This window comes from Martes martes (assembly GCF_963455335.1).
Source record: "Martes martes genome assembly, chromosome: 11".
Taxonomy (NCBI): domain Eukaryota; kingdom Metazoa; phylum Chordata; class Mammalia; order Carnivora; family Mustelidae; genus Martes; species Martes martes.
This window is the reverse complement of record NC_137899.1, coordinates 78,948,912-79,525,627: the sequence shown is the minus strand read 5'-3', so window position 1 is coordinate 79,525,627 and position 576,716 is coordinate 78,948,912. Positions and strand designations below refer to the sequence as shown.

The 576,716-nt window shown below is 39.0% G+C and overlaps 4 protein-coding genes across 9 annotated transcripts; 1 reads left to right on the top strand and 3 right to left on the bottom strand.

The window, feature by feature from the left end:
* Nucleotides 1-143,968: 143,968 nt before the first annotated feature.
* Nucleotides 143,969-197,286, top strand: FAM3C (FAM3 metabolism regulating signaling molecule C). Its single transcript, XM_080818529.1, has 10 exons — nt 143,969-144,151; nt 157,196-157,250; nt 161,474-161,578; nt 169,829-169,858; nt 171,026-171,149; nt 179,769-179,827; nt 180,981-181,031; nt 183,310-183,394; nt 194,178-194,304; nt 194,911-197,286. The coding sequence occupies exons 2-10, from the start codon at nt 157,238-157,240 to the stop codon at nt 194,998-195,000; spliced, it is 684 nt and encodes a 227-aa protein (XP_080674655.1). The 5' UTR covers nt 143,969-144,151; nt 157,196-157,237; the 3' UTR covers nt 195,001-197,286.
* Nucleotides 197,287-206,232: 8,946 nt separating this feature from the next.
* On the bottom strand, nt 206,233-216,319 carry WNT16 (Wnt family member 16; the record flags this gene model as incomplete). Its single annotated transcript, XM_080818286.1, has 4 exons — nt 216,098-216,319; nt 215,665-215,906; nt 213,428-213,714; nt 206,233-206,697 (listed from the first exon to the last, which is right to left on the bottom strand). The coding sequence occupies exons 1-4, from the start codon at nt 216,190-216,192 to the stop codon at nt 206,233-206,235; spliced, it is 1,089 nt and encodes a 362-aa protein (XP_080674412.1). The 5' UTR covers nt 216,193-216,319.
* A 20,123-nt stretch (nt 216,320-236,442) lies between these two features.
* Nucleotides 236,443-504,905, bottom strand: CPED1 (cadherin like and PC-esterase domain containing 1). 2 transcript variants are annotated; one of them, XM_080818333.1, is made up of 23 exons: nt 504,715-504,905; nt 503,686-504,166; nt 476,586-476,769; nt 447,856-447,962; nt 441,613-441,688; nt 412,479-412,611; nt 410,482-410,650; nt 383,016-383,158; nt 382,188-382,260; nt 380,566-380,733; nt 379,176-379,280; nt 377,455-377,624; nt 373,505-373,575; nt 371,353-371,403; nt 367,220-367,403; nt 364,932-365,100; nt 277,329-277,446; nt 269,954-270,090; nt 256,958-257,178; nt 256,600-256,701; nt 256,112-256,199; nt 251,864-252,010; nt 236,443-238,386 (listed from the first exon to the last, which is right to left on the bottom strand). In XM_080818333.1, the coding sequence occupies exons 2-23, from the start codon at nt 503,932-503,934 to the stop codon at nt 238,165-238,167; spliced, it is 3,087 nt and encodes a 1,028-aa protein (XP_080674459.1). In that variant the 5' UTR covers nt 503,935-504,166; nt 504,715-504,905; the 3' UTR covers nt 236,443-238,164. The 2 variants fall into 2 exon arrangements, with proteins under 2 accessions (XP_080674459.1, XP_080674460.1); XM_080818334.1 differs by lacking the exon at nt 504,715-504,905 and having other exon boundaries at nt 503,686-504,319.
* An 8,768-nt stretch (nt 504,906-513,673) lies between these two features.
* ING3 (inhibitor of growth family member 3) lies at nt 513,674-540,023 on the bottom strand. Of its 5 annotated transcripts, none has more exons than XM_080818367.1 (12): nt 539,873-540,023; nt 539,555-539,626; nt 536,860-536,960; nt 534,590-534,655; nt 523,920-524,016; nt 522,271-522,342; nt 521,309-521,428; nt 520,876-521,033; nt 520,083-520,276; nt 518,942-519,134; nt 516,366-516,404; nt 513,674-514,594 (listed from the first exon to the last, which is right to left on the bottom strand). In XM_080818367.1, exons 1-12 carry the CDS (start codon nt 539,898-539,900, stop codon nt 514,478-514,480), a joined length of 1,257 nt encoding a protein of 418 aa, XP_080674493.1. In that variant the 5' UTR covers nt 539,901-540,023; the 3' UTR covers nt 513,674-514,477. The 5 variants fall into 5 exon arrangements, 3 of the variants coding, with proteins under 3 accessions (XP_080674493.1, XP_080674495.1, XP_080674494.1); XM_080818369.1 differs by having other exon boundaries at nt 539,562-539,626; nt 539,873-540,021; XR_013967646.1 differs by having other exon boundaries at nt 514,046-514,594; nt 520,847-521,033; nt 539,873-540,021.
* Between the last annotated feature and the right edge of the window lie 36,693 nt (nt 540,024-576,716).

Here is a 576,716-nt window from a genome sequence, read left to right as displayed (position 1 = left end):
TGTAAATTTCAATTGCTTCTCAGATGTCTTGTTTTTTTGTTGACACTTAAATCTGGCTGACGTGCATTTTTAGCTCAGCAGGTATTAATAGGTACCTCTGTTTTTTTCTAAAATGGTATTTTTCAAGCCTATAGAAATAAACTCAGAAGACACCAAATGCTTAAATCTGTATCTTCTAGTGGACAGAATAACTGCATTAAATTAAATCTCTGTCTTTATAGCCGACACCCTGTGATTTCCTGAGCCTGAGACAGTACTGACATGCGACCATAAGACTACAGAATGCTTCTCCCCACACACGTGCCTCCCCACCACATTACCAAAGGTCTCCTTATAGCACTTCCTTCTGGCAGTATATCATGTCCAAAACTATCAAGAAAAAAAATCACGAGACATAATCCAAAGCAAAAACACCGTTTGAACTAAGCAAAGTATTCTATTAAGCTAAGAAAATGAAAAAGTAATAAAGTGGAAGGAAGTAATAAAAGTGCACAGATCAATGCTGGAGAAACAGGGAAATCTGGCCAACAGAATAAAAAGCTAGCATTTTGTAGAAATCAAAGTCCTTTACCACAAAAGACACAAGGCTAAGATGTTTTTATAGATAAATTTTACCAACTTGCATGGAACAAATCATCCTTTTATTAAATTTAAAATCTCAAAGACTAGAAAAAGAGAGCCAGCAACCAGATTTATGTAAGTTTAATCCTTAACACTCAAACCAGTAAAGAAAAGAAAAATCTAAACCAATATCACTTGTGAATATAGAGGCAAAAATATCCTATAAAAAAGAAAAATAACAAGTAAAATCCATACCTGATCCTGAACCGGGTCCTTTTGCCCTGAGAGACATTACTGGGACTATTGGCTAATTTGAATGGGGTCTGGCAAATGGGGTAGTAGTGCATTTCTGCATCCAACTCTTTTACTTATTTTGATGGCTATATGGTACATATGGTGGAGAATGAAGGAAGTAGATGCTAAATTATTCAGGGATTGTAGGACATCAGATCCCAACTCAAATGGTTCGGGGGGTGGGGGGAATAAAAACTCCTTGTACTAAACTTGCAACTATTCTGTAACCTTGTGATTGGTTCAAAATAAAAATCTGGTGGTTGCCAAAGGGCCAGTGGGGAGGCATTGGGCAAAATGGGGGAAGGACAGTGGGAGATACAGCTTTCCAGTTATGGAATGAATAAATCGCAGGAATAAAAGGCACAGCATAAGGAATACAGTCAGTGGTATTTTAATAGTGATGTAACAAGACAGATGGTAGCTACACTTGTGGTAAACATAGCATAATGTGTAAACTTGTCATATCGCTAAATCAAACACCTGAAACTAATGTAACATTGTGTGTCAACTATACTCAAATTAAAAAAGGGAAAAATATTCAAATAACATCAAAAGAAATTTTTAAAGAAAATGTCAATATCATCAGTGTTATTTAAACTCATTTGTACTTCTTACATAATAATTTACTACTTTCTTTCTGTTGCACAATCTGTGTAGCTGAACTTTGACTCAGTATCACAACAGAGATTACGGGTACAGAATCCATAGCTAGATTATCTTTGTTCGAATTCCTTCTGCTACATGCTGTCTGTGTGATGTAGGCAGATTACCTCACCATTCTGTTCTTCAGTGTCCTCATTTATAAAAAGTAAGAATAAAATGAGTTAACATATGTAAAGTATTGACTAGTGTGTATTTATTGATAAGTAAATAGTTATACTTATATATTGATAGCAATAGTCAGCCTCGTTACAAAAAGGATTTTGAGCTTTCTTTTTTTTTTTTTTTTTTTTTCTTAAAGATTTTATTTATTTGACAGAGAGAGAGTGATCATAAGTAGGCAGAGAGGCAGGCAGAGAGAGAGGGAGAAGCAGGCTCCCCGCTGAGCAGAGAGCCCGATGTGGGGCTCGATCCCAGGACCCTGAGATCATGACCTGAGCTGAAGGCAGAGGCTTAACCCACTGAGCCACCCAGGTGCCCCGATTTTGAGCTTTCTAAATATACCCACAATATAACACTAATACAGCAATAGTAATGACAATAATACTAATAACCTATTCTAAACCCATGGCTAATAATATATTTTTCACAATATGTCACAATTTTCATTTTACCTGCATTAAATATTTGGCTTTTTCTCACAGGACTAGTAACTCTGTTTTCCCAATTTCAGGACTTTAGAGGTGATATACAATAGATATAGAAACAGCAACATTTTTTTAAGGGAAGAATTTGAAAACTGCTTGAAACTGCAAGTGAAGGGCTGTATGCTTTAGATAATGACACACGCGGGACAGGACTTCATAAAGGTTATACGAGCCAGCTTAGACTATAAAAGCAATACTAGCGGTTGCCTGGCATCAGGCTATTTTCTGGGAAGCTGTGTTAATGAAATGCAGTCTCAATTTCTTGGGCTGGTGATTTTGGGTTCATTATCAAAGAAATATAGAAGGTTTCCTGCCCAGAACCCTTATGCCGAGAATTAGATGACCTCCACAAAACAGGCTCAGCACATTCCCATGATGTCAGTCCACTGGGAAGTTTTCCGAGGCAGCAGGTCAAGGCTGTGCCTTCTGAGCAATATTCCCACAAAGTGGGGAAAAGGTGGGGGGTGGGAGAGCAACTTTGTCCCTTCCGTCCACAGAATACATAAGTGAATCCCACTGAGTCAGTCTAGCACTGCCGTAGACTTTTCTCTAATTAAAGAATCCCTGCATAATACTTTTTTTTTCCCCCCAGTAGAAACAGATTTCCCTGTTTTCTTTTAGGTCAACCTTGTTCTGACTGTTATGTAGATCCCAAAACAGGAGTTTGATAAGTCAGGTGGTGGGGCCCAGAGCATCATTTACCATGAAGGCGTGCCTTGTTAGGACTGGATTACACTCAAAAGGAAGAAGTTGGGGGTGCCTGGCTGGCTCTTGATCTCAGGGGTGTGAGTTTGAGTCCCACATTGGGTGTAGAGATTACTTAAAAAGAAATCTAAAAAAAAAAAAAAAAAAAAAAAGGAGTGGATGAGAAGCAAAATGCTAGCACCACAAATCTTCATCCTCTGGTTTATTATTAAGACTGGTTTTTTATAGACACAGCTAATGGGTTTACCCGGTACTGTCCTCTTTCCTCAGTTGTTAAATTTGAAAATTAGCAGAGGATAAACACAGAAAATTTTGAAGATAAACTCAGAAAACCCAAACTTGGTTTCATGTGGGGAGGATTTTGGATTTAGTGGATATAAAAAGTAAGAATTATCTTCTTATAATAGATACTGCTATCTCTTTCTTTTTAAAAATATTTTATTCATTTGTTTGAGAGAGAGAGAGTGAGCGCAAGCCTGGGTTAGGGGTAGAGGGAGAGGGACAAGCAGACTCCACACCAAGCAGGGAGCCTGATGGGGGCCTTGATCTCAGGACCCTGAGATCATGACCTGAGCGGAAGGCAAATGCTTAAACGACTGAGCCACCCAGGGGCCCCTAGACTACTGCTACTCCAATTTCTCTTTGTACTTACCTCTATTAAGCTCTTTGTTGAAATGATCTGTCTCCTTCTTAGACTGTGGGAATTAAGGTTAATGTTTATTTTTAATACTCTATAACTAGAGGGCCTTGCACATAGTGACTGACGTACTGTAGATGCACACTTGTTACAATTTTTTATTTCAGTTCATTAGTTCTGGCAGGTCACAGAATTGGCCATCAACCAATTTGTTTTTTCTTTCTTGACCTCTGGGATTATTGGCCCTCTTCTGATCTCCCTAGAAATATTACATTCAATTCATCAAAGACCTGCTGTAAACCATACCTGCCCCTGAGGTTTTATCTTAAAGCAGAATAATCAGAGAGGCACTGAGTCAGACATTGGCTATCTATCTAACCGTTGACCAATGGAGGTGTCATAGCCAAGGGACCCCAAGGATTTTGGTGTCATCCCCAAGATCATCTCTACTCTGGGGCTAAGTTCATGAGACCACTTGCCCCTGATTCTAGTGAATCTCCATTTCACCTAGCCAGCTTCCTTTGCTTTGATCCATCTTTACTAAGCAGATGTATAATTATTATTTCGCTTTCCGCAAAATTCTTCCTACAAGAAAAGAATGTGTTCACCGTACACATTTAAAATCTTTTTGATCCCTATATTAGTTATTTCTCTCCCAAAATTAAGACATTAATATTCAGGTTTCTATGTTGGTTTTGAAGTTTAATGCAGGTCTGCCCGGAGATACGGGCATGAGGCCTAAAACAGAGTTGAGTTTCTGAGGCTTCAAAGCGGAGAAACAAATCTAGACTTCAAAGATAAGTAGCAGCCATCAACTGAGGTCTTCCAAGGGTGCAACAAGATATCAATAAGCCCGGAGAAGCGCTTTTGGAGAACGCTACATTCCTGAGGATAACATTTCTGGACAGGACATTGCAGTAAAGAATTTGTTTTCCTAGGGCAGTATGAAAAACTTGGGAAAATTTGACATTTTGCTTCATTGTTCTAGAATGCCCTGAAAATGGTTTTCTCTCTTCATTTCTTATCACTCGAAAGGCAAGAGCAAAAGTTAAAAATGATCTTCCTTTCTCCCTGTCTCGTATTACCCCACACCCCACCCTCCACCCCAAAATATATCTTTTTGTTTCCTGTATAAAGTTCTTTCCAGACATGAAGTACCAGATATTTGGCAGCACAGAAAGTGAGTAGATTTTTTTCAATCAATCAAATGCATTTTTCTAATATTTAAAGATATTGTCTGTTGAAGCGATTTTCATCTCACTTCCTGTGTGCTTAAATGGGAATGAATGGGCTAATGTGTAACTTGTGTTCTATCTTTGCATACTGGCTGTGGATATTTATAGCTAGCCTTTTAAACAATAACGCTGTTCCCAAACCTAACAATCCCATTCTGTTTTCCACAGTCGTTTCCATACCAGATGCATATGACCTGAAAATAGAATGTCCTTAATTCTCATCCTTACCCCTATTTTCTCCGTTTCCCATTTTGCCCTTAAGTGTTTCTTTTCTCCATTCTCCCACAAAGTGATGTTGCTCATGTTCTTTTCCAGCAATTCCAAGTAGTTGATGCATATGTTTTAAAAATAAATTTTATCTACTCAGATTGAAAATATAATTGCATTAATGACAGCATTACTTTGGTTATTGCAGAAAAAGGAAATAAACACCCCCTATATTTTCAGTCAAGTGTACATTGAACTTATTCTTCTTTAGTTCCATATTTTCATTGTGCATCACAATAATCGTGATTGTTATTTAATGTGCATGTAACACATTTTTGTATGCAGGGCTCTGAGTATAATAATTTAAGATAAGAAGCTTAGCGAAACACCAAGCTCTATTGCTACCAAAAGGACATACATTTAAATAGTTGTGGGTGCAAAATAACCTGATTGTTTTCACCATAATAGAGTCATATTTTTAAAATACAACTATGCTAGAAAATAATATTAAAATAGAGCTTATCAAATTAACTGCTTCTTTAAATTTAATTTAAATTTGTTGTTGTTGGAGAGAGAGTATGCACGAGTGCAGACAGAAGGAGAGGAGAGAGAGAATTTTTTTTTTTAAAGATTTTATTTATTACTTGACAGAGAGACATAGCGAGAGAGGGAACACCAGCAGGAGGAGTGGGAGAGGGTTAGAAGCAGGCTTCCCGCTGAGCAGGGAGCCTCAAGCAGGGCTCGAACCCAAGACCCTGGGATCATGACCTGAGCCTAAGGCAGATGCTTTACGACTGACCCACCCAGGCACCCCTGAGAGAGAATTTTAAGCAGCTCCACACGCAGCATATAGCCCAATGTGGGGCTCAATCTCACAACCCTGAGATCATGACCTGAGCTGAGATCATGACCTGAGGCAAGATCAGGAGTCAGACACAACCAACTTAGCCACCCAGACATCCCTAAATTAACTGCTTTTTAAAATTTCAGTTCACTTATATAAAATTTGATTGTAAACTCACCTTGGTTAAAAACTTTTAGCAGTTTAACTGGTACCAATACAATGACAACATACCTATTACACCTTTAAAGTTCATTGGAGAATTTGAGGAAATTTTGTTAAGTAGTAGTAGAACATAATTTCTTCAGTCAAAACAGGTCAAGTTGTACAAATTCAGATGATTAAGTTTTAAAAGGATTTTCAATATGGAAATAATTTGCTAATATTTTCTCAAACTTATCAGAATTCTGTTTTACATTCATGTCAAATATTTAATATATTTAAATATAAAGACTTCATGCTTACCACATCCTTTTGCTTATAACTACAGTATGTGGCAAAAAAGGTAAATTAATTATTATGAATCACTTTCTTGGGTTTTTCTTTTTCAGCCTATTTGAATATCTTTCACCTTCTTGTTTTATGTCCCAATTTCCATGTAACTTTCCAAATGAGAAATGTCAGTTCTGTCTTAGTTGTAACAGTGTGTGGCTCTTAGATAGCATTTAGGGTTAATTGGAATTTTCTGTTTGGTTACATTCTGAAAATTAAAGAGTCAGTTTATCAATAAACCAATGCTATCATTTCCGCTTCTGCTGTTCCTCAAATTCAGTCTGGGAGCCTGACTTTTATTTTTTATGAGAGTAACTGCCAACTCTGAAGTTCTTAACTATGGTAATTTTCTGGGACATAATTTCCTTCTTTTAATAAGAAAAGTATGACATCTTTAAATGTTTTATATTATTCCATGGCACTTTAAAAAAAATATTATGTGACTACACAAATTAAATGGAACAGTTTTCATAATTAAATAATTAAATTACCTACCATACTATAAATATGTTTGTCTTTAGTTTCGTATGTGTGTGTCTGTGGTTGAGATAAAGAATCCACTAAGTTCTGTAAACCGGAATTTAACAGGCGTGGATGTTACATTTTCTGCTTGCATATTTACAAATATTTAAGAAAAACCACACGGTACAACCTACGAAAGAAAAGACCTAGAAGTTGTATGAGGCAACAAGCTTAGTGCAGGTCAACTGCAGCCTTGAAAAAGTGAGTATGTTATCGTATCACATTCATAGAAATGTGTCTTAGATAATCCACACTTCTCCTTACTGGTTAGGTTGTACCGTTGTATTCTGTTTACTCTAGTCATCACAATTTGTGTTCTTAATAGAAGAGGCAGGCTAGGGTTCCTATGCATTATTCCACTGGAACATGTGCCATTAATAGCTATGGGGGGGAAGAGTCTGTGGTCAACCAATGGATTAGACAGATTTCTTTGCTGCAGGACTTTCCAGTGCTTTTAATATGCCAAGGACATTTTGCCTCAATGTGAGGATACAGTATGCATATTTGTTTCAAAATAAACAATAGAATTCTTTTCTCATAAAGTATCTGTTAACATCTAGAAAAATGACTTGAAGAGTAACTGAGTGCTACAGAACACAGTGGAGAAGTGCTGATACAGCCAACTGGAAAGTGATTAAATGAGAATAACCAGGAAAACATTCTTCTGCCCCTTCTCTGACCTCCTAATCTATCTGGTGACTCTTTTCTGGTCTTTCTCTGTGCCCTTTATGCTGTCTTGGGGCTTAGTTTATATTCAGATTAAAAGAAAAATAGGGGCGCCTGGGTGGCTCAGTCAGTTAAGCATCTGCCTTCGGTTCAGGTCAAGATCCTGGTGTCCTGGGATCAAGCCCCAAGTCTGGTTCCCTGCTCAGCAGGGAGCCTGCTTCTCCTTCTCCCTCTGCTTACCCCCCCACCACCTGCCACTTGTGCTCTGTCTCAAATAAATAAATAAAATCTTAAAAAAAAATAAAAACAAGACTTATTTATTCATTGCCTTATGAAATATCTGAAGGAGACACAAATACAGATTTGCTTATTATGAACTCAAGTTTGTGATTAAAGGTCAAAACTTGGATACTGGAATGTGTGCAAACTGTTGAAGGTGACATATTTACATGGCAGTGTTTTCCACTAATGCAGAAAATTCCTACTGGGATTATCTTATAAGATGTAGTTTGTTTTTGAATATCCCATAGCTTCAGACCTCAATGAACGTGAATGTTTGGGTGACATTTTCTTTGGAAGTATGCAACACAGCAGAATACCATCATTAGTAGTATACAAAATAAGTCCATCAGATGTCAGAAAACCTTTCAATTAGTCAAGTTCCTATAGGAAAAGCAAAAAGGTATGAAAGGAATTCGAGGGCAGTAGAGCACCCCAAAAGCCAGCCAGTCCAGTCATTCATCAGATGACTGAATTCCTTCTATCCATTACAGGAGTTGGTCCCTAGGTTTTCCTCGCCGGGTTAGTGTCCAAGCAGAGGCTGAGGGGCCAAGGCAGAAGTACAGTCAGGCACTGTGTAGGACACTGAATTAAATGACCTTCACAGTCCCCTCTTTTCTAAAATGTTACAACTTCAATGTGAAGGATTAGAATTAATCCAAAATAGGAAGTAAAATACGAAATTTAAAATTTTACATATTTTTAAATTACATTTTACATATTTTACATTACATTTAAATAATCTTACAGTGATCTGTGGAAGGCAATTACTGCCATTATTGCACCTTTATTTTTTTTTTTAAGAAGCTATTTATAAGACTGCTGTTCCATTCACACTGCCTACATACACCACGGAGGGGAAGTGCTTCAGAGAGAAAATGGAGAAGAGTTTGTGTTTGAGGAAGGCCCTAAAAATCAAAAGGGGATATATTTTACCTTTTATTGGTTTTTTTTCCCAGGCTTTTATTTATTTATTTGACAGAGAGACACAGCGAGAAAGGGAACACAAGCAGGGCGAGTGGGAGAGGGAGAAGCAGGCTCTCTGTTGATCAGGGAGCCCAATGCAGGACTCAATCCCAGGACCCTGGGATCCTGACCTGAGCCAAAGGCAGACACTTAACGACTGAGCCACCCAGGTGCCCCCCTTTTATTGTTTCTTAATGTCTGATCAGTATTTAGTCCGATGAGGGCATTTGTAACATTGTGGGATTCCTGCCTGAGGCTGGTGCTGCCTTCAGCTTAGCCAGTTGGCAGATCCTATGTTATTCCTTCCCTCTCATCTTGCATTTCTCAGATATTGTTAATAACTTCAGAAGGTGTTTAGGATGTCCACTTACACTGGAAAAGTGTGAACTTAGGACCTTCAAAAGTTTGAGGAATCTAGAGCAGAGAGAACGTGTGCCTTATACAACAGGATATTAAAATGGTTTCAGTGTCGGTTGAGACATGAATTCAATGAAAACTCTATTTCAAAGTGAAGTGCAAGGTTATTGATATGGGAATTGCAAAGAGGAGGGCTCTAAAACTCATAAGTGACCCTTAACCCCTCACTCTTACCAAGGTTGTAGAGAAGATTAGAAGACTCTGGATATTGAGAAAGATGTTAATGTGTTAGCAGAATCTCTTCCTGCTCCCAAGGTCAGGAGAGGTGAGGGTGCTTTCCCTTCAGACACATTACACATAATTCCTTCCTGTTACAGAAGAGAAAAATGGGGTTCCTGATGAATATCCACATTCCCTTACTTTTTCAGGCACTACCCTAGGTATCTTAGTTTGGATTCCCCCAGAAGCAGGACCTGGAAATGAGGATTTAAGTACACGTTGATTAATTTGGAGGTAACTCAGGAACATTGGAGGGGTGTGAACAGTGAGACGGGGAGGGGAAGGAATCTGATAAAGGATGTATTCTATAGAACGTTTTATCATGTGGGTATCTGAGGCTTAGCCCTGCTGGGCAACTTCGGAGGACAATGTGACACCTGACACAGAATTGCATCCTCAGTTGGGGGAAGCTGGAGTATTTAATCTCCAGTTCCCTTCATTATCTCCTGAGAGTTACTCCCAGAGACATTAATATTCTGGCCTCCTGGCCTGCTCACACATGCACAGAGACAAAGCCCTTGGGTAAAAGTTGCAGGGATGTGCAGAAGGAAGCCTTCTTGGACATGAACTCTAAGAGTGAGTGCCAAGGGACATGAGTGGGGCAGTGACAGCATCTGCCATGCTAGGTAAGCTAGAATATAGATAAAATAGCATGTTGTCCAGTCACAGTCCAAATGTTCCAAATGATCAAAAGATAATTTTCACAAGTTATGATTTGGACTCTAGAACAACGTTCAAGTAAGGATGTTGAGTGCTGAAATAAGGGTATTTAAGGAAAGGATTGAGAGGAAAGGGTCTCTTTTACTGAGAAGACAACTTAATGGAAAGAATGTCCTTGATCAAGGAGTGGGGAAAGTTCAGAATGAAAAGAAGTCAGTGAAGAGCCATTGTCAAATTCATGAATGACTGTCATTGTACAGACAGATCTTTGTGGACTCAAAAAAATATAAGACAAGGACTTAATGTAACTGAAACCAGAGTTTAGCTATCTCCAGGTGGGGTGCACCATGTCTCCCACCCCACCCTTCCCACCCTCCATTGCCAGATGTAACCTGTAATGTACTCAAATCCCTTTCTGCCCAAATTAGTGCTTTCCTCTTGGTTCCAAAGCTCAACAGAAACAAGTTCTGGAATAAACAGCTCCCAGATCCAGGAGAGACATTCCAGTTCCCAGCTACCAAACCATATGCAGAGGTTGGCTCTTTCCATTATGGTAGTTTTTTCAGGAGGATTATTACATTACCATATTCTAAGCCTAGGTCTTGATCTGAGCCATTTGAATCTGCATTTTAAAAATTTCCCTAATTTTAAATCTTAAGATGAAGCTGTTGGATATCTTAGACTCCTTTTCTTTCAGAAAACTCCAAAATGAACTCTGTGCCAAACTTTCCTCAGAACATCCACATCAAGGAAAGAGAAGCTTTTCTTAAATCATGGAGGGTGAAGGGTGGGGGAGGGTGGTGATGAATTTCCTGTTACCCTCTTTCTCCTGGAGCACTTATTTGAAGTGGTTATCGCCAGGTTTTTTCCCTTTCCAAATATACCCCTAACAAAAAAGAGTGACTGCTTGTGTTTCTATCACTGGAGAGTTTCAAATGGAGACTAGATAACACTTGTCAGGAATGTTCTAGAAGTGATTTATATATCAGAGGAATTGAACCAAATGACCATTAATCTTCTCTTCCAAATTGGAGATTGTATCTTTCTATGAAAAAATTCCAGCTTAAGAACATATTTTCTTTGAGAGAAACTGTCTCTGTGTTAAATTTTATAAGCAATATTTCCATTAGGCCAAAATAGTATTTTCTCATCACAACATTTTTGTAAAACCAAGATATCTGAGAGGCAGTGGTGCCTCATTATCTGAGCTCATTATCTTAGTATTGGCCTCAGCATTAGCCTCAGAAATACTTGTATGATTTTGCTAGGGGTTGGCAGATGGGCTAATAGACAAATGCCCAGCTGCCTGTCCCAGTTCTGATAAAGGAAGCCTGGCCCACACATTCACACAGCCAACTCCCGACAGCAGGGACCACGGAGCAGTGGTCACGGCATCTGCCTTTTCTAACTGCCACATATTGCAAACAAGAAAGTGCAATGGAATATTACACAAAGTGTTCACCAAATGCCCAGGTGAAATATATTAAATGCATTAAATGAATTATAGTGCACATTCACTAAAATTCAAGAAAGAGACATGGGGTGGGGGGAAGAAGAGACAGAAATAAAGACAGAGACCAGGAGTCCATTGTTTTAGAAACAATGGGTTAGGGGGGTTTTAATTAATGGAATCCATTTTGTTTTGAGTTTAAGTGTTCATAAATTTAGCCTTCACATTGCGAATACCAAGCTTATTCTTGGATCTTATGAGATAAATTCCCCATTCAGAGTTTAGGCAGGTTGTCTAGAGTTTATTAGAAAAGCTGTGAGGTGTATCTAGATAATATCACACACTCCTCATACTAAGCTCTGTTCATAGTCTCCAAAACGCATGAATTTGAGTAACTGGTATAGGTATTGCTTTGTCCAGAATTTTAGTAACTGGTGCAAATATTGCCTTGTCTAGACTGATTTTAGCAGTCTACAATGATCTTTCCGTAATGCGTATCTCATTTAAAATTACGCAGCACCTATTCCTCTTACCATTAAAATGATTGGATGTGACAGTGTTGAACGCAGGCTGCATGTTCCATTTTACTAATTAACACAACATCATATTTAAAAACACTTGTGTAAGTTATTTTTTTAAAGCTTATTATTAATCTACAATTTAATTCTATTGTGGAAAGATCATGCCTAACTTCAGGCACTGCTAAGAAGGCTGTCTACATGTAAAACTATGATTGAAGTTTGTTTTGAAACATTTTTTGGGAAAAGCATAAATTGAACTCGTGTACATGTAGATGAATTCCCAGGAAATACAATGAAAGTAGTGGCAACCCAGCAGAATGACAAAATTAGAAAAACAAAACCATAAAGAAAAATGTAACCCCTAAAGATACATTGCTTAAAACGGAGAGGAGGAAAAGCCCTCTCGAGAGAAGGAAGGCCTGCATTGGGAACCCCCCTCTGCAGGGGCTTTCTACGCTATGCAGACTAATCTTTCACTTATGGACTTGGGTAGACCAAATGATATTACCCTTGAGTCTGAATTCAAAAGTAAGTGTTCAATAAATATCTTACACAGGGGCCCATAGGGGTTTCTTTGTGGAGCCCCCTCCCCTCTCCTGCTGAGAGCACCCACTTTGTTCTATCCCGCACCCCTGCACCTTACTCCAAACCAATTTTATGCCATGGCTGTCACTACCATTAGATGACCTTGTTGCGCGAGTCACATGGGCACAAAACTCGAGCTACATCAATTAGACTCCTTCGCTGATGCTTTAAAAATTAGAATGAGGGGGAAATCTGGAATGATGTGAGTTCTAAATCTGTGGGCAGCCATGCCTTCATGTGTCGAGAAGGCTGCGGAGGAAATGAACATAAACCACAGAGAAGAGAGAGAGAGAGAGAGGGAGATAGTCCTTTTGACATTCAGTCCTGGATTCCGGTTTTCTCAGAAGTCCTGCCTTAAATTTGGCTACCTGATAAAAATTTCTCCTTTTCAGTCAAGCTAGTTTGTGTTAGTTTGCCATTATTTGTGATCCGAAAGTTCTGAGCAATATTCATGGTGTGTGATGATAAGTGATTGGAGCATGCCACAGTTTGGTCAGAAAACAAATATATCCCAAAATATGTGCTATATTCACCTTCCATCTACTTCATCATTTGTGACCCACACAGTTGCTCCATCCACGATAGCAATAATGATATTTGTATCCAGTTATCATCTTCCCACATTTTTTTTTTTTAAGATTTATTTGACAGAGACACAGTGAGAGAGGGAACACAAGCGGGGGGAGTGGGAGAGGCAGAAGCAGGCTTCCCATTGAGCAGGGAGCCTGATGTGGGGCTCCATCCCAGGACTGTGGGATCATGACCTGAGCTGAAGGCAGGCGCTTAATGACTGAGCCACCCAGGCGCCCCAGTCACATTTATTTTAAAGAATAGTTCAAACCACATTATTTTTTTAATTATTTATTTTCTCACCATCAAACCAAATTCACAAAACCAAATTCACACGATGATTTCCCTGTCCTAGCTTCTGTACATGGTATACAACGATAGAAAATACAGAACTGCCTTTTCACCTCCCCCCCCACCCCCCAAAAAAACCCCATTTACATCTGTTGCATGATCTCTTATAAGTCTGGCCATTCTGCTAATCAGCTCTTAAGCTGTATTTAAAAATAGCAGAAATGCTAATGTTTCAAAACACGTGGTCTGACGCAACAGTCAGGATTGTCTGACAATTACTGAGACACTCTTGGGTTGCCTGGGCAATAAACTATCTCAGGCTTTGGGCTGTTGGTACAAGGAATGATTCCAAACTCAAGCTTTCTGTGTGATCAGTAGGGGTTCTTCCTCCCGGCAGGGGGAGCTACACCACCCTGTGAGGTCTCCCAGCACCATGCAGCTGGCTTTCCCAGAGAACACGTAAACAACCAGCACCTAAACCCTCTTGCTTGAGGACTGAGAGCCCACGCGGACTCTCAGTCCTCACACCGGCAAGATGGCTCTCATACTCACCCTCTCACTAGAGCTGACTGGAGATGGGCAGCGTTTCTTCCCCGTAACACACTCATGGTGGTCCCGCAGAGCTTTGACCTAACCAGGCTCTCTCTAGGGACAATAAAACATAGATTGTTGCATGTCCTTTCTTTTGGATGAGCATGTTTTGTAAGTTGTGAAAATCTGTTCCTTCACAGACTGTGTGTGATATTGGGGAATTCATCTCAAGCCCTGGTTGCAATACAAGCGGGAACCAAGAAAAGACCCACCTTGCTCAAACGTGTCAGAAGGTAAGATGGCAGATCCTTGGCAGACATCAGGATTTGTTCTTCTTAACCATTTATTCTCTTTGAGTTGCATGCAGAGAATGAATGTTAATGGAGCTGATTTTTATGCCTGAATTAGAGCAGAGCAAACTCAAGGACTATGTCATAGCTGAACTATGTAAATAAGGTTTGAACTAAAGAGATATGCTCACATCTGCCATCTCTTGGCAATATTGAGTATCTGCTCTGATGAATTCAATTTAGCAAATTTATATCCCGGCTTGGCCATGCAGCATAGTGGCCTACGCACTTCACAGGATTAGAAAATGAGTCACATTCTCTATCTCTAAACAGACCTCTGTGTGAGCACAGATATTACATTCTTGCAGCAGCTGGGTTGTTTTATGGCTTGAACTTTTTTCACATCAAGAAGGCTACTGCCTGGCCTTTTCCAGATAAACAGCTCTGTACCTGGGGTAAAAATGCAAACCTATCCACTGAGTGGTTACCTAACACACCTCAGAGAGGAACCGAATGGGCCCTGCTAGGACACTGTGAGAAGTCTGGGTCTTGGGAGCTGCACCAACAAGGCTGCTGTATTGTGTTCAGAGTACTAAACATAGGAGGAACTTGACCTTGAATATGAGCCAAGTCTGCAGACAGCACCCAAAGTCCAGATTCCTTTAAGTCACTCAGTCTTCAAAACCAGAGTTGAGCATGGAACCAGAAAAAGCTTTGCTTTTTGAAAAGCAAATGGGTCAGCAGGACTGACGCTCAGTGGGGGTGGTAGGCGGGAGATAGGGTGTAGAGAACGGAGGGGCCGAGAGACAGGGTCCAAGGCATCTACTGCAAACAGAGTGGCTTTTATTTCCCACAGGACTTGGGGGTACATGAGTCAGACTAGTTTAAAAGTTCAGGGCCAGGGCAGACAGCAGTAAATGAAAAAAATTATTACTGTTGCATTTATATTGTACCTGAATCATTAAATTTTCTTGAGGCTAATTCCAGTACTGTTGAAAACACAAAAAGGTGCTTTTTTTGGTTTCCTCACCTTGAAGAGTGCAGAAGCCACAGCATAAAGCATTTAAAAAAAATATTTCAGGCAACATAAATGAAAGCTGTAAAGCAAATATCTTTGCTGAATGGCAAGATGAGATAGTTATTTCTGAAGTGGAATGTGGAAGCTAAGGCATAGCACTTCAAATTTCAAAATGATAAAGCAATTTTCTGATAAAAGTTTTGCAAAGCGTTTTCCAGGAAAGTGACCTTTGTGTCTCTGGTCAAAGCCCAATTACTCATTTTCTGGCTCATTCTGTGAAATGTTTTGAACCAATGTCAGCCTATTAGCTTCCATTTAGGGCAAAATTTTTCAACTTCTGTTTTTAAAATATATTTTACATATTTTATCTGACATTTATTTTTCTCTAGGTGTCAACTGTCTGATCTTCTATTAACATTAAAAGTAAAGCTAATAAGTTAAAAAACTGCAATAGCTAAAATTAATGCAAATATCAGACAAAGGAAAAAAATCCCCAATTATGAAAGAAAATAGATAGAAAATTGCATATTTGCAATTACACTGTGCCAGGCACCATTCAAAGCCCAGGAGGTCAGCAGGGAACAAAATATGGAGGCAGACAGACTAGAAGAGGTGGGAATTAACAATAGGAATATAATAATAGTAAATAGTATATAGGAATATATATAATAATGTAAAGTATATATGGTATCTAATAACATAAATCATACAATAATGGTAAATGCACTGAAGGAAAATAAAGCTAAGGAGGATGGCAAGTGATGGAAATGACATTTAAAAGAGATTCATTTATGTATTTTATTTATTTTTTTAAATTTTTAAAAAAAAATTTTATTTGTCAGAAAGAGAGGGAGTGCACAAGCTGGAGGAAGAGGGAGAGGGAGAAGCAGGAACCCCGCTGAGCAGGGAGCCCAATATGGGACTGAATCCCAGGACTCTGGGATCATGACCTTAGCCAAAGGCAGACTTAACTGACTGAGGCACCCAGGCACCCCTGAAATGGCATTTTAGATACAGGTTCTCGGGAAAGCAAATCTAGAACCAGCATCCTGTAAATGCTAAGGGCTAGAGATCTAGAGGCAAGTAGACTTAGATTTTTAATCCCAATTTGACAACTCATTAGCACTCTGTTCCTAGGCAGGTCATTTTGTCTTCCTAAACTTTAGTGCCCTAATCTGTGAAGTGGGAATAAGGGAACCTTCAAAAGACTGGTCTGAGTGCTTAGCCCAGTGCTTGGCATGCAACAGTGCTCCATGATTGTTCATTCTTATTATCTGACATTTGAAACTATGTGTGTGTGTTTGAGAGTATTGGTGTTGAGTATCTGTGCTAAAACAAGGAAGCTTCTTCTAACAAACAGATTAGAGGCAAAGTGCCTGGATCTCATCTTACTATCTCTGCATTTCTGTATTGGTCAGTGGACCCACACTGTTTCTTGTTAACTTATTTTCCTGGGGGTGCTCCTAAGTCATTTTTACTGCCTTTCTCTACTCTAACAAAATGAAGTGTATAATTGCTGAACTGCCAGAGGTTATGGTTGCCATTTTATTTTCCTATATCATTTTCAGTAGGTGAACATTTTTCTGCCAGTTTTCTAATCTATCTTCCAACCTCATGCTACATCCATCCTACACCTAGTGGAGGTAATTATAATAACATATGAAAAGAAACAAACTGGTTTGCACATACCAAGACAGCTCCACATAGAGACAAAAAATTCCAGATTGGATGCTTTGCAGCATTGCCGTAGGTAATAGATGTGACCTTTCTGAGTTGAGCAAGGTTGCATTTTTTTTCCTGCTCTTACGGACAGGAACATCTGACAACGATGGCAGATTATGGTGGACCTCCCCTGCGATACTCTGATTTCCCAGCACTTCAGCACATCACCCAGGAATTTTTTATTACCTTTATTTCCTTATTACTAAACTTGATTGCATACTCCACAAATTCCTTCCATTACAACCTGGTTATTCAGGTTACATGGGGGCATCATCCAGAAAACTACTTTACTAGAGCAGTCTATGAGACAGATGAAGAGACTCGGGCCAAATCATAATTGGTGGCAGAAACGGAACAAAAAAATCAAGTTCTCTGATTCCTAGATCCCCCGTTCATTTATACTCAGCTTCCCTGCTCTGAGTGACTATGACAAACTTTCCACGAGATCAACAAGCAGGAATATATTAACAGAGAGGGAGTTGATTTTGCACTGAGTACGAGTTTTTCTACAAACCAGCCACAAATGCTGTCAACATAGGCCATATATAGCCATAATATTATTTAAATTTATTCTACTTCCATAAAAATGTGTAGTAATACAAACCACTAGTCTTAATGTTTTGATCAGTTTAACAGATAATGAGATCATGTGTACTGCAAAATGGCACCAAAGACTGCAACAAATCCTATGAAAACCGAAGCTCTAGCAAGGAAATTGTAATCTGTCATTGCGCTCTTTGGTAATTGTATCATCCTCAGATCAATCAGTTTTGGACTGAGGTTTCATATAGAATCCATCTGGTGCTTGAATTCACAATGGCTTTTTCTTTTATGTTTAATCATATGTGTGCATAAATTATTATACATCAATTTCTGTCAAGAGAACCCATTATGAATTCCTGATAATCATTTCAAGAGGGTAAAAATATACAGGAGACACCAGTCATCACAAATAAAAAAGCAAACTACGAATTTAAACTCTGTGTGCCTCCACACACACACAATTATTGACAAAATTCCTTACATTAAATATTGCTTGAATACTGTAAGTTAAAATGTCATTTTTCTTTCTTTTGAAACAAATAGGCTTTATCTGAAAGCATCTTTACATGCGTATTTCCCTGGGTCCTGTACTTTGGGCGGTCCTGCACCACAGAAACACAAACAAAAAAGTAGGTGTACTAGAGAACAGCTGGGTGCTGCTGTCACTGGGGATTGTTCAGTGCTACTGCAGCACAACATGGGACTCTGAACACCTGCTCTAATGATAAACACCATCCAGGACTCAGAGACACATTTATCTCTATCTCTTGCTTTGTACTCTAGAAACAAAAGGCAACTCTCTGTGAGAACTAATGCAGGTTTGTGGGCTGTGCCACTGCAGATGTTGGCAGTGAACATCACTTCTGAGAGGGGAGTATGAACAGGTAGTGTTTCAGTAAAAGAAAAGACAAATCAAGCTACTACTTAGATTCTTCCTCTCAAACATCGTAAATGCGATAGGGTCTTACATAACAAAGAGCAGAGCATTGACTTCTAGGAGTATATTGTAGAGCAAAAATTTAGAGTCTGATTTAAAAATAATAGGTGCAAGAATTTTTTTGATCAGAATATTTATTATGTGTATATATATATATTTTTAAAGATTTTATTTATTTATTTGACAGAGAGAGATCACAAGTAGGCAGAGAGGCAGGCAGAGAGAGTGAGAGGCAAGCAGGCTCCCTGCTGAGCAGAGAGCCTGATGCGGGACTCGATCCCAGGACCCTGAGATCATGACCTGAGCCGAAGGCAGCGGTTTAACCCACTGAGCCACCCAGGCACCCCAATGTATATATATATTTTTAAAAGATTTTATTTATTTGACAGAGAGAGAGATCACAGTAGGCAGAAAGTGAGGGGAAAGCAGGCTCCATGCTGAGCAGAGATGCAGGGCTCGATCCCAGGACCCTGGGATCATGACCTGAGCCGAAGGCAGAGGCTTTAACCCACTGAACCGCCCAGGCCCCCCTATTATGTATGTTTTAAAAGAAAAACCAAGATTTCCAACAATAAAGATATGGTTAAACATAAGTATATACCAATAGGTTGGAATATCGTGACCAAATTTTTAAAAATTATGTTTTTAAGGAATATTTATTGACAGGATACTGTTCAAGGGGAAAAAGCAGAATACACAAACTGTGCTTCATATGATTCCCTATTTTAAAAGTATTTATATACTAGCAAAAGAAAATTCAGAGAGCTTTATTTGATAGGAATATTTTATTGAGCAAGAAAAAAAAAACACCTCTTTGCAAACAGAAAGACTTCAAACCCAAAAATGGCATTAAGTTCAGAGGCATGACATTTTAGGCTAATAGAGTGAAAAAGGAGGAAGTTGTTTAACACTCATAATTATTGGTTATTACAGTGGAGGTTACCAGATGGCAGGGGATTAGTGAAAAGTGATTCTCTTAACCCATTTTAGGAAAATGACTTTAGTTTCATTTTTGATTATCAGAAGCATTTATATGAAATAATTAAGTTTTACTTATATGCTAAACTATATTTTGCTTATGTGTCTTAAATGGTTTTGTTTCCTTGGGGCATCTGTAATCCTGGTCTCCATTTTATTTTATTTTAGCAGTATGAAAGGAAATACATAAAAAATGCTCATAGTAGGGCCCCTGGGTGGCGCAGTTGGTTGGGTGACTGCCTTCGGCTGGGGTCATGATCCTGGAGTCCCAGGATTGAGTCCCGCATTAGGATCCCTGCTCAGTGGGCGAGTCCGCTTCTCCCATTCCCTCCCCCATTCCCTCCCCCATCCCATGCTCTCTCTCTCATTCTCTCTCTCTCTCTCAAATAAATAAAAATCTTTAAAAAAAAAAAAAAGAATGCTCCTAGTAGGTACATGAGTTTGAATGTTAGGGTTAATCCAGGGTACTCAGTTAACAGCTACTAAAAACAGAAGAATATTTATTATTAATTTAACAAAAAGTCTAGAGGTAGGCTGTAATGTATTTGTTCAACAGCTCAATTTTGTTATCTTTCTAGCCTTCTATTATGTTGTTCTTGGCATGTTAATTTTGGCCTTCTAGTTCTTGCCTCGTTGTTGCAAAATGGCTGCTGTAGCTCCAAGCCTTACATACTCACAAGACTATATTCAAAAAAGGAAGTAAAATGGCATTAAAAAAGGGGCTTACCCCTAAAATGCCATCTTTTAGGAAGCAAAATCTTGCCACAGCCCCCAGAATGCTTCCCCTGCAACTCCTAGGTCAGAAATAAGTCACATGCTTAAACATGGAGATAATAATGGTATTGCTTATGCTTACTTCAGATGAATATAGTCATCCCTTGAGCCTGGACATAGTGTTATTTCTAGTCTGGTTTATTTTTGATGAGAAAAAAATAGAAATGGCCATTGGATAGGTTATCAACAATATCTTCCAAGAAGAGTTATCACTAAATAGCAGAATTTAGCTGATTTTTACTTTTTGTCTCTCTCTTGCTCTCTCTGTATTTCCAAATTTTATACAATAAGCATGCATTACTTTATAATAAAAAGATTTTTCTCCTTAACAAAATGCTCCTAAACATTGTTAAGTCCCTAAAGAATTCCTTTGGCTTGATGACAAATGCAATGAATTAACTGGTCCAAGAACCCTCAATGGTCACAAAAACTTAATCCAGTACATTTGCAAAAACCTATTATGGCTGCACTGCCTTTTATGACCTCAAGTCAAATTGACCTGCTCAATATGATTTAGGTTATAGCTAAGGGAAATGTTTGTCTTGCTAAATTTAAGGAAAAATAAAAAGGTCAGGGTAAATTTGAATCTGAGTCTGGTCAGGCAAGAGCACCATTTGCACAACAGAGGCCTCCAGTTCATGTGGATTACTTCTCGCCCAGCTGCGCATTTCCTCCCTCTTTGGTGGCTGATATCTCTGGGTTCCAGATTTCCCAGGCAGTGTAGCCAATTTTTAAGTCCAATAAATATTTTAAAATATAGCCCTAAGGAAAAATGGAAACAGAAAATCCCAGGACAGAATTTCAAGCAGTTTTAAAGCAGGACTCCAATTCTAGCTCCATGATCTTTGCGTCTTTAGAATAATGGATTTGTTATTACCAAGAGCAAGGAGAAGTTACAGAGGCAATTAAGAGCTCATTTTGAAAAGATCCATTTAAGTTTCTCATGACAGTGTCAAATAAAATCAGAAATGTGGTGGCATTCATATTTTTAAATTTAGATACCGCAGCATATATAGAAATTAGCATACAGGTTCTGCCAGGGTTAACATTTACTCCTGCAACTCATCTGCCTATTACTTCTGAATGTGAATTTTTGGTCATAAATGTGGATCGAAAACCAAAGTAAGTTAAGGCAGTTTAGATTTTAGAAAGACACTATATTACAGTAGACCGTTCTTTCAGAAATAATGTTTCCACGAGATTGCAAATTATGTATATATATATATGTAATTAATCTTTAATAATTAATTTTTTAAGTCTAGAGTAATACTGAATTGTTTACAGTGGTTACCTCTGGGAAGGGGGGGCGGAGTAAAAAGCAGCTAACAGGAGCTTTTGCAGGAAGTATGTATTCATGTATTTCTTATGTAACTTGCAAATGAATAACATTTTTACAAGAGAGCAGCTGTTGCACGTTGTTTCATTTCATTTTCTACACTTACATAGCATGTATCTCCTGTCCCGCTTTTCAAACTGTGGTAGGTAGGGGTGTGCCAGAGGTCTTTTTAAAACACAGAATAAACATGGTAGATTTACTCCATAGTCAAGTATTGAAAGCCTTATTTTATGTTAAAGCAAAACTTAAAACAAAAAGTAAATAGGATGCCAAATTTGCTCAAATATTCATGTAAAATACCAGGCCTCAATCAAAGTCGTATTTGTCTTGCACCACTCGAGGGCTCTGGTTTGTGGGAAAATGAGAAGTACTAAGTGAAGCTTGGAGGGGCTTGATGACTTGCCCAAGTCATAAGCTACTTGTATCATTTGTTTGTTTGTGTATGTGTACACACACACACACACACACACACACACACACACAGAGTTTTTTTTTTTTATGGATTTATATGATTGTATTGATTTATATGATTGACATATAACATTATATTAGTTTCAGGTATACAACAGAATGATTCAAAACTTCATATATTGTGAAATGATCACCACAATAAGTCTAGTTGCCAAAAGAAACTCTTCAAAGAAAAAAAAATGCCTTAACTTGTTTATCTTTACCTATTGCTTTAAAAGGTTTTTTTCTTACTAATTTTCTTTCTTGTAATCATGCACATATATTTTTTTGCATACATATAACTGAATATAAGTTTTTGGTTATATTTTTAGACCAGAAGTGAAAATGGTTAATTGCGAAAAGTATGGGAAAATTATACCAGTAAGGGCTATTATATTTGGGATGGCAGTAGAATGTGCAGAGATAAGAAGACATCATAGGTAGCTGATTATTTAAACAATAAATATTAGAAAACAGTAATTTTAAGGAGGTGACTGTACTTCAGAGGTTACTTAGTGATTATTTACTTGGATGAGAATATGTAGTTTGGGGACCTTTAAATTTATGATGTTTATTCCAGTCTTAATTCCTACTCATATTCCTTGTTAAAGAAAAATTATTCTGACACTTGTTAAAAATGGTAAGGAAGGCTTTGTGCAAGACTATTACAATAGGGAGAGAAGTTGAGTTCAACTCTGAATACAACAAAGGCAGCTAGCAAGAGATAGAAATTACTCAGAAGTCAAGGGCGGGGAATTCTTATTAGACTGGCTTACCAGGGTTGTTGCTACAAGGACACCAAGCATACCTAAATGCCAAGGAAAAGGGATGTGGGATTCGATCAAGTATCAAGGGGAGAGATTCTCACTAAACTGATTCAGCAGGATTCTTGCTAAAGGCAGGCCAAGGAGGCCTAGTCAAGAAGCAGGCTCATGGGGGCCTGACTACAGTTTGGTCAAGCAGGGAGTCTTTGTCACTTTGGGCTCTGTTTTCTATTTTGTTTTACTTTTTCTTCCAACTAATAGCATCTGCTGCCCGAGAAATTTGTTCTGGCTAAGTGCCCAAACCAGCCTTTGGTGGGGAGTGAAAATGGTAAGGTATGGAAGAATTTAAAAGAGTTTTGTGGATTTTGGAAGATTTTCGAACAGTTAAAACACACACACACACAAATGTTCTCTGACTTCTGAAATACATGGGTGAAAACAAAAGCACACTTCTGATGAAGGGGTTAAAAATACATTTCTGAAATGATTGTCCTTACTCGTCTGTCAGGAAATTATATAAGTTTTGACCTTAATCCAACCATTTCCTACCCAAACAGAAAGCATGACATGATACTTCTGCTAACATTGGTGGAGCGTTGCTTTAATCCCTCCTCTCTCAATTTTAAAAACAAATTCTCAGAGGCCAAAGAAAACACATTATTTTGAAAGTGTGCTTCATTTTTCAAAGATATTATTATTTTCCTCATCACAGTGCGAGGTTTCATGTGGTAGCCCATGTAAATTTTTAGAGTGAAACACAACGGCTCACGAACAAAACAGTCACGGTCCACCGAAAGCCTGGAGACTGAACATCATGGTATCCACTGCTTCACTTAAATGGGCTTATACAGCCGGGGAAGTATATGAAAGAGTTGCCATGATTTCAGTGTCTTGGGGAACTGCTCTTCATAGGAACCAAGTGAAAGAAAGTAAGTTCGTGGAAAGTTTATTATCTTTAAAAAAGTGTAGTGTTAAAACTCTGATTGCCAATTTGCACCATATTTATGTTTAGTTTTTGAAGAGTTCAACTCTCTATTCACCTTGGCTTCTGGCCGTAAGGCGGATACCCATTTTTTTCCCCTTGGAAGAGATGTTGGGATTTGAGGTTGGGCCAAGAAAAGCCAAAGAGGCTAGGAAGCACTTACAGATGGAGATAATTAGCATATTAAAAATAGGCCAGCCAGATTTTTTTTTTTTTTTTTTAAATCAGGAAGTAGAGGGGTAAATGCTCTCTCTGGCAAGACTATAGAAGCTGTGTGGACACAGGAAATGTGATTCAAACTCTGGTATGAGAATGGTATTTTACTTGAACCAGGTTTCAAAAGACTGGAGCAGGAGTTCCTTTTACTGGAAACCATGGAGTTGGCCGGCTTTGTAGGGGCCTCCCTTGAAATTCTGCTCCAAGGCCACTGTTTTGAATTTTGTGTGAAAGTCTTAGAATGGGAGATGCTTGGTTTCAGAAGACACGGGGTAAACATCGTGAACTCTATTGCTTTCTAATGCATGGTAGCGGAAGTGGCATTTCTGATACCGCCTCCCATTGAGAGGGGATTACAGAAGAAGGCAGTAGGTGGGAGCCATGGCCCTAGAACAAAACTGTTTGGGCTTCCAGGGGCTAGTTGGCCAATCCGAAAGCAAAGGCCTGAGGTTGATCTGGATTCAGACTCTATCAATGGGATACGTTTAATTGCCAGATAATTCACTGTGGTTTCCTGAAGTTCTGATTCACAGAGTCAGCCCTTCAAATCATATGTTCCACCCATCCTCTGACGTCCACTGTTATTCAAAACAGACTTACGGGGTGACTGTCCCGGAGCGGGGCTTCTCAGTGGGTGGTATGGGCACTGATGACTGGATACAGAGTTATCCCTGTGGGCCAGGAAATTTTTTAACAATTACGAAGAATTAGCAGTTTCTCAATTCTCATGGCCATCTCAAAGTGTAGTCAGCCATCCCCTGCTGACTCTACCCATCATGGATTTTACAAATACAACGTGTTAACAATTACTATTTTGTAAAGTTTCTCTTTCCTTCTACAGGTAATAAAATACTGCAAAAAATGTAGAAAGAGATTTTAGAATTTCCATGAAAAACTAAAAAAAAAAAGTGGGGGGGGATATTTTTAGTCTGGTAATTTCACTGATGACCTATTTAGAGGAAAGAGACCAGAGGATGCTTGTCTATTTCAGCGTCCCTAATACTGTGATTAAATAAGCAGCCATTCCTTCTGTTGTCAAGATTTGGTCTTGGGTTTCCTTCATTGGTAAGCAAAATCAGAGTAGGGGAAAGAGGTAGCCAGGCACTGTTTATTTTTAATATGCTTTTTGGACTTTACAAGTTATCTATATGTTTCTAAATGTCGATAACATTAAAAGGTTTGATTTTAAAAATGGGAATAACAACAGCCAAAAAATATGGATACAAATTGCCCTACATGAACAGCTCTAGCCAGTTAAGCAATACACGTTCTTACTTCATCAGGTGATCCTATGACTAAAGGATAGGGTAGTATCTTCAAAGGTAAACTAGTCTACAGGTTAGTTGTCTTACAGTATCAAGGTTTGAAAGAAACTATTTATAAAGAAAAGAAAGACGGGTTGGTTCTGTAAACTGTTGAAAACTTTGAACCTTGGAACTTGGTTTTGCTTGTATTTACAGTGCTTTTAACTCTTCACTTTTCATTTGAACATTGACATTTGACCTGGTGTAGCATGTGTAGAAATACGTATTGTAAACTTAAAATTACGTGAACTTAGTCTTGGTTAAAATTCTTAATAAAAAGCACAGATTTTAGGGATGTCTGGGTGGCTCGGTCCACTAAGCATCTTCTTTCCACTCAGGTCATCATCCCAGGGTCCTGGAATCGAGCCCCATGTCTCAGCAGAGAGCCTACTGCTCCCTCTCCCTCTGCCTGCCGCTCTGCCTACCTGTGCTCTCTATCAAATAAATAAATAAAATCTTAAAAAAAAAAAGCATTGATTTTAAAATTCCAATGATAGCTAATGAGAAAACTCGAATAGGGAATAGGAGAATCCCAGGTACTGAGCTGTTCATGACACTGGAGTCAGGACAGAGGAATGGATAATATTTTATTACCAGTTACCGTAGTTATAAACAACATAGAAAGCACTAGTAGGGGGACCTAAGGCACAGCTTCATTAAAATTTATTTAACCTATGTATCCTGTCATACTGAAAGAGGTTTCTAACTAGCTTGTTTACTAAGAAGGTTTCAAGAGAAAGGCTCCATGGTGACACCCTGAAGACTTCAGGGTGTCTTTGTAGGGCAAGGTTTGAGCCTCAGCTTACCCGAGTCTGGGGGGAATGTCTTGTGACCCTCTTGTGAGGGGAGACAGTCTGTGAAGAGCTGATCTGAGGCCACCTCCCTGCTCACCTGCCTAATTCCCCTGGGAGACTCTCATGGCACAGGGAAATTTTCTCTAGACTCTCCTTTTTGGGGCTTGAACAACAACAAAAAAATAAAATAAAATGATTTTGCCACAGATCAGCTTTTAAAAACACCATAGAAATTCTTTCTTTCTCATGTCTGCTTGACTAAACAGATTTTGAACTGAGTATATTTTAGACAGTAGGAGGAAGCAATTGAAGGGACAGGAACATTGCATATTAATGAGTTTTCTTGCAGCAAAGTGTGGCAGATGAGAAATAGTAACAAAAAACTGCAAGTCGATAAACCCAAAACTATTTGAATAAAATATTAACTATGGGAGCTTTTTAAACTTTTATCATTGTTAATCTATATTTGTTAAATTTATGATTTTTTCCCTCCAAAGTAGAATTTATTTTTTTAAATTTTTTTAGAGATTTTGTTTGCAAGAGAGAGAAAGAAAAAACATGAGTAGGGGGCAAGAACAGAGGGAGAAGGAGAGGCAGACTCCCCACTGAGCAGGGAGCCCAAACTGGGGCTTGATTCCAAGATCCTGAGATTATGACCTGAGCCAAAGGCAGATACTTAACCAACTGAGCCACCCAGGCACCCCTCCAAAGTAGAATTAATTTTAAACTATGGACTAAGAAAGAAAAGACACAGAGCCTTGGACTGATGAAAAAAAATTTAAAAAGCCCAACAACAACAAAAAACAAAAAGCATTGTAATGATTTCTCCATCTGCGTACAATTTTTCTGACAGCTGCTCATCAAAGTGATAAAATATTTGCATCCACTCATCAAGCAGACAACCTAACCCCCTTGTCTTGAGATGTATCTTATTTAAAAAGTAAAGTTATTACTATTTCAAAGAGTTTACAAATCCTAATTTGTGCTTTATAAGAAATTCCACTCTAACACTAGGAAGTAAAATAACTGACAATAGGGTTATAGAACCAGTTAATATTCAGAAAGGCTGATGATCATATAGCTCACATCTCTGGAAAGGTGTCTGTTCTTGAAACCTTTTGAGGTACATGGTCTACTTTCTTTCCATCCACCACACCCACAGTGAAGGTTCTCCCAGAACACCTTAATTCTTATTCCAAATGCTGTTTTTTCTTCCTCCACCAGTTACTGGGGAGAAAAAATATCAGTAATATGCAAATTAGGATCCTGATTCTACCTAGAATGGAGAGAAATGTGGTCTTCTCAAGAGCCAAAAAAATTCTAGTGCTACATGGCTTTGAGAAGGGGATAAACTAAGGAGTCCACTGTCAACGAGACTTAGAAATCAAACTCCAAAGCAGCTGTCATGTCAAGCAGTATTTTTTTAAGTCTCTCCATGTGCTCAGAAGTGAACCAATGAGAAAGGAGGACAAAATGGGAAACATCAACCAAGAGAAGTAGAAGTTTGAAGGATCCAATATTCTATAACTCAACCATGTCCTTTCCTATCTTATAGCTTTAGCTGTAAGGTAGGTTGGAAGGGAGCTCAATCCTATGTGCAACAGGGACACAGTTTTTGGATTTTTATTTGCAAGCCATTTAAACTTCCTGTACCAATCATTAAGAAGAAGTCCCTGTCCTAGAAAGAAAAATGTGTGTAAATCAAAATGCCATTGACCAAAGAGGAAAGGAAAAAGAGGAAGGGAAAGGAAGGAAGAAGAAAAAAAGAAAGAAAGAAAGAAAGAAAGAAAGAAAGAAAGAAAGAAAGAAAGAAAGAAAAGAAAAGAAAAGAAAAGAAAAGAAAAGAAAAGAAAAGAAAAGAAAAGGAAAAGAAAAGAAAAGAAAGAGGAGAGAAGAAGTAACTAATAGCCTGGGAATCCAAGAGATGGATGAATTTGGGATTAAAATGGATCAGGATCACAAACATAGTAATAGTTAATACTTGATGAATGCTTCATTTTCACTAGCATTTTGCTAAACACGCCATGCTAATCATCTTGTCTAATGGAGGGTGGCGTCCTTCTCATCCAGAGGCTGTCATCTCAGGCCTGCATAGATGTAAACTGCCGTGGAGACAGAAGTGGAAGCTCAGTTCCCTGCTTCCAAGGCCAGTGGCCTAGAGTTTATAACTCTGCAGGGGGGTATAAGCTGAAGCCTTAAATCTGTCAAACTGATGGCCTGATTGAAATTGTGGGAAGGACCCACAGTGATTGCTGTTAGACATGACTAAGGGTATTTCATTGTCAACAAGTAACCAATTCACTCAAATGAATTGGGAGGCGTTGATCTGTCTCCGGCCATCATTGTGCAGCGACCCTAGCTCTTGAGTGCCCACGGGGGGCTGGACGGCAATGTCCTTGGACTGCTCCCTCTAAAGAAGGGGAACAAAAATGCCCAAGTGATGACAGCTGTCACTGCAGGGAGTGAACAAATCATCCTGAGAAGCAAACTAACGGCTCTCAGGGTAGTGCCCAAGTTAATAAAAGAAAACCTGAGAGAATAGAAGGGAAGAAACGATACCAAAGCCATGACAGGAAAGTGTTAATGTCTTTACAAGGAAGGAATTCATTAAAGGGAAGTGAAAATTGAAGAAGCTCTGGGAGAGAGGTTATAGGAAGAGGAAATCAGAAGAACGGAAGAGGAAAGTGGGATAGGAAGGGAAAATGCAGAAGTCAGGGATTTCTTATGTGTTTTCCCCCGTATCTACAGGTCCATGTTCCCTGCCACAAACACACTCCCCTCACTTGTCCAAGGTGCAGTGGATGTTGCTGGAGAGAAGGGGAGAGTGGAGAGATCTCAGACTAGGTCTGTAGTAATAGCACTACCTAGGCGTGGTTACTGCTTAAAGCTGATTCTATTGGGGAACATGTTTGTGGCTTATTTTGAAAACCCACCCGATTGCTTGGAAACAGCCACCTGAAATTTTCTGGACCTGGGTTTTTCTGTGCTGCCAGGTTTCTTATGCTTTCCTTAGCCCCTAGCAATCTGCCAATACACCCCCCCCACACACACACCCCTTCTCTTTGCCACCCTTCCGAAAAGAATGTGGGGTGCCTCCAGGCTCCAGCTTTCTTACCCATGGCCCACACAGCACAGCTATAAGAAATATGCACCTGTTGTTAACCCCAGTGAACTCCAGGAGTGCTGGTGGCTCCTGATACACCATTTCTTCCTCTTGTCTGTTGCAGCAACACAGCCAACCTATCATGCAGGAGACCTCTCAGAGAGTTAGATGCCAGTCCCCTGTGTCCTTCAGCCTTGGGGAACACATGTCAGACTCTCCTGGGTGTTGTAGGAAGTGTCAAATCACTGTATTGCACACCTGAAACTAATACAACACTCTGTGTTCACGATACTGGAATTAAAATATGAACTTCATTAAGAAAGAAGTTGTATTTCAAACTCTTTCTCCCCATTTCTATATTCCTGATAAGAAAGAGGAATGTAAAATTTATCTACTAGTTCTCAGTCTCTTCCTTTTCAATCCTGGTTCAGTACTTTAACTTGGAATAGGTATCTGTTGTTTTGCAATCAAGATTTCTATCCCACCATTCTGTGACAAGGTACTGCATATATTGTATAGTTAGTATTTTCCAGTTTTACATATAATCCAAGTCTTCTAAACCTCACCAGATTGGGAGTGTAAAATCAAGTTGCAGTCTATTTTTACCCCCAAAATATGATGGTAAGAGTTCCAACTGGTTTGATGACTAGTAATTAGCACATCTCCAAGTGTCCCCAAGTTATTTTGGGGAGTTCCCCCAAAAGGATGCCACACACATGCCCACAAACCAGTCTGTAACTACATGGTGTCTGCTTTTTCCTTCCTTTGCTACTCTGGCTTATAATTTTCCACATTCTCTGCCTGCAGATTTGAGGAGTGTCAGATTATTGCTTGTTTCTAAGGGGAAGTGGGGGGAAATGGTCTCCTCCCCAATTGTGTGCTACTTTTGGTCCCCAGGACTCGAAATGGCTCTTCTTCCCAGAAGTTAACTTTTGACCATCTCCTACTTCCCATAAATCCTCCATTTTTCTGACCTTGGGCATATAACTCAGTCTAAGGGTATAAAATAACTCTCATTTTTAGCTCTGCACCAGCCACAGACACTACCCCCTGCAAAAAAAAAAAAAAAAAAAAAAAAAAAAAAAATCCTTCCTTCTCTTCTCTCATGCCTCAGTCCAAAACAGAAGCCTCCGTGCATATTGGTCCCGGGGAGTGGAGGGGAGGTGGAACTCTCACTAGTAACTTACGGGCCAGTGCTCTGATGGGATTTTCCCTGTACTTTCTTAGTTCAAAGACCGTTCAGAAAAAAAGCAAAGTAGATGACCACGTATACAACCTGCTACTAATGGAGGGGAACATATAAACATGTACAAGTATAAAGGCAAAGAATATCTCCAGAGGAACGTAAGAGACTAGTAACTAGTGGTTGCCTCTAGGGTGGGAACTCGGTGAGTAGAAATCAGAAGGCTTACTTTTTACTCGATTTCAGTTTGTAGCTTCTGAATATTTTACATATGTATGTTCTTCCCTAATCAAAATGAAGTTTTAAAGAATACTCAGTAAAAATATTTTCTTTCAATTTCAAGTATTTTTTTAAAATTATGGCCAGAATACTTCTAATAGCACCATTGAAAAACGATTTGTAATGAAAGCAAAAGATAAAAACCTTTCCCTTTCTGAGTGTGATTACATTTTTCAAAGCAAAAACATTTTTTTCTAAAAATCATTGCTCCAAAGTTTTCCCTCTTTTCCCGTGTTCTAAGAAAATATACATTTTTTTTTCAGTGAGTCTCATCCAGGAATTTAGTCAGTGACAAATTGCAAACAGTGGCTGACTCATTTACTTGTTCTCAGTATTCTCTATAATATAAATTCAATATCCCCTGCTGAAGCCTGCCAATCTCCTTTTAAATGAACAAATGTCAAAGTTTTCAAAATCAGAAGCAGAGACTTCAACGTTATTATTTGCTACATTTTTTTTTTTTTTTTTAAAGAGAGGGAAGGGCAGAGGGAGAGGGACAGAGAATCTTAAGAGGGCTCCGTGCCCAGCAAGGAGCCAGACAGGGAGCTCAATCTCATGACCATGAGATCCTGACCTGAGCGGAAATCAAGAGTTGGACACTCAACCGACTAAGCCACCCAGGCGCCCCACCTCCTACATTTTTAATTGAGCAGTTCTGAATTTATGTATAGCATAGCTAGAGTTGCTAATACTTCCAGTGAATAAATGCATCGCTTGTTATTTTGCTCTCAGGCTCTGGCTACATGAGAGCCCAGGAAGTGTTTTATAAGTAAAAACAGAGACCATGATTCATTGTCTTTAGAACACTCATGTATTTCCACTGATGGGGAAATGGAACTGGGGTTTCCCAGATCCGTATCAACTGGGAAAGGGTGACAGGAGGGGGACATAAGGACAGGAATTCGGGGAATAATATATACAATCAAAGTGTGTGGGTAATAACAAAACACAGTAAAAAGAAGCCATCTTAATTCCACTCTTCACGGGCAAAAACCGCAGAAACCTCAGCCCTCTGAGCTGCTCCTCCAATCACAACCTGGGAGTTAACAGGTTTTCTGGTAACTTCTTTCCCACTGACTTTCTCCTCAACTCGGAAACACGTTCGAGTCTCTTCCACCTTACACCCCCTACCCTCTCACAAACACACGCATACACGACACTCCCAGGGAGACACACAGATGTGCATTTACACACGGCCACATACATACACAGAGAGATAAGTACACACACCTTGTGTCCCACACACCCGGGGTCACACACACATACATGCCCTGGCGCAGCTCCCAGAGTTACCGTCTCACATGCGCATACTCCGTCTCTAGGTGCTCTAGTCTCCCCGGCTTCTCTTGGCCTTCGCAGCCAAGCTTTTTGAAGAAAAGAGTCCACACTTGCAGCTCCAATTTCTCATCTCCCTTTCATTCCTCCTCCCTTTGCAATCTGCTCCCTGCCCCACCCCATCATTAAATTACACTCTCTCGGGTCACCACCAATTTCCTAATGGCCAAGCTCCGTATATACCTTTCAGTCCTTCGCTTCCCTGACCTCTCTACCACGTCTGACACTGTTTCATTATCCCTTGTTGAAACACATTTGTCTGCTGAATTTCATGGAATTACTCTGTCCTGGTTGTTCTCTTATCTTTATGGCTACTCCTTATTTTTTTTCAAAACAATTTTATTATTGTTTTTATTATTTATTTAATGCATATATCAGGAAGTAGGCGTCTTCTCTCACAGAGCCTACTGACAAGTAGGGAGGAAAGACAATAAAATCAGCATTATGGCGGTACTGTGAAGGGTAATAAATACAGTCCCTACCCTTATCCACGGGGATACGTCCCAAGACCCCCAGCAGATGCCTGAAGCCACAGATAGTGCTGAACCCTGTATATACTGTTTTTTTCCTATACATGCACACCTAGGATAAAGTCTAATTTATAAATTAAATTATTAGTTAATAGTATTAAGGTAAGGCATGGTAAGAGATGAACAATAATAAGTAATAGTAAAATAGAACAAAAGTAATAACATACTATAATAAAAGTTATATGAATGTGGTCTCTCAAAATATCTCAATAGAGGGCGCCTGGGTGGCTCAGTGGGTTAAGCCTCTGCTTTGGCTCAGGTCATGATCCCAGGGTCCTGGGATCGAGCCCCGCATCGGGCTTTCTGCTTGGCAGGGATCCTGCTTCCTCCTCTCTCTCTCTCTGCCTGCCTCTCTGCCTACTTGTGATCTCGCTATGTCAAATAAATAAATAAAGTCTTAAAAAAAAAAACTCAATATATTACTAGACTCATGCTGCTTCTTGTGATGATGTGAGATGATAAAATGCTTTTATGGTGAGATGAGGGGAGGTGAACCATGTAGGCACTATGATGTAGTGTTAGGCTGATATTGGTCTTCTGGCGATAAGTCAGGAGGAAGATCATTTGCTTCTAGACTGCAGTTTACTGTGGGTAACTGAGACCATGGAAAGCAAAACCAGGGGTTGTGGGGGGCACATTATTATATCATGAATGGAGAAGTACAGGGTGCTAGAGCGGGATGGGGAGACATAGCAAGGGATTCTAGGCCTTCTGTGCTGTTGACAAAATGGCTTCCCAGAGAAGCCGTGTGTAAGGGAAAACCTCCAGAATGAGTAGGAATTACCCACAGTGGAACAGTGTTCCAGACAAAGGGAACAGAGTACGCAGGAACTGGAGCTAAGAGAGCATCCCTCATTCGAGAAATTGAAACAATTTTCCTGCAGCTAGGACACAGATATTAATAACTATCATTGAGGGCTACTTGGTGTCATGTTTAAAAGTAAGTGATTTTATTTATTTTTCTAAGATTTTATTTATTTATTTGTCAGAGAGAGAGAGAGCACAAGTAGGGGGAGTGGCGGGCAGAGGGGCAGCAGAAGAAGCAGAATCCGGGCCGAGCAGGGAGCCAGATGCAGGACTTGATCCCAGGACCCTATGATCATGATATGAGCGGAAGGCAGACACTTAACCAACGGGGCCACCCAGGCATCCCAAGATTAAGTGCTTTTAGATATAATATCTCATTCGATACAGGTTTGATTCACAGCTATTTTTATTTTTATACAAAATAAGAAAAATCATAACTAATATATAGTTATATTACTGATAATTAGTTATATTACTGATAATCAGTTATATAACTGATAATATTACTATTATCAGTTACTTTTATAAGTGCTTGATAATATCTTAATTTAGTGAATCAATATAGCAACCCTAAATTTTACAGTATAAGTTATTCTATAAGGAATATATGTGTATATGAATACCTGTATATGCCTATATATAGGTATCCATATACACTATACTACATATAGGTAGTATTATTGTCTTCCACATTTTACCACATCATGCAGCTTGCAATGGGCAGAGCCAAAAGCAAATGCAGGCAAGCTATACCTTTGCAGGAGTTAGGGGATCTTATCATAGGGAAGGAGGATGAGACTAGAGGAGGGTATATTAACAATGGAGCTTCATGGTCAGGAGGCAGGCAACAGTGGGAGCTGAGTGAGGAAGAGGAAGAACAAAGAAAAATGGGCAGAAAGCCCTGGAGAGGATGGATGCGCTGAGGGACTGTCATCTTGGGGAAAGATCTTCAAGGGACATTGGCTTCACTAAATCCATATTTTCCTCTCTAAACTAAGTTCTCTTACTTGTTACTTGGTATTTGATTGGTGGCTAAAACTGGTGGAAAAAATCTCAACCCCCCCCAATTCTGTGAACAACTCTATATAAGGGAAATGATAAATACACAAAAAGTTGTCCTCACTTCCAAGAAGTAGTATCCTTGACAAACCCACTAATGTGACTGAATTTCTTTTTTGGGAAAGCAGATGATCTTTCCCTCTACAACCTAACTTGGAAAATAAGAATGGAACAATTTAATGAGTACCTAATACATGCCAGCACAGAAACACAACCTTTACATGTATTATCTCATTTAATCTTATATATAGGCTGTATCTGATTGCCTTCATTCTACAGATGAGGATACCAAGGTGTGACACAACTTGTCTTGGTATTCTCAGTTAAGTTCAGGAGGCAAAATCAAATCCCAAATGGCTGAGTCCAAAGTTCATGCTTCTTGTTCTCCACTTCCACCCTTTAGGATGGATAAATGAATCTCAAGTATCTCATGTTTTAGGGAGGTGGGTTCAGTGACTTCCCCTCATGTTACAGAGTAACTTCCCATGTCTTAACTCTGATGGAGCATGGCCTACAAGACCTCGCTACTTTATAACCAGTCCAAGGAGACTTCCCAATTCATCTCTCACCACTTCCATTTTTTTTCTCTTTGTCCCTTCCACTCTTACCTCATCCCTACAACCGTATTACCAAAGAACATGTAATGTTATGGAAAATTTTCATGATATTATCTTAATTATTTTTAATGTCAAATAATAGGCATATTATCCCAATTTGGGAGACCATATACATGCACATAAAAAAGGCTGAAGGGATGTACATAAAATATTATCAATAGGCTATTTCAGGAAGATTCTATTATAGGTGGCTTTTATTTTCTTGCTTATGCTTTCTGTGTTTCCCCAAAGGTCATCAATAGAAAGTATATTTCAACAATAAAAATTGACCAAACTGTTTACAATAGCTGTTATGCCAATGTACCTTTTTTTTTTTAATAGTGCAACTCTCAAATCCTCTGCAGTTTGCTATAAAATAGGAGATAAAGGAGATAGTTGCATTAGCCAGATTGCTGAGTTTCAGTGAGTCATAGGTACGATGTCCGTTACTATTGAGGGTGAAAGATGAAAGCGGGATCTGTTTTCACTGAGGCAGCGGTGGCTCCTCGGGCCAGCAACATGTGCGGTAGTAGGCTGGTCTGAAGCCAGTCATCTTGCCGGACTTCCTGGTTCCACAAGGGTGAAATTACAGCACATATCTTAATGCTCTCTCTCTCAGCAGGGGCACTGGTAAGTCTCTCTCAGCTGGAAGTAGCTCTTTGCACATGTCTCAGAATCATAATGAAAATAATCTCTTTCCTGGAAAATAGATGCCTCTAATGTAGAGGTCATAAGTACAAAAGGAAGGAAAAAATACTGTCATTAACCACCTTGACCCCAACCAATTGAATCCCTCTTACCCTCATAACATCTTTTCTTCCTTCTTTCCATCTAATGCTCTCTGGTTCAAAGATCTGGGGCTCTCAGTGCCCTTAGAAGCAATCTTAGAAACATGTAATTTATATGCATCAGGGGTTTTAATGCCAATGAGCTCTGTAAAATATCCTGTGAGAACCCGAATTTCCAAAATACATTAAAAGAGCAATGACTGTGTTTCTCTTGTTGAACTTAGCTTTAATCATAGGATTCTCTCTCTCTCTCTCTCTCTTTCTTTCTTTCTTTCTTGCTTTCAGATTATCCTGGAATATATACCTCAGGGAGCTTCTCCCCTGTGTTCCTTTTATCTACTTTCACTGACTCCCCTGGTCTGGCAAGAGTTCTTCAAAAAAATCTCAGGATCACAAAATTTTAAAAGGGACCTTGGATCCCGTATCCAACTGCCTTCATTTTATTATGGACGAGGAAACTGTAGCCCACAAAATTTAAGGGACCTGCCCAGGGTTACAGAGATTAATTAGCAAGAGAGGAGGGGGAAGATTTATGTCCCTTAGTTCCAAATTGGGTGCTCCTTTCATGATACAAGCACATTGTCTCAAATGAATCAGTAAATTCTTTGTAAGGCAAAGACTTCAAACAATGCAAGGGCATCAGGGCAGTAGAATGCTTCTCTCTCAAGGAAGCCAGAGCCCTTTTACCAGAGTTCTCTTTGAAACTCAAGGTCACAGTGACATTAATAGCAGTATTTGTGAAAGGGCTACCGACCGCCAGGTTTTACATACATCATCTTTAATCTTCAAAACAGCCTTCAAAGTTCAAAATTCTCATCGTGCTGATGAGGAAACTAGCTTTTTAAGAGACTCCAAAAATCTGCCTAAGATCACATAGCTGAAACCAGCAGTCAGGATTCAAATCCAAGTCTTAAATGCTTTCTACAGTATGCTGGATTGCTTCTCCTTCCAACACCAGGGCTTAATTTCAGGGACAAAGTGATGCATTTATGCTTCTTTTTAGAAGGCAGAAAGATTTGTGTATATATTGCATGTCAATCATACCTCAATAAAGCGGTTTAAAAAAATAAGTTACTCTTTTGGATAATCTCAGATGTTGGAGTCTCAGGGCAAGAACAGAACTGGTAAAGGAAAAGGTAGGGCAACCAACTGAGATCCCGCTGTGATGGCGCAGTGACAAGTCTCTGGGAACAGTGCCATTGTACTTGGGACTTTCTGAGATCTACAGAAAGGAAGTAGAGGAGGGGGCACTGAGCCTTGAGGAATGTTCTTAAATTCTTGTGCCCAATTTTACTGTCTTTCCTGATATGAGAGTTTGCACAAAGACAGGACTTGGTCCCAAGGATATTGAGGCTGTAGAAAAGCACCTATTGGAAATGGAATAACAACCCAGCCACAAAGTCACTGATTGCGAATTCTCTTCCACACACTAAAGAAGAGAACTCGTTGATTCAACTATTTATAACAAAGCTGTTTTTCATGTTTCAGATTCTATATATCTTCCAACTTTCTGTCTACCCTTCATTTATTTCATTGGTCTTACTTCTGATGAATTTCTCTTGAGTAATTATATTCAGAAGAATGTTTGACTTTTCAAAATAAATTCTTAACTATCCCCAAGGCACCTGGAAAATTGCCTATCTGATGAAAAAAAAATTATCATTTTTATGCTCCGATAACTCAAAATAGTCCACATAGAAATTTTATCAAACATTTCAAGAGAGAGAGAAAAAAAAAAATCAGTTCTGCACTGAAAGTAAGAATAAGAAACTTAGAGTCCGTGGGGAACAAGAAACTTAGAATGAAAAGGGCTTTCTCAACCAGAGCACTCCTGTTAAGACATGATAATAAAATGTTCACAGTAATGGGGACAATATTCCTACTTGGCACAATCTGAACAAAAGAAAAACAAAACCTTTATAATTCTAGAGGCATATCTGTTTGTCCAGGCATTTAGGTCTTTCTTTAGGCAAACACATGTCACTTTTTATCACTCACCAAATATTGAATTGATTGGATTAAATCTTTTCGGTTGATCTTGTTTGACAAATCATAAGACCATTTCCTACAGTTGAGTAAGCCCATGGATAGATGACATGTATAATTTGATATTATACTTGTTTTACAATGTAGCTGAGTTAACTGGCATGCAATATCTAATCCATTTCCCCATTGTGTTTAAATTTAAATAAGAAAAAAATTGAAAAGATTTAAAGCCATCTGCAAACCTAATTAGCATGAACTCCAAGGGATTGTCTCAATTCTATTGTTATACTAGAATGCTATTATATTAAGTATTGTTTGAAATAAGTGGGCCATAGCTAGAGTTGAGAACGGTTTTTGGTGTTTGGAAATTTTTATTGCTCTAGTAGAGTTTAACTTGCAATAAAAACATGATTTTGTGTAAAGTTTGCTGTTTTTTGTTAGCCAGGAAACCATTCATTAAACAGCTACTATATTAAATTTACAGTGACAGATCAATAGAAGATTACAGAAATAATATACCATAATCAGAGTATACGTAATTTTTTAAAGAATAATAACATTTGTTGGGCAGTTTTCACTTACTTTAAAAAACCTTTCCAGGGGCGCCTGGGTGGCTCAGTGAGTTAAAGCCTCTGCCTTCGGCTCAGGTCATGATCCCAGGGTCCTGGGATCGAGCCCCGCATCAGGCTCTCTGCTCAGCAGGGAGCCTGCTTCCTCCTCTCTCTGCCTGCCTCTCTGCCTACTTGTAATCTCTATCTGTCAATACATAAATAAAAAATCTTAAAAAAAAAAAAAAAAAAAACCTTTCCAAAATGAGGAGGGGAAGCTTAGGCTATAGCTGGAAAGCTAAAACAAATATATAGTAAATGATGTAGTTAGGAAAAACACATACCTATATATATTTCACAGCTGTATGTGATAAATGCCAACTAGATAGCCAGGTAATAAAACAAAAGTTCAGAAGAAGCGATCCCTTCACATTGAGGTACAAACAGTGTTACTGTCCCTCTAGGAAAAGTTTACCTGAAAAGATGGCATTGATTGGGACTTTAAAATGAGTGATCAGAATGGTAGAGAGAATCCTCAGTTTCCAGATAGGCTTAGGCAATCCCAAAACGGAAAAAGTGTGTTTTGTGTTCTGGGTTTAACCCAAGAGAGTAGAAGCATGGTGTCAGAATAACAGTCCCTAGGGATAATAAGTGTGGTACCCAATGAAAGCCTTAGTCTGCATAACATAGAGGTGGGCAGGGAGAACAGTCAAAGATTTCTTGGCTCCTAAAAAAAAAAAAAAAAAAAAAAAAAGCATAAAAGATGCAGAAAGCACAAGAGTCTAATTAGAGGATGAAAAAAATGCAGAGTGATTCATCAGACATATAGGAGGCTATATTGGGACTGAAATTGTCTCAGTATATCAGGTATAGAGGCCAATGCCCAAAGACCACAGGATCCATTACAACTCAGTGGTGACCATCAGATGCCATGAAATGGCTGGAGATCTGAGTTTTCTCTACCTGGATGACACTTAAGCCTCTCATTACTCAGATCATTAGAAAGGTCAAGGAAAGAAAAGCAGAAATTGAATTATTTCTTTGCATAGTGTTTTGTGGTTCTAATATCCATGTTGGCTAGACACAATTACACAATGATTCATTCATTCAACAGCACTTATCAAACTAGAATTTTGCAATACTGGTATCATCTGATGCTAGCCACTATGGTTAAGTTCTAGGAAGCATAATCATTAATAAGAAAATGACCAACCCTATCCTCAAGCTGGTTTCAGCTAATGAGAGAGAAAAGTGTATAAACAAATAATTGCTTTCTGGAGTAATATGGGCTTTAAGTGATGTGTAAACCGTGCAGCGAGGATATAAAGGAAGGCATAAAGATAGCTTTTTGGTGGGGTATATAGGACAGCCTCATTGTTGAGAAGATGTGGAGTTATTTTTTTAGGAGTTGAACAGGAGATAAAAGAGATATTTTACCAGACAGATGACACAACAGAAAGTAAAATCACAGATATTTATCACCACATAGAGTTAAAAAACAATATAAATGATTTAGAATGGATGGAGGTAGACTTTTACTGTGGAAAATAATATTAGAGACATAGGCACAAACTAAGATTATGAATTTCTTACATATTTAAGGAATTCACCTTTGTTTTTTGTGTTTGTTTTATTTTTTTATTTTTTAAGATTTTATTTTGTTTTGTTTATTTTTTATTTTTTAAGATTTTATTTATTTATTTGACAGTTTTGTTTTGTTTATTTTTTTATTTTTTAAGATTTTATTTATTTATTTGACAGAGAGTTTTGGGGTTTTTTTTTTGTTTTTTAAGATTTTATTTATTTATTTGACAGAGAGAAAGAGAGAGCATGCACAAGTGGGGGGAGGGGCAGAGGGAGAAGCAGACTCCTCACTGAGCAGGGAGCCTGATGCAGGGCTTGATCCCAGGACTCTGGGATCGTGACCTGAGCCAAAGGCAAACACTTAACACACTGAGCCACTCAGGCTCCCTTGTTTTTGCTTTTTAATTAAGAAAATTCTACATATTTTTAAACAATTGCTAAATTGTCAAGTTTATGTTAAATTGTCTATTACTTTTAATTACTCATGACCTGTTTTTAATTACCCCCTCATCACCAAGTTGATGAGGAAGGGACTCCCCCCCCTATGGTTATGAGATTGCCAGATACATGACACCCAACACTGGACAGATGAGATTAACAGCAGTTTATTTATCATGCATACTCACAGCCTGGGGGAGCAGGGAATCATACACCATACAGGGCCACGGTTGCATTCAGGAAGAGGGTGAATAAGCAGAGGCTGTAGCTGGCTGCCTTTGCAATATCAAGACTGATACCAAAGGGTGCTGGTGGGAGAATGTGATTGACTTGTTTGAATGCTTCCATGGGTTGGCAGGGAACTTAAATCCCTACTTGGAGAAAAGCAAAAAGGGCACCTGTTCCTCTTGATAAGGATGGTTGAGTAGGAGACCTTATTCACAGTAGTAGAGTAGGGAGGAGAACTTGCAGTTAGATCATTCAAAGTCCTCTTGGTTCTACTACATGTTAAGACAGAACAAAATATTGAGCCTTAATTTTAGGTCTCAAATCAAATGGCCCTATTTAAGTTTAATAATTAGTTAAAATTAAACATATCAGACAGTGCTGTTTTTAGATGGAATGCCAAAATTCTGCTATATTATTTGGAAAGAAACATGGCACGTAGTACATACTCAATAAATGTTCCCTTCCTTTTTCTCTTCTTTAAAATTTGTAACACTCTATTTCCCTTTTTTTGCACTTACTCTACTCTGCTTTGTCATATGATTGTGCCCAAGTCAGTTACATCTCTAGGGTATGCAGAGATAAACTCTTTAAGAGTGCAGAGTGTAAGAGTATAGTATTATGCAGCTATCAAAATAAATGAAATCTTGCCATTTGTAAAAGACATGGATGGAACTAGAGGGTATTATGCTAAGTGAAATAAGTCAGTCAGAGAAAGACAATTATGATATGATCTCACGGATATGAGGAATTTGAGAAACAAGGCAGAAGATCATAGGGGAAGAGAGGAAAAAATGAAACAAGAGGAAACCAGAGAGGGAAACAAACCATAAGAGACTTTTAATTTCAGGAAACAAACTGAAGGTTGCTAGAGTGAAGGGGGTGGGGGGAAGGGATAGCTGAGTGATGGGCATTGGGGAGGGTATATGCTATGGTGAGCACTGTGAATTGTTTAAGACTGATGATGAATCACAGATCTGTACTCCTAAAACAAATAATACATTCATTATATGTTAATTTAAAAAATAAATAAAAAGGGAAAAAGGTATACTGTTGGAGTATAAGCTTTTTAAAAGAAGACGTGCTATTGCATACTGGACCTAAATGGGGATTCCCTACATTGCTAACAAAGTGCTGTGTACATGGTAGTTACTCAGTAAACTCATCGAATTGCACTACAAATAATCAAGTAATTAGACCAAAACAAGAAGTAGCAGAGCCGAATCTCTTGAAACCAACCACATCTTTTTTCAACTCTACCAGAGTTGAAACTCTTATCAACCCTTTCAACTCTACTAGACTGCTTATATTAGAGATTTGAATATTTGCTATAGAATTAAAGAAGGTATTTTGGTTTTGGAGATCACAATTTCTCTGGCAAAAAATTCCAAAAATATGTTTTAATTGCTTGAATATGCCTCTTTAGTGGAATATAAAATGAAACATGTACAAAGTTAAACATTAAATTGCAATAGAATATTTTAAGCCTGAAGAACATAAGAATTTGACTAGCCCACGTGTAGCCTTAAATCGTTAGTCTTCTCCCTGTTGCCATATACTGCCTCTTTTCTCTTAGTCCTTGATACTATCTTTCTCAAGTTGTCCAGTAGAAGACTGGACAGCCTTAGTCTCTTAACACGCTATTGGTACAGAGGTACAGAGGTACTGATGACCTCTGCTGCCACCTATTACAATCCCTGTCCAAGCCTCTTGGTAGTTTCTGCTCTGCTTGATGGAATAAGGCTGGGGAGGGTTGGGTGTGGGTGAACAGTGCTGAGTTTACCTGAAGCCATCAGTCATCTACTACCTTAAGCAGGTTTCCCAAAGGTTCTGTTGAGCTGTTTTACCCAATTACCTGGACATCACTGATCCCCAGGCAAGGCATGCATTTTACTGATTAATAGTGTTGCTTTGTGATCATGAGTCTGAGGAAAGCATGTACGAACTTATCAACATCATTTTTTGATAAATGGTGAAATTGGTGATTTATGCCTATGCTTGTTGAGACCCTCCTCCCCCAAAAGGGTCTGTCATTGGTTACAAAGAAAAATCTGTCTGTGTGACCAGCCTAGACTCCATTTAGTCTCCTCGTTCTGAGGTACAAAATACACATATTGGTCATTCCTGATCAGAAAGAAAAAGTGCATTTATTTTCTTTGAAGATTTTATTTAAATCCTAGTTAATTAACATATAATGTATTGTTAGTTTCAGAGGTAGAATTTCGTGATTCATCATATAACACCCAGTACTCATTATAATACGTGCCCTCCTTAATTCTCCTCTCTCATTTACCCCATTCCCCCACCCACATCCCCTCCAGCAATCTTCAATTTGTTCTCTATAGTTACGAATCTCTTATGGTTTGCCTCCCTCTCTGTTTTCATCTTGTTTTATTTTTCCTTCCCTTTCCTAGCCCTTCATCTGCTTTGTTTCTTAAATTCCACATGAGTGAAATCATATGGTATTTCTTTCTCTGACTGACTTATGTCATTTAGCATAATACACTCTAGTTCCATCCACATTGTTGCAAATGGCAAGAGTTCATTCTTTTTGATTGCTGAGTAATAGTCCATCCTCTCTCTCTCTCTCTCTCTCTCTCATACACACACACACACACACACACACACACACACGCCACATCTTCTTTATCCATTCAGCAGTTGATAGACATCTGGGCCCTTTCCATATTTTGGCTATTGTGGACATTGCTTCTACAAACACTGGGGTGCATGTGCTCCTTCGAATCACTATTTTTTATCCTTTGGATAAATACCTTGTAGTGTAATTGTTGGATCATAAGGTAGTTCTATTTTTAACTTTTTGAGGAACCTCTATACTGTTTTCCAGAGTGGCTGCACCAGTGTCCATTCCCACCAACAGTGTAAGAGTGTTCCCCTTTCACTGCATCTTTGCCAATATCTGTTGCTTCCAAAGTTGGTAATTTATCCATTCTGACTGGTGTAAGGTGTATCTCATTGTGGTTTTGATTTGTACTTCCCTGAGGCCGAGTGATGTGGAACACTTTTTCATGTATCTGTTGGCCACCTGGATGTCTTCTTTGCAGAAATATCTGTTCATGTCTTCTGCCCATTTCTTGATTGGATTTTTTGTTCTTTGGGTGTTGAGTTTGATAAGTTCTTTACAGATTTTGAATACTAGCCCTTTATCTGATACATCATTTGCAAATACCTTCTCCATTCTGTAGATTTTAGTTTTTTGATTCTTTCCTTTACTGTGCCAAAGTTTTTTATCTTATTGTAATACCAATAGTTCATTCTTGCTTTTGTTTCCCTTGACTTTGAAGACATGTCTAGCGAGAAGTTGCTGTGGCTGAGGTCAAAGAGATTGCTTCCTATGTTCTTCTTAGGATTTCCATGGACTCCTGTCTCATATTTAGGTCTTTCATCCATTTTGAATTTATTTTAGTGTATGGCATAAGAAAATAGTCCAGTTTCATTCTTCTGCATGTTGCTACCCATTTTTCCCAACACCATTGTTGAAGAGATGGTCTTTTTTCCACTGGACATTCTTTCCTGATTTGTTGAAGGTTAGTGGATCATGAGTTGCAGGTCCATAACTGGTCTCTCTATTCTGTTCCATTGATCTGTGTGTCTGTTTTTGTGCCAGTATCGTACTGTCTCAATGATTACAGCTTTGTAATATAGTTTAAAGTCCAGATTAGTGGTGCCTCCAATTTGGTTTTCTTTTGTGACATTACTTTGGCTGTTCAGGGTCTTTTCTGCTGCCATATAAATTTTAGAATTTTTTGTTCTAACTCTGTGAAAAATGCTGGTGTGATTTTGATAGGGATTCTGAAAAAGTGCATTTTCGTACAGCCTTGCAGAGAGAGGACAACTGAAACTTGTTCCCAGTCTCTCCTTTGGTTCAGATGCATGACCTTATTTAATGCTGTTGGCTTATTGCATTTTTTTCCCTGCAATAAACCATAAAGCCAGAAGCTTGGACATTTTGGGACCTATGAATCTTCTTTAGCAACCAAACACTATCTCACTTGCCACCATTTGTGCAGTTGGATTTCAGAAGATCACCTCGGCTAGTAAAATGTGCAAGTATCTAGCAAACACATGAAAAAATACCTAGAAATTTATAGATTTATCGATGTATGGAGACAATTACTGCTTATTTTAAAAATACTGTTAAGTAGAAAACATCATCTATATGTATGACACATATTTCAAACTTAGTACTGTGCAAAAAATGTTTATAAAGATCTAACAGAAAAAGTAGCTCACCCTATGGAATAAAATGAGGCATATGACATTTAAAGTGAATGCCACAAGAGTCAAAGACTTAACTAGTTGGATTAAAACTTAAAGAAAATTAGAGAAAATGTAGGAAATATCTTTATGAACCAGGAGCACAGGAAAGCTTCTGAAAACACAGAAATAGTAAAGTGAAAAATTTGATTGTATCGATATTAAGGTTAGACAAGGTTAATATAGAACAGAAAACTGAAAGAATGTAGCAAAGTTTAAACCAATAAAAAGATTTTATATCTAATACATAGATATATATCTGAATAGATAGGAAACTTGTGTAAATCAATCAGAAAAAAAAGGAAACAAGATAGAGGCTTAAACTGACCGGTGGTCATATTAATGAAATTGAAATAACACTAACATACTATTTTATACCTCCCAGGTTGGCAAAATGGAGTACAAGAAATTCCAAATGTTGGGAATGATGTGGAGAAATGGGAAGTCGTTGGATCTCTAGTGGGACTATACTTGGGTATATATTTCAGGATTAATAACTTGGCCATACTCAGAGAACTTATGATCCAGCCAGCCCATTCCTGCATTTATGTTACAGAGAAATTCCCTCACATCTCCATGAAGGTAGTGAGCAAGGATAATCATCAATTTACTTGCATAGTTGAGAGTTTGAGGCAATGGTCACACTCCCTTTTGTTACATTTCCCCTCAGAACCCAACTGCCGTTTACTGAGAAGCCAAAACCACTTGGAGAGGCGATAGGCAGACTTTCCATTTCCTAGTGAACCCAGCCTCGGGCTCATCCAGTCCCATCACCGGACACGCACATGAATAAGCCCTCGGATCGTCCGGCACTAGTAAGTGTAAGTGGCACTGGCCACTTACAGCAAAGTAACTTCCTGAAATGATACTAAAATTGATTATTACTTCCAAAAAGGACTTTGAGGAAGCAAGTGTGGGACTTCCACTTTGTAAAGATGAAGTGTACATTTTCCCCCTGCTAAAAACAATTGAAACTCCTACTCATTAGTTGTAAAACAAACGTAAGAAAACTCTGAAAGGTTGAGAGAAGGCAGACCAGATAGGCACCTCAGGATACAAAGAACAGTATGATGATGAGTTCCCTGCGGTTTTCCTGTTTTCTGGGTGGTTTTTTGAGGGGACAGGGGAGTGCCTCATATATCCCTGGACTTACAAGTGAAGAAGCTAGTTACCTGAAAATGCCAATAGGTTCAGACGAAATAAATAAATAACCAGAAGCATGTTCTTCCAGCCAAAAGACCATGAAAGGAATATCCTAGAAAGACAAAAAATTTTTAGACAATAGCCACTTGACTTCAGTCAGACGCCAGAGGAAAAACTTTGACTCCATCACCAGCCATGCTGACAAAGGCCAAAAGGGGAGCCTAGACTCCCACTCTGATCCCACAGTGATAGAAGTGCCTCCCTCTCCCCACTGGGCTAGGTCAGAGGAATGGAAAGTCAGGACTTGAAACCATTACTCCCCTCCTCCTGAGCTAGTGGAGGCCACTTGTGTAGGAAGGATCTCTCCCAGGAGGGAAGAGATCCGCAGAGGATCTTATAGTTGCAGAAGATATGAAAATGTACAAAAACAAGAAGAAGAAGAAGGAAAAAAACACTGATGGAGGGATGCAAAATGAGCAAAGGAGCCAACTGAAAGAGCAACTGGAAAAATTTGAGGAACAAAACGGGATTTTTTAAAACACATTGAATTGTAACCCAAAATACAAGATAAATATCAGTGAGTCCAAACTGATAAGCATAAATGATTGAATAAATTAATAGATGGGGATGAAGAGGCAAATTTCCCATACAGAAGAATTCCAAATAATTTATGTAGATACCTGACCCTCAAGGAAGTGGCATAACTCTTCACTCTTTAAGCGTGGGCTGCACCTAGTGACTTCCTTCTAAAGAGTACAATATGAAAGGCGGGGGGGAAAACCACAAAACTTGACAGTGCAGGAAGCTCACAACACTAACTTGGCCAGGTGATCAAGGTCAACATCCATAGAAATAAATTGTGTTGTACCCTTGACATGTACTTTGATATGAGGTAGTGAAAATGGTACTTTACCTCTGTGGTTTTCCTCCCCAAGACGCATAACCCCAGTCTAATCACGAGAAAATCATCAAGCAAGTTCCAGTAGAGACATACCCTACAAAAATACCTGGCCAGGACTTCTCAAGAACTGTCACGGTCATCAAAACAGGGGAAATCTAAGCACCTGTTGCAGCTAAGAGGAGCCCAGGGAGATATGGTGCCTTAATGTAATATGGTGTCCTCACTGGGATCCTTGGAAAGAAAAAGGACATTAGGTAAAAACTAAGGAAATCTGAATGAAGTATGGACATCAGGTAACTGGTTAATTAATTGTAACAAACATACCGTAGTGATGTAAAATGCTAACAATAGGGGAAACTGGGAGCACAGTATAAAGTAGTTCTGTATTATCTTCTTAAATATAAAACATTCTCTAAAACAAAAACTATTTTTTAAAAGTGAGAAGAGAGTTGATGTTACTAACTAGAACCTAGTTAAAAGTCAAATCAAGTTCCTAATGGTAACTTATAGCAAAGCATATTTAAGGTCTATATGGTAAATTACCATCCTGTTGCACCTATGTGAATAAACGGCCAAATATAATAAAGCTGAGATCACTATTATTTTGAACAAGAATAATCGTGTGTGTGTGTGTGTGTGTGTGAGAGAGAGAGAGAGAGAGAGAGAGAGAAATTACCTTTCACCAAGGGTTGGTGATTGTAGATAAAAATTTTATCTCAGTAGAAAATGATACACACCTTTCTGGGTCAGCAGCTTCTGTTCCTGCTCATTGTCTTTGAACTGTTCGTACCTCTTTATAAATTGCAGGTAACTGATGGATACGCAAACTCTGTCTTGTGTTTCTTTGAGACTTAATTGACTTCCTTCTCCATTGTGGGAAAACTCGTTCTGTTACCTATCTGTAAACCGGATTGGATGCTATCAGTTCGCACAAATGGTCAACCCTTAGCAAACTTGCAATGCTTTCAGTCTTCTTCACTATCTCACTACAGGCCTCCAATTAATGTTTCCAGCTTTTCTCCCTCCCCCCTGACTTGGCATCACTGAGAACAAAAACCTAACCGCACAGATCCTTATGGAGGTTGCCTTGTTGCTGGCTCTTTCCCTCAGGATCTGAAGCAGCATTATGAGCTAAAAGCCAAATGACATGATATCAGCTTTGAAGGACTCATCACCACAGCAGACCGTGCATGGGCCAGATTTCTCCCCAACCAGTCACATCGAGGTGTGTGACCTGTTCAGTCTCAAGGGACCTTGCACTCTGGAGGGCTCCACTCTTGGTTTAATACTCTATTGTTTCTATCTTGAAATTCTGAACCATTTTGAGCAAAGGGACCTACATTTTCACTGTGCAGTGGGACTTGTGCTGCTGGTTCTGACTGTGAATAGTACAGGGGTATTTGTGGTGTCTGGAGTAAGAATTCTTGTCCCTTTCAAAGTCCTTCGAACTGGACTAAGCATCAAATGGGAGTGAGACACATTAATAGGAGAAAATCAGATTTAATAGGGTGTGTTTGGGGAATCCACACAGACATGGAAATTCCAAAGACCGGCAAAATGAGGTATATATGTCATCCTGAACTTAGGAGAACGGAGTAGGGCTCTGGACTTCAGAGAGAAGGGATGCATCTCACGGGGGCTAAGAAGAGCAGATGTTCAGCAGTTAGCTGTTTGCCCTACCAAACAGATGGGTTAATCAGATGAAATTTATCTCTGCTAGTAACCGTGATTCTAGGAAAGACCCCCAATTTAGATTCGATGTAGTTGAGTGAGGGGCAAAAGTGTCTCTGGAGCTGGTAGGGTCTTGATTGCCTTCAGGTCAGAGTAATCTTCATGCCAAAGGGGCCCATCTGGTGCGGGACTGCCCTCGGCCCCAGCAGTGGGTATTTTAGCTTGTCTGTGTTGATCGACAACATTAGTCTGTCAGAAAAGTGGGAGTAAGTATTTATGAAAGGCATGTCATATTTTTTGATCATCAACTCGTTAAGCTTGCAATGCAAATCGTATGTAGTTTATCATGGCTGTAGCATTACAAACTTAAATATGAATAGGACTCTGGCCAACGGTGCATTATGAAAGGACCCAATCAAAGGGCATGAGCCCAGTTCACTCACTTTAATAATGATGTGCATAAAATCTCTGCTTGTGGAGAAGATTGTGAGTCAGGTGAAGTGTATCTTGGAATCCTCCGTGGTCCCTTTCTGCCACTTATCCAGCCGGTGCTTTCCAGCAGGAACTCAGTCCGTCCCATTTCAAATCTGTTCTCATAATATCGCCTTCCTTGTCACTGTCACCTTGCAATACATTTTCATCAGTTAGTAGCTCATTCTGAAATATTTTTATTTTGTTAACTCACTTCTAATTTTGGAATGCAACATCCTCCCTGATAAAGAAATTGTAAACATCAGATCTGAAAATGACAGAAAGACTGTCCTGAAGCCGCTAACATTTTGCATGTTGGTAAGGTACAGCCTGCTAGTAAATATTTACAGGATGGCAGGCCTTTTCCAAAGGGATCTTTGCCCTGATTATTTTAAATTCAAAATTTTGTAAGCTACAAACAGCAGCTGAATTCACGTTAGTAGTAGAGCTTGACCTTATTTAATAGAAAAATTATTCTCTGGGGTGCCTGGGTGGCTCAGTGGGTTAAGCCTCTGCCTTTGGCTCAGGTCCTAATCTCAGAGTCCTGGGATCAAGCTCAGCATCGAGCCCCACATCAAGCCCCACATCGGGCTCTCTGCTCAGCAGAGAGCCTGCTTCCCCCTCTCTCTCTGCCTGCCTCTCTACCTACTTGTGATCCCTCTCTGTGTGTCAAATAAATAAAGAAAAAAAATCTTTAAAAAAAAGTTATTCTCTGGTTTCCAAAGTTCTAGACTTTCTTTTCTTCAGAAGTTTCATTTGTTTGTTTGTTTTTATAAACCATGAGTATTGCAAGAGTTGGATTACAAATATCTGCCTCTAATGGATTCCTTTACCAACTCACATCGGTTTACTTTACTCCACTCATGGGTACCTCTAACACAAGGGGAGAAGTCTAAATTTAAAGTAGAGCTGTTGGCATAATGTCTCCATCTGACCACATTTTCACCAGAGAAAAACACTATGTTTGTGTTAAAAGAGTAAACCGTCAATAAATGCGTAAATGCATCAGATAGCATGTTGCTTGCAGCCTAATCTGGGAGATGGAACAAATGGAAGGTCTTTGACGCTCAGGGGAGTCACTACTGCTCCAACAGCCCGGGGCCATCCACACACTACACCCTGCTTTGTGACAGACAGAGCTGATCTAAGAGAGAACTGAAGGCATTTTATACTTCTCTGTATTTTTGTCTTAGGTAAATTCATGTATTGTATGTCATCAATACGTCCTTGAGAAAAGGTGTTTGCGATACTAGAAATAAAAACACAGAATGTTTTTATATCCAGCATCTCTTCTCGGACCCTCACCTTTTCAAAGCCAACTTCTCCTTCCTTTTCACTTTGCTTATCCTCTAACAGAAATATCATTTACGCATACCAACAGGCTGCTTTCTGAAAGAAAACATCCTGTCTGTTTCTCCCACCAAAAAGTACTGCAGCATGATAGTCCTAAAGAGTTAAATAAAATAATATCTTCCAATTTTCCATGTTACAACATGTACTCTGGTTCAATTCTTAATCTCAAGGATGTATTCTAGCTTTCTATAGCTTCAGTGGGAATTGTATACAAAATACATTTCGAGAAAAAATTGCACCAGAGGCTGATAAACATTTCAAGGATAAAGGTAAATGTGTTCAGTGATATTTCTATCTTCACTATTCAAAGGATGCTAAGTGTTCATCAAGTTTACACAATGATTTTTCCTAGTGTCTCAGATACTCGATCATGTAAGTAGGGGTACGTTATCCTCTTTCAGAGTTAGGTTTCCTGGATGGACCAAGCATGTGGGCAAGATATCGGTGATATTGCTTGTAGCGGTCACTAGATGGCGCCAGGAGCATCTAAAATAGCTAAGTGCCACACAGTAGCGTCCTAAAATACTCCTTTAGTTCAGCATTTCCTAGAATTGTAGAAAATTCTTTCTGAAAGAAAAACTATTTCTGAAAGAAAACTATTTTAAAATTGCTTTGCACATTTTGTATACCTAAACAAATGCTTTTCTTCCAAGGTTAAAAATAATCACAGAACCTCATTAGAAATTGTGCGCTTTTTTTTTTAATCTATTTAAGCACTGATTTTTTTTTTCCCCCCCAGAACTGGTTTTCCTTCTTTGCTTATGAACCATTTATGATGATTACTCTACTCGCTAGCATTCTGCCAAGCTGCTAAGGCTGTACTTGTAGTACTTTAAAAGCTTATTTTTTTCAGAATGTATACATGTCTACAAGAAAATTAGAAATAGTGGTTGATGGAAGGTAAAGTGCCTTATGTAAAGTCAGATAAACAAGCTAATGGTCACACTGAACTCAACTTTCAGCCTACATAATCAGGAATCATTAAATTATAGTTTTTCTAACTCTAAGACGTATTGCATGACTCAAGCAGTGAAAGTGGGTTGGAAAATTATGGCCTCAAACAAATAGAGTGGAATCCTTCTTTTTGCTGATGTTGGAAAAGTTTCTAATTTCTGAACTGCTGACCTGCCATGAAATAGTTGAAGTTTGTGAGTATATAACTTCCACTAGAGTACAGATTTTTTTTCCTGCTCATTAATTATTTAATGAAAGTGTCAAAGTTACGGATAGATGTGAAGGACAAGTGTTCACAGAGCTGGAATGGGCTCTCCGTCAGCACAGGCAGCAGGATGGGATTGAAAGGTGGGGACAGGAGAGAGGAGCACAGAGATACTCCCACATAGTCAAGCCCAGAAGGATGTTCAAGAAGACAGTAAAAAGTGTCTCTCAAAGATGATTATACCAGATGATCTCTCATAGTTGACCCCAGGGATTTTTGCAAATGCGTTAAAGCCACATTCTCTGGATACAAATATGTTTGTATTTGTTTTGCACAGAGCTGTTCTAGAAGAAGATATTTTCTGATCAAATAAGTCAAATAATTAAAACCTTAGTTTTGTTATTAATTGAACATTTTTGTTTTGATTCAATTGCTCATTTATATTTACTTAATAATCTGAATGCTGGTTTGTGCAAAGAATATTCAAAATAGTGAAAAGTGTTTTTTAATAGGTTGTATGCAATAAGTGACTTCTGAAAAAAAATCTGCCATTTTGGAACAAAAAGGCAAATGAATGGGCATCTTTTGGGATATTTAATAGGTCTTAACGATATATACCATATAGGTATATGTGTTTATCTTTAGGAGTGAGTTCTAGACTCACTAGAGTAAAATTGTTTACGGATTCCTGAAGAATTAGCTCTGAAAGTGTATCTAGATACTGACAAAGCCTGAAACTCTGTTACTAGATGTGTGATCCTGAGTGGGATATTAACACCTAAGAGCCTTGATTCTGTGTCCTAAAATAAATATAATATTTGACTTACACAGGCCATTAAAAGGATTAAGTGAATTTAGATGTCTAGGCCAGACTGGCTCTTATTGACTACTTAGCCAATGTGATTTCCTCCCTTCCCCCGAGTCCCCTACACAGTGATGAGATGTTTTTTAAAATGGGCAGGTATGCACTGAATCAACTGTATTTTAAAAAATAACACAACAGTCTTTATTTTGCCAATGGGTAAATGTTATATTTACAATTTTAACAATGTAAATTTCTTTAAAAACATATAACTGCCTGCCATCCATATCTCAAAAGTAGAAATGATGCCAACAGAACGTATCAGTATCTCTCACCCTCTTATTGGATGTCACTGTAAGCTGATAGCTTTTTGCCTTTATTTCTTTAACTTGTCTGGAAAGTGAAAAGGACAGAGAATGCAAATGGCACCGGTGCCTATTCCCCCATGCCTTACAGGGAATTCCCCTCTGTACTGTGTAAGACAAAACAAACAAGACAGTTAATAAGATTATTTCATTCAGGCTATTGCAATAGGGAAAGTCCCCCAGATGAGACGTTCTGAATGACTTCGAAGGGAGGTTTTGTTTAAATTCTTATAGGGAGGAGCAGACATGGTACAATTGAGGAGATCTGGAGTTGGGATTGATTTGCAATAAGGGGAACAGTCAATCATTAGCTGAACAGGAAATGTTGTCTGTAAGTCTGGCTAGTTCCAGGAGGACAAACAGTTCTAATCTTAGCTAATCACTTATGGGACAAAGAATAGGAAGCTGGGTACAGGCTAAAGGGGAAGCATGTGTCTAGCTTTATCAGCAGTCTCAGGCAAGAGGGAAAAGTCTCTTTGGCCTTGTCACAGGCAAACAAAGGAGTCGTCTTTGAATCTTATTGGAGTCATGAGAGTGGACAGCAAACCTTACCTAAGTCACACGTAGAAGGTGATTCTTTTTGGTGAGTTGCTTTCCTAGAACAAAGATGATGAGGGAGTTTAGAAAACAAAAAGTTGCGAGGATTTCTCAACCTTCACTATTTTCTAGAAGCACAAGGCTCAATCAGGTAAAATTAAACCTTGTCAGTTCCCTCTCCCCTCTTCATTCAAGACAAATGAGTATCTTTAACTGCTAAACTAAAGGTGACTATAGGTGACTATAAATCTCCCGAGTCAGGTGAACCAGGGATAAGAAATGCTCCTGTGAAGACTCTTGCTGGAGTTGTAATTGCAAAACTAATTGGATCATTTTTTGAGAGGTAGTGGCACATGTCAGTTCTTTTAAAATTGTGGAGGTCAGTTGTCTTAAAAGAGGGATGCCTTAAATGAAAAATAGAAATATTGACATAAAAGGTTAAATTGAAGAACCAGGAGTTAAAGCCTGAGAAGATTCGGTCCAGTGGATTCCAAGAGTTGGTGGATAGGAATCTTTTGATCATGCATCACTGCTCATTGAGGTTAAGACATCAGTGTTCTTGGTGATATTGTCTAGTCGTGGCTACTTCTCTCGTAAGGACATGCGTGACCCAAGCATTTCACTGGACTTCCTCAGTGACTCGGACAGAGACTTGCCCAGGGAGAAATCATGATCTGCTGTGGTAATGAGTCCTTCAAGGTTGATATCATGTCATTAGGCTTTAGCTCACAGTGCTTCTTCAGATCCTGAGGGAAAGAGCCAGCAACAAGGCAACCTAGAGTCTCTATAAGGATCTATCCAGTCAAGTTTTTATTTTCGGTGATGCCAAGTCAGGAGGGAGGGAGAAAAATTGGAAACATTAATTGGAGGGCTAGAGCCAGATAGTGAAGGGAGCTGGGAAGAACTGCATATTTGCTAAGGGTTGACCATTTGTGCAAGCTAATAGCATCCAGTCCAGTTTCAAGTAGCCAACAGTTTTTCCAAGTGGGAAAGGAAGTCAGTTACATCTCAAATAAACACAAGACAGAGTTTGCATATTCATCAGTTACCTGCAACTTACAGAAAGGTCCAAAGGAGTTCACAGACAATGAGCATATTGTATCATGATCCTTATCCATCTGAATCAGACTTCTACATGGACTCACTTTATTATTTTTTTCAACATCTTAATTTAATTTTTTTCAGTGTTCCAAGATTCATTGTTTATGCACCACACCCAGTGCTCCATGCAGCATGTGTCCTTTTTAATACCCACCACCAAGCTCACCCATCCCCCCACCCCTATCCCCTCCAAAACCCTCAGTTTGTTTCTCAGAGACTCACTTTAAACCAAACTTGAATTTTCAGTTAATGGTAGATTTTTATTTTGCCTTTTGAAACACAGCCAAAACTCTATCAAAGTGGTACTCTTTCTCTCACCACAATAAATAATAAGCTCAGCTTTGTTTTGTCAAAGTTATGTTAGTGATAGAACTGGAAAGATGGCATTTGGCGATTGAATACCAGACTCTGTCAGATTGGGAAGTTGGGTGGCTTTGGATACCAAAATGAAAAGTCTTGAATATGGGACTGGGTCAGATGTTCAGCTGAAACTTCTTCCAGATATTGGGCCTAATAAGTCTTAGAATTAACAAATTGGAGGCTAGTCCCAGTTTGAGAAAACAGGTAAGGTATTGCATATTCGTATATCAAAGAAAATTTACTGAAGTCTTTAAAGAAGCTGATTCAGTTTAGTTAAATCTGTTTTATGTTATGTTATCCTCTATAAAACATGCTTTGTGAAACTTTTATATCATGGTTATGAGAAGGAAATATTCAGGGACTAATCATAATGTCTAAACAAATAAAATGCTGATTTTTAATTTAGTAGCCATTTGTATTACATTTAATTATGCTTAAAATATGCTGCTCTCTTCATAACTTGCATGCTCTTTTATTAGCTCAATAATTTAGTAGCTTTAGTCAAAACTCAGTTTGCACAGAAAATTTTTATGACACAGAGGGAGGAAAAAGTGATTTTAAGAAGACAAAGCAAAGGATAATAAATTAGAGGTACCAGCAGGTAGTTCTGAAATGAAGATATTTTCCAAAAGTATTATAAATGAGAACTAAAATGAGTTCTTCTTTGTTATAAGCACAAACTAAGTGGTATAACCACTAAGTTGTTTCTTTTGTTCCCAATGTTTTGTCAATATAGAAAAAAAAACAATAAAATAAAAACAATTTTAAAAAGAGAAGGTACAGCCAGGGGAAAACAACTCAATGAACATACCCAGAAACAAAAACTTAGTTTTCTGTGATGGTTGGACATTTAAAAACAGGAGTATGTTACAAGAAGGTAATTCCTCTCCTCCTCAGGCTTTAATTTTTGTAGTTGTAACTGTATCTGGAGGGACAGATTAACAATTCACTGCGGCTTTAAAGTCATGGGGGAGGTACACCCCCGACTGAGCTGAAGGGAATTTCTGAGTAGCATCAGAGACTTATCTAACCATTGTGCTTGTCTTTAAATGTCAGAAGGAGTTATTCATTAGTATTTCATGGGTACAATCAACACCACTAAAGGAAGTTAAACAAATTTGACTGATAGTTGTTTAAAAACATATTTCAAAAGTACTTGTGATTAGAACTGGCAAAATTTCTCCAAAATAATCATCAGAACATACTTCAAAGAGATTATTCTACTCTGACATCTTTATTTTCACTGGGAAGTATGCTTTCTTTCATTCAAATTCTGTAATGACACTCCGAAATATACACCTATATGTGTATAAATAGCCATTCATTCAGAGAATATTTTTTGAGTGTCTCCTATGTCTCTGACCACTGTGTTGGGTGCTGGAGACTTACAGTTAATAATGGAAATCTGCTCCTACCCTCAGGGAGCTTCTAGTCTAGAGAAAGACACAACTACAGTACACAGTGGTGAAGTGTGATAGAAAGGGGGACGTTCAGTGTGACTCCAGGAAGTGCACCAAACCACTCTGGGAATGGAGAAAGGAGGAGTCAGAAAGGATTCCTGAATAATAAGGTGAAAAAATAAATAGGAATTCACCATGCAAGGGTAGGAAGAGAGGACAGTCATCGGCAGAGATACTCATGAGTTGTATGTATTGGTATGCTGTAGTTGAAACAATCACTACCTGATTGTGAGCATTTTCAGAGCAAGAACTCTGCCCTATTTATATACGTAACCTTGCTGCCTAGTTCAGGGGTCGGCATTGAAGAGGTTACCATGAGTGTTTGATCAGAGGAATATAGGAAAGGATGCAGAGTTCTAATGTGTTCAGAAAGCAGACCTAAATCTGCTAGGGAATGAGATTTCTTGGCACTTTTGTACGAGTGATCCTAGTGGGTCAAGCAAGCAAAGTTAATCAGGTCAAGAATGCCAACAAAACAGGCGAGGAGACCTCTCCTTCAGCGTCATGCCTTCTGCTTAGCCAGGTGTAAATCATGGCTCCGGTGAGAGGTATTTCTTGGGCTAAGATGGTACCCAGGGCCGGAACAGAGAGAAATGAGACAGGTGTGTGAAGCGGAGGAAAATCATGGACCAGTAGAAGGAAGGCATGAAAGCAGGGAAGAGTACAAACAACAGGTTATAAAAGAGGGAGGAAAGGAAAATAAAACTCTTCGAGTAAGAAGTTGAAGGAAAACAGGGAGTAAAAGGATAAACAAGTGAGGGAAAGAACAAAATACAAAGCAACAGGAAGCAAGGTTTGAAAATCCATTCCAAGTTAAACTCGTGAAAATGACCCCAAAAAGAAATACCAATTGAACTTTTTTGGCTATCGTATCAAAAACCTAAAGTCCTCTGGCTAGAAAAAATACACCTTTTATTATGACAGGAGCCAAGAGTTTCTACAATATTATTGAGTCAAATATTTGTCAGACAAATAGATGTTGATAATTGTTGGAAACTATTGGCCTACTTTTTCTCCTTCAAAAAGGATTTTTTTTCCTAACATATATTTATGCCATTTGTTTAACCACAAATAAACAGTCAGATTATTTTGTTTATAACCTCAAACCCAAAAGCTTGTTCAGAACAGAAATATGAACCAGAAATAAATTACATGGTAAATCAAACCCTCATTTTGGGGCTGGGACACTATGCAAAGTGGTTTGCAATTTGTCCTTTGCAGTGTAAATGAAAACCCCAAGATTTTGGCAAGAAAGGAAACGTTTCCTTCTTTTTAAATTACCTTTTTGTATGCATGAGAAGACTTCACAAATAGAAATTTTCCCATTTTCTAAAAATGTGGAAGAAAAATTACCCTTGAGAAAATGGTTATTTTTAAATATAAAAATATATTCCTTAAAAGAAATGCATATTAAAACTACATTGAGATACTACTTCTCACCATCAGATGGCAAAAATCCAAAGGATTGAAAATCTACTTGTTGGTGAAGCTACAGGGAAACAGGTCCCCTAACTTAGAGCTGGTAGATCTGCAAAATGTCACAGCCTCTAACAGGGAAATTTGATCATATCTGATAAGAGCACATGTGCATTTACCTCGTGACCCAACAATTCGCTTTACAGGAAACTACTCCAAAATATGAAAATAAATATGCATAAATGACTCACTACCATTTTACTGTAATAGCTAAAGAATGGAAATAACCTAGGTGTTTGGTTATGGGACTGGTTGAATAAACGATGGTACATCCACATGATAGAGTATTGTGTGTCAATAAAAATAATAAAAATAATATGTTAAAAATAGGATTTTCTATACAGTGTGGAGCTATCTCTAGGATATATTGAATTAAAGTAGTAAAGGAAGGGAAAAGGATGCATAGTATGCTGTTTAGCTTAAAGGGAAAATATGAGAATACTTCTACATTCTTTTGAAGTTTTTAAAAAATTTATTCATGAGAGAGAGAGGCAGAGGCAGAGTTCTCCCCGCTGAGCAGGGAACCCACTGCGGGACTTCATCCCAGGACCCCCGGATCATGACGTGACCCCAAGGCAGATGCTTAACCATCTGAGCAACCCAGGCTCCCCTACATGGAAAGGTTATATATATATATATATATATATATATATATATATATATATATAATATATTTTTTTAAATTATCTATAAAGAAAGAAAGGAGATAGGGTGAAAGAGATAAGAAAAACAGATTTCTTAGTATACAGTATTTTATAGATTTGACTTTGAAACCATGTATTTTACTTAATTTTAAAACATACTTCTTTTTTTGATCCCCAAATATTTAAAGTAAGGTGAAACAATTAAAACTGGAAATCTCTTGGTGGCATCACTACACCAATGACTTTACAGCACAGCAATTTAACTGAACATCCTTAGTTGTATGGACCCTAAGGTCTATGAGATAATATTAAACTGTTTTTAAGGGACGTCTTACTGTCATGGTAGCAGTTGTATTGTAATTTGGAGACTAGTATGTGTATTGTGGGACAAAGTACATACTTTTATTGACAGGGGTTTTCAGCATAAGAAAAAGGAGGTCCATATATAAGATCACAAAAATTAAGGAAAAAGTCTCTACTCCTGAATTCTGTTGGAAGTACCACGAGTCAGTGTAAACCATAATGTACTTTACATATAAAGGTTAATGAGCTTAAAGTTGAGTCTAGAGAAACCATGCAAACTGAAACACACAGAGAAAAAAAAAACAGACTAAAAATATAAACACAGCCTAAATGTCAACTGGAAAAGTAAAAAGCAGTCTAACATCAAACACATGTCTAATTGGAATCTGAGGTGGAAAGGAGAGAATAGAGCAGGAAAAAATACTTAATTAAATAAAGGCAAACATCTTTCCAAATTCAATTTTTTAAAAATCCAACCAGAAATCTGAAAGCTTGTCTATCCCCAGGCCAAGGAAACCACACATAGGCGTATCACACAGTACAATTGGTGAGCCCCGAGGATAAACAGAACAGGCACAGATTGCATGGAGCACTGGGTGTGGTGAAAAAACAATGAATACTGTTATGCTGAAAATAAATAAAAAATTTAATAAAAAAAAAGAAAAATTAAAAAAAGGTTATTATGGAATTTGATATACTGAACATTTCATTGTGATGGTAAATAGGTTAAAAAGTTATAAGAAAGATGTAAAGAACAAGAATAGTGGGAATGAATTAAAAATAAAAGTTGTATCTATGAAGAAAAAAACAAGCAGACGGAGGAAAAAACACACATTGTATTTGTGAGACAATAATAAGAATAATCACAGGCTTTTTGTGAGACATTATGCAGGTTAGAAGATAATAGAATCACGTGTTTAAAGGGTTCTAAGACCAAAAAGGAGGTATAGTCAAAGAAAATCTTCTTCCAAACTGAAGGAAAAAACAGGATTCAAGATGTATACGGGTAAACAAAGCTGAGAGAATTTGTCACTGACAGACCAACATTCTAAGGTAGTCTTTAGGCTGAAGGAACATAATCCTGATATTAAACTATAAGAGAACATTACCATAAAAAAGGAAATTAGAAACCAATGTCACTCATAAACATAGACATAAAAATATTTTTAAAAATATATTCACAAATCACGTTCATTAATTTATAATACTACACTGTGACAACTAGGGTTTATTCTAGTAATACAAGATAGGTTTGATATTGAATATCAAACATGTTCGCAAAAATAAAAGGAAAAAAATCATATTATCATTTCAGTGGCGGGGGGAAGCATTTGACAAAATTCAATACCAATTATTGACTTTTTAATAACTCCCGCCAAACCATAGAAAGCAATTTTCTCAATCCATTCAAAGGAATCTTTAAACAAACAAACCCCCAAAACTATGACAATTTTTCATACCTAACCATGGAAAGATAAAGACTTCCTTTCTAATGTCAGAAACAAGGACAGGATGGCCACTCTGACCACTTAACATTCAGTGTTGCACTTGAGCTACTCTTCATGCTGTGGGTACAGAGCTCTCTCCCTGAACTGCTTGTACAATGCATCTAGCTTGCTGCCCGGGGTAGATCCCTATCTGTTGAACCTTTAACCAGTGTCCATTCAGAACACCAGTACCTGGCTCATGCTATAGAAGAAGGAGACTTCCGGGGAATGTCATGGACTGTACTGCTTCTCTGTTTCTAACTTATTGCCAATAAAGCTTATATAATATCTACACTATATAATTCTACTGGTGGAATTCTGTGATCCCTTTGCATGGGTCCTGGATATATCTTGGAATTTACCCATGCATGTTTCTTCCAGATATGCTCTATATAATGTTTATAAAGGTATTATATAACTATTTTTTAGTAATAGCAAAATACTGAACACAATCTAATTACCCAATAATAGAGAAGTGGTGAAAAAAATCACGTACATTCAGAAAATAGACTACCTGACAGTTATAAAAATTATAAAAAAAGAATTAAGAAACTCATTATGTAGGAACATGTAATGATCTCCAAGATACAATGTTAAGTGAAAAGGCAATGCAAAGAAAATGTGTAAAGTAGGTAGATAGTTAAATGATAGATAAATAGATACACATTTTCTTGTATATGTATAACATATCTCTGTAAAGATACACAAAAAAATATTTAATATTTGTTAAGTCTGGAGAAGGGAACTTGTTGGCAGGGCAAGAATGAAAGGGAAATGTTTACTATAAAAGCCCTATCTTCCTTTTGAAAGTGAAACCATCTTATTGTATTGATCCAATGTTAAATCAAGTTGATCCAGAACTAAATCAAACTGAAATTTAAAAAATAAAGAAAAAACTCCCTTCTCTAAATCAAAGTATTATTTATGTGTTACTCTTCTTAGTCCATGGAGTTTCTCCTGCCATTATGCATAGGACAGGCTGAGATGTGGTAACAGGATTCAAATCTAGATAAGGAGATAAAATAGTGAGAAATACCATGAGAATGAATATTGTCTGCCAAGATCCGTGACCTTGTTGAGATAATCTTCAGTGTACATGAGCCAAACTTGAGGACTCTCACAGGAGAGGCTGTGCCAGATAGACACATAGGATTCCCTTACACCGACTACCCTTTGCTGCCTTGTCACTACAATCCCACCTTCCAGCGCAATACGCCTGCCATGTAAACACAGCTGTCTCTCACTCCTCCTCTGACCTCATTCTGTTTGATGCTTCAGAATCTTACTAATCCAGTCAAAGCTAGCAAAGAAGATAAAGTCGGATTTGGAAGGAGATGGATAATAGAAGGTAGAGAAGGAAGAGAGTTTTTAGGATCAAGTCTGGGAATCTAACCACCAAATTATAATATAATGTATATGGGAAAATTCATTTCCATTTTCTACACTACCAGCATATATGTGTGTATATATATATATATATATATATATATATATATATATACACACCTTGCTTGGTGATAATTTTTGGATTTGATATTATAAGCAATGGCAACAAAAGCAAAATAAACAAGTGGGATGACATCAAACCAAAAATCTTCTGCACAGCAAAGAAATCCATCAACAAAATGAAAAGGCAACCTATGGATTGGAGAAGATATTTGCAAACCATATATTTAATGAAGGTTTAATATGCAAAGTATATAAGGAATCAATCAATACCACTGTGGAAAACAGTATGGAAGTTCCTCAAGAAATTAAAAATAGAAGCACCATATGATCCAGCAATCCCACTTCTGGGTATATATCCAAAGGAAAAGAAATCACTATCTCAAAGAGATATCTGTACTCCCATATTCATTGCAGCATTACATAAATACAAGATATATACTATATATAGTATATATACACACATATACATATATATACAATATATATAGTATACAATATTTATACATATATGTGGCATATACATATATTGTATACATATGTATATATGTAATGCTGCAAAGAACATGGATTAAATATATATGCATGTATATATATCTATATCTATATTTATTTATTCAGCTTTAATAAAGTAGGAAATCCTGCTATTTGTGACAGCATGGATGACCCTAGAGGACATTATGTTCAATGGAATAACCCAGACAGAAGAAGACAAATACTACATGAAATCTCATATATGGAATCTAAAGAGGAAGGAAGGAAGAGAGGGAGGGAGGGAAGGTAGAGAGTGGTGGTTCCCTGGGGCTGGGCGGTTGGAGGTCAGGGGGAATGGGAAGTCAGTAAAAGGGCATAACTTTCAGTTGTAAGATGAATAGTTCTGAGGATCTAATATACAGGACTGGGACTATAGTTGCTAAGACTGTATTGTGTAATTGAAATTTGCTAGGAAAACAGATCTTAAGCATTCTCACCCCCCAAAACAAAAAATAACAAAAAAGTAACTATATGATATAATGGATATGTTAATTAACTTGGTTATGGGAATTCTTTCACAATGTATATGTATATCAAATTATTATTTTATTCACTTTGAATATATTGTAATTTTTATTTTCAGTTATATGTCAATAAAGCTGATGGGGGTTGGGCAACATTTTGAATGATGACCTGTTTGTAAAGGAGGTTTTTACTTCTATGTTTATACTCCCTGTGAAGACATAAAGACTGAAGGTTATAACAGCAAAAAAAAAAAAAAAGTCATGGCTGATATTTAGACCCAATTAGTAAAGATGTGTTCATTTTCTTTTTAAAAATAAAGCTTATGTTGAATCTCATTTATGCATAGATAATGCTGGTTGGTTTATGGAGACCATGGCAAAAGCAAAAGATACACCAGCGCAGGTTTCAAGGTCCAGCAGGCAGTTCTGAAGAGCTTCATGCTGGCAACTTTAAGTAACTTTCTCCTTCATATATCACCAACACCAAAATTTGTGAAACAGATGGTACTGCATGGCTATTTATAGTTTGTGTTGAAACTTGTTAAAGACAGTTTGGATCATGATTAAGAAATCTTATCACCTCTTAACTGAAACATAGCACAAAGTTTTTCTTAGAAGGTGTTAGAAAGGCAGCTGATGATTATAGTCAATGTTTCTTCTTTCTACAGATAAAAAATCTAAAATCATCAGTGGCCTTCTGGATGCAAGCATACATAGAAAATCAAATACATAAGGATTTGTGTCTACTGAATAAACAGGTGTACCTTGGGTCCCTGACACATGGTAGATCAGATAGGTGGTAGATACATAGCTAGATAGGTCAATGGGTAGGTGGGTGGATAGATGGATACAGATACTTATTCTATTTCAATGTATCTTTTTTCCATGATTTAAAGTAGTAGCCCTTAGAGCTGTTGAACAACTGCTTCTTGTTCTTCCCCTTCTGCGCACTTTGTAGATTTATGCTTCTTTGCTCCTTTGTGTTTGGATAAAACTGTGTGACTAAATCTGGCCAATGGCTTGTGGACAGATTTGTGATGTGATAGCTCTGGGCTCTGTGACAATGCCAAAAAAAAAAAATTTTTTTTTTTCCTTTTGGTCCTTGGCTGACCACAATAAGCAAAGCCATTACCAACCTGTGATGAACATGTGGGAAGAAGCAGTAAAGCAGTGTTACTTTGAGGTCTGATATTTTTCAGGTTATTTACAACTAAAGTATCATCTAGCCTATCCTGACTGATATAGGTCATGCTGAAGTCAACACACAATAAAAAGCAGCAGCTGATTTACCCATGGAAACAGAGAGAAAGAAAATGCCTATTCCTAGAGAAAGCATTTCCTTCTTTACATGAAATAGGACAAAAAACAAATCACAAACACACAACCAAAAACCAAACAGGCAATTTGAAGCAAATTTACCTGCAATGCTGCTGCTGCCGGAGAAGAAGAACTGTCTTAGCTAAGTTATCTTGGCTGTCAAAATGCAGAAATTACTATGACTAATTTGAGTAAAGGGAACCAAGAAATCATTAGTATCTCCCAAGCAAAGGAAAAGGTAGAAAAAAAAAATAGACATTAGGAGAAGAAATACAAGAAAATTAGAGAATCCTTTCAGGAGATTGATTAGGATTTCCAAAAGAAAGGGGGGGAGGGGAAAGGACATTAAGTTAAAAATGAAATAATATAAGTTAATTTTCTAGAAATGAAAGAAATAAATTTTCAGATTGCAAAAAATCCAAAGTTCTCTGCAAAAAGACTGAAAACTTACCAGGTATACCATAATGAAATTTCAGAATAGTGGGAACACTGAGAAGATCCTAAAAGATCTGAGAGAAAAAAGGACATAGAGAGGGGGAGGGAGAGGCAAAGGAGGAAGGGAGGGGGAAAAGGAAAGAAGAAGGAGGGAGAGAAAAGAAGAAAGAGGAGGGAGAGAGAGAGAAACAGAAAGCAAGAAGGAAGGAAAGAAGGAAGGAAGGGTTGCAGGGTTCTTGTCTCATGCAGTTAAGAATGAATCTCAAGGACACAAAAGAGTGAAGTGAAAGTTTTTTAAGTGAAGGTGAGAACAGAAAAGGAAAGCTCTCCAGAGTGAGAGGGGTCCAGGATGGGTTGCCACTGGAGGTTTTTATGGGCAGTCCTTGATAGAAAACTGACCAGGGAACTTGATAACTTTCATGTCAATATCATGGTGGATTTGTTAATATCATGAGAATATCCTGTCTATATTTAGAATAAACATGGTGGATTTACAACTGTCATGAGAACAAGCAAAGGTGTTCTTGTAAATACATGAGAACAAATAAGGTGTTCTTGTAATTATCATGAGAACAAACAAATTGTTCCCTTCTCTCTGGTTAATATCTCCACACCTGGTAGCATTTCTCCACACCTGGGATTTCTGAAAGCCTGGTTACATAGCCCCCTACCTGTCTCTCCCTACCTAGCCTCTCCTGCCCCTTGGAAGGGAGGGAGGGAGGGAGGGAGGATGGAAGGCAGGAAAACAGATCTCTGACAAATCATTAAGAATCAGGTTGCCTTCTGTGTTAAGATGACATTAAGTGCTGTATAAAATAGACCCCAAATATGAAATGGCTCAAATATACGAATTTATTTCTCAGCAGCTTCTCCATATTTAGTAATTCAGGGACTAAGACTTTTCCTCATTTGGGGAGGTTCTATTCTCTAGAACCCCTTACTCTTCCCCATCCAGCTGGCAAAACAGGAAAAAAAGTGTGTAGGATGCATGTCCTATTCTTAAAAGACTTAACCAGAAAAGAAAGCACGTCATGTGTACTGACATTGCGTTAGTACCAAGACAATCCTAAATAACTATGGGAAAGGCAGGCATGAAGTGTAGCTGTGTCACAAAGCATAAGAGGGACAGAATTTTTGGTGACCAGCTACCAGCACAGAGGGAGCAGTAGGGCCCATGAAGCCACTAGCCGTAAAAAGCCTGGTTCCTTTCTGGATCTAAGGAAATGAAATCACCCATTTGGGCATCCTTCGTAGAGTAACATACTATGATCCTTAACCTTGGTAAAGGCATGCTCTAAATATTAATTCGTTCCAATCTATAAAGACCTACATATTAAATAGAATACTTATGATCCAGCTATTATGAAAAACTAGAAAACATGCATAATAAAAAAAATTGGTGAATCCAAGAGACTCAGAGGAAAAATGGGATGGGAGGGAGGGGGAGGGGAGAAAGGCACTACACAGAGGGTCTAGAATAACCAGAGTTCTGCTTGGCCTGAAGTCGAGGGTTGTGCTTCTCAAAGCAAACAGAGGGAGCCTTGTGCCCACAGAGAACAAGAGAGAGTAGCATGATAGCTTGACTGAGGTTAGAAGCGGGGTTAAATTGAAGGGGAAAAAAAAAAAGACTCGAGAAGAGTCTGACAAGAAAACCCCATGTTCAGGAGGACTGAAATTAGAAACCCAGTCTGAACCACTGGAACCTAAGAGTGGCCACTCTGAGTCAGACCAGGGGGTTCAGTAGCCCACTCTTCTTTTGCCATCATTGACCTCAAACATGTGCGTTCTTTGCCCTTTCTGGTTTTATTACACTTTTTAAAATGTGCAGCAACAAAATGTACAAAAAAACAAATAGAAACCAAATTTCATAAGAACATAAACAGTGGTTTTATAGAGCAATGGAATAATGGTTCTAGTTTGTTCCAAAGCATTGGCTTTATCTCAAATGGACTGAGAAATAGAGAATGAAGACGCTAGCCAGTGCAGACAGTGGGTGTGAACAGGATGGCAGGAACGATCAGAGAGAAAGTTAAAGGCAGAGGATCTTCCAAGGAGTGAAAGGACCACGATCTAGAACCAACCATTTGAGATGCAGTGATAAGCAGGTAACTTGTTTGAGTCTACTATATGTTAGACACTGTGTTATAGACTTCTCATGTACTATTTCTTATCCCCGCCATGAGTAACTTTATCCCCATTTTACAGATTTGAAAACTGAACTTTATAATAGCTAGAGCACTAAGTGGCCTGCAGATTCCAACTCTGTCTTATTCCAGTATGCACTTGGATTCGCTGTAGTAGATCGGTAAGCAGAATAGGTGCTGAAGAGTGAAAATCAAACGTCCTTATGAGAATCATAAAGAGGATGACATGATCTATTATGTGCATTTCAAAGATTTATTTATTTATTTTAGAGAGAGAAGGTTAGAGAAAGAGTGTGATCGCACAGTGGGAGAGGGAGAAGCAGACTCCCCGCTGAGCAGGGAGCCTAATTCAGGGCTGGATCCTAGGACCCTGGGATCATGACCTGAGCAGAAGGCAGACAGACGCTTAACCGACTGAGCCACCCAGGCGCCCCTGTTATGTGCATTTTAGATATCACTCTGGCTGTCATGTTTGAGACAAAAGTGGGGGAAAGGGTAGAGGCAGAGAGGACCTTAGGAAACTATTGAGTTGTCGTGGAGAGAGAATGGGAGCTGGCAAGCAGAGGTCAGATGTGGACCTCACTGAAGTGACCTGCTCATGCGCTGAATGTGGGCACAAGGGAAAGAAAGGAATCAAGAATGAGTCCTCCATTTCTGTGTTGAGAAATTAAGTGGAAGTTAGTGCTCTTTAATAAGTTGAAGAAGGCTGAAGGGAAGATAAATTGTTTTGATGGAAAAGAGGGTCAGCAGTTGTGTGTCTGACCTATTAAGTTTTGAACATATTAGACATTTTTAATCCTCACAGAGGTTTTACAAAATGATATTATTATCATCCCATTTCACCAGCAACAAAGCTGAAAATTCAGGGATATATTAAGTTTCATCATCTTAAATAGTGAAGCTAGAATTCCTCCTCAGATCTTTTCTAAGGTCATGGAACATAAGGAGTTTCAAAAGTATCCCATTGCCCCCCTAAAAGATGTCAGGATTCTTGAAGGCAGAGATTACTCAACTTCGGTCTTCCACATCATTTAACATCAGCCCTAGGAAAGGAATAATTTCAGAATTTTCAGGGTTTTAAGCATACATAAGCATTATTTGAAAGTGAAATCACTTTCCTCTGCCTTGGGAAAAATATTCTTCCCAAGAAGCATCCTTCAGTATCCTTGCCTAAGGAGATGAACTTGGGGAGTGGGAGGGGTGCTTTTCACTTGTATATGTAAGTACGTGAGAGCTTCCACGGAAAAGCTAAACTGATATGTTAGTGAGCAGAATAAAAGACTCAATGCAGAAAGGCAGACTTTGCAGACACAAAAATTACAGAATAAAAGCCTGCTTAATAATCTCCACATCTGGGCGCCTGGGTGGCTCAGTGGGTTAAGCCGCTGCCTTCGGCTCAGGTCATGATCTCAGAGTCCTGGGATCGAGTCCCGCATCGGGCTCTCTCCTCGGCAGGGAGCCTGCTTCCCTCTCTCTCTCTCTGCCTCTGCCTGCCTCTGTCTACTAGGATCTCTCTCTGTCAAATAAATAATAAATAAAATCTTAAAAAAAAAAAAATCTCCACATCAGGGGTGCCTGGGTGGCTTAGTGGGTTAAAGCCTCTGCCTTCGGCTCAGGTTTGGCTCAGGTCATGATCCCAGGGTCCTGGGATGGAGCCCTGCATCGGGCTCTCTGCTCAGTGGGGAGCCTGCTTCCTCCCTTCTCTCTCTCTGCCTGCCTCTCTGCCTACTTGTGATCTGTCTGTCAAATAAATAAATAAAATCTTTAAAAAATAATAATAATCTCCACATCATCTTCTGAAATTCCTTTTAACGTTGGCCATCTTTTTTTTTCAGATTATTTATTTTTTTATACTTTTTAAAAATTAACATATAATGTATTATTAGCCCCAGGGGTACAGGTCTGTGAATCATCATAACCGTGGCCACCTTAAAACCGGTGGTCTTCTTAATAATTTAAGTGATTGTGACAAAAAGTGTGGCTTAAGTAAATGTCACATTTTTTTAAGCATACATTTGTGTATTAATAAAACCCTCCATGGATCAGATAATAACCTTTCTGATTTTAATAGCTAGACTCTCCCTATTCGGGAGTCCTGTGAAACATTCATAATGATTTATACCTAGAGCTCGAGTTTCTGCCGTACCCGGACAGCATCCGTGTTTATTAACTGGTGTGTGTTATGTGTGCATCCCAATAACTCGTTCTCTTAAACTTTCTTATAGTTGGTATTTTGCTCTGCAGCCATAACCATGTTTTTGTGTGTACATTTATTATTTCAATTGATCCAATCTGTCTTCTCTCTAAGACAACTAAGCTGAATATAGATCTTTGACCTTTATCAGTATTCTACTTCAATGAACTTCACTTGGGGCAAAATGATTCTTGAGCAACAACCACTGTAGGGAAGGTGAAGTGCTACGGAGAAATTCTGCCTCCCGCCCCCAGATGTTTCTTCAGCTCTGTGACACATGTTTTCTCACACTCTAGGGCTCTTTAATTCAGTCCAATATATTGATTTAAGACAGTGATTTCAAATAAAGGCCCTGAAGCCCCACTGCCTAGGTTTCAAGGCCAGATCTACCAGTTGTCAGCTCACTGAGTCTGGTCTTCTTCTACAAGAGTAATGGCACCCTCTACGAGGATACGGTATCCACAGCAATTCACAGATTGTTTGAAAATTTAACTAATAAATGCACCTAAAGCTATGCCTAGCACATACATAAGACTAAGTATTTTTCTCCTTACTTGTTTCTGCAATAGATTACTAATATGTGGTATCTATTTAATTTCTGTTTTACTCAATATGAGCCTTTTTCTCCTTAAAGCAATTATCATCTATCAGTGGGGAAAAAAAAATCAGAGTTCATGGCCTTGTTGTAGAAATGAATAAATATAAGTTAGGGCTAATAAGTTGATATAGACCTCAATAAGGGCCAGTAAGTCGATAATATACCTCAAAAAACTAGAAACATCTATGAATTTCAACTGAAGATTTTTTTTTAAAAGATAATAAACGTGAGAGTTGTTACCTATAACATGTTTGGCATAAAAGAGATAATGCTTGGTAATAGAAACTACTCATTCTCCACTGAATGACCTCTACTTAACTATGTCCTGGGAAACCAAGCAGAATTTGAATCAATATGCTTTTTCAGGAAATTGTAAGGTGGAAAATGAATCAGTGCACAATTACACTGGTCTGGAGGCACAGCTAGTTAGGACTCATCATATGGAGACCATTCTACGTGCTCCTAGAAAGAGCAACAACCTCACAACTGTAGTCCAAGCCTTCATCAAGACCTGGCTCCTGAATGAACCAGAAAACATTTTGTAGAATCACTAATATAAGAGAGAATGATAGTGTGTTTCCTCTTTCCTTTGCCCAAGTTCTCTTCTTTCAGATATCTGCAAGTCTGTGTTCCATGTCACCTTACAGGGACAACACTGTAGAAAAACAGAATACCATTGCCCACCCAGAAGTCTGTATCTTTCAGCTCTACTTGTCTTCACAGTTTTTGTCATCTCTAGCCATATTTTAAATTTATTTATGAGCACTGAGACTTTTTTTGTTCACTGTCTGGTACAAATAGTTGATGCTAAATAAATAAGTATCTGTTAAGGAAATGAATAGATAGATCTTCCTGCGCATTTAAATATGTATGTACGTGACATACGACGCACACAGCAATCTTCCCTTTGCACAGCGTGAGGATTCTGCAGGCTGAGGCCATAAGAGGCCGTCGAATGATGGATGAGAACATTTTTTATTTTTCTGGACTCTTTCACATTTTTTGCTAAAACATTAAAAATTCTCTTACTGCCAGTTCTAGATGTATAGGTACATCACAAAAACAGTAAGACTAATATTTATTTAGCACACTGCAATTTAGAGCATTCGAAACATTGAAAACAAAAGTGCTTTCTCTTTTGAAAATACACATCATGAGTAGTTTGAACAGTGCTTGCCTTCTTCTCATCCTATGACACGGATTACACCATGGCGAACTGTCGTAACTCCTAAGTTTGGATCAACTGAACCAACATTTGAGCCATTGGGGTTTTTTTCCTTAATTTTCTTAATTTTTAAATTTTTCATAAACATATAATGTATTATTAGCCCCAGGGGTACAGGTCTGTGAATCGCCAGGTTTTTACTTCACAGCACTCACCATAGCACATACCCTCCCCAATGTCCATAACGCCTAACGCAACCACCCTCTCCCTGACCCCCTCCCCCTGGCAACCCTCAATTTGTTTTGTGAGATTAAGAGTCTCTTATGGTTTGTCTCCATCCCAATCCCATCTTGTTTCATTTATTCCTTTCCTACCACCCAAACTCTCCACATTGCCTCTCAACTTCCTCATATCAGAGAGATCATATGATAATTGTCTTTCTCTGATTGACTTATTTCACTCAGCATAATACCCTCTAGTTCCATCCACATCGTCGCAAATGGCAAGATTTCATTTTTTTGATGGCTGCATAGTATTCCATTGTAGATATATACCACTTCTTCTTTATCCATTCATCTGTTGATGGACATCTAGGTTCTTTCCATAGTTTGGCTATTGTGGACATTGATGCTATAAACATTCGGGTGCACGTGCCCCTTCAGATCACTACATTTGTATCTTTATGGTAAATATCCAGTAGTGTGATTGCTGGGTTGTAGGGTAGCTCTATTTTCAACTTTTTGAGGAACCTCCATACTGTTTTCCCACTAGGTTTTTAATAGCATGAAAGACCTCTGAGAATTCTTTTAATGTGATATGTTTTTTGCCAGGGTCACTTCTGGGGCCTCTTCATTTTTTTTTTTTCCCCCTTTGCCAACCTCCCTCTTTCTGTTCATTTATGAGGTCACCTTCCCTGAGGTCGTCCGGCAGCTCCACCGTAGCAATTTCACCATTTCCTCAGGCAGCTCTTTTAGCTCCAATTCCATTTGGTCTGAATCCTGCTGAGTTATTTGCACAACGTGGCCAATGTTCCTGTCATACTGCACAGATACTGCCTGCTTTTACTTCCTACCACATACTTAAATGTTTTCAGTTGCATGCCTTATGACACATTTCTCCCAAACTCGGTTAAAGTTACGTGGTCTCCAGTTGTCATATCAACAGCCTGTCCTAAAGTCCATAGACAAAAATAGGCTTTCAAAGTGAAAACACCCCCCGGCCCACTGGCTGGATTAATGAAGCTGTGTTTGGCAGTAAAAAGCAAATTTTCACATTTTCAAGTCCCGGGAGAAACAGAGTGACAGCGATCGTGCTTTGAAAATGTTAAACTGCTTGGCCTCCATGATCTCTTGACTGCTGGTAAACCAGGGAGCAGTGCAACTGTGTACTTTCCTTTCTGTGTGTGGTCACCAAGTCCTAACAGCCTTTGAGAAAGGTGATATGAAGGTCATTGATCATGATTAGCATCTTCTATTTGCACAGTGATTTGCGAGCCAAGGAGCTAGCAGCTCGGTTTGTACTTTACGCAATTACTCAGTAAATATATTTCGAACACTAAAATTTAAACTGTGCTGTTGAGGGAACTCAACTGTGTTATTCAACCAAGGTAACTGAAGTGTATGCATGTTGGAATTGTGTGCAAAGTAAGGACTTCATACACTTCATATATAGGCATATGAAAGTGTTTTTTTCCAGGGGCGCCTGCATAGTTCAGTCCGTTAAGTGCCTTCCTTCGGCTCAGGTCATGATCCCAGGGTCTTGGGATCAAGTCCCTCATCAGGCTCCCTGCTCAGCGGGAAGTCTGCTCTCCCTCTGTCTCCTGCGCCCCTGCTCATGCTCTGTCTCTCTCTTTCTTTTTATTTATTTAAATAACATCTTAAATTAATCTTTATTTAATTTTTATTAAATAAAATCTTTTTAAAAAAGTATTTGTTTCCAGAACCCACATGTGTATTGTTCTGAAGCTGACAAAGAGAAACCCAACTTAATAAAGTGTAGGGCAGAAAATATAAATCTAGCCAAATGATAAATGGAGAGAAAGAGTTAAAAAGAAGAATAGAGAGTAAAAGAGAAATTCATATCTTCTCTGAGTAAAGAACTGAAATTTGCTTAGGCTGCATTCTTCAGCTAATTCAAGGACTTTATGGACACAGGAACCAGGAAGGATAGACTGAGTCATCTTGCCCCTGCTTCAGGCGACTGCCTGGAAGAACAGTGTCAGCCTTCAGGTCTGAAGGCTCAGCTTGATTTCAATCCGAACAGACTTTGTCCATAGACACTGCCGTCAGACAAACACCCGGCAGGTCTGGGGGAGTGAAGCCAGGGGCCCTCTAGCCCCAGAGCTCCGCCCCCCAGCCCCCAGGAGAGTAATCAGTGTACCTGTCCTGCCTCGATGTTATGAAACAGGAAGTCCACACTAGAGCTGAGATCAAAAGCAAGGACCCGAGCAGGCTGATCACGTTTTATCAGGGAAAGAGAAACATAATCTTATTTGGCCTTCAAAGGTGGAAACGTGGCCCCTGAGCTCCACTCCGCCCCACCAGACTACCCCGCTCTCGCTCCACCGCATTTCTTTTATCAGCACGACCGGTAGGCACAGCTTCCCAGCGTCCTAGCAGGCATCGAGTCTCTCCAGACTCCTACCTTCTCCCCATTCTCATCCACCCACAAGAAGCCATGGGGCCCCCCTGCTTGGCTCTCTTATCAGCTTTGCTTTCCCAGTCGGTAAAGGAAAATGCTACCTCCTAGTCACTTCCTAGCTCCAGCTCTGGAAAGGTCTGATAATCGTTTCTTTCCCTTTCCCTTGAGAGAACAGTGTTCATCAGCAGTGTTCCCTTGAGAGAACAGTGTTCATCACCTACCTCTCCAGCACAAGATCCCCCTTCGTGGTTACTTTCTGTCGCCAAGCTCTCAGTTAGATGGCCCCGCATATCTCCACTGATTTCTTGTTTGGAGTCTTTCATCACAGACTGTAAAATATATTTCGTTTTTGTTGCAGAGCATGGAATTATTCTCATTTATCTTCTTTCACCTTCATGCATTTCAGCATCCTGCGGGTAATATCCACAGGCCCCGGCTGGGGGGCAGCCCATTGACTCCTACAATGAGAAATGCAGTGCTCAAGCAAGCAAAACGTACTTGACCTTTACTTGACCAGGTGACCTCACTTGATCAGGTGACCCTGAGCTAGTAATTCAGCCTTGAAACGCTTCGGCATTATCACCTGCCGAATGGGAGTACTAACAAAGCCTACCTCATCATAAAGGAGTTGCTCTGTGCAAAGCACTGAAATAATGTCTAGCCCATCGCATGGGCTCCATACGTGAGGTTTTTGATTTTTGACAAACTACGTCATTTAATCCCACCACCACCACAATGTGGGTACTATCCCTGTCTGTTTTAAAGATGGAAGAACCGAAGCGCGGAGGGGTCAGGGACGTTTTCCAAAGTCACAAAGGAAAGTAAGCGTCACTTCTGCGAACTCGTGCGGTCCGACTTCGGGACTCATTTCCTTAATCTCAGTGTTCTGCTGCCTCTGGAGAGAATTGATGGTGTTAAGGCAGGGCCCGTAGCAGAATTCATATTATACGGAAATACACTCGGAGCATGTGACTGTGTTGCAGGTCAGGTACTTTAGAAACATTTCCAGCAGATCCCCATTCTCTTCAGACTCATGAGCACATTAGGCCATTAGCATAAATATTCTTTTCAGAACGGAGGTCTCTGCAAAGAGAACAGTGCAGTTTATAGAAAGAGTATTTACTCTGAAGTCTGACAGACCTTCCCAGCTCCGTATCTACAGGCAAGTTACATAAATTCTCCGACTCAGTCTGGTCATCGGTCAAATGTTAGTGGCAGAACCAACCTCATGGCATTGTTCTGTGCCTGAAATGAAACGGTATCTGTAAAGTCGCTAGCACAATCCCATGTACATGGTGGATACCAAAAATATGAATTCCTTCCTCCTCTAGAAATTATAGACTAGAATACTTCCAGTTATAAAAATAAAGTAATACCCTCCACAATGATATTTTTCTCATAGGGAAGAGAGCCCACGCCACCCTTTCAGACACACAGTGAGTCACCAAGTGCGAGGCTCGACCTAGGAACAGATCGTCCTACCTACTGCTTTGCTGGGGCTCCTGCCTGCATCCTCAGGTGGCAGCTGTGGGAGGAGAGTAGAGGCAGCAGAATATCTTCTTTCTTTTATGATAGGAGTGGAAGCACCAGTCTCGTTGAACTTCTGCTTTTCCTCTTTCCTTAGACGCTTGACATTTTCAGCATCTTCCTCATTTTAATGTCGTTTTAATTATCATCATTCCAATGATATGGTTTCATTTTCAAGAGTGCTTAGGTTTCACTCCTCGAGAAGACAGTATAATAGCTGTTCCCTGTATAAGCATCGCCAGGGAAAGGCTAGAAAACTGGCAGTGGGAGGACCAGAAGTGAGAGAAAATGACCAATGACGTGACCTATTCTTTAAACCTGTCAGCAAATATAAGTTCTACCATCCTGATGATGGATCTGAGTGCCCCCATGTAGCCAGAACCAGGTGTGTGTATATGTCTATATATATGTGTGTGTAGGAATTTGTTATAAAGACTTGATCCTTACTTAACTGGTTAAGTTGGCTAAGCAGTATCTAAACAGAAGGCTGTTAGGGGCGCCTGGGTGGCTCAGTGGGTTAAAGCCTCTGCCTTTGGCTCAGGTCATGATCTCAGGGTCCCTGGGATCGAGCCCCGTGTCGGGCTCTCTGCTCAGCAGGGAGCCTGCTTCCCTTCCTCTCTCTCTCTCTGCCTGCCTCTCTGCCTACTTGTGATCTCTATCTGATAAATAAAATCTTAAAAAAAAAAAAAGTATCTAAACAGAAGGCTGTTATCTTCATGTCTGAAGCTGGGGCTAGAATTGCACAGGCAGGCAGTCAGGAAGGACAGATGGATGTAAAGTGGGGGAAGCAAGGACAACCTAGAACACGAAAGCATGAGCTAGAACCCATGAGGACAGACCGAAACCTAAGCCAACTTGTTCTTCACAGAACTAAACACACACGTAGCTCAGGCATCAGAGAAGCTGAAAAAAGATCCAGGAGAACATGGAGCTGTTACAGGCCCAGCCATCGCCTCACTCCAACTCGTATCTGAGCCAGCAGACAGGAGACAAAGCCTGTGTGCTCCAAAATGGCTGCCTCTTGCTTCCATCCGCCAAATCTCCCACAAGAGATTTGGGCCCAATGTAACCAGAAACATACAGAAAAGGGAATTCTGGTAAATGTAGTTTAGTTCAGCCAGGTTGCTACATTACTAAGATACATATATATCTTAGTTATGTGTGTGTGTGTGTATATATATATATATCATGTATATGCTTAAAATATATGTATGTGTCTATCCCCAAATTTAGCAGCTTAAACAAGAAGCATCTCTTCTCTTACACAGTGTCTGAGTTCAGGAATCCAGGAAGAGCTTAGTTAAGGTGGTTCTGTGTCAGGGTCTCGTGGGAGGGCCACAGTTAACTGTGGCAGAAGTTATCCAAAGGCTTGACAGGGTTAAGGATCTACTTTTAAGCTCATTGTGCAGCTCTTACCCGAGGTCTTAATTCATTACCACGTGGACGTTTCCATCCGGCAGCTCACAACATAGCAGTAGCTTCCTGTGGAGTATCAGACTGGAGATAGAGGCAGAGGCCACAGTGTCTTCTCAACTTAAGCTCAGAACTGACCTACCGCTAACTCTGCCATGTTTTATTGGTCACACAGTCCATTGCCAGTACAATGTAGGAGGGGACTATACAGAATGTGAATACTGGAAAGAAGAAATCATAGGGAACATCTTAAAGCTGCCTACCACAATGTCACATTCGAACAATTCTGTAACACCACTAAAAAGAAATGCCTTCAATTTCAGGGTAGGAAATTGGTTCTCTTCTGATTAAGGATGGGATCCTCTATTCATTTTATCTGTGAACTCCATCCATTTTTCTGGAAACAACACCATTAATACCAATGCTCTTCTTTTGTATTGCTTCCTTTTATGGCACATTTTTGCAAACATTGTCACATTTGAGCTTTAGACAGCTAGTAAGAGGATGAAGCTGGGGTTCAAATGCAGGTCATTCTGTTTCCAAGGTGAAAGTTAATTTAACAATTCTACAGCTAACTTTATGGTATTTGCCTTGTCAAAATAGCCCTTCTGTATTATTAATATTACTGAAAGGTTCAGAACCAACTGACAGAGTTTAGAAAAGCTTTCTTCTTCTTCTCTCCAATTACAAGTAATTTTTATTTAGCCTAACTAGATATATTCAGTACTATTTTCCTATTTGCCATTTTAAAATCTAATTACATGCTTTATGCTAGTTTGTATTTTTGTATCTGTGAAGTATATGGGGCATGGTTTTCTCAACTACAAAACATCTTGCCAAATATAGTTACATACATTTTAATGTTTTCATAGTGAAAACATTAGTTAGTGACTCTCATTACATAAATTATTTCTTGGATGTAAATTAGACGACTTAAAATGACAAACTACTTTTCCAATTATAGCTGGTACTATTTACTCAGTATCTTTTTAAATGACTGAATCAACCTTATAGCTACAAAGTGGCTTCTCCAATCCCATCCCCCCACCCCCTACCCCCACCAACCATGGTTGGATTTCCAAATTCTACCCTCTTCCCTTATTTGGTAAAGTGACCCAGTAATTCATCAGAAAGTAAAAAAGGAATCCGAACACCCTGCCTTCTTCTCATCTCTGAGCAGTGAGCCCCCTTCTCCTCATTTGTCTCCTACCTCTTCCCTACAATTCACTATAGCCAAATTTGCCCCTAAATATAGACATTTCCATGCCTCGAAGTCATGGAGGAGACCCCAAAGTGCTTTTTTTCCCTTACCAAAAAGGCACCCTCCTTTCCCTAGTCCTGAGCAAAAACAGATTAATACTCTAGCACTTTGAGTAATAATGTCTCTTTGTTCCATCTCCAAACCTACCCCGCCCCCTCCGCTGCTGAGATTTGCACCTGAACCATCTGGTGGAACATTGTTTCACTTCTCTCCAGCATTTTCCTGTTTACTTTTCTACCATTATTCAGCTGAAGGCTGTTCCTTAAGCAACTTATTAACTCTTTGTGGGGCTGGCAAAGCTGTGAGTTCTTGAGGCAGTCTGCCAATCCTTTGAAGTTTCTGGGTAAATAGGCTAGAGTGATCTCCCTTTATAGCTTTTGTATTTCAAAAAAAAAGGAAGAATTAGGGAGGAAGATGAACCATGAGAGACTATGGACTCCAGGAAACAAACTGAGGGTTTCAGAGGGGTAGGGGGTAGGGGGATGAGGTATCCTGGTGATGGGTATTACGGAGGGCACATGTTGTGATGAGTACTGGGTTTTATATGCAACTAAAGAATCATTGAACACTATATCCAAAACTAATGATGTACTTTTATAGTGGCTAACTGAACATAATAAAAAATATTTTTAAAATGTGGCCACTTAATACGGGTTTATCATAAGGTGTATTCTTACCTAGCACATTATTTAAGCTACTTTAAATCCTCCTATTGTGTTACGTTGTGATTTATCTATTTATATGATCCTCTTTCTCCAATACACTTTCCCCGCACTTTTATTTCCAGGGTGCAGGAAAGAGGCTGGCACGTAGTAATCATTCAGTAAGCAATGCGTTGAATAAATGTGCTCTTAAATGACTAAAGTCTTCTGCCAGGTTTTATCAACTCTCCATCCCTTTTCTCATCCTGGGGTGGTAGTCTGAATCAAGGGGATTGTTGGCCCTGTCCCTAGTCATTTATATGTAGCTGTCCCCTTCCCGTGGCCCACTGAGAAGCGAACAGTGAAACAATCTTTGGGCAAAAGAATTCACTTAGAAATGCTATCTAGAGGTCCTTGTGATATCCCCACCCTAATATGAAATGTTTGTCAGGGTTCCTAGTTGCAATCAACAGATAATGACTATGACTGATGAAGCAAAAAGAGAGTTTATTCAAAGCATATTCGACAATCTCAAAATTGCTGGGAAGACTGGAGAACCAGACTTCAGGCTCATTCTCAGGAAGAAAGCCCAAAACCTCATAACAGAATTGGCCTGATGAAAAAACCTGCTGTCGAGGCTGCTTTCCTTCCCGCTGAGGACTAGAGGAAACTTGGCAGCTGCCGCCTCTTCCAGGCTACCTCTGTGCCAGGAACTCTGCCTCAAGCCCTTTGGGAAACTGCCCTTGCCACCGCCAGGGCTGGAAGTTTAATGCGTCTGTTACCACATGCCCAAGCCAAAATGGAAGCTCCCTTCAAGGCCAGTCCCCTTCCGTTGCTCCTGAGTGACATAGCCCTCATTTGACATACCCCAGTGCCTGCATTCGATCGGCTAGCCAGTCTGGGAATTTCAATTATGATACAATGAAGAACTTCCTACCCATTGTGTAGGAAGTTACCTATATCCTTAAAAATCTTTCCAAGGAGATGGCGGTTCACTTTTAAACTTACAACTACGTTAGTGGAGACTAGTTCAGACTTGCTGCTGTGACTTACCAACCTCCACTTCCTTTCAGCACTCAGCTTTGAGATCTTAGCTTCCCTAAGTCTTGGTGAGATTTTTACTCCAACACCCAGAAGGACGCTCACTGGCCCAAACAGCCCATCTAACCTTTCTCCCTGTAGGATCGCAAGACAAGAGTAAGATAGGAACTGTGACTTTATGCCCCTACTGATAACCAGCCTCACATGATCTGTTTATGGCATCTGTTAATGAATCGTTTGGTTGAAGTCAATTAAAGGTTATATAATGGAGCTGTTAAGGGAAGGATATACTCTTTTTTTTTTTAAAGATTTATTGATTTATTTGACAGAGAGAGATCACAAGTAGGCAGAGAGGCAGACAGAGAGAGGGGGAAGTGGGCTCCCCTCCAAGCAGAGAGCCCGATGTGGGGCTCGATCCCAGGATCCTGAGATCATGACCTGAGCCGAAGGCAGAGGCTTAACCCACTGAGCCACCCAGGCGCCCAGGGAAGAATATACTCTTAAATGTTAGGGAAAATATTATTTGGATTTCTTAAATTAGAAAGGATTCAGGGCACAGGTTATAATTTTCCTTTCTTAAATTTTTAAATTGAATAATAGGATGTGTTTTTGACACTATCAATTTAGTTGTGCCACATGAAAAAAAAATCTTTTCAGAAGTGAAAAGTGGGCAGGACCATGCTGATGGAAAATATCCAACTCACAGTCATCTTTCAATACCTTGTCCTTACAGCCATCTTTTATAACTTTTTGAAATCTTTTATAACTTTAAAAATTATTGGTGAAAATTTTGAAAACCTGGTGTCCTGATTTTTGCTTTAAATTTCAGTGAGTTTTCTTTTACCTCCTTTTCAACCGCATGTTTGTGTGGCCAAACTCGACTCATCATCTTCCCATGAAAGGATTCTACTTCCAGGTTCTCCAACTCAAGAATGCCATCTCTGACCATGCCATTTCCTCCCACCCCCACCCCTGCCCCCCTTCTTCTGTGATGTCTCCTAAACCAATTTCCCCATCTCATTGTGACTTCCAGGACCCCCATGACTTCCTATTATCCTAATACATCACCTTTTCCTAACTTCCCTTACCATCCAGCTGGGCCGGAACCCCCTAATCACATCACAAATCTTTACCATTAGGTAGCCCTCACCTTTCCCTCTCTCTCTCTCTCTCTCCCCCTCTCTCGGCTTCCACACCAAAGCTGCCACACTTGGGTGAAGAAAGCAATAAAATCAGACTGATGAGATTGTTAAATGTGTGCTCTCTACCTTTGGGTGTCTGCCCTGATCCCCCTAATATATGTTAATCATTTCTTGTTGAAGTCCTAATTTTCGAAAATGGTTCGAAGGAGCATTTTCTCTCCTTAAACTCTCCCTTACCTCCTACACTTAGCAGATGGTTTTTTGTTTTGTTTTGTTTTCTTTTTCCCCTTTTACTCAACTGAGCAATCTCCCACACCAAACCCATGCTGCCTGCCCAGGGATAAAATGCTACAAATATTGATGAAGTCTACAGCATGATTATTATGTGAGGTTTTAATACTGTTCCCAAGGCCACAACTCGTTCAGGCTCATTTTCGAAGGCTAATTTACCATGAAGCAAATACATTAAGCTTTGAGGCCCCTCATTTAAACCGATCCCACCATCCTGGAAGGGACCTGTGTTCATTTTCTATTGCTATGTAATAAATTACTTCACAAAGTAGCAGCTTAAAACAACACATGTTTGATCTCATAGTTTCTTTGGTTCAGTAATCAAGGCATGGCTTCTCTGGATGCTTCGATTCAAGATTTCTCATAGGGCTTCAGTCAAGGAGTTGACCAGACCTAGGATCTCTTCTAAAGGGCCAACTGGAGTAAGATTGATATCAAAATCTATGTCCTATAGTTGACGGATTTCCACTTCCTTCAGTCTGTTGTACTGACAGATTCCTACTTCACTTTCTAACTGGTTATTGGCAGAAACCACACTCAGTTTCTTGCCCCATGGACATCCCCAGTATGACGCTTTATAAAAGCCAGCAAGGAAAGAGGATGCTAGCAGGATGGTAATAAGGATCTTATGTAACTTAATCCCATTACCTTTGTCACATTCTATAGATTAAAAGCAAATCACTAGGCCAGTCTACTACACTCAAGGGGAGGCGATTACACAGGATTATTAATTCTAGGACACAGGGACCACTGGGGCCCTATTAGAGTATGCCTACAGTCACAGGGCTCCACCAATTTGTTCAGTGGGTCATGCATTTTCATAAAATTTGCATAAATTAGATACATTAGCTACAGTCATTAAGACTACCATCTCTTGCCATTTCAACATCCCTTCCATCATATGTCCCCCAGCAACACTCACTCCTCCTTTTCAAGTGGCACTGAAATGATCACAGAATTTTGTGATAGAGACAGGAAGAAATTGAGTTGGAGGGTATTTAGGGTGGGTTTAGTGTGGTCTGTTCAGTGGGTCATAGTCACTTCCTGGTGCAGATAATTTATTGCTAGACTCTCAGGTATAGGAGCTGTTTCCAGAAATACCCCAATTACCTACTAGGCTGACTCAGCCGGCCTTGTAAAAGAAAGCAGAGGTCATATCTTGATAGTACGGTGTTCTCAGGTGTCCAGCACTGTCAGAATTAGGGAATGAAGCACAAGATTTGAAAGGCATAGAGCCTAAAGCTTGTGTGGGAGAATTCAATCATTATATGTGTTCAGTTAGAAGTGGAGGACTTGATTTTCATCAATGCCTAGTCAAAACAAGTTCTGCCTTGTCAAGAATATATTCAATAATGCAACATATATAATTATAAATGAACCATTTATTTTTTCTTTCCGGGCAGCTAATGTGTGAAGTAGAACTGTTAGATTTCCTGTGTCTAAAACAATAGCCCATACCTTTCTGAGCAAAATTTCATATATTCCATCATATTGGAATCCATCTTAATGTGGCATTACCAGTGGCAAATTGTAAAATTAGAAGAGAATTTTCTAAATTGTCAATAATTTTTTAAAACTGTGGCTAATTAGACCGCAGGGGACGGGGGTGGGGGAGCGGGGAATTATCTTTCTGTTCTCCCTACAGAAAATTGCATTACAATATTGTTGTCATTAGGAAGAGACCATAAATGAGTATGTAGACAAAATGTAGAAGAAAATAAAATGCTGAGGCACCTGGGGGGCTCAGTCAGTTAAGTGCCCAACTCTTGATCTCTGCTCGGGTCTTGATCTCAGCGTTAGGGATTCAAGCCCCACTTTGGGATCCATGCTAAGCATGGAACCTACTTGTTTAAAAAAAGTTATAAATGTGTGTCAGGTTGTTAATTTTTTAAAATCTGATTTTTAAAAAAAGATTTTATTTATTTATTTGACAGAGAGAGGGAACACGACAGAGGAAGTGGGAGAGGGAGAAGCAGGCTTCCCGCAGAGCAGGGAGCCCGATGTGGGACTCGATCCCAGGACTCTGGGATCATGACCTGAGCCGAAGGCAGACGCTGAATGACTGAGCCACCCAGGCGCCCCCAAAATCTGATCTTTTTCACAATTTTTCATATTTATGATATTTATTAACTTTTTAAAAATATGTAATTTTCATGACTTTTTTCCTTTAAATACTTAATACTTGGTTTTGTATTACTTAAACTGTCCAATTGTGTAGGCTTCAGACCCCACAAAAAGGATCTCCCCTTGGGACGCCTGGGTGGCTCAGTTGGTTGGGCGGCTGCCTTCGGCTCAGGTCATGATCCCGGGGTCTTGGGATCGAGTCCCACATCGGGCTCCTTGCTCAGCGGGGAGCCTGCTTCTCCTTCTGCCTCTGCCTTCCTCTCTGTCTGCCTGTGCTCACTCTCTCTGACAAATGAATAAATAAAATCTTTAAAAAAAAAAAAAAGGATCTCCCCTTTTCTGGTCCCACTGGCCTGCACTCCTATACCCGACTTCCTGAATGATCTTCCCCACTGCCCTCCCTTCTGGTCCAGCCTTCTCCCCCACTGCTGCCCCTAGGTCTTCCCAAGGAAGCTCTCTAACTATGTCACCACCCTGATGAAAAATCTTTACTGTCTCCTTTCACGGAGTTCTGTTGTTTGAGCCACTTAGTTGGTGATACATTGTTAAACTCTTCAGTTCAGCAAATGAAGGTCCCAGTCTAATTTGTATTTTTATTGTCAACAGCTCCTTGTTTCTGTTTGTTTTGTTTTTCTGCCAATATAGCTACTTGCTATTATAAAAACATCACTTTGGTTCCTTCTCTCCCTATTTCTCCTTTTCTCTCATTTTTTATTTTTCAAAATCCTTCTCATTCATTAAGACCTACCTCAAATGCTTCCTTCATGAACTTCCTCTGCTCTCAGAATGTGATAATCTCTGCCTCTTCTGTAGGCCTATTAGTGTTTTAGTCTACTCTCAGTGGGCTCATGCTTTATCATTGCATATTGGATCTGTATCTCCTGGTTTTTGTGTATTTTAGTTCTTTTTGTAAATCCTAAACTCTTTGAGAGAAACTGTTACTTCTTTTTCATCCTTGAAACCTCTCTAGCACCTCATAAGCTATACTTGCAGAACAATAAGTATTATTGGCCATGAATGATTGGATGAATGAATAATGAATCATTTGACCAAATAACAAATGAATCTATTCACTACCCCATTCTTTCATTCATAATATTTATTGAGGTTATACTATGACCCAACACTGTGGTCATGTCTGAGAATCTTAAAACATAACAAAACAACAATAATAAAAATGCAGAGCTCGCCCATAAGGAAGGTAACATTCTAATGAGGCAGGAAAACATTGATCAGAAAAATCCCACCAATTAATACCAAATTTTATCTTCGATGGAGTTTATGCAATAAAGGAAACTGGAACTGTGACATTGCACATGCAGAATTTCAACCAATCAGGACAATTTCACGTGCATTTCCCATAATGAACGAGAAGATAAAAGTTCTTTTTTTTTTTTAATTATCTTCTCTAAGGAAATAGTTAAATTACATGGGATTTCATTTAACCACTTTCATAATGTTTAATTCCTTAACTGAATAATTAATTTGATCTTGAAAATTTTACAAGATTAGAGCAATAGTTTGTCCCTTGTTTCTGAAAATTGGCACATTCTTGGTGCTGCTATCTAAGGACACAAATGAAACTGAGAAGCCCCAAGGGTAAGCTCAGTCCTTGCTCTGGGTATAATACTCCTTTTATCAGAAAATGTGGCTATTGCTGGCTGAGCTTATCCTATCTGTGATGCTCTTGCTTAGTCCAGCAGCCACTGGCCAGTGCGTTGGCTTGCACAAATCGGCCTTGTCCTGCAGCCTGCAGTGCAAATAATCTATCTGCTGCTGGGGTTTCCAGATTACAGTGTTACAGGTTGAATTCTTTCTCCCCAAGAGAAAAGTGTTGGAGTCCTGACCCCCCAATACGTCCGAATGCATTTATAGAGGAATCAGGGTAAAATGAGGTCATTAGGTGAGTTGTAATATGACTGGTGTTCTTATAAAGGGACATTTGGACACAGAAGCAGAGAAATACAGAGGAAAGATGATGCGAAGACACAGAGAATGCCATCTACAAGCAAGGAGGAGTGCCTGAGGCCACCAGAAGCTCCAAGGGAGGCATAGCTCTCAGATAAGCTCTCAGAAGAAACCAAACTTGCAGGTACCTTGATCTTGGACTTTTAGCCTCCAGAACTAAGACAATAGATTTCTGTTGTTTAAGCCACATAGTTGGTGATAAAGGAGACTTAGCAAACTAATAAGGTATATTTCCATGGAAAATTTTAAATCAAACTCATGTTTTCTGGATGTTTATCCTGTAGGGTTTTTGTATCTCTGGTTATTTACATTTAAGCCTAAATATAAATTCAGAAACAATTCCTAGAGTCGCAGAGTATATGACCACTGAAAAATAACTAAAAGCTCTCTTGATATGAACATTTCTTTTCTGGAACTGTCTCCAACTTCACCAGGCCAACTTGGCGGGGACTTCCTCCTCTGTGCACTGCTACCTCTGGCTATATTAAGAGGGAGCGTAGCCATTACACCCATGGGACGCAAGGAATGAGGCCAAAAATGCTCTTGAGCTGGGAATCAGAGGGGAATGCACCAGAAGCACAATGTAGTTTTGTATTAAAGTCTCTGAATGCTCAGGTTACTACCATATTAACTTTAGAAATTGAAGAAACCGTTGTATGTCCTGGCCCAGTGTGAAAAGCATTTCAAAATTCATCCAAATGGCTGTTCCCTGTGAAGGAGTGGCTGCAAACTTCTGTTCCTTTCATAATAGGACAGCGGTAGGGTGCTTTCCTCCATGTAGGCTTAAAAGGGGGACAGAAAGCCACTAAATATATTCACCAAATAAGAGTAATTGTTATTTTACTTAACCTATTTGGGTAGAAATAATTTTTTACAAGTTTTTAACTTTTAAGTTTTTAAATTTTTTAACTCTTTAAGAAATATCTTTTGAGGGGCGCCTGGGTGACTCAGTGGGTTGAGCCTCTGCCTTCGGCTCAGGTCATGATCCCAGGGTCCTGGGATCAAGCCCCGCATCGGGCTCTCTGCTCAGCGGGGAGCCTGCCTCCCCCTCTCTCTCTGCCTGCCTCTCTGCCTACTTGTGATTTCTGTCTGTCAAATAAATAAAACCTTTAAAAAAAAAAAAAAGAAAGAAATATCTTTTGAGTACCTACAATGTATCAAATGTTGGGAGTACAAAGGTGAACAAAAATAGGCATATTCCCTTCCTACAGGAGCTGGCCAACTATTAAAAGGAATAGATAATCTTCTGTGTGTTTAGTCTCTCTCTGCCTCTTTTTTATAGGGATGCTTGTGATGGCAGTTAGGGCCCACCTGGGCAGTGAAGGTTAGTCTCCCAATCTCAGGACCCTTAATTTAATGACATCTACAAAGTCTTTTCCATATGCAGTGGGTTAAACAATGCCCTAGAAAACTTCTTGTTGACCTGAAAACTCAAAATGTGACTTTATTTGGAAATAGGATCTTTGCAGATACAGTTAAATTAAGGATTGGGATGAGATCCTACTGGATTAGGGTGGGCCCTAAATTTAATGAAAGTGTCCTTGTAAGAGGCAGTAAAAGACACACAGAGACACAGGGAAGGAGGCCATGTGAAGACAGAGACAGTGACTGGAAAGATGTTGTCACAAGCCAAGGAACAGAAGGATCCACCAAGAACTGGAAGAGGCAAGGAAGGATTCTCTCCTAGAGCCTTCTGAGAGAGTAAGCCCTGCCAACACCTTGACTGCCAACTTCCGGCTTCCAGAACTGTGACAGATTACATTTCTGTTGTTTAAGCCACCAAGTTTATGATAATTTCTTGAACATCCTAGGAAACTAATATACCATGTAAGATAATAAGCACAGGACCCAAGAATTAGGATCTGGACATTTTGGGGGAGGGGGGTGGGCCATGATGCAGCATGCCACACCTACTCTGCTTTCAGAAGCGAAGGTATACTCCCACATCACATGGGGAAGGTGACCTCAGATAGGTCCTTCTTGGTGCAAGCAACTGTCCAAGACTTTCTTCAGACTTGAGATGAAGTAGCAATCAAAAATCTAACGAAGTGCTATGCAAATAAATACCTTGGAGGTACAATAAGACAATGGACTTCCATCCCCCAAAATACCCAGCAGGTGATAAAAAAGGGAAGGAAATGATTTGAATAATATGGGAGTAAACATTTTTAAATGATAAATGGTGGGATGCCTGGGTGGCTCAGTCAGTTAAGCATCTGACTCTTGGTTTTGGCTTGGGTCATGATCTCAAGGTCATGAGATCGAACCCCATGAGGTCAGGCTCTGCGCTGGGCATGGAGCCAGCTTAAGATTCTCTCTCTCCCTCTGCCCTTCCCACCACCCCCCTTTGATAAAAAGATAATTGAAATACACCACAGGACACTTACAGGAGAGGACATACTATCAGATCTTGGTTCTATAATAACAAACAATTAAGACTCAAATTTATAAGGAAAATAAAATTTGACTTGAGGCAAGCAGTGGCAGTTTAATGAAAGAAGCAGGATTTGAAAGGGGTCTTTCCTCCTGGGTGACAGGGGACAGGAAACTCTTCTGTCATCTCTCAGAAACTTGAGCTAGAGTACCGCACTCTCTGAGCCCCTACTGTTTGCTAACCTTAGACCTTCTGACGTTTGCCCATGGTTCTTCAATGCAGCAACCTCTCTCATCTTCCCTTTCTTGCCTATCACTTGACTAGTTCTATTACTATGGCTCCAGTCTCACCCATTTCATCATTTCTTTCCACTCCCTCGCCTACTTGGGTCTTCCACCTTGCCGCTCCTGAAACCTCCCACTCAGGAATTAGTCTATGCATCTCTCCTTCTCACCTCCCTTATGGCAGGGTCGGCTGGGTCTGCTGTGCTCCTGTCTTTAAGAATCTTCTGTTCCAATGTCTACAGAAGCCAATGTCACCACACTTTCAGATAAATATCCTCATACTGTTAACTTCTGCCCTCTTCAAATGATTTTTACCTCCTACCTCAGAAAGAGAGCTGAGGGTAATTCCTTCCTCTTCCTTCTTCTTCCACTTTCCTCCGTTATTTTCTTGTGAACATCCTCTTTCACAACAGTTTCCACAGGAGATGTTCGAACACAAGGTTAGTACCTCCACCTGCTCTTCTCTGACAGCTGTTATCTCTGCTGATGGTTCAGAGGGAAGGGAGGACCCTGAGAACCTGGTCAGAAACTCTGCCCGTGAGTGCAGCGTGTTGACAGCGGACTTCACTACTAGGAATCATCTCATGTTAGCTTCTTTTTTCTTGGGCTGGTCAAATAAAGAAGGATCTCCCATCTACCACCTAGAACGGGTGAGCCTTGCTGCCATTATCTCAGAATCAGTGTGGGGAGAGAGTGGGGAATCTCAGTATCCGGGATGTACACTTTCATTCAGTCTCCCTGTGTTCAACATGGTAGCCTCATTCTGAACTCCACCTGGTTTACTGTCTCCAGAGACTAATCATCCAGTAGGAACAATTGATTCCACTAGCTGTGTATGACGAGGAGCAGATCTGGGAAACTCACTGCTTCTGAGTATTTCAGCCCTTCCCCCACTCTTCAGCCCTTCCCCCACTTCTGGAGCCTTTGAGGGACTACTGTGGCTAATGAGTCCCTCAGCTGTCCCTTCTGCTGACTTGGCGTTCAGCTTTCTCGGATCTGCTAAGTCATTGGCCACTGACCGCTGACAGCTTTCCAACTTCCAACTTCCCAAATTGTGTTCCTGTCATCTCCTCTCATATAAATTTGGTCTTGGGGTTTTATGTGTTCTTGAAAAAATCTTTTTACGTTCATCATTAACAGGGTCTCGAGGGTGACTGGCAGTAAACATACGCTTTCTAAATACATTTCTGTCCTGTAATCAGAACATATGGGTTAATATTTCATTCCTGACCCCTGGTAGTATATTAAGGACCTTTCTCCTGTAGACAATTTGACTATATTTTGCCCATTTTGTCTTCAACTTTACTGTCAGCCTTTCCCTAGTCCCATATATACAGTTAGATTAAGTACAGCATCGCATCTGGAAAGCTCAAAATATAAACTATGAACCAATGAACTGTATTACAGGAAGAATTTTTCTCTTTTGAAAAGATTAAAGCTTTCAACTCTTATTTTCAGGCATTCCCAAAAGCTCCCTTCTCTGGGTTCTTCTCCTACCTTCCAAGCTTGAGTTGGCTAAACTGGACATTGGATCAAGCTGCAACCCTGACCGCAGGTTAGAACTGACCAGCCTATTTCACTAACAGATACCCTTGGGGTATTTCTGGTCAGCTGTCTTCCTAAGAGTCCTGAAGTCTTAACACATTTTTAAGTTTTGACTAGTTCTAATGGAAATTGTATAATTTCCTGCTTCGGGACATGGGAAAATTTCAAACAATTTTTGCTGGGAAGCTCAAGGTCGAAACTACCAGCATCAGTTAGAGTACACTTGATCCTTGAACAAGACCAGTTTGGCAGCAGATTTTTGACTGCACAGGGGGCTGGGTGCCCCCAACCACCTCCCTGTTGAAGGGGCGGCTGTAGTCTGTTCTAGGGATAGCTGCTGGTGGCCCTGCCAGACAGAGGTGGTCTCTCCTCTGTGCCCAGCACAGCATCTTGCCCTTTACACCCTTTAGTCATTACTACCCTTTTGAGATTATAATTCCCTTGTTTTTTTCTTTAAACATTTGTCTGTCCCTCTTTTTTGACTCTGAGCTCCCTGGAGGCAGGAGGCAGGAAGAGAAGGACCACCCCTTTTTCACGTGTGCATTCCCTACTTCTAGCTTAGTACACGTGTATAGTAAATGCTCAGTAACTATTAAATCAATGAATGGGACTGTAAGTTATATTAAACATAGAGCCAAATAAATAATGACACTGTTCACATACCTATGACCATGTAATTGTAGTCCAAGGAATGTACACGGGTAGGTTTTTCTGTATGGGAAACATTTGCTGTTTTTGTTTTTGTTATGTTTTGTCTTGAAGTTAACAGTTGTCCTTTTTTCATTCCATTTGCTTAATTTCCCTATTTACGTGTTATTCAATATCCTCGAGGGACGCTTTACAAAGTCAATAATCCATCAGATAATACACCAGTTATGTTTCCTCCAAAATCTTTCTCCGGCTCTGGTCAGGACTGTGGATCTTGTGGTCCTGCGGCAAAGCTGCCCCCTGCTCCCTGCTCCTGGTCTTGTCTGGGCTGAGTAGCCTTTGCCTGCATCCCACATCTTTTCCTTTCCCTTCTTTCTTTCTTTCTTCCCCCTTTTTTTTTTCTGTTTTAAAAATTTTACTCTCTGTTGAAAGAGCACATATTTCTGTAGCATTTTAGGAAAGGGCAGAATGAACTTAATGTGAACTTTAATTGCATGAAAATGTCTTTATTCTACCTTCATACTTGGTTGATAGTCTGGCAGAAAACTTCTAAGCCACACATTGTTGCTCTTAAAATGTTCAAGGAATTGCTCCGCGGTCCTCGAACCTACAGAAGATCTACTGCCGTTCTGTTTCCTCATCTTTTCTATACAACCTATTTTTTTTTCCTCACTGGAAGCTTCCAACATACATGATTTGCTGAAGCGTGCTGAAATTTTACAGTTGTTTCCTTTATTATGGTTCTTTTCAAATTCATCATGTGGGGCTTTCAGGGAACACTCTCCATATGAAAACAGTGTATTTTATTAAGTGCTGGGGAACGTACTTGTACATTTTTGTCAGTAATGTGCTCTTCTCTCTTTTCTTTTCCTTTGACTTTTGTCAATGAGATACTGTGGGGGTTTGGGGGGGTTGCATTGTTTCCTTCATTTTCATATATCTTCTCCCATCCTTTATATTTCCTCTAGTTGTCTAAAAAGTACCCTCACCCTTAAAATTGACAATTTATCCTATTATCTTAATTTTAATATCTACTGACTCTTACAGTTTTCCGCTGTTCTTCTCTTCTGCCTTCTTATTCTCCTTCCCTGCTGTAATATTACATGTTATATCTCTGAGGCTGTAAGTTAAGGGTTTTGTTTTTGTTTTTTTGAAGTTGTCTTCTACATTCTATAGTATCTGTCTACATTCCTTTATTTTTTATTGCTTGTTTTCTGGGTTTGGTCTTTTTTTTATGCTGGAGTCTTCCCCTGAAATGCCTAACTGTTGGTCAGCCATTCTTATTAAATTTGAGGCGGTTAAAATAACTGAAAATTCTGTGTGTAAGGACAAAGCCTTCACGTGGTAGACCTCCCTGAGGCAGGATCCACATTGATTAGGTGTTTTCCTTGGCTGACTCCACAGGGTCCACAAAGGCAGGCGTTTTCCCTAGGGTGTCAGTCCTGTCCTGCCAGAGAGCATTTTGCCTGAATCCTGGAGTTCTGGGAGAGAGCCAGAGGAGCTAGGGACTTTCAGTTCCATTCGTGTTTTTAGGGCGCTCTGTTTGCCTGAATGAGTAGCCTTGCAGTTTCAATTTGTGCAGAGATTAACCAACCTTCTTCAGTGGGGGAGGGTAGAGGCGAGAGTGGTTGCCCGGCCCCGTGAAAGGCAGCACCCTCCCCCCAACTCTAACCCAGTCCCCGTGTCTCTAGTTCCTTCTCTCTCCGTCCTCCCCCAGTGCCCAAATCCCAGGGTTTTCTGGGTCCTGTTGACACTCTCCTGTGTGGCCAGTAAGTGGCAGCCTACTTTTATCATCTCTGTCAGCCGCCAGTCCTCTACTCCTGTCTTCCAAACAGAAGCTAACCTCTCTTGACCCAGGTTTTCTCTTCTTCTCCTCTTGTCTCCTCTTTTCCTCTTAGTGTCCTAATCCTCTCTTCTTCATTTCCTGTTGTTTTAGAAGAGATTTCACCAAAAGGAATATGAGCAGACAGGAAGTTAACTAAAAACTATTTGACACTGAACTTCCTATACTGGCTTGAATTCTACATTACTTAGAAACTGTGTACTTCAGGCGAGGTTGTGCCTGTGAAATCGTTCTCCACCACAAACGTTTCTGGGGCCTTTGAAGCAGGACAGTTCACTTCTAGAGGCAATGAAGTGTGTCGTGCTGAAAAGCTGGAGTGTGTCTAAATTTCCTAGTCAAAAGTTTCCAGATCTTTAAGGAAAAAATTAAGAAATAAGTACTTACCAAGTGTTGATTGTACACTTGTCACTAACAGAGGTCTCGAATGTACCATCAGAAACTTTTGAGATAGGTTCTGCTCTATACTCATGACTATTCTTAAGAGGTGAGAAACCCAAAATTAGAAGTTAAAGGAACTTTCTTAGTGTCCTGCACAGCTAGAAAGTAGAGGGCTGAGGGGCCATTTCAGGATTGACTTCCAAATCCACCTTCTCTTACAAATTAATTCATGTGATGCGTCAGCATGAGGTTGAAAAATCCTGCCAAAACTGATGGGTTTCATCCTCATTTAAGTGATTATAATCAGTTATGATCTCTTCTGAAATCATCCTAGAAATCATGGCTTACAAGTTGTTTTTTAGTGTATCATAATGTATCCCACAGATTATGCATTTACATTGAAAAGTCAAAAGCACATTTCAAAAAACACACAAGTCGATTAAACTCATTTTTCTTATTGAAATATTTTACTTTTTAAAGTAGTTTTGGACCAAAGTTAAGGACACTCCTTTTTTTTTCTTTTCTCTTTTCTTTTCTTTCTTCTTCTTCTTCTTTTTCTTTCTTTCTTTTTTTTTTTTAACTCAGATCCCTATCTATTAAAACTACCCAAATGAAAAAATTTTTAAAAAGTAAAACTACCTAAATGCACTACTTTGGCATATATGGAACTCAACAGTACTTACCGAATTTGAGCAAAGAGCTTTTTAAAATTTATTTTGTTTGTTTTGTATCTTAGTTTTAAAAAGAAAAATAGTAAAAAGATCTTTGACCAGATAGTCCTGGGTTTGATTTTCCACTCTGACACTCAGTAGCTAGGTGAATTTAAACAAATCTCTGAAGGTTGCTTGATCTTTGTATTCTAAGTTGGTGGTAATTACAACTAACTTGCAAGTCTGTTAAGAGGGTTAAAAAAGAAAATGCCTTGAAAGAACTCGTGGAGTGTGTCCTTAGCCCTTGTTTCACCCGGATTTGTTTGTTGCAAAAAAAAAAAAAAAAAAAGAGTCTGATTCAAGCTAGTTCAAGTAAAAGGGATTATTGTGAAGGTGTGTTTGGTGAAATGGAAAGTTCCCTGAAGATCCATGGATATGAAAGCAACTTGCAAAACAAGCTTCACCTGCTTCTCATATACAGGGCATGGGCTGTGCCTGCACTGTTGCGTCTGCTTCTCTCTGGACTCTTGTTCAGTCTCCTCTCTCCACTGACCCTACTTCCTCTACTTATTGATCATTCTGCTCCTATAACTGTTGCTTGCCTGTGGTTTGGGCTTAACCACACTGCCAACTATTTCTTACATTTCCCAGTATACCCTTTTGCTTCTACTCATAATCAATTGGCACATTACTTCTTTTCACATTTTTATTTTAAGATTTTATTTATTTATTTGAGAGAGAGGGCAGGAGAGAGCAAGCATGAGTTGGGGGAGAGAGAGAGAGAGAGAGAAAGAAGCAGACTCCCCACTGAGCAGAGAGCCCGATGTGGGGCTCGATCCCGGGACTCGAGATCATGAGCTGAGTCAAAGGCAGCTGATGAACCGACTGAGCCACCTACACGCCCTTACTGTACTTCTTTTTTAGTTCAGTTCTCAAAAACAATGATCTGATTGGCCCTGCTTATCATTGCAGTTATTGGTCTAGATTATAGTGGATAACTAGATTGTGTAGATGACTGGACAGAGACCAGAGTGGTCATGAAATGCCACTCACCCTTTTACAAGAACTAAATGTGGTGGTTGCCTCAGAAGTTTAGGAATTGAGCAGAGAACTCTGAAGTTTCTAGAACAGTAATCTGCAGTCTGTAAGTTTTAGTTTTTCTTTTCCTTTGACTTCATATATCCCGAGTGACAAAAATATTATACAGAGTCATCATTCTTCTCATCATTAATCTCATTCTTTTTTTTTTTAAGAGGATTGAGTGACATTGTCAGAAACAAGAAGCAGTAATTTACTAATACTGCCTGCAGTCAGCTTACCATTTATTGTGGATCTATCAGAGTTAGTGCAGATACTTGGCAGAATTGAAAATCAATTTACTGAACTTTTGCTGAGATGATTTATGAGCTCAGCCCAGTGCTAAGCATTATGGTTCATTTAAACAACTCTAAGGATTAGGCCTTATCTTTAAAGGATTCAGTCTTGTTCATTTTTGAGAGAGTAATTCACAAGAAATTGTCTAGAAAAATTAATAGGAAGTTAGTGAGTGTGGTAGAAAAATAACAGGATGTGAAACCAGATTTTGCTCTACTCGGACTCTACCATTAGCTAGTCAACTTACTTTCTGTGCCTCAGCCATATTAACATGAGGGAATTATGCCAGGTTAAAAATCCATACAAAAGCAATAATCTGTGTTTCCATATTTTAATCTTAAAACAAAAAAGTTTTGTTTTGTTTTGTTTTTAATAACTCTCCCCCCTTGCCTTCCAGTAGCTGAATTTAGATTTCATGCAATGGGATTTCTATCATGTAACTAACTTTTCTCACTGATGGACATACATTGGAATGGCCTTTGATGCCACTGCCCCCCCTCAACTAACTCCTGCTGACCCCTGAGAGGAGTATAAAGATCACTCTCATTGGGGGCCTTGCCCCATCCTGCCTTGTGCTCTCCAGATATTAGCTGGAATCCATCTAGTTTCAGATGAGATTTATCCATCCTTCATTGTAGAACTTGTGGAAAGTCCAGTGTTCTCCACAAGAGTTCAGTGATACCTAAGTAGGCTTTCTGTGGTGTCACAGAAGAAATTATTCTGACACTTGTTAAAATTGTACAGAAGACTTCAGTCAAGGCTGCGGGCTCTCTGCTCAGCGGGGAGCCTGCTTCCCCCTCTCTCTCTCTCTCTGCCTGCCTCTCTGCCTACTTGTGATCTGTTTGTCAAATAAATAAATAAAATCTAAAAAAAAAAAAGTTAAAAAAAAAAAGAACTTACACATCAAACACGGGGGATGAAGGACTTGATCGGATATCAAGGGTGGAAGGGATTCTCACTTAGCTGACTTGGCAGGACTTGGCTGAAGAGGGCTCAGAAGAACCTGGTCTGAAGTTTGGTCAAGGAGAGTGTCTTTGTCAGTGGTCCCTCTGCTTCCAGGCTCCTGCTAAATTAGTTTAATGTAGAATTATTTTACTGTCCTGCACATACTGGCTCTGCTCCACACCAAGTTGCCTCAGGTCACAGAAAACACTCAAGATGGCATTACTTGGCTTTTATGAGGCTCTCTGGAGAAAGGATTAAAAGGCAGTAATGTGAAAACCAGAAACCAAAAAACAAGGATGAAACAAATAGAATATTGGCACCCTATACTATCACCATCATAGCCAGTTACTAAGAGTAAGCTGATTTTATTGTTTACAGTGGTGATGTCGACAGAGCTTTGGTTGTACCTCAGAGCAGGAAGGCAAGGTTGGAAGTTACTGAGAATTGGAAGTTTGATTTAAGGAGGTTCTTTTCAGTTCTGCGGTTGGGCTGATTCTTACTGAGTAAAGATCGTGATTTAGCAATTTAGGTGTGGTGGGAGGAGCGAGGCAAGGGTTCTTGAGGCAATGATTTTGAAGAATCTCAGGGTGCAACCTGTTAATGTTTTCTACTGAAGAGCTGATGATTCTTATCAGGGACATTCCTGTAACAGCTAATCTATTTGCTTAGGCAAGAGACTCCAGGAACCATAAAGTATGCCAATCAAAACAATGAATAGTAAAGTAATGTTAATCCGGGCTCTACATTGTAGACAGTGTGACCTGTGCGGGAGGTAGGTAGTTTTAGTGATCACTCTCCAAGCTGTGTGCGTGTATAATGGTTCTGGTCTTCAAAAATTAAAATTACATTTCAAATATCTGGTGCCTAGAAGGTTCCAGAGTTATTTCTGAGACTCACACCTTGTTGCTCAATCTTGTCTTCACTCTCTTTTTCTCCCTTCTTCAGTTAGATTTAGTTCATTCAGAGTACTTAAATAATGCTAATGTTTCTATGATGTGACTTTTCACGTTTAGTCATAATTTAATGACTTCCAATTGTAGAAGATGAGAATTTAGCTATCTTGTTTCACTTCATCCTCCACTCTCAGATGTTTTCCCCCTTTCTTTACCTCTCAATTTAGTTATTTAGAAATTTTTGTTTGGTTGATATTCAAGGTTTACACTAATTCAAAGGGACACATGCACCCCTATGTTTATAGCAGCTTTATTTATAACAGCCAAATTACAAAAACGGCCTGTGTCCATCAACTGATGAGTGGAGATATATATATATTATATAATGTGTATTATATAATATATATAATGGAATATTATAATATATATAATGGAATATTACTCAGCCATAAAAAATGAAATCTTGCCATTTGTAATGACATGGATAGAGTAGAGAGTATTATGCTAAGTGAAATTATCAATCAGAGAAAGACAAATACCATATGATCTCACTTATATGTGGAATTTAAGAAACAAAACGAACAAACAAAGGGAAAAAGAGAGAGAGAGAAATCAAGAAACAGCCCCTTAACTACAGAGAACAAACTGATGGTGAGTGAGGGGTTGGGGGAAATAGGTGATGGGGACTAAGGAGGGCATTTGTCATCTTAAGCTCTGGTTATTGTATGAAATTGTTGAATCACTATATTGTACCCACTGAAACTAGTACAACACTGTATGTTAACTAATCGGAATTAAAATAAAAACTTAAAAATTTTGGTTTTTTTCAGAATTTATATTACTATAACTAGGTAAATGTCATCCATGTAATAATATTTACATTTTATTTTTTATACCATTTTCATTTTTTCCTGTAGTTAATTGATACAGTTTTTGTTTACTGACAATATTATGCATCTATCACGAATTTAACTCCGCACTTTCGAACAAAGAGAAAAAAAATTCCCCAGTTGTTTTTAATTTTTAAAAAATTCCTCAATTTAAGGGGAGCCTGGGTGGCTCAGTGGGTTAAAGCCTCTGCCTTCGGCTCTGGTGATCCCAGGGTCCTGGGATCGAGCCCCACATCGGGCTCTCTGCTCAGCGGGGAGCCTGCTTCCTCCTCTCTCTCTCTCTCTCTGCCTGCCTCTCTGCCTACTTGTGATCTCTCTCTGTCAAATAAATAAAGAAAATCTTAAGAAAAAAATTCCTCAGTTTAATTACACAAATCAAACAGATCACACAATCTGTTGCTTCCATTTCTGCTGGAAGCATATGACCCCTTAATGCTGGCTTCACTAGGGTTAGAGGCAGGATAGTCGCCTGGCTGGTCCCCTAGGAAAAAGAATTTGAGAGTTTAATTGTTCCTTACACAGATTTTCAGTCTTTCTTCGTTCAGCCGCATTATGTACCCTGAACTACAGGGATATACGTGTGGGGTTCTCATGAGGAATTTCCGGTTTCCTCTCAGCCCCTCTTCGTTCTCACCGGCTGTTCCCCAACCCCATGCTGTTAGGTGTTCTACTCTGACAGTTCTCAGGTAACTCAACTTCTTTCCATCTCCCCAAAACATCTGGTTATTTGTTGTCTTCTGTTACTTTCAGCTCATACTCTCCTGGCCGCTGTGGGTTTACACCAGTTTTGAAAATATTTTATTCTTATGTTAGCAGGGTTTCTAGAGGGAGCAAGGAAAAATCTGTACCTTAACCTACCCCATTTAACTTTAAAATTCCCACTTTCTAATGAGGAAGGACTCAGTTCTTCACAGCCCTGTCCCAAGTGTAGATAATTGCCCTTCTTTTTGCCCTCAAGGACTGAACAGAAACTTTAGAATGGGAAAGTACTTAGCTTTTCTTTTCTTTTCTTTTTTTCCAGTCTTTGACCCTTGACCTGAAATAGAAACAGAAGAGTCTTCATCTAACAACTTGTTACAGAGATAGCCAGTAAGGAGGAGACACAGCCCCGCCCTTTAAGGCACTTATGTTCTGAGAATGATAAAATACGCTGATCTGAGGCAATATGGCAATATAGTCACAGGAAGGTTTTCCATTCTGCTTAAATCCAGAATGGAAGTCGAACACTTTGGAAGGTACATCTCAGATCACTAAGGGATCATTTAATGTAACCTTTATGGAGAGTTACTGGAAACTACTTCCTTGAGTGTCTAACTGACTATCTCTAAGCCCTTAAACTCTAGTTCAGATATACACACACGTGCCACCACGGGCTGAGCCAAAAACAATGAAAGGGCATGACTGAACATCCGGTTGGTATGTAAGCGCTTTTGCAATAGTATGTAAAGGACGTTTTCTTTTACTTTTCCTGCAAGTGAAACACACACACACACACAGAGTGGGGAGGGAGGGAGGAAAAGTGGGGAGGATATGAAACTTTGCTAAGTGATTAACCTCCAGATTGTGATAGTGGTTACACTGCAACTTGGTTCTAACCAATACATATTCTTTAAGTCCTTTCTTTGCTGGCTTTTGCTTGAGCTGGAGCTCAGATGGGATCTCCTTGACCTCTCATTCTCATTTTCCCACATACTCTCTTCAGATGAACTCATCTTCTTGTTCTAATAAAAACGCAAGCCCTTCTTTATCCTTTATCTCTTTTATGGTAATTAAGGGCATTAACCTAGATTGCTGGGAATCATTCATCCCCTCCCACCTCTTTCTCTCCATTTCCAAATTGCTACCAGATCCTTTTATTTCTACCATCTGCTTGTATATTGACGCCACATGGTGTTCCCCACAACTGTTGAATTCAGACCTTCATCCTACCTGGTCGACCACTGGAACCTTCTCAGCGGTCCCCTGATCCCAGACTCCGCTCCATCCTCCACACTGCCATGGTTTTCTTCCTGAAACACAGATATGATCGTGCTTTCCGTGGTTTCAGATACTTTAAAAGGTTTCCATGACCTATGAAATCAATTCCAAATTCCATAGACAAGAATGCCAAGAGCTTTCTGATTTGACTTTATATCAGCTTGTTTCCTCCATTTATCCTCTGATTGCAGTCACATTACTCAACCTTTAACGTGTCCGTGCCCATCACTTGCTGTCCTCTCTGCTTTGGACGTGGTTTCCTGTCTTGTCTGCCACATAAGATCATGTAATCCCATCTCAAATACTACCTTTCGAGACACCCTGTCCTTACCAATAAATTGAGTTACTGTGGTCTCGTGGTTCTTTGCATACTTTTTTAGTTTAGAACATCTCACATTGTATAGTCATCTTCTGCTTATAAGCCTTTCCTCCAACTAGAGCAAGGGAAAAAAATACTTTATTCATCTTTGCATCCTTAACATCTAGTACAGTTCCTGAGACAAAGTATGCACTCACTTAATGTGGGCTGAATGAATAAATGATTTTTTGCTACAGGAGTTTAGGGGAGAAACCTAATTACTTTCTGTAAAATGCAAAGTATCTCCAAAGAGAAGGTTTTACTGCTGCCATCCAAACACCATGATTTCAGAACATATGTCTGTAGTCTGAGATCTAGGAACATAGCCCTTATTCTTTAATACCTTCTAATACATTTCCTCTGAAGGCAATGATCAGGGATATCACTCTCAAGCGTTCTTGTAAACTATATGAATGCACTGTACCCCACAGAGGGGATTATGAAATCTTAGTATCCACAGGGATGTTAGTAGCAATATAACTCCTACAAGATGAACTGTGTTCCCCCAAAAGACATGGAGAGGTCCTTACCCCCCAGTACCTATGGAATGTGACTTTATTTGGAAATAGGGTCTTTGCAGACACAATCAAGTTAGGATGAGGTCATAACAAATGAGAGTGGACCCTCATCCAATATGTGTGGTATCCTTAGAGAGATGAGGCAGAAATACAGACACTCAGGGAGACCACAGTGAGATGACAGAGGCAGAGACTGGAGTCATGTGGCCACAGGCCAAGGAATGCCAAGGATTAGCAACCACCATTGGAACCTAGGAAAAAGCAGGGAAGGAGTCTAAGAGTGTGGCCCTGCTGACACCTTTGACCATGTACTTTGGCCTTCAGAACTGTGAGAGAATACATTTCTGTTGTTGCCCTAGGAAACTAACACAATGTGGGCCTTACTTTATGTCTTCAGCATTCCAGACTATGCTTGAATAACTCCCGAAATGGGAGACTTACTCCCTCTAAAAGGGGTGTCTTCCATAGTCATGATGCCCAGTGTGCTGGAATGTTTCAGGAGGATCCTTAGTTTACTCCCTGGGCCTTTTGCTTATTCTCAAACTGAAGATCATGACATATATAAGTCCCATAGTTTCAACAGCTTTTAATGACAGTTGACATAAGGATATTTCTACATGAAATGTCTGAGAATTAAAAAAATAAGGTCTTCACTTTCCAAGCATGTGGGGCTTGGCAGATATTTTCCCTGGACTGACCAGAGACACTGGTATTTTTTTTAGTACAACCTTACTCTGATTGACTGATGGTTTCCATTTTGTCTGGAAAGGGAAAATTATGTGGCTTCCTTCCTCCTACATAGGCCTGCTTAACTACACGGGAGGGAGGATTCACCAGTTTTGCTTCCGTGGTTGCTCCGGGCCCAAATGAGTGGAATACAGGCCTTGGTATCTAGAAGTACTAACGCCAGATTAAAGGAATTAGAAGTCAAAGCAGCTAAAATTCCAGTAAATATTATAGGATTAAGGGAAAGAGTAGGCTGCCTATAAAGTGAGTAAGCATCCCCTGCCTATAAAACAAGAAAGGAAAGCATCACTTAAGTTTAGGATTACCATCCCTCAAGAAAGTGCCATGAAAGATTCGTGCGCGTGTTGACTCTCAAGCGGCCCATGACGTTGATATAAGTTGTAATTTGAAGATCGTTTCAACCTTTTCAGTTATCAGAGCTTCAGGGAAAACTGAAAACCAGGACCGGGAAGGTAAATAAAGACTTCAGATGGCTGCCAGCCGAGGAAAATAAATGTTATCTGGACAAGAGGTGAGTGTTAACAAAGATAGTAGTAGATCTAGGATGCTCAGATAACCACCGCAGATGGTAATCACCGAGAACTCTGGCTGTAAACGGAAGGGCTGCGCGCTGTTATTCTCTTCCTTCTTCTGCCCCTCACCCCACACCATCTTCCCCACACCCACCACAACACAAGTGATGCCTTTGTAAGACAATCCAGGGAACTAAAAGAAGCAAAAACTATTTGTCAGCATTACCCTTTTTTTTTTTTTTAAGATTTTATTTATTTATTTGACAGAGAGAGAGCGCGATCACAAGGAGGCAGAGAGGCAGATGGAGAGAGAGGGGGAAGCAGGCTCCCCACCGATCAGAGAGCCCGATGTGGGGCTCGATCCCAGGACCTTGAGACCATGACCTGAGCCGAAGGCAGAGGCTCAACCCACTGAGCCACCCAGGCGCCCCAGCATTACCCTTTAAACAGAATAACAAATAGAGAGGAAAAGAGCTCATGGTTGGTTTTCAAAAGTTTTGACCTAGAACACTATTTTGTATTATTCAGAAGTTGGCCCTCGGCCTCGCTAGCCCGGATCCATGGTGTGGTCAGCACCTGCACCCTGGTGGCCCCTGGGGGTCCTTTTTTAGGAAGGCAGGCCTCTTCTCCTTGAAGTAGTTTCCCACTGCTGCACTGAGGTCTCTCATGTCATCTCGTCTGCTGGGTCTTCTGTATTAAACTCACTTTGGGCTCTCTGCATCACATACCTTTGGTATGATCTTTAAGAAGTTTATCAGGCTAAAGTGGAAAACAAAATTGAGCATTTCTGAATTTAAAGAAAGGCTTTCTCTCTACTGGGGTCCACCCAGGCCCACACAGAACTAGAGGCAGGGATGGTCTGGGGCAGGGCCACCTAACACAGGGTCCCAAATTCTTTGCCTACAAGGAAGGATGCTGCAGCCTCTGCTTCTGGGTTCCAAAATCAAGAGTTCAAAGATGTACCTCAAACCTAAAGCCAGGGAGCTGTGAGAGGCTTATCAGCATTCTTGTTATTTTCTTCTGTATCTTCCTTGAATTGGCCACATTCCTCTTTCACCGTGCCTACTACTCTATCTTTCTGGTTCTTCTCACCTCATCTTCCTGATCAGCTATTGCCTGGTAATCCCCCCAGGGCTGCTGGAAACCAGGCCTCTCGTTTACCTGGATTGAGTGGGAACACGAGGTATCAGATTGCACCTCCACATAGATCTCTTCCAAAAAGAGATATTTGTTTTTTTAATGGACTTTTCTAGACATGAGGCCAAACCTTCAAGGACCTAGAGATGTCTCACCCTGCTGTTGCACCGTCATGCTAAATACTCTGCAGGTGCATAAGAAAACAAGGTGGTGACCGCCCTCCAACCACGGAGACCCCATGTATAAAGGATTTAAAAGCCATACTAAAAGCCACTAAAAATTGGGTCTGCTTTATCTTATCACCCTATAGCAGAAATTCTGTACAATAGTGCAGGGATGGAGGAATACCATCTACAGACCCCACCCTTCGTAAGCCATTCCTCTTGGTCCTGACATCATCTATAGATCCCTGGAATGTAAAGGTACTTAATTTGATGATTTTCAGTAACTCCTCTTAAGTATCCATCCACGGCACTGACCCTTTAGGCCTTCCACTGACCTATTTGTAGGTCCCCATGCCTAGCTCTAGAAGTCTTTGCCTCTGTCCAGACACATTTTTCCCTGTCCTATTCATCTTACTGAAAGTTTTGGTCTCTCCTTCCTCCATAGGAATCACCTTGTCTTATTTAAAAATACCTAAACCAGAGTTTCTCAAAACTCAGTCATTCACATTCTACCTTCACAAACTTCTCTGTATCTAGTCACCACTTAAATAATTATCCACATAGAAACTAAGTGAATAAATACTTCACTAATTACTCACTTTGCACCAAAATCCCGGTGCTTTCTATTAGTTGCACAATATGCCATACTTTGGGAAGCCTGGTTTTTAATAATAAACATTTTTCCACTAAGGAAGAGGAAATCTATTCCTTCACAGTACAATATCATTGTGTGGATAAACTAATTTTCTAGAATAAATCATAAATGTGTTAATTTGTTGTTATTAATAGACACTTGCTATTGGTATTTATTCACATGTTTGTGACCATTGATAGTGAAGTCAGTGAATTAAGGAATATATTGTAAAGAACGGGAGACTAAATTAGTGAGTGGTCATGTCATGGAGACGTTTTGATTTCTCTCCCTTACTCAATACAAAATTTCTAAGAAATTCGGACCTCTGAGGCACCTAATCATCTGATTAAATTAACTAAGCTCTTGTAGGACTTAAGTGCTTTTTTCTGCTTTGCTGGTATGGTTTTGAGTAAACTCTCAATGAACCAAGATAAAGTTGAATAATCTGCAAGAGGTTCATTGAGTATTTTATAGAGGATAATGATACAAGAATCTTCCATTTCACGGGTATCATTTACTAAATGCTTATTTGTGTTTCAGGCTTTCAAAGTGGCTCTCTTCGTGAGCTCTAAAAGTTAGAAATAAACTTCTGTCATCTGTTTTTGCCTTCTTCATATATATAACTTTTGAATCACAGAATGATTGTAGGAAGTTTTCGGAAAACAGTTGCTTTCAAAAACTATCACAAACAGTAGGAAATTGAGTTTTTCAGGTGTTCTGTAACCCGAGCAGTGATCAAACACTGAAGTATCCCATTCTAGTTCATTTGCTCTTCAGAATCTAAGTAATGTCTTTCAAAGACGTTGGTGAGTTGGGCAGTTTTTGAGGCAAAACGACTCAATTCCCCAAATTGTATTAGGTTTCCCATCACTCTCATGAGAAAGAATAATGCAGACTCTTGGCACCAAAGCCAAAGAGAGAACAATGTCCTGAATGTCTTTTCATCTGGGTGGGGAGAAAACACACAGGAAGTCCTGGGTTAACACAAGTTTCTCAGGCTACAGCCTCTCAACTTCGAGAAAGCAACTTTACTATACTATTCGTGTTATTTAATTGTGTCCTTATTACCTGAACCCTGTCATGGTTAAATCCAAAAGCTGTTACACTTTATGGGAAGCAGCATAATCCTATTACTTGGGATGTAATTCTAATCTGGATTTAAAAAGCAAGAGATTTTTGTGTGTATTGAGTAGAACAGCCATTTGCCATTAGTAAGTATTAATGGTTGAAAACTAAGGGATTGGATAAGAAGACAACTGAATATTGAAGAATTAAATTAAATTTGAGTAAATTTGACATGAGCAAATATTTAGAATATATGAGCATGAAACATTTGAAGAAATATTGCAGTTTTGTGAATTGAATTGGGAAAGGCTTAAGGAATTGATGTGATGAATTCCAGTTTTTAACTGATGAAAATTTTAGATTTGTAAGGTGAACTGAACAAGGACTCTAGTAGAAAAACCTGGCCTAGGAAGTGCCATATTACTCAGAAGATCCAGATTTCTGAGGAATTCAAAAGGGGGATTTACACTAGCAGGCTCAAGGTAAAGAAGAAGTATTCTCTGATACAGTGTTGCATCCATATATCATGGTTGGAGGGGAAATTTTATCCTTTATTTACCATATACTATTGTAACGTATCTCTTTTTTTATGCTGGAAATACATGTAGTATAAGAAATTCTGATAACAGGGTGCCTGGGTGGCTCAGTCAGTTGGGTGACTCAGGTCATGATCCCAGGGTCCTGGGATCGAGTCCGGCATCAGGCTCCCTGCTCAGTGGAGAGCCTGCTTCCTCCTCTCCCTCTGCCTGGTGCTCTGCCTACTTGTGCTCTCTCTCTCTCTCTCTTTCTGTGTCAAATAAATAAACAAGATCTTAAAAAAAAAAAAAAATTCTGATAACAAAAATAGACATACACAAAATGAGAACTGAATAGCTACAAAATAAGTTAAAATCCTAGAAATGAACCAAAAGACACATAAAAAGTTGCTCACTCTCACTGATCATCAGGGAAATACAAATCAAAACTACAAGGAGATACCACCTCACACCTGTGAGAATGGCTAAAATCAACACCACAAGAAACAACAGGTGATGTGGAGAAAGGAGAACCCTCTTGCCCTGTTGGTGGAATGCAAACTGGTGCAGCCATTCTGAAAAACAGTATGGAGATTCCTCAAGAAGTTAAAAATAGAACTACCCTATGATCCAGCATTTGCACTACTAAGTATTATCCAGAGAAGACAAAAATACTAATTCAAAGGGATACATGAACGCTGATGTTTACAGCAACATTATCTACAATAGCCAAATTACGGAAACAGCCCCGGTGTTTGTCAACTTGGATAGGGAAGATGTGAGATTTACATATATACGTGCATACACACACAGACACACACACCCTGGAATATGACTCAACTATAAAAAGAATAAAATCTTGCCATTTTCAATGATGTGAATTGGCCTAGAGAGTATTATGCTAAGCAAAATAAGTCAGTCAGACAAAGACAAATACCATATGATTTCACTCATATGTGGAATTTAGGAAACAAAACAAATGATCAAAGGGGGAAAAAAAAGAGAGGGAGAGGCAAACTAAGAAACAGACTCTCTCTTTTTTTTTTTAAAGATTTTATTTATTTATTTGACAGACAAAGATCACAAGTAGGCAGAGAGGCAGGGAGAGAGAGAGAGGGGGAAGCAGGCTCCCTGCTGAGCAGAGAGCCCGATGCAGGGCTCAATCCCAAGACCCTGAGACCATGACCTGAGCTGAAGGTAGGGGTTTAACCCACTCAGCCACCCAGGTGCCCTAACTAACTGGAATTTAAATAAAACCTTTAAAAAAAGAAAACAATAGAATTAGAGAAATAGAATCTTGAGAACTGGGGAAAACTCTAGACTGGAGATACTAATGAATTAGAAGATTGCATTGAGGACAGAAACATAGCATCGGATACAGAGATAAAGAAATTAAAAAAACATGAGATAGATGGATTAGAATTTAAGAAGCTCCAGAATTTGTCTGATAAGCATTATGGAAGAAGAGGAGGAAGTAGCTGAGGAGTGATATGTGAAGAAATGGCTAAGAATTTTCCTACAGTGAGGAAAACATGAGTCAGATTAAAAGTACTTTCTGAGTATCAAAGAAATACAAATAACACTGACTCTATGCCTAGACATTTTCTAATGTAACTGCACATCCATCAAGGATACAAAGAAAATCTTAAAAGCTATTAGAGAGAAAGAGCATTTACAAAGGAACATGAATTAGCCTGACAGAAGACTTTTGAACACTGTAATAGATGCCAGCAAAGAATTACATAAAAATCCAAGGGAAAACCCACCCCAAAATTTATGATAGTATTACACATTACATTCCTAAAGCACAACTTCCAAATATATGAAACAAAAACTGAAATTAAACACAGACAGTGAGAAATTCACTATCATAGCAGGATATTCATTGTAGCACTCCTTGTGATTTTACAAACTGGGAAACAAAATGAATATATATCATCAGGGTAATGATCTAAAACACTGTTATACACATACCATAGAATATTATTCAATCATTCAATCATTAAACATATTAAATGAATATGTAGAAGAATGTCAGTTGCTGTTGTATTTCCCCCTAAGTGAGAATAGCACAATGGAGAGAGGTAGATACGAAATGATGCAAGTGTTTGAAACTAAAATGATCCCAATATGTACACACTTATGGTACATATTTGTCTATGATTAGATGAGCGCTGAGAAAGTCATGGAAAAATACATAAAAAATTACTTTCATTACTAGTGGTTGAGGGGGAAGGATGGACACAGAAATAGACAGTGCGGGGGGTGGGGGTGCGCCTGGGTGGCTCAATGGGTTAAAGCCTCTGCCTTTGGCTCAGGTCATGATCCCAGGGTTCTGGGATCGAGCCCCACATCGGGGTCTCTGCCCAGCGGGGAGCCTGCTTCCTCCTCTCTCTCTGCCTGCCTCTCTGCCTACTTGTGATCTCTAGCTGTCAAATAAATAAATAAAATCTTTAAAAAAGAAAGAAAGAAAGAAATAGACAGTGGAAGGCATGGAAAACTCATTAAATTTCAATTATTATGGAAAAAAATAGCTGTGATCCATCTCAAATTCCTCAGTAAAGACTCTGAAGCAAGAAGGAACACAAAGTAGTAGGAGCAGCCGAGCATGGGGCACAAAGACCATCTTTTGTTCTACCAGCAGTAAGGGCACAGAAGGGTCTATCTGTTGCCTACATAGACAAAGAGACAGACAGACATAATTTACTGAATGTGTTAGATGGCCAAACTTTGCCACACCGTCTGTATAGAATGCTCATGTCTTCATTTCTTCCTATTATGATACCTTTATCTTTAATACACATTGCTGATTAGAAAACATTACTTTCTGTTGTAAGTCGATCAAGGAGAGAGTCATTAAATCATTCCTTTTCATTGTGAACTGTTTTTGGGAAAAAATGCAAAAAATAAAAACCACACATTTTTGCAAGGCCAAATTTCATTCTCATGTATCTGAGAATAGAGGTTAAAAGCAGAGTCATTGAGTATGGAGAACTCTTTTGTGGAATTTGCTGTAGAATGGAGCAGAGCTCTATGTCAATAGCTGGAAATGTTAGAATTAAGAAGGTTTGAATAAGAGCTGTTGCCGTTTGAGTACAAGTCATATCAAAGCAAACATAAAATGAGGATGGGAAGAATCTAATGGAGAAGGAAAGGGTCATGGGAAAGAGATAATAATTTCAAAAGCAACATCCCTTGGCAGCCAAGCAGAGATGGGCTGGGATATGTCTGAAGGCCTGGCCTGGGGTCACGACATGGGCAGCTTATCCATCATAAAGGCACATGAAGGGGGAGGGAAAGCAGAGTGTACTGGGTAGAAATGCAAATAGTTTAGTGTCAATGGGATGTTGGAAGAAAAATGCTTTTCTAATAGCTTATATATTTTCAGCAAAATCAGAAGCAAGGCTATCAGCTAAAATTGAAGAGAGTTAGGAATGTTGGAAATTTAGGGTTACCTCAAGGAAAAAAACAAACTCTAAGAAAGAAAATATCAGAAGAAGAAAGCAATGATACAGTCAACAAATATATGTTTATAAATGAAGCTACTTGACTTTTAAAACGAAATAAAGCTATATTTATTTGTGATTATTAAAGGCCCATGAGAGAGAGGGAACATACAGCCAAAGCTCTCCACACATTTGCAATTTGGGGAGTTTATCTCCGCAAGAATAGACGAGCAACTCCTCACTGACTTCCTCGCTGATCTATTAACTGCTTCTGGCTTTTGAGATGCTTTAAATACTAAACTCAGCAAAAACTGTAGCCCAAAGATGGAGCAGACGTTGAATTGAACTGGTCAAGTTTCATATTGTGTATATCCTTTAATATAACGTGTTCATGCCAATAGATGTGTCATGCATAAATGAAATGCTACACTGTCATGGGTCAGCAGTATTGGTCTGGGTCTCAGATGGGTAGTTAGAACTCAGCCTCGTTGAAGACTTATCTTTGCAAAAACATGCTTATTCACCATCTAGGTACCCCATGGTTTTGTTGCTGTGCCCATGTAAATGTACTCGAGCACAGTGCTAAGTATCTATTAACCTATTTCTGAAAAAAACCATACATTAGTCACACAGTGCTAGCATTCTGAGGAAAAATGTATTTAATCAAATAACACTGAGATGCATAAAAATGAATATGACGGGAAAACACTGGGATTCCAGTAAGATGCTTCTCACCCATCAAATTCTTTCTAAAATACAAAGATCTACCAAAGTGCCTTGCACCTCTGTCTCAGAAACCGGTTCAACTTGGACTCACACTCAGGGATGGTCCAGAGTTGGTGCCCCTAGGCACGTATAACTATTTAAATTTGAGTTTAAATAAAGGCAGAGAAAGGAACAATTCTGTTCCTCAGTGTCACTAGCCACCTTTCCACATGTGACTAGTAGCTACCACATTGGACAGCAGAGATAGAGACGACTTCATGATCACTGAAAGTTCTATTGGACCACGCTGGTCCAGACCATGAGAAGCCATCGTGATTTATCCCATCCTCAAGATTGCTTCTGGTCCAAGGAAAGCACAAGGAAATATGAACTTCTGATGCAGCCTTAGAACCGCCTTGGAACTGATCTGGAGCTGGAGCTCTGAGCTTTCTCAGTCTGGACCTGACTCAACAGAGACCCACATCAACCATCAGAGTTTAGAAGGAGGATAAAGCAACACTTATACCTAAAATGACATAATAATGCCTGGGAAGGCCTTTTTAAAACTATGAAGTGCTAGGTAAAAATAAAATATTCTGTCAATTTCCCTGTGCAATTGCCCTTACTTTGTTGTGGTAATCTCCCCAGATTATTATATTCGGTGTTGGACTCCACAACTCGACACAAATGCAGAAAATCTGGAGGCAGTTCAGAGGAGACCCACAATGATGATGAAAGGTTTGGAAAACAAAATATGGTGGTTAAAGACAAAAGTCGTTCATGTGGGGAGAACATTTTAGAATTACCTTCAAGCATAAACATGTATAGCACCAAGAATTATGTCCAGCTACATTAAGAGAGAGTGTGCACAGAAGAGAAAGATGAGATCCAATTAAGAGCGTAAAGGGAATTTTCTGACAATAGTGGCTGTGCTGGCACAGACCATTAAGGAAATTTTAAGAAGTCTTCTCTGAAAATATTTGAAAGCAGAAAAAGTTCCATGTTTTTGGAAAAGGCCTCAGAAAAATGTTTTCTGGCCATTGACTCCTTCTGAGGAAAACAGTCGGATATAATTCATTATACATATGTTCCCATGTTTTGTATCCTGTACAAATATGGTCCCAGCTGGTTGGCCCAGAGATGGGTTCTGGCTCACATCAAGCTACCTATAGCCAGCCTGTGTGCTTAATCCTGGGAGCAATACAGAGGTTAAGGTTGTTGCTGCTCCAGAATCCACTTCTTATAACATAGCCTATTGTTTTTCCAATGGAATCAGCCATGACCTACTCCATGTAGCCCGCGTCCAGTTAATCAGCGCATCAATCCTCCCTGGAGATATTGGTTGGTTCAGAAATAACAAATAACCCAAGTCAATCCAATGAGACTCAATTCCAAGATTTTTTTTTTTTTTTTAAACTAGTGGGAGCAGAGAATCTCTCTTGTGATGTTTGGAGGTGTGAGATGGTAATTACGCCTCATCGTAGTGACCGGGGGTGGGTGGCCACTGCGTGGAGCAGAGAGCAGTAGTTTTCTAGGTACATACTTCCAATTTCTCCATTTCAGATGCATCTGAGCTCCTGCCAGGGGGCAAGCAGCTAGAGATGGTGAGCAACACAGCGGCTGCAGAGCTAGGGAAGGAGCAGAAGGAAGAGGTGGTCCGCTTTTCAGTATACAGACCCTCGGTCCCTCCCCCACTTTACAGCAACACACTCCCACCTCCAGGGGTCCTTCTCCTCTTTGCAGTTCTTTGGCTTCTGAGAGTCTCCTAAATGGCCGTCTGTCCCTTAACTCAGTTACCAAGAGACTATGCTTTCCCGTTGTTACACATTTACCGAAATTTCCCAGCCACAGATGTCCTGACTCCCGTCTTTTTGTCCTTTGAGTATTTTCCCCCCTTTGGCATCATTTCAATGTGCTCTGAAGGGAGATAAATGTACTTGGTCAGTCCATCATCTTTAAATGACTTTATGGTGAGAACAAGCCACAGGGCCTAAGAAGAAGGAACAAGCAGGAGGAGAAAGAAAGAGAATTAAAGCAAGATGTAATGTGTGCCAGCTGTTGTCATGAACAAAGTGGCAAACGCTAGGATGCTCTTACTCAAGTGGCTCTAGAAACCCACTGTGGATTTGCGTATCAGAGGAACAGCTAATACTTCGGGGAGGTTGGAGATCAAATCTTGCTAGGATCTGGAAGAGATCCAGGCTGTGGATGTTTGCAACTACAATTTTCCCCTAGCTCAGAGGGAGTGATATATAAGTCAATTTGCTGCTGGTTCCCTTGTTTGGTTGGTTTTTATTTTGTTTTTTTTTTTACTTTTGGATTGATTTCAGGTCTTCTCTGTTAGACATTTTTTGGTTGTTTATTTAACAAATATTTACTAACAAACCAAGAGGTTCAAAGGACTACGTTATGTCCTAAAACACAATGATAAAGATCCAAATCTTGCATCAAAAGACATTTCAGCCTTTTCAAGAAAAGCCATCTGTAGGCTTAGAAATACAAGGGGAGAAACATTTTTGAAAGAGGAGGGCAGGCGAGAAAGAAGAGGACGATGAGGTGGGTGGGGCAGCAGTTACTTGAATCAAGAGGAAATATTTGGAAGTAATCAGACTTTTGGTGCCAAACTGGAACATTGGCGTTTCCAGATGTCTCTTTAAAATCCCAGGATTTTAGCAGGATTAATAGTGGAGACACTTACCCATATCTAAGGGCGGGGGAACTTGTCTGGTGAAGGTACTGTTGCTAAAACACACAATTTCACTCTACTCTTGAGCTATAATCTACAATTTTTTTATGGCCCTTAGTTTTCTCATTTAAAATGTCCAAGGTTGTTTCAAGTTCTAAAATTTTAGTATTCAACCCCAATTCTGGCTTCTAGACAATCTTCCCATAGTCTTCCTATTTATACCACATCCTGTCCCCAAACCAATGAATTATTTCACTTTAACCCTGACTTGGAATCCTACATTACTTATTTCAGTCTCCACCCTAAACATATTTCTTCTTCCCAATTTATTTTCAAGGTTGAAGGAAAGTTCAAGTGAAACCTAGCAACATATAAACCTAGAAAAGAGAAAGAAGGATATAATTTCTTTTTTGGTGTAGAAGACATTATTTGTGCTAAAAGCACACCAAATGCTCCTAAATCCATGAGTAGAGTTATATTAATTATATTTTCAAGGATATCCTGAGATGGGATTTTTCTGACCTAAATGAATCATCCATAATAATAGCCCTTCCAAGCTGAGAAAGCCCAGGTTTTTTGATACTATAATGTACTGCGGAGTCATCTCTCTATCATATAATTTGGACAACAAACTCTTAATTTTGTTTTCCTCCATAATTAAAAAGGATGCTTTAAAATTGGATGGCTTTTAGAAATGGTTGGGGAGTCTTCATTTTTTGTTTTCTATTAGAATAATCCAAGTTTATACCCAAGGAAACTCTAATGATAATAATACAAAACTCTGAAAAAAATAGTGCTATCTAAGCAATGCTTCACACCTTTATCTCATGTTGACATACAGGGAAAATGATAACATTTGCATAGCGTACAGAGGTAAACAAGCTACGGAGGCTGCTGTCAGCCAGAGGCAACAAATTCAGTGCTGGTAGGAGCCTCGGAGGCGGATGGGGCCAGGATTACAGCACTGAGTTTACAGGGCAGCCAAGTAAGGCAAATTTGGGGTGCAGCGTAGGCTTCGGTAGAAGACTTACCTAAAATGCCTTCCACTCCTCTTCCAAATCAGTGCACCTGCCCCTCTACCCCCACGTCACACTCCAAAAAACTTGTTTTGCTCAAGGTGGGCTAAGCATATGCAGTGTCACGCTTACATTGGTTTGATAATTTTTTAAAAAGCAAAAGAAAATATCAGATGAAAATAGAATTTTACTATTTCACATTAATGTGAGATTATTGTACTATACGTTATGATTTTGGACGTAGACCTACATGGGGGATAGTCAATAAAATTGTTGACCTTCATAATCTGTATTTAATCAGCCATCAGAAGTACCTATTAGTTCTCACTGTGTTCTCCTTCATGCGACTTGAGTTGCATCTCTAATCAAAAAGCCCAGCAAAGCATTAAGCATTAAAAAAAAAAAAAAAAGTGTTTCTGCTGTTACTTAGGGGATTAATAAAATTCCTTAAATTTTCTGTTCATTACCTCTACTGACTTAGGTTTGTACAAGACGCTATAAAGATAATTAAATTCAATGCCAGTTTGTGATTGCTGTTGCATCGCATTCTCACAAAATCACTCCCATTTTATAGAACAAAAGAAGAGAAGGAGCAATAAAGGGAGAGTGAGGGAGAGAAGGAGAGTCTCGGCCATGATCTTTTTTCCTTTTTCGGAAATTAATTTTGTAATAAAACAAGAAATATGTATTCATTATGAAATCTTTAGGTAATAAATAAGGAGATGTCTTTGGTAACTTTCTCAGGTGACTACTTATTTCTCCTAAATGAGAAACCTAGATTCAGAATTCTAACAGAATGTAATGATGGCTACAATGTATCAAGTTCTGGATTCCAGACTCTGTGCTTACCAAACTCATTTCCTCCTCAGAACAAACCTATGGGGTGGGCATGCTGTCTTCATCATATGAAGGAGAAGACAAGCTAAACCACATTAATTGGCCAGTCTGAGGCCATACATAGAGCCAGAAAAGATAGAGCAAGATCTAGAAGCGGGGCTTCTGGATCCAGAAGCAGGTGCTTTGCCCTTGACCACACTGTCATAGGCCCCAGCAGTGCAAGAAATGGACTGTACAGAAGCTAAATTGTCTCCCTTTATCAATTTACTTCGTGGTTCCCAAACTTTGTTCTGCATTGGAATCACCTGGGGAACTTTTATGATTCTTAACACCAAAGCCTTATCTCATACTAATTCAATTGCAATGTTTAGTGGGGGTGGGAGGAACTAACTGTCCGCATTTTTAAGGCTCTCTGGGTGATTTCAAATGCAGTAAAATTTGGGAACTACTGACTGACGCTCAGTTTGGAAGTCTCAGGCTAAAGCTCATCCCATGGTCCCAAATGTTGCTTGGGAGAAACCGTTACACAGCAAGTTCGGGAGCTAGACATTTAGCTGCAGCCCGTGACCACTCCCTGTTTGTGGAAATTCTCCCTCCCACGCCAATCCCCCCCTCCCCACCAACTACTACATATGCATTCTTTTAAACAGGGGGATACACACAGGTGATCTGAGCAATGATAGCACACGCTTTTATGCACTGGAGAGTTTTGGCTCCGTGTACAGAAAAGCAATAGAAAAATTTGGCAATTAGCAGTTATTTTGACCCTGCCAGACAGCCAAATAGGAAAATTAGGCTAAAAAATCCACTTTGGCATCGACTTACTCCATTTGGCTGTCTACCACGAACAAACTAGCCACCAAATTGCCTCTTCACTTTTTCCATGTCCTCTAGCATATTATAAATGAAAACACTCATTTTAGAAACTTTCACTTTTGCTACCTTTTATATAAGGTAAGAAATGAAGAGGATCTTACAAATAATCTGGGCCAGTGCCTGCATTCTGTAGTTGAGGAAAATGAGACCCCTTATTGTTGCCTTATCCTTGCAGCAAAAGAGCTGGGGGCTTCAGGACGTCCTGCTGTGGCCTATTGTCTCAGGGAAATAACCTGACACTGTCAATCAGTGTGGCTCTTCCAGAATGTATCTGGAATAATTGGTTTGTGTAAGATTTATATTGGCTCCCCCCCAAATATGTCATTTAGGATCTGGAACCAGGTAGTTTCTCTTTTCTAGGTCTGTATCTAAGCATCTCTAAAACCATATATGTATAATCTGTTCTTTTCTTTTTATTCTCATATATCCCCGCTCCGACTGCAGAAGAAATCTTATCCACCTCCAGCTGAAAAACTCCCATAATCTCTTATTCTTCATTCCTACTGCTCTAGCCAAAAGCCCATCACCCCAATATCTTCTGAAATTTTATATTCATCCATCCCAAACCCATCTTTCCTCACGCCAAACCTTCCCTCTGTTACTCCCTTTGGCTGAAGTATGTTTGTAACAGGAAAGAAAAATTGTTCTTAAGAAAAGATGACTCAAACTGGCTTCTGTAACATAGGGCAGCTGGTTAAATTATGGTTCTTTTGTTCAGGTTTATTTATTTATTTATTATGAAGATAGACCTTAGAGCTCAGTTGGAATTGGAATCATTGGGATGACGAAGACATAAAATTCTCTGCATAATTAGGGGATTTTTTTTTTTAAATTTCAATTTTCCCTTGAAAGTCAGGGGAGAAGAAGGATTAGGAGTCCTGGAAATGGAAGAAAAGCTTTAGGAAAAAAGATTTAAATGGAAAGTGAGAAAAGGCTAAGCAAAAAAAGCACAAGTGATACCATCTTTCTGGTGCAGATATCTGTGGCTCTTGAGGGGAGCCTGGGATCTATCTTTATCTGATCAGAGACCAGAGAGCACCATCCCCACCCCCCACAAACTTTTATCTAGTCAGAGAACCTCCCTTTTCTGCACCATTTTGTAACAAAATATACCAAATTCAAAACTATCTGTATTAGTTACAACATAGAAAGAAAAGTTCATCTCTGTAAATTACAAAGATAACGAAAAGCAAGCACATTCATTAAAAATATTAATTATGAGTTGGCAACTGAAAGCATTCCAGAAAAAAAGAGCTAAGTACTAAGTAAAAATTGTCTACCAGTGCAAACATGTGAGGGAGCCTCTTCATACAGATAAGGAGGAAAGGAGCTCCATCCTGGAGGAAGGTTCCAGCTGGTACCGATAGAGAGTAACTTCATAAGTCAGACTAAGCTCCTTTGAGGAGATAAAAACCTGGAACAAACTGTCCCAAGATAGCGTACATCCACAGACTCTTTCCGCTTCAAAATCCTGTGAGGGGAGCTTTTCTATACTCTTTGCTCCTAGATGTAGGAGTGCAGGGGAGCTGCTCAGAGATGCCCTATGTCATTGGAATCCCTCCCACATGCCCTTTCCCTCCTCCTTTTGTCCCTCCTTCTTTTTTTTTTTTTAAAGATTTTATTTATTTATTTGACAGACAGAGATCACAAGTAGGCAGAGAGGCAGGCAGAGAGAGGGGGGGGGGGAAGCAGGCTCCCCGCTGAGCAGAGAGCCCGATGTGGGGCTCGATCCCAGGACCCTGAGATCATGACCTGAGCCGAAGGCAGAGGCTTTAACCCACTGAGCCACCCAAGCACCCCGTCCTTCCTTCTTTTGTTCTTCAGAGAAACCGAGCTACGGGAAAGAATAAGCAATTCTTTAAAGAAACCAAGTCCAGTTTCCCCCCCTAGATTCTTAAGTAGTATTAGAACAACTACTAGTTTAACAAAGAAAGTAAATGGCAACCTTAATGTAGTTTTAAAAGTTACTTATTATCTTGGTCTCAAACAAAATATAAGCAACGTGAAGACAGAAAGTTTTATCTTTATTGTTCAGTGCTTTATGCCCAGCATCTAGAAAAATGTGTAGATGGTGGATGGTGCTAAAATCTGTTTACTAAATGGAATAAATGAATGTTGATATGACCCTATTGTCCTCGAGTCCTATGCGAACATCTGTTACATGAAACATCTTGGTGGTGGTGCTTTGGTGAGGGCAGGAGGAAGAGCACTGGCCTTATGTGGCATGATGCAGGGCAAAGGTGATCGCTGCAGGAGTCAAGAGCATAAGCAGGTATTAAGAATTAAGAAAGAACGAAACTATGAGTAATAGGAGATCAGAAAGACATGGAAATATGGGGTAGGAGGAAGGACACTTTCTTCCCCAAAGCACATAAGATGGCAGAGACCCACACCAGTTATTTGGATGAAGGGAAAGGTGACCTGAGAAAGCAGGAGAATTTAGGAACAATTGAATGGATAGATTGTAAAACCATTTTTCTTTTTTATTGTGGGCAAATTTTCTTTCACTTTAGACCTTCATCTCAACCTGAGATTTGAAACAAGAGACCAAACATCAATTGCTACTTATCAGATGAAGGCCCAAGAGTAAATTTCACTCTATCCCATCATTAGTTCTTAAAACTAGACCAGCCCCTATACATCATGAATTGATGAAAATGAGCTGAGGTCTTACCAAGGCTCTGTTTACACGAGACCGTCTCACTTTTTTTTTTTTTTTTTTTTTTTTTTTTTAATTTCTCTTTGTCTCTGGCCCAGACTCTAACCAGCTCTTGACTGAGGAGAGGTCATTTCAATCTTATCTTCAAACTTTTGGATTTGAAACCAAAAGCAAAGGCAACTAAAGTAAAAATAACAAGGAAAATAAAACTACACATCAAACTAAAAAGCTTCTGTATCTCAAAGGAAATCATTAACAAAATGAAAAGGCAACCTATGGAATGAGAGAAGATATCTGTACACTGAATTCATGGTAAGTGGTTAATATTAAAAACATGCAAGGAATTCATACAACTCAATAGCAAAAAAACAAATAACCCAATTAAAAATGGGCAAAGGACTTGGATAGGCATTTTTCCAACAAACACATACAAATGGCAAACAGGTTGCATGAAAAGGTTCTCAACATCACTAATTATTCAGGAAATGCACATCAGTTCCACAATAAACTATCACGTCACAGCTGTTAGGATGGCTATTACCAAAAAGACAAGAGATAACTGCTCCTAGCAAGGATGCAGAAAAACAGGAACCCTGTTGATAGAGATGTTGACTGGTATGGCCACTATGGAAAACAATTCGGAGGTTCCTGAAGAAATTATAGAACTAATAACTTATGATGTATAGCCAACGGACACAAAACCATTATCTTGAAGAAATTTCTGTATTCTCATGCTTATAGTAGCATTCACAAGAGCCAAGGTATGGAAACAACCCAAGTGTCCACCAAAAAATAAATGGGTAAAAATATGTATATGTGTATTAATGATGGAATATTATTCAGCCTTTAAAAAAGAATGACAAAATATCATTTGCAACAACATGGATGAACCAGGAGGGCGTTATGCTAAGTGAGCCAGAGGGAGAAAAAGAAATACTTACTCTTTCACTTACCTGGGGAATCTTTAAAAAGAAGGAGAAAGTCAAACTCATAGGGAAAAAAGAGTAGAAGAAAGGTTGCCAGGGGCTGGCGTGGGAGAAGTAGGGAGAGGTTGCTAAAAGGGTACACACTTTCAGCTATAAGATAAATAATGTCGAGAATCTAATGTATGACATGGTGACATAGTTGATAACACTGAATTGTATGACTAAAATTCCCTGAGTGAGTAGAACTTTAATGTTCTCACTGAAAAAAAGAGAGAAATATGTGAGGTGATGGACACATTAACTAACTTCAATGAGAAAAATCCTTTCATAGTATATGTGTATATCAAATCACCACATTGTACATGTGTTTAAAAATATTTATTTATTTATTTATGAAAGAGAGAGCAAGCATGAGTGGGAGGGACAGTATTTTTCTTTTGGTGATTGGCTTGTTTCACCGAGCATAATGTCTCCAGGTTTCCTCTGTGTTGCAGCATGTGTTAGAATTTCCTTCTAATGGAATAATATTTCCTTGTATGCATACTACATTCTGCTTATCTATGTGTCTGTCGATGAAACTTAGGTTGCTTCCACATTTTAGTTTTTGTGAATGCTGCTAGCAACACAGATGTACAAATATCTCTTTGAGATCCTGCTTTCAGTTCTTTGGGGTATATATGAAGAAATGGACTGCTAGATCATATGAAATCTATTTTTAATTTTTTGAGATCTGCCACACTGTTTTCCATAGGGGTGGTACCATTTTACATTCCCACCAACAGTGCCACAGGGATTTAATCTCTCCACATCCTCGTCAATACTTGTTATTTTCTGTTTTTGATTTTGTTAGCCAGCCATCCTGATGAATGGGAGGTCATATCTCACTGTAGTTTTGATTTGCATTTTCGTAACGACTAGTGATGTGAAGCAACTTTCATGTGATTATTGGCCATTTGATATCTTCTATGAAGAAATGCTATTTAAGTTCTTTGCCCATTTTGGATTGTACTGTTTGGTTTAGTTATTGAATTTTAGGAGTTCTGTATATATTCTGGATATTAATTCCTTATCAGATATGTAATTTGCAAATGTTCTCTCCCATTCTATGGGTTGCTTTTTTACTCTGTTGGGAATGCCTTCTGATGCACAGAATTTTTAATTTTTTTAAAATATTTTATTATTTGACACAGAGAGAGAGACAGCTAGAGAGGGAACACAAGCAGGGGGAATGGGGGGAGGGAGAAGCAGGCTTCCCGCTGAGCAGGGAGCCCGATGTGGGCCTCAATCCCAGGACCCTGGCATCCTGACCTGAACCAAAAGCTGATACTTAATGACTGAGCCACCCAGGTGCCCCCAAATTTTTAAATTTTTATGAAGTCCAATTTGTCTATTTTTCCTTTTATTACTTATGCCTTTCATGCCATATCAAAGAAGTCATTGCTAAATCCAATGTGATGAGATTTTGCCTTGTGATTTCTTCTAATAGTTTCATAGCATTAGGTCTCATGTTTATTTTTTTTAATCTATTTTATTAATTTTTAAATTCTTAGAATTTTTTTAGAGAGGGAGTGTGGGGAGGGGCAGAAAGAGAGGGAGAGGGAAGCTTAAGCAGGCCCCACTACCAGCACAGAGCCCAACCTGGGGCTCAATCTCACAACCCTGAAATCATGATCTGAGCTCATATCAAGAGTCAGATACTTAACTGACTAAGCCACCCAGGCATCCCTTGAGTTAATTTTTAAATTTGATGTTAAATAAGAATCCAACTTTATTCTCTATATAACTGGATAGGTGGCCATCCAGTTTCCCAGTACTGTTTATTGAAAAGACTATTCTTTCTCCCATTGAATGGTCTTGGCACTCTTGTCAAAATCATTTGACCACATATGCAAGGGTTATCTGTGTGCTCTATTCTATTGCACTGGTCTATATGTCTGTCTTTATGCCAGTACCACAGTGTTTCAGTCCTGTAGCTTTGTAGTCAGTTTTGAAATCCGGGAATGTGAGTCCTCTAGCTTCATTCTTCCTCAAAATCGTTCTGGCTATTTAAAGTCCCTTGCAATTCCATATACATTTTTACATCAGCTTATCACTTTCTGCAGAAGAATGTGCTTAATACTAAAGTTAAATGTGCAGACAACTCAGTTTAGAATTACCTTAGATCATTCAGTCCAACACACTCAGTGCTCTAGATAAAGACCTAGAGAAGCTGTAGAACTGTCCAAAGTTATGAAATGAGGGGCACCTGGCTCAGTCTGTGGACCATGTGACTCTTGATCTCTGGGTGGTGAGTTCCAGCCCCATGTTGGGTGTAGAGATTACTTAAAAATAAAATCTTTAAAAACCAGAACAAGACAAAAGAAAACAAAGACATGAAAGGAATTTATTGAAGACCCAATACTAAAACCCACTCATCCACTCTCCCATACCCCTCCCCCTGCCAATCCAACATTCTTTCTACTATACCATGCTACTTTTCTGAGAGAGGACTATAGCATCCCCCACTAGAAAAAAGAAAAAAAGCAAAACAAAACAAAAAACAAAAAAGCTTATTGAGAGCATTTTGCAATTAGAACTGCTTTTCCCAAACCGAACTCCCCAAATTTTGCTGTAATAATAAAAATTATTTTTAAGCACTTACTTGGAAAAGGTGTTAAGCAATTTATATTCTGGACTCTTTGGCTACAAGCAATAGACAGTGACGTGGCCAACTTAAGCAAGAATGTTGTGCTTCTAAGAGAACCAAAGGAAAAACTGAGCAATCAAGTTTTAAGAAAAACGGGCCACAGTATGGCTCCCAAGACCTCAGTAGACTTGGGAGTCTTGGGAGACCTCAGAATGCACCCATCTCAGTTTGTCTCCACTTAAGATTCAGATTTCTAGAAAGAGATTCTGATTACCCTAGCCTTGATCATATGCCCTTACTAGAAATCCTGGGGTGGGGTCCTACGACCCTCTACAGATCATAGTGGAAAACAGGGCCTCCAAAGATGAGATGCTGCATGACTACAAACACAAGTTCCCCATGATAAGCACATTATCTCATTTAATCTTGACAACACTGAGTGGCAGGTGGTATCATTCCCATTTTACTAAGGAGGAAATCGAGGGCCAAGGAAGTTAATAACTTGCCCAAGTTCACACAGAGAAAGCGGCCCTTGCATGTCTAATATTTCTCTTGACTTAGCCCTGAGGCTCTGCCTCTTTTCTGAGTACTGTCTCTCCTACATCTGTGTTTCCCTCTCTGGGTAGAACGTTCTCTACACTGTTGCTGAGTTAGGGTAAGTTGTAATTGGTGCCTTTTGGAAAAGAAAGAAGTCACTTCCTGTTTGGGTTCTGGGGTCAAAATGGAATGCACAACCATGATGTTCTGTTTCTAGAACAACTTAGCCTTCCCTTGTAGCAGGATTACTGTTAGCTCCTTCACATACATTTCAGTGTGGACACAGTAATATGCAATGGATCTGTTGTGCAAAGTTCATTTCTGTTACCGGTTGTGTTCTTATCTGTCGCTTCACAGAAGGTGGTAAAATTTGATAGATATAAAATTCTGTACTTTTATAAATGCAGACTGATTGTTAACAGTTCCCATGGGACAAAAATAAACAGTGTGGGATGGGAGAAAATAACAATCTACCCACAGTTTTGCAAGAATTTTTCTTCTGCTCCTTTGCAAGTGGTGATAATAACCAGCTCATAATTGATCAGACTTCATAGGTTAAAAAAAAATTATCTGGGAAAAGACGAAAAACAAAACCCCTTTCCAATATGCTTCATATTTTAATGGTATAGCTTTTTAATTGTTTACTTTGACTTGTATAAAAACTGACAAGTAGACAAGCTCTTTAAATGGATGCTAAGATTTTTTTTAAACCTCTAATTATTTGGCATAATTAATGGAGACTATTTCACAGCATAAATGAAAATTAAAGTTTTCATAAATCACTTTTTTTTTAGAACTTATGTATTTATTAGAGAAAGAGTACTTGTAAGCGAGCTCATGAGTGGGGGAGAGGGGAAAGGGTACAGGGAGGGGGCTGAGGAGAGGGGGGAAGGGGCAGAGGGAGAGGGAGCCTGCTGCAGGGCTCAATCCCAGGACCCTGGCATCATGACCTGAACTGAAGGCGGATGCTTAACCAACTGAGCCACCCAGGCACCCCTCATAAATCACTTTTATCCAATATCAAGAATGCAACTAGCAGTAATATCAGGATAAGGTTACTCAGGTCATAACTCTTTTATTATCATTATCATTATTATTATCTGTGATGGTTAATATTAATGTCAACTTGGCTAGGCCACAGTACCAGATAGTTGGTCAAATGTTAGTTGAGATATTTCTGTGGACATATTTTTAGATTAGATTAATGTTTAAATCAGTTAATTTTGAGTAAAGCAGGTCACCCTCCAGAAGGTGGGTGGACCTCATCCAATCAAGTGAAGGCATAAGTAGGGGAAAGATTGACCTCCTCCAAGGAAGAGGAAATTCTGCCAGTCAATCCTATTCAGACTCAGTCTACAACCTTAACTCTTCCCTGGGTCTCCAGCCCTCCCACACACACCCTACAGATATTAATCTTGCCAACCTCTATAATTTTGTAAGCCAATTCCCAATTCCTTAAAAGTTTCTCTCTCTGTTTTTCTCTGTCCCTCTTTCTCTCTCTCTCTTGTATTCTTAGACACACACACATACATACTATTGATTCTGTGTCACTGTGCTTTCACTGGTATCGATAATCTAGCAACATATTTTTTGATTAAATATTTACTTTATTTAAATTTAATTTATTTCTTAAATATTTTCAAGGTCGCTTAAGTCCTGACTTATTTATCACGAGATTGGTTCAGTGACTTGTTTCATGCATAAGCTGGTGTTTTATAATCTTGGTAAACTGAGCTGCAAATACAATGCTCGGTATGTAGAAGTTTCTCACTTTTTTTTTTATTGAACTGAGTTACTAACTGGACAATATTTCTGTCATAAAAAATTTTTTTCTGTACATACGATACATGCTGATGAAATTAGTTTTCTACACATACTGTACATGTTGATGGAGTTGGCTTCTCATGGGAGAAGAGCACTTTAGAGGGCATTTAACTTGGAAATTTAGAATAAAGCGTTTGAAAAGCAATTTTATTGTCATCTCTGATTGCACTTTCTTTGTCGAAATGCTTATCCTCCAGGGAAGATGTTATTCAGTCCTATTCCCTTTGAACAAAAATTTATTGAGTACTATTGGGTGGTAGGCACTATTCTATATCCTAAGGAAAGAGGGCTTGAACAAGACAAAGTGGAGCTTCAATTCTCATGGCAGAGATAAACAATAAACAAGTAAACAAGCAAATAACATAAGCCTACTATTAATACTCTGAAGAAAATGGGGGAAAGTAAGGGGCTGTTGAATGTTGAGAAGGGGAGGTCAGGCAAAGCCTCCCTACTGAGAACTGATCAGAGAATGGTGAGATAAAGCAGTTGTGCGAAGATCCCCAGGAAGAAAAGTGCAGGTAGGAATAGTAGCAAGTGCAAAGGTCATGAGGCAGGAGCCAGCCTGGCAGGTGGAGGAACACAAGAAGGCCAATATGCACAGAGCAGAGTGAACAGGGGAGAGGTAGGAGTGAGGTCATGACAATTAGAAAGTGTCTGTTTACATTGGGTTGTGTAAACTTTGGATGGGAGTTTAGATAAAGTGGAAGTGAGTTATGCAAAGATTTTGGAAAGTAAAGATTGTTGTGGTCACTCTGAGAGTCTACAAATCAGCCTAGAGCAAAGGTTCTAAACCTGCCAGACCCAACTACACTTAAGACTTCCAAGCTGTATAGTGGTCCACTCTTAGATAGAAGCGGACAGCCGAGGGTCTCCGGCACCTGAGGAAAGCCCCTGCTAGAAAGGTAGAGATCACAGCAAATATAGACAAGAAAGAAGACAAGGCAGAAGCAGGAGAAATTCTATTTTAAAAAATCTCAGTCGAGTCTTTAGGGTGGTAGCAAAGTAAAGTCCCACAACAAGAGTGCAGCAGCCTGGGGCAGAAGGATAGAAGGGTGGAAGGAATGAAGATATCCATAAAAAATAGAAACCGATCCAGAATCCTATGTGTTGTACAGTATTGATCAGAGATTCATACTTCCCTAGGAAAGTTGGAAAGCAAATGAAAAAAACAAGACAATTGTTATTTTTAATTTTTTAAAAAGATTTTATTTATTTAATTAACAGAGATCACAAGCAGGCAGGCAGAGAGAGAGGGGGAAGCAGGCTCCCCGCCAAGCAGAGAGCCTGATGTGGGGCTCGATCCCAGGACCCTGAGATCACGACCTGAGCTGAAGGCAGATGCTTAACCCACTGGGCCACCCAGCTGCCCCCAAAACAAGATAATTATTACCTAGAAAAAATGAAAAAGTAAAAAATATAAAACTTGGCTGAGTGTCAAACAAAATGTACATAGTCATGAACACTGAATATGATTTTGTTCTTTCATTGTTGAAGAGGTATCCTGTATTTCAGTAAGTTTTGTCTTAAACAAGTAGGAAAGTTGATGCTATATGTAAAACACCAAACTGATAACAGCTATAAAAGAATGATACAGGGAAATGAACTTGTGTGTGCCTGTTCAGGATGGGAGTGGGGTTCCTGATACCAGAAGAGCTAGCTAAAAGTGTTGAAAATTTAATAATTAGTGGTGACACTGTTTTTAAGAAGAATTATTGTTTATTGTATTTGAATGCTAAGGTTGCAGCAAGCTTGTCAAAAATGTTTTCTGACAAAATGCAAAGCAAGGATCATGGGCCAAACAGCCTAAAAACTAGCTGAGGTATTCACTCTGTGCTCTTAACTGGACGTACTAAGAGCAACAACAGGAGAGACACTAAAGGCTGTATTTAAAAAAAAAAAAAAAAAAGGATTGGACTTTGGGAGAAAGATTTAAGAAAATATAGCATCCAGAACTGAGCAGTCATTGATAGCTGCCAAGATCCAAGGTGTAGGAAGGTCTGGCTACTGACAGACTTCATGAAAAGCATGTCTTGACTATAGATTGAAAGAGTGTTTGTTTAACTTGAAAAGTTTGAATCTGAGATACTTGATATAAATACTGAGATTTATCTATGAAACAAAAATTTGAATTGATATTAAGGTATAAGAAGTTGAATGATATGCCTATGTTCTAATCCCCAGAATCTGGGAATGTTACCTTATTTGGAAAAGGAGTTTTTGCAGATGTAATTAAGTTAAGGGTCTTGAGATGAAGAAATTAACCCAGATTATGCAGGGACCTAAATCTAATAACGAGTGTCCTTGTAAAAGACACATAGAGGGGGCACCTGGGTGGCTCAGTGGGTTAAAGCCTCTGCCTTCCGCTCAGGTCATGATCCCAGGTCCTGGGATAGAGCCCCACATCGGGATCTCAGCTTGGTGGGGAGCCTGCTTCCCCCTCTCCCTCTCTGCCTGCCTTCCTGCCTACTTGTGATCTTTGTCTGTCAAATAAATAAATAAAATCTTAAAAAAAAAAAAGACACATAGAGGTGAAGGAAACGTGAAGACAAAAGCAGAGACTGGAGTGATGTGGCCACAAGCCAGTGAAACCAATGAATGCCATCAGCCAGCAGGAGCTGGATGGGGCAAGGAAGGATTCTGTCCTAGAGCCTCCAGAGGAGGCTAGCCAACACCTTGATTTTGGACTTCCTGGATTTTGGCTCCCAGAACTGTGAGAGAACAAATTTGTCATATTAAACTGTTATTTTAAACCATCAAGTTTGTAGTGATTTGTTAAGGTAGTCACTGAAAACCAATAACGTTTATCAGTTTCCGGTGGCTACCCTAACAGATGTGATATGTAATAAGAGATTATATATCAAATACTGGTAAAAAAAAATGAATATTACGGGTAGGAAGGCAACACACACAGAGACACATACAACTGGGATGGGCAGTGAGGGAGCAGGCTTTAAGGGTGCCAGGATACTCAGTCGAACTTTTGGTACATATGAAAATAACCCCCAGTCTTCTTTTCAATCGACCAGCTTCTGTGACTGGGGGGAGGGAAATGTATACATAAATATTGACATACGGATAATCGATCTTAGCAGATCTATGTCAGTGTACAACATATGTACAAAGGTTGGTTCTCAATATTTTCAGAGATCTCTAGTTCACACACACCACCGCCACCACCATGGCTCTTCTCTCCTCCTGTCTCAATATGGATTTGCTCTTTTTATGAAGATTGGGCTAAAACAAATCTGAAAAATCAACCTCACTAACAGTTTAGTGGTGGTATTTCTCAAGAGGGATTTGAATTCAATTAAGGGACGGTTGAAAAAGAAAAAAGAAACCTTCCTTACTGTTTTGTGTAGTTTTTGTTTGTTATTTCGACCTCGAAAGAGTGGAAATTCAGGTCATCAGAGGCAGACCATCTCAGATTATAGTAAAATGGAGGCTGTTGTGATGATTTCCCCACCGCTGGTGTTTTTTAAAAAAAGACCTGAAGTTCACATATGTAAACACAATCTATAATTCTCCTAGTTTCAGGTCCAACAACTGAAAAATACATGGTCATCCTTTCTCCAGGATCCAGAAGCCATATACCCATTCCATCTATAACCCCTTCCTTATTTTTGCTTTCTCTTCCAGATTAAAGGTAGCTTTTGGTGCTTACTCTTTCTTTCCTATTTTTTTTTTTTTTAAGATTTTGTTTATTTATTTGACAGAGACACAGTGAGAGAGGGAACACAGGCAGGGGGAGTGAGAGAGGGAGAAGCAGGCTCCCCGCTGAGCAGGGAGCCTGAGGCAGGGCTAAATCCCAGGATCCTGGGACCAAGACCTGAGCCGGAGGCAGACGCTTAACGACTGAGCCACCCAGGCGCCCTGGTGCTTATTCTTTCCTTACCCTAGTTGTTCACCCATATACACATCGACGTGAGGGAGCACACGTCTCTGAGAATGGTGTTGTTCCACACTCTAGAGAGGGTTTGTGCACCAGATTGGTGAAACAAGCTCTCCTAAGGAGCTACCCGGTCGTCGCGCGCACACGCCCCGTTCCTTTGGGTAGGTGCAAGCTGTGGTGAGTAAATACAAAATCAGGGCAAGGAAACAAAAGTAAGGTTTACTTTTATTTCCCTAAGTAAATGCCAGGTATTTCCCTAAGTAAATGCTTTCAGGAACAGACCCAAGATTATATAAATATAATGATGAATCTGGTGCATTGGAAAAAAAAAAAAAGTACACAACTGCTATGATAATCAATTAATTTTTAAGACCGAGGATAAAATTTTACCCACGTTCCTTTCTGTTGAACTTTTAAATAATTAAACTTTGCATGAATAATTGACAGCACACATTGTCCAAACAGAAGAAACATTATCAAGAACATAAACTTATCACTGCTTTGTTCAGTATCTTAGCGATAAAGCTATATTTGGTCAATTTCGTTAAGAGTCTATGAGAGAATTAGGCCACATGTGTCTGTTTCCTACATATAATTGACAAAGGCTGGGAACTGAGAAAGTGTGACCACTTTCGGGAGGGGAGCCATCAGTCAGCATCTGGGAAGATAGATTGGATGCTTACTGGGTGTGGGTGTCTTGACTGATTGTATCGATCCTACAAACCAACTAAGATGAAATTACACATCTGAATTCAGTTCACTTGTTCCCCATGAATTACAGGATCAGGAGTTAAACATATCCACCGAAGTATTTTAGTAATGGATTGAAAGACATTTATAATTAAAAGGAAAATGTAGATGTTATTGACCTTTTCTTCTCTTCCTCCTTTTTAAAATTTCCTCCATATGAAATAGAAAACAAAGCTGTAGAAATCATAATTTCAAACAGTTATAATAAGTTAGCATAACTCATGATTAGGGTAGGCCTTCTGATCAATTATATGCTTTGAACTTAATTTCGTCCTTTCTTACAAGTACACACATGCTGTGAGATAACAATCTTCATTTCTGTTTGTTTCTGAAATCTATTATTTTCTGATATTGTGTAATCCCTCTTGATTTGATTCACGATGGTTAGAAAGATACACAGAATCCAATTAATCCATCACCTTTTTTAAATATTCTGTGGCCAACCAAGAGCAGATTTGGAATCCAAAGGCTGATACAAATTCATACTTACTCTTTCTTTAGACTTCAGTCAAGGCCAAGTTCACATTATTTGGGTTGTCCAGAAGTATTTCTCTTACCCTGAGCCACTCTTTCTCCTTCATTTACTATTAGATCTTCTCTGGGTATTGGCCTTGGCCTCTGGTGTTGAGCTTGCCAAGTTGATCAAAATCTCCTGCCCTGGAACCTTGCTGTCTCAACTTTGCTCTTACCCCAATCCTCCCTAATCTTATTGTAAACTCTTTGAGGGCATGGACTTTACATATTCCTCTCCAAACCCCCAGTTCCTACAACTATGCTTGGCACATGGTTAGTATTCAATGAACTTGTGATCAGTGAATAAACTTTCCCAGCCATCATTGGAGTAATGAAAAGAGCTCTCTCATGCTATATTGGTCACGCTTTGCTTGAAGAACATGGGGGATCTGAATGGGAAAAACAAAGAGGGTGAAGGAAACAGAAAATCCTGTCCTGTTAGAATAATAAACCACTTTCAGGAGGGGAGTCATCAGTCAGCATCTGGGAAGATAGACTGGATCCTTACTGGGTGTGGGTGCATTGATCGATGACATCTATCCCACAAACCACCTAAGATAAAGGTACACAACTGAAATCTGAAACCAGAATTCAGTGGCGAGTGCATTAGCATATGGGCTATTTGGGAAAAGAAAAAGAAAGTAGTTTTATGCTGGGCAGAGAGCAAGACAGATGTGAGATGAACAGCCTTTTTTTTTTTAAATCTTTTTTTTTTTTTTTGAAGATTTTATTTATTTATTTGACAGACAGAGATCACAAGCAGGCAAAGAGGCAGGCAGAGAGAGAGGGGGAAGCAGGCTCCCTGCTGAGCAGGGAGCCCAATGTGGGGCTCAATCCCGGGACCCTGAGATCATGACCTGAGCAGAAGGCAGAGGCTTAACCCACTGAGCCACCCAGGCACCCCAAGATGAACAGGCTTTTAAAAGAAGACACCACCATCAGAGACCATGTGGTTGCCACAGAGATTAGGCCAAGATAATGATTCTAGGCCAGTAGTGAAAAAGCCAGATCACAGAAAGGTGAGATCATGTTAATATTCAACATAGCAGTTCTCCTAAATAGGGGCTCCTCCTCTCCCCAGGCTCTGAATTAGCTGGCATGTAGGAGAAGTGTTTTGGTAGTGTCAGGGAGAGATCACTAAAAAGAGGTTTAAAAAAATTAAAATGTAGTTCTAAGTAAGGAGAAAATCCAAAAACAGGGCAGCTTAAAGTCAAGTGATACGAGTTTTCTTAACCAGATGGGTCACAGAGATCTTAAGTAAGCAAGAGTCATACACAGTTGGAGACCAGCCCATGACCAGACCAGCAACAGATAAAAGTGTAAACTCAAAAAGAAAACTAAAAAAGCAAGGTTCCCTGCTTTGGGAACAACACAAAGATACCAGACAGAGGTTAGGTGTCTCGGTGCCTTGTTTGTTTGTAGGTCTGGGTGTCTGTCCTGAAAACTTTTTCCAGTCAAGTCCATGTGTAGCTTGATTCCATTTACTTTAAAACAGCCATTTTGCTTTGTGATGTCCTTCCTATGTTTTTCGGTTACTTGTCTTTATTCCCATTTTTTATTTTCTTAGCCTCTTCATGAATTCACATTGTCAATTCACTTCGCTAGAAGTAACCAAGGTGAAAGGGTTGTTTTCTTCTCCTACCTAGATCGGTAAAAGTAAGGGGTCAAACTTGCCTCAAGATTGATTTACGGTTGTGCTCATCATGCCTAGAGTCCAGACAGGAAAGTGACGAGTGGGACTTGTGGAGAAGATAGCAGTTAATTGTGAAAAATGAACCTCAGGAATTAGACCTTCAAGAGGGGATTCCAATAACTGTCTTTCCTATTTACCCTCTTTCCTTTTTACCTATAGGACCTGTTAAAAGCATACGAAACCAAATTCAAATGACCGTTTAAGGTTACAGAAACTTCACAGTGGAAAGTGACAATGCAGATAGTACAGAAGTGTTAAGGGATGACTTTTAAAAGACTTCAAGTTTATCTAAGAAGCTAAACGTGTCAGGTGTGCTTAGTAATATTTTTTTCTAGTACGGAAGGTCAAATGTAAATAACCAACCACTTAGCCTTTGCAATATGGCCTTTACCAAAGATCTCATAAAATGCTAACCCTATAAAGTGAAATTCAAAACACAATCATTTTCTTTGCATTATATGTTATGGAGAAGTACTTGAATGCTGTTACAAAGAAACAGTCTTTCTTCTAGCCCACTAAATTCATTTCACCTTAAGGAAGCTATATTAGTGTTTGGAAAGGAATTAATGGTATAGAGAAGGGAATCTGGCCAATGGGTGAATTGCTTAACAGCCTTTTAGTAGCTGATAGGGTGGTTCAGGTGATTGTAATCTGATGTGCATGGATGGGCTTCAGAATGCCCATATACCTTCTGAAGCATATCAATGAAGAAAAATGTTTTGAACCATAACTACCTCTAAGGAAGTCGAAACTGCTAAAGGAGACCACAAGGTCTCAGAAAATGCTTGATGTTGCTTCAGAATAGGTGGCCCCTTTATTCAACTAGGCACCTGGATTTTTTCTTCCAATGATTTTTTCCAGGAAGAGAATTCCATGGTTTCTATCAGATAATTATCTGCACACATGGGCAAAGGAATCGAAAAGGAAAGAAACTAATAGAGAAGACAACTTTTTTTTTTTTTAAAGTAAATTTATATTGCGTATTTCTGGACTCCTTTGTATCTTTTGAAATCTTCATGTGCCTCTTTTTTACAAAGGTATGTCAACATCTCCAGGAAATTAAGATTCATTTTGGCATTTCCTTTTTTTCTTCTTTCTAGATATGTATACTTTGACCTCACTGCAAAGATCTTTTTGGAGCTAAGATGACCCATTGCTTTCCTTGTGTTTCTCTTACAAATTTCAAAGATAAATTTTCAACTTTTTCTTTCTGAAACCCATCTCACAAATTTCCATTAGTTCTGGACTCGAAACACACCCAATTGAATAACATCTGCCCCTTGAGTGTCTGGACATAGCCCGTATGTGAGCTCAGGAAGGGTTTAAACTTGTCCTAAGCCAATTTGCTCATTACAACGTCTGGATTATTTATGATAGATGAATGTCATTGCCAATACAGGTGGTTGAAAGTGAGCCAATATCTACCAATTTTCTAACAGTTTATAATGAAGGTAAGCATTTATGAAGCAAATATTCATTAGCAGTGGGCACAAAGCAGAATAAAGCCATTCCTATAAACGTTTTGGTGAACTCTTTAAAATCCCAGTACCCTGCAGAGGTTTGAACATAACTTGCAAAAGACGTTCACTGGGTGCTGACACAGTCCTCTGGAGTCAGGGACCTTCCAGAGCCAGTACCTCCAGAGATGCCCTTTAGGGCACAGGCTGGCTACATTCTCAAACCTTGTTCATACAGTGGGGAGGGAATGTTCTGAATGTTATTTTAACATTTTTTCTAATGCGTATAGCACAAAACCACTAATTTTACCAGTGAGCGAACTCGGTTTTAAATTCTGTTGTACTAATTAGCAAAGCCTGTGGTGTTCATGGGAGGTAAAAAGGCACCTGTGGCATTTGTGGTATGGCTGCTTCTGGGGTGCAGCCTTTCTTCTTCTTCTTCTTTTTTTTAAGAGTTTTTTTTTTTTTTTTTTTAAGTAATCTCTACACCCAGTACAGCGCTTGAACTCACAACCCTAAGATCAAGAGTCGCGTGCTCCACCGACTGACCTAGCCAGGAGTTCTGGGTGTGGCCTTTCTTTTTTTTTTTTTTTTCTTGTTTTAAATGCCTGGAGAGGTAGACAAGTCACATATTGTGGGCTTTATTTTTTTTATTTTTATTTATTTATTTGACAGAGATCACAAGTAGACAGAGAGGCAGGCAGAGAGAGGGGGGAAGCAGGCTCCGCACTGAGCAGAGAGCCCGCTGTGGGGCTCGATTCTGGGACCCTGAGATCATGACCTGAGTCGGAGGCAGAGGCTTTACCCCACGGAGCCACGCACACACCCCCTGGGTGTGGCCTTTCTTAAAGGTGAGCAGATAATGCCCAAGCTGTGAGTTTCTGGTTAGGGCCCTGATGACCCTAGAGCTGAGCCCAAACGAAAACAAATGTATTACCACGTTATGAAGGCTGAAATGCTTCACAGAAACAAACTGATGTCACCACAGCCCCTTGAGTTTTCTCCTCATCCTTGAGACATCTACACGTGACCTCAGCTGAGCTAAGTCAGCTTCTCCGCATGTCACGCAAAGAGCAGCTTTGGGGCGGTTGGAAGGGTAGAGGACCCAGCACTAAGGTGGCATCTCCACTGCTTGAAAGCCAAGGTTGAGGAGCAGGTTGGGGTCCGCTCTGCAGGCAGAGCCCTGAACATTAGTCCCGGCAGCTCAACCGACACACACGCATGGACATTTTAATATCTTTAACTAAAACACCTCATGGCTGGTCGCCTCCCTCAGGGATTGGCTCCCTTTCTGATCAGCAATTCCCGGCAATAGAGCTTTTCACCTTCTCTGGCAGTGAAAATCATAATCTCGATATATCCGATCTCTGCAATGTTGGCATCACTCCGTAACAGAGGCTGCCTGTTCTCCCTAATTTATGGCATTTCTTGACTATCTACATAATTTGTGGGGCCCAGTGCATTCGGAACCCTTAGTCAAAAAACAAAAACAACAGAATCTTTCCCTTTTAATCTGTCCTGTTTTGTGTGTGTGCGTGTGTGACTTAATGCAGCACTCCCTCAGGCACAGGGTCACCAGGCCCCTTCACATGACGACAGCAGCCAGGTTCCCTCTCCTGCCAGATGTCGGGTCACTTTCCAGGCTCTGTTTAGGGTCAGGGAAGTCCTCCACCCAAATCTCCAGTGGATGGTGACCAATAAGATGGCAGCCTCCATGCTGGGATGTGCTTCGCACCTGGACTGGGAAGGATAAGAAGCTCACTGCCATGGAATGCAGCTTGGGCCTGCCAACTGGGGCTGTGCCTCCAGGCCCCTCCATGAGACGCCGCGGGGCAAGCATGCCCATCTTTAGCCCTCCCAGGCCTGCACCAGCCTACACTGGGGGAGAGGGCAGAGTGGCCACTAGGTTGCGGCAAGGGGGAGGAAGTTAGGAAGAGCCTAGGACACCAGAGGGCAGTAGGGTAGACAACTCCTCCTGGGAAGATGGGGAGCCTGCAGGGAAGGGTGTGGTGTAGGGAAGGGGTAGTGTTGCAGGATTTCTCTGCCTTTGGTGCCCAGGTTCTTGGTCATGCCATTTGGAAGAATGAAGAGGTAGACCAGATGAAGAATGGTGGGGAGCAAAGCAAAGTTTATTCAGCAAAAGTATAAAGCTCTCAGAGAGGGAGGGGGGCCCGCGTGGGTTGCCCCTGGGGTTTCTAAGTTTAGGGGTTTCTATGAGCTCTTTTGCAGCACGGTCTTCAGCAATCAGGGTGTGCTGAGTTGTGCCAATCAGGGCTTTGGTCATGTATCTGTCTACCTATTAGGTTCATGTCCACGAGCTGATATTTTGTTTGTTTGTTTGTTTTGGTTTTGTTTTTCTGATATCTGGGAGCTTAGGTCTTACCTGTCCCCTGCCTGTGATATTCACAAATGCTTTGCGGTTAGTTGCCTTGTTTTAGGACATTTTGCAGAAGTCATTTCCGCAAAGGCTGCAGAGCAGAGTGTTAGTGTGGTCCTCTCTGAGCTGCAGAACAGGACATCAGTGCTATTTTCTTTCAGCGGCCCTGACTCCATTTTTTTCTTGCTGGGGACCTTGGCCCTAACTATCTACCTGTTCGACTAGTTCCTAACATTAGGACTGCAGGTGAACATTGGCTCCCAGCCTCCAAAGCATGTTTCACTGTCCACCAGACTTCACTTACAAAACACAGGGTCAAAGATAAAATCATTAAGAATTTTAAGACAGGAACCACAGAGCGTTAAGGCCCAATCAGGGCCCTTCTAAGTGTGGGGCTCTGTGATGGTTAGTTTTATGTGTCAACATGACTAGGCTGCCAGGTGCCCAGATATTTGGTCAAGCGTTGTTCTGGGTATTTCTGTGAAGGTATTTTTTGATGAAATTTATATGTAAATCAGTAGACTGAATACAGCAGATTGCCCTCTCCAATGTATATGGGCTTCATCCAATTGGTCAAAGCCCAAATGAACAAAAAGCCTTCACAGAGGATTACCCTTGCCTGACTGCCTTCAAACTGGGACATCAGACTTTTTCTGCCTTCGGACTCTTCCTGGGTTTTGAACCTACTGGCGTTTGGACTGGAACTACATTATGGGCTCCCCTGGGTCTCCAGCTTTGCCAGCTCACCCTGCAGATCTGGGGACATGGCAGCCTCCATAATGGCATGAGCCCATTCCTAGTATTATCCTAGTGGTTCTGTTTCTCTGGAGAACCATGACTAAAATAAGCCCTATATGACTGGTTGCCCTGTTAGGAAGCCTGCCTTGGGTATTCCCCAAACCCTTCAGTTTCTTTCAATTCCCACTATCACCAGAACTTTATTCCTTTTCACCAGTTCTATGCCGGAGCTTCTGAGCTGATCTCTCCTTTTGGGCACTTCCCTGTCAAGAGTCCTGTAAAATACAACCAGTTAATCCCATCCTCCGTTAAGAAACATTCCATTCTCGTTTACCTTCAGCTTCCTGAATTACATTAGGGCTCTAGTCTCAATGTAAGGTTTCATGTCCTGTACCTCAATATCAGCCATTTGCCCTAGTGGTTTCTATTTCCTGCAAACTAACATTTGAGCAAAGTGGTCATTTCCACCACATCATTTTGCCCACATTATTCCCCAAGCCTGAAAAGCAACACACAACCCTTTAATGCCCATCTCAAGCTCTTTTTCCTTCATAAGGCCCAAGACAAATCTACCTAAAGCCAGTTTACAATGGACCCGCCTCCTGGAATCTCCCGTACTTGACCCCTGCCCTCGTTTGTATTGATGCTGTGAAAACAAAAGGAAACCTCTTTTAGCATAAAGTCAGGAAGGCAGCAGAGGGAGCTTTCCGGCCCTACCCTCCTTGACCATTGCAGACCTAATAGGAAGAGAGAGACCTTGAGCGTGGATACTACTTCACTGTGTCAAGGGGAGAAAGAAGAGCTTTCCTTTATGCCCGTATGGGCTTAGCCAACAAGACACTGCCACCTCTCCACCAATGAAGAGCCGCTGTACTCCCAACTCCTAGTTTACTCCAATGGACCTTTGCATTTGTTCTTTTGTTTTTTAAAGATCTTATTTATTTGAGATAGAGAGCTTGCTTGCGGGAGCATGGGAAGGGGGAGGGGCAAGGGGAGAGGGAGAAGCAGACTCCCTGCTGAGCAGGGAAACCCCCCCCCCAAGGAGGGGGGTTTCATCCCAGGACCCCGGGATCATGACCCGAGCCCAAGGCAGATGCTTAACTAACTGAGCCACCCAGGCGCCCCTGGACTTTTTGTTTATAGCAGCCCTCCCAACTGCCCCCTTTCCTCTATAAAAGAGTATTCCTCTCCTTTGTTCTATGGGGGCACCATATGGAGGCTACCGCCATAGCTTGCTTGTCCAGGACTTCAGTTCTCTGCGATTCCTGAATAAACTCATTTTTGATGGTTAAATAGCTAGCAGTTTTATTTTTAAGGTTAACAAGGCATTCCTTGTATCTACTGTCATTAAGCTTCGGCATGTGTTTTCTCCACAATGTGATTACGAGGTATCCACAGATGCCATGGTGCTTGGATGTCTTTCCTGGCATGCTATTATGTCCCCATTAGGAACTCAGGGAATCTTTCTTGAAAGAATGAATGAATAAATTGATTATTGCTCATTGTAGTAGGTTGAATGGTACCTCAAAAAAAGATGTGCCCATGCCTGAAACTCTGGAACGTAAAAGGTGACCTTAATGTCACTTAAGAAGGTGACCTTTTTGAGAACGATTCTTTGTGGACGTAATTAAGAATCTCAAGATGCGATCATACTGGTTTATCCATCGGGATCCAAATCCAATGACAAGTGTCTATATAAGACACAGAAGAGGAGAAGACACAGAAAGATGAGGAAAGGACAGGTGAAGACAGAGGCACTGATTGAAGTGATACATCCACAAGCCAGGGAATGCCTAGATGTACCAGAAGCTAGAAAAGGAAAGGGAGAATTCTCCCCTAGAGCCTCCCAAAGCAGCATGACCTGTAAACACCTTGGTTTCAGAATTCTGGTTCTAGAACTGTGAGAGAATAAATTTCTGTTGTTTCAGCAATCTGGGTTGTGGTAATGTGTTATGGCCAGCCCCAGGAAACTAATATATCCATCATTTTCTTGGGCTACTTGTAGAAATTTGCCTCCCATCACATTTGTATATAATAGGTAGAAACATTTTTATCTTAGAAGCTAAAGAGACAGTTGCCCCAGGCTCCTTGCATAAAATGTACTATTTGAATTTTTTAAAATGGCAGGTGCAAAATTCCTCAAGCTCTTTCAAAAACCTACATTCAGTTTGCATGATTCTTCACGAATGCTGTCTTACTCTAATAGTCAAAAATGCCTCATGTATATTCTAAAACATTTATTTTGAGATCATTGTCGATTCACTTGCAGTAGTAAGAAATAACAGGGAGAGCCCATATACCTTTCACCCAGTTTCTTCAAATGGTAACATCTTACAAAACTATAGTGCCAGGTCATAAAGAGGATACTGACAGATACAATTCAACAATCTTATTTAAATTTCTCCAGATTTAATTGTACTCACTTGCATGTATGTATTTAGTTTACATAATTTGATCATCTGTGTTGGTTACTGTATCACATGTATCATCATAGCCAAAAGAACTAGGGGTGCCTTGGTGGCTTACTCAGCTAAGCGTCTGCCTTCAGCTCAGGACATGATCCTAGAGTCCTGGAATCGAGTCCCACATCAGGTTCCTTGCTCAGTGGGGGGTGTGCTTATCCCTCTCCTCCCTGCTCATGCTCTCTCTTGCTGTCTCTGTCTCTGTCTCTCTCTCAAATAAATAAAACCTCAAAAAGAAAAAATACAGAACAATTCTACTGCCACAGTGATGGTTTGTGTTGCCTTTTAAGAACCATATCTAGGGGCACCTGGGTGGCTCAGTGGGTTAAGCCTCTGCCTTCGGCTCAGGTCATGATCTCAGGGTCCTGGGATTGAGCCCCACATCGGGCTCTCTGATCAGCGGGGAGCCTGCTTCCCTTCCTCTCTCTGCCTGCCTCTCTACCTACTTGTGATCTCTGTCAAATAAATAAAATCTTAAAAAAAAAAAAAAAGAACCATATCTACCTCCTTTTGTGCCCATCCCAGGCTTGTCCTTGAGGGTAACAACTTTAGTGAATCTCAAGGGGATTACGCTGTGTGGAAAAAACCAATCCCCAAAGGTTACATACCACACAATTTCATTTCTGTAACATTCTTTGAAATGACAAAATTACAGAGATTATGTAACAGGTTATGGTTGCCAGAGGCTGGGCATTCTCTTCAAAGTGAAAGTAATGTAAATATTGTCAGAGGACTCGGAGTCATGTCCTATAGAGTGAGTTAAATTTTTCATTCAGTAAACATTTGGGGAAATCTTTTTTTGTGCCTGGCGCTATTCCGATGCTGGGAATCCCCAGTCTCTGCCTCGGGAAATGCACTAAGATCCAAGTGAGACGCCTGTAAATGCAATTACATGTTAAGATGGGCAAAATGACCCACTGTGTGTGAGAGGCTCCGACAGATGTGGCATATAATTGAACAACAAACAAACCAAAAACAAAGGAGGGGGGATGGGACTGTTGAGGAGATACAATGGTGATCACCTAAGAACCATATTCATGTTCTGCCTCCATTATGGAACTGTGAGAAACTGTCAGAGGACTTGGAGTCAAGGATTTGAGAGAGTAAGCAGCTTAGGTTAAGAAAAGGGTACAGACAGTTCATGATAAACCAACTGGCCTCTGGATTTCTGGAAGAGGGGAAATGGACTACGGAGGAGCCTGAGCCCCTAGAAGGTATACCACCGTCAGGAAGAGAAGACTCGTCTCCTGGGCTGGGTGGTGGCAAGGAGTGGGGAGGCATGAGGAGTCCACGCCTGCGACAGCACAGGCTATGTGTCATGGCCAACACAGAAAATAACCCAACAAGCAGATATCTCACCAAAGTTTGGCAGGCAAAGCAAGGAGAAAGTAGGTGAGAGCACTGAAGAATTCTCTGGGACCGTGTGTGGCAAATGAGTTTCATCTCCTTTTCTAAAAATTATACTAAACTTTCACCACTACCAAAGAAAAAAACCCAAAACTCTGTGAGGGAATTGTTAATGTTCCGACTGACGGGGAGGAAACTGGCTTGGAAAGACTAGAAAACTTGCCTGAGGTCACTTAGCAGCTAGTAACAGATAAAGCCAGGATCTAAATTCATCTCTCTGACTCCAAATCCTACCGCACTTTCCCAGCCCAGGACTTAAACAATGATGGCATTGGGAGAGCTGTCCTGGTCAGAAAGAAGAGAAGGGGAATTTGGGGAGATGACATTATTTTGGAATCTATAGAAACTGAAGGTTAAATTTCCCACTTTTGGTTTTTTTTTTTTTAAGTGAAGTGAGCAATTTCCCTGGCTTTTGCTTCATGAATAGAGATGGAAAATTTGACTATTGGATAGAACTCTACAAAATACCAGATGCTCTATTTGAACAGAACTTCTCTGGGTAAATAAATTACACTTAAAAATATGTACCAAACCTCAGTGAGGCCACAGCCATTCGACAAGAAACATTTCAAAATAAAAGTGCAAAAGATGAACAGCTTAGGGTCACATAACTAACCTTTCAAATTGAATCAGGGCACAAACTCGGAATAGCTCAGATGTGGTATCTTTTCAAAGCATTGGGGTGGGAGTCAAGAAACTGCAATAGAAATTGGCCTAAAATTGAAAACATGGTCAAGGAAACAAATTTGGATGGGTAGGCTAATTCCAGTTCCCTGTTCGGGCTGCAGATATATCAAGGAAAGGAATATTGCACATACAACCTTGGGGAAATCATTTAGCCCGTAAGACTTGACAGTCTAGGGCACTATCCGGGATACGGATGTTTCTATCTAGTTCTTTGGAATTTTTCCAAAGATGGCAATAGTGCATGGAATAGGTTTCGTTTTGTTTTGCTTGTTTTGGTGCTATTGTATTTCTTAGACCTGCTGCAACCATTGAGCCTCTTGGAGTGTTGCTGAATTATCTTTAGTGACCATGAAATCCACTAGAGAACAGATCTTAATGCAGTACTAATAATTGGATGATATTTTGTTACTCATATTCCAATGGCTTTGCTTTTCAAAGCAAACAATGTGTTTCAGTTTGATGTAACTAGAGATCTTGAAGTTTAATAAAAACACCAGTCATAGTGAATCCTTTTGTGCTTAGACTGAACGGTTACCATAATCAGTTCTTAATCAAGAGTTGAGGTTACAGACTGAAGCGATTATATTTTAGGGAAACACAAACTTTACTCCATATTTGCTCAGTTGCTTCTTCTTAGAGGGTTTTCTGGTGGACTTTTTCTTTTTTTCTTTTTTTTTAAAATGGGATATGGAAAGAAGTGTTTTTGGATGATTTAATGTGAGGCTTATTCATTCATTTGCTTAGAATTCTGTGAATGTCAGCGGTGTAGTCATATTTTCCCATTCACTCTGTGGCAGTAAAAAAAAGAAAGTACTTACTCCCAAGGTCTGATAGATACATATTTTTAAGTACCTTATGGACTGTGTGTATATTATGTATATGCAGGGGATGTGTGTGTGTGTGTGTGTGTGTGTGTAGGCTGATCCATGGTTTCTTCATCTTTGCTTGGCATTACAAACAGGTAATACTGCCATATGAGACTTCAAAAAGTAGTTTTTAGATTCTGGTGCTGAGTCAGAAATTTTTCTAGGAGGTAATATTTTATAAGACAGAACAATAAACTATTCTTCTGAAGAAACCACTAGTAATCTTAATAATTGTTTATAATACACACTGGTACGTAATTTCAGGAAAAGGGAAGTTACTTTGTAGTCGTGATTCCAAAACATATTTTAGATGTGGGTTACCATAGTCAGTGTATCATTTAATATGATTTATCACCAAGACAAAAATGCCAAATTTTGCCACACTGAAAGGTCTATTAAAAGATCTAATCCAAACCAGAATCTCCCAGGGAGTATAATCAAAAAGATATTTTTTTAAAAGATTTTATTTATTTATTTGACACAGAGAGAGAGAGATCACAAGTAGGCAGAGAGGCTGGCGGGGTGGGGGGGCGAGGAAGCAGGCTCCCCGCTGAGCAGAGAGCCCGAGGCGGGGCTCAATCTCAGGACCCCGAGATCATGACCCGAGCTGAAGGCAGAGGCTTAACCCACTGAGCCACCCAGGTGCCCCAAAAAGATATTTTAAAAATCCGAATTTTTATGGTACCTAGAATTTTCTTGTATGTTGGTAGAAAAGTAGTAATAGATGGAAAACTAGAGTCTTTCTTTATGCAGATACATGTGTAATAATATGATTTCATTGTATCTTACATATGTTTTATAACTTAAAAACCCACTTATTTTGTATAGACTCTGTTACTTACGTTTCAAATATAATGTCATGAAATCTGTGAGTGTTCTAGCTTTTAAACTATAATATTTTGCTCATATGAGGTATCTAAAGTCAAACTTATAGAAAATAGAGTGGTAGATGTCATGGACTGGAGGGACCATGGACTTGGTCCATCGGACTCTTCAGTTTTTAAGATGAAAAGAGTTCCGGAGGTGGATGGTAGTGTTAGTCACACAACAACATGAATGTACTTAATACCACTGGAATGTGTACTTAAAATGATTAAAATGGTAAAAAATGAGTGTTAAAATGGTAAAAGTATCAAATGTGCTGTGAAACCTGTGGATGTTCCAGCTTTTTTTAAGCTTTACTCTTTTGCCCTTACAGATTTCTAGAAAATTGAAAAAATAGAACTATTAACAAATAAAGTTATGTTTTAGCTGAACCAAAAAAGAGCATGTTAAAATGGGTCAATGTGACCCCCCCAACGCTGAGAACCCCTAATGATTCCAAAGCTGATTTGGGGCTCCTAGCACTGAGGGAATAAGGAAGACTTTTTTTCCTCCAAAGACCTGGTCTTTCACCATAACTCTCAGACTTCTCTTTCGCCCTTTCACTTTCTCTTTCACTCTTGCACACAATATCTTGCACAATCTACTATTTAGACACAAAAATGATTATATGATAGTCTCAAGGAAACTCAGAGGAAAGCCTTCACTGCATAACTGAGTTTGAGCTCAGGTGTCACTGAGTCATCACCAGGTCCTTCTTTGGTGATCCGTTATACTCCGCGTAACAACTTCGGCAAAGTAAAACAATGTTAGGGCCCCAAGAGTGGGAATAGCCCTGGGAACGTGGACTGGGGATGCAGCCTATCCTTAGAAACACAGGGTGAGAGGAAAGGAAGGGAATTTATGGTGAGGCACTCAGCCAAGGTCCAGCCAGCTCACTGGGCCAACACAGGCTGTGAAAAAGAGAATTCGGGAAATTTGGAGTCTACATAGATACTTAGGACTGAACTTGGTTCAACTGATGACTGGTTTGGCTTGGCAGGAAAGGAGTTGGTGGGATGAGAGGAGTAAGGTTAGTGTCCTGAGACTTATACCAAAAGACTGGATGACATTTGAGTGTTCCAGATGCCCATTACTGAAAACATTCTGAACAACAGTTTTTAAATCACACCTGGGGGTGGCATTTTACCCAGTGTAGGTATCAGATTTGACACTTTTACTTTTGTTTTTATTATTCTAGCTCTGCTCCTCCCCCCCCCCCCAGCTATTTTCAAAAATCGAGGCAAGTTTCTGGCCATATCTTTATAGTATTGACCTTATGATCCAATATAAACATGCTTTAATATTTTAAAGTAAACCTACTCCCAGAGCTGGTTAGCTTTTTTTTTTTAAAAACAAACTTTTCTTTCCATGTTTCAGTTATCTATTTCTGTGTAAAAAACTACCACATTTAGCAACTTACAACGACAACAGTTATTTCTCAGGATTCTGTGGGGCTGGCTGCTCTTAACTAGGAGGTTCTCAGGTGGTACGGTCCGGGGTCACTCACGCGGGACATTCCACTAGGAGCTTAGCTGGGGCTGGAACGTGTAAGGTCACTGCACTCACACACCTAGGACCTCAGGTAGGGTGTCTGGGATGTTATGAGCCTAACGAGGTCTCGGTTCCTCTCTGTGTAGTTTCTCCTGCTCCGACAGCCTGTGTTTCTTTATATGTTGGTTGGCTCCCAAGGCAGTGAAAATGGAAGCTTCAAGGCTCCGAAGTCACCCAGCATCACTTCCAAGGGATTCTGTGGATCAAAAAAAAAGTCCTAGGGCCAGCCTAGGTTCAAGAGCAGGGCATAAAGACCCTACCCCCTGATGGTAAGTGACATGAATTTGCACGGACTGGAGGAATTGTTGGTAACCATACTTGCAGGCAATCTACTAGTGCAGATATAGGAAACTGATGCCAAATGGAATATTCTGCTGGAGAATGGGTCCAATTAAAATTCTGAGGTTTTTCATCAAGGTTTATATTTAACAATATTATGTAATCCTTTTATGGGAAATAGTGTAGTATGTTAGAGTTTTATATAAATCTCTGCAACCAACAAAGAGAAAAAAAATGAACCTCTCTTTTTGAGTATACAAAAGGCGGGGTAGGCTTTGAGGTTGAGCATGTGGGTTTGAATCTTGGCTCTTCCAGGTACTAGCAATAGGATCTCGGGCAATTTTCCCTTTCCCTCTCACATTTTCTCCCCTGTATTATAGATTGTTGTGAGGATTAAATGAGTTAATATAGCTAAATGACTTCACAAGGAGCCTGGAACACAGTAAATATAGAATCAATATTTGCTGTAAAAATATAAATTATTAATGCTTATTATCACTTAACATTGCAACACCTGTTTGAATTAAATCTCCTGGAGCTGCAAAGTTCTCCGTTCTCTATTGTCTCATTAAACTTAATCATTAATCTTGATGAATTTCTCTGCCTCCCACACCTCTTACCAAGTAAAAAGGTAGGTGAAACAACTGGTTGCCTAACAGGTGTTCTAAAGGAAGCACTTATCAACTTTCAAACATTGCAGTCCTACGAAGAAATAGAATTTACATTGTAACGCAGGGCACTGTAACCCAGACACTTACCCACACTTAATACTGTACAAATATTTCATGAAATAATACTTACGCTCGCACATTGTGCTACAAACTCTGAAGCTATTGCCCTATTTAAGTGATTTGAAAACAGCAGAATGTTGGTCGTGCCCCACTCTTATTAATTTCGTTACCTATTGATGGGTTTTAACCTATATATTATGGCCATTGGCACAGAGCATATTAAACACATTCTCAGATCACGAGTCGTTTTAAGTGTGGTGCTATAAGACTATGGCATATGTCATTTCTATACAGGCCAATTCAGCTATGGGTCAGAAAGCCATTTCATAAACATGGCCTGGCCACCCTATTTGAGAGGCTTCATAAATTCTTCCAGTGGGATAGGGGGAACTAGGGGAAATACATGCACAGTAAATGTTATGATTTTAGGTACCCTAAGAAACAAAGTGTCTTGGGGCACCTGGGTGGCTCAGTTGGTTAAGCATCTGACCCTTGATATCAGCTCAGGTTGTAATCTCAGACTCCTGGAACGGAACCCCCTTCTAGCTTTCCTACTCAGCTGAGAGTCTGTGGAGGATTCTCTCTCCCTCTTCTTCTGCCCCTCTCTCTCTCAAATAAATAAATTTTTTAAAAAGAAAAGAGACAAAGTGCCTCATTTGTTTGGAGATAGATGGATCTAGGCTGGAATTCCAATTTCACAGCTTACTACATTGTATTTTTGAGCAAGTTATTTAAACTCAGTTTTCGAGTCTTGATTTTTTTGATTTGTTCAAAGTAATAAGCAAATAATATCTATTTCGACTGAGTTGTGAGCATTAAATGAGAACACATACCCAAACGCCGGCAAACGTCCAGCAAATTACTTGGCACAAAGAAGGCTCTCAGAATGTCTTTCTTGCTTCCTTCCCCTATGATGGAATACAAACTGCAGAATTCACAGCTATGATTTAGGTTCTGTGTTTTTTATTTTTGGAGAAAAGCTAAGGCTTGGTAGAACACTTAACTATGGTAAACTATTATTTCTTTAATGCAACTTAATTTCTACAACGGTGTATTGTCCTGGCGTTCTACTTAGTAACATTTAATAGTCATTAATTGTTCTGAGATGTGGATATGAACTATGAAACAATTGTGTTGTCGGATCAGCTCTCATAAAGTGGGATTTGGATTGACTTCCCAGTTATCAACACAACTGTAGGAAAAAAAATGTGTGTAGAGAAGAGCATTTCTAACTGCTATGTTGTTAAATAATTTAAACAAAAATGACGTGCAAATACACACACTGCTTTTTTTTCCCCTGGGCCAAATGTTATCAGCGATCTAGGGCTCCAGGCCAGTGGTGGCGTTTTACAACAGGTTAGCTAGCTTTTGAGGAGTCAAAGGGTAATTGCCCGAGATCCTAGGTTGATTAAGACCATCTCATGGAGTCACTGAATCTCTAGAATGGGACCGGTTATTTTAAATTTCTGCCTTTAAGGTCAGGATTATGAAAGTACGCGAACGACGGGAAGGGGGGCGTGACGCCTCTTCCCCACTCCCGGGCGTTAGCCGCCGCCAACCGCCGCCGCTGCTGCACCCACGTGGCAAATCCAGACAGCGCAGCGCCGGGCGGGGGCCGGCGGGCCGACCCCTCCCTTCGCTCTCCGGCCCTTCCCGCCGGCCGGCCGGGCGCCCGCTCGGTCCTCCACCGCCAGGGGGCGGGCGCGGCTTCCCGGCGGCGGGGGCCCATTGGTCGCGGCCGGGAAGCGGGGAGGAGGCCCAGCGGCGAGCTGGCTTCCTCCAGGCCACTCGCGGGGGTGAGGGGAAGCCGGAGGAGCCCGGGAGAAAGCGGAGGAGGGAGCGGGAGGCGACGGCGGCGGGTCCCGTCGGCCTGCGGCAGGACTGAGGCTCAGAGGCCGGAAGGCAGGCGCGAGGCCGGTGAGACGGACGGGGAGGCGGAGGGAGCCGCGGCGGAGGGCGGGGAGGGATGGTGGGCGTCTGGGGAGAGTCGGGCACCCACCTTCACCTTCATCCTCCGCTCGCGCGGCCACCGCCGGCTGGGGGCGGGCCCCGGGGCGCGCGCCCGGGTCGTCGTGGCGCATCCCGCGGGGGGCGGGGGCGGGCGCGGGCAGGACCGGGGCCCCCGGAGTGCGGTTGGCCGGGGTTCGGGCCGCCGCCGCGCCGGTGCATCCCCAGCTCGCGGTCTCCCTGCCCGGGTCCGCGGTGGACGGGACGGCGCCTGCACCTGGCGCTCCGCTGGGCGCCCCGGCCGGGCTGCACCTGGGTTCGCGCCCTGCGGGGGCCCCGGCTCACCGTCGGAAACCGGGGCCCAGGGCTCTACAGAGGCGGCGGGGAACTGGGTGTTGCGGTGGTACTCTGTGGAGGGCCGTCTTGGCTCACTTGTAAAGTTTCAGCGTCTCCTAAACTGGAGGTACTTCTCATTTTTAAAATTCATCCAGCTCATTGATATTCGCTGTCATTGATGAATGTACTGTTCCTTCTTTCTTTTTCTTCCTTTTTTTTTTTTTTTTTTTTTTTGCTACTGTCCTCAAAATTCTCTACTCTGTACCACGGTTAGGGACCCTAGATCTAAATAATATAAATGTCCCATTGATGATTTGAGGTTGAGCTGTGTTTCTTCATCTTCTCCCCCCATCCCACTCTTTTTAAGTTTCATAAAATACAGAGCTGCTGTCTAATCGACGGAACCTTTTGTTTTCATTTTCCTAAGTCAGAAATATATGGATACAAGATACGATACTAGGTAGTAGTATATTGCTTACTGGGCACAGTGCTATATGCTTTCATATGCACGTTTATTCTCACCAGCCAGAGTCCTTTTATCTGTCTTTCTTATTTTTACACAAGAAAATGTGAACTCTAGAGGTTAAGTAAAGGTTGATGGTGACAGTAGATGCCAGACCCCTTGGACCCTTGACTGCCTTGCGGGTTTAGGGGTATACTGTCACATTTACCAAGTTTTTGGAAACGTTGCTAGTATTTGTACAGTGCATCATGTAGTACAAAGAGATCTCCATTTAACTTAGAAAATAAAGTTAATAGCTTATGCTCTTGGCATCAGTTCAGGTCATATCATTAATTGTACCTCTTTCAAAAGGCCCCCAGTCTCTTGAGTTCTCTAGCAGTTTACTGAACTTACCACTACCCCCCACCCCCTTTATACAGGTGTTAGAAGCTTTCTTTCACAAATTCTATGTAGTGTTTTCTCAGCTCGCTAAAGACTAGCATTTCTTGATAGTGAGAAATATAGAGTCCAATGCAGTGATTCTCAACCTGGGATCTATTAAAATTGAACACAAATGAGGCTTTTTAAAAAGGCCACAGGCCACATTCCTCCAAAATCCCCATGGTTGGGAGGGCACTGGTGTTTCAAAAGGGAATCAAAATAAGACTGAGCACCACTGGGTTAAAGTGGCTTTCAAGATAAACTTAATAGATATTTTGTTATAATTACAAAATTTGGATTGCTACCTTAAGTGTTGGTAATTAATATTTAATAGTTGATGAAGATACATTAACAAGGAAAAGTAATTTGAGAGAGGGGCAAGAGATTGTTGAATGGCAAAAAGTGGTAGTCTCAGTTTTGGATTATCAGAGTCTTTTTTTTTTTTTAACCACCTATTTTAAATCTTAAATGGTGAGTGTTAGTGTTCAAAAATTCATTTAAAAATATTGAAGTACCTCCTATGTGCCAGTTATTATGGGTATCATGGATTCTATGAATAAGATAGGCCGGACCTTCATAAAGCTATTTTCTTTGAGACAGTGAGTCTTTCTCTCTCTTTTTTTTCCCTTCATTTTTATACCCATGTCTAAAAGCTGAAAGGTGCAAGACCCAGGAATCAACAAATTTTGGCCCTAGGTCTCATAAAAATCCAGCTAGTTCAGAACTTAGCACAGTAGCAAACATTTGTTTTGTACTTAGTCCAGAAGGATTCCTGTCCTTTGGATCACACATCTGGATTTTAAGCAATAGTTCTGCATTTAGCTGCTTCATAAATGGCATTGACCAAATTATTTAATTCCACACAGAGCCTTATTTTCTTAATTTGGGGACATTGAGCAAGATTCCCAAGATATTTAAACTTTAAGAGGTTTCGTGACTTCTGTTCAGCTTCTAAAATACAGTCAGCTGACTTTCTCTCAGAGGAGGAAATTAAATTTTCCAGTTCTTCTGAGTTTCCACTGCATACCCACTGGTATTCTTTCATTCTCTTTTTCATTGGCCTCCTCCATTTGATTGAAGCTATTCTAAGATGACTTATATTTCCCTGATTTCTAATCCAATTAATTTTTTCATCTGCTCTTTATGATTTTTCTAGTCTTACTCTGGGCAGGTTTTTTGTGTGTATGTGTGTTTTTTTTTTTTTTTCCGATTTCCTTCTTTAGGAAATTCATTTAACATAAAATTTACCATGTTAAGGTGTACAATTCAGTGGCATTTAGTACATCCACAGTGGTGTGCTGGCATCACCTCTGTTTAGCTCTAAAACACTTTCATTATTCTGGAGGGAGACCTCATATCCATTAAACAATTACTCTCCATTCCCCCTTCCCTTGAGCCCCTGGCAACCACTAGTCTGCTTTCTGTCCCTGTGGATTTACCTGTCCTGGATATTTCATATAAATGGAGGCCTACAAGGTGTGCTCTCTTAGGTCTAGGTTCTTTGACTCAGCATGATGTCCGTAGGACAGCATGGAAGAGGACTTCATTCACGTTATGATTAAATGATATTCCACATATGGATGCAACCCACATTTTGTTCATTCATTCATCCATTGATGGCCCCTGGTGAGTTTTTGTGTGCTGGGGAGAAAAAGTTAGGTGGACATCTGTAGCAGTGAGTCAGTTCCTGAATTGATTTTCATCATCAGTTCACAACTTAAGGCACAGTATGGTATCAGGCATATTATCGATACCATCAGTATCTACAACTAAGTGATCCTTCAGTGTGTTTTGAAGGATCAACAAAGATGGACTTCTTCCTTGGTTCAGGAACTTTCACGCCAGAAGCTTCTTACTACTTCTTCTTTGCAAATGGCTGCTGTCATTCAGCTTTTGTGGTAGAAAGGGTGCACCATCCAGGACAGACAGAAAGGCTCTGCTCCTCCATTTCTTCATGTGGAAGGTTTGACCGACAGCACTGTGTCTGCTCTGGGTCAGTTAAATTCGCAGACTATTTAAAGACAGTCTTAGGGGCGCCTGGGTGGCTCAGTGGGTTAAGCCTCTGCCTTCGGCTCAGGTCATGATCTCTGGGTCCTGGGATGGAGCCCCACATCGGGCTCTCTGCTTAGCAGGGAGCCTGCTTCCCCCTCTCTCTCTGCCTGCCTCTCTGCCTACTTGTGATCTCTCTGTCAAATAAATAAATAATGAAATAAGTCAAGCAGAGAGAGTCAAGTATCATATGGTTTCACTTATTTGTGGAGCATAACAAATAATATAGAGGACAAGGGTAGATGGAGAGGAGAAGGGAGTTGAGGGAAATTGGAAGGGGAGGTGAACCATGAGAGACTATGGACTCTGAAAAACAACCTGAGGGTTTTGAAGGGGCAGGGGTGGGAGGTTGGGGGAACCAGGTGGTGGGTATTAGGGAGGGCACAGATTGCATGGAGCACTGGGTGTGGTGAAAAAACAATGAATACTGTTACGCTGAAAATAAATCTAAAAATTTAAATAAATAAATAAATAAATAAAATCTTAAAAAAAAAAAAATAAAGACCATCAGGGCAGCAGCTCTGTGGGGCAATTCTTAAACATTCATACAGAATAGGAACTTGTGACTTCTCATCTGATACAATGTAAAATAGTTTTAGGAGCTGAAGATAGTTACACTATGTGGAAATCTGTGCCTTTCTCTAATCTTTTTTGTTGTTGCAGTTTGTGACCTGGACACTTCTTTATCCTACATATGTGGAACTTCTTACAGTTAAAATGTATTTCGTTTTTATTTCTGCCACTGTTTTCAATGATACCTGTTTCCGTCTGTCCATCTTTCTCTTCTGGGATGGTACGGTGTAGGATTAAGTGGTTTACATTACAGCTGTTTAATCCACAGTTGTAGAACTCTGAGGGAGCTGGCAGAACTAAGTGTCATTTTGTTTTCTGTTTTTGGCATGTTGGTGCTCTCAGTTACAGAAATCTGATCACTGTTTAATTTTTTCCACTGGATTATAGCTTTTTAAGCGAAATTCTGCTTTGGTAGGTGAGAAACTGCAAGAAAACATTTGGGTAATTTTGAATCTACTACCGTTGTAACCGTTGCAAACGAGAGCTCTCTTTGCTCTATTCCTCGGTACATTATCTCCAGATTTATCCACTGCCCGCCTTTCCCTCCTCACCCCAACAGGAGACCTGGCCCAGAGTCAGGCTGATTTCCATTCATTGTTAAGGAAAGAATGAAATTCTTGTTTTATGAGTTTTACCTTTGGGCCTTTGTGGCCTAGATCTGCCTCACCCCCTGCTCCCATCTCCAGACTTCTCTGTGTGTTTGGGTTGCTGTACTGTAGATCTGAAGTTCTCAGATCCAAGTGAGAGTGAGAACCACCTGGGGAGCTCATTAACATGCAGGAGTTTTAATCCTCCTAGGGATTCTGGGCTCAGGAATTTGCATTTTAAAAAGCCCACCAATAATGGTGGCGTCCATGCTGTGAGTTACATTGTAGTTAGGGCTTCAAAGAAGCAGATACGCTGTTTCATTGAACCTAAGATGTTTGTAAGATACACCATTATTTTATATACTACTGTGGGGAAAAATGTGGTTGTAAACCTCATCCCAGTTTAAGACAAGTTATAATGAGGGAAGTAGTGTGTACCTTGGAATCAATAAAATCGTCTCAGGTGCCCCAGGAACCACAGGCCCCTGTTAAAGTAAATGATTAATATGAGTCATAGAAGCCATGAGATATAAGAATTACAGTGTAGCATTTCTTCAGATCTTTTACCATGTAAAGTATTTGTTTACAATACAATTTAATGTAAGGTGACCTTACCTGGCATTTATCTGGAATGAAGATTATACTGATGACTTGTTTTAAAAGGCAGGCTAGCTGGATGGAAGGGTGTAATGCACTCCAGTATGGCCCTGTATCATTTTCCCCCATCCATTTCCAGTCCATTTATATGTTGGTAGTGCAGTTCAGACAGAAGTCATATTTCTGGTTTCTTGGAACATCAGTGAACATCAGTGATTTCCATTTTGTAATTACAATTCACTGAGATATTAACGTCACGTTGACATCATGGGTGGCTTGATTGTTTGATTTCTTTCTTATCAGCCTTTTTCTGTTAGAGTCCCTACCCCTCGGGGCGCCTGGGTGGCTCAGTGGGTTAAGCCTCTGCCTTCGGCTCGGGTCGTGATCTCAGGGTCCTGGGATCGAGCTCCGAGCTCCGCATAGGGCTCTCTGCTCGGCAGGGAGCCTGCTCCCCCCCCCCCCCCCCCCGCCTCTCTGCCTACTTGTGGTCTCTGTCTGTCACATAAATAAATAAAAATCTTTAAAAAAAAAAAAAAGAGTCCCTACCCCTCATTAATGCCGGCAGCTGGTAATATCCTTGTATATACCAGCTGTCCTGTCTTGAGTGGTTACAGGGTATAGTGGTAATAATCAGGGTAAACAGCACTTTTTCTCTGAGAAAACCTGGACCCTGGCTGCCAGCCCAAGAAGTGCCTTGTGAAGTGGCGTATGAGGTACTGAGTGACAGTGCCTGTGGGTTCAAACAACTCTTTCTCCACTAATGAGAACTCAGCGAAGAGCAGCCCCACGCGGTGCTTCCTTCAGTGGTATCATCTTTGAAAAGGAAATACTTTTGTCAGGAGAAAGTCGGTTAGCCCTGTCAGATTTGGGAGGGGAAGCAGAACACGTGTCCATTCAGTTTTTAATCACCCGAAGTATTCACAGAAAACCTGCTTTAAAAGCTTGTTGAACAACTGAAATATTTCCGAAATCTGATACCTCAGAGTTCTGAAGAGGTAAGAACTTTAGGTCTCTAGCTAATTCACCTTGGTTGAAGGAGTTGTACTAGGGAGTTCTTAACGTTGGGATGAATCATGTTGAAATATGTCTGCTCTTGGGAAGTAGCGTGGGTAGTCTGCCAAGCGTGGTTGCTTCTCCCTCCGTCTTTGGGGTGAAGTTGGTCTAGGAGAGGCACCGCCTGATTTTACTTCGCAGGGCCCTTTCACCTTTTTTTTTTTTTTTTAAGATTTTATTTATTTATTTGACAGGCAGCGATCACAAGCAGACAGAGAAGCAGGCAGAGAGAGAGTGGGAAGCAGACTCCCTGCTGAACAGAGAGCCCGATGCAGGACTCGATCCCAGGACCCTGAGATCGTGACCTGAGCCAAAGGCAGAGGCTTAACCCACTGAGCCAGCCAGGTATCCTGCCCTTTTGCTTGAGTAAGTGGAGAGACAGGTTGATATTTATACTTTGTTGTATTTCATTCTTAGAAGAAAGGCGTCTTATCTAGCTGCTGTAGATCACGTAGAAGTTTTCAGAGGGTTGCTCTCTCTACTCCCTGCCAGGAGAACCAAATAAAAACAAGGTACAGGTGCTTATGGTGGACTGTGGAGGAAAGCAGAATTCACCCAGAACAATCCCAGTATGCTTCATATTAGGCTCTGGTTAACATTCTAAAGGGGAGTTAGAACTGGCTCATTTGTGCTTTTTCATAGTACACTTTTAATTGTTTGTTTCTTAGCCATAATTAGATACTAATCCTCTTGTAGTGTAATTTGAATATGAATATGATGCATTGCAAAATAAGAAAAGCCAGTTGATGGTAGTTGAAACAACGTAAGAAATCTAGGCATAGATTGTATCTCTCTCTTTGCAAAGTTTTCAGTAGGAAATTAAAATTCCATTCCAAAAGACTTTTTTATTGGTTCTGTTGAGCCATTATTTCAGTTTCTGGTCTGTTGCTGTACACTCTCACCTTTTTGAAAGCCCCTTTGCAGAAGGAGTAGTTACAGTCATGTTTTTTCTCAGTGATCATCTGAAAACGTGGTTGTTCTTGACATTATAGAATCCATGCAGATCTCCTCTTCCCATTCCCAAAGAAAAAGGTATGTTGATTTTTTGCTCCTTTTTTCTTCCAGTCGAAGGAAGGTTAGTTTGGTGCTTTAAAAACCTGGGGTACTTTTCTATTTGTTAGGTAGTCACTTAAAATTTTTTTCCTTGAGGGGCGCCTGGCTGGCCAAGTTGGTTAAGTGTCCGACTCTTGATTGCTGCTCAGGTCATGATCTTGGGCGTGAGATCCAGCTCGGTGGTGGGCTCTGCACTGAGCTTGGAGCCTGCTTAAGAATCTCTCTCTCTGCCTCTGCCCCTCTCCCCCACTCCTGCTTGCATGTACCTCTCTCTCAAAGCAAAAAAAAAAAAAAAAAATCTTTATTACCAGGTTATACCTACCCAGTGTTTAAAAGGTGTGTAATGTGTGGATGTTAAAGTGGAAGATTCTTTTAATTGGCTGCATTTTCTAGTGTTGAGAATCAAGAGAGGCCTACTAGTGCTGAAATACTTTCTGAACTTAGTAATTGAATTTTTTTTTAAATTAACCATTTAGTGTTAATAACACCAAATTCTATTAAATTCCTAATATTTATAACAATGAGAGCAGCTCAGATACCATAATCAGTTTTTAAATGTCCTGGTTCTTTCAAATGAATGCAGTCTTCTCCCCCTCTTCATTCTGTTATTTCAAAAATGTTTCCAGCCTGACAAGGGAGAGTCTGCAGTGAGACAGGGGACTTGATGGGAGTCTGCAGCCACTGGAGTGGTAGTTTGTTGTTGTTTTTTAAAGTAAGATTTTGAGAGCTTAATATTTGCAATTTTAAAAGTTGATCAGACGTCTGATACATATAACCCCCCCTTTAAGCCTATCACAAAAATAATCCCTTTTAAATACCTATGTAGAGAAAAGAGTAGTGTCCGTTCTCCTCACCAACATTAATTTTACAGTTAGTGAAATGGGTTGTAATAACATTCACTTTTATCCATTTCTTTCTTTATACCTGCTGGGATTGCTTTGGAAAACATTCCAGAATCTAGATTCTACCTGTCTTTGCTGTGGATGGATTGCTTCATAGATAGGAAGGGAAGGATTTTTTTCCTTCCCTTTGAAGAAGCTCCATTGTGTTCCTCATCGAGTTTATGCTTCTTCCCCTGGAGAGCAGCGTGAGTGTGAAAATGTATAGCCGATGCGTACAGAACACAGAATTTAGCCTGGTCCTGTCTGTCCTGCGGCCCTAGTAGTACTTCCAAGAGGATGAATAGAAGCCTTGTGACACTTGTGTCCTGCAAATAACCCTGCCAGAAATGTTGGAATAGTAGAACAAGGTCTATTTTAAAACTTTGTTTTTAGTTTAAATTTTATTTTTGATTTCTCGGTCTCGGGTTGTCCGATTACCACCCATGGGTCACTGTGGCTCATGAGCCAAGATAGGTTTTTAAGTTTTTAAGTGATTGGGGAAAAAAGTCAAAAGGAAAGTATTATTTGGTAACTTGAAAACTTCATGAAATTCAAATTTCAGTATTCATAAAGTTTTATTATAACACGGTGGGCCCATTTGGTTCCATATGTCTGTGGCTGCTTTGCAGCTACAACTGCAGAACAGAGGAGTTGCTATGGGGACTGTATGTATGGGGCCTGGCCCTTTTACAGAAAAAGTTTGCCAACATTTGCTGTTTCGTTTGCACGAATGGAGGCATTTTTTTGCAAATTATTTTTAACGTCATACTTCTCTTTGTAAACTGCATGAGAATACCCCTCCCCCTTAGGTGTAGAGTCCTTTTGTTTTCAGTGTTTGCTCATTTCCCTCTTTAAATGCTCCAGGATTGAAAATGTAATCTCCTGTGGTGTGATTTGGAGCAAGCCTGTCATTGGTCTGGGTTCTCTAGAGATACTGCACTGAGAGGAGATATGATATCTGAGATTGATGGATAATCATGAGGAATTCGCTGCCTCGGTTGGGTTGTGGAGGCTGAGAAGTCCCCGGCAGGTGGGGGAGCCATAACGTTCCTCCATCCAGAGAACCAGGAGAGCTGGTGTGTAAGTTTTGGTCCCCATTCAGAGGCCGCTGCAGATGATGATCCAGGTAGAAGACTGTGAGCAGAGAGAGCAAATTCCCCCCTACTCAGATTTTTGGGTTCTGTTCAGGCAGCCAGTTGGATGAGGCCCATTCGTACTGGGGAGAGCAAACTGCTTTACTCAGGTATCAGGCTCAGCCAGAAACACCCTCAGAGACAATCCCACAATAACGTTGAGCAGATATCTGGGTGTTCCATGGCCCAGTCAAGTTGACACAAGCAATTAGCCATCACAGGGCCTAAATATACTTCTGTCTGTCTGCTTGCCCTGACCTTTGTTTTTCTCCGTCCTCGTGAAAAGCACTAGTTCGCATGAGTGTTACAGTCATCTGAACTTCCCTCATTGGTGCCTGTGACGTTGCCCTTGGACCAGCACCCAGTTAAAGTTGGGTTGGATTAAGGGATAGTTTCTTTGTGTTTGTGGAGAATGACTTATAGTACGTTCTCCCAGTTTAGTTGATTGTCGTTTGTTAATATGACATCAGTGGGTGTTTCTGTCTGCTTCATTTTCTTTCTGTCTTCAAGGGGTGTTCTCACACACAAGGGGTGTTCTCTCCGACGAACTGTCGCATCTCTGGAGTGGCTAGTTGGCAGCACAGGTTGGCAATTCCCAGAGCAGTTTGCAAAAGCCACACTGATAGGCGTGGAATTTTGACAGCAAGTTGCTTCTATTAGAGCATGTCAGTGAGCTGCTGAGGTGGGAGAAGCATGTTTGTGGTATCAGCTTCTCACTCTGCCATCGTGTGACTGGAGACCAATCCCTTGACCTCATCTCTAATGCCATTGAAACACACTACACCTAGGGGGCTGCTGGAAAGATTACATAAAATAAGCATGTGTACAAAAAACACTGCCGAATGCGTTATTACCTCATTTATTTTAATTGGCAAGACCTTCCTCTCCTGGTAAATAATTGCTTTTATGGCTTAATTTATTGATATAAAATGGTCTTCTTGTCATTCACCTGTTGTAATTCAAGTCTGCTTCTTAAGGAGAGAATGAAGGTATCACTTGGCTTGTGTTTTTATCTGTTGCCCTCAGATTGATTGATTCTAGGTTGAGGCCTGTTGATACAGGCCTGATTTTAATAAAACTTGACCAGTTGAGAGCAAAGTAGGTCGTTGGGTTAAAGGAAATGTTTAAATGACAAGGAATTCAAAGAAATTCAGGATGTGGGTCTGAGATCCTGATGTGGGACCTGTTCTGTAGTCTGGGTCGCATACTTACTATTCTGTTGGCCCGGGGCACTGTGGCGGCCCATCTTTGCAGTGGACTCTCAGGTGATTGTGCACTTCTACACATTAGCAACCTGATAGGGTTTGAGCATTTATTTTAAACACTGAAATTTGTTTTGACTGATGCTACTCTCTTGGGGAGCAAAGGTACTATCAGAGGTTTTTTGGGTTTTGTTCCTTTTCTAGTGTATCCTGAAAGTGCTCTTCCTACCACCAGTATTCTGTTTTGGTAAATAGCTCTAATTTTTTTTTAATTTAATTTAATTTATTTGACAAACAGAGATCACAAGTGGGCAGAGAGGCGGGGGGGGGGGGGGCGGGGAACAGGCTCCCCGCTGAGCAGAGAGCCCAATGCGGGGCTCGATCCCAGGACTCTGGGATCATGACCTGAGCTGAAGGCAGAGGCTTTAACCCGCTGAGCCACCAAGGTGCCGCAATAGCTCTAATTTTTAATGAATGTATCAGAAAACCTATAAATTATTTCACCTGTTGCTTATGGATTAAAGAGCTGTGAATTTCTAGCGAAGGACTTTTTACGCTTTTGCTGTTGTGTTAATTTTCTGTGAAGCTGTTTTATCCCTGCTTGATCATTGGAGGTTCAGCCTGAGGTTTATGCCAAGTATATTCCACTAAATTCCTGCTTTTTTCTCCTTGAGATGATTATATGTAATGATTTTCTTTGTTTTTAAATGTCATCCTAAGAAGACAAGTTAGGAATGACTTGGAATTAGCATGCTGTAAACGTGTTCCTTGATTTGCTCTCAAATATATCCAGTACTTTTCCCTTATGCTGGCTGATCTACACTCTTGCATCATGAATTTGTCGTAAGCAAACGAATTAAAAATGTGTTATGGCTGAGATTTTATGAGATTTTAATTTAGAGATTTTATGAAATGTTCTCTCAGAACTTAGTGGAAAGCATGAATTCCTCTAGACACTTATAGTTGCTTTTCGTGGTCCTATCAGTATCAGTGTAGAAGCGGGCTAGCGGGACAGTGTGGTTAGGGGGCGGGCTTGTGAGGCCCTCACCGCTGGGTACAGGGTGTGGCCTTCTCAGCAGGGAATGGAAAGAGTGAAAAAGAACAGCGTGCCTCTGGCCAACCGCTTATCCTGCTTCCAGAAAACGTTTCTAGGCCACATTCAGATAAGAGCGAAGTTATTTTGGAATATTAACTGGGAGGAAAGGTCTGTGTGTGTTGTGAGCGTAGTGTTCCATTTTGTTGGAAGTCAAAGGAGAATTTGAAACCAGTCAGAGAATTCATTTGAAAAGCCAAGGATTTTTTTTTTCTTTTCTGCTTTTATGTGATGACTTGTGGATACTTTAGTATCTGTTGTTTTCTTTTAGTATTTCCCTAGCCTGTGGATAAGTAGTTAGCTTAAATAGGTTGATAACACTGGCTTTCGTATTCTGTTCAGATAACAGAGGAAAAGAAGAGGAAAAGAAATCAATAATGCTGCGTTCACTGTTAGTTTAAATGTTGATAATTTCTTGAGGGTAAATTGGGCAGAAGAAGGGGAGCTCTCCTAAGAGCACTGGCCCCTGGGTGCTCACCACCCCCAACCTGGCCTGTCTCTTACTGGTGAATGAACAAACTGGGTATCTCACTCCCTTTCTGTGCCCTTTAGGGATGCGCTGCTATTCTTATTTAAAACATTCTGTGAATTACTAGATCAGGCATCAACATTGAAATATCAGTAGCAAATACAATCAGTCTAAAACAAAGGTATCAGATTCATTAATTAAAACTTTCTTTTGAATTCCTCTCTTGTTCCGGTAGGTAGAGTAGACCGAGAGAGACCACTGTCTAGTTAAACCTGAGCATGAATTTCCTGTCAGACTCATTCATTTGCTTTTTCATTTTCTTTTTAAAATTTCACCTATCTGGAGTTACTTCCTAGGAGGGAAACATACATATACAAAGATTTTTTTTCCAGCATCTATTTCTTGTTGTTCATAGAATAATATTAGAGAATAGTTTCTGTATTTGATGTGTAGCATACACTGTCAATAATGGTAATTACCGGAATATTTAAAATTGTAATCCTGTACTTTTGAATATATTCTTTTACAAACTTAAATTGAAACCATGAAGAGGAAAAGGATCCTGGTATTAAAATAAATCTGGCTGTAAAGTCCTTGTCATAGCGTCCCTGAATTCTATTGTACGAAAAATGAAGTAGCATCGTAGACTGGAGCGAGCCCGAGAGTGGGGGCCAGCAGACCTGCATCCCAGCCCCATTTCTTCCAGTAACGCGTTCCACGCCTGGACGAGTAGCGTCACCTCTTTGGACCTCACCTGCAAACTGGAAGTTTGGGACTCAGTATCAAAAGTTCTTTATAAGTGCAAAATCACTGAGAGTAATAAGGGGCATTATCTTCTATTCACATGCTTGATGGCAGGACTTCTCACAGCTCTTTGCCGAAGTTAGGGAGCGAGAGACACAACGGTATAAAACACGGACCCTGCTCTCAGGAGCTTTGTGTCCCAGTGGAAGGAGCCAGGCCCAGTGTCCATACTGGTAGAAAACTTAGAAATGTCATGACATTTGTCTAATTAGTTTATTATATATACTTCAAATCCAACTCAATCTTAGGCAGGAATGCTCATTCTAGACCTAATGATGTTTGCCTTTTCTTTTGATTTTAGGAGGTTGTTTAATGAAAAGTGCCATAGACTGAAAAACGAAACATGAGGGTAGCAGGTAAGATATTCAGTTCAGTAGAAAAAGTTTTATTTTTTGCATAACTTGTTTATTTAAATGGCTAATGGAGAGAGTAAATAATCTTTTTCTAAATTAAGAACAAAGCTGATATATATAACAGACTAAATCACTACTTCGCCTCCTTTTTTATGTGGTCAATACATCACAAATTAGACAAACTTCTGTGAAAAGTATACAAAATTTTTTTAAGTTATGGCTTTAATGTTTGTGTTCTTACACATTAAGTTTATTTGCCTAATAGAATAAAATGCCCGTATAAATAACAATTTTGACAACCTAGGGAGACTGATTTTGGTTTTGCTAAATTCTACCTTTTTGAGAGAAAGAAGTCATGAAGTTTAAAAGCCTACAACTTTTCTATATGTGTACTTAAATAGAAACTAGTATATGTGAACAATTCAGTAAAATGTATGTTTGCTTAAGGGAATATTTGCTGTTCGAGTTCAATCTGCATAAGGAGGTTATGTGTAAGAACATCTGTTCCTTAGGCAGCATAGAGGAAATTGCAAAACACAGCTTGATGTTCATAGTATTAAGGTAACTAACTATCTTTAAACATTATAAAAAGATGCGTAAATAACGGGAGAGGCCGATGACCTCTTCCTGCCTTGATCATGAAAAAGTGTGTATTCTTCTGGCCCTGCCTGTCCTTCAGCACAGCCAAGGCCCTAGAGGAAAGGCACACTTTACCTAGAAATTTCTACTACATGTTTTGCCAACATAGAAGGTAACTTGTAATTTCTCAAAAGCGAGATAGTCTTTCTTGTGATTATCATCTTCTCACCAGCAAGCCAAGTTATTTTCCTATGGGGGGAGCATCTCAGAAGTCTCTAAAGTCAGGGTGGGTGAACAAACGAGGCTGTGTGCTTCCGTCCTTCTGTAGAATCAGGTGCAGGTGATCCAACATCATGCTCATTAAGCAGAGATACCCGGGTTCATAGATGGCCTTGTGGAAATTTAGAAATCTGGACCCTTTGGTCATGAACTTACAAAACTATCCTTTTTTGAGTAGCTCTTCAATTGTTGAAGGAAAATATTCCCAGAAACTAAAAGCTTGTTTGTGGTTTAAAAGATGTATTACAGTGTCTTTTTTTTTTTTTTAATGATCTTCGAATAGGGCAAGACTGACTATTGATGATCACATGTCTCCACATTATTTTTAAAAAGTACATTAATTAAACATGGTGATTGAAATAATCAAAGCAAGTTTTCTCTTCCTCATGTAATTCTACATTCATTCTTGTTGAAGTTAAATTTTCATTTGGTTCATTTCTCCAATTCTGACAATTAATTCCAAGGTTAATTTATAAATAATTATTCACTGAGTACTTATTTTATGTTTGGCACTGTTCCTAGTGTAGGTCTTGAAGGGATTGGTTTTGATGAGCAAAGAGAGAAGATTAGCTGTTAATTTATTGCCTTTAGTGTGATTAATCTCTTCTAATTTAAGAAAATCTGGTTGCTTTGAAATATTCTTATGGCCTTTATTTTTACAGTAAGGCAACAGTGTCTAAAGAGTATGCTTTTGGGGGGCGCCTGGGTGGCTCAGTGGGTTAAAGCCTCTGCCTTCAGCTCAGGTCATGATCCCAGCGTCTTGGGATCCAGCCGCACATGGGGCTCTCCGCCCAGCAGGGAGCCTGCTTCCCTTCCTCTCTCTCTGCCTGCCTCTCTGCCTACTTGTGATCTCTGTCTGTCAAATAAATAATTAAAATCTTAAAAAAAAAAGTATGCTTTTTGGTTTGTGAAAAATAGGGATACAGTGCAGTCCATGGCTAGCTAGAAGGAAGAGAGAATCTTACAGAAAGTTAAGAATGGGGGGACTGTGGTGTGGTATGGTCAGGCCCCTTTATGTCCAGAGTTGGATGGTGACTAGCTGTGGAAGAGACCTCTATGTAACGGAAGTTCTAGAACTCTACCAGTATGGAGGTGCTAGTCTGTGCTAGTCTTCACCTGCCTTCTCCTCTCTGGGGCCATCTGTTTATTCTGTTACCAGTATATTTCTCCATCTCAAACTTCTCCCTGCCTTAGAGCTTTTATATCCTCCTAGTTCCTCTGATAGTCCATTGTCAGTGACTATGTCTTGGTTGAAGAGTCACTTCCGCTACTAACTAGTTATGTGACCTTAGGCAAGTGACCTAAAAATTTTCAGCCTTGATTTCTTTTCTGTAAAATGAAAATAATACCTTGAAAAGCTGTGTAAATGCAATTGTGCTTATATAGCATTTAGCTCTATGGAAGGCACTCAATAAATGGGGTGTGTGTGTGTGTGTGTGTGTGTTTGTGTGTTGTATACACGAATGTATATACGTATGTGTGCATGTATCTGATATCTATGGTGTATATAGCTTGTCTATTGTAGGCTCAGGTCTCACTTGGTATTGAATTTAGTCTAGAACTTTAATGTATTATAACCTTGATATTTTATTCATTTTAATATTTTAATCTTAAACAGTAACGGTTTCATATATTTGCTGTAAGGGACAAGGAAAAGTTATCTTTGGTTGCACATGCTCGTGATTGCTAGGAAATGAGTGGTGAAGACTGTCAATGTGATACACAGTCTTCAAGTCTTTGGTCTTAAGTGAGCAAGAAGGAATGTGTCACCTCTCACCATTCATCTGTTTAGCAAACACTTGGTGAGAGTGTGACTATGTCCAGGCACTCTGCTAGATCCTTGGGGGTAAGAGCTCAAAGCCTGTTGGTATTTGCTCTCTTCTGCGCTAAACATGTAAGCAACTTGTAGTTGCTTTTGAAAATAAGTGGTTTTTGGAGGAGAGAAGATCAGAAGCAGGAGCTGTGGGGATTGATTCGGTTAATAGTAGCCGTCTCATTTCTGTGTTTTTGGAGCGTTTCTATATAGAAACAAGGAGCTCTGGGAAACCAGCACTTCTCAGTGTCACTGGCCCTTGGCGAGCATCAGCAGTCCATTCTCTTCCTGCTTCTTGAAGGATGTAGTCCTAGTTGTTTCGGTTAGGAAATTAGAACGAACATACAGTTCTTCTTTACTCTTCCTTACCTACTGAGTTGAATTTTGGCAGTGTTTTAGGGGAATGTGGTAATTTGGTGTCAGAATGGAGTACTGTACCAAGCACCGGGCCCTGTCAGGTCCAGATCCCAGCAGCCTTTCTGCTGCTGCTGAGTTACTTGTTATCGTGTGCAGTTGCCTGATCTCTGGGCTTTTGTGTCCTTAAGGGTGGAGAGATGCCTGTTGATCCCACCTGCCTATTCTAGATCAATATAAATTAAACTTTTGGTAAGAGAGGGTAATGGAGATGGTATAGGCAAATATTAGTATTGTTCCTGAATAACTAATGAGATGCTCTGTGATTCTAGGGGAAAAAGGAGGATTTTTTTCCCTGTCATTTTCCATTTCCTTTCCTGTCTCACACTTTTTTTTTTCTTCATTCCTAGATTTGCCTAGCTGTGGGAGCAAAAGACTAGTCATCGGTTCCTGTTAAGGAGTCAGTTAGCTGGCAGTGGGCAGTGCTGACTCTGTAGGGCCCTCAGAAATGGTTAAAGATAGGAAGGTCTGAAAGCCTACGAGTGTGTCTTGATGGAGCATATCACGTAATTGCATTATGAAGCGTAGGTGACAGGTGCCAGATGAAGTCCTCTGGGATTTGGGGAGGCTAAGTAGAAACTCGGTTGTGCGCCATCCCGGGAGCACTTGTTGACTCTAAGACAGGTGTTTTGGTGATAGGACAGTGAACCTGTTTCATTCCACTCGAGAGTTCCGTCCTTAGCATCATGGTTGTTGCCCTGGCAGCTCCACAATGTCCGGTGTTTTTGCATTATCCCTGTAGAGCATTACCCTTTAAATTTGGAAAGGATTAAGACCGTAGTTGGTGATGGTGTTTCGTTTGCCATGGCACTTTGGTGTAGTCAGCCAGCCCTTGACAGCAAGTTTAGTTTGTTGTTGTTGTTGGTTTGGTTTTTTTTCATGAGAAAACTAGGCAGATGAGTCAAGCAGTCCTGTGTTTGGGTTGCTAGCCAATCTGATAATTCTTTGACCGGGAAAATCCCTGACCCTGATGGATGGTTGGTGCAGTTTGTGTTTTAACTCCAGTGAAACTAAAATCCAATAGATAAAATTTATTAGTTTTAAGAAATTTTTTTATAAACTTAAATTTTTTATGAAGACGCATTCATAAAAGTTGTGTGGTCTCATAAGCTCATGCTGAATTATTTCTGCCCTTTTCTAGGTGCTGCGAAGTTGGTGGTAGCTGTGGCAGTATTTTTACTGACATTTTATGTTATTTCTCAAGTATTTGAAATAAAAATGGATGCCAGTTTAGGAAATCTATTTGGTAAGTTCCATTTTTTCCGCCTTTCTTAAGTCTTACTTTTGATTGGTTGTCTATACATTTTTACCAGTTACCAGCTTCGAGTCACTCTCCTGTTTAGTCTGTCTAAAAAAGAAAATGTAATTATATCAATAAGTGTGACCCATTAGAATATTCTAGAATATACAATAAGAAGTCTTAAAATTAATTCAGTATAAAGCATGAATCTTATATTCAACGTTCTGAGTAGATTTAATGGGGTCTATTTCATTCATGCCTAGGACATTAATCATGGCATTCTAAATGAATATTCTGGAAGATTACACGCACTATTCAAGTCGGGTGCTAGAAAACTTGGAACCAAATCTAGCTGTCACCTCGCAAGTGGAGTCATGATAATGTATTTTAAATACCAGCCATAGAAATCCATCTTGCTTTCCTACCTTTATTTCCTCCTGCATCATTTTTCTCTCTTTACCAATTTATTTAATGCTATATTATAAACATACCATTGTAAGCTACTTTAACTCAGTTTTTAAATAAAACTCTTAAGTTAGTAAAAGAAATTAACTTTTGAAATGCTTGAATAAGCTTTGGTTGAAGCATTGTTTAAGGTATTAAAAAATTATGCATGAAAGTGAGAATATGAAACTTAGAAACAGTATTTGACCCATGAGTCAGAAATCTGTTGGAACAACTTTGAGATCTCTGGAATAGTGAGTTTTGCTTTCCATAAATTAGTATTTGGAAAGGATCCCAAAACCTCGTTCACTTCTTCTCACATCTAGTTTCAAGACTCCCTTGAACCGGTGGTCCTCTAGCTTTAATATCAAATGAATCTCCCTGGGATTTTGGTATGCAGACTTGGATTCAGTATCTGGGATGGGGCCTGAGAGTCTGTATTTCTAACAAGCTCCCAGGTGATGCTGAGGTTTCTACTCACACATAACATACTGAGTATCAAGCCTTTAGACAATTCTGTTGTGTAATCATCAGTTTCTGTATAAACATTTTCAGGTGACTTTTCTTGAAATAACTACTTAAAAATACTTTTTATATTGCACTGAATTCTGTCTTGTATACTCCCCAGTAGTATCAGTGCACTGATCTTCTGTCTGCTGGAGTGCTCTTCCATACTGACGAGCTCTCAAATAGTTAAACCGCAGTCATCCTCCTTCAGTCCATCTTTTTTTGTACGTTTTCATCTTCTCCAATTATGGAATTCCCCATTTTGAACCATTTCTCTCAGTGTACTGGCTATTTTCCTCCTGAACCATCTGTTTTTCAACACCCATTTAAAAATGTATCCAGGGGGGCGCCTGGGTGGCTCAGTTGGTTAAGCATCTGACTCTTGATTTTGGCTCAGGTCATGATCTCAGGGTCATGAGATCCAGCCCCCTGTCAGGCTCCACACTGGGCATGGTACCTGGTTAAGATTCTCTCTCTTCCTTTCCCTCTGTCTGCCCCCTAAAAAAAAAAAAAAAAAAAAAAAAAAAATCTATCTCTATCTCTAGGATCCAGCATTGAGCAGTCATTACAAAGTACAGTGACATTTGACTTCTGCCTACTTCTGTTACTCTGAAGAGGCCAGTCTGGTGTCCTTTGAGGGCACAGCTGGTTCAGTTGAATAATGGGGCGGAAAAACCCTGAAGACATTGAGGACTTGTTCAGGGTCACTGGGGAAACAATGTGTATGGCCAGGTCACCTAAGAAAGATTGATGATAAGGGAAGAAGATTATGGAGTGGTAGCTTGAGGCAGAAGCAAGTTGAATGCTTTTTTCTTTTTTGAAGTAATGTAGAGACTCACTTATCTGTAGGCTTTGGGCAAAGATTCAGGGAATTACATGTCCATGGATGAGACTAAACAAACAAGAAAGAGAGGGTCCTTGAAAGAAGGGAGGCAATGAGGAATTTGAGAGACAAAGTGGAAGGTTTGAGGGGTAGGGAAGGAAAAAATGAAATAAGATGGGATCGGAGGGAGACAAACCGCAAGAGACTCTTACTCTCACAAAACAAACTGAGGGTTGCTGGGAGGTGTGGGGGGCGGGTATGGAGAGGGTGGTTGGGTTATGGACTTTGGGGAAGGTATGTGGTATGGTGAGTGCTGGGGAGTGTGTAATAAGTCTGATGATTCACAGACCTGTACCCCTGGGGCAAATAATACATTGTATGTTAATAAAAAAATTAAAATTAAAAAAAGAAGGGAGACAATGGGACCATTGCTGCATATTAAAAAAACTACTTTGAGAAAAGGTCCACTGTTTTCAGAGAAGCGTCTCGGGTGAAGCCATAGCCAGCGCTTGCCCTAGTTTGGCTCTTCATCTCCAGTCCGGACCGTCTGGTTAAACATCACAGGGACGTTCCATATCTGTGTCTCCTCCGTTGGTATCTGCCTGTATCATCGCTGCCAGAGCAGTTCTCTTAATAGTCATCAACCTTCAGTACTTCCGAGGACTGGAGAGTAATATCAGAGTCTCTGCTTAGGGTGTCGCACCCTCAACCTGCCTCAGCCCTTCTCACCTGTCCTCTGCCCCTCCCTCCTCACCCCATGCCTCTCCCTGGCTGCCGGCAGGTCGGCGCAGTGTCTGTAGACACACACCCTGCCTTGCTCCTTCCCGTTCCTCACACTGCCTGTCTTTCTCAGCCCCCCTTCCTCCGTTAATCCTTCTCGTTTCTCAGAACTGCATAAATGCCCCTTCTGAGATAAATTAGATTTGAATCTCCCTGTTTTCCTATTAGAATGTATAGCTTCTTTTTTGAACTGTTTGTTCCTAATGCATAGTATTTATATCTCAATTCGGCACTGATTTTATTCTGCCTTACGTAGAATAATGTCATTTATTTTCCATGTATCTGTTTACCCTTATTAGAGAATGAATCTTAAGGGCAGTAACACCTTGGTGCTTCACCCGGCTCTCGTGCTGGGTCGTGCATGTAGACAGTACACGCTGATTGAATGAAAAATGAATGTAGGTTTTTTGAGGATTTTTATTTGAGGATTAGGATCTTTACGTGGGGAGGAACAGTATTTCCAAAGTGGGATTCATTTAAAACTGTAATAGTTGAAAAGCCACTGGTAGTCAGCTATGAACAGAGGCTGAGCTACTTTAACTAGGATAGTTGTCTCTTAATTTTTATTTTGATTTTTCCTTATGTTGGGAATCTGCAAGGTTTTATTCTGTGTTGTAGGTAGTGGATTTACACTTTCTTAGGGTAGACTTTCTTAGGGCTTATTTTGGTATCGTAACTGAAGTCATACACGGTATCCACAAAACCTTACTGGATTCCAATTTATTGAGTTGTTGAAAATTTAATTTGTTATATTTTAATTCTCATCATAGAACAATTGAGCAAAGATGGAGATAGGGTTGTCTTTGCCATTTGCTTGGCATCGAACTCAATTTACCAAAGGATGATTGATAAGTTTAACTCAACATTAGAATTGTTTCTATAATCAGTATACTGGTGGGTCCCATGAGGTGAACTATAGTTCTTTTGGTGGTGAATTTTTCCTTTTTTTTTCCCTGTGTGGATATAATAGCTTACTTGATAGTTTTATAAATTTAGATTCAGGTTGATTGTATAGTGCTGTTATAGAAAAAATGAACTTAATTCTAGAATGGAAGAATGAAAAGTGTTGCTCACAATTAGTTGAAGTTACTAAAATACATTGTGATTTTTTAAAAAAGTTTTTCATACAACTTTTTGAGATAATTGTAGGTAGATGCACATGCATTTGTGAGAAGTAATACGTAGAGATCCTGCCTAGGATCTTACATAGTTTCTCATAATGGTGACATCTAGCAAACAAACGATCTACAGTGTCACAACCAGGATATCAAAGTGGAAACAACATGTGAGTTTTAGTAATGATTGCATTTTAACAGGGTTAATTTTCAGCATAGATACTTAACAACTAGTGAATGTATTAAACACATTCCAAATTATTTTTGTATATATAACTAGAGTACTTACTGTTCTATTGAGTTGATTTATTTTTACCCTTTCAGATTTAAACCATTGAAGTGGTATAAACATCAATTACTTGACATTATTAAAAACTAAAGTATGAAATCGTCCTGATTTCTGTAGCTTGACTTGTTGAACAGCATTCATTGATGAAACCCAAATCTGAAAAGAAAATTCTAAGTGAATTCATTTTCTCAGCTCATCTGATTAAGAGTAGATAATAATGATTAAGCCATTAACCTTTTTCTTGAAGAAAGTAAGTGTTTGGATTCTACTTGATATGTTACTTATTTCACAGATATTGGAGACCTTTGTTTTTCAGTCATTTTAAATTATCTTTTAAGAATTATTCAGTGATCATGTAAGCCATAAAAACAACTGGTAATTTGAAAATTAAATTCAGTTAACTAAAGAAGCAGTGAGCTTCTTTAGCTTTCCAAAGATATTTTATATCTAAACCATATAAAAGTTCAGTTTATCTTGATGCAATTTAATCTTGAATTATTTATGATAAATTTTCCACATTAAAAATAAAATGGTGCCTGGCTGTTTATTTTCTTAAAATATAAAATTTTTAAACTTAAAAAAATGCAAACCAAATAAAAAATGTTTATTATTGTTCCTTAAAGTGAAAAGTTGTATATATTGAAATAAATTAAGAATTAAAGCTGTCAAGGTAGTTGGAGGAATACAAGTTGCAGGGAAGGAGGGATTTTTGCTGACATGCTGTGCCTGTACTCTAATGTGGAGAACATCCTGTTTTATTTGTGAAAATTTACCTGTTTGGCTCTCAGGTGTTAAAATTCTCAGAATTGCAGACTTAGTAGAGGGCTTTTAGTTTTGCTAAAAGATAAAAGTTAGTTTTCATCTGGTCTGGAAAGAAAAGTCTTTCCAAGAGTTGTTTGTTATTTAAAGATTTTATTGATTGATTGATTGATTGATTGCGAGAGAGAGAGAGAGAGAGAGAGAGAGAGAGAGCGCGCGAGCGCGCGAGTGGTCGAGTGGCAGAGGTACAGAGGGAGAAAGAGAGCATCTCAGGAGGACTCAAGCTGAGTGTGGAGCCCAGCGGGGCTCGATCTCAGGACCCTGAGATCGTGGATGCCCTGAGCTGAAATCAAGATTTGGATGTCTAACTGACTGAGCCACCCAGGTTCCCCTGTTTGTTTGTTTTTTTTTAAACCTTTAGCATCTTTTCTCTTTACTCTTACACAAAGTAAATGGAGGTGAAGTTACGTATTTAAAAGCCTGATGATTAAGAAACTGGTTTTCCCTAAATCTTATCCCAGTAACATTTTTTGAATTAAATAGCATTTATCTCTCTCTTCTTTTTTTTTTTAATCTCAAATTTTAAAAGCAAACTAGTTTGACCATGTTAGAGGCTCATCCCTGACTTTTCTTCTACCTCCCTTTGCTCAGCCACACTCTTCTCTGGGCATTAGTTAATTATTGATGTCTCTTAATTCTGTCGTCAGCCCCCTGACTTTAAATCCAGTGACTTCTCTGGGTAGCCTTATCCTTTGTCAACTTTCCTGTTGGTATCTTCATCCCAGATCTCATTTAGAGCTGGGTTTGAGACTTTCCCACTTGGATCTTCTCCAAGTATCTAAAATTGACAGGTCCAACACTGACCCATTCCCTATCCCTATCTCCTCACTAAGCTATGAGCATCTGAGTGCAGACATGGTGTTTTTATTCATTGGTTCATGTAAATGAATAAATGAAGGCTTCTAAAGCCAAATGTCCAAGAGGTAAACTTGATTCCTCCCTTTCCATCATCCCTCTGTCTGGTCCGTTCGCAAGTCCCGTCAGTGTTGCTTCCTTAGTTGTTCTGAGCTTGTCTACTTGTTTCAAACCCACAGTCATTACCTTTGTTCTAGCTGCTGCATACTTTAGCAGCATCCTTGCCCTTGTGGACCCTTTGCCCCAGGAGTCTTGAATCATCTGCAGTCAGAAGGGTTGTTCTAAAAGCTCCCTGTTCTTGCTTCTTGCTCTGAGCAGGACTAGCAGTTTTTATGCATGTGATCAGAGGACCTCAGACATTTCCCATTTTGTAATGCAGTATGAGTTTGGGTGCTAGAGTGAAATAGGACTTTGAAAATCATTTCTGGGGGTGCCTGGGTGGCTCAGTGGGTGAAAGCCTCTGCCTTCGGCTCAGGTCATGATCCCAGCATCCTGGGATCAAGCCCCACATGGGACTTTCTGCCCAGCAGGGAGCCTGCTTCCCTTCCTCTCTCTCTGCCTGCCTCTCTGCCTACTTGTGATCTCTGTCTGTCAAATAAATAAATAAATAAATAAAATCTTAAAAAAAAAAAAGATCTCTGCCAGTTATTAAGTATGACTTGAAACAAATCAAATCAGTAAACCTCTCAGTTCCCAGTTTCTTTCTCTTTGAAACAGGGATGATGATTGAATCAGTAATACAGGCAAAAATACTTGGTAAGAGTACCCAGCATATATGAATGAGGTCTGTTATATTACCTCTGTTCTGATCCCACTGTCTCTTGTATCTTGTTACCATAAGCTAGGCATACCAGAATTCCTGATTTGAACAGTGTTTTTTGGTAAATATCTTAACACCTTCGTCTGATGATATGTGTTTATTCAGGGCAAAGTGAAGTTGAGAATATCTAGTGTTTATGCTGCTAATCGCTCTTCGGGTTTTTATTTTCTTGTTTACAAAAGGTGATCTCTAGAATTGATATTTCCCTTACTTTTATGACTTAATTAAGGAAATTAAAAGAATGAGCCTAGTAGTCCCAGCACTCTAATTTACTAAAGTGATTTTTTTTTCTTCTTCAAGTCTTTGTCCTTATCCATGAATACTTTTTGTACTTCTAGATAAGGCTTGTTTTTTTTTTTTTTGCTTTATTTCATGCATTAGACTTTCTCCATGTTACTCCATTGCCTTTATGATTTCAGTGGTGCATAATATTCTGAGTGTTTTATAGAGTTAACGAGCCTTCATTTACTTGGTCATTTTCAACCCTTTTTAAACATTTACATATTATTTTTCAGCTTTAACTTTCTGTTCTCCAGTTTGAGTTCTGGACTTACAGGAAGTTCTCAATTATCTAAAATAGTACAGAACGAAAAACCCAGGGGCTATTTATAGTCAAACAGCTGACAAATATTTGTGACACCACATACTCATTAGCCAAATCAGGAAGTGGCTGCCCACAGTACTATTGATGATCTGAACTGCAATCCCCTAGGCTGGGATCAGGTGTTAGTGCTTTTAAAAAGCTCTAAGTGTAGATGGCCATGTTGCCATCAACTGCATTGAAGTTAAGATTTAATCATAGGGTTCTGGCTTCCTTGAACTGATAAATTATGAAAGTCTTAGTAGTTGACCTTATTTTGTTTATTATACCTAATACATTTCTATTCTAGAGAAATTAAACTCCTCACCACCACCATCCCTCTTGTGTTCCCCACCCCCCGAATCTCCTAGCCTAACCACTGACATAAGTTCATGTATATTCTCCAGGGCTTTATATGCATGTGTACACAACACCGTACTAGTCACTGAGTGTATATTTAAGGTCATTTAAAGGGAAGTTTGAAATAGTGTGTGATATCAGTTACATGTGAAATCTAAAAAGGACAAACTCAGAGAAATAGTAAAATGGTGGTTAGCAGGGGTTGGAAGGGAGGTAAGGGGGAGACTTTGCTCAAAGGGTCTAAACTCCCAGTTATAAGATTAACAAGTTTGGGATCTCTAATGTAGCATGGTGATTACAGCCGATATTACTGTATCATATATGTGAATGTTGATTAGAGAGTAGATCTTAAATGTTCTTTCTGCAAGAAAGAAATGGTAACTGTGTGAAGGGAAGGAGGTGGTAGCTAATACTATACTGGTTATCATTTTGCCATTCATAGATGTATCAGGTTAGCATATGGTATGCCTAAACTTACACAGTGTTCTATGTTGATTATGTCTCAAGAAAGCTAGAAAAAATTGAAAAAGAAATTTAAAAAGAAATTAAGTTTGTAAGGTATCTTTCTGATTGGGATTTAAATTATAACTAAAAATAAAATGTAAAGAAAGAATAAAATGTTCCATCAGTAATAAAATACTACCATCCATAATTCCTCTGAATAATTGTTTGTAATGAGCTTTATAGTTACTTTCACATTTTTTCTCTAGAGGGATATATTCTGGGTTTTTTTATTGTATACCGAGCAAGAATTTAGGCACTTTCATTTTTACGAGTCTGTTAGTTCCAAATATGTTTAAAAAGTGAACACTTGACAGTAGCTTTATTCCTTCTAACAAAGAAAACCTTTTCTTTTTTTCCTAGCAAGGTCAGCATTGGACACAGCTGCGCGTTGTAAGTATTTCATTTAAATATTTTGCACATGGTTTATTCTGTTTTATCTTAGGCATATAAGGACTTATATTCAAACAATGGAGAGATTTCAGCTTGAGCAAAATTGAGTTAAAACTTTTTAAGTTACAAGGATGCTGTTTGACTGGACCACTCATCATTCTTGGTATATAACAGCGTTCATAATGGATGTTTTGTTTTATTAGTGTTTTTAGTTTCGTAATATATAAGTACAGAAAATGTGTGAAAGAAGAATTCCTCGTTAGAAGTAGAACATGAGCAGATATTCAGTGATGTGTTAGGCTTTTTACTCGTTCTAGAGTTAACCATGCGTTGTGAGTATATGGACTAGAAATGTCAAACAGCAATTCAAAACCTCCCCCATCCTGAATTTGTTTTAAAAGATATACTTATTTATATTAGAGGGAGAAAGAAAGAGAGCAAGCACAAGCAAGAGGAGCAGAGGGAGAGGGAGAAAGAATCTTAAGCAGACTCCGGGCTGAGCGCAGAGCCCTACGCAGGGCTCCGCCTCAAGACCCTGAGATCGTGACCTGAACTGAAACCGAGAGTCTGTTGCGTGACTGACTGCGCCGCCCAGGTGCCCCTCCCCATCCTGAATTTTAAAAATAAACTTAAAAATAATTAGAAGGGAGATGGTTGGGGGATGGGCAAAAAAGGGTGAAAAGGAGTAGGAGAAATAAACTCCGAGTTTAAAAATTAACAAGCCAGGGGAATAAAAGCTATAGTGTAAAGAATATAATCAGTTATATTTTGTTAGTGTTGTATGGTGACAGATGGTAGCTATACTTGTGAGCTTAGCATAATAACATAGAGGATTGTTGAATCACTGTGTTATACCCCTGGAACTAATGTAATCTTGTTTACCAAATTAAATTTAAAACTTTTGAAAAATAAAAAAATTAGAGAAAATACATTTACCTTCATCAGGATCAATTACTTGTTTCATTTATGTCAATTATTAGCTTGTTTCCTAGGAAGTTCTGTTTTTTGTTTTGTTTGTTTTGTGGTTCTTTGAAACCCTCAGGGGGAAAGAAAGGCAGGTATTTTAAGATATGTATTTGTCTTTACATAATGCTCTTTGTGGTTTAAGATAGGAAACAAACTGATTAGAGTCTACTAATACTTTTTTAAAAAAATTTCTCCCTAAAGCTACAAAACCTCCCAGATATAAATGTGGAATCTCAAAAGCTTGCCCTGAGAAGCATTTTGCTTTTAAAATGGCAAGCGGAGCAGCCAATGTGGTGGGACCCAAAATCTGTCTGGAAGACAATGTGTAAGTATTTATCAGTTTGAAAGTATATGGTGTGGTATTAAATTATAGCATATTGAACCTGAGTTTAATGGATCTTTCGAAAATGTATTGGGTGTATTTTAAAGAAAAGTGATTTCAGTTTTCTTTATACGATTTTTCCTCCCTCAAGTTTAAAGAGCCTTAAAATTCTGAAATTTCATACTAGAGTGACATAAGAATGCAGCATTTATCCAGCTTCATGTGAAGACAAGGGATTTCCTCTGTGTGAATCCTGTCGATCTGTGCTGTCCCATCTGGTAGCCATAGACACGTGCAATGCTTTAATCCTGATATTAAGTAATCTGGGAAAAGTTAATTCATTTAAATGAGTTAAAATTAAAAAGTTAGGGGCACCTGGGTGGCTCAGTGGGTTGAAGCCTCTGCCTTCGGCTCGGGTCGTGGTCTCAGGGTCCTGGTCTCAGGGTCCTGGGATCGAGCCCCGCATCGGGCTCTCTGCTCAGCGGGAAGCATGCTTCCCTTCCTCTCTCTCTGCCTGCCTCTCTGCCTACTTGTGATCTCTGTCTGTCAAATAAATAAATAAAAATTAAAAAAAATTTAAAAAGTTAGTTCCTCAGTCACTCTAGCCACATTTCAGGTGTTTGGTATCTGCACGTGGCTTGTGCCTGCCCGGCTGAACACAGAGCATTTCCACTGTCACAGGAAGTCCCATTTGACAGCGCTGTGCTAGGTAATGAATGTGCCGTCTCACGAACCCTTTGTTTTAACTGTGTGTGAAATAACCCAGTACTGACCTCCCCCTGTTGTGACACACAGCTGTTTGCCACTAAGCGGAATGGTTTTCTGTACTGAGATGCTCTACCAAGTAAATTTTTAAGTTTTCAGTCTCCTGCCTAGGGTTGACTGTCACTTGTATGCGAAGTTGGTGTCTGAAATCACAAGCCCTCCTTTTAGTTGGTTGCCTTGAATCTGCTCTTCCCTGGAAAGTGAGACGGATGAGCTGTGCCGAGCAGCGGGTGTGATGCAGAGCCATGGGGGTGGGTGAGATGAGGTTGAGGAATAAGGGCCAGGCCAGTGGGAACTTAAGGGCCATGCAGGTAAGGAGATGACATCTTTTCCTGAGTGTTTGAGTCATCGAAGGTTTTCGGATTCTGGCATGTCATGATTTCATTTATGTTGAAAAAATTATCTGACTGTTGTATAAAATGATTTGAGAAGCAGAATAGAGAGAACAACTGGAAAGCCTTTGCCAGTTGCTTCCAAAGCTCTTTGACTCTGCCCCTCTCCACAGTGATGACAGAGTTTTTTTCATGTACATTCACTAAATATATAAATAGATCTAAAAATATGTAAGTAGAAATTTTAATATTTTCCTGTACATGCCCTGAGTACATGCACACTCATTTTGGAGATGAGTAGCCCAGATCAGTGCTTCTCAGTGGGGATGATTTTTCTTCCCAGGGGGCATTTATCAAGGTCTGTAAGCGTTTTGAAAGGTTGCAGCTACAGTGGCACTACTTGTGAAGGCTGGGGTGCTCTGACGCGCTCCCCCAGTGTGGCAGGAAGGCCTTTCCACATGAGTTATTAGGTCCATAATGTCATCATAGGCTGAGTTTGAGATACCCCAATATAGACAAAAGATGATATTAAGATTCAGGGGGTGATGGTTTTAAGGACAGATGAGATGCATCAGATATATTATGGAGATTAACATGGATTTCAAACTTTTCATTAGTTTGGGATAGAAAATCCTGGGTATAAACATCAAGTGTCACCAAATACAGGAATTGTAGCTTCTTTTTATTTTGCTTTAGAGAACCCATTATACAGCTTTTATTTTAGGCATATACTCAATTGATTACAGTTTACATGAAGTTGATATTATGATAATACTTCACCTTTTATTATAATCTTAATGTTTGGTATAGGAATGTACAGCAAACTACTTTGATGGATTTGTTCATTTGCTTTACCTTGAGGGTATTTTTGACTGTAAGCGTCAAGAGGTAAAATCAAGGAGAGTGTATAAGTACTTATATAACCATTTAAAGTATAACCGTTTAAAAATATAAAAACCATTCTAAGCTCGTAAATAATAAAACCAAAAAAATAAAACAAAACCAAAAAACAGGCAGTTGGCTAGATTTGTCCCATGGGCTATAGTTTGTTAAACCCTTCTCTAAACTAATCATTTTAAGATGTGATAGTTAAAATATAAAGTAGGCCTTTGAAACAAAACTATGTTCAAAGATGTGGAATCTGTCTATAGATTATATAGTATTTTCTTTAGATTTTTGTCTGGAGGTGTGGAAAGGTGGTGGGGGAACCGTCATGAAAGATAAAAGAAAACACTTCCACTTGTGTTAATAAGACTGGTTTATATATTTATAAATTTATATATTTAAAAATCTTAAGTAGTTTTGTCATTTGCTAGTTAGAGGTTTTCCCTGACTTCTGGGTTTTAAAAATTGATTGGCTGCTGCCCTCTTGTGGGAAGCCTGTGCCATACTCCTCCTTTGTTGCCTGTGTTTCTTTGCTTTGAGAGTCGCAGCAGCATACTCCATGATGGGGAAGACACTGGGAAAAAGTAATTATTAACTGTTAAGACACTGGGGTACATAATTATTAATGTAACAGGTTAATCATAGCTGTTGCTTCTTAACATTAATGATGGAGTTCGGGAATACATTTCTCACAGTAGCAGAGCAAATGCATTTTGAAACTCCCCTCTTTTGGGCAGCACATTTAGTTGGTTTCCTTATGGCTCACCTTTCAGAACTACTCTTGAACACACATGGAAAAAGTCTGTGCTTAATTACATGTAAATTTTAGAGAATGAAAAGTGAGATTTTGAAGGCTGATAGGCAACCCATATGGGTAGATAAATAGTTAAATGCTACTAAGCTTTTCAAAATCAAATTTTTATGCTTCTTTTTTAATGGACCTTCAAGTAGAGTGTTTTTTTTAACTCTGCATTTTGAAATAATTATAGAAATCACAGGCAATTGCAAAGATCGTATGGAGTAGTCCTGTGTATTCTCTACCAGTTTCCCCATGATTGTATCTTACCTAATTAGAGTACAGTATCAAAGCCAGGAAATTGGCATTGGTACAGTGTGTGTCGTTCTGTGTCATTTTATCACATGTGTAGATACATGTAGCCAATACAGCAAGTAAGAGGGAGAATTAGTCTATTGCCACAAAGATCTCTTTTATACTACCCTGATATCATCATCCCCCAGAATCACTGACCCCTGGCAACTACTCATCTGTTGATCATTTCTATCATTTTGATGCTTTGAAAATGTTATAGAAATAGAATCATAAAATATGTGACCATATGAGATTGGCTTTTTTCTGTTTGTTTTTATCTATTTTTTTTTTATTACTGCAATTTGAGAGTTCTTGAGATATATTCTAGATAGGAATTCTGTTTTCAGATACGTGGTTCGTGGCTATTTCCTCCTAACCTATAGCTTGTCTAGACATCATTTTCACTGGGATCTTTTGTAATGCCAAAGTTTGCAGTTTTGATAAGTTCCAATTTATTGATTTATTTTTCTTTCATGGATGTGCTTTGTTGTTCATGGATTGGTGTCTGGTCTAAAAATCATTCATGGAGCCATAGGTTTCAAATATGTTCTTCTGCATGATTTTCTAAAATTTTTATAGTTTTATGTTTTACATTTAAATTTATGATCCATTCTACATTAATTTTTGAAAAAAGAATGAGATGTAGGTTGAGGTTCAGTTGTGGCCTATGAATATCTAGTTGCTTAAGCACCATTTGTTGGAATGACTATGCTCCCTCCATTGAATTGCTTTTGTTCCTTTGTTAGAAAATAAGTTGGCTATATTTTGACTGGTACATTTTTTGGTTCCCCTTGGCTTTGGGTTCTCTATTCATTCCATTGAGCTGTATATTTATTTGTCCACTAATACCACATGCTCTTGATTATACTAGTTATGGAGTAAGTCTTTACATAGAGTAGAATAATTCCTCCCATTTTTCTTCTTCCCCCACCCCCAAATTAGCTACTTTAGTTTCTTTGCCTTTCCATATGCATTTTAGATAACCTTGCCACTATCTACAGAAAATCTTCCTGGGATTTTTTTTAGGAATTGTATGAAATCTCTACATTAATTTGGAAAGAATTGACCATCTTTGCTATTCAGTTGGTGAAGATGGCATTTCTCTTTATATATTCTTCATTATCTTCCATTACCATTTTTGTGGGTTTCAGCTTACAAGTCCTATACAAGCTTTATTAGATTTATACCTAAGTATCCCCCATTTTTGAGCAATTGTAGGTGGCATTGTACTTTTAATTCAGTTTTTATATTGTTAGCATATAGACACACAATTGATTTTTGTGTGTTGGTTTTGTATCTTATAACCTTGCTAAGTTAATTTATTACTTCTAGGAGTTTTGTTTTTGTTTTTGTAAATTCCTTGGGATTATCCATACAAACATGTCATCTGCAAATTTACTTTCTCCTTTCTGATTTGTATGCCTTTATTTCCTTCTCTTGCCTTATTGCATTGGCTAGGATTTCCAATGCTGTGCTGAATAGTAATGGTGAGAATGGACATTTTTGACTTGTTCTGATCTTAGGGGAAAAAGTATTGTCCTTCACCATCCAGTATGATGTTAAGTGTAGATTTTTGTAGATGTTCTTTACCAAGTTGAGCAAGTTCTCTATTACTAGTTTTCTGGGACTTTTTATCATGAATGGGTATTGAATTTTGTCAAAATGCATGTTCTGTATTAAGGTAATCATGTGATTTTTTTCTTAAATCTGTTAATATAGTGGATTATATTAACTATTCAAATGTTAAAACACTTGTGTATCCATAAGCTAAACCTTACTTTGTCATGGTTTAATATAATGCTGAATGCTATTTATTAATGTTAAGGAGGATTTTTACCTATATACTAATGAGGCATATTGGTTTGTAGTTTTCTCGTGATGTCTTACTCTGGTTCTAGTATTGTAATACTGGCTTTATAAAATAAATTTGGAGGTATTCTGTTTTCTGAAAGAGTTTGTGTAGAAGTAGTGTTAATTCTTTTTTAAAAACATTTGGTAGAAGTCTCCAGTGAAACAGTTTAGGCTTGGAGATTTTCCAGAGAGGTGAGTTTATAAACTATGAATTCAATATCTTTAATAGTTACAGGACTATTTAAATGATCTGTTTCATAATGGATGATTTGTGTTAGTTTGCACTTCTTGAGGAATTGGTCTAATTAATATGAGTTGTCAAATTTACATGGGTAAATCCTTCATAGTATTCCTTTATCCTTTCGATGTCTGCAGGGTCTATAGTGCTATCCCATTTCACTTTTGATATTGGTGATTTGTGTCTTCTCTTTTTTTCTGTCAGTCTTACTAAGGGATTGTTAATTTTATTGATCTTTCTAAAGAACAAGCTTTGTTTCGTTGATTTTTGCTGTTTTTAATTTCTTTCCTTCGCTTACTTTAGGTGTATGGCATTCCTTTTAGTTTCTTTTCTAATTTAAATACTTAGTGTTATATATTCCTCTCTGTACTCTTTTAGCTATGCCTCACAAATGTTAATAAGTCGTATTTTCATTCTTTTCAATGTGTTTTTTAATTTCCCTTCAGACTTCCTCTTGGATTATTGAGAAGTGTGTTGTTTAGCTTCCAAGTGTTTGGAAATTTTCCTGTTATCTTACTGTTACTGATCCCATTGTGATTGAAGAATACACTTGGTGTGATTTCAGTTTCTTTAAAAAAATATTGAGGTTTATTTTGTGACTCATGATATGGTCTACCTTTAGTATATGCTCCGTGGACACGAAAAGAATGTGTATTCTGTTCTTGTTGGGTAGAATGTTCTTTAAATGTCAATTAGACCCTATTGTTTAATACTTTGTTGAGTTCTTCCATACATTTGGTAAATTTCTGTTCATCAGCTGTTGAGAGAGCGCTGTTGAGGTAACCAGCTGTGACTGTAAATTTTCTGTTTCTCCTGTCCGTTCTATCCGGTTTTGAGTCACCCAGTTTGTACCTCAGTTGCCTGATATATACACATTCAGGTTTACTCTGTCTTGCTGAAGTGATCTTTTGATGATTATGTAATCTCCCTCTCTGTCTGGTCATTTTCTTTGCTCTGGAGTCTATTTAATTGGTGTTAATACAGCTGCTCCTGCTTTCTTTTGTTTAAGCAGCTTTATTGAGATATAATTCCCATGCCATACAATTCATCATGTAAAGTATACAGTCATGTTTTTAGTATATCCACAGATATGTGCAACCAACTCTACAGTATTAGAACATTTTTATACCTCAAAAAAAAATTATGTCCTTTAGTTGTGTTGCCCTTCTACCCCATTCCCATCCCATTCCACTCCCTTCTCCCCCACCCCCCAACCAGCCCAGAGTAACCATATCTTACTTTCTGTCTCTGTAGACTTACCTGTTTTGGACATACCGTATAGAAGATACCACATAATATGTAGAGGTTCCTTTGTCATCAGCTTCTTCACTTAGCACAGTGTTTTCAAGGTTCATCCATGTAGCATGTATCAATACTTCATTCCTTTTTATGATGGAATAATACTCCATCATGTATAGATATATCACATTTTGTGTATTTGTTCGTCAGTTGATGGACATTTGGTTTGTTTCCACTTTTTGGCTATTATGAATAATGTTTCTATAAAATTTGTATAAAAGTTTTGTATGGACATGTTTTCATTTTTCTTGTATACATACTTAGGACTGGATTTGGGTTCATACAGTAATTCTATGTTTAACTATCTGAGGAGCTGCCAGATTATTGAATTATTGAATTATGAAGTGGCTGCCCCAGTTTACCTTCCAACAGCAGTGTAAGAGGGTTCCAGTTTTTCCACATAACACTGCTTATTATCTGACTTACTGATTACAGCCATCCTTGTGGGTGTTGAGTGGTATCTTGTTGTGATTTCATTTTGTATTTCACTGATGATTAATGATATTTAACATCTGTTTATTTGCTTGTTGGGCATTTGTGTATCCTCTTCAGGGAAATGTCTGTTCAAACCTTGCTCATTTTTAAATTGGATTCTTTATTATTGAGTAGTAATCCTTCGTTCTTCTGATTAATGTTTACATGATTTTTCTTTTTCTACTCTTTCATTTCTTACCTACTGTATCATTATATTTAAAGTAAGTTTCTTGACATGAAACCATAAAACTACTAGAAGAAAATCTAGCAAAAAAAGCTTTATGACGTTGGTCAGGGCAATGAATTTTTTGAATAAGACACAAAAACCTAGGCAACAAAAGCAAAAGTAGACAAATGAGATTACATCAAACTAGAAAGCTTTTGTACAAGAAAATGGAAAGTCAACCCACTGAATGGGGAAAAAAAATGCAAGCCATTTATCTGATAGGTTAACATCCAAAAATGTGAGGAACTCCTACTACTCACTAGCAAAAACCCAAATAACCTGATTAAAAAATGAGTAAAAGGCCTGAACAGACATTTCTCAAAAGAGGAATACAAATGGCCAACAGGTATATGAAGAGGTGTCTTATTCTTTAAATGAAATGTCATCCAGTGTTTGTTAGAACAGCATTCACCATCACTTGCAGCCATATGTTTGCTACAGATCTAAGTTTATGAAAATTGACATACTCTGAGAATCAATTGGCTCTGTGGAATGTATAATGAAATATTATAACTTTTATTATTTATGAAATTGTGTGTTACAAAATTCTTTATGTCAGTAAAGTTTATAATAAACTTAGGGACCTACCTGTATGTGTATAGGTATGAATGTCCCATATATGGACATGGGTGTGTCTGTGTCTGTATTCCCATATATGCGTCCTTCCCTGTCTCCATCAACCTCAAACCAGTAGTTCATCACTGGCAGTATTACTATTACCTTGAATTTTTAGAATTGCAGATACCTATAATTTTAGTTTACTAATCCTAATTCAGCATACTGAACCGATATAAGCAAATGTTCCACTCAACTCTTCTATTTCATAGAATCATGGTGGTCAGTAAGCTGCGACTGGGTGGTAATTACCTCAGATGTAACAATACAAGTGACTGTGTTTAGATTCAGTAATTAAATGAATATAAGATTCTTCTGGGTATAGAGAAAATTTACATTGATAATCACTAAGAATGTTCACAATTAGGTGAAGTAGGTGAAACTCTCCTTGCTTTCAGATTATAAAAATATCTCACTTCTGTTTCATGTCACATGGATATTGCAAAAAATAGATAAGAGATTATCAATTGTTTGATCACCCTTTGAGAATGGTGCAAAATACGTGCTTACTGTCCACATGTTTTAAGGGTTTTCTAAAATCCTATTTCATAACCTGACACCAAGTGGCAAAAAATGGTCTAGTACTTGGGCCCTGATACTTTTTAATATATTGGTTTGTGAAATCTTACTTAAGAGCATTGCTTTAAAATTATTTAATATTAGACTGTCTTCTCTGATGTAGTAGAGATCTTTTAATCTCCGTTGCATTTCTTAAACAATTGTGTGTATATATAATATCCCCAGGTTTTGTTTTTTTGGTTTTTTTTTCGGGCATGGCTTTATTTCTCTGATACATGTTTATGTAAAGTATCTAATTCTAAATTTTGTCTTGACTTTTCTCCTTCAGTTTAATGAGTGGTGTTAAGAATAATGTTGGAAGAGGGATCAATGTTGCTTTGGTAAATGGTAAGAATAATTTTACCTTACAAATGTGATCAGTGGATATTCATGTGGCCCAAAGTAAAATGCCCTCTATTATCAGGGGATCAGGTCAGAAAGTGCTACACTTGACACTAAAGCCTTCTTCCCAACTTCTTCACATCCTCCTAAAAAACCAACTATACATGGAGACCTGGTGTCTGAGTGTGAGAGCATGCTTTCATGGAAGCATCCCACTTGCTGTGCAGTGTGTGGAGTTTCCCAGGGGACTGTCAGGCTAAAACCCCTCTAACATTAAACTGATGAATTCTGAAGATTTTGGATTCTAACACCGCGAAGACAGAGTGGCATGAGGGTGTGTAAATGACAAAGGGGGATGGACTAATGAAGAGGTGGGGAGAGGGATGAAGAATAGGAATTAATTGTAATTTTTCAGTATTGTCAACATTTGTCACTTATGTTCATTAGTGAAAATAAGCTCATTGAATCCTGAAAGGCTCGAGTGTTCTTAACGAAATCGAATCTGAAAATATGAACCCATGAAATGAGGCCTGACTGCATGCTTGGCTTTTCCTTCTGGTACAATAATCCTGTAAGGCTGTGTAGGGCGATTAGCGACCACAGCCACCTTACCCAGTTCTCAGTATAGGAAAATGTTTTTTATTTCTTTCATGACAAAAGATAAGTTTCTGCATTTTTGCTTTCTTTATTTTCTTATATAAAAGGTTCTGCGTATATTTGTCTAATTGATAGCAAAAAAATACATTTTAAAAGGGAAATCTGAAAAAATTTTAAATGTTGGCTTTAATGGTAGAAAATGTCATCAATTCATCTTGTTTTAAAAGGTTTACATATTTTTTGGTAATTCCTAAATAAGGGAAGACGGTAACACATAAGGACGAAACCTATCTCACTGAATTTAAGTGGTCTACACTCAGCTGTGAACTTGACTTTGCTGCTCCTTGGCTTATATAGATTCATGAGAAAGTCCAGAATTTCAGTTTATCCAGAAGTTAGTCTTAGAAATATATTTCAGGTGCATACAGTTCAGATTTTAAGTCTTTCTCAAAATTAATTCTTTCTCTGCTAAGGAATCCATACCCATCACTGGGTAAGGTCACTTGTGGTATACAGTGTATATTTCAGTTGCATAATCTGACATGAGTTCCATCTCTTTCAGGAAAAACAGGAGAAGTATTAGACACCAAATATTTTGACATGTGGGGAGGAGGTAAGTGTAATAACACATAACTGTTCTTTTGCTAGCACTGACTGACTTCTTAAGCCTCCTCAATTTAATATAGCCCATTAATGAGAGATTGATGATGTGTTTGTGTTAGTTCATTTTCTCTTACTTTTCACTAAACATCCAGCTGTATTTAAGTATAGGTCATATTGCATATACTTTGCTTTTTTATAGAAATTGTGTGTGTGATTAAGAGCAATACTAACAAAATTGAGATTGTAAAAACCTTGAGTCCTATTTTCTACAGGACAACTAATTGAAAGCCTTGGATCCTTTAAGTCTCTGACTGAAATTTTTTAAAAAGAATATAAGTAATTTGGAGAAGGGCACAAGCAATTTAAGCATTTTTAACTGAATTCGGGTGTTTTTTTTTTAAGATTTTATTTATTTATTTGATACAGAGAGAGAGATCACTAGTAGGCAGAGCAGCAGGCAGAGAGAGAGGGAGAAGCAGGCTCCCCGCTGAGCAGAGAGCCCAATGCGGGGCTCGATCCCAGGACCCTGAGATCATGACCTGAGCCAAAGACAGAGGTTTAAACCACTGAGCCACCCAGGAGCCCCGGGTTTTTTGTTTTGTTTTGTTTTGTTTTTTTTGCATATGATTTGTTAGCCTCGAAAGTAAATTATAATTAGGATTATTATTAAAGTAGATGAATATTTGAGAGAAGGCATTTTCTTTTGAGTTCATTGCACTTAGAGCGGTTCACAGGTATCTTCCTAATATGGAAGTTCCTGCAGGAACAGGTGTAAGTCAGTTGCCCACATGCAGAAGCAAGGACCTAGCATCTTGAACAGGAGTGTGCCCAAAAGAAATTTCTTCCTCAAAACTGATGTAAGGCCAACGCTGATTTGATCTTTTGATTCTTTTCTAAGTTGCTGGTTCAGGATATTTCTCAACATGAAGCTGAGCTCTGCACCTCCCTGTTTCCAGCCCCTTTATGCATTCCCTAGGAGCCAGTAACTGGTAGTCTTCTTGAAATTTATGTTAAGTTTTCAGACCATTCAGCTTTTCTAATACTTCTTCAGCTTGTAATAGATGCAGTGTTTTCTTTATTTTTTAAATAAGTTAGGAAGACTTTTCATACCTGTCAAAAGCTGTTATAAACTTTAGATGCTGCCATCAATTTTAGATTCTAATGGCATAATTGGCCCTACCAACACTTATTAGGAAACACTGGAAACCTGGAGACAGTCTTGCAAAACCTTTGTTGAAATGACCAGAAGCTCTGTTGCTTCATCACGGATAGGTTAATTGTGCCAAAAAGTCTCTTCAAGTGAAGAGACAGCCGCGGTTGACTTCCATCTTTGCATTTAAAAAGAAGTGATTTGTTAGCTGCTTTGTTACATTTTCTCAGAATTGAAAATGCTGTTATTACAAACTAGAATTCAGTTAGAGAACATCTTTGGAATTTTTGCTGTGGAAAGAAACTGAGTAAATTTGAAGCTTGAAGCGACCCAGTTCTGAAGCAGTGTTAGACTTGGGGATGACATGGAGACCTGACATTGGAGAGTTCAAGACATAAAACAGTTGGTACTACGTGATCTCCCCCTGGTATCACCAATGTGCTGTCATCCAAGTGGTTTATTTTTATGTTTTTGTGTATCTTGGTGCACTAGACAAAGCAGGTAATGAATGTAGTATTTGCCATATAATTAGATACAACCTTCATTCCTTCCCCTAGTTTACAGTAATTAGATATGCCCAGACGATCCCTTAAATCAGAGTGCATGTATGTATGCATGTATTTTTGTGTGTGTGTATATATTTATATAATTTTTAAAGAAATTACAGAACCTTTTATGAATTAGATAAAAGCTCTGTGTCCTCTGCTTAGATAAGTACCCATACAAACAATTTTACATACGCTCCGAGAATCCGTGAGCTTTTCTTCTGCCCTCCTCCCTCATCCCCCTTCAAGTTTCTTTTTTCAAATTTTAAGTCATGCTTTAATACAACTTTGCTGTGGTTTTTTCATTTAGCCCCTGGAATATCAGTACAAAAGACATACAGGATCAATCAGGGTTGGGAAATTTTAAGTTGATGGTGGGATCGATCCTATTAAAGGACAAAGTTCATTTTTTAACCTGTTCATAAGATTTATCTCCCTTCTGGTTACTCTCCATTTGAAATTATTGATTTGCAAATGCTTTATATTTTAGTTAATATTAACTTTTAAGAGGTTATCATGATGGCTAGTCACTAAAAAAAAAACAAAACAAAACCAAAAACTCAAAGCCATCAATCCTTTCTTTTTTCCTTCAGATGTGGCCCCATTTATTGAGTTTCTGAAGTCCATACAAGATGGAACAATAGTCTTAATGGGAACTTACGATGATGGAGCAACCAAGTACGTAAACTTAAAAATTTATATTATTTTTGGAACTGTAATTAATTATAAAAGCATTACATTTTCAATGAAAAAAATTATAAAATAGAGCAAAGTAATCAAATTCCAAATAAACACTATTAACCTTTTTTATCTGCTTCCTTCTTTCTGTATGTTTGTCGGACATACATTGCCGTAAGATTAGATCCACATACCTCAAGTTTGTTACACTCTTTTCTGTTTTTAACAACCTTGAATTGTTTTCTCTAATGTTAATATTCTTCTACTAGTGGCATTTTTCATGACCTACCAACAGTTGATCATATGTCCCCACCTTTATCTAAAATTTCCCTATTATTGCCACATTTTTTTGTATTACAAATAACATTTTGATAAACATCCTTTTCCATAAGTGCTTTTGTACTTTTGATTATGTCCTTAGGGTAAGTTCCTAGAAGTGGAGTTCACTGTGAAAGAATAAGTGTGATATGTTTTTCATAATGTTTAGTAAATGCTAATTTATAACTTTTTTTTTAAAAGTGTATATGTTGTAAAATTTGGAAAATACAGAAAAGCACAAAGAAAAACAAGTTATAAATTCATCTATTCAGTGATAACCACTGATAATTTAGTTTCCATCTCTAGTTTTCTTAATATACATATTTTCTTCATCTTAAACATTTGGAATGCTAGTAGTTATAGCATTTTTGATTTATTTATGTGGTGAATATTTTCCCATAACATTAAGTAGTTTTGATAACAAAATTGTTCATGTCTGCCTCATATAACTCTTAAGCATGAGTCATGATTTAAAATTTATTTAATAAAATTCCTACGGCTGGACCCTCAGGCTATTTCCAAATTTTCATACTTAGCAAAAATGTACTATCTTAAAAATTTTGAATAATCATCCTTATTTCCTTGAGACAGATTTTTTTGAGGTAAGGTGTTGAATTAAAGGATGTGTATGTTTTTAAAAAAGAATTTCTAAAGTTTGTACCAATTTAACATGTCTCTCAGAAGTTCCAGGACACTGATTATTTTTAAGAAGTTTTGGAAAGGGGTTTTGTTAATGTGCCTTTCTTTGGTTATTGATGAGATTGCATTTTTTTTTTTTTCCACAAGTGTTTTTGGCTCTTTTTCTTGTAAAGTGTCTTTTGACCATTTAGGTTGACTCCTATGGATGTGTAAGAGCCTTTGGTATGTTAAGGGTATTAACCATTTCTCATGTGAAAATACATTTTTTTGTGTGTTTATTTTTTTTAATTTATGGTGCTTTGTGACTTTTACAAGTTTAGACTAATTCTTCGTTAGTCAAGTGTATGGATTTTTCATTTCAAGTTTCTTCTGCTTTTATACTTGAGAAGTATTTTCCCATTTCTAAATTAAATACTTAGTAGATTTTCTTCTTCCAGTGACTTCACTATTTTCATGTATTTTAAAAAAATGTATTATTTCCCAGTGACTTACAATGCCCATTTTTATGTGGAATTGACTTTGTTTTTAGAAGTTCTGTTCTGTTCATCTACTTCTTCCTGCCCCAATAAGACACTATTACAATTTTTTATTAACTCTTTTATAAAAATTAAGTGTACTACCTTTCTGGGGTAGCTCAGACCCCTTTAATAGCATTTCTCAAATCCCTTCTGTGACATTTTATCCAGATGAAAAGTATGATACTTTTAACAAGAATAAAAGACATCCTTTACAGATTTTAATTGAAAAGGCTTGAAATTCCACCTCAGAATATGGCATGTCTTTCTATTTATTGAGTTTTTTCTATACGTATGTAATGTGTAACTACATTATTGCAGATTTGCACTAAGAAAACAGGGCTACTGGGTACGTGGGTGGCTTAGTCAGTTGAGTGTCCTCCTTTGGCTCAGGTCATGATCTGAGTGTCCTGGGTTTGAGTCCTGCATTGGGCTCCTTGCACAGAGGGGAGTCTGCTTCTCCCTCACTGTCCCTCTCTCCGCTCATGCTTACACACTTTCTCTCTCTCAAAATAAATAAATAAATTCTTAAAAAAAAGAAAAGAAAACAGGGTTACTTTGTGACTGTTTTTTTTTTTTTGGTGGTAGTTGTTTGTTTTTTTTTTTAGATTTTATTTATTTATTTCACAGAGAGAGAGAGAGAGATATCACAAGCAGGCAGAGAGGGAGGTGGCGGGGGAGGGGGGAGCAGGCTCCCTGCTGAGCAGAGAGCCCAATGTGGGGCTCAATCCCAGGACCCCAAGATCATGACCTGAGCCGAAGGCGGAGGCTTAACCCACTAAGTCACCGAGGCACCCCTACTTTGTGACTGTTTTAAGGCTGGAATATTTTCTTTTACATGTCTTACATCTGGATCAACTAAGGATATGTTAAATCCATAGATCAAGAAAACTGGTACCTGCATCCATTGCCATTTAGCTACATAGAACTAAGCGGAATGTAATTAGGCTCTCCTTAGCAAAAAAACAAATAACTTGATGTTTGCTTTTGCTGATAGAATAGGATATTACATGTATAATTTGAGGTTTTAAGATTTTTAGAAACCCTACTTTTCTGAATAGACAGACACACATGGCATCTTTTTCATCATGTTATTTCATTATTACACCTGCTTGGCTTCAGGCCTGTTTCTCTTTGCTAATAAATTGTGGCCATACCTAAGAACTAAGGCAGGATGATGTTTGTTCTCTAACTGCTATTTATTGGTGCCCATCCTGGATACCAAAAGCAGCCTCAGAAGATGTTCAGCCTGAAAGGCAAAAACAGAAATCTAAACTCAGTGTGTTTACCCTTGTGTATGTATCAGTGTATGATTCAACTGTGTGGTTAAATGCATTCAGTCATGTGCATTTCCAGTTTGGGGCACATGAAGTTGTTTTTCAAATACTTCCTTCTTCCAAACACAGGTGAAATAAATTGTATCGTGTCCTTTATGCCAAAATGGACAAGCAGTCTTTATAAATGGCCATCTACATCTGTGAAATACAACAAAATATAAATGTACCCCTTGACAGATATCTGACTATGAAACATTTGAAAACGTTTGAAATGATTCCTTCGTTGTGGAACACCCAGTCTTACATGGGAATAGAAGCTCTGCTTCATCTGACGTGTTAGCACTTTTCTTCACATAAGACTGCTGGATTTTCCCCTCATAAGGAATATTTGTTCTCCCTCCTATACCCAAAAGATTCCAGTTTTTTTTTTTTTTTTTAAAGATTATTTATTTATTTGACAGATCACAAGTAGGCAGAGAGAGAAGGGAGGAAGCAGGCTCCCTGCTGAGCAGAGAGCCCAATGCGGGGCTCGATCCCAGGACGCTGGGATCATGACCTGAGCCGAAGGCAGAGGCTTAAACCACTGAGCCACCCAGGCGCCCCGATTCCAGTTTTTTTTTAAAGATTTTATTTATTCGTGAGAGAGAGAGAGTGCACACATGTGCTCGCAGGAACGAGCACGAGCAGGGGGAGGGGCAGAGGAAAGAGAAGCAGGTTCCCTAGCCAGCAGGGAGCCCGACGAGGGGCTTCATCCCAGAACCCTAGAATCAGGGCCTGAGCCAAAGGCAGGCATGTAACCAGTTGAGCCACCCAGGTGCCCGTACCCAGAAGAGTTAAACTCCGACAGGGAGTTGGTATTGGTTCTCCATAGTTATCCCTCTATGATCCCAGTCTGCAATGATACTACTGTCTGCAATGAGCTCCTTGGCTGGACTGTGAACTTTTTTTTTTTTTTTTTAAGATTTTATTTGTTTGACAGCACAAGCCTGGAGAGCAGCAGGCAGAGGGAGAGGGAGAAGCAGACCTCCTGCTGAGCAGGGAACCTGAAGCAGGGCTCGATCACCCCAGGATCATGACCCAAGCTGAAGGCGGATAATTAACCAACTGAGCCACCCAGGTGCCCCTGTATGGGGAACTTCTGAGAATGTCTGGGATTGGTCTCTGTCATAGCATTTCCCAAAGTGTGTTCCGGTGGGATCCCAGTCCTCTGAACCTGTCCTGGGGGAATAAGTTTGGAGATGGCACGTTGCATTTTGCACCTTCCAGGGATTTACAATGCAAGGCCCTGAAGTTTGGCCCTAGGGAAACCTCTTTACCTTTCTTTATCCCATTATTTCTTGATTTTAACAATGAAGCCCATTTTATTTTATTTTAAGATTTATTTATTTATTTATTTATTTGAGAAACTGAGTGTGCAGGGGAAGGGAACGAAGGAGGAAGAGAGAAGCTAACTTCCCACGGAGCGCAGAGCCCTACTCAAGGTTAGGATCTCAGGACCCTATTAAGATCATACCCTGAGCCCAAATCAGTAGTTGGATATTTAATTGACTATGCCACCCAGGTAGCCTTGGAAGCCCATTTAAAAAACAAAACAGGAAAAAAAAAAACCCAAAAAACTATACTTAAGAAAACATATTTTAAGAGTGCAGGTCTCTAATGATGCCTACTCTCTACCTAGACCCCTCTAAAATAAATTGGTTTTTGTTTATTTAATGAAGAATTTTGATAGTTTGAATGAGCAAGCTAAATTTTGCTATTGTATTCCTCCCTTTGGAGACAGCACTCTGTGACATGTGCACTTCCTGGCTAAGTGAAGGGTTTGAATGTGGGTGTCCTGAAGTAAAGAATCTTGAAAGTCCTTGGCCCCGGCCCCCCAGCCCAGGTAGAATTCCCAGGAACTGTTCTACAGATACCCCCTCTGAAGGGTGCCAGTATCTCATAATTTCTCTGTTTGAAATAAAACAAAGCAAAAAACTATCCTTAAGTCATTGTTATGTTCTCAGGGTTGGTCTCCCTCTGAATTCCCCCTGGTAGTCTGAGTAGTCTTAGCCTGGGTGAATAGAACAGTAAGTATCTTCCCCAAATTGTTTGATATTTACTTGTTTGAAACTAAAGAGCATTGGTCTTTCGGTTTTCCCTTTGCCTGCTCAGTACTCAGGGCTCTTGTAACCTTCTATCATGCTAAGTTTCTAGGTGGGTTTACTCTTGTGGCTGCATTTTTTGGACATTGGTTCTCTGGTTGATTATCAGCTCTCTTAAAATGAGTGCCCCAGTCAAATACAGGGTTCCTGATGGGGTCAGGCCGGTACAGGGTACAGCGGAGATACTAGCTTTTACTGTGTTGGGGATATGTCTTTTTGAATATTTATACAGACTAGTACTATATTAGTTTTCTTTAAAAGGTCACATCCCATTTTTGGCTAAGTTAAACTCTCAGATCACTTGCTCTCAAAATTTTTTTTTTTTTTTTTTTTTTTTTTTTAATTAACCACTGCCAAGTCAGGTCTTTCTCTCTATTCTGGACTTGATTTGTTTAATCTAAATGAATGACTTTATATTCACTTGTCCTTGTTATCCCTGTTAAATTTAATTTTGCTGATTTTGGCCCATTAGGTTATGATGCTGACATTTGTCCTGTGAGATTTCCATGATCTAGGCTTTGTAGTTTCTCCAAAGTCATTCTTGTGTCTAAATCAAAGTCATTGATAAATATGTTCACCCACCAGGGGCAGCATGCCACCCTGCCAGGGGCCTCCCCCAAGGGATTCATCTATTAATCAACTACAGAAACTGTTTTTTAAACAGCTGCCAGGGAACCCTAATAGACATACCATCCAGCTGCTGTTTCATTATTTTCTTCATAGAGGTTGTTTTCTGAGATTCTCAGATGCTCACTTGAAATTCATGAGCTATGCTAATTACAGTGCCCTGATCTCCTGCCCACAAACCTGTGCAGATGCTAATATAGCTTCCATGACCTTAACTTGGCTTGATTTATATCTCCCTCCTTCTCACTACCCCCTCTCTTTCCTCCTCCTTCCCCCCTTTTCTTTGTTCACAGGCTTTCCTTGTTGTAATCCATTCTAGAATTTGCCAATAATTGGAAGTAGCTTTATTGACTCATTGTTTCTAAAAATTTCCTTTCCTTTTTTTGAAGACTGGAATATTTAATTAACTTTAATGACTTAGCGTCTTCATTTTCCATGATGTTTCTAAAATAACGGACACTACCTTGAAGAGTATATTAAAGTTCCTTAGAATTTAACTGTGTGACGTGTGTGGGCCTGGAGGTTTCAGTTTACTTTACAGCACTTAACACAGACATTCCTGAACTACTCTTCCCTTTTTATGTCGATCAGAGTGTTTGCCTCCCTTGGAAAATGCAGGCTTGCTTTGATCTCCATATTATATCATTCTTTTGAAACAGTGGATCCCTTCATTGATTGCACTTAGCAAAAATTCTTCGTGTGGCCTGTAAGAGTTCGAGGAGTCTCATCTGCCAGCCTTCCTGGCAGTAGCATTCCGTTTCCTCCTTAGTAATATGGTTTACCCTGTAGTTTTGGACACTTGTGAGTTTGAGCCCATCACAGAACACTCCTGTAGTGGCCCTAATTTATAACCTGTCCTCTTCTTTGCCAGGATTGTTAGAAATTATATAGTGAAAATTATTGTTTTTTTGTTTGTTCGTTTGTTTTTTAAGAATCCCATTCTCAAAAGAGCTTCTGATCGGAACTTTTTATAATACACTCTCTTTCAAGTCTAGGCTACATGGTCACCTATGCCCAGCATTGCTTATTCTTCAACCTCTTGAAGTAATACAGCGATTTTCTTCCGAAGTTCTTCACACTTCTACTTCCCAAGTGGTTCTTCCCTGTTAATCAGAGTGGGGCCCAGAATATTAATTCTCCATGTTGTTTTCCAGAAAGGGAGCATTGACCTGGTATGATGGTGTGACTGTGAGGTCTCAGATGCTCCTCCTTCTTCAGCAAAGAGGGAAGCAGACCTCTGAGTCGCCCCGGTCCCATTCCCTCTTCCTCCATTGCTACTTTCGATTATCTCTGTGCAGCTTTAGAATCTCTTCTAGGAAAACTTGGTCCCTCTCTCTGTCTGCCGTCTTGTTTGTGACATGATAATTTTTGATTCATTTTAAAGAAAATTCTTAACTAAAATAAAATAATTTATTCAGTAAAATTTTTCAGCATCTTAGCTAATTTTTAATAGCATTTTATTTTTTAATAGCATTTTAATCTATCTATCTGTTTATTTATTTAGAGATAGAGCACAAACTGGGGGTTGCTGAGGGACAGAGAGAGCCCAGCTTGATCTCGTGACCCTGAGATCATGACCTAAGCTGAAATCAGGTCTGACGTTTAACCAACTGAGTCACCCAGGTGCCCCAGCATCTCAGCTAGTTAAGACCATTACTGGAGATTAAAGTTTATATAACAAACTCAAAGTGCTCCTATATAGAATAAAAGCTTGTATCTTTAAAATTTTATTTAAAATTTACACCATGCATACATTTGTTACTCTGGCTTTTAAAGAAATGGGACATTTTGATACCTAGTATGTATTGAATCAGTGCAGAAAATATTGGCTGTGTTGCGTGATTTTTAACTTCTTTTTGAAACATGAAATTGTCTTCTACTTAAATAAAAGATTTCAGAAACAAATAATGAAATACTCTAAAGTCTACATAGGCAGAGCAGAGAACTTTAGAAATTATTGAGAAACGTACGGTGTTATACAGCTGTAGTTAGATATATGTAGGGACCTGTGGCCAGGGTGCCCGAGACCACCCCGAGGTCTGATGATTTGCTGGACTCTCAGGAGCCAGCATGCAGCCCTGCTCACCTCGTGGCTACTACTTGTTACAACAAAAAGATACAAAGCAAAATTAGCAAAGGGGAAACTGGGCTGAGCAAAGTCTGGAGGGAACCAGACTCTAGTTTCCCAGAGTCCTCTCCAAGCGGAGTCACACAGGAGATGCTCCATTCCTCCCACAGCAGATGGTGACAGCACTGTGAAGTCTCTGTAGTGGGAAAGCGTCTCAAGGACTCCATGCCCGGATTTGTAACTGGCTCACAGAGGCAGCCTCCGCCACACACATCCCCAGATGCCAGCCTCCCCGGCATAAACTGCCTTCCTTGTGCAGCGCCGTGACCCATTCTGATCAGTTCTGGGAATGGGGGAGCCCTCCCCAAATCCAGGCTGCTAGCTGCCAGCCACGGCCCATCTTGCTGCTGGGACTTCCTAAAGACAGCCATCGCAGACCGCTATGTTCCCCTTTTCTGCGCAGGGCCTACGGGCGTTCTCCCGGGACAGGAAAAGGAAGGAAAGAGATGAACGGAGGGAGTCGAAGTGCAATTTTCAAGTTGTGTCTAGATCTCTGGCTAACCTGGCTTTGTTTATTCATGTAGATCAAAGTGATCAGTTCTGAAATTCAGAAGTACAGAAGTAAAAGTGATTGCCCCTCAATATATTTCTTAATTGATGTAAAAGTCATAGATAAGGAAGATTTTATTCATACTTTTTGCAGGGAGCCAGGCCTGCCCTGGGAGAAACCACCTGCTTTGTAAGCGGTTTTTGCATACAAAGCAGCCCCTGGGCGTTTGTGAACTTCAAGTTCAGCCATCTATGAGCAACCCTAAGAGCCCACGAGGCGCCAGTCTGTGGTTTTTCTGAGATGTAAATGTGAGTCAAGCCCCACAGACGGAAGGGGGGATTTGACAGTCTTCCAGACCCACAGCGTCCTAACCTCATATGCAGACAAGAAGCCAGGGTTCAGGCACGGCCTTCAGGTAGTGTCCCTCCAATACACGTGTTCCTTTATCACGTGAGCAAACAAGTACGAAGTGACGGCTGATTGACGGAGGCAGGCACAGGAGCGGGACCTCGGGGGGCAAGCTGGAGGCACACGGCCATGAGTCTCAGGCCAGACTCCAGGGTTTCTTTACACAGTTACTTCATTTGTTTTTACTTCACCAGGTTATAAGTGCATCCCTTGATATAGATTTGGGTCTGAAAGTCAAAATATTCTAGGGTTATAGGTGATTTTTCTCAGGGATTCTAATGAACTTTCTGCAGGAGGACAGCAGTGCCCAGGCTGTGGTTAAAACAGCTCCACTGCTGAGTGTTTACCCCCCAAAATACTAATTCAGAGGGGGTACAAGCACCTGTGTTTACTTTGGCATTATTTACAACAGCCGAGACACAGAAGCAGCCCAAGTGTCCGTCAATGGATAACAAAGATGTGGTGTGTATGTATATATATGTGTGTGTGTACACACACGCACACACGCACACACACACAGGAATATTACTCAGCCTTAAAGTAGAATGGAATCTTGCCACTTGCAACGACGTAGATCGAGCTAGAGAATAGAATGCTAACTGAGGTCAGTCAATAAAGACAGACACATGCCATATGATTTCACTCATGTGGCACTTAAGAAACAAAACAAGTAAAGGAAAAAGAGGAAGAGCCAAACCAAGAAACAGCCTCTTAACTATAGAGATCAAACTGCTGGTTACCAGAGGGGAGGTGAGTGGGGGAATGGGGATTAAGGAGTGCACTTGTGATGAGCACTGGGTGTTGTACGGAATTGTAGAATCACTGTGTTGTACACCTGAAACTAACAGGACACTGTATGTTAACTACCCTGGAATTAAAATTTAAAAAAAAAATTTTTTTTAAATAGCTCTACTGCCCCTGTATGTGGTTTGCATCAGTTGTAGAAGTCCAATATATTTGCAGTTCTTTCTTGTTCTATGACTTTTTATTTTAAAATATAAATTATTTTGTTCATCTTCAGGTTAGTTAAGAGAGCACTCTAGTACCTAGTGTTTCTTTCATTAGTACATTAAAAGAGCTGACTGATTCTAGCATGAGGTGTTTTGAAGAACTCTGTCAAATAAAAAAGGACCTTCCTCACTGACGAGAGTGCTATTTGGTTTTAATGACCACTCCCCTCCCAGCTATTTGCAAATATAAAACTTAGCTTGCCTCAGATTTTTACCAAAACATAACCTCTCTAACTGATGTATAAGGGCCATCTTTTGGGAGATACAGAGGCCTTATTGCCTTTTTCCCCCCTCCACAGCTAGCATGTATCGGCTGAATTTCTTCTTTTTCGTGAGACAGGGGACATTGAGAATGCTCAGCATTAGAATAATAACCTACACAAAAACTCTTTCTTTCTTTTTTTATTTTTTAAAGATTTTATTTGTTTGACTGAGAGACAGAGCCAGAAAGCACAAGCAGAGGGAATGGCAGAGGGCGAGGGAGAAGCAGGCTCTGCACTGAGCAGGGAGCCCAATACCAGGGCTTGATCCCAGGCCTCCGGGATCATGACCTGAGCCACTCAGGTGCCCCCCTCACACACACACAAAACTACTTACTGCCAACTTTCAGCTGTTTTCCTGCCACTTGACTTTTGCCACTGCCCTTCCTCTTTGGCAGGTACTTAACTGCTGTGTGGTTAATGTTCATTTTTATTAAATAACCACTCGACAGTTATCACTGAGGTGTAATTTATATACTTATTCTCAAGGTTCATTTTCTTTTAAAGAAACCATAGTATTAGAAACAAATACCGAGATTTTTGTCAGCATTTACCTTTATTCAGATGTAATTCACAAAGGGATTAGTAGAAATTCAAAGTGATTTTTAATTTTAAGAAGATACTGATTGCTTAAGACCTTGTATTTAACCTAGGTAGGCATCTGCTAACTACAGTATCCCTTATTTATTTGGTGGATATGGATGAAAGTGAATTATTGTAAAATAAAGACATCTAAAAGGCATTTCTTCATAGAATAAACTTAAAATTAGTTGCTAGATTTCATGTCTTTTTCACTAGCGAATTCAAATAGCAGGAATGTTGCTCTGAAAAAAATTCTGTATTTTTTTATGTTCTTTTATTTAAGCTGATATTTTCTCATCTCATGTTACATGTTAATATACTGGTGAGTCAGTATTACTTAGATAATATATAGTGCTCTGTGCTTATTGTAGTACTCTCTTTCTTTAAGACTCAATGATGAAGCACGGCGGCTCATTGCTGAATTGGGAAGTACATCTATTACTAATCTTGGTTTTAGAGACAACTGGGTCTTCTGTGGTGGGAAAGGCATCAAGACCAAAAGCCCCTTTGAACAGGTTAGTATCTTAGACTTTCATAATTAATGGGCGAAAGTAAATTGTGTGAAATTGTACAGTGAATATTCCTATCCTAGTTATTTGAAACTTAGACAAAGCAGCCGTTAAATATGTTCGTGTATTTTTCATAAGCTCTTGGTCATCAGTTATTTAAAATAATCATGGCATATTTTAAATCAAAACTAAAAAATAGGCCTATTCTTCATGCAGTATTTTTTCCTGTATGACCGTGCATTGGCATATGATTGCTTTTATCATGAGCTGTTTAGGAAGTGTTCATTATTAAAGATTTTAATCGAGCTTTTGGTAGTATAATCAGTTAAGTTTAGAAATACTTTAGAACTTAGTAGACTATAAACTTTACCTTTTGGCTACCAAATGGTCCTTCCGAAAAGTTCTGCACTGTTTTGTTCTTTCGGCTGGCTGGTATTTGACGGTCTCCCTTGCCCCTGGGGTTGCTCATTTACTCTCTTGAACAGTAACTTGCAGGAACTCATCATTGATAGGAGTGTTACTGAAACGAGTACAGTATGTTGTGGTAGAGAAGCAGTTCATAAAGGTGGTTTTTTTTTTTTTTAACTGTGTACTATTATTGTACCCCAACAGCACATAAAGAACAATAAGGACACAAACAAATATGAAGGGTGGCCCGAAGTTGTCGAAATGGAAGGCTGCATCCCCCAGAAGCAAGACTAATGCAGAGGAAACTGAAGGAAACGCACTTTGCCCGTTAATGGCCGAGCTGTGACCGAGGAGCTATGTGTAAATACTACGGGAGCATGCAGCCGTCTCGGCGTGTGCATGAGCATTTATCTCTTTGGATATCGGGATTATTTATTGCTAACGTAAATAGACGCCTCTGTAAATAGTCATCGTAATGAGCAAATCACTGAACTATTTCGAAGCACATTTCTCTGATAGTAGTACGGTGTTAGACTGCTACAGTGACATCTTTTAATTCTAAAAGCATACCCAGTGGATAACTGAACAGATTGTGAAAAATATATTGGTATATATACTGGTTGCTATGAAAACCTATTAGGGAATAATATGGATTTTAGGGAGGAGACTTTGTTTTCGTGTGTGTGTGTGTGTGTGTGTGTGTGTGTATTGTACACACACACCCATATTCAAGTATATATATATGTATATATATATATGTTGCCTTTTAACGATAGTATCTTTTAAATTCCAAAGATACTTGGCTAGTTGTGTGTGTAATGTTACTTTATAGTCTGATCTCCAGTGTACCTTTTTTCTTCGTTTTTCTCTTCTCCTCCCAAAAAACCTAGAAATAAAATGATATGAAAACCTATATCAGATATGTGAAAAGCACAACAGAATTTTTTTTTTTCATGTACACAGTAAAAAAGGAAGTGCGTAAATATAGGTGGTATTCAGGACTGTAGCTTTCTGGGTTTTGTGTTAGTAGTATGAATGATTGGATCTCACAGAAGCTGCTTAGAGCGAGGCTGGGGGTGGCAGCCCCACGGAGCCAGGGATGCGGGCCACCACCCTTCTGCACCCTAACCAGGGGCTTCAGGACAGCCGCAGCTGTGTTTAGAGCAATGCTGTCATGTGTTTCCTTATGGTTACCAGCACTGACCAAGTGGTTTGGAAAGAGGCATGCTTTAATGTCACCATTATTTTGATGGTAAACCAAGAAATATAATTCTGTATCTGTCTAACTTCATAATAGCAATTTTTGCCTGAAGATGTAACGACGTATTTAGAGAAGTCTTAATTACTACGTGGACTGATAACATTTAAAAATAATTTTATTTGAGTCCAGATGATTTCTACATAAAATTTTATTCACTTGAGATGTTCACTAAATGACTCAAGTTTCTTTGTTTTTGTTTTGTTTTTGTGTTAGGGCATTAAATACCTAGAGTGTATGAAGTATCTTAAATCGGAACATAAACTAATGATCAAACTACTCACAGTAGAAGGCGGCACTTAAATTTTGAATCTAAATTTTAGATGATTTGTATAAAAAAACTAAAGGCAGTATTTTTGTTTTGCTGTCAACCAACTTGGAAGCTATTCAGCTGTTTCTTAAATATTAATGAACTTTGGGGTACTGGTTCTTCTCTCAAACTGAATGTAATTCAAGAATAAATGCACCTTACACATTTAAAGAATTTTTGTAAACTTTTCAGATCTCTGGTGCTTATATGCTAAGTCACATTCAGCATGTGTATTTTGACATTTAAAATGCTTCCCTAGATTCTGTAAACTAAAAGAATAGCTATTTTCCAGATCCAGGTATGGTGAAATAAATGTTTTTTGCAATTTTTTTTTAAATAATGAAAATACTCTTGGTTTTTGCATTGTGAATTGTTTTGTATTGTGTGTCACAGTAATATGCCTCCCGAACTTCCCATTAATGTTGGTCACGCATTTATCATACTGCTTCACGTGGAAAATTGAAGACAGTCCTGGGGCTACACACACTAATATCCTCAGGATCTATCTTGATATGTATAGACTTTAAGTATCCAGACAGCAAGACATCCCTTTTAAGGTAGATTTGCGAAGCTGTACTAACTGTCAGAAGGAGGGACGGAGACGGAGTCTGTGGCGGCTTTGGTGCAGTTTGCTTTTGTTTCAGTTCTGTCTTGTACAGGTTGTGCCAACTTTGGAAGCAATAATTTTACTACATTTCATGTTCAGATATCTTTTAAAAATCCACATTATAAATGAAACAATGTTCCTTTCATGTTAAGAAATTTCTTTATTAAAATCAGAAATTTGGCATTGACATTTTGGTATACTCAATGGCATATAAGGATTTTTGGATGGATATTTTTTATTTATAATCACACTTTTTTTTTCTGGAACAAGTGTATCATAGTATGCCTATTAAAATTAAGCTAAGACAGTAGGAAAATAAGTGATATTTGGAAAATTAAAGAAAAATTGAGCCAGAGTCTTTATATTCCTGACTTTAATTTGATTAAAGTAAAATTTATCATGGTCTGTCTACATTTTGTATTTGCTTTGAAATGGATCAGCTAATGTTTTATTATTTTATGCCAGGTGAAGCTCAAAGCATTTAGCTTGTATTGAATTTATACTAAAACAGTTTTTACAAATTATAATTTAAAGCCCCCAAAAGAGATGATAATTTCAATTCAGTTGACATACCCCATTTTTAAGTGAAGGAATGAGAAATGTGTTGTGTTCAGTTAGAATATTAAGAGTAGAAATGCAGGTGGTTGGGTTATGGACAATGGGGAGGGTATGTGCCATGGTGAGTGCTGTGAATTGTGTAAGACTGATGAATCACAGACCTGTACCCCTGAAACAAATAATACATTATATGTTAATAAAAAAATTAACAAAAAAAGTAGAAATGCATTTAGAATACTTTCTGAAATGAGTATGAGAGGAAAAAATTACTTGTATTGATTGGGGAAGAGATTTGTCACTTAACCTCTTTAATAAGGCCTTGGACAGCAGCAGGTACATGTAGATTAACAGGAAAAAGTACCCGATTTTACCTTTTCTAAAGCACCCCTCAATTCTTTTGGTGCCTCTACCTAGGATGATTTTTCTACCACATGCTTGGTTTTTGATTGTCACGTTGCAATAGCTAGTCAATCCCCGTGCCCCTCAAGCTCCCTCAATTTCACTACTCCCGTCCTACTGCTGGTGTCTCCTCTCCCACAGCCCCTTTCTTGAGGTTCCTGTCAAGTCAAAGCTAGCTAGAGCAAAAATCAGGCAGGCCTGGCTTGGGAGGGGCAGTCTGCTGCGAGGTGGCCTGGGGGAGTGTGGGGAAGGCCATCCTGGAACCTGAGACCTCATCCACCAGAAACTTCCTGCAATCCAGCGAGGGTGCAGGCCACTGGGGGGCCACTCTGTTAAGGAGGAAAGGCTTTCAATACGAGGATATCTCTTCTAGAAAGGAAAAGGGACTTGCTGGCCCTTCAGTTAGAGATAGAAGAAAAGTTCCTCTTGCCTTGTTTTATGGGCAGTTTATAAGCAAACTTACTACGGAGAAGACCACCTTCCCAGAACAGCTAGTTCACAGGTACAACTTGCTGCCATTACTAAACTAACTGTTTGGGGCACGTGGCTGGCTCTTGGTCTTAGAACTAGGAGCTGCATGTTCCTAGTGTTTCAAGTAATCAGCCCATATTTATCTTACTGGATCGCCAGCGAGAAAAGGGGCCTAAAACCTTAAAGAGGAGTGAATTCTGTAATGGAGACAGTGTAGTATACTGGGTAACAGTCACACTTGCGTGAGTACGTGTCTCTCCTTCGTTGCTGACTGCGCGAGGAACGGGAGACGGTCCGCCGCCTCGACTGTGAGTTACGGATGCTGGCACGTGTTCGTGGTGCCTGCGCGCACTCAAGAAATGTAACTGCTAGCATGGCTGTTATGACTGACTCTGTCTCTTGAAGGCTGGTCAAGTTTCAGTCAAGGAGAAAAGTTAGGCCAGGCTTCAGCTTCCCAACCCCATCCTACCAAATGCTACGGTCTTCATGTTTGTGTCCTCCCAGCACCCCTGTGTTGAAACCCAGTCTCCAGTGCGGTGGTGTTTGGAGGTGGGGCCTTTGGGAGGAGATTAGGTCGGAAGGGTAGATCCCTCACTGAGGGTAGAGCCCTCATCCAAGAAACCCCAGAGAGCGTCCTGACCCCTTCTGCCATGTGAGGACACAGCGAGAAAACACAGGAACCAAGAAGCAGGCCTTTACCAGACCCTAAATGTCTGAGCACCTTGATCTGGGACTAAACAGCTTCTAGAACTGTGAGGACTGAATTTCTGTTGTTTATAGGCCCCCCAGTCTGTGGTGGTTTGTTACAGCAACCCGAATGGACGAAGACACCAAGCCCAAAACGGAGCCATTGAATGCCTTGGACAGGAAGGCGGCGACGGGGGTGCCGCTCCTCACCTGAGGTTCTCCGGGCCCCAAGCCGCTGACTGTGTACACCTGCTCTTCCACTCAGTCCGCGCCGACACCGGACTCCTTTTCATACGCAGAATTCGGGCTTTTGTGGTTCTCCAGGCAGCGGGCAGTTCGACTAAGCACATGATAGAGTTGCACTAGCTGTCCCCGCTGCAGGGGGAGGGGTGTGGGCAAGACCTTCTTGAATGGATTTTGAAATGTGTTTTGCTTTCTGAGACCTACGCTTCGCTTATAACAGTAGATTCATCATTTGAACTTTATACATTTGACTTTCCAACCGATTTTCGGCAATGCCTTGTGCCTTCTGGTGCTGCTCTGCCTGGATCTGGCCTGCTCAGGTGGACAAGCCCGATTCAGCAGAGCCGGTGAATTCCCTGCCGAGTCTCAGCCTCACTGTCTGCAGCAGAAGGTCGGACGGGATCGCTCTGTTTTCTGTAGGTAGAGCCCTCACAGCTGAGGGGAGGAAATGCCCGCTTCTGGAAATCAGGTTTTAGCTAAGAGCCCAGTCTGAGCCTCAGAGGTTCTCTCATCCTAAAACTTCATGCGAATTTTTCAGTTTATCATTCACAGATGTTCATTTTAACATAGAAATCTTTTCAAATATTTTAAGTTTCAGCTTCCAAAAATGTTTAGCTTCTGCCTACCCACGAGTACTGCGGGCCTGATTAGAGAAGTGCCGTGGGCTTTATTTGTCCAGCACAGAAAGGAGCCTCGAGGATAATGTCTTGCTAGTCTGAGCTCTGAGCAGAGCAGAGATCCTGAGGCAAGTGATGCTGACCGCTATGGTTAAGAGTAGGGTTGGTGGTCAAGGTGGTGGTGCCTGAGAGTCGCGGTTCTGCGGGGATGCCCCGAGTGGCAGAAGTGGGAGAGGCAGCTGTGAGGCAGGTGTGAGGGCAAGCTGTGGGCCCAGGGGAGAGCAGCCCGCCTGACGTGGCTTTCTGTTGTCCCTGAGGGAGAGGACCATAGGTTTACCTTCAGTAAAAAGAAGCTTGTACTTCTATAGAAATCTGAAACTTTTGTCCCAGGAGTGAACTGTTGACACCTTACACGGGCATGCATGTTAAACTTATGTCAGGGAAATAGGCCGTTTGGGGGAGGTTCCCTCTAATTCTATAGCACTGGGTGTGTCGGACATGAACACAACTGCAGTTGCGACCATTGCAAATTGGAGATTGTAGTTCTCTGTCGACAAAGTTTAGTTTTTCAAGAAATGATGAAGTGGGCATCCCGGGAAAGAAAAAGTGTTCAAGCCAGCAAAAGGAGAGAACTTCTCTTACTGAGTGGTGAAATTTATCTTTCAGCTTGTAAAATTTCTCTGCCCCTACCCATTAAATAGGGGCCATGTTAAAGAGACGTTACCACATTCGCTTTTTCAGTTTTTCCATCTTGCAGGCTTGCCTCGTATAAGCCCATACGGAATACACGTTGGTTGTGTGCCCGGGAGCTTGAGATGAAGCAACCTCCGTGGATAGGACATTAAACTTACACAATGTTACGTGTCCGTTATATCTCGGTAGAGCTGGAGGGAAAAAAATGACACAACTTACCCAAAAACCCACTAAAAAAAAAAAGAAGAAAAATAGGGATTGCGTACCAGAAACAAAGGTGATGACTGACTTACATTTTGTATATTTACCCCCTTCTTTAGTTAATGAAGAGTTCGAGGTGTATTTAAATGAGCAGTTAAGTTGGGTGACATTTCTCTTTTGTCCAAGAATAACTGGGGGTACAAGAGGCCACCCTTCCTTCGTAGCTATACATGACCGAGTGGATATGGGCATGGCTATGAGGGTTTGATTGTTACTAGCATGCAAAGGGAAAGGCTCCTTGGCTTTCCATAGAAGTATGGAGGTGAGCCTGCCCGAGGGTTCAGAACAGCGAGGGGACAGAGGGAACTGGGCAGCTCTATGCCCCCCAACTCGTTCCGCTTTTCCAGTCTCGCACATCCATCAGATGCTTTCACTTACTCTGCAAATTAAAAAGTCACATACGAAAACTGCAGTTTGTGTTGACTTAGTCCACATTTATTATTACTTTCCTTTGCAATCAGTGGGAGAGGCTGCTTTCTCGAGCCTGATTTTGTTCCGAGTGGATTTTTTTAATCATGCAAATCACCTCTAGCGGTTTTGTTTCAGATATGAATGTAAATCATTACCAATGGTAAGTTTCATCCATGTATTAAGAATGACACTTTATGTAACAATTGGCTGTAAGCACAACAATAAAAAGGATGTAAGTATTTACTTAATGTCACACTAAATTAGTTTGATCTTTACCCCTAGTCATTTCCTTTTTGGAATGATTGTTAAGCTCCTGCAAAATCCAACTGTTAACCACACTGGGACCTAAAATAGCAGGGAATTTAAATCACTCTGAGCTTAGAAATCAAGAGGCAATGTCTTTTAATTCTATTTCATGGTGAATTCTAAGCTCTCAGTTCTTCTATCACTTCACTACTGTTCTTCAACCAAGTTAGTACAGCCAAACCCTGAAGGAACATGCCATAATTTTCATTATATTTACAAATGCCCCAAACTCTTTAAATGGGGTACTGTAAACTCAGTGCGTGACAATCTTGCTGCTGCATGAGGCACAATATTATGTAGTGGCAGAAGGCCCAGATTCTGAGGAATACATAGAAGTTAGTGGAAACAATGCCTGGTATAGAGTAAGCACTATCTAAGTGTCTGCTATTATTTTCTATTTTAAAGGAAATGAGTCTCTGGTGTCCCCCACCCCCCGCCATGTCCCCCTTTCATGCTGTGCCACAAGCATTTGTCCTTCTCAGGATACCCCATCACCCTACTCCAAGAAATGTTATGACTTATCACATCTGGTCTATTCTGAGACTGAAATTGGGGAAAAAAAAAAAAAAGACTTTCAAGCCAACTTTCCTTCAGAAGAGCTTGTCCTGAGGAGTATTCAGGGTTCCTGGAGATGGGATTTGAATTTTTCTTCTGCAAGTCAGCTAAGTGGATTACAGTGCTCTGGGTCACAGACTGACTCCAAACGGGTGGATCTCTGCAGTCTTTAGTGGCCTTTGGGACATGATGCGACAAGTATCATCCAATTGCCTATCAATCAATATTTTGATGGAAAGCTTTTCTGGTTCCTCATTTTAAACCCAAACCTACTGGGGCACCGGGGTGGCTCAGTGGGCTAAACCCTCTGCCTTTGGCTCACCTCACGATCCCAGGGTCCAGGGATGGAGCCCCATATCGGGCTCTCTGCTCAGCGGGGAGCCTGCCCCCCCCACCAGCCCCCCCCCCGCCTGCCTCTCTTCCTACTTGTGATTTCTGTCAAATAAATTAATAAAATCTTTAAAAAAATCATTAAAAACAAAACAAAACAAAAAACCCCAAACCTAACAGTCCTGATGGTACTTCAGAAAGTTAAAGTGTGTTTCTAAAACACCGGTGGGGGATGTCACATGATTATAAAGCTGCAAATATATACATGGTCATAGCATCTAACTTGTATAATTAAATCCTATTGTTATTCTAAATACAACTATCAAGAGTTTCTTTAAGAACAAAAACAATGATCATCCAGACTGGGAATAAGGAAATAATGCAATTGTTTATAGTCAAACAAATTAAAGTGTTTTTAATGTTTTGTAAAATACTACTAGCAGGGAAATGTTTCAATCAGCAAACTTATTTATCCAGAGGTTACAGATAATGCCATTTGACAGGTTTTTCTCAGTAGCATTTTCAGACAATCATTGCCTCTTACCACTGCCTCTAGTAGGCAGCCCCCAATTTACAAAATAGTTGAACTCCTGAGTGTGAAATTCACACACCAGATCCACCTCCCCTCCCCTTTGAAGGTCATCAAAGGCATTTAGAGAAATGAAGACACTTTGTATCCTATACATGTATCCACAGCCCGCTTTGTGCGGCTCTAAGCCTGACCCACGTGCTGCCAGAAAGCTGCTTTCAAAACACATCACTAGAGCTGAGGACATCTAATGTCTGCGCTGCCCAGCACCAGGGTACACTTTAATGGTAACGTCAAACCTGGTTTTCCTCTGTGGATTTACTCCTTCCCTATTCTCAAGCTATGTGGGTTTAGTTAGAAGTGACCTCACCGCCAAGTACCAGCATGGGTCTCCATTACCTTAAGATGATCAGTGTATTTATGCCCAAACCCCAGCTTCCAATGGCCATTCTGATTGGTTCAGGGATGGACACATTAACCAACTGGAGCCAATGGGATGCAGAATGACCTTTGCTGGGCATTCTGTGAAGAAGGAAAAAACAAAGTTTTCCATCTCTCCTATGGGAGCAACCAAAAAAGAACCTCTCTCTTTCCTTAGAATGAGTGGTAGGAGAAGGTGAGGTCTGGGGGGCGTATGGCAGCCATGTTGCTAAGAAAAGAGGAGAGCCTGGGGCCACTGGGGGTGGGAAGTGTCCACCCCACCATGTGCGGCCTGAAGTAGAAGACAACACTGCAGAAGCCAAGCCAGGCTGTTTCAGCTAGAGCTGGAAAGACCTGAACCATGGGGAGTATAGCATGAGATTTTTGATCAAGCTTCACAGGAACGAGGCACAACTCTGGACTTTCAGTTATGGAGTCAGTATATTTCCTTCAATGTTTGTCAGTCTGAGTTGCATTTTCTGTGACTTGCAACATGAAGAGACCTAAGTAACAGCAGGCAAAATCATCCAGAATGGATAGGAACACTTGGGCTCCACAACTTGTATCCCCCAGAGCTCCATGGTGCTACCTCAACCATGATGGGGAGTGGGAGGAAAATGAGCCAAGCCCAGGCTGTCTGTCAGTAAAACGGGGGAGACATCCAAGGATGGCTTCCGTGTTGAAGCCAGGGAGGAGAAGTAAAAGAAGTGAGAGACACAGCTTGGGTCTTAGGAGTTCCTGCTCAGGCATCCCAGAGAGGAGAGTCCTAGTTGGCATCACTGCCTCCTTCAGCAACAGCTCAATAGTAATCAGGTATTTGGGAATTAGCATCTGTCTGGTTCTTCCAATTGGTTGTAAGGTAATTACGAAAAGATGTCTAGTTAATAGAAGAAATTGGTTGTTAATGGGAACTATTCTTAATCTTAAAAAAAAAAAAAGAAGAGATTGCTTATTTTCAATGCAGACAAAATAGACTTGCTATGCAAAAAAAAAAAAAAAAGACATGAGAATAAGTGTTTCTCAGTGGAGGCTAGATTGGTAAACCACTCTTTTAAATAAGTACTATATTTATTCAATTATCATTTCTGAATTTCTCATTTATAAATATTTTTTTGTTAGACTTTAAGTGCCACAATTAAATGTTTTGCCTTGAATTTAATATTAAGCATGCCTGAGATGTTTTCCATGGGTTTGCTCTTTTTCACAAATTATTGCTCTGCCTTGGTACATAAAATGGAAAGGCAAAAGAACGAGACCTGTGGACAAGGAAACATTTTCTTTATAATAAGGAAAAGAATATTCTTTCTTTGTCCTTTCTGAATTTAGAAATTTTTCCCTGTATAATACTGAAATGTTTAACAATTCATAAAAAACATAAGCATCTATGTTTAAACACAACCTTAAATATAGCCCTGTAATTTCTACCAGGAACCTTGTAAAATATGATGAATAGGCATGCGTGGATACTAAACTTAGACCATTCAACATTCACATGGAAATGCAGCATTACATACAATATAATAAATATCCAGGATATCAAATCCACAAATTGATCATTATTTTGATTTAGATTCTCTTATCCAGTTAACACTTTTACTGCATAATTTATTATAATAACCTTACAAGTTAAACATAACTAATTAAAAGCAGAACTTAACTAATCTGCTGAAATAACACAATTCTCAATATTTTGCAGCATATTTTAACCTATAACATCTGAAATTGTCATTTTGACAAGAAAAACACATCCATATAACTAACTACTCAATTAACTTCTTTTCAACGTTTAAAAAAGGTATGGAAAGAAACAGAAGCTAATCTTATTTCTGAGATAATTTTATTGCCTTTGCTCTTGGGCTTTGGCAATAAGTGTCTTAAGTTTCAATATATATCATATAACTTAAATACTGTATTTACAAAATATATAACTTTTCTTAGCAAAATATTATACAAAATACTGTTTTTACACATTTAAAGGGTGCTTCCCCTTACAATGTATGAGAGCCCTTTATGTTTTTACCTTTAATTTTCCCACCTGCTTTTAAGATCCCTCTCTTCCCCATTATTTCTGAGCTGAGGTTTTAATAGTAGCAACAGGTCTATCATTATGAACGAAACCAACAACACTATATGTTAACTGACTTGAATTTAAATTTTTTTAAAAATGAAGCCAAGGATAGAAAAAGTGCTGTATATCTGACTGAAATTTTTCAGATAAATTCTCCTAGTTAAAAGGCACTTAAAATCCAAACCATACATTTTACTTTTTACGTTTAGATTCTTCCCTTTTGTCACTAAACATCTCTAGCAAACACTTCCTAGGCACACAGTATCACTAAGGGAAATTCGTTTTAATTGCCCTTCTTTCGAAATGCCTGAAAGGGTAACTAAGCACCCAGTAGTTCTGTTAACTTTCCAGCATCTGTTTCTATGCGCGAATCATGAGATTTCTTCATCTAAAATGCTGAGAGAATAAATGAGATCCTGTTTACTGTTCCTTGCTGCTAGAAGAAGTGTCTTTCAAAAATGCCTAATATTCACTCACTACTGCTGAGTTCCACAGCTGAGTTCCACAATCCAGGATCTTATCCTGAATACGGACCAGGTCTTCCTGCGGGAAGGCTCCTTCCTGTTCTTTCTTGTTCAGGAGTCAGATTATCTTCCTGGTGTGTCAATATATATTTCTAAACCAGCAAAAAACGAACCCAAACCTTGTTAACTCTGCTCCTTTCTCCCCGCAAATCCACGCGCTCTGTGTGTGATGGGCTATCCGTTGGGTAAAGGGAGCTCAGTGCCAGGTTCCCGGGTCTGGACTTAGAAGGCAGGGGTCAGCTTCACCAGGCCTGCACGGTGAGAGGCTGGCCGGAGGGGTTACTTGCAGGTGTGGACGTCAGTCATGCTTTCACACCTCCTGCAGCGGACGTAGCAGCACCAAATAAACTTGCACTCGCACCTCTCCACGTGCCTGACCACGTGGGTGTTGTAGCCTCGGCCGCAGCAAAGGAGGTTGCAGCCGTCCGCGCCCTCCGACGTGCGGTTGCATTCTCTGCCTTGGGTCCCGGGGATCCCTAGTTTCTTATCCTCAACACAGTAATTGGGAGACTTATTAACGTAGAGCAGATCATCCTTGCGAATGGGTATTTTCCTCTGATCTTTGTCTCTTCTGCGCATTTTCCTCTTTATTTTGTCTGAGATTTGGACACTGTTTTCGTATTTATCCTTCAACAAGTGGCCAATCTTTTCGAAAGAAGACATACTTTTCCAGCACGTTTTCACAGCGCAGGAGCCGGAAACTCCGTGACATCGGCAATCCACGGACATCAACTTGGCGACAGCCTGAAACCAACCGTAATGGTATTAAATAGCATTCGTGAAGGGTTTCCCCCCGCACCCGAAGCTCGACTGACCTCATCCCTTCACTTTCTGGGTCTGCCTAGTCCTGCCTAAAGGTGATCGCTTTGAACGCGAAGGCTCTTTACAGTTGCTTCAGGGTTCAAGTGTTTTGTCCTTCTCTTGACCCTGCCGAGCAAACACTTCCAAGTCTTGAAGTGGTGGACTGGGCTGCTACTGTTATCCAGGGCGATCTGAGACAATAGAGGGAAACCACTTCTATTTCTATTTCTTTGTAGAATTCTGGGTGTGAGAGGATGCCCACGGGTACTTCCCCGTTCCTGACACCAATCACCTTGCAACTCAGAGTGCGCGGTTCGTGAACCGGCAGCACCGACGTCCCTCATGGGAAATGCAGACTCCCAGGCCCCACTGCAGACCCACAGGACCAGAATCTGCATTTTAATAAGATTCTCCGGTGACTCCTACGCACATTAAGGTTGGAGAAGCGCTGAGAAGGCAGGTGTCCTGGGTGCGCACGTGCACAGAAGCATCTGGGGAATTTAACGAATAACCGGGGCTCTAATCCCTGAGATTCTGAGTTAACCCGCAGAGGCGCAGTCCGGGCAGTGGCACTTCCATAAAACTGCTCAGATGATCCTAATGGGCATCCAAGCACGAGATCTACGGAACTGAGAGCTCCCGCTTTTGATCACTGTAAAAGTCCCTTACGTTCACGTGGGCGTGGGGGGTGGGAACCGCGTTATCCTCTGGTCACAGACCACATGAGAAACCCTGACTAATCAACTTAAGTTGGTCAGAAGGAGAAGGGGCTGGAGAATGTGGTTGCTCCCAGCACATTCTTCCCCTCTTCTGGAAAATTAACTCAAAACATATGTCCTATTCCTGATGGATCGGTAGCACCATCCCCTCGTAGCAGAGGGGTAATATATGTATGTAACTTTTCAATTCAAAGTGCAGAGTTTGGTTTATTCAGACCGAGGAATTCAATGAAATTACATATATCCGTAAGAGCCCACTGCCTGGCCCACATTAGAATCTAAATAAATATCCCCTCTCCCGAAGAAGAAGGTGGTACAGGAAGAGTTGAGAGAAAAAATTTGAAAAGGGGCTAACAGTGCAAAGGCAATGTAGAGATTTCAAGAACTTTAGGGTTCTGCTGTCTTACACACCGGGCTAGTCAGCACAGCTTCCTTCAGTCCCCAGAGGATGGCAGAGCAGATTAATAAATCGCCAGGGCTAGCTCTCGTGTTGACGGTCTGTCAACATGCTGGGTAAAATGAAAAAGTGATCTGTCCGTTCAAGAACGTGGAAATTATGTGTGTAATCGCACCAAAGAAAGGGAAAACTTCACGGCTTAAGTTCCACTTACACTTCTTATCAAAACTATAAAATGACAAGGGTTTATACTTGGCTATTTTGTGCTAAACCCGACACTGACATGTTTGTGGAATGTTATGTTTCCTAACAAATTAGAGTTTCTGAACTATCTAATGAGACAGAATATTTCGGACAATTTATCATAGTTGCAACCTTGAGTGAGAGCGTATGGTATTGATTTGTGTAATATTTGATACTTCTTATTAGTGTTTAAAATAATAAACAGAATAATATTTAAGCCCTGTCCTTTATAGAAGAGAGCACATATGCTTTTTGTGAATTCACAAAACGGAGAAGCAAGTAGCTATGTCTATTTCTTATTAACACAGGGCAAAAGATACCTCTCAATGATAATGAGAGCAATTTATAAAGTATGGCACACAAAAAAATAAAGTATGGCACAAACGCTTATTTGCTTAAATTTATGGCATTCGATAGTCACAAAGACTTCAATTCTTTCAAATGTCTCCAGGCAAATAAATGTTCAATGAATGCAATCTGCGTACTTTTGTTCAGATTTTAAAGGCTTGAAGGATATGAGAATAAGAGAGCTCAGTTAATGCTAGGTAATAACAAAACAAATTGTCCAAAGAAAGCCAAAAATCGAAGAATGTCTGTTTATGTATTTAAACCTGATCAGCATTCCTTCCAGTCATCACTTAGTGATTTAAAGCCGGCTCTCGCTCAGGATCTTACTGAGGGGAGGACTTTTTCTTTCATTAACCAGTTCAGACATCACGTATGGTGTTGCCAATTTGCAAAGCATGGAAGACAGAGTAGATGCTCACCAGATACTTATAGAATAGTTAGTCCAGCTCACTGGAACAAGTTTTAACTCATTCTCTGTTGGTCATATTAATTGGAAGGAAGAAATGAAAACCACCTTTAGCAAAAGAGTCACTGCCAGGAGAGTCAGTGGTATGGGGAGACATTGATCCTGCTGGGTTCTCCTCCCATTCCTCAGCCCACAACTGTGTCAGTCCCCAGAGTGACATATTACTTCACAGGTGTGAAGGATAAAAAGAGAGACTGATTTTCAAATCTAATGATACCACCTGCTGAATGTGTATCAGAATTTTGGGAAGATTTTCCTGCCAGAGGAAAACTAGGGTCTTTTAAATACTTGGAGTTGATTGTAACTTTTCAGGGATGATATTTTAAAAGTTTTATTCTATTACCTTTCAGTTCCATTATCTTTTTGTCCTTAACAGTAAGTATAAAAATGGCATTTTTATCATCTACATATCTTACATTTTATCATATATATTTTATATTATATATCTTACCATATATATTATCATATATATACATATATATAGTTTAGGATAGAAAGCCAAATAAACTTCAAGGAGAGGAATTCCAATAACCTGACATGCAACTTAAGTGGTTATAGACCCAAAACACTCTAAGGAAGAAACTTGGACAAATAGGGATTAGAATAAAGCAATGTAATTACCACTAGGAGAATTTGATGAAATGCAGAGTTCTAGGGCAGATCTCACACACACATACACACACACACACACACACACACACATTGTAGAACTTGGGTGTTTCTCAGAGCACCTCTTCATAAATTGTTTTACTTGATTTAGTTTTATGGGAAGAAATGCCTTGCACACAGTAGGTCATTCATGAACATGTACTTACATATTATTGCAGTTTTACCAACAATAAACAGCATGGTTAAGACACTTGCCTTTTAGATTAAAATGTACAGTTGGTGATATATGATCTAAAGTCTTTGTATGCAACAGAAGAATTTTAGTAGAACAGAGAAAAGTGAAAGTGGAAAATGGAGTATGTTTAAGGAACTTGCACGAACACTCCACAAAAAGGTATATTCTGAGCTTTTCAGCTAGGATTCTTAATTAATGTCAAATAGCCTTTCTGGGCTGTAGTGATAGTGGTCCTTTCCTGCTAACAAGAAAATAAAAGGATAGCAACCGTCTGAGTAGCATGTGGTTATGAGAAAATTCTTTTCTCTACTCTAGTTGAGTTGTTAGGGTTTATAACGATATTAACAGAGGAATGTTTTGTGAACTATTGCAAACAGATGTGCACATTTTGGTGGAATATTTTTAAACTATGGGAGAGCAATTAGGAGGGTAGCATTTAATTTACTGGGCTCTTTGCGTTAAGTTTTGGTTTGATAAACTTCTAATGAACTGAAATAGGAAAGATGTATCATTAATACTTAATGTAAAAATAGAAACTGCTTGAAAAATGGGCTGCGGAGTTGCTGGCCCCACCATTTTGACTCCGAGGTAACCCAGCAGGCAATGATTGTTTTATCCAAACTTTACAGAAATGACCCAAAAAACTGCTGCAGAACATTTTGTTATGAGCAGTTCATTTTGTCAACTATCAGATGATCTGGTTAAGTTTTCAGGAAAACGGTGACATAAGGTTGGATGGTTATATGTAGAATTCCTATTCCTCTGACCCATTTTGTCTCTTTCAGTCCAAAAATATATTTGAACCTGCTGAAAGGCAAAACACTTATGTGTTGTTCAAGTACTTATAAATATTCTTGAAACAGGTCAATGAACATTTGGGGTTGGGCCCTTCCCACTTTTTTGAGTTACTCATCATAAAACAAATTATGGGGTAGGGAAACTTAAAAGTTTATGAGGTGGACAGGGGAAGAATGGAAATATTTTAAGCACACCAAAAGAAATACCCATAAATATTCCAAGTCACATTATTCCCAGAAGTTCTGCCCCTGGAAGACATCACATCATTCTGTTAGCCAATCACCGTTCAGCAACATTATTCTTGGAGTCATAACTTTAGGAATGGTGTCAGAAACCAAGTGGGAATCAGAGTACTTAAGGTCAGCGGTTAGAAAATCATCTATCCTGCTCACAGCACTACTAAGCGCCAGTACCCACATTTCTCTGAACGCTTTCCTACATTTTGAGTTTGGGATTTTGAGACCAAGAAAATCAACTCAATTGAATGCAGACCTTGAACTTTACCCAGAAGAATATGCCTATTAGATTAAAATCTTAATTGCCAATCTTAAAAATGGAGTTGGTTGTTCTTCCTTGTTAGATGATAGCCTGCAAATTTGGTTGGTTTTTGTTGTTGCTGTGGTGCTGGTGCTGGTGGTGGTGGCGGGGTTTTTTTTTTGGGCCACCAGTGGAAAGAAAAATACAAAAATGTTTGAGTTGTAATACTTCTTGAAAAAAGACCAACAAAAACAGCAGTCCAGGTAATATTTTGTAATATTTTAAGATTCCATCTAGACCAATGGGGAACAAAAAGATTCAGTAGAGAGAACCCTGAAATTGACACAAACTGTATGTATATGTTTAGGCTGAATTGTTTTCTGCATAATTAAAATGGCAGAAACCCCGGTAATGTGAGAAGATTGTTTTTTGCCAACAAACACAGTGGATTAAAATTGATGCTAAACGGTTGTATGTTTTTAATAAACTCAGAATATAAATAATAGTTTAAGATCAAATAGTTACAGAGGCAAATACTGTTACCTAATTTGAAACAACACACGAGACAGAATAAAACTAAATAGCTGCCTAATGATACTAATAAAAATACAGTTAGAATATTTCCGAGCTTCTCACAAGTTTGGGGATAATCTTTATTCAAGGGAATTAATTATGACATGAATTTCCAAGTTTTGTTTTCTAGTTAAATTTTTAAAAAGCTCTACCAAATTATTTAAAAAATGGCTAAAGAAGATTTAAGATCTAAATCGATAATCAATATTCATTTTTTGTTTTTAAAATATATTAATTTGACTTATTTTAGTATTTTTCTCATTTTAATTCTAAAGTTTTAAAGAACATACATTAAAAAATGTAAACATATATTTAACCCTCTTTTATAGTCATATGTTAGAAATAATTAAAAAAATCCTTTATTGGAGAATACTTAAATTGAAGCAGAACCCCGTTCATCGAATTTTTTTTCATGCAAAACTTTAAGGAGAAGAGATACGTGCATAACTACAGTGTTAAACAAGAGTTACTTTAGAGTGATCAGCTAAATTTTAAAGCTTCTAAACAAAAATATGAAAAGCCTACCTAGCTATTTACTGACTTTCCTACTTTCTATTTTGCTATTTTATATCAATATTCAAATCGAATTGAAAATTCAGATTTGAATTTGAAGTGTTATGGTGATAATAACATTTATGGAGTTTTCTTGTTTTTGTATTATAAACCAGAGCGGTTAAGCAGAGAAAGCTGGTTGAAACTTGCACCTATTCTAAGTGGGTTCCATTTATCCCCAAAATGTGAAACAAATGCAACGTGTATTTTAAATATTCCTGACAGACACGGCAACTTGTTTTAATTTATTTCAGGAGATTGTGGAGGATTGCAATGACTACTTTGGGACTTTTACAGGTTATTGGATATTACAATAATATAGGGCATGTGCTGATATTCCCTGTCTTGAGAAGATTAGTACAACATAGAAAATGTATATTCATAAGAAAGTTTGGACTGTTGTAGGAAAATCGCTATGAATTGCCAAGTAATTCAGCTATGTCGCAGAGCTCCAACTTTATGGTGTCAATAGTCATTTAAATAAATATGTAAAAGGTAAATTAAGTTACAAATTGATTCCATTTTGAGAAAACTTAATACGAAAAACCAAAATTCATAAAAAAGGTTAATTAGATGGTGGTTCTTCAAATTTGCCTACCCCTCAGTCTTATATATATTTAAGTATTCATACATATAATATATCTTAGCTTCTTATCTGCACTTATCATTTTTACAATGTATCTGTATCACTTTATAATACAATAACAAATTATCTTTTTAAAAACTTTGTTTTACCAAAATGTTAGTTAAGAGTTATATATTCCCGGATGTATTCAAGAATGCCTGCTAGAGAATGTAAGGACATATCGATAACATGTTTAGGAGTCATTGCTCACTAAAAATAGATTTAAAAAAATCAAAATTCAAATTTGAGATGGAATTAGATTCAGTCCCATTAGAAAGGCAGATTCTATAGATGTTAGTCTGGCTCTCTCACAAATGGACCAAAATGACCCCAAAGGCATGCCTACGCCTATTATTTTATAATTACTGTTCTGGGTGTACGAAGTACAAAATCACCAATACATTCTATAATCAGATTCAACTCCTATCAGATGGAGAACTGAAACTAAATCAATGTAGAAGTTATCCATATATAATAAACACATGTACACATTATACATATGCATGACATATATATTTCTTAGACTACAAGTGTATGTTTTTCAAGTCATTTGGACAGATGCATTCAGAAGTGTAATCCTAGTGTTATTTACTTAAGGGCACTAGATTTCATTCCAATTTCCAATACGTACCTGCCTTCCAGCTTCATTGTTGTGCAGGTTCATTGCTAAAAGCACTTTGCTTTCTTTTCCTGTAGTGTTTCTGATGGGGAAATCTAGGAACTTTCTGCTGAACCACATGCCATACTGGACATCGTCGGAGCAGCCCCCCCAGTGCCAGCCTTCGCTGGCTGAGCCGCCGTTCTGTAAGGTGGTGTCACAGGAGCACTCTGTCATGTTGCCTGCACTGCAAGACCTGGTCACAGAATGCACCAGGCCTGCTGCCATCACAGCATAAATAAATGCTGTTTCCTTGGTGCCTAGAACAAAGCATAAAGTGCTGAATGAAAGAGCCAAACCTCTGTCTGTTTATGTTCACAACAAAGCTTCCCGTTCATCCTCTTAGCAGGGAAGCTGTTTTTCAATTGCTTTCAATGGATGCTTTTAATGAGGACCTATTTAGGAAGACGATTTCATATTGTTTCAGTCTTTCAAAAAAGCAACATTAATTTTCAGTATTTCACTTGGGGGGTTTTTTATATATTGTGTATCATAAATTGTCCTCACACCTTAGAATCATCTGTTTATTTTTAAAATTAAAAAATATGCCAACACCTAGCTCAGTGCTTAATAGACAATAAAAGTTCAATAAATATGTGTTGAATTTAAAATTCTCTGCATGGATACCGCAAATGGTAATACAATGCTCCAAAGAATCCAGATTACTTTTTAAAAAATTTATCATTTTGAATGTGTTCTCATGAAACACACGCTGAAAAATTTGGTGTGATTTTTGTTTGTATGTTGTATGCTGGTATGCAAATTGGGATTAAGCAAAGGCCAAAGCAATCAGTAGATGTTACAGTTTACTTTCACATCAAAGACCGTTCTTTTTTTTTTTTTTTTAGGAAGATATTCTAAATAACAATCACAAATATTAATATTAAACAGTTAAATATCTTATATATTACTAGCTTATCCTTTTACAGGCTGAAAAGCAATGAAAGGATTGAAATGTCACCAGAAAAATAAAAAAGAATTATTATAGAAAATCATTGAATACATATTTAGCACACCTGCAATAAAGATTGAGCTAAACTCTTTGCAAATTAAAGTCCCATCAAAACACTAGGAAAATGGACTAGAAGAGACTCAGCAGGTGACCTTTTTTCTTTTGAGATGTTAAGATAGCGCTGCATGCCCGTTGTCCAATAAACCTTTTCCACAGCTGATGTCTCTGCATTTCAGCAACTGAAACTTTTCTTCTTTCTCTCCTCCTCCTCCCCCTCCTGTTCTCCCTGTCTTCCCTTCTCCTTCCCCTCCTCCTCCTCTCTCTTCCTTCTTCCTCCTCCTTTTTCCTCCCTTCTTCCTTCTTCACTTCTTTTTTCTTCCGCGGGGGTCAGGGCTCCTTGGGAAGGGCGCGCCGCCCCAAACGCAGCGGGGCAAGCGCAATGCTTTGGCGGCGACGTGTGCAGGGAACGTGTGGAGAAGGGTCCGAGGAGGAGGGAGAACGGAAACGAATGTGAAAAACAACAACGAATCTTTGGGCGCCCAGGTTCTAAAACTCTCCGAATCTGCTGAGATTCCCAGAACAATCCTGGTTCCCTGTGCCTCTATCCCTACCGAGTAACCAGGCACGTGGAAGTGGAACTTTTACTGCAGCTTCCCGCGCCGCGGGTGTGCTCCGAGGAGGGAGGATGGAGAAGGAAAAGGAACAGAGGGGAGAGCCGAAGCAGTCGTGCTCGGTGAGCCGCACGTTGAGGTGCCCGGGACACTCCCTTTAGAAACCAGCGTTATTCTGTCTACGCCGCGCTCCGAGGTGCCAACAAACGCGGGGCTTCGCTGCAATTAGCCCCCTGTCCAGGGCTCGGTGCGCAGCGGCGCTGCTTAAATCAAAGCAGATGCGGCGGCAGCATTCCCTGCTGCCGACATCATGTTTCTCCAGCTGGTCACCCACGTAGGGGGGCGCTACGGGGTCCGAGGGGTCGGCCGGGTGGAGTGTCAGAGTTTTTCTGTAACTCCCGCCGGGCGCCGCGGGAAGGAGGAAGAGCTACAGCTCCTAGCGCCCGGCTCCGGACCCGGGGGGTCGCCCCCCTCCAGCACCGCACCTGCACCCGGGCCTGGCTTCCGTCACCCCCAGTTCTCGTCCACTAAAGGACCTCTTTCGGGATGTAGAGAGCGACGGACCACGCAAGCGCTACTCTATTTACTGTACTTGGAGGAGTTGTCGCCCTCCATCCCGCGCCATCCCGGAGGGTCCCGGGACTTACCGCTGCTCAGCTCGTAGCCAAAAAGGGGGCTGGTGCCCGGCGGGGCGGCGGCGGTGACCAGGCAGTTCCACCTCTCGTGTCTGAACTGGCTCCTGCACTCCTGAATGCCCAGCCGCGCGCCCTCTCCGATGCTCGGCAGCAGGTACGGTTTCTTCTTGCACAGCTCCTTCTGGCGGCTGTTCAGCGGCAAGTTGGCGCAGCCCAGCTTCTCCGGAACCCCAAAGGAGGCGATGCCCAACCACCTGTAAGACACCGCCGTCCCTAGCGTGAGCCGCTCCCCAGCTCTCCTCTCCAATCCCACATGTTTTTCTGAAAACTGGGTCATCCGCCCTAGGAACCCCCGCCCTGCTCCCCCTCTTCAACTGAAAGTTCCCTGGGGCTGGGCACCCCTTTGGCCTCAACCCGCGTGCGCCCCTACTGCCCCCATACTCACATCCAATTTCCTTGGGCTCCGCAGGGGAACAGCGCGAGCAGGGCTGCCCACAGCGCGCACAGGCGCGACAGTCCCAGGAGCGCCGCTCTGTCCATGGCCCCCGCATGGAGTCCCCCAGCCCCAGCCACTCCTCTGCTCTCCCTCCCCAGGGGCCCGCCGAGCCAGAGGTCAGTTCCCCAGCACCGAGTTGTCCCTCGCCCTCTTTCCCCCTGCAGACAACATAAAAAGAAGGCCAGCGGTGGTAGGGGCTCTCCGCAGCCTTCCCCTGGCTTGCAGGGAGCAGTGAGAGGAGGTGGAGAGAGGAGCCTGGGGCCCTCCTCCTGCGACCAGCTGGAGGTGTGCAGGAGGTGCGGGAGCGTCCCTCGCCGGAATAGGTGAGAAACTTCTGTTGATGTAGCTCTGTCTCCATCGCCCCCGGCCTCTCCTCCCATCTCCTCCCCCTGGCCGCGCCTGGAGCCTGATTGGCCCAACCTCGGGCCCGCATCTCATCATCCCCGGACCTCAGGCTCCCATTGGCTGCGAGCGGGCTCCGCGGGGGGCGCTCGGGCCCGCTGCTCCCGGACGGCGCGTCCGGACCCGGGTGTGTTCTCGACCTTTCCTCCTGTCACGGTCTTCCGCGAGCGGGGCCCTGCGGGAGGGGTATGGATTCAACCAGAAGACGGCTAGGGCCGCTTCTGTCTTAGCAACCCTGGGGGAAGGCGTGGGTCGAATGGGAGATGTTTGAGTTCCACCCACCCTGCTCGCATTTGGATTAATTACCCTCTGGGTGGAGTGGCTGGAAAATCTCACTGCCCCCGTTTCTTTCCTCTCCTTCACCTCGCCGGAGAGGAATCGTTTTGAGTCAGATACCAAACAAGTTGACCTTTCAACACTCTGCTTGAGGTCTCAATGTGTCAGGAGACTTTAGACGGGGGAAATGCTGTCGAGCTTGAGGTTGTTGTCGTTTAAATAGTTATTTTTAGTGAAAGAGAAGGTTCTGGCCTAGTGTCTAATCTACCATATTTAAATTGTGTTATGGGATTTCGTTTTCCCGGTTTGTCTTATTTTCGGCAGTCTTCTTTGAGAGCACTGTCAGAAGATGGAGGGCAGAGAAGGAATGCGTGAGAGAGCTTCTCGGAGAGCTTTCGAAGAGGTGAGGCTTGTGTCCTTACCCTTATCTCAAGTCCATATTGTAGCTCACGTGGAGACCTTGGACAGGGCTACACGCTGAAGGCACGTTTTAGAAACTTAACTTACTAAATGCCTACGTGTGCCCAGTGCTGGGGGGAATTTATAAGGACCATATCCCTTCCCTTAAGTTCACAAGCCAGCCACAGAGACAAGTCGAAAACAAAAGAATTTGAGATTTCAGTGAAGGAGAGGATAGAATCCAGTGAGGTACTCTTCGGAGCCAAAGAGAGTTCAGAAGCCAGAGAATGTCTGGTGGCTGGCGGTTTAGGAAGGTTAGCTAACCAGTGTTTTTCAGGATAGAAGATCTCGGGGAGAACTGTGAAGGCAGGCCGGGTGTGCTTAGCTGTGGTATCCGGAAGCCTTGCTCTCCTTGTCGGTGACGCCAAACTTTTCTAAGAGGGGTCACCTGCTCCTTAGAGGACTTCTGAAATGGCAGTAAATTCTCAGTTTAGACATACCAGCTTAGTGGGTGCCATAATCCAAACTTATTCAAATAAAAGATTGGCTTTGCTTGCATTATCCTCAAATAAAGGATTTTATTTGCTGCATATCTCCTATATAAGCCCAGAGCGGTAAAAGCTCACTGAAATTCCCATCCCATCCCATTCATTCCTTTATCCAACAAACATTTGTAGAGTGAACACCATGTACCAGGTCCTAAAGCCACATTGTAATTTTTAGAGAGTCAAGTTGATGATAGGGTGTAGTTACTGATCCAGAAATATTTTGGCTAATGGCTAGTGGCCTCGCTCAAAATCAGAACTTTCATCCAAGCTCACTTTATTCTGTGAGCCTCTCCAGGGGAGATCATGGAGCACGCTGTGCTGTATCCCCGCCATTGGGCCCAGTGCATGAAATCTTGGTTTTGAACACAATTTATTGAGTGGATTAACGTGATGAGGAACGCCCTGGGCACATAGCTAAGTGGGCTAAACAATGAAACCAGAGAAGTGACTTCCTCTTTGGGGAGATGGGGGAGGGGAGACCATTAATACTTAGGGATTATTCTGTCCATACTTCTAAAGCAAAGGATACTTATTTCCAGGAGTGGGTAGAGTTGAAGAAATACCCTTTTCATTCAATGAACAGACATTTGGGGGCTTTTTTTTTTTTTTCTTCCTGCCAGGCATTGTGAACTCATGCACTGAAACCCTCATAAGTGCCTCCAACATTCAATCTCCTTTCTCTCTCCACATAAAATTTCAACCCTACCCCACCCCATTGGTACTCATTTTATAGATTAAAAAAATGAATTTGGAAAGGATAAACACTTCCTCAAGGCCACTCAGCTAAGAAGTAGTAGAATCAAAATTCACTCTTATTTTAGAGGGCTTGTTCTTTCCACCACCATAGACTGCTGCCTAATCTGATTCACAACTTTTTTTTTTTTTTTTCCTGATTAAATCCCACATCACTAGGCCTCGGGATCTAAATTTCTCTTTTGTGCCCCATGGTTCTTTACATCACAGTTCACAGATATCTCCATCAAAAGAGATGTTCTGGGGGCGCCTGGGTGGCTCAGTGGGTTGAAGCCTCTGCCTTCCACTCAGGTCATGATCCCAGGGTCCTGGGATCGGATCGAGCCCCGCATCGGGCTCTCTGCTCAGCGGGGAGCCTGCTTCCTTGTCTCTGTCTGCCACTCTGTCTACTTGTGATCTCTCTCTGTCAAAAGAATAAATAAAATCTTAAAAAAAAAAAAAAAGAGAGAGAGAGAGAGAGATTCTGTTCTCTGAAGATAAACTCCACAGTGGGTCTCCATGACGTGGGTCTCACTGAGACAGATGTCAGTCCACACAGACTTCTGCCCTTTGCCCTCTCTTTGCTCTCTGGTTTCTGTGGGGCCAGTAGGAGCTGTGCAGACAGCAATGGGTGAATTGTGTGGTTGAGGTGAGCCAGTTACAATCTTAGGCAATTAATGTCACCATTGAGCCTCAGTTTTCTCACCTTTAAGAGGACAACAAACTCTCTTTCAGATCTCAATCTCCTACTAGGTTCCAGTAGGGCTGGAGGGAGGGAGGTGGTGTGTGTGTGGTTCAATGTGTGTGTGTTTGTGTTGTGTGGGTATGTGGTAATGGGGGGAGGTGACTGCATTTGCTGGTGGATTTGCACTCCCAGAAGGAAGAAACCTCAGTCATTGACAAGGCATGTCCACCTGAGTGATGGCCCAGTTTCCAGGATGGCACAACCTAGAGTTTTTGAGCCCCCAGTTTTTGGCTTCAGTTCAAATTTTGTTTCTGAATTTCAGTGAAAATGAATTCTTTTAATTGCAGAAATCTTTTTAAGTGGTTGAACTTTACGTTATAATCTTGTCAGGTCATATGAAATTTTATTTTAAGGATAAAGGAAGTTACAGATATTTTATCTATTCTGGAACAAGAAAGTGAGTGGTCTTTCATAATCTAATTTATATCTCTAATATAAAGTGTTTCATTTCTACTATCATGAGGGAGGTTTATACTATTCAGAGAGAAATAAAGTAAACGATGGGTGAAATCCAAACATATGCATAACTGCACATTTCAAATTTTTAATTTTTTAATTAGCAGGAAGGAGCCTTCTTTCCTATTTATTATTTTCAGTTTCATAATTTGGAGGGAGGACAAAATATTAACCAGTCAATAGAATATGACCTGATGGTTTACTGTGTTCTGCACGTTTCCAAGCTTCAGGTACCCATATCTATAAAATGTTGCAAAGATCATACCATTCATCCTTCAAAATACCAACTGATACTATGTCATCTCATGATCTGATCCCAGCTACCTAAAATTTGATCAATGCTAAGAGAAGCACCGTGGGACTCCAAGTTTGCACAGGTCACCCGAGCATCTACAGCTTCTTGATTCCACAAGGAGATTGTGTATTTGAACCTGTTTTCCTAGCAGGGTATGGAGTTTTGAGCTGTATTCCAGAAAAGGATATTTAGGAGGAGAAAGCCAGATCTCAAGTACATTCATTCACCCCAAAGAGCTCTCTTAAGGGACTGTATCTGTCGTGACCCGAGTCATCCTTTGACGAGCTGGGCCCACTGATAAGTAGTTGGCTGGTAATAAATCCTACTGCCCACTCAGTACAGTCATAGATTATTAGTTGTAGAACCCAGAGGAGCCTGTTCCTTCTGGTAGTTTTCTCTCCGTCCCTGGGAAACTCAGCAAAAAGTCTGCCTGCACAGATATGCCTTGGACTCTGCCTCTGGCAATCCATCAGAGAACGAGACTTCTAAGGGCCCCGTTGTAAGAATTTCTGCTGCAGATCACAGAGACTTATGTACTGGAAACTGATACCAGAAGCACCCCAGCTGGTCTTAACTCCCATGACAGAACAGAAGACCAGAGGTGACTTTTTACATAACTGGGTCCCCATCCATTCTATTTTAAATTTCACCTGGAGGCTATCAGTGTGTGGAACAGAGCACAGGCTTGTGACTGTGGCTGTCAGGCGGGGGCGGAGAATGGCATTCTGGATGTCCTGTTGTCCTTTGGTGGCCTGAAAAGCCAGTAACAGTGACGGACTTGGAGCTGCAGAGGTGACACCAGGGGCAGAATCAGTAGGAAGACCGGGAGTTGAAAAAGGATGTTGTCTTCTGTTTAAATCTCCGCAAGTATGAAAGCCAACATTTTTTGTCTACTTGTCCTAAGAATTGAGGCTGGAGAAGAGAAGTGGCCTATCTCTAGTGGTATTTGTACGATTTACACTGTCTTTTTTGAATGAGGGAATAAAACACCATCCCTGACCAACGAGAGAGCGGTCACTATTGCCTAAGGGCACAGGGAAGCAAAACACACAAAACTGATAGATTCTCTCAACCTCTCTTCTCAAAAAAAAATTTTTTTTTGAATTTTGTAAAACAAAGCAACTCAACGAGTGAGTTATTATTGATTTTAATAAAGGTGTCAGGAAAACTACTTCAAAAATCCGGAATTTACGTTTTTTAGATTACTATTGATAGAGTGATCTGTGGGCTGTCTATAATGGAAAAAACAAATTGTCTCTTCTCTTCCTTCTTAGTAAAATTGAGCAACCTTGACTTTTAAGGGAGAAAACTTAGGAGGGAAGAATCTTTTAGAAAGATTTGCCTGTGTCTATCTTATTCTTACTGCTGGGCCAAATGATTAAACTTGATCTGACGTAATAAATATTCCTGCCGGTAAAAGACCAGTTAAAAATCAGCCCGTGCCAAAGTTGCTTTTGTATTCAAGGTTGCTGCTCACGTTCCACCACTGGCTACCGGCCTCCTTGTGGGTGGGTCACGTGTTCGAGTGGTGGTTAAGTCTGGCCAAGCAACTGACAGCGTTTGGGGTTCACTCGGGTCTCTGTCCTCGCACAGAGGTGTATCACATTTAAACCTGACCTTAGGTTTTTCACTCTCATGACTGAAATCCTTCACGATTTCCTAGTTACTCTCACTTAAGTTTCAAATCCTTTGGTTTGAGTTCTAAATCCTTCGCTCAGGATTTGACCAGAGCAGTCGTTTCTGATTAAATTCACTTGATTTCGGCACATTCAGTCTTCGTAGGCAGCCCAACTTCTTCCTCCCCTTTCCCAAAAGCAGGGCCTGTGTATTCCCGCCTCAGTTTCCTGAGAAGCACTGCCTCCACGCCTAGAATTTTCTTCTTTCCCCCTTTTCACTTCCCTAAACCCACCTACCCGTTCTTCAGGAAGTCTTCCACAGTGGACCATACTGATGCCTCTCTCTGCCCGGTTCCTACATCATCTGAGGTACCTACCAGGAAATCGGTCACATAATTTACTTTTGCTCTCAGATATTTTTATGTGCTTTAATTGTAAGTCACCCGATAGACCGGAAATGTCTTCAAATCCAAGTGTATGAGTAATTTTGCTGTGACCTCCCCCCCCCCCCAACCCCACCCTTGCTCACAAGGCTGAGTGTGTACTGGGCATTCAATAATGGTTGTGTGGTTGCTGTTTTAACAGACAAGGAATTTCTCATAACAGTGGAATCAATAAAGCATTAAGTTGAGAGCTGTCAGCATTGACATAATCTACTAATACACCACTTTTCAATTGGAAATTTGCCAAGACTTGTACCTAGCACATTGCGTTCGCCTGCACCACGTGATTCGCACCAGTTCCGAGGGGACCACCAGATGGTTCCGTCTAGAGTACTCACAGCTTCAGTCTCCGCTAGCGTTAAAATCAGTAAATAAACGGATACTCTTAAATCTTTCTGACACATCTGTAAGTGTGCCATGTGCTCCTTCCAGGTAAGTTTGTGGAGCTGGGCTAATAACTCAGACTCTTCCTGGAGTTCCCTCCGGAGAATACTTGTATTTGAGTACGCAAGTGCTCCAAGCCGAGGAGATTTACAAGGGCTCAGAGACATAAACACAAACTGCACACTAGGTGTGAGGTGTGCTACAACCGCAGCCTCTCACTTCTGTTAATGATTACGAAGGGAGGCATCACTACAAAAACAGCCGACTGGAGGCTCTCAAGTTCGCAGTCTGATGAAGTCTTCTGGTGCCAGACCAATTTTGGGGGCTGTCACATGGCTTAGGGAAGCAGCTTCCAGAATGGGCTGAAAACCACAATATTGATATACTGGGCCACGTGCCAGAACAGAGCCTGAGTCCAGCCGACGGGGTAAAAGATTCCAGTTGCTACTTTAGCACCAGCGTATTGTCTGCAGTCCCCGGGGCACACTCATGAAAGCAGCACCAGACAAACACAGTGGAGCCACTTTTTAATGCTGTTTTGGGGAGAGAACTAAGATTTGCCTTATAGGGTAACTGAGTTATGGCAGGTTTCGGCTGGAAGGAGTTTTCCTTCAGGAACTGATTTGGCCCTCAGCGTATCTTAATCTTATAGGAATTGTTGGCAGTCTAGGGTGGGGTTCGGTCCTGGAATCTTACCCTTCGTGCTCCACTCCCCTCCCTGCCCCAGGGGTTCTGATGAATAAAGCATGCACAGAGAGAACTGAACCAGTTTGGGCAAAGGATCGGCTTTATGAAACGTAAGGTTTCCTATGGAGCTAGATATGCAAAGTGAAGCTTCCTCTTCCTTCCCCCTGAATGGAAGACAGCAAGCTTGACAAAGTGAGGCCGATCCAATATTGCCACCCAGTCACAGGCTGAGAAGCTGGACCTGAGAGAGAGGAGGCTAGGATGAGGCGGCAGGAAGTTAGAAGGGAGTTCATGCTACTTGAAGACGTCCAGCTCTAGGTAGCAGGGAGGTGGGGCTATCCTGCTTTGGGAGCACCCGCTGGTGATGGGCACCCATGGATGGGCCGCTCCTTCTCCACGGGGGAGGAGTAACCAATGATGTGGGGAATAGAGTACAGATTTTCTCATCATAGAGCCAAGAAATGAGAATACAGAAATGTTGAAGGGGGTCCTTGCTTCCTTGGGCAAAGAGAGCAAGTTCATCGATCTGCCATCTACGGTAAAATGTAGTGTCACAAGCCCTCAAAACAGATGTGCCAGCCGGTTAAGAACGTCCAACGTCCATGGAAGCTCTAGGCAGGATACGTGACACGAATGCTCTGGACTGTCTACTCTGAGGCAAAGCAAGTCAGGCAGTGACACAGCGGTGTAGGGAGGGTTCTGTAGAGGGCACATCAGGGCTCATTGTGACGCTCTCCACTTCTGCCCTTGGAAGCCATGGTAAGACAAGAGTGGTGTCTCCTTATCAATCACTCTTGACTCTACTCATTAACCCAGAGGAGCAGAGGGATGATTTCACCCCTCAAAAATCAGTATCCCCAAACAATATCTCCCTCCACTTTTTAAACCTTGGAACACATTATTTGTCTTATTTTTCTGCTTGTGGTTTCCCTTGGTGGCATTAAAATGAATGCATGTTCCCTCACACATTGTCATCTCAAGGCAAGTGGCCCAGAAGCAGGTTGGGTGTCCTGGAGTAATCAATATGAGGTTAGAAAGGTGGATGAGGCTGAATCACAAAATAATCAACAGGTGGCTTGAAACTCGTAGGCTAAATTTGAGAAATACATTGTAATATTGATGTATAGAGATAGGGGGAAAAGTGCTGAAGAAATATTTTATATATTTAATATGCCCAATTATTTGTTGATACATTGCCTACATTTTCAGACTAGACAAAACATGTTATAGCTGCTTGTGATTGCTTATAAAGAAATAGGCTGTAATTTTTCAGGATAATGTAAGTCATTTGATAACACCTGTGATGGAAGGTTATTTTTGTTAATTGCTTGCTTTAAGGTGCATCTTGACTTGGAATTCAAAAATGAACAAAAGAAAGGAGTTGAAAGTCATAAATATATTTCACAGCTGGAGAAATCAGAAGAACCACTTAAAAAGATTAAGCTCATGCAGCATTTATCTTTCTGGCTTAGTTCTGTGTAATAGCCCTCACAAGTCTCGAGGTCTTTCTGTGCCTCCTTTCCTAATATTTAAATGTCCATCTCAGTAATCTAATCAAAGGGGTGCGACAGTGAATCAATGGAAATTTGCAAAACAGCTTAAATAAAATGGGGCTCCAACTAAAATTCTCACAAAACCATAGGCTTTTAAAAAATCATATATATGGGACACCTGGGTGGCTCAGTTGGTTAAGCCGCTGCCTTCGGCTCAGGTCATGATCCCAGGGTCCTAGGATCGAGTCCCGCATCGGGCTCCTTGCTCGGCAGGGAGCATGCTTCTCTCGCTGCCTCTGCCTGCTTGTGTGTACTCTCTCTCTCTCTCTGGCAAATAAATAAAATCTTAAAAAAAATAAAAAAAATCATATATATGAATTAAACAATTGTGTAAATAAGTCTTGTAATGAAAAACAGAACTTTCCTACTTGCACACTGGCCATTTACCCCGCCCCAGAAGTAATAACTTTCAGCTGAATTCTTTTGGTATTCTGTACCAATTTGCTAAATATCATACTTACACCGCTACTTCTGAATTTTTAAAAGTTTAGGCATCATCTGCCCCTTTCTGCTGTGGAAGCTGAGGATTTGCTCTGTTCGCCCCTCGCACCCTCCCCCCACACATGATGTACTCTGGTATCCTTTATGGTCCCAGTATGGAAGTCTCGAAACTGTGGTTAGATCAGCTGTCAGTTTTTATTTTATTCTGACACATCATGTTATTCATGCTAAGCTATGTGATATACTGTGATTCGTCTCCTTTTCCTCATTTGCATTTCCCCCTCGTTTGTCCGGTTGCTGTGTGCTTATCACAAGTCCAGCTTCAATCCTTACCAGTTCCTGAATCTCCCTGAATGGGCACTGGAAGTTCTATTAATATCATCTTTTGACCCAGTGTCCCCCAGTGTCCCCTGACCTATTCCAATCTGGAATGGGGAGCTCCACATCTGTTGCCCATGTCATCTGGGATCTGGTTCACCATCAGCCCAGCGGTCATATTTTTCTTGCATCTGTAGAAGAAACACAAAGTCTATTTCGTTGCCATTTCCAGCTTCTGGAGGCTGCCTGCCTTCCGTGGCTCTCGTTGTCATTCTGACCTCTGCTTCTATTGTCCTATCTCCTTCGGTGACTGTGACTCTTCTGCTTCCTTCTTAGAAGGGCTCTAGTGATTGTATTTGGACCCCTGGGATAATCCAAGAAAATCTTCCCATCTCAAGATCCTTCACTTAACCACACCTGCAATACCTCTTTCCCTCTGAAAGGTAACAGATTCATAGGTTCTGAGGACTAGGACATTGTGGTAGGTTGAGTGATGGCCCTCCCAAAAGATATGTCCACATCTAATACCCAGAACCTGTGGATGCGATCTTATTTGGATTTTTCCAAATTATATATCTTTATAAATGTCATTAAATGAAGACTCTTAAATATCACCCTAGATTATCTGAGTGGACCCTAAAGCCAAGGACAAGAGTCCTTGTGAGAGACAGAAGAGGAGAAGACAGAGAAGGAGACAGAGGCCATGTGAAGGTGGAGGCAGATGGCGGAGCAAGGCCACAAGGAATGCTGGGAGCTGTCAGAAGGTGGTAGAGGCAGGAAATGTTCTTCCCTAGAGCCTTTCGAAGTGCAGCCCTGTGACGCCTTCTGGATTTCCGGCCTCCAGAACTGTTAGAGAATATAATTCTGTTGTTGTAAGCTGCCCTGTCTGTGATACTTTGGTATGACCACCCTAGAAGACCAGTACAGATGTGCACATATTGGCGGGCAGGGGGAGGGGGAGAATTATTGTTTCACATACTATATGAATGATATTTTTTGCAATTTTCTTCCCCTCACTTCTTCCAATCTGCTTTATTCTGTTTGCCTGGTCTCTATTTGTCCTTCTAGAAGTTGCCTCAGATGTCGGGCATTCCTTGGTTATTGCTCATGATTATGCATGAAGTACTTAAGAGCCAATTAGAAGCTCTGAGTATATGGGTAGGACTTCCTGATTTGAGTTTTACTTTAGGGGAATCTCAATGGGTCATCTTATTGGTGGATCTTTAATAATGGTATATTTATGTCTTATCTCTTAGGCTGGTCATATTCCCCAGAGAAGAATATTCCAGTCTCCTATTTTGATGATACTGGGGAATGTTCTTCAGTCTAGTGGCGGGGGTGGGGGTGGGGGTGGGACTTGAGAGGTTGTAGCAATTGCTAATTTTTGTTTTTGTTTTAGTATAGAAAGCCTTGTACTGAAAATCCAACGTAGGCCTCGCTGAAATAGCTTCTTTACTTCAAGAGTTAAGTTTTTTCGCTGGAACACTTGAATCAGAATAAAGGACAATTTTTATTATTGGGAAATGTGAGAAACACAATTAGCAAGTGAGTTACAGTGGCTAGTTTTATTCCGAAAACAAGAAAACTCATGATTCTGAAGACTGAGCTAAAAAAAGGATTAGACCTTTTCAAACAGCAGTTTCAAAAGTAGCACTAATCAGATTAGTCAGTACAAAATCAGACATTTTCCTATTGTGACTACAATTATCCCCTCTCTGATTAAGAGCATTTTTGTATTCCATCAGCAATGTAGTAATTTAATGGCCGTGAAAACAAACACCCAGCTGGATAATTGAAAATTTTGGTTTTCAGCTGGAGACGATGACCTTTCGTTGTTTGTTTGTGGCGTGTCCTCTAAGATGTCCGTACTGACTCTGCAGTTAAATTGTAGCCCGTGCTAGCTGACGGATAATCATGACACCATCTGACATTCGCCACCATTTCTTAAGGTTTCTGAACCTCCTCTTTCTCCCCCACCCTTGATTCCTCATGCTCTCATTTCTTTGATTTCTTTATTCTCATGTGCTGTTACTTCCTCCCCCACCCCTTTTTCCTTCTTCTTTTCTTCCTGTAACCTGATGGACAAAACTGGCTGGCTTGCCTTCCCAGCTGGCATTCTAGATCAAAAACAAAGCACACAAACAGCTGTTGTTTCTGAAATCATAAGAATGGGTGGTGTAAGTGTTTGAATCCCGTTCCTTAAGGACTGCATGGAAACCAATGCTACAAGGTAGAACACCGTCTGCTTAGGTAAGAGTTAGGCTGTTTACATGCATGAAAGGAACAGAAGCAAAGAAATTTTTATCGTTTGCCTGCAAACCACTAATCTACCTGACCTCTCTGGAGGCCAGAGACCATCGGCGTATCTAGACAACATTTCAAAATCCTGTAAAATTCTTTAAAATGTAGAATTTCACTACGAAACTTTTAAACCTTCCTCATTTTTCAGGGACCATTCACATCTTAGAAGCTTGATGAATGTATGTTCTCATGTAAATGACCTGTAATAGTTTGTATGGAGGCTCCAGAGGGAAAGGATCAGTTACACTCTTGATTGAATAACTCCTTCTATTTCTGAAAAATACACCTGCACGGAGCCCTAAGAATGAACAAGACGGTGAGGATGCCCAGCACCCCAGCAACGCCACGCTGATCCTGGCAATCCTTGAGACGGTTGGCATAGCAGCCAGGTTGCACTTGTATTCAAATCCTCTGAACGATAAAGGACAGATACCAGATACTCTGTTTCCATCAAGAGTTAAGCAGATGACTGATTGTTTTCACTTTAAGGATGCTTGACATCCTTGGCAACCCTCAAAGAAGCCTGCTTTTACACGCAGTGCAGTAACGTACAATCTTTTGTTGCTCTGGGCAGTAGTGGAACCAGCAAATGGAGAGAGAGAGAAAGACAAGTGATGTTTATTAGGTCTTTTAACGGAGCTGAATGGGTAAAATGCAAAACCATGGGTAATGGAAGTGACCCATCAGGTCACCACTCCAGGTGAATAATTCAGATTCCTCTAGCAATTCCAAGCAAGTACTATATTCCAAGGCCACAGCCTGACTGTGATTTTCAAGTTCACCCTCTAGAGGTGAGCGTGGTGCTAGGTCATAATGACCATTTGGCAACCAATGCCCCTTAGCTTCTCAGGGTCCCCCTTTCTCCGTGAGGAATCTTCTTTGCAACAGGGTTCCCTTCAGAGTTGTACAGCATCTTCGTATTTACTCAGTGCACTGAATTTGCTAGCTGCTTGGAGAAAACTGTGATTAAATTCACTCATACTGCAAATGTCTAATAGCCCCAACTTTCCAAGGATATTAGCATGTTAAAAGACTCTGGAGGTTAATGTTAAGTGACTTCACTAATTGAAAGGATTTCAAACAGAAGAATCTAGTAAAATAAAGAATTGTGGACACGGTGGGGAGCCATCTGGTAAGAAGTAAGAAAGCTTTCTTTTTGCTCTTTATTCCAGTCCTAATTTAGTGCTTAAAGAAAGAGTATCTTTCTCATGGCTTACAGATCTCTTTACACGTCCCAGAGTCATATTTAAAAGGCATATATTATACCACTTGCAAAATTAAGTTGCTGATGAACATATCTGTTATCTTGTTTTAGGAAAAAAATGTGCAAGGAAATCTTTTAGTTAATTCTCTGATGCAAAAAAAAAAAAAAAATTATGGAATCAGAGTGTGTAAAGGATGCAAGTACCTATTTGAAACGCACCAGAAACAGATGTCTCCCTACCTACGCTTTTCAGTGAAAACGTGATCCCTCTACCCATAGCATTTTCAGTTCTGTAATTAAATTCAGTTGCATTGTTAATGTACTGTTGACATTCACTTGTATCTCATATACACAAGACTGGGAATACACACATGTTAACTTGAAACAGCTGTTTGCAAAATTACTACAATATGGCCAATACTTCTTTTAACCATTATGTCCCTCCATTTAAACATGATTTGCATCTGTAAGCACTTATTATATATAAAATTATAGGAAGATTTATGACATAAAAATGATGAATTTTGATGCTACATTAATATTGCATTTGACAATAGTACGGTAGAAAAAGAAAGTTAACAGAATGTTTCTACAGATCAGAAGTCATGCCCCATTGGTATGCATGCCTGAAGAGCAGAGCCTGTGCGGACTTCTTGTCACACATTCTAGGATATGGTTAACTACAGCCCTCGGCCATCACTCTGCTTCTCTCTTGTCTCCTCTGTTCTCGGGAATGGCAGAACCTTTGGGATAAGTTATGGGATGCTCTCTGCTTCCTTCGATGGCCCCATTTCTGGATTGCTGCTGTCCGAAATTTCACAACTAAAGATGTTTTCCTTTGTCCTCTTTTAAAGCTTCGGTTTACCCTTGTGAGGGCTTGAGGTCGAAGGCCTGTTGATTCACCAGCCCTGGGCATGACGTGGCATGACACCCTTTCCAGTTCTGACAGGGGCGGGGCAGGGCAGCGAGCGTCAGCAAGTGTTGAGATGAGTGATGACAGGGTACAGTGAAGAGGAGGTCTGAAGCACCTGACATTCGTGTGGACCCCAAGTCTTCGGGCCCTGCTCCTGCTGTCCGCGGCGCCCCCGGTGCCAGGCGTCCTCCCCAGAATCCAGGCAGGCAGCTTCACACCTTCTCCAGCCACCTCTCTGTGCCCCACCTCAGTCCTCGGGGCACAAGGGGAGTAAACAAAGAATTGGCACTTGCTAGAGAGGGTTTGAGGAAGTGATCACGTGATCTCTAACATAATGCTTTCTCAAAGCCTCTTAGACAAGTTCTATTTTGAGAACAATTTCTATCTCCAGAAGATGCTAGAGTTATGTTAGGGCATTTATTTTTTCTTGTTACAAAATTCATTGAGTGTCTTTTCTTTGCTAGGCAATATATTTCCAAACTGAGAATGCGAAGTTTAAAATACTGAGTGAAAGAAGCCAGCGGCAAAAGACTACATATTGTATAATCCTATTCATATGAAATGTTCAGGATAAGCAGATCTATAGAAACACAAAGTAGATCAGCAGCTGCTTAATGCCGTGGCGGAGGAGGGAACTGTGGAAAGTGACTGCTTTCTTTCTTTTGCGGGTGACAAAAATGTTCTAGAGTTAGATTACGGTGAGGACTGCAAACCTGTGTCAATACACTAAAAAAACCCACTGACCTGTAGACTTTAAATAAGTGAACTTTATGGCATGTAAATTGTATCTCCAGAGCACAGTTAAAAAGAAATAATAAATAAACACAACCAACCAAACGACAAGTCTTTTCCTCCTGGAATTGAGATTCCAGGGGGTGCAAAGTATGAAACAAAGAAAGCTACAGGCTGGCTTAGGGGTAAGTAGAGCACAAAGAAAGGACACTTTGGTATCTGAGGGATCAGAGAAAAATTCCTAGAGGAGATGACATCTGAGCTGAGAAGGGAGACGAGAAAAGAGATTGGGAGAGAAGTCTGGCGGGCTCCTGCTGTTAGATACTGTGTGATCGAAAGATGAGGGAGACTCAGTGCTAGGCCTTGAGGGGCTAAGGCTAGTGGGTGGGACGGAAGGAGGTCATTACAGATAACTGTTGTGTAATGTGGTCACACAACAACAGAGACGGGCCCAGGGGCTGCAGAAATAACAAAAAGGGGAAACAAATCCAGTCAAGGAGGTGAAGCCTAAGTGAAAACTCAGACCTTGTCGCGGGCACTTCCGGTTTCACCTTACGGACCATCTTGCCAAGTGCCTTCCACCCAGCGGCGCCCCCACTCAGAGCCTAGAGGGGTCCCTTACCGCCATAGCCTTCCTGCTCCTCACCCACGTCGGCACTGACCCATGGGGAAGCCCTGTGACGTCAGAGCCGCCCAGGAAAGCTCTGACCGCAGGGGTGCGCCGAGAGGCAGAGCGCGAGGCAGGAAGCCCCGCCCAGAGGCAGTCCCCCAAGAGAGCCCCAGTGACCCATGTGTTTTCAGTAGCGCACAGGGCTGCCCAGTCCTTTTTCCAGCACGTTCTCCTTGTAGTTTTCGTCGTGGGAGTCCTCATTGACTCCGAAATTGAAGCTTTCCTAGCATCTTCCCATTCTGATGACTTCTGGCAGGTTGGTGGCTTGTCACCTCCCAAGAGAAGCATCTGCCAGACACCTCCTCTAGCTCATCTCTCCTGGCTCTGCTTGGCAGAGGCCTCCGACCACATTCCCCACAGGCCCAGACGAGCACCCTGTTAAGGCATCCAGAGAACCTGTTATTCTGAAGGTTTCACATGCTGCTATAAATTTAAAAATAAGAATGTTTTAAAGAAATGAATGCAATGGACATAGTGTTATTTGGTACTTCTTTATTATCTATTACATCATGTGTGTGTGTGTGTGTGTGTGTACAAACACATATACTTACAGAAGTGTGTATGTATTTTTATCCATTGTGCGTTTTGTTTAAAATAATCTAGAATTCCCATTTTCCGAGTCCCTTGTTGATACCCACTCTTCCCTAGACACAAATGAAGGAAGGTTTGGTTTTGGCCCCACAAGCTTTCATGTCCTCAGAGGCAGCATGACAAGTCAGTGAGGGAAAGGCATTTATTTTCACTGTATTTGATAACAGTTTACTGAAGATGATGCCCAGGGAGGCTTCCATCAGAAGAGAAATTGACTTTCAGAAACTCAGTACTTCAAAGACTTACCATGACCCCAGGGGAAGAGAAAAATACGGGTTAGGCCAACCGCCCACTTGGGACTGCCCATTCTTCTGGGAAACAGGAACCCGAGATTCAATGTCCCTATCAGGCTCATCTCAAAGTCCATAAATAATTCATGGAAAATATCAATTTATTTATAGGACAGGTGGCCAAGAGAGAGTTCCAGATGTTTACCAATAACATGGTCCTGGAACTCCATCCTAGTGAAATGATTCCTGTTCTTGGCAGGAATAACTTGTGCTAAGGGTTGTATCCACACCCTTTTAAAAACATGCCATTGATTTTGCATAACTAATATGAACGTTGAAATGGGGAGAGTCCTTAGAGACAAGTATGTACAGAGACCAGGTTTTCCCTGGGGGGTGTGCACATGTGGTAGGAACTGATGAACCCAAATCTGTGCCATTTGATGATTATACTCATTTTAGTCTACAAAGGAATTGTTTTCTTTTCCCCCTGTATGATTCCTAATTCGGACCAAATTTTATCTTATAAGTAGAAGAGGTAGCTGCAAATGATTTCATGCCCTGCCAATGACATAGGCACAGATTTTTAACAAAAGGCTCATAAAACTCTTTTTATGATACTGTAAAGCCAGAGAGCTCATGCCCATTAAAACATACGCTTCATGTTACATATAATTAAGGCAAGGAGGAAAACATAAAAATGTAAGTCTAAAAATGTATATTGTATTACGTCTTAAATACACACAGAAAACACTGCGTAAGTTTCACCTCAAGGACAAGGCTAAAGACAAGCAGAAAACGTCATGGCGGGTGAACAAATCCAGGGCCAATATGAACTGCTACTCAAGTTCTGCAGAGGATATACGGTCCTGAAGGTTAGAGGTCATTTTCTCTTTTTCCTGACCATAAATAAGAAAGCATCATGAAAGATACACTCCACTGCTCTTTGGTTAATCTAGGTGATGATTTTTGGTCCATTGAATTTTGAAAATTATTATTTATTTTTTTCCTGAGGAATGAGGACTTGTGTCTTAAGGAGGGGTTTGAAGAGATGAGCAAGACCCGTCAAAGGCAGCTGGAGAAGGTGCTCATAGCTTTTATCCATTCGAGAACGCACTGGGAGTGAAAGGCCTGTGCTGGAGCCCCTCGTTTCCACCTGTTCTGATTGCGATGGACCCAGTGAATTAACCTAAGCCACGTTTGCTTCAGTGTTGGCATTTTATACCAATCCTCTTAGCTCAATGTGTTCAATACGGAGGGATGTCAAGGATTCTGAATCCCAGCTATTAATGTCAGCTCTCCTGGAGACCAAACCACTTCTTATATCTAGGCAGGTATATGATTGATGAGATGTTACAACACATGTCCATTTTACTCGAATGTTCTTAGTTTCTCCCGATATTCAAATTTATTATTTAATTTTAAAAGCATATAAATTATAGACCAAATAAAAAAATCAGATCATAGAGTGAAAAGAAAATTAAAATGGGGAACTTGAAGCCATACACTGAGATTTCAATCTATATTTGGAACAGTTTTAATTATAGGGAAAAAATGGAAATCCAATTGAACAAAATATATAAATACATAAATCATATACCATCATCATTACGTCATTTAGCCCACCACTAAAACCTGCATCAAATTGATGTATTTCACCAGCTAACCATAAAACAAGGTAATTTTTCACTAAACAGTTGAGAATCAATTGAACTCATTTGATATTTATGACACCACATTACTTCTGAATTCTGATGTGTGAATAATCAATTATAATTACTCTGCTTTTTAAAAATATCAAAACATTTTAGTAAGTTTTATAAGAATTACTTTTTCATGTAATAAAAATAACTATATGACCCTATACATAAATTTCCTAAGAAGAATATCTTGGTTAGATATATTACATGTCTCATAACCAGCCCGTCAGCGTAGATCAAATTCAAAACCTAATCTACCTAAATACGACGACCTTGTAGGCATATAAAGCCCCCTTTTTGGTGTTTTCTTTAAAGGCAGTTGTTGAATTTTGTTCTTTCTCTTAGTTGGGTTTAAGTAATTATCTTCATTTACATTGCAAATATGCTTAAAAATTGTAAATATTCTTGATATGTTTAAGAATTAGTATTTTGGGGGTGCCTGGGTGGCTCAGTGGGTTAAAGCCTCTGCCTGCAGCTCAGGTCATGATCTCAGGGTCCCGGGATCAAGCCCCGCATCAGGCTCTCTGCTCAGCAGGGAGCCTGCTTCCTCCTCTCTCTCTGCCTGCCTCTCTGCCTACCTGTGACCTCTGTCTGTCAAATAAACAAATAAAATCTTAAAAAAAAAAAAAGAATTAGTGTTTTGATTGTGTCTTGGGTGTGTTAAAGCACAGAGATCCAACATTTAATAGAGCTGTAAAACCAATTCTTTATATTTTGATGAGCATAAAGAAAACAAATGGAGCCCCATTTTAGGAGGACTGCATGTTCTATATCAGTTAGAAAAAATGAGTTCTGCTGCTCCCTACAACAAGTGACAGAATCATAAAAGAAATATGGAAGTTGATAATAGCAGTTACTGCAGCAATAAAAACATGATAAAAGGTTCTTTGACAGTTTGAAACCTTGGAAGCCTTGCCAAATACAAAATCGAGTTTGGAGGCCCTGGCACGATCCTGCTGGTTTTAGGAGGTCTTCGGGTCTTTTGACAACTTCTGGTTCATCCCCCTAAGTTAAAGTGATCTATCAAAATGCCTTAGTTTCCAAGAGCAATCAAAATCATTTGAACTTTAAGTACACATTAAGAAAAGAAAAAGGCTACAGTAGTATTTGTGGAGGAAGGACTCCTGGATCCAGTCAAAATGGTTGAATTGGCTGCAGTATCATTTTGCACTTGGCTGTACGTTTTTGAAGTTATCAGCCCATGTGAGCTTACTCAAATTTATGTTGGTTCATTTTATTTTTTAAGATTTTATTTATTTATTCATTCATTTATTTATTGACAGTGCAAGTAGGCAGAGCGGCAGACAGAGGGAGAGGGAGAAGCAGGCTCCCCAAGGAGCAGGGAGCCCGATGAAGGGCCCGATCCCAGGACCCTGGGATCATGACCTGAGCCAAAGGCAGACGCTTAACCGACTGAGCCCCCCAGGAGCCCCTGTTTGTTCATGTTAAATACAATAATTATAGCCCCTGATGATGAGGACATTTTTCATTTTTTGTTTGTTTCTTTTTGTAAGGTGAAAATTCACAGGGAAAAATTTCAGATACTGATGATTCTTTCAGTATTTGTTCAATTTAAGGAGCCCATAAGGTAATATTTCATAAGACCCTAGCCCTCACTATCTTTCTCGGCTCTTAACCTTAATACTGTATTAGACCCCACCGTGTCTCCCCACCATGCCAAAAAGCATTACAGCTTTGAAATAACTTAGTGGGTTATATGTATTTATTTGTTTTACCTGTTTCTGCATTTCTTGTTGAAATCCTTCCATGAAATGGCACTGAAAGAAGAAAACAAATGCAAAACAGCATTCTGTTTTGCACATAAACATTACCAGCACTATTTCCATGTCAACAACCAGTGACTTCTTCCAGTGCTTTCTAAGTGGAAATTATTGTTTTGTAGAGTTGACTGCTAGGCACAGAGGCATCTAACAGGAGGAAGATCAAATGACCTAAGTGTGAGCCCAACTGGCAGGCATCGGTGAGCCCTCCTTTTTCATATGTCCCTCCAGGATCCTATTCACCTACTTGGACGGCTGGCAGACAGCTCTCCGTGCTCTTAACTGCCCATACAGGTGCACACACACAATGTCAACAGTGATGCTTGGAAATGCTTATGCAGTTATTCTTGACTTTTAATATTGTCAATGTTTTCTTTAGTTGAGTTCAGTTTAGATTGGATACTAATCCATTCTTAGCAAAAATAATATACTTCCTTTAACTTTTACATCTAAAAATATGCTTAAATACCTATTCTTATTTTTCCCCACTCAGTTTATGAACTTGCTAAGCACATAACAAGTACACACACACACACACACACACACACACATCCCTACCTCCCCAACATAAAATAAAATGTTGTTTTTTCAATTAAGTAGTAACTACAACAATTGCTAATATTTTGGTACCTTATTTTTAAAAAGAAAAAAAAATAGTTCTTCATGGCACTGTGTTCAAAAGTTTTGGTCATTGTACAGCAGGGAGTTCATTTGATCAAAATGCGGAGGATATCAGGATTGGAAAAAACTAGACAGTTATCCTATTAAACCACACTCAAAGAGTTGAATCTGTATGATGACATGTCTGCCAAGTAGACCCTGTATGGTGATATACTTCCAGTAAAAAGGAAAGTAAAAGATACTCTCTGAACACAGACCATCACCAGTAAGACATTTATTAATAGTTTTATTACACTTGTTTCTAAAATCCATTATTTCAACAGTGAAGAGGTAAATGCCAGACTAACCTCAGTCAGACGGTTATTATAGTTCGGTTGACAGTAAATTACAAGAAACATCTACACTATAATCCTGTTATAGAGCATGTAATACATTAAAACACGATAGAGAGGCTGCATGAATTGGCAACATTTTATATTGTTAAAAATATCGAAAACCCAAATATGGTGCTTACTATAGGTGCAGGTATTCGAAAAATCTTTCATTTTAAAGGATAATTCTGTACCATTAAAGAAAAATCTATCATCTGTCAAAGGCAGATATGTTTAAAGTGATAGCTGTGTTTAAATATAATTTAAGACTGTTAAATATAAATTCACGTTTACTTCCATACAAAAATATATATAAAAATAGAGTATTTAAAGAGGTGGATATTCATACAAAGGAACTGATCGATCAAAATAGTCTTTTTTTGGGTATGGTAATGAAATTGAGGTATTTGTAACATGAATTGAATGACCCTCTCAGGTTTATTTTTCCCCCAAAAGAAAAACAATCCTTTAAAAGCCAATTTTAACTGTGGGATAGTTCACAACAAAGAACTTGAAAAATAAGGAAAGTCACTATTTTGAAATTAACATGTAGAAGAGAAAGTTCTCAATACTAGAATTGGACATGTTGTTCATGCATGCCACAGTTTTAATGAAAAAATAATTTTATGCTTACTCTAAATTTGTATTAGGTAAATCAAAATATAGTTACCAGTAACATAATGTTTGTGGGCATATACAAATGTTGTATGAAAATAAACTCCTCTGCACTTGCAAATGGCTAATCCTTTGAAAATATTTGCATAAAATGTAATCTTAAATTACCCGGGATTCTAACAGCAAACAAAAGCTTTTTTAAGGGATATCGTCAGTAAAACATAATAAAATAATACACTTTAAAATCGCATGTTTAATCAACTTAGACTGCAGTTACCCATCCAAGTTCACAGACAGGGTAGGAGGGAATGTTTATGAAAAGGATAAAGAGTGCAAAGTTAAATGCATTGGTGTTTTAATTGTAAAATATTACATTTCCTATCTCTCATAGAATCTTTTCGAATCCCTCGTGGAGCATCCCTGTTCTTTTCCTTTCGATTGTAAAATTTAAGAAGTATAGGAAGACATATTTTTCATAAACATTAGATTCACAAAGCCTAAGCCACCATAAAGATCACATTTTCTCCCGGTAGAGGACACAAACACAATCCCTACTTGCAAGTGGAATGTAACTGCTTTTTTCTCCTTTTCGGTATTAATGTACCAAGAGAGAAGATAACGCGATCTCAAGAGCTTTATCTTTTTGTCCACACAATTCAAGTGTCTCTATTTCTCCTTATTATCACAATGCAATAGCTAGCCCACAGTGGTTCTAATTCACGATTATACGTCAAGTAACCTTTCTCTAGCTCTAGCTTTCCCCTTGAAAACACATGATTTTCAAGCGCACACCTCAGCCTTACAAAGCTGTAGGAAAAAAGTGTTATTATTACTTTTTTTAGCCATGCGTGCATTGGTGTGTATGTGTGTGCCCGGGTTCCTGAGTGTGCGGTCGGTCCAAATACACGTGACATGCAGGATTTGGCTCTTAGACCACTGCCCAGGTGAGTGAGTGGCTTGCCTCCAGTTCCAAGTTCAGGCCTCCTGCAGGGAGTCTACACAGTTCTTTTACTCACACACATCCTGCTGAGAAGGATTTCAGAGCAAACCTGATTAATTGGACCTCTGACATGATATGGGGACTGAAAATTTGTTACAGAGTCTTGTCGTCGTCGTCGTAGTTTGCTTTGATTGCTGAAATATTTCCCCACAATGTGATTTCTTGATTGTTTCATTTTAATAAAGTGATATTCTTTGGATAGCTTTGATTTCACTACCTGCAAATAAAGAGCCAAAAATAGTCACAATCAAGGACATTCAAGCTCTGCATCAAGTAGTGTAATTAACTCACAAATTTGGTAGCATCTGTATCACGTGGACGTTGCCTAAAGGGTATACATATGATCTACATAACCAAGAGCCAGAGAAACTTATCTTTCCAAAAACCCCCCCCAAAAACCAAAAAGCCAAAACAAAAAAAAAAACTAAAGTTGGAATTAGAATTTCTGCCATTTTACTTACCTCAGGGCTGCTGGCCCCAATGCAGCTGAGGAATAATTTTAGATGGTTTCTCTTCCACACTGTTGTCTGTGCATGTGTCTGTGTGTGTCCGTGTATGTGTACTTAAGCTGGATACTAACATATAGAAAAGACGCTGATGTACCTTTGCTGGATCACTGATTCAAACATGGTACTCCAAACCTGCCATGGCACCCTTTTATAGAATGGAAATTAAAACTATTTGCAGAGAGAAGAAAAATACTCTCCACTGCACAGCGATAAGCTAACACTTAAAATTAGTGGTTTCCTTTTTCTGGGTGCTTAGTAAGTTAGTAAGTTAGGAAGGAATCTGTAGAAACAGGCCATGCCCTATTAAGCTAATAAATTTATATATGTTTGTACATATGTACATTTTATGTTAAACTTTTTTGAATAAGCAGAATTATAAAGCATTTATAAAGCATAAGAAGATATATAAGAAAAATTTCCTCCCCAGCTCAGCCTCCCCACCCCCAGTCACTCAATTGACTTCCCAGAAAAAACATATACTAATTTCTTTGTGATTCCATTTACAGATATTTTATGAATATCAACACACACACACACACACACACACACACACACACACACACAAAGAGGCCATATTTATAGTCCATTTGTATGGTTTACAAAAAATTGCCCTGGTGCTATCCTCTAATTTTATTTAAATTCAATTAATTAATACATAATGCATTATTAGTTTCAGAAGTAGTATAATTGCCAGTTTTAATCATTGGGTTAATGTGACTCAGGTTGTTAATACCAACAGTCAGAGGGAATCAGGAAGGGATCAAAACAGAGGTTGTGGGGAGGGTCGAAAGGTGGGGAGGAGAGAAAATACTGGCAAAGATATTTGAGGTGTGTTCACAAATGAATAACAAATTGTTAATTCAATTTATTAATTATTAATTTTAAATACAATTGCAAGACATTATTTTTGGTCAGTACTGACACATAAACTATATATTAGTCATCAACCAATTAAGGCAACACTAGCTTTCATGGATTTTTAAAATTCCTTTAAGTGCTATATGATGATTATGATGATGTAGAGCCACATTTTTTAAATTCCATATAGGAGAATAAAATGAAAACAGCACAAAAAAATACAGAGTATTTAAGCAAAAACAAGCAATTTATTTTGAAGATGAGTATTTTTAGTTATTACGTGCAAGCGAGCATGAAGCCTTTTAGAAGATTTATTTGAGTAGAAATTCTGTAAAGATCTAAACCAAAATGTTAACTGTAGTGATCTTTGGGTAGAGGAATTATAGGTGATTTAAAACATATTCTTTGTAACTTCTGGCCTTGCCTTTTTTATTTGACTACAACAAATGTGCATTCCTTTATAATCATAAAAATGTTGAAGCCATTCCCATTTTGAAGAAAAAATGTAATGGCAATGCATTTGAAAACCAATTATACCCTGCTAACCCCAAAGAAATGAATTGTTTTCCTGTGGCTATGGGACGTTTAGTTTTTTATGATCAGGCCCTCAGATGAAGTGACTCTTAAGACCAGTGAAATCAGTGGGTTGTGGTAAGGAATCCCAATGGATGGGAAATCAGAGCTCAGTTTGCAGTTAACCACTGATTAATATTCCAGGTCCCAAGGTTGTAAGTTGCTGTTAACGTGTAGCTCTTTCCACCCCTGTTTGGTTATCCTACAACTTTAAATATGATCGGCTGGGAGGTGCACCAATGTTTTTCTGAAGGTTCTGTCCATTTTGGAGGAGGTGTGTATTCAACGATAGCAAGATTAGTGAACATTTTTAAGGAAGTTTATTTAAGGAAACACTTAAGCATAAATATTACATTCAACCCTGAGAAAATATTATTTCAGTGTTCCAAAGCCAAAATAAGGTTACTTTTGTTTATATAATTTTATCTTCAGGTTTGGTTTTTGCAATTGCCAGATGATCAGCATGCTAATTAAATGCAAAATAGATAAAAATACATCCCATTGCAAAGGTTATACAGTTCTTTAAAAATTATTTCAGTGCTTCGTGTTGCAGTTAATGCTGCAGCACACATGTTGGATAATGCTAGTGTGATGCTTATAGCAATCTTGAATGTGATTTATAAAAGAGATAACAGAAAAATATGTATTTCCACTGTATTTGCTGAAGCTTATAGCGTCTACTCAAGAGTCGTGTCAATATTTTGCCCGATCACATGGGAAGGTTGATAATGTATTTCTATTTTTAAACCACTCAGGTGGTCTCTGAGAAAGGGAGACGGGATGCTAGGGGTCTCCTCTTGCTTCTGAGCGCCAGCCTAACGCCTCTCATAATGCCGGTGCTGGCAAGTGCTACTGAAGATTGATTTCTACACATCTATCCCAGGGCTTGGCCCAACAACACTTAGTTCAGTTAGTTTCCTTTGAAAGCTATTTTGCAGGAAATAATTAAAGATACTAAGTGTCCTAATACTGGTTTGGTTAAGCCAGTATTACCCTGACACAGACCCCTGAAAGGTGACAAACCTACAGAGAAAGAATTACTTCAATTTTGATTTGTCAAAATAGAGATGTGACAAGTCCTCCCAAATGTTACTGTAAATGGAATCCAGAGCCTTTAAAAAATCCAGCAGTATTTTGTGCTATACCACCAGCACATAGAATTTATTTCAGTAATACAAGCTTTAGCATTATGAAACATTTTGTTATAGGAAATTACCCAAGAATTATTTATAACTATATGATTGTTCACCTTGAAACCCCAAAGGAAGATACCAAAAAATAATGAGATATTATAAAGTTAATATTTACAAATGATATAGCATTTCTATATTCTATCAATAATTAATAAGAAATATATTGGAGAAAAGATCCTATTACAATACGAAAACAATTTCATTCAGTTCAGCTATTGTGCAGGTGCAGAAAACACAAAGTTTAATAAAAGGAAAACATTAACAAATGGAAAGACACACCAGGTCAAATCCTCCCAGGTTAATGAAAATGCTATTCCAACTATAACCACAGCAGTATTTGGGGGGCATGACAGGGAAATCCTAAAGCACATCTTGAAGAATAAATCTAAGAAAATAACCAAGACCATTTGGGAAGGGGGGAAAAAACAGTGAGGATGTGGGATTTTTCAATTCCAGATGTTCACTCATCGATTTTAATCGAGTCTACCATCAGCCTACCATAGATCCAATTTATTGGTTGCATAGGCCAAGTATAAGCAGAATTCAATACTGTGATAGAAAAAATAGGAATGTTCGTACTACATTAAAGTGCATTTCATAAACTGCTATTCTTTCCTAAAAATGTTTACGGAACAGTGAGGTAGTTCTAAATAAAGCCCAGTGTTACATAAATCTAGTGACCATAAATCTGACAGCCTAAGAGTTTTAATGACTTGGAATTAAAATCAAGAGTGTATGTTTAAAATGGAGATACGTACCACACTGCTAATAGACTCTCCAGTGGGGAAAGGAATGAGACTTAATGGGTGTATATGATCAAAAGACAGGAATTTTCTCTCTCTTTTTTGAGAGAGAGAGAGAGCAAGCACACATGTGTGTGAGGGTGAGGAGGGGCAGAGGGAGAGAGAGAATCTTGAGTAGGCTCCATACCCAGCCTGGAGCCCTACACAGGGCTCGACCTCACAACCCCGAGATCATGGCCCGAGCTGAAATCAAGAGTTGGATGCTTAACCAACTGAGCAGCCCAGGCGCCCCAGGAATTATTTTTTAAGATTCTATTTTTAAGTATTCTTTACACCCAATGTGGGGCTTGAACCCATGACTCTGAGATCGAGAGTCTCCTGCTCCACTGACTGAGCCATGTAGGCACCCCTAAAGGCAGGAATTTTTTGTTTCTATTGTATATAGTTATTTTTATATTTTTACAGTTAGCAAGAATTTGTCTAATCCTTTCACAATAGAAAAACAGCAGAAGAGGAACAAAATGATGCCATATCTTATACAATTAGGATGAGTTATTGATGACTTAATGATTTATTTTTTTTTCTACATTGTATCCAACTTCCAGTCTTGAGAGTTCTCTGCGAGGAAACACATGGAGTAATTCAGACATGGTCCCTCCCCTCCAGGGGGCTATATAAAGACACATGTCTAAGATACTTGAAGTAAGAACAAGAATGAAATGACTTCAAAGACGTTGTCTGAGACTCACTCCCCAAGGTCAGGCACCATGTTGTTTCCATGTAATGAACAGTTCCTTCGTATATTACTTAGTACTAATTTATGGTGGACATGCTCATCTGTTCAGAGCTATTATTTCCTTGAGCTTATTTGTTAAATTCAGTATGCAGCATTGCTGTCAAACTACTATCTCCAAGTTTCAAAATATTACTTTATTTTACCTACTCTTATGGATTCTAAAGTGAAGGACAAGAACTTAGCTACAGTTTTTAAATTTGGAAATGTAATGCACGTGAAAGATGTTTGATACCTGTACCATGAAGAGCTAATTGCTTCTTTCCTTTGATCTCTTGTGTGGAAATGTGCCCATTTGGGTCCTTCCCAAAAATCAGAGGACCATTTGGTATTATTAAAATCCAACTAAAGTGTCAAGTGGAATGTGGCTTTGAAAGAGAGATGTTAGCAATACAAATGTGAGGTTACCTCTGGGGCTTGGTGGTAATAATAATAGTAAACAATAAAAGTGAGCTATTGGAAAACACCAGTGAGAGTTAGGCCTTGAACCGAAGACAAGACTCTAGATGCTTCTGTATGGTGGTCACCTCAAAAAAAGAGACAAATTCTGTTTGATGCTGCCAAATGCTTCTTTAAATTTGGGTGCCTATAACTCAAGCACTGAGAAAGAGACATGTCTATCCAGAGGGATAAGGAACTATTACACACAATTAAGTGATGCATATATATGTGATTGGCTGCATGTTTACATTACTCCAAACACAAATGTTAAATGGCAATTCTTTTGACACTGTAAAATGATCCAAAGTAACTCTTTGTCTTTAGCTTTGTGTGTATGCGTTGCTGTTTATTTTCTTTTTGTGAGTTTACCTGTCAAATTATATTTAAAATTAGGAAACGAGAGCGAAGGAAAATTGGTCTTCATGAAGTGTGGTCACCTGGTCAGATCAGCATTGCTCTATAATCACAAGTAAAAGTGTAATAACAAAAATTATTTTCCTCATGGCAGTGTTCACATTTAGATGAAGTTACATGTAGACATAGACTTTCAAGTAAAGATTACAGTGTTTCAAAACAACAACATAGTTTTAATATATTAACTATAGAAACGTAGAAAGGAGAAATTTTGGTGCTGGAATCAAGTGCTGTCATGATAACATATTATAGAATATGGAGATGACCACATTTTTCTGTGACTCAGTGTAACAAGAATTTAAATTCTGTGCTTGGACATGCAGAAGTAACTTTTGCTTTTTCATAGGTATCTTATATGCTAAGAGACCTCCTAGCTTATAATTGTAGATCTTTCCACATCTCCAAATAATTACAGACTTGGGCACACAAACATTTTAGAAGGCATACAAATGGCTACAATTCAACTTGACTGGCTTTGTCCTCTGGCTATTGTAGGACTAGCCAAACAAATGAAAATCTATTAATAAATTACACAGTAAAACCCACATTGCAACTTTTACTATTAAATGCATGTAACTTTAACACTCAAAATTGATTTCACATAAATATTAATCAGAATGAGTATATTACCATGTCAATTAACTGTTGCATCTAAAATAACTTTGAATTTTCAAAAAGTCAGTACAAAAAGGGAGAGCTCAGTGAATTGGAAAAGTGTCAGGCATATTAGAAGCAAATACCTTTCCTAAAACTGATCTTAACCTGAGTAACACCCAAGGAACTTCTGATGTGGTTCCAGATCCACAGAACAAAATAGAAAACAATTTTCAGTGGGGCAAGTGTTCCAAAATCTCTCTAGACTGGATTAAGGGGGATGTTCTGATTATAAACGTGTTCCATGGACATGGATGGGATAGGAAGAGGAATGAGGGTAACGGCTTTCCAAGGCTGGAAAACCTGACATTGACCAAAATGTGCTCGTGTGGTCTTTTAAGATAAATGCATACGATTGAAGTACTTTTTATTTGGTATAGTCATTCTGCAGACATGACATTCAATCCAAGATCCAGTCACCAAATTTACAACCAGCTGAAAAAGTAGCCCAAGAATTCACAGAAATGGAATAAAAATAAAGCAACAAACAACAGCTAGAAGCCAGTCCTTATAATTCATAGTTCCATTTCAGGAAATCATGCAATTTTTTACAGATAATAATGATTTTTTTCATCTACCCCCCTTAATATTTAATCATGGCCACATGAAATAAGCTATGTTTTGATTGAAGGGAGTCCAATTTCTGAATGGGTCAAAGATGCTGAGGATTAGAAGGCAAGACTAAAGTTTTCTTTAGGAATGAGGAATTGTTTTGGTGTTTCCAGACTTGCAATGTCTCCGTCTCTTCCCCGACTTCCCGATCTCCAGGGCTCCTTACTCTGACAGCTGAGCCTTTTTAACTCCTGCCCCTTAGACAGGCCTCCATTTCCAGCTCTGGGGACGAATTCTGCTCTGAGGTGGAGAGACTGGTTAGAAGGAGCTGGAGACCAGTAGTTTACCATTTCCAGTGAAACTGTGGTTCTCTCTTGTACTCCTCGGCAGTTCTCCAGAGACTAAGTCCCATTTCAAACTCTGTTTTCTAAGTGGTTGGATATTCATGTCACTGAATTCTTGATTATTATTTGAATGACCTTCATTTGTTCAATGGATTACAAGCTAAGTTCCTACCCTGCTGTATTTCCATGTACTTTTTGAGTCTTGGAATCTATTTTGACCTTCACTCACAGGTATCTGTTTCCATCTGTCTCTCTGGTTTTATTTAAGCATATGGCACTAAAACGTCACTTAGAAACCATTTGTGTGGACCAACATTCCAATGGCTGGCTTCACTGTAGGGATTCGCTCAGCACTACTGGGGCCTTTGAAAGGGGAGCCTCCGCTGGGCCACTCAATTTCTTGCCAGAGGAACCCTCTAGCCCCTTGTCCGAGGTGGTGCATGCCCGTCTATGCCCTTCTGCTGGTCTGCTGGTATTCCACAGGGTCTGGGGAGGAAGTATAGGAGCTCCACCCTTCAGGTGCCAACTTTCCCTTTCATTTTTCTGATTTCAGCCGCTAGATTAATTTGTTCTTTTCAGTACCTGTGTTTCTGAGTCCATCTCTGATGTTCAATTTTAACAGAAATCGCATCTATGGATGTAGGTTCTTGGCTGCTTGTGGTGGGGTGAGGGGTCCACCGATTTTGCATACAGACTTTCTGACCTGTGTCTCAGCCCTGCCTTCTTCTAACCCCCGCCTTCAGGCCTGGGCCATTCAGAGGATCTGTGGGCAAGTGTGCTTCACCTCTAGTTGGGGATTCTCCTCTCTCACATTTTACATTGTAGCTTCCTTTGCAGGCTAAGTTAAACTTCTTAGAATGAATTCAGATTTCTTGCCATTATGAGTTATTTCTTATTCTGTCTTAGTGGGGAACGGTGGTGAATAGCTTAATGTCTTTAAGGTCTTTTGGTGGGGTTTCAAGTGGAAGAGAAGATAAATGCTTGTGGTCATTCTGCCACATTTAATCTGAACTCCCCACATGATTTTTGACCTTATCCTCTATGCGAGTTTTTCCAAAGTGTGTTTAGGGAGGTGTTAACAGTTGTTATGAATAAAAGGAAAGTGGTTCTGTGGTCAAAAATGTTTGAGAAAAACTGGGTCAAATGAAGCTAAACAGTTTCTTTGCTGTAAGGGCTTTTTGGATCATTTAAAATACTAATATTATTTGAGAATCTTTACAGTAGAGGGGTGTACAGAGTTTCCCAAACCACAGATCCTGTTTTCACTAGGCTAGAACATCAAAACATAGAGTAGGGAATGCTAATCAAGGCAGTTCAGAGTCCGTCATAGCTTGACTCTTAAAGCTTTGGTGGTAAAGCCCCCGAAATGAGCGTTTATTGCAAAAAAATATGAGATACTTAAGGATCAACATCTCATCTGAATTCATTCCCAGCAGGCACTGATTTGTAATCTAATCACCTGGCAGAAAAAGCTAGAATTCTTGTAGACAATGGACTGAGCCCTGAAAAAAAAATTGTCTAGGATCACTGTCCCCCAAAAGGGGTTTAGGAATGGTAGGCAGTGAAACTCCTGTGACTCCTCTTTGGTGATAAGGCCATTGAAAAGTGTTAAATGACAACATTGGATTAGAACCACAGAAACATCCTGGTGGGGTAGTGAAGGATGAATTTGAGCAATTGAAAGTGAAGCTTCCAGTACGGAAATATTGCAGAAGTCCAGGGCAAATAAATGGTAGAGAAGAAGGAAACTGAAGCCAACTCATTCATTTATCAGCACCCTCCAAGGATTTATAGTGTCCTTGACATGATCCTCTCCCACATTACCAAGGACCTTCCTCTTATGCCCTTCTGTTTTCCTTATGTATCCCTAAGTTTTGATTATTCCCTTTCTGCCCATAAACATGAGAAGTAGTTCCTCCTATAAACTGCTCCCAGACCACTTTGTTTTCTGAATCCAGTATTTTTCCTTTATTCTTATTTTCACTTGTTGAAAGGCTTTACCAGTCTCCTCCTCTCATTTCTTATTTATTTATTTATTTTTTAAGATTTATTTATTTATTTATTTGACGGACACAGATCACAAGTAGGCAGAGAGAGGGGAGGAAGCAGGCGCCCTGCTGAGCAGAGAGCCAGATGTGGGGCTTGATCCCAGGACTCTGGGATCATGACCTGAGCTGAAGGTAGAGGCTTTAACCCACTGAGCCACCCAGGCGCCCCTCCTTTTCTCATTTCTTATACCTCTTCAGTCTACTGTAGTTTAATTCATGCCTCCAATATTTTACTGAAATAACTCCTGCACGATCGGAAAGGACTTTCTTAATGCCAAATCAATGACTATGTAAAAATCCTTATCTTAATAAATCTATCCATTACATTTGACAGCAGTAATGCTGTTTTGATCTCTTCCCACAAATTTTCACTTTTTGGCTTTTCATGGTACTACACTCTACTAGAGTTTTCTTCTATCAGTTTATTCTCTAAATTCAAAGACTCCTGTTTCTGCAAACTTTGCTTAAATATTGACGTTTCCAAGAGTTCCTCAGCTCCTCTTAACTCTGCTCACTTTCTCTGGATGATCTATCTTCATTGTTGCAACTGTTGTGTTTTCTGACAACTTCCAACCTTTTATCTCCAGCCGCACCCTGCCCCTCGAGCTTCAGACTTGTGTAGCCAACTGCCTGTGAGATATCTCCACCTGGATGTCCTACAGGCATCTCAAACACAACATGTTCAAAACCGAATCGTCATCTTTTCCCTGAGCCGGTACCTTCTCAGTCATTCTGTGACTCCGTTGCTGGTTCAGCTCTAATTCATCACCCAAGTTAGGAGTCGTCTTTGATTCTTCCTACACCCCCATGCTGCAGATAAGATCTACGGATTTTACTTTTAAAATAGGGCTTGCATTTGTCTCCTTCTCCCTCATGCTCGCAGTCTCTGTCCTGGTTTGGGCAAGCTTTTATCATCTCTCACATGACTTCTGAAAACGTCTCCAAATTTCTCTCCCAGACTTAGTCCTCTTCCCGTCTTCCCCCCTCAATGTTATCAGACTTATCTATTTGAGACAAAGATGTGACCATCTCACTTCTCTATAAAACCTTTCGTTGGCTCTTCCTTACCTATAGGATAAAGTCTAAGCTTTTACCATGATCTGGCCCTAGCCTATCTTTCCCAGGCCCTGATTTTAACTGATGTTCTACAATATACAGAATTTCATGTTGGGGATATGTTGAGTTTGAGATACTCAAGGGAACCCTAAAAAATGTTCTCCTAACTCATTTTATAGTAGTTAGTAGAACCTGTACCCCTGGGGATATATGTTTATAAAACAAAAATAATAATAAATATAGTAGTTAGTAGAGAGCTCACATAGACACTCAAATATTTGTTGAATTAAATTGCCATTACTAATTTATTAAAAATAGCCATGCTAAAGGTTTTTTTCTTCCTTGAGTTTATGACAAACTTTTAAACTTTGAAGGAAAAAGGGAAAAACTTCAAGCCCACCACATAGAAGGTGAACTTTTCTAGGTCAGCTAAGTTTTTGTTTACTTAATTAAAATTAAATAATAAAGAATATAAGATGAAGATCAAACAATAATGGGAAATCATCTCTGACAAGGAATTGAAAATCCTTTCTTCTTTCCATGGTGCCAGAATCAAAGGAAACTTGGGGTTATTAGACTTGGGTAGTAATGCCAGAGGGATTTTTTCCCCCTCCCTTTGGACTGAGTCAAAAGCTGTATGCCTGCCAGAAAACAGAGATATCTCATGTAAGGTTTATACAGCTGATTAGACTAATTAATAATCACATAACAGTTGTGGATTTGTCCCTCCTGCAGCCAGGTCTGGGCTGATAATATTTTTGTATCCTTCCCAGGTTTTAGCTTGCTCATAGTAGATGTTTGCCACATAACTAAAGGTATTATCCAAAACCACTCTTGGGCAAAAGCTACCTGGATCCTGTTTTTTGTCCTGCATAAACACTGTGAAAACAAAATTCCATTTCTGCCCATGAAGAGAAACACCTGCTTTTCTAATCAGCAAGAACATTATAGTCAAAGCTGATGCATGCCAGTTGGGAAAGTGTTTATAGATTCATGGTGGCAACATATTCTCTCTCTCGGGGTCTTGACAGATGAAAAAGTTGCCCCCAAGACCTTTGGTGACAAGAGCTCCACTGAAGTAGGTTTGTTATGTCTATGATGGAATTCCCACCACAAATCAAAGAGGACACATCAAGATCTTACTGTAATGATTATAGCAATCCTTCTCAGGTATGTGTGAATCTATTGTGGGAGTAGTTTGATTGAACACTAGAAGATACAAGGCTCCTGAACTCAAGTTATTATGGTTTTAGCACAGCTGATTTTAATTCTTGCTCTTACTGTATGACAAATTGCTTTGCCAGCTCATAAGATGAGCGCGGAGGCAAAAATGGTTATTATTAATAGATTTCTGCCCTTTAAATGGTTTGCATGAGACCAATAATGTACTTTTCCTTGGCTTGGTACATTAACCATCAAATCATCCTTTGTAAGGGCCTTTAGATTTTCTTGATTATTTATAGGAAGCTCACAATGATTTAAGATGTTGGGTGATGGTTTGGAGAGATATAAAACATCAGTGTCGGCACTAGAAACTTCCTGAGGTACAAGTAGTACATACTGTTCAAGACTTAAGTGACAATTATGCCTAAGTGATGAATGGGTTAGAGACTTTGTGATGAAGAGAGTCAGTTTCAGAAAGATGATCTTATCATTCTGCGGTAGAAAGGCAAATGCTCCCAGAAGTATTTGAGCTCAAATAAGAAAACTTCAACATGGATAACACTGTTTCGGAATCAACTGAGATAATCTGGATGATACCTAGGTAGCTTGCCAAGTCAGCACACGTTAGAAATAGGGCTTAAAAAACAATTTACACACGATCATTGCACATAATTAAAAAATCAAGTAAGTGACATAATGTCACCTGACATGCTTAAATCACTGTTATGCAAATTAAAGATGATTTTATTAGTAAAAATTTAGAAGCCGATATTCTAGCTGTGGTGGTTCAAAGAGTCTTTGTTGCAGTCCTCAAATTCCATGACTACTAGTGTCACCGGTTAGTGCTGTGGCAGGAGATACATGAAATGCAATCATGTGGGAAGGGCATCTTCTGTTTTTAATTGGAGCCGTGCTGGGAGTCTCTGGAAAACTTCTCCTTTTTAGGCTTCCAGAGCGACTCAAGATGAAGAAGAAGAACAGATACCCTCCCCTCTCAACTACTAATTGGAGACACATTAAATGAAAACAAGTAAATAAACCTTTTCTAAAAGGGGCAAAAACCCGGTCTGTATGTTGTCTTTCAAAGTCCCCATTTTACGTGGGTTTTGGCAACCTCTGACCTGTTTTTGCAGGCAACTCTGATACTGGGCTGGCTCAGCGGCAAGATCGTTTCTTTCTCTTCCAGGCTACCTGCTCTTGTGTTTCTAAGTCTTGACTTTTTGCAGATAGGATAGGAGCTCAAAGGGTGTAATTTTTATTTATTTATTTATTTATTTATTTTTGGTGGAAGAAAGAAATAGACACACAGTCTCCTATAGCATAGAAGCTTCTCTGCAACAGCATGGCCAAGTTCAAGTTACTAGATCAAAACTGAAAATGCCCTGCTCTCCACTGTGGGTGCAGGCTCTCGCTTCCCTGAGATGCAGGTGCATTTGTCATACACAATTACATGTAAAAAAATATAACATAGAATATTTAGAAGAACCAATACAGTGTCAATAACTCTTGGGTAGCCATAAAACCTAAAGACCAAAATGGATTCTGACAGTCACTTTACGCCTGAAAAATGGGATCCAAGAATCCTTTAGTTGTCATTTCCCTAGTCAACCCAACGACTGCCTTCTGGTTTACAAGGGCTGCAAGACTGAGTGAAATGCTTTAGGTGCTGGGGCCTGAAACTCTTCCTGCCTACTCAGCATCCTTCCCTTTATCCTTTCCAGACATTCTTCCTAATAAATCCCCTTCCTCTGCTAATTCTGTCTGCTGTGTCTTGGAGAACCCACACTGATCAAGGAAGCAACCTGCTCTTGCCTCTGCTAACACCTTATCAGCTTTGCCTATTATAATATTATATTCTATTTGATGACTACAGATCAAATCATTTTCCCCACGGGGTGTTGAGGGCTACTCAAAATATAGGTCTGCCTGTTTAATGCATTGGCCCAATCAATGGAAGAAGGTCATTCATGAGTTTAACGCATTAAATTGTCTTGATTTTCAAGCTCCACCAAAGACCTGCTACCTTCTTTGGCCACAATTTCTGATGGGAAGGTTCGGAGTCTGTTAGAAAAGGCAGGTGCTCTCCAGGTTTCCATCCTCCTGCTTGTGTTGACTGGTGATCCTAGTTTTTAAGTGTCTACCTAAGAACAAATTCTTTTTTAACTTCTTATTTTGTAGCACCTCCAGTTGTGACTGCTACATGCTTTGTCTGAGTGACGCTGAATACCTCATTTGATCTCCCCCCGATGTGGTTTTTTTTTAATACAAAATAACATGGACAACAAACTAAAGATATAATGAGAGATTAAAAAAAATCAAAAGCTACAATAAATAAAGAGCCAGTATAAATACCTCATGAAAATGGCACCCGCATGTCCCTTGCAAAAACTCCTTGTATCGCCCCATCGTTATAGTAAATGTGTCAACTACTTCGTAGCCATAGGTTTTTGCGGCATCCAGAATAATCACATTTTCCTTCCATAAGTTCTGAACTTCACTCTGCAATGTAACGGAGGAGAACGGGAATTTTAAAAAAAAATTAAATTCTATTAGATTGAATTTTTTTTTTTTAATCAAGAGGATTGTTTTACAATTTACTAATTCAGGTAGAAATCATGTAAATATCATCGTTTTTACAGATTGGTCCCACTGCAAGAAGAAGAATTAATTTCACACGCATTTCCGAAACAAAGACGTGTTCTCAGTTTTTTACTCAAAATAAAAGTTCAAACGTTTATGTGTATCTAAAACGGCAACACATAAATATCTAGAATGACACACGGTTTGGAACTTTTCCTTCTATGTCTTACCCTTCTTAGGTTTCTTCCCCAGAAAGGTTCATTGAGATATTTAAAATTCTCACTGTAAAAGTCAAAATTTGAACGTCAAGAAGGCTATCTCCCTCTATTTGGATTCTTATTCATTTAGTCATTTGAGTATTAGTTAGTATCTAACTAACTAATAGTTGGGCTTAGCTCTGTGCTTAGGGACCACAATAGAAGGATAAATAAACCATGGCCCCTGCTTCCTCAGATGCTGCATTCTAATAGGAGAAACACATTTGTAACCGTTTACTAAGACCTTTACTGGACGTAAATATCCTCTGGGCTAGTGGGGAGGAGGGTCCAGCTGAGCAGGGCGCGGGACGGGGGTTCAGCGGGTTCAGCGGGTTCAGCGGGTGGAAGGGGCTCCAGAGCAGAGTGAGGTTTAAGGGGAATGGGCTTCAGGTGGGCTTCCGGGAACAGCGGGAGTGAGTGAAGGCTCCAGCTGCTGCGTCGCTGGATCATATTCTTCCCTCCCTCCCCAACCATGTCCAGAGCAGTGAGCGAGCTTGGCAGAAAGTCCAATTCAGGTCCACTGTGGAGAGGAGCAACCCCTCCTCTAACTACTCCCGCTCTGGGATTTCTCATCAGCGTGGCTAGGACTCTCTCAGACCGACCTGTAGTCGGAGACTCCTCCTACCTCATCCATCCTTCTTCCACTCTCTTCATATCAGACAGTAACAGCCAACCACGGTGCCCAACAGAGCCCAGAATAGAGCAGACACTCCAAAAGTATTTGGTGAAAGACTGAGTGATATGCTTTAGGTGCTGGGGCCTGAAACTCCTTCTGCCTACTCACTACCCTTCCCTTTATCCTTCCTGGACATTCTTCCTAATAAATCCACTTCCTCGGCTCATTCTGTCTGCTGTTTCTTGGAGAACCCAAACTGACTGAGGAAGGAAACTGCTCTTGCCTTTTCTAAAGGATAAAAATTCTTTTCATTTTCCAGTTGAAAAAGAAAATCACAGGAGCGTCTGGGTGGCTCAGTGGGTTAAGCTTCTGCCTTTGGCTCAGGTCATGATCCTGGGGTCCCGGGATCGAGTCCCACATCGGGCTCCCGAGCCTACTTCTCCCTCTTCCTCTAGTCCCCCTGCTTGGGCTCTTTCTCTCTCTCTCTCTGTCAAATAAGTAATTAAAATAAAAAAAAGAAAAGAAAAGAAATAGCGAATCACTTGCTTTTGTTGATCCAACTGCAAGAAAAAAGCAGCAGTACAAATATGTCTAGTTTTCTGTCTTCTCCACTGTGCTAGCATACCTATCTTCAGGTAATACCTAAGGAAGAGTATTTCCCCCAAAATAAAAGTAGTGAATAGAAGAATTCCTAAAGAAGAAATCTAGAGGAAAGGAACATAGGTGAATTTGGTTTATGCCATCATGTGAACAATGATGCTCAATATTGTTTGTAGACTTCTTGTCCGGTTACAAGTATTTTCTCAATTTTAATATGTCTAGATATGAAAGGTATATGGAACTTTATAGTAAGAAGGTTCTAAAGAGAGTTTTCTAGAGAAAGGTTGGTTCTCTGGGAAACAGACTCCTGAGATGGGAATTTGCCTGCAGGGAGTTAAGAGGAGAGTGTTTTGGGGATCAACACCTATAAGGAAGTGATGCAGTTCTATGATAGGGTTTTGTGGATCCCACTGGGAGTTCTAGAGCTGGTTCCTCCAAGACAGCCCAAATTAGGGAAAGGGAGCTGAATCTTGGTACCCCTATACTGGCAAGTCGGGCCTGGGCAGCAAAAGGCAATTCCTGCCGAAAGTCAGGTGGGAGTCCTCACTGGACCACACCCGCAGTGGCCCAGGTGAATGAATGTCTCAGTCTTGAAGGGGCGATCTAGGAGGAGACACACCATACGAAGTATCACTCACTCATTCTTGCATGAGATATTTATTTGAGAGTCTATGTGCTGAAGATGGTGTTTTGCATTTGGGGTAGTAGAGTGTGCAATGCAGCCCTCCCTCCCCAGTCCTTGCTCTCACAGAAATTAGTCTAGCAGGGGAGACAGACAACCAAGGATTATATCTGTTGAGCGACATAAACAGAGACGTGAGACTCTATCACAGGAGCTCCTGGCAGGAGTAGCCAATCCAGTCTAGTGTATCAGTTAAGTCTGCCCGTGGTAAACGAACACGTGAAGGGTAGTTGGAAGTTGTTCAGGTGAACAGATGGTGGGAGAGTGGGTTCCACGGAGAGGGAACAGTGATTTCAAAGACCTGGACGTGAGCGAGAGCATGGCGCGCTTGAGAAACTGAAACTTGCCCAGCAGGACTGAGCTCAGTAGCAGTGCGTGCATGAGTGTTTACACATGTGTGCACATTTGTGCATACGCACGGGTAGCAAGTCTACGGAGAACAGCAGAGGCAAGCTCTTGAATGGCCATGCCGGCGACAATTGAATTCAGCCTTATTTTCTGCCTCTGCTTGCAACTATCCCTATCTCTTTTGTTCTATCCTCTCCCTCCATTTCTCCTCTCCTTTTGTCTTCCTTCTGTTTGAGAAGACCGATGCAGATCATCAAAGCCGTGCTGGGAGGCACACGACTGAACACAGGATCTGGCACAGAGAAAATGCAGTAGAAATGTTTGCTGTCTGCTGTGATGAACTGATCTTGAGTTTGGAACCTAAATAAAAGTAGGAGCCACAAGCACTGTAGTTCCCCCGAGGGGTAAAGTGGGGGCTCAAAGCGGAGTCCTCCTGAAGGAACTGTAACCTTGACTGTAGCCTTCAAATAACATTCAAGGACGTTCAACTCAAAACCATTAATAAGGAACTGTCGTCTAATCCAGACTCCAACCCTTCAGCTACCCCAGATATTAAATACATCAACTCATCTTAAGGGACTTTCCCCTCCCCACACTACCTCCGAGAGGCTGAATTCAGATCCCTGACTTGGGCCACATTCTACCTGTTCTCATGCTTTTGGATCGGAGATCTGACACCGAGGCAGGCCATGTTTTAGAAGGCAAAGGGGATCGTGTCATCGGTGCTGAGGAACTCGAGGAGGGCTCAACATCTCACACACTCACACACACACACACACACACACACACACACACACACACACACCCCTCATTCAATTTATACAGTAAATGGATAGCTTCCCGTCTCCCCTGAGCTCCCTGGAGCAAACGCACGCAGTCCCGCTTGCCCTTGAGCTCTCCTTGCTCGAACAAGTGCTGCTGCTTCTCTTACTTACAGATACTGCCTTTCTTTTCTCTTCTTCCCTTTTCTTAGACTTCCAACCAGTGCTTTTCTATAAGAACTGGTCCGAGGCCTCTAACTCTTCTCCTTTCTGAATATCCAAGCAAAGATAAAACTAATGATACTACTTTAAAGACTTTTTTTTTTAAAGCAATCAGTCAGAAATCATCTTCAAAAAAAGCCACCCTTTCCCAAAGTACTCATTGATACTGACAGTTTCTTTTGTGGTTTCGGCATCAGTCTTTCAAGGTGTATGAAACGTTTGTGGGGTAAAGGGATACTTAAAGATGAATCTCTCTCATCGACCCCTCAGCTCTTTATTTTTTATAGCATGGCATCCCCTTTCTTGTCTTAGGAGTTCAAAGCATTGTTCACAACGTGTTAATGGGACATGATCTCCTTATTTCCAGGAATAAGTATAACGGTTTTGAAATCCTAATCCTTAAGTACATTATCTCCATTGATTTTTACGAAGGTGGCTGACTATTATATAATGCCTTGTAGGTCCTTTTTCAGACACCAGCAAAGATCCTTACAGGAACCATAAAGTTCACGTACCCTGGAGGGAATGGCCTACCTGTGTCAAGAAATGCAATCCATCCACGGGGAGATGAAATCCAATTCCCAAAGTTTTGATGATCACAAGGATATTGAGTAAATTTTCCCTGAGAAATAATCAGAATTCTGAGGTCATAAACTTTGATTACATTTCTTGGTATTTGTGCTTACATAAACAAATACAATGGAATTCTTTTAGGATGTGATAATTGCCATATAAGACTAAATTCTCATTTTATAGATTTGGCATATTTTAGGGTGGTTTTTTTTTTTGTGGACTGAGTTTCATGTGTCAGTGGGTGTGTTTTTACCTGTAGAAAATATAAATGTGGATACTGAAGAGCCCTCTTGTGATGGATACAAAAAGTATTTTGAAACATTTTAAACCGGAGTTCTAAATTTCAAGCTGCCCTTTCCACAAAAATCTCGATAAAATTTAATCACCTCAAGGGTGACTTTTCTTTTTAACTCCAAATACTGATGACAATTCTTGCTGCAGAAACTCACCTCTTCAAAACCTTGTGAATAATTTGTAGGTGATTGGAATTGAGCCACTGAACACCACCAACAACCAACACCGTCTGGCCCGTGTTCTCCAGGGGACGGGATCTGAAATCCAGAAAGAAAAACAACACGTGTTGCCTTGAAACAGATGGTCAACATTTTCTCAGCAGTGCCTCACATTTCACTGAGTCATAGCTAGCATCCCGATCGCTGGACCTCCTTATCCTTTCCAACTCATTTTCAGTCATATTACTTGGGATTGAAGCTTTTCAGCACATCTGATATACAGGGAACAATTACGACCGCCGGCGAAACGTCGGTCCATTGTGGCATTGTGCCGTCCATAATAGTTCCATTGTACCTTTGCAAGAGATGTTCAAGCGCGTTCTCAAATGTTGGTCTCCAAGAAGGGCTTATCCAGAACTGGGGATAGTAGGAGTAACTGATCACAGTCCTCCCACCGTTGACGTTGTGATAGAATTTCGTGCCATGCACCTTCTGCCATTCCTGCAGGGTTTCGTTCAGTCTTTCGATCAGATAGTACATGATCCCTCTGTTGGTTGAATCTCCGATGAAAAGAATCTACGAATTAGAGGAAAACATCTGCTTTCAGATCTGATGTTTACATGGTATGAGAGACAATACAAAGTAAGTCATTTGTTGAATACTCCTAAAGCCGCAAGTCTAATTCTTTGGAAGAAAGCCCTTTCAGCTGTTAGAAAGGATGTTAATCATATTCTCCCCCAAACCTGTTCATTTTCCTCTCTTCCATAGTCCTCATAATTTTATCAGCCACTGACCTGCTCACTCATGTTTAAAGCTTTTTGCTTTAGCCTCTCTTGGGTTTCTCCCCTTCCCTTAGGTAGTTTGCTTTCCCATCTAATGAGCTTAATAGATTTTATTGATTCAGATAGACCTGAATCAGGGACCGAATGATGACTAACATAACATTAAAAAAAAAAGAAACTCAAAACAAAAAACAAGTAAGCATGAAGTATTTTAGTATTGTAACGATACTCAGATATTTTTTCCTACCTCTTCATTTCATAGATGAGAAAACCGAGAATTCACAGAGGCTGGATAGCTCAGTAGAAGTCATGCCACTATTTGAGAAAAGAGCCAGAGAGCTGGACCCTGAGCCTCTGACTATGTCCCAGGGAGCAGACCCCAGCACCATTTGCCCTGGAAGTCTCTTACTCATCACCTCCTTCATAACCCTCTGACTGGTCCGTGAAGCAGCTCTGCTTCAGGCTCCTATTACCCCCAAACTGTGGGAAAGTCTGCCCTCGAAGTCACGTTATACACGTGGCACTACTGGGATAAATTTCCTAATGCCTACTTCCGGTCCTCTCACCTTCATGCTCGAAACCCTTATTGGGGTCCATTTCTCTATACAGTCAAGCTCACGTGATTTAGGTTGAGCCAACATTTGCAGAATTTTTATTGCATATCAGACGCTGCTAGGTGGAGACTTCACACAGGGCACTCCTTTTTAATCATAATGGTGAGGTTTGAGTCATTATTTCCATTTAACAGAGGAGCAATCTGAGGCTCAGAAGGCTCAGGGAGCAATTTGAGGTTCATAAATCTGGTAAATGGGGAACACAGGACTCAAATCTAGGCTCTTTGACTCCAAGTGCAGGGTCAATGGCCCCGTCCTCCCAATGCTTCCCCTTGGGTAAGCAGGTCAGACTCCTACTTTTTCGCTGAACATGATTTGCACTCCACAACATCTGTTTTCCCTTGTGCTAATCCGCCTGCCTAGCAAGCTCCTCCCTCGGCAACCCCACCTGTGTAAACTGCACAAGCTCAGACCCCAAAGAAAAAACCATAACTCCCAGTGGATCTTGTCCAGTGCCCCAGCTTGTCCAATGACCTTCTCTGTCCTCTGTGATTTCATTACATTTTTAATTTCCATTACAGATTTTATCAAAGACTACATGACATTACGGCTATTCCTGTCTGTGTCTTTTTTTCTCATCTCATGTCAAGAAATACTTGAGGTCAGAGTCAGGGTTAATTTCCAAATTCTTATTTCCCCCATACTACCATGCATACATTTCAAAAATACTTATTGAATTGAAAGTCAAAGGGACTTCTGTTTGAGACAGGCCTTTTTAATGTCTTTGGACATGTTTATTTCATTCTTCAGTTTTCTTTGTGTTGGGATTTCTCTTTCTGTTAGTCCTGCACATATTTTTCTCTGATTTTAACGGCAGCCATTGCTGGCGTGTCTCAGGACTACTGCATTTGTCCATGCACAGCAAAGTGAGTGAGAACCTGCAAATTTCATTCTTTCCATGGTAAGTGTATTCAATGAGCTATGTGAAGAAATCCTCAAGACATCTCCGATTTGCCCTCAGATCAAACACCAGAAGCATCATCAAGCTAAACTGAATAATTTAGGGTGTCAAGGCCCCAGTCACTGATCCTCCTAGTCAAGTTCCATTTGGGGCAATAAACTTTCGATATGATAAAATAATTTGTGAAATCCCTTGAAATTCTTCTTACTGGATTTAACCTGTATAACGGTTTGTCTTTCTGATTTAGAGTTTTGATTTTTAAAAGGGAACTTTGAATAATCTGGAAAGCTCTTCATTTCAGATATTAGTAATTACCAGCTCCCTTTGGATCAGTTTGCAGGGGCTGCCAGGACAGAGTGCCACAGACTGGGTGGCTTATGCAACAGAAATTAATTTTCTCACTATTCTGGAGGCCAAAAGTCCACAATCAGGGTATTTGCATGGTTGATTTCTTCTGAGGGCCTCTCTCCTTGTCTTGTAGATGGCCATCTTCTCTCTGAGTTTTCACATGGTCTTTCCTCTGTGTGTGTCTGTGTCCTCATCTCCTCTTCTTGTGAGGACACCAGTCACACGGGATTAGGGCCCGCCCATAAGACCCGATTTCGTCTTCATTACCTCTTTAAAGGCCCTACCTGCAAACACGGTCACATGCTGAGGTATTGGGCGTTAGGACCTCAACTTGAGAATTTGGTTGGGTGGGAGAACATTTCAGCTCTTAACACTGGTATAAGACCTTTAAGACCAGCTTTTTAAACTAAATTGCCACTACAGGTTTTCCGACGGGTTCTTCTCATCACGGTGTGGAGATGCAGTCCTTCCTAGGGTATCTCTGGGCCGTCAGTAAGATCACTGGGGGTCTGTACTGTGGCCTACAGGGAGAGATACAGGGGCTTAGGAAAATCAAAGAAGCTGCCTGTTACCGAAAGGAGAACATTTCGCGATATCTGGTCTTTTTTTGCGGCGTTATACAAAGAGGCAGCCCACAAAAAACGTCAGAGGCCATAAGAGTGACATGTCAGAATTCTAAGGTACAGTTACTTATTAACTAGATAATCTTAGATAAATTATGACTGCTCCAAGGTTTCCTCCTCTTATGTGTAAAATGGGGGGGGGGGAATAACAGCACCACCTTAGAGAACATCAGTGAGATTGTCCCAGCCATCTTGTTCCTGGCACACAGGAAGCTCCCAATGTGAGCTAGCACGAAGGCACAGGAAAGGCCCGTAGGGTGTGCGGAGCCATCCGGGGGGTCTTGCGGTGCACTGCTAAGCACTTGAAATTCAGCACCTTGTTTAGAGGAAACGTCAGAGAAGATGGGAAATGTCTCAGTCACGGCGCTTGCCCTGCAAAGCCAGTGGCAGATCCCCCTGGACTCACGGGGCTGCCGGTGAAACGGAGCTCTGGATGCAGAACCCGGACAGAGCTCAGCACCCTGAGCAAACTGACAGTCAGAATCAGCCCTCGCCTCTCCATCCCTAACTAGGGACCAACAAGAGCTGCGGGGTTTGGGAGAAGGAAGCCTCACCACCAACATGTGCAAAACGAGTGCTAAATTGCAAATGATGAGGTAGCATTTTTCAAGTCTAGTGGACAGGACTCTGGGAAGAATATTTCCTAGAGAATTGTTTTCTCCCAGAGCCTTTCCATTCTATGAAAGAGAGAGATGATAAATTGTAGCTAAAATGAAAATGCAATTGTGATTTTAAGATGGCCTGTTCTGTAGGGAAGCAGTTTTGTAAGAGGCTGACGGGTATTCTTAACTAATAGATTTCTAACTTCAAAACGTCAGTTCTTTTAAGTGCATGTACACAACTGAAAAATGACATCAGGAAACAGAGTGTTTTTTCCCCCCAGTTACATGGCTAACAGTCAATCTTTATATCTTTTAGATCCTTCAATTTGGGGAATTTTCAAAAAGGGAATTTGTACATTATTTGTTTTAAAGGTTCACATTAAAAGACCTAAATTTCCATAAAAATACTCAAAACTGGCCATAAAATTTGTAAATAATTCTTCTTTCCCGTCAACATTATTGCCCCACACTAGCATGTATAGGTGCTGGTTGGCATAGACAATTAATGAAAAAAATGTGATCATTAAATATAAATAACTAGCAAGCAATTATAAAAATAACCAATGTCAGCAAAAGCTAGTTTATACCCCCCTACCAAAACAGCAAAGATTTTGAAAGCCCCTATAATCTTATAAGCTTGGGGAAATGACCCCTCTCACTTACAACTGTGTAGGGACCACAAGGGAGAGGTTTTATCTTCTTTCTTTTCAAATGTTGAATCCCAAGTCCCAGAGTAGTGCCTGGCCTAAGAGTCGGTTCTCATGTGTTAAATGGATGAATGGAAACTTTGCTGTTGTGTGTATAAATTGGCAAATTTTAAGGAATTCCACTTTTAGGAAATATTTAAAGATGTCTTTTACAATATATTTTAAAAGCAAAGTACAATGGCAACAGTACAAATGTCTACCAGATTCCTTCTATTAAGGTACAATCATCCACTTGAATTTTTTAATCTTTTAACGATGATACTGTAATACATTGTGATGGGGAAGATTTCAGTTAACTTTTATAAAAAGCTCATTGCAATCTGAATATAAGTGATGATGGTATGTTTGTGAAAGGAAAGTGCGTGGACGTGTAGAAAGGGTCATGGAAAGTTACCCGTGGTTATTTTGCAGGGGAGGATATGACAGCTTATTCTGTTTTCCAAAATGAACATAGTAAGTCCATTCTGTTTAGAAATGTTTTGAAAATTCACATAAAAATAATCAGCTTAAACAAATTATATTTCTACTTTTGTGAAACAGTGGCTTAAGGGTCGGTTTAATAAACCCATCACAGAAATCATGCGAATCCTATTTTGGATCCCAGTGGCAACTTTATTCCAAAGACTGAATGGCATGTTCCCATGCGACATCTCTTCTGGTCCTCCAATGCAAGAGGGGAGCCTGCCTCCAACAAGGTGGGCTCTGGAGAGGAGCAGAAACCTCTGTGCCTGGATGTGTCCTGGGAGGCAGGACCTCAGCTCATCAGTGGGAGACAAAGATGTGTTTAGAGGAGTTTTGTATCTGTTCTAGCTCCAAGACCCAGCAAGCAGTATGTCACTGAGAAGTTTACAGGGGCTGGCGTATTTCCTACTCTTTTTCACACCACCGTGGACCAGAGGATCTAGAAGCGTATCATGTTCCTAGGCTCTATTAAACCTTGGGGCTTATTTAAAATTCACTGGATTAGAAACACATGAAATGGTTTAATTATCTTTGTTTTCATTTCCTCATATTATATAGCCCCTGTATTAGGTGAGGTAGGCTACATGCTATAACAAGTAGATCCCCCAAAAGTAGAATGGCCTACATACAACGGAAGTTTATTTCTCCCTCAGGAACATAGTCCAGGTGGTTCCGGACAGGTGTATGTGTGGGGTGCAGGCAGGGTCCCCGGATGGTTAGACTGTGCCTACTTCAGTGATGGTTTCGAAGAGCTTTGCAGGCATTGATATTCGGCTGAGGAAAGAAGTAAGGAGCTGCCAGGGTGTCTGTGGGCCCAGCAGGACAGCTGAGCACATCACTGCTGCTCACACATTCCACGGGTTAGAACTCCGTCTATGACAACACCTACTTTCAAGGGAGACTGAGAACTGTCGTCAACCTACATTGGCCAGGAAGAGGAGGAAATGGGTCTGATGAACGCTTAGCTAGCCTTTACACATTCTCCTACATGCTGTCTTTCTGGGGAAAAACTAAAACCTACATTCAGAGTCTTCCACATGTGAATTAGTGAAAGTATGAAGCATATGAAAGGCTACATTTATAATCCCCATGGTGCAGAAAAGGATTTCTTTGAAAAATCAGTCCCTGAGACAAAAAATAGCAAGAAGTATTGTTAGTATTAATATTAGTATTAGCATTAGTGAAAATGCAACCAAGATTGGGAATTTTGGGCTGAAACATAAAAGTATAATGATTTTCTCTTAAAAAAAAAAGGGGGGGGGGTTCCTGGGTGGCTTAGTGGTTAAAGCCTCTGCCTTTGGCTCAGGTCATGATCTCAGGGTCCTGGGATCGAGCCCCGCATCAGGCTCTCGGCTCAGCAGGGAGCCTGCTCCCCCACCCCCCACCTCTCTCTCTGCCTGCCTCTCTGCCTACTTGTGATCTCTGTCTTTCAAATAAATAAGTAAAATCTTAAAAAAAATTATAATGATTTTCATTCCATTCATCATCAATGAAGAGAACTAACAATGGTGCTACTTAAACATGCAAATATTGTACTCTATTACCTCTTTCCTATGGAGTCATCAAAAGTACCAAGGGCATAGCTAGCAAAGCAAGTGATAAAGAAATGAAAAGAGAAGCACTGGCAGCTATCTGGGTTGCGTCAATATAGAGGCAGTAAAATGCCGGAGCTCGTTAGCTTCTCAGATTCTCCTCATCTGTTGACGCTGAAAAAGAATTGGGTGTCTGTAGAATCCATAGGCCAGAAAAAAACGCTTGATTTTAAATAATTTTCCTCCTTCCTTTCTTTCCTCTTACAGAGATTCTACCTTCAGTATTCACAGAAATAGGGATATTTCTTCAGAATGAACAAAATGCATGTAGATGCCAAGACAGGACTCAGCTCAACTCACAGGAACCCACTGAAACCTTCCGGGGGAGGAAGTCACATAGGCATGTCATAGAAGCCACTTGTCCATTAATCTTGTCCATTAATGCTCTCTCATAGGTAAATAAGGAAATGACAGTGAGGTGAAGGGGCGTTTTACTCATTACCTCCAATTCAGGGCCAACCATAGCCCATCCATCTAGAAAGCTCCACAGTGATTCTGACGAGCCCTGTGATTAAGCTTCACTGCTCTCATAAGATATTCATTTCTAAATGAAGTAAGGGGCCATTCAGTTCTAATAGGAGGCTAAGGCTGATCAGAGAGCTAATGATATTTAGGGTATGATGAAAATCTAGCTCAGCAAAGCAACTGTCTGTGAAATATAATACGGTTACAATGAATGTTTTCCAATGGTGCATATTGATTAAATTGGCTATAGATAACCAGCCAAGTTGCTCTTTGGGGTCTAGAACAAATGTAAATTGCCATTTAGGCAAATCACCCTCAAATACATGAAATTTGGCAAAAAGGGGAAACAAATGACTAAACTCTATCACCCAGACATAGGTCTTCTCGCTGTGTGGAAGAAAATTGTTTATCCTTATTCCCATTCCATCTGGACTAAGAGCATTATGGATAAGCCATCCTTTCCTGGTGAGAGTGAGGTGATTTCCCTCCCCTTTATTCTTCCCTTTATATTGAAACTGACAAGAAACAATGAATTGTGTAACTATAATAGAACTCACATATTAGTCAGAACATATTATTATAAATTAGCCACACTTCAAAAATTTAAACACCTCAAGTCCAAGACACTACTTAACTTGCTAACATTACTTAAAGATGTAAGTTACATTTCCTGTTTTAACAGCTGAGTTTAAGTACTTTCAGTAAATACTGCCTTATTATATTTTCCTTTCTTAATTGCTCTCTTCTCTCAGATACTGTTTTAAATTCTGAGCTGTGTTTTCAACTGACAAACAAAATAAGGGCTTGCTTAATTCTGTTTGGTCAGGCTCCTAAATTTTTTCTGTTGTAAATTTGATTATCATATTTCTAAACTATAGCCTCTAAATTTTGCACTGTGATTACAAAGTTATGCTCTGATAAATTTTTGTGGATGTTCCATTCAGAACTTATTAAATAAGAGGTGGGTATCTATTTGGAGAAATGTGTGAGAGTGTAATTGAAAACATAGCTTGTATTTTTCTATTGATTTAGCTTTGACCAGCACAGTTACACAACACAAAACCTCTACATAGCTGTGAAATCACTCATACTTGGATAAGTTGAGGGTTTGAAAGGAGTCCCATGTTTACCTGCCCTCCATACACAAACAAGTGTGACACTGAAATGGGCTACAAATGCTTTGAGGAGAAATCTTTTTTTTTTCTTTCTCTCTTTTTTCTTTCAAATTAACATATAATGTATTATTTGTTTCGGGGGTACAGGTCTATGACTCATCAGTCTTACAGAATTCACAGCACTCACCGTAGCACATACCCTCCCCACTGTCCATTCCCCAGCCACCCCAGCCCTCTCACCCCCCTCCACTCCACCAGCCCTCAGTTTGTTTCCTGAGATTAAAAGTCTCTTATGGTTTGACTGCTTTGAGGAGAAATATTGTCCCCATGTTTCCTCCAGAGACCAACCTCCTGTTCGCATCATTGTAGCAAAGGCAAACCAGTGAGTCTAGAAAGAACAGTGCTGCTCACAGGCCTCCAAGCACAGTGTGGTTGTTGGTCAAAGTTACTGGAAACTTGAAACACTTTTTAAGTCTCAACGGATTTGTGCCTTGTTCCGTCCCCACAGGTGGGCATGCACTTCCAAGTATAGCCTTGCATTCATCGTCTGTTCCCTCCAATCCAAGGGAAATCCAAGAAGGTACTAGCCCTGGAGGGATTGGACTTTCACTGCATATTCTTTGCCGGCTAGGGGAGGGGGAGCATGAAGATTCTTATTTTTTTCTAGATCATTTTTTCTAGTCCAAGCCATTTCAAAGTAACGAGTTTGGTAGATTGCCTGTAACTACCACCACAGTCCTGTGTAGGCACTTTTAACAACCTTCCAGAACCTTGAAGCCCAGAGCTGCTCTCTATGTCTGCAACACACTAAGTTCTAACAGTCACTTCTCTCATGGATCTCCTTCTACTAGAAATTTAGCTTTTTGGAGGATCGCGTTTGTACGCCCCTAGAGCAGATTCTTAACTCAACAAAAGCTAGATGAGTGAATGAGCAGTGGAACATCAAGAAAGTTACAACAAGTCTTGTTATTACAAGTTTTCTGATGTGGGGCAGCAGAGTTCATCTGATGGCGTCGGTGCCTAGACAATCACCTTGTCTGATGGGATCAGAGCTGTAGTACAGACTTGCGAACTGCCAGCGGGTCGAGCTCCCACCGCTCCAGAGCCCCGCTGTTCTTATGCAGATGGGAAGGACATTTCTGTACCAAGTCGCTCAAGTAACATGTTTCTTTTGAATGTCTGACATAGTACAAAGTGAGTCTCCCCCCGCCCCCAGAAATGTCAGTACATATGGTGTTTAAAAAACAGAATATTTATGTTACTTGTTTTTCTATTTTTGTAATTGGTATGCTTTAAAAATACATTTGTCTTTGGAATAGAATCATGATTATGAAAAGTTCTGGGTAGGATGAGAATTGTCTTTGCTTAGGAATGAAAGAGTTTTAAGATACTTTGTACATTTTTCTTATGGAGAGTGAGAAATAAATGTATTGGGAAAACTTTATGTTAACCTAATTCTATTCATAAATGGAGTTTTCTTAACATAAATGCTATATGACAGTCACAATGGTGAACATTTACACAATTATGTCTGGGCTGTGTGGTGTGTGTGTGAACCTGTCTGTATGTTATCAGGTCCCATGGTTGTAAATATAAAATTTCTTGCCCCGACTCTCTCTCCTTTGGATTTCCACTGCCTCTGTCCTGGTTCTGACTTACACAACCTTTTAAAATACAGATTTTTTAGATTAAAAAATGCTCACCGATGAAAATGAAAACCATACAGATATTTTAAAAGATCTCTTCACCCTTCGCCAACTACACTTTGCTCCCTGAGCTGGCTTTGTGGGCATCTGACCCAGGGGGCTGCCCAGAGTCCGTGCAGTGGGAGGGTCCTGGGCTTGCTTTCTTGCTTTGCTGTTGCCGTCTTGGAACTCTTAATCATTTTGAACATAGGGTCCTGCATTTTTGTTTTGCTTGGGCCTCGCAAAATATGTAGCTGTATCACCACACCATCCCTCTCCAGCTCCCCTTCACTTATGTAATCGTTCCTGATGGTGTTACTTCCAGAATTTTCTGTGTATGCAGGCATGTTTACATGTGTGTACTAGTTTTTACATCAATGGCGTTATTCTATACATATACTATAGAATATATATTCTATCTTTGAGCCCATACTTTAGAAATCTGTACTTAGAATCTATACTTGCTTTGGCTCCTCAATGTTGTGTGATGGAATTCTTCCATTAAAGAGTCTCTGCCACCCCTGCACCGGTATCCCCCTCCCTGTCGGCAGTCTCTATACTGCTGTGGAAGGATTTTTCTAATTCTGGCCATGTCTCTCCTCTGCTAAAAATGTACAATGCTTCCCTGCGGTATATAGAATACATTCGCATCCTGGTAAACACATCAGACTCTCTGGAACGATGGCCAGTGTACCAGTCAACTGGAGTTCTGAGCAGGAGGGTCTGAATGGTGCCTCTGGGCTAAGATACTCACTAAGGTACGCCCTCACTACTAAGCAGTCAGCCAGCTGGTCTCCACCAGGATCATCTAATCTGAACGCATGGTTTATTTTCAGACTTTGCAACATCCTCTGTAACAGGTAGAAAAAAAGCGATCTTCCTTTCTTCTTACCATTACTTTGTACAGTTGCTAATAACCAGCCTTGAAATTAACAAAGACTGTTATCATGTGTGCTGCCACCCATCTCCCCCCAATTTCTATATCGAAACCCTACCCTGGTATTAGGAGGTGGGACAGCTGGAAGGTAATCAGGTTTAGATGAGGTATTGAGGGTGGGGGTCTCCATGATGGGATTAGTGTATTTAGAAGAAGAGGCGGGACCAGAACTCTACCTCTGTCTTGTGACAACTGCAGAAAGGCAGTGAATAGAGGCTGGGAAGGAGCTCTCATCAGAACCAAGCCCGGCTGGCCTCCAGATCTCAAGATTTCTCAGCCTACAGAGCTATGAGAAATGAACATCTGTTGCCTAAGCCACCCGGTCTACAGTATTTTAAGACAGATGAGGGAGAAGGCTTTTCGCTTTCTGCAAACTGTTTAATCTACGTTACAGGATTAGATCATATAGGCTTCTTTTACTTTATGGATGAAGAACGTGAGCTGGGGAAACAATATGTGTCATGTCAAAAGCCATGGAATTTAGTTATGAACTTAAATTAGCATCTACTGCCTTTCAGGTTAATAGACTGTGACATCTTGGAATTTTCCTGAACGCTCTAAATTCTGAGGTCAGAACAGTATTCTGGAAGACTTTAGAGATGTCTAACTATTGCAGCAACAACTATTTTCATTGCTTCCAGTCCTGCATTTCTTAGATGTGGATGTTGGATTGTCCAAGTTGGTGGTTAAAAATGCCGGAGTAGTAGTCATACATCTGTGTGGGATCATGGGAGAATTATTCAATCTCTCTGAGGTTTAGTTTTCTCAAGTAGAAAACATAGAATAGCTATCTCACAGATTTATGATTAGAAATGAAGATTTTAACCTATCTGTTTACTCAACAAATATTTGTTAAGCGACCATTACATATCAAAAAATTGGGCTAAGCAGTGAGATTATGTTAGTGATTCAAACATGTCCCTTGTCCTCATGAAGCTTACTGTCTGGTCAGACTTAAGGTATGAAAAATGTAGCTGCACACTTATTTCCTTGCACAGAATCAATTCTCAGTTAATAAGACTGATGGTTCATACATTTCCAGATGTTTGTGTTCTTCTCTTTCCTTTTTAAAAGTAACTAAGGAGGGGGGTGCCTGGGTGGCTCAGTGGGTTAGAGCCGCTGCCTTCGGCTCAGGTCATGATCCCAGCGTCCTGAGATGGAGCCCCGCATCGGGCTCTCCGCTCAGCGGGGAGCCTGCTTCCTCCCTTCTCTCTCTGCCTGCCTCTCTGCCTACTTGTGATCTGTCAAATAAATAAATAAAATCTTAAAAAAAAAAAAGTAACTAAGGGGGATTGGGACGCCTGGGTGGCTCAGTGGGTTAAAGCCTCTGCCTTCGGCTCAGGTCATGATCTCAGGGTCCTGGGATCAAGCCCTGCATCGGGCTCTCTGCTCAGCAGGGAGCCTGCTTCCTCCCTCTCTCTCTGCCTGCCTCTCTGCCTGCTTGTGATTTCTGTCTGTCAAATAAATAAATAAAATCTTAAAAAAAAAAAAGTAACTAAGGGCTGCTTCATCTTCAGGGCTACTCCCTGTCATGAAAATTGGGGCATTTATTTTGGAATCGCCATGAAGGAGAATGTCCATCCTCCTGCACGGCCTTTCCGCCCTCCCCCACCCCCGCCATTATTTTTAAATTATTTGCTAGTAGAGGGTCTGAACCTAGGCTGATCTGAAAAACTGGCATACGTTCATCCCAGCATTCTTTCCCTTACACGTGAATAGAACTTAAAAAAAAAAAAAAAAATTAGGGTTTTGAACTCAGTCTTGCCCCACGTGAGTGCTTACAAACACTTTATAAGGAAATGTCTGTCTAATAAAAAGCACTTTGAGAATCTGGATAAGAATTACTTACTTCATGTTAACCAGGCATCTCAGTCTACGTGCCCAGTTCACACGTCCAAGAGCTCGGCCGGGATCTACCTACTCAGAGCGCGCCTAGCAAGGAGACACTGCATGTCCGACAGATCAGCTTAGAGGCCTCACTAAAGGGAAAGCAGCCTAGTGAGGGCCACGTGAGACCTGCCCGGGAACGTGAAAGAAGATCAGGAAGGTTAGCGTGTCACGCACTCGGGAAGCTCTAGCCGAAGGGAGCCCGGCATGCAGGGACATTTCATTGCTCGAGCAAGCGAGCTCCAGATGTCTTGCTGCAACCATGGGGCCTGCTGGGGCGGCCGCTGACGAGGCCAGCTGCCCCGGACTGTTGTCTGTCTGCTGACGTGGCAAGCTCTTACCAACGTGTGCTGAGAAAACCAGCATGGAATTGGGGCAGCATAGGACAGGACTTTAATATCCTCCATCTGTCAAGTAGACTTACTTGGAAGTAATGGAGCATTCTGAGCAAGGATCGTTCAGGCCCTTCTAGGATAACATTCACCCGTGACTCTAAAAGCCAACTGCATGCAGTTAGTTATCGTCTGCCGAGTAAGAGAGCAGGAACGGATCTAGTCAATACAATGGCATGGTGCGTGGTGCTATAGGGGGCATGAATGAAAGGCTTCCCCCCACTGGATCCAGAACCTACCTTCCTTCCTCCCAGGCACTGCTGGAGTTGGGGCTTAGTGAGAACACCATATTGGCAGTCGTGGGGTTGCCAAGTTATTTCTCTCCAGTCGCAGGTCCTGTTGTCTGAACAGCTAAGGCAAGGCACGATCCATTGGCCTGGAACAGAAAGCAAAGCCTTTGTTCAGATTTTCCCAGTGAAACAAGTTTGTCAGTCACTGCGGTGAGAACACCACACTTCACTGTGTAAGTCCACGGAGTGAGGCATGGCCCCCAGCCAACCAGATAGAATTGCCACATCTAGAGAGGTTCTGAAGTAACACAGCCTGTGCCGAAATCAAGTAGGAGTCCTGCTCTGTGAAACTACCTTCTTGACGAAAAACCAAGCAATTGGATGCTCCTCAATTATCACTCATTTTTAAATAATGCATTAGGCACTTAATAGGACCAAAGTAGATGGGAAGCCACTAATATGAAGGCAGTTGGCCACACATCCTCACTGACCTAACACATGCTTAGGTTAGCAATCCAAAAATAGATATAGTCCCTGCTGTCAAGAGAGTCAAGGTATAAGAGAATTACTTTAATATTCTGGTAACTCGTTATTTTGAAGACTAGGTATTGTTCCTTAACTTGATCAGTGACCGTTTTGGTGTGAATCTCTTCAGTTCGTTTTAGCTCTATTGCCTTCATTTCTTCAGCAACAAGACGAAGCCTGTACTGTTCTCACACGGCTGGTGGGAGGATTTCGTGGACTAATGCACGTTATATATCTAGCACAATTACGATGTCGTATTTACCTTTGTTACTAACAGACTTCAGGCACAAAGTAAGTCACAAGCTTTAGTAAATGTTTATGAGATAAATGAATTGTTCTCAATGCATTTGAGATCTTTTCTATTTTATTGATAAAGTGATATGTATGCAAATACTTCCGATTTTAGTGTGAGTTGACATATTAATAATTTATTAGAAAAAATTCAAGATATGACTTTTTTTTTTGAATTTTGTTTTTTCCTTCTTCATCCTTTCAGAAATGGAGTTTGAACCCGTCCACTGAATACGGAGTGGTTACTTACATCCTTTGTGGACAATACCCTGATGTCTCCAGCAATCACAGGCCCTACCCTCAATGTCTTGCTTATGTTACCACTAGCTGTTTCTCTTCAAAATACCGAGGAGGTAAATATTCCTAGCTGCATTTTGAGTTAGAAAGAAAAAAAAAAAATGAACAACTTTACCCGTTCTGGCTTTGCTTTGTGGTTCTGCTAACAAAAGTATTTGGTGTGACACTAATTTTAGTGAGAAGAATTCCTACTTTCAAGTGATGAATATGGTGCGTTAACATTTCATGACCTCAGGGACGTCAGAACTGTGTGTTTGTGGAATAGTTAGAAATAATACAATATGAAAGAAGATCGAGTTTATGGCTCACAAAAAAGGAAAAAAAATGTGGGTCTATTAAGAGAGAACTGGGGAGATAAAATAGTACTCTCTGGGAGGATTTTAATGTATTATGTTATTGAAATATCTACCCTACTAGATGTTAGGTGTTATTGGTGTTAAAACCTAATTAAAAAAAATTACATTTCATAGCACATGTCAGATGCTAGGGATATTCTGAGCACTTTAAAATATTAACGTATGTAAACGTCTTAACTTACAATGCTAAACCTCAAAAAATTTATAATCAGGTTAGAGGGTTACAATTTATACAGTAAAATAGTTACAACACAATAAAGGTAAGGCATAATTGAGTAAAGATATCTGTGTGGTGCCAATAGGGTGTGGGCTCTGGAGACACACACGCCTGAGCTCGGCCTCCAGCGAGCTCCACGGGCCTCAGTGCGGCCCATTAGAGTTACCTACAAAGCTTTTTAAAATCCCCATGCTCAAATTGTATCCTGGACTGATTAAATCAGAACCACTGGTATGGAACTGAGGCACCAGGGTTTTTTTAATGCTTTTCAGGTGATCCTAATTTGCAGCCATGGTTGAGAACCACTATTTAACTTGGAAAAATTACTTAATATTCTCTCTAGGAGAAAAAAAATATATAGCACCTAACATAGTGCCTGATACCTAGCAACCAGGGGATAGATTTTTCTCCCCCACCTTAAGTAAGCTGTGGCAGTTCAGAATAAGGAAAGCATCGCGAGGGTCAGAGTTGTCTGGAAGGTCGGGTCTTCTGGATAGACCAGATTTGGAGAGATGGAATGGGTGGTACTTTGGGTACAGTGACAAGGTAGCCCGAACAGCAGTAGGACTGAAGAAGTAAGAAGCCTCCGCAAAAGATTCCATGTAGGAGAGAAAAAGAAGTCTGCTAGGTAAAAGTTTCTGAAGCTTCCAGATGTAGAGAAGAGCAGTGCTACTAAAAGACATGACATAGAGGGGCACCTGGGTGGCTCAGTGGGTTGAGCCTCTGCCTTCAGCTCAGGTCATGATCCCAGGGTCCTGGGATTGAGCCCCGCATTGGGCTCTCTGCTCAGCAGGGAGCCTGCTTTCCCCACTCTCTCTGCCTGCCTCTCTGCCTACTTGTGATCTTTCTCTCTGTCAGATAATTAAAAAAAAAAAAAAAAGACATGGCATAGAAAAAAATTTTTTTCTCCTTCTTGAAAAACTTCAGTCTCTAGACTGAATGCAGTTAATAACCCCTGTCCATTATATACGTACATTATATTTTACATATACATTATATATGTATATATCCTAAATGACATAGAAAATTTAGGAGAGGTATTGAGTATTGAACGACAAAATGAAGACTGTCCTCAAAAATGCTTATTTCTCCATCCAATTCTCTTTGTAATTTTTCTATGGTTTTCATTCATCTTGCTTCTAATTCTAACTTTGCCCTGGATTATAGGATTTGTAATCAATAACCACCTCCTGCATATATATCTTTAGATCTTCATAAAGATTTGTGGTCAGTGGGCATCCTCTCGAATGGAGTTGGGATGGGGCTTTGGGTCTCCTGTCCATCCTCCTCTTTTACAGATGAGGTAAACTGAGGACCCAAGAATTGAAGGACAGAAGTGGGATCATGCTGTTAACGACTCACTGGACCGGAACTAAGGTCTTGGAGTCTCCAGTTTGCTGATCCTTCCGTCATGTTAGGTCTGGTGAGCACAACATCATCAGCCAGAAATGAAATATGGCACAACGATCTCTTTGGTAGCACTTACAGGAAAACACACAAATAGATTCTTTTAATGAATTTATCTTTATATTGAAATGCACAATTTATTTAGTGGGTTCATAGGTCGACAGAGACTACGTTCAAAAAAAAGATTGTTCATTTTCTTTCTAACAGGATGGTGGCATATTAGGGACCTAAATGTGTTTCCGCTAATGAGACCATATTTAGTACTATTTTCAAGGGCTCAGTTTTCATCAGATCCTTGAGTATTTCAGAGCGCGTGCTTCCTCTCCCCAAACACACTCTCCCCCTCTAACCTTGCTGACAGCTAATTTTGTACAAACCGGGGCCTTCTTTGTCCGTTTGCTTCTAAAGCTGAAGAAGCAAGAGGCCAATTGCAGGCACAAAAATCCAAATATGGGGACAATTAATTTGTGGGCATAAAATCTCAAGCACATCAAAAGGACTCCTGATTGGGTCTCTGAAAACTTGGCCCCAATGGTTCATACTACTATATATTTATATAGTCATAACTCTTTGCATTTTTGCATTGGTTAAAAATGCCCCCCTTTTTTATTGTGATTTAGTAATGCTGCTTGAAAGAGACATCTGTATAACATCAGCAGGACTGGAGTTTCTTGATATTTTAAATGATACCAGCTCTTAACTAAAATTGTCAAAAAGAGGGACATAAATTCTATGTTACATATTTAAACATTGAATGAATCAAAGCTGTGATTTCTGAAATAGAGCATGACATGTGTTTTAGGGAATGACATTCTGAGGAATAAAAATGGCTTTTGGGAGAAGTTATTTGGTTTATAATTGTAGCTTTATATTTAATGCACGCTACGGTTTAGCCATTTACGTGAATCAGATTGGCTGACATAATGGAGAGAAATTCACCTTTGTGACTTGGGGCCATGGTGAGACGTAAAATCATATAGATGGCACTGATTCCTGACTCTATGTTATAAAATAAAGCAGTTTTCACTTAAGGGAAAAAATACATCATATGTTCAACTTTAGAAGTATTAAAGTACAAGCTGTCATATTTCCTTGCTACAAAGAAAAGATGGTACTATCTTTTGTTTACATATCATAAAATGCATTTGGAGCTATTTTTCTTTCTTTATTTTTTTTAAAATTTTTTTTAAAGATTTTATTTATTTATTTGACAGACAGAGATCACAAGTAGGCAGAGAGGCAGGCAGAGAGAGAGGCGGAAACAGGCTCCCCGCTGAGCGGAGAGCCCGACGCGGGGCTCGATCCCAGGACCCTGAGACTATGACCTGAGCTGAAGGCAGAGGCTTTAACCCACTGAGCCACCCAGGCGCCCCTGGAGCTATTTTTCTTTAATGTTATTCTCATTCAAAAATCATTGTATAAATTTCTTCATCAGATTAGAAGAGTTGTTTTTTCTTCCTTAAGCAAGAGATTTTATTCTTGGTTGTGTCTTATAGTTAAATTATTTTCTAAAGGCTAAAAATCAACTTAAAGATTAAAAAAACAAACAAACAAACCCGGCACTCAAAATTGTATTAGCTAGTGTTATTGAAAAGACATGTAGACCATCATTTCATTGGCAAGGTGAAAAAATGGATCCGGTTTGCTAAGTAACTATAATGTGCTGTGAAAATAAGATTTTGGAACTAATCTATGGCCATCAAGCTAAAGCCAGAGGGCCTGAGTCAATTTCCTTCCACTGCTGTCCACCATGACAACTGCTTTCAGCAGGACAGAGTCCTACCGTCCAGGAAGGAAATCTCTGCCTGCAAAAAATCCATTCTTGCAAACTGCTGTCCCTGTTCCCACTCATTCGTTTTGAATCTTTGGGTCTTTAGGACTGTATGGATGGGGCAGTGAGCCCTGACTGATGGTGCCCTGACTGCTCACAGTGTTCCACGGAAAGGAGGAGGACTTGGATCTTGGTTTTAGTTCAGCAACCATTTTTAAATCATACCTTAGACATTGAAAGATGAAAAAGGGACCTTGACTGCTTTGGAGAAACATGCAATCCAGGGCAGCCATCAGTAATGCACCTTTGATTATATTAATACGCACACACTGTAATGTGTGTACCTATACTCCTGTATCTATGTGTTAAGTTCATTATAAAACAAAAATAAGGATGATCAGATATAAATAAATGCACGTATATTTTCATCTTTACTGGCTCATCCCGTGGACTGTCCCATGCCACTCCCTCCCCTTGCTCCCGTGGATCATTCCACTCTGAAGACTGCTGGTTAGTGAAAGAGAAACATAATGAAGTAAGTGCTAAGGGGGACATGTGCCCAAAGTGTTCTGGGAGCACAGCAGAGAAGCCATCTGGGGGTGGGGTGGTAAGGAGAGGCTTCCTAGAGAGGAAAATACAGCATCAGGAGAACTGGGCTGGGATGGGAAGAAGACTTTGAGCCTCAGGGGACAGCAGGGACCAGAGTGTGGAATCATGCAGGTGCACTGTGGGCGTGAAGTGAAACCAAGAGGCTGGGAGGACCTGGGAGACAGGGAGGGCCAGATTTAGAGGCCCAGTACTGTCAGACTAAGGACATGGACTTGCCTGGAAAGTCAATTTTGGGGTCTTCTGTGAAGAAGCCTAGCTACTCAAGGTACCAGAAGGTGCCTGCTGGAAGGCAGTCTCTCCTGTTAAGAACCAGGCACAGAGTGTGCCCGGGTGGCTCAGTGGGTTGAAGCCTCTGCCTTCCACTCAGGTCATGATCCCAGGGTCCTGGGATCGAGCCCGGCATCGGGCTCTCCGCTCGGCGGGAAGCCTGCTTCCCTTCCTCTCTCTCTGCCTGCCTCTCTGCCTACTTGTGATCTCTGTCTGTCCAATAAATAAATTTAGAACTCTTTTAAAAAAAGGAAAAAGAACCAGGCACAGAGGCAGCTTTGTGACGGGGCCTGGCATAAGTTACAGCAAATTTAACAAACAGAAGAAGGTGCCACTTCTTGAGGAAACTCAGTCCTCTCTCTTTGACTTTTGTGGGAGAACTTTTGACTTGGTTCAGCAGGAGGAGTGGAATTAAGTTGTTTTATGATTCTCATAAAATGTCATCTGATAAAAAAATCCTTAACTAGACACACTGGTGTCTCCTTTGTATGTAAGAGCCTATATCTCATTTAGCTGAGAATCGTAAACTATACCACCTGACACGCCATGATGGGTAAATCCCTCCCTGTGCGCCGACTGTAATTCATTATTTAGAACACATGTTCAAGAACGGGGATATGCCCACGTTTGTTAACTGTGCATGGCAAATTGCAATTTGTACTGCCCATTTGTGAAACTCATTTCCCATTCAAGTTGTGGTGTGAAGTTCATGGCAAGGGTAGAAAAGTTCCTGAGTGTTTTCTCAGACTCTTTAGATGAAGGGAGGCTTGGGGTCAAGAGGCCAGAGGGACAACCAGGAATCTCAGAAAAGACACCCCCTGCTCCCCTTATCTCTTTGGAGGTAGTTTTAGTCCCAGCTTTAGTTGAACCCCAGTTCACCGAAAGAAGAACACTGGGGAAGGAGAGAAACAGGGAATGTGGGCAGTGGCACCACCGTGTCTCATTCCCGGTCTGCTCTAGAATTAGGCAGGGTTCAACACTGCAATTTCAATTTGACATGATGATTTTCCTGCCTCTGTTAATTAATGCTCAGTATATGGGAGACATTAGTGATCATTCTCATAGATTTTTTTCTTAATAAATGATTTAAACCTACACTTGTTCCCTTAAGCAGTTCTTTGGTTCCCCAAATAGCCAACAGATATTTACCTTGCCCCTTCTCTGTAGAAATTACAGTGCTAAGTGAATTGACAGAGTGTGAACAAGTCAGACTCCTTGTCCTCAGACAGCTGGCGATCTGGGAAGACTGACCTCGAAGAATTATTTACATACTTAACATTTAAATGACTGTGGCAATGGTCATGGAAGAAAGGCACAGGGTGCTATGAAAATATACAATAAAGAAATAAAGCAGGGGCTCAAGAAAGGCTTTCTGGTACAAGTGACTGTTTGGTCGATATCTGTAGATGAATATGGATTAACCAGGCAAAGAGCAGAGGGTGAAGAACAAAAGATTCGGGTGCATTAAAATAGTTCACATACTAAAGCAACACATTCAGATTAATTAGATATGTTACTGTTCACACTAATGAAAAAGTCATGCAGTACCTTGACTTTTCTTTGTATAAGGATAGTTTAACTAAGTAGATACATCTCTGTATTAGAGGATTTCTTAGGAGAAGTGATATCCAGAGTAATAGTCACCTGTTGTGTCCCCAGATGGACAGATCTTTAGTTCGGGCTGTGAAATGGCTTCGATGTAGTCAGAGGAAATAGGCTGTAACCCACAGGTTTCCTCTGGGTGAATCAGCAAACCACAATCCTGCATTAAAATAGTAGAAATTAGCTGTAATGAACCTGACCTATAGTAATAAAATCTAAAAAAATAAGATTATTTTTTGCGCCAAATAACTTTTGCAGATAAAAGGGAGGAACGGTTTACCCTTCTTGTGGTTTTGACCTATCAATAGTTTGTGCTAGAAGCAACTACTTGCATTGAGCGATGAATATAAATTCTAATGACAATGTAACCTTTATTTTGGCATTGATATTCATCACTGCATTAATACTGCCATTGATATTATTATTGCTCTGCCATTTTTTAAAGAAATGGATGCAAGTTTTACCTTAAAAAATACACCTGTGTGTTGTTGACTCACTAAAAACAGACTGTAAGATAATAAACCAAGTGAAAAAAGAAAATCAATGTGAAAAAAATGGGAAATATTTGAGAAGAATGTTAACAGATGAATTTCACTTCAATACACGTTTATTACAGACATGGAATTAAATACATATATTTTATTCAAAACATGGTCACATGTTTATAAAAGTAGGTACCATCTCACTGCAGTGAATATCATTATAGATGCACGTTCCGTACTAAGCAATGTTTTCTCTAGTCTGACACGCGCAGTGGAGAACAGCAGTTTAGCTCTCTGAAATCTCTCTTCCTTTCTCCTCCGCTCAAGCAGGTCAGAGCACTCTCATTTTCATTTAGTTTTTCCTTCCTTCCCCCATTCCTCCCTGCCCCCCCTTCCCTCCCTCTTCCCTTCTCCTTCCCCTCCCTCCTCTCTCTCATGCACACATATGCTCTCTTTTTATGGAGGTAAAATTGGTACATAACATTATACAAGTTTCAACTGTAATACGCAACAATTCAACAGGTGCACACTACGAAGTGATCTAGCTTCTTCTTACAAGGTATTGACTCCTGTACCTGACCTGCGTTCCTCCATCTTACCTCGCCTGATTCCACCACCTCCTTTCTCACCAGCTTCCCTCAGTCTATCACACTTTAGGGTGGGTAAAAACGCTATTATCTCTGCTGGGAATGCTTTCCTTCTAATGTTTCCTGGAGAGCATCTTTTTGTGTTTTAGGTCTCAGCAAGGCCTTCTTGAAACTCTGGCACGATTCTGTATCCCCACTCTCGTCCGTGTCATCCCTGCTTGTTTCCTTCATACCCTTGACCATTGGGCGATAATTTGTAATTTATCCCTTGTCCGCTAGACTGAACACTCCATGAGAGCAAATAATGATTCCACGCACACGTACACCCAGTCCTTCCCATAGAGTAGGCAAATATTTATCGAATGCATAAAAGGTTAGATGTAATTGTTTCCCACTTCATATCATAAGTTCAATTTAATAGAGAGGAATAATTGGTTTGACCTCTTCTTTGCTCTGTAACTCTGTCTCTAGTGAGCAGTTTCTAGACCCCTTCCCTCACCCTCTCGCATATCCTCACACCCAACTCAGATTTCCCCATCTCGTATGAGAAGATCCAGGATACTAAGGAACAAAAGGAATGAGGATGATGTACAGACTTCAAGAAATCTAGATTCAGAATACATATTTCCATTTTTAAATTCACAACTGAAGCTGGGGTTTAGAATACTGATGAAAGATCAGGAATGTGATTTGTATTAAACTGTTCATTATAAAAGAGCAATTAAAATACCAAAAAGTTAATAATAATGGGAGGAGTTTTAGTCTGAATAAACATCTATGAGTGTGTGTGTGTGTGTGTGTGTGATAGCTATCTACACATTTATTTCTGGTGCAGCCTGGACCTTTTCTAGGGCTAGAAAAAATGACATTAAGCATCTATGAGACTGCAAAAAATGTTTCTATCAAACATGAGGAAGGGCAATGAGAAATAGCATTATACACTAGTGATGGGATTGCAGATGAGCCCAGCTACTTTTGGAGGGAAGTTTATATTAAAATAAAAAACTCACAGGCTCCATAGCCCTGAAGTCAGACTTGTCAGAGTCTACTCTAGAGAAACCCTCATGTAATGTCTAAGGATAGATCTAACATGGAGAGATTTCCAAGACACATGATAAAGAAAAAGACAAAACAAAACCTAAAATGCTTTGTAACAGAACAGCATATGTCGTATGAAACACACCATGAACATGCTACCAAATCACCTACAGTCAAGCACTTTAGCTGTGCTCAGTGTATGAATAAAAAGATACCTTTTAGTGTATATAAACTGACATATATAGATACAGACAGATGATGATGATAGATTCATTCACTCATGCAAATAATGTTGAAACATTTCTAAAACTCTGGATTTAGATAAACCTTTGGAAAACTGTTGTTTGTTTGGGGTCTCTCTGGCGTGTGTGTGCAAGGGCATATCTTAATAATTCGCCGGGAGGGCATCAGAGAGTCCAGACCTCAGCTGACAGAGTCCTAGCTATTTCCTGTTGAAGCCCCACATGTGACTGACTTGTACCAATCAATGAGAAAAATGTGCTGTTACATGCGCTGAGGGCATGTCCCGTGGGGGACCCAACTCGGTCACCAATGAGTGGGTGGGGGCTGTTTTGGGTAGGTTAGTCACAGGAGCTTTTCTGAGGTAACAACATCTGAACGGAATAATGAGAAAAATCAGGGAATGAGAGTTGTAAGAAGAAGAAATTGCTGGTCAAAACCCACAAGATAAGGCCGGAAAAGGATTTATCTGACATCTCAAGTTAAAAAAAAAAGAAAAGAAAAGAAAAAGGAAAAAAAGGTCATTTTTTAAAGAACTCATGTGTTGACAATCTACATTATAAAGGTCAAACCATGGGACCTTTCTTGAGATGGTACCTCCACGCTTATCTACTACAGACTCTTACTCAGAGGAAGAATAATTAATTCATAACGTGGGCCTAAGCATTTTTGAATACAGCTTCAAAATGACAAGTGTTAATACCTAGCAAGTGCAAAGTTCTTGCTGAAAACACCAAGTCCCCAACCTCAAGTGGCATCGTCCAGCTCATCGTCAGAAGGGCCTTCTCAGTCTTGCGCTGAAACCTACATCTCATTTGTTCTAATGGGATCTTCTTACTGCAGCTTAGGAAAAAATTACTGTAATAATACAGAAGCGTGTTCTGATCCGACTTCAAAGTTTCTGAAACAAATGGTTGGAAATAGAGCATGATAATCTTCTCCAATGTCCACTGTTTGCACTTTCTGGATACCAGGGATCCCACATATGAGCGCATGATAATAGCATAAACATAATGCAAAGAGCACAGGAAAGCAGCCTGGGAGTCACACTGGGTGACCACGCCTGCTCCGTGGAACCGTGGCTTGTCTGTGTCTGAACTGTTACCTGGTGCGCTGCTCTTTCTATCTCAGGTGGACTTCTCGTGGGCTGCTGTTCTGTGACTCTTGGTAGGTCAGACCCGTTGGTTCTAACTGAACAGCCATGACTCTAGCACATTCTAAGATAGGACAGGAATCAAAGTGATATTGCAAAGTATAGACACAGCTGAGGGTAGGAGAGGGAGAGCGGATTTCAAGGTTAAAGAAATTTAGCCGTTCCTCCTTTCTGTAGTTTAGGTCAAAGAATATTCTATTGTATTCTGTGTTTTCTTTTGAAATTCTCCTTCGCAGTTAATCTTTGTTTGCAGTTCATAAATCTTAACCCTTTAAGTTAAACTCCTGGCTACTTTGGAAAACCAAGGCAGCCCACGGAAGTGGACATTACTCATTTTCCAGCTGCAGCCGAACAACGTTACTCTTAAGGCTGAAAGAAACACAGCATCTGGCTAAATACAGACCCGAGACTGGAGACCGGCAGATAGAGTTGGGGGAGTAAGGAGAAGAAAAGTGGCATTAGTATTGCTGGGTGGGCTCTGCGCACAGGTTATGAAATAGGAGAATGGTGGCATACACTGGAAAGAGCCCACTGCGTTAAGAGTCATATGTGTGAATTCAGTTCCAGCTTTGCCATGAACTGGCTTTATAATGCTGAGTAAGTCACCTGATCTCGTTTTCTCAACATAAAATAAGGAAGGCTGGAGAAAAGAGAGGGGGAAATGCGTTAAATGATCTCTTAAGTATGGCAGCAGACAATGTTGGTGCCTACACAATACCCATTCTTCTTCCTTCCTTTCTAACAGGAGGACCTTTGCTTTGCTGTAGGTAGCAGTATATCAGGATTAAAAAAAAGAAGAAATTCAATTTCTCAGTCTTCTTTGTGGCTAGACATAGCCATGTGACATCCAAAAAAAAAACAAAAGAGGAAAGAAAAGAAAGAAAAATTTGTTAGTGAAATAGGAAGTTGGCTGCGATTTCTAGAAAAGTTTTGCTTCCCTGATGTAAGCTTTGCCTCCTTGATGTGCATTTTTTTGGTCACTCTGTTTCTTGATTCCTTTTGGAATGCAGATGCGAGCCTGAAGGAGCAGCAGCCATGTTGTGACCATGAGACAGCTGTGAGCTGAAATCTGAAAGAGCCCAGGGCATTGGTGCTGATGCAGAAATGCAGCTTTGGGTTTTCTAGCTCTGCGCTTCTTGCTATGGAAGAAAAACTAATTCATACTTGGTCAAACCACTACGGAAATAAGAATATGCAGCCAAACTTCTCTTTTCCTCTAAGAGTCCGTGAAACCTGTTCTTCTCAGGACGTATGAATCTTTCTGAGTAATGGTTTAGATATTAAAAGTGGCTAACCTACTAATAACAAATTTTAAACTATCTTAGAAGAAAAAACTCATTAGCATCTCTCATTTCTCTCATTGCTGGGGTGATTAGAAATTTGTTCAGGTTTGGGTATATTCAAGAAAATGAATGACAGCTCTTTAGGTCTTAAGTGTCATCTCTTGGAGCCTCAGAGTCTAGATACACAAAAAAGGTAATATTTAGCAGAGTTGCTTAAAATGGCATTAACTTTGGAAAGCTCCACATTTAAAGTATATCGTTTTGCTGGAGATGTCACAAATTCCTGACTGGATTGCCATAGCTCTCACTAGAATACAATAAGATAATTAGCAGGGATTTCCTTGTTCAGACTTGTGTAGGATCTAATTTTAAAAATTGACCAACTTTTCATGAAGTGCTACAGTGACTAACAGAAGAACATGAAGGTGCCCCTGGTTTTGTCTACTGCCCTACCCATGAATTCATGATCACTATTTCTTGTTACCAATTTTTCTGGAAGCCTACTTAGTAAGACAATGTTTTGCTGTAAAGGAATAGTAGTAAGGAATAGTAGTTCTAATTTGTAATGTGATATTGCCATATTTTTGGAGCCATGGACTATTTAATCTGGTAGGTGTCTTTAAATCTTACTTTCTGCAGGAATGTAATCATTCCTTCAAGATGAAATAATTGTCTCCCTCTCCTACTAAATAATGAAAAATGCCCCCCCTAAATTTAAAAATATACATTCACTCCTTATGGCACCCAACTCTTTCTGAGTCACCCATTTCTTCCTCTGTCCCTGGCCTGTTGCTATTTCCAGGAACTCAGTAGTGACTCTCAAACTTGACAATCCTGGCACAGTCCCGGGAGGCAGAGTCCCCTTCCATATCAAGACTGAACTTTTCTATAAGAAAAGTTTCTTATATAAAGTATAAGAAACGAGAAAGTATAAGAAAGGATTCTAAATTTGTATGGAACCACAAAAGACCCCAGAGCAATTTTGAGAAAGAAGAACAAAGCAGGAGCTTCCTGATTTCAAACTATACTGCAAAGCTATCATAATCAAAACAGTATGATACTGGCCACAAAAACAAGCATATAGATCAATAGAATAGAACAGAGAACCTCCTCAAGTCCCATGCAAAAATGGCCAGTTAACTGATGACATAGGAAGCGGAAATATACAGTGGGGAAAATAAAATCTCTTCAAAAAATGGTGCTGGGAATACTAGACCGCTACATGCAAAAGAATAAGACTGGAGAACTACCATACATAAAAATAAATTCAAAATGAGTTAAAGACTTGAATACAAGATGTGAAACCACAAAACTCTTAGAAGAAAACATAGGTTAAAAAAAACCCTCTATGATACTGGTCTTCGTAACATTTCTTGAGATCACTCTCCTCAGGAAAGGGCAACAAAAGCTAAAATAAACAAAAGGGATTACAGCAAACTAAGAAGCTTTTGCACAGTGAAGAAAACTATCAAGAAAACAAAAACGCAACCTACCGAATGGGAGAAGATATCTTTAAATCATATAACCAATAAGGGGCTAATATCCGAAATATATGAAGAGCTCACACAACTTAATGTCGAAAACCCCCAAATAACCCAATTAAAGAAATGGGCAGAGGACTTGAATGGACATTTTTCCAAAGATGACAAAGAGATGGCCAAAAGCACGTGAAAAGATGCTCGACATCATTAACCATCAATGAAATGCAAAAGAAAACCAAAATGAAATATCACCTCACACCTATCAGGTTGGCTCGTATCAAAAAGACAAAAATAACAAGTCTGGGTGAGGATGTGGAGAAAAGGGAACGCTTGTGCACCGTTGGTGTCAATGTAGACTGGTGTAGCCATTATGGAAAACATTGAGTTTCCTCAAATTAGGAAATAGAATTACCCTAAATCCAGCAATTCCACTTCTGGGTATTTGTCCAAAGAAAATGAAAACAGCAATCCAAAACAGATAAAAAGGTATATTCACCCCTGTGTTCATGGAGCTATTATTTACACCAGCCAAGATATGAAGGAAACCGAAGTTGACAGAAGAATGGATAAAGAAGAAGTGATATACACATAATGGAATATTACTTGGCCATAAAAAAGAATGAGCTCTTACCATTTGCAACTACACAGATGGACTTAGAGGATATTATGCTAAGTGAAATAAGTCATCAGAGAAAGACAAATACCATATGATTTCATTTACACATGAAATCTAAAAGCCAAAACTAATGAACAAATGAAACAAAGCAGAAGTAGGCAGTAACAGGAAACAAATTACTGGGAGGCAGACAAAATAGGTAAAGGGGATTCAGAGGTACAAGTTTTCAGTCAAAAAATAAATGTCATGGAGATATAAAGCGTGCTTATGATATTGCAATAATTTTGTAAGGTGACAGTAACCAGACTTGTCATGGAGATCATTTTGTAATGTATAAAAATATTGGATCACTATGATGTACCCCTGAAACTAATAAGGTACTGTACATCAGTTATATTTCATTTAAAAAAAAAAAAAGAAATGGTGTTTCAGAGGAGCTAATTTCACTATCTTGCTCCAAAAGGAATGAAGTATTTTTTGTCTTCGCAGTGTCTCCAAATTTAACAACTGCTTTCCTTGTATTGTAGTCAGCAAGCCGTAAAATACTGAGTAGCTCTAATAGGATTCATATTATTAGATACCCAGTGAACATTTGTAGGAAATTAGCTGAGGTATACATTAGCAATAAATAATTACAGCATAATCCATCTGAAATCATCCTTTACATACCACACTGATCCTAAGACTGAACTTTTTCATTAAGAAAAGAGTGTAATGCATATAAATTCATATGAAAGGAGATTTATATCCTTTATGGAAGGCATTTTGGAAATATCTTGTGAATATAATTATACTCCAAAGACTTTATCCTATAGATATACCTCATAAAATCTGCAAGGAAATTTACTGGAGTTATTTGTATAATAACAGAAAACTTGACACATTCCAAGCGTTCATCAATAGGAACTGATTAAATAACATCCACTTACTGGAATATTTTGTAATTCTTAGAAAAGAAGGATGCAGAGTGAAGATATGGAGAGATATATAAGCTACATTATTAAGAGCAATAAAGCAAGTCGCAAGAGATTATGTATACCAGGATCTCATTTAAGTAAAATAAAATGTTAGATATTACATCTGCTTGACTGTGCCTACATAATTATTGGAATGAAGACCAAGAAACCGTGAACAGTGGCTCTATTAGAAGATTAAGAATGGTAGGCCATCACAGACCTGTACCCCTGGGGATAAAAATACATTATATGTTTATTAAAATAAAAAAATTTAATAAAAAAAAATAAAATAAAACCAAATGCAAAAAAAAAAAAAAAAAGAATGGTAGGCCAGGGGCGCCTGGGTGGGTCAGTGGGTTAAAGCCTCTGCCGTCGGCTCAGGTCATGATCCCAGGGTCCTGGGATCAAGCCCTGCATCGGGCTCTCTGCTCAGCGGGGAGCCTGCTTCCCCCCGTTCTCTGCCTACTTGTGATCTCTGTCTGTCAAATAAATAAATAAACTCTTAAAAAAAAAAAAACTTAAAAAAAAAAAAAAGAATGATAGGCCAGACATGAGGAAGCAAAAACAAACTTTAAACTTCTGTTTTTAAAGATCATGCCATTAGTATGGATCATTATTATATTTTTAAAAATACATATATAAGTAAAAAAATAATATTTAAAATGGAAAAGTAAATGAAAAGAAAAATCAGAAAAACACTGTTACCTCCTTTAAAGGTATATTTGTTTTCCTGACTGCCATAATACATTACCACCAACTGCATAGCTAAGAATGACAGAAATGTATTGTCTCACATTCTGGAGGCCGCAAGTCCAAAATCAAGATGTTGGCCCGTTTGTTTCCTTCTGAGGGCTGTGAAGGAATATGGACCTGCACAGTCACTTAATAGTGTCTTCTGTTCACCGTGTTTGTAGTTTATCAGTGGAAACACAATTAAAAGGGAACTGAGTAAATGTTCCCGGTAGAAGGATGAGCACCTGAAACATTCCGGAGCTGAGTGCAGACACGGCCCTTCAAGTTCAGAGTGGCATTTGAGGTGGTATTTGAGGACGGAGATAGGAAGTGGGTAGAAATCAGTAAAAGTATTTTGGAATCGTGATTTTCATCCTTGGCTCATTCTAATGACACAGATATTAGAATGGTGACAATGAATTATCTTCTTCAGTGTTGTTCTGTTTAAAAATTGTTAATAGAGAATTCCCCTTTATAAAACTTACAAAAATTTTCACTAAGTAGATGCCCTTTTAAGAAACAGTACAGGGGCGCCTGGGTGGCTCAGTGGGTTAAAGCCTCTGCCTTCGGCTCAGGTCATGATCCCAGGGTCCTGGGATCGAGCCCCACATCGGGCTCTCTGCTCAGCAGGGAGACTGCTTTCCTCCTCTCTGTCTGCTTGCCTCTCTGCCTACCTGTGATCTCTGTCAAATAAATAAATAAAATCTTTAAAAAAAAAAAAAGAAACAGTACAAAAGCAAATATTTTTACTGAGGAGCAGGAGATACTTTAACTTTTATTTCACGTTGCTCCAATAAAACATTTGCAGTGAATAAGCTTCACCTATGCAAAAGTTTCTCCGCATTTTAAGGAAAATGAGTAACTAGCCAGATCATTCTACTTTGTGCGGAAGGGATCTCTAAGAACATTACTTTAAAAGTTGATGTTCCTGTTTTAGTGAGAGTTTATCAATAGGTTTTTAATTTTAATGTTTTTTAAGGAATAGTGGAACTGGGTGTCAAGCAGCAGAAATATAAATGCGGCTTGACTCGCTATTTGTGTTTGGTGTTCATAGTCTTATGTGGAACACATTAGGACCCATGTAGAAATGAGCCATCAAAACGATAACACAATTGTGTGTTTCTTTCCTTAAACATCAGCTGAAAAGTGGCCGTATATTACACTACCTGAGAATATTAAGCTGGTCCCCAATGAACTCAGGAAAAGGGGAAATTGAAACAAATTATAAACAGATGAATTAGTTCCACTCAATTAAATTTATTAATATGACATCAATATTTGGAATACTTCTATATATTTCTCATGCATTCCAAATCCCTGAACTAATATGCAATTTTCTCTCTTCTTTTTTTTTTTTTTTTTTAAACCTAGATGGCCTCTAAATTAACTAGGATGGGGCCAGCGTGATCCTGCTTGCTGGAGGCCATTCTGAAAGGCATCCTGTATTCTCAGTTTAGAAGTGCATGTGAATGTCTGGGTTTGTGGACTTGGGTCTGGAAATCTAGCGAGCTGGAGCCTCTGAAGGGACTGAGGCTTCCCACTTCCGGTGAGCCGGGAACTCCAAGGAAAGCAGCCTTTGTTGTGGTCTTTCAGCACTTTTGGTTTTGGGTCCAGATGGAATCCAGAGGGTAGATGTGAATGCAAATGAAAAGAAAGCATGAATTTATAGGTTGGGTATGTGAAAAAGTTCAGTTCTTCTTTTTTTTTTTTAATTTAATTTTTTTTTCAGTGTTCTAAAATTCATTGTTTATGCACCACACCCAGGGCTCCATGCAATACGTGCCCTCCTTAATACCCACCACCAGGCTCACCCAAACCCCCACACCCCCTTCCCCTCCAAAACCCTCAGTTCAGTTCTTTTTGATTTGTGAACAAAGGAGCGTGGAATTGGAACTGAGTGCATGACCGAGGGGTCTCTCGTGCTCCGAAGCATCTGGATCAGTTTGGGAAGTGACAGAACAACAACATCAACAACAACTAGAAAAGGTTGTTTCATATTCTTAAAGGAGCAGACCGAAGACTGTAGACCGAAGCGGGAAAAGGAGCGAGTGGAAGGAGGCAGGAGGCCACAGAGATATTTGCAAAGACAACTTTTAACGGACGTTTGCTTATCCGCAGTGGTGACACCAAACAGAACAAACATTTGCACACATATTATGTAGCAAGCAGATCTTCCCAGGAAATAGTGATCCCTCCTAGGGAATAGAACGGATAGATTTCAGCATGAACTGTGCCACGGGTCAAGAGTCCACTAACAGACCATTTGAGGTTGTGATCCTTCAGAATTTAGCTTTGGTAGGGAATCTTCTCAGTGGACCAAAGAGAGTTGCCTATTTCATCCAACGTGCAGTTACATTAGTTTGGGGCACCTCGCGGGTGTTTCCTGCCTACATGCATCTTGGTGACTGCTACACTAACACACCACAGCCACACACGCCTACACATGCACACCAGGGACCCACACGCAGTGATGCTTAGAACTGGAGAATTTTAAAACTTAAAGGGAATTGTGTTACACTACAAAAGAATTCTCTCCTTACATGTCTTAAGTTGTAATTTCTACCACTTTTGAGGCTTTAATAGTAATTACTGAGCCCTGATAGTATTTTTAAGGATCACCCATTAATCAGCTTCCTGCACATCCACAGTTAAGCTCAGAGCATGCTGAATGTGGCTACACTCTGTTTAGAAGGACATGTTGATGCATTCAAAGCTCAACATCCAAGCTACTGTGGCATTGTAAGATCTAAAGTTAATACTAATTTTTAGTTTAAATGCATCCTAACAATGCAAATATTAGACAGCTATGAAATGGATTGTGTTATGACAGGACAGCTCACCCTATGTGGTTTTATATGTTTAGACATGTTAATTAGACTTTTAAAAATACCCTAGGAGCAGTCTCAAGGTCATTCCTAAGATATTACACAGAGAAAAAATGTAACTCCACAGTGCAGAAACCCAGCCAACACTATTCTCATTAAGTGAACGAGAGAAACACATTCCTTCTGCAGAATTTTTGCCACAAATGTGTAAGTTCATCTAATCAGAGAAAACATATGATTCCAAATTGAGAGGCATCCTCCCAAATAACTGACCTGTGTTCTCCAAAAGTGTCACAGTCCTGAGAAACAAGGAAAGACTGTGGAATTGTCACAGATTTGAGGAGACTAAGGCACATGATAACTAAAAGCAACCTGGGGTCCTGGAACAGAAAAAGAAAGTTACTGGAAACACTAGTGAAACCCATACAAGGTGTTTGGTTGAGCAACTATATTGTACCAATATTAATTTCTTAGGATTGAGAGTATTGATAAAGTGCCACGGTCATGTGAAATGTTAGTATTAGGAGACGTTAGGTGAAGGGCATTTGGGAACTTTCTGTAATTGTAGAATTAATTTTATAACTTGAAAGACAGTCTAACACAATTTGATAGTCCTATCTTAGGGTTTTCTTGAAGGGCAAATATACATTAACAATAGAAGAAGGTTCCAATCATTAAAATGCTTTCAACCATTTGGTTGAAGTGTCCTATTACACAGCAGAAGCTCTGCATAGTCACGTGTTATTGGCACCCATGGATATCCCACGGCAGAGATTGTAATCTACAATCATTTTGCTCTCAAAAATTGTTACAATTGTGGGAGGACAGTCTATAGGCTGAAGCAGAAGGAAGGAGCACCTACTGTATTTATGGACTAACTCCTGGGGGGGACACCAACCTTCTGATGAGCTGGCAAGGAGAACGAGAAATGGGCTTTGTAGAGGATCTGGATTATGCCAACTCATCAGAAGCACTTCCAAGCACGAGTGCCCTGAATCTTTACAACTGTTTGAACATTTACTCGACAGATGAGGACATCAAGATTTGTAGAGTTTGGGGCAGTGTTCCTGAAGTCAAACAAGTTAATAAGTTGAGTAGCTAGAGTTTGAATCCTGGGTCTAAGTTTAAACCCATGCTTCATAGACTGAAAAACGAAACAAAATAAAGCAAAACACACCACACTAAGAAATGAAGATTGTGTTTATGAAACATTTCCAGACCAATTAACTCTTCATCAGGGAGGACTCTTTTTTCATGGCCACAGATGGCATCTCTAAACATAACCAGCTGCACTTTAAAATGCTTACAGTTGGTCAAAATGGGACTAAGCAAGAATGTGAATGATTCAGGTCAAATCTATTCCCTCCGATGGAAAAAAGCCTCAGAGTACCTTTTCAGCTCATGCTTGGTCACTCCGATTTTTTTTTTTTTTAACTTTTGAAAAACAGTACATCGGGAAGATACTTATTAACTAAAGACTTAAAATTAATTCCCATGGTAGACAATAAATAGTTATTTACATATTATGGCCTATCATCAAGGAAAATATTTGTTTTAATATGATTTTCCAAATCATCAGGACTCCTATGTCATGTGTTTTTAGTGCTCCAAAGATGTTTAGGCTTTATGACATTCATTTGCTTGTTTTTTTTTTTTCCAAAGCTGATTCCTTTAGCAGACATTTGTTGAGCGTCTCCATGAGCCAGCCACAGAGACTGCCCTCATGAAGCTCTACCAGAGAAAGCAGATATGTAAACACATGATGGCTGTGGAAAGTGCTAAAGGCTGTAATGAAGATTGTTCTGGACACAGGGTTGGCATGAAGGAACGTGATCAACCCTGCTCTGCAAAGAAGATTTCAACTTGAAGTATACTCAGAGTTCACCAGGCAGATGGGGGCAGGTGGGCTTTCCAAGCATCGGACACCAGGGAGTCAGGGGCAAGGCGGACAAAGCTGCTGATTCTCTCCAGTGCTAAGGTCTACGAAGGAGTGAGCGCCCTTTGTATCTGAAGGCTAACTCCCCCTGGATTTAGAAATGGCAAATTTTTCTTCCCTTCTGTGACTGTTAGCTTGGGTTTCAGTCCTTAGGCATAAAATATACAAGACAGTCTAGGACACACAGAAAAATAGATTTTGAGTACTTTTGTTCAGGTACCATGTAAATCATATGGTGGCAGTTGCAAAACTCTGAAGCAGTGTTTTCACCATGCAACCCGGACACACCAGCTCAGGCTTTGTTATTGCCAGTTATCAGCAAGTATGCCCAGTGAAATGCTGGCATTTTCCTGTGGAAAATGTGCTATCTTCCTTGGCATACAACGCAGAATTGTGTTGCCCATTTTCATGGAGGAAATCAGGACTCCGGGACTCCCACTTCCAAGAGAAGGTGTCCTGGAGAAATTTCAAGATAGAAGATTGTGCTTTAGCTTGTCTGAAACTTCCCATGGGTTTCAGATTAGCTCATTATTTCCTGAACTTGGATGTTGTTGCCGTGATTTGATCATTACTGGTAAGCGGTTGTCACAACTCACTGTGTGGGATGAAATGACTCTTTCATTTGAAGCCAACTGTGGAGAGTGAGTCCTTATAGATCACATATCTCGAAGTCTCTACCACTTCAGCCTCAAAAGCCTGCTGCTATTCATCTGCCTCAGGTTGCCTCTCTCCACCCAGGGAAAAGCACTGGCTCTTCCCTCCTTGGACACAGGCTCCATGGATTTGTGCAGTGGTCTTCTACCTCTGCTTCTCCATAATCCACAACCACATGGCATTTGTAGCTGATTGCCAGAATATGTCACTTCTCTGCATTAGTCCACAGCTGTTCGGGGATCCTGTTGTCACCAATCAGATATGCTTGCCCGGCCTCGCAGAGCCAAGTTATAGCTCACATTGCTTTTAAAGTCGGACGCCTGGCTTGGTTCTAGAACTTGGCAGTTGTTACCCTGCTCAGATCTTTGTTGCTCCTCCGTGTTTTATCTCTCAAAGGCCAACTGTGTCTTAAGGGTCCACTATTGGCTAACTTTGACAGGTTACAACCAAAAGGGACATAGCATTAGACAATGTTAATTCCCACCGAGTCCCCTTTCCTTATGCCGGGTGTTCCTTGTCATTGGAGCTGTGTAGGTAACCCAAAGTTTTAACAGTGAAGGCTGATAGTTGGAGGAAAAATAGTATGTAAGAGGATAAATTGTTCAACAGATTGGCCATTTTTTTTAATCATTCCCTATGGTGTTTCATAAAGTTTCAAAATCCTATTTCAATTGTACTTTAAAGATTTTATTGAAATAAAAATGTTATAGTGACTCAAAGAAGGGCTTATAGGTTCCCCAAAGCGTGTTCCATGAAGTACAGGTCTTTTGGAAGTCACTTTGTAGGTGAAGTCAAAAGAGAATGGTGTAGACCAACCAAACTAACTTTTGGCAAAAAAGTTTTAAATGGTTTTTGCCTATTTTTACTGTCAGCAGTAAGTCATTCTGTCAACATTTCTTTTTTCTAATTTAATAAAGCTGTTTCTTGAAATATGGTTATCAAGTTGTCGTTGTTTATACTGGTCTTAATTCAGCACTTCTGAATTTTTATTTCCTAAGGAGAAATAAAACATTTTTGATGAAATCTCTTTGACTATCTATTAAAGAACCTATGACCAGGAGAGTCTTTATTAGTCAGCTGCTCTGATGACTAGTTTGTGTTGAAAACACTGAACTAAGAAATCATGTGGGATCATTTGTTCTATCATGTGGTCATGAGTGAAAAACTCATATGTGGCAGCTAAGATCAAAACAAAAAAAAATGTCACAAAGCTATATGGAAACAATTGACATCCATTTACTATTCTTTTTAAAATTATAAACAAAAGAAATATTCTCTGATGACAGACATCTGTCTGGCATCACTAAGAAATCATTCCTGGGAACGGATGAGTTCTTGCGTTAGCTCTAAGTTTTCCTTTTTCAGTAAGTCACCAATTATGCACATGATATGATTCATATTCTATGAATACACCAATTTCTTTGTTAATTTATAGCAACCCTCCTGAGTGTCAATAACAAGTCATTATGCGGACGGTACGCTATGCTATTAAATTTAATTTTTAATTTTTAATTTAATTTAATTTTTTTTATTTATTTTTTTAAAAGATTTTATTTATTTGTCAGAGAGAGTGAGCACAGGCAGACAGAGAGGCAGGCAGAGGCAGAGGGAGAAGCAGGCTCCCTGCTGAGCAAGGACTCCATCCCAGGACCCTGGGATCATGACCTGAGCCTAAGGCAGCTGCTTAACCAACTGAGCCACCCAGGCGTCCCAAATTTAATTTTTTAAATGGGATTCCTTTTCTGAAAAATATTAATCATATTTCACGTGCTACCTCAGATGCTGTCCATTATTATGGCCCGGAAATTGGTTTATATACATTGGAGTTCTCCTATGAAGTTCACTTGATTGCGGGGCGCTGGGAAACAGAGTCACTGAGGCCAGGGGGGCCCGTAAGAGACTCGACAGGTCCAGATCTAACCTGATCAGCAGTACAGTGGGTAAGAACAGGGCTATTGGGCCAGACTGCCAACTTCTAATTTCGGCTCCACCACTCACTGTCTTTGTGACCCAGGGCAAATTAAATCCCCTGTTACTTTAGTTTCCTCTTCTGAGAAAGCCTGCCTCATAAGACGGCTGAGAGGATTAAATAAATGAATACATGTAATGAATGCAGAACCATGCACGATGACAATAAGGGCTCAACAAATGTGGTTATGATTAAAATTGAGTATCTATCAAGGGCCAATAGCCAAGCTATGCACATTATGCAACGTATCTATGCATTTGTATTAGCTCCATTGATAGACATTCTAAACAAATAGCACTTGTCTGATGGAAGGTCAGAACTTAGACACAAGCCCATATGATTCTAACACCCATACTCATTTCCTTTTATCCTTCTAAATTTAAAAGAAAAATGCCTGGATTCATGCTAGCTTTGCAACATGGCACAAATAAATTACTTGCTCTGAGCCTCAGTTTCATCACATTTAAAATGAGATACAAATAAAATAAAATAAAATAAAGTAAAATAAAATAAAATATGGAATACCAATGTAAGTTCGTCATTGGTCTAGAAAAAAAAAGAAGTACCATTCTGGTAAGTAATGTTGATACAATTTTATTGTAAACCTAAAACTGCTTTAAAAAATTAAGTATTTTTTGAAAAGCAGCTATAAAATCAGAACTCGAGGCGGGATAGAGCTTACATTGAACTGAAAATACAGTTCAGTTATAGTACGCATGAGGGACTGAGAGTTAATTGACAGCTAAGGATGGACAGACAGGGGTGCCTGCGTGGCTCAGTCAGTTAAGCGGCTGCCTTCGGCTCAAGTCATGATCCCAGGGTGCTGGGATCGAGCCCCACATCAGGTCCTTTGCTCGGCAGGGAGCCTGCTTCTCCTTCTCCCTCTGCCTGCCTGCCTGCCTGTTGCTCCCCCTGCTTGTGCTCTCTCTCTCTCATTATCCATCTCTCTGTGTCAAATAAATAAGTAAAAATATTAAAAAAAAAAAGGATGGATAGACAGACAAGATCAAAGTCATCTAAAGGAAAGTTGAGATAATTTCCTTGCGATAAGTTTTTCAGAATTGAATTATTGTCAAAAGTAATGATTATGTGCTTAATGTCTTATAGCCACATATAGGAATTAAATGTGTTCACTTAAAAATGCAAATCAGTTATATAGACATCAATTTATTTAACACCGATTTAATTCTTGATGACAAGTGATACTTCTTGTGTTATACATAACAACAACAACAAAAAAGAAATTGGAAAAAAACCCTGCTTTAGATGTTCACATATATATGGGGTCATATTGGTTTCAACAAGTACACATGTAAGCTGGTAATATTTATATGCTTGAGAATTAAGAAATTATTGTGTTTCTTTCTGCTATTATTAATCTTAAACACCTTTACAATCACTTAATAAATATTAGCTTATTTAATTCTCAGTGAACTTAAATAGCAACATATATGTAGTTAAATGAGGCCTTTCTAATGATAATAAAAATAACTGTGGGCGTTTCCATGTTAAGGAAATAAAATTCATTATATGTAAAAATGATTAAAATTAAAAAGCGTCAAACTGTGCTAAAGGGTTTAGATGTTATCTTTTCTGTCATTAATCAATCAATTAGTAATATATAGATGTTCATTAGAAGATTGGAAAATAAAAAATAAATTTTAAGAATAGAAAATACAGATGATCTTTTGGATTTCAGCATACCTCTATACATGCATACCATATTTCAGTTGTGTATTATATACATAGTACATATTACATGTGCATACATAATACAAAAATGTAGTTAAACTGTTCACTGTGTTTTATAAACATCTTTTTTAACCTTAATGTAATATTAGAACATGATAGAGGGGCGCCTGGGTGGCTCAGTGGGTTAAGCGTCTGCCTTCGGCTCTGGTCATGATCTCAGGGTCCTGGTATCGAGCCCTACATCAGGCTCTCTGCTCAGCGGGGAACCTACTTCCCCCTCTCTGCCTGCCTCTCTGCCTACTTGTGATCTCTCTCTGTCAAATAAATAAATAAAAAAAATTTTTTTTAAAAAGAACATGATAGAAGTATTTTGATAGTGATGGTGGTGGGGTGGGTCATTGGAATATAGTTAGATCTGCATATTAAAACAAAACAAAACGCTTGGGACACCTGGGTGGCTCAGTCAGTTAAGCAGCTGCCTTCAGCTCAGGTCATGATCCCAGGGTGTTGAGATCAAGCCCTGCCTTGGGCTCCCTGCTCAATGGGCAGCCTGCTTTCCCTTCCTACTGTTTGTGCTCTCTTGTACTCTCTCTCTCTCTCTCTCAAATAAATAAATAAAATCTTTACGTACGAAAAAACACTACCCTAATGAGGCTACATTGAGACTGCTGGGTCTAGAGGCGGGAAGGTAGGTGAGACAACTATTGCAATCATTCAGGGAGAAGGTGGTCACAGTCTGCGTCAGAATGGTAGGGAAGGGGCTGGGACACAAGAGACCTGCAGCAGGAAGTTGTAAGTAGTGGAGGAGAGGGGAAAAAAAATCTAGAAAATCTTTTGGAAACTTTTGGGCTATTGGATGGACTCATGAAAAGGGAGAGAATAGCTTGTTCATGCAGGGAGGTGCAGGAAGAAATGTTCAGTTAGTTTTCAAGCTCAAAATGCCTATGGGATATGCAGGTAGACCGCCCAATGGACATTGGCATAAAATGCTTAAGTATAGACTACTGAGGAAAGGACAAATATGGTGATATTTATTAAAATACTGTTTTGGGGGATCAGAGTCATGTTTCTTTGACCACTCACTCACTGGGAATTATGAGAAGTTGCACATGTCCACCCTAGTGACGATTTCCAAACTTTCTGGAATGATGATACTCTATCATTACTTGTTCGAATTTGTGTTTCCCTTTGCTTAAAAAAAATCCACTGGCTCACCAGTGGGCATTGGTTTAGATCCAAATTTTTGGCATAACAACCAAAATCCTTCACAACCGAGATCATTTGTTCTCACTAGAGCACTTTTCCCTTCTCCTTCTCGTTGTTATCCTGTATCCCACCTCCGCAGATCTACTTGCTGTTCCCCCATGATTTTGCCTTTGTCTAGAAATCCTAGTGTGCTCTGGGACCACGTGAAATTCTTTTCTATTGTGAGAAATCCTTCCTGGCTCCCACTCCCTTCTTGCCTCAAAGAGGTTGGTTGTTCTCTCTTTGCTGTACTGTCATAACATGACACTTTCCTCAGACATATCATACTCTATTGTAATTACTTATCTTCAGGTAGGTGTACCTTTTTCTTTAAGCTTCCTCAGAGTTTCATATGTATGTATCTATATATATAAATTACATAGTGTAACATTTTCCCCAAGAACTAGACAACCTAGATAGTACACCTAAAACATCTGCTGAATAAATTTGGGATTTGAGTCACTTTGCCCTTTGTTCAATATGCGATAGGTATTACTCTGTGTATTTAATAAGTACTAAATGTCAATCCAATTCTTTTCCAGCTTCTTGGCATGTAATGATATCCCTCTTGGTTATAAGAGAAGCTGAAGTTAAAACTATTGGACAGAAGAATCAATATCTCTTCATGATGTATATAAATTAATAGAGTACTTCCTTGTGCAAGATTTGTCAGTGTGTCTGAGAACCAGGCTGACCATATATTTCTATTCTTCACTTTAACATACAATGCTGTGATGAACCAGTGGTGGTGAGAGTGTGGGAAAACAGGCATGCTTCTACATTATTTACGGAAAGTACTTTCGCAAGATCTATTACGCGTTAAAATACTCATTTTTTTTAATCGATTAATTCTACTTCTTTTTTCTTTCTTACAGAAAAAAGACTGCATGTATGTAAAAATGCATATGCAAAAGGATGATTACTGTAGTAATATTTATGACAGCAAAACATGAGAAACCATTTGAATGCCTGTCAATGAAAGACTAAATAAGTCAATACATTTTATTCACGTAATGAAATATTATGTAGTAACTAAAAAGATGGAGGTCATTATGTATCTACTGATCTGAAAGGATGTACATACATCATACATATTAGAGTTGTTTAGACCACTATTATAGCACAGTTTCATTTTTATTTAAAAATATATATATATGCAGATGAGTATTTAGATATGTCAGTATCAATTTGGTCAAGATCTGGAGGGATATGCTCAACAGCATTCACTATCCAGATTCTAAGTGTGGATGAGTTGGATCAGATGAATGGAGAGATTGTCAGCAACTATTTTTTTTTAAAGTTTTTTTTTTAAATATTTTATTTATTTATTTGACAGAGATTACAAGTAGGCAGAGAGGCAGGCAGAGAGAGAGGAGAAAGCAGGCTTTCCACGGAGCAGAGAGCCCGATGCGGGGCTCGATCCCAGGACCCTGGGATCATGACCTGAGCGGAAGGCAGAGGCTTTAACCCACTGAGCCACCCAGGTGCCCCATGTCAGCAACTATTTTATATAAGGTTTTTTGGATTATGAGTAATTTTTTTCTCCCTTCAGTGATTCTCTGTATTTTTTTCAGCCAAAAAAAAAAAATTAAGAGAATAAAACAGATAAGTATGTATTGATCTAAAAATATATCCGTAATATTACAAGTGAAAAATGTAGGTTACAAACGAAAGTTTATGTTGAATTGCCTCACTTTTTGATAAATATATATGATAGTTAAAAGACTAGATGTGTATACACCAGACCGTGAAGTAAGGGTCAGGATTAGAAAAATACTCACAGTTTGTTACATACTTTTTGTATCATTTGGAATAAAATGAATAAAAATAATAAAATAAATAACTATTAATAAGAGGTCATCAAGGTTTGTTTTATACCCTAGATATATTCTTTAAAAGTTCTGTGCAAATTAAAATCTTAGTAAGGAAAATTATATTTTAATTAGAACAATAGAGTTTTCAATTATGCAAAATATTCTTCTGTAAAGAGAATATAACCTTTTGTGATATTAATACCTACGACTCCCAGCTGCCCATTTTGGCCTATTTAATGCTTGTCCTTCAGAGAAATAAAAGTCAAAGTTTCTTAATTATCTGTTTAAGGTTTATCAGAGAAAAATGCCATTATTTTGCTTTTATTAGCACTCTCCAGGAACACTGCAAGCCCCACTACTATGCAACCACCCCCTTTTCCTTTTTGAGGGAGGGTACCTGTCCCTGGCAGGTGAAGCTCCTTTTAACATTGATGCAGTTTCAATTTCAAGATGGAAGAAAGAAAGTTACTACTGCCTGCACTTACATACAGGGAACAGATGACTGGAGTTGCTTGAGTTAAAAAAAAAATTCTGTATCAACAGCTGTCCTGTGCGGCTTTCCCCTCAGTGGAGTGAGCTCTCCTTCCTCATGGATGTTGAAGCCCTACCGCTGGCCCAAAGTCAGTCTTTATCGGCCTGTTTGAGCTTTCTACTTGCATCCAAATCATGATTTAAAGAGCTCTTGAGTATCTGAATATTTAAATTACATTTGAACAGAACAGGTCACAGCATCTTATGCTTTCAGAGTGAGCAAAGTATGACCTCGCTCCCAGTAATCATTACAAGTGAATGCTTTTGACAGATTCAAGAAAAATAAGCCAAATGAAGGGTTTAAGTTCTATTTCTTTATTTAAAATCGTGTCTAACCTGATTCTCCAGGTCCAGACAGCCAAAAGAAAAAAAATTGTCTCTGTCTTAATTGGAGCTCAGTTTCCAGAAAATGGAAATAAAGGCGATATCACAAACCTCTGAAAGTGTAAAGAAAAGACTGTATCGAAAAGTACCCAAAAAACAGACTTTCCTAAATATCAACTAGAGGGTGACCAGAAAATATTTTCCCCAGCGTGAAAAGTGAACACAGAATTCAGAATGACTTACAGGGTGAAAACTAAAAGGGATGAAATAATTAACTTACCCCAAATGAAAGTTTTGCCTCATTGACAGAGAAGTGGAATTCATAAGATCCGAAGTTACAGAATTTCTCTATTTCTGAATTATAAAGGGCAGTGTTTCTAATGTTCTCATAAAATATGGGAAAACTTTTCGTGCATGGTCACATATATCAATGCAAGAAGAACTCTTCACAAAAGGAGAAATTATAATAATTATTTTAGCTATTAATAGGCACAGCTATGTAGTTTTGTCAGCATATAAAATTCATCCGAAATCTTCATCATCCAAACAAAGCTTGCTTTCCAGGGGGTAAATTAAGTCAATCCTTTTTTGAATTAATAATGAAAAGGAACTGCATCTCAGAAAAGAAAACCAGTGTTTTATGGGGGTGGCCTGCAGCTCCCACTTGAATCATCAAGATTAAGCAATGACTCTTTTTTGGTTATATTTATCTGACCGTTTTCTGTAGGAAAGGAACATTAATAGCTATATAAAGCTTCAACACATGTTGCACAGAAAGGACTATATAATCCTCTATTATTTCTGCCTGTAAATGACTACATGTCTAGCACTAGCCTGGGGCAGAATTAGCTGCCAGGAAACTTGACCTGCATCATGGGCTTAATGAAGCTGTAACTTTCTGTTTATAATTCTTTCCACTTTTAACTAGTATTGTATCCAGGGGAAATGAGATAATGTTCCTCTCCTTTTTAGATCATCTGGGCTACTGACCAGTCCTGTGGGTAGGGACGTGCTCATAATCTGAATGCTGTTCAGCTTCTGTGACTTAGCACTCTGCCCATCTCTCTGATCAGTTCAACCCTCGTCTAGGTAGGGCACCTGAGGATTTCCAGTGATGGGAGCAGAGGCTGAGATCTGGCTGCCTGGAGGCTTGTGCTAACTGGCAGATTTTGAAACATATCTGTACAGAATTTCCTCCTGCCTTTTCCCAGGAGACCATGAACAAGAGCAGAGCTTTCCAACCTTTTAGTTCGGAGTACTTTTCCTTCGGCATCTCCAGGCTTTCTGTGCTCTCTTTCTCATTCAGGGGCTTCTACTTTGTAAACCTATGACGGACTTTGAGGCTTCTGACATGCTCAGAGTATTTAGGTTACCTCAACAAAAAAGCAAAGGATATTATTATTTTTCTTACCTAAACTAAATGAACTTTAGTTCACATTTAAGCCACCTCTCCTCAGATTTAGAACAAAGGGCTTTTAACTGAAACATCTATTAAGTACGTGAAAGGAGTTTTTAGAGTAGAGATTTATTCTCTTGAGTGTCCTGGAATTCAGGTGTTTGAGGAAATATAGGCTGCGGTGAATCTCTTCTTTCTGAGTCCATTCTGCCTTCCCTCCCTGAGAGTGGGGAAAGGTGTCAGATGAGAGCAGGTGCAAATGTGAGAGCTCTGGTAGAGAGGGGGACATCCTGGTCTCCTTTGCTTTTTAGATATTTATTTATTTATTTATTTGACAGAGGAGAGAGAGAGAGAAAGTGAGTGGGGGGAAGGGCAGAGGGAGAGAATCCTCAAGCAGATCCCCACTGAGCACGGAGCCCTACCCAACTCATGCCCAATCTTACAACCCTGAGATCATGACCTGAGCTGAGATCAAGAGTCAGATGCTCAATGGACCGAGCCACCCAGGACCCCCAAGTCCTGGCTTTTTGACCCCATTCAGTGACACTTCCAAGACCTGGGACCAGCCCTGTCATACATCCCCAGCTAACACGCAGCTTCCCCACCTTTTTTTCTTTCCTTTCTAACTCTCCTATTCCATCTTCTACTTTCTGCCCTTGGACCCCCAAATAAGACATGGCCTCATAATCAACTCAGTCAACACAATCACCTTCTTCCTCCATCATGCCTCTAGTCATCTTTCCTCCTGTTAATATGGAAATTGCTAAATATGTTAGCCTTGTTTTTCTCAGAGAGAAAATTCAGTTTCCATAGCACCATGAAAACCAGAAATGGTGTGGGAAGGGGACAGAAATTTCCGGACTTGTTGCTTAAGCATACTGAGGGTAGTTGGTGATTTACTCAACTTAAAGGACAGAACTACAGAAGAAGCCACTGTAGCCTCAGGGATGGTATAGAATGGTCTATTGGTAGAGTGGAAGTCACACTGTTGGCGGCTTAGCTTTTGACAGAGGAGGAGGTGGAAAGATGGTAATATGGCCCCAGGAGTCACAGCACAGAGAAAGAATTACCCTCAAATATGGAAGAGACTTACAGGTATGCTGACACAGAGGAAGGACTTAGTAGAAAGGATGAGTTTGAGAAATAATGAACTGACGGAGCAAAGTTTCCAGGAGACAGGAAGTAGTGAGATCTGAGGGAAGAGGAGAGATGGGTCTTTGAGAGAGGAGGCATACATCCTCTCAGAGAAAGGAAGACACCCTCTCAGAGGGAGGAGGAATCTGTGAAGGTATAGAAGAATTTGGAGACGTGGTGAGTTCATACCAGCTGACTTTGATCTTGTTAATGATCTGTTGAGACTTAGGACGTAGGAATGAAAGCTTGAGAAGAGTGGAAAAGATTTGGAATGGATGGATCATGTCCTCTGGTGGTGGGCCAGGTGTGTCATCCTTTTTTACGATGGGCTACATGCCAGTGTGTCTTAAAATAGGAGCAACTGGTTTCAGAAATTAATAAAAGCCTATGCCTGAAGGAGGGAATAATTCTAGAAAAAAATGTAGTCTGCATGTTTTGCATCAGGCGTGTTTTGCAAGCTTACTGAGTACATAAGCCTTCCTATAGGTGCTTTGGAAAATGTATCAAATGACCCAGGTCATAGCACCAACTCAGCCACTTAATCACTTTGTTGTCTTTGGCATGATCATTAGTTTTTCCCAAATCAGATTCTCCATTTGCATCCATTAATTCACTCAATAAATATTCATTGAATGCCCACCACATGCCAGGAGCTCTGTTGGGTATTGTAGGCACAAGTAAACAAGACACTCTGTCCTCAAGTCCCACCAGTCCAGTGGTTCCCTACCCTACCTCTCTACCAGGAGGGTCACATAAGATACATCAGAATGTATTTCAGTAATTCTGGAGTCCATTTATAGAAAAAAAAAAAACCTACAGAAAAGCAATTTTTTTTTTTCTTGAAACAATTGTCTTGTGATCATGATCTTAACAGTGACTACAGTTTCTGGACAGAAGACTCTACCTCCACAGAATGCCCCATGGTTCCCTCAGGCCTAGAAGTCCTTCCTACACAGCTTCCCAACCAGGAATGGCAGCCACTGTCTCTCTGGGAAGCAGGGAGCACGGCTTTACACTAGGCTCATGGAATCTTCACCACTTCCTCATGTCTCCAATGACTGGTTGCCCTATTCCTGTGGCTGGCTCCTCTGAAGACATTGGTGCTAATTCCAGCAGGGACACAACACAGAGCCGTCCCAGCAGCCAAGTGTAAACCAGACGAGCTCTTTGATCTTCAGCCTGGCGCATTCTTTGGGTGGTCAAAACTTTGGAAGGACATGCTACAGGAGTGTGTCTGGGGATTGGAAGCCAGGTCAAAGGTAATGTTCTGGAGAGGATTTCTGGGCATAGAATTAAGGGAACTGTCCTTTCCTTTAGACGTTTAAGTCTAGAATAGGAAAAATATTCCCTGAAATGGACCCCAGAGTTCTGGGGAGAGTCTATTGTTACAGCTATGGTCACAGTTTTAATTTCTTTAGAGCCCACCCAGCTGTGTTAGCATACTCAATCTTACCCCGTATTTCCATGTTATCAAACATTCAAGAACTGTCATCAGGGGTAGAAAGCAGTAGGTGTCTTTCTCTTCGTTTGTGTTCAGGCTAAGAGAGGGAGAGAGGGAGTCCATTTCTAAAACTGGATTTCGCAGACAAGAAAAAAAATACGGGCTACAGATTAGGTGAATAGTAGAGAGGAAGATAAAACTGAGAATTCTTGACTTCCTGCTTTCTGTCTTCCTCTGGGAAGGGCTGTCTCTATAAGTGGACCCAGAAATTAGACTCAGAGAGCTCACCAGGTAGGGGCACGAGTTAATCACCCTACATCTAGATTTGAGAAAAGCAGCAAAAACTGTGAAGAAGGCAATTTCCTGAGTGTTCATCTCGAAATAATTCATTTCAGTATATCATGTGATTCTTGGGTATCTGGGTAGAAAAGTACACTTTCCAGAGTTTCTTTGCCCAGCTCGGGTTCTTGACCTTTTTATGTGACACACTTCCTCCTGCCTTTTGTCTCAGATCTCATTTTCTCAACCCCATCCCCCCAAAACTCCCCAAAACCTAAACATTTACCTTTTCAGAGCAGGAACTCCCACATATGTTAGTTGAAGAACATTTTTTATTCCCCGCCTCATTTGCCTACACCTCCCTCAATGGCTTTCCTTGTACACTCTTGTTCTCCGATCTGTCTTGAACGTGAATATTCTCCAGTGAATGACCTTGACACAGAATGCTTGAGAGGAGTCAGGAGGGGCTTCCCTGCTGTGTCAGTAATGACATTTTCCCTCACTGTCTTTTCCCCATTAACCTCAGCTTGGTAGTGTGATTCATTTCTCTTCTAGGCTTACGAAGTTCTTCAACTGCTCAACTCAGCACTGGTCCCTATCAAACTTTGTCTTTAATTCAATCCCACAAATATTTACTGATAATTATGCTTGGTCCAGTGTGAGATCGAGATGTGAATAAGAATCTATCTTTTTTTTCCTAAAGAACTTAGACGGACACAGCCAAGTGTGGAATGCGCCAAAAACAATCACAGAGATTCTGTTGGACACACTGGAGAAGAATTAACTGAAGGTACACCAGCATCCCCACAAAAGCTTCCCAGGACCGCTCCATTTCGCCTCTTTTCGATTTCCAAATTCCTACATCACTTATTTTGGGCTTAAATCAGCATTTTCCACAGTATGTTCCTTGTAACACTAGACCCAAGAGATGTTCTGTGAAAAAACAATTTCATGATCAATTAAGAAGAGGAAGTATCGAATACACATTCTCTTCTTGGAAATCCACAATGTATATCAGCACATCCGAGGCTTTCACTAGCAGAGGAGGAGATGAAAATTTGTTTAACCCAGAATTTTCTGAGCCTCTGTAATCATACCTCACTTTTTACGTAGCACCTATAGGAAAAGTATTTTTCTCAGACTACACCCTTGGAAACGTTGCACTCATCGATTAATTAAATGATGACTCTGAATGTTTTGAAAATCCCACTTGTTTGCAAGATTTTATTTTTATCACCATGTAAAAAAAACTATCATACCAATTGCATTTTTAAATGTCTAAAATTATGCCGCCCAATAAGGTAGCCACAATCACATGAAGCTCATCTCACTTGAGATGCACTATAAGTATAAAATACAAAATTTTATATTGATTACATGTCGAAATAATTCAGGTATATTTAGCTAAAAACTTTATTGAAATTAACTTCTCCTCTTTTTATCTAATATAAAAATATAGTTAAAAATAACAAAGTAACAATTGGTAAATGTAATTTACCATCTGCAAAAAAGTAAACACCAACATACAATGGAAAGATACTTTAAGATAAGCCAAGTGGTATTTCAACTATTTTGCTGACATGTTTATGAGAATATGCTATCTCCCTTTTCTCATATAATATTCAGAGCACAAAGTCTTAAATAAAAAAGTGAAAAGGTTTAAAAAATTAACTTCGCCTCTTTCTACTTTCTACTTTCTACTTTTTAAAGTAGAAATGGCTACTAGAAAGTTTAAAATTACACATGTGGCTTGCATTATTTTTCTACTAACAGCACAGGCTTAGAAAATAGGAATTGTATTTTCCATGTATTTTGTACCTTCCTACGGCACACAGATTGATGCTACATGAAATAAGACATGGAAAACGTACTTGTTGATTGAATTAATTTAGTTAGCAAGGTAGGGATTTGGTTGAGAGAGCCAGGGAATTGAATCTTTTTCTCCAAGTTTTCACGGTCTTATTCATTACTGTAGCCACTGTGTGGATTGCTCCTGCGGTCCGACTTCAGCTTATAAATCTCAGAGAATAACACTTCGTAATGCTAAGCTGATACCGACCACCTAAGACCCTTTGTTAGGTTCTTATTGGCTTCCCAGTCGGAACGCTAATGTGCACTTGTAAGTCCTAGTCCAGCGTCATCATTCTTACGGCATTTCAGTAAGTTTCAACAGTTTTTAGGCATTTACGGAATTTCTAGAGTATTCACTGAATGGATGGCCACTGTTTCTCATAACCCAGAATCCTGCCCCTTGATGGGTAAGGGAAAAAACAGAGGATAGAATCCCTACTATTGACATACTTGCTTCTGAGGACTCTTTATGGATGTGTTCTGAACTCTGAAGTTTCATGTTATCAAGAAATAACTGATTTTCACCATGTTTTCAGTTACTAATAGAAATGAAAGGTGAGGGGCCCCTGGGTGGCTCAGTGGGTTAAAGCCTCTGCCTTCGGCTCGGGTCATGATCCCAGGGTCCTGGAATTGAGCCCCGCATGGGGCTCTCTGCTCTGCGTGGAGCCTGCTTCCCCGCCCCACCCCGTCTGCCTCTCTGCCTACTTGTGATCTCTGCCTATCAAATAAATAAATAAAATATTAAAAAAAAAAGAAATGAAAGATAAGATAAAAATCACACTTTGATCAAAGTCTGGCACCATCTCTAAGAACCACTTCAGCCCAGTGAGTTTCAGACAACGCGGAGAGGCGGTCTCGGCGGCAGCTCCTGTGAAAGTTACATCAAGAGGAGAAATGCAGGATTGGGCAGTGCTCTCCAAGGCATGAGTCAGAGTAAAAAATAGGGCACAACACCATGGAAAATAAACTGCAGATGCTTTCCGTCGGACAGAAGTGCGCCCGCTTCACTTGCTCCCGCCGTCCAGAGTGGTAATGTGAACGGATGTGATATCCTCTTCTCCCGCACAGAAGCACAGCATGGACGCAAGAAACCACACCAAATGCAACGATCAAAGACGGTCTTTCAGCTAAGAAGCTACAGAAAGCCATGGGGAAATGTGTATGCCCATGAGATTCAGGACTGGCCTATGAGCCTGAAGACTTCCCATGTTCTCAGGCTGGCCCTAGAAGGTCTTGGAGATTTTCTAGTTTATGGATGCCGAGATGAAGGGCATTGAGGGGTTCTTTCCCTGAAGTCATAAAATACTCTGCTGGAACCAGCTTGTCTTTTGTATCACTGACATCCCCAGATGCTATTTTCTGACTTTTTCTTTTCTTTTCTTTCTTACCTTTTTTTTTTTTTTTTCGCAATCGTACTCTCCATTGCAATCCAACCACTGTGTTAGCAGACTTAAACCCTGGAATGCATTTCTGAGTGTATCTCTCCAATATTAAAAAACCATCAGGGTGCCTGGGTGGCTCAGGGGGTTAAAGCCTCTGCCTTCAGCTCAGGTCATGATCCCAGGGTCCTGGGATCGAGTCCCGCATCGGGCTCTCTGCTCAAGAGGGAGCCTGCTTCCCCTTCTCTCTGCCTACCTCTCTGCCTACTTGTGATCTCTCCCTCTGTCAAATAAAGGAATAAAATCTTTAAAAAAAAAAAAAAAAAAAAAAAAAAAAAAACCATCAATGATTTTCCCTTGACATTAAACAAAGGCTATCCTCCCTAGCTTGACCTTTCGAGTTTTTATAATTTGGCTCAACCTTTTAGTCTAGCTTTACACCCATAAGCGATTTCGTATACTCCACAGACTAAGAAGTTTGGGCTGCTTGCTCCTCCGCTCATGTGGCCCGGCAGCCCCAGCCTCAGGCTCTGAACACCCAGCTCACATCCACTGCCCAATGTTCAGCCCCATTCCATGGTTCTCCCAACACCGGAACTCTTTGTCCTCTGGGTCCCCTTAGCAATTTTCTAAGCATCCTTCTACCCATTTCCCTGCACACACGCTCACATACATACACGCACACACCCCCTCGAGTGTAAACAATCCTTCTTTCTGATTTAAATCTCTGCTCTGTCAATTACTGGCTGTGTGGCCTTGGCCATTACTTAAACTATCTGAGCCCCAGTTTCCTAAAATGTGAAACTCAGGATAATAATAGCACCTACTTCATAGGATTGTTGTGGGAATAAATGAATTTCTAGGAAGTGCTTGATACACAATATGCCTTTTGTACATGGTTCGCTTATCAGTAGTAGGAGTCATGGTAATAGTATCAGTGGTATTAGTTTTGTATTCCTGACAGCACATCATGTGATCTCATACACCGTACCCAATCAATAAACATTTACAGAGTAAAAGAACAAGTAAGTGAGCATAAAGCAGAGATTTTAAAGTGAGAATCAATGCACTAGTCCATTATTATTTTGAAAACCTGCTTAGGAATTCTCTCTTAACAATGTTAGGACCTACTAGATACTCTTTAGGAAAAAATGTAATTTCTTTAAAAGGAAGAACTAAAATAAACACAAGCAATTTATGGATTAACTACCATTTGAAAAATGCATATTTTAGTGCACAAGTCTGGAGAAGCAAACATATATCTTGATTTATATTTGATATCCTTAAATGGCAATAAACTGACACAAAATAAAAACTGGGAAGGCTGAACGACAACTGAATGGATGTTTTTAACTTTCTAGATTGCTTTTATGCCCGTTATCTCATTAAAGCTTTCTTGCTCTAATGAGCTAGACTTATGGGAAGGGTTTAAAAATAAAACAAAAAAAAATGTGATCGAAAATGTGGTCATGTCTCTTCTTCTCTACCAGCGGACAGTAGCACAGGGACTGAAAAACCACTTTCTGGCCTTTGAAAATCAATGTGCATTTTGTGGAGGGGAACTGTCGCCTTTCAGTTACAGTTTTTCCCCTGCTGTCTTATAACTATGTCCTGCACTAAATTTAACATGTCCCCAGACTCCTATTTAATTCTCACAGCTGGGAGACGGGAGTAGCTCAGCCAAATCTATTTTCCTAGAGTACTTACAAATCTGCCCTTTAATAATTTATTTTCTCTACTATAATGGCCTCTAATGAAGCTCTAATAGATTTTGCCCCATAGTTGCTGCTTTAATCAAAGAAGAGAATTTTACGGGTTTACTCATCGTGCTCTTTTTCAAAAGCTACTGATTAAGTATTTGCCTTCTGCTTGCAAGCAGCCAGAAGGTACAATGGAGGCTACAAGCTTCCAGACTAGCAGTCTGCAGGTAGCTGTCACTCGGGGCCTGCAACACACTGCATACAGCTGGTGCCAACTGAGCAGACTGAAGTTTCGATTCTCCCCAGCTCTTGGCAGCAGACTGCTCACAGCAATCTTCTCCCTTACCATCTTCTTCACCGGGACTATTCCAAGCAGGCAATAGCAGAATTCTTCCCTGCTCCCCACATCCCAGAGAAGCTAAATTATGTCTGAAAACTGAATGACATGCTTGGCCAAAGAATGTATTCTACCACGAGACAGCGCTTACAACAGCTTATTTTGGCCTACTCCATCAGCAGACCCACTAAACACCATCTCCCCCTGCCTTCTAGGAAAGCAGCAACTTAAGCCACACAGTCGCTTTACGTGTTACACTCATGGCACCAAAGCAAGAGCCAAACAACACAACGAGGCTTCCTGTACTCCAGAAAACCCCTACTTCTCCACAGTCCATTTATAGCGCATTCGTGAGAACACACATGCAGACTAACACCGACCAAGCTTGAGGTTGCCTTAGAAGTCAAGACACCGGGAATTAAGCAGTGAGTAGTGTTTTTGAAAGAAAAATAACCCTAACATCTATGTATTTTATGAAGAAGATAAATATTTTCTTCAGAATTTGTAGCTGTCCCGATGTCCTTCAAATGTCTTAGATACAAATGCCAATCTCCCTATCCAGTCAACGGTCATTGCCAGGTAGAGAGGAATGGAAATATTCCTGAGGTAAATTTAGTTATGATCGGCCCATGACTTGCCTCTCCTTTCTTCATTTGTCTCCAGAGCAAACATTTGAAATAGCACTTCATATTCTCAGCCCAGTGTCAGTGCATTAGAGGAACTTCCCTGACCTACAACGATCAGATTTTTTTTAAAGAAATTAAATATTTACTTGAATTATTACCACTAGTTATGTTGATGTATCTCCAGTCACGAGACAAACAAACAGCTCTTTTTTTGATACCAGTTACTCTATAGAGAAAGGTGCTCCTCACTGTCCCCAAGAAAAATGAGATTAATTAAACTATGGAGGAAGAAAAAGGAAAAAATAATTTTTAACTTACGTGTCTTCATAATTAGGTTGTTAATTCTACACAAGGATTTCCTGGGGTTAATATTCTAGATACCTCCGTAGATATTTCATCGTGTCTCCTAAGTGGGTCTGAGGCCTTTTCTGTTTACAGTTGTATCTCTTAATTTTGAATGAATTAGTAGACTAATCAACAGAAACAGGAGACTTTAGTATGGTGGCTTGTGTATTGTAATATACTGAGGAAGAAGAACCTACCATTTGGAAAAAACTAATAAAAGGGTTGTAACAGATCATTTTCATTCTTCTGTGATGGAATCTATAAAATTAAAAAACTGCTTTTCCTATATGAGACATTAGAAAGTCCCAAAGCACAAATGAATTCTGATTCATTTCTATTCTTCACATTATATTATATTTTCTAATAAGCAGAGACATACTGAGTTGAAAAGCTTGACAGATTTAACAGGGAAAGAAAACCCCCAAACCATGTTCTGCTGGTAATTGGAATGATTATCCGTCACAGTTTTGCTGTGCGGAGACAAATATATGCTCTGCTTCAGTGGCCTGGAAAACTGGTAAAATAAGTTTATATTCTGGTCTGTGGTAATTAATTATTTTTAATCAGTATTATTCAGGTAGTGCCATGAACATTTGTTATTGCTATCATTTAAAAATATATTATAGTCAGTGTTTGCTCATCCGCGGTAATAGAGGCCAAGCTGCACAGATAAATTAAGTCCACAGATATTAAGTTAATACTAAGTTAAGTTAGGAAACTCTTAAGCACCTGTAAGAAAATACATCTGATTTATTTCTGGGGTTTTGTATCATGCATTTATTACTCTTGTATCCCAGTTTTACAAGTATTTTTACAAAATAGTGAAAATTTGGCATGAATCAGAACTAGGATTGAATCTTAAATCTACCACCAATCCCGGGCAAGTTACTGACCTTTTAAAGTCCTAAATTCCCTGCATGTGGAGTTAATAATACCCATAGGATGGGGGCAATTGTGAGACAATGGATATAAAGCACCTAATCAAAGCTAACCCACAGTAGGTGCTCAGGAAATGGCAGTTCCCTCCATTTCTCCTACCATTCCTCTGCTCTGAGTCTTTCCCACTTCATTTGTTGGAGCCTACTCTTTGGAATGAAGGAGTACATCATGTCATAGCTGAAATTTCATAATGATCCACAAGAGGACAAAGAAATTAAAGAAGAAATTGAATTAATGTGACTTTGATTTTATTAGTCAAAATGACCCAAGAGAAACTTCCACCCAAGAGAAAGAGAAGCTTTAACATTTACCAAACAAACCTTAAAGGTATTAGGGTACTATCATTGGTTTATTTTTTCAACTAAAGTAACCCAGCTTGTTCACATTTTCCATCGTTTAGCTTGGTATCTTTAATATAATGTTGGCTGGTCTAACCGCTCTCACATTTCACTTTTGGTTCTTTCTCTTTTAATTTTTTTTATCAAACATTTGTTCGTATGCATTGTAAAAACAAATAGAAATTAACCATAGTGATGGCTAAAATATAAACCACAAATTTGACTGAGTCAGAGGAGGTCGTTTTGGGTAACCCAAAATTCCACGTCTCTGTACTTCAGCCCCTTTGTCGACTTATTAAATGATAAATGAAAGAGATCAGATGAACAGAATACAAATTAATCCATCTTAAGAGCTCTATATGCTCTTGGTCAGATCCCAGATCCAAAAGGAAATTTGATCTAGGTTTTGAAAGCAGTAGTGTCTTAGAACGATTTTACTTGATGAAGTTTCCAGAAAATACATGGTTGAGCCTGGCAACAAATTGTCAGAAACTCAGGGGGGAAGTGCTCTGCTTCCTCTCAACTGAACTCATAAAAACCTTATCTATTTCGTTTATTCTTTCATTTTGATATAAGTGTGCTCTCTTTCTCACTGGGGGATAAACATTTATTTATTTATTTTAAAGCATGTGTTTTGCATTCAGACACGGAAATGAAGAAAAGGTCATTTTTCCTGAAAATGTCTTCATCCTTTCGTCCTCCTACTCCCCTGACTTCTAATAAATATTCGTCTGCTTTCCTCCATAAAGCAGGACTGTAGTTACTCAAATTTGAACCCTATGTAGCAAGCATTTAACACACAGTATTAAGCTATGTGAAAGGTACAAAGAATAGGATAAGGTTAACCTTTATGTTCAAGGACCTTCTTACTAGATTTTGGAGAGTATACATGCAAAGCAGGATCCATGTATACTGTCCAATGTATAACCAACATTTAAACATACCCTGCTGCCAGAAAGGTTGGGGAAGAATGGTACAAGAGTGACACGACACAGGACAGTGTCAATGACATTTAGAAAATGACCAAACATGTGGCAGTTAGCAGTTGCAAATTCAAATATAATGTTGAAGCTTTAACAGATTTTTCCCTCCCCGATTTAATTCTTCTTTATTTCTGGCTCTCTGATTCACGCATTATACCAGGAATAGAAACACTGTACAAAGTATTTTCAATGTATGTAAAGGTCCACTTTTAATATTATTCATTATTTAGAAAGGATTTTGTTGCTGCCATCTAAACAAAGGAGCAAACAACATTTTGATTACAATACGAATTATAGATTTAATTGTAGTGTCATTTTTGTTGTTATACCAGGGAAATAATGCCGAAAGAACGTGTATAAATTGAATTGTTCCAATAGCACTGTTTCTTATTTCCTTTTACCATCTTTTTCAATTTCTGGGATGAGCTTGCCAATTAAAAATACATTTGGATTGAGGTCTGTAACTGATATACCTCCCAGAGTTTTGGACCCAAAACTCAATGAAAAAGAACCACAGAGGCATGTAACCAATAACCACCCAAATTTGAGCGAATTAGAACTATTCTGTTTTGCCACACTAGTCAGAAAGCCACAGGCATTCCACCACTCCAAAAGGATCTGAAGAATTGACGGAAAGTATAAAAAACGAACACAGATTGTACATAATTGTACTGTTGCATTCTTACTTCAACAACCAGAGAAAGAACCCTAACTTTCAACTTGAAGTCTTCTCTTGAACAAAAAAACCCTTTCTAATAATAATTTTGAATAAATTTTTCACTCAACAAAATTTTAAAATATGCCTCTAAAATGCATCTTAGGAATATTTTTGGCAGAAATGTAGGCAACTTTATAAAAATTTACTTTTAATCTCTCCTTTGTATTTTTTATACTTGAGAAGTAGAAAATATAGATGACTTGTAGGGAAAGAACACATTATTTTAACTCACAAATATTTACTGACAAATTGACTGCATCAAGACACCTCACTGGGTGCCTTAGATACATAAATAAAAGACAAGGTCCCAGCCATTAGAAAGTTCCTAGCTGGTGAGAGGAAAGCCTTATAATACAGTGTGATATGTGCTCTCTGATCAGTAAGAAAAGATAATCTGAGGAAACCTGGAGGGTTTCTCTCACACTTTGATCTAAAACCTCAGGATGAGTTCCTCGGAGAGATTAGCGTGAACTGAATGTATTTACCAGGAAAAGAAGAGGAGAGTAATTAAGCAAACGTGGAGTGCTTGCTTGTAAAAGACAGCAAGTTAGAGGACATGGCAGTAAAATGGGGAGTCCAAAGGTAGAGGCACAAGATGGTATCTGGAACTATGGGCACCATTTATATAGGGAGATTAGATTTTTGTCCTGAAGGCATGGGGGCCAACAGTTTTATGGGCAGAATAAAAATCATATTTGCACCTTAGAAAAATCACCCAATTGTCTAGAATGGCATGAGACTAGAAGTAGAGAGACATGTTTGTCAAAAGTCCAGGTGAGAAATGATGAAGATAAAGTTCACAAGGTATGAAAGATGTGGAAAAGCTAGGACCTGCTGATCAATTACGTGTAGAGAAAGGCACAGAGAAAGAACACCATGAAAAATCTCAGGCTAGTTTTCCTAAGTGTATTTTTTGATGTGTTTCTTTCTTCTGTTGGGAACTACACGAATATGTGTTACCTGACTTCACAGCTTGATCTCAATTAAGCTCACAGTAATCTTGGAGGTAAACAAAAAGGAAGGTTTGACCAGCCTATCTGAAAGTCCCTTATAAAAAGCCACTTATTTTCTACATCGTTTGGGTGCAGAAAATTAACATTAGCCGTTCTTGGACAATAGTTAATAACACTTTCCTGTCAACATTGTAAATGAGTTTCAGTGTAGATAGAAATACCAAGGTAGTTTTTGTTGAGTTTTGCACATGAGCTACAATGAACTACTTATAGTTTCTCAGCTAGTCTACATTTATTTCTGCTGACCCTTGGGCCGAGAATGTACCCTCCCTCTCAGTCTGCCTTCTACCAGTCCTTCAATATCATCTCAGATGTCACCTCCTCCAAGAAGTCTTCTCTGATACACTGAAATCAATGCTTTACATTGTAGACTGCCGGATATAGGTTTACAGTGTCCTTCACTCACTAGGGTATGAATTTCCCTATGAATCTAAACTATTTGTTAGTCTCTAAAAATGCTGTCTTTTCCCTGTACTCAATGTTTTTAGAAGAATTTGGATTTTAGTTTATATTCCAAAAAGTGGCAAAAAGCAGCCATCAAACGGTTCTTTTACATTTTCCCCAAGTACCTATCCTCTGAGATTTGGGAATATTTTCCTCATTCTTTTAATTCTCCTTCCCTAATACCACATGGCCCTTACCTCCAAGTGACCTTGACATTTACAGGCTAAAGGAACTATACTGTAGCAGCCAAGATTGGCCAGACAGGCTTTAAAACTCAGCTATGACAGGGATGGGGAAAATCTGATTTGTATGTGGGTGACTTTTGTAAACTAATTTGTAGTTGAACTCACATGACTTCACCAAGGTTTAATAAAATCCTGTCATCACATTTAGTTTTCAGACTTTAGATGTTCGTTAAATGCAGACTAATTCAGAGCTGACTTCATTTTTCAAAGTTGGAGAGATCATACTATTTGAGAGAGTTTTTGATGGTCAGAAAAAAAAGTATACATTTCTCTGATAATAGGAAATAAAAGCAGGTAGATAAAAAGTAAGATTTTTTTTATTTTTCTAAGATTTTATTTTTTTGTTTGACAGAGAGAGAGAGAGAGAGAGAGAGAGAAAGTACAGGTAGGGGGAGCAGGATGCAGAGGAGAGGGAGAAGCAGGCCCCCAGCTGTGCAGGGAGCCCAACATGGGGCTTGATCCCAGGATCCCTGGATCATGACCTGAGGCAAAGGCAGATGCTTAACTGACTGAGCCACCCAGGCACCCTGGATAAAAAGTATTTTATTTTATTTTATTTAAAAGATTTTATTTATTTATTTACAGACAGATCACAAGTAGGTAGAGAGAGAGAGGAGGAAGCAGGCTCCCTGCCGAGCAGAGAGCCCGATATGGGGCTCGATCCCAGGACCCTGAGATCATGACCTGAGCCAAAGGCAGAGGCTTTAACCCACTGAGCCACCCAGGCGCCCCCAGGATAAAAAGTATTTTAAAAATATCATCTGGTTTTATATATATATATATATATATATGTATATATATATATATATAATAAATTTACAAATTTATAAATTTATTTATTTATTTAATTTAATTTAATTTAATTTTATATTTTATTTTATTTTATTTATTTATTTTTCTCTATTTATTTATTTATTTCCTGAGTTTAGGAAAACACGTTTTTCGTAGCTTTTAACTTTAGAATTGAAATTAGTCACTAAGGATGATACATGGAATTAGAGGTGGTCTATTGTGTGGAAGACACAAGATTGGAAATGAGAAAACCGGGACCTCTGTCCTACTTAGAGCACTCAGATATGTGGTCCTGGACAGGGGCACTATCTGCTCTTGGTCTGAATTTCTTTTTATACAAATTAGAAAGAGATGGTAGAGGATGGGCTAAAAGTTTCTTTCAAGCAATATGGCCACATTGAATTGAATAACTTGATATTTAGGAATGCAACCTTGCTGTGTTAGTAATGCCGTACAAACATGCCAAATATTTTATTTATTTGCCACAAGTTACTTTGTGAGCTTTTCTAGGACTTTAAATGGCCTTGCAGAACCGCTAAGGAATTAAAAAAAAAAATGTTTAGCCTTTGCTTGACCACTTCTAAAAAAATGTCCTTAAACTTTATTCAAGTAAATGATGAGTGAACACACAAAAACACACAAACACACAAATCTTTTCCAGAAAGAAATCAGATCATGCCATGCCTGTTCGCAAGATCATCCAATGTCTTTCCAACCCTTCTCTCCCCCTCCCCCACCCCCTCACCTCAAGTAAATTGAATCTTTAGCATGGTCTATGAGGCATTCATGAGGTCTCCATTTCCCCGTGCTCACCCTATCCTCCTCCTCTCTCTTTCTTACTCACATTGCTGGAATTACACTGCCTCCTCTACTCACTGTTCTTCAAACAACCAAGCATGTGCTCACCTCAGGGCCTTTGCACTTGTAGTTCCTTCTGCCTGCAATGCTCTTTCTGGAGAGCAAGGCTCACTTTCTCACTTCATTCAGGTCTCTGCTCAAATGCCACTTCATCATAAGAATTTCTCTGACCAACTATTAAAATAGCACCTTTTTCATTTCCTGTCTTCTTGCTGTGCTTGTTCTTTCTTTATAGCATTTATCACTACCTGATAAACTGTATATTTATTTGTTAAACATTTTAAATATCTCTTCAACCCAAATGTAAATTTCACGATGGTATACTCTTATCTGTTTTTCCTTACTGCATGGTTCTTGTCTACCATTATTGTCTGGTGCCTGTGTAACAGTGCCTGATACTTAATAGGCACTCAACAAGTACTTGTTGATTTACTTGTGGAATGAATATATAAATCTTACATCTCTAACCTGAATGGGCATAAAGTTAAGATGACAAAGAAGGCAACAATATATAACTTATATGAAAAAAAAAAACTTAAGAAAGTTAGAATTGGCTAGAACTAATCTTACTTCTTTTGCAAAAATTGTGAGAGCTAAAAAATCAGCTACGGATAGTCCTTTATTTCTCATAAACTGAAAAGCATTATGACTAAATCTTTTTTTTTTTTTTTTAAAGAGAGACAAGTAGGCAGAGACACAAGCAGAGGGAGAGGGAGAAGCAGGCTCCTCGCTGAGCAGAGAGCCCGATGCGGGGCTCGATCCCACATCTCGGAGACCAATGACCTGAGCCGAAGGCAGAGGCCTTAATCCACTGAGCCACCCAGGTGCCCCCTAAATCATTTTTGTTAACACCGTTTCTTGGATTTTATGGAACTTCTTCATACTGAGATTAAAAATACCCTCTATAAATAAAAGGAAAAAGGTATCTTGGAAAATGAAAGACATTAGAATTGATGGATGGTAGAATTGAGTACTATTATGTGGCAATATATATATTCAGGATTGAGTAATGCTTAAATCTTGCCATAAGATATAGCATATATGATGTAACTCTTTTAGAGGTTCCTAAGATAGCCATACAGGGTGTGATGGCAAATGGGAACCAAAGTTACCTGTGCTCATGTCTGTGTCCTGGTTTTCTTTTCTTTCTTTCTTTTTTTTTTTTTAAGATTTTATTTTTTTGACAGACAGAGATCACAAGTAGGCGGAGAGGCAGGCAGAGAGAGAGGAGGAAGCAGGCTCCCTGCCGAGAAGAGAGCCGGATGCGGGGCTCGATCCCAGGACCCTGGGATCATGTCCTGAGCCGAAGGCAGAGGCTTTAACCCACTGAGCCACCCAGGCGCCCTGTGTCCTGGTTTTCTTGAGACTGGGCAGCTCACATACTCAGGTGCCAGAAGCAATGTCCCCTTGCCCCAAGACCAATTCCAATCTCAACTTTCTGCTCTCTTGCCACTGAGACAACAGACCCCCAAATCACACCTGAGATGAGAAGGACTTTTCTGCTTTCCTATTTATTTTTCATTCACATTCCACATATTTTGACTAGCACCCTGATTCTTTCTTGGCTTTTGATGCTACACTCTCCTAATTTCTTTCTTTGTTCTTGTTCCTCACTTTCAATTTCCTTTTCTGGTTTCTCCCTTTCCCTCTAAAAGTTAGTTTCCGAGGCTCAACTTTTGTATTTCTTATCTCTTTTCCTGATGAACTCTCTCTAGGAAGTGCTATCCATTTTCACAAATGTATTTAGTTTTAATGTTTTACTTGTCAAAAAGTGAAAACAAAACAAAAGCAGATTAAGTAAATTATTGAACATCCATCTTTAACAATTAGCTACACATGATCAAATTTATTTTATCTAAACTCCTACTCTCAGATTATTCTTACTGCATTATTATTTTTTTTTAAGGAGGCTCCACACTGGGCATGGAACCCAGTGTAGAGCCCAATGAAGGGTTTGAACTCATGACCTAGAGATCAAGGCCTGAATTGAGATCATGAGTTAGACGCTTAACCAACTGAGCCACCCAAGTGCCTCTCTCACTGGATTATTTTAAAGCCACTTCCAAACATCATGTCATTTCATCTGTAAATTCTTCAGTATATAGCTCTAAAAGATAAACAGTTTTTAACATAACTAAAATACTGCTATCAAATTTAGAAACATTAATAATTCCTTAACCTCAGCAAATACCCAATGTTTATTGTTATACATGTCACTCTTATTGCTTATACCTGTCTTCTGATCATTAGCTTGGTTGAATTATGAGGCTAACAAGATCTAGACATTGCATCTAGGGGCTCCTGGGTGGCTTGGTCTGTTAAGAGTCTGCCTTCAGCTCAGGTCATGATCTCTGGGTCCTGGGATCCAGCCCCGTGTTCAGCTCCCTGCTCAATCAGGAACCTGCTTCTCCCTCTTCCTCTGCCTCTCCCTTGCTTCCGCTCTCTCTCACTCTCAAATAAATAAATAAATCAATAAAACCCTTCAAAATAAAAAAAAATTAAAAAAATTAAAAAACAAACATTGCCTCTAACTGGGTAATACTATGTACTTCCTTATTGAACCATGTCAAAAAGCACCTGGTGTCTGTTCGATCCATAAAATTAAAAGAATGAAGTAAAATAAAATAAAATAAATCACCTATGTTCCAGCCCTCATGGCCACATTGTAATCAGGAGCAAGAGAGCATCAGAGTCTGAAAAACCAGCTCCTTGCTTTGTCTCGCCAGGATGGTAGAGACTTGGTGAATTTCTAGGTTGTCTCCCCATTGTTTTGCTTCTCAGCTCATCTATCACCTGTGTAAGCAATTTCCTCCATTAAATTAATTCTTTCTGAAAGACCTGGAATATCTCTTCTTCTTGGCTGACCTGACTGATACAGACAAGTTCTCAAGTTATAATTTTGGACATGATGAATCTGAGGTGCCTTTAGGTACAATGAAAATCCCTTCCAAACCCGCTCCTGTGGCCTACACAGCACCACATGATGGCCCCATCGCCCTCCCCGTTCTCCTCAGGTGCTGCCTTCCTTCTTGTCCAGTCACACTCTTACCAAACCGCCCTTTCTTTTCTTCAAAGGTGCCACAGATCTTTAAACAAGCAGGTCCTCATGCCTGGCGTTTTCTCACCACAGCCTTCCTCAAGCCTAGGGTCCTCTTAGTTGGAACATCCCTTCACAGCAAGTCATCTTCTAACAACACCACCTACGGAGCTCCCTGTCACGCCCATCACTTCCTTTACGCACTTGGCATATTCCATAATTACTACATTATTTATTTGGAGGGTTCATGTCTACATCCTCAAGTATGCTGTGAGCTCCAGAAGAGCAGAAGAGGAATCATGTCTACTTTGTCGAGCCCTGTACCCTAGAGCTTAGAAAACTGGATCCATGATGAAAAGAAGGCATGGGGGTGTCCCCAAGCTGGCTGGGAATGCCAAGGGGTGGCCAGGCCAGCTTGGCTCACAGGTTAGGCTGCAGGGACACCGGAAGCGGCAGAGGAGGCTACACCCACGTGCAGAGCCCTCGGGAGCACAAGAGCCCCGCTCACCGGGATGCCTGATAAACCCTCATCCTTCCTTTGGACCTCTTTGTGGAAGTTTTGAAGAAGGTGGATGGAGAATTTCTTTTCTCCTCTAGAAAAGACGAGTTTAAACAAACTGAATCACTAGGTAAGGAATTCCACTATGACTAGCTTGATTAAACCAGTACCAGTAGACTTAGAAAGATTTAAGAGAAAAATATTTACAGCCACTTTACAGAATGTATAACTCTTTTGTTTCTTAGTCTTGCTAAAGACTTTGTGTCTTTAATGAATGGCTAAGCACCTATAACATCTGACACCTTATTTTACTAACTTTTCTGGATATATACATATATCCTATGCATTGTGGGTTTTCTAAGACTTATGTATTATTCTGGTGTTCAGTTTTTCAGGCACCAGGAAATAAAAAATTCATACTGGCCTAAGGACAGCATTTTGGCGGAGGCATAAAATATCAGGAATTCCAAATAGAGCCATAATGACTCTCTTTTTAATAACCATATAGAAGATAAGTTCTAGTGTCTCATCCATAGTATTCAAACACGTTACAAGCTTTTAAATTTATGAAAAAACAAGCTTATTAAAAATTCCTATGCATATGATTTTTAGGTAATTTCCAAGTCTTGAAGCAAAATTTGAAGCATATTTTACCAGAGATAGAGAAAGAATAAAGGGCCGTAACAGAAATTTGGACAACATTTGCAAATTTGTTTCCCTGTCTGCTCAATATTATAAATAACCAGATCCTGAATATGGAATAATGTTTTTGGCAGGAAAGCAAATAAAATATGTATGCAACTAAATGTCTTTCTTATCCTGGGTCTATTTTCTTAATGATGCTATGGAAAAGCAGCCAGCATTACTATAAAAAATATATAATATAGGGGCGCCTGGGTGACTCAGTGGATTAAAGCCTCTGCCTTCAGCTCAGGTCATGATCCCAGCGTCCTGGGATCAAGCCCCACATTGGGCTCTCTGCTCAGTGGTGAGCCTGCTTCCCCCCTCTCACTCTGCCTGCCTCTCTGCCTACTTGTGATCTTTCTCTGTCAAATAAATAAATAAAATCTTTAAAAAAAATACATATATATAATACATATTCCATAGTAATCAGTGTAGTATCCAGTGCGTTGGATGTAGTTTTTAACACTTTAATATGTTATCACATAGGACTAATTAGTTGTTTGCAAAGCATTTGAAATGTCCGATGTCCCATTATTACCTGTCCATTGCAATTTCCCAAGCATTTGCTTCCTTACTTCTCACTGGAATGGGGCTTATGGATTTCTGAGCATAGAATCTCAGTTAGCAGCAGAATGCTGTGGATCTAAAAATCCATTAGGAAACTGGGATAATTGGACACATGTCAGCAGTAGCAATTCATCATAAAAACCCCCAGTAAACGCACGGTTTGCCCATGTTCACCAAATGCAATTGCTTGCTGCGTTTTGCACTCCCAGATTATGGAGTTTTGTAGAGATAGGGAATGAAGTGCAGGACGTAGTCATATTGAATTTCATCTTTTTCTACACAGTTTCTACCAAAAACCTCTACAATTACTGAGATATTGATTCCATAGCAAAAACAAAAACAAAAACAAAAAAACAAAAAACCAACTATATTCTTAATTACTGGCAATAAAATATATTTTATTTTTAGAATTTAGCTGTTATATGACCAATCCTTGTATAGTGTGTATTTATTTATTGTATCTCCTATGATTTAAGAACGATTTTGGAATTAAAATTCAAACCTGTCTGAGGTTTAAAAAAAAAAAGATGCTTTGAAATAACCCTACAGTGAGTCTTTTCTTACACTATTTGTCTTATACACTTATGAAATATGTGTATGTATAATTACTGAAGAGTAAGAGAATAGATTTTCTTGTATCTCATTCCCTCTCTGTAACAGAGATACATCGTTTTGTTACATTTTTGTCTAGTAATGACTTATATCTGTATATACCATTGAAAACTTTCCAGGGATGGTATATTCTTCTTCATACAGGATATACAGAATCATATAAAGTTGATGCTATTGATCTAGAGAACTTCTGTTCTGCTTTGGGTCTCAGGAGGAGGGATGGTGTTGCAATGAGCCACACCTTTGCTTGCACACACTATACAACAGTTTATGAGAACAGCACCCATTTCCGAAAGGTTTCATTGCAAGCTGGTGGATAGTTTTACCTTCAGAACAGAGTGAGGTTAATCTCGTAAAGGAATCCCTGTGTTTTCTTCACTCTTCATTTAGCCAAAGCAATTAAATTGTTCCATATAGGGCCCGTGGGTGGCTCAGTCGGTTAAGCTGCTGCCTTGGGCTCGGGTCGTGATCCCAGGGTCCTGGGATCGAGTCCCACATCTGACTCCTTGCTCAGTGGGGGAGCCTGTTTCTTCCTCTGCCTGCCACTTCCCCTGCTTGTCTTTGCACTCTCTCCCCCCACCATGTCAAATAAATAAATAAAGTCTTTTAAAAAATAGTTCCATATATGGCAACAATTATGGTTATGCTTTCAACTGTATTCTTACTGGAATATTGTTTCCTTCTCTAGGCTTTGCGATGGTCACTTTGTTAAAGAAACTTAACTGCTTTCAGAGAGAAGTTGTTTATCTTTCATTTAAAACTTATTTATCCTTACTCCCCCATTCATTTAGTATCCGTGACAACTGAGCACATTTCCAGTATCCATTTTGCAATGATTTTCTATTCACTTCCAGTTCTCACTCCAATTTATCTGCCAGGTTTTGATTAAGGCAATTGTTAAGTGTGCTCTGTATAACTCCGTATAACAAAGTACAACTCAGAAAATAGTTACAATTATCTCTAATATTGTTAAAGTTGGAAGAAGTGGAAAACCCACCCACTGGTTTTCTGTGTGGAATACAATGCAAAACTTATTAAGAGGAAACACGAGTCTCCTTACAAGCTTTGCAAGAAAGGTTAAGCATTGTATGGCTTTTGATGGGTGTAGTAAAACACAGAAATAATGGAAAACAGCTTTAGGATTAAATTAAAATAATAATATTATTTATTTCACATTTATGTGGAAGTGGACTAGAATCTTAACTGTATTTACATTTCAATTGTTCACATTTTTACTGTTCACAAAGACTGATGGTTTGCCCTTCGTTTTTCTGTAGCCTTACGGAACTCTCCTCCCCTGTTACAATGCAAATTTATCACTTAAATAATAGGGGAAGATGGCTCCACCTAAGCTCTTCAACATCCATATGAAGAATGCCACTGTGGTTCCACTTCCTTCCTCTCAGAAGAAAAGAGCCAGGCAAAAGAAATCATTTTTTTTAAAGATTTTATTTATTTATTTGTCAGAGAGAGAGAGAGAGAGAGAGCGAGCACAGGCAGACACAGTGGCAGAGGGAGAAGCAGGCCCCCTGCGGAGCAAGGAGCCCGATGCGGGACTCGATCCCAGGACGCTGGGATCATGACCTGAGCGGAAGGCAGCCGCCCAACCAACTGAGCCACCCAGGCGTCCCAAAAGAAATCATTTTTAAAGAAGTGTAGAAAACAACTGGTTTTCCCCCAAGTGAGTTGCATGAGCCTTTAATCATCAAAGATGATTAAAAAGAGGTACAGTCTGGTACCTCTTCAGTTATCCAAACAACCATATTCTGTGCCCAATTCTTAATATCTATTAGAAACCAACTTCGAAAGTATAATTGCCATTTGCCATTGATTTCCCACAGACAGCTACAAAATTGAGAATTTCAAAGCTGAAGGGCAATAGAAGCTGCTAGACATCTTGAGTGAAAGAACTATTGGACCACCATAAGCCAAATAATTTCTCAGCCCAGAAAGTTTAGATAAGCCCTTGGCATTTGGGGAAAGCTTGCGGGTTCTCCTGCATGTAATTATTATGAATTATCTGTGACTATTAATAATTATAATTTCTGGCAGATTCTTACATATTCGTAAAGCTTTGTAGAAAAACCAAATGAACTTTTTTTTCTTCAGAGGGATAAAGTTTGGACCTTAGAATGATAAATAGGAATGATTCCTTGAAGGAAAAAGAAATCTAGTAAAAAGGGGAGTAAGGTAAAAGGAGGGAGCTAATATATTTTAGTCACCTTCATGTACCAGGCACAGTGGTCTCTTTAGGTTCTATATGTTGTTTTCTTTAATTAAATAATGCTCACAATGACACAGTGAGGTAGGTACTGGTATCCCCATCTTAGAGATGAGGTCAAGTAACTTGACCAAAGTAAGCCCAGTGGCAAGGGGAAAACTGGAAGTTAAGCCCAGGGCCATCTGACTCTAGAAACTGTGGTCTCACCAGCATGCTGCTTCCATTTACACTGAACATCAGGTGAATCAGAAGAGAAGTCTCAGGCTTAGAAACATAATGATGCTCAATAACCACAAGACAAATAATGAAAGAAGAGGAAGGTGGATGGGAGGAAGGGAACTGTTACCAGTACTGTCTCCATTAAGTGGATTTCTTTCATTTGCATAAGGGTCGATCTGCTTTGAATGAAGGGGTAAATACTTTAACACGGTCTACCTAACTCTTCTGGTATTATCTGCATGAACTTTACATGAATCTTTATTTCAGGAAATGTAACATCATTAAAACTAAAAATAAAAGGCTCTCATTTAAGTGTTTAGTGTGGGCTGACAGGTCTAATTCCACTGTAGCTTTTATAGTGGTTTTTACTGTTTCTTATTGTCTAAAAGAACAGAAATATTTTAATATGTTGGCTGTCCAGTGCAGAATGTTTTTATGAGAGAAGTACACATGTGTGACACAGCTGAGGTAGCGAAACATAAATGAGCCCTAAATACTTTCCCATGTTTATTTTGGAATGGAGATAGCCTTTGAATCTCCATGTATCAGTTCTGTCCAGAAATACCTAACTCAGAACTATACTAAGAGTTATGATACTGAAACATACTCAATATGCACCCAATATTCTTTTAGTTAGAGTTTTTTAGAGTATGACAATCATATTCTAGACCTGTCATAAACTAGCTGTGTGATCTTTGGAAAGTGACTCAACCATTCTGTGCTTTATTTTCCCAATCTGCAAAATGGACCTAATTATAGAACCTTTCTCACATTTTTAGAATAACAAACTTACTAAAGTTCATTAAAATATTACAAATCCATCTATGCAAGCAACAATATTTGCAAACTTTTAAGCTGACATTTTAGCCCGCTGATATTTTAGTTAAGAACTGACTAATACTTCTTGGTTAGCAATGGAATTGGATAGAACTTTTTATGACATCTTTCTGATATAGAATATAAAAATTTTCTAAATGTTATGATTTCATTCAAAATCAATAATGTATTTATGTATTAATCATAGCAATATTTTGTGAGAAATGTATTTCAAATTAATATCTTGAATTCCATCCAAGGAAATGTACAGATTCCAGTACACTTCATTCATTGCTGGGGCCTGGAGATCATGGATCTTTACTAAGCAATACATAAATATTTTGATATTTGAACAACTGGGAACTTCAATTTTCATGTTTTGGTTCTCATTCTGCTCCCTTTGCATGGAATATCCTTTTCCTCATAGCTGATGGGTGAAACTCTCCTAAACCCTCAGGGATACCTAAAGAATATACCTCTGTGTCAAGCAAGCTAGGGAAGTGATTCATCTTTTTTAAAAAATGTAAAATAGGCATTAGCTGAAAACGGTTTTCTCTCCTACAGTGTGATAACCACTCATATGAATACAGCAAGTGTGTATCAAGGTGTGATTCACTGGTGGGGGAAGTGACAATAAGACAGGAAACACTTGGAGAATAAGAGTGTACAGAAAATATACCATGGGATTCTAGATTTTTGTCATAAACTCTATGTAGTTGTATTAAATAATTCTTTAAAATTTATTTTAGAAAGAGAGAGAGAGGGCAAGGAAGCGCACATGAGTGGGGGGAGGGGCAGAAGAGAGGGAGAGAGAGAAACTCCAGGAGACTCTGCCCTGAGTGCAGAGCCCGACAAGGGTCTTGATCTCCCTACCCTGAGATCATGACATGAGCTCCAATCTAGTCAGATGCTTAACTGAATGAGCCACCCAGGTGCCTCTGTATTAAAATAATTTTTTGAGCATATTACTATTGGCTTCAAAGTCCTAAAATAAAAATAAAAATAAAAATTCCTATCCTCATCTGAAGGACTGCTTATTTTGTCACTTTTGGCTTCTCTGAAGTCTAACTTTTATTATGTCTTTAAAACATTAAAATTAGTTGAATGGTGAGTTAAGCTACCAATTAAAATGATAAGAATATACAATCTAGTGTTTTTAAAAGAAAATCAAACAAAAGAGATATATTCTGACTGAAAAGAAACATAGTATCTCTTCGTGCATGAATAATGGAGAAAACCAAATTAAGAGCTCAGAATTCTTAAAAGGAAATCGGATTTGCCTTCCCCTTGAAAGTTTATTCCCATTTTATTATTTTTTCCCCTCTATTTCCATTTTAGTGCTGATATTTTCCCAGAGAATTATACTTCTAAAAATCTGAGGAAACTATGCAGGTACTGGTTTAAAACAAACAAACAAACAAAGGGTGAAACAGGCCATCAGCTGGGAAAATGTGAAAATAGACCCTCAGTTGTTCGTCCGGCAGTGTGATAACCACTTCTATGAAGACGTGATGAGTCAGTTCAAAAATCATCACACACATCTCTTGCAATTGCCCTAAGTGCAGTGGGACCCTGACTGTTGAGAATTCGTCAGGAAGAAAGCTAGACATCATGTAGGCCACATCTGATACTACTCCAGAATTCTGGAAATACAAGGAACTCATTCACTGAGAGAATAGGAAAGTGATGGGAACTTTGACAGACTCATACAAGAAACAGAAAAACACAACTACAAATCAGTTCTATGCTCTACATGTGATGTTTCTGATTCCCATATATCTCATGAACATAGCATGATCTTTGTCAGCTTCTTTTTTCCCCTTCACAAATACCGTGAATAATTTAAAACATTAAGCATCAACTAAAGAAACCATAAACTATCAAAGAATAGAATTAATTGGACTTCTTATTAATACAACTAAAATGCACTTGTCCCTTCCTCCCTTGGACCAGCGCTAAACAATAACCTTTAATACACAATAGTTAAGAAATTAACTGTAAATTGCTATGTTGAGTTTAAGAGCCATAGCTGTCGAGCTATGATTAATCTCAAATTTTAAGCATCTGAACACACTTCATTTCATACAGACAACAGAAAATCAAAAAAGGATATGAAGCAAATAAAGTGAGTTCCATAATTAAAGACATAAAGCTATAGACTCATGAACCGAGCTTTCTCCTGGTGCTGGTGGGAAGAAGGTACCAGAAACATTCCATTCCATATACTATGGTGATAGGACTTCAGTAAGATGTGGGACAGAAAATCCTCTTCAGATAATAATCCTCCCCATCCTTTAGATTTATTGCACATATACATTAAAACATAAAGGGCTACATGAAGCTGGATACTTTCGGACATGCTGTGCCTGACCTGACTCCGTCATTCTCTACCTCATTCACTGCCAAACTTCTTAAAAGAGTATTTATCTCCACTGCTGTTAATTCCTCCTCATCACTCCTTTCTTACCTTTAGCAACCTGGCTTCTGCCCTCACCGCTCCAGGGAAACAGTTCATTCTAAGTTCGCCAACCTCCTTGCCGACTAGGCCAACCGGCCTCGGCTCAGGGTCCCACTCCCCTCGGCTTTTCCGCAGCCTTCGCTTCCGCTGATGGCTCCTTTTTTGAAACATCTCTCCCACTTGATTTTCTGGGCCTTGGTTCACCTCTCATACCTCTGACCTTGCTTTTCTGTTGCATTTTTTACCCTCTAAGTAGAGAGCTCTCCCTTAATTCTCTCCTTAGACATCTTGGCACTACTCTTCTCCCCAAATACTTTAACTGGCTTCACAGATGCTCACTTTCATACCAACGACACCCACATCTCCAACCCTCCTCTTGTCCTGCTCCTTTCAGTGTCTGTTCAGGGGCCACCTGTGTCTTCACCTCAGCTCGTCCAGTGAACGACCTCATGTGCTCCAAAAACTCAGCTTATCTTCTTTCCCAGTGGATTAACTGGCCACCATTCATCCTCTTCTTTTTAAAAAAAATTTTTTTTTTTAAAAAGATTTATTTGTTTATTTGAGGTAGGCAGAGAGAGAGAGGAGGAAGCAGGCTCCCCACAGAGGAGAGAGCCCGATGCGGGGCTCGATCCCAGGATCTTGGGACAATGACCTGAGCTGAAGGGAGAGGCTTTAACCCACTGAGCCACCCAGGTGCCCCCACCCTTTGTCTTCTAAACTCAGGTCCTTCTACCACATTTCACTGCTTGGCTCCTTCACTCCCTGTGCCACGAACCTCCACCTTCCTCATACAGCCCTGTGCATTGCCTCAACTATAGTTCGGGCCACAGCATTTTCCACAGTCCCGTCCACTTATCTGCACAATTTCTTGTTTTGCAGGTTTTTTTTGTTTTTTTTTTTTTTTTTTTTTTTTTTTTTTTTAAAGTAGGCTCTATCCTGGGCCTGGAGCCCGACCATGGGCTTGAACTCACGACCTTGAGATCAAGATCTAGCTGAGATCGACAGTTGGTTACTTAATCAACTGAGCTACCCAGGTACCACATTTTTAAATTTTTAGTAGTCATCTTTAAATGTACTTCAAATGGGTCTTTCTGACCAAACAGTCCCCCACACCCTCTCTGCCCTGACGTTTCAGCACGAGAGCAGGGCTCTCCAGCTTAACCAAAACAATACACACGTGTGTTAGTATAATAGGTGCAAGTCCAAGGACAGGAAACATCTGGATGCATCTGCATTCCGTAATGGGGCCATAAGACATGGGCGGGGTTGTCTCAGACGCTCCCTCTGAGTCCTTCAGGAGGCTCTCTCATGAGTACTCCATGCTGTCATTTCTCCTGCTTTCACAAGTTGCTAGCTCAACTTGCCCTCTCCTCACAGGCTGCATTCGGAAAAGGGAGGGAGAGATTGTCTCTGCTGCCAGTTCCAACCTCTTTGTGGCTCTGGGGACAGACAGGATCGTCAAGGACCTCTTCCCAGGGACACTTCGTGGCACCCAGCTCTCTCTCTTCCTTGTTGCTTTTCCCTCCTGTTTATGCCATCCAGAGTCCAGAGAACAGTAATATCTTGGAGGTGGTTCTGAGGGACCGGTTCCTAGAAACCTCTTCCATAGGGCAGAATTCAGCTGACTGAATCGACCATCTTCTTACTTGTCTTTATGCTATAGCAACCTTACTGTGTGGGGGTATGAGCAGATTCCGCATGGAAGGCAGGAAGGAGCACAGGCTAATGACAAAATAACACCTCATTACATGTATGGCAGAACTTAAAGACCATCGGCAAACCTGTCCTCCACGAAGGGTGATCGCTGAGCTGCAGGGGAGCACCACCCACTGGCTGCTCCTTGAAAGGGACTGTCCACCACAATTCTTCTGTTTAAACTTTGTTCATTAGCATTTGATGCCTGTTTTACTTTTCTAAAATTTTTTAAAAATTTATAATATTTATAAAGACATCAGGTCACCTTAAACCTCAACCACAGCATTTCCAGAACCCTCTATGGAATAAATCGTGTGTCTATATTTATATTTTGTTTGGCTTATACCAGGTTTTAGAGCTTTTTTGGAGTTTTTTTGGTGAATTGAGGGTTTTCCGATAAAATCAACTTTTCTGCTTCTCTAGAAAAATATTTAAAACAGGCAATGCCAGGAATTTGTGCAGATTTAGTTTCTGTGGGGGTTGCGAGGATGAAGAGAGAATGGGGTGGTGCCAAGGAGAGAGAACGGATGTCAACCCGGCACCTTCTGTGAGCAGGGCAACTGGACGCACAGCCCATACTCCTGTCAGGAAGGCAAGACTTTATTGTTCCCATTTTAAGGAGCAAGTGACAGAGCCAAGAGAGGAGCCCATACCTCTCTCACTAGGAAGTCATTCTACTCATGGGAAGGTAGCTGGAACATAATTTGGTCCTAAATCCCAGTGGCACTTTCCATGAAAACGAAAAAGCCAACCCAAACAGAAAAACGTAAGTCACCACCCTTCCTTGCTAAGCCTAAGGAAGCACCTGGTTGCCAGGATCCTCTCCCTTCCTGGCCAGTAAATTGAAGTAGCTGTAGATGAGCACGTGACGGATTAAAGCCATCCACCGTTCCATCCTCTGGAGCACTCCTATTCCCTGTAATCATAGATGCTTCCTTTCCAAGGATTTCGGAAATTTCCAGGATGCAAATAATACAGATAACTTGCATTTTACTTCAGCTCATCCTTGTCTATCAGAATGAGGGAATATCTGCTGAGAAGGTGTATAGTAAGTCACATCAGAGTCATTCCTTCTGCTGTCCCTATCCATGCACGAAGCAGCCATTTTTCTTTCTAAACCAAATCCATTTGACAAAGCACACTTGCTGTTCCTCAGATTAAAAAAATGGGTCTCCTTCCGGGAGCCCTTGCATCTTTCAGATATTTCTGAGTAGTTGTCATGCCCCTTGCCTCTCCTTTTGGACATATTTGGTTCCTTTAATCATGGCAAATAAATCAGTCTTTCCATTCTCTTAACAGTTTCCCTTGCTTTGCTCTGAACTCTATCCAACTGGTTTATGCTTTTAGTGATGAGCAAACCAAAACTAAATGTAATAATTCCAAATGATGCTCTTCTGGGTAATATTACAAATGTAATATTACAAAAGCTATGGATTCCCTGGGAAACAAATTTAAAAAGTAGGAAAGAAAGAAAGGAAGGAAGACAACCGTGAGAAAGATGGTGGCTTCTATGAAGGTTGTAAGTCCATGAAATATTTATAGAAATTCCCTTCTCTTTCAACATTATCCAGTAGGCTTTTGTTTTTAGCATTAAGAAGTTTTTTTAGTGAAAATTTCCTGTTATTGCTTTAACTCTATCCCTGTGGGCAGGGTCCTCTAAGTGTTTCAACTGCTTGTGCTAAATCACCAAATGTCATTCATTCCAGGCCGCTCTACATAAGAGGCCCCTTGCCTCATGTCATCGTGCTCTGTGTAAGGCTGCTGCCACTGTTCCTAGGAAAACAGAGAAACCATCACGCAGGGTCTGGCTGCCTCGCCCGACAAACCTCTTGTTATCAAGATCTGCTTCCCAGCCTCCCGTCTCAGTCTGTTGGCTCACTGGGGAGTCGGCCTCAGCCTGCCTCTATCACTCTTCCTACGCTGGGTAAACAGCCATGTCATGTGGGCAAGTTCCAAAATACGATAGACGTTACACTTCATGTATTTTTACCTTAAAAAGGAGGCCTGCCTTTTAGAGAGAATTCATCTTTAATTTTGCAGTTTTCTTGAACTATTCATATTTGAATCCAAGAAACAAAAACATCATCGCAGGAATAACCTTGATGACTTTTAGCTAAGGCAGAAAGGAAGACGAGTTGAGAATACAAGACTTTGGAACCAAACTGCATTTGAATCCCAGCTCCCCTATCCCATGTAATCTCAGCAAGATACTTAACAGCCCTTTGCCTTAGTTTTTATAATGATAAAAAAGGGGTGTTAACAATAATGTCTATATTCATATCACACTATTTTATAGTAATTAATATAATTAATCAGTATACATAATACAATTAATCATTAATTATACACTAATATAACAGCAATAAATATTATATATAATAATATTAAAGTAATGCCTATAATATTAATATTATATTAATATCTATAATAATATCACAGAGGGCCATTGTGATGATTAAATGAGTATCAGCATGTAAAACTCTATTATTTTATGAGTTATTACAAGCCCCTCTGAATAACTGCATGTCATTGAGCTAAACGATAAGGGGAGATGTAAAGCTCCTTCCAACTCTTCCCACCCCTACACAAAAAATGTGATCTCTGCCTCACAGACATTGGTGTCAAGTTGGAGATTCAAAATATGTACACACGTGAAGAAAGAGATAATCACAGGACAGTGTGTGTGTCGACATATATATATATTTAATCTAGATCCTTTCATTTGCATAAAATTTAAAATTATTAATTACTAGAGACTTGTAAATCCTTTAATAATAAATCTATAAATCTAGATGATTCTTCTTAGCCTGATAGAGCCAGCGGGATCTGTCAATACACTGAGTAATGGGTTACGTGCATTTACTCCAGGTTATCACAGATTATATTCTGTTTGGGACCTGACTTTGAGCAAACCAAGACACAGTACAAAACTCCAAACTATTCAGGTGTTTAGACTAAGCCATCTATCTATGTATCCTTTTATGACAGGTCATCCTTCTATTTTAAACAGACAGGCACATAAATCAAAATTCTGAAAGGATATATATCATATTTGTTAAGATATTTTTAATACCACCGTAACTGTACCATTTTATCAGAAAGTAGCTTTCTGTAATCTTTGTTTCATAAGAGATTTATTAACTATATTAAAACAAAAGAAGAAAAAAAGGAAATCTCCAGCACAGGTCCAACTTGCAATAGAGAAAAAAAAATTTAAGAGAAAAAACATTCAGAATATTTCAGTTTGGGCGGAATTGATAGAACTGGGAGATAAAAAAAAAAGGATTCTTGGTTTTTAATACTTGTCTAGCACTGTGAATTAAGCACTAGATTTATAGTTATTTGTAAATCTGCAAATATATATCTCCAAACATTCAGTTCATAAGACACTGATTTCTACCCATCCAGCACAGCCCTCTCTGTGGCAGACATAATCATTCTCCTCAGTCACAGAGGACGGGGGCTTAGGTAGGGATGTGGTCTGCGAATTACTAGCTGTTCGACCTTGACAAATTATTTAACCTTTCCCTCCCTCCAGCTCTATTTTGCTACTATTTTTATATAGCTTTCACTGCAAGCCAACTCAAAGCCTTCTTTTTCACAGAAGGGTATAAATAAATAGATTTTTAAGAGAAAAAGGGGCTCAAACCATGGCTTTCCGATTCCAAATTCTAAGGTCATAATGATAGTAGGAAATGTATTATTGACCATTAGAATTCAACTTAATAACAAATATCCATTGATTATGTAATGAATGCATCTTAATTTAGAAATGGTAAGTAGAGATACCCCAATTCTTAGGCAATGAGAGACTTAAAAACAGTAAGAAACACTATTTCGTCCATTGTGGGAAGAATACACAAGATATATTTATGGGATATCAGGAAAAGTTTGAAAAATGAAATATTCAGGTTTTCAGATAATTTCAGAACATTGTTTTATTATATTGAGTGACATTTACAAAGAAAGTCCAAAAAGGTTATAGTATAATATATTAAATACCATGTGTTGGTTGTAGAAAACATTACTTTGAAAGCAGGGTCAAGAGATACTATGGATGGATATAATGACAGTATGTATTTTCAAAATTCTTGCTTCCAGTAAAGTCTACAGTCATTGAATAATATCAGAATTTGCAATATGGCATGTTGCTAATAAAGATACAGCTATTTTTCATAAGAAAAATTTACTAGCAGGGCGCCTGGGTGGCTCAGTGTGTTGAAGCCTCTGCCTTTGGCTTGGTTTATGATCCTGGGGTGCTGGGATTGAGCCCCGCATCAGGCTCTCTGCTCAGCGGGGAGCCTGCTTCTCCCTCTCTCTGCCTGCCTCTCTGCCTACTTGTGATCTCTTTCTCTGTCAAATAAATAAATAAAGTCTAAAAAAAAAAAAAAGAAAAAGAAAAGAAAAGAAAAATTTACTAGCTAATGAGTATACAAGTGATCACAAAATAAATTTATGAGTTTCTCTAAATTTAGACATTTTTTTCATTTGATAACCTAAAATATTATTTCTATTATCAGTTAAAACAAACTCAGTCCATTGGAAAATATGTAAAAATGTATTAAAGAAAAACAGTCACTTAAGTTTGAGTAATTTTAATTCTTTGGTACAGGAGTTCTTCTAAATTTAAGTGGTAGAGGGAGATTAACATCTACTCATTATATTACAAAGTCTTTAACCAACACTTTATAAAATCATTTAACAATGATGAAAACCCACCTTGGTAGGTAATATTAAGTTGAAAGGCATAAAGATCTCATCTTTTGAATTTAAATAAAGGATAGAAACTCATTTTTCATTATACTTTGTACTTCCCCATAGTACTTATGACAATTATAATTAATTATTTGATATTGATTGAACATTAGTTTTCCCCACTAGACTCTGAGCCCCATGAGGACAGGGATTGGGCCTATTTTAATCCACACTGTACCTAATACACTATAATAATAATAATAATAATAATAACAAAAATAACTGTTACTCTTTATTGAGTCATTATTAATTTTTTGGATCCTGTTTTAAGCATTTTATATATATTACTGTGAAGTTTATTTAATTGTAATTGTTGAGGTAATAAGTATACATTGTTAATGAATCAAAAAAATGTAAATTTATATAGAGAAGCACGAGACCTTTTTCCCAAGCAGAACGTGACCTATGGTGAGGAGGCCTATGAAAGTTACTCACTTTGCATAAATGATAAAACCAGGGCTCAGAGAGGTACAGCCGCCTGCTTAAAGTCACAGAGGAATATCAAGAATGTAGATTTTCTTTTTTTTCTAAAGATTTTATTTATTTATTTGACAGAGAGAGATCACAAGTAAGCAGAGAGGCAGGCAGGGGGGGTGGGGGAAACAGACTCCCTGCTGAGCAGAGAGCCTGATGCGGGGCTCGATCCCAGGACCCTGAGATCATGACCTGAGCCGAAGTCAGAGGCTTAACCCAGTGAGCCACCCAGGCACCCAAGAATGTAGATTCTCTGATAATGTGTCTCATGCTCTTAAATATAGAGTATCTCATCAACTTTGATGCATTAAGTTAATCATTATGAAAACTATGTGTATTTCTTATATGAATTTATTCTGCATCACTCATACACTCATTCAACAAACATTTGCTGGACATCAACCTTGCACCACTGTAAGCAGGGTAGCAGGGATAATCAAGACAAGGGAGAAATACGATTGAGGAGATATGTGTGTAAATACAAGTGTCACTAAGGTATGGTCACTGTAAAATCAGAAAGTATAGGTTATGGTGGGGGTGAGTGGAGAAAATGATGTCTCCCATAGGCATTGATAAAATAATTTGTTTTAGTGGAACCATCTCTAATGGGGAAAAGAAAGAAATTTCAAACCCAAGTCCTTTAATGTTGTTAAAAAAAATTGAATCTATCATTTTTATTAACTCCGAATCCATTTACCAATGCCCAAGAGAAATCACATCTCAGCACTATTATCCTGAACACAGAATGAAAAGCATCACTTTGGCTGTCACTCTTCTCTGGACATATTCACCACAGATGGATGTGATCATTCATTCATTTATTCAACAAGTACTTATTGGATGTCCATCATGTGTCAGGCATTCTTTCAGGCACTGGGATACAAGAATGATGAACTTAGAAGATTCAGTCACTAATTTCTCAGGGACCACTTTATATCTGATATTCTTGTTTAAGTGAAGAATTCCATGAAATGACTTTTTTCCCCATGTGGCCAATAGATAACCTCTTTTATTGGAAGAGCTACTTTCATTCAACAAACAAATGTTTATTAAGCACCTACACAGGCACAGGCTTCAGGAGTGACACGACAGATAAGAACTCCTGTGCTTACCGAGTTTTGCATGAGCAGTCATCACAGGGAGATGAGAATAATGGGATAAAATTATTATTTGATTTGGAAACATGGAAACAAATGACTGGAAAGAAATCAATTCCCTCCATCAACCTGATTTATTAATTCCAAAATCCAGGCCCCTTCCTGAGAACTGCCCTGGGTCCGAGGCTCACCTGGAATGCTCACACGTATGGTAAAAAAAAAATGGAGAGTATAAAATGGTCCAGATTATTACTCTAGGGAGAGTAAATCAGGTAACGGTAATAGTTGTCATCTGGGAAGATAGACCTGGGATTGCCAGATCATGACCAGGAATGAAAATTCAGGTTTTTATGTGATTCTTTTGATGTTTAAATTCTGGTAGCTCATTAAAAAATGAAAATCATATTTTTTTTGGAAAATTATATTTTGATCAAACATTTGATCCAAGTTTTATGAAAACAAAGAAGCTTGGATTATCGCTACCTTCCGAAAAAAAACTCAATCAAATTCAATGCTATACTTTTTTTTTTTTTTAAGATTTTTATTTAGTTATTTGAGAGAGCATGGGGGAGAGTGGGGCTGAGAGGGAGAGGCAGGCTCGCCACTAAGCAGAGAGCCTGATGGCTGGCTTGATCCCAGAGTCCTGGGACCATGACCTGAGCCAAAAGCAAACGTTTGACCAACTGAGCCACCCGGGTGCCCAGTGCTATCCTGATCTTAATATAAAATAGAAAACTGTATTTAAGAACAAAAATACATTTTAAAAAGGAAAATAAGCAGGACCAAAAATTTCAAAAGTATAAATAATAAGGTTCCTTTTTCTTTTTTTTATTTATTTATTTATTTATTTATTTATTTGACAGACAGATCACAAGTAGGCAGAGAGGCAGGCAGAGAGAGAGAGAGGGAAGCAGGCTCCCTGCAGAGCAGAGAGCCCGATGTAGGGCTCGATCCCAGGACCCTGGGATCATGACCTGAGCTGAAGGCAGAGGCTTTAACCCACTGAGCCACCCAGGCGCCCCAAGGTTCCTTTTTCTTAATTAAAGTTAATTGTATCTAATTACCTTCCTTATAGAACCTTATAAATTTATTTTAATTTTACAACCATTTTAACACTTTCTTAGGAATATGACTAAAGCTAATTTTAACTATCTATGAGAGCTATAGGCAGCTTATTAATTTGACAGTTTTATAAAACATGATGACCTGAAATCTATCTAATGTTGAAACTTCTATACATTTTCAATCATACATGTAATTTGACTTCTACATCAATTGCATTTCACATTTTATTTTATTTTAATTTTTATTTAAGATTTTATTTATTTATTTGACAGACAGATCACAAGTAGGCAGAGAGGCAGGCAGAGAGAGAGGGGAAGCAGGCTCCCTGCTGAGCAGAGAGCCCAATGCGGGGCTCAATTCCAGGACCCTGAGATCATGACCTGAGCCAAAGGCAGAGGCTTTAACCCACTGAGCCACCCAGGAGCCCCATGCATTTCACATTAAAAAAAAAATTGTAATTTAAAATTTCACCAGAACACTTTGCAAGTATGTGCACAGAACACTAACATTGTATTTTATATTAATTTCAATTATTATCAGGCATTATGAATTTAGAAAATAAAAAGACCAAGTTAAGCTTTCAAACTTGAGCTTGATTTTCCTGTTTCTTATGACCACAAAACATTTGTAGAGTTTCTCATATTAAAAGGTCTAGCTTTACAAATAGTCTTGTTTCCAAAAGACTATGTAGGAACTTGTTTTGGCAATTAAAGTCATGTTTTAAATGTGTTAAGAGAATCCAGAACTTTGATCCTTTGGTTGGGGAGGACTACTCTTGAAATAGTCTTCTCACTAATGTTTTAAGAACTGTGAATTTTAAGAATTCGTTTCAGATTTTCATAAAGTGAAAGTTTAAACATCCAACTGGTAAAGAGGTCAGCTGATAAGTAGCTTTTTGAGCAACTCTCTCCACATATTAAAAACTCTGACCAGTAATAAATACTTATGCTATTATGGTGTCTAAAAAGTATGCCAGTAATGACGTACTCTGAATACACAGAGAAGCTGCATCGAACAAGGACCTTAGGAACGGAGCTTAACTCTTGCAACTTTAAAAGCAATAAGCTCAGATGAGATGAACTAAAACTAATGGGTTCTAGTAGGTTCTTTCACACCAAATTGTTTAACTTCTTGTTTATTTTCTGTTCCGGTTTTTTTTTTTTTTAAGGTTTTATTTATTTATTTGACAGAGAGAGAGAGATCACAAGTAGGCAGAGAGGCAGGCAGAGGTTGGGGTGGGGGGGAAGCAGGCTCCCTGCTGAGCAGAGAGCCCAATGCTGGGCTGGATCCCAGGACCCTGAGATCATGACCTGAGCCGAAGACAGAAGCTTAACCCACTGAGCCACCCAGGTGCCTCCAGATTGTCTGACGTCTGTAACAGATCCCAGATCTGTGAAAGCGTCTACCTCACGTAACTATAGATGCAGATCTATTACCTGCATTAAGCTTCCCAAACAGACTCTGAGCCATGATCCTTTTCAACAATCCCACGATCTTAATCCTGATATCCCACCTTGCTAGAATATGACACCTGTAAATTAAACAAACAGGCAGAAACTAACGGGGGGGGGCGTGAAGGATTCGCTCTTTGTTACATTCCAAAGGATTCCTTTTTCCATAAAGAAATGAATTCTGTTGACAGCCCCTCATTCTTAAGGTTCTTCCTCTTTCCTACAGGGGCAGAGGAAAGTTTCTTACGCACTTTTGCCATCATCATCCTGGCTACACTCTGATTTCGTGACCTCTGAGTTAATCCTTCTTTTTTCCTATTAGCAAGTGTAAGCAGGCAGACTTCAAACGAACTGCTATAGGTCACAAGGTTTAATGGGCACGGAGATAATCATCTAAATTACATTTCTAGGCCTGATGGGCTAGACAGACTTAGAGGGTGACTTTACCAGCATATTTGCTGTTAATCAGCAAGACTGGTGGGCCTCAGAGTGTAGCCGCCTCTGCCTTCCTCCCTCAGGGGCTGGGCCATATTGACTGATTAGCAAAGGCAGCTGCGTGAACTTTCTTCTTCCACAAAATGTGTCGTGTCCCCAAAGGACATGAAAGTCAAATGTGGCCACACCTTAAACACCAGACGCACTCTTTTCATCTCTGTGGAATTATCTGCCCTCTACTTGTAGATCATGATCTGAGGACAACAGTTGTTGCCGATTTTCACGATCTGTTAACACTTAGGAATTTTTACATTAAAGGGCTTTTTTCTACATTTATTTCTTGTAACATTTGGGAAAATGTCATAGCCTATTGTATATGTATTTTTTTACTACATGATTCTTAACTTTACAAGGAAGAAGAAACATGGAATTACTCTAATGATAAAAGGAACCAAAATAACTTCACCTCTTAAAATTCAAAGATAAATATCTCCTTGGAACTGGCAGAGAGAAAACCGTTATGAGCTGTTTTACAATGCAGGCTTGTCCAATTTGGTTACAGATTTCAATTTATTATCCAAGAAAACAGCAACTTTTCTTCTGGTAGAGTATGATATTAGAATATAATGTTTAAATGAAACCCCCGCAAAAGAGTAAATGGAATCATTTAAAATTAATCAATATACCTAATATATAAATTAATATAATATAATCTCTTTCATTTCAATAGTAACTTCTAATTTACAAAAGGCTTTTCTATCTATCATCATTTTATTCTTTTTTAAAAAAATATTTAATTTATTTATTTATTTGACACAGGGAGAGAGAGAGCGAGTGAGAGAGAGAGAGAACAAGCAGGGGGAGTGCGAGAGGGAGCCTTATGTGGGGCTGGATCCCAGGACGCTGGGATCATGACTGACCTGAAGGCAGACGCTTAACCAACTAAGCCTCCCAGGTGCCCCTGTCATTTTATTCTTAATAACCCAGGGAAATAGGTTGGGACGAGTGCTATTATCTCCATTTTACAGATCGTAGCAATTTTCTGAGAAGTTAAGTGGCATCATGTCTAGTGGTTCAAAAAAAATACCGTTCACTCAAAGAGGACCTATTGGCAAAGGTAGTAGGTAGATTATGTTCACTCAATTAGCATTCTAGAGTGAAAAAATCAGATTTACTTAACTGATTTAATAGGAAGGATGTTGATTTGTGAAAATAGCTACATACGTGACAGTGTTTCTAAAAACTTGGATGACTCTGTACAGCATGGAGTTTGTAAAAGCCACAAATACATGAAATCATATTTTGGTTTGATTCTGAAGAAACCATGTAGACATTTCACAAATGAAATACAAATGATTTTAGTGAAAGCCAGAATCAAAAAAAATGTTGGACTTTATAAATTCCAATCTTAAAATATTTTAAGACTTTTTCTGAACAGTAAAAAATTTATTTCCTCCCAATCCAAACACTATAAAAGGAGAACAAGAAAGAAAAAAATAACTTAGAAACTTTAGACTTGGTAGCCATTAATCATACAGAGCACAGAAGTAGTCAGTAGATGTGTTGTGAACTCTGTGGGGAGGTCTCTAGAGATTCGGGAGAGAATGACAGAGAAGGAGAGAAGGAAAGAGAATGAGAAGGAAATTGGAGTGCAGAGGGGATGAATTTCTTAGAAAAGGACTTTCGAATGACGTACAGATTGGTCAAATGATTGCTAAACATATCATCGCCCTTTCATGACTGAGTAGTAGGAGGAGTGGGATAAAGATTATTTGAATATATTCATACAATGATGTGTCACCAAACATGAATGTGGTCCATTAATGAGTACAGCCTTTATTTTCATCACTGAACAATACAGAAGTTTCAAAATTTTAAAATTTGACAAAAAGAGGTGTACTTTTGCTTTTAGAATTGCTCCCACCAAAACGAATACAAGAAACAAACTAAGAAAAAAAGCACTTGTTGGATTCTTAAAGTTTTTATTCAGAATATACTACCTTCTGTGATATGTCTTTGATCTGGTATTTGGTGAAGTTTTCCTTTCTGTTTTGTTTTGTTCCTTTTTGTTTTCATAGGTTTCAGTTATGTTTAACAAGGGCAAATAAAACTTGAAAACATAAGAAATTATGTTATCAAGGGATGCCTGAGTGGCTCAGTGGGTTAAGCCTCTGCCTTCGGCTCAGGTCATGATCTCAGGTTCCTGGGATCAAGCCCCACATGAGGCTCTCTGCTCAGCGGGGATCCTGCTCCCCACCCCCGTCTGCCTCTCTGCCTACTTGTGATCTCTGTCAAATAAAAATAAAATCTTTAAAAAAATAACTTGTTACGAGATAATTATTGAAATAATCTGATATGATATGTTACACGTGTAAAGCATAAATGCCTTTAATGGTATTGGAGAATTCAAGAAAAAAACATACACAAAATAATCTTTGTTGTTCAGAATCACTTACATGAAAGTTAAGAAAATATTAAGAAAAAGAATAAAAACACATTTGTGTCATAAAGAATACAGAGTGATCAATATATGGTTGAAAGTCAAGTTATGGGATATACCATAGAAGGGATTTATTTTGTTCCCTGGAAAACTATCTCACTGGTGACGTTACCTAGAAATTTGTGTTTTCACACACAGCAAGAGAGTTTTTTGAGAGGTAAAGAAATAGGCATTCCTAGCATGTAAATAAGTGGGCACAGAACTGCATTGAAAAGTACACGTACCTGAGCTACAGAATCCTAAAAGCAGGTGCTTTCTACATGAGAAGCAAAGGGCATATGCTCAGGGATGGTAAAAAGCTATGGTTCTCAAAGTACAGTTCCTGGACCAGACACGGGGGATCAGCATCACCAGGAAACCGGGTAGACATGCACAGTCTTGGGCCCCACCTCAGTCCTACTGAGTCAGAAATGGGCTGGGGCCAACAAGCCATGCTTTTACAAGCCCTCCAGGACATTGTGCCACACACTCAAGTTTGAGAATCACTAGTATAAGGAAAAGTAGTGACAAGAGAGGAAAGAAAGGAGCATGAAGGTGGCTGATGCTAGCAAGGGCGGTGAGCCCTAGTGAAAATGGGGGAGGGTATCATCAGCCCCTACAATGAGCACATGCAGGCAGTGACACTTGAAGAAACCATGATCTAGATGGTAGTGAACTATAGGAGGTGTAGTAGACTGGACAGGAATTGTATGGCAAGCTGTGGGTCTAATCCTTCAAATGTGCTTTGGCCCACCGCCCCTCCAAGCCTTGGGCCGAGTAGCCAGCCGTGGGGCAGGCCCCGTGTCATCTGGAAAAGGGAGGGCTCACAGAATTTTATGCCCTTCAGAGCAGACTTGTAACATCCTGAAGTTTTGCTCCTCGGTATTTACACACACGCTGACAGTGAAAGTAAGAGCATAGCATCTGGCAGGAACAGAGAGCGGGATATTCTTCTAATCCTTTTAATTTCTTTACAACGTATGAGTAAGTGAGGTTTTAGAAAGTTGTTGGGTCCACCCAAGCTTGTGATGCCTGAATTCCTTCTTTCATTTTGGCACCAAGTGGTCAACTAATCTACGCTTTGGATGCTTTAAAGGGACACGTGTTGCCTCTGGAGAGGGCCTTTTTTATTCTGTCTTTGGAGAGCTATCGGTTTGAGAACACACTTACTTACATAGAACCAATAGCTGTCTTCCTATTGGGAGGTTCAACAAAATACCAGAATTGGAGACATTTGTCATTTCTTTCACCACCTGTTACTCAATCTTTTCTCTCTTAGGAGACTTCCTCTACTAGGAAAGCCCAGATACTCCTGTTCCATCTGTTTGATAAATTGGACAGGACGTGTGATCTGAACTTGGCCAATGGCATGTCCCACCTCAAGAATTTAATTTTGGAGCAAATGATATGAATAAGAAGAGACAGTGTTGAATTCATTTGTTGGAATGAAGCAGTGGCAGAAGCAGTAGCCTGTAGGATCTGGAAGAGGGGGGCATCTGGAAAAGAGAGTGTGTCCACTGGCAGCGGGAGTGACAGTGCCAGGAGTGGCATCCAGACCAGATGGTTCTCATGGTGTGACACTATCTGTGGCTTCTTCCACTTCCTTTGATTCCTGTCTATTTTCTGGTTCTTTAGTCTTCCCTCAATAGCTCAATTCTGTAGGTCACCGTATATGTTTTAAATAAGTTCATTTCCTTCTCAGGTTAGCCAGAACTGATTTCTATCTCTTGCACCCAAAGACCTTGACTAATCGTTGGAAGGTTGGGAGAAGTCAAGAGGATACGAGAAATAATGAGTTTGAGAGTAAAGATATTGAATGTGAGAGAGAATTATTTAAGTAAACGTGGTTCATATGCAGTTAGAGAAGTGGATGGAATCCATGAGGAGGTAGGCATTTCATAGCTATCTCAGGTTTAAAGTCCTAGAACCTGGAAGAAGTATCTACAGAAGAAGATGGACCTTAGATGGAAACTGCTCTTTGCTTCCCAGCACCCATCTCTCTTGAAAGAGTATTCCCAGTTTCTTTCAGTAATTGATTCTTGTCCATTCTTAGCTGTGAGCTTTGGAAGACTGACCTCTTACCAGTCCTAGAGATAGGTACCACCGGCTTAAGTCAATCAATAGTAAAGAGCTGGGCATGAAACCTGATCACAGATAACGAGATTTGTGCAGATTTTTCAAGAAGTTCTAGGGATGTAATCTGAGGATAAAAAGTCTAGTACGGCCATAGCCATGTGTAGACATAACAGAGGACCCGCACTGCCCAAAGACTCGAGGAGATGGAGTCTGAGGGAGAAGCAGCAGCAATTAGAAGTCACAGCAGCAAGATGGAGAGGAAACAAGGAACAAAAATTAAGTACTGAATCCAACTGCAGCTAAAGCCCAAAAAGCCAAAACAAAACAAAAACTCAACTTTTCAGTTAGATCAGCTAGCAAATCCCCTTTATTTTAAAATCAAGATCAAGTTAGGTTTTTAAAGATTTTTTTTTTTTCAATTTGAGAGAGAGAGAGAGAGAGAGAGAGAGAGCGCGAGTGCATGAGACGGGAGAGGGTCAGAGGGAGAAGCAGACTCCCCGAAGAGCCAGGAGCCCAATGTGGGACTCGATCCATGGACTCCAGGATCATGACCTGAGCTGAAGGCAGTCGCTTAACCCACTGAGCCACCCAGCTGCCCCTCAGGTTGGGTTTTTTAACACTAGTAATATAAATTGTTCTAACCAGTATAATCCTCTCCTCCCACCTCCCACACTGACTACACCTTTATCATTTATAATATGAGTGAACTGGATGATATCAGAATATACAAAGTGATGGCCTATGGGTTGAATCTGATCATGGAATTTTTATTTATTCGTTTGGCTGACAGAAGGTTCCTTTTAAATATTATTTATTTATTTATTTATTTATTTATTTATTTATTTATTTGAGAGACAGAGATCACAAGCAGGCAGAGAGGCAAGCAGTGAGAGAGGAAGGGAAGCAGGTTCCCCGCTGAGCAGAGAGCCAGATGCGGGGGTCGATCCTGGGACCCTGGGATCATGACCTGAGCCGAAGGCAGAGGCTTTAGACCACTGAGCCACCCAGGCGCCCCAGAAGGTTCCTTTTAAAAAGTACTACCAGTCTATAACATTTGGGAGGTTTTCCGTTAAAATACATATATTTTTATTTCTTCTGAAGACTCGGAAGATTTGATAATCCTGAACCGGAATTCCAAAATGGGAATAAGCATCTTGAGCTGAGTGGTTGCTCTTCCCTTTCAACACGGCATATGCTTTCCATTCGCCACAGTCCCTGCGACCTTCTATTGCCACACTTAGTCAAATTCTGCCAGATCTATTACCCACCTCTGGAGGGATTTGTGTTTGCAACACTTTATTGTCTCTTAAGTTATTTCAATTAAGTAAAAACCAAACAAAGAAATGCAAACATAATGCAGGGAAACTGCTAATCTTGAAAAAGAACAAACACATGCTTGAAAGCCTAATCATACTCTGTATATCGGACTTACAGGAATTTATCTGGGGCAGAACATGATTTGATTATGAAAATACCCAAAACTCTGATAACAGGTATTATACTTTATGGCTAAGTGGATTTCCTCATTTGTCATCTGGTGTAAAAATACCTTAGTAGTTTAAGAACAGCTAATTGTGTAAGAATTAATATCATGAGCTTTAAAATCAGATAGACCTGAATTTAAGTCCCAGCTCTGCCCCTTGTTTGCTGTGATAATAGTACCCATTACATATGGTTATTATGTATATGAAGGGATAAGATGTGCCAAGCACAGCATGTGGCATATGGACGTTTATTAGGATAGACTGCTTTACTGCATGAGCTTATATTCTAATCAGGTGTAATCGTTTCGATTGAGGAGTCTCAACTTGTAAGGTATAAATAAGACAAAAATCTAATTTTTTCCAATTACTACTATTATCACACTCCACTAAATGAACTACCATCTTTTTAAATGGGCCTGATTCCCTTCATGGACATTAAAGCCTTTTATCATTACACTTTAGCCATTGCCAGTTATAAAAAGTCTCATTTTCAATATAAAGACTTGAATCTAGCCACTAAAAGTTTAATTTCATATTGGATCCAAAACTTTCCCCAGGGAAGGGATGTGTAGCCCATAGAGTTTATGATGGACAGAGAGAGTGAGAGGTTTAATTCTGAAAGAGCTCTCACAATTCCTGGCCTCTGGCGTATATACATGTTCCTCCAGTCATCTAGGGGTCACTGTGGAGGGATTTTGCAGATGTGATTAAGGTCCCAAATCAGTTGAGCTTACATTAGGGAGCTCTAGGTCTAGGAAAGACAGAGACAAATTCTGAGAGCGATTCTAGGTATGGCTATTGCTGGCTTAGGAGACAGAGGGGACCCACATGGCGAGAAACTCTTGTAGTTTCTGGATGCAGACAGCAGCCCTCGGCTGACAGCCAGCGAGACAATGGGAACTTCAGTCCTACAGTCACAAGGACCTGACTTCTGTAACAGCCTGAATGAGCTTGGAGACCCAGGCTTCCCCAGAGCCCCTAGATAGAAATTCAGTCTGACCCACACCTCAACTCACTCCTCTTGATTTGAGACAGGAGGAAGGAGAGGAGAAAAGAGTGGTCATCACGGTTGATCTAGCTCCCTATCTACCCTTGACACAGATGGGGGTCTCCTCAAGTCAGCCCTGACGACGATGCAGCTGTCTGGAGCCCTCAGAGTCTTGGCTGCCTTCTCCCCTGGACACTGACATACTGAGAGCCTCAGGGATCTTCCGGTCCCATGCTGGTTCCCGATAAGGCTTCTGAAACTAGTTTCTTCTACCTTCTACAGCTTTGCTTGTGGACGCTGCGACATGGGACAGAACTGCGTTTAGTGCTAAGATATGCCTCAGGGCCTCTAGGTACAGATAGACCTCTGGGTCCTTGCCCCTTCTCGGCCCCGCAAGCCTCAGCGACTGCAGTGTCTCAGGACGCTTTTCCACCTGTCTGCTAGGGCAAGGCCATTCCACAAGCCCTGCTGCTAAGCAGACATTCAACCAGGTAAACAAGCACCTTTCTCTCCTTCTTGAAGTCACCTCCAAAACGTCACAGGGGACTACCTCAGAGAGGAGAAATTGTGGACTACTTTTCCTTCTTCCTCTGGGAGCAGAGGGGAGCAGGTAGCCTGTCCTCATGAGGAATACAAGCCCCGTGGGTGAGCTCCTCCCTCTCAGTGCCTTCATACCTGTCTTGCTGCTGAGTAGGTGAAAGTCTGAGGCTAAAAGAAAGAAGGAGGCTTTCTTTTTATTGAAACATGAAGAATTTGGAAACTGTATTATCTGGTAACCTTCAGGGACAGGAATGATGCCATCATTATTCTGCTGCAAATGTAATGATGCATGTTAACATTTTTTAAAGGATCTTATTCATATGACCTAGAGCATAATAATTTAAAAAATAGAATATATTTAATTTTGTATCTAGCTTAGAAGTATCATTTAATTTTATAAGTATTAATTAAGAACCTTCTAGGCAGGGGCGCCTGGGTGGCTCAGTCTGTTAAGCATCCAACTCTTGATTTCAGCTCAGGTCATGATCTCAGGGTTGTGAGATTGAGCCCCGAGTCCAGCTCTATGCTGGGCTGGAACCTGCTTAAGACCTTCTGTCTTCTTCTTCCTCTGCCTTTCCCCCATCCCCGTTTGTGCGCTCTCTCTCTCTAAAAAACAAACAAACAGGAGGAGTCAAGATGGCGGAGAAGTAGCAGGCTGAGACGACATCGGGTAGCAGGAGATCAGCTAGATAGCTTATCTAACCATTGTGAACACCTATAAATCCAACGGGAAATCGAAGAGAAGAAGAGCAACAATCCCAGAAACAGAAAATCGATCACTTTCTGAAAGGTAGGACCTGCGGAGAAGTGAATCCAAAGCGACGGGAAGATAGACCCCGGGGGGAGGGGCCGGCACCCGGCAAGCGGCGGAGCGACGGAGCACAAAACCGGGACTTTTAAAAGTCGGCTCCACTGGGAGACATCGCTCCAGAGGCTAAACTGGGGGGAAACCCAGGCGGGGTCAGCATAACCCCAGGACCCGCGGGGTCACAGAAGGACTGGGGGTGTCTGAGTGCCGCAGAGCTCGCAGGTATTAGAGCGGGGAAGCCGGCTATAGCGACAAAGCCGAGGAGTGAGCTCTAAGCCCGGGGTTACCTTGTGCCGGTCGCAGGCTGGGTGGGCTCGGAGCGCGGCCGGAGGCCACGGAGACAAAAGCGACCCGGCGCTTTTCTCCAGCTCCAACAATTGACTGCTTTCCTCGAGGCGCGACCGCAAGCCAGGGAGGCGGGGCTATTGGGCGCTTTGCTCTGAGAGCGCACTGAGGAGCGGAACCCCAAGCTCTCGGCTCCTCTGGGCCGAGAGATTGGGAGGCCGCCATCTTCATTCCCGTCCTCCGGAACTCTACGGAAAGCGCTCAGGGAACAAAAGCTCCCGAAAGCGAACCCGAGCGGATTACTTAGCCCGGCCCCTGGCAAGGGCGGTGCAATTCCGCCTGCGGCAAAGACACTTGAGAATCACTACAACAGGCCCCTCCCCCAGAAGATCAACAAGAAACCATCCAAAACCAACTTCAGTCACCAAGAACAGCGGAATTCCACAGCAGGAGAAAGCAAATCCTACCTGGACAAAATGACAAGGCGGAAAAACTCACCTCAAAAAAAAGAACAAGAGGCCGTACCGAAGGCTGGAGACCTAATCAATACAGACATAGGTAGCATGACAGATCTAGAGTTCAGAATGACAATTCTCAAGGTTCTAGCCGGGCTCGAAAAAGGCATAGAAGATATTAGAGAAACCCTCTCCGGAGAGATAAAAGCCCTTTCTGGAGAAATAAAAGAACTAAAATCTAACCAAGTTGAAATCAAAAAAGCTATTCATGAGGTGCAATCAAAAATGGAAGCTCTCACTGCCAGGATAAATGAGGCAGAAGAAAGAATTAGTGACATAGAAGACCAAATGACAGAGAATAAAGAAGCTGAGCAAAAGAGAGACAAACAACTACTGGAACACGAGGAGAGGATTCGAGAGATAAGTGACACCATAAGACGACACAACATTAGAATAATTGGGATTCCAGAAGAAGAAGAAAGAGAGAGGGGAGCAGAAGGTATATTGGAGACAATTATTGGAGAGAATTTCCCTAATATGGCAAAGGGAACAAACATCAAAATCCAGGAGATGCTAAGAACGCCCCTCAAAATCAATAAAAATAGGTCCACACCTCGTCACCTGATAGTAAAATTTACAAGTCTTAGCGACAAAGAGAAAATCCTGAAAGCAGCCCGGGAAAAGAAGTCTGTAACATACAAGGGTAAAAACATTAGATTGGCAGCGGACCTATCCACAGAGACCTGGCAGGCCAGAAAGAACTGGCATGATATATTCAGAGCACTAAACGAGAAAAACATGCAGCCAAGAATACTATATCCGGCTAGGCTATCATTGAAAATAGAAGGAGAGATAAAGAGCTTCCAGGACAAACAAAAGCTGAAAGAATTTGCAAACACCAAACCAGCTCTACAGGAAATATTGAAAGGGGTCCTCTAAGCAAAGAGAGACCCTAAAAGTAGTAGATCAGAAAGAAACAGAAACAATATATAGTAACAATCATCTTACAGGCAATACAATGGCACTCAATTCATATCTCTCAATAGTTACCCTGAATGTTAATGGGCTAAATGCCCCAATCAAAAGACACAGGGTATCAGAATGGATAAAAAAACAAAACCCATCCATATGCTGCCTACAAGAAACTCATTTTAGACCCGAAGACACCTCCAGATTTAAAGTGAGGGGGTGGAAAACAATGTACCATGCTAATGGACATCAGAAGAAAGCTGGGGTGGCAATCCTTATATCAGATCAATTAGATTTTAAGCCAAAGACTATAATAAGAGATGAGGAAGGACACTATATCATACTCAAAGGGTCTGTCCAACAAGAAGATCTAACAATCTTAAATATCTAGGCCCCTAACATGGGAGCAGCCAACTATATAAACCAATTAATAACAAAATCAAAGAAATACATCGACAGTAATACAATAATAGCAGGGGACTTTAACACTCCCCTCACTGAAATGGACAGATCATCTAAGCAAAAGATCAACAAGGAAATAAAGGCCTTAAATGACACACTGGACCAGATGGACATCACAGATATATTCAGAACATTCCATCCCAAAGCAACAGAATATACATTCTTCTCTAGTGCACATGGAACATTCTCCAGAATAGACCACATCCTGGGTCATAAATCAGGTCTCAATCGATACCAAAAGATCGAGATCATTCCCTGCATATTTTCAGACCACAATGCTCTGAAGCTCGAACTCAATCACAAGAGGAAATTTGGAAAGAATGCAAATACATGGAGACTAAACAGCATCCTTCTAAAAAATGAATGGGTCAACCAGGAAATTAAAGAAGAATTGAAAAAATTCATGGAAACAAATGATAATGAAAACACAACAGTTCAAAATCTGTGGGACACAACAAAGGCAGTCCTGAGAGGAAAATATATAGCAGTGCAAGCCTTTCTCAAGAAACAAGAAAGGTCTCAAATACACAACCTAACCCTACACCTAAAGGAGCTGGAGAGAGAACAACAAAGAAAGCCTAAACCCAGCAGGAGAAGAGAAATCATAAAGATCAGAGCAGAAATCAATGAAATAGAAACTAAAAAAACAATAGAACAAATCAACAAAACTAGGAGCTGGTTCTTTGAAAGAATTAATAAGATTGATAAGCCCCTGGCCAGACTTATCAAAAAGAAAAGAGAAAGGACGCAAATAAATAAAATCATGAATGAAAGAGGAGAGATCACAACCAACACCAAAGAAATACAAACAATTATAAGAACATACTACGAGCAACTCTATGGCAACAAATTTGACAACCTGGAAGAAATGGATACATTTCTAGAGATGTATAAACTACCACAACTGAACCAGGAAGAAATAGATAACCTGAACAGACCCATAACCAGTAAGGAGATTGAAACAGTCATCAAAAATCTCCAAACAAACAAAAGTCCAGGACCAGACGGCTTCCCAGGGGAATTCTACCAAACATTTAAAGAAGAATTAATTCCTATTCTCCTGAAACTGTTCCAAAAAATAGAAATGGAAGGAAAACTTCCAAACTCATTCTATGAGGCCAGCATCACCTTGATCCCAAAACCAGACAAGGATCCCACCAAAAAAGAGAATTACAGACCAATATCCTTGATGAACACAGATGCGAAAATTCTCACCAAAATACTGGCCAATAGGATCCAACAGTACATTAAAAGGATTATTCACCACGACCAAGTGGGATTTATTCCAGGGCTGCAAGGTTGGTTCAACATCCGCAAATCCATCAATGTGATACAATACATTAATAAAAGAAAGAGTAAGAACCATATGATACTCTCAATAGATGCTGAAAAAGCGTTTGACAAAGTGCAGCATCCCTTCCTGATTAAAACTCTTCAAAGTGTAGGGATAGAAGGCACATACCTCAACATTATCAAAGCCATCTATGAAAAACCCACCGCAAATATCATTCTCAATGGAGAAAAACTGAAAGCTTTTCCGCTAAGGTCAGGAACACGGCAGGGATGTCCGTTATCACCACTGCTGTTCAATATAGTACTAGAAGTCCTAGCCTCAGCAATCAGACAACAAAAAGAAATTAAAGGCATCCAAATCGGCAAAGAAGAAGTCAAACTATCACTCTTTGCAGATGATATGATACTATATGTGGAAAACCCAAAAGGCTCCACTCCAAAACTGCTAGAACTTATACAGGAATTCAGTAAAGTGTCAGGATATAAAGTCAATGCACAGAAATCAGTCGCATTTCTTTACACTAACAACAAGACAGAAGAAAGAGAAATTGAGGAGTCAGTCCCATTTACAATCGTACCCAAAACCATAAGATACCTAGGAATAAATCTAACCAAAGAGGCAAAGAATCTATACTCAGAAAACTATAAAGTACTCATGAAAGAAATTGAGGAAGACACAAAGAAATGGAAAAATATTCCATGCTCATGGATTGGAAGAACAAATATTGTGAAAATGTCTATTTTACCTAAAGCAATCTACACATTTAATGCAATCCCTATCAAAATCCCATCCATTTTTTTTAAAGAAATAGAACAAATAATCCTAAAATTTATATGGAACCAGAAAAGACCTCGAATAGCCAAAGGAATATTGAAAAAGAAAGCCAAAGTCGGTGGTATCACAATTCCAGACTTCAAGCTCTATTACAAAGCTGTCATCATCAAGACAGTATGGTACTGGCACAAAAACAGACATATAGACCAATGGAACAGAATAGAGAGCCCAGAAATAGACCCTCAACTCTATGGTCAACTAATCTTCGACAAAGCAGGAAAGAATATCCAATGGAAAAAAGACAGCCTCTTCAACAAATGGTGCTGGGAAAATTGGACAGCCACATGCAGAAAAATGAAATTGGACTATTTCCTTACACCACACACGAAAATAGACTCAAAGTGGATGAAGGACCTCAATGTGCGAAAGGAATCTATCAAAATCCTTGAGGACAATGCAGGCAGCAACCTCTTTGACCTCCACCACAGCAACTTCTTCCTAGGAACATCGCCAAAGGCAACAGAAGCAAGGGCAAAAATGAACTATTGGGATTTCATCAAGATCAAAAGCTTTTGCACAGCAAAGGAAACAGTTAACAAAACCAAAAGACAACTGACAGAATGGGAGAAGATATTTGCAAACGACATATCAGATAAAGGGCTCGTATCCAAAATCTATAAAGAGCTTATCAAACTCAATACCCAAAGAACAAATAATCCAGTCAAGAAATGGGCAGAGGACATGAACAGACATTTCTGCAAGGAAGACATCCAGATGGCCAACAGACACATGAAAAAATGCTCCACATCACTCGGCATCAGGGAAATACAAATCAAAACCACAATGAGATACCACCTCACACCAGTCAGAATGGCTAAAATTAACAAGTCAAGAAATGACAGATGCTGGCGAGGATGCGGAGAGAGGGGAACCCTCCTACACTGTTGGTGGGAATGCAAGCTGGTGCAACCACTCTGGAAAACAGTGTGGAGGTTCCTCAAAAAACTGAAAATAGAGCTACCCTACGACCCAGCAATTGCACTCCTGGGTATATATCCTAAAGATACAAACGTGGTGCTCCGAAGGGGCACGTGCACCCGAATGTTTATAGCAGCAATGTCCACAATAGCCAAACTGTGGAAAGAGCCTAGATGTCCATCAACAGATGAATGGATAAAGAAGATGTGGTATATATACACAATGGAATACTATGCAGCCATCAAAAGACATGAAATCTTGCCATTTGCGACGACATGGATGGAACTAGAGGGTATCATGCTTAGCGAAATAAGTCAATCGGAGAAATATAACTATCATATGATCTCTTTGATATGAGGAAGTGGAGATGCAAGGTGGGGGGGTTTGGGGGGAGGTAGGAAAAGAAAAAATGAAAAGATGGGATTGGGAGGGAGACAAACCATAAAAGACTCAATCTCAAGAAACAGACTGAGGGTTGCGGGGGGGAAGGGGGATGGGAGAGGGTGGTGGGGAAATGGACATTGGGGAGGGTATGTGCTATGATGAGTGCTGTGAAATGTGTAAACCAGACGATTCACAGACCTGTACCCCTGGGGATAAAAATACATTATATGTTTATTAAAATAAAAAAAAATTAAAAAAAAAAACCTGATAAAACTTCAAAAAAACAAACAAACAAACAAACAAACAAACAAGGCTTCTAGATGTTGTGCTAAGCAAGGTGATCAAAGATCTAGGTTTTGGCCTAGAGAAACTTTGTGTGTGTGTAAATGCATGTGAGAGTAATATAAGAGGGGGGGGCAGTGCAAAGAGGTAGTGCAGAGACAGAAAGTAAGCTCCAGGAACAGATTATTAACCAACTCCAATGTCATAGTAAAGATAACCACAGGATTTCACCATCTCGAACAATACCATGCTAATGGAATCCTCTCTATTTAAAATAGGATTCGAATGAGGTCCTAAGTGCTTATTCTGGTAAAAAAAATAGGTAGTTTCATTTAAAAATATACTTAAATGAAACGTTTTAAGATGTAAACATGTATATTCCTTCAAATACTTTCTTGGCATAATGAATCCATGTACTTAGCCTAATGAACCCATGGGCTTTTCTTTGATTTTGAAAAAGCACAATACAACAAAAACTGAATAAAAAACCACCAACTTTTGATCAAGTCGGAGGCCTCTCTGATCTCCCAAGAAGTAGGATCTCACTGAAAAGAGACCATCGCTCTGTACACTTGGATCTTGGGGTGGTTTTGAAAAATCTAAGTTTTCAAATTAGAAAGATGAATTGCAGGGATGTCTTTTACTCTTTTTTGAACATGAAATTTAAACTTTATAAAATTTGTTATTAAAATATAAAAAGTGAAATCTTTATTCTGTGGGTCTGCAAAAGCAACTTTTGAAGTAGGATGTATCTATCAACATACTTATTAGAGGCATTTTTTTTCCCTACAGTTTTGGAGAGAGCCTGAAAACCAATGCCAGTATGGTTTAGATATTCGTAATTGTTTACACATGTCTCAATAACAGAATATATTTGGGGGGTTGGTGCTTTACTTTTAGGATTTGGGACAGCTGGAAATTATTATTATTATGGTTAAAAGTGTTCTTGGTGGATAATGGTGTTAAAAAGAATATAATCTTTCAGATGCTTCCGTCTAACATGGAACACATATTATTTTATTAAGCTGAGTTAAATATGGATTAGCTATTGTCTGGTCACTTATACATGAAGGTATCTAAGGAAATAGGTTTTCAGAGAAAGCATCGAATAGAACATGATTGTGGTTTATTGTTATCAATATTATTATTGTTATACAGAAAACCTTAGCGCTCCTTCTAAGGGCTAGATAGTTAATATCCCATATATTGCAGTGACAGATTCTAATTAAATGTTTAAGAAATGGGACATTGTTTCCAATCACAATACATTGTATCAAATACCTTGGAGATGTGTAAAAATTCTTTTGATATTTGCCAATCCTGGGAGAAAAAAAAAAAAAGTGATTAATAAGGGAGTCTGTGGCTCCCAGAACCCAGAGCGTTTCTTGTAAGGAGCCAGACTACATTAAGAGCCAAGAGGAAGCAAGGTTCAAAGGAAATTCATCTAATATTTGTGCTCTGGTTATGAAAGGGGTGAGAGGCTGTTCATCAGCAGCATGTGGCCAGTTGGCAAGGAGGGCTGTGGGCCAGGCAGAGGGGTTAGTGTGATCACAGATGGACTTAGCATGGGAAAGAAGATGCCAGAGAGTCCTAGGCAATCCATGCTATTTTGGGGGCTTTCCATGAATCCTTTTTTCATTCTGTGCCAGTGTTGACGTAGGCAAATGTATTTGTTGACTGGCTATTGAAGACTTGCAGATGACCAAAGTAAGTCTTATCTTTGGGGACATCACATTCAAGGAGGATTTTCTTTTTAATACTCATTTACAACCACCTCTAAAATTAATGCCTTTTCTCGATCAAAAAATTATTTATAGTTTTTATGTTTTATTATGTCAAGAGTATGCCACTAAGACTTAAGAAATGAGGATATGACACAGCAGAGTGCATATTCTAAAGAAGAAATAGAGCTCTCTTTTTAGTCAGGCAGAGTGGTCAGCAAGTTTGCAATTGATCATTCATTTAATACATTTAGAAAGAACAACTTTGTGTTGGAGACTTAAGGATATGGAGCTGGTCAAGATCTCAGGAAACATATCTATGTCTGGATTCCAAAAGTTCTTCTCCATAAGGTACAACTACTAGCTGTCCAAAAGTTTGTTAACCAGCCCACAGCTTCTCGTCCTCACTCTGCTACTGATTGGCAATGAAACTTGGTAAATTATTAAGGATGGATCTTGGCAAGTTATTGAAGCTTACTGATAGGCAGGATGAAGGACAGAATAGCCAAGGTCTCCCCAACTCTGATTTAGTGTGACACTGGAATACAAGATCCACAAACGATTTTAATATAAATATAGCTGCTGCCCACAGCGCTACTGAACAATCCCACCGCTCGAGACACGCCTCATTACTCACACCCTCCTCTACAGGTGTCTTCCCATTAACGGCCTGGAACACTGAAGCCCTTCCCCCACACAAAATCATGGCAGGGTCCCCTGGCATCCTTATCCCCGACCTCAGGACCCTTCTCACTGTATTAAATATCATATATTAGGAGGATTTTTGGATGTTCCCTGTAACCTAACCTCACTTCTAAATTTTCTTTTACAGAAAAAAATAAATAATTACAAGTTCAAATAACAACCTACAAACTAACTATAGGGGCCAAAGTCTTTTGGAAACCATATATTTCTTCCAGCATCTAGTTCTGGAGCAGGATGCAGTGACTAAGAGCTGAGCTTGGAAGGAGCAGAGGTTGCTGCTAGCAGGTAGCAGAGCTCTGGAATCAGGCTGCCTGGTTTCCCCATCAGGCTCTTATCTGCTAAGCTGTGTAACTGTGGGCATGTTCTCTGTAACTCTGTTTCTCCATCTGCAAAATCACTGGGTGTTATTGAATTATCTGCCTTGTCAGTGTTTGGATTGGTTTTGAGAACTGAGTGACTGAATGTAAAGCAACTAGAATAGGACCTGGCACACGGTAAGTGCCAAAAAGTGTTAGATACTACGCATTTTAAATAGTCTCAAAAGTGGCAAATCTCTCATCTGTGGAGATGTACTCGCATTTGGGAAACACCAAAACGCCATTTGGAACAAATGCTGATTTTAAACAAGTGGGGAGAGGTTAGCAGTTTGGGTTGAAATTATGATGTGTATGTATAGAATGGGACACATTTTCTCAGTTAGGTCATTATCAGGTATGAATACGTTCACTTGCTTTCGAAGTGATGGCTTTCAAAAGTGATGGCACTTTTGAAAAATTATACATATTGAAAAATTAACTTACATTATAGTTGTACCTTTTGTCTGATGCTACATAGGTACTTTGTCCTTTGCTACTCATTTGTAAAAATGGCAAAGGGAATATTCATCCCCTTACCTTTAATGGAATCTACCAGATAGTATCTGCAAAAGGATGTCCCTGTGCTTGGCAAAGAAATACTTCCTCTCTTTTTGTGAAATAACTCTCTAATTTTCCGTCTCTTAATGAGACGGCTAATATGATGACATACAAAATTAGTTGTACAACTATAGAAATAAAAACAAATTCAGGACAAATTTTATACTCAATTCTGGAAGTCTCATTTGTAACATTTACTACAAAATTTATTGTATAACTTAGCACAGGTGGTTGTTCTGCAAGGCCCCTCATGTTTTTGTATCTTATTAAATCTAACCTTAAATATAAGCAATTTAAAAATCTACATTCAGTTTACTAGACCTCGGTTTAAAAAAAAAAAGCCTATTTTAAATTTTCCTCTTGTACCAACCTGAAGGCATTTTATTTATCTGTCCATTTATATTTTGCAAATGTGTATATTGAGTTCTGTCTGTGCTTAGGCACTATTCCAAACTCCAACATGATTAACTCAGTTTTTCCTTAAAACGAGTCTATGGGATCAGTACTATTACATCCCTATCTGAGGGATAAGAAACCTGACCAAGTTCTCCAACACATAAGTCGTGAACTGTGACTCGAACTCAGACCGTACAAATAATATTTTGACCAAAGTATTTAGGAATGGTTATTCCACTTAAAGAAAAAACTTCCCTTCTTGATGTTTCTTAAACTTGTGAAAACAGGACCTCTAGCAGTAATTTAATTTTACTCTAGCAGTCATTTAACTTTGAAATAACCTGTGAGCTCTAGAAAAGCCATTCTCAAGCATTTAGGGTGGGGGTGAGTAGACAAGGTAAAAACACAGGAACGCCAGTGTAACATTGCCCCCCTCCCACCACCACTGCTGAGGAATGAGACCCTAAAGAGTTGGGGGGCCACTGGGGTGGAGAGACTGGGTCCGCTTTGAGGAATGAGGTCACGTTCAATGTTCTAAACTCATTAGTCCTGCCTAAAAAAAGGATGCAAATGAAAAAAAAAAAAAGACAAATTAGCATCATTTTCAAAAGAAGTTAAATATGTCAGGCAGTAAAGTGTCCTAATTCTGCCTTCAGGGAACAGATGTCAAACCAAGTTGCAGTTCTGCAATTGGTGAAACCATCTGCAAGGAATACCCCCTCCCTCATCCTTGTTCCTACAACACACACCTATTAAAGGAAATGTTACTGTTGGTTAGATGCATGTGGAAATTTTTCTCAGCATTACCTAATTCAGCCATTGGGCCAAGCTTTCTTTGAACAAAAACAATTTCTTATAGCCTGATGAAAGAAAGCACATCAATGGCTTTGACTAATGAGGACAATATAAACAGTCTAAAGGACATATTATTAATTTTCCCTGTACTTCCAGGACCACCATTACCTACAACTCATAACCACTTTCAGAGCCTGTGAGAAGAAAACAATGGCCAGGTGGCTCCTCACAGATGTTTGTTTCCAAGATAATTATTAGATCTGGTGGCATTTTGCTTTGAGAACCATAGTAATTGCAGATTCTCCGGGTTAACAGAGATCATTGGGAAAACCACACATAATTCCAAAATGGTATTATGTTAAGCAGATACTAACTTTTTTTTGCCATGAAAACAACAAATGAAATAACATCTATAAATACTTAAGAGACTTTCTAGGACAAAGTAGGTGCTCTATAAATTGAATTATAATCATGTTTATTTATGACAGATGTAAAGCCATCCTTATTCTGCTTGTTGCTGCCCATGATATTCTGCATCAGATTGTGAGTTACTAGGATAAGAATTTTTTATTCAAGGTTTTTCATAAGTCTGAAATTATATACAAGATTGTGTATGCTTGTGTATTATTGCTTGGAACAGGGGGTCAAAACTTTCATCATACACGCAAAAAGGTACTTTGCTTCCTCTAAAACACTAAAGACCACCAGCCCACAGGAATTGTTTGCTTTAACTTGTCTTACAGAGTCAAATTCTGTTGTTTCATGAAGCCAAACATGTTTTTTTAAAACACGAGTCATATTCTAGGTTTGGTTTGGTAGGGGGAGAAGAACTTAAAAAATGCCTAATCCAGCACCCAACACTCTCTCCCCTCTCTTACCACCATCCTCACTATCCCACTGTGTAACCTGCTGGAGTTAGTTTGCACCTGAAAATGGGTGCAAAAGAGAGATAAAAGATCGAGGGGCCCTTTGGAGCAATTAAAGTCCACAAAGAAGTGGGTATCAGGAGTTATCAAAAAGAAACCCCTTTTATCTGCTTCCCTGCTAGCCGCAGCCTCCCTCAAAGTTTCATATGTCACAGTAGAAATCTGGTTACTCTAACAAAACATTTTATTTAAAGACCTGTCAGGGGTCTTTTCAATTTCCCCGTACAGTTCACAAATCAGAGGACTAATTCTTAGAATGCCAAAACAGAAACTTCAAATCAAAATGAGTGTACACATACAGCAGAAGGCTGTACTCAGAAACTTCTGGATCCTGAAGCCAGGAAGATCTCATTCTCTTCCACATTGTATTGGTGCCGCTGTACTCATGGTAGTAAAAGCTTGTTTCTTCTTGTAAAGGGAGCAGATGTGACTTGGAGAAACATAGAGAACAGATGTGCTGAGAAAAGTTTTTATTTAAATGGTAATTTATCTGATCGTAAGTTATATTAACTCATGAGGTGAGTGTTTAACATAGCTCTTTTTCACCAGCTCAGAAAGATAACTTATATAAGCACTAAAACAGATCATGAACTAAAGAACACACCCCTCTAATCTTCACTGGCTTTTTAAGACAGCGATGGGAGATAAAAATTCCCAAGCCTCAGATGTATGTGAATGCTTACTGGCCACAGAGGAGGCTACTGCCATCAAAATGCCTGGGTGTGCAAACTGCTCATGGAAATGACATTCCACTCCCCTTGCTGCTACAAAGGCTCTTGAAGAATGCTGGTAAGGGTGTGCTCAGTCCCCACACATAGTGCCTGAAAACACCTGCAGAGGGCTAAGTGTCTGCAATTGACAAGACTTGAAGGAATAGCCTGGGTCATTGATAATGATATGGATGCCTTTGCTATACATCCTTTGGAAGGAAGTAGAAGAGTAGGGCCAAATTCTCTATTAAGCACAATGGGAACCCTGCCTACAGCAAACAGGACTAATTCTAGGAGCCCAAGAAAATGTTGGACTTTCCTCTATAATTACAAGAAAAAAAACCCCGAACTCTTCAAAGCGTGTATGTGTGTGAATACATGCACATATGCATATATAGTCGTCTTTCTACTGACATGGTTGCAAAATATGATTTTAAGTATTTCTTTCATGAAAGAAGGGGTCCACAAAGGCCAAAGTGTCTGGGACCCAGGAACATCTGGAATGCAACCTTGTGGATCAGCCCAGGTCCCTCTCCCCTTTCTAATTCCCAACCAGTTCTTCCCGTCGCAATTCCTTTACAATTTCAGCGTCCTCACTATTATTGGCTCCTACTTCTTTTGGTGTTCTCTTTCTTCCTTCTTTTTCTCCTTCCCTACACACCTGCAGGTAAGCCCTAGAGGTGCATCTTGACAAAAAGAGCTTTCATGATGACGATGATGATGATAATTGAATATTGATTGAGCACTTGATTATACACTAGCTGCATGATAAAACTTTGCATTTATCCTCCAGCTGAATTCTTAGAACAATTCTTTGAGACAGGTTCTAGCACTAGTCCTATTCCTAAAGATAAAGAAACTGAGGTTTAGAGAGCTTATACGCCTTGCACTGGGAGACACAGCAAATTAGACCAGTTAGAAGCAGAGCCAGGACTGAAACCCAGGCTTCCCTAATAGCAAGTATGGGCACGAGCCTTGGCGTCCATAGCTTTTAACCACTGGGTTAGGAAAATGGCCTGACATAATTTGCTAAGATGCAAATTTTGCTCTAATAAAATAATCTCGACAGGGGTGTCTGGGTGGCTCAGTGGGTTAAGCCTCTGCCTTCGGCTCGGGTCATGATCTTGGGGTCCTGGGATGGAGCCCTGCATCGGGCTCTCTGCTCCGCAGGGAGCCTGCTTTCCCCTCTCTCTCTCTTCCTGCCTCTGCCTACTTGTGCTCTGTCATATAAATAAATAAAATCTTAAAAAAAAAAATCTTGACAGAGCAGACTAACTTTCATCCCGTTCATAGAGCAAAAGAAAATTGTGACATTTACAGTGGAGACATGCTCTTCCGCATGTGTGAGAACTCAATCACAGCATTCTGGAACCTATTAATTTTCACTTATCAAAGTCAGAGAGCTATCACAATAAAGCATCGAAGGTGGAAACTGACAAGTGAAGAAACTGTTCTTAATACTCTGAGACATACCACCAAAATATAACACTCTTAAAATTAAACATAAATATATAAGCTAATACAAATAGAAATAAATACATAAATTTATAAATGAATATAAAAATGTAAAATAGCCCAAGACTTAATTTTCTCTTATTAGGGAGTAGGTAAAGTAGATAATAAAAACCACTCATATTATCTTCTCTGTTTGTTGTGAGGATTAAATGAAGAGAATGAAAGTAAGGTCCTTTAACCCCAAGGACTATGGCATTGAAGTAACATCAAATTGACCATTCCACAGTACATTCTTCTCACTATTATAAAGTACATGTGAACAAAGGGTTTTTTAAGTTTTGAAAAAATATACTGTGGATATTTTTAATAGAAACAATAAGGTAGTGAGTTGTGTTAAATAGTGAAAAGGGTTAACTGGAAATTTTTAATGTGTAATCAAGCACAATATTTATTTATTTATTATCAGAATTTTAAAAGATTTTATTTATTTATTTGACAGAGATGTGAGAGCACAGCATGGGGAGTGGCAGAGGGAGGGGAAGAAGGCTCCCTGCCGAGCAGGGAGCCCAATCCAGGGCACCATTCCAGGACCCCAGGATCATGACCTGAGCTGAAGGCAGGCGCTTAAGCAACTGAGCAACCCAGGAGCCCCATCCAGCATAAAATTTTTAAAAGCCTGCACATTGGAAAACATTTTAACAGGTAGTAAAAGTAATAGTTTGGCTAAGTAGAATTCCAATATATAAAATATTAAGCCTGATTAAATATGGGGACATTAGGATATATATGGTGCCTAGTAAAACAGTAGATGTTAGGCCTGAAAATTTTCCTTCCGATAGATACACTATGGAAGGGAATATTCTGATTCCATAACATTCTTCATCAAAATAAAGATTATGAAGACCTCAGAATTTTTCAGTGATTCTAGAACATTATAAAAATTATCATTGTACATGACCATGAAAACAAATTCTACTAACTAAATCTTAACAGGTTAAATTTTGGCTAAATGAATTTCCTAAATAGGTTAATTAGAGTGTAGGTGTAATAAGAACTTCAGATTCTATAGTCCAGAGTAATGATTAAGGGGATCAATTTGAAGTCTGTCAGACCTGTATTCAAATACCACCTTTGTTACTAATTACATTGTTTTAAAGCCTTATGTCCTCCCTAAGTTAGGGGTCAGTACAGTTATCACCTATGTTTAAAGTTGTGAAGAACATTAAATAAGAAAAAAAGGTAAAGTGCTTAGCATCATGTATGTCATATAATAAAAGTTCTATAAATATTGCATTGTATCTCTTACAGTATATGACATATTTGTAAGAGCAAAGTACATAGCAGATAATTAATAAACAGTTGTTAGCTGGGAAACTTTCACTACAACACAGGCTCTATTGTTGAAAAATTGAATCACATTCTTCTGGTGTAGTGGTGTAGGCAAGGTAACCAAAAAATCACTATAATGAGTATTTCATAGATATTACAAATTTGGAATTGAAAAAAGGTTTTTTTTTTTAAGTAGTCAACAATAAATGGGGTTTTTTAAAGTAGTCATCAATAAATTCTCTCCTATTCTTTTATTGTGGGTATTTGCTAAAATATTAGACAATTATCACATGAATTGTTCTATAACCTTTGTGTTGAGAAACAGTACAAAAATAAATGGGAAAATTATAAAGCATTTCCAAATGTTATAACTGAAGTCATTTATATATCATTTAATAGCTCAGCATACAGATCACTAGTTAATTTTTTTACAATAAGGCAGCAAATGGGAGTTTTAAATCTATAGCTAGACAAATTTTTTTCTTAATGGTTTTTTTCTATCTTTGGTATTTTCCCTTTATTAATTGTAATTTATTTTAAAATGAAGGCTGTTTCTAACAAATGGATCCCTGAAATGTACTCTCCTACGCTTCTGCTATACGACCTTTCTGTAGATTTTATTTATGGCCCTATTCTGGCACAACACTTTGGGGGTAAAATGTTTATGAGACCATAGATCTTTTATACAAATCAATTTCTATGGATGCTATACTGTTATCCATGTCAAAACTTTTTGATTTGGAAAGAGATATTAAAAGAAATATTTCCCCATATGTGTTTTAATTTCCTTAGAACATAAATATATTTTATTAATTCCAAAGCATGACATATTCCAGCCATAAGAACAGTTTATTACTTTCTAAATCTCTCTTCCTAGCAGCAAAACATTATGCTAGTTATGGGTAAATCAAAATGAAAGAACAGTCTAGGTATGTTATATCACTTTTTATGTTTCATTAAGAATCATGTTTTCTAAAATTGAATACATATTTCTGATTATAATTACGTTAGAAAAGACAGCAAATTAACGAGAAGAATAAAGAGCTGTCATAGTAGTATCACTGACTATAGAAATGATTAAAAATACAAGGATGAGAAAAGAGAAGAGTGATTCTTCAACATTCAACATTGAAGGATTACCTCTAACCTATTCATACTTTGAGTAAATCCACTATAGGTTTAGATTTACTAGTGGAAAGTAGAAAAGCAGACCTGCTATTGGTATATATTACTGGCTCTTGACTGGGGTCAATTTTGCCCCCCACCCCCACCCCCCACCCCCAGCTGATAATACGGCAACGTCTGGAGACATTTTTGGTTGTCACAGTTTGGAGAGGAATATACTGGATAGGGGCCAGGGATGTTCCCAAACATTCTACAGTGCACAGGATAGTTCCCCAAAACAAAAAAATTACCCATCCCTGATACTGATAGTGCTGAGATTGAAAAGCCTCAGTCCAAATCTAGTTGTTTTATATCAGTCATATAAATGAGCCCTTTCCTCCTCACTCGTAAGGTAAGTAACTGGTAACTTAGTAAATAAGAGTTGCTTCAGCGGCAACGATATACAAATTCCAACTGGTGCTATCATTAGAAAGACACCAAACTCAGATAGTTAATTATGGCTAAGTAGGTATTTAACAATATTTGATCATATAAATGATACAAAATGCCTATTAACAAATTATCTTATTCATCAAAATGTCAAAGACATTGATTTTTTGACTGGAATGCCTTAGATATGCTTTCCCTTCACTGGTAGTCTTTAGTGAAATGACAAAATGAAGAGCCAGTAACCAGAAGGTGAGAGAATAGGAGCAGGAGAAATTAGGAGGCTTAATTAGCCACAAATCGAATACTCTTTTTTGGCTATTTTAACGTAGATCGCCTTTAAGGTTTGTTTAAAATTTAATAATGGAGCCATTAGGACAAAATCTAATTTATAATATAGGGAGGAAATGTAATTTTCCCCTTTAACCAACAAATAGACTCTAATTAAAGTTTAACTCCTTTCCTTTGGTTTGCCACATGCACACTTCAGGGGTTCAAATAGAACTGTCTACCATTTAATATGCAACATTCTGACTCCAGACTTCAACATAAGAATATAGTAAGGTACTATAGTTGTTGATAAAAAAGAAAAAGAACAATTTAGAAGACCAAACGCTCATGAGTCTCATAATCTGTATCTTTTTAGCTATGAATCTGGAAATAGCTGAGAATTGATAGGAGTTCTGACATTGTATCTCTTACTGTTTGTATTCTGACTTCATGATGGTATCAGCTTGCAGTGAAACCCATAGACTCAAACGAGATTAAGCATAAACAAGAAACAAGGGAAAGGTCTCTGCGTTAGAACTGTCACTGGAGCCTAGAAAAATCCTACCTCTGTTACTGACTTCTCCCAGTTCCTGAGGCCACTCATGCCTCGCGCCAAGTGTCTAAATCAATCCTTATTATTCATTCACTATCTCTTCAGTCATTTGACAGTTTGTAAAAGAAAGGCTAAAAAAAATATGAGTGCTTATTAGACACTTCTCCATGTTTTAAAATATAGCACTGCTATGGGACCACACATAAACTTTAAATTAAAACCTTCTGGAAAGAATTCTTATAAATGACTGAAATATTTTTCTGCAATCATCTGTAGGATATATCCCACAAGAATTTTCTAATATTTTTCTTTATATTATAGTAAGAAATTCCTAATATAATCCATTGTCTAAGGTAATTGCATGGTAATTAACTTATTTCTGATGCATTTAATATTAGAGAAGAGAAGCATGTCTTGGAAGATAATACATACTTCCCCACTAATGCTTTTCTTTTATATTACTGAAGTATAATTTATATTCAGTATATATAACTTATATATAGCAAAATACAGTTATATGTATTTTATATACAATAACTTGCACAAATCTTAAGTGCATAGTTAATTGAATGCTGTATATATCTCTATACCTCCTGGTTATGGATGTAACCACCACCCAGGTTGGGAAGCATATCTGGGGAAGAGTGATCAGGCCAGGTTAGCAGGAGCATAAAATACACTCTGACAAATAACGGGGAGAGGGGGAGAGAACACTTCTCTGGCTATTACCTTTAAGGAAGCATGGTATTCATCCTGCTCCCAGAGACTCAGCTGGTTGCTTCTCTCTGTTACTAATCCCCTGTGCTTCAATGCTCCCAATAGGTGATTAGTCACTAAGACACGACATATTCGCAATTATGCTTTCTGAGTGAATTAGGAGATACGCTAACACCAATTACTACTTCCCCAGAAGCACCTATAGTGAGGGCAAATGACGTGAGGAAATGTACAAGGTTATATCTGGAATCCTAACACGGGGAAGAAACGGAGGAAAGAACCACCAAATAAGACAAAGTCTCTGGGTCATATTCACCCTCCAAGATCAACAGGGCTACAACGGTATGTGGTGCTCACAGGAGAAACTACAGCCTTTAGGAATGATTATGATACAAGAAGTGCAGGAAAAATATATCCACTCAAGCAAATGTAATTTCATTCGTCTGGTATCCCTTCCACGAAATAGCTTTGTCAATTTTTCTCTAATTCTTTAAAATAAACACCAAACCTCGTTTAAGATTTCAGAGTAGATTCAGGTACAAATCCAAGAAACATGGCACAATTTAACATGGAAATGTAAACTCAAATGTAAAATCAATTTTATAACTCAGTATGAGCACTCAGACAATTTTTTTTTTTTCCAGTATCAAGCACAATACGTCCACTGAGCCCAGTACATGTAGGGAGCAGCCACTGCACTACAAGGCAAAGCACTCACGAGGGAGCTCACATAACTGCCTGGGACACTTGCTCTTTGGAAATGAGACCACACTTTGGATTTGCAAGCAGACACGTTTTTCCTAACAATTTTCATTTGGCCTTTTTCACCTGGGTTAACAGATCACTCCCAATTCAACCCGAGTGCAAATGTAGAATTCACTTACCTGCACAAAACCACATGCTGTGAAGTCCTCAAACAAGGGCAGACTTGGACGGTCTTCTCTGTAGATGGTGAGTTTGTATGTGATCAAGGTCTCCCCCTGTGCTGTAGATTCATCCACCACCAGCATTGAGATTTTGTTCATTCCCAAACCCAGAGGATAGTTGGCAAAGCTAGAGAGAGAGAGAGAGAGAGAGATTGATTGAGATTTATTCGTATGCCCATACAAATAAGTAAATATTGATGTATGAATCCATCACATATCAATATTTATTTATGCCAATAATTTGCATACAAAAGCAGATAAGGTCTATACAACGTCATAAGAAACTTAAAATACGAAAAAAAAAAAACCCTTAATTATATACTTCAGTATGTCAACAATTATCTTACAGAGCAAGTCCTCTAGCAATCACAGGAAGGAAACCAATACTTACTACTTCTCAGAGTCATATATTATCTCATTTCATATACCAACTCTATGCCTAAAGTCCCATGGTAGGGACGCCTGGGTGGCTCAGTTGGTTAAGCGGCTGCCTTCGGCTCAGGTCATGATCCCAGGGTCCTGGGATCGAGTCCCACATCGGGCTCCTTGCTCAGCAGGGAGCCTGCTTCTCCCTCTGCCTCTGCCTGCCTCTCTGTCTGCCTGTACTCACTCTCTCTGACAAATAAATAAATAAAATCTTTAAAAATAAAAAAAAATTAAAAAAAAATAAAGTCCCATGGTAGAGTCAGGGATGGTATCCAGGTTGGTCTGACTTGAATCCTCTTTTCTTTCTACTAGACTCTCTTAGCTCTCAGGGATGCCTAATGCATTTCCTTCCCTACAGCATAGGAACATGAGTATCTTCCTTGCCATGAACATGGCATGTACTAAAGTTCTGTCTTCTGTTCCAAATTATAAACAGAAGAGTTGGTGATTCTCAAAAGAGTCAATAGAAAAAAAAATCCCATGAGACTAGGTAAATTAGTGTTAGAATGTCCATAAATTGTCATCAAAATGTTTGTTCAACCCCTGAATATTCAAAATCTTGAGGAGTTGGGATATGGTAGAAGAAAGCTACCCTTAATGAGTCTTTTTAATATCCAAATCACAAGATCCTCTTGTTACAACATTGTGACAAAGATTAGATCCAAATACTGCTAACAGAGTATCCAAAATCTATAAAGAACTTATCAAACTCAGCATCCAAAAACTAAGTAATCCAGTTAAGAAATGGGCAGAAGACAAGAACAGACATTTTGCCAAAGAAGACACACAGATGACCAACAGACACATGAAAAGATGTTCAATATCATTCATCATCAGGGAAATACAAATCAAAACCACAATGAGATACCCTTTCACACCAGTTAGCATGGCTAAAATTAATAAGTCAGGAAACGACAGATGTTGGCCAGGATGTGGAGAAAGGGGAACCCTCTTACACTGCTTGTGGGAATGCAAACTGGTGCAGCCACTGTGGAAAACAGTATGGAGGATCCTCAAAAACTTAAAAATAGAACTATCCTATGATCCAGCAATTGCAATAGTAGGTATTTACCTAAAGGATACAAAAATGCTGATTTGAAGGGATACATGTACCCCAAAGTTTATAGCAATACTATCTATAGTAGCCAAAATATGTAAAGAGCCCAAATGTCCATCAACTGACAAATGGATAAAGAAGATGTCGTATATACAGGATGGAAAATTACTCAACCATCAAAAGAATGAAATCTTGCCCTTTCAACAACGTGAATGGAGCTAGAGTATATTCTGCTAAGAGAAATAAGTCAGAGAAAGACAGATACCACATGATTTCATTCATATGTGAAATTTAAGAAACAAAACAAATGAACGTAGGAGAAGGAAAAAAAAAAGAGAGGGAAGTAATCCATGAGACTCTTAACTATAGAGAAGAAACTGGGGGTGGGGGGAGTGGGTATGGGTTGGGCTAAACAGGTGATGGGGATTAAGAAGGGCACTTGTGATGAGCATTCGGTGTTACTGTATGTAAGTGATGAATCACTAAATTCTGCACCTGAAACCGATTTTACCATATATGTGAACTAACTAGAATTTAAATAAAAACTTGAAATCGAAGATTGCTAACAGATCAGTGGAGCACGGATATGTTCTTTTTTTTTTTTTTTTTTAAACCACACAACACCTGAAAAGTGGAAGGATTTCACACCCTGGCAATCTCTCCAACTGCTCTGATGCTTCAGTTTTTCTGAACCTTCAAAGGTTGCTTCAAATATCTGCTTCCCTATGATGTCTCCGCCCAGCCCTGGTCAGCGGCCCTGTACCTTGGTCCTGCCCGATCATGCAGGTACACCTTGCACTGACACTTAGAAGTCTCCGCTCCAATTGTCACTGTGACCACATCAAATGGGACTTCAGAGTAGTAATCCTTGATCTTCGGGTTAAATTCAGGATTTAGTTCCAAATGTGGATGTGTGAGGATCTGCTTGATATAACATTGTGTGTCATCTGTTAAAATAAAACAACAATGGCAAAGAAAAGACAACTGTGAAATGGATAAATGTTTTAAAAAAGGCATTTATGATTCAGGTTGTTGTTGTTGTTGCTTAATCTTTTGAACCACCTTCATGATCACTGCTGATTTCCCACTTCGCACTCTGGTCATATTTGATTTGTGGCTTCAGTCGGATTTTCTATTTGTCAAATTTTGTAGCGCCTGCCTTATATAACAGCTGTTGACTTTTGTTGGTATTATACGGATGATAGTTTTTGCTCAGCTCTTAAAAGTTTAAAGGCAGTGAGAAGGTGGGAAAAATGTCTCGCCAGTGGATTGATAACATTTTCTTGGCATTTATTGCATCTATCAAGCAACTGGTAAATGGGGGTGATGACTCTGTGAAGTGGGAACAGAAGGGCACCAGCAGGGAATGAGGAAAATTTCTTAATAGGGAGAGTCATTAAACTGCCATTGAATTGATATAGTAGCTTGCAGGCAGTAGGGTGGAGTGAAGAATGTGAAATTCAATATTATACCAAACACTCCGATGCAAAAACAGCAGCAGGACATCCCGAGATCCCCCCCCGCCCCAGTCACCCCAACCCAAGAAAATGTTCTACAGTATGAGAAGGAAATATTAGACTCTGCTCAATCCTGCTGTAGAACCCAGCATATTACTTCGTACCATTGCTTCTAAGCCACTTAAAAAATGTGTTTCTAGATGGTTAACCCAATTTTTACAAAAGTATCTTGATGAGAAAAAGAAAAATGGATAGATAGGCATAAATACCAGCCATTGCTAAGTTATTTTGATTACATCTTCGGGATAAACACAATACTCAAAAGAAGCTTAGCAAATGTTTTTTAAAGAAATATTAATAAGTATTTTGTTCCATAAAATACTTTTCAGTATTTATGGAACAAAATTCCAGTGGATTCTATGGAAATCTGTCAAACGAAAGTACTATTCTATTGTCTTTAAATAAAATGTTCAACGATGTTTAATAATAGGGCAACAAAACAGATAATGCAGGGTTCGCTGCTGGAAGCGATACACTGAACTTAAGTTTGAATTCAACTTCTTATTAATAGTACATTCATTTAACAATCTGAGGGTTGCTGGGGGTGGGGAAGGGGAGGGATAGCGTGACTGGGTGATGGACATTGGGGAAGGTATGTGCTATGGTGAGTGCTGTGAATTGTGTAAGACTAATGATCCACAGACCTGTACCCCTGAAGCAAATAATACATTATATGTTAATAAAAAAAATGCATTCATTAAAAAAATTTTTTTCCTACACATTCTATGCTCAAGGACTGAGATAAGCACAGTAAAAACAGGCTATGGTTGGTCATGAGATCTGACTCAAATGGAGACCGCGAACCTAACATAACACTTTAAACAGGCTGCAGACCAGAGATTCAAAATGTGCTTTTGAGAGGACCATTTCCTAAGTAGGAAGGGAATATAAATGCTTGCACTACACTTCTATGTTCAAAGCCAGTTAATTGAATAAAGAAGTAGAAGATTTATTTTTTCAAAATACTCACCGCAGAAGATGTACTTTAACTTAAGAAGACATATTTTTATAAAACAGTCACTGAGAGTTAGTTTCCCTGCAGTCTACACTTCCACTTCATACTGAAAGTTTCCAGAGGGCTTGCCCATTTTAACACTGAAACGCAGCCCCACATGAGACAAAATGTGTAATCATTCTCTTAAGCAAGATTCCAGCAAGTGCTTGCTTTCGGATTCATCAGAAACTCTCCACCTCTGGCTTAAGTGCAGCATCCTAAACCCCTGCTTAAAAGCTATCTTGATACCATCTTCACCTGAATCATCAGTGCTGCTGCCTTCAAACACCTGGAGTGTCCTTGGCATCCTTCCCAGCCCAGTGCCAGCTCGCCTCGGGCCAGCTTACCTCAGGTCCACGGAGAACCCAGCATGAGCTGTGGCGGTAGCAGGCTGCTTAACCTACTTGGCAAGTGTATTTGGGAAAGCCGTTTGAAGTTTTGGTCGCTCTTAATGGATTCGTTTAACCACAGAGTTTTATTGCCCTCTTGAGGGACAATCATAACTCATATCAAACTCAAGAAAAGCCTAGACTCTGAAGGATAATCCCACCTGTTCTGAGGCATCATCAAGTTATTTCTTAAATCTTAGATCATGCCATGAAAGTCGGCAGATTAATTATACAGACCCAGGTAGGACTAGATTTTTATCAACATAAAAATATGAACTAAGCTGAAGAGCTTATCTAACCTGTTCACAGCCTCTACTGCAGGTTACTTGGGAACTGCAAAAAAAGTGAGATTATCCCCAGAGAGTTGTTTCATTTTATACATCATAGAAGAGAAGACCAAGGAGGTGAAGTGACTTGACAAATGTGCACCCTCAACTTGCCCCAGGTTTACTCCCTAGTCCTTGCCCCATTATAGCCTAGGCACCGGTCTCCCAAGAGGTGCATGTATTTTTTTAGGAGGAAGAGACTGGATGGAAAGTTCAGGCAAGGAATGGCATAAGTCAGACCTGTTATTTTTCCTGATCAGACCTGTTATTTTTCCTGATCAGACCTGTTATTTAAAATGCTATTTTTCTTTAATTGGATGTACTTGTTGATTCTATTAAACCACATTATTGTATAACTTCTCAGTCTGCCCTGATTTTAATGATACTGTTAAAATATAATGAATGAATTAAATTGCCTTTCAGAAGATACAAATTAGATTTTATTAAACTGGAAGACTCTTATTTATAATAAATTAAACCTTAGTCCATAAATCTTATTTTTTCCAGCTTTTATGTTTTACTGGAACAGATTTTTTATGAAAGGCTGAATTTTCTCAGTGTATGTTTTAGCACTGTATATATATATATATATGTATATATGTACACATGGCCAAAAAGCAAACCTACTAAGTACGACTCTGATTTTTCCATCATATTGTTATAAAGTATTAAGATAATTCATGAGCCTTAGACAAAGAATTGGAAGATCCAGCTTAGTGATCCAACTCAGAGATTTAATAGCCCTGTGACCTTGGAAGGTCAGTTAGATTCTCTAGAATTATATATTTGCAAGGCCGCACTGGGATAATACTGACCAGAGAATATATAAAGAAAATTATTTTCAAATCCTAAAATCTACATACTTGAAATGTATTATTATTATATACATACCATTTTTCTTGATTATACCTTAGTAAAAAAAAATTCATGAATTTTAAGGAAACAAACCAAAAATCAGATTAAAAACTCTCAACTGTTATAAAAAATTTCAACCCCAGTACTATCCATTATGTCAACAGTATGGTGGAAAAGGAATCCCTGTGGGTTGGTGTAAGCCCTAAAAATCAATGTATAGAGCAGATAAGCCAAGTTTATCCACTTGAGTAGTCTCCAAGGCAAAGCCTTAGCACCCTGAAGAGCCCTCAAAATGAGTTTGAAAGTCTCTGGCCTTAAACAAGCAAACAAACAAATATATAAACATAGTATTTCATGTTCAAAAATAGAACATTAAAAATATTCTTAAGTAAAAGTGACAGATAGCAACTCATTCAGAAACTTCTAAAAATTTACTTAAAATACATTACAGTCTAAAAGTACCCAAGTATTGGGAGCCTCGGTGGCTCATAGTTAAGCGTCTTAAGATCATAGTGTTGGGGGAGGGAGGTGCCTGCGTGGCTCAGTGGGTTAAGCCTCTGCCTCCGGCTCAGGTCATGATCTCAGAGTCCTGGGATCCAGTCCCGTATCAGGCTCCCTGCTCAGCAGGAAGCCTGCTTCTCCCACTCCCCCTGCATGTGTTCCCTCTCTTGCTGTGTCTCTCTTAAAATAAATTATTAAAAAAAAAGAAAAGAAAAAAATAAAAGTACCCAAATATGATAAAATGGTGATTTATTCAAAGCACGGCTGTGCCTCACTATCGATTATGCCACCGAAACACTTTCACTGGAACTCACCGTTACTGCAGCGAACTTCTTTGGTTTCATTCATAATTCGTGGAACAACAGCTAAAAAAAGAAAAGTTAATTTAAAATGGAAACGGTTAATCAAAACAAAAAGAATATATATTCAGTAATCTCAAACAGCATAATTTAGTAGAACCATTTTATTATTTAACTTTTCTTATATCAGAAAGCACTTAGTTAAACCGAAAGCTACAGTAAAACAAAAGAAGTTATTTGGTTCAAATCTCGGAGAATGATTATTTCAAAAGGGAAAATTTTAAGGGAGAAAAATGAATGGCTTAAATGTCATCCATTGCTTTAGGGTGATCTGTTAAGATTCCTTCTAGAAGGTACCTTGATTTTATGACTATAATATCCAAAATCATTAGAATTACAGAAATTTTATCCACAAGCACTTCCACAAGCACTTCCTCTTAAATTTCTGAATTAAACCAAACATCTATCTAAAAAACGCCTTACTACATACTGATGGAACAAAGGAATGAATAAAAACACTCAGAGTGCTTAAATCATTCATTTAAAGAGAATAATGGTGGGAGTGAGAAAGACATCAGAATAGCAGCTTATCACCAAATCTTCACTGGGCTTACCAATTCCTTCTATTGAATTAGTGGATCTCAAATTTTAACATGCCTCAGAATCATCTGTCTTACAAGACAGAGTGCTGGGTCTCATACCCAGAGAGGTGTGATTCTGACTCAGATCAGAATGGTCCAAATTTCCCAGGTGATGTGGTGTTTCTGGTTGAGGGGCCACGTGCTGAGAACCACTGTATTGTATTAAACCTTGATTTGCAATAGGGAAATTTTGATTCCTAAAAAGTTATAGACATGTGGTATTTGTTTTCATCTTTTATTCTTAAAATTAGAAACATTTTCTTTCTGTGTGATCAAAAGCTCAGATGTCCTTTAGAAAGAAGAGAATTAGAGAAAACAGAGGTAAGTCTAGAGAAAAGAAAATCACAACTGCCATTAATGTTCCTCGAGGCCCATGTTGCCTGTAGTCAATTGCTTCGTTTAACAACATACCACAGACATCTTTCATGTAATAAATACGCTTCTGCAATATGAGAATGGCTTTACAGTATTATGTGGGAAGTCTATGGCTTTATTTACCCAATTCACTATTATTACAATAGAAGTAGTTCAAATTTTTTTTTTAAAGATTTTATTTATTTACTTGACAGACAGAGATCACAAGGAGGCAGAGAGGCAGGCAGAGAGAGAGGGAAGCAGGCTCCCTGCTGAGCAGAGAGTCTGATGCGGGGCTCGATCCCTCATGACCTGAGCCGAAGGCAGAGGCTTAACCCACTGAGCCACCCAGACGCCCCAAGTAGTTCAAATTTTTAAATTTATTTTTAATAAGTTATGTAACTAAACTTTTGTGTACATTAATTATTTCCTTAAAATGAATATCTAGGAGTGAGATTTCTCTGATGTAAAAATAACTTTTTTTTAAAAGATTTATTTATTTATTTGAGAGAGAGAGAAAGACATCACGAGCAAGAAGGGGAGAGGGAGAGAGAATCTCAAGCAGACTGTGAGCGGAGCACAGAGAATGACGTGGGGCTTGATTCCAGGACCCTGAGATCATGACCTGAAGGGAAACCATGAGTTGGGTGCTTACCCATCTACACCCAGGCGCCCCTATAAGAATAACTGTTAAGGATTTTCTTATATGTCATTACATGGCCCTTTAAGGGAGGTTGCTCTAATTTATACCAGCACCAGTGGATTGAGAATACTTATTTCTCTACACAATCCCCAACTCCATGATATGTATATTTTTAAGATTTTATTTGTCTATTTGACAGAGAGAGAGATCACAAGTAGGCAGAGAGGCAGGCAGAGAAAGGGGAAGGGAAGCAGGCTCCCTGCCAAGCAGAGAGCCTGATGCGGGGCTCCATCCCAGGACCCTGAGATCATGACCTGAGCAGAAGGCAGAGGCTTAACCCACTGAGCCATCCAGGCACCCCTCTATGATCTTTAAGAGGAAAAAGCTTTTCAAATTTGAGGGAAAATAGCATTCCCTAGTTTAACTTCCATTTTTGATTGCTAAGGAAGCAAAACATTTTTCTTATATATTTTGGGGGCCACACAATACTTATTTTCATGTTGGAAGAAGTGAGACTGTATCTTTTTACCTTTTTTATTTCCAGTTGCATCAAATGGCACTTGTGGTTTTTCAATGTTCTCATCCTCTGTGAAAGAATTCCTGCAAACGCAAGGCCAAGCAAGTCTGGATCAATGAAATGAACAAAAGTCATGGAAATCACATCTAATGCACTTTTTTTTTCCCTTGTGTGGGCACAAGATATTTTGATGAACACAAAGAAACACTTTCTGGATTTCATTCCTCAAGACCGGCAATCTGGCTTCAAGTGAGGTGGGTGGAAATCTCATCATCTCTAATCAGCAGAAGCACATTTGAAGAAAACCAGGGCAAAAAGTCACTCTTCAGTCCAAAAGCGAGTAATCTCTGATAGCCTGGGTCCAACAGAAGTGAGTCGGGAACACACACTCGTTTTGGAAACTGTTTGGCTAAAAGCACGCAGTCCTGAAGCAAGAAGGCCTGGAAAGTCTGAGGCACAGACTCAGAAGAACATACACACAACCTAAGGTTGTGTGTATGTAAGGGTGTTACGCAGAAAGCGACCTACCATCCTGTCGCGTCTTCTGTCCTCAGATGCTGGCTAACTGTACTGAACGGTAAGGGTTAGTTCCTCTCGGTGTGTTTGCCTCATGTTTTTCTGTTATGCAACTAAGTGCTTGGCCAGATTGCTCTTTGACTCTTCAAAGTAGAGACCAAATAATCTAAACCATGGACCGAACACTTGCTGGTCCTGAGGACGGGGAATACGGAGCAGGATGTGATTGGACTTTTCTGGGCTGTGCTCTGATTCTTTCTGCATTTCCACTGTAGCAGAATGGAGAACAGATCACTGGCCTGATTTCACAGCAATGCTATGAGCATGAAATCAGATGCTCTGTGTTAAGTTACATTTTATAAATATTTATTGTCCCAGATACTGTGCCGGGCACTGTGGTGGAGAGGAGATGAATAGGCATAGTCAGTTCCTTCAAAATAGAAACATCAGCAAATTACGAAGAATCAAGGAATTAAAAATATTGCTAATGTGGGAAGGTGTGATAATTTTATTGCAGTTTTACTTGTAAAGTAAGTCTCTTTTCTTTCTTTGATGCATACCATGAAGTATTTAGGGGTGAGAGAGAAAAATGTCTAGGACTAACTTTAAAATATTTCCCTTCTCCCAAGGAATGAAGAAACAGATAAAGCAAGCATGGGGTGAGATATGTTTAGTTGAAGGTTGACTGGATGCCAGGATAAATTAAAAAAAATATCTCTGAATTCATGTGAAGCAAAAACTCTAAGTGAAGCTCCTAAAATTACAATCTTGAAATGCACATACAGTGAGTTACTATCTTAGTGGAATGAGATGCTTTGTATGGTAAAGCATCCCACAGCGATTCCTTATGTGATTTTGTGAATAAATTATTTATTTTTAAAAATGTGGCTTTTTCATGGAAAGCCTATGAGGAGAGCAAAGTACACTTGCAACTGTATTGCTAGTAAAGTGAAAATTAGCAGATGATGCACAAATATTGATTTTAGTATTTTCATTCTGTTCAGATTTATACTGATTCTGTTGGGACCCCTGGATTCTAAGCCTCAGGGCACAGACATGCATAATGGTCACTTTTTTTAACTGTTGCTTTTCTGACTTTATCTTTTCTCACTTTGTTGCTCTAAGCAAAGGATCTTTATTTAGAAGGAAGAATGGGGGCGCCTGGTTAGCTCGGTCTGGGGAGCATATGACTCTTGATCTCAGGGTCATGATTTCAGGCCTCACACTGGGTATAGAGATTACTTAAATAAATAACTAAATTTAAAAAAATAAAAGGAAGCATGAAATCATTATTCCCCAGAGATAGCAGAGATATGTAAAATTGGCTTTTTCTGTAGAAAAGCTGGAGGTGACCATTGTGAAAATAAGGACAATGATGCATGACTACACCTGACCTGTCCATCTGCAGGATATACTGGAATCAAGCACTGGGCCACGGACATAAGGCCAGGGTCCTAATCTCTCCTCTTTTTCTCTGGGCTTTGTGACTTGAGCAAATGACCCACCTTCTCCGCATGGTTTCTTCATCTAGAAAACTTGTCTAATATGCATCCTCCTTGTAACACAGCATGGGTGATAATTAAATATACATATGCTCCCAGGTAAATTTGAAGATAATTAGAATTATTCTTTCTGGAAATGTTCTCAGAGTGATTTACCTAATTGCTTTTTGATAAAGATCTAAAATTTAATGTTCTCAAGGTTAACTTAGGTAAATCTTTCAAACTTGTCTTGCTTTTCCTATGAAGGAAAGAAAAATGTTTCCCTCCACTGTAGATCCTAAAGTGACCTTTGGATGGTAGAGAAACATGAAAAGTCCATATTAATATTTATTACCTACTTTGATTGCAACATACCAGACACCATATGGCACATGGAAATTATTTTATGTAATTCTTGTGAAGTAACAAGTGGTAGGTAGTATAATTCTTTTTTTTACAGATGTGGAGATTAAGTCTCAGAGGTATCAAAACTTTAACTGCTATAATTAATAAACTCTAGGGTTGGGGTATTTGAATCCAGGTTTATCTGATTCAAAAAAGTTTTGGCCCTTTCTACACTGACCACTTCCAACACTGACCATGAATAAATTCCCTTATTTAATGGGAATCATTACAGTTAGGCTTAGGGCTTGCATTAAATGCAGTATTCTGAAGTTAAGGTAAGTCCCTTCTTTAACCTTATACCATATGTGGAGCTTGAGAAAAACTTGCTGGGGAACAAATTTTCCAAAACTTGTGTATCTCAAGGGAATTTAATCAAAATTAAAAACAGTACCTAAATTGGCTCCTTGGTAAATCAAGTCTGCTCTTCCCCATTGATAATGATGAGTGAGACAGACTTGATGGACTTGAGTGAGGGCAAAGAACAAATCAATGGGCACTGAGCTCTGTTATTTAAAACCTACTTTTCAAACAAGTCCAGGCTTCTGTCAGGCTTACTACTTCTGAGCATTGAGGGAATAAGGCCAACTTCATAAAGTCGTGGCAATTCAAGTGAGTTCTGATCCTGGGAAATGTCCTAAGAATTCTTCAAATACACGATTATTTGTACTTTTGAGTTATAAAAAAAATTCTTATGGAAATGCTTTCATGACCTCCTGAGGCAGAGAGAAATGAAGCACAAGTCAGGAGAGCTGAAGCCATTCCTGCCTGAGAGGGCCTGCAGGAGACACAAGTGATTATGGCACGGCCCTTTCGTCTTTCATCTCCCTAGGAGGTTTAGGTTTGCTTCTCTTTTCCTGGCAGTAGAAAAGTCAAATAGTCCTGAATTCCATCATATAAAAGAGAAGCAGACTCAGCCAGTTCCTTGGGCACTGTCCCTTTTTGACAACTACAGGAGATGTGAATATATTCACCTGGGCTGTCCCCTCTTCCATTCCCTCATTACCACCTCTCACTAGAACGGAAGTGGAACTGGGAGGACAAATGTTTGTTTCCCTCTGAGATTCTAAACCTTCTGAAAAAGAAAAGTTCTATTCTTGTGGCAGGGACAGACATATTTGTAAATTTGTCTAGATTTTGCCCAGAATAAAGTCACACCTCAAGAACTCTAAATATGTGCTCATACCATCTTGGGCTCTACGCTGACTGATGGTTCATTTAAAAAAAAAAAAAAAAAAGGTCACCGAATCCTTTCTGATGATCCCATAATTCAACGATATATATCACAGAAGGAAATGAGGTTGAAACTTTTTCATTTTAAACAATACTCTGTAGTAGAGTCAAATCCTGTTGGTTTGAAAAACTGTTGGATGTGTTTTTATTACAGTGTTTGAAGACCACTAGAATTGTTATGGTTTCAATGCTTTAAAGAAGATTATTTTCCAGAGCACAAATATTTGGACACGTTTCTTTTTGTTGCTTTCTTTAATGTAGGCAAAATCTTTTGAAATCAATCTTTAGAGAATTTTTGGATTGCACAATTCAAATTTGTGGCTATCTTACCATTCCAGTGGATGTAGCTGTGCCTTTTTATTCAGGAGCTGAAACTGTTCAAATACATTTAAAAGAGACCAGGATTGAGTCAGGACTGAACCAGGTTGTCCTACAGGCTTTGCCATATCATAAAATTCACGCATCAAAGATCGAATCCCAGGAGTAGTAGATGGGAAGAGCTGAGAAGAAATATTCAAAATGAGAATATCAGAATAAGTTATGGAAAATAATTTAAAAGAAATGGAGAAGGCTTTCTATCTTATTCAGCTATTTTAAAAAGTCAGATATTTATTTAAAATCCAGTGGTCAGTATCATAATATAATTTTTCTGTGCAGTTGTCAAGGTAAATGCCACTTTTTATAAAGAACTAATTCTGTTGATCATATTTCCAAATGCAGTAAGTGTTCTTTCTCTTTTCTTTGAATGAAAATGGGTATCTCTTTCCTATAGATAGCTGAGAACAGCTGAATGAAAGAGTGACTCAAGCATTAGGAAAAATGAAGGGAAATCAGTTGGGGTTGCAAGTGAACTTTGTCAGGGTAAGAGATATTAATCCCACGGAAAAGAAAATCTACGGTTATCCTCTTTCTACTCTAAGAGTCAGGAAATCGGAGTTTGCCCTTTTTCCTGTAAAATAATTCTTCAGTTTTCACATTGTACCAAGAGATGTTCTCTACATTCACAATATCTCAAATTATGAATTCCTGAAGAATGAGACCTCTCTCTTTATCTTTGTTGAGTTTTGAGCCAACTGTCACAAATGTAATACTTACTATATTTAAATTAATTAAAATAATCCATCAATTAAATTATTATCTTTGGGGCAAAAGCTTACTTTGAGCCCTCTACAATATGAGATTAAATTATAAAGACATGTGCCAAACATTCATTCATTAACTTAGTAAATTGGTTATAACTTAGACAAATAGCATGTGAATACATGCTATTTTTTTAAGTAAAAAATAATTGTTTGATCCAAACGGATTAATAATAAATTATCAGTGGACTTTGAAAAATGTTGTTTTAACAAGATTTTTTGTATAAGCAAATCTTAGGTGGAAAAATAGAAATCCATTATAGTCCATCTAGATAAGTGGCAGAACTAGAAGCAAAGCAAGTACTGAACATGCACACATACATGTAATCAATTATATTGATAGTGACCTTTGATATTGACCAATAAATTAATAGAACCCAAGAAAATACACAGAAAGGAAAACAAATGTCAGTTATTTTTTTAAGCTAAAACCCAGTAGTAGCTATCATAATTATTTACATTTTCTTTTTTGACGTTTGCTATAGAGTTGCAAACAAATTTAAGATTAAGGTTGTTTTCTAAAATGTGGTTACATTCAGTAATACTTGATTTGACCCAAACAAAAAGGACATAATGAGCAGAAAGAAATTTCTGTTACATGTACGTGTCCCAAAGCTAAAAGCAAAACTTCTCCAGAAAAAAATAGACATTTTCCCCTTCAGAACTGTCATATACTGGCAGCTACACTGATCTCATATCCTTTTACCTTGAATAAGTCATGTATTGTTTGCAAACTCTTAAAGAATATAGGTTCTGCTCATTTTAATATTTAGATGTCTGAAAAGAAGACAGAAGCTTACAAAGATTTCTATTTCTTAAAGAAAAATCTTCACCCGGTTTGAAACAAAAACCAAATAAGGCTGATCTATAAGCTCAGTAATCATGAGGAATCAAATGTCACTTCTGTTTTACCAGTTGGAATTGCCCCAAGTTCCCAAGTTCCTTTATGAAAGTCATAATTGAGTTCATCTCCTCTAAAGACAGGCATTGGTTTTGTTCCTTCTGATAGTTTTCATCCTATAATGGAGGGAGAGGAACAATTCTTAAGCAATTGTTACAAAGTCAAACCATGTTTAGCCCAGTTGCCCCTCACCTTTATAAACCAATCGAAGTTTAAACTCTATAAAAAACAGCGGAGCTAATTAATGCCAAATCATGCCTAGTGACTTCAGCTTGTCACAACAGTGTCTGCCTCTAAGAAAATTTCCATACTTGACGCAGAGGACCTGAATGAAATTGCTCAATCTTGTGCTGGTAAGTGAGGGTGGGGAGATGAGTCCAGGAGGGTAGACTGTGTGGGACAATTTGGGAATGCAGGTAGACTGTGTGTGACAATTTGGGAAGCATCTCCTTCAGGCTTTAGGGTGCCAGAGAGCAGAGCAGCAGGTGAACAAGGGACTCTCATCTGTGGGACATTACAATTTTGGAGTTCGTGGATTCTCATAAATAGTCCCCCTACCCCATTTTTCCTCACATTCACTTTTTTCTGAGGCATCCCTGAGAGCAGAAGTTGTACATATTTACCATTACTTCTGGGTCAAGTTTTTCTAACAGTTTTAATGACAGTCCACTCACTAATGAAGGAAAACAGGGAACTAGAGGAAAAAATGAATAAAATCCAGGAGAAACAGCAGTCTGTAAAGCCATGTTCTGTCTCTCCCAAAAACTCTCCATAGAGCATCGATGTGTGTTTGTAAGAACTTTCACATCCTTCTCTCCCAAATTCGCCAAATACAGGTTTTAAAACAAAAAGATATATAGAGAATAATGCTGTACTTAATGATCTGTACAGATTTTTGATGCATTAAGAAAACTTGTATTAACGCACCATAAAAATTAACCAATGCTCCTATGAAGGACTACATCCTAATCATCCGCAGCTAAGCAAAGATATTAACCAGATGTGAATTCTTTAAAAATTAATATTCTAACTCCGGTCCCTTGATGTCAATCTAGAACGCCCTCTGTTCTTTTAGATTGCCTCCAAAAAATTCTACTATTCCTTTTAAAGTATTTTAAATAACATCTAATATGTATTTTTCGTAATATCCACAAACATTCCTTAGGAGTTGGGAACTTCTTTATCTTAACCCATAATTGCATCATAATCAGTTACTCATACTTAGTAGACATAAAATAATCTTGGTCTTCAGGGCAGAAAACTATAAAGAGGAGGAATATAACAGATACTGATTCATTTCAAATCCATTATCCATTTGTTTAGCTATACAATAAAGAAAATAGCACCTTTCTAAGAATGACTTGGAAAAAAAAAATTGTCACTGAAAAAATAGGCACTTACCTTAAAAACACCTGATCTATAGAGTCCCTGAAGTATCTCAGAAAACATTGGAAGTGAAGATTCATTAGAGAAGAGAAAATTGAAAGTATCTTGTAAAAGGAATTCTTCTGTGTTTTGGTCCTCAAAATCCATATTATCATCATCTTGAAAATTTAAATGCTCATGCACCTGTGAAAGAGTAAAACCACAGCAAATATTTTTCATTGACTTTTAATGCAGTGAAATCATTTCTAAGACATGAGTCATTCCTGTTGGATTGTAGATCAGAACTGACATCTAGTGGCCTTTTTGGAGGTCAACAGCTTTATAAAATACAAAGAATGCTCTTTTGAAGGTACGGTTTTTTATATGAAAAGTAATGGATTATAAAGTCACAATAGTTTATCTTGTAACTCTTTACTGTTGAAGAATTTGTACTCAGGAAAGATAATATATGACATTTCTGAACAATAATTTTTATTTATTTTTATTTATTTATTTATTACTATTTTTAGATTGTATCTATATTCAAGTTAGTTAACATATATGGTGCTGGGACAACTGGACATTAACATGCAGGAAAATGAAACTGGACCACTTTCTTACACCATACACAAAAATAAATTCAAGACCTAAATGTGAGACAGGAATCCATCAAAATCCTAGAGAACACAGGCAGTGACCTCTTTGACCTTGGCCACACAAATTTCAAAGAGCATAATACAAACTAAGATGTGTGCAAGATAATGAATAAATGATTAAAAATGTAGATTCACGAAGTTTCAAAATTTTATGGATAGACCTTTGAGCTATTCAACTAAATGTCTGAGCCACATATAATGCAATCATTCACCTTGTACAACAGTTTGAAAAGTGGTCAGTGCACTATGAAGCGGAATTCTGGTTGCACATTATTCGTTTGTTCCTTTCCCTTCTTCCTACTCCATAGCTCCAAATAAAGTTTTCTGTAGATTTATGCAATCAACTGTTTTTTTAATCTTCTTGCCACTAAAGGATATTTTAGATGAAAGATATGTTGGAGGGGATGATCTGAATGAGTTCATTGAAAGGATGAGTTGATTTGAAAGGAAGTAAAAGAATCAGAGTATACAAAAGCACTCTTTAATTTACACTTATTTATACTAGAAAAAAACATATATTTTAAAAATGCCTGTGGCTTTTTAAATTAAAATATAGGCCAACTTAAAACTATCTATATGTAAAGAATAAGAGTTACTTTTTTCTACAAACCCATGTGAATAAGGTGGATAATCTTCTATTTTCTATTATCTACATGTTTGCCATTTTATTTTTTATTTTTATTTTTTTTTTACATGTTTGCCATTTTATTTCATAAACGGGGTGATTGAACTGTAGAAAATCCACACCCTTTCGATAGTGATGCATAATGGGGATTGGAACTCAAATAATAAATCATAGATTCTACACATATTGGTTAATTTTCTGAACTACAGTAAAATATAAGCCTGTGAGGACTTTAATACAAGTTGCTATTTATTGGCTGGTTACTATAAAAGCAAACAACCCACCCACATACACATATACCCCCTCCCCCAACACACACACACAACAGATCATTCAGTGTAAGGTGGAACTTCACAAGAAGCTTTTGGGATACTTACCTGGAGCACTACAGGGTCCGGGAAACTGTAGTAACCAATATCAAAGGTGAAAAGTTGAAAACATAATCTGCATCTGGAATAAAAACAAACGGTGATATAAAAATATATTCTATTTGCTACATTTACTCTATTATTTGATACATTATTAACAGTTACTAAAGTTAAATGTCAAGATCTGTACTAAGTAAAAGGAACAGTGGCTTGGAAATTACATGCAATTTATTTTTAAGTTGGAATTTGTTTTGTTCCTCCTAGAAAATACAAATCTATCTAGAGTATTCACAACACATTAAACAATGAAGTTACTTCATGAAAACCTAAATACGGGGAAGGAAACTCTCCTCTTAACTGCTAGGCATTCTTATTCACATATAAGCATGATAAAGCTTACTTGAGTCATCTCCTTCTTGTTGACATTCTAAATTTAACACTGCCTACAAAAAATGCACGAAATTATATTCAAGTAAACTGAAATACAGAGACAATAGTTATTGGATATTGTTAATAAAGTCCATAAGTAAAATTATACCTAGTCAATGCAAAGATCATATGCTAAAAATAGCTAAGCTTAAAAAGGAGAGGCAATTAAAATTAATTTAAACAATGTATGCTTTATTTCTTGTCACTATTATTTGGATGCTAACAAGTCTGTGACATGCTCTGAAGTTTTAGAATCTATAAATATGAAAAGATGTTTATGAGTTCATATTTATATGCGGACATAACATTTTCCAAGTAGCACCTACTTGTGATAATTAAGATACATTTTCACAAACAATTTTTAGAGTTTTTTTTTTTTTTTTTTTTAATATTAGCATTGGCTTTTACCTATTGAAGGCCTTTGGTCCCAGACTAGATGTTTCGCTGAATACTTCAGCTGCTAGCAGGAGTTTGCTAATTGCTTCCTTCATATTATCAAAAGCCTGAAGAGGTGAACTGGCTGTCAGGAATGTCTCAAAAAATGTTTGCAGCTGTGAACAAAGTAAAGGATTCAATATTGAAACAATAATCTCAGTCTATCATTTCCAAGATGATCGGTTTGAAAGATTCTTCTGGGTTATGTGTCTTTGAAACACTCCTTAAGTAGGACATTTCGATCATCTCTATATAGTATGTGTATATAGACACACACACATATATATCTTCTATATAATATACTGAAAGACTATATAAGGTACTAAAATATATTGTATCATGAATGTTGTATACATTATACATAATGTGTGTATATTATATACATTTAAAAATATAAGCCTTTTAACTGGATATGGGGTAACACTACAGCTTGTAATTTAAATTACTTTAAGAGTTATTTTTAAAAAGAGATTTTTACTTCCCTCCCCCTTTTTCTAATTTCATGGCATCTCATCATAGAAAGCGAAGTGGAACTATTTACAGGAGCTTGTGATCAGAACCTCCAGGTTTATGTGACTCTACTAGATGAACTCAGACTGGCAACTCACTTTGAATTTTTGTGTCCTTCTCTTTGAAACGGGTGAATACCACCACCAAGAGGGCTGTAAACCCAAATGAGAAGAAAATGTATTTGAAAGACACCGTAAGGTATGAAATTCAGATCTAAGTTTTTTGGTATTATCACTTTCTTGAATGTATCAGATCAAAAATAAATGGATGAAAGTTACTCCTTCACAGCATTTTGCTGTGGGAGATTTAGCCAACTAATGAAGAGTCTGAGAGAATTTCAGTGTTCTCCCATCATTTTAATGTAAGGTTTGTGAACAGAAAAGATGGGGCACTATTACAAAAAGGGGAATAAAGGTCAGATTTATATTTTCTTAGAAACACAACTATTGATATCATAAACAGCTGTTTTTATTTGCTTGGATATTAAAATAACCGCAAGAGTACCTCTTGAGGATGCTTAACATCAAAGTCCAAGTTGAAATTTTTTAAAAGCATAAAACAAATCTCTTATTAAGTCATAGACTTTCTTTGGATAAACACAATCTTTCAAGGATGAAGAACAAAAAATATTTTTTGAAAAAACATGCAGCAGGTATTCTGTTAATGTTTTTGGAAGGACAGACTAGATCCATCTGAACTGCGTAAGACTACAAAGTGAAGACTTTTGTTGCTATGATAATGAAGGACAGATATTGGCACAAGTGACCTAAGGGAAATGGTAAATGTATCTTTAAAATACCAAGCAAAATTCCCCGAGAGAAACAAATACTGACTTCATAAACGTTTTTATCAGCTGAAAAACAGAAACCTAATGAGATGTACATTTTAAGACTCTATGAACACATCATTAGCATTTGGCAATTGGGATGTTTTTCCATTTCACTAAGGAAAATAAGTGTAATAATTGTAAGATCAAAAGAAAACAAATTAATGTTAACACTAAAAATGTTAACACCCTTGAGTCAAAACAGAGTAATATTGTTTTTCCAAATAAAAATAACTCATATTTCACTCTGTTCACCATATTATGTAGAAAGGGTTATTGATGATTTTATCGCCTTTTCTGTTTTAATGTTTCCTGAATATCACAAAGGTCAAGGTTAATAATTTAAGAAAGTTGGAAATGTTTGTGTAGCATGTGAGATGCGTAAGATTGATGATCAGATGATATCTTCCGTGGCAAGAAATAATTAGCAAATTAACGTCTTAGGGTTATACTGATTCTCCCACTGCAGAACTGATTATTTCTAAATCTCTGACTGTAACATGAGCATTGAATACGGGCTGTCGGTACATGGATTCAATTCCATTCAATTAGACTCTTTTAGTGAAAACTTTACTACGTGGAAAGTACTGTGCTGAGTGCTGGGGGCCATGTGTACAGCACAGTCTATAGACATGAGACCCAACAAGTCCTTGGTTTAACTTTGGCTCTACACCTGCTACTATCACATTGTGAGAACTTCTGGGGTTAACAACAGTATCTATGTTGTAGAGGTATGGCCAGGATTAAATGAGAGAATGCACGTGAGGTTCATTTCCACCCTGCGCAGGTCAACACTCAGCGCCATGTTCGCTCCTTTTATTAGTTAAAACAAGAAAGTCCACAGCCATTTAAGGAAATTTCAATGAATGGATGTGGTTGTTGAACCCAGATTCTCATAATGCAGTGCCTTTGTGAAAAATCAAAACTGCCTCTGGGAATTCAAACGCTCGTGACACCAACCAAAAAAGAACGTTTTACAAAATATCTGACAAACCTGTCCAGAGAAATAAAGAAGTATGGCGGCGGAAGGGACCCCTCCAGTGGTCGGCCACCCAACCTGAGTGAAGGAGCAGAACTGAAGGATCCAAGGAACTGGCTGTCCTCCCATTTCCCTAAGACCTCCGTGTGCAGTGAGAAAGACTAACATCGGCCACCAGCCATGAAAGGAGGGGACCAGAGCTGCCTTTATAAACAGAGGTACGAGGAAAGGAGAGAGAAGTGCTGCTCCCCAAGCATGACTCCAAATGGAGCGACTCGTTTTATTTTTGTTAGTTCTGTCCCCAGTTTTTGTCTCTGTATGCATTTCCTTCTATCTCATTGCATAAATTTCAATTTACTGAAGCCTTTCAGTTCAAAGGAAATTCTAGACAAGTGACCTATTTTATCTGCTTAGTATAGTGGCAAGCAAGCTCCATATGCCAGAAATGAAAATAGAATCATGCAAGTGCTTAAGAGTTTATTTATTTATTTATTTTCTAAATCATCTTTCAATGAGTGACCCAGAGAGGGCACAATACCTGCTCTATCAATTCTTGGAACTAATCCACTTAGGCTAAATGGAAGACTTCTTTGTGTGTCTGGTCCTGCTGTAATTTGTCACACTTAACTGTATTTCCTTGGTCACTTTACTTGAATTCTGTGCATCTTGGTGTGTTTAGATGTAGAGAGAGAATTGCGCTCAATGGTCTCATTACACAATGTCAAATCTGAAATTATTTGACATTAATATCACTCACAGCCCTCAGAATCTGAAGAACACATCTTACCCAGGGGCTTTCTTCACTCAAGAACAAATCCCTGAAGGAGCACTTTCACCTTCGTTGCGTTTGAAACAATAAAGCCATAAACTCAAATATCAAGGAGACTTCTCCCTCTCTAGATCAAGACTTTTAATGGATGTTTCTGAATCACATAAATATGAGAATATAAGATCCCGAGGAAATCAGTGCCTTGGCAGCATGGTAAAAATAAATAAAAGAGCATCCTAAAACAGTTAACATGACATAAAACTATTTTATGAACTATACATTTTCCTCCTTTGGTGTCAAAATGAAATACAGATTGAGTGCAAAATAAATTATATAGGAAATGACCTTGTAAGATCATGGTTGTAAAACCAGGCAGTTGAAACACCACCATTTGTTCTTACTTGTGTAAGAGTCAAGTGATAACCCGGTAAGGTATTTATGATTTTTTTATCCATTCAAGTGACTTATTTAAATATATACACAGATGGATCAAAATTATCAATTAGAAAGACACGAGGAACCGAAAATCAACTTGAAAATATTTGTGAGAAAACTTCCATCACATCTTTGATATCTTAAAATACTTCTAAGGAGCCCTTCTATCCACCTCACCCCTCCGCCCCATCCCTAACAGCCCTTCTCATGACAGTTCTGAGCTTCACCTGATTCATTCCCTTTAAATTCCCATAAGACCTTCGGCAAATTGCTCTCAATGCCAATATGGGTCATTCTGTGTCAACTTGCTGACTTTCTTGTCTCTTCTTACCACTAGACTGTAAGATCTTTTAGGGCAGAAACTGTACCATTTTACCTTTGGGTGGCTAGTATCTAATGCAGAGTTGGTACCGAGTGAGTAAAGCTAAGCATAACATTACAGAAATCATAGAGACTTTGATAAGAGAGATAATTTACTGGAGCTTCTGGATAAAATAATTTTTCTCCTTAGGACATATTTATCTCTTGTTTCCATCTCATGAGAGAGGGAGGTTATGCATTTTTTTGGTGACTTGTAATAAAACCTTTGAAAAATAGAGGCTTACAACTATTCAAAAAGACTTTTGAGATAAGAAAATTTAATCTAAGAGTTAAAACAAAGGAGAAAGATTAACCAATATTAGAGTTTCTTTTTTTTTTTTTTAAGTCATGTTCTTGACTAACTGGGAAATTTTAGAATACTGTCATTTTAGTATCTTGAACTTTGAGTAGCGTTTTTTTTTTAAAGATTTTATTTATTTATTTGACACAGAGAGAGATCACAAGTAGGTGGGGTGGGGGAGAGGGGAAGCAGGCTCCCTGCTGAGCAGAGAGCCCAATGTGGGGCTCAATCCCAGGAGCCTGAGACCATGACCTGAGCCGAAGGCAGAGGCTTAACCCATTGAGCCACCCAGATACCCCTCGAGTAGTGTTTAATAACATTGTATTACTGAAGTTTCCTAGAATTTCTCTCAATATTATTGTGTCGGATAGAAATTTTCATCTTCTCAGTATAAAGAAGAATATGAGTAGTTAAAATGATTTTGCACTGAAAAGCATATGAAAAGATGCTTGATATCACTCGTTAGGAAAAGGCAAATCAAAGCCACAAAGAGGTATTACCTCACATCCATTAGGATGACTCCTACCAAAACAAAACAAAACATAAAATATTAAGTGTGGGGAAGAATGTGAAGAAATCAGAACCCTTGAGCAGCGTTGGTGGGAATGTTAAATGGTGCAGCCACTATGCGGTATGGAGGTTCCTCAAAAATAAAATATTGCAGTGCTGTATGACCTGGTAGCTCAACTTCCGGGCATGTGGTCAAAACAAGAGAAAGCAGAGTCTCCAAGAGAGATATACACACCCATTTTCATAGCAGCGTTATTTACAATAGCTGAAAAGTGGAAGCAACTCAAGCAACCATCAACAGATGAATGGATAAACAAAATACACAATGGAATATCATTCAGCCTTAAAAAGGAAGGACATTCTGACAAATACTATGGCTTGAAGAACCTTGAAGGTATTATACTAAGTGAAAGAACCCAGTCACAAAAGACACGGTATGGTCCCACTTACATGAAGTATCTAAAGTAGTCAAATTCATAGAAACAGGAAATAGAATGGCAGTTGCCAGTGGCTGAGGGGAGGAGTAAATGCAGGGTTGTTTAATGGGTATAACCAGTTTTGCAAAAGGTTCTGGGGGTTGGTTGCCTAGGAATGTAAATATACTTAGTACTACTGACCTATACACTTAAAAATGGCTAAGATGGTAAGCTTTATGTTAGGTATATATTGCCACAATTACAAAATTTAAATTGATTTTATGGTCTTTACAGCCTAACTCCCTCCAACAACCATGTTTAAACACTTGCTAATTTTGTACCACCGACGTCCAAAAGAGCACTTCTTTAATGGTTAAAAAATTTGCAAAAGAAACAAACAAAAAATACGTCCTCCCTTGTTCCATGTCTCAGCTCCTTCAAATAGTGGAAATAATCTCCATTTCTACTTCATCTCCTCCTAGTCACTGCTTTTATCTATGAACACTCTTTGATCCCTGGGCTTTTTGTTCATTTGTTTGGGATGGGAAATAATCACATAGCAAGCTTGAATACTGACAGGAATGATCCAGAAGAGAGGACAAATTAATGATGAACACAAAGTCGGTCTAGAGGATGATCATTACAGGTGATCAATGCTTAAAAGGAAATATCACAGAAGGGCTCAGACTCAGTTTTATCCAAGGGTAGAACCAAGGGCATTCATTTAAATATATGAAATCCAAGATGGTATGTTCTTGGTCCAAATTAAAAAGGGAATAAGTATGCATTCAAATCTACCTATTTGTAGTATCCTTGAAATTTAAATCTATTTTTCTTGACTCATACTATTATTCTTTCTGCCTTTTATAGACTCACCTAGGATCTCTCTGTCTGACTCTAACCTAACCAGTCTCTCTCTCAGGTGCTTGTAAAACTCTCAAAATGTATCCAAAGAAACAGGAGTACCTCAGCATTTTATCCCATTGTAATATATCTTATTTTTCAATTGATTTTTTGATCACCTTATAATTCTCAATAAGAAAAATGTATCTATAAATTTAAGTTTTAAAAATTACAATATGGCTCTAAATTAAAAATTATTTTTTTCTTCCCTGAAGAGATAGGATTACAGTTATTGCACGTACACAATTGGTCAGAACAATAGAAATATATTATAAGTCTTATTAATTAATCTCTGAAATAAAAAAGTAAAATTGAATTAGAAATGTACCTCTTAGATGGATGCAATTTCTTTTTATTCAAGTAAAACACCTATCTGCTGTGAGACTACTACTTATGGCTAGGATGAGAAGGGTTCAGCATCAGTATTAATTGTACTTTTAATGTAAGCATGGAGAAAACTTGTCCACATAAATATATATGGGATGTATGGATGGAAGAGTGTGTGTGTGTGTGTGTGTATGTGTGTGTAGGGCGGGGGCAGAGAGGGAGAGAGATGGAAGAATTTAGTTACAGCAACATGACCTAATTCCTTGAACTCCCTCCAAAGTGTATGGGGGGAAAAAAAAAGCTGACATAGTGATTTATCATGAAATATTTAATTTTGTTAAAAACTGAAAACACTTTGAGTTGTGTAGGATGTGTTACGTAGTGTTATGTATAATTTCTTATGTAATCACTGTCTCTAACACCATATTTGAATTTGTCTGGTTCTGTCTTGGGGAAGTTTTTTTGTTCTGCAGAATTTTTTCACCATGAACCAGTCATCATAGTATGAGGGATAGGTGAGAGGTTTTTCTTTTTTGTTTTTGGGGTTTTTTGTTTGTTTGTTTTTTGTTTGTTTGTTTTGTTTTGTTTTTTGAGGAGTAGAAGAGTGAAAAAGACGGGGAAAGAAGATTCTCTTCTAACTATCCAAACACCTGCAAACCCCTGGAAAGACTTTATGGGTCCCCAGAGATACAGAACACCCTGCTTAAGAATCACGGGTTTGGATGTGTCTGGCCCTCAGGAGAACGTCGCCTGCTCACGGGGTTGGGGGGTGCTTTTGCAGGAGAGGAAGTGCTAGGGAGCACTCTGAACCCTAGGAAAAACTCTCCTTTGGGTTTTAAAGTGATACGATTTAGGGGGAAAATCAGATATTTAACAACAGAATAAAAAGAGGAAAAAAGTTTGAGAAAGGGAGAGAAAAAAAGACCAAATTACAAACCCAAGTACTGGTGTAATTTTTCATTTAGTGCACATATGGTATTTGGGTATAATTTTCGTTGCATTTAATAATAATCACTAACCTTAGCCAAATTGATACCATGTGCCAGACACTGTGTATTTCTCATGCACTTTTTTGTTTATATTCATAGCAACGCTATGAGGTTGACACTCATTATCCCCATTTCATTGATGAAGAAACTAAGGGGTGAGAATACAAGTAATTTGTCTAAGGTTGCATAGCTGAGAGGTAACCCATATGGGTGTTAAAGCCAGTCTGCTTGGTTACAAAGCCCCAGCATGAACTATGTCATTGTGGTTTTGACTATATTAGATTTAGATATGTGGATGGACCCTGAAATGCGGAAGAATGAATCATATGTGTTTTTACTTTCATGGAGAATGTGTTTGAAACTCTCACAATTCTCAAGCATGTGACCTTACACCCACACAAAATATCAGTTCAACAACGAGCATTTTTGCAGCCTAATCACCTTTTGGAAAAACGAAGAATATTTCTTTGTAACTTAAATCAAATTGCCTGGATCAAGAAAAAAATCTTGTGTCAAGTCAAATGATTTAAGAACATAAATATTCTCATTATTTGTTTTAGCTCATTGAAAATTGGCTTGCTTTAGGGTATACCACGGAAAAACTGAATTAATTGGCTAATCCTGAATTAGGATAGTTTTTACTCATTCCCTGGAATTAGATCAAAACTCCAATATTTAAATAAGTTTCATGCTTCCCGTGACATGAATAATTTTATTCATTTATACTTCTTAACAACCATAAGCTTTAAAGCACACGTTAAACTTGGAAACTCAGAAGATTCAATGTGATTTAATCAGTTTCATAGTTGGAAATTTTAAATTCTCCCACACGTATATCAGAGAATTGATCAGAAGCAAGGTGCAGAAATACAAAAGGCTGTGAATAGCATAAAATTTAATTATTTGCTTTGAATGGTAGAACCCTGATTGCATTATATTCAACCTTCTCAGAAAACTGGCAGGTTATTTTTATTGCCCCTTCTGGAATCTCTGGAATATAAAGAAGCAGAGAGATTTAACAGCAAAGAGCAAAAGCTAAAGTTGTAAAAATTTTATCATTAGACTTTGTACGTATATGTCTACTCATTTTCTTTATATGAATGCCAATGTTCAAGCAGGTCACAGCTATTTCCATTAAAGTTAAAACGCAGTCCTTTTTTAAGTTTCCAGTAAAATAAGGTCTGACAGTTGTTTTGAAAACCTTCCATCTTTTATTAATGGTCTTGAGTAGAAAATGACACTGAAGTCTGATAATATTTCCAACAGGAAATATTTGTAAAAAGCAGTACAAAAGTTTGCAAACAAGGATGCATTTGGCAAAAAGATATCCATCTCATCTACCTCTAGATACTTTCGAATGAGTAAGAAAGTAAAAAGGGAAGATACTTTTCATTTATGTTCTGGATATTTTATGCAGGTTATCTATTTTAGTTCTTATAAAGTTTCATGGTCAATCACCAAAGAAAAGGAAATGTGTTCATTATAAAAATAATGCATTCTGGTTGTACAATAAAGAAAATGATAGAGCAATTTGCCCTAGCTTATAAGGGCTGCAGTGTTAAAATCTGTTGAATCTATAGATGTATTACAACCCTCTACGGTTTTCTTACACCTCTCTTCTATCAGGCACCTTATACCGCTTTTTTACCAGTGTTCCAACAAAACTCATTCTTTTACGTGACATAGTTTAAATGAGCATTTAAATATTATGCACAATTTAAAGGTTTATGATTTAGTACTGTCATTAAATATCTTCTCATTGCAGTCCCAACTACTGACTTCTGATTTCTCCGCCCCCAACCCTTCTCTTTCATTGCTACCAGAGTCATCTCTATGAAGCACAGTTCAAATCATAAAGGACAGAAGTCCCAATGTTTCCAGAAGGAGGTGATATCATTAACAGTAGAAGTTCTTTTATCCTATTTGCTACAAAGGGACAGCTATTTTTGTATGAGTATTCAAAAAGCAATGCATGAAATTTTTAAACATTTTGTTTTAATTTAAAAACATAAATGTCATTCCTTTGCCAACTTTGTAACATAGAGCCAAGGTGTTTTATTCTCATGCAGGTGAACTAGTTGGAATTGCTAGCCATCTACCTTACGGAAACCTCACGCATAATGCATTGGTTGTAAATGCAACTAAGCAAGAACATAAAGACACCTGCAAAAAAAAAAAAAAAAAATCTCAGGGCAGAATCTTAAGTTCCACAGTTTCCCCTGACCCCACAAAAGTCGTTACTCCACATCAAATTCACCTGCAGTGTTTCCAAGAAATTTTCCCAGATCGATTCCTTTATAAATATTCAACTTTGCTTTTATAGACGTCAGTCTATTTCTTTTTGCACTTATAGTTCATCAGCGCACGAGGCAGGAAGCATACAAATGCTTGCCTCAGGCATTGAGTTCTTGGGTTCAGTAGTCAATATGCTTTATGGAGGGCATACAGAGCATTGTTTAATACTGCAAGTAGTTAAGTGGTAATTAAGAGGGATTTTATTCACTGGAGATCTGAGCCCTAATCCTAATCATCTTTATTAGTTCTGTCTTCGCCACTAAGCCATGAATCTTCATTTCCTCATCCATAGAATGGATAGAAACATATCACCCTAACCCTCAGCATTCTTAAAAGCATCAAACGAGATCATATATGAGAATACATTCAGAAATATAAAATGACAGTGGGGTCACTTTATAGTGCATGAGATTTAAGCTCTTCAGGATATGACTCTAACAAACCTTTTCTGGTTTCCCCTACTCCACAAAGCCTATGCCTTTCTGCCTTCCTTTCTCCCTTTCTTTTTTCTCTATCTCTCCCACTGCAGGTTACCCTAGAATTTCTCCCACCTGGAAATACGTACGTGTTCTAGCCAACTAAATAAGACAGCTCATACTTCTGAGACTATATTCTATGCTCTTTTGTTTCACGATATCTTTCTAAAGTAAATGTAAATGTCCCTTCCCATTTTTAATGAAACACTTCTCATTTTTCCAAGCTCAGCTAAAATGCCACCTATTTTGTGAAACCTACCTCACTTTCCTTGAGCGGAATAATTTTCTCTTACTCTTGACCATCCCAGCAACTCAGCTGTTTATTGCAATCTGCTCTGTATTACAGTTATGGGTAAGGGTTTTCCTCCCTCCCTTGCCCCACTGAAGGGTTCCTGGAAAGCAAGAACTAGCATTTCTCTTTTGAGTCCGTCCGTACACTGCCCAACACTCAGATATCCTTGAAACAATTGTGGAATACAAGTGAGCTGGACTGATTATGAACCATTATTGAGTAGTCAGCATTGCTCCTGTGAGTTGTTTTTGACTCCATGATCAAACACAAAAATCTCACATCGACAGTAGGATACAGATTAAACACATTGATTCCCCACCAATTTTTATGGGGAGATTCTATTGTTTCTCTACCTTACTTGATGAAGAACATACAACTATTAGAGGGTTCATTCTCATCCAGGAGTAGAGATGCCATCAGATAAAATACAGTCTCCTTCCTTTCTTTCACTGTCTCCTGTCCCTAATTTAAACACCTCCCTGTTGTCCATTCTAAATAAATACCATCCTGTGAAACCTGCTGACAATCTGCTCTGATGTGAAAATCCTTCTTTACGTTGGTGTGGCAATTTGGAAAAACTGGCCACAAATTCTTCCCACCCCTATAGGCACAGCCCCCCGCCCCACCTTTGCCTTGTGACACACACTTCCTTCCACCCAGAGGTGGAGTCTCCTTCCTCACGTCTTGAGTCTTGGTTTAGCTCTGCGACGTTCTTTGGTCAATGGATTAGCAAATGTGGGGCAAACTGTGTAATTTCCGAAGGCTACTGTAATAAGTTACTTCAAACTTGGTGCTTTAAAACAATAGAAATTTATTATCTCACAGTGCTGGAAGCCAAAAGTCTAAAATCAAGGTGTTGGCAGGGTCACAATCCTCTAGCGGGATATAGGGACAATCTGTTCCTTGCCTCTTCCAGCTTCTGGTGGCTATAGGCTTCCTTTGGCTTGAGGGCATATAACCATAATCTCTGTTCCATTTTCAGGTGTCTTTCTCCTCTTCTGTCTGTGCCAAACCTCCCTTTGCCTCTCTCTTATAAGCACACGTGTTACTGGATTTAAGGCCCACTTGGATAATCCAGAATGATCTCATTTGAGATCTTTAACTTATCTTTTATCTTTTTATCTTTCTATTTTTTATCTTAACATATCTTTTGGGGAGCCACCATTCAGCCCACTACACAAACAAAAGCTTCAAAGAACCTGGCCTTTGGAACTTGCTCACTGGCTATTCTTGGGGACCCTGACACTACCACCATATGAAAGACACTGGCTGATGAGAAACACGTGACCAAGTCATCCCCATGATCCAAGCTAACACCAACCGGGCCAATAGCCAGGCATGTACACGAAGCGAGCTCACCACCCAGCCTCAGCTGAGCCGCAGAAGTCAGCAGAGCCTGCCAGCCAGCCCACGGAATCAGGAGAACAATAAATAAATATATGTTGTTTAAAGTCACTAAGTTTGGGGGGTGATTTATTATGGAGCAAAAGCCAACTCCTTCAATTTGCTTTCTGTTTGTTTATTTGTTCACATTATATCTTATTTTCTTCTCTTATATCTTATTTTCATGTCTTTCATCATAAACCTCCCCTATCTCTTTGAGAAGTGATCTAAGAACTTCATGTTCTTTTAATCTTGGAGCTGAGAGGGCAGTGTCATGCCTGCTGCTTCTCCATTCCAAACCCCTCCAACTTCACTCTGACTTCCATCCCTGACACTGAATAAATTCAACACTTTCTAGGGTGGGCAGGTTCCTAAGTATTCTCCTCTCCCCTTCTTGCCTGAATACAGCCTAGTTGACAACCCTATGATCCTCCAGGGAACCGACTTAAAATTTGAGGCCCCATCTATTTGAAAACAACCCTTGAGCCTATGGTGTCTGAGAAACAGGCACTTCTGCCCAGGCTGTTTTTATAGTAATGGGAATCGGGACACATGGGACCTGTCTTGTCACAGTAGGAAGTGCAAGCAACAAGCGATAGGAAACCTCTGTTGGAAAGAGCAGGAGAGAGAGGGGAATGGAGAGAAGAGAAGCAGAGAGCAAGTGAATGGGTAAAGAAACACCAAATTCCTAAGGCAAGAATTTTCCGAAGTAGGGCCTTGAGGCAGGGTACGGAGTACAGGAGGTCGAAGAACCAGACAAATGGTTGCGAATCTGCACAGGAGTCAGCTGCTAGACCAGACTCCCAGCTCCCTCTTCACTTCCTCATTTCTCGTTTCTCCGTCCTACTCCCTTCCATCTGATCCAGCTCAGGAAATGACACCACCATTCAAATAACGGCTGAAGAGTCATCTTTGAGCCATCTCTGTCCTCTTTCTCAACTCATCACAAAAGCTTGTTTCTCCCTCCGAAAGGTTGAAACTTCTCTCCTTCTGTAGACACCATCTCACCAACTAGTCCAAGTTACCAACCTTCTTACCTGGACACCCAAATAGCTTTGCCTACACTCACCTCTTCAATACATTCTCCACACGGCAGAGTAGGCTTAGAAAAGGAAATCAGCTTATGGCATTCCCCTGCTCACTATCTTTCAGTGGCATCCCTTTGCCCCTAGAAAAAAATTCAAATCCGTTACTTTGCCTTTCAGTCCTGCAAGATTTGGCTCTCTCCTTTCTCTACCACCTGCTCACTACCGCTCTTCTTTCGTTCAACATGATGCACTTTCAATGCCCATGACATTCTCTGAATGCACAAGGACTGTCCGACCTCAAGACATTGGAATTCCCCATTTGCTGGGAATGTTTTGTCACTAGCTCTTCAAATGCCACTTTGCCCAGATGTCACCCAGTCAGGGAGATCTTTCTACCTCTCATAAATTGGGCAACCCAGTTACTCTCTACATGTCACCCTCATTCATTTCATTCTTAGCTATATCAAAGATCTAGCTTTGATAATTACCCAAAGTAATTATTGGGTGGTAAAATTATCAGTGTAAAAATCTGTAACTAACCTAGTTGGTGCAGTTGGTTAAGCGACTGACTCTTGGTTTTGGCTCAGGTCGTTATCTCAGGGTCGTGGGATTAAGCCCTGCATCAGGCTCCGTGCTCATCATGGAGTCTACTTTAAACTCTCACCCTCTCACTTTGCCCCTCCCTGCTCAGCTCTCTCTCTCTCTCTCAAATAAATAAATCTTTTAGAAAATCTGTAATTATCTGCTTTGTTTGTATAGGTATAACTTGTTCTTTACCTGTATTTCATCTCCCATCCCATTTAAGAATAGACTCAGAGACGTTGTCTGGTTTATTACTATATCACTGGAACCTAACACATAGGGGAAGGCCCTAGTAAATATCTGTAGAAGGAATGAAAAACCTCATTTAACCCATTGGAAACGATTCCTATTTTAGAGATGGAGGAAGTAGTTTGGAGAGATTGAAAGACTTGCCTGAGGTCGGACCATTGGTACAAGAACATTCCTAGTGAATATCCGTCCCCAGACTCCTAGAGGTCGTCATGCTTTGGGATTTTCATTTAGTCTTACAGGTCCAGTGCTAGAGATTTAATTCTCTTTTCCTTTAGAGTAAAATGCAACCAGACACTTCCTTATCACCCAGACTGAAAAGATGTCATTATGGTTCTCTTCATATTTTAAAATCACATTGCTTCTCACTTTAACAGTAACTCACTGAAAGCATGAAAATGTAATATATTTCCTGAGCATACTGTTTTTCTTCTGTGACTTCCGAGTTTAGAGTAATGATTTCACTCTTTGTGACTTGAATACATACTCTTTTTGTAGATGGTTTGGGTAATCAAGCACATGGGAAAATTCTCATACTTCTCAAATACATCAGGAATAAATTTTCTGATAGAAATCACTTTGGCATAGCATTTTTTTTTTTGGAGGGGGTGGGCCAGGGAGAGGGAGAGAGAGAGACTCGCAAGCAGGTTCTGCACTCAGCACAGAGCCCAAGACATGGCTCTGTCTCACAACTCTGAGATCAAGATCTGAGCCAAGATCAAGAGTTGGTGGTTTAACTAACTGAGCCACCCAGGTGCCTGGGTACAATACCTTTTAAACAGGTAGTGGAGGCTGTGGTATTTGGAACTACTGGATTCTGGAAGAGTAGAGACCAGGCATGAAAAAAGCTAGCTTAGAGAGGAAGCCACACAGCATCTGGATTAGGAAACATACAGTAGGGACCACTGGGATTTCCTCTCCTGTTTGCAGTCCCTTTCTCCAAATTTAAAAGACCTGCTTCATAGGGCGTCTAAGAACTGCTTTCATAAGTCAGGCAGGGGGATAAGAGGACAAGCTGTTATGAGACAAAGAGGATGGAGTGGTGGGTCTGAGGATGCTACGTATCAGTTAAGAGGGAAGACAGAGGATGAATGAATGAGGCCAATGCTCCACTGAGAAAGCTCTAAAAAGAGCGAGGAAATCTATCTGCATGTTGCAGTAGACAGAGAATGCAGCAGGATGTGTGTGTGTGCAGAATCCGTCTTCATCTGCTTTAGTAGCACTCAGAAGAATGAAAGACACCTTTTCAGTTCTGTATCACAATATTAGGTCATTTACATAATTCAAAGGAAATCAAATTAACTGCCAATTTGAGGTTCAGGTTGAATTCAAATAGAAGTACACGCAAAAGATAATGGCTAAAGTAATGCATTTTCAGATCCTAAGTCTAAAAGGCTAATGCAAACTTTATAGTAATTAAAAAGAACCTATTTATCACAAAATTGCCTTAAATGGAAAAACGATGTCCGATGACTGACAAATGCTGAGGGCATTCCAAATAATTTTGTAGGGCAAGCAATTTAAATGGCACTGAAAATTTATCACCATTCAGAATTTCTGCTTAGCAATTTACCCATCGTACCACAAGTGGGGATCACCAAATAATGTTTTAAAAATAAATGTGTATAATCCAATGAAAGAAAAGGTCAAAGTGCTGCTGTCTAAACATTTTCCCCTTTTTTCCTTCCAGTGTTGGACAGCTCAGGCTGTTAGTGCAATATTGAAAAAGATCACTTGGGGGCAATACAGTATTCTTGTTTTTGCCTTATCTCATAGCTGTGTGAGTTTCCTCGGTGACAAAAGACTGCTGTTTCTTTCAAATTTGAAACCACATTTTAATATATGGGAGGGAAAAGGCTGTATTTCATTTTAAACTTACGATGCATAAATCACATAAGACAAATGCAAGTCAGATTTTCTCCTGAAGGGAGCAAAAGTCTGTCTCCTTTTGGCAGACAAATCAGTTTTACCTAGTTGGCACATTTGGGGATATTTTATATTTAGAATTTGTCACAGTCTTTGAGATAGAGCTCAAAGAATAAAAGCAATTTTTAATAGAAATATTTAAAATGGTGGACATATAATGAGCTTCAAAATGTACTGGTGGAAAATTATTTTGTTTCTATAAGCAAAGTAAAATTGTAAATATCATCTGTCTTCTCCACTAGGCAAATATTTTATAATAAACTTAAGCATTAAAGTCATTAATTTTTTGAGACATTTATTGCTATTGTCTTCATTGCTATTACTCTGCATTCACATACCTCTTTACAAATTACTAATTATTTTTTTCAGCAATTTAGTGAGTGGAGTCTCTTCCAAGCCATTTCTCTTCTCTTGTCATCTAAATACTAGGTATTGTGTTAGGCACTAAAAGTTTGTTTCCTTTTTAAATTAAAAATAAATAAATAAATGCAATCTCTTCATTCAAGGATTTTAAGCACATTTGGGCCAATAGATTTTTGTTCTTTGTTTTTGTTCTCTTGATTCTTTGCTGACTTTTTCTGAGTTTTTTTCTCCCAACATATTTTTCTGTCCTCAGAAGATATTTACCATTACACAGTGATGGAAAACTCAGGTGAGACTTGTTGTCAAAATCTAGGAATCAAGATTTATAAAATTAAATTTAGTAACTCTCTAGGTGCCTGCACAGAAGTGGAAAATTTCAGGAAGATTGCAAAGAGTTTTGCCTTAATTCATGCGTCTTTTACCCAGAGCTCCAGCTTAACATTCTGTATTGGATGGAAGGTAGCAAAGGAAGGAATTACAGCTGCTCTGTAATCTATGCATTATGGATGATTAAAGTATGTGAAACGTTGCTTATATTAGTACATTTTCCATGCTCGTTTTTTGCTCTAAATACTCTGTATCTCACTCTGTGTCTTATCTTTGCCTTTATCTTTATCTAATTTTTACTTAGGATCAGCAAGGTGTAACAAATCAGAGCGATGCTCCCACGCTGGGTGAGCCTGCATTACCTAATTTACGAGTGTCCATGACGTCCATATGCCATGGATTTTTAGGCTCCAGTTTGGAGGAGTAACACTTGCATCCAAGTCCTCATCTGGACCCCTTTGTCATCCTTGCACAGGCATCCACTAGATGGCAGGCGCCAGAGAGAAGTGGGCTTTGAACAAGACCGGTGAAGGAGAGAAGCAAATGAGTAGGGAAGTACACATCCTAACATCCAAATGCCACTGAGAAATTCCCTTTCCATCTTTCAAACATTCTGAAAGAATTCATTTACCTCCCCTGATTTCACACTGAGATCTCTACATATTAGCTAACCTCCATTTTTCTGGATATACAATTAATATTTGCCCATCAGTTATCTAGTGTTAAAGGACATAACAATTAGCAAGTTTATTTATTAGGGTTAAGTTTTACATTATGTTGTCATTGTAACACATTATATATATATGTAATGTATATACTACATATATATGTAACACATATATATATACATACTAGCTAATTTTATTTGCATATATTAATCAGTTCACTACATGAGTTAAGAAAAGACACGTCTGAATTAACAAAGATTGTTAAAGATAAATTCATCATATTTATCTTTTGTGGCAGAACCGATTCTTCAATCTATTTTGCCAAAAGGGAAGATTTTTTTGCATGTTTTAATGAGATACCTTTAATAAAAATGACAATAATAGACAACCAGTCATTGATACGTTGTTTGAGTGTCTGCCATGTACCCAGCATTTTCTGAGGCTCTAGGGAGACAGACATATTGCTTGCTGTTCTGAAGCTTATGGTCACATGTTTAAATGATCATTTTTTTTAAATTTTATTTTTTTTCAGTGTTCCAAAATTCAGTTTATGCACCACACTCAGTGCTCATTTTTGATCAAATAAACATGACTCTGATTAATGAATAATTCTTTTCTTATTTAGGATAATAATCCAGGTGCAGTATTAAGAATTAATGAATGTACATAATTACCTGACAAACCTTTTATGGAACAAAGCTGGGAATGAATAAATGAAGTGAATGAGTGAATGAAAATTTTTGAAATCAGAGACAAAGTTGCCATCAACAGTATCCATGCAGAATAATAAAATTATTACAAAATTATTTAAAAATCATGTGCAGTTGCAAAACAATCATTCTTTCTCCATAACAAATATATTTCTGAAATAACATTTAACACCAGCGTGGGCTGATCGGATACGTTTTACTTTTCAATTATTACTTAGCTTTTATTGTGTCAGCTTTGGCCACATGTTTATTTCATTTTGTGCTTGTTACCTATAATTTTTATTTCTATAATATCAAGCTTTAAAATGAACACCCAGATGCAATTTTTAAATTTAATCCAAGTAAGAGTAGATGAAGTAATAAAACAACTCATTTTACAAACTCCGGGAGCAGTCTTTTATTCACATTCCTTCCACAAGCTGACATAACTCTCAGTGAAAAAGTCTTTTACAAGGTCAGGTCCATAGTCTGCAGTTTTAGACATAAAATGAAGATCAGAAGAAGAACACTTCCTAAGGCTGATAAGCCATACTGTAACGTTAACCTGCATCCAGAGGCATTACTCATTTTTACCCTGGGAATATACGAGCCATCTCCCCTGACATCATGAAAGACCGTGTGTAAATACCGATGACAAACGAGGCTAACTTCATCCCTGCAACTGTGTTATGTCTCCAAAACAGAGTAAGAGATACATGCCTTCTTTAAAAAGGGTCTTTGTAAATAACAACATCTCTTGCTTTGCCAAAGTTCATGTTCTCTTCCGTGCACGCTTGCTGATCTCCTGGAAGGAAGAGGGTACCGCAGGCACTGGAGGTGGAAGGATGACCCCCAGAAGGCTACCACGGTGGTGGCAGAGAGCTGGTGATTTAGAGTCTCGGCCTGGGCAGGGGCTCACTTTAACTTGGGTTTCCACGAGAGATGATTCTTACAGATCCTGACTTAAGAAAAAGCTTCAGTGTCCCATATTCTCCCTTTCTATCAGAGCGGCCCTGTTCAGAAATCCAAACAATGACATCTGTCTACTGCATTTACCAGAAGACCACTGGAGGACCACTGCTAAATATATGAGCTAACTTAGAATGGTTAGGGATTAAATAGATTTGGGCAATTTCTTCACACAGTTAAACATTTTAAAATGACATTAGTAACTAGGCTTAGCACGGGGGTCATTTCATAAGGTATGAAAGTCTCAAATCACTAGGACGTACGCCCGAAACTAACAAGATACTGTATGTCAATTACACTTCAATTAAAAAGAGCATATCATTGACAAATAAAGACGATTTTCCTTCTTCAAAAAAATGTCCTAAATGATCCTTGATGGAATTCAGTCCAAGAGACATTTATCAAGAACTGATTACACTCGAGGAATCGTCTTCATATAAATTTTGAATACCGAACATCAACAAATGAACATCTTTAAATGTGGGATGGTGGCTGGTCAAACAATGGATTCATTTAAGTTATGTCTCAACTAGACAAAATAAGACTTTTGACAGGTCTTCCTGCTGTAAGTCACAAATCACTCAAGCAACACATTTTCATCAAAGCAGTCTGCTATGATCACAGGTATAAAGAATCTCCAGACGTCATAAAGAAGTTACAGATATGAGAGTTTCCTCTCTGCTGGATAACTAGGATGGATAAAGGAATAAATTGTGACTTTTTACTGTAGGGGCCAAATTTAAATTTATGACATTTCTTGCAGTTAATCTATATGACCCGTGTATAAAGACAGCCATGGACGCGTTTGACTGAAAGTTACAGTTACGATGGTTGTGTGAGAGTTCCACTCTTGAATTCCTAGATAAAACTGGAGTGTTTATAACTGAATTGAAAGCTTTTCAAGGGAAGAATTTTTTGAATAAAATATCATTTAAAATTGGGTTTATTAAACTCACCAAGAAATGATTATTTAAAATTGAATCAAAGGATATAGTAAGCAAGTGTTACATGTGCTATTAATTTTCTTTCCCTTCTATCTTCCCCCCACTTTTAAATTTGAACAACCTTTGGAAACACCTAATACTTAAATTTGAAATTATTTTTATTGTATAGAAGGAGATTTTAGAAAAATTTAGTTTACAACGCATCTACTTGCCATTATTTCTCCAATTTGCATTTCTTGATTCAACTCTCTCCAAAGCTTTGGTAGAGAAAGTATCTCAGCAGCAAACCTAATTGGAAATAAATGAGCTCCTAGCTCTATCTGTTATTACTTTCATACCTCCTTTAGCTGCCAGAATATTCTATAAATGGCCACTGATAACCAGTTTAGTGGGTTTGCCTCACTGCACAGTGCATAAATCACTACTGATTTAACTAAGTCATCTGGCCTTTGAGTTGAGAACTACACACACACACACACACACACTATGTTTTGTGGAATTTAAAAACAGTGTTTAATAAAACTTTGATGTCACATAGTCCTTAAAGTGGATCTCGGTCCTGTTTTCCCCATTAGCACTAAGAACCATTCCATGTATTTTTCACATCTAAAATATCAGGAGGAAGCAGTATTTTGGAAGATGGTCAAATGATTTAACGGTTAAGTATAATCCATTTGTTTTAGCTGAAGCAATAAGTACTCCACTTGAAAGGTAAATAGATACTCTCTTGTTTTCAGAAATCTCTCTGTAGCATCAAGTATAACCTTGACCTCGTAAGAAATAATTGCTCTCTGACACATTAACCCAGGAAGTTGCACTACATCCCTTTGAGAGCAGATAACTGTATTGTCCAGAATAACCAGGCAAGATCTTGAAAAGAAAAACCCCAAGGAGAGGATGAAAATGACAAGGACTGCATGCTTTCCAGTGCTACACCTACAGCTTGCCTCTGTCCTGCAGACGCGACGAGGATATGAATAAGGAACAAAATAGTGAATAAAGCATGAAAACCCAAAGAAAACCAAATCACAAAGAGCTTTCTTGTCTCACACTTGATCTTCAGGAAATACAGTAGTCTCCTGTTATCCACAGGGCAGATACGACCAAGACCCCCAGTGGATGCCTGAAACTACGGACTGTACCCAACCTTAGATGTACTACATTTTTTCTCACACACACGCACCTGACATAAAGTTTATTTTATAAATTAGGCACAGTGAGAGATGAACAACAATAACTAATGATAAAATAGAACAACTGGGGGCACCTGGGTGGCTCAGTGGGTTAAAGCCTCTGCCTTCGGCTCAGGTCATGATCTCAGGGTCCTGGGATCGAGCCCCGCATCGGGCTCCCTGCTCGGCAGGGAGTCTGCTTCTCCCCTCTCTCTCTTTGCCTGCCTCTCTGCCTACTTGTGATCTCTGTCTGTCAAATAAATAAATAAAATCTTCAAAACAAACAAACAAAAAAAACCGATTATAACAACTGTCTGTAATAAAAGTTACGTGAATGTGGTTTCTGTCCCTCTCGAAATAGCTTATTGTGCTGTACTCACCCTTCTTCTGTGATGAGAGGAGAGAAAATACTTATGTGAGGGAGGAAGTGAAGCAGATGACGCAGGTGCTGTGATGTAGCATTAGGGCTACTATAGACCTTCTGCTGATTTATCAAAAGGAGGGTCATCTGCTTCCGGAAGTCTTTGGGGGCAGGGCAGGGGCGTGGGATGAACTCAAACTGCAGAAAGCTAATGTGCGGATAAGGGGGTCTACTGTACATAAAAACTATCACAAAAAAAGGGGTTTCATTTCTAATGGTCATTTCTACTGGGCTTAGGGGAAGTGATGCTTTAAAAAAAAAAAGGCATGGGGGAGGGAGCTTCAAAAGAATAAATAATAAAAACCTGTGTGAAGGGGATTTGTGAAAGCTGTTTTGAACTGGTCTGGCCAGTGGTGGTGGCGAGGGACAGAACCACTGGAATGTGGGGAGGGTGAGTGCCAGGGGCTCCGCTGAGTGGACAGAATGGAGGAAATTGGTCTCGTTTTCCTCCTGCCTGCCCACCTGTGATCCCCTAAGGACAATCACTGTTTTCTCCATTCCTGTTCAGGGTATAATAAAGTCCACCCCAGGAATCAGCTTGCTTAATTTGAGCGGGGGCAGGGCGGGGGGGGGGAGGGCGGATAATGTCCTGCTCAGGTGAAGACTGGATGAGGAGGGGTGGAATTATATCACATCTGGCACCCACTCTTCTCTCAAACCTCAAGTTTGATGGATTATAATGGAGAGAAGTGCCTCCTCTCAAGGCTTTACTTCCTAAGAGTTTAGGGATTGAAATTCTGACCAGAGAAACCACTGCTAGAGGGGCTGCAGGGGGCAACGATTGAAAATGGGTTTCGGATGCTTGGAACTCCTCCTCCGCCATACACCTTGGTTACACCTGCAGGACTGGCCTTTGGCCAAGGGCATATCAGCTGGAATAAATCGTATCTGCAGAAGAACTTAAGCTCAAAGAACAAAGCTGGGACACATGAAAATACAGCTACTTCCAGCAGGAGGCAAACAAAGTAAAAGTAAGGCAATGAAGTAAAAGACTTATATGATGCTACTTGAACTAAAGGACTTGGGGCGCCATGGTACAATGGATCACACACTTATCTCTAAATCTAATGCACTAGGAACTTTTAAAAAGCATGATGAATATACTAAAGAAAGGGACTCCTGGGTGGCACAGTCAGTTAAGCATCTGTCTTTGGCTCAGGTCATGATCCCAGAGTCCTGGGATCAAGCTCCGCATCCTGCTTCCCGCTTCTCGCCCTCCTTCGGCACTCCACCCGCACCCTCCCCCATGCTCTTTTCTGCTCTCTCTCAAATAAACAAATAAAATCTTTAAGACATATATACTCAAGGAAATGATGGAAGACAGTAGCAAAATGAACTGTGAAGAGAGAAATCACCAAAAAGAAGCAAGAGGATATAAAATAAGAAATGAATAAATGTAAGTACAAATGTGCATACGTCTTAAGGGGTATCAGCACATGAAACGAAGGGGTCAAAATCTGGACAACAGAAGAAAGAAAGAAAAAACAGTGAGCAAAATGTCTCAAAAATAATGAAAACAAATTTTCCAGAATTTAAAGGTAAAAGACTTCAGGCCCAAATTGGAAACACCCACGAAGAAGAGAAACAGGTCCAGGAGGATACTGTAAACAACTAGGAGAAGTAATTCCTAGCTTACACAAGTTGTTCCAGAAAACTGAAAAGGAGTGAATGTTATCCAGTCCTATTTTATCCAGTAATCTCAACTCTAAAAACAAGATAAGCATAAGAAAATACAATTATAGTTCCATATCGTTTATAAACATAGACATAAAAACCATAACTAAACACATCCAAGACAGTTTTAAAAAATAGCCCCAAGTAATCACATAGGCTTTATCTCAGTGATGCAAGGGAGTTTTCTGAAAAGAAAATCTAGCAATGTCATATATCACAAAAATAAACTTGAGGAGGAAAAAAGTGATATAATTTTATTAACGCAGAAAAAAACATTTGTAAAGTTCAAAATCTTTTTATGGCAAAGACTTCTAGCTAACTAAAAATAAAAGGGAACTTACTTAACTTAGTCAAGTGTATAAATCCATCTTCCTCAGAGTTATACTCTAAAAAGGTTTACAAATGAAATCATATGATGTCTGGGATTTGTTTCAAAATAAACTGTTGTCTGGAAGGAGGAAGGAGATGGTGCAGAGGAAACAAAATTACCAATATGTTGCAATAGTTGTAACAGGATGATGGATACAGTTTGGCTAGTTATATTCTCACTACTTGGGCAGGAATTGTAAAGATTAAAAACCAAAAACCCACAGCAAGCATTATACTTAGTAGAGAAATATGAGATGCATTTCTTTCAAGATGAAGAACAATTTGAGAATATTTACCTTTCATTTCTACCTTTAAAACTAGTACAGGAGGGGCACCTGGGTGGCTCAGTTGGTTAAGCAACTGCCTTCGGCTCAGGTCATGATCCTGGAGTCCCGGGATCAAGTCCCACATCAGGCTCCCAGCTCCATGGGGAGTCTGTTTCTCCCGCTGACCTCTCTCCTCTCATGCTCTCTCTCTCTCATTCTCTAAAACTAGTACAGGAGATTCTGACCAAAATTAGTAAAGGAAGGAAGGAAGGAAGGAATGAAGGGAGGAAGGAAAAGATACGAAAGGAGGGAAGGAAGGAAGGGAGGAAGGAAAGAAGGAAGAAAGAGAAAAGAAAAAAAGAAAGAAAGAAAAAGCAAAGGAACACACGAACAGGGAGGGAGGAAAGGAGAGAGGGAGGGACGGAGGAAGGAAGGAAGGAAAGAATTAAAAACAAGGAGATTAACATGACCTTATTTGCAGATAAAATAATCACTTGCCTTGAAAGCCCAAACTCAGTGGATTTAAAGGCAAAATTATTGGAACAAGTTTACCAAATACAAGTTCAACTTCAAACATAGTATTTCTCTATCCTAGTGAGAACTGAATAGACAATATAATTTCAAAAAGTCTATCAGTTAATATTCTAAGGAATCTAGAAATAAACATAAGTGAGAACATGTAAGATCTTTGTGGAGAAAGCATTTTAAACTCTAATAAAGGAAAACATGATTTGAATAAATAAATAGACTTAATATTATGAACATTCAATTCTTCAAAAATTAAACTACAAATTCAATGTAATTATATATTGGAATTACTGTGGGATTTTAAAATAAATACTTGATATCCTAAAATATGTATGAGGAAATAAAAGACTACAACATAGCTAATTTAATTTTGTAAAGAAAGGGAGAAAGAAGGAACCCCCCTTCAGGTACTAAGATATATGTACACTGCCGAAATAAGAAAAACAAGTGGGCCAACTGGAACAGAACAGAGAGCTCAGAAGAAGCCTCATATACAAATGGGAACCTATACAATAAAGGTGATATTAGATTCATAGGAAATGATGAGTTTTTGGCCCATGAGAATTGATTATATAGAAAAAGAAATCTGGATCGAGTTGAATAAAATACTTCATCTAGTTGAATAAAATACTTATATGTCCAGAAAAAAATTATAAAGGTAATAGAAGAAAGTGGAGAAGCCTATCCTGGGGCTTAGAGATAAGAAATAATTTCTGGAACTAAATCTCCAAAGCAGGCATTATAAGGAAACATTTATTTCAATAGTCAATTGAAGATTCCTGGCCAACAAAGGACACTATGGACAAAGTTAACAGATAGATGACAAATATGCAAGAGTAAAATGTCACTTGTCACCTGTTGCAAGCTGGAAAGGTCAAGTGTTGGGCAGGTTGTGGGGATATGGAGAGAATGATCATGGCACAGAAACTGATAACGGTCTTCTGGAGGGTGAGCTGGGATTATTTAATTCTATCAAATGAACCCATGTCTTATGACCTAGCAAGTCCCATGATAGGCATATAGTCTCTGGAAAAATCATATGCTGGTTCACAAAGAGTCATATATAAGACTTTGTACATTTGAAGCACTATTTGGTTTAGCCAAGAGTTGGAACAATCAAGCTGTCTATCACTGGAGGTGTGGGTAGGTAACTGTAACAGAATATCGGCATGGAATACTGTACAGCAGTGAAAGGTAACATAGAAGGTGCACATGTAACGTGAATGTATCCCTCTTGAAAATATGTAATGCTGCACTTTAAAAAGGTAAAAGAAAAAAGTCTCTAATACAATTTACATAAATTAAAAGCATATATATGTATAACAAAACAAAACTGCATATTTTACAATCATCTAAACTAAATGATACACATTAAATCATTATAATGGTGGTCTTTTGAGGAGCAAGGGAATTGAATGGGGAAAGGGGATAAAATGGATTGCATAGATCGAGGTAGGAGTCTTGCATAGACTGCTAGTGTAATTCTACAAGAACGGGGGTTTTGGACTGTGCTGAGTAAACATTTGTTGAATGCCTGAATGTGACATGAATGGAGGAATATGATTCATTTTCTCTCTCTGTACCTGAGTTCCAAATATTAGGTTGCATTGTATGAAATTGCAATTTTTTATAGGCCAAAAATGACCAAATACCAGCAGTTTCATATAATTCAACCTAATGGGAAGGGAAATATGAAAATAATGAAAGGTACTTAGGAAAATACAACCAACCACTGTAAAGACTAGTGGGAGATAACATGAAAGACAAACCAAATTTGATTCCACTTTTTCATAATTAACTAAAAACCACCTAGGTTGATACAGTTAAGATGACTGTCCTTAAAATAAAGTGCCCTTAAGACTAAAGTCATCAATGGTATTTCCTTAAAATGTCAGCCATTTATTATACTAAGGAATATGGCACCCGTATCTTTTCTCATGCTGATCTTTTTTTAAATCAACAATATCTAATGGGCCATTTAAAGATTTTTCAACACTGGAAGATTTTCCAGAACTTACAATGTAGTTTATATACAATGTAGATAAATTCTGGAAAACCATCAGGTTCAGTCACTTCTGAATCTCTTGAAACTATAAAAGGCACTTTTACATTCTTTTTCTTAAGCCACTTTATTATGATTGAAATACAAGAAGCTGTACATATTTAATACATACAATTTGATGAGTTTGGAGGTAAATATACGTATGAAACCATTGCCACAATCAAGCCATCATCACAACTATTCCTTCCAAATTTTACCTCCTATGTATGTATGTATGTATGTATGTATTATTTAGTGATATGGGCATTTAACATAAGTTCTCTTCTCTTAGAAAATCTTAGTAATATTAACTGTAGGCACTATGCTGTCCATAAAACTCTAGACCATACTCATCTTGCATAAGTGAAACTTTGTACCAATTGAACAATCCCTTCTCACTCCCCCTTCCCCCAGCCCCTGATAACTACCATTCTATTCTTTGCTTCTGTGAGCTTGACAATTTTGGATTCTCATATAAGTGAGATCATGTAGTGTTTGCTCTTCGAAGAAATTTTTTATTTTAGAGAAATAATTGTTCAGAGAATGAATATGAGAAAATGGGAAGAAACTGAAAGAACATATAAGTTAAGATACTTGTGTGTTCTTTTAGTTTCTTCCTATTTCCTCTTACCTGTCCTCTGAACAATTATTTCTCTAAAATTGGAAACTTCTTGGGGTGCCTGGGTGGCTCAGTCATTTAAGCGTCTGCCTTCAGATCAGGTCATGAACTCCGGGTCCTGGGATGGAGCCCCGCATCCAGCTCCCTGCTCTTCTTCCCTTCCCCTACTTGTGCTCTCTTTCTCATTCTCTGTCATATAAATAAATAAAATCTTAAAAAAGAATTGGAAACTTCTTAAAATTTACCCAATGTGTTGTTACTAGACCTTATTTTCAATGGAGGTAACCTGAGCTACCTTTTACACCTAAATTTTTTGTGGTTGTTAGTAAGTTCTTCCCAGAAAATGTTCTCATGCTTTATGTCAGGGCTTTCTAGCTTAGGAACACTTAGGAGCTTTGTTTTTCACACAGCAAATATTCCATATTGATTACTGTAATGAAATAGGCATTTTGCTTCCTAAGAATGAAGAGAAAACAAAAGGGAAACATTTTATTTTCACTTGTTGTAATGACTGTATTTTTCTTGAATGGGAGGAAAGTCAAGAAAACAGAACACAACTGAGGATTAGCTTTGAAATGGGTCAAAGAATTGAAGTAAAATGATGAATTAAGGAAACAAACTGTAGCTTTTGTGTTCTCTCATGAATTAAGCCCTTTCCAGTTCCTTTTTTGGACCTGCACCTATTAAATGAAAACCTCTACTTGCCGCAATAAAATGAGGCAATCTTTGTTCAATGGGTTTGATAATCATAAAGGTCAGAGAAAGGCAGCTCAACTCACTTTACTTATCTTCATATACTTTGAGTGAAATAACAGCTTCGACAGAAATTTTACCTTGACAGTGAAGCGTTTTTTCTTTGGCGGATTCCAAACTGTGCCAGTTGAATGAATGAATGCACGCAAAGGTGTTAAGGACGTCACCAACACATACGCTTTAAGAATCACAGATATTTCTTCAGCTCTGAAGACTGCTTCATGTGGAGCAAGAACTGTCGTTTGGTTCCTAAAAAAATGAACCAGCATAGTTAATGCTCCATAACTTGGGGCACATCATTTGCGAATTACCTTGAAGGGTTGTATACTCATCTGCCCTTTGTTGGGCTGTAGCCTTCAATGTGTGGGTTTCCTTAAACAATTTCACTGCTTATTAGCATCACTACCAGGGGATATACAGGTACTGAAAGAGGGGATCAAATTGATAAGAGTTCTCCACTCTGGTAGACTTAATTAAAAATTTTTAAGGGCGCCTGGGTGGCTCAGTGGGTTAAAGCCTCTGCCTTCAGCTCAGGTCATGATCCCAGGGTCCTGGGATCGAGGCCCGCATCGGGCTCTCTGCTCGGCAGGGAGCCTGCTTTCCTTCCTCCCTCTCTCCCTGCCTCTGCCTACTTGTAATCTCTGTCTGTCAAATAAATAAATAAAATCTTTAAAAAAAATTTTTTTAAGAGAAAGAAAGATGGGAAAATAGTTCCTAAAGTAAGGTTTAAAGGTTTAAAAAATATAAATTGGTCATGAATGTACCATTACAATAAAAGTGATACAAATTACAGTTTAAGGAATAGTGAAGACATTTTCCCGTCCTGCCCTGGCCTGCCTTTGCTCTATCTTCTCCTTGACAAGAAAAGATTTACTTTCCAAGAGTGGAGAGGTCACCAAAAATATGCCAAAATGTGTTCCCTACTAGTCTGATTCTACCCAATAACGGTCACCATGGATAATTATGGGTTCATTTAAAGAATAAGCTGTGAAGATAACACTTCAGGTTACAAAGGAAAATTAACATTAATATTTTGTGATGAAACAAGTATACTTTCATCATAAAAGATTCCAAAATATCTAGTTACTTGCTTCTCACACAGTATTTCTGTTTCAAATATCTATGTTTGACCAATGAAAAGATTGTTCTATTTCAACTTTTGAAGTCTAGGTAAGCAGGAGATGCATATGATTCTTCAATAAATACTATTAACTGTAGACATCTACCAGATAATTATAAAATTAGATGAAGTAAACTATTTTGTTTCTTGGATAAGATATGAAAAGCTTTTCATTTTTCACTATAATTTATCTACATTACAAATTCATTTCCTTGGAGGGAACTTAGATAGTTTGGTACTGCAGTTGTCTTCTTAGATCCTAGGAACCATATATGCCTATATAGATAGAGATATATAGATATATATATATATTTGGAAAAAAATTCATTTGGCCATACTCATAGACCAGGACAATGTCATTTGAGTATAAAATGGAAGTTACAATTTTATAATTTCACATTGTCAAAAAAATATATATATATAACTGGAAAAAAATTCATTTGGCCATACTCATAGACTAGGGCAATGTCATTTGAGTATAAAATGGAAGTTAAAATTTTATAGTTTCACATTGTCAAGGTTCCAAATTCAATTTCCATTAATGTAACTTCCTAGATAAGAGTCCTATTTACCCAAATGTTTATTCTATGGCAAGAGAGGTTTGAATTACTCTAGAAAAAAATCAATGATGGCATTCTTTATGGAGAAGTGATAGATGAGAGACTGTGGAATCTGAGAGACAAACTGAGGGTTTTGGGGGGGTGGGGTGAACCTGGTGGTGGGTATTGTGGAGGGCACGTATTGCATGCAGCACTGGGTGTGGTGCATAAACAATGAATTTTGGAACACTGAAAAAAAAAAACAAAATTAAAAAAAAAGAGAGAGAGATAAAATTTTATGTAACAGAACCTAATAATTCAAACATGTAATACCCCCTAGACATGTTCAGGGGTTTTCTCTTGTCAGCTGTTTCCAAGAATGCATGCTGGATATAACAAATCAAAATGATTAGCTTACAGCTGTTCACGTCGCCAGTCCCATGGTTTCCACGTATGTGGCTTCACTGGTTTTAAAAGGTGACTCGAAGTGCTCAGCTTTAACTGCACGCTCTGATCCAGACACACAGAAGGGCTCACTGGAAGTCGTAGCTCTGAAAAAAATTCAAAAGAGCAAAAACCAGTCATTCTCTTCTTTCTTTTTGAAATTGCTCCAAAATAGTGTTTGCTCTGTTCTGCTGCTGGGTGTATGGGAACCAGGCAACCATTGTTTCTCCATTCTGACTCAAAGTTAGATCCATTCCATAATGCATGTTCAGAGAGGCCTCTGTTTTGCAGTTCATTCTCTTACAACAGATTAGGAAAACAATTGTAGTAACGGATTTCAACTCTTCCTACTCGGAAAGGGAGGTAGATATGATGTCTCCAACTGTCCTGCACCAGGCAGAACTATCCTCCAAACACATAACAGATGCACTCTACTATAGGAAGATGGCTGCAGGACCTGACTTTTGCCTGTGATGAGAATATCACATGGACAACTTGAGTTGATTTCCTGACAATAGCACAGTCCTTCATGTGCCAGAGAGTATGTCAGGCTTCATGATCTTGGTAAACTCAAAAACAGTGTTTTATCATTTTGTAAAATAGTATTTAATATTTTTAAAGCATATAAAAGTGAAGACCAATAGTAATGGTTTACTCAGAACATTCACTGATATTTAAAAAAAAATGTATTGAATGTACATGGTTAAAAAATTCAAATTGTATAGAATGTTATCAAATTGGGGAAAAAAAAAAAAGAAAAGAAACATCCAGCAATTCACCCCTATCTGGGACCTCTCTCTGCCAAAGCCAATGTTTACATTTTTACACTTTTGAAATCTGTATCAGTGCATAATGGGTAAGATGCATGCGGTTCTTCAATATGTAAACTGATATATCAATATATCCATACAACTTATATAGGCAGATATTTCTGCTTTTTCAATTATCCAAAAGAGACATCGCGGTAGTCCCCTTTATTGATTGTTTTGCTTTCCTCAGTTTCAGTTACCCATGGTCAACCCCCGTCAAGAGGCAAAGGATCCTCCTGACGTACCATCAGAGGGTCAGTAGCAGCCTAACGCTATGTCACAGTGCCTGTGTCACCCACCTTCATCTCATCATACAGGCGTGGTATCCTCTCACATCATCACATGAAGGATGAAAGCAACACACTCATATATTTTGAAAGAGTGAGACTGCATTCAAATAACCTTCTTACAGTCCAGTTATAACTGTTCTATTTTATTATTAATTATTGTTATCAATCTCTTATTGTGCCTAATTTATAAAATAAATTAAATAAATTAAATTAAATTAATTTTATCTTAGGTGTGTATGTATAAAAAAAAGTGCATACAGGTACTATCTGCGGTTTCAAGCATCCCCTGGGGCTCCTGGAACTCATCCGCTGCAGATGGGGGGGTGGGGTTGTTATATAATGGTCTATGTCTGGCATATTTACCTACCAGTCCATCCTGGAATCCTTGCCATTTGCACATACATAGAACTACGTTACACTTTTTAATGGCTTAGGGCGTGCCATTAAATGAATATACATTTGATTTAATCATTCTCTTATTGTCAGGTATTCAGATTATATTTGTAATTTTTTCTTTTATTTCAAAAATACTGCACAATGAATGCTCTTCTAAATCTATTTTGGTGTACTTTCATAAGTTTATCTAGGGGCAAAGTCTAGTCTATATGTGTAACTGCCAGATCAACAAATACATGCATTGTAAATTTGATAGGTTTTATTGAACTGGCTTCGGAAAATGTTGCCGCAATTTCCACTCCCTCCAACAGCACATGAGAGTTGTTGTTTCCTTGCTGTCAGGTCACAGTGATTTATTTTTAAATTATACAATTTATCTCGCTCTCAAAATGGAACAAAGCCTTTAAATTATTTTTCCCCCTTGTGCACGTTTCATCAATACTAACATAGTCTAATTTAAAACACTTCACACTCTTAAGTAAAAGTCAGCAGAAGTCAAGCTGTTCAATGTATTCCCATATCTCATTATTTAGCACAGTGTGATCTTTCTCAAAAAATGATGGCCTCCTTGTAAGTCTTCCTTATTAATGAAGTTCTAATACATCATAATAAAAAAAAACACTCAAATTGCTTGTTTCTGGATGTGACAAATGAAGAGTCATTAAGATAATTTCTTTTCTTGGGAATCACAACTTAAGAAGAGTTGAAATGTTTATATAATCCTTTAAATTCACGGTAAGAAAATGCATTCTCTTTTTTTCACTAAGTAGACATTTTTTGGGGATTTATTACTAGGAAAGATTCTGTCTCTCCAGAAGAGCTAATTTGTGGCCTTCTTTTGTATAATACGAGAACAGTGTAATTGACTCTGATTTCCTTTTTATCCATACTGCCAGGAAGCACAGCATTGATTTGAAGCCCAAGCAGAGCGGACTTTGGAGAAGCTGCCCCTATTAAGTGTTCCACCAAGGTAATACCTCAATGATTTTCAGGAAGTGGTAGCCAGCAAATATGTCAAAGAATAAATAATTTTATGTCACCTTTTTTTTTTTTTTTTGCCTTAGTTCAAGGGGAAGAGCCTAAAACACAGAGCACAAAGAGTCCAGTATAGGAATTGTCAAGAATATGTCAGCATTCCGCATCAGCCCCTGAAACTGTGGTTGAACAATGGAATTTAATATTGATTAAAGTAACTTTTACCCTTTGTGTGTGTGTGTGTGTGTGTATTCCATTTCCCCCCTTTCCCTTGACCACCCAACACACATAGGAACCTAGAAATCTTCTATAAACAATGCCAAAGTAGCTTCCTTCTGTTTGGGGGAGAAATCTGGGAGATGAGTGTCTATGATATGCCTATGAGTGTCTTAAATGGACTTGTAATTCATTAACACATATTTACTAACTATTTGCAGACAGTAATTAAATACGAAGGGCCTAGCATGTAACCTTAGCCCTTTTCTACTCCACAATATGAGGACTGAATGAAGAACCAGATACAGATGTGAAATATCTATGTGTTTTTATGTATTGGCTACTCTGAACTTATTTTAAAGAGCTATGAAGCTTGTAATTTTAACACTTACCCAGAGGAAAAAACGAACAATTTTTTAAAGATGCATGAAGACTGCTTTTCTCCTGCCTTCTAACATTTGGTCGGCCAGGCACGCTGTCAGTACCCACTGAGTATGGTACAGTTTCAAGAAAACAAAGATTCAACCAGAACCATAAGACCTGGGTTTTCATTTTGGTTCTTAATAACCAATGCCTAATGGGTGTGTGACAATGCCAAGGAGTCTTCTAGAATCCAGAATATGATTTCCCACTATCTCTTGATTGTCCCACATCACTGAACACAATGTTGGTGCATAACAACTGCTCAGTAAAAGTTTGTTCTAGCAATGAGCTAGTTTGATGGTGGTGGGGGTGGGGCGTTTAAGTCAACATGTACTTGGAGAACAAAATGATATCCCAATGTATTAAAAATATTTTATTTTTTGCCTTCTATATGCCATATAATTATATACACTATAGGCAAAGACTATTACACTAGAAAACTAGCAAAGATTAACAGGCAAATTTAAACTATATTTGATTTAATGTTTTGCCCAGAGCTAATAATTAATAGGAAAGTAATATTGGAAAATGTAATTATATTTCATAAATGTTTGAATATTGTCTTGCATTTCAGATTAGGAAGCTATAGTTAGCCAGTATTTTCTTATTTTAAAACCTCTCGTGAAGATAAAAAGTCTTAATTAATAATTAACAATCAGTTTTGAGGTTAGAATTATAAAATAAGTACCATTTGTGGATATATTAATTGTTCTTTCTATCCCAAGAGATTTACAAGTCTTAGTCCTTAGCCTACAGGTATAGCTATGCAAACATACCCGCAGAACTTATATACACAACAAATGTAAATTAATATATGCACAAACTAAAGTCATAGCCAGGAAAAAACAGTCAGAGCCCTGGGAGAAAATGAATGGATGGCAGAGTCAAAGAGGTAAGTGAAGACCATTAACCAAGAAATTTACAGAAGGGGACTATTAAAGAAGGTAGCGATAAGGGAAAATAATAAGTAGTGAAGCTCCTAGGGCTGATGAAAGGGAAGATCTTGCCACCCCAAGGCCAGGAGGGCGGTGATTATAGAACCAAGCAAAGGGCATAGCTTTGAGAGAGGGTGCTGAGCTATGGCCACAGGTAGAAGAACACAGGCACTTCTAAGCCAGGGTCTGGCAGGGAAGCAGGTAGGGGACAATTACCCCAAAGTTCTCTCTTCCTGAACTCTGATCTCCTGCCAAAAGTCAGGGGACAAGGGAGCCCCATTGATGCAAAGTGCGAAGGACAGCTTCCTGGGGAAGAGTCTAGAGTGAGGGAGCCAATAGAGAATGAGGCAAACCGCGCATCTGGAAAATACAAACTTTGGCTCTAGTTTTCTTCTTACCAGCCCCATGTCCCAGAGAAAGGATCCTATGTGTGTATGAGAGTGTGTGCGCGTGCATGCACATAGGAGAAGAGTGAATAAGAAAGAAACATTAGGGGCGTCTGGGTGGAGCAGTGGGTTAAGCCTCTGCCTTTGGCTCGGGTCATGATCCCAGAGTCCTGGGATCAAGCCCCGCATCGGGCTCTCTGCTCAGTGGGGAGCCTGCTTCCTCTTCTCTCTCTGCCTGCCACTCTGCCTACTTGTGATCTCTGTCTGTCAAATAAATAAATAAAACATTAAAAAAAAAAAGAAAGAAACATTAGCTTTGATCTTTAATAAGAGCATTTGTACATGGCAGTAGGTCATGGCTTAAGATGAATTGTATGAAACTGCATTTTGTTACGTAAAAAATGGTTGAATATTGATCAAATATCAGCAATTCATAACATTTCTCTTACTACGCTGTGATGCCTATTGGAGAGAAGCAAGGGAGTACATAAACACACCACCTGTGAAAGAAGGTTCCAGTGGCTAGAATGTCTATGGGTAGGAATGACGAAAGGGTGCACTGGTTAATTTTATGTGTCCACTTGACTGGACCAAGGGATACCCAGATAGCTGCTTAAACATTATAGGTGTGTCTGTGAGGGTATGCTCAGAGGAGATCAGCGTTTGGACTGATGAAATGAGTAAAGCAGATAGCTCTCCCAGATGTGGCTGGGCATCCACCGATCTGTTGAGTGCTTGAACAGAACAAAAAGGCAGAGGAAGGTTGACTTTGCTCTCTCTCTGACTCATTAATTGAACTGTGACATCCATCTTCTCCCGCTCTTAGTACACTTGGTTTTCAGGCCTTCAGACCTGGACTAGAATCTAACCATTAGCTCTCTACATCGCCAGCTTTCCTGAGTCTCCATCTTGCAGATGTCAGATCATGGGACTTCTCAACCTCCAGAAACACATGAGCCAATATGTTACACAATAAATCCCTTTCTCTCCGTCTCTCTCAGGAAATATATAAGTAAGAGAAAGATAGATAGATCTTATTTTCTGTTTCCATGGAAAACCCTACTACGAGGGACAAACTCGAATCCATTCAGTAAGTATTTAGTAGATGCTTGGAAAACAAAAGAAGCATAGCCCAAGTTCTGCCAATTCCCAGAAAAGAAAAAACAGCTCACCTTTGAATCTGTTTCCTTCTTTGCATTATCATGAAAAAGACAGCAGCAAGCACAGGGGGTACTAAACAATTATTTACTGGACAAACAACTAGATTTCTGAGGTCCTTTATAATTCTAAATTCCTGTGATTGCAGGTGAAAAGTTCTAATTTTTAATATATGCTGTGTATGACCTAATGGAATAGATAAGTGGCTAGAGTCCAAGGCCAGGGCTGGAATATGGTCCCTCTGTGAATTCGCGTATATTCCAGCAATTCCGAAAGCTCTACAAGGTCAACCAGTTGCCGTTTTATTCATCTGAGGCCCAATAAACCACGTAGGAGAGACTGTATCTGGATCCCCTTTGAGCTCCCACCCTGTGAGAAAGTATTTGGGGAATATCAATGACCCTTTCATTTTTTGAGCCCTGTACAAAATGGGGGAGCAAACCAACCACGGGGCACATTCCGGTTCACCAACTTGATCACTCATTTGCAGTTAGAAAGGAGGGATTGTTTTAAGTGTTAAGTACTTCGAAGGGAATTAGTTTACTGGACCAGGAGCCCCATGAAGTCGGGAATTCTGGATTTTTTCTTTACATTGCATATCTAGTGCCAAACACACGTAGGCTGGCACTTAACATAGGAGGTCCACATATCTCTGCTTAATAAGTCAATGCTAATGTCTTCTTAACCAAATAACTAGAGATAAGTGCACTGGCCATAGAAAAAGGGGCTGAAGTGAAAAGAATGAGCAAGCCAACTGCTGAGTAATTTTACCAGAGTTGTACAGCATAACCTTTTGTTCTTGACCTAGGAAATCAGCATAACATGGACAAGAATTCATTTTTCTCTGTTCACTTCAATGCGGTATTTGTTAAGAGTAACATGACGGGTTATGACCCCATTGGGACCCTGCAACAACACAGGGGAGGCTCCAGGAGGAAGCAGAGATGGACGTCCTGAAAGGAACTATCAAAGGCCCAGAGGTTTAATATCAGCAGAGCCCCTGGGAACCCAGAGCAAGCATAGAAAACCATGGAAGAGAAGGTCATCAGTAGACAGCCAGGAGGACGGCTTCCCTTATAGGGACATCATCTAAGAGATGGATTTGGTGACCAAGGCTGCCTTTGTTTCCCCAAGCGAGCTAAATCTATGCCTTGGGAAGACATGGATGAACCCAATAAAGATGCATGTGCTGATTTTTCCAGGATGTTCCAATATAGTTGCTATCTGATACCTTTTATCCCCCAATAATATTTTACAAATAATATTCCATTTATTTAAAAAAATCCTAATTCTTGTCTATTAGTGGATTTCTATTCATAAGTATAACCATGAACAAATTCCTTAACTTTTCTAAGTTCAGTGCCTTTATCTGGAAAATGAGAATTATAACAGTAATAAGAAGAAGAACATCCATCATATGGATGCTGACAGAATTAAACATAAAATTTTCTTTAAAGGGCTTTGCACAGCGCTTTCTCAAAAAATGTTAAATAGCTACTACTAGTAGTAGTTTAATATAATCCTTTTTTATAACCTAGGAAATCTGTTTACAACTAGAAACTTCACAAAGTATAACTTTAATGTTATTCCTTTTGAATTTATTCAATATTAAGTGTTTCTCATCACTGCTGACTATCAAAGTCTAATCTATTAAATCCTTTTTTATGCGATTCTTAAACATGTGACATTTGACATTAGTCACTTAAGAACAAAGCAGGAAATATGATAAGCACAGATGTATAGACCAAAATAAAACACAGCAATTTTATTTGAAGTAGCTTGTAAAAACACACTGGTTTTAGTGACTTTTCTCAAATTTAGCATTGCAATCACCCAGCAAAACTGTTCATTTCCTGTTTCATGTACTTAAAGGAGTTCTGTGTTAAGGCCAGGTTTCTGTGGATGGGGTAAGCCTCAGACTGAACCAGTTTTGCACTATTTAAACCTATTTCTCTCTGTTTTGTTCAGGAAGATACTTTTTCACAAATACCAACATAACCAACTCTTGGTCAACAGAACTAGCTCTTAGTCAACAAATTTATGACCCATAGACAAGAGTCCCTAGACTATTTCAGACCTACGCTTGAATTTAAATGGTATAATTTGAGCATCTATGTGCTCCAAACACATCAATTCATTAATATATTTTTCACTTTCATTTTATGCAAGTGTCACTATTAATACGTAATCCTAACCTTAAGCCAAGCAACTCAAAATTCCTTTTTTAAGATTTGACATTACTACCTATTTGGATTTGATACCAATAGTTTATTGTCTATAGTTTCCCAGAATATATTTCTTATGATGCCAAATAAGGGTGCATCAAACCACAAATATAAATATCATAGTCTGTCAGTATAGTAGTTTTGGGGGGAAAAGAATAACTTCCATTTTGTGTTGTAAGAAATAAGTTGCAGTCCATGTCCTGATGTAAATGGAGATACCATCTGACCCATAAAAATGACCAGATCAGTGATACAACAATGTGCTTGAAAGAAGTAGTCACCGTATAAAGTTTTCACCAACTAACCAATCAATCCAATGCTCGTTGAGCACTCAGTAAATGCAAGCCATAAATGCTCTCCTTTCTGTTCTTTTTCAGTGGAAGTGTCAAAGTCATGCAATTGTACAAAAACAATTTTCCCCATGGACTGCTCTATGTTTTGACCATGACAACATAAGAACCTTGAATTCTATTCATTTTCCTTGGTAATAAAAGCTATGTCTAGACTACTACTTCAATTTTTTTGCCCCTGTGATTTCACTGCAATGGCCAAACAGCATGAAAGATTGTTTTATTACTTTATGGCAGCTTAATTTTGCTTTGATATTTTTTCTGCATGAATTTTCCAGGGAAAAAGAAAGGGAAAAAATGCTTGACTAGTTCAGCAAGACCAAAGATGAATAATTCAGTATAAATTAATGAGCATCATTAATAACAATTTGAAACACAACCTCCAACACAATATTAATACATAGAGTGCAACAAATATAATAATAGAAGAGCTGTCTAAACCCACCCCTTGTGAAAATAAGTTAATCACTTTATTAATATTCAAGTTTTTTTCTCAGGAACATTTTCTGGAGTAAACCATGAAATACTCTTGATATAATTTACATCAGAATAATTAATGACTTACTACAAATCTGAGATTCTAAATTCTTTTTAAGTATATTGAAGTCAGTCCTAATTTAAATGTAAGACACAAACACTGGGGGTTATTGTCCCTATTTTAAATGAAACCATGCATTAACCTATTTTTCCTTCAATGGCAACTTCACAGACCAACTCAATCTTCCATTTTTTACCCGATGTTTTTGGTACAATAAAATGTGCATGGTATTACTCTCAATCTGCTTCCCCACTTCTACACTATTTATAAGTAAATGTATTAAACGTGAACCAAGTACATATTTAGAATATCAATATTTTCATAATATCTGACTCCAAGATTGAGACAAAAATATAGAATACAGGGACTAGAGCCAGTTGCCAAGAGAAATTTAATGAGGGCCAGAGATCCAAATGCCAGAAATAGGTCAGTAACATGGAAATATGTCAGAAAAGATTTCTGGTTAGGACACTGAGCAAACATACTTTTATGGAACCATTTTATCCTCAAGTTCTTTCCCCTCTCCGACTGACCAGTGATATAATTGGAGTCTGTGGAGGTCAGGCTTGGCTGAGTGGCATCATAATACAAGAGTCCACTCCTAATATAGATGAGGACACAAAGGGCAAGAGTCAGAACCCAGGCAGAACCTGACAAGAATTTCTGAAAGGTGTCTCAGTTTTCAACCTTAGGTAGGTAAGACGATCATTAGCCAGGTACATTTGATCTATTTTATATCCTGTAAATGACTAAAGAATTTACCAATTAATTGAGCCAAAAGGGGAGGGGGTCTTCATATCTGAAGTGCTAAGTAATTGCTGGTCTTTAAAAATGTTAATTAGGTGATTAAAATTTCGAGTTTTTCTCTTCCTATTCTCGTATAGATTTTAAACCCTGAAGTTAAGCTCTTCTCCCTGTAGAACTTAGGTCAGGACATTAAATTCAAATGCCTATTTTCTATAAGGATATTCTTCTTCTTCCGTCTTCTTCTTCTTCTTCTTCTTTTTTTTTTTTTTAATGTAGGCTCCATGCCCAGCACAGATCCTAACGAAGGGCTTGAACTCACAACCCTGAGATCAAGACCTGAGCTGAGATAAAGAGTTGGACACTTAACCAAAGGAGCCACCCAGGTGCCCCAAGGGTATTGTTCATATTTTTTTTATATATCTCTTATCTTCCGTATTGCCAAGATTCTTTTGGTATATATGTGCATGTAGCTTATATATATATGCATGTCTATGTATATAAATTATATAACATACATATTTAATTTATATATAAATACATATCTGAATTATTTTTCCCAGATTTAATACAATCTAACTCAGCTTTAGTTCTGACATCAGCATGTTATCTCAATGAACCTCACACGTCTGCATGTCCCTGAATAGCAATTCCAGACTGAACATCTCTTTCTAAACTGCCACTCAGATGCTTTAAAATAGGTGGATGGTGGACAGTAAGTTATTTGTATCTTGTTTTTTTCTTACCAAATATATTGAATGCCTTAGGGAAAATGACCGTGTGGCACCCAATAACATCTAGTCGTTTTCAATAAATTAAAAATGTTTAGTTGTTGCTTTAAAAAATCTTGTGAGCTCTGGCATCAGTCAGGGGCTCAAAGTCAGGAGTTAACCAAGCCAACTCTCAGTTGTAGCTTGACTCAATGGAAGCTGAGTTTAAAAACTTGGTTTGTTGGGGTGCCTGGCTGGTTCAGTTGGTGGAGCATGTGACTCTTGATCTCAGGGTTGTGGGTTCAAGCCCCGTGTTGGGTGTAGAGATTACTTAAAAACAAAATCTTACAATAAAACAAAAAAAGCTTGATTGCTAAGTAGTGGGGAAAAAAATTCAAGCTAGCTTTAAATCAAAAGGGGAAAATACTAGGTAACTATGAAAAAAATTATGAGTACAGGTATTCCCCTCGTCCTTTCTGATCTATGAAAGAATGATACACACCTATGTGGGAACCATGTCTTTGTTACATTGTTTGGAGTAATGGAAAGAAATAGATTTATTTTTATAATTTATACAAATGAGTTCATAGAGGAGAGTGGACATAGAAACCAATTAGGAGAAAAGTTGTACAGGTGGTGTTTTAGTGAGCTAGAGGGTGTTGCCCAGTGAGAGATGAGGGTTATAAAAGTAGAATTTGGCAGAAATTTCATTGTGTGTTGAGTAAGGCTAATTTCCCCTCTAACTGTCATTTTTGTACCCACCTCTCCTTTCCTCAAAACAAAAAGAGAAAAATTTAAAAAGCTGAACTACTACTCAAGGCTTTTTAAGTCAGCCCTATTTTTGTCAAAGGAGTGTTTTTTTTTGTTTGTTTGCTTAACTCAACATAATGCTCAACATTCTATCAAAAGGGCCATTTTTACTTAGGTCCCTGCCATTAGTGACTCCATTCCTTTTGCTGGACATCAGGCCCCTTTACCCAAGATGGCGGCTGGGGCACTCTACTGTGAGGGAAGGGTGGCCACTGGCAGACTAGCAAAATCAGATTTAGGAGAAAAATACATGAAATTCCTATTAGAAGAAAAGTTGAAACAAGAGTTGTTCATTCAATTTCATGAACCTAGTGAAAAATGACAAAAGTTCATGGCTACCATTAACCATCAAAGGATTTGCAATTCAGGTTTCAGCACAATGCTTCAAAACTACTCACCTAGTCTCCAACTTGTCCCTACCTCTGATTTCTCAGAGAATTTTGCTCTTGACTCAGTGTTTTCTTCAGTCCCCCAAATCTGGCTTTTACTTGCCAAGTCACTTAAAATATTCACAGTATTCCATTACTTCTAGGAACTTGAGCTGACATTGGAGCACATGTTTCTGACTAGAAATTTTTTTTTGCCCTTTTTTAAAATTAATTAATTTATTTTAATAAACATATAACGTATTTTTATCCCCAGGGGTACAGGTCTGTGAATCACCAGGTTTACACATTTCACAGCACTCATCATAGCACATACCCTCCCCAATGTCCATATCCCCACCACCCTCTCCTGTCCCCTCTGACTAGAAATTTTTAAGACTGACTTAAACTGACTCTAGGTTTTTTGGTTGTTTTTCTGTTTTGCTATTCCCTGTGAGCCATATTCTATTTAATAAGGACTTTTCACCCACAAATGGCTTAAAATGTTGTTTCCATAGCTTGTAAACAGGAAAATCTCCTATTAAAACTTGTCCTATAGGTAAAATTAGTCTTAATTAAAAACTTAGAGTACATCTGGTACATTGCTTATTTTGCTTTCGGCACAACACATGTGTAGATTTACCAATAAATCACGTAACTGGAAAATTTTAAATATCACGTTGTGGGTGGTGTCTTTGCTTTTTATAGCCTGCTATGAATACAGTTTAAAGTTCTTTCCCTTAAATGACACCAGTTCTTCTAAAATCGGCTGTTGACTGCCCTACTACCCGGGACTGAGAGAGAAGGAATCTAGAAACAGAAACATTACAAAATACTGAACTAAAAAAGATAAATTAGGCCAAAGACCAGTTTATTTAACTATGTAATCTTTCTTCTTTTCTTCTTAATTCTGTATTTAGATTCAGAGTAAACTTTCTGCTTCTGCAATATTTGGAACACAGGGACATAAACAGTTATGACTTTATAGTTGAGGGATAAATACAGGTCTACAGGTCTATTTCCATACTCTGGTCAAGACAAATATTTCAGGTTCCGTTGTGACACTGTTAGAATTCAACAATGCTCAGTGCTACCCTCGCAACCCCCCAAAATTGGGAAAAGAAGGAAAAGACACCTCCTTGTGTTGTTGTTGCTCTTTTAAACCCTATCATCAATGGGAGAGGGCAAGACGGTTACCTGGTTTTACTTACCACTGTAGCGGAATTTTAGTGTGAAACTAATCTGTTCAATTAGGAGTCCACCATGTCTGGCCTTAACCGGAAGAACTGTGGGTGAAGTCTAATCATAAGGAATCTATACTAAAAAGAAAAGAGGTGACTGGCAAGATAAGCCCAAGGATAAAGGAACAAGAAAGAGAAGGGCGCCTTCTAGTGCATTGCTCCTATATATCACAGCCTGTCTTCCACCACAGGTTTCGGTCAGAGCAAAAACGACACTAAGGCAAATTTTCTTTCAATTATCTGTGAGAGGTTAAGAGTATAACATTACATGCAAAAAAAAAAAAAAAAAAAAGAATTATAAAGAAGGATTTTAACTACTGATTTTTTTTTTTTTTTTTTACTACTAGTCGATTGAGTTTTGACTTATTCACATGTCTGAGAATACCAAGGGCCTTCCAGCGAAACAGTGAGTGTTACAATGGGACGGGGCACCAACAGTGTCAGCAGCAGCCATGAGAGAAGCAGGCACACCATGAACTTTGGTATCCCTGATGTGGGGTTTAGCATTTTGGCACAGACAATGACAGGCACAGCAGCAGCAGCCCCTGCCATGTGGGCCACCACTGACAGCACGTTTGGTGGACATGACCACTGACACCAGTGTCTGCAGCAGACAGACACAGGGCAGCAGAGCAGAAGTGCAGTAAATGGTGGCCAGGGTATCCAGGAATGAGAAGACTGCCTTCATGAGCACACAGGATAAACCCTCAAAGACAAAGAGGATATTTGAGGGCATCGCAATGATCAGGAATGCTACTGAAATTTAATGGATAAAATTTAATGAAATTTGATGAAATGGATTAAAGATAATAATTTCATAAATGTGAGATGTCTGCTTTGGATAGGATCAAGATGATGTTTATTTGGAAGGCATTGGTAAGGCGCAAAGTCCAGCATCTGTCTGGATAATGAGCCATCCATTCTCAGTGGCCCGTGCACACACCACAACAGCTGTTATCATGTTGACTATCACTCTGTGTACAACAACAAATTCTCCCTCACCCCACATCACTTCTGAATGTGTCTCTTGACATTGATGTGGGTGAAATGCCTGATGGTGATTATTTCAACCTAGAGCTTGATTCCATTTTCCATGTAAACTCAAAGCATTTTACCCAGTTTTAATATACACGGAATTTTGCAGGAGAGCAATTAAGTTAAGCAAGAGAAGACTATATTCAAATTTGTGACTTTCTCGAGTTATTCATCATTTTGGAAAGGCACATCACCAATAGCGATGTGACCCTTGGAATCTCAGTTTCCTTACAATACAACGGCACCAATCTAAATTTGTATCTGTCACATTTATGGTGATTCAAAATATAAATGGAGGATTTGACAATTTCATGATACTTTATGTGCCTAAAATTTATATAGTAGAGTATAAACTGTTATATTACAAAGCCTTTCCTTCAGTTTGTCATTTATACTAAAGTCTGGCCATTATATTGGCTTGTTGAAATTGTCTGTACAGGTAAATTAGATATTTACCTTCCAGACCAATCAGAGGTCAACAAATATATTTGTTATTAAAAAAGAATGGGGATCTGATAAGAACAGAAAGATGACCCAAACGTGATTGGCAACAGGATTTTGAGATGAAAGGATCTAAATACAGTGAGTATAAGTGGAGGCAAAGACATATTTTTGTGACTATTTTAAGATCCTGATTTTATTCCCACATTTTCTTTCTTTTTTTCTTATTCCCACATTTTCTGAAAAACGTATCTCACCAAACTAGATAAAAGCAGCAGTTAGTAATCATCAATTAATATTTGTGAAAATACTTATTGAAAAAACAATCATAATACTAAACATTTGTGGGTTGCTCATTCTGTGCAAGGCATTGTTCTAGGTACTTTAAAAGTATTAACTCATCCTATCCCCTTACCAGTCCTAGGAGACAGAGCCATTATCATCCCTACACGGCAAACAGAAAACTGAAGCACAGACAAGGTAAGCAACTCGCCCAAGGACACTGGACTATTGAGCGGCCAAGACGGGATTTACACATATGTAGCCTGGCTCAGTCTGCTCCTAGCCCCTGTCCAACAGCAGATGCGCAATCAGGTCAGAGCAGGTACTTGTTCTGAAAACTACCTTCAAGAACGATTAATTCCACAGAAATCATGTATTTCCCACAAAACATAATTTGGTTCTACTTACCTCTATTAATCCACAACCCCAGATTGGTATTTTATCAACCTGTTTGGCTGTACAATCAAGAGAATTCTCAAAACCCTCCCAATGAAGATCAGAAAAGCAGCTTCAAAAAGCCAGGACAACTAATTCTGGGCCCTTCTAAGTGGCCCAGTGTGGTTCCAAGAATTCCAAAGGCCTGGTGGCTTTGGAATGAGCCTGGTGGCTGTGCCCACACCTGACTCATCCTTGACCCCCGGAGATGGGGCTGTAACATGAGGTTCACGGTGGCGAATTTTCTACTCTGCCTAGAAAGGCTGTAAGTCGTTTGGGGAGCTGAGCCTAGGGTGGGCACATCAGAAAAGAGGTCAGAGGGAAAACATCCAGGGGACCCCCAGGAGGGAATGACTGTCAGGGTTGAGGACCCAAGCTTCTCACTACCCAGGACTGGCAATTTCTGTCTGCTATTGAGTTCCCTATTTAAACAAAACAAAACAAACTAAAACAAAACAAAACTAAACTAAAACAAAACAATGTTTTGCCTGTGCAAATTCACATAACATCTGCCTATATATAAATATTAAGATAAATAAGAAATTAAAAGGATTATTTTAGTTGATGAAAGAATCAACATCATCATCATCATAAAAAGCATAAACAAGTTCAATTTCTCATTAGGCCTAGGTATTAGCTTTCTTAAATAATTCCTCTCTTATTTTCTCATATTATAAAACAAACTTAAAATACAGTATAGTGGCCCAAGTTTAATAGAAGGGGTATAATATAGTACTTTAGGTATAGATATGCTTCTTTCTGGTTATGTTTCCCAGAGGTTCTTGGAGCTTCTGTTTCTGTATTTAAAAGACTCATGACAGTAAATGCCTCATAAATGGTTATAGAGACTTATAAGAGAAGTATAAATTGCTTGACAGTGGCTGACATATAATAAAAACTTAATGTTACCTCCTGCTCTTATTTTAGGGTAATTTATCTGTAAAAAAATTCCGTGCCATAAATCAAGAGACCCTACTATAATTATCTACAAAACAACCCAAAACTTAGTACTTATTCTCTGATGACTATCGATATTTAACCTCTCCCTCTAGGTAATACTTGCGTACTTCTTTCCAACTCAGAATGCCTCCAAAAAGAACAAATATGCTATTGTGACACTTTTATGTCAAAGTGGAGAATTGAAAACCTCACTTAATTTTCCTTTCCAAGTCAATTCATGGACATCCTGAGTAATATGGAAATAATGCCTTATATATTACTTTTAAAGATTTACAATATGTATTCTTTTATAAAGCATTTTCATGACAAGTCTATGAGAATTGAATGGTCGGTATAATTGTTCCTCTTTCACGAGCCTAGAAAAGAGGCACAAATGGACTAAGTACTTCTCCCAGAATCCCATGACTCTACTTCAGATGGGTGGAACTGGAGTTCAGGTCCTCTCATACCTGGACCATAGGACTGCTGACTTCTACTTTCACTAGGTAGAAGGCTAGAATTCTTTTTTTTTTTTTTTAATATTTTATTTATTTATTTGACAGACAGAGATCACAACTAGGCAGAGAGGCAGGCAGAGAGAGAGAGAGGAGGAAGCAGGCTCCCCACTGAGCAGAGAGCCCGATGCGGGGCTCGGTCCCAGGACCCTGAGATCATGACCCGAACTGATGGCAGAGGCTTTAACCCACTGAGCCACTCAGGCGCCCGAAGTCTAGAATTCTTACAGGTACATGCTTTCTTACAGATGCTCAGAAATGGGTGAGGCAAAATGGGCCTTCAAAAGGCCCTCTCGGTGGATGTGAACGAATTACCTACTTTTGGCCTCTGTGGGGTAAGTTGACTGTTTGATCTGCTACACATTTTCTTATGAAATGGCTAACACTGGGATTGTACTGCTGCTATGACTCTATGATGTCATTAGTTAAAATGACTCAGAAGAAAAGAAAGTTCCATTATTTTACCAATAGATGGTGCTAAGAGAAATTTAAAGAAAATTGTCTCAAAAGTTACTGGTGTCATGAATCAAAGGATTTGAATGGGGTTTACTATAAAATAGAGTCTATGCTGCTTTCCCAGACAGAAGCGCACCCAGGCCATCATCAACAAGTACAACAGCTTCCAAAATGACCCCATTCATTCACTTAATTATAGTTCTGCCAAGACATGTATCCTTTCTAATCACAACTTCAACTACAAATGAAGGATTCTAAGATTCTATTTAGGAAAATAAATGTATTTGACTTTGTATATGGCTTGCTGCAACTCTCATTTTGGGTCTTCATCAATATATTTTTCAACAGAATGTGTCCGATTGGAAGACATTAAATGCTTGTTAAAATGTTTTGGTCCTAATAAATTGTTATTAATTGTTACAGTTATAATGAGAAATTCAAGAGACTAGTCAAAACAAGAAGCGTCTTTTCATGAATAATGTGTTCTATAACAAACCCTTTAAGAAGTTGTGTGCATTACAGTTAATGTATCACTTTACTGGGATTTTATTTCCTCATGTTGATGATATCTTGCAAATCAAAAGTCAGCTCATGGTCTTAGACTTCCAAGAAAATGAATGAACAAAGAAATGAGCAGAGAAAACTTACTAACAATGTTCTTCTTTCATAACACTTGCAATTTTGTTGTTCAGTATCTATTTCTACCACCAAAAGGAGAATGGAAGAGAGATTATTTTGAAGTTCCACACATTTTATTCTCCAGCACCAAACACACACACACACACACACACACACACACACACACACACACACTCTTTCTTGATAGATAGATTTAATTAATATAAAAAATTAAATGTATATATCAACATATATTTATATTTTTCTTTATTTATCTAGATAGATTTAAAAGTGCATAGATAAATGAATCAAAATTACAGTATAGTTCTCCTTTGCTTATTGAGTTTACTCATGAATCAAGTATGTAATGGTCAGGATGAATTCTCACCACTTTAAGCAGCTGAATCCTTGAACCTGATTTTTTTCTGCAACCTTCTTAACCTAGCTCCTGGAATCCCCACACAGCGTAGCCCTTGATCGCTTAAAAATAAAAAGTTTGGCTACTTCTGTAGAAACTTTTTTGTCTGTTTTAAAGCAAGTTATGTTTTTCAGGCATCTTATTAAGACTTCAGATTCACTGCTAATATTTCTGTTGTAAATACAGTGGCTCAGGAAGAACTGAGGTGGGGAAAATAGCACAATCACTGCTTGCATGATGTAATTATTGAGGAAAATGCCAACAAACATCGTATAGTTTGTTCTAGCAGACTACATACTAAGTTGTGGAATGTGTGTGCACATAACAAGATATACAACTACAGATTAATAAATGCAGGTTGGGATGACAGAGTAACCAAATCCGTGAAATAAACAAACATAGTTTACTGAGTTTTCATTATGTAATGCAAAAATTAAAAAAAAACTTTACCATTTGAAGTTCTTCACAGTTTAACGAGTTTTTTGGTATTGTGTCGATGCAATGCAACTGGCCTATTTTTCATCAAAATAAGTAAATGGGGCCTGTCATAGAGATTTAGACAACAAAAGCGATTACCACTCTTACCACCTCTTCCTTCATGATCCACTGAAACTCAGAATTAATAATCAGAATCACACATAAGTGTGCTCTGCAATGTTGCCTCTGTCATGTAGCAGTATTTGGCACAAGATTACAAACTCCAAGTCAAACAGAAATACCTAGCTGGTGGCATGAAGTACAGAGGTCACAAACCAGTAAAGATTTACCAAACTTGCCCTACCCAAGAGCAGAGGGATCCCTCAGCTGGTTGGTCTTTAGCAGGACTTCAGAGATGTCAATGAGCTGCCAAATGTTTACTGAAAAATGGACATGCTGTGCCTTTCAAACGGCCCTAATGCCAAATGTGCAAAGTGTAAAGCCATGAGTGACACAAGAGCGAGAGACAATTTTGGGTCAGTCATCTCGGTCCAGCTTCTCCCAAAGAGAAAACGACAAAACTAGTCCCTTAAAGCTCAGCCTCATCCACACACCCCAGTGCTACTGGCTACCAGTGCCCTTCCCCTCCATCTTGCCAGTGGCCAGGTATGCAGCACTATACAGTGTGTGTGTGTGTGTGTGTGTGTGTGTACTCCTAAACACACTGACAAGCTTGTTTCTTATTTTTTAAGAAATGCTGAGTGGAAGAAAGAAATCTGTAGTTTCCAACCAACATACTATATACTAAACAGCAGATAATTTCCCCCACGTTCAAGGAAATGGAGCAAGGCTCTGCTATCAGTTTCCCAAAAAAACCTCCACTTGATTTTGGCTGTGATTAGTTAACTCAAGAGATTGAGGTCTCACAGGCAGCGCAGTGAATTTTATGGTTGGGTCAGACTGTGTAGGTGAGTGCCGCATTTGCATGATTCGGCAGTTTCCATGAGGTTCTGACTAGTCTGCAACGGTGTCTAAAATTCTTACCAATGGAATTATTCATTTGGGCTGAAGTATGTCTGGGGGGGAAAAGCAGTGCATTTGAGACAGGAAAGCAGAGCAGCACTAATTAATTTATTAAATCAGCTGGCTCTGGAGAGCAGAGACAAGGTCTGAGAACATGTGAGAACTGGGCTTTGCGGCAGAAAGTAGGAACGAAGCAGGGTGCAGAAAGACAAAGCCACATACAGCCAGCAGAAGGGCACTTGGGCGCCCAGTGGACAGGATCCAGTTCTGGGTGCTGAAGAGAAGGTAACTATTCTCTCACTTCAAAATGATTTGCGGTGGGGGCAGGGGCATGGGTGGTTCTGCGTAAAGAATCCAGTGGGCTTTATCATAACCAGTCAAGCTGTTTTTGCCTGTCCAATATCTCTTTCTTCCCTTGGGGGTCTGTTCTCCTCTCTCCATATGGATCCAGTGTAACGGCCAGTCACAGCTCCTTGCCTCCTCCACCCATCTCTGGCTGTTAGGAGTTGAACTACGTCCCCTCGAAATTCATATGTTGAAGTCCCAAGCCCTAGTGCCTTGGAATGTGACTGTATTGTGGGGGTGGGGGGTTGGAAGGTCTTTAAAAGAGATGATCAAGTTCAAAGGAGGTCTTTTGGACAAAGGCAGGAAGAGGAGAGGACAGTTAAGTGGGCTGTTGAAGGGACAGCAGAAGGAGGAGACTGGCTTGAGCAGAGTTAGGTTGAGGGAATAAGGGGAGGCCTGGCAGGAAGGTAGACTGCCTCAGCCCTTGGGGGGCTTGAAAACCACGCTGAGGAGCCGGCCAGAGTGAGGTCTTAAGAAACCAGGCTCCGTACTCATTGTGCCTGTGTGCATATACCACTTGTTAGATGTGAGATCCTGGGAAATGTACCTAATTTCTCTACCTTGGAGTAAAAGAGAAATAACAGTATCTCCTTTATGGAGACGCTGTGAGCACTGAATGAATTAATATATGTATGTTTATATGTAAGAATGTATTTAAGAGAAAACATTGTTAATATACATTTTACAGATGGCAATGGTATACAGAGGCAAAACTTATAAAGTAGATGATGTACAGCATGTAAAGGGATTACTCTTCTTTCTTTTATTTTTTTTTAATTTTTTTTCTTTCTTTTACTTTTAACTCAACAATATAAACATTTTTCTGTGACAATAAATGTAGATTTCCATCATTTTTAATGTCTTCATAGTTTTCCACTGATGAATATGCTGTAATTTGTTCACATTTGAAGTGTCTGTTACTCTACTATGTAAAAATTATGTATTAATAGGGAAGGTATGAAAAATTATGTATTGTACTCCATTTACATTTTTCCTCTTTTGTTTATCTCTGTTTTCTAATCTTTTCATAATGAATGTATCTTACCAATGTCATAAAGTTCTAATGAAAGGGAAAGGTAAAAGGAATTTTAAAAATTCATGTTTGATCATTCTAAAAATTTTACTTCTGTTTTCATTAACTTCCCTCTCATAGGTGGCCAAAAACCTGAATAGGATACAAGAAGGAAAGAGAAGAACATTTCTCACTTTCATACTTGGACAAACAGAATCACAACCATATTTTCTGCCCCCACTGACTGCTATTAACTCTCTCTATTCTAAAGTTCCTTATCTAAAGTCATGATTCCCAGGCAGAACTCTCTCTGGGGTCAGGCAGGTGTCAGGAAGTTGCTTCTAGGGGCTCCCAAGAGGATGAAGAAACAAGAACAGAGGAAAGGATGAAGAGAGTAGGGTCCCACACATTATCGATCAAAGCAGTTCCATTTCTTCGTTAGAGTTTCTGAGATTTTTTTTTCCCCCAAGGTTTAGAGTTCAACAAAGAAAAATAACCCACGTAACATTCACTGCAATCTAGATCAATGCTCTTTCTTTCTGATTTAGGTTTTCTGGCCATATCTCAGACACCCTGGCTTTCACAGGATCCACAGAGAAAAAGTGCTGAAACACAATAGTCATCAAGAAGTATTGGATTTCCTCTGCTCTGAATGTAGAACCATTAAGATGAAGAAAACTGTCCAGCGAGTTAAATCTATAAGAAGTACTAAAACAGTATGGGGTAGGAAAGAGAGAAAATCTTCATTACTATCTTCCTACTCCATCCTCCTGGCAGTTAGCACTTAACTTCTCCTCTAAAGAAATGGTGAACAAATATTTAAAGACCTTTGAGTTGAAATGGTACAAAAATAGGAGCCTACCTAAGAGAAGTACAAGTCCATGTCCGGCCTGCATGAATGAACAATCGACTGTGAGAGAAAGTGTTAAGCTTGTCCTTTTAGAAAGCGCTAAGGTCATGAGTATTTTGGCTGCAGTGGTAATCACCTGGAACTTGAAACTACCTTATGTATATTATTGGTATCTTTCTGCCTTGCATATACGTAATAGTATAACAGTTCTGTCGTACTGTTGTAAGTGCAAATATCTTCTTACTTAAAATGGGTAATTCTATCTTGGAGGAATGCGACGGTATTTTCAAATTTGCCAGCCCCTGTCCTTTGCCTCAAAGTCTCAACTCAACATTGAGCTTATAACTGGTAAACAGATGAATCCATCCAAGCTTTGCCAAGACCCTCTGATGCTGGGTAGGGCTCTCCTTCCACATCCCTGATCCCCTCCATTAATATCCTCTCTGGCCTATTATATACCAGGAACGACGACCACACACTGAACTTGAGAAGTGAAAAAATGTCCTGCCCTCAGGGAGACTCAGTCCTTGTGGGAAAACAAACACATACAAATACAGCTAAGATACCATGTGACTTGGCTATAATGGAGGTTGTCACGTGGTACAACGGGAACACAGAGGAAAGAAAGTGTCAATCTCCAAAAATTGACTTCACTTGGAAAGTACTCTTTAGTAACAAAATACACAAAAATGTTCCCAGTTATTATTTCTGGGTTGGTGAATTTAGGATATTTATTTTCCTCTTTATACTTTCTTTATTTTAAAAAACAAGATGCTCAATTTGGAAGGAATGCGTCCTTGTCTTGCTACTTGACTTTTAGGGGACCTACAGCTGAATGACAGATTAGACTCCATGCCTGGTATCTAACTTGTTTAGCCCAAATGATGGCTGGCCAAAACTGCAGCAAACATTCTTTTACAAACCCCATCCACAGCATCAGCACATTCTGCTGGCTTTTCTTTTGAAATATACCCTGACCAAGGAGGAGAGGATTTTATCTATCTACAGAGAATTGAACAGAGCAGTAAGAACTACAGTTTACTTCCATCAGCCTTAGGAGGTATGGACGTTCCTCTTACATCTATAATGCAAGTTCTAGGCACAGTTCTTCAATTTTTTTGTTTGTGTCCTCATAAGTATTTTAGAAATTAGGACAGGCTGCTTCAAGGGGCCATGAGCCAGCTGTGGTGGTGGTGATGGTTGAGCTGACAACTGCAGAGTAGTATGATTTTTCTTTCCATTTTAGCAAGTGAGGAAGACATCCTCAGGATAAAAACACAAAAACAAAAAACCAGCAAACTCGTGTGATTTCCTCCGGTGTCTGTTGCACAGAAGCAGCAAAGTCAGGTTGTAGGATTTTTCTATAATTGGTGGCTTAAGGGCTGGTGTGGAACAAAAATACAAATGTTGCCAAGTGCTTGCAGGGAAATATTTCAAGTGGCAGACTAAGTGGTCCGTGCTTGGTAAGAAGGAATTATGACCAAAAATGGCTGACAGAGAAAGTAGCAGAATTAAGAGCACTAAATGTGTCATTTGAGGTTCCAGCTTCTGGCATTGAAGAAGTGAAAATGCCAGAAAGGCTGATTATGAAGTCATGAATTAGTAAGCTTTCAAAGATGGGGCAGTGCTGTGTGGTGAAAGGTACCAAGCAAGGCTACCAAAGTTGGACACTGAAGCTGAATGAGAAATGAAGGTCATGGGGGCACCTGAGTGGCTCAGTCATTAAGTGTCTGCCTATAGCTCAGGTCGAGCCCCACATTGGGCCGTCTGCTCAGTGGGAAACGTGCTTCTCCCTCTCTCACTCCCCCTGCCTGTGTTCCCTCTCTCTCTCTCTCTCTGTGTGTCTCTCTCTCTCTGTCAAATAAATAAATAAAATCTTAAAAAAAAAATTTGAGGTCATGGATTTGATGACATCAAAGAGCTGTGAGGTTAGGAGGACGTAAGGTCATTAGTATGGGCATCAAAACTGACAGGATTGATAGCAGATTTGAAGCAGAAAGGAAGAAATGAACGTGGGTGACAATTTCCTTATGGAATATCTTGAACGGTCGGGATGTCGGTAGATGACAGTGAGAAGAAGTAGCAAAGAGATGCTGATGATCCCTTCCCACTGCAGAGATTAAGGTTTTAACAGAAAACCCAGCGTCATTGTTCTCAGGGGTTAGTAAAACTACTGGTTTTGTGGGGAAAATGGAAACTGGAGTTAACAAGTGTTTAGGAAAATGCTGAGGGGAAGGAGCTTCGAGAAGTACAGGGATCAGGAGGTGGGAGAAGAAGGACCACTGAGTGGGATCTGGATCTCAGTGGTAACTGAGTTTTACAGGGATGAGAAACATGGGGGCATTTTCCCTAAGTTTCTCACACTGCAACGTTGCTGAGGTGCATCTGGGTGATGCCATGTGGTACCGCCTTGTACTTTCCCACGTCTTCACCTCCTCTTCTCTTCTTGAAGACCAAATGGCTTATGTTAAAGAGTCTATAACTTTGATGTCAGGCCAAATCTGAAAATGTGTAGGTTATCTGACCTCTCAAGCTTCCGAATTTGATATGAATTTATTCAAGTCACTTCCCAGATCCCTGACAACATTCTGTTCTAGAATCTAACTTTGGGTCAAGTCATGAGAGAGCTGGACCTCCCTAGGCAGACTGCTATAAGGAGGTCTAATAAAATTGCTTTATTTATGAAAGGGATGGGGGAAAGATAACTCTGGCTGGAGTCTCAGTAATGGAGTGGATTTTTCCAGGCAAGAAAAGAAGGGGGGAGGGTATGAGAGAATGTTGTCTTGAACTAAACTGCTCATGGTAGAGACAGAGAAAGTAGATAGATGGATCCAAGTAGCTTTGGAAGTGGAAAGCTTGCTGATGAATTGAATGGGAATTTGAATGCACTTCCAGAAATTCTACCAATTAGAAATTCATTGGGTTTGCAAGCTTCTTTTATAAAAATGCAAATACATCTAAGAGGCTTATGACTGGGGTAAGGGTGTAATTTAGTCTGAATTAGTTCCATCAGCTTACTTTCTGCTATCACCTAGCTGAAGTCAGTCATACTAAAGAGATGAGCTTTCCTTGGGGAAAGAATGTTTTGCATAAAGGATATAATCATGTATGGGACAGGAGGTGGAAGTCTTTGGAAAGACAGAAACATGAAGGAACACACAGGAGACACAGAGAAGGGATTTTGTATTTGAGAGGACAAAGAACAAGCAAGCTGGCCTTCTCTGAAAGTTTGCCTGATTGCCTTGTAGAGACAAGTCCCCAGTCCTTAACAATGGAAATGTTCCCATTTCTTATAGACTTGTCTGTAGGAGAATATTCCTCCAAGTTATAGCAGAGGGGAGGGAAAAAAATGAAAGCAACAAAAATTCTCAAATGGTATTAGGCATCGACAATTTCCCATGTCACTTTGTTTAAATCCAAGCTAAGCTACCCAATTCCCTGACAATATTTTGCTGACATCATATGACAAACAGGAATTTTTAGACTTGGAATATTAAAAATAATCATCAGTGCCATATGAGATAAATAACTTACTGATCAATACTTAAAAATAATTTCAATTATGTTATTGAAAAGATGTGTTTTATACTTGGCAGTAAACATCTGTAATTTTTTTAAAGCCCAGTTATCTTTAGATACAACAAATTTTTTTTTATTGTTTTCCTTTTTCTTCATGTACCCACATGTTATTATTAAAATGAGGACACAGAGTCTAAAGTGTTCAAAATGCTACCTTTGCATCAAGTCTGGGAACATTTCAAGCTTCACGTGAAAGCCAATGCTGAGAGCTAAGATAAAACTACTGGAAAGAATGAGTAATGCCCCCAAATTTGGCACACTTCTAACCAGAGCCTGTTGGATGATGATACTGCATAAAAAAGAAAAAAAACAACTCACAACCCAAGTAAAAACATTTTCTGTTGTCTTGTTTTGTATTTATATCTCATTTAAATATGGGAAAGACATTTTTTAAAAAATTTTATTTATTTATTTGACAGAGAGAGGGGTCACAAGTAGGCAGAGAGGTAGGCAGAGGGGGGTGGGGAAGCAGGCTCCCCACTGAGCAGAGAGCTCCACGCGGGGCTGGATCCCAGGATCCTGAGATCATGACCTGAGTTGAAGGCAGAGGCTTAACCACTGAGCCACCCAGGTGCCCTGAAATCCTTTTTTACCTAAAAAACAAACTTACTAAAAAGCAACAAAAACCCTTAGCCAGAGTTTGGGCCGACTAAAATTATGAAACTTTTTTTTCCCCCCCAAAAAAGGCAAAGCATTAAATGGCAAGGTAACAATACATCTCTGTGCTAGCCAGTAAAAATTCCATGGATTTGTGCCTTTCAAAGTGAGTCACAAGTCTAATGGCAGGTACATTCAGTTTGGTGATGGAACAGAACAGACGGTGTTAATCTCACCTGCTGTCTTCAAACACTTCTCTACCTCTGGCCCAAACTCTGTCCTGTTACACACCCACAGTCCCAACCACATTTACCAGTATGATCCGCCCTCCTCTCTTGGCACTGCTGTCTCCACCTACTGCTTAAGGTAAAGTCTGGGACAGCATGTCTGCATGAAAAAAAGGCACAGTAGAATCATGGAATCTCAACATTATTAATCCTTGCCAAATGCTGCATTTTGATAGACAAGGAAACTGAAGCACCACTAGGCTTTAAATCTTGCTCAGAATTATCATACACTGATTAAGCTTCAGAGCTAGAACTTGTCAGGTATTCTTCTCTGAAACTGTTGGAAGACACTTCTCCATGCGTCTTTCACATTCCTGGACATTTTGCGAACAGAGGCACAGACAATCTTTGTCCTGAACTCTCTTTTCAAAGATATTTATATAGCAGATATCCTTGAAAAATAGAGATGGTGTCTCGCTCTGGAGCAAAGAGAAGGTTTTGTCTAGTATAACAAAAATAATGTCTCTCTCTGGAGCAAAGGGCAGGCATGCTCACTGCCCATTATAAAACATCCTAACTCCCTAAACTCAGAGCTCCTCCACTGAAACGCAAACCACTAAGTATACAAGTGTCACCTCGCCTGCTTCACGTCACCCTGTGGGAACTGGGATTCAGTGAACCAGTGCAAATGCTAGTAGTCTGCCTACTGCTATTGCTGTAAATAATAGAGTTGTTTGTCTCTGACCCGGGAGTCTCATGTCTTCTGCCCATGCCCTAGGAAACAGTGGCAGGCAGACTTTTAAGCTTGGGAATAGGGTGAAATCTCAAATCCTTCACAGGTTTTGCCCGAAACATAAAATCATAGTGATAATCAATCATATGAAGAGAAAAAATATTAAATACTGTGAGGTCTGTTGCTTCATTTTTTGAATCTAGGATGATCCTTTTACCATGGTTGAAGCACGATGTGTTAGGTATAATATATAATATGCTTTATTCTTTAAATCCAATCACACACACACACACACACACACACACACATGATCCATTATGTTTTTAAAATTAAACTTATGAAATGGGTTTCCTTAGCCTCACTTTATAGTTTAAAAAAGCAAACAAAAAAACCAACCACCTCTGAATCACAGAGTTAATAGGTAGCAGAGGTAAATCTCTGGTTTCAAAAACTTGGGTCTTGTCTACCTCCAAATGAAACACAGCCTAAATTGGCACAGGCCATTTTGGCTTTAAATAAAATGGCTCAATTATAAAGTAGTTTTGCTTGGTTTTACTATCTTACCTCTTTAATAGTAGTATATATTTAGGTACTAACATGTTGCTATCTAATCTGTATTCAATATTCAATATTCATTAGTCACAACAAATAGAATGTTTCTAATATTGTGAATACTGAGTTTATATCACATAGTACCTATTTGTAGCAACATCTACAGGAAAATACTCTATACAAAGTTTATCAGAAAATAATGCTGGGGCCTTATATGCTGTCCTCTAAAGGTAAACATAGAAGAAAATTATCTTTGATAATATTTAGATAACATGATAGGAGAAATAATTTTATTTAAAAGCCTATATATTCCATGAAATTATCCTGTTAGTCACAGAGCTAAATAGAAAATTAAAACACTAGACAGAGTGGAGAAGGACTACATTATGTTCTAGAACCTATAGATGTTCTTGAGGAAAAAATGATATTTAAAGCCAAAGAAGACAGTTAAAAGTTTCTTAATGGCAGAGAAGCAAAATCTAAAATATGAACTTATGTAAGAGTTGTTTGGGGAATTTTTTTAAAGTGGTAACCCATTTCTGGGTATAAATGAGCTTTTATTCCTGTGATTCTACATGTTCTGCTAAGTCAAAGCTAAAGATTTTTTTTTAAGATTTTATTTATTTATTTGACAGAGAGAGACACAGTGAGAGAGGGAACACAAGCAGGGGGAGTGAGAGAAGGAGAAGCAGGCTCCCCGCCAAGCAGGGAGCCAGAATACAAGGCTCTATCCCAGGACCCTGGGATCATGACCTGAGCTGAAGGCAGATGTTTAACTGACTGAGCCACCCAGGTGCCCCAGAAACTTAATGTTTTGAATCAATCATTTTGAAATGTAAGTAGCAACAAAGAAGAACATACTTTAAAAATATGCTGGCCCTGTTCAAAATGGAAACAAAATTTTTCCTTCAAATTACCTAAGATAAAGAATCCCTAGATACTGACTAAGAATATATTAATGGAAATAATTATTTTACTTGCATCTCACAAAAACATTTTTTTAAAATATAAAATGAAAAAAACTGCCCAGCTGGAAGTTTACAGAAACAAATGAAACAAAATTTAGAGATTATGGAGTCAGTTACACTTGCCATAGAAAAACAATAACTATAAAAACAAGTTTTTTTTTTATAAAAACAAATGTTTTTTTGTTTTTAGATGACTACCTTAAATTTAAAGTTGAGTTGATTCATTTTCACTTTATTTTAATCCTTGAGAAATGATAGTAGAAGACTGTAGTCTTTATGACGGGATATACCAATGTGCTGTATGTTTTGTGTGGAAGCAGAAACTCCATGGAAAACCCCATGGGATATGAGGTTTCTGATCCCACTAGGACACAAACTAAATTTTTAAAAATAGAATTGAAGCTCTGCAGACCCAAACTGTAATTATATAGTGAAATACTTTCTAGGGGCATAAGCTGTTTAACACTAAATGGATTTTAAGCAAGAAATTTGAGGAACCCTTTCACACATGGGTTTTAAAATAAGCTATAATTTGATCTATGAAGACTTACAGGCCATCTGAATTTTCCCCCCTACCTTGGGAAACTATGAGAAAATGAGATGGTAATTTTTGTCCCAAATTTCTAATGCTGTCAAGACATGGAATTTACTCATTCTGTATCCTGTCGGAAACACACAAATTGAGGGAATTTCAAAAAGCAGAAACAAATTTCTTAAGATAAGAATTACTTAATGATGATGAAATAATTTTTTAAAACCTTGTTTTATATAATTAAGAGGTATTTCAATAATTATAATAATTTCTTTTAAAATAAAACAGCAATTATTTTTAAGACAAACATAAGAGAAGAAAGGAATATTCACCTAGAAAGTTAGAAGGCAAAACTAAAAGAAAGAATATCAAAGTTACGTTTGTATTCCTTTTTATCAGGATCTCCCCATGGGCAGAACCTTGTGGATTCTGGAAGATTTGTGATAGTGGAATGATAGACAGAGGAGCTAAATATGAGAATCTAAGATCTCATTATTCAGTATCTGCTGAAGGAGCCTACATATCTCACATGTTTATGCATAAGGAAGCAAACTAGAGATTACCTGGAAATCTTCTAATTATTTGACATAATCCTTCTTTTCTGCAAAGCTGATGCTGTATATCTGGTAATATGTTTACCTGAAAGGAATGAAAAGGTTCTAGTGAGTTGGGCATTCATAAATGCTAAAGCAAAGGAAATGCAAAAACCCACAGGGTAGAGTTGTGAACTCTCCTCTACCTTTCTACACCCTACCTTCAAATCTCTGCAAGTCAACATTCAAATCCAGGATAATAAAGTGGTATATTTGATAATATTTAAAAAAAAAAAAAACTTACGCTCAGAAAATTTTAAAATATTTGGGAATACTTCGGAAAACCTTGATATATTTCACAGCCACGATATGTGCTAAAACTAAAAGGAAATACTTATGTCCTTATGGCAAATACAGTAACACAAATAACTTGACAGTTGCCAACTATGTTTTGACAGAAAATTTTGGGATATCTAAACATACTCCAAAACCAACGAAACTCTGAAGTTCCAAAGGCACTCAGTGATTTGAATCACAGACATTTAGTGGAAATTCAGTGCTATTCGTGTTTCAAACTTTAATATATACACTTTACTTCACATTGAAGGGCGTTATTGCTTCTGGCTATAAAGTCCAGTCACTGCGAAACTGTCTTCTAACAAAAATTTGTTCTTAGAAGGCTTCACAGACATTATCATAAATTCAAATATATATTTTATCTTACAAAGAAAAGACACTAAAGCTAAATTTTCTTCATTTCTGAATTTACAGACTGATTATCTAGCTATTATCAACCAAATTCCCAAAAGAATGTCTCAAAGCCTCGTTAAAACTAACAGAAAGAGATCAAGGTGATTTAGCTTGAAAATCAGACTCACTTCTGAGAAATTATTGATTACTTTCAAATTAATTCCCTCTAAACTTATCAAGTATGGTAGTTTCCCCACTGCGTCCTCTTCACGAGACAGTGGTGCCTAGGTGGTTCAGTTGGTTGAACAACTGCCTTTGACCCAGGTCATGATCTGCAGCAGGGAGTCTGCTTCTCACTCTGGCCCTGTCTGGGCCCCCATCCCCCCACCCCCCATCGCAGCTCATGCTCTCTCATTCTCTCTCTCTCTCTCTCTCTCAAATAAATAAATTAATAAAATCTTTAAAAAAAAAAAAAAAGAGCTCAGCTGCGGTTGAAAAGAGAACCGGAAACACTGGTTTTAGGCCCTCTTCCGACATGTAACAGAATCATACTTGAGCACATCACTTTGTTTTGTCTCTTATAGCTTTTGGTCTCCGAATTCTGTTGCCTCATTAAGGTTTTGATCAATTTGGTAATTCAATCATCAGTTGTAGTTTTTACAATATGATTCACTTTAGAGTGCTCTGAAACAGTGCATTGATTAAACATTTGCTAACCCTTGCCATCTTGTTAACTCTATTCATTTAGTCAGCAAACAGCAAACTTCAGCCCACGCTGTGTATGAATGAAGCCGGGGCTTCCGCTGAACCTGTTCTCGTGAATCTGTGTGAGCAACCTTGTTAACTCCCCAAGTTTGAGAGTCTCCAAAGATACCAGTCATTCTTCCTGCACTGGGAGTGCAAAGGCTGTAAGTACAGAATACTGTAGATGTTAGGGAAGTCTACATTTCTCAGATTCAAAAATGAGAAAGTTCAGAGACTAAAAGTAGAAAACGAAGAATAGTTTTCAGAAAATACTTAAGTTTACAATTCAGACTTCCTAAGAAAGGCTGGAAGAAAGAGATAGAATGCTGCAAAAATATGGAGAAAGTATAATAAAAGTTGTTCTTTTTTAAAAGATAATACACAAAGAATCTTTCTAAATTACATAGGCAAAAACTTTAAAAGTCAATAAACCTGAACCATTTCCCCCCACATCAGCCAAATCAGTTGCTAATGACTACATAGAAACTTTCATGGAAGGACCCAGAAAGAAAAGTAGCATATTAGGTAAGTATCACTAAAGGCTATGTGTTTGATAGGGTCCAGTTTAAGACTTTCTCCCTCTTTCTGAAGAGCTCAGGGCAAAGGTGCTGCTACAGCAGACGCTAAGAGCATCTGTGATGTGCTGTCCCATGCTACACACACTGAAAGGAATACAAGAGTCCTGGTCAAAGGGATGCCCATAACTGAACTAATGGGACAGAAGACTTTGTATAGATGCTGCAAAGATAGCACAGCTTGCGAGATTTCAGACAGAAGTGTAGGTCGCTCTGTCTCATCAAAGAGGCGGCTGTCTGTGTGAGACCTGAGGTAGAAGAATAAACTGACTCAGGATCGACACAGCATTTGCTTCAAGAAAGCAGAGCCAAGGGGCACCTGGGTGGCTCAGTGGGTTAAGCCTCTGCCTTCAGTTCAGGTCATGATCCCAGGGTCCTGGGATCGAGCCCCCCCTAGGGCTCTCTGCTCAGCAGGGAACCTGCTTCCCCACCCCCCTCTCTGCTGCCTCTCTTCCTACTTGTGATCTCTGTCTGTCAAATAAATAAATAAAATCTTAAAAAAAAAAAAAAAAAGACAAGACAAGAAAAGAGAAAGCAGAGCCAAGCCAAGGGAAGCAACTGCCCTCAGGCTTCTGCCTTCCATGTTTCCATCTCCCACTCAATGACCTCTTTCCTCTGTTCCTTCCTCCAAAGCACATCTTTGGAATTCACAGAATTTCAACAGATGACATAACCCAAGTTGACACGTGACACCAGAAATACCATTTCCATTCTACTCTGTAACAGAGCACCAAACTAAGCAGCTAAACCGAATAACTTGGCACAAAGAAATATATTCAAGGGCTGTGGATCATCTGGCTATAAGCAAATCAACAATATTACATATATTTTCCATGTATTTTCATCGTTAAACCCAATAATGCTCTTCTATATCCTTGTGCTTGTTTTTTTTTTTTACTTTTATGTTTATGCACATCATAAAATATATAAGATTTGCATCATTACTGAAAGGAACATCAAAGAAGTTTTAACTTGGATAGCTGACTTTTATACGACAAGCTTCTCCAGCTCAACATTGCAACATTAACATTATTTTTTAATAGGCTTTATTACTTTCAGGTAGTTTTAAGGTTCACAGCAAAATTCAGCAGAAGGTACAGAGATTTCCCATCTACCCACTGCCTCTACACGTGCACAGCCTCCTCTAAAAACAACCACCCCACCAGAGTGTACCTTTGTTACACTTAAGGAATCTACATTGACACATCATTATCACCCAAATAATTATTTTCAATATATAAGGCTTTTGTATTGGGCTTGAATGCTTTCCATACACATCTACGTATGTGTATGTTTTATATAAACTGCTGTTCTTCTTGGCATAGAACCTTTCGTATCTTTGAAGGGATCAGAATGCATAAGGAAAATGATAATGATATTTGAGCTCTGGGATATTTCTGAGATCAAACTGAGAGAAAGGAAATGTACATTTAGTAAGATTTCAATCCCCACATACCTTCCACAATCCTAATCTGTGGGTAATCTACATTTAAATTGTTCCTATTACATATTACCAGAAGCAAAAGTAAAAAATCATTCTTATTTGGAGACATAGTTCATTCATAAGAACAACAGCCTATCAGTTATCAACATTTAGAAAGTGCTTATAAACTAAGACTGAAACTACAGTAATGCCATGAACTTGTTAAGGAGAGTAGACATTTGAATATGGACTATTTGTAAAGTGTAAGAAAGCACTGCGGGGGGCGGGGTGCTGGGAAGGCTCACTCAAGAATACTGAGAGTTGGGGCACCTGGGTGGCTCAGTGGGATAAGGCCTCTGCCTCCGGCTCAGGTCATGATCCCAGGGTTCTGGGATCGAGCCCCACATCGGGCTCTCTGCTCAGCGGGGAGCCTGCTTCCTCCTCTCTCTCTGCCTGCCTCTCTGCCTACTTGCGATCTCTATCTGTCAAATAAATAAATAAAATCTTAAAAAAAAAAAAAGAATACTGAGAGTGACACACATTTCACACTGTATCTTAAGGGACCACTCCTCGTCTTCATTAGACTGGTACACAGTTCTATTGTTTATTTTATCAAGATTCAGATGTTCTCCAAAAGCTGTTCAGTATCATCCCCAAGGAAGAGAACGAACGACAAGAAGGGTCATTATCTCCTTGTCTCTCCCATGCAATTATCATTCCATCAAATTCACCTGAAATTGTGCTCAAATGCTTTATACTAAGAGACATTTCAGTAGTTCTCAGTGCTCCAAGGACTAAAAACAGCATCCTGGGTTTAGGGACTGCTAATCCTACAAACATTTAGAGCTAGAAATGAATGCCTCTGTTCTTGAAACATTAGAACCTTTCTGTTAAAGGTGAAGTACAGCCCCAGTTACTAAACTTAGTGTTACCCCAAATAGTGGACCTCACTTCACTTCCAGCATCATGGGGATCCATAGAGTTTTAAAATCAAGTTCCTCTCCTTCTGACTAACTAGAGAGACTCTGGGCCACTCATTTTTCATAACAAATCTTCTGATCGCTTTCATTAAACTCTTAAATTCCAAAGCTCTGATGTGATGAATAATCCTAATTTGAGCAGGGGCTCTTCCTTTGTTCATCTAAGAATCCCCAACGGACCTGAAGCAGCTTCTGTTCTGAATATTTATGTTGACATAAATAAGTCATGGTTCATAAAGCTTCAAATTATTCATGTTCTAAAGTGACAGTTATCTAATATGTATCATTTAGAACGTTTGAATTCTTTAAGAGTATTCATTAGCAAAGCCTGTAAATACAGTCCTAAATATTTTTTAAAAATTGTATGGTGATGTGGCCATGAAAACAAAATTTGAAGTCAAACTGCCCGAGTTTGAATTCTGGTTGCTTTATTTATTAGCTATGAGGGCTTAGGCAAGTCTCTTAATTTTTCTGTGCTTTGATCTCTTCATATGTAAAGAATGGACATAAATATGTGAGCACTTAGAATGATGCGTGGCACTGATAGGAGGCCTTGGCAAGAGACTGGTGAGAGAGGTGGAGAGAGTACTTATCTCCCTGGCTGCTTCTTCACAGGGCTATGATTTGGAAATGGCTGTATTCCCTTCCTTCATAGTTCCTTTCCGGTGATCCCTCTTTCTCGGCCCCAGCTTTCACTAGGTTTTGCTAACCACCCCTTCTATGTAATCTTCTTTAGACCAAGGGTAGTAAAATCTTACAAGAACTCTGGTCCCTGGCGCCTCTAATCATTTTTTTCCCTTATCTTTTTTTTTTCTTTTTTTTTTTATTAGATTCTCTCTAATCTTGTTTCTCTTCTTTTATCAAAATCTCAGTAAATAGCTCCTTTATTAGTTTCTCTTCAGTTGAATCCTTTCAAGTATTGCATTTGTCTCCTGCTTGGAGGCTGACAGATACTCACAGGCAAGACTGTAGACTTTATCCTATAGTTGATGTGAAGCCATTCAAGACTTAAGGGCAGGAAGAACCAGGTTCATTCAGCATTTAATTTTTCATCCTGATAACTGTAGGCAGGATGGATTTCAGGAGCAAGACATATTTGCTTCAGAAAAAAGCAGTAAGGAGGATTTTACAATAAACCTGGTCAGAATAAAAGTAGTGAATATGGATATTTGAGAAATAAGAGACTTGAGAAGTATTTAGGAGTTGAAGTCCTTAGTACTGGTAATTGACAGAATGCAGAGGACAAAAGAGAGGAAGGGATCAGAGGGGAAGGCCAGATTTCTACCTTAGGAAGTGACAGGACACTGATGACCAACAGGAGTCCTGCTGAGCCACTGAATGAAAGAGTAGGAGTGATGTCCCAGGGAGCATATGAGCTCGTTTTCCTCATGTTGAGTCTGAGGTGTCTGTGTCATATGAAAGTGATGTTTAACAGGCAGTTATACATATGAGCCTGAAGCCTGGGAAAATGCTTGAATTTTAGATGTGACTTTTGGGAATTATCAACCACCTTGGGAATGGTGTTGAGGAGCACAGGCATGTAAAGTATGAGCAGAGGAAAGGAGGCTATGAAAACACAGAAGGAAAGGCCAACAATTTATAAGAAGGAAAAAAAAAATCATGTACTCAGCCCAAGCGCCACAGGAGTCAAGAGTTACAAGGAGGAAGAAGATATCAAGATTTTCAATTGCAGAAATATCAAATAGTCAGGGTAGTTACTACAATACTATTTCACTACTGAGAAACAGCTACTAGTTTTGATGCTTTTCTCACATTTGAAAAATACTATGGACCAAGAAATGCTGGTGTTAATATCCAAAGGGCTGTTAAAATCTGTAAACATTTTGAAAAGAATATTTACCTTTTGATGTAAACCTAAATGGCATACGTCTTCTTTGGATATGCAAGGTTTTCCACCAGGTTTCCTAGAAGACAGGCAAATGAGCAGATCCCATGCGCCCAAATCACCTAATAGCAGAAGAATATTGAAAAACAAATGATTTTTTATCAGATTGAAGACATTGTTTTTAGATTTAATAATGTTATTATTTAAATCCTAAAACACAATAAAAATGATTCTGAATATATTTAAAAGTTAATATTTGAAGTAACTGAAATTTTCAACTTTTCTAATTTAAAAACATTTTTATAGTTAGTATCATATCAGGGAAAATTCACTTACGTAAAGCAAGTCATGAAACTCCTTTAAAAGACTAAAAATTAAATGTTTTAAGTCACATATTTTTTAAATTTACAAAGTCTTATTTGGAGATTGGGAGGAAAGATGATTAGGAAGTCTTTTAAAATAGGGGGTGATTGCAAAATCAAATAATGAAAAGTCAAAACACCAAATATTTTCTTCTAGGCTTTGGTATCACCATCACTTTTTATAAATCTTAAAAAAATACACTTTTATAAGATTTCTTACAAAGACTAAGTTGTAGTCAGCAGAAAATAAAATTTGGTGAAAATTAAAAAAACAAAACAGAACAGGTTTTATCTGAAAGGAGTTTGTGGTCTAGTTATAGATAGCAGAGTTAAGCTCAAAATACAGAGTATAACATGGACCAAAGTAAATCATATTTCAGCTATCTACATAGGACAAAGTTCTTTGCCAATAAATCCTAGTAACTTGCCTAAATAATCTCAGAAGAGTACATTCTTGCATAGTACTTGAACATTTGGAAATTAACATTTGTGTGCTATGAGTTTATTTTCCCTTACTCTCTTTGATTTATTTATATGTTTTTATCAACACGTCTTACACATAACTGTAATATGTTACACATAACATATTTTTTAAATGAGGGGCACCTGGATGGCTCAGTCTGTTAAGCATCTGCCTTCGTCTTAGGTCATGATCTCAGGGTCCTGGGATCAGGATCGGGGCTCCCTGCTCAGCAGGGAGTCCACTTTTCTCTCTCCATCTGCCTGTCCCTACCCACCCTCCACCCGGCTGTTCATGCATGCGCTCTCTCTCTCTAATAAATAAATAAAATCTTAAAAAAAATTTGTTAAATGAATGAATAACTAGCCTGTGATAGGGTGTTAAACGTGTTACTTTAGAAACAATATAGAAATAGGTAACTCAAAAATAACCAAAAGAAGAACACTAAATAATGTATGAAAGGATTGATATTACTTAGGAAACTTCCCCATTTGAAGTAGAAATTTACTTTTAAAAAATTAAGCAATTTCTGTACACATGGTCTGTTTTTGTTGATCAGTCCTGAGATAATGTTCCTTCGGTAACTATTTATGCCGGAACTCACAAGTCGTCTCTTGCATTAGGTATCTGTGGTTTCTGAAAAGCTAGAAAATAACCAAATCCTGTCTCTTAAAAATTTCACAGAAGAGTGTCTCACTTGAACACATAATGCTTTCAAAGAAAGGGCTTTATAGAAAAAAAACAAAAAAGATTGATAAGGGTGAGGGACCTATGACCATCAGAAATGAAATTTCACTCTGCACTAATCAAGTCCTTTACATTTTGACAAGCTCTATGCTCTCTGGGCCACTGGTTCCTCTGTTTGGAATTGTTCTGTTTCTAGAAGAGAAACCTTTCCACCAAACAAAGGGATCCAGACAACTGAACTCAAGTTAACATGTGAGCCCTTGTCCTAGAGCTTCTCCATTTGCTTGATTTATCTCAGGATGCTGGAATATAGCACAATAGTTCACAGGGACATGGAGAAAAGATGCACGTGATTGAGGGGTGGGAGAAATCTCTCTATTTGATAGCCATCGACCTCTGGATTGGAAGATCTATGCCGTTCCCTGCATCCTCACTTTGAAGGAAACTCTACAAATGGATTCCTAGAGCCAAAAAAACCACTCCATGATGATCCCACTACTTTATTGAAAATGTGCACCTGGCACTTTCAGCCAAAACCTTTTGATATGGACTTAAAAGGGAAAACGAAGATGGTTTCATTCAATATTATTTCTAGCCCAAGAAACACTAAACTAAAACACTAAAACTCTAGAAGAAACCTCCTGACATAATATACTCAACCCAATATTTTAAGAAGATAAGGCTATGCAATGAGAGAATTTCAAATCACGAACTGTATTGTTTGGGCATTAAAAACACAGTAGGTTTTATATTCCTCCAAGTCTAACACATGCCCTCCTTTACTACCCAAGGCGTACACACAATTTCTCAATTTGATTACAATATATATATTTAAGCCATAAATGTTTAAAACTGGAAAACATGTTTAAATAATTCAAAACATTTAATTTGTAAAGAACCTCCTATGAGCAGGACACTGTACTGGAATTATGAGTGTAAATAGCAAAAAAACAACAAAAAAAGGAAAAGTACGGTCACTGTCCTGAACCATCTATGAGAGACCTAAATGAACATTAAAAACAATTTAGGATAACTAATAAAGTGCCTTGCAGTTTCTTGACATTCATAAGGGTTACCCCTTACCTCTCAAAACTATTTAACAAATATTTTAAATTTAAAATTAATATTTCAAAAACACTTTATAGCACATATATTTAACCTTAAAATGAAAGTAGAGTATAGCCCAAAATTTCAAGTAATCTCTTCAAATACTTCTCGTCTAATTCTTGCCACCGCGGTCTGAAAAATGCTGATTGTCGTCACTCAAAATTCCTGTTGTTACCCTCACTGAGTCCTGCCACCAATTTCTAAATCTGTTTCCTACATAAACATTCAGTTTAATGGAAATTTATGTTAGATAAACACCTTCAAGCTTATAATTTGATGCATGTTTCAATGTATTATTTCAGTCTTAGTAATAATGACAAAAATAAACTTTAAAAAGTACCAAAAAAAATAAATCTTGAGTAGACCTTTTCACTTCCATCTCCAACCTTAAAAGTTAACTCCCTCCCCTGAGGCCCACAGCCCCTTTTTAAAGAAAAAGCTTTATTTGTTTTGTGAGAGGCACCATGTATTCAAACTTGGTTTTAAAAACCCCAAAAGCCACACTGTAGTTAGAAACCCAGCAGAGAAAAAAGCACATTCACTAGCTGAGAAAAATCACATTCAGAAGTCAACCTTGGAGCATTTGGGAAACAAATTTTTGCCTTAGCAAAATTACAAACTGGTAAATATTGTGGGGGCTTTGGGGCTGTGCTCAACTAGCTGAAAGCAGGAGCAGTTAGTAAGCAAATGCCCCTGGGGGTACAGCAGAGATGCAGACCAAGGGCACATAGGGACGGTCCAGCGTGCACGTAGGGTGCTTGTGGCCTGCATGATTACTATTTTTGTTTTGTTTTGTTTTCAATTTTAAGTATTTGCTAAAATGTGGATGTCAGCACAATTCACCTGAAAATCCAGATTTTTGCCTTCATTTGAAAACCTGAAGGCTGTGGTGCTACGGGGCCCATTTCCTACAAGGCAGAGGGCAGCCACTGACGGGAGCTGAGTACAGCTTCTCACATTTTCTCCTGTTTCTGCCGTGTGGTCTGGCCTGGGCCTCAAGTGCCTGGCTTCGCCTCCAGGAGGCCAACAGTCCAAGGCCTGGTGTGAAAACTGAGGCAGTTTGCAAGAGCTGCTCATTCAGCAAGTTGATGATTCACCCTTTAGCTTTCAAATGAATTAGAGTTGGTCATTAGGTAAATTGGTCTTGGTTTTTTTTGTTGTTTTTTAATATTTTATTTATTTATTTGACAGACAGAGATCACAAATAGGCAGAGAGGCAGGCAGAGAGAGAGAGGAGGAAGCAGGCTCCCTGCTGAGCAGAGAGCCCGATGTGGGGCTCGATCCCAGGACCCTGGGATCATGACCTGAGCTGAAGGCAGAGGCTTTAACCCACTGAGCCACCCAGGCGCCCCGTAAATTGGTCTTGTTAAGATGACCGTAGGCAAATCGTTATTTGGTCAGTTAGTCTTAAAAGGATGTCTGAACACACCCTTTCATCTCCGGTTTGGCCACCATGCTCTCCTACAAGGTTGAGTAAGGTCATTTCAACTCCAGAGACATTCTACTACCCATTAAAAGTTGGTAAGGACTGAAGTGTGGTCTCTTGGATTAGTTCTTTCTCTCAGGAGCCTGGGAAAATCAGGCCAGGCCTGTGGACATTTTTTTCACTTATGCCTCTTCTCTCCAGTTGAACCGGTAGAGAGAATGAGGTATCATCATTCCTAGGTGGGCCTGCTCTCATCTCTTTCTCATCCACAGTTTCTTTTTGGACTCTTTTACGACATTCAGCCTGTCTCAGGACTGTCTCCATAGTTCTATGTAGCCTAGGATAGGCTTTTTTCTTTTATAGGCACTGGGGCAAACATTCTTTTTTTTTTTTTTTTTTTAAGATTTTATTTATTTATTTGACAGAGATCACAAGTAGGCAGAGAGGCAGGCAGGGGTGGGGGGAAGGGGAGAAGCAGGCTCCCCGCTGAGCAGAGAGCCCAATATGGGGCTTGATCCCAGGACCCTGGGATCATGACCTGAGCTGAAGGCAGAGGCTTAACCCACTGAGCCACCCAGGCGCCCCTGGGGCAAACATTCTTTATGTTGGTCTTACTCAATGTGTTTCTTCTGCCCTGGAAAGTTGACATTAATATTAGAGTGTAAGAGCAGAGAAGTCATACCTGGATTTGGGGAAAAAACCAAACCAAACCAAACCAAACCAAAACAAAAAAACAGACAAAGCCACCATGGGCCAACTTGGATGGGGGTTTCTTGCATTTTCCTGGCAGACGGAAAAGGAGACCTTTAGAGGATTCAGTCTAGTTCCTTAGCATATTGCACTAGGATTTGGGTGCCAAAGCCACACTAAAAATTAAGTCAACAACAGTACTAGTATTAGTAGTGATGATATCAACAGTAAATCTTTCTGGAGCATGTAATTACAGTAAGCCAGGTACAATTCCAAGTATTTGTATCGATTCACTTATTCCACACAATATCCTCCTGGATATGATTATTCTCTTTCTGAAAAGCACAGGAATGTTAAATAACTTGTTCAAGGTCAGCCATCTGGTTAGTGGTGGGAAGAGAATGTGTACACAGGAAGTTTAACTCCAGGGGCCATGTTCATGACCATTATCTCATTATCCCTTCAAAAACCACAGAGGCAATAGGAGAAATTCAGCTTATGCTACCTTACATATTTTAACTTAAGCAGAACTTCCAACAACACCATGGGGTAGAAGCAATTATTCCACACACTTTACAAGAGAGGAAACCGAGACAAAGAGGAATTACATAGGTTTGGTATTTTTCCAACTACTCTCTAGTGCATCCATTTTCCTTTGGGACCTCAGAGGCAAAAAGGACTATAACAGATTATCTGGGGCATTCCCAGACCCTCACCCAGCAATAGTGCTCCAAAACCTTATTAGCTATCACTGTTAATTGAAATAAGTAAAACTTTTATCTTTAGAAGGAGGGAGCACTCAGCTGCCCATATACTTAGGAACTATAAATATTAACTTGGCCTCCACCTACTTTTGAAAAAAGATCTCTAAAATTTCTTAGATTTTTTTGGTAGTTAAAATGATTTCTTTCCCTGTCACAAAGAAACCAGAGCAAGACCAACTCCCAGACTGAACTAGCCAAGCCCGTCAATAGAGAGGTCACAGGACATTGTTCTAGGAAAACAGGATGTAGATGTTCTGTTCTCTGACTCAAAATTACAAAAACAAGAAAAATCTATATAGGCTTCTGCCCATAAACCGTGGAACAAAATTGCTGATAACACCACACTACCATGCCTCCTCCGTGTTGGCTCAGATAGCAACCAAGACCCTGTGGTAGACGGGGTCTGGATTAATTAGTTCAGACATAAAATGGCATTGAGTTAGTTTTTATCCTTCTCTTCTTGTTCTCAGGAACCAACTAACTTCTCAGTGTTAAAAACAAGAGCTATTTTCAAAGGTTTTGTTCTCGTTTTTGTTTTACTCAAGCATCTGCCCTACAGAATAAGGTCTGTCTTTAGGATATTTCCAGTCTCGGGGTGCCTGGGTGGCTCAGTGTTTTAAGCCTCTGCCTTCGGCTCAGGTCATGATCTCAGGGTCCTGGGATCGAGCTCCACATCTGCTCTCTGCTCAGCAGGGAGCCTGCTTTCCCCTCTCTCTGCTTGCTTCTCTGCCTACTTGTGATCTCTCTGTCAAATAAATAAATAAAATCTTTCAAAAGAAAAAAAAAAGGATATTTCCAGTCTGTCAGAGGCAGATTGCCATGTAAAGCAAACAATCATTTCCTGGCTCTCCAGTGACCTCCCTCATTGATAAAGTCTACCAGTTCAGTAACTCAACCCAGAGAAAAACAGAGAGTTCTGAGGTATTCTCATTCACATAAATGCCATGTATTTTCAAAGAATGACAACTTCAGTTTTTTGGTGCACTATATAAAAATCTCAGAATATTAAGTCTATCCTGCTTTGTTTTTCTTCATAACATTTATCATGTTCTGACAGATTATATATGTCTTGTCTATGTGTTCATTGCCTGCCTGCCCTTCCCAGTTGAATGTGAGCTTCATGAGGGCACGACTGTGTCTATTTTGTTCACTACTATATCCTCAGCATCTACAACAGTGGCTGGGATTTCAGAAAAATTTGCTATATAGTTTGAGATCCATAGTGAATGTATAACTGAATGTGAGCGATAGATCAACAATTAAAACTCAATCAAAAGCCAGTATATTGTGAAAATTAAAAATGGAGATAATGAGGAAAAATATTAAAGTAGTTTACAAGGAGGACCTAAAGATATATTTTGGTTCTTAGTAAGAATAAGAGAGAAGTAAGCCTAAGAAAATAAAGTTAACCATTCTTAGCATTTAAAGAAATTATGAAAACAAAGCAGATTCCAAGTGCTTTACTTAGTGGAAACTTTTTTCATGAACACATACATCACATTGAAGCAGAAAAGATTTATAAAGTCTGACTTGGAAAATAAACTTGTCCAAGAGCTTCCAAGACACATAGCTATAAAAGCCAAGCCTCATTTACTTATTCACAGTATTATACTGTTATATTCCATAAGGATACAAGTTCGGTGATTTCCTAAAATGTGTGGCTTTTTTTTTTAAATCAAGAAATATTGAAGATATTTAAATTTTAAATAACAGATAGTATTCCTTTATAATACAATATGAGAATATTCCATATAGTCACTGTTCCATCTGTATACTCTTTTTCTCTTTACAACTAGACGGTGAGATTTTTACTGAATAACAATGTATCATTTTCCCTACATCAATCCTTTATCAGAGTTAGTAAATACAGCTAGATTCATGAATACATTATCAACTTATTGATGACAAATTTGGTTCTGTGCTTGATAACACCATAAGATTGTTTGGATATAAATTAGCCATTGCAAATACCTGTTTTATTCCCAAATCATGCAAGTTGCATTAACCAGTTCTCTTAACTGTATTCTTACTGTGATGGATCCATAGAACAGTAATCCAGCACCCATAGTAAATTTTATTCATGACTTTTCTTTAAGGACAAAAACCATTCCCGTTCTTGTATCTAACACTGATAATTATAGACGCTTAGTAGATATTTATTGGATTGACTATTGCAATTTTTAAAAGATTAAATCTTTTATGTCATTAAAAAATTAAATGATTTAAAAGAAATCATTATATACAGAACTTTAGATATTCAGTGATCATACAACATGGTCGTAAATCTAATTAAGTCTAGTTCTTATGGTCATGGGTTTTTGCTTGTGATGCCTCTGGCTCCTTATCCTGAGCCGATGATTAAAAACTTTGTGTTTTGCCACAGAGAAATTCTAAGCCATTCTCCCCTTGGTGTTCCAAATCCACACTAGAAATCAAGCTTTCCTATCCCACTGTCCACCCTCTTTCTGCCCTGTGAGAGGTTGTGAAGATCAATGAGATCATTACTGTGAGGAGTTTTGAGTTCCTGAAATTCTCCTGCTCTACTCATAAGCTCAAGAAACCAATACTATGCAGAAACTTTTGCAAAAGTTTAAAAAGACTCCTGCTCTGAAGAAATTTTCCATCAAGAAGAGCTTGAAAGGAAATAGATTAGTTTATTCTTATGAAATAAATTCAAGATATGTTTACTTTAGAAGGCTCCTTGGGTTTTTTAAAATGACATTTTTAAAGATTTTCATGGCACTTCTTTAGCCTGCTGTTGAAGTGTAATCGAACGTATGTTTAAACTTTTACTGCTTTCAGGACTATTATCTGTCTGGGATAAAACTCTCATTACAGCATTTTACAAAAGTTCTAAATGTCTGGAATTCCCAGCAGCTTGAAGACCTCAAAAGAAATGAACACTGAGGCAATTTTAAAAATCAGACTACACCTCATGCCTAGATATTGGTTTCTAACATCGTTCTCCAATAAAAGGAACCATAGGTCCTTGGAGAAATTGCTGGAGTAGTAAATACACAAGATGATCCTAGAGCATCGTTGTGTCAGAAAGTAAGGAAGAGCTCAAAAACAAACAAGGAAACAAACAAAAGCAATGATGGAAGTATGTCAAAGGGATGTAAGAGCTAATGGTCAAGACTGGAACAATTTGAGCAACAGAATAAGTAATATTAGATTATAACTCAAAATATCAAATAACTATCCATAAGTCCATGCTGATATTAACCAATGATCTGAATAAATAAATAAATGGGGATGAAGAGACAGACCTTGAGAGTAGAAAAATACCAAATAATGTATGGAGCTACTGTAAACTCAAGGAGCTGGAGATCAGCTTCCCCATCCTTCTCTGAGCTGAACATAATGCCATCTTTCTGAAGAGTACCGTGTGGAAAGCGGAAGTAAAAGAATAACAGCAGAAGACCTGACAGACACTACCTCAGGCAAGTGATCAAGGTTAACACCAGCCGCGGTAAGTCATGGGGAGACTATAATATAGCCTTGATATGATGTGATGAGAACTACTGTGGTCTGACTCCTGCAAGCCATAACTCCAGTCTAGTCTTGGGAAAAATATCAGGCAAATCTCAATGGAGGGACATCAAAATACCTGACCAGTTCTCAAAGCTGCCAAGTTCATCAAAAACAAAGAAAGTCTGAGAAACCATCACAGCCAAGAGAAGCCTAAGGAGACATGATGACTAAATGTAATATGATATCCTGGGTGGGATTTTGGAACGGAAGAAGGACATTGTGTAAAAAACTAAGGAAATCTGAATAGAGTATGGACTTCAGTGTTTAATACATCAGAATGAACAAATTCTCCAGAGGAAATAAGATGCTTGTTTAGTATGTAGATGTAACTAGGCATAAAGTCTCACATACTAATTACATATTTCACTATGTCTTTTTTTTAAAAGATTTTATTTATTTATTTGATAGACAGAGATTACAAGTAGTCAGAGAGGCAGGCAGGGAGAGAGGGGGAAGCAGGCTCCCTGCTGAGCAGAGAGCCCGATGCAGGGCTCGATCCCAGGACCCTGAGACCATGACCTAAGCCAAAGGCAGAGGCTTTAACCCACTGAGCCACCCAGGTGCCCCGACTCACTATGTATTTTATACTCTGGATGTTGTACTGCAAACAGCACTACAATGCTGAAAGTGAAAAATAATTACTTTTTATGCAAGATGCATTCTCTGCTAATAAAAATTCCAGTGGTATTTAAAATACAGAGGATTAAAACATAGATCAAGTTTGGGGTTTGAGACCCTCCTGTTAATACATGCAGTTCCCCCAAATTTCTAGGTTTCATTTACATTTGTTACTGTTTCTAAATTCAAATCCTCTGGTGGTTTTGTTTACAACCATTGCTTTAGCTATGGCTCCTTTGCCATGGACTCCCAAATTTACATTTCTCTACACTTCTCAGGTTTCAGAGAGGCATTTCCAGCTACATTCTAAACAAAGGCCCCATTGAACAAGTACAAATCTGAACCCATTATCACCTGCCAAAATCTTGTCCCTCCTTCCACTTTTCTTATCATCAAATGTGTAGCCACCCTCTCCCTCAAGCTAGAAATCATAAGGTCATCTTCAACTTGTACTTGTCTCTCATTCCCACATCCCACTGATTTCCAATTCCCATCAATTTTAAGTTAGAAGTTCTTAAATATTTCCCGACTTTTCCAAATCCTATCACATTCTCTAAGCCCAAAATCTCACCATCTCTGCAACATCTTCTAGTCTCCCTGCTTCTAATTCTTTTTCCTTCTCTAACCTCTCTATAGCCTGCCATCCTCCAAAAGCAGATCTTATATGGCCAGCATAAGACAGAGCAAATTCCTTAGCAAAGCAACCTAGGCCCTTTGTATCTGCCCTAACCTAGTCCTTAGTCACCTTTCCTCTCAAAGCCGCTCCTCACATCCTCTTCTGCCACATCAAACCCTTGTTGGTCCCTGCTAGCAGGCAGCTCATGCTGCTGAATGCTCTTCCCTCCCAAATCTGCTCGAGAGCTCATTGTTACGTACCAAGTATTCCCCTTGCACACCTGCCTAGATCCCCACACTCAGAACTGGCAACTTCCTTTTCTGTAGTGGAATATTTTATTTGCCCCTCATACTGCTTATACTTTATATTACAGTTAAACATGCACATCCTTACTCCTCAACATGGGTCCTTGGACCTGCAACATTGTTATCAGCGGACAGCTTGTCAGAAATGAAAAATTTCAGCCCCCAGCTTAGCCCTTACCAAATCAGAATCTGTCAATAACAGGTGATCTCTATGCACGTGTATGTGAGAGAAGAACTCATATCTACCTAGGCCCTATAGAGTTCCTTGAAAGGTCTCACTCACCTTTGAAATGCTCTCTGTCCCACCAACACCTACTTCAGTGCCCTACCCATAGTTCGGGTTTAATAACCATGTGTTGACTATAACTTGGGTGGTTAGTGTCCCTTATGAAATATCCTGATGCCTGAATATAATGTCCTATGCCTTATACTTGTTATGAGATTGGTGCTTTAAACTGAGTTCTTTTATTACTTAAGTACTTGACATGAGTTTTTGACAGACATTTCTTATACCAAATTCCACATTATGGAACAGGAGTTTTCAGTGTATAATTAGCATTGTGACACTTCATTTAACCAAATATTATTCCTTCTTCCTGATTTATTAAAAGTCATTTTGCATGACTTCTTTAAAATGCAATGAATGCAACGTAGTCATGTCTGGTTTAACATTTTATAATAAGGCACTGGGGACTATGAGCAATCTGAAAGGGAGGAGGGAGTCACTGATTTAAAATTTATTCTAAGAATAATTCCACACTAATTCAGCACAGATGAGAACTAAGGCTTAAGAAAATTAATTCACTAACATGAGAAAAAGAACCAACTCCCTCAATGGCTTATTACTTAATGCAACAAGTATTTTAGGATTACATATCTCCTGCTCATAATGCATTATTTTCAATCTCTTTGGAGATTTATTTAACCCAATCATATATTTCTGGGAGATATTTATCTTCCATTTTCAAATCAAGCAATAGATAATCTAATGAACTTGTTCAAGATCATTCCTAAAGGTAGTTGTAATAATAGTACTAACATTTAGGGAATGTTATGAGGCTTAAATGAGTTACTATTTGTCAAGTGCTTAGAACAGTGCCTAGTAGTTGATGAGCTTTATATTAGTATTTGTTTAACGAATAAATAGGTGAGTAGAGAGTATATACAGGCTGATAAATTCCAGATCTAGGTAATGAAGTTTCAAGAAACAAAACACGACATCTTCTAGCTTATTATTTAAGGCTTCTGTACAGAGTGATACAAGTGTAATTTAGGAAACACAGTGAATAATCTTCTCTTCCAACTCTTTACTATCCCTTTGTTTCTTTGATAGGCCTTTTTCACCATAGGAGGAAAGACACTCATTAGTGGTTTCCATCTAAGGAAAAGGGAGGACCTCATCAGTGTGGAGGCGCCAGTTAACATTCATGCACATCATCTAGAACAGGGCTCAGCGGTTTTCTCTCCTTGGTAGTCCAAGGGCATTTGCTAGAATAGGTGACCCCTTAAGCCTTGAAAGAAATGCTGAAGAAACGGACATTCTCATGAGTGAGTAGCAACAAGCCCCAAGTGGTGGGTGTTACCCGAGCAGCTAGGCCAGCCTCAACAGCACCCTAAAGTGGGTGCTTTAGGTAAGGAGGCACCTGGGCAATGGGCAAACAGGTCTACCGCCTAAGACAAGTTTCATCCACTTCACAATTTTCTGGAAATTGGCCCCGCTCCCAGAAGCCAAGAGGATATTGGAAATGTCTCCTGAGGCTAATAATTCTATTATTCATGTGATGAATAATATTTAGGTCAATGTGAAACTATGCCAAGCACTATTAAAGTGCACCATACTTTTAAAGTGACTTGTTCTTATATATCTAATGGGTATAATTTATCCCACAGATTTTAACAGAATTCTGCAAAATCATAGTTTCCTCATCTCATAACGTTAATTTTCCACCTCTCCAGAGAGGCTCGGAACATGAGTTGCTATTTTTCTTTCTAATTATTAACTACTCAAAATTCATATAGTAAACTCATTTCTTTATTTTGATTGTTGTTATCTAAAATCATTTTCTTTGTTTCATTGACATTCTTAACTTTAAGATTTATGTACATATTTTATGATTTTTTGATGCTTTAACTTCTATCAAACTGATTCCCAAGAATAATGTTGCTAGCTTAAAAAGTGTAAGTATTTAAAATTTTATAGATTTTTCCAGATTGCTTTCGAAAAGAAGACTAGAAAATTTCACATTTCCACAAACAAAGTATGAGAGCTTCCACACCCAGAATTCCTACCAGCAATAGGTGACATCACCGATTTTGGGTTTTGCCAATTCTACAAATGTAAGGTGATATTCTACACTTTAAACCATTTTTCTGTAACCTTTTCTGAATTTCATGATCTTTTCTTCTTTGTTTTGCCATTGGGATTTTCTTTCTATGAACTTTTTTTTTTTTTTTTCAGTAACCTTTCGTCCCAACTTGGGGCTTGAATTTACAACCCTGAGATTAAGAGTCACATGTTCTACCAGTGAAGCTGGCCAGGCTCTCCTTTATAAACTTATTTGCATGCTTTATATAAAAAAGTTTTCTGAATAAAAATGAAATTAAAAAACAGCATCTAGCATAATAAAAATATTTGCAATTAATATGCAAACAAAACTTCCTTTTTAGTAAAAAATTAAAATGATGTGTCATTTTTAACCTCATCAGCTTAAAAACATGTTAACATCTATCCCCCAAAGATTGTGACCTAGCACTGGTGATGAAAGTCAAACTAGGAACCATCCTTTTGTAGAAAAATTTGGCATGGAGAACCACAGTTTTATTATTTTCACCCACTGGCCAAATAATTGAGTGTTACACTCAGATCTCCAACCTGTAATATAAATGAATATAGTAGCAAAGTTGTATTTATAGCAATTAGTTGAAACAATTCTTAACTATCTATCAAGAAGGACTTAGTAAAAATACTACAGTATTCCATATAATAAAATACTAAAAAAGAATGAAACCAAAATTTTTCATGCACTTTCCAGAAACTAGTGTGCTATTGTGCTTAAAGACTCCAGTTTGGAAGAAGACAGTCCTGGGCCAGACCTCAGCTGTGCCAGCTCTGGGACACATTGCTCCGTTCCTCATTGGTGAAACAGAAATTATCTGCCTTACAGACTAGGAGTGAGAATTCAATGAGCTCATGTAGGTAAAGCGCTTATCACAGCACATTTAGTTAATGATCAAAAAAGACAAACTTAAAACTACTGATAGGAAAATCTATTCAAATTTTTATACCTATGTTGATATGGCAAAGCTTTTATCAGAATATCTGAAGATAAACATTTCATCTCTTAAAACATGGGGGATAAGCTATTGTACAAAGAGGCAGGAGGCAAAAGGGGAAGATGCAAGTATGTGTGTTCATGTGTGCGCGTGCACACGCATGGTTGGGCTGTGCTTGGAGAGATGCCTGGAAACATGCACAACATTAACTGGGTTATCTCTGGGTGGTGGGATTTGTATTCAATTTTTCACATTCATCTTTGCATTTGCAAACATTTGCTTCAATATTATATCACAAACATGTAACATCTTTGTAAATGGGACTATTTTCTAAAAATGTAGTTAGGATATGCACATGTGCAGCCAAGTAAAGAAATATTATTCTCTGAGAAAAATGACATTTGTCTTTTTATACACTGTGTATCCTTCCAAGTACTATAAAATGTCAATTAACTGTTACAGAGAAACAAAAATGTATGGAAAATTAACCTGGATCTTGATCACTTTAAAATTCAAAATGTTTCTGATATCACATAGAGTACCTTAAAAATACTCAATGTGACGTAGTAATAGGCTTTTTTTTTCCCCATAAGACAAGAAATAAAAATTGGTCTCAGCATGCAGTAGTCTTGCTGTGTAGCTATGAGTTAGAGATTTCAGGGACCCACAAAATAAGGTCCTGCTGATAAACTTTAATATGATATTTCTCAAAAAAATGGACAAATAATGAATAGAGATCCCTGAGCAAACAAACCAGTGGAAATGCAAACACTCATTATTCCTGATATGTTGGCTTTCTGGATGAGCCTTCAGATTACCATGGAATGTGCCTGCCTTTCTGGCATTCCCAGCATTCTTACTATGATGCAAGTACCCATTTCCAACAGAAACAATCTGTCTTATACTATAGCTGTGAATTTGGATTTCCATGACATACTTCCATAGAACAACCGGTAAAGTTCTCATTCTGAAAACAACCTTACTTACTCAAATGACAGAGTTTTGATACTGGTGATGATTGGTGATATGGGAATTTTTTTTTTTTTTTTGCATGTCTAATGGGAAATGCTTTAATCTTTTCAGGTGGAATTTTGACAGCATGAATGAAGAGCTTCAAAAAGCACCCTCATTCTCCATTTCAGTAACTTTAATTTCAGAAATTTGTGCTAAGAAGAGTTAGAAATGTAGGCAAAGATTTATATACAAGAATTATTTACAACAGCAAAATATTGGCAATATCATAAATACTTAACAATGTGGAAAAGATTAAGAAAATTATATTAAACAAACATTAAATATATCCACATAACATAATGTTACATAGCCATTGAAAAATGTTCACAAAGATTTTATGGCCTGTGTCTCTGATAAATAGTATGCTAAAAAAGCAAGCTAGAAAATTCTGTAATATGTATAAAAAACTTATAAAGAAACATGTCCAAAATTAACTGTCTTTGTTGGTGGCCTTATAGGTAATCTCTTCCATTCTTTATCATACTTTTTATGTATTTTGCAATTGGAATAGATCCTAAAGATGATCTAATTCAAAAATCTTCACCTTCTGTAAAATAAAAGGCATCTGAAGAAATGAAGTAACTTAGCCACAGCTTCACATTGAGAATCCAACCCAAGGCCACTTTCCTCTTTTCCCTTATACCTTCTTGCTGCTCCTTGGGGGTCTATAATTACCATTTAGGATAAATCATATGTCCATATTTTTACCTTGATCCTATTATCTTCAAGCAAGCCCAACACGTTCAAAGACAGTGACAGTTTAAATGTAGCTGCTTGTTGCTATCAATTCAAATGGACCATTGGTCTTGACTATAAAGAATTAAGACAACAGGGACCAAGGCTTTGCATGCCCACTTATAATTAATGGGTTTAGCATCTATTTGATTTCAGGAGCGGGGCTTCTCTCCAATGTGGAAGGTTGGCTCAGACTCCTGGAGAGACAAATGGCGAATTAGTTGGCTACTAACTACTGAAACAGCAAATAGGCAGAATGTCGTGCTTCTGGAAGAAACACAGAGAAACCGTAATAAAGAAGTATCTAGCACAGTAGTCTCAACACATGGTCCAGGACCAGCATGTTAGCATTACCTGGGAATTTGTTATTTCCTAACACACATCCCCATTGCTACTGGGTCAGATCTACTGGGAGTAGGGTTCAGCAGTCTGATTTAACAAGCATTCCAGACAATTCCAATACATACTAAGTTTGAGAATCATGGGCCCAGTAAACAGTAGGTACTATGCCGGTGCTTTGCCAAAACTACGCTCTTCAAACAACTATCCAGACAGGGATTCCCTTTACCTTCTGTAAGTACAGAATACAGAGCTCACTATTAGAGAAGCAGGGTCGCTAAGAGTCATCTCTACCCCTTATACCCCTTAATCACTTGTTTGGTCATTCTGATAATGAGGTGGAATGCTAAACAGAATTTCTTAAATTCCAAAAGTTCCCTGTTCTAAATAGACCATTTTGTTGCACAGATGATGAGATTCTCATATGACTTTGATATTTTTTCTTAGAGAAAGAACTGAAAAGAATAATTAATAATACTATTAAAAGGCAATTATTAGGACACCTGGGTGGCTCAGTGGGTTAAAGCCTCTGCCTTCAGCTCAGGTCATGAACCAAGGGTCCTGGGATGGAGCCCCCCACATCCGCAGCAGCCTCTCTGCTCAGCATGGGGTCTGCTTCCCCTCCCCCTCTGTCTGCTTCTCTGCCTACTTGTGATCTCTCATTCTCTGTCAAATAAATAAATAAAATCTTAAAAAAAAAAAAGGCTATTATTAACTTCTTGGTGGGATTCCTTCCTTGAAAGCAGAGACATCACCGGCTTGGCCAACTCTGAAACAAGGTTACAGAGAATTTTCACGAAGGACAGTGGGTATGTGAGTTTTGTTCTTCAGTTGGTTTTGTTCAGACACAGCCAGGAGCACATTTCTACTCGCTCTACCACACAGCTATTTCCTATCATGCTAAGTAGTTTTCCCCCAGGTTTCCAAGAAGTAAATGGTGCTTGAATATGCGAAGGAGAGATTCAGTTATTTTCTTAGAATATTTGCTGTTTATTTTTTTCCAACTGCTTATTCATTTAATAGTGTGCCACTAGGTATATGCAAGACACTGTCTTATGCAGAATAAATACATAAATAAAACATTCCCTGCTTTACAAGAAGTTTATAATATAGAAGGGGAGATGAGATGAACACAACAAAAAAGATAAAAATATATAACACAAAACATACGCTAGGCCACAGAGATGTGTGAATCATGAATCATGAGGTCTCAGATAACTTATTTACCACTTTTACTTTGAAGGACATTCATGGGTAAACTTATAAATTAATTTAGATCTTAAGAAATGGCAGACAGGAAGGAATTCTCGGAGCCAAACACCTCAGCACAGTGCAAATCACAAAACTTTGAAATGTGATCAGGCAAAGTTGAGTAGGCCAACAGCCGGGAGCCCACACATTACTATCACTTAGGAGCCCTGTAAAAAAAAATAGTGATGCCCAGGTTCATTCTCGTCCTCTAAAATTCTGACATAATTTTCAGAAGTGGGACCTGGGCATAGACTTTTGTTAAGATCCCTGAATAATTCAGGAGTGAGGTCAAGCCTGAGAATCATGCTACAGCGGGTTAGGGAGGAGTCTGACACAATGATGTAAGAAGTCCCGAATGCCGTGCCAAGAATACGTCCTCTGATTAGAAGGAAATGAGATGTCACTTAAGACTTCTGCACAGGGAAGTGATGTGAGCAGAGCCATGTTTGTGTAATATTAAACTAGCAGTTGTGGTGGGGGTGTGCTGTCAAAAGCAGAGACCAGCAGCTGGGAGAGTATTTAACTGACACTGTGATAGCATGAACCGCACAAAATGTGGAGCCATGGCCCAGATGCCTAATGTGTGCTGCAGCTGAAGGGAGGGAGAACCTGAAGATGAGCATTAGCACAGGAGAGACCGAGGGAATGCGGTAATCGCAAGAGCAACATGGCCCACAGAACCACAGACGTTGCTGGTGTGGAAGATGACAAGTGTAGTTTGTTACATGTTGAGACACTGGGACACACAAATCAAAACATCTATCAGGTACTTGATAATCAAGACTCTCTAAAAATTCTGCCTACAGAAGACAAATTAAGATTCAACATTATACAGAGGTTAAATCTCCAGGGGAGATTTTTTTTTGCAGTGAGATATCATTGCATATAACATTATATTAGATTCAGGTGCAGCAGATAATGATTCGATATATGCATATATTGCAAAATGACAACCACAATAAGTCTAGTTAATATTCATCACCACATAGTTACAAATTTATATGTGCATGTGATGAGAACTTTTACTTTTTACTCTTTTAGCAACTTTCAAACATAAAGTACAATGTTATTAACTATAGTCCCCATGCTGTACCTGGCATCTCTAGAACTTGTTTCTAACTGGGAGTGGGTACATTGTGGCTGGCTTCACCCATTTTGCCTGGCCCCTCCCAACCCCCACCTCTGGCTGGCACCAATCTGTTCTCCAGAGGAGATCACTGAATCTGTAGAGAAGAAAAACATCTTGAGGAACTATCAAGATAGGGGGGAAAAAGAAGATTGGGGATAAATGTTTTAGAGAGTGCCCATATTTGGAGGAAGATCATAAAGAAGAGCCAAAGAGGTTGGAGAAGCAGGAGAGGGCAGCATTACGGAAGTTAAGGGAGAAAAGAGTTTGTAAGAAAATTCTAGATCTCGTAGGACCTGCTTATTGCTAGGATGGGTGTTTACTCCACTGACTCACACATTTCACCAGGTTTGGGAATCACTGCTAAATAAAATCAAGGAAACTGAGAAATTACCTCAGTCAATTCACATGAAAGCTTAATTTCAGTTTCTTAAAGACTTTTATATAACTTTTGAAAAACACTGATATTCTAATCATGTTCAAATCTGCTCTCATACCAAAAATAAAGCAATCATAAATATAGTGGCTATATTCTGTACCAAAAAGGAGTTTCTTGGTAAATTCTGAAAAAGAAAACAATTTTAAAGAGGGGGGAGTCAGATTATTGAGGGCTAATCAGAGAGCAATTACTAAGGAAAAAATACTTTTTCTTGAGTCTTTGTTTCCCAAACTATAGTCTAGACATCTACAAAGAGATGTTGTTAGGAAAAAGCAACTTTAGCTAAAAGGAAGATGAAAAATCATAGAGGATCTCCAGAGGGAAATATTAATGAATATGATTAATTAGTTAATTAATTCTCCAAAGGGCAAGTCAAGTCTCAAAGGGAAGTGATTGGGGAGGTTTACAATAATTATAAAATGGAGAGCAGAAAACAAAAGTGGTAAAAAATGAAGAGGCAGTCTCGAAAACGTGGTCAGATGCTCCCAAACTCCTCCCAAATGGAGGGAAATGTCTAAAGTATTTCAAGCATCTAAATCTGGTAATAAACCAGCAGAGTAAACACACTATATCTGGAGTCAAACTCCAAAACCAAACTCCCTTGCAGTTAAATCCTCACATTCTGTCATTTGAAAAGTCTCCTAAGAAACAGTTTGCTTTTCTTTCCTGGAGTCTTTCCTTAATCTAAACATAATATGAATATTATTTATTTTTACAAATTAAATCTGTCATTTGAAGCATAGTTTAGTCCATGACAAAAACCAGACAAAATGTCTAATTTCTGAATGAAAATAAAAGTCTTTAATTCTAAAGAAATATGAAAAGAACAATGAACTGAAATAAATTCCGGTTGACCTTTTGAACAATGCAGGGGTGAGGGGATACCAACACTTGCAGAATAGAAAATCTGTATAAAACTTTCAAATTCCCCGGGGCGCCTGGGTGGCTCAGTGGGTTAGGCCTCTGCTTTCAGCTCAGGTCATGATCCCGGGGTCCTGGGATCAAGCCCCGCATTGGGCTCTCTGCTCAGCAGGGAGCCTGCTTCCCCCTCTCTCTCTGTCTATTGCTCTGCCTACTTGCGACCTCTCTCTGTCAAATGAATAAAAACAAAAACAAAAACACCAACTTTCAAATTCCCCAAAACTAAACTACTTATAGCCTACTGTTGACCAAAAGCCTTACCAATAACATGAGTAGTCAACTAACACATAATTTGTATGTTCCAAGTATTATACACCATATTGTTATAATAATGTAAACTACAGAAAAGAAATATTATTAAGAAAGTCATAAAGAAGAGCAAATACATTTACAGGACTGTTCTGTAAGAAATCCGTGCCTAAGTGGACCCGCATGGTTCAAATCTGTGTTGTTTAAAGGCCAGCTGTACTTATAAAAATTAATTTGAGATGAAAACATCAGCCAAAGTTCTCAAATTTACCTGTTCTTAGAATCACCTAGAGATTTTAAACTCTAGATCCATAAAATCAGAACATCTGGACCTAGACTAGGAAGCAGGAGTTAAAGCTCTTCAGAGCACGTCCATGGAGAGCCAAGTTTGAGAATCATTGTTCTAAAAAGATCAGAGGGAATCCATGTTACCTAGAGTCTGAAATGAAACATTTAAACTGGCCACTGAATTTGGCTATTAATTTTGTAACTGAGGCAAAACCAGGTGACATGTAGTTTTTTGTTGTTCACAAAAGCAACCGTATGTATCTGCCAAGGGGGAAAAAAAACCTGCAAGACTTTTTCCCTTCGCACTAAACCAAGCAATAGCACAATATGTTATTTGTAATATGGTTAAATAGAATCCATAGTATTGAAAAAAAAAAAGATTAATGCCGTACCTTTAAAAAAATAAAAGTAGCAGAAGGGGCATTTAAAGCAACAGTTCAGAGAAAGTATCTTCAAAGCTATATTAAACATTTCCCAGCTTTGGAAAATTTAAATACCCAATCTGGTTTCTATGAAACTTAAAAAGATCAAACGATTAGAAGGAAGCTAGGCTTGAATGAGAAATAATGGGGATTTCAGTAAACATCTGGTTACCATTTTCAATGGTAAGAACCAACCCACTTAAGGAAGCAGTTTAGTTTCTTTGGAGTAAAAATGAGACACTGGCTTTTTGTTCTCTTTGCACAGTGGAGGGTAAAAGAAACATCAGAATGGGGAGGTCACTTGAAGCTCAACTTTTATAAATAAGAAAGCTTTTTTCAAAAACTAAAGTAAATTGAACTCGGGTCTCTGTAGTATAAACAACTCAACTGAGTTAAGGTTAAATAAACATTCCTTGAGCTCTAGTATGCCAATTAAAGAACACATTCTATTTGGTCATAAATACATCAGTAATTCTATAAGCACGGAGGAAAACAACAATAAACCAGAGCACACAATTACTGCCTGTCATACTACAATAAAATAGAATGGTGCAGACCAGTAAGTTTCTTTGATTCAATTTCCTTTTTTTTCCCCTCCCCAGTTTGATTAACTAAAGGCACAGAAGCACTTCTGATATCACCGAAAACCTATTCCTTGCATAATAAAAAACGTATGACAAAGGCGTTTAGGTGAAATATTGACAAGGCGAAACACACTGTGCCTTTTAAATGTGACCTTTACTCTTTCCTCTTCCTGCTAAATAGTCCTAGAGCGGATTAAACTCAGGGGAGCAGCAGGGGTGCTGGTGTGAGACTGCAGACAGGAAGGAAAGAGAAGAGGAGTTCTTTAGGCTCTTGAGTTTTAAAGGATCAGTGGAAGCATCTGCTGTCAACATGTACCACTAGCCAAAGGGGAATCACCCCGGATTTTGCCTCCAGACCCATGTTTCTCTGCTTCTTTGCTCACCACTCCTCTCTTCCGCCCTTGGACATGAGATTAAAAAGACCAAAGAAAAGGAATCCTTAGAATGATGAGGTTTAAAACCTTGTCTTACTTCCTCTCGTCTGTGTGTATAAATGTTAGAGCGCTGATCTGAAAAGGACTTGGGTGATGATTTTACTTATTCTCCTAAGTAATAAAGCAAGTGTTCGGGACCACCCCTGCCTTGATGCTGCGCCCACAATGCCTCCGATGTTCTGAGAGGGGCAGTTCCACTGCTGGGCAACTCTGACTGATAAAATGTCCATCCTTCAATTGATCCTGGTTACGTCTTCCAGAGTTGCCACAAATAAATCTTGTTCCCAAGTGTCCCGTTAAACAGTGGGAATACAAAAATATTGGTCCAACTACTTCCAGGGCCTCCCAGAAACATTTTTTTGCACTTGGAACCATTTATTTTCTTGTGCCTGCTGCAGATCTGGTTTTGGCTGCAACTGCAGAAATATGTCCTCCTCCAGTCTACATAAGTAATTCTCACCCAGTGATAAAATATATGGTCTCCTGGACCATATATTACTTAGACCTCTATCCTGGGAACAAGTTAAAAACTTTTGGAAAATATTTATTCTCTTGTAGATCCCCCCTACTCCATTCTATGAACTAAAACAATGATTTACCAAATAGGACCTGGATGATTTGAAAGACAATAATTTGATGGTGACTCTATCTTTTTCTGTAGAGAAGGTGTATATTATAAAATCCCTGGGTCATACGATATATTTTTCCAAAGCAAGGGATTGGAAGAACATAAACATGAATATTTTACACTATGCTAAGCAGAGAAGTAGAGAGCACTATGTGTTTTATTGTTTTATGGAATATGAATCCCTCAGTGAACCAGGCATCACCGCTAAGCAGATAACTCACAAATTCGCATCTCCTTCCCTGGTCTCTCTGTTTTCTTCAGTTTTTGTCAAATGCATTCAGATGAAGAGCTGACAGCATCTGAGACCAAATATGCTTAGAACTAAACTCGTCTATCCGCCTCTAAAATCAACAGATAGTAACACTTGCAAATGTGACAGAGGAATCTTCAGAGCAAAAGAAGAGAAGAACTCTGAAAAATGGACACAAGCACTTACAGCCTCAACAGGTAGTATCAGTCCTAAATACTATGGTAGCCGTGGTTGCATTACTTTTACATAAGAGCAGATCTGAGCATGTGTAGAGTATCAGTGCACCTATAAAGTTATTTAAAAATAAAAGGCTTATCAATTAACTTTTAATGTGAATTCTGAGGTAGTTCACTATTTAAGGGGCTCAAATATTGGTACACTATGTTATCTTCATTTATTCATGCATTAAGTTGTATTCAACAATTATTCCTGGTGTGCCTCTAGGTTGAGGGCAAGGTTTTAAGTGATAAGCAGAACAGACATGGTCCCTGACCTCAAGGAACTTAGAGATTTTTTTTTTTTTTTTTTTTTTTTTTCCCCCTTAATGACAGGTCTTTCCCAAGGGAATGGTCCAGGAAACTATGTGTTAGAATTTCAGGAGGGTTTACAACCCAGACCTTTCAATGGGAGAATGTAGGTTGATAAAGAGGGCCCTGAAAACCCCTATCGAGTTCATTTATCACAAAATACCCAGCAGCAGCACCCCTATGTTCTTCATATAGAACCCATTTTAAATGTGTTCCCCCAGAAAGGAATCTCCATAATCTCCTTTCCGTAATTAGTTCTTGACAGAAGTAACAATATTATCTCCGATTCCTAGAGTGCCTGTAGTGTGGCATTCATAGAACAATCCAAAACAATCCATTCCCAAAGAGAAAATTAGGGCTTTGAGAGGTTAAGTAACTTGTCTAAGGTTATATAACCATTAAAGGTAACACTAGAACTCAGCCCACGTTTGATCTTACTCCAAAGCTGCTGCTTCTTTAATTACCACAGTCTACTACCTCCCTAAGAAAGCAATTACTGTGGTTAAGCTCTTCTTACTTATGGGTGATTTAAATCTCAACTTCCTTATAGGTTCTTCTTGAATACAAATAAACTAAAGAAAAAAAAAAAACCCTGAAATATGCTTTCCATCACAAAAGTCAAGATTGGGCTATAGTAGTGGTTTCTTTTCCATACAAATCCCAGAAATAGCTTTTGGCAAGTAGCCATTATAAATAAATCTTCAAAATTAGACTAAATTTCAAATGGTACATGGAGGTGTTGGACATTTTTGAGAGTGCAAGTGAATGTAAATAAAAATATAGGAGGATAGAAAACTATTAAATTATAAACAGGGAAGGAAATAGGTTTTTTCTTCTCTAATATATTTTCCACAACATTAAGTACTGATCTGTATCTCTCACTCTATTAACTATATCTTTTAATAGTGCTTCCCAAGAACACAGTTGGATAAATTACAGTGTCCTCATGGGGGAGGGGGAGACGGTGAAGCAACATTATTTAAAATAGCATTCTCCAGAACACAATATATCAAGTTTAATATCAATACAAATATCGATATACCCTCTCACCATATAAACTCTAGCCCTTCCTAGAAATGCCCTCGCCATACCATGCTATAATGTTATATTCTCAGCTCCTGTTGGAAGGTTGCTCTATGAACTAAGATATGACATCCACTTCATTTGCAATACAAATGTTGTTCTGGCTCTTGACCCATTATGTAACTTAGGGTAGTTTACTTAATAATCTCTTCAAGAAATTTGTTTTAAAAATATTACTTGGGCATGGGGGTGGCTAGGGGAAGGAACGTCCTGTTCCCTTCTTTCTGAGAGTAAAATTTCCATTCTTTTCCTTGTTGTTCTTGGTATTTGTAGGCTCAAGCCAAAATTAGGCTTCAATTACGGTAACTAAGAGGACTATCCAGTCTGAGCACTGACTTTATATTTCCATTTTAGTAATGTTATTATTATATGTTTTATTGTAAACCATCAAACCCTTTTTGACTGAGGTTTGGTGTAAGTTACAAAACTAAACTATCTCAGTCCTAGAGTTTAACCATCAGTCTGGGATGGGATCCAATGACATAGAATTAGTCTAGCTACATAGGTCAGCAAACTTTCTCTGTTAAGGGCTCAATAAATGTCTTAGGCTTAAGAGCCCCACCATCTCTAACTACTCAGCTCTGCTATGGCAAAACAAAGCAGCCAAAGACAATATGAAAACAAATGTGTAGCTGCGTTGCAATAAAGCTTTGTTGGCAGAAACAGGCGTTGAGCCAGATTTGGTCAGCAGGCCATCATTTGCCAACCCCTGGCAAGAAAATTGATATGGTCTTCCACTTTTAGTGTTTCTTTTAAAAAACACTGCATGTAAAACCCCCACGTTACAAAAACAAGAGCAATTTGAAACCACTGGAGTGCCCAATTCTGTAGTGGGTTGGCATTTGTTTTTCACAGGGACTATATAATACATCACTTAATTTAGAAGTGCAAGGTGTATTCAGAAGTGAACAGAAAACTGATAAATATGTACTACTCTTTGAGCATGCGGAAATAATAATGATACAACCTAGTGAGACAGGGTCTCCAGACCACGTACTACTTGGATGTTACCATGGGAATAGGATAAGAACTTTCAGAAAACATCTACTTTCGTTTAGGCTACTATACTATTCCATGTACTAAAGCACTGATTTACTAAGTAGTACCTAGATACTAGGAAGGGCAATAATTGGTGGGTGCTACTATCTTTTCCTTTAGAGAATTATATGTTCTCATAAACGCAGGGACATAAGATATATTTTTCCAAAGCAAAAGATTGAAGGACCATAAAGTATATGTTTTACATGCTGCTGAGTTTTGTAGGCCTACATGGGTAAAGACAATTGTCCTCTTACAGTTTTCAAAACCAGCTTAAAGATTAAATGCCTGTAAATACTGACACAATTAAAACCTAAGTAATACAATGGCATTATAGCAAGCAGACCTTTGCATTATTTTATTCCCAGAATTAAGTCTAAAGATTGTTATTTCTTGAACCAATAGTATGTCCCTTAGGATAGTGTGCCTCAGTGGGGCATATATCAGAATCATATGTGTCTGTTCTTAACATATAGATTTCCGGGCCCCATTCCCAGACTACTGAATCAAAAAATAGTGGCTGGGCTTTACGTTGTCTCCTCCCAGAACTCTGATGGGGTAGACAAAGTGGTTAAATTCTCACAACATACTATCATGAAATAATGACATTACTGCCTTTAACAGATTAAGAGAACTAGAGCTCAAAGAACCTAACTTGCTTAAAGTTGTATATCCACAGCCCTACTGTCTTTCTGGATAGAGCCACAGACTTCTGTTAATCACTAGAATGGCATTAACCAGGGAAAAAACCGCAAAGCCCACATTCTAAACTAGAACCGAGACTGCTTACTTTTCCTTTCAAGGAATGTTTACTAAATAAGTACTAGGAAAGCTCAATAAATTATAAAGCCCAAATGTTACTCTACAAGAACAGATTATGCTTCATAGTGGAATGTTGCCTGGCTATGACCCTTTCATTTTTACTAATTTTTATTCATTTCTGGCCTTAAAGATTTAAAAAAGAAAAAAAAAGTAGCTCCAAGCTGAAAGAGGCTACCTGTGTTTCAAACAATGGCATAGAAAGAGGTCAGCAGAGCTGATTGGGGTCAGATCAGAAGAGGAAAGAAAAGCAGGTAAAATGTATAGGTAAAATAGGGAAATTTTATTTTATATTTATTTTCCTACAACCAAGCAGGTATTTTATAAATGTGTCAAATCTGCACCTGGGCACTTAGTAACATTTGTGGTAGTACCTATTTTACTTTTGATATAGTAATTTCAAATTTCAGTTTAGCAAAGAGAAGAAGTGCAATGGTAAAGTTAAAGATAGGAGGGGTAGGTCTCCAGATCATTCTGAACTGCCTCCACTTCCCCCAAGATGCTCAACATGGAGAAATTAAGTTCAAATGTGCAAATACAGCATCATACTTTCTGCTGCCATATGTCTGGTAAAATAAGCATGAGCTGAATATGGGAAATTAAAGAAAAATGAATTTGACAAGAACCAAATCTTTAGAAAATATTTTTATAATGAGTGCCTCAATGCAAACATAATTTAGAGATTAAATCTGTGACCATTGAAAATAAGCTGATTTTTTCCCCCTATATATTAGAAAATCAGGGAGAAGTTAGATTACGGTCACAGGATTTTTTTTTAAATTTCTGTTACTTGAGGGTTGCCTTCACAGTGAAAACTACAAAATCGAATGGAAAGACCAAAAGTCAATTTTGCATACTCGTGACATTGCTACCCTTTCTGGAGGCCTTATCCAGTAGTAATATCTTATTATACTGAGTTGAAGAAACCAAGAAAGAATTAGCAAGTGGTTGTTTTACAGGCTGAGGGAATACGGGTTACACGAGCCAAATCAGCGTTCACAATGTCAAAGTCTGGTGACACCACCTCCTTATCTCATGCTGCGCCCAGAAGCTCCTTTGCCTGCCAGAGTTTATTGCCTTCAGGCTGTCTTTGCACTTTTCTGGATATTTGGAAACTGCAAAGTCATCCTCCTTTTTCTTGTAAAACTGACCCAAGGACACTAAGAGAGCGAGCAGCTGCATTCCTTCTGAATTGCAACTGGACAGAATTGAAAATTGAAGCTGAATTGAAGGTGAAACGCATACAGAATCCATGTCGTGCCCCCACACGGTCAGTGGCAGCATCAGAGAGGCAGAGGGACTTGCAGACACAAGCGGGGTGTCATCACGGCTGTGTTGGGCATGACTCCAGGTGCACGGCTCACGGGGCATGGAGACGGTGGTCCTAGAAACACCTACTTCAGGGATCGGCTAAGATGTTTTATGGGATGAGAGGGAGACGAAACATTTTCTATCCTTCCTTAACCCGGATAAATGGTTTCCTGACAACATCATTTATGGATGTTCCAGGACTCTCCACTGGTCCCTCCTTAATAGAAACAACCGCAAGGAAGTTTCTAAAATTCGTCTTCAGCCCTCTTTGATATTCCAGAGCATTCGCAGCCTTCCCTTTTGTTTTTCTCATTTGCTTCCAGAAGCCCAGCACTCTAGATTTCCATAGGACTCTAAGGGGACAGGGCCCAGCAAATAGCATGGCTGAAGACCTGTCCTCGTGGCCCATACTCTGCACGTTTTATAGAATCTTTCTTTTCATCGAAGTGTGTGTTTTGAGGCCCTGTCCTCCAAAGCTGTGCTAGCTAAGGAGCTGCTAACCTTACAGCCAGTGCGGGAAAAGGTGAACGTGGTGAAGGGGAATCGAAGCTAACCGTTCCCCTCCCCTCGATCGTTCAGCGGCATAAGCTAGCAGTTGAAAGAGCAAGGTGGAGCGTATCAGTCACATGGTGAATTGCTCAGGAAATGTTAGCTGTTATCGTTACTGCCCTTTTTGACCCTCATCATCTCCTCAAACTTTCTTTTCAAATGCCTTGTTTAAAAACTTGTCTTTTATTTCTCACTTCAAATGATAGAAATAAAAGTACTTGACTAGTAATAGGGTGTGTGATAAATATCCATACTTCTTTCGCATTTTAGAGCCAATCTGTGAATCACATTTAAGCTGGCTTCTCGAAACAATTTCCAGCACATTCTACTTGCAGTCAGATGAAGTGGCAATTTTCTTAAAATATGGAGCAGTTTGGTGCTGGGCAGAACATGTATTCAGGCTCATAAACATAAACATTTTTTATGTAGCATTTAAATATGAACTATGCAACTCCAAAATGCTACAAAAATATAAACAAAATAATTTCAGGAATAAAGAAATATAGCTAAAGAAAAATTGAGAGGAAGTAAAAAAAGGAGCCAAGTTTTCTTTGATGTAAGAAAGTTGATCATGGGTAAAAATTTGTTTTTATAAATTTCTTTTTTTTTTCTAAAGATTGTATTTGTTTATTTGGCAGAGAGATAGAGAGAGAGCACAAGTAGGAAGAGCAGCAGGAAGAGGCCGAGGGAGAAGCAGGCTCTCCTCTTAGCAGGAAGCCCAATGCAGGGCTCGATCCGACGACCCTGGGATCATGGCCCGAGCGGAAGGCAGTCGCTTAACCGACCGAGCCACCCAGACACCCCTAAAAATTTCTTTAGGAAAAGAATGTAACACACTCTAGAAAGTGTTTCACGTTATATATCAAGCAACTTAGGTATTTACTTCTTATTCTGACCTTTTTCTAGCAGCCCCAGCCCAAGGCCAGCACCGAGCCTTTCTTCAGCGATGACAACCGTATAGCGATGCTGAGTGAGAATGTGCTGGTGGAGCTGAAGCTCCATTTTGCTGAAGGAAGGAGGCCTGTAGAGTATGACCCTTCTGTCATGGCTGCCAAAGTGTGCCTCTATTGATCTCTCCATCTAAAAAAAAAAACAAAAAACAAAAAACAAAACAAAACAAAAAAAAACAAGAAAGAAAGGAGGCATAAAAATTCAAGAGGAAGAAGTAACACACTGCCTTTGAAGGACACCATTAATGCAAATCAAAGGCCATTCAGAAAGTTATCCTGTCAGTTTTTCTCAGGAAATGAAAGACAGACTCTCTGAAAGGCTGGCAAGGACAAAGGCGACCTCATATGCGAGAACTGAAGGTGAATTAAATTTTTCTATTACAGAGAGATGAAAATTTTAGGCCATTAAAATACAGAGGTCCTAGAGGAATACTATTACATAGAAATACAGAGCTCAACTCTAGCTGAAAATATAAATTAATAGCTATGCCTTTCATCTGCATTGTGCTTACATAAAGTACTTCCAGTTGCATTATCTTCTAACGGTGCTTTTTCGGTAAACACAGGAGAGGAAATAGACTCAGAAAGGATGGACTTTGTGCTAGCAGGACATGTTCAGGAATGGGGAGCACTGAGAAACAAGCTCAGAGCTCTTTGGAGATGCACAACGCTGCTGCCTCTCTCAATCAGCATGCAGCAAAACTGGAATACAGCTCCGTGTGGCAGGGTGGATCCCTGCTCATGAGGAGGAACATCATAATTTCAGGTTCTTCCTTCCATAGTTTATTGATCCTCCAAATAAATATTCCTCTTTCTCACAAGGATGTTCGAAATTCCACTAACAAAAGGGAATTTTCCAACTGACAAGTAGAAAGAATGCTGATATCTGAGTTCATTATAAGGTAAAATAGCAGACATTGGGTATTTTCCTGAAAACTTGAGATTAAACCTTGATAAAGTAGATTTTTATTTTTTTTTGTTACCAGAAGGAGCAATGAAATTGGATGGGGGTTACAGCAAAAACTGGGAGAGGCCGAAGAAGAAGAGACCAAGGAGTTGGGTGAGGACAATGAGGGAGAAGAGATAAAAAACAAAACTGGGAATCTAATTACTTAGAGTGACACTTCTGAATCATACTGTCCACTTTATGGATGTAAAACATATGTATCATGTCTTTTCATTTAAATTTCTTTCACTTTTCACTTAAATTTCTTCATTACTTCCCATTACTCATAGAATCCATTCCAAATTTTCATCAGGGAACACAAGGTCATTCAAACTTAAACCCTGTCTTTCTTCTCTGATCATATCACACTCTTAATTATTTCCATTCCTGATCCCACCCTCTTCTTTCATACACATCCCACTGTTCCTCCTCCCTAAAATCTCATCCTCTGGCTCCACTCATCCATCTGGCCCGCTCCAAAACAAACATCACCTCTTTGGGGAAGTTTTCATTGAAATACAGCCTTCCATTAGCGTTTATGAAAGGGAATGTGCACGTCTCCCTGATGCGAGCTCCTTAACTAGCAGTACACTTGTACACATGGTACATGTTTAATAAATGAAGATATCTACAAAATTAATGAGCCACAGTGCTCTATCAAGATCTTTGAAGATATGTGTGGAAAGAAAGAAGAAACAGATTTAGATTATAAACCCTCTGAGGGCAGGAACCATATCTTATTCTTCATTTTATACAAATTATTGCCATCTGTCAATGAATAGACAAAGCAGAGTGACGTGCTAGAGAACACAGACTCTGGACAGACTGCTGGCTTTGAATCCCCTGGTCCCACCAGCACTCTCTGTATGACCTTAGACAATACCTTCCTCCTAAGGGTGCAGTGAGTACTAAAGACTTACTATATGTGAATGGCTTAGAACTGTGCCCAGTATATGGGAAATGCTATATATGTGTGTGTGGTTTTTTTTTTTTTTTTAAGATTTATTTATTTGAGAGAGAGAGAGAGAGAGAGAGAGAGAGAGAACATGCAAGTGGGGGGAGGGGCAGAGGGAGAGAATCTCAAGCAGGCACCCCACTCAACAGGGAGCCCAGTTTGAGGCTCTGTCTCAGGACCCTGAGATCATGACCTGAGCTGAAACCAAGAGTTGGACGCCTAACTGACTGAATCACATAGGCACCCCTATGTATGTGTTTTTTTAAATAATAATATAAAGAGCAAAGAGTCAGAAAAACTGTCTCTGAGTCTGAGCTCTGCCTGACACATGGTAACACAGGCATTTAGTATGTGTGTGGTGAATTTAACAGAAAGAAATAGAAGGCTAGCTAATCACACCTCCCCTGCGTGGCACTTTGGGCAAACACAATTAATTAGATATTTTCCTTTGTTAAACGTTACTGTGTTTTTTTTTAAAATAATGAAACCATTGATTGATGATTGATTGATAATTAAACTTTTTAAACTCAAAAATTTAACTGCAGATTGGGACATGATTCCCCAGCCAACATCATTGTTTGTCACGATAAACCTGTAAGAAGGAGTATTTGAAGCCGAAAACAGGTTGAGCCTTTGTACACAGGACTTAGAGGGAACCATGAGCCCACAGGAGGCCAAAATAAACAAACATGCATCTAGGTGCAAGGGAAGACAGATGCTTCCAAATATATCAGTGTCACTCAAGTGAAATGCTCGGTGCCCAGAATTCCCTTCTCACATTATTTTCTTTCGTAATCACAGGATGCTCCTCTCTATTACAGCTGGCTCAAATAGAGCAGTGATTTCACACGAGGCGAGTGTATTTTCAAACTCTGTGTTATTATTATTTTGAAAGATACATCCCTCCTTTCCCTCCCCTCCCCCCCTCCCCCCACTCCTCTCCCCTTTCCTCTGCCTCCCCTCCCCTTCCCCTGCCCCGGCCAGGATCAGTTTAAGCAAGAGCAATGTAGCTCTTACCAGTGTACCTTATATACAGCATATTATAAATAAAGTGCAATTACTTGGCCATGTTTTCTAATACCCTTTGTAACACAGACTGACATTTTAACTTGCATCTCCGACTACAGAGAATAATGGGAAGTGAGCTTGTCAGTCAAATTATGTTGTATTATCCTGTAATACAAACTGCTCCTGTCCTGGTCATATTTATAACACACTGTATCAGCGAAATGGCCCAAGACCAAGGGGCAAGAACACTTTTAACTGGTCCAACAACAGGTGCACACGCTGCATCCGTGAAATAAAAACTAGGTGAATAATTACGTCAACCGCACCAGCAAAGGCAGGATTATCAAATACCAGAAGCAGCACTTTGGGAAATGAGAGCTCTTGATTACGCCTAGAGTTTTGAAGATGTATTTTTAGTGGCAGAATTTAACCTGGCCACCACTACAGCGACTTAACTTGAGACTCACAGGCTTGCGGAGAAGACCTTAGGAGAAAGAATGAGTGTTACTAGATGTTAACATTCTGAACTCCCAAGTCATGGCTCTCTCTCCCTTCTTCTAGAAAGATCTGAAAAATTGTCCCTCAGAAATCACTTTGCCAGACTATCTGAAAGTTATTTTAATTTTTTTCAGAGATTTTTATTGATTTATTTCAGAGGAGGGAAGGGGCAGAGTGAGAGGGAGAAAGAACTTTAAGCACACTCCATGCTCAGCATGGAGCCCGACATGGCGCTCGATTTCTCGACCTGGAGATCATGACCCTGAGATCACAACCTGAGCAGAAATGAAGACTCAGATGCTTTACTGACTTTGCCACCCAGGTGACCCTATGAAAGTTATTTTAAAACAATACTTTTTGGGACCGTTGGGTGGTACAGTCGATTAAGCATCCGACTCTTGATTTCAGCTCAAGTTGTGATCTCAGGGTTGAGATCTCAAGGTCATGAGATGGACCCCCACGTCACAGGGACTCCGTGCACATCCAGGAGTCTGCCTGAGATTCTCTCCCTCTCCCTCTGCCCCTCCTCCCTGCACTCTCAATATCTCTCTCTAAATAAATATTAAAGAAAAAAATTCTATAAGCTTTACAATTACTATAGTTTGGCCTTGATCATAAAAGACATTTCTGCAATAAACTATATGTTTCCATATGTCTTTTTTTTTTTTTTAAAGATTTTATTTATTTATTTGACAGACAGAGATCACAAGTAGGCAGAGAGGCAGGCAGAGAGAGAGGAGGAAGCAGGCTCCCCGCTGAGCAGAGAGCCCGATGCGGGGCTCGATCCCAGGACCCTGGGATCATGACCTGAGCTGAAGGCAGAGGCTTTAACCCACTGAGCCACCCAGGCGCCCCTCCATATGTCTTGATACATGTTTTTATCTATGTGACTCATCACATTTTATTTTCTTTTAAAGATTTTATTTATTTATTTGAGAAAGAGAGAACACGAGGAGGGGGAGGGGCAGAGGGGCAGAGAGAGAGGGAGAAGCAGACTCCCCGCTGAGCGGGAAGCCTGACACAAGGCTCCATTTCAGGGCCCTAGGATCATGACCTGAGCTGAAGGTGGATGCTTAACAGACTGAGCCACACAGGTACCCAACTCATCACCTTTTAATGCAAAAATATAATTTATTTATTTATTATGTTTATTGTCTGTCTCCCCACACCATAAAAGGAGGTAAATGAAACCATATATTTTTTTCACTTTTGTTTCTCCAACCAAAGAATACTACTGGCCACATATGGGGCACATAATATATATTCTTGGAATGAAGGAATACAAACATCTTCTTTTCAATATGTATAAGTCTTGGTTATAAATACTACCATGGGAGATTGGGAATAGAAAGTGGTGAACATTTGTATTAAGAAATTTATTTCAGCAGAATTTTAAATAGTAGCAAGAATGACAAAAATAGAATTAAATGTTTGAGCAAAGTAATGAATTTGTAGTAGAAAAATCAAATAAAGAGCTATATTATAAAAGCGTATTTCTCTGTTACTTATAGTATTAAAAAATCTTCAACCAAGACTTACCACAAAAGCAAGAAATACAGTTCTTTAATATATAGTAAGGATGAAAAATAAAACTTGGTTTTTTTTTTCACATGACAGAGAAATTTTTCCTAGATTTATTAAAGTAGCCATGTATTTATGACACCTTTTGATGCTCAAATACAAATCACATAGCAGACCTTGGATGTGTGTTATATATAACTAAAAGTCAAATTGTCTTGCTGGTCTAGATCTTTGACATTTTAGAAATATTGCTGAGTCTATCATAGTGAATTATGTTTTAATTTTTCTATTATAAGAATAAAATTAGGATTTTTTTTAACCCATGGGTGAAATTTATACTTACTTTAGAGAATTCAAGAAATAACATGGGGTTTTCCTGGATGCATATCCTACACATTTTCCACTTAAAAATTATTTATAATTATAGGACAGTTTAGGAACCACAGGGTCCCTGGATACGTAAGCAGAGCCTTGTGAGAATGTTCCTTACCCAAATGAATCTTCAGTTAACCTCTGCCTTTATTGCACAACTGATTCAAACTGGATCCCAAGTGCATCATGGAAGGAACACAGGTTTCTCAGACCAACTCCATGACAATGAGCACCTTCTGACTGCACTCCCAAACTGCACTTGGGGCTACTGACTAACCCATGAACATCCAATGAAAGGCATGTTTGTTCATCTGTGCCTCTATGTAAGTTTTAAATCATAATAGAGAAACAATTAGAGAGGGTATGTGCTATGGGGAGTGCTGTGAATTGTGTAAGATGGATGAATCAGACCTGTCCCCCTGAAACAAATAATATATGTTAATAAAAATAAATAAATAAATAATCGAGAAACAAAAGCAATAAAGCTTCAATACAAAAAAAGTGTATTCTCAATACAGCTGTGATGAAATTGCGCCCACTGAAACCGCTATTCCCAAAATCTACCATCACCTGTTTCTCAATCTGTCTTTCCCTTTGGCACTCTTCACAATTTATAGTATATATTACTTTTTTGATGTCTGCCTCTTACACAAATTTGTGCATTTCATGAAAGCCTAGATGTGTCTGCTTTAGTCACTGTACATACTGCTTAAGGTCAGGTTCTAAGTAAGATGGAAGAGATGAATGAATGAGCAAATGAGTGAATTCATGAATGCAAAGTATGAGTTCATTATTTGTAAACATGTTTATTTTACTTGCTTTCTGATGAAAACACCAACTAGAAAAATCTCAGTGGAAGCTTCAACATTTGCATATCAAGCCATAAAATATCTATGACTTTTTCATCCCCAATGACTGTCTCCTGCACTTCACTACAAACACCCACTCCAATGACACAGCTTGGACTTCGTGATCCCAAAACACCCCCACCTCTGAAATTATAAAATGAGATAGTCGATCCTCTGATCGCATTTCTGTATTTCCATCTCTTCTCATTTATTCCCATCAGTTCTTCAACCACTAGTCTTTCTTCCTAATGCCAACTTTCTCCTAGCCTCTTTTTCACCTTCTCTCTCTCAGTTTGGATTCCATGGCCCAACACTCCCATCACTCCCTCCCCAGTATATTAAATTCCCTTCCTCCACTGCACTTGCATCATTCACACAGCAGAGCTTCAAGCAAGGAAGAGCTGGGCACCCGGCTGTTAACAAGACAGACACACCTCTGCCCCCACAGAGCTGGGAGCCCATCAAGGAAAGCGGACATAAACAACTAGTTATAATAAATGATGACGTGCCAGGTAAGTCCGGAGGACTAGAATGCCGTGGAAGCTGAGACCCAAAGATCTCAGTAGCCTGCCCACCCTGCACCTGGGCTGGATTGTTGAGAGCTCTGAAGAAAAGTGCCCAGACGGACAGATTCTTATCGGCAAAACCAGTTCGGTCTTCGGGGTCCCCAGACTATCCTGCTATGCTTCCCTGACCAATTCTCCACAGTGACTAACTTTCCCACTCTCCAGCTACCTTCTTATTTCTACAGATAACTGCCCCCCATTCATAGAGGAAATTAGCACTATTAGAAGGAAACACACTGGGTTGAACAGCCTCTGTTTTGGCAGACCCATAGCCTTTCAGCACAACTAACATTTCCTCTTTTCTGTTGACCTCCATAGAAGAAATCTGTCCTCCTCTCATCCACGGCTAATCACTCTCCAGATTCCATATTTCCCTTTCCTCCAGGCAACAAACCTTCCAATTTCTACCTTCAAATCCCTGAGAACTTCATCCGTCTTTTCTTCTTCTCCTGGATCCTTCATGTCCCCTCCCCCTTGGCTCTTTCTCAATGTTTATTCATTCACTCCCTTACCTCCTTAATATTCTTGAACACTTCCTATATGACAGGCACGGTGCTAGGCTCTGAGCAATGCAAGTGAAGAACCTGACAAAGCTCTACCCCTCACTGAGCTCACTTCTTAGTGGGCAGAGCAATAAACAGTGAATGAAATCAAATGCAAGGTAAGTTCCTGCAGAAGTAAAATCTCTGGTCTGGATAAAATGTTAAAGAATGACCCTGGCGCTCTTTTTGATGCTGTTACTTGCACATGCTATGAACGTTGTGTGTGGGAAAAAAAATGAGAGAAGAAAAGAAAATTCTTAGAGGGAGAGAAAAGATGGGCAGAGAAATTAAAACAGGAAGTTCTTGAAGGTCAGCACCATAGGTGCTTTTTACTGTGAACGGTAAATAGGGTCTGGTAGGCATAAGAAATAGCTGACAACGAGGAGAAAAAGCAAGTTAACACAACCGTACTTGTTATCTTTTTAAGTAGCCAGTAGGAACCCAGAACTTCCTCAGTAGTAGAGAACTAAAAAGTTGGCAACTTCATGCTGGTCTTTCTACCGAGGGACACCCTCGAATGAACTTCAATTCCTTTTATTAAAAGCCATGGCAGGGAAGAAACAAAGGAGGAGAACTGGAGGGTATTTTCTTGTTTCATTTTGTTTTCTGGATGGACAGGGTCCTGACAGAAGTCCAGAAGGCCAGACTTTTACTTCCTAAATCACAAGATTTCCTTAAGACGATAGGCCATCATTCCTATAATAAAGATAAGTTTTTTAAAAATGGAAGTACTCCATGACCTGAGTGATCACACTGCAAGAGAGACATGAGACCTGTCCTAAGAAGATTCCTGACGACACCGGGGGAGCATGGGACGTGCACTGGGGCGGGGGGGGGGGCAGTAAGTACAGCGCTGTGGAGCCTGGTTTGGGGTGGAAAGAGCAAGGAGAAGCAGCAACAGGATCGTCAAATCACAATGTGTATTGCTAAGAGAGAGGCAAGATACAGAGGATGAAAACCTTCCAGAAGAAAGGATTTGCCGTGAAGGTGTGACGTAGGCAGAGAGGGAGGCTGTAAGCCTGACATACCCGAAGAAAAGCAGCACAAAGGAGGAAAATGGAAGAGAACAGCAGGAGAGACCCAGATCCGGCCATCCTAAACTAGAAATTATTGACGGATAAATATCGTCATATCACCTTAACCCACTGGAACATCTGCGATACTGAGACTTCGGGGATACAGAATGGTTTTTGTTGATCAGTAAAGACTTTCCACCACATCTCTACAATCTGAAGTTCCATCCTGAGAATTCCCAGGTCGTCTCTATGTCTGATGCCCAGTCTCCTCACTCACAAACGGCCCATGCCTCTCTCAGCAGGGCACACAATGTCGAGCTTATGTAGTTGGAGGAAGAGGAGAGACTAGTGGAGGACAACTGGAAAGACTTAAGAAGAAATAAGGCAGGCTGAACAGTTCTGGGCTTCTCAGACTCCAGCCAACGCACAGGCATGCCGGGCGTGGCTGGAAATGTCTGCCTCTCACACCTTCCCCAGGCTGACCCTCACACGTAGCAGGAATCTTGGAGATGGAGAGAAATTAAAAATGCAACTAAGAACACAAGAACAGTGGAGTCTCCTCCAGCCCGTGTCTCATGTCTCCCCTTCATGCCTTGCCGCTGTAGTTGGCTAGCAAACCTCTACCCCCCTGACCTCTCAGCCATTTCAACCAACGTGGAGGAACTTTGATTTCCCTCTCTGCTCCTCCCAGCTTCTCTTTTTCTCTTTCCTAGCTGTTTTGAAAGTCATATGAAGCATCTTTTTCAGGCGCTTCTGGAGGCTTTTCCTCCAACTAATTCAAGGCCCCCCCCCTTGGCTCAGCTGCCACCCACGATGCACAGCTGTGGGTCTTCAGTTTACTGGTTGCTGTAACTTTACAGACATAACAAAGACCCAGCTGAGATTACAAAAACACAGAGATGGCTGGGAGATGATGCTCATGATAGTGTCCTTGGAGAGGTCTTTAAGCACAAGATAAAGCTTTAGGGAGAGAACGAAGGTTGCTTTTTCTCTGGGCGCATTGGATTTTGCTTCCTATTTTGGAGCAAACAAAAACCGCTCCCAAGTGTTCTTCTGTTGTCTCTTCTCCTTCCTTCTGCTTTCCTGTCTCTACACTCTTCCCCCTTCTCAGTCTCCCCTTAATCAGATAAGCACAGAGAGTTTAAGAGGAGGAAGTTCCTTTGTCCCATCCTCAAGCCCTGATCATGTTTGTAGGTTTTAGAGTAAATGTTCTCCACCCCCCTGAACGTTGCCACGGTGTCAGCAGTAGTTGAAGGACATCTATAATGAAGAAAATATAAAATCGACAATCCACAATTGTGAAACAGCAGGCAGAAAACAAGGGGAGAACTTGTTCTTTTGAAAAATGTTAAAATAATAGCAAGTCTCTGTCCCCCCCCCCCCAACCCCCCCCCCCCCCCGTGCCCAAACAACAAGTGAATTCAGCGATTCAGTCTTAAAATAGCAAGTCCCTACAAAAGCGACATAATAGACAGGAAAGAGCACTGGGGTCATTATAGCAGTATCCGTACCTAAGCATCATACAATCTACCAAATGGTTTTATAGATGCCAAAGACTCTGAACCTCAGTTTGAGTCTTTGCCAGCCGACTCCCCAAGACCTCCCCAAGGTCTTCTAAATCCTGGGTCTCCCCTCTACTTCCCACCCTCCATTCATTATCTGCTGATGCCGCTGAAGTGCTACTTGATGTACTTCAATTTCCTCATCTGCAAACAAGCACCAGCCTTCTGTCCTGCTTTTCACGCTAGTGTAAGGATCAAGGGAGATTTCAGTGAAGATAAAAAGCAGTCGAAAACATACAGCCCTCATAAACCTAACACGTATTAAATATCTCTTAAAGAAGTTATTGCATAAAAGAACCTCTTGATAAATTAAAATGTTTTAAATTGGGGCACCTGGGTGGCTCAGTGGGTTAAAGCCTCTGCCTTCGGCCCGGGTCACAATCTCAGGGTCCTGGGATCGAGCCCCTCGTCGGGCTCTCTGCTTGGCGGGGAGCCTGCTTCCCCCTCTCTGCCTGCCTCTCTGCCTACTTGTGGTCTCTGTCAAATAAATAAATAAATAAAAATCTTTAAAGAAAAAAATAAGTAAAATGTTTTACATTGTTAGAAGGTAAACTGAGGCACATTTAACATTTTAACGGTTCATTTGAGCAAAAATCCATTCCAATTGGGCAGCACCAAACCCAAAATAGTTAGGAGCTCTCTGCCCATAGGAGCCAGGGGAAAGCCTTACACAGAGAAAGCATGGAAGCAAAGAATGGAAATTATTTGGCTACAGCTTGGTTTTTTGTGATTGGTTGTCCTTAGCATTTTGGTTTCCTAACCTTGAGACATTCACAGGCTTAGGTTACCAGGGCATCAGAGCCACATCTGTCTTATGGCCTCTTTGTGTAATGAATTAACAAAATAAAAATCTTAAACATTCTAATCATGTGATTTCACAGGGGAACGTTCTGTCCAATTACAAGTGGAATAGGATAAGGCCCCGCTTGCATATTAAGGGTGGCAACACATTTAAAAATCACCGATCATCATTTCTACTATTCTTCTTTTATAAAAATAGAATGATAGAGCAAATGTAAAAAAAAAAAAAAGAAAGAAAGAAAGAAAGAAAGAAAAAGAAAGAAAGAAAGTATGACCAATGATACCATATATAAAACGGACTTTTAAGATTTGGGTGCTAGATAAAAATTAGGCAGTCATGTTAATTGTATAACTAAATATGATTTAATTTTATACTTTGTTAGAACATTTTATAAATGAACTCACAATAAAGATATAAAAAGCCCTTCAGTACATTACATTCCCTCTTTATGGCTTAGAAGATAACGGTCACCATTGTCTAGTTTTAGATCTTCCCTAGCGTTCACCTATTAAATTCCTCAACTCATTTGCATTCTTCATTTCTTTCTTCACTCTCCTCACTCCCCCCTGCCTGCTACAGGACTTGCTGCTGACCCTCCCAGCACCCTCCAGAGCCCAGTTTATGATCTCGACAGTCCTCCTAGCCCTGCGGTCCTTGCTGCATTCCAACACAGCACACACGGACCCCAGGCTTCTGCAGCAGGCCATCGCAAGAAAACAGGTGTTGGCCAGCCTAGGATCTCTTTCAGCACCAGAGGGAACAGGCCCCACTCTGCACAGAGACTCCAGCCTTAAACAAACATCTGCCAGAGGTAAGGGTAGAGTTCAGGCACTGAGTTGGGGATGAAGATTCTCCATCCACAGCCTTCCCAGTCACCACACGCAGACCTCCCAGGAGAGGAGGATAGAGGTTCCTAAACCAACTTCAAGTAGGTGTCTAATATTGTCAATCACATGCAGATAGAATCTCCGGCTCCTGTCTTCCCCCTCAGCACTCATGTCCCTGTAACAACCAGTTTATCCAGATTGTCCCCAGAAATCCAGGGTCGCCATGAACTGCACAGATGGGGAAGGACAGAAAGCCAACATACTGCCTACAGGTGCCCCAGCATCTCCGAGGCAGTAAAGGTCAGCAGCAGTTCTTGTTGGAATGAAAGGCCCCAGGATAGAGGCATGTACCTCACGAACCCAGAGAAACCCTGCCTCATCCTACCCACGTGGAGGTCACAGTGTTAAGATGAATGGAGGAACGATTGCTACATATTCAGGCACCACACTCCACATGAAAAAACATCTTGCTTTAAACCAAATTTATACATGAGGTTTCCATAAAGCACACATTTATGCCTTGGCTCTCATTCTGTTTTCTTGCTTGCTCTGAATACCCTTGGGGCTGCTCGTGCTCCATGGTCTCTTCTTATCCCTTCGGCTCACTGGCCGGTACTTACATACAACGTTGGCTCTCCTTGGGGACTACCCTGGGTAACCCCTTCCCAGCCTGATGGAGACCTAAGAATCCTCTTTCCCATGTTTTCCCTCTAGAAGCCTCCACCTAGTCTCTTCCCCCAACCATCACACTCACGTTGCCACATGTTACACTATTACACCAACACATCATAACACAACCTCACATATTCCCTTCAAAACCAAACTTCGAACTTTCCAAATGACACACTCACTCTAGAATGCTTAAGTATTTGATGGCCAACTTTTTGCTTTAAAAATTGAAAATTGGCAGGAAATGATAGTATCTAGTAATACCACAAAATAAGCACTATCACTGGAGGGAAGAATAAGACATCATCTAATACTGCTATCAAATTTTCAGGTCCCTAAACTCTGTAATTCTTCCCTTAGGGGATGGATTATGTTGCAGAATAGTATTTGGCTTTATTCTGTGACTGGCTAGGAAAGTGAGTTCCCTTCCTAGAGATCCAGTTTATTCTTAAAGGGTCCAACAAAAGGTCTTATAGGCCAGACCTAAGGAAGAAACCATCTCTTCTTGCGTAACAAATTGCTTTGGTCTTTTCAGGAAAATGAGGACATCTTATAGATTGAGGAAGACCTGGATAGGTGGTCAGGGGACACCAGAGTTTAAAAATCAACTGAAAGTACAAAAGAAAAATTTAAGGACCACAGGCCACTATGGGAAGCCCTACACTGGACACACGGCATGAATTATACGAGATTGCATTCATCTACTCATTCAACTCATGTGCCAGGCATTGTCTCAACTTGATCCCTGCCCTGATCCAGCTGCCAGTAACTTATTAGACAGTTTTGTTTAAATGCTAGACTTCACTGGGGCACCTCGGAGGCTCAGACAGTTAGGCATCTGACTCTTGATTTCAACTTAGGTCATGATCTCGAGGTCCTGGGATTGAGCCCCACATCCCACATCAGCCTCCCCGGTTAGTGGGGAGTCTGCTTGAGGATTCTCTCTCCTCTCTCTCTCCTTCTGTCCCCCTACTCATGCTATCTCTCTCTCTCTGTCATGTAAATAAATAATTCTTTTTTTTTATTTTTATTTTTATTTTTATTTTTTTAAAATTATTTATTCATTTGAAAGACAGAGAGGCAGAGAAAGCTCAAGTAGGGGGAGCAGCAGGCAGAGGGAGAAGCAGGCTCTCCACTGAGCAGGGAGCCTGATGTGGGGCTCGACCCGAGGACCCTGGGATCATGACCCGAGCCGAAGACAGTGGCTTAACCCACTGAGCCACCCAGGTGCCCCAATAAATAATTCTTAAAAAACTGATACATGCTTGATTTCACAGGAAGTAGTTACATTATTGTAAATTCTTGGTCACTTTTTCAGGGTTTTCCTAAGAATTGTGCTTAAGATCATGTGTACATCATTGGGGGATGAGACATCCTCCCATTTATAACACAGAAAGGGGGCTTCCTTCTAAAATGTCATTATTTTATATTAAAAACAGGAGACAGTTCTAGCTTCCTAAAGTTCGTATTTCTGACAATATATTTTCACAAATACATGTTATCTGTTCACCAGCAAACACGTTTGTTTAAAGCAGACATAATATTACTTTAACCATTGTTTCCTTAAAAGAAAAATAATCAGCTTACGTGCTTTTCCCTCATTTTTCTCTTCTCCTCCACAAAAAAGAAAATTAACTCTGCCCCCAATCAATCCACTTTTAAAATAGCTTATGTAGCCCTAAAATATTTGGATAAGTAGGTTTAGCTTGTGTGTAGGAAGCTTCAGATGGGTTGTTAACGTTTTCAGTGTTTACTCAAAAGAGAGAGAGAGCATTGATAATAAAGGGAGGAGTGAGGGAAAACTCACTTGAATTCGCTTCTGCCCTCTGGGTGTGTCTAGAAGGGAAGGTTTACTGCTCAATATGAAAGTCGACTTTCTAGTTGATGCTTTGCTAAGGTCAGATAGTTACTGCACTGCTACAAAAAAGTTAATTTCCTGTTCCATTTTTCCTGAAGCATTTGTGCACTTGGCTAAATTAATGCTAGATTTTCCACCAGGGAAGAATGAGGCTTAGGGCTAAAACTATTGGAATGCTATTATACTTCCCATTGCTTGTTAAAGAAACAGTGAAACATCAAGAGGAAACTCAATTGTGACAGTGCAATTTTGGACTCCTAGTAGCGTTCTGAAACATAACTGCATAACTTGACATTTGTGTAGCACATTATACTATAACTTTTTAATGAAAAAAAAGAGTATTCCCTGTACTCATATTTATGTTGCCTACATGCATTTTTTCCCCTCAAGAGATGCCAACTGCTGTGAGAATATTTTCATGACATTATCCTTTGGGATGTATTAAATTAATTGAACATGGAGGTTATTAGACTGAAGTGGCTTGAGTGAGAGGTGGTCTAGGTAAGCAAACCAAAATCTAAGCCTGTAAATACCTCAAGCTTAGCAAATCCAAACCTAAGGACAATCAATCAAAAACAGCCAACTAGGCTTTAAGCTTTAGACAGTCAATAACTGCCTTCCCTTTCCTGTGCCTTTTGTCTTTTAAAGTCTCTCCCTGAGCTCCTTGGTGGGGAGACACTCTTAACCACTTCAGGTTTGTGGCAGCCTGATCGGAATCCGTTTTTGCTCAAATAAACTCTTAAATTTTCCAATATGCCTCGGTTTATCTTTTAACAGATGTGAAAATGTTGACTCCCTTGCCCCTTATAATCTCAATGCTTTCCAAAGCATTCTGAGCTACAGTGTTCTACATTGTCCCCATGACACCTCTGTAATGTGTATTTTCATCCTTATGCCGTAGGCTACCAAAAGAAACCAAAGAAGTCACTTGTCTCTGGTTACTCATCTCTTCAGAATTGGAAGTGGGCCTCCATTAGTTCTTTATTCTTTCAAATTTTTGTTTAAATTCTAGTTAGTTAACATATAAGGCAATATTGGTTTCAGGAGTAGACTTTAGGGATTCATCATTTACATACAAATACCCAGTGCTCATCACAACAAGTGCCCTCCTTACCAGGCATTAGTTTTCTTTCTCTTTCACCTGGAGAGAGTGAGGAGGGCACAGCAGGATCTGCCTCAGACAGATTGAACCTTAACTGGTGGACCACAACCCCAACAGTTTTCCTTATGTCAAAACCAGGAAGAGACACCAGGAACTGGGGAGCAATATTACTATTTAATAAATTTTTTCTCCCCATAGATTATTTACTGTTATGAGGCTTTTCCCCTGCCTAACTCTCCTAACTCTCTCCTAACTTTTCCCTGCCTAACTCTCACTTTTCCCAGATCCCTTTCTTACGCATAGTCAGAATATACTTTTAGGGCAGCAGATACGAGCTTGGGGTTTGTCAAAATTAGCTGTGAGGTGTGCTATAAGAAATTGGCCATGAAAAGAATTAGAATATCAACATCGGCGAATAATTTGCACTTTATAAATCAGGGAAGATGTGCTGCATTCCTACTACTTGCAGCTGAACACTTTCTTGAGCAGGAGGGGAATGAAGTAATATGCGTCCAGGAAAAACCAGTAGAAAGCTTGCCTTTGACCCATCGCGAGGTGTCAGAGAGAAACTCCAAAGACTGCTAGCATAGAACATACTACCTTCAACATCTGCCTAAGCAGAATATAATTAAGAAAGCACATAGGCTGAAGATCAAAAATAGGAACTACATATGTGCATTCTTGAAAAAATATATATCCTATAAATTCTGAGTTGTGTTTGTTTTTGAGGTCAAAGCTTAAATCTAGCTTCTGTGGGCAGAAAAACACCAGCATTTATTGAACTCAAACCCTAGTCAGCCACCATGCTTGGTGTTTTCAGACACATAACCAATTCTTACACATCAAGCTTAGCTCCATTTTTTCTGTGAGAAAATTCAGAATTTAGAAATCTAGGTAAAATCTACCTATGACCTATACTAATAAATGACAGAGAACTTGAACCATTATGCACCAAAGGCCATGTTTGTTCCACAATACACCTATGCTCTCTTGGACTTCCTATCCAATACACTTAAAAGGTTTGAGGTCAGAAGTCTTGATGGAGATAGTTAGGTCTATTCCCACCAGTATGCAGGGTCTCCGAGCCCTCCCCTCCAACCCCCGCCAACCTCACCCCTTAAGAAGGTGCCCGACTGGGATGCACTATAGGCAATTGGCAGGGGTTCCATCAAGAGTCCCCAAGTAAGGATTAGAGATACCAAATGTAGTTATATTTCAGAACACATGATTGGGCCCATTCTGCTCTTCCAAGTCCATGTGCTCTTCTTAATAATTATTTTGTTTCATCTACTATTTTGGATCATAAGTGAATTAGCTTCCCTTAGTGAATTTAATTGAAAGTTTTATACATTTTTTCATTAATGCTTGTATATGGCAAAGACTCAACTTGTAGTTTGTTATTATATTCCTTTTTGCCCCTGTCCATGTTTAGTCTAGATGTTTAGTTTCTCATTTTGAACAAGTCCCTGGAAAGTGCGAACGTTGACAAAGTACTATTTACCATGTAAATTTCCAACTTTGGTATAGTTTCTGTTAGAGAACATAAACCCTATTTTAGAACATGAGCTCATCCTTTTAGTGAGAATGGCTCCATAGAAAAAATATCTAAAGGAAACCAAAGGGAAAAATGAAACCAAACAATCCTTTCACCCCAAAAGGCCACAGACTCGAAGTTGATAACAGGAAGCACTTTTTATAATGTGAGTGTATCTAGTGGTTTCCATTTCAGAGGGTTTATGTGAGTTTCCAATTCCATTAAAACAAGAAACAGAATTGCTTAGAGGGAGAAAGAAACAGAAGCTACTGTCACTGCCTTGAAAAAAAAAAAAAAAAACAAGAGAGAATGACACCCATAAAATGATTAATTCTTTGATTCATAGGAAATTTAACATAACTTGCCTAAATATGGGCTTCATCAAGACTTCATTAAAATGTATCTAATGTAAGCAAATTTGAATTTGTTTAAAATTCAGTATGAACAATTTTTCACCCATGTGCATATTTCATTTTAAAAATCTAACACAGGGGCGCCTGGGTGGCTCAGTGGGTTAAGGCCTCTGCTTTCGGCTCAGGTCATGATCCCAGCGTCCTGGGATCGAGCCCCGCATCGGGCTGTCTGCTCAGCAGGGAGCCTGCTTCCCCCTCTCTCTCTGCCTGCCTCTCTGCCTACTTGTGATCTCTTTCTGTCAAATAAATAAATAAAATCTTTAAAAAAAAAAATTTAAAAAAAAAAAAAAATCTAACACAGCTCTCATCAACTATCTCAAAGAAATCCACAGGCATTAAATGCTCGTCAGACAGCCCAACTAATTCTATGAAAGTCACATACCTGTTAGTATGCTGACATCATCTCCTGCGAGCCTCCTGTGCACAGTCCCCTGTATTTAGATTCCCATCAGCATACTTTTTAAATATTTACTTTCAAAATGGTTAAAATATAAAATCACATAAAAGGAAAAGCTCAATTTTGGTAGAATTAATCTGTTAAAAAAAATGAGAATTGCTTCATAGAAGGAGAGGTTAGATGATGGCGACCAAGAAGCCAAGAAAGATGGCAAGTAATTAGAAAACCACATCGCTTGGGAAATGACCTTCCCCTTCCCCTCCTCCTCTTCCTCCTCTTTCTTCTTCTTCTTCTTTTTTTTTAAGATTTTATTTTATTTATTTGAGAGAGAGAGAATGCACGTGAGCAGAGGGAAGAACAGAGGGAGAGGGACAAGCAGGCTTCACGTTGAGTGCAGAGCCCAATATGCAGCGTGATCCCACGACCCTGAAATCATGACCTGAGCTGAAATCGAGTCAGCTGCTTAACTGACTGAGCCACCCAGGTGCCCCCTCCTTCTTTTTTAAATATGGGAGATACCTGAGATCTCTTACAGGATAAAAATCCCAATGAGACAAAAAATCTGAAGAGAACAGGAGAAATGAATGGTAAGTAAAGCAGATATAATGTAGTAAAATGGGAAATGATTAACATTAGCCACAAGCACAAGAAATGATGGTACAGGAAAGGGTTGAAGGGATACTGGTACAAGGTAAAGATGGGGTAGAGGACCCGAGAGCTCAACAAAAATAAAAAAGAAGAAACAAACACTTCCTCTCATTTTTTCATTTCTGCTTTAAAGTAGGCTTTCTCTGATCCCCAAAGTCATGATTCCTTCCTTCATTTATTTATTGACTAGATATTTATTCGGGGCTCACTATGTGTCTGAGACTGTTCTGGCACTGCCAGAAGCAGTTAACAAGTTAAATCAAGTACTTGCTCTTAAGGAGCTTATGTTGTATGTAGGGAGAAAAACAAAACAAAACAAACAAACGAACAAACAAGCAAAAAAATGTATATATATATTTGTTCAGAGTCTGAAATCTTAACCTCTTACCTCTACTCCCCACCCAGTTCATCTCACCACATCCTCAACTATAGCATATCGTTAATCCTGGCATCTTAAACTTAAAAAACAAGTAAAAATTTAATAAGTTTCAGCCCAAACCAAAGACCTTGCCTACGGATAAGCAGGCCTGACTCTGACAGACAGAACAGCTTCCCCAAGTTCTGTCTTGATTCTAAAGGCTCATTTTAGAGAAGAGACAACAGCAGAGACACAGGACAAAAGGGAGAGAAACTCAACAAGGCTTTCCTCTCAGGCGCTCCTTACCCTGGGGCCCATGTTCACTGAAGCAATTATTTACTGCTCGCCTACTTTGTGAAGGCCAAATGTTAGGGTCTGTGGGGACTACAAGGATGAGCAAATCCGCAAGGAAATTATATAATAGTTAATATTTATTGAACACTTTCTGTGTGTCAGCCACTTTAAGTGCTTCACAAGATTTATCTCGTTTAAGCCTCATGTTAGCCTTGTAAGGTAGGTGATAATATATCCCTTTTGAGGTGAGAAAATGAAATCCTGAAGAGATCGAGAAATGTGCCCAAGGTAGCAAGGTAACAAGTGCTATTAATTTGACTCCAGAGCTCATGTGCTGAACTACTCTGCCTCCCCACTTTTATTAGTTTCCTCAGGCTGCCATAGCCAAGTACCACAAAAGCGTGGCTTAAAATCACAGAAACGTATTGTCTCATAATTCCGGAGGTTAGGTACCTGAACAAGGTGCCAGCAGTGCCACGCTCCCTCTGAAAACTGTAGGGGACTTCTTCCTTGCCTCTTTCTAGCTTCTGGTAGTTTGCCAGCAATCTTCAGGTTTCCTTGACTTGTAGCTACATACTCCAATCTCTGTCTTCATCATTACATGGCATGCTTCCCGGGTGTCTCTGTCTTTGTTTGACTGTCTTCTTATAATATCAGTCATATGGAATTAGGGGCCCATGATACTCCCATGTGACCTCATATTGACTAATTATATCTATGACAAACATATTTCTGAATAAGGTCATATTCTGAAGTTCTGGAGTTAGGATTTCAATGTATCTTTTTTTGAGGGGAGCACAATTCAAGCCATAATACCAATGAATGGATAGAGTATATGGGAATAGAATGGAGAGTACATGAAAATAGAATAGACAAAGTATATGGAAATAGAATGGATATAGTAAATGGAAATAGAATGGAGACAGTAAATGGAAATAAAATAGAGTATATAGAAATAGACTGGAGATAGTAAATGGAAATAGAATGGATATAGAATGGATATAGAATATGGATATAATATATGGAGATAGAATGTAGATAGTATATAGAAATAGAATGGAGGGTATATGGAAATAGAATGGATATGGTATATAGAAATAGAATGGAGATAGTATATAGAAATAGAATGGAGAGTGTATGGAAATAGACTGGAGATAGTAAATGAAAATAGAATGGAGATAGTATATGGAAATAGAATGGAATATACGGGAAAAAAATGGAGATAGTTGGGAAATAGAATAGAGACAGCTAGAAAAACACAGGTCTTAGTCTAATCTTATCGTTATCAACTCCATTTGTTACTCTGCGAGGCACTTCCTTTCCGTGAGCTGAGCTTCATTTTTCTCACTTATAGAATATGGATCTTGAACCTAATGATCTCCAACTTGTTTCCAGTTCTACATTCTCATGTTTCTTCCTTTCTAAATAATTATAATGAAAACAAATTTTATTAGGGATGCTCAAGCACACATCAAGTCATGGAGATAAGGCCTGACACGAAGCGGAGGTAAAATTCCAGTTTCTAGAATGCTTTAAGAATGTTTGTGAAGATGTCTAGAGGTATCAATTAGGACAGACTTGCTGGCGGGGACTCCAGGCAGAGGCAGAGATGGTGGCATTTGGAAACAAGGGTATGGCTTGCTTATGGATTACAAATAAAGAAGAGTGGGACCTAAGACCAGAAAAGTATGTTGGAACATACTAGGCACGAGAGGGATGGATTCTATTCAATTTAATGGGTTCAGTATAACAACTATTGAAGGCTTTTTAGGAGAGATGCTAGAGGAGTTATACATAGATAGCTTAGAATGTGCAGTAGATTGAAAGGGAACTAGTTAGGTGACTGAAAATAGTCTAGGTTAGTAGCAATGAGGACACAGCAATAGACTGTAATGGTAAACTCTAAAAATTTGGAATATTAATTAGTTATTATCCGGGTTCATTTGGGGGACTTGGGAAAAACCCATTTATACCAGTCATAGAGGCTTATTCTAAGGTGATACTAACTAAAATTACTTAGAATAATAAAGGGCCAAATGTACATCATAGTCTCAGAGAGAAATCAGAAGTCAGAACTAAAAAAGGAACAGCATGTCTAGAGGCACAATATAAACCACAAAGAGGTCATCTAGGAATAGACCAGGGGTCAGGGAAATGGAGAACAGACAGGAAAACAACATATAAGTTGAGTTTGGTTGAAACAAATGATTCTGAATAATCTGTAGGCCTGTCATTTCCAAATTAGAAAGGCCACAGCTTTTTTCAGGTTCTTCTTTTTCTCTTTTTAATTTTTACCTTTTTAAAAATTTTAATCGTGGTAACCAACACAAAATATAAAACCCACTGAGCCACCCAGGCGCCCCTGGGCATGAAAATTTTGAAAGAAAAACATTTGGGTTTTCACAGTTCTTATCACTCCTCAATAAAAGATAGCAGGAAATTAAAGATGCACATGGTGGGTTCAAGAGTGGGATCCAAGCTAGAAATATATGTGATAGGTTATCTCGCAGGTTGAAAAATTAACGGTACACAAAGTTGATATAATCACCAAGGGAAAGTATAAAACAAGACAACTGAAGGCCCAATACACTAAATTTGGCAATGTCTACTTTTAGCATCGAGGAAATGTACCGTGAAAGGAGACCACTAGTTATCCAGAGAGATCAGAAAACAATCCCATTCTGTCACTGAACTGAAAATTTCAAGAAAGAGTTGTTGACCAATAATGTAAGACGCTTCGGAGAAGAAGGATGTGGATTGAAAATAATCATTTCGTCTGATAGCCACGGACTCACTGATGTGAGTCTAAATGAAAAGGAGAAGGGATGGGTCAGGGTGGCCAGGAAGTGAATCCAAAGCTTCTCTGAGAGAAAGGAGAGAGGAGGGCACATTGGGTGAAGTGGATTGCCGGGTACAAAGAAAGCTTATTGTTAGCTTTCTTACGAGTATGTTATGAGTTATGAGTATGTTTACTGACAGAAGGCATGGTCGAATGGAAAGGTCTGAAATGGCAATATAGTAACTAAGAGAGAGTAACTCTGGAACCGGTTCTGGAAAATGCTGAAAGGAGGTGTTCAAGAACACAAGAGGAAAGTAAGATTTGGCAGAGAAGAGGCATTGGGAAACAGTCTTGCAACTGGATCCCCTACCTTCAATTCTTCTCCCTCCAGTCCATTCTGCAATATGTGTTCTGGAATGTTCTCGACAACATAAATCTACTTATGCCACTGTTGCTTACCACTCTTCAGGGGTTCCCTGTGGCCTTCAGGATAGAATCCAGACTCTCTAACTTGCCCACATTTCCACATCTAGACCCCGCTGAATTTTCTGCCTCATTTATTTGCCTTCCTGCTGTGTTCCCCCACAACACATTTCACACACACGTGCACACACACAAACACACGTACCCTCCACACATACAATACTTTGAATCTTCCAAATCTATCAGACCATTTAATTTCTTCTTTTCACATGTGGCATTTTCTGTTTATAAAACATTTCTTTTTCTCTATCCCTTCTAACTCCTGCTCATCTTTCAAAGTGCTCTATTAAAGTTATGGATTTCCTAGAATTTATTTAACTACTTATACATCTCTTCTGTGTCACCAGTGACTACTATAGTGTCTGGCACAAACTGCTTTACAGATAGTCACTGAAGGAATGAAGAAAATGAAAGAATGAACTGAATTAGGAAGACAAAAGGTAAAGATGAAGTGAGCATTTTTTTTTTTTTAATTTGGAGAGCTCTCAGTGAGATAATTATAAATATTTCACTTAAAGAGTGATGCCATTTTCCAAGAGTAAGTGCATATTTCAACATTTTCTGTGGCTTTTAGAAAGCAACATTAGCATAACTACTGTATCAGACACCAGATCACTTTGCCTCACATACCCTTCCAGTGGACATTATGCACGCCATGGTTGTGGTAAGCCATGGACACCATTTTTACCACCATGACCACCACAGACCTGGGAGTTCCTGTAGGTCATACTGATTGAGAAGGAGGAACCACCTTTGCTCTGACAGGACTGCACCCACTGAAACCCTGGCTCCCCCAGTGGCCACCCAAAGACTCCAGGTAACCCTATGTGGAAGTAGCATGGGACAATTCTAACCAAGTTTCCTTGGTTAGAAGACAGAAGAAGGGAAAAACCAAGAGATAGCTTGCTTGCCCCTCCTGACCCTTCCCCACAATGCTTGTTCTCAGATGTGGAGTTTAATACAGCCTCCCTGGTTATATCTCTCATAAACATACCCACTTGTCTTTGCTCTCCCTATTCCTTCCCTTCCCACTCTTGCATCCCTGGGATTGCAGTGTCTAATAGAGTATTAGCATTTAAGGGCTTGGTTCAGTTCCTGTCTCTAGAATACCTGGGCTAAACAAGCAATTTTTAGAAATTTTCAAATGTTAAATATATTATGCATTATTGGAGACACAAAGTTAAATAGAGCATTTTTGTACGTAAACATTCAATTATGGGGTGCCTGGGCGGCTCAGTGGGTTAAAGCCTCTGCCTTCAGCTCAGGTCATGATCTCAGGGTCCTGAGATCGAGCCCCACATCGGGCTCTCTGCTCAGCGGAGAACCTGCTTCCTCCTCTCTCTCTGCCTGCCTCTCTGCCTACTTGTGATCTCTGTCTGTCAAATAAATAAATAAAATCTTTAAAAAAAATAAACATTCAATTATTTGCATTGCATTATGCTCGTATACTGGGAGGAGTAGTTGTCGAGGAGAGTCACTGAAGGAGAATGGAGAGTCCAGAAGACTTGGAGAATGAAGAGTCAAGCAACGAAGAACTACTAATTCTCCAAGTGGAGCATCAACAGGAGATAATCAGTAACACATGGCTACGGTGAGTATAAACGTGTTCTCCAAAGAGTACAGCTTCCATTAAAGGAACATAAACTAAGGATGTATATTGGGCATATTTTCTTCCATCGTGTCTGTTTATAATTCAATGTGCTTCCTATGTTGTGAAATATTAAAGTGTTAGATTCTAGGAAAACAAATAAATCTAGTGAGCGATCTACTTCAATGAAGACAAGTAGAATTGTCTTCAGCTGACAATTAAATTGAAATAATGATAAGACATGGCAGATTATCAGCCAAAACTCAAACAACTAAGGTTGGGAGAAAACCCCGAAGAAATGACAAAAGTACAGCAGCTTAGCAAGGGCCTTTGGAAAGTTCAAATGGAAAAAAGAATTAAAATCTGGCCAGAAGAGGGAGAGTACTCCCTCACTATGGAAAGTTGGCGTATACTAGACCATGATCTCAATCTGTATTGAAAACAGTTTCAGACAGTGAACCAAATCCCAGCTGCAAAGGTGTTAAGGGCACAGTCACCCACTTTTAACTATCTGCTACTATAGAACCCTCTGTTGCTAGACTGATAAAGGACAAAAGGTCTTCTCTTAGAAAGAACCACAACCAAAGCCACTGGGGAATAGTTACTGCTTATTCACGAAAGTATGAAAACTATGATCCAAGAAAATCTCTGTGAGTGTATTTTAGTTTCTGAATGTTTATCTGAATGTAACGTTTTTCCAAATGTCCTTGCATGGATTCTTTCATTAAGATTTTTTTTTTCCTTTTTCAGATTTATAAATCCAAACCCAACTTACACTTCCTGGAAGAACAGTGAAAGTTTAAATGCATTGCTTTTTAAGCATTTTGTTTGTTTCTTAATATTTCCTTTGGTCTGAATACTTGCAGGGCATCGGGATTTTTCTCAGACAAATGTACACACATGCATACGTACAATACTTTGTGTCAAATGTCTGTATTTGGTACATAAATCTTATAAATCCGAATACTTCCTGGAATCCACGAACCTTAGGTCAAAATCAGTTATTTTAAGTAACTTTAAAAATCACTTTAAAATGGATGGGTGTCAGCAAGGGAAAGCCCTAGAAAAACAAACATTTTGGTTTGTAAATAAAAGTCATACCCAAACCTAAAATTTCTAGACAGAAACAATGCTGCTTCTATAAAAGCTAATTTTAGGTCTTGAGGAAAATCTACACAAGCACCCACCAGTGATTTTTCTTTAATGAACTTCAAAAGGTCGCTCTTTTTGAGGATGATCCATATACGTTGATCCCCAAGACATCTGTTTCTTCACTTTAGCGATCTTACAGAACGTTTAATCTCTAGAGCTGGATTATTATTTGATTTTTTTTTTTGAACATGTATTACAAGGAGAACTGTTATATCTGGTTTTCACTAACTTCCACATGATTCTTTCTAGTTTCCTTTCTATCTCTAATAAAAACTGGCTCTAACCCAATGGCTGACACAAGTCAGTTAAAAATAGAGATACATGGCAAATGTTTGGAAATTTACTTTTATACCCATGGGCTTATGAATTATAATTGTGAATTGAGAATCTTGTTTACAATTAAAATATTTAAGATTGTGAATAATTGGGGGGAAAAGTCATGTGATTGGCTTTTGTGTGTGTGTGAGGAAAATTCTAGAGTGAATGCTTTACACAAGCAGCCAATAAGTTTCAGATGGTTTATAAGTAGCTGAAGATCCAAAGCTGAAATGGAATTTTCTGTGACAGCCCACGAATAACAGTTAACATATGCCTGTGTTACAGGCAAAAGCAGGAGTCACATAAAGTCAAGCAGGGAATAAGAAGAGCTTTAAGTTAATGAATAAAAACCTTTTTGTCCAAAATTCTTAGCAGCAATTTTTGCTCTTTACTCAAAGAGCAAAACCATCTCAAAAAAAAAAAAAAAAAAAAAAAGCGAAACCATTTCAACTATTTTTAAAGAAACTGTATCTATTAATATTAGGGGAAAAAAACTACAAGAAATGACTTTCCAAGTCACAGTTTACATCCATTAGGAATTTGATGTATTAAAAATTCAAATAAAAATTAATGCTAGTACAAATGAAGAAAAAAATACAGATTCTTCAGTGATGTTAGAACAGTCAAAAACTGACTCACACTCATAGTTAGAGTTTCATCTGGGAGTGTTTCTAGTTATATTATCTCCTATTCTTTGACATGTTTCTTGACATTGCTGATAAACTAAGTCACTCAACAGTTAAAAAAAATTTTTTTTTGTTCTAACCTATTACATTGTATTTCAATAAGTTCTTACCATTGTGCTTTCACCAATTGTTATCAGAGCCTTGACCTTAACTTTGATTTCAGCCCAGTGCCATGGTAGGACCAGGTGGGTGTACCAGGTCATCCTGCTTGCCCTGTGGTTTGCCTACACGTCTCTGAGTGACAGCCACCTTACCTGTGCAACGATGGTGAGCTTGTGCACCCTACCTATCTCACAGCGTTATGAGTCTGAAAGGAAATACATAAAGGAGTTCTTGGATCAAGATGGTAGTAGGATGGAGGCGTTAGAATTTCAACAGGAAATTCTGCTCCAATCATAACCACAGTCATAGGATCTACCTAAATCTATTGCAGGTATGAGACAGTACCTACAGCTTCCTAAATTATCTTGCTATCCCTCCTGCTGGAGCACTGAAATCAGTGGCTTTGCTGCCATGAATTTTTGCATATGTGTTTTTCTTTTTCCTATTTCTTTTTTAGGCTGGATTATTTTAAAGGTCATCCTCTCACTGACAGGCATGAACAGAGTGGTATATTAAAACAGAAATCTTGTGTGTGGGGAGTTATGTGTTTTGTGTTTTTTCCCAACACTCAACAACAATTAGTAAAGTTAATTAGAATAGTTTAAGTATAGAATAATCAATAATCCCCAATTCTATAAACAATAAAATGCCTGGTGTCAATTCTTTTGAGGAAACATTATACTCTTCCTTTAAATGGTTCAGAAATAAATGCGTTGCCTTAGAAATCTGCTCACCAATCAAAAATCAATTTAATCAATTATAAAATGGCATTCTGGAATATCTTTGAGTTTGGAATGGTCTGGGCACTCAAACTGATTACCTTAAGGAAACACTCAATGTTGATCAAATTTTATGAGTCTTTGATTTATGTTCCTGAACTGTAAATCCTCATCTCTCTCAGAATCCTAAAACTTTATAAAGAATTCATATACTCCCACCAACTCCCAATTGTCTAGTTCATTCAACTGAAGGGGAAGTGAAATTCTAAGAGACAGAATAATGGCCAGGACTTTCTGGAAGTTAATATAGGAAGCTGAAGCTAGCATGTGTCTCACTGTCATAAGGTCACTCTCTGGGCCGTTGTGTACTCTGGATCCCTTTCAGACCTCATGGAAGTTAATTTTAGTTTTACAGAAAGGACAGAGAGAGGCAGACTGCTATCTTTACAGAAAATGTCAAGGCTAAGCTTGTGACCATCTTACCTTTCTGATATCCTGTGCATTACCCGAGGGAAGGAAGCACTGACTGTCGGGGGAGAATCCCTTCTTGCATCTGCTTGCCTGGGTTTCGGGGGGTGTGTTCGTGGCAGCCCCAGGGACAGCGGCTGTGAGCTTCCTCGTTCCTCGGAGGGTCAGGGTCTGGTAGAAGAGACAGACTGCCACCACCAAGCCCACCAAGAAGGGCCGGGGACAAAATCGCCGGCGACAAGGGAACACTGGACGACAGACCATGACCAGTTCAGCTTCACTTGGCCCCTGTCCACGTTGCCGGAAAAGTCATAGCAGCTATTTTTTGTTAGCATGAAAAATACAGATCAGCCTTCTTTTTCCACAATTGAAATCAAGATCGCTCCATCCCCGCTGAAGAACTTTCCGAACGATTCATGCCAAAGAGTCATAGGTCCCAAAAGTCTGAGGCGGTTAATAAGATCCCTTCCATGGATGACAGTGAAAAGTGGCTGGCCTGGGTTAAAACAAAACAAAACAAAAACAAACAAACAAAAAATCCAAATAATAATAGTTGTAACTAACAACCTGAGCGTACCCCAGGCTGCCAGACTGTTGCTTCCGGTAATGCCTTATTTCCAAAACATCCTTAAACTCACAGCAAAAACTTCACAGGAAAAAAAAAAAAAAAAAAAAAAAAAAAAAAAAGAAAAGAAAGAAAAAAGAAAAAGAAAAAAAGAAAACACCCCCAGAGTAAACCTGGAGCCTGGAAACAGCGCTGAAGAGCGCAACAGACTAAAAGCAAAGTGCCTGCTGGCCCGCGGGATGCAGGCTGGCTGCCTCAGCGGTGCCTCATTGCTCCTCCAGGTTCAGAGCAGCCCGGCTTGCAGCCTTTCGCGTTCCTCTGCTGCGTCCCCTTCACCACTTTTACGCGGCCACTGTCCCGTAAGCATTCTCGGCTTTTAGCATCAAAAGGGAATGCGGGTGTGATGGGACACGGTGACTGTTAGGGTTCTGCTTGTATTAGTCTCATTCCGCGTCAAGTTCAAAGTTCTATGTACTTACTCAGTTTTCATCCTTTTAGCCAAAAAAAAAAAAAGTTTCCATGATCATCCCCTCCTGGACTGCTGGCCAAAAGCACTCGGAAGGAAACAGCCAGTCGTGTGACTCCAGTTCATTCCTCACCGCCCCCCCCCTCCACCCGACGCACACGCCGGGCCGCAGGCACACCGGCCCCCGCGCGCCGCGGCCCTCTCGGCCGCGAGCCGGACCCCGGGGAGCGCCGCCGCACGGGCCGGCGGGGCGGGGCGGGGCTACGGCCGGCGGCGCGGAGCCCCGGGGCCGCGGCAGCGCCCGGGCAGGTCCCCCGCGGGGACACGGTCTGCTAACCCAGCCTGGGAGCCGCGCTCTCCCTGGCCTGGAAAGGCGCCTTGCCTCCCCCGAGCTGCAGAATTTTAAATACACATTTGATGTTTGACGCCCTGGGTCCTCTCTTTCCCTTCTCACTGCATCGGAAAAACAAATAGTCCTTCGTCAAACGATGGCAAAGGTCGAGGGTGAGACGAACGCGAACTCCGCGCATGAACTGGAGGGACCTTTACTCGAGGGCATGTGGTCACTCGGATGGGGGATAAAAGGGTCTCGAGTATCGCCTGGACCCCAGACCTTGAAAGCCCGAGCGTGCACCAGGATAACTGCAAGCCCTCTTGCCGCTTCGGTACCTAACTCCTGTCACTTGCGGCTCCTTTCCCGGGCTAAGGACCAAGTCTTTCAGAGGCTAATTGCCTGATTCTTTGCTCCTGTAGTCAGTGGAGAGTAGCGGGTAATTTTGCTCTGCGGAAAGGGATACGCAGCGGGCTTTGTCCACAATTCCACTCAACCTAACGCTCTACACACCGCCCCAAGGGCGCTCCTAGTAGGGCAATTCTGCAAACTCCATCTAGTTCTGCTGAGTCAGCCGAGGGAAAGCCAAGGCGAAGCGCAGTCTGTCCAGGGCCTGCGGCTCGCCTCTTCTTCCAGCGCCTGCTTTGCGAAACCTGGCTACACAGGACTGGCTTAGGATCATAGCAGACATTCTCCAAAAGCTCTGAACCTAAGTAGGTTTTGTAACCTGTTTCTAACGCAACCTCTTTCTTGCGGGTTGAGGTTCTTCTGTGAGCCCACACCCATGAAAGGATCGCTTCCGTCGGTCATGCACGCTTATATTTTGTGAGAGGGAGCGCCCCCTAGGGGTGCCCTGCTATTATAGATCTAGAGAAATGGGCATCTGTGGTTCCTTACTTGTAAGAAACTAGTTTAACACCTTTATAAAACAAAATTAATTAAAGCTTTACAGAATAAGTACTCACATGAAAGCTAGATTTATCCCAATTCTTGCATATATCCCCTCTGGTGTGTTTAATATTATTTTATTTATATATTTAAAGTCCTCAAAATCATGACAAATGAAAAAGTATTAAAAAAAATGAAGCGTCACTTGATTTTTAGAAGCCAAGAGAGTTTTAAGAAAAATGGCCGAAAAATAATGTTGGAAGGTATATTTTAAGTGTATGCAATGTGATTTGAGAGTTACTAGGGATTATGAGATCTTTAAATCACAAGTGTTCTGTGTTGAGATTGAATGAGATAAAGTTCTTTACTAGGAGAAAAGTAATGGACATGCATTTCTATTAAGGCAAAAAGTGTGAAAGACAGAGTTTGAGGAATCTGGAGGGCCATTTTTATATATCATTAAGTTGTTGAGTACAAGATACGAAAGAAAACATAAATCAAGATGCTAACATCATAGTGCCTTTGGGCTGGGAAACATGAGACCACAGCATAGATGACGTTATAGCTAGACTTCAACAGGGATTAGAAAGAAAGTGGGAAATTGGTGTTCTAGAAATGATACCGGCGGCTTGAAAAACCCAATCCCCTGTTTCAACCACCAAGTCTGACGGTGTGGGAGAGGATGGTAGTACATACATACATACATGCCACACATACATAACGGGTACCTGCTGAAGTGAGAAGAGGGAGAGTGGGAAGGTGAAGGGAAAGGTGGAAAAGAAATAGAGCAGGAAAAAACACCCAACAGCCCGAGGGGGTCACAGACAACCTCGGATACCCAATCTGGGTGGTAGCATGGTGCAGCGTCTTCACTGTCTTTAAATGAGTGATCCGTGGAAAGAGGGCACTTAGGCCTACTTTGAAGTGTTGTTGGCAGGCCAGATGATGTAATGTCCGGGAAGCGCCCAGTCATTCTGTGGACGGGTATTGGAACAATGCACGCTCAGCGCACGCCTGTTATGTTTTTGATGCTGAGGTTGAGCTCAGTCTGGAGTGGTGTCAGACACAAAACCAGATAATTATCAAATGCTGGACCTCTTGGAACCCAGCAGCCCAGAAGCTAACACGAGCATTTAGTATGTCCTCTTTCCTCTGTTCTGTGGGATGGAGGTTGGTGGCAGATGCTGGTTTGGGAGAAAGAGAGCAAGAGTGGGATGAGCGTGAGCAGTAGGCGGAGAAAACAAGTAGTGGGTATTCGTGGCCCAGTTGTGATGGAAGGCTAAGTAGGAGCATGTGTTAGAGTCCGAAGGCGTCAGAACAGGGAACAATGAAGATAGAGGAAGCTGCTCCAGAGAGGGGTGGGAGGGTGACATGCTGTAGGAATATAGACCTATGGGTTCTGGCAGGGTTTCAGACCGAGTGCTTTGTGCAAGTAATTTCATAAAGTACCCTTCTCCTTGATCATGTCAGTACTCAAGAATCTGTATTTAAGCAGCATTGGCCTGGGACAATAGAGTGACAGGTCTTTTAGAGTTTTCTCATTTCAAGGGCAGACAAAACAGAACAATCTTCCTCCTCAAACCTCTCTTCCATCACATGTATGTTCCATTTTGGGTTTTTGGTATGGAGCGTGCGGTGAAGGGAGAGGGTAAAAGAAGAAGGTATTTTGAAAATGTATTCCATTTTTCAAACTAGACTCGAGTTTCTAGATGAATCAACAGTCCAGATAGAACACATCCTCTGAACTAGATGCTTTTCATTTTATTTTATTTTTAAATTTTATTTATTTATTTTGACAGAGAGCGATCACAAGTAGGCAGAGAGGCAGGCAGATAGAGAGGGGGAAGCAGGTTCCCCACTGAGCAGAGAGCCCGATGTGGGGCCCGATTCCAGGACCCTGAGACCATAACCTGAGCCGAAGGCAGAGGCTTTAACCCACTGAGCCACCCAGGCACCCCGATGCTTTTCATTTTAAATTGCCCACTAGCCCAGCATTTCTGAGCATGCAAATCACCTGAAGATTCCATAGGACAACACTTGGCGTTGCCTTTTTTAAATGGGACATAAGTCTCCAGCTCTCCACAGTTCTCAACTTGTTGCTTTACTTATTTTTCACAACTTTCTGTATAAGCACTTTGAATTTGCATGCACTAGAACCAAGATGACTTTTATCAAATTCTTTACTGTATTTTAGTGACTACTATACTTGTATCTTTTTACAGTATGAACTACTTTGTAACAGAAACTATTTTACTCATCACCATATCCTTACAGCATCTAGCAGTGTCTCCTGGCAAGTGATTTAAAAATTCCTATTTGTGGAGGTTTATACATAATAGATTTAAACAGTTTCCATACTATTTCCATTTTTCCCACAGGAAATATTTCACATCTTGGTAACATGCAACACAGCAGGGGCAATTTTGTCCCCCAGGAGACATGTAGCGATGTCTAAAGACATTTTTAGTTGTCACAGCTTGCGGGCCCAGGGGGATGCTACTGGCATCTCGTAAGTAGATGCCAGTGAGGCTGCTGACGTCCCACGGGGCCCAGGGCAGCCCTGAACAATAAAGAAGCATCCAGTAGAAAATGACTATAGGGCTGAGGTTGGAAAACTGAAATTTAATCAAAGAATAGTTACTGCATAATTTTTATATGTGGCTGCCTGATTGTTACTTAAGTTAGAACAGTATTACCTGTGCAGCTTGTGGCAATGACACTGGGATTTTAACCACTTCCTGAATGTGTAATTATACCACGCCTTCAAATAAATGCAACTTTGCCCATATAATTTCCTTTAGTTCTCTCAGATTTGCTTTTAAGATATGCATCCTCTTAAAAGACTATATATTCATATATGGAGATATATGTATACATACATGTATACATACCCATAATTAATGCACAGTCTAAGGGAAGGAAGGAAGGAAAGGAGGGAGGAAAGGAGGGAGGGAGGAAAGAAGGGAGGGCGGGGGGCAGGAGGTTAGGAAGGAAGGGAGAAGAAAGGGGAGAAAGAAAAAGATGGAAAGGAAAGGAGAGGAGAGGAGAAGGGAGGGGAGGGGAGGAGAGGAAGAAAGAAAGGGGGAGGAGGGAGGGAGAGAAGAGGAGGGAGGAAGGAAGGAAAGAAAGAGAAAAGAAAGAAAAAGAAAAAGAATCACTTCAATCAGGGAGCACACAGGTGGACAGGCAAACATTTAATCCAACGAATTACACTATTTTACTTTTTTAGAGCCAAATTCACACCTTGGCGTGGAGCCAGAATTCCTGTTTTAATCTATCATTCTATAAAACATGAACATAGCATCAAATTATGTTTTTTAAATTAGACATACCATATCTTCTCTGTAAACCTGCGGAAACCATAATACATTCAAAAAATTGTCGCAAGATAGTCACATAATTTAGTTTCTTTTTTTTTTCAAATGTAATTATAATTCAATCATCCATTCATATTTTCAGAAAGTGAAAGATATTTTGAAATTTTTACAGCATCAAATTTACTACCTAAAGACGGACGTTTGATAGGGGATAAAGGGAGGGACGTTTTGTCTTATGGCTCCGATGAAGGCTGGTAATCATTTAGCTAACCTGGGTGAGTAGGAAGGACACATTCTTTGATACAGTATGGCTCTTTGGTCATTTATATATACTACTTAAATTTAAAAGATTACTCCTATATCTAAACCGTATGATCTCTAATATATAAACTTATTTTTTTTTAAGATTTTATTTGTTTATTTGACAGAGAGAGAGAGATGACAAGTAGGCAGAGAGAGAGGCAGAGAGAGAGGAGGAAGCGGGCTCCCCACTGAGCAGAGAGCCTGACATGGGGCTCAATCCCAGGACCCTGAGATCGTGACCGGAGCTGAAGGCAGAGGCTTAACGCACTGAGCCACCCAGGCGCCCCTAATATATAAACTTATTTTGTTGTTGTTTTCAACAGATAGCTGGACTCTTTTTCAAACATTTATAAACGATAAGCACTGGTAAAATGAAAACAACTTTTGGCACATTTGCGAAACCCATTCATGAAAATAGCCATTTGTCATATTAAAGATAAATATACAAGTACTTCAAGGATATGGACATAACTTTTTTAAAATTCTAATGAGAAATACTGGGTAGAGATCATACTAAAACTTTCTGCTAGCTAGTTAAAATATTAGTTATAATATTAGTAAAATTGGTAAAATATTAGCAAAATTCTAAATAGCTAACTCATATTTATTTCAAAGGGTTATTCAGAAATATTTCTGGCTGACCTCCTGTGTTACATTTAACCTAGGCAGCTTTCTAAAGTATTTAGTACCTATTACAATTGTTCTTATTTTAATATATTAGCATGGAGGGTCCCTCTACTGGATTAGATTCTACAATGCAAAAAAATTCAAATATGACCACGGTTTTTCCTTAAGACTGATGTTAAACTTGTGAATGTTTTAAACTAGCTCACCATTAAAGACTAGCAGTTATACACTTTCCTAAGAAAAACTACCTTTTTTTTTTTTTGCTCCCCCCACCCTTCTAGAAAAACTACTCTTACTCATTAATATAGGTAAGGAGAAGGTAAGCAGAAATGGGGAATGGGAATAAGCAACACATACACAAGTGTATACATTCCCTACCCTCATTTCCCACATTTGCTTCTGAGTTTTTAATAAGCACGGAGAAATGGATGATTATAATATTCTTTTATGGTCTCTTCTGCTATTAGCAACGAAAGTAAAATGTGGCTCTGGATTAACCAAAAACTGGATCATATGGCCCTGAAGGATTTATTAAGAAACTGCTAATTTTTTCAAATAAAAATTGTAATTTATAATAAATACTTATTAATTTATTAATAAATATTTTATAATCTATAAAATTGTAATAATGCCTCATAAAAATTATAATATCTAATAATTTAATATTTATTGACTTATGAAGTATATATACTTACTACTTCAAAATGGAAATGGCCAGAAAGGGGTATATGTCTTCTTTATGTTAAACTTCGATAAAAAAAAAAGACAATTCTGAAGTCAGTTCATGTTTATATCACTTTAAGCTTTATTTCTCTATAGCAGAATCAAATCAGGAATATTAAGATCTTGGGTCAGAAATTACAGTCTGGGTAATGCAGATCTTATCATCTAAATAAGGAAAACAAAAAACCTTCACTCGCAATTCTAATTCGTAGTTTCGAAAACTAGGAGAAAAGATTCACCTTAAATTTAGAATTTTTTTTTTTTAGCAATTTCCAAGTTATAGACTACTTGCGTCATCCCTACATTGAAATAAGAAAAGTGCTACAGTTTCATTAAACTGTAAAATAATTAGAATGTATTTAGCCAACAATATGCCAATGCCACCACTGCTCTCATCAGCAAGTAGTTCTATGACGCAGCGTGAAATGCTCGTGTTTAGACCCTTGCTCAGGTTTCTGGTTGTATTCACTGAACTGCCATCTCCCTACTGGACGTCCACCCATTCCAGAGTACTTGTCAGTTACCACAGTGTATGTGGCCCTTGAACAGTCTCTTGCCTTGAAAAACCTTCCCTACTCTGTGTGTCTTCGGGAAGCAGTTCACAGGAAACCTCCTCTGTGAAGTCTCCCCGTGTCCTCACAGGGCTTTGTGCATCGGCCCATCACACCTTCCTCCCGCCCACCACAATTACTTGTTAACATCCTTGTCCTTCCCAGACCCACACCCAAGTACCTTCCTCTGCATCCGCGTGTTCTCAACATCTAGGTGCTCGACGTTTGTAAAATCACAAAAATAAATGCTTCTGGGGTATTCATTTTCTCTTAAAACCCACCCGGTAAAGATTTCTTTTAAAAATATGAGTTGAAGGAAAACACTGCAATGTCTACACAGACTATCTCACCTCTCACAACCCAAGTGTATCAGATACTTGTTTCTCTAAGATTAATTAATTAGGTCAACAAGCCCATTTCCGAGATCGAAAGATGAAGGGCACTAACACTGCACGGACCAAATATGGTTAAAAATCTGAAGTATGTGGCATCTGCTTTAAAGGAGAAAAGAGCAAAATACATGAACTGCCCTTAAAAAGAATGATTGTATGTTTATCAAACACTCAGCTTCATTTAGGCATTTAATTAAGCCATTTATTGCTTCAAATGTGTCACCATGAACATTTTGATGTACACTCCACACCAGTAAGGCCTCAGTTTTCACCACCTATAAATTGTGAACCCACATTTGGACTCTTTTTGTGTCATCAAGTGTTACAAGAGTTTTTACAGAACAAAGATTTTGAATCCGTATTTTATAATAGCAAAAATGCTTAACTCACCCCTTGGTGTAAATGCCTCAAAGAATATTAATAGTTGGCCACATTTTTTTTTTTTTGAGGAGGTAGTTCCATGTTTTGGCCCATATCTATCTATCTATCTATATATAGATATATATAGATATCTATATCTATCTATCTATATATATATAATCTCAGATACTAACAGGTTCCACCAATTACTAAATAAGTGAATGAAAGTTTGGTTTCCTTCTTTAGAGAGGCTTCATAAAATAGTCAATGTTTGAGGTTAAATTTTGTCAAAACGTTTTCAAGTGATTTGGTAAGCAGTGGAATTCACACACGGAAAGGGGCTGCAGCAGCTGGAAATAGGGATGTTCCTGATTCAGACAAGGAACTTTCTCTTAAAATAAGGCTGTATATATAAGGCTTTTTCCTTTGACCAATTCCTAGAAAATGAATGAATTTGGAAAAGTCATTATATATAATTAGAAGATTAAACAATACCGCGGAGTATCTCCAGGCAACATGCTAATAAGCTAACTGAATGCTACTTTATATATTATTTCTTAAAGTTTTATAAAATCTCCATGAAAATACTGAGTGTTATGGAATCATGATACTCATGATACTGTGAAATCATGAATCCCCACAAACGAACCAACTTTGTTTTATGGGCTGTCCAGCTATAAAATCAGTCTGCAACAGCTCAGAATTGAGGATTCGTGAAGCTAAGAGAGACCTCTGAAATCCCCTATCTAACCCATACCCTTTGGGTAGCATTGCATAGATTTTATAGTCTTCTGAATAAGTTCTAAGAAGCTCATAAGTGGTTTTGATTAAAGCAGAAATCTAATGGACCCAGTAAGTTTCAACATAAAAGAAATGATGTAATAAGTATCTCTAAAGTTTTAAGGATTTTTTTACCAACCTGACTTGGTAGTATACCTGAAATAAAACCTCCACTATGCAAAATTTATAATTTAAATAGCACCTATAGAATAAAAACCTTAGGAGTGCTTTACAGACATCCTGCAGCCAGCATCACCCTGGTTTAATAAGGCCCAGAGTGATTCAAAATGTGAATTAACCATCATACCAGTATGTGGTAGTATCCAAAATAGAACTGCATTTTAAGCTCCAATCCAGGAGGTCTCTTTACTTCAATTGGCCACACTGCCTCAAGTCAAAACAACTATTACCATTATTTTCATTTTATCTACCGTAATTAGACTTCTTTCATGTCTCTTAGACTGAAGGAAAAGCCAGAGAGATGTTCTAGAAAAATACATTTGCATTTCAAATTTACATTAAAAATGTCTTTCCCTTATTTTCACGTCACGAATTCCAAGCACTGTTAAAGAAATCAAAGATTACACAGCATTCTGTGTCCTGGGCCTCTGTCCTTTTTAGATTATGAAAACTAGAAGTTAATTGGAATTAAGAAATTTTCCTTATTAAGTGTGTAAAGTATAAATACAAGTAATTTTTTAAAAACTTTATTTTAACACCTAATACAATTCCAATTTTAAGGATTACTTGCACAAAAAAATAAACACATTTGGTATAAAAATGTATCACTTTAACACCCTTTCCCTTTCGGCCCCTCCCCCTCCCCCCATGAACTGCACTCTATCCAGATGCAGAAACATATAAAGACTAATGGCACAGATTCATTTTTACCTACAGGAGTTTCTGTTTATGTACCCAGGTACTCTAGAGGACACCAGCCCACTTTATCACATGAACCATTTCCTTCAGCCTGCTGAATTTAGTTTCACAAAGAAACAAAGCTTATTATAAAGGCATTTGAAAAACCATTATCTTAAATTCTTTTTAGAAGCACTGACTTTTTTTTTTTTTTGCAACCATTTATATACAGTGTTACATAACAGCTCTGGAGTACAGTACATGCAGCAGAACATACCTGTTGAATATAAAATACTTTTCTTAAAATCTTCATCGTTGGAATTCTCTGAAGTCTAAATTATAGAATGCCCATAACTTTGAGAAAATGGTTGAGGAGTACAAATGTCTGCATATGTTGGCCACTGAAATAATCCAAGGCTAACTGGAATAATATTTGTTGCACACCAGGAGTGCATAAATAATTTACTTACATTATTAAAATACAACCCATAAAATTCAAGTTCAAGATCTTACAGGATTGTCTATGTAAATCCTTGAAGTGGTTGCCTGGAAATGCATTGTGTCTTCTTTCTTTTTTCTTCTTTTTTCAAGTCCTATATAAAATGTTTAGTTGAAGTTTTTTCTTCCTCAAATGAAACGACCACCTTTATTTGTGCCGACTGCCTCTTCTCTTCATTGCAGCAGTGCACTGTGGACAGTACCATTTTCCTTTTGGTGCTTCTGTCAACCCAACACATCCATAATGGAACCATTCTATTGGGCACTGGAAAGCAAAATGGCAGAGAAATAGTTTTTAATACCTCCAGATTACAGAGTATAATATGCCCACTACACTGAATGTTAATAATAAGGTTCATGGAAACAACTTTTAGATCTAAGAGCCGATTTATAGGTCACTGAATCCCACTGACAGGTTTAAGAGATAAGGAAATGGAGGCACAGAAAAAGTATGCATCTCTGTTAACTCAGAGGTTAATGTCATCTATATCCATGATCCCAAGTAATGAACAAAATTCACTAATTCTCATTAAGCCAGAGAGTAAGTTGATACTAACTTTCAAGGACAAGAAGTGAGATGGATCTCTCACAAAGAAGGCAAATACATTTTACAGATTTTATTTACTATTCAGCCTTATTCACTCCCTCGTAAAGTAGTATAAGCTAGTTGCAGTGAAAATCAAAAAGGGATGCCTTGGAATTCCTCTCTGGGTAGATCTATTCCTACATATGCAGAGAAAAGGGATCCTGCTCTGTAACATATTAAGCAGTTCTACACTTGCACAGAAAATCTCAGCACTCAGAAGAGCACGAGTAGGAATGAGAAGAATCAGAGAATATGATGGGGTATTCACAGAAATGCATCATTTTTACTAACTTCCCCAGGAGGTTACAATGGTGTTCTTGGAATGACTGGGCAATATTGTTATACAATAATCACACACAGCCCACAAGTAATTCTAAAGGGGGAAGTGGAAGACCAGTCTTTCTCTAACTATGTGACCATGTTGTTGGGACCCTGTTAGGTCAGGGGAGCACAGATTTTAATGCACCAAGCCAAACCTGCTCAATCTTCAGGTTATTTTTAAAAATTTTAAACTGCTACTATTAACCTTAGGATTCTGACATTATGGGTTCTTACTTCTTTAGAATTCAGGATTGTTACTCCTCTGCAGGAAAAGATGGAACAAAAGGGGCTGGAAGTCTGAGAAAGTGAGGAGGGAGTGAAATTACGAGAAAAAACATTCTCAGCACCCAATAAAAATCTATCTCTAACCAAAATTAAGCTTTGTAAAAAATTTAAAAAAAGGAATTCTTTTCTTTCAAACCTCCTTTACTTTTTATACCACAAGTCGCTCTTACCAGCAGACAGCTGCTAAGTACAATAGGATACACTACACTGATAGGAGGAAAATAAGCTCACATCATGCCACCCCCCACTCCTGCTAGCCGCAGGCTTCCTGACACGATGTACTGTTTTAAAGCTCCAGTTCTTCACTGTGATAAGTGAACTGGATTCTAGTCAACACAGTATTATTTAGCAAAGGAGGTGGAGGATGTTTTTAATTTTCATACAATGTATCACCTTTTGAGGTTTATAATCTGCAGATGAAACCATGAGACTAGCTTTAAGGGGTGCCTGGGTGGCTCAGTGGGTTAAGCCTCTGCCTTCGGCTCAGGTCATGAGCTCAGAGTCCTGGGATCAAGCCCCCATTGGGCTCTCTGCTCAGCAGGGCGCCTGCTTCCCCCTCCCTCTGCCTGCTCCTCTGCTTACTTGTGATTTCTCTCTCTGTCAAGTAAATAAAGAAAATCTTAAAAAAAAAAAACCCAAAACTAGCTTTAAAAGAGTTTTAAATTGGGAGCACATGAAGGGACACTACCGTGTTTTGGAGAGAAATATTCCAGCATTAATATAATGTGATTAACATAACTACAGACTTGTTTAAACAGACTGAGTGACACCATAAACAAGAAAAATGTTTAAGTAATAATCGTGATTTTTTTTTCATTCCTCAATAGAAAAATTTAATACTTACATCTTGGTTATCACAGCCCACCATCTCGCCATAGGATACCTAGTTAAAATAAGAGTAAGTATTTTTTATTATGACTATGCGACAAGCATCTAAATCCAAATTGTTGATGATACTGTTAGAAAACAGAGAGGAAAATACAACTGCATTAATAAATAGGGTATATAGTTTTTTAGTAAAGAGTTTATAAAGATTTATAGCACAAAGGGAAAACACACAGAAATTATGTGCTCTTTGAAAATCTGAAAGAACCTTGACAAATTACCTTTGTGGGTGGTTTCTTTTGTAAGACTTTAAGTTTCTTTTTGGGTTACTTAGTTACTTAAAGTTTCTATTTTCTCTTGAGTCATGTTGGGTCATTTATATTTTTGCAGTCAATAGTTGAAACTTCTAAACTTATTACCAATTTACTATCTGCCCTTTCACATTTTTCTTTCTTCTGTTCATCACCAGCACTTTATAATACAACTTCCTAATTCTTGAATTAATTTAAGTTCTCAATGGACAGAGAAATGTTTCAGACAGGGTTATGACTAGACGGCATACTATCTGATTCTCTGTATGATTGAGCATATCTGTATATGGTTCTACACACATGAATGACTCTGGTTAACAATTTTTGGGGGGCATTCAGATTTTTACCTCAAAGCTCTACAGATCTATTTCATCAACTAGTTTTTAGTGTTATAGATGAGAAATCTAGGGTGAATTTGATTTTGTTCTTTTTTAGGTGATCTATTTTTACTACCAGGATCTGTACAGAATTTTCTTAATAACTGATTTTAAAAAAATGTTTGTCAGGTGACAGGAGAAAACCTAACAGTCTCTTAAATGGCAAATTCTCAAAAATTAGATTACCAACTTACAAAATAAATACAATACATTGCAGATGGATTAAAGTGGGTTTTTTTGCAGATGGATTAAAGATTTAAACATGTAGAAACTGAAGTATATCAAGAGCTAGACAAAGCCATTTGCAAATGAGAAAAAAAATGCAAGACACAGCTATATGGGGAAAAGGCAAGGAAGTCTTCTTAATAAGCATATAACCCACAGCTGACTTCATAAAGAAAAAGACTGACAGCCATAAAACTGGAATTTCAGAATTAAAAACAAAATATAAAACTAAACCAAGCAGAGTATTTATAATGTCCATGACAAAAATGACAGAAAAATCGGCCAACACCAATGAGTCAATTCATAAAAGAAAGAAAAGTAGCCAAAAAGAGTCCAGTTTTACTACTAAGGTAAATTGAAATCACTGTGTGATATAAAACTATCAAACTGGTATAGGGTTTCTGAGACAAAATAGTATCCAGCACTGAACAGGGTTTAGGAAACAGCATGCTCATCAGATTTTGGTAATGAACTTCAGAAGGTAATTTGGTAGTCTGCAACAAATATTTTAACTTAGTTTTATTTCTAAAAGATTATCTCAGAAATAAGATGTGTAAAATGGATTACATAAAAAAATGCCTACCATAATGTTATTTGTAATCTCAAAAAAATTAAAACCACTACAAAAACCTATAGCTAAATACTGGTTTAAAAAGTTACACACAGGGGCGCCTGGGTGGCTCAGTGGGTTAAAGCCTCTGCCTTCAGCTCAGATCATGATTCCAGGGTCCTGGGACTTTGCTCAGGTCTCTGCATCAGGCTCTCTGCTCAGCTGGGAGCCTGCTTCCCCCTCTCTCTCTGCCTGCCTCACTGCTTATTTGTGATCTCAGTCTGTCAAATAAATAAATAAAATCTTAAAAAAAAAAAGTTACACACAGTATAACACATAACTGAAAAAATCTTAAAGGATTACTTCAAGAAAAATGATATTCAGTACACATGACTTTATGAAAAAGCATTACAGAAAGAATATACTGTGATCCAACTGGTCAAATTCACACACATACATACACACATAAACACACACATGCACACCTGTGTGTACATATGTGTAAGAGACTGAATGTTTGCGTCTCTCTCCCAAACTCCTGTGTTGCAGCCCTATCCCCGACTAGGACTGTGTTTGGAGATAGGGTCTGTGAGACGATAAAGGCTAAATGAGCTCAGATGGGTGGAATCTTAATCCAACAGAGCTGGTGCCTTTATAAGAAGAGACGCCAGAGCTCTCTTCACCATGTGAGGGTACAGCATGAAGGGGGCCCTCTGCCAGGGAGGAAGAAAGTCCTCACCAGGAATGGAATCAGTCAGCAGTTTCATAGTGGACTACCTAGCCTCCAGAACTGTGAGAACATAGAATTCTGCTGTTTAAACCACCCAGTCTGTGGTATTTTGTCATAGCAGCCTGAGCAGACTCAGACACCATGCATGTGGGGTATACAGTAGTGATAAACCAAACTGTCTAATTACAGGTTATATCCAAGGGCTGAGAGCATGGGTGACTTACACATTCCTTTACACTCTTTGTATTAACAGCAAACGTGATTTTGCAAGGAGCAGAAGAAAATTATAGAAGAAAGCAAAAGTATTTTAACTGGAGAAGAAAGAGCACTTTAAAAAATCAAATAGCTCTCTGTTTTCTATTTTATTCAGATGATGCTTGTATAGACATATCAGACTTTTACCTGATTGCAAATGCAATATCGTGGTTCATTTGGGTCATAAGTCCAATCAACCTGACTGTTCGAATCAGACTCTGGTACTACTGTTGTTTGTTGAGAGATTTCTTGTACGACGGTTGATGAAGAAGAACATGACGACAAGGAAGAGGAGGAGGAGGAAGATGAGGACTGCTGACTTGAAGATTTGTTGTTGTTTCTGACAAAAAAAAAAAAACAAAACAAAACAGTATCAGTTTCATTGGCTCAGCATCCAGAAGTTACAGGAGAATAATTCCTAAATGAGTGGTATGAAATGAAATGACACTAAGCGTGTAAATTAATGTTTAACATGAAGTTGAACTAACCTGATACACAGATTTTAAAGCACAATTGTTGACAGCAACAAGGAGCAAAATTTTTCATAACAGTTAATTTTTGTTTGACATTTTCTGTTTTCTGGAGAATAAAGATATTCAAAAAAATTCTTTCAAGCTATGTTTTTACGATAATTTTTTAATCTACTACTACTTAACATTGACTTAAATTACAGGTAATAGTTTTAAGAACTAATATTAATTATAGCTATCTTGCAGACATTTTTAAGCAAACTGCATACTCTTCATCAAAATCATCTCATCAACTGCCTTTGTGTATTTGTATTTTAGATTTTGCATTAGTTTATATTAAACACATAACAGAATAAGGGGTTATAAAGGAAAAAAGTTTCATAAAATGGCTTATCCTAATGAACAAAAGAAAGTAAGCAGAAGTTATTTCTACCCAATTTAAGACTCTAGAAAGAGCAAAGACTTTAAAACCTTTTAAAGACTTTACTCCTCCAGAGTATGGCAGTGTGAATGAAAATGTCATGATCATGACCATCAATAGACATGTGAACACTTACCCGTGCAAGGCAAGAAACAGTGTTAAAATTCACAAGTAATTTACCAAAATTTATATGCTAATTAAATTTTATGAATTTTATAAATTTTATAAATTTTACATCTTGTCTTCCTGCCTCCCCCAAGTTCATCCAGATCCATTATACCTACCTTTGTTTCACATACCCAAGCCCAGCTGGATGCCAAGCAGATTGCATACTTAGTAGAGCTACAGGGCATACCTTATAGTAAAGGTATAGGGCTACTGTAACAATGCAACTTACTTGCTCTTTCTCCCACTCCGTGAGTCGGCTGCCGATGAACTGGTGTTCTGTGTTAATGTAGTCATGAGTGCTGAAGATGATGAATAGCCAGCTGTTTCTCTGGGCATTGAAAATTCTTTCCCCAGCTGAAAGTCATTATTCTTAAATGCTTCATAACTGGCTTTTAGACTTGATGTTCTTCGTCCCTCTTTCATCTTAAACAGACATTCACTGATAATATTAATACGCATATATATGCAGATTTTCTTTTTCAGTCCTACGAGTTAGGGTATTATGTTGGTTTATCCAATATTATTTTGTTTAAACCATTATTTTCATCACTGTCATTTCAGCTATTTTATGTAAAGATTTAAAATCGGTTTTTACAGTTAGGAGGGAGCTACAGAACTGGTAACTTAATTTGGAATACAAACTGTAGAGCGGTGAACAAACATTAAGGTAGTGTGAGTTGTGAGGCTTTTGGAGGAATCCTGGCACCGGGAGGGAGGACCAAGTCCTGTCCTCCCAGGTGTCGGGGCTCGCGGTCAACAACACACACATCATGAGCCATCGCTGGGTGAAGGGATCGGCACGAGCTGGCACCAATCTATTTGTTACTTTTCATGATCAATCAGGTAAATTAATGCACATAAGTTTCATCAAATAAAATGTCAGGTATCATAAAACCATGATGTAAAAATGAAACTCTACAGTGTAAGAGAACACCTTCTGTTCACATCTAGTTGTTTCTATTAGAGTTTGCCAATGAATCAGACAAAATGTACCTGCTACTTCCAAACCTCTTCCTTTTTACCTGAGCTGTGGCTTGAACTGCTTGAGCTGCAGCCATGGTAATCGCCCCTGCACCGGTTCCTGAAGATAATGAGCCAATATTGTAGGATGCCAGCGGCTGGGAGGAATTCACATTGTAAGCATTGTTGGAAGAGGCTGTAGAATTATTGTTTCGACACCCTATGTCAAATTAAAGAAGAAATAAAAATGGTTGGAGAGAACATGATGTTAGTGAGCTAAAAATACATTATTTCCCAGTACAGATATAATCATTAAATTTAATATTTTAATGCCACTATCAAATTTTCATGTCCCATTTTTCCTTTTTCTCCTTTCCCCATCTGTACACTATAACCAAGTAAAAAAATCTGTATGATTCGCGAATCCTGAACGCTTTCATTTCCCCTTTAACACAAACAAAAAGCAAACATTCCTATTTGAAATACTGAACTTACCTAGTGTATTTTCCTTAGAGGCATCTGATGTAAGCGTAGATAGAAGAGCTTCAGATTTAAACTTCTTTTCAGGAATATGATCTGTTGTTGCATGGTGAGAAGTCGGATTATATTTCCTTTCTGAATATAAATAAAGAATTCGTGTGTTTTTAAACTTTAGAGGACTATGGACAAGACATAATACTTTCATTCAGCTATAAACAAGTATGTTATGTTCTGAGTTCTTTATGGAATACAGAACAATATGTTTTCTTGGAGGATGGGACAAGCAGAACTGTCTGGGTCACCTATTTTGTTAAGAGTAGCCTTCCCACACATTAAAAAAAGAAAACTTTAGTAGCAAAGTACTGCAGATAACTCATGATGCACCATGATTGTACACAGAACATGAGAGGAAGTTTGTTTTCAAAACATTATCCACAATTTTGAACAGTTTTCAACCAGCCCTTCTTTCATATCAAATTGATCCGTCACATATTACACTGATACAGTCTTCTAACCGGCCAACATCCAACGAACCATTTACTCACTAAACCACCAACCATTTGAGGCCTTCTTAATATGCCAAATAGTAGGCGAAACACTGGAGAAGCAAGGAGGATAAAAAAACAAAGAACCCACCACCACGTATTTTCTCATTTGTTTTGGGTTATAATACTCTCTAGAGAGAATCAGGTGTCTGTGTGTAGGAAGTATATGCTGCTACTAATACCATCCATTTGTCCTCAATGTATTCCAGAAAAAGCAAACACTCTACTCCCAAATCAAATATACTTTTCCCAAATGACGAAGGTAAGTCCACCAGGAACTGTAAGGAAAATGTAGATCTCACAAAATAAAAGGAAGGGAAGAATATTTTTTTTTCTCAATTGGTTGTATGGAGCTAAATGAAAAGAATATACAGGCAATATAATGAGTTTTTAATTGTACTGAAAATTTTAGCTGCCCTAAACCAAACTTACTTTCCACTGGAGTATGTGAATGAGCATGATGATTGTTCACTGGCTGTGAAGGAGTATCTAATTCCAAAGATCCTAAAAAAGAAAGGCACAGAGATACATCTCTATTCAATGTCAAGCAGAACTTTACAGGTCAATCAACTACAGGCACTCTGTACCCTCGCCTAGCAGAGGACTGGCAAGCCCTGATGCATATCCCTGTGTCATTTTAATCAAACATGATAGAGAATAACCATTGCCAATTTCACACTGAGCCAATTTCATCCTCTTTCTAAATAATATGTAATCTACTTCTTACTATTCACCTTAAGTACGAAACAGCTCAAGGCATGTTAATGTCTAATTGGGGAATTCAGGACAGCGGGTAGGTACCACATAAGTGGATGAATGGATATTATAACTCCATTACTGATAAGATCTGAAAAACTTAAACTAGTTATACTGGGTTGAAGACCTTTCTATGCAAGATCCTAAAGTATTAGGTGATGGGACATTACTATATGAAAGAAAATTTCTTTGATCGTTAAAATAACATATGATAGTTAAGACTTCCTAAAAGAAGTTAGGCACAGAATCTCTACCGCCAAGCATTAAATACTTTTAAGAAGTTTTCTGGGTTTATCTTGATCCCTTGAGATGAAATTATGGCAGGGCACAGGGTGGAGTAGATTTTATGACTCGATTTCATTCAGTTTTATGTGTCTGTGTCCTTAAAGAGGATGCTTCATTAACCTTCCTGCAGTACTGAATAGGCATGAATTATTGTTATTCACAGCTATTATTAGCATTAAAAAAAAAACAGAACAGCTAAAGAATATTTTATTTTGTCTCAAAATACTTATTATTCTCAGATAGGGTTTTCTTGGAATAAAAGTATCAAAAATAAATTAGATGATCATCTGAAGTGATAGATCTACTTTTGAATACAAAAATGTCACTATGGATACCAAGATGGATTCATGATTAGGTTGTTCCCTTATTCTAGGGAGTGTGTACATATACACATAATTTAACACCATTAAAGACATTTTTTATCAGTGTACAAACAGGTACATGTTCTTGCTGAAGAAATGCATCAAAAAAAAAAAAAGAATAAAGGTAAATTATAACAGGAGATCAAGTAGAACCTTGCAAGGAAATATTAAACTGTTTCTTACTGAAACAGAAAAAATTTACTTCTTTGAGAAAAAGAGGAAATGCTTTGGAATCAACTAAATCTTTCTTACTAACACAGTTGAGGAAAAGCCTTAAGGCAGTTCTTCGGAAGAAAAAATAACAGCCTTCCTCAGAGTTTAAGAGTATCCGCAGGCAGGGCAAAGTCCATACGTTTAATGACAGATGGTTAACTTGTTTCTAGATGGTTCTATTTCTTTAAATCTTTATTCTCATCACTCATCTTACTAACATATCCGTATTAAAAAATGGAATGACTTAATATGTGATTTTAATAGTGAGTGAGTGTAGGATATCCTGTATCATCTGTCTCCATATCCAACCCAAACAGTTCTGGCTGCTAGAGTCCACGCTGTCCCACCCGGTTGCCACCATCCACAGAAGCACACCATCTGAGAAGTCTCCGTGGGACAAGTGTCTCCTCAGCGATTAGCACATGGGCTGTCCAACATTGATGGAAAACTGTAAATTTTACTTACGCCTCTCTAATATTTCTGTAATTCCAGCATTATCAGCTTCCAGCTCCATTTTAAACTTAGCCAGTTCCTGATCCAGCTTTCTCAAGTGTCGATCTACCTGTTTCAAAGAAGATCAAAGATAACCACCAGAATTTGGGACACTATTAAAGTGTCAGTTTAATGAGGAAACTAAATCTTTATTTCTTTTAGTGCATCTGCTTAGTATCCTTGACCAAGTCAATGAACCTACACCTCAATATTTTAATCTATGAGATGAGGGCTAGGTGAAATAATATCTCAAGCCTCCCTTAATAAATTTGAAGTTTTAAGAAACCAGAATCACAATTTGTTAGAAAACATTCAGAAGAAGTGAGATGTGAAACTAAACAAAACTGATACTTGGGACTTGTGGTGGGAGGAAGTGCGGGAGGGTTAGTAACTTTTTATAGTATACCCTGGGATTACTTTCGACCTAATCTCCTCCTACTTATAGTAAGGCCATCCACCACTCAGCCATACTATAACTGTTACTTAAAATGAAAAATGAAAGATCCTTAGTCTATAAACAAAGAGGCTACTATATTCTACACATACGTTTCTCTAAGGCAGAAAAGTAAACCATTATACTTGTAAACATTGATGCAAAGGGTTGAAACAAAAGGGGTTTTTTAGCCAGAAAACTCCATTCCCCAAAGAGCTTGGTTAAAATGGTTTTATTGCTAATACTACGGCCCTTGTGAAGGTGGCAAATTTTATTTTCTCATTCAACTACAGATCTCTTCACTGATTTCAGAAAATTATATGATACCTCAAACTAAGAACAACTAAGTCTTAATTTTTTAAGGTTAATATTAAATATTTTTCAATACTTTTTCAAATTTACCACTATAAGTGAAAAAAGAAAACAAATTTTCTGAAAAATATTGTTATATTATTGACAACATCTTTTATCAAACTCTTGATTGGCAATGGATCATTATTAAATAATTAAGAGTGACTTTCTTACAAATATCAAAGTGTCTACGATTCATCATGAAGGCAAAAAAATTAAGTAAGAATGAAATAATGTATACTTAAATTGAAGGAGATGGGTAGAAAAGTAGCAAAAGACAATTTTTGTGTGTTAGATGCCATGAAATGTGTGTGGTGCATTAGATGTTCTTCTATCTTTTCTAGCCCTTGCGCTAATCTTCTGACATAGTTTATTACCGTCTCCATCTCCTAAGTGAAGAAACTAAGGCTCAGAAGGGTTAAGTAACATGCCCAAAGGCAATAGCTAATGCATTACGGAAAAGGGACTTAACTCTGATCTATTTGTAATAAATTGTTCTTCACTATTTATACCTAACATTGTCCTCTGAACTTCTGTACGTAGCAGCCAACTGTTTTTTTTTTAACTCAGAATAATATAACTCAAATTGAAAAATATAAATAATTACTTGTTATTTATATTTCTTATATTAACAGCACCCAGTGGGGTATTGGTTAGTGACTTTTCAATAATTTAAAACCCACTTTTCTGTCCATCTTCACATGCAAGTTATTGTTCAGAGTTTGGCAGAATCTAAAATTACAATATTTAAAATCCTATAGAGGCATGTATTATGGACAAATGCTCCTATTCAAAGAACACGCAGGTAATTGAGCATCCTTTAATGGAAACTCCCTTCCAATTAATTAAGTGTGAACACAGACCTCAGTTATTCAAGAATATCTCCTACATTGTCAAAATTTAATCTCAAGGGAAGTCAGAAAAATTACTCATACTTAAATTCCAAGACCACTTAATGCAATGAAAATATTCCACCACCTTTATTACCTACAATATTGAGATTTGTGCTTGGCATTGGGTTAAATGGAAAATACATGAAAAATGAGAGAGAATCCCTGCTTTCATAGGAATTACAATTTGGCTGATAAATCAAGATTTATGTGAGCTTTTTAACATAATAAATGTTTTAAAATATATATACCCTAGATGTAGCAAATAAGAAACAGCTAGAAAAGGATTAGAAGTAGTACATAAAAAATACATATATAACCTTGGACTGTGGTAGACACAAAGGAGGTAAATGAGTTAGAGGGTGAAGAATGTACTGTTTTCAAATAGATGGAAAGAAAAATTAATAATTAAAGAATGAATAGAGACAGGAAGACAAACAAGATTCTCAGAGGGGAAAAAAAAAAAAGGAAAAGTATGGTGTGGTCTACAACAGTTATCTACAGTATAGACAGGCAGAATGTTAGACTCCTGGTCAGGAGGATGCAGTCAGAGATGAAGACATCATGTACCCTCCCCCAACTCCTTCCACCCCTGCGTTGAAGAACTGCTTCAGTGTGTTAAAGATAGTACTGGTAGGGATTATTACACATGAAAGCATGGAAAATAATGATGGAATTTCCAATACTAGCAACTCTGAAAAAGGAATAGAAGTCAAAGACTTAATAATTCTAAAAACAAATACGTAATTAAATACAGAAAAGCCTAAACCACATTGTGGTAGACAGCTTTGTAAGATAGGTTCCAGTTATTCCTACCTCTTGGTAGGTAAAAAAAGATTATGAACTGATGAATATTAGAAGCAATTATTAGACAATGAGGATTGTTTTTCTTAGAGTCACTGCTACTGTACTAAATCAAATTAGAAGTTAGAAAGCTTACCACAAGGTTTAACTCAAACTATGAAGCAACAGAGAACTTCCACAGCATTAAACAGCTATAGCAAGAGCTCAACTGAACTTTCCTGAAACCTATAGAGTACATCTCCTCTACCCCCATGATTCTGAAGGGGCAAAAGCACCTAATCTGGCAGATTACCATAATGGCCCCAAAGGTATCAGGCAAAACAAGAAGCTAAATTACCCCTCTCCTCCATACACACCTGACCTCGTAAGATTGATTTATAGTAGTAGAGAGGGTACTACTCTAATTGAGAGAGATTTTCTATTAACCAGACTCCTAACACAAGGCTGACCACAGAGTCTAATTATCGATTTGTTCCCCACTTAATGTCAATAAATACTAGCCACAAAAGCTTCCTTATTCTATGGACCCAAATCATATCTCACAACCCCAAATACAACTGCTTTTTTCTTTTTTTTTAAAGATTTTATTCATTTATTTGACAGAGATCACAAGTAGGCAGAGAGGCAGGCAGAGAGAGAGGAAGGGAAGCAGGCTCCCTGCTGAGCAGAGAGTCCGATGTAGGGCTCGATCTCAGGACCCTGTGACCATGACCTGAGCCATAGGCAGAGGCTTTAACCCACTGAGTCACCCATGTGCCCCACAACTGCTTTAATCTTAAATCAATTCTCTTCTTTCTGACCTCTTCAGAGCCAAAGGCAATTCTATCAACATTATTTGTTAACATCTTGATGATCACAAAGATAAGTCACATTTGGCTCCTCTGCATGAAACAAAAAAATCCTTATATTTTAACATTTTAGCATAGAGTTGTAATCCTTTATTCTTTCTCTTTTGACGCCCAGTCTCAATATTCATATTTTAAGATGTCACTGATGCACCCAAACTGAACTAAATACAGCTTTTCAAAAAGTTTCTACATGATTTATGGCTTCCAATACCGTTAAATTCTAAAATTTAAATATTTAGCTTGCCCTTTCAGAATGAACACAAGTTATTCTATAAAGTTCTAAAGTGAAATCCATGGCAATGACAGTTAAATTTCTAACTACGAAAAGATCTGGTAATAGTGAATAAAGAGGATAAATTGGAGAAAAAGGAACCATGATGGCAAATTACTTCTCTGTTAAGTCACGAAAATGATTCTTCACATCTCTGAATTATATTTAAAAGAGGTGAAAATCTGATCCATCTTTAGGCTGAATCAAATATTTGAGGCTTTAGCATATAAACTACATCTAACCTTCCTAAAAGACAGTAAGGATAGGAGACAAGTCAAAAGGTCAAACTTATATATTTCTTTAATCAGAATATCAGATGAAGAATTCTCCAATTTATAGGTAAAATGTATACCTGAAATATAATCATCTCAGTAATAGGCCAAATATAAAAAAGAAGCAAGTTCAAAGGTACTGAGCAGTATGAGACTGCTAAAATCATTCAAGCATTAACTAAAAACTCAATTTTATCAGAGTATACATAAATCAACTTTATTAGGTATTATAATCTAATATAGCCTGATGACAGTGACATCTGGCTGAGAAACACAAATAAGTGTTTAATGACTAAGAGTATCAGGATTCTAGAAGGAAATTATTTTGATAGGACAGCTTTTTTATTGTTGCTCATTTCCGCTAAAACAACCACTGAAATAACGAAATTTTCAGTTTGTTCTACTGAACCCCGAATTCCACGAATCTCTTCATTTGTGGATATTTATGCAGTCTGGTTTCTTTCCTTAATAAATGAAGTAACCAGTACAATACTAGTCATAGGTATAAAAAGTGTACTACTGACTTTGAAAGTAAATAATACAATGAAATACCATGTTATGTAAAACACTGAGGGGCAAAATCAAACATAATTATGTACCTAATTCCTGTACATTAAAATCTGTAAATATAATACATGCTTACTTGAAATTACCACAGCAATGCAATGTTTAAGCAAAGGCACAGAGATGATTTCCTGTAAGGTACACCTCGCTCCTCTGTTTAAGGTGGCCTCCTACTCTTCTCAGAGGAAAACATGCACTGCTTCCATTGGCTTAGAAGACCCTGCATGTGGCGGCTCCTGCTTGACTCCCTCCTAGCACCACCTTTTCCTTCCTCATTATCCACCAACCACACTGGCCCGTCTCTGCTTCAACCCGCCAAGCACTCTCCCACCTCAGACGTGGCCCGTGGTCCATCATCTTCTGCAGTCTTCTTCCTGATGCTCTCCTCATTTTCCAAGTACCTCCTCAAATGCTGCCTCCTGAGACGACACCACTCCTGCTGACTACATTCTTAACAGCTTCCCTAGTAATTCCTTCTTTATCCCTCTCTCCACAACGTTTATTTCCTTCATAGCACTTATCAAAATCTAAATGAATCTTAACTTAATAGTTTGCCTATATTCATCGCTTCTCTGTGTCATTAATGCCCACTTAGCACCAGTGACGGCTCATCGTTGGTGCTCTAGAAGTATTTGCCAAAAGAATGAAAGGTATACTCTCCCATTATGTAGAAGTATATAAATAGAAGTACCACTGTCTATTGGATAAACAATCTATGATTAAAAATTACTGTAATTATACATTTATACTATGTCCCACCCACTCACTTTTGAAGCACTTAGCTTTCTAAGCTCTCAAATGTTAAATGTTGTAGGAATTTAATTTCTCTTTCCCTTTTAGAAAGACTTTCACTTGGATATTTACTGTTGATATTTTCGGGAATATAACTAATATGAGATGGTAAATCCATTTAGTAACCTCCCTATGAACGAGGCAGTAATTCCCTTATGTTCAATTGCAATTACTTGCAAAAGTAAATTTCTTAGTCTCCAGCATAAAGTGTTCAAATACCACAAGCCACCCTGGCAATGTGGTGCACACACAAAGCACAAGCATTCCACAGAGGCTGTACATTGTTTTTTAACATTTTATAATTACTTATTTGTATTAAGTGATGCCAGTTTTTCATTTATGCTAAGAGCATCAGATAGATAAATACATTTTATTCCTTTTTTTAAAAAAAGATTTTATGTATTTATTTGTCACAGAGGGAGAGGGAAAGAAAGTGAGAGGACAAGCAGGCAGAGGCAGAGAGAGAAGCAGACTCCCTGCCGAGCAAGGAGCCCAATGTAGGACTTGATCCCAGGATGCCGGTATCATGACCTAAGTCAAAGGCAGAGGCTTAACCCACTGAGCCACCCAGGCATCCCCATTTTATTTCTTTTTAAAAAAGATTTTATTTATTTATTTGACAGAGAAAGAGGTCACAAGTAGGCAGAGAGGCAGGCAGAGAGAGGGGGAAGGAGGTTCGCCGCTGAGCAGAGAGCCCAATGCGGGGCTCGATCCTAGGACACTGGGATCATGACCTGAGCCCAAGGCAGAGGCCCTAACCCACTGAGCCACCCAGGCACCCCAATACATTTTATTCTTAAATAAATTTCATTTAAAAATTTACTTAGTAAATAGATGTACATATGATATGGATAAACTAAAAACCCTGAAGGTGCGATGCAAATATTAAGGTCTGGGAAACACTCAATCGGATCACCTCGAAAGTCTTCTTTGTCCTGTTCATTGCTCAACTAATCTACTGGGCCAGGCTCTGAGGATACAGAAGGATTACGAACCTTACATACCCTCAAGGGCCCCAGTTAGAAGATCTAATATTTTTTATTTTATGAAAATAATACTGTCATTACTTTGTATAGTAAGTTCTAATAGTGTTTACTAAATATTTTTATAATTTAAAAGGAATCTCTCTAAAAGCAAAGGAACTGAGAATAGCCAAAAAATATTGTGTAATTATAAAGTGAAAAGTATTTCAATAAAAAAAGCGTATTTAAACAAAACGTGTAACTCACAGTAAGTCTAAATATTTTTTAAAATGCCCCTTTTGCTGAAGGCACATCTATAAAGCCTGTTTTAGAACTTCCAAAATGAGCTTATGTATCAAAGAGATTTATCTGAACTGAAGAAACTAAAAAAAAAAAAAAAAAAAAAAAAGAAGAAGAAGAACAATTTAAAGAGAGGGATCCTGAAAAGACCTGAGCAAAGACATAGATTATAAGATTGTTTGGTCTCCTAAAGTGATTCTATAAAGAAGACTAAACTAATTTGAATTACATTACTTTTACTTCTCTTGGTTTAACATCATACCTTGAAAAGATGGGGGTATTTGTACTGCAGCCTACCCTTTTTTGTCCATCAAAACCAAGTCAATCTTAGCATACTAAATGTGACTGTATTACTTTTTGAGAAAATGTCACTCGACTATAATATCTCACAAAAAGAATGACACCATTACTTCTATCCCTAACTCATAACTTGGGAGTCATGATAGTGCCTTTTCTTTTCTACTAACCCATTTGGGCGATTTTGTTGAACAAATATTTACAGAGAAATAACTACTGTAGAGTCTGAAGACACTCATTTTTTTTTTTTTTTAAACAGAGTTCTTGACATTTATAGTAGGCGATAATACAAACATACAAGCAGAAGGTAAATAAATAATTACCATTTAATTCAAACAATCATGGGAATGACAATGATTTGGAAGGTGGTATGATTCTGTTGAGGGGTAGGGTAAGGTACAAAGTGCTAAGTACCTTCTCAATAGCCTCCTTCCTTACTGATAGAACCCCATATACCTGGGGTGGCAATGTGCCCTGGTAAGCAACATTTCAAGAGGCAGCTACAGGGAGCCAAGAAGATATAAGCAGAAGTCAGTAGGTAAGATTTCCGGAAAGGCTCTTTTAAAGGAGCTGAATGAACTGCAAAATATGCCCTTTTGAGTAATCCCCTACTGCAATTCTTCTTCTACCTGTCCAGAAAAGAGGAGGAATGGAGCAGAAGCAGCCCGGGACACTGAGGATGTCAGGGCTGCCATAAAGCTATGATCTGCCTCCTCCAATAGATAATCTGTAGGAGAGGAAAATAAATCTTTTGTTTAAATCATTCTTGTGTGACTTTTCTAAGTGATCAAATTGCTCCTCCTCAAAATAAATGACATAAACATCAAGATTATTAAGGTGATTTGAGTGAAGAGACTGCATGTGCAGAATTATGAAAGATGGAAAGTTTCCCAAGCAAAGACGGAAGAACTTTTTTAAAGTTCTTGAACTGTGGCAGACTACAGAAGAGAAGAGGAAGGGGTAATGAGAAATATTTAGATGATAAAATGAACAAGACATGTTGAGTAACTAAATGTGGGGAGGCTAGGAACAAGGAGGAGACTAGGACGACTTTCAGTATTCTAATGCAAATGACTGGAAGATCAGCGGTTCTTCTGAGAGAAGGAAAAGAGGAGACTAAGAGTTAAGTCTTAATGTTAATACACTGAGTTCCAGGGCCTGGGACTTCTCGGTTAAGATGAATAGGCTCAGAAGAGAAGCCTGAGCTTGAGGAATCATTAATGTCTAATTGCTAAAACTAAGAGAACACCCGGAAAATTAATGGAGGGATGTTTCTCAGCTTGGGTTGTGTATGGGGCCGAGAGGAAAACTGGCATTTGACGGAACAGTTCTTCACCATGCGGCGTTTGGTCTTCCTGGCCTCTGGAGTTGGGGAGAAGATGGGAGGAGACTGTGTGAGAATCACCTAAATACGGTAAGAAACAATGCAGGTCAAAGACAGGGCCCTGAGAAACAGCAACCGTTATGAGTGATAGCCACAGGGGCTGCGGAAGGTCACGAAGATGGGAGGACGATATAGACGATTAAGTGTCAGAAAAGAATGGATTTTTATATTAAGGATGTCATGATCGCCTGAAATAGCAATTTAATATGGAGTGCTAAAATAGGAAGGACGGGAAGGAGGGAGAGGCAAAGAAAAGCCACAAAAAGAAAAGAGAGAGGGAGGACAGAGGAAGGAAGGGGAGAGGAAGGAAGGAGGAAGAGTAAAGGAAAGACAAAACGGCGTCCTGGAAATAACTGGGGGAAGGGGGAAGAAACAGGATGCCACTTGGCAGAGCTGAAAGGGAAGCAGCATGGCGCTCTCACAAGCTAAGATCATTTTATAGACGTGTAAAATCCTCCTGTAAGGCACAAATTAATATTGCTATTTTACAGATAAGGAAACTAAGATTTTGGGATTAAGTGACTTATCCAAAGTCCTGCTATCAGTGAAGTGGCTGAACGCATGTTTGCGTGGATCCATTATGGGCACTTGCTTTTTATTACATTTCGTTCAATTCATTACATCACCTTCGACCACCTAACAGCCTAGCCTAAAAGATCTATCCCATTCAAAGAATTTACTAAGCTTTATTTTCATTCTATTTTTATCCATATCTCTGAGTGAACTGCTTTCCCCTCAGTATAACACCTAATCCAGGTCCCAGAGCTTCTCAATAAATTCTGTTCAAAACTCATCTCATATCCTCTAAGAAATTAACAATACTCTACATGAGTTAGCTCAGCCTTTTAACAGATACTTCGTATTTAACTGCAATAATCTTTATTCCATGTTTCTATACAGGCTCCTCACTTCATTTGTGCGCATGTCTTCCAAGCTAGTTTACCAACACCTTGAGAACAGAAGCCAATTGTAGTATGTACACCTTGTTCCTCTGTTATGTGATAAAACTCCATTATACGAAGCACAAGAGTGAATAAACAGTGTGGTTCATAAATAATGGATAGACACACACCAAAAATCCACACATATTTAAAGAGAACATATTTATATTATATTTTTCTAAATATTTGAAATACACTGAATTTTTTTAAATTATAAAAAGTACTAAAACAACAAAATATAAATAAAAAGCACAGCCAAAGAGCTATAAGATTTAAAATGCAGGCAGTCTCTAAATAAAGACTGACACATATAATCATTAAACATGAGGCGCAATGTTATTAAAGAAATTTCTCTTGGATTCAAATATAAATGTCTTTCTCTGTTTATAGACATAATTCAAGACCAAAACAATTAACAACTTCTTTTTTTTTTCAATTCCATAGTAAATCAAGCTATAGTTTACTCTGTCCTTCTTAAGGCATTTTATCTTTTATGAAATTGTTTTCAAAATAACTAGATGAACAAAAGAGCCTAGGTTATTATAGCCATTAAAAATTTCTGCTGTATGAGAACAAGGAAACATTTCCTATGGCTTCACATGGCAAATGTTTTCTAGTTTTCTATATCATCTACAATGTATACCATATGTAGTATGTACCTTCTTTTATCTTGTGCCTAACCAGTAACATTTATATTTATATACACTTGTTCAGTAATAAGACTATATCCAGATAAGATTACAAAAATAGATATGAAATCTATATGCTAAAGTTAGCCATAAGTGTCCATTTGTTTTTAGCTTTAACTTGCTGTGAAGCAGAACCAGAAATGAGTATTTCCTAAAGTATATATTTTAGAAGATGCTTTACATAAAAGAGAGCTTCATAATTATACCAGTTTGAGAAATACTGCCTCTGTCTTATAGTGATTTTAATCCTTTGCAAGTATTGCTACTGCAAAAAAAGAACTTTTTTTAATCAAGTGTCTCCCATTTTTGCCACCTGAGCCAGCTGGTGAGTGCTACCTATTTGACATCACTTAACAGATAGTGGAGTACTATTTCTTAACACGGACTCAAATGATTCTCTTCTTCATTTAATCAGGCAACTAAGAAGTCTTGTCAACACAGTAGTCTTATGTGTATTTTATTACCACAGAAACAATCTCAAGATGATTTACCAGGTAAGTAAATATACTACCTTAAGATAAGTATTAGTAAAATAAGTTTAAACACCAATTCTTGTTTAAAAAAAAAAGTCTAACTCAGCTAAAATCTTATAATAATGTAAATTTGTCTAAAACGTAAGGTTCTTGACCTATTGACTAAAACTACGGACTCTGACAGTTTTAGTTTCTTCTCCACAAAGAAACCAAAAAACAGACACTGAAAGCTCAAATGAAGAAAATGAAATGAAGAAAGCAGTACCTCAAAATTTAGTCTATTCTTCCTATTAATATTTAAGCCAACAAAACTTAAGACATAACCCATAATTTAAGTACTTATGGCACAGCATGCACATTAATTTTACTTACCAAGTCATATATCTGGTTTGCCAATTGTACCTTCTCATCTGCATCTTCCAAAGCTTTATAGTAATCCTAAATAAAAACAGTTTCAAGAATAAATTAATAATTTGAAAATATGTATATTCAGCACATATAACTGCATTTTCATTATCATAACTTGCATTCAATGTCGGTCACCCTACATTAGCAATAAAAACCCAGTTAAGGATAGGATGGGGATGGGTTAGGATTAGAAATTATGTACAATGACCAAGAATTAAAGGAAGATGTTCAGCATTCCTAAAAAAGATATAAGTAAAATTAAATACCAGTCCAAGTCTAGCCTCTAAGCTAGTAAATGTTATGTGAACTAATGAATATTCTTTCTTTCACAGAAAATGTTACAATTTAATTTATAAAGAATATTTGCTCTCCCCACTTTTTAAAAAAAAATTTTATTTATTTAATTGACACAGAGAGAGAGAGATCATAAGTGGGCAGACAGGCAGGCGGCGGGGGGAGGGGAAGCAGGCTCCCTGCTGAGCAGAGAGCCTGACAAGGGGCTTGATCCTAGGACTCTGAGATCATGACCTGAGCTGAAGGCAGAAGCTTAACCCACTGAGCCACCCAGGCACCCCAGCTCTCCCCATTTTTAAAACTTTTTAACCAAAGTATAACTACTGAAAAGATTCGGACCTTCATGTCCCTCTTTTCCAATTGTCCTAGAACTCTCATTTTTTTTTAAAGATTTTATTTATTTATTTGACAGACAGAGATGACAAGTAGGCAGAGAGGGAAGCAGAGAGGGGGGAGGGGGAAGCAGGCTCCCCGCTGAGCAGAGAGCCTGATGTGGGGCTTGATCCCAGGACCCTGGGATCATGACCTGAGCCGAAGGCAGAGAGGCTTTAACCCACTGAGCCACCCAGTCACCCCTGGACCTCGCATTTTCTTTCTTTCTTTCTTTTTTTTTTTGAACTCTCATTTTAAGTTAGGTATTAATTCATACAATTAAACCTAAACTTTAGATTTCTCCTCAGTATAAGCAAATCATTTAAAAACAAAAACATGATTCTATCAATTCTCATGGAGAACCAGGCTTTTAAGTGTATAGCCAAGTTGTACTACACCAAAACCTTAATAGGTTAAAGGGATGATGACTGATTTGTGTTGCAGAGGTGACCCTTGAACACGGTGTCCCCCATGTGGTTGAAAATCCACATATAAGCTTCTGACTAAAAGCTTAACAGCTAATAGCCAACCGTCGACCAGAATCCTTTACTAACAACATAAACAGCAAATTAATGCGTATTTTGTGTATTATATTCTGTATTCTTACGATAAAGTAAGCTAGAGAAAAAAAGTTATTAAGAAAATACATTTGCAGTACTGCACTGTATTTATGAAAAACAAAATCCACATATAAGTGGAACCATACAGTACAAACCCAGGCTGTTCAAGGGTCACCTGTATAGATGTGAGATAACATTTATACTCATATACATGGGGCCTCCGGGTATCTTTCAAGCCAGAACCAATTCTGGGCTTCCCCCTATGTAGCAAAATAAATTACACAATACTCTAAATCTGTAGTTTTCAAATTTCTTTCTCGGTTGATTTTTGAACAATTCTAAGAAGGTTGAGGATGAGGGAGCCATTACCACTCAGAGATATTAAAGAACCTATCCAATGTCACACAGCTAAATGGCAGTCACAACCAAACCCAGGCCTTTTATGTAGTTCTTCCAATGTACCCCAATTATACTGGGTCACACATTTACAGAAAATCTTGGGAAGAGATCTGATACTCATTTCTAATCTGGAAGAGACATGTAAGTACTACAAACTAAAAGACTTTTTAAGGATCCTTTCAACTCTTAAGATTCTGTTTTTCTGTGATTCTACCAACTTAGGTACCTAGCAATATATAAAATATGCTTCAAGGTCAGCTAATTTTCACCCCAGTTTGTGGCCCAAACTGGAAGGCAATGTAATGTCTGTGAAGACAAGGCAATCTTAATTAGCTGTAACCAGAATAAAATAAATTAAAAGACAAATATGGACTTTTTATGATTCTATAATTCTCTAATAAAAGTTGTTAATTATTGAAACAGATTTTAAATTACCAAAATGATTAAAAATTCCTACACCTGAAGCTCTAAAACACAAATTATATAAATTCTAAAGAGCCATTGATAACTTTCCCTCATTTTGATACCCAGAAAACAATCTCATTTTAAAATATCTTTCTCAGAGGACGCCGATATTTACTGATAGATCATCCAGAATGTTGAACATACTTTTTTGATGGATGCCATTTGTTCTTCTCTCCATTCCGGTTTATTTTTCTTTGCATTCATAAAGAATTCACTGACTCTTTGTTCTAGTTGATCCATTGCATCTATGACATAATAAAAACATTTCATATTTAGATGACCAAATTCATACACTAAATATACATGCTTTGATTTGGGGAAAGAAAAAAATATCTGACAACATACACTCTTTCACTTGGCCAATAACTTATTTAAATATGTCATGCTTTGATTATGTAAATGGTTTAATTACTCCGGTTAAAAAAAAAAAAAGTTACAATTTTCTCCGACAATTTGTATTTGTTATTTCAAAATTTTTCCAGCAGTCAAAGTAGTCAACAACGTACATAGGTTCTACACCACATTATTTCAATAGTACAGCCTTCAGGTCAAAAGCTAATGGTATTAAATCAGCCGAATGTACTAAAGCACAATTTCTTATTAAAAGTACCAATAGATAATCCTCACCTTTCTTTTAATAAGAAAAAGTAATAAAAAAATTTTAACCTCCCACTATACGGCTTTAAGCACTCCATCATTTCATATCATGACTGAAAGTAGAAGTTACAATAATTTGTTCAGTTGATACACTGTATTACTTGTTCTAGATAAGTTTTTCCCTAAGTGTGTGCCAAGAATACTCATCTCATTCCATGTCTGGTAAAAAAAAAAAGTTAAAAAAAAAAGTGATTCTGTTATGTAAGTGAAGGAAAATCTTTTGGAGATTTTCAGGGCAATAATAGGTTTTTAAAGATTCTAAAAAGTCTTATGGTGATTTTTAAATTTTTCTATGTTTAAATAAGCAATTTCTAACTAATTTTATAAATAAGTCTCCTTTATTAATCCATAGCACCTATTAACTTAAGAAAATTCTAATTATTATAAAACGCAAGTTTATAAAACCTCCATTTACATAATCTACATACAAATCACAAGAGAATGTAAAATTTGTAGTAACAATGAAGAAGTATAAAATAAGTTACCCTTTATTGAATTCCTACTTTGTATCCAATACTGTAAGTTCTGATTTAACTGAGTTATTTTAAGTCCTCAGATAATTTTCATTTTATAGACAATGAAAACCATGGTCAAGGTAAAAAAATAAGTCAGGAAAACTCTAATACGAACTCAGATCTATCTGACATCAAAACCTGCAGACAATACTACTTTAGCATTTCGACTACATTAAAGCTAAAATCAATTTTGTGAGCAAGCTAAAGAAATACACAGTTCAGACTTCTACACTACAATCCACTGAATAAAAGAAGTCTTCCATATCATATCACCTTGTATTAAGCATGGCCACATGAAACTGACAAGAGGCTGTGACAAGTATATTCATGAACAATGGATATGGAAGTACGCTGTGGCGGGGAGGCAGAGAAGCAAGGGGGAGAAAGGACAGGTCCTTAGCTACCTCAAGAAATGCTGGTTCTCTGATCTCTTTCCATGATACCCCTTTCCTCCCAATTATACCCCCAAACCCAGATCTTCTTCCACCTCTACTTTTCTAAAAAAAAAAAAACCCGGAAGCATGAGAAATATTTTATGTATATAGCCTAAACATAGCTGGAATAAATGGGATCAAGAAACAGATTTTCTGAGGATAGACCCCATGAAGGCCAGTCATTAATGTCATTTATACAATTTAATTAAGGAGTACCTACATCTAAACAAAGAGAGTAACATCCAGCCATGAGTACACCTGATTGTACATGTTAATTATGTAATGTATAACTCATTTCACACTCTTAATTTTTAATACAGTAGCTCTACAAGATAATTGGAACACCTATTTACATTCACTTCATAAAAGGGGAAGGTTTGTGAGGTTCTTTTAGAGCATGGCGGACATAAGTTTGTATTAATTTTAAATGTAATTTTAAGTGTAATTTCGCTCTAAGTATTTACCTTCTTATCTCCATAAACACTGATTCTTTACTTCTTTGAACCATAAACCCTTTTTTAGAAACGTCACAGGAAAAATGATCAGATAAACCAAATACTGCCCTATGAAAGAACAACGTTAATTTTGGGATAAAGTAACCAGACTACCAAGCTATCACTGATAGAAGAAAAGTCAAAAATTTTATTACAACAGATAGAAACCTTTACAGTAGAATCTATTTCCCTCACTCATTTTGATTGAAAAAATACCATCCTGTTGACAAGTGAGAATGTATCCTATAAGGTGTAACTTTTCAAAATCTGACATTCCAAGTTCACCAGGTCACTAAACAACCGCATATAACCTATGCTTCTGTGTTTTCCGTTCTTGAAAATGTTCGAGTAGAACGAACTTTAACAAAAGTATAGATGCTGAAATCTATGTTCCATACGTAATGGGTCATGTCAAAATCTTCTCAACGTTTACACCGATGTGCATTAAGACATGTATCTACGTTCTCACTGAAGGTACACAAACTTTTATTGCAGAGTCTTGAATTCGAGAAAGGAACACATACACGTGCCCTAATGCCTCCTCCTCTTGTAAAAAGCAAGGAGAAAAGTAGCGTGGAAAGCAAGAGGCAAGATTCGGCACTGCCTTTTCTTTTTTACAACTCCTTATGCACTAGCCAGTGAGCCGGAGGACAGTCAAACAGCAGAGGCGATGAAGTCGACGGCAAGTAAGTCTGGCACTGAACGCGCGCGGCCAAGACCGGCAAACGCGCCGACTTACTCTGCACCTGCAGGTCCATCTCGCGCATCTCCGTGAAGCGGTCCCGCAGGTCCATTGGAAGCTGCTCAATCACTGTCAAAGGGAGAGTCCGTCAGAGGGGCGGGGCCAACGGCGAAAGTACGCGCTTACGTCGCTGCGTGCGTGCGTGCGTCGGGGGGGGTCGAAGGAGCCGGCAGCCCACAGCGAGGCTGCCAGTTACCGTGAGAAAGAAACATCCCCCGCCTCCCCCTCCCTCCCGCCATCCCGCCTGCCCGTCCACTCGCGCTCTTGCCCGCCCGCAGGTCCCACAGATGGCCCCCGCCAGCGCCGCCCACTCACTTTCCAGATAGTCCTCTAGGTACAACATCGCGGCCCTTAGAGCTGGGGGAACGAGGGGGTCCAGGGGTTTATTTGTGTCACTCGCTGTCGCCGGAGTTTTGTCCCTTCCAATATGGCGCCTCCGCTAGCAGCACCCGCTCAGCTTCGGCGGAAAAAAAAAAAAAAAAGAAAAAAAAAAAACCACTTTGGCGCCTGACGGCGCTTGCCTCACTGCCGCCCGGAGCTGTCATTGGTTGGCTCAAGCAATGACGTAAGCCGACCGGAGGCCGCCCCCGCGCCTTTATGGGAAGTGTAGTTTGATTCCCTCCCAGCAAGGATTAATATGCTTGGCAGTTACCCGTGTAGAAACTACAAAAACCAGTTGTCTCTGCGAACGGTGCGCAAGAGAATCTGAAATGCGGTGCCTCTGTTTATTTGTTGATTTTTGCACAGGGAACGACGGGAGTTGTATGCGCTTGCAGAACACAACTAGGAACAACTTTTCACCTGTTCTTTACTGCTACAATTCCATGCCCTGGCGTTTGTGAGTCATAGATTTCAAATAGTGCTAAGCAAATGGAAAATGTTCTGACGCTGGAATAATCAGCAAAGTTCGGACGATTTGGATTGTTTAAAACAGAACTCTCTGTTGGAATTTATCCTTGGTATCCACTGCTAAAAATATAAATGGGACGTCTGGTGGGCTTCCTTGTAACTAAAATAGTGTCACTAAGTATATGGGGGTGAATATGAATTTCCCATATTAAAAGATACAGATAGCCCTCGACAGCTTCTTGCATATTTTATTTTGCGCTCTCTCATCGTCATCGTAATGTAATTAAGCTATACGTGGAACCTGCACCCCCCGCCCCCCCGCCAAAGAAGAAGAAATAGTGAGCAAGCAGAAATAACGGATGAAGACTTAATATCTAATGAACTATCCTAAGAATAACTTAGATTATGTTAAGTGAATAGCCTGTATTGGCTGTCTATAGTCCTGGGCTGTGTCTTTTTCCACCTTTTGGCTGCTTCCCGAAATGGCTCACCCGTTGATATATTTAGATCTTCACTGGTCAATTTCCTTTTTCTTAAAAACGTTTGCAATCAGTAAAGATTGGAGATTTTTTTTTTTCCCCACCTGTCTTACCTCTTTTCGTGTTTTGGGAAAATTTGTCTTTGGATCATAATTTAATGTTCTGTTTTTATATTTTTCAGATTGGAGTTGAAACATTTTATGCATTTGAGTTTCCACCCCTCCCTTACCCTTTCTTATACTCAAGATTTTTTCCCATTGCTCTTATTCGGGATACTTATCTGTCATATTGATGAATGTCAAAGGAAACTTACCTCAATTCTAATAATTACCTAGTTTACTTTCCGTGCTTTTATGTAAAATCTAGTGCTTTCAGTCTTCCTCCTCCACTCCTTCCCTCCCTTCGTTTCTTCTGGCTGCTTTTAAGATTTGTTGGATGTTTTTGTGGTTTCTCAGTGGTGAATCAAGGGATCTAGTCATTTCTTTCTTTCTTTCTCTTCTTCCTTCTTACTATTCAAAAAATGCTTAAACCATGCTTAGGATTTTAAAGGATTGCTGCATCTCAGGATTAGTGTCCTGGAAAAATTGCAGAAAATTATGAAACATTATCTCTTCTATTTGCTTGTTTTCCATTTTCTCCATTATCTCTTAGAATATCTATGGGACATCTCTAAGACTTTCTCACTTTATCCCCTCCTCCCTTTTTTTTGGTCTTTCATATGGTCCATCTCAATATTTTCAAATAGCTTTTTATTTTTACAAATTCTATTTAGTTCTTTTTGAACCGTTTTCTAATTTCTTATACAAATTAGACATAATATTAACATAACATAAACATTAAATTGTCTGTGTTCTTCTATGTCTGTTAAATCCCAAACTGAAAGTTTTATGGGTCTTTTGTGCTGTTTGTTGTTTCTTCTAGCTTTTGCTCATGGTGTCTATTTCTTTATGGGTTATGATTTTGGATTCTGCACTCAAGTTTCTGGGGTTGTAACTGTCAGGATTCTCTAAAGCCAGAATTAAAATTGAGTTTTCCTAGACAGTATTTTCTTCTGCAAGTTGCATGGAGGCACCATTAACCCTACAACCAGATTAAATTTTCCACTTAAAGTGTTTGGACTACACAGATAGATTTCATTTGGCCTCAGATCCAAGTGAATCTCAGAGGACATTCTCAGAAGAGACTGTATCTTCCTTTTCTGGATTCCAAGGTCAAGTCAACCATGTTTCTTTACTGACTTGTGCATCAGCTCTCTTTCCCATTCACGCTTACACTGGGAATGCAGCCTTTTGGGGCCTCAAATTTTTTGCCCCCTGTTAGATTCCTCCTCTTAGATGAATTCTTGGCTTTCTTTCCTGGCCTTGGCATGCTGCACAGCTACCAAAGCAGGAGCTGTAGGTGTCCAGAATTTGACAGATAATCTCTTAGCAACATCCCACTTTGGCCCTTACTTATTCTCAGGATCCTCTCATTTTGCTTCCTTTATTTCTTTAGTTCCTCTATGAGAATTCCTTCATTTCTTACCAGTTCATCAGTGTATTTGATTTTTTTTTAATCTAGCAGTTTTCACTGTTTTCAGCAGGTGGTTATTCAGAGTAGCGAGAATAGCATGCTGTGAGAAATAAGAATAACAGAAATTGAAGACTCATTATTTCAGTGAAAACTGAGTTTCTTCAGGGAGTTTTCCATATTAAGGAAAATGAAATAATAGATGGATCCCAGTTCATTGAATATACATACACACTTTAGAGAAACCAAAAAATAATAAAAACATACATGCTATATCTTTTAATGAATGTAATTCTTATTCTTGGATCATGTATCAGCTGCAGAAATTGTACACATACACACATATTATAATTTCTTACATCGTTAGGTTGTATAGGAGATGCTTCTTGGGGTGGCTACCCATTTACCCCCACTACCACATTTCTAGGCAGCACGGCTCATATATAGGGGTGTCCATATCTGTAGTGCATTACTGTGCTCTCTGATCCTCGCTCAGTAATTTACCAGGGACAGACCAGAGCTGGGCCTATTGGATGCACTCTTTTGGGATTTGAAATTGGGAATGAAGAGACTTGGAGACTGAAGGCATTATGACAGATCTGCAGCACAATAAATACACGGTCCACGAGCTCTGGCTGCTTGGGATTCCTGAGCAACTCTAGGGTTCTCCTTGCCTTTTCCTCCCTTTCTCTGTCACTTTCTTACTAGTCACAAGTTGTCTGACCTTGAGAAAGTTATTTTAACACTCTGTCTCCATTTCCTAATTTGTAAAATTTGTAAAATAGCTATAGTAGCTAGTGTTAGAAATGATGTTGTCAATGCAAAGTGCTTAGGTTAATGCCTGGTAAATGATATGATGCGATCAATGCCAACTACTATTACCGTCATCATTAATACTCTTAAGTCCCCTCCTAAGTGATTCATACTGCAGATGTTTCTTTGTGCTTCTCTTACATTTGCCTTGTGCCCCTGTTTATTTTGTGGCAGGACAGATACCACCTCAAACTCCAGAATTATCCCACCTCCAACTGTTGTACCTCACTGTTGTGTGAAATTCAAAGGAGAAGTGATGAGGGGAAGGTTATATTAAGAGGACTGTGCTGAAGGCTACTGGCTCAGTGGAAGCAATTAGAATGTAGGGAGAAGATTCAAAATGGATGTGAAATATGCCTATAACCAAGAGTCTAAGAAAAAGGAAAATTTAACTCCTTCATATAGCATGTTTTCAGGCTGAACTTTGCCTTTCGTCTTAAGATCCTGCTACTTCCCTATCTTATAAAGAAAATCACCATCCTGAAACCTTGCTAGTAAAACTTTGAAATGAAATATTTTCTTAACTTTGTGCCCAGTGGTGTATCCTCCCTGAAAGACTTTTGTAATAGGGGGAAAATGCAGCTAAAATTCTGTCTTTACATGAATGACTCTGATTCTACATCTTTTAAAGTCCATTGAATCACTCACTGGATCAGTTATAAGCAGCAGGATAATAGTCTTCACGTTACATATCTACGGATGTTTCCAGCCTTTTCTACTCCAAGTACCCAGTAAGAAAGACCCTTCTAAGGAAGATTGTAGTCGCCTGACCTCGTTTTTGGGTGTTTGCAATGGAGCATCTGGAGAAGGGAGGGAGAAGACAACATGGACTTAATGGGAGGAGAGTGGGTGTTTGCTGGGTGGGAGAGGGAAGTAAGGAGCAGGGGGATGGAAAGAGGGATATGAAACTGTCACAAAACCATTCCCTCAAAAAAAAGGGGGGGGCAATTCTAGATAAAATATAAGAAAAAAAAAAAAAGCTTTAAACTAAGAGAATGAAATCCTTGGGTGCCAGAAGTGAAGAGTCTACTTAAAGTCTCAGTAGTGAACAAGAGCTACAGCTGAAGGAGGCGAGGGTTTATAGGCCTTAACTTTTGGGCCTTGGGGTTCTGACAGTAGTGAAGACACTAAAATGTGAGGTGAACTTCTAGGCCCAGAATGGAGCCGGGGTGTCAGGTCAGCAAACTGAAACTTAAATGATAATTTTCACGTCCCTGTAAATGCTCCACTTGAACGGAAATGCAGTATCTCCCAATCAGCCAATCCCCAGATGCAAGTTAACTCTGGGTCCTATATTTATTTCCTTATTCTTTCTCATGCCAAAGAAGGGTGACTGTGTGGTTCCAGCTACTCTGATACTTTCTATTTTTTTCTTCCCTGGTCTTTATTCTTTATCATATAAACCCATTTTTTTCTGCCCCATTTTTGTGGTTCTCCGAATGAAGACTGTCTACTTCATAAGGTGTTAAATAAAGTTTTTTTTTTTTGTATCCTCTAAATTGTCTTCTTTAATCTTTTTAAAAATACAAGCCTCAGGTCATATCCTTGTTGGGAACTAAAGATAACCATCTTGCAAAAAGCCAGCAGTCCCAAAAGACTGCTTCTGTGAAACTGACTGGGGGAAACATCAAAGAAGCCATCCATCCACCTAAAATCAGGGGAGAGAAAGCAGCCCAGAGGAATTTAGACTTCAGAGCTGCACCGTGCGTGAGTGTGAAGTCTAAATTCATACTTCTCACAAGGTGCAGGGACCCTTTGCCAAAACAGTGAACACTGGCCTGGTCCGGTGAAACATGAAGGGGCCCATCTAGGAGACACATACAGTATACTCATTAGGGTTGTGCCTCAAGCTAGGACATAAAGAACAACTTCCGTTGGAAGTGAGCTCACATTCAAATATTATAAATCACTTAAGGAAATGAAAACTCTGAGAGACTTCAGCAGATAGGAAAAACAGGGGAATTCTAAACGTGCAAGTATTGGAAGTCATGACTGAGGAAATAAGAAAGAAGAACAAACAAGGAGAAAATAGAAAAGATATGAAAATTGGAGTGTCAGTCTTTAAGAATGAAGTTCTAACACTTGATTAATAGGAGTTCCAGGAAGAGAGAACAGGAAAAAAAAAAAAAAAAGAAGAAGACACTAAACTATATGTTCTATGACAACACTGAGATGAAGTTTCAGAATAGGGAAAATCAATCCCTGGTGATAGTCATAGGAGAGTGGCCATGTCTGGGGAAAGCAGGTGCTTGACTAATCTTAGAACCCTTGCTGACAAGAACTGTTTCTTATGCACTGCTCTATTAATTTCTTGCAGAAGGCAGTCAATTCATACCTGTTGCATGAAAAAAATAGAAGCAGGATTGGCTGGATTATGGCTTTTGAATCAGACAGACCTGAGCTTGAACACCAACTATGTTATTGTTCATGGGACCTGAACCAAGTTACCTAACGTCCCTAAGATTGTTTCCTCATCCATGAAATGAGAGTAAGGAATGGTACTGGCCCTGTCAGAGTGTGGGGAGGCTCAAAGGAAATAATGAGAGTACCTAGCACAGTGACCTGTGCAGAAATGTAATCATGAAACAATGTTGTTTGTAGAAGTGACAGTACCATTAGGTAAATGGTCTGGTAAGTGCCATTCCAAGGGCTTTGGGATGGAAATGTTTGCCCCAGAGCAGTCAAATAAGGGAAATCATTGTCTTTAGAATTTAAAGACAATAATAAAACTAACTTTTACAGTATGCTTTTTATTTTTTCTACATGCCAGCAATTCTAAATAATGTCAGTGATAAAATATTCCTCCCTGAAAAAAAATATTTTGTGGGTCTAAGTTCTAAACTATCTCTGAAGTCATTGTTGAATTTAATAAAAGGCATTACAGATTCCTGTTAAATAGTGGCTCAGAAATAAACATGGAAAACCAGTGACTCATAAACAGTGATTAGAAAGACAAAGACACAGAACTTGAGTTATTTCAATTATATAATGCTGTATGATCGCTTGGAGTTCCTCTTTGTATTTAAAATTTAAAGCAGTGAAACTATAAGCTACTAGGTGTAATATTTTTGCTCATCAAACACAAATTTAATTCATACATGAAACATATTACTGAATTTAAATAGTATCTTGAAAATAAAAAATGCATTCTTTTAAAATTGTTATTCTTGTTAAATGCTACTTAATTGCTATTACATTTTAATGTAGCTATTAGTGCAACAAGCCCATATGTTGTTCCCTTTTCAAAAAAATCCTTAAATACAATTAAAAGGAATTAATCTATTACTTTTTTCCTTTTCACTGTAAAATTAATTAATTATTCATTACAAGCATGATTATGTAATGAAATTTAATAAAAGAAATTTTATGCTGTTTGAGTTTCCTTTCTGGCCATTATCATTATTTATTTCATTTAATGATTTTTTTGAAAATAATTTTCTGTAAAGAAAAAGTACGTACTAAGAAATGATTTGTTCCCATGTGTCAGATATGTTAGGTATAATTATTAAAGGCTTCTCACAGAAGGCAAGTGTAAGTTTACTTATACACAATGGTATCATTGTAACTATTTCCCGTGCTTGATTTTTGCAAGCCTTAGGCTCTCGAACAATCATTTTCATGAGACAGGTAATGTAAAGATAAGTTATCAAGCATCTTCTCTTTGTGATGTGATGATGAAAATATTTCAGTGACTGGGAAGATTTTTAACATTGCTAGAAAACATTTAAAGATTCTACTTTTTGGGGCGCCTGGGTGGCTCAGTGGGTTAAGCCGCTGCCTTTGGCTCGGGTCATGATCTCAGGGTCCTGGGATCGAGTCCCGCATCGGACTCTCTGCTCAGCAGGGAGCCTGCTCCCCTCTCCCTCTCTCTGCCTACTTGTGTACTTGTGATCTCTCTCTGTCAAATAAATAAATAAAATCTTTTAAAAAAAATAAAAAAAATAAAAAAAAAGATTCTGCTTTTCTTTTTCCTTTTTCCTTTATCAGTCATGTGCTCTCTGATATTGATAAGAAGTGCTGTTTGGAAAATTAAAGCTTTAAAAAAAATTTTATTTAAAACTTCCCAATAATGAAGGGCGTAGGAAGCCTTATTTTGCTAGTAGGGGTGAAGTGTTTTTCTAAGCTTGGTTAGGGTATTCCTCCCATAGAGGAAGTAAAGTGTCAAAATATGACAATACAGTGCATTTTTACACTGTGCATAAATATCTTATGAGACTTACTATGTTGTGGTATAGAACTTGCCTCCCCCACTAATCTGGAATTCCTCAAAGGTAGAGACTATGTTTTATTAATCTGTCGATCCACAGTTCTGGCAGGTAATATGAGTTCAATAAAGATATAATGAATTATTGAATGAACGAATGTATGAACATCAAGCACAAGTTCCTAAGTTTCCAAGTTCAGATCAGACAGGGCAAGATGAAGTTATCATGATCGCTCACTACTGAGATCTGTGAATAAAATAGGATCCCAGTGGTCATTCGACTAACTGGACTGGAATGTTGAGAAGAATTTCCTCAACAGAAGGCTTTGAAAAATTCTCAAATACAGTAGACTCACTTCCAAAGTGGCTTTTAATTAGGCCTGCCTAGAGGAATAGGCAGAGGGAAGATGAAAGTAATACGAAAATTTATGATGGTTTATATTTTTAAAAATCCACTAAAACCTAGATATTAATTGAGGCCAATAAATAAGGCTTCTAGGGGCACCTGGGTGGCTCAGTGGGTTAAAGCCTCTGCCTTCAGCTCAGGTCATCATCTCAGGGTCCTGGAATGGAGCCCCACCTCAGGCTTTCCGCTCAGCAGGGAGCCTGCTTCCCTTCCTCTCTCTCTCTGCCTCCTTGTGATCTCTATCAAATAAATAAATAAAATCTTAAAAAAAAATAGATCCAAAATTTAAAAATAAATAAATAAATAAATAAGGCTTCTAGGGAACATTAGAAAGAATATTACTACAGTTCATTTCAGTAAACATTTATTAAACATGACCAGGACACAGTCCCTATTCTTGCAGGATGCACAGCTCAGTAAGAGAAACAGGAGGTTAGGGATATCATTTAAATATGATGTGGTAGGTGCTATTATATGATCAAATTTTGAGAGAGAACTAGGAGGAATTTATAGAAATTTAATTAATGATGGTTTCTTCAATGAATAGTGAACATACAGATTCAACAAAAAGACAAAGTGCTGGAGACTTTGTCATAAGTATAAAGATGTAAATATAAATATAAAGATGTAGTGGATGAAATACCCACATATTGAAGTACTTTGTAGCCATTAAATGTTAGGGTTTAAAAAAATATATTTTGTTTATTTATTTGAGAGAAAGAGAGGGAGGGAGAGAGCACCAGAGTGGGGAGAGTCAGAGGGGTAAGGAGATGCCCTGCTAAGCAGGGAGCCCAACACTGGGCTTGATCTTAGGACTGGGGTCGTGACCTGAACCAAAGGTAGACGCTTAACTGACTGAGCCACCCAGGTGCTCCTCAATATCAGGCTTCTGATTCCTATCTAGCTAGATATTAAAACACAATATATTCAGGGATGCTAATCAGCTGATTTACACTGATATAACCCTAACCAGTTGTTAAAACATTTGGATAAGATGTTATACAGCATATGCCATCAGGAAAACACAAGTTGAAAAGCGATACCGCTACACACCTATTAGAATGGCCACAATCTGGAATTCTGAGAGCACCAAATGCTGGTGAAGATGTGGAACAAGAACTTTCATTCATTGTTGGTGGAAATGCAAAAAAGTACAGCCACTTTGGACAATGGAATATTATTCAGTGCTAAAAAGAAATGAGCTATGAAAGCATAAAAAGACATGGAGGAACTTTAAATGCATATTACTAAGTGAAAGAAGCCAATCTGGAAAGGCTGCATAGTTAATTCCAACTACATGACATTCTGGAAAAGGCAAAACTATGGAGGCAGTAAAAAGATCAGCGGTTGCCAGGGGTAGGGAGGGGGAATGGAGGTATTTTGGAGCAGTGAAAATACTCTGTATGATGTTACAATGATGGATACACGTCTCTATATATTTGTCCAAACCCACAGAATATGCAACACTGAAAATTAACCATATTTTAACTGTGGACTTTGGGTGATTATGATGTGTCAATGTGAGTTCATCTACTGTGACAAAAGTACCTGTGGGTAGAGGGTATTGATAATGGGAGAGGCTGTGCCTGGGATCATGAGCAATCTCTGACTTTCCTTCCTTTCAGTTTTGCTGTGAATTTACAACTGGTCTAAAAAATAAGGTCTTTCTTTTTTTCCCCCAAGATTTTATTTATTTATTTATGTGACAGAGAGAGACACAGCAAGAGAAGGAACACAAGCAGGGCAGAGTGGGAGAGGGAGAAGCAGGCTTTCCGCTGAGCAGGGAGCGTGACGTGGGCCTCAATCTCAGGACCCTGGATTCACTACCTGAGCCGAACGCAGGCACTTAATGACTGAGCCACTTAGGTGCCCCTAAAAAATAAAGTTTTAATAAAAAATAAATAAAACAAAAAACTGAGATACTTCTACTGATTGGCGTATAGTAGCTTCTCTGAGGAACCAGAGTCCCTACCACCGTGGCTTCCTTGGTTCTTTCTATAGAACTCTCTGGGGCTCTCATATAGCTATTACAGAGTGACACAAGGTACCAGGACCCCTCTCCAGTAATGTCAGCCTCTGCTCTGGGTTATTAATTATTAGATATCACTCCTGGATACATTATTAAAAAAACAGGTTATAAATACTATGTGAAATATGATAGTACTTTGTTAAAAATGTGTATGTGGGATGCCTGGGTGGCTCAGTGGGTTAAAGCCTCTGCCTTCGGCTCAGGTCTGGGATCGAGCCCCGCATCAGGCTCTCTGCTCAGCGGGGAGCCTGCTTCCCCCCCCCCCACCCCGCCTGCCTCTCTGCCTACTTGTGATCTCTGTCAAATAAATAAATAAAATCTTTTTTAAAAATGTGTATGTGGAAAGGTACACACAGATAACATTTCTCCTCTCTCGATTAGGAAGTTAACAGTAGTTATTTCTGAGCACAGTAGACTTATAGGTGGCTCTATTTTCTTTACAAATTTCTCTCTTTCCCAAACTTTAAAATTATTTTATATTCAGAAATATATACAGGGATAGAAAAAGAGAGGATGAGAAATGAAAGCAATCAGATAGGTAGCTTATGTATTGAGTTCTGTCTGTGTCCCCAAATTTTCCAAGTCCTGTAACACTGAGCAAAAATCTCTTAACTCTTCTTAGAATAATCAATTTTGTTCTGAGTTAACTCATGCTGAGTTAATACTGCTATCAGGATCAAAGCGGTGTCCAGGTTTCAAAAGACCAAGCCAAGTAATTAAGCAAAAGAAGCATTCAGGATTTGGAGTCGCATTACCTAGTCCCATTACCGGCCCTGGGTCAGACACATAAAGGTCAGGATCTGGGGGAAGCAGATACACAAATAGGAAATGAGATCAAGAATACAAGGAGGAGAGAATTATTTGCCAAGTTCAATCCCGGAACACAAGACAACATGCAAAATGCTAAGTTGAGGTCAGCTGAGGCAGTAGAAACAACATAATTCATGGTTTGAAACTAATTAATAACAGAGAAGAGAGTCTTCTGAATGGCAGCTTCGGTCCTGCTTCACCTGTTCACGCTGTGCTGGTGGCTGGAGGGGGCGATACTGAGAGGAAAAGTCCAATCGGCATCATGGTATCATTTGGATAGCTTTCCCATCTAGCTCAACATGTGAGTGTGTTTTTAGGACTGAAATAAAGGGGTAAACATGTGAGTCTATATGTCACACTTTATGCAAAGATGTACTAAAAATTTTTAAATATGACTTCCAAAGATACAGGAACCATGATGTTACTGTAGAGGTTCTACCCAGTGTAATTGGATACAAAATGGAAAAGAAAGAAATGGAAAAAAATGGAAAAGAAAATTGCCCATATCAGTTTGCTAGGGCTGCTACAATGGAGCTCCACAGACCAAGGGGCTTAAGCAATAGCTCTAGGTTTTGACTGAACGTTTGGGATATTTTTCTGCTGACACAGCAAATATAAGACATAATGTTCCCTGTGAGTGCTCCCAACTAACTTTTCTGCATGGAAGAAACTGCTTTCTAGGCGGTTCTGAGGATTTTGTCTCCCATTCACAATGCTTTCTACTTCAATGCCATGTAGTGTCATCCGGTAGAAGGAGTTCATGATGATCTATACGTGTCCACGATGTTGAGAGTTGTCTTTGCCTAGCTTGCTTATCATGATTTTTGTTATTATTATCAATATGATAATAATAGGATTATTATGACTATTATTACCAAGGGGAAGGATAATAGCACTGAATATTTTTTAAAAAATGGCTTATCTCAAACTCTGACTTTTTTATGTCATTGTTTTATATTTTTGTTGACTTGACTACCTTGTGATCATGTGTTCTGTGTTGTTTCTACATTTTATTTTTTATTTTTTTAGGATTTTATTACTCTGACTTTTTTATGTCATTGATTTGTATTTTTGTTGACTTGACTACCTTGTGATCATGTGTTCTGTGTTGTTTCTACATTTTTTTTTATTTTTTTAAGATTTTATTTATTCATTTGGTAGATAGAGATCACAAGTAGGTAGAGAGACAGGCAGAGAGAGAGGGGGAAGCAGGCTCCCCACTGAGCAGAGAGCCCGATGTGGGGCTCGATCCCAGGACCCTGAGACCATGACCTGAGCTGAAGGCAGTGGCTTAACTCACTGAGCCACCCAGGTGCCCCTGTTTCTACATTTTAGAGTTCATGGAATTTTTGTGACTTAATATGTGATTTTTATAAATGCTTAAAGGGGATTTCTGAAAAGTTGTTTTTATTTTGAGGATATTAAATGCAATATCTGCCTGTAACTTCTACGGTATTGTTATTTAGGGCCTTCCTAGCCTTACCTGGTTTTCTATCTACTTGATCTATCATGTGCTGAGCTACATACTGTTGCTGTCTTCCTATGTCTACTTGTGTTTTCTGCAGCTTTGGTTTTTTTGAGTTTTGCAGCTGTTATTTGATGCACAAAAATCCTTGAGAGATACTGTGGATTGCATTCTTTGTTGTTTAAAAGTGTTCAATTTTTTAATGCCTTTTGCTTTGCCTTAGTAATTGCCTTAATATTAATATTGCAAATATTGCTTTTTCCAACATGATTCATATTTTTTTTCTTTTTCTTTAAACCTCACTTTATTTTAAAAAAGTGTCTCAGGTCTGGTTGGTCATTATTTTATAGTCAATCTAATAGATTAATGTATTCTATTACATATGATATGACAAATATGTTGAGATCTAATTCTAATTGCATATTGTTTTGTTTTTATTGTTTCCTTTGTTTTCTATGATTTTTCCAAGAAAGAATGATTTAGAGCATAATTTAAAAGATTAAAATATTGGAAAACTCTTCTCTCCCCAGCCATCAGTTGCAATGATTACTGCTTAACTCTGGCTTTCTCTTCTACATTAAGGAAGACAGTAACCATGAGTCTTTCTTTGTGTCAAATCCCCAGTCATGTACAATCTCCGTGGCTTCCCAGCTCTAAGCTTTTGAGTTCACATTTTAGGTATTTTTCTGTTGACGTGTCACATATAAGACATAATATTCCTTATGAGTGTTCCCAACTAACTTTCCTGTGTGGAAGAGATTGCTTTCTTTTCCCTCTTGCTTGCAGTGTTTTCTACTTTAGAACCATGTGGTATAATTAGATAGAAAAGGAGTTCATGATGATCTATGTGTGTCCCTAATTTTTAGAGCTATCTATTTCTAGTTTTGTTTTTTTTAAAGAGTTATTTGCTCAAATGGATCTTTCCTCCCATTTCTTTAATGCTCAGAGCCTTGGAGTCAAGGCTTATTGAATTACTTAGGAAAATCTTCACTTCTCTTAAATCGTACCACTTACATAAACTTACATCTAATGGGGACTGTGACTCTTTTTTCTCCTCCCACATTCCCTTTCCAGTCTACATTATAAACACACGCTCATACACAACTTGGTTTTTAGGATTATGCAATCATACATTCTTTTCTCAGTAGTAAGCATGAGTGTTATCCATTTTCATTGTAAACTCTTAGAGATAGCGATGTCAGTAAATGCAATTTGATTATGATAAACACTGAATAAATAGTGCTTTGTCACCGACATTTCATTTTTAAGAAAAAAATTTACTTTAAACCATGTGCAATTCAACTGAAGAAATAAATTTGGGGTGGTAACTTATCTATTTCAAGATCAAGATGATTAATTATTTGATTCATCAACAGGAAAATGGAATTTCCGTATATCTTCAAACTTGACTTTTAGCCCAGATTTGGACAAATACACACCTTCTCTTTTTAGTTCATTTCATTTACAGCTGAATTAGTCATAGTTTCCTCACAGTCTGCAAAAACATCAGCAGCTATTAACCATTTTATTTCCATTTTATCAAAAATTTGTGTGCACTAATTTATATCCTCATGATCTACTCCTGTTAGCACAAAGATCTCACATCTCTAAAAGTGAGTAATTCTCAGACAAAAGTTTTTAAAAATCTACTTCTACTTAACATTTTATTTGTGTGTAGTTAAAAACTACAAGTTCTGAACACCCATCTTTACGATTGTTTTATATGAGTTAAGATATGCTGTAATTTTAAAAGGTTTATTTTAGATCATTAAAGTAATGAACTATCTCCAAAAATGGACTCCTATTCAAAGTTATTGATTAGAGATGGTTTATTGCTCTTAACACTATGGCAATATTAGAGATACATTTTGACTTTAATTTTTCTTAAAACTTTTATAGTGCACTGTCTTCAAAAGACACTGTGTTTTTTGAAAATAAATAGTTGGTGTATTGATTAGTAGCATGTGCTTAGGAATTGCACAGCATGGGATTAAATGCCTTCTTTATAACTCACTGGCCATTACATAAACTCTTCTTACCTCAGTTTACTTATCTATAAAATAGGGATAATAAAAGTTCCTAGTTCACAGGGTTGTTGTGCAGATTAAGAGTGGATACACGTAAAGTTCTTAAAAGAAGACCTGACGTTTCTAAGCACCACAATAATGTTAGCTACATCCCCCCCCCAATATATAGTGTAGCAATTAAAATCATGGCCCCCAGAACTGAGCAAACCTGGGGACCAAATCCCAGTTCAACCACACGTCAGCTCAGTACTAGCAGGGCACTTAGTTGCTCTCTCTTTTAAGAATCGTCCCTCTTGTTAAGCTTGAATTGTCCCTCTCTGTTAAATGAGGGTAATAACATATAGTTGCCATATTAGAAGAAAAGGTTAGCATGATATCTACCATGCAGTAACAACTCAATGACCCAGAAACTCCCAATATGTTTTAGAAAGTCTCTTACATATTTTTTAAAGATTTATTTATTTATTTGGGAGGGAAGGGGCAAAGGGAGCGAGAGTCTTAAGTAGACTCCCCACTGAGCATGGAGACTGACCCCATGACCCATGACACCATGACCTGAGCCAAAACCAAGAATTGGACTGAGGGGTCCTGAGTCTTTTAAATATATATATATATCTATCTCTATATATTATTATATTATATATATATATATATAGATATATTTATAATATATATTTAAAAGACTCAGGACCCCTCAATCCAATTTTTTTTTTGACAGAAACCAAAGAGCAACTTTTAAATGGTGTGGTAAAGAGAGGCCAAAAACAAACAAACAAACAAAAAGATAAAAAGGGGCAGGGAAGAGGGAAGAAAGAAAGAAAGAAAGAGGTTTGTATTCCATGGTATTTTTCGGTGTATAAAGAATATTGCTCCCTTAAGTGCCAGACTTTGGAGGCGGACAGTAATGAAAATCCCTCTGACTCAAGTTATCTTAACTCTGTGTCTCTCATTCCTTACTCTGAACCCTATTTAGTCTATGTCCTCATTTATGCACATACAAATTCCATGCTGATCCTAAGTTCTTGCAGGATTGGTAAATGTCTGTGTGGGGAGGCTCGACTTCCCTAGAATAGTTTCTTCACAGATAAGTCACCACTGAAAATACTGTTCTTTATAAAAATGCCTATTCCTTGGGACTTGTCAGAAAGGAGTCTGTTTTGTGAATTGGCTTATCTATTACCTCTTAACAGGGCACTATAGAATAATGTTTGAATGAGGTACATGAGGAAGAGTATTTTAAAAATTCAGTTGATTTCCTGGAGGGTGTGATCTGTCCCGCAGGCCCTAGGAAACTCGGAAAGTAACCACCTTTGAAGAATGTTAGATGTAATTTTCCTTAAATTTAAAATACAAAATGAAATGACTGTTTTTTGTAAATACCCATATCTTACAAACACAGCAAGAAATCATTAAACACACTTATAGAATTTTTGCAAACTTTTCTTAATTTATGGATCAAGAAATCATAACATTAAAATAGTTCCTGTTTTACAATGGTTAAAAATAACCTCTTGGAAAAAAGCACGAATTCAGGACTAGAGGTCAGTACAAATAAGACCATGACTCAGAGAAATCACTTTAGCATTCCATCTCAAAAAGCGAGCAGTGTAATTTGTATTTATATTTATACTATGCACATATTAGATGTATTAAGACTGAATCAGAACAGCAGACCTCTCTCCACAAATTGGCCCACTAGCCTTTCAACTGTATACTCCCTCCCCTCTAATGCCTTAGCTGTAGCACATTTTACGTGGGATATATTTAGGCATTTCTTTCTCCAAGTTCTCACTGCTAATTGAGCTCTGACCCTGTTCCTCAGATCTGAGTCATTGTCGTGGTAACCCTTGTGCTCTGAATATTGAGTATTCCTGATTTATTGTTATTTTCTGACTCCTTCTTTATTGTGTTAATAATGGTTGCCATGGGCATTATTTATCTATTGTGTCACAACACATTTAAACTTAGTGACTTAAAACATCAAGAAACATTTATAATCTTTCACGGTTTCTGTGTCAAAATTAGGGAGCTGCACAGCTGGGCAGCAATTCTGACTCAGGGTCTCTCAAGAGGTTATAGTCAAAATGCCTGCCAGGATGACAATAATCTGAAGGCTTGAGTGGGACTGGAATATCTGCTTCCCAGGTGGCTCTTTCATGAAGACTGTGAATTGGTGGCAGCTTTTAGCAGCAAACCTCCATTCCTCGCCATATAGATCTTTCCGTATCGTTGCTCAATGTCCACACTGCACTGTGTGGCTGGCTTCCTTCAGCACAAGCAATCCAAGAGAGCCAAAGCAGAAACCACAGGGCCTTTTATGACCTAACCTCAGTCTTCATGATTCAACTTACCTAGGACCCAAGAAATCTAAGTTCTACTAGATATACACATCTCAATTAAATTATCCAAGAATTAGTAACCATACTGTGACTCCCAGTGAATTATTAGCCAACAAGCTTTGTATCTTGTTCCCTTCTCAGGCTTCATAACAGTACACCAGTCAGGGTAACCCCCTCCGCTTTTTTTTTTGTCAGTGGGGGTCTTACACAATTCCCTTCTCTTGGATAAATTATGTATGGAAACCAGAGAAAGAATATTAACTTCATTAAAATATACATTGGAACCTTTTGTTTTTCCAAACTGTCCTACCACACTTGTTTTCCTTAAAATTATTATTTGTCTGGGTTTTGACTCTCTATTCCATGTTGACCGTAGAGAACAAGACTTTCATGGAGGCAGTTATTGTTTGCTCTTGCTAAATTTAAGTTTTTTGGTACTAATTGATTCAAGTATAAGTTTTCCTTGATAAGAAGCAATATTACCTAACTGTGGAACAATTAATGGCACATAGCTCTATAAGTCAAGGTACTTATACAAGAATGTGGCAAAATGATAATTCTATGACCGATTCAACCAAGGAGTGCTGTTATTGATGGAATTCTGTAAACATAGAATTCTATAAGCAAAGATACTTATATAGAGAATGTGGTAACTCATACATTCCCTTTAGAACAAAACATTGTTTCATTTTGTTTTGTGTTGCTCAATTCTCTAAAACAAAAACTACAACCCGAGGTAGGTTATGTAAATTATGTTGGATTTAGATTTGTAGATTTATTGAGCAGATATTAAATTTTTAAAACCTGACCAAATAGTAATTAATGGCCTAATTTTTTTCTAAATATATATTTTAGAATAAATGTATGAAGCTAGTATAAATTAAATGATTCACTGGAGTTTCAACTAAAATCTATTAACACATATTAAAACAAAGCAAAACACATTTCTTTAAGAAGTAGGTCCTTGCTTTAAAGTTGGTATCCTTAGAAGGTTTTATTAAACTGTAGATCAGTGACTCAGTGAAATTCACAGGAGATAACATTTCCCGTTAAAAATTCCTGAAACAGCTCATTGAGCAAGCTATATGAGCGAACTTTTGGTAATTTCTAGAAATATTCTTGAAGCTGGTAGAATTCGAAATTGAAAATACTGGGGGAAAGGAACTGAAATAACCTGTCCCTTTGCTTCCACTAGTCCTAAGTTTTCAGTCTGCATCCTTCTGGTCTTTCACTATCTGTCCTTTATCGTTGGGAAGGGAAAAACAATAGCAACAACAAAATCATATGAAAAGGTAAACAAGGTAAGGATGTGAAGAAGGATAAGGCAAGAGGCTCGCTTAGAGCGATTAGAACCTGTTTAGAAGTTGTGCTGTGGACTGAAAAGTCTGTGTCACCTCAAAATTCATATGGTGACATTTTATTCCCCAATGTGATTGTACTTGGAGGTGGGGCTTTGAGGAGACATTAGATTAGATGAAGTAAAGAGAGTGGGACTCCATGATAGGATTAGTGCCCTTGTAAGAGGAGACCAGAGCCCTCTCTGTCACCCCCACATGAGGACATGGCAAGAAGGTAGCTCTCTATATTAAAACAGGACTCTCACCTGGTGAGGTACGAAATCTCTAGGCACCTGATCTTGGACTTCCCAGGCCCCAGAACTGTGAGAAATAAATGCCTGTTGTTTAAGACCCCAGTCTATGGTATTTTTGTTTTCACAGTCTGAACTGACTGATACAGGCAGATATGTCAAGGGCGAATGTTCTAGGTAGAGGGGACAAATAGTAAAAAACCTTGAGGGAGGTTATAGAAACAGCAAGTAGCCTGGTACGAAGGGAACAGGGTAGAAAAAAGGAGGCTACATCAACCAATAAAATATCCTTAAACTTGATCAACCAAAATGGCATCATTTAGTCTTACACTAACCCAATAGGCTTATTGTAATCCTGTAACCAAGCAAAGGTTGGTTTAATTTAGAGAATTGAACCTTTTATTTAGAGAACAAATATTTTAATAATTTATTGTTAATAATAAATTATTAATCCTCTAATTATTAACCTTTTAATTTAGAGAGTTAAGCAAAATTTTCTGCTGTAAAATTAGTGGCTATAACTCTGGGAACAGGTGATTTGGGAATTATTAGGAAAACTCTTGTCTACATCATTCCAGGGCACTTTCCCTAGAGGACATTCTGTCTTAATAACAACCACAGAAATTTTACCCTTAAAAGTTACTCTGTTTTGTGTAATGTCTTATTCATTCTGAGACTCTGTCTTCTCTCTTTTCTCTAGAAGAAGAAATCAATCTCCATAATAATACAAACTGCAGAGTCATGTATGTAGTTATGAGCTCAAGGAACTGATAAGATCTGTATGTTTTACTTTCCCTGAACAAACATAACTGCGGCCACTTTCAAAATGCACTGTCAGCCCTCATCAACACTCTTTTAAATAACTCTCCAAGTTGGCCAACCCATCATAAGTTAGCATAAATGCCATAATCAGTTTGCTTTATGACTTAATGTACCTAAAGAAAATCCCTTGATTCTTCTTTGAATATAAACTGCACATCTAGCAAGCCTAATTAAGCAATTGAGGTTTGTCGAGAGTCATGCTGAATTTATGTGTCTCTCTCCCATGCTGGCATCCTTGTAATTGACAAAGTCCAGCTGTAAAATCTGAGTCTATCATCTTATTTTCCACGACAATTTGCTGAAGACTTGGGAGGATTGTCAGATCCTGAGAAGATCGGAGGGAACATCAGGTTGAGGACCAGGTAGGAAAGGTAAAACTCTTGGCTGTTTTCAACCTACTAGCTTCCCCTTTACTCTCCTGGGTTGTTGAGGCTGTTTTCATCCTGTATCTGTTTTTTATTCAAAGGCATTGTTCTAGCAAAAAATTATAAACTAATTCTGTGTCCAGCTCCTGAGAGACTGGATAATTCCCACTCTGAGTTCTTTCTTTCTTTCTTTCTTTTTTTTTTTTTTTTAAGATTTTATTTATTTGACAGACAGACATCACAAGCAGGCAGAGAGGCAGGCAGAGAGAGAGGAGAAAGCAGGCTCCCCACTGAGCAGAGAGCCTGATGTGGGGCTCGATCCCAGGACCCTGAGATCATGACCTGAGCCGAAGGCAGAGGCTTTAACCCACTGAGCCACCCAGGTGCCCCCTGAGTTCTTTCTGACACCAAGAATTCTGCAATCTCTGACACCGACTGAGCATCTTATAATTTAATCTTATTCTGACATTATCTACCCAAAGTGAGCATCAGATTCCACAGATAATAAGTGTTCAGTTCCACAAGATTGCACTGACTTTAGATGGCGGTCCCAAGGGCCAAGTCCCTGGGCCATCTGTACTTCTGCCTGACTTGGCTACAAATTATGGGATCCCCACAACTCCTCAAACCACATCATCTCAGTAATTCACTAGAATTAGAAGGAAAAACCCTTTACTTATATTTACAAGTGTATTATAAGGGATACAACTCATGGACATCCACATGGTAGAGATCTTTGGGTCAAGATTCAAGTGTTGGGGATAACAGGGAGCTTCCGTACTTTCTCAGGGCACATCAACCTCCCAGCACCTTGATTGTCTTATTGTTTAGCTTTTTGTAGTTTTTTTTCTAAATTGAGATTTCATTACATAGACTTGGCTGATTTAATTGTTGGGCTTGGTGATTGAACTTAATCTCCAGCCTTTCTCTCCTGCAGGAGGGGTTGAGGAGTGATGCTAAAAGTTCTAACCCTCTAATTACCTGGTCAATTTTTCTTGGGATCAGCCTCATCCCAGAGCTGACTAGGGGCATGCCAAGTCATCTCATTAGTAAAAGTCAGGTATTGTTAAAAGGGGATTGTTAGGAATAACAAAAGAAATTCCTATCATTCAGGAAACCCAAGAGTTTTAGGAGCTCTGGGTCAGGAACCAGGGACAAAGACCAAATGTATTTTTCATTATACAACACCTACCTATTTCGTATCTTTCCTACTGGACACCGTAAAAAGTTTAGAGTGTTTTTAGGAACCAATTTGAAGGTTCTTCGCCAAAGCTGGGAAAGATAAACTACAGAGGAGGAAAGACTCTTAACTAGACTGCCAGCTATTAAATGTTGAAGTACTGATGGTGTTTGAAAGTAACCATTTGACAGCAATCAGTACGGGCAACAATCATTAGTGGAAGCCAGAACAAGTAGTGTGAGTGTGATGAGAACTAAGATATTTAAGTAGTCTCAAAGTGTCTCTCCCAAAGAACTTATTAGTTCAAAGGGAAATACATAATTTTACAACGGAGAAATCTCGCAGACGTTACCTAAACACAAGGGATTAATGCGAATATCAACAGAAATGAGGCAAACAGATATCATGAGTCTCCTCACGTGACGTTTTGGAAGAACCCAAAATTTCTTTTGTAGTATTCTTGCCAAAAACGTAGAGACTGAATCTAATCATGGGGGAATATCAGACAAGTCTACAAGATAACTGGTTGATAGTCTTCAATGATTGTCAAGATCATGCAAGACAGAAGAAAAATGGCAGAGGAACTGTTCCAGATTAAAAGAGACTAAATGGGGCGCCTGGGTGGCTCAGTGGGTTAAGCCTCTGCCTTCGGCTCAGGTCATGATCTCAGGGTCCTGGGATCGAGCCCCGCATTGGGCTCTCTGCTCAGGAGGAAGCCTGCTCCCCCCCCCCCCACCCCCTGCCTGCCTCTCTGCCTACTTGTGATCTCTCCCTCTGTCAAATAAATAAGTAAAATCTTAAAAAAAAAAAAAAAAAGAGAGAGAGAGAGAGAGACTAATACTTGTGAGCTGGATTTTTTCCCTTAATTAAGATGTTATTAGGAGAATTGGGAAAAATGAAAAGGATCTTGAGATAATAATATTGAATCATTGTTAATTTTCTGATTTTCACCATTTTACCATAGACATGTAAGAATGATTTTTTCCTCAGGAAATAAATACATGCTGAAGTGTTTGGGGCAGAGGAATTCATGTGTGTAGCTACTCTTAAATTGTTCAGAATATATATATGTATATATATATACACACACACACATACACACACACATATATATACACACAAGTATAAGTATATACACATACACACATATCTATATGGTATGTTAACAATTGGGGAATCTGAGTGAAAGGTAAACTTGAAATTATTTCAAAATATAAAGTTATACACAAGAAGTTCAGCTGTTCTATTTTTTTTCCAAGGCCGAGGAAATCTATTGGCTTATGGGACCTCTTATAAGGCCCCAGAAAGGGCTGTAGTGATGAAATGGTGTGCCATAACAAATTAGCAAAATCTTGGTGACTTGAAACAAGAGAAATTTATTGTCTCACAGTTCTGGAGGCCAGAAGTCTGAAATCTAGGTGTTGGCAGGACAATGCTCCCTTCTAGAGCCTCTAGGGGAGAATCCTTCCTTGCCTCTCTGGCTTCTGGGGGCTGTCAGCATCTTTGTGCCTGCATCATTCCAGTGTCTGCCCCTGTCCTCACATGGTCTTCTTCTCTGTGTCTCTGTCTCCCCTTCTCTTATAAAGATACTTGTCATTTGTTTTAGGGTCCACCTGGGGTATCCAGGATGATCTCATCTCAACATCTTTAACTTCATTACATCTGCAAAGACTCTTTTCCCCAGATGAGGTCATATTCACATATTTGCATTTGGGGGTTAGAACATGGCTATCTCTTTTGGGGGCCACTTCATACAGTTGTATGTTTTTTGCAAAGTTTGCGAAAAAAGACGTTTCCAGTGCACATGTTGAAGCCTTATGTCCCTTTCCACTGAAGTGTTTCCTTTGTCATATTTTTGCTAGGGTTAGGTGGTTTTGGAGTTGTAAGCCATTTGAGGATCTGAGGGGAATTTGAGCTGGACAAATATTTGATGTGAATCTAAAAGGATATATGTATGTATTTGTAGTCACTTATAAGTACCGTTAGGTTATTGCTAGGTTAGTCACTTATAAGTACTTATAGTGTTAGGTTACTTATAACCTAAGTTATAAGTTAGGTTACTTATAGGTTAGGTTACTTATAACCTAAGTTATAAGTAACTATAACCTAACTACCGTTAGGTTATTGCTAGCATCCAGGCTTGCAGAAATCCTTCTGTACCCACTGTAGGGACTCCCATAGGGCCAAGATACAAAGGTGCAGAGTCATAAGGATATCGTGATATGAATGTGCCTGACAGCAACCAGCATTGAAAGTATATGTGTCAACTAAAAAAAAAGGTGAGGGCTTAAATTTGTGAAACAAGAAGTTAATATGTGGAAACTTCTTCTAATCATTTGGTGTATAAAATCGTGAGCAAAAGATTTAGTTCTCATCCATGCCTTGTCCGAAAAGAAGAAGAAGAAGAAGAAGAAGAAGAAGAAGAAGAAGAAGAAGAAGAAGAAAAGTTCTTTCTTTTATCAAGAATATACTTAATAATACAACAAATAGAATTGTACATGCACAATGGATATTTGTTCAATACGGAAATTAAGCTAAATTTTACTTAACAGAATTCCTGTGTTTAGGACACCCAATTTTAGTAGTATTATGAGCAATTAGTGTAAGTGTGGGAAATTACACATTTTATATAGATACTGATTTTTGTATTGAATTTTGTATTTCTATTATTTTTCTTAAAGGGGGTCTCCAAACCGTATGTGCCTCCCCAACTAGTCTAAGGTGTATTGAACAGACACTGAAATTTGAATATGTACAAATGTTAATGATTCCGTTTTAATGTGAAGCTATTTTTATTTTATAGATGCAGGACTTAGTCTCTCAAAAGAGTCCCCAGCACTGTTATTTATAAAAAACACAGTTTTTAAAATTAAAATGTTGTTCAGAAATCTCAAGTAACTGTAATCAATTGTTTGAAAAGGCATCTTCCAATCAAACAATTAAAAAGTGTCTGATTTTTAAAAATGAAACATTTTCTGAGGGGCCTGGGTGGCGTGGTCAGTGAAGCATTTCTCTTCAGCTCTGGTCCTGGTCTCAGAGTTGTAGGATCCAGCCCCATGTCGGGCTCTCTGCTCAGTGGGGAGTCTGCTTCTCCCTTTCTCCCCAACCCTCCACCCCAGTCCCCACCTCAGTCTCACTCTTGCTCTCTCAAATAAATAAACAAATCTTAAAAAAAAAAAAAAAAGAAACACCTACTGGTAAAAGTATGAAAACTTGGGTTTGAATTATTTCTCCTAAACTATATGTATGTATTTATATGTAGTTAAAATATATATGAATTAAACCTTTTTGATCAAACCTTCCAGCAAGTCTTACTTCAAAAATAAATTCAATTTTTGGTTTGATGAAAACAGTCCACAGGCTAAATAATAAATAAGTAGCTTAATTAACACAAGTATTTTTTTTTAAAGGTGGCAGTTTTAAATCTTGTTTAATAGAGAAGGCCCTGGATATAAAACATTAAAAGTTATGAGCAAGAGGTTATTCAAACCAACCTTACATCTCTCTATCCAGCTCCTCTTTATTTTACACAACATTTTGAATACACTTAATGCTCCTGAATTGTTCACTTAAAAATGGTTAAAATGGTGGGGCACCTGGGTGGCTCAGTCATTTAAGTATCTGACTTTTGATTTCGCCTCAGGTCATGATCTCAGGGTCCTGAGATAGAACCCCATTGGGCTCTGTGTTGGGGCGGAGCCTGCTTAAGATTCTCTCTCTTTCCTTCTCCCCTCGCTCCACCTCCCGTCCTTCTTTCTCTTTCTTTCTCTACCTGCCCCCCAAAAGAGAAGTGGTCAAAATAGCAAATTTTCAGTTATATGTATTTACTACAAATATGTATAATTAGCATATAAATATTTCATCTTATTTATTATTTTAAAAACTTTTATTTATTTATTTGACAGAGAGAGACACAGTGAGAGAGGGAACAGAAGCAGGGAGAATGGGAGAAACAGGCTTCCTGCCAAGCAAGGAGCCCGATGAGGGGCTCCATCCCAGGACCCTGGGGTCATGATCTGAGCCGAAGGCAGATACTTAATGACTGAGCCACCCAGGTGCCCCCAAAATATTTCATTTTAAAAAGCTCTAGAGGTTTTCCAAAATTCTTTATATTTTTGGAAAAAACTTTTCATAAGTCAACATTACACATAGTGCCATGATCAACATGTTTTGTGACATAAAATCCAGTATCTTTTTGATGGATATAAATCATAATCCCTATGAAAGCCAGTCAAGGAAACTCAGTTTGTGGCTGTCTCCTTATTCCTCCCTACTTGTAGCCTTAGTAAAACTTGGGCTGTATGGTTTCATGTCCCCATTACTTTTATTTTTTTTAATTTTTATTTTGAATTACTTTAAATCCCATTACTTCTATTACATAGATGTCTGCTCTTACTGTTTTTTTTTTTTTTCTTCCCTAACTGTATCCTCTTTGTTGCATTCAGATTTCCCAAAAGGGAGTCAGAGGATCACAGTCCCTATCCAAATCACAGCTTCTGTAATTAGCAGAGCTCTTAGAAGTTGCTGGATCAGGTCTTCTCTGGGTCAGGCAATGATCTATTCACCATCCACTATGCATTAGCCAGATTTCCCGAAGCATGAGACACACGCAATATCATCGAGCATTAAAAAACCACTTTGAAGGGTTAGTGTAGCATGCATTGGATGCATAGATACATTGCATGTGTTGAACATCTGTATCAGCCACATTAAAATTAAGGCCATCACTATGTACATGCCTAGGCACACACTGTGAAATAATGCACTAGCTGAAATAGTCACTCAAAATCTGCTGGACTGAAAAGACTCATCTCGGGTACTGGCTTCAGATTCCTAATCCAACTAAAGGCTTAAAGAATGGTGGTCAATCGTGGCCTGTTGCATATTTGTGGGATCTCATCTGTCATAATTACTTTATCTTATTCTTAATATATTTCATCACCATCAATTAAAGCCATAGTTCATCTAAAATGACCAGATAATATCACCGCAACGAGATAATATCACCACTACCAAGACTCTGGACCACAGCCAGTCTTCTGGCATTTCGGGGATCCTCCATGCAACCCAACACCACTGTGAACAGGCTGTTGAAGCAGCTGTTACTGTAAGCTGCAAGGGGGTCTTTGCAATCATTGAGCAGAAGAAGCACACAGCAAATTGCACAGAGCAAGTTCAAGTCTTGCAATAATGCCTTGAACAAAACAGAATCTTTTCGGGTAAGAGTTGACTTGAATAAGCCAAAGCAGATCTGGAAATACAGTAGCCATTTCCCAATAAAAGTTTCTTCCTTGGTAAAATTAGAGAATTGGTTAATTTATGTATGCGTACATTTGTGTCAAGTATCCGACTGAGGATTTTAATGGATATGATTTTTCAAATCACTCCTGTTGATTGAAGAAGAAAGAACCAAGGTTAGGAGGAGTAGGAAAAGGAGGTAAATCAAGCAACAGGGAGATTGCTTTCTTTTGCAGTCAAGTCTTGGAAAAGATAAAGACTGTGAAAAAAGAAGGAAGTCCTGAGAAGAGGCCTGACTGAGCTGGGTCACGTCCAAGAGCTCTGGGGGCATGAAAGGAGGTGGGGCTGGCATGTAGATGTCAGTATCTCTGAATCATTGAACCAGAAGCCTTAAGCGAAAAACAGTCTTCTGTATGCGAGATGGCCAATTTATTAAACAATGAATGATGCTGGCCTTTCTCCTCCCACTTATCTACTAAAATAAATTCTGGCTTCATCTAGTCGGTTCCTGCCACCCACCTCCACAACTGACCTCCAAAAAAGGTCCTGTCTTGTTCCACTTGTCTTTGGGGCTTTCATGATGAACTATGAGAAGAAGGAATGTGGGCTGAAGTGGAGTATAAAATGGTTTGAGGATTAAAACTCTCATGGAAGTTTTTCAGAGGAATTTTGAAGAGAGTAGCACAGAATATGAGACAGGAGCTGATGGGTGAAGGGAGAATTTTAAATATTATGTTAGAAATATGCCTCCTTTGTGGACTTCAAGATATACCTGTGAAGGGATTAAATTATTTTAAAATTATCTCTTTGGTTGCATTCTGACTACATTGCTGATCTGAGCCTGGACCTCATGGGCTAGGAGTCCATAAACATCAAACAGCTGTGCATATATCTTATTGAAACCGCAGTGGAGAGAGGGAGGCTGGGTAGTGATTTAAGTGGTAAATCAAAAATAATAGTAGAGAACAAATTATTGCTTGCTTTCATCAATCGTTATTGATCTTATCCTTAGCAATAAAAGTTTATTTTCTGCTTTGTGTAGTGAACCTAAAAGTGTGACAACTTTAATTGGTTAATTCCTGAATTCAGTTACTCTAGTCTATTTTTCTCAACTAAATTCTGCTACACAGGCATTTTCAAAGATGTGACCTCTACAGTTAGGAAGCTATTATTATAGTTGCAAAACGTTCATTTTCCATAAATTGTATTGCTCACCCCAGCCGTACAGTTTTGTCTGTCCTTCTGCACATAAAATTTCAGACATACCATAAACATACAAAGAGACATGTATACAGGTATGCCTTTAGACCCCAGTCTTTCCCTTTCTCTCCCCGCCCCCGTCTCTCTTTTTTCCTCTCTCTCTTACAAGCGCACGCGTGCACACACACACACACACACACACACGCTTTACTTACTGGCACAGCTAAAAAAAATGACAATAAGAAAGATGAATAATGCATGTCCCCTGGCCAAAGTCAAATAATTGATGGCAGTTCTGTGAGCCTCACAGTTTTAGCCATTATAAAAAGGATCCTGCAGTAAAATATAATTGGTAAAGGCCTAGATGTCCTGGCAAGACACAACTTGAATTTGCTACAATCTGAGTTGAGTAAATTTGGTAAAAGACCTCACTAGAGCTAAAGAGCCTAGCTTCCAGTGGCTCTATTTATGGCTTCTTGGACCTCAAATATATAAAGACTCTGCATGCCTAAAATGCTCCTGGGGACCCAAAGCATTGAGTTAGCCCTGGCCGGGCCCTGCCAGGGAAGCAGCCATCTGCAGGAGCCTGATCAGGTCCAACACGGAGTTATTAACAAGGTCTGTTCCACAATAGCAACAGCTAGTGTAGAGCAGCCTTCTGGTTGACCAGGTCGTCTTCTCAGAGGTAGTATTGTTAAAGAAAAACCAGAGCTGGACAGTTCTTAGAGCAGCAAAACCAGATTTTATTCAGAAAAACTATTGGGATAGGTGAAAGGGACCTCAGAATTCTAGCTAAACCGACTTAACAAGAATCTTGCTCAGGTCGGACAAAGCGAGACGGACCCAGCAACCCCAAAGTCAGGGTTTAGTTGCAAATGGGCTCAGAAGAGCCTGATTCAAGTTTAGACATGGACAGAGTGTTTGTCAGTGTAGACTGGATGAGTCATCTGTGTCTGCATTCGTGTTCTGTGACTCAAGTGTGTGGTTCAAAAGGGGTTAATAGTAGGGGCAGCTTCAGAGCTTGCCCTCTCCATGAGTCCCAAGCATCATGTCAACCTCTATAAAGTTTTCATTTTTCACTTTTGATAGTAGATATAAAACTTAACTCACTAATGTATTTTATGAACATACAATTGGCTATTGGAAAGTTTTTCTTTCTTCAATCCTCTAAGATGATGGAAACTTCCTGAAGATAGTGAGACTAACTGATCTGCACGATGAGAAGTTCTAAGAAAACCTATTCCCCCAAGTTTTTGCTTTTCCACAAGTGAAAACTAGTCAACCAAGATGAACTCTTTACTCTCCATGACAAGAGACTTTCTTTTCATTCAAATTCCTACTTCTCCCTGGAAAGTCCCATAGTGGCCTCTATCAGAATCTCCTTGAGGAAACTCTACAGATTCGGCTCAGTTTTACTCATCACACACCCCCAAACATATAATCTTTTGCCTCACCCTTAATTGTAATTAAAAAAATATCACTTTTAGGAAGATGATATTTTATTGTGATCATTAGGGATTAATGGAATAACTTTAGATAGGTTTCTAGTTTTTTCTTGGCCTTGGGCAGAAGCATGGGACTGACCCCTTTTTGTACTTAAAGTACCATTTCAGCACTGACGCAGCTTTTGAAACATTTGATGAGGGAGAGATACGTAGTGTCACAAACGATTCTTTCCTTCCCTCCTGAGAGTATGCATTCAAACCCCAGAGGCTTTAGTTTCTCTCAAAAAACACTTGTTGGTTTGTGGGCACCTGTGTCCAGCTAAACTAGAAGCATAATCTTCAATTCTTTGGTCACTCTTCTAATGAACCTGTGAGTGTCTAGCTTTGCTTCCCAAGGCCCCCTTACCTTTCCATCAGCCTTCTCATTTCCCCCCATTTCTCATTTCCTTGTGTACGTGATATTTCCAGGAAGAAAAGTAAATGCCGCCATGACATTTAGCTATGGCTTCCACACCTCTATCCGGGAGGGAGCCACGCCACTCAGAAGTTCATAGTGTTGTCTTTCACTGAATTTTGCTGGCCAACATCAGTATTTTCCAACTGGTACAAGGATCTGGGACCATGCATTCTACTTAGGTGGGGTAGGGCTTAGATATGAGGACCTAATCTGCCAATGGTCTTCTTCCCCACACCTCGCCTGTGGAGACGAAGGCCTTCAGACTTTCTCCGTTGTATTAGGACTTGGAAACACGGAGACACAGAGACATTCCACAGATTCTCCCTCATTAAATGAGCCATGAATTACTCAGGCCTAAATTTCAGTCACCACTGAGTAAGAGACTAACCATCCTTTCTGTGATTAATGTGGCATTGATGAGTCACTTCCATATATCCTGTTTTCACTACGTTGTTAAACTTTAAACAGCTACACAGAAAAGGGTATGTGGGTCAGCACATTTTTTCCACTGTCTCCTTAAGAATCATTTCCTTATATTTTATACACCATCCTCTCTTTTTTGAAAAGATTATTGCCAAACCAAGATAACAAAATGTAGGCTTAAACAGTTATAAAATGAGAATTAATGTTCTTTATAAACTTATTTTTAGAGGAATTAGAAAATCTCATGAATTAGCTCAATTTACTTAAGAAATTTCATTTCATCACATATCTTAGGATCTGGTGCAGTTTCCTTGGAATCAACTTGCTAATAGACAAACAGATCCGTAATAATTTAGCTTGGTCTATATTCATTTGAAATGCATTATAAAATTTTTGAAAATCACAATCAGAAAGAAATAATAAATAAAGCTACAAGCTAGCAATATTTTATTTCATTTAACCAAGTTAGTTCATTGATACATTTCTTAAGAACCTACTCAGAAAAGAAAAAAAAATAAATGCACACCTAGGCCTAATTCAGAATATCACTGTGAGAAGTCATTAAGGTATTTTAGGGGGTACTTGGCTAGAAAAAAATTATGCAGGATAGATTTTGATATTAACTGTTCTGTATTTGAATGGATTAAGGCCCTGGTTAACAATGGATCACACAATCAGTTCAAGAAGGAGAGAAAAGGCTCAGAAATTTCAGAAATCTGATGAATGTCTATTTCTTTCTTTCTTTCTTTCTTTTTTGAAGATGTAATTAACTTATTTTAGAGAGAGAGAGAGCACGCACATGCACAGCAGGTAGGAGGCAGAGGGAAAGGAAGAAAGAGGATGTCAAGCAGACTCCCTGCTGAACACAGAGCCCAACTGGGGTTAGATCTCAGGATGCTTAGATCATGACCTGAGCAGAAATCAAGAGTCAGACACTTAACTGACTGAGCCACCCAGGTGCCCCATCAATGTCTACTCTTGATAGCCTTATTCACATTATCTATTTTTTCCAATATGATCCTTCTACTTTCCTAACAGATTTCTCGAACAAGTGCCTTTTATGTATACATCTGTATCTTGCAACAATTATTTGTATTTGATAATAATTTCTCCTGAAATTTTCCATTTTTACGTCACTAAAATGGACATGTATGCTTAGTTTAAAAATAAAGTTTAATTAATTCCCTTATTATATTTATTTATTTATTTAATTCCCTTATTTTAAAAGCCATGTTTTCAGGGCACCTGGGTGGCTTAGTGGATTAAAGCCTCTGCCTTTGGCTCCGGTCATGATCCCAAGGTCCTGGGATCAAGCCCCACATCGGGCTCTCTGCTCAGCAGGGAGCCTGCTTCCCCCTCTCTCTCTGCCTGCCTCTCTGCCTACTTGTGATCTCTCTCTCCCTGTCAAATAAATAAATAAAATCTGAAAAAAAATGTTTTCGTGGTCTTCCCAGTTCGAAAAATATCTTTTAAACTAATTATTTAATAAAACCGGATACTTTGCTACTTCTGACTAAAGAATAGATTTACTTCCCCATGTACAAGTAAGGACTACCTAATAAATGCCAACAGCTGCAAAGTCATCAACTTTCCGCTTATGCCACACAAAGCATACATTTTTAAAGAGGCAGACATATGAGCTTTATATCATGTATACATAGGCATTTGTGAATTAAGTACCAAAAAGAAAGCTCTGTCCCAAACTATAGTTACCTCTTTCATCTTAGGGAAATCCATAAAAATTAATACATCAGGTTTCGTTAGAGTTAAATGCTTCACTTAACATTAGTATATTTTGTAGTTACTAGAAAATATGTTCCCTTTTGTCGGTGGTGATAGTTATTTTTGGTTGAGGTATAATTGACACAGAATGAAAGTCATTATTTTTACATTATAAAATACATACCACAATCAAGGCATAATATAGTTCCATCCTTCTCCCAAATTCAATTATATCCCTTTTGTCATTATCCTTACTCCCCATACTCAGTCCCTGGTATACAAAACACTTCACCGAATTGTTTTCCATCCCTATAGTTTGCTACTTCCAAAATGTCATGTAAACAGAATCAGATTTTGTGTAACTCTTTGACTCAACTTAAGCAATTTCTTTTTACCTAGTGTAATGCATTTGAGATTCCCCCATGTTTCTGTGTGTGATCAGAAGTGTCTTCCTTTGAACAACTAAATAGTATCCCATTAGTGGATGTACAACTGAAGGTCATGTAGCTTGTTTCCAATTTTTGACAATTACATAAAATTGCTATAAACATTTAGTTTATTCTTACTGTATTCTTAAATCCTCATTCAGAGTGAAGATGAATTCATGGGAGTGGGAATGGTTTAATAATTCAGTCCAATCAAAGCATTACATTTGACTTTTTTGGAGGTATCTTCCCGACAAAGCAACGTATTACTTACGATCATGGTACAGGTAAGTATTTCTTGTCTGATACCTTTGTCATCTAGGAATTCTTTAGCACTGAGGGTTAGGCCCAGAGTGTAATCCTCACCCATTTGGGACTCAGTTGTCCTCAGATTACGTAACATGAATATAAACTATTAAAATAATTCCATGCTTGCTCTTTAAAAGCAGTCAAAGAATGATAGGAATCAGAAGACCCTTACCGGGGCACCTGGGTGGCTCAGTGGGTTAAAGCCGCTGCCTTCGGCTCAGGTCATGATCCTAGCGTCCTGGGATCAAGCCCCGCATCGGGCTCTCTGCTCAACAGGGAGCCTGCTTCCTCCCTTCTCTCTCTGCCTGCCTCTCTGCCTACTTGTGATCTGTCTGTCAAATAAATAAATTAAAAAAAAAAAAAAAGAAGACCCTTACCTAGGAGAAATAGCATTTAATGGTAAAGTGATCGGAGATGCATAAAAGAAGGCTAGTGTATTCTTTTTCCAAGAACATCTGACCAAGATGAAAATAAATTAGCATTACGTGTGGCAAAGCAGAGAGTTTTGCCTAAATGCGTAATACAAATGTGAGACAGTGTCTGTAAATTTTAAGCTACGTAGCACTTGATATCATTTAGAATAGTGCTCCATGCATAACGGTTTCAATAAATGTTTTTCAAATGATACATCATATACTTATCTGACAAAAAATAGAATAAAAAAATAATACATCAATATACACATGATATATGCATCAAGATGCATATATCAATAATGCATCAATATGCATATATATATTTGCATAGAGAGATGATAAATAGATAGGTAGATAGGTAGATAGATAGATATAGACACAGCGAGAACCCAAGGAAGAAAGATCAGTGTACCATGATATGCTTCATTTCCCACATTAATAAGTCACACGTTTTTACTTACTAAATATTTTTCTATCGTCTTTCTATTTTAATTCTCCATGCCCTAATTCTTCAGACACATAATATGTCCAGGAACAAGTGATTTATTTTATTATGTAAGCTTAAAAACCTTTAAAATGCCTCCTGAGAAACTAATTATTTTGGAGGAATTCTTTCACAGTGAAAGAAAAAATACAATTAAAAGAATAATGGGGAAGGAATTTGGAAATGAAAGGCATTTACAAAAAATTAGGATGCTTTGTGAAATGTAGGATGTACACAAAATCATTCTTTTGAACCGAAAGTTGGCATTTAACGTTCATTAGCTGAAAATTAGTTTCTCCCACAGAGTTAATATTGAACGGATACTTAAAGAAGGGGAAACAAATGGTGAGCTTACATGGTAAACCACATGCCTCATTCTGACTTCCAGACAGATTGATCATTAAGGGAAATATTTACAGGTAAGCTAGCTATAGGTGAACTACTTTGAGAACCATGGTTCACAGAGCTGTGATTAATATTGGGAGTATTTATTACACAAAATGTTATTAGGTTGAAATCACCTCAAGGAACTTATCATATAGAAATACACTTAAAAATAAACAAATATAAAAATAATAAGTATTTGCACATAAGAATATTTATTGAAACTTTCTTTTTAAGATTTTATTTATTTATTTGGCACACAGAGAGAGAGAGAGAGAGCAAGCAAAAGCAGGGGGAGCAGCAGAGAGAAAGAAACAGGTTCCCCATTGAGCAGGGAGCCTGCAGACCCGGATGTGGGGCTTGATTCCAGGACCCTGGGATCATGACCCCAAGTCGAAGGCCCATGATTAACTGATGGAGCCACCCAAGGGCCCCTGTGGGAAATTTTTTAATGATTAAAAACTACAAAGGTTTGAATGTTATTAATAGAAGAACAGGTAAATAAATTTCATATATTCACATAATGCACCTATTCAAAAGTATGAATTCTATGTTTATTGACTCAAAAGGATGCATATGATGTATTTTTTTTTAAAGATTTTATTTATTTATTTGTCAGAGAGAGAGAGAGAGAGAGAGTGAGCACAGGCAGACAGAGTGGCAGAGGGAGAAGCAGGCTCCCTGCGGAGCAAGGAGCCCGATGTGGGACTCGATCCCAGGTCGCTGGGATCATGACCTGAGCTGAAGGCAGCCGCTTAACCAACTGAGCCACCCAGGCGTCCCCATATATGATGTATTTTTAAAGGGAAAAACAGAGTGCATATATATTGATGAATATATTACTTCATTTTTGTAAAATGACAAACAAAACCAGTGAGGGTGTACATGTGAGAAAAAGAGAGAAAGAGAGAGAGGGTGAGTACGTGTGTATGCATTGGTTTGCTCCATCACGTGGAAATGCAGTTTTTTCTGTTAGGTGGGCAGAAGGTATTTACAAAGCATGGAGTAGCGAATCTTCCTTTATCTTTGTGTGACTTTTGCTTCGTTCAGTTGCTATAATTAGCATGTGTTAATGTTATAATTTATAAGCATTTATCAAAATTAAGATTTTAAATTGCTGTCTGAGCAAGCGTCAGCTTACTTATCCCTCCATCTGTAGCTCTTCTCCCTGTAGCAAATTCATGGTTGATCAAGCAAAAGTTCTTAATAACTGTCTGCCTTTGATAATGTGAGGACTCCTCTACCTAGAGGCATGGTATGAACTAGATGTCCTCTCACATTCTTTTTGAGTCTGCACAATAGTTATATTCATATATTTATTCATCCATATTGAACTATGAAATGACAAGACACATTGTAGCCCCAAATATTATTCTCCCGTATAACTCTGTCTCTGTACAATTAGGAAGTATTTTACAATGGAGTCAAGTGAATGGCAGACTTTCAAGAAGTTTCAGTTAGAAAAACTCTCATTAATTAATATATATGCACAAGTCAAGAGTCCTTCCTTCCTCATACATATATATACAGATAGTAGAAACATACATGTGCAAACTGAGATGGAAATAAATATGATGTGAGAACACAATGAAGCTAGTTAACATTTTAAAGCAATAGTGTTTGCTAATGTGGCAAACCATATGTTTAACTCTTCAATTGCTCCTTGATTTTATCCCTCTGTTCTTCCAGTTATTATATGTAATATTTCCTTTCTATCTCAGAACTTCTAAAGGATTCTCAACAGTCTCTTTATACTAAAAAATTAACACTGAGGAAATTAATGGGTAGAGTGATGCATGCCTTCTCTTTCTTTCCTCTCAGAGAGGAATGAGAACAGAAGGCACCAGAGATAATTTTCCATAACAGTTTTAATTAACTTAAACATGGAATGAAATTTAAAAATTATACACAGAAAAGTAGAACTGTGTCATTCTCTTCCCCATTACACCAGGTGACCACAGCTACACAACAGCAATAAAAATCTAGTGAACCTTTCAAACATTTCCTCTCCCGAAACTGAGTTCGCAGAGGCAAGAGTCAGATCTCTGTATTTCATAAGGGTTCCTAGTGTGGTGTCTTCTATACTTCAATACATATTCAATAATTAGATAAATTGGATTAAAATATCTCCTTGTAAATATTTTCTGTAAATAATCCAAGAGTTTTATAAAGAAATAATTGCTACTTGGGCCCTGGATGACAAAGAGAAAATAAAAGCATCCTCCTCTTTTTCCTCTGATTTCCAGGAAATTTACAGATACAAATACTCTCTTTATGTGATATTCTTGTATGTATATGCAGGCAATCCATTTATTGTGGAGGAATGTGGGGTGTGGTCAAATTTGGGGGGTTGAAGGATGGTCCTTGGTATATAAGAAACAAGTTAGAATGAAACAAGTTAGAATGATCTGCTTTTATAGTTCTATAACCGTATGACTTAGTGAATTACAGAATGACCTTATGGGCAACACTGATATTATGAAATGGGTACTGGGAATTGGTTAAGGGTATGAATTTTGCTGTCAAACCACTTGGACACCTGTCCTGCTCCACTCATTAGTAGCTAAGGATGTTGGTGATTTAATTTCTCTATACTCAGCTTCATCATTCTTGTTTACAGCGTCTACTTCATGGGATCATGAGGATTACAGAAAGGGTTGCTTGCCAAGCGCTTAGCAAAATGCCGGGCACATAGTCAGTAGTCTATATGTGTTAGCCCTTGATGATAATATGTTCTGGGCCATTTCTTGCCTTCACTGAACTAGAAAAATTGTTTTGTTGGACTTCTGTGTGCTTCCAATTTCCAGGTCCCACAGTAAATTAAAAACAAAACAAAATAGAAAAAGCCCAAACACTCAATGTATGACCAATATCCTATCAGTACATATTTCCAAGATGGTCCCAGAAAAGAAAGATATTTCTGTAGAGTTTCGTAATGCCAATTAATACTTTTTCCCAGAAATGACGTGTTACTTGCCCTCATATTTCTTTGGCCAAAGCAAATCACAGCACCCTGAGTCACCTCAACGGGCAAGAGAATGTGATTCTCTCCTGTGCCCCAAAGCGCAAAAGCCGGAAATACTGGTGAGGAGCATTGATGTTTATCGAAAAAGAGGATTTCTTATTTTGAACATGAAGAATCTGAGGGTCAGCGATATTAACAACTTTGGCAAAACCTCTCTGTTCTTAGAAGGGTGGTATTAGAATGTCAGACTGCCCAGTCTATACTCTTTCCATCGCATGACTTTGCTTCACATACGTTCTCTTTCATATTTACATTGATGTGACACACAGAACACAATTTCCAGTTGAATCAGTGCGGAAGGGAGCACTGTAAGCGGTTCCAGAGCCGGCAGCATGCAAATAATGGCATTCGTTATGATAACAACACGTAGTACCATCCTCACGCATTTTGGATGAGGTATTTTTATGCATTGATAATGAAATAAAATGTCTTCAAATTTGCAGGGGTGGTGCATTTTTCTGTTGTTTTGTTTTCTAAAGGATTTTCAGACTCAGGTGTCCCGAAGAAACCTCTCTCTCTCGTGCACTTACAGCCTAGTAAAATCCATGGCACACAGTTCAAAGAAAGTGCATCAATTAGACTAAGAACATTTTTCCATATTCAGGGAACCCTTCTCTGCATTTGAGCATGGTCTATGGATCAGTGAAGATATTAGTTCAAAGGGGCTAGTCAGTTTAGTAAAATAAGTACCTTGGTTACCCATTAAATTTGCCTTTGTAAATAAAGTACAGTGAGTTTCCCTTTGA

Coding starts and splice junctions, on each gene's coding strand:
- ING3 (XM_080818367.1), bottom strand. CDS start 539,900: ATGTTGTACCTAGAGGACTATCTGGAAA. Junction 534,656..536,859: donor AAATGGCATCCATCAAAAAA/GTATGTTCAACA, acceptor GTTTTTATTTAG/GATTACTATAAAGCTTTGGA. Junction 516,405..518,941: donor GATATTGCATTTGCAATCAG/GTAAAAGTCTGA, acceptor TATTTTAACTAG/GTATCCTATGGCGAGATGGT.
- CPED1 (XM_080818333.1), bottom strand. CDS start 503,934: ATGGTCTGTCGTCCAGTGTTCCCTTGTCGCCGGCGATTTTGTCCCCGG. Junction 373,576..377,454: donor CAGCTACATCCACTGGAATG/GTAAGATAGCCA, acceptor TTGCGTTTGCAG/GAATTCTTTCACAGAGGATG. Junction 270,091..277,328: donor TCCATCTGGGGACACAACAG/GTGACTATTACT, acceptor TTTCTGTTCCAG/GCCAATGGATCGTGCCTTGC.
- FAM3C (XM_080818529.1), top strand. Junction 181,032..183,309: donor TTTTGACATGTGGGGAGGAG/GTAAGTGTAATA, acceptor TTTTTCCTTCAG/ATGTGGCCCCATTTATTGAG. Junction 194,305..194,910: donor CCAAAAGCCCCTTTGAACAG/GTTAGTATCTTA, acceptor GTACCCCAACAG/CACATAAAGAACAATAAGGA.